The sequence below is a fragment of the Sminthopsis crassicaudata genome, chromosome 6, assembly GCF_048593235.1.
Source record: "Sminthopsis crassicaudata isolate SCR6 chromosome 6, ASM4859323v1, whole genome shotgun sequence".
Taxonomy (NCBI): domain Eukaryota; kingdom Metazoa; phylum Chordata; class Mammalia; order Dasyuromorphia; family Dasyuridae; genus Sminthopsis; species Sminthopsis crassicaudata.
Genome location: NC_133622.1, coordinates 210,393,479 through 210,970,194, shown reverse-complemented (window position 1 = coordinate 210,970,194; position 576,716 = coordinate 210,393,479). Strand labels below are relative to the sequence as shown.

General features: G+C 37.5%; 2 protein-coding genes, 1 long non-coding RNA gene and 1 pseudogene across 4 annotated transcripts; 3 read left to right on the top strand and 1 right to left on the bottom strand.

Moving 5' to 3' along the window:
• Nucleotides 1-61,083: 61,083 nt before the first annotated feature.
• Nucleotides 61,084-67,476, top strand: DBX1 (developing brain homeobox 1). The gene is made up of 4 exons (XM_074273798.1): nucleotides 61,084-61,514; nucleotides 62,240-62,341; nucleotides 64,402-64,604; nucleotides 66,628-67,476. The coding sequence occupies exons 1-4, from the start codon at nucleotides 61,145-61,147 to the stop codon at nucleotides 67,015-67,017; spliced, it is 1,065 nt and encodes a 354-aa protein (XP_074129899.1). The 5' UTR covers nucleotides 61,084-61,144; the 3' UTR covers nucleotides 67,018-67,476.
• Nucleotides 67,477-113,465: 45,989 nt separating this feature from the next.
• NAV2 (neuron navigator 2) lies at nucleotides 113,466-573,068 on the bottom strand. 2 transcript variants are annotated; one of them, XM_074273796.1, is made up of 39 exons: nucleotides 571,824-573,068; nucleotides 446,133-446,250; nucleotides 441,586-441,638; nucleotides 414,287-414,359; nucleotides 398,945-399,209; nucleotides 395,562-395,630; nucleotides 386,692-386,846; nucleotides 331,574-332,657; nucleotides 327,707-327,819; nucleotides 321,945-322,053; nucleotides 317,784-318,173; nucleotides 274,622-274,744; nucleotides 214,986-215,124; nucleotides 204,775-205,066; nucleotides 202,920-203,622; nucleotides 199,990-200,454; nucleotides 199,141-199,206; nucleotides 197,730-197,774; nucleotides 194,269-194,429; nucleotides 191,979-192,167; nucleotides 184,340-184,392; nucleotides 182,732-182,755; nucleotides 182,549-182,623; nucleotides 158,374-158,457; nucleotides 157,824-157,935; nucleotides 155,232-155,377; nucleotides 152,150-152,322; nucleotides 142,024-142,177; nucleotides 140,938-141,100; nucleotides 140,173-140,273; nucleotides 137,375-137,470; nucleotides 135,322-135,490; nucleotides 131,722-131,957; nucleotides 129,679-129,833; nucleotides 129,371-129,442; nucleotides 128,315-128,511; nucleotides 127,468-127,586; nucleotides 117,919-118,122; nucleotides 113,466-117,016 (listed from the first exon to the last, which is right to left on the bottom strand). In XM_074273796.1, the coding sequence occupies exons 1-39, from the start codon at nucleotides 572,079-572,081 to the stop codon at nucleotides 116,891-116,893; spliced, it is 7,329 nt and encodes a 2,442-aa protein (XP_074129897.1). In that variant the 5' UTR covers nucleotides 572,082-573,068; the 3' UTR covers nucleotides 113,466-116,890. The 2 variants fall into 2 exon arrangements, with proteins under 2 accessions (XP_074129897.1, XP_074129898.1); XM_074273797.1 differs by lacking the exon at nucleotides 395,562-395,630 and having other exon boundaries at nucleotides 571,824-573,067.
• LOC141546168 (large ribosomal subunit protein eL43-like) lies at nucleotides 379,720-383,589 on the top strand (annotated as a pseudogene).
• LOC141547854 (uncharacterized) lies at nucleotides 544,049-549,391 on the top strand. The gene is made up of 3 exons (XR_012483647.1): nucleotides 544,049-544,479; nucleotides 548,314-548,434; nucleotides 549,274-549,391. It is a non-coding gene; the product is annotated as an uncharacterized LOC141547854 (long non-coding RNA).
• Nucleotides 573,069-576,716: the final 3,648 nt, after the last annotated feature.

The following is a 576,716-nucleotide window of genomic DNA, read 5'->3' as shown; positions in this document are numbered from 1 at the left end:
ATTTGGAAAGGGATAGATAAATAAAGGATCTATGATGGATCTCTACATTAATTTTTTTTTATTTATTTCTTTTCCTTCACAGCACTGAGAGGCAGGGTTTTTCCTACCATCAAGAGTTTTTCCCAGCTTCATTAATCACTCCCAACAATTTTAGTTTATAGAATTTACAAATGGAAGGAAATATGAAGATTATCCAGTAAAATCTCTTTATTTTATAGATTGGGAAACTGAGGCCAAGTGAGATGTGACTTGCCCAAAATCACTCAGAAAATCACTGGCAGAGTTATAATTTGATTCAGGTCTTATCAGTTCCAGTCCAGAAATTTTTTTTCATTTATCTAACAAAGTAAATGTCATCTTTAAGAAAAAAAGAATCAAGACAATTTCATTTAAGAAAATATGTATTTGTATTAGCACTTGCCAAAATTATAATTTTGGAAAACATAGTCAATGATTCTAGCCTAAGTGAAATGTGCAATATGAATTCTAATAATGTGACTACTTTTTGCAATTCATTCTTTGTACCTATTGCGCCTTAGCTATAAATTTCAAAGAATCAAAAGTTTAAACTGCACTTATATCTTTTAAAAAAGGAAAATAAAAATAATCATCTCATTTATCTTGATCATTTTACTTTCTTTCTGATATATAGTGTATATATATACATATATATATATATGTATATATATATATTTAATTAGTCAAGAACAGACAAATAAAAACTTCCAGTTGATCACTACTACTGAAATCCAACTAATATTTAACTTATTTTAAAAACTGTCAGAACAAACAGAACTATAGAGAACAGCCTGTCCCTAAATATGTAATAAGTTGCAAAATCATCATCTTCATATTAGTATTATTATATTAAATAATAATTTTGTGGTATGATAAATACTTTAGATTGAAAGATTTAGGTCTAGATTCTGTCACTTGTTCACTTCACCAGGCTGATGTCCTAAACTGTAAAAAAGACAAGATTGGTTTAGATTATCATGAAGATCTCTAAATCCTATGGTTCTGTGCTCACTTAATTTAAATTTAATTTAATTTTTTACAGTGAAGTAACTCTGTATTCTGCACAGCAAAGAAAGATGAGAAAAGATGGGCCTTTCTCATCTTATGCTATTGGCCTTGACCCTGAAAGGTCTTTAAACCTCTGTAAAAGCTTAAGCAAGCTTAGATCAAGGATGGGTTTTGAAATTGAATTTATTCAGATCAACAAAACCTTCCAGGAGAGGATTTAGCCTGAGCAAGCTGTTGCCAAGTCAGAGCTTTCAGAGCTAAGTCTCTATTGCTGATTCACAATCAACTTTTTTCCCCCCAAATTGCCAGTGGTATCCAGAGAGGCAGTGTTTTTTCTGCTGTTAAGAGTTTTTCTCAGCCTCATAGATTATTCTGGTTAATTTTAGTTACTCTAGAGAGAATCCTCAGAGGCATATAGGCATTTATTGACAATCAAGGGAAATAGTATATAAGGCAGTCTCAGGGGGAGAGGAAGGGCAAGATAAGCAGAGATTCAGAACCTGGCAAAAAGTCCCTTCCAGACCAGGAAACTTCTAAATAATCATTAGAGGCTGTGATAGCACAGGTTATTTCAAAGCTGCCAGGTCTTTCAAAGAAAACTTTCCAGGAAACTAGGGAAACTCCACCTAAAAGAGATTAAATGTAGAACTATAGACTTTCATTTTTCTTAATCATTTAACTTCAGACTCCCCCTCCCTCCCTAAATTAAACACTTTTTTTTCCTGAGATCTTGCAGGGTTATTTTTCTGTTTCCTAAAGCCAAAAAACCATCATCATTTTTAGTGAAATATTTTTCAGGTCTGAGAAAGATGGATACAAAAATTCATCTCTATGTGTGATTTCTTTTCTATAAAAGACATTTTTTTTTACACAGACATACACATCTATCCAATTAATATTTTGAAAACATAGTGTCTTTGGGACACCAGTCTGTCCATGTCATTTCAAAAATTGAGAAATCTACAACTTAAAAATTATTTTCCTAGTTTGAGACCAATAATCAAAAAGAGATGTTAGCAGGGGATAAAGCTCATTGTGCCTGCCCAGAGCAAGGGTTCTACTTGAAGTGAAGAGGACTAGCTTTTGATTTATTTGTTTTATTATTTTGAGAACTATTTCAATATACTTGATTTCCTTTGCAATCCAATGTACTTTATTTTATGCATTTAACATTCCCCCCCCCCCCCCAGGCTGGGGTTAAGTGACTTGCCCAGGGTCACACAGCTAGGAAGTGTTAAGTGTCTGAGGTCACATTTGAACTTGGGTCCTCCTGAATTCAAGGCTGGTGCTCTATCCACTGAGCCACCTAGCTGCCCCCTTTATGCATTTAACATTAATCTGATATGAGATCCATAGCTATTACAGATTGCCAAAGGGGTCCAAGATAAAGAACCCAAATTCTAATCCAGTTTCAAAACCATTACCCATGACTCCCTGAATATGCAGAGATTTCCTTGTACTAAATAGTCTTCAGAAGTAGTGCTAAGGGAAAAAAATTTAAATCATGGATCTGTTCTGTACCAACCTCTAAAAATGTTTCACATGTCTTACTAAAAAACAGCCCATTGTTACTCTCAAGATCCCATTTTGTTGCTGTTCAACATTATCTTTCTTGTTATAGAAAAAGTTAAATATTATTGAAAACAACTGCTTTTGATCATACTAAAGTAAAGCTACACAGCAATTACCTGTAAGCATAAGGAATGAGCTGGCCATACAAATAAATTCTCAGAATAGCACCAATTAGAACTTTAATTCTAACTTTTTAAGTAATTTAAGGTTTGCAAAGCCTCCAAGATAATTTCATTTAATATTTTCACCAAAGGGAGGTAAGGAACTAAAGATATGATCTTCATTTTGTGAATGTGGAAATTGAAGCTCAAAAATTATGCATAGAATTTATTTTAACTTTTCTGGACAGAAGTCTTTCTTAATTACACACTTCCTGGGCTTCATAAACAAAATATGTTTAATATAAGTAGCTCTTTATTATTACAGTTAACATATTTATTGTGCTACATAATATTATGTGCATTATAATATATTATCCCCATAAATATTATTCAATATAATAAGAATAGAGCAATCACCAAGCAATTGCCCCAAAGCACCAAGCACAATGTTAGGCAATGGAGAGAGAGAGAGGGAGAGAGAAAGATAAAAGAAATAATCCCTGTCCTCAAGAAGATTAAACCTCAGATCTTTATTAAGAACAATAATTATTTCACTGTGATGACTTTAGGGCCTTTTCAAGAATATAAGGCATTTCACTAAATGGCCCCAGACTGTGGGAAAACAGCTAAATTAATGCTCTGTTGGTGAAGTTTCACAATGGTCCCATCTTACCAGAAAGCAATTTGGAATTATTTCTCAAAAGCTATTGTAATCCTATGATTTCCCCTGCTTCCATAATACTATCAACAATATATATATCCAAAAAAAAAAAATCAAAGGAGGAATAAATAGACCCATGGGTACAAAATATTTACAAGTAATTATAGCAAATAATTGGAAACTGTGGAGCTCTTCATTAATATGGAAATGGCTGAACAAGTTTGGTATTTGAATGCTATGGAATGCTATTGAATCATAAGAAAAGACAAAGATATTTTCAGAGAAACCTGAGAAGACTTATAACAACTGATGAAAGCTGAAGTGAGAACCACAAGAACAATTTGTACCATAAAGTTCCTATCACAAAGAAAAAAACTTGAAATAAATAAGAACTCTGATAAACAAACACAATGACCAAATATAATTCCACAGAACTCATGGTGAAATATACTATGATTATTTCAAAATATGCATCGGGAAACTTTATTTCAACATGGCCAACACAGAAATTCCTTTTGTTCTACTATACATATTTGTAAAAGGAATTTTTCTTGCTTTCTTGCTTGGAAAATTGGGGAACGGGTAAGAGACATAAGAGAGAGAGATGACCCATATTTGGAAAAAAAAATAAAAATAAATTAATTTTTAAAAACTAAATTGCACCTGACCACTGGAGTTTGTTATACTTATGTCTGCTTTTTCTACCTACCAATTAATCAAGCTATTAGTTTTCACTTCTTGCTGATATCTCATGCATCTTTCTTTTGTAATGTCCTTCCCTTTGCTTTGATCTAAGTGATAGAAATCCATTAATTAAAATTACTACTGTATTTAAAATAAGAGTGAATTCACACTTAGTGAGGACCTTAAGTTCTTTTTTAAAAATTTTATTTTTTAATGAAGTACCTGTGCTCTTGTGTATAAACATTGAGACAACAATTCTTGAGATCAGAAATAACTCTTCCCCACTCCATCCCCCATCATTCTCCTGTTCCAGGTAGCTGAGGTATCTAGATGAATGATTTTCTGAAAAGTGAAACAGTACTAGAGGTATAGAGAGATTTCAGATACACTTTGTTTTCAATGTCTGAGAACAGGGCTTTTTCATTTATAGTTTTTGAATTAATATCTAGCGGGAGATGGCACATAGTACTGAATAAATACCCAAACTCGAATGAGTCACAAATCCTAAAAAGCAAAAAGCCAAAGATCTTTTGGTCTTCAACTTGATTTCCCTTATATTTCTATTTATTGTCAATTTAAAGTTGGTCTTCTCCCAATATACCATAGAGCAAACAGAAACAGTCACCTACTAGACTGAGAGAGAAACTTAGAAGACAGGGATACCTCTCCTAGGAGGGCTCATTCATCAATTTCTCTACTCCTCTCTATTTTCTTCTCAGGAGCACAAAGGCAACTTATAGTGCCCAGTACATCATATTCTTTGTCTATCTGTCTTTTAGTTCATGTGTATATGTATATATATATATATATATGTATGTATGTATATATATATACATGTATATGTATATATATATATACACACATGTATATGTATATATATATGACCACACACACACACATATATATATACATAGACATATATACAAGTACATATGTCTATGTATATATGTGTACAGGTATAGATATTTCTCTCTATGTTTTTAAAATATAAAAGTACTAGTAAGTGGCAGATTTATTTGTATAGTATTATTTGAAGTTAGAATTATGTGAAATATAGTCACTGATTCCAGCCTAATGAAAATATGCAAAATAAATTCTAATAATGTGACCACTTTGTACAACTTATTCTTCATACCATTTGGGTCTTAGATATAGATTCTACATAATCAAAAGTTTAAACTGCAAATAATTCTTAAGGGAAAAAAAGGAAAATCAAAATAGTCAATCATCTCATCTATCCTTACCACCATTTTATTTTCTTTCAGATTATGTATTTTTAAAAAGTTAAGTCAAAAAAAGACAAGTGAAAATTACCAATAACTGGTTTTTGTTAATACCCAACCAATATCTAACTTATTTCCAAAACTTCTAGAAGAATGAGAACTAGAGAGAACAGCCTGTTTCTAAATGTAGAACAAGTTACAAAACCCAGGAACTGTTAGAGACACTCGCTAGCTAGCTTGTCCATGTGGAATTCTTTCCTTGTGAGCTGGTTTTCCCAATTTTTCTTCTCTCACTCCTGTAATTATTTGTCATCCTTAAACTCAGGAACCTGTTACCCCTTACCCAATCTGCAGGTCAGGGAAAATACATAAGGCTAAAAATGCTGAAAAACATAAAGAGCTGAAGTTTGAAAAGATAACTGGTTTGGTTCCCCCTAAAAATGTCTGATGCTATACAGTGAAATTGCGCTGTGTTTTAAAGACATCCCTAACAAACTGCTCCCCCTACCATTCCCTGAATCCCAAATTTATCCAGCTGTCAGTCTTTAAAGTATATGTTTTAATTTTCCATGGCTGACCACTTCCAAATCACTAGAATCTATTATTCCCTAAAACCTAAATGCAGGTCCAGATCACCACAGCTGGCTCTGGGAGCAAGATTTTGTAAATTCTAACTGGTTAGGGAAGACCATCTCTAAGTCCATTGTAAAAAATCACTTTAGGGCCATTTCTGGCAAAACAGGCCCCGGACTGTCTGTATATACTATCTTAAATGGCCTTTTTGTGATACTACTGCGTCCTCTTAAACGAATGGAGGGCATTTTCCCCCCATGGGGGTCCTAAGAGGAGCTTGGGAAGAAATTGACATTATCATGCCGTAAAGCGGGACACACAGACTTGCTTGTTACCGTATTTAAAGAAGTGGCCACAAAGAAATAGTCATCGGGGCACCACAATAGGGGAGAGCTCGTATGCATTTCCAAGGAATCACATTTTGGGGAGAATTACAGAATAATTACACATATGCTTAGATCACGAGCATTCAATGAAGCGGACAGTATTTTGAGGATTTAAGATGTTGGTGCTGTGGTCGTCTCTAAGAAACCGGGATAATTCAGACATTCAAATGCAAAACCACACCATTTGGAGAGTGTAATGCGGTCTGTTCTGGTCACTGTTACAAATTCGGAAAGGATTCCCTGGCTGCAGACATTAGAGCCACTTAATACTTAAATCTGTTTCCAAATGTAAAGCATGGAACAAAAGTGCTTTGCATTAATGAAATGTATCCTCACACTGGTCCGCTGCCACATTTCATTAAAGTGTCCCTTTGGCGGGCTCAAAAATAATGACAAGAGCTCCAGCCTGTGTGGAGGCTTGATAAGGTCCTCAGATGAAATATCATTAACTAATAACACATTAAACATCCATTTGAACACTATCAGTTTCTCCCTCGGAGCCTGAATTAATTTCATGAGCAGGGTCTTATTTATAACCAATTACTGGAAATGGACCTCTCTCTTTGCAGATCTGAACGCTGATTACTTATTCATGCCCATTTTATTTCCAGCTCTGTCTGCTCTGAAAGCAAACAGCCCTGGAAAATAATTTAAAATGTCTTTGTGTGCTGAGATCTGAAGATTGCAAAATGTCCTTACAAGAGATTGTTCCTTCTGTAACGACTCTGGGTGATCGGTTAAAACTTTTTTTCCTGCAGACAAATTTACCATCCATGCTACTAAGAAGCTAAGCTTAAAAAACAAAAAACAAAAAAAAACAAAAACAAAAGAAAGAGAGAGAGAGAGAAAGAGAGAGAGAGAGAGAGAGAGAGAAAGAGAGAGAGAGAAAGAGAGAAAGAGAAAGAAAGAAAGAAAGGAAGAAAGAAAGAAAGAAAGAAAGAAAGAAAGAAAGAAAGAAAGAAAGAAAGAAAGAAAGAAAGAAAGAAAGAAAGAAAGAAAGAAAGAAAGAAAGAAAGAAAGAAAGAAAGAAAGAAAGAAAGAAAAAAAGAAGGAAAGAAAGAAAGAAAGAAAGAAAGAAAGAAAGAAAAAAAGAAGGAAAGAAAAAAAGAAGGAAAGAAGGAAAGGACATATATTTTATCTTATTAAAACATTTTAGAGAAACATAAAAACCAAATCATCAAGACCATATATTGTTTGAAGCATGGCCAAATGCTTAGAAAAAACTTCACTATTTAGTATGTTCAAATTTAAGGAATCTGTTATTCACCCAGGATATTTTATCCTCCAAGGATAACAAATAGTTACAGCTTAAGTCCTGTGTTATATTTTTATATATTTATACACATCAAAATACATATATATGTATATATATGCATATAGAGACATAGACATAGACACACATATACATATATAATATATATACAAACACATAAAACAGCAAGAACAAACATTTTCCTTTTTAAACTGTGTTGAAAACCTAATTTCATCAATAACTCTCTATTTTTTTGGTTGCAACTTTACAATTGTGAAAGAACCTGGAGATTTTTTTTCAGTTTTCCACAGTTATAAAGACCTGCATTTGATTTTCTACAAGAGAAGTTGTTTTGTTAATGATAGCAAGGCAAGCAATTCTCACAGGCAGATCTAATCTGTAGTTTGAACTAGCTAGGCTTTGGACATTTTCCTCTGTTTGCAGAGGAGTCAGGGTGGCTCAAAACCTGGTTAGCCTAAACACCTTTTGGGATTCCTTTTTTTTGAGAGGGAGCATGAAAAATATAATTAAAAGTGAAACAAGGGGTTTTTAAGTGGACCCAAAGCCAGTAGCTACTGAAAATGGGGCAGCCCGGTCTTGAGAAAGATTAAAAATGGCATTTAAGCATTTATCTCCATTTCAAAGACAGCTAATGTGATTTAATAAACAGTGAAGGACCATGAGAAGAGTGGAAAAAGTTTTTTGAGGTTCTTTTTAGAGTAAAGTTAAGCCATCAATGTGATGCAGTCATTAAATTATATTCTAAAAAAGATAAAATGTCAGCAAAAGTGGCAATATAACAAGGAGTTGGGGCAAACAATTCAGTTCTAGATAACAGAAATAGTCTTCAAATGGCAATTTCCACATATTATCAATTATTCTTTTAAAATATTTTAATGGTTCCTTTCTTTTTTTTTACATACACAGGAACTTATATTTCTTGATCATTCTCCCATCTGAATAAAATCATTTATTTTAATAGCAACAAAAACCATTAAGTCAAGTAAGAGGAAGAAAGTGTATGGAACACACTGGATTTATAGTCCCCGCGTCTCTACTTAAAAGAAATAAATGTATTTCACCATCTGTTCTCTGAAATAAAAGTGCATGACTAATTAATCTGAGTTAATCTATCATAATGTTTTTGTTTCCATTATTATTGTCACTATATATGTATATATGTTACCAATGTGTATATTTGTATATACATATATATACACATAAGCATATATTTCTGCACAGCTATGTTTTTACTCATTTCCTCTATATCAATATAACTAACATTTGTATAGCACTTTAAGGCTGCTAAAGGCTTCACATATATCATCTCATTTAATCCTTATACCAACCCTGGGAGGTAAGTGCTATTAACAGTTCTATTTTATAGATAATATGCAGCTGAAAAAATTTAAGAGATCTATACAACATCTCCTAGGTACTAAGTTTCTGAGCTGGGATTTGAACCCAGCTTCTCCTGATCAGAAATTCTGTGACCTAACCACTTTATCAGTTTTCCTTCCTAAAACAAGTAATCACACTTTTCCTCTAGATTTCTTATATTTCTTACTTCTTGCTATGCAAAAATATTCAATTCTAATCAGCAACTATAATTTGTTCCACTATTCTCTAATTAATGAGAACTGATTCCATAAACACATACACATATACACAATATCCATATATGTTTGCATATATGCACATACACTTGTATATATTTATTCTGCTATGAGTGTTTTTCTTTCTGGCAATTAATATCAGTTTTTATGGGTACTACTTGGAAAATAGATGGAAAAAAATAAGAACACAACTGGATAAAAGTTTCCCCCCCCCCCTCAAAAAGACAAATGCATAGAAGTCTAGGTATTAAACTAAAATCTGTGAAGTCAGAATCAATCCTTTAATCATGCAAAATTCCAGCTTTGTAATTCTTTGTAAAATTGGAAATACAAGGAAAGAGAGTGCTAGAAGATTCCTAGTCTTGAGATCTGTTAAGTGATAGGATCCTACTTGATCTGCAAGTCATTCCACTAACACAGAATAATAGCAGTACAGTACTGGGAATTCTGATGGATTAAACATAAACTTGAATGTCCCACTGAAGAGATGATTTTGAATTATGGCTTTGCCACTTATTGACTCTGTGACATTGGACAAGGCATTTCAATTTTAGAAGTTTATTTTTTTTTAATAAATGGGATTAACAATGAATATATTTTGATCTCATAATGTCCTTGTAAGGAAAGAGGGAGATAAATCCAAAGTGCTATATAAGTCTGAATTATTATGCCTCTCTGAAAAACTGGATATTGGTAGGACCAATAAAATCCATAATTAATGGCTGAGATGCTTTACAATAGTGTGTGAATTACTAGCAAGGCACTTGACCAGCTTTCTCTCAGTTACATTTCTTAACAGAAGACAATGCTTATCTAATACTAATATTATAATATATAACATGTAATATATATAATATTATAATAATATCTAATACTAGAGGAGAAAACCAGTGACTACTCCAAGTACAGGCAACTTATATTTTTATGTACTTTGCAGAAATTGCTTACAACTAGAATCAAGGAAAAAAAATCTACATATATACAACCATGGGATGGAGAAGACTGTTCTCTGGTACAACACCCCACATACACAATAATGTCAAGAATAATTCATATAAAATATAGATTTTTTCAGGGACAGATTTTAAACACAGTGAGATTCTGCTTATTTTAAATTCATTATCACTTCTTTTCAAGAGAATTATATGATTTTCAAATTAAAGGAGTAGAATCAAAACATCTTTTTAACCAATTGATGCATATAGAGGTCCTAAGATCATACAGTTCACCAAAACATATTAAACAGCTTCTTGATTCCATGGACTATTTCTACAATAATATCAGAGAGTTATTTAAACCAATATGGGTAAAAATCTGAAAATATGCCAATAAAAGATGGAGACAGAAAGTTTTGACCTTTAATTCAAAGGTCACATTGAACCAAGGAAAAAAGCCAAAAATCTAAAAAAATTTAGTCTCCTCCAAGCAAAACATATTAAATTTAAGGATATCAAGGAGAAAACAGTGGCAGAAAATATCAAGAGACTTTTTGAAATTATCAAATCAAAGCTGAATGGGGAAAACACAAAATCTATTAATACCCGAGCAATATCAGTCTTAATGTTTAAATTGAATTCTAAGAATTGTAAGATGAAATACAACACACTCAAAATTACCTTAACAAAAATCATGTCAACAAAATACAGGCAATGCTAAAAAAAATTAACATTTTCATGACAAAAAAGAAGGAAAATTAATAGGCATTCTTAGAATACATGTATATTTCAGTCAATTCCAACTCTTCATAACCCCATTTAGTGTTTTCTTAGCAAAGGTTCTGGAGTGGTTTGCCATTTCATTCTCCAGTTTGCTTTACAGATGAGGAAACTGAGGCAAACAGGGTTAAGTGACTTGCCCAGGGTCACACAGCTAGTATGTATCTAAAATTAATTCAAAAGAGGAGTCTTCTTGAATCCAGATCCGGTGTCCTATCCACTGTTCCATCTAGCTGTCCTTAAAGCACATATCAAACAGGTAAAAAAACCTTGTAGGAATATTTTTTAATAAGCAGACCTTATATTGCCTTGAATAGTGAAGAATAATGAAGGCTGCTGAGTCATGCCACAGGAGTTGTCAAATATAATGATTTGCTTCTAAAGGAGACTATGAAATGACTAAGATACAAGATTATTATCAAAAGGCCCTTCACAGGCAAACATACTTATAGACAATAATACGTTGACCAAACAAGTTTCTAGAAAATGTGGATTAAATGATGGCAAGTTAGGATCTGTATACTGCCATAGGAAACTACAAACTACAACAAAATAACTCTTATTTTTATTCTGAATTTAACAACACCAAATAAAATGGACATTTCTTTATCAGTAGGATTGAAAAAACCAAATAAATAGCAAATTTCTATTGTGTACATCTTGTTTTTCTTTTAAAATGTATAATGAATTCAACTTGTAACTTTCAAAGTTGTCCTACTTGTTTGAATTGTCTTCTGTTCTCTTATTTGTATTTTTTAAAGGATTCTTCATTGATTCTCTTTTCTTTCTTTTTTTTGCCACCTAACCCCAATATCCCTTTTATCTTTTTATTCCTGCTTTCAGAGAAGGAAAAAAAAATCTTTGCAACAAATACATATAATCAAGAACAACTAATTCTTCCATTAGTAGTGTCCAGAAATTCTCATCCCATTTTATGCCTTAAGTTCATTACCTCTCTATCAGTAGTGGGTAAGTAGCAACATCAAATCTCTGAATCATGTTATTTGATTACAATGACAAGAGTTCCTGTCTTTCAAAGTTGCTACTCTTTATTATGTTATTATTGTACAAATTTGTTCCCTTGCATCACTTCCCTTGCATCATTTCTGAGGATAAAAGTTCTCAGGTCTCTCTGGAATTGACCCTTTAATAATTTTTCTTATCTATCTGTCTGTCTGTCTGTCGATCTATCTATCTATCTATTTTGCTGAGGCAATTGGGGTTGTGACTTGCCCAGGGTCACACAGCTAGGAAGTGTTGAAGTGTCTGAGGTCACATTTGAACTCAGGTCCTCCTGACTTCAGGGCTGGTGCTCTATCCAATGTATCACCTAGTTGTCCCCCTTTAATCAATTTTTTTTACAACATCATAACAATCTATTACATTTTTAGAGCACAATTAGTTTAACTATTTCCCAATTAATGGGTATCACCCAAAAGTTTTTAGGCAAAGCTAAGAAACTAACATTTTCATGACAAAAAGAAGGAAAATTAATAGGTATTTTTAGAGTACATGTTCATTTCAGTCCATTCCAGATCTTCATAAGCCCATTTGGTGTTTTCTTGGCAAAGATTCTGGACTGGTTTGCCATTTCCTTTTCCAGTTTGCTTTACAGATGAGGAAACTGAGGCAAACAGGGTTAAGTAACTTGCCCATGGCAAGTCAAAAGAAAGAAGGCTGCTATAAATATTTTTGTATATTGAGCTCTTTTATTTGATCTCTTTAGAGTATAGGTTTAGCAGTAGTATCACTGGGTTAATGAGAATGCACAGATTAGTGATTTGGGGGACATGGTTTCAAATTAATTTCCAGATCAGCAAGATGAAATCCCAGTACCATTTATATATATATATATATATATATATATATATATATATATATATATACATATATATATATATATATATATGTTATAAGATGAAATTTCAGAATAACTTTCATTTGCATTTACAAGCTTTTAGTGTTTCAGAGAATTTTTTCATCCAGTTGTTAATGGTTTGGATTTCATTATCTGAAAATTGCCCAATCATTTATCTCTTGAATAATGCCTTTCATTCTTATAAATATGAATAAATTCCTTATATATCTTAAATATGATATCCTTATTAGAAAAACTGTAAAGACTTTTTTTTCCCCAGAAACATTACTCTTAAGGAACCCGGGTTTTACAGATTAATGTAGACCATTCAAGGAAACAGTAGAAAGTGCATTATTTCAGAATATAAAAAATTAGCATCTATGGGCTCCGGAGAGATATTACTTGGTCTAGAACCATACAATAGAAGCTTACTATCTTCATGTACTGATAGATGACAAATATTCAAGACTACTTATATATGCCTCAAAATATTCTTGAGAACTCTACCAATAAACTTTCATAGAATTGGACCATTATTTCAAACAGAACCATTGCCCACAATTGCCAAGGGATAATACTGATTCATAAGAACTATGTTTTAATAGTAATCATCCACCAAAGCTACATGGAAAAAATCTTCCAAAATATAGAGATCCATCCAAGGTGATCAAAATCATATGGGAACAAAATGAGGTATATATCATCCTTGTCATTTTATCTGTTATTGAAATTATAATGAGGGTGCTTTCACTGACTTAAAGAGGCCACATCTTAATATTTTTATTCAGTTATAAAAATTAATTATCCCATTTACTTCTACAATAGTATGTAAGATATTTAAGAGTATAAATACGAGGCTTGGTACTTAATTGCTATAGGAAACTTCAAAATGAGGAAATTCCTTCTACCAATACATATGGGAATTTAATCTTAATGAGTTTCTTATAACATTGATAACTTACTTTCTCAAGTCATATAGTTCATTTATATCATAAGAAGGATTTGACCCTAATAGGTCTTCCTGGCTTTGAAGGTAGTTCTATACTATACTCAATTGCTTTCTACAAAACTGAATATAAAAGAATAATCACAGACTTGTTTCAGAAACATTTTTTTTCCTGAACCTCACAGAAAAAAATAGTAGGATGAAATAATAATCAATAATTGTTATTATAATAAACATTACTTTGAAAGATAGGGTTATATATTGGATAAGGAACCAGTCTCAGGAGCCAAGAAAATCAAATTTCAACATGATGGCTAGCTCAGTGATTCAGACAATTAATTCTTCGGGACTACAAGTTACAGAACAGGTGACTATTTGCTTTAGTGTGTGGGGGGTGTTAAAGTCCAGATTATCATCACCACCAACATTATCATCAAAATACCATATACTTGAATAACACTTTGTACTTTTCAAATCTTTTATATACTTTCTCTTATTTTGTTCTAATAAAAACCCTATTAGAAAGAAAAGGTAGATGTTATAATATTATATATTCCACAATAGTCATATGAAGTCAGATTTTAATAAATGTTTTTTATCCAGTTAGTAATTATTATGCCTATTCATATATTCACCATTATTTTTCAAAGTACAATCATATTCTAACTCATTCACATACCACAATGCATTCAGTATTCCTCCATCCAATGGGCACCCACACTGTACCCAGTTTCTTCTTCTAACAGGAGTTATTATGAATATTTTCATACATATGGGACCTTTCTTTTTATTTCTGACCTCCCTGAGGTATATAAAGTCAACCTTCCAGGTATCAAGATTAAAAATGAGAAAAATAAGGAGACAGCTCATCTCTATTTGGAGCCCTCTGGTGGTCTGGGAAGGAAGAAATTAACATAGCAAGTTTTTGTGGGGGATTTTAGTACTAAAACCCCTGAATGGTCAGGTTTTGGGGCTAACTGAAAAAAAAAATCTATCACCAAAGAATGTTATGATTGAAAGGGGTATTAGAGATTATCTAACTGGACCCTATCACACACAGATTTTTAAATTTACAGATTAGGAAATGCACTCTATCTCACTGGCTTTCCTTACCCTTTTTTCATCTATTATTATCCATAGAGGCTATTCAAAACTCCATGTACCCAAACTTCCAAGTCCAATCTATATATAGCTACTAACTCCAAAAATATTTTTGGTACTATCTCTATTTAGTAATGAATATTTATTCATTATTATATAAATAGCATATTTATGAACCTAATAATGAATCAATATAAAAAAGAATGAAAGAGTATTAATAAAGGTAGACCCTTCTAAATGCTGAAAATCATCAATAATTCAAATCTCTGATGCTTAGTTTTCCCCAGAAAATATGATTCCTTATCACTCAAGTACCAGAAGCAAGTGATCATTCTCTTATCACAAGTTAATCTTCTTTAATGTCTCCAAGGACACTAATCCAAATGAGTTGTAGGGGGTTTTAATAGGTCCTTACCAGGGAAAATGCATTAGCTATAGAAATCATTACTCATAAGACTCAAAACAATGATTGTAGAATTTCCCCCCTACTTACCTATCACAATCCTACCCAAGTTGTAAAGAATTAAAACCAGTTATTTAATGTGTTTAAAACAAACAAACAAACAAAAACACAAGAGCTTTTTTTTTTACTCTCCTGCACATCTCAACTAGAGAAATTCTAAACTTTCTCTTCCTTTTTCAAGCCCCATATTCTCTTCCACTTATTCTCTCAGTGGAAACTCTTATCTACTAAATAATTTGGGAGACTGAGGATATACCTGCCTCTAGTTCCCTCTTCCCTTATCTCAAAACAACCTCCCTTCCTTCTCTGCTATTCCCATCATTGTTTCAACCTCAGAAAACAAAGTGGCCCTCCTTCTTCTGGGGTTAACCAATTTGATCTAACTACCCACATGAGAAACCACAGATGCTTGAAGGAAACCTATTTTCCATACTGTGATATGTAGTTGGATGGACAAACCAAGAGCTAGTTCATCTTGAGCTGAGTCCTAAAATAAATAGGGGGATAATAGGCTTGGATTGCCTTCGGGAGATTGTAGAATACTTTTAGTGACCTTTCTAAGCCTCTCTATGATACAGTAAATTTTTTAATTTTTAATATTAATTTTTTTTAGCAATGCTATATGCTTTCAAATCATAGAGTATAACAGTCTGAACATGATTCCACTTTTTCAGAAAGCTTCGGAATCAATCCCTCAATGCTTTACAAAGGTGTTTTGCCTCCAGCACTAACTTCCTCTATAAATGCTAGGTGGAGTTCATCTGCTCTTAACCACTGTTGGTCACAATAATAGTCCTCAAGTGGAAGTCTAAGATTTCCTCTAAATGGTAGAAGGAAGGAAGGAAGGAAGGAAGGAAGGAAGGAAGGAAGGAAGGAAGGAAGGAAGGAAGGAAGGAAGGAAGGAAGGAAGGAAGGAAGGAAGGAAGGAAGGAAGGAAGGAAGGAAGGAAGGGAGGGAGGGAAAAAAGGAGGGAGGGATACAGAGAAAGGGAAGAAGGAAAGAGAGAGAAAGAAAGATGATCAAGAAGAACTTGATGTTAGAAAAACTTTCCTATTAATAACATTAAAAATTAAATACCTGCCATAGGAAATTGTGGGTTCCTTTCAGTGGAAATGTTTAATAAAGCAAAATTTTTTGAAACATGACTTGGACCAGCTGGTTATTGAAGTCACTTCCAACTCTAAAATTCTATAATTCTGATGAAAAAATAGCATTTTAATGAGTTTTTCCTAGATAATTTTCTTTTTTTCCCACTACTTTATGTTTCTCTTTCCAATTGCTGAGATAATTGCACTATATTTGTCAGATTTTTATTTTATTTTTTTTTTCAGATTTTTATAAGAAATGATATGTATTTGGGGTTCGTGTCAGATTCATTATTCCCATTACCCATTTTTTCAAAATCAATAGTTTGTATAAATCAAATTGGTTGGGACTGTTTTAAATGACAATTTATTCCTTTTTCTATTTGGTGCCAATTTTTGTCCTTGTAATAAATTAACATTCAAACTCAGAAGGAAAACTGATTTGATTATAGATCCCACATCTTTAGCCAGTCTCATGTTTATAAGTTACAGTTTGTACATACACATTTTAAAGTCCTAGTCAAGTTCAAAAGCTCTGTATTATCCTCTTTCAGACAGGATCCATCAAACATCTATTGTGAAAAAGGCAGTATGCTAAGAACTAGAGATAAAGGCAAAAATTAAATAGTAACTGCCTTCAAAAAGCTTATATTCTCTTGGGAGAAGTATATGTGTATGTACACATGAACATATGAGGCTTCTGTGTACTTTCTATGGCTTTGGCTTCTTTATCCATAATCACATTTTCATTGAAATGTATATTGAATTAATTTAGAAAGTCTTATTGGATCTTTATAGCATTTCTGTACCTCCTTACCCTCTACCACAGAAGCTGGTACCTAATCTATGATCCTCTTTATGATGAAGACCAGTTTTTGCAGATGTTCATCATGAGCACTGCTATGCAAGATGCCCAAATGTCCCATAGAATAACTTTTTCTGTTGCCTCTGGATGAGCAATGAAAATCACTGCCCTGCAAACCACTGCCAGTGCTTTCTTCTTTCTAAATTGTCTTCTTAGCAATGAATTCATCAGGTCCTTTTCATGGAGTAAAAGAAGAGATACACATTCTTTACCTGGACTAGTTTTGTAGAAGGGGAATAAATAATAGAATCAATGGGAGGAACTACACAGCAGTAAAGCTAAAATGCCATGTATTCAAACATATAGCTGTAAAATGTAAGTAATGGACATGTCCAGTTTGGATGGAGAGTTCAGAAAGTACTATTTCCCATTGGAAAAAAAATCCAATAGACCTTGTTTCAAAGGGATAGATATAGAGATCATTGAAAGAATCTGATCTCATGAGCCCACTGACTGGGCTAGATAGTTTGAGGATTCCTCTAGTTCTGAGATTCTACAATTCTGTAATGAGTAATGAGTAATTATTGTTAGGCAAGCTATTTACTGAATGGCACCATGTATATGGTAAATGCTCAATAGGTGTTGGACTTTAATAAAATGATTTAAAACTTTAGCAGATTTTTGATTCATGAATTTTGGGAATGGGCTACCCTGGAAGGTAGACAGTTCTCAATCAGTTAATTTCCAAATATTTACTAAGTAACTAATGTGTGCTAAACACTAGGCTAGGTAGTTGGTCTCAACCTGGAGTCAGCAAGACCTGAATTCAAATCCAGATTCACATAGCTACTGTGTATGACTCTGAGCAAATCACTTAACTTTTATGAGACTTAGTTTCCTCAACAATAGCACTTATGTCTAAGGATTGTACCAAATGAGATATGTGTAAATGCTAATCTAATGCCTGGAACATAGTAGTACTAAATAAATGCTTATATTTTTATTCTTTCTGGGCCTGGGAGAGATTCAACATTTAGTTAATATAGAGTTCCTGTCCTAGTTCTAGCATTCAAGTATATAATTTATATTAATGTGTATATTTAAATAGACTGGAGGAGGATTTGTCAGGGATATTATAGTTTATATTATTATCTCTCGGTCATTTGATATTATGACCTCCCTCTAACACATTAGATGCTAGGATTTCTTTTAAAGCATGAGAGACAATTTCACAACTATCCCAATAATATAAAGTTTAGAAAGAAAGAGATACTGAATTATTTAGCTGCTGCCTTGGTGGAAGAGAGTGACTACAAAAGAGATAGAAACCAAAGTAACCTCCTACATAGTAAGAAAACCCTAAAGAATCAGCAAAGAAACTAAATGCAATAAAAATAGCTTTAGCAAAATTGAAAGATATAAAAGAGGTCACAAAATCATTGATATTTCTATGAAGTACTAACAAAAAACATGAGAAAATGGCATAAAGAGAAATTCCACTAAAAACACCAAATGCATAAAATACTTTGGTATTAACCTATCAAGCAAGATAAACTTATGACACATAAACAGCTATAAAACAATCTTTCAGAACTGGGCAAAAAAGAAGGGAGTGGGAGAAGACTCAAATAATTGGGTGAGGGATTCATGGTTTTTGGTTCTATCATGCCAACTTTATTAAACTAATATAACTAGACAAAATAATACCTATATTTAGAAAAGCAAAGGTTCTATAATCTTTTAGAAGTACTTTTTAAAAAGCATGAATGAAGATATACAGCATTATAAGACCATAGACTATTTTTTAAAATAGTAATCATAAGAACTATCTAGTATTTGTTTAAAATACAGAAAAGTACATCATCAGAGAAATCTAGAGAAGCAAAACTCTGAAATAAGCAAATATAGTAGTCCAGTTTTTGTAAAATGAAGAATATACTCAATTTTAGAAGAATAGTTAAAAAAAGATAATTTAACAGAAGTTAGATCTGGACAAATATTCTAGAATAAACTCTAAATGGATACTCAGATTAGATATAAAAGATTACAACATCTATAAATTGTGAAAAAAAAAAAAAAAAGGATGGCTATGCATTTCCCAGAAGTCTTAACTAAACAATGAATAAAAGTGATAAAAGACAAATTAGACCAATCTTATTACCTAAAATTAGAAAATCTTTTGCAAATAGAAAATCAGTGCAGAAGAAAAAATGCCACACACACACACAGATACATAAGACTATAGCTATTCCCCCAAAAATAAATGGGTAAGGATATGAAAAGTTTTCAGAAGAAAAAGTTCAAATTGTCAAAACCCAAATGAAAACTTCCTTTAAATCACTAATAAGCAAAATGCAAATTACAATTCTGAGTTTCTGTTTTAAAATGTAATTTAAAAGAGAGAAACAATGTTGGAGGGGCTATAAGAAGACAGTAACAATAATACATTAGTATGAAGCTGCACATTGTAATTATGCAAGTAACAATTCTTTATACTCTTTGACACTGATACCATTATTGAGCATAAATCCTAAAGAAGTTAATGAAAGAAAGAAAAGTTGGAATATATGTGTAAGAAATGTCAGGTGTATGTATATGTATGTATAAGAGAGTTGTAATATATAACAAAATATTTATACACTACTCTACAAAAATCTAGAAATAAAATAGATATCTAACAAGAAAAGGCTAAAGAAACTATTGAATATGGATGTAATGAAAGATTATTTTGCCATAAGAAATGATGAATAAGAGGAATTCAGATGAGCATGAGAACAGAGTACAAAAGTCAGAACAACAGAAAAATTATCTAAAGACTATAAGTATTTTTTACAAACAAAACTAATGCAAACAAGATTAGAAAGGAAGTAACAAACTGGGAAAACATTTTTACAGTTAAAGGTTCTGATAAAGGCCTCATCCCCAAAATATACAGAGAATTGACTCTAATTTATAAGAAATCAAGCCATTCTCCAATTGATAAATGGTCAAAGGATATGAACAGACAATTTTCAGATGATGAAATTGAAACTATTTCCACTCATATGAAAGAGTGTTCCAAATCACTATTAATCATAGAAATGCAAATTAAGACAATTCTGAGATACCACTACACACCTGTCAGATTGGCTAAGATGACAGGAACAAATAATGATGAATGTTGGAGGGGATGTGGAAAAACTGGGACACTGATGCATTGTTGGTGGAGTTGTAAAAGAATCCAACCATTCTGGAGAGCAATCTGGAACTATGCCCCCAAAGTTATCAAACTGTGCATACCCTTTGACCCAGCAGTGCTACTACTGGGCTTATATCCCAAGGAAATACTAAAGAAGGGAAAGGGACCTGTATGTGCCAAAATGTTTGTGGCAGCTCTTTTTGTTGTAGCTAGAAACTGGAAGATGAATGGATGTCCATCAATTGGAGAGTGGTTGGGTAAATTATGGTATATGAATGTTATGGAATATTATTGTTCTGTAAGAAATGACCAACAGGATGAATACAGAGAGGTTTGGAGAGACTTACATGAACTGATGCTGAGTGAAATGAGCAGAACTAGGAGATCATTATACACTTCAACAATGATACTGTACGAGGATGTATTCTGATGGAAGTGGATATCTTCAACATAGAGAAGAGCTAATCCAATTCCAATTGATCAATGATGGACAGAATCAGCTACACCCAGAAAAGGAACACTGGGAAATGAGTGTAAACTGTGAGCATTTTTTGTTTTGCAACAACAACAACAACAACAAAATTCGGTTCTGCACATAAAATAAAAAGACTATAAGTAATAGTGATAAGTAACAATTGCAATTTGATGAATTATAATGAAAATCTCAGTCCTGGAAAATGTAGGAAACAACTTTTATTTCTCACACTTGAGAGATACAGAATATGGATGAATAATACAGTATACACGGTCAAATTCAGCCACTGTATTAACAGCTCTGTTTAATTTTTTGTTGTTTCTGTTTTGAGAAAAATTATTCAGTTAGAAAGTAGTTTAATGGGATATAATCTTCCTCTAAAAAGCAAGGGTAATAAAGCTTTTTTTTTGGAAAAATAACAATAACACAAAGAAACACTCATCATGCACACAAAAGGCCCTCAACACACACACACACACACACACACACACACACACACACACACACACACACACACACACACACACACTTTCCTTTTTGAAGGGATGGAAGATTTTAGATCATACATTTTCAAATATCCACATTTTAAGTGTCTGATAAATTGCATTCACTTCTGAAAATATTGTGGACTTCTGATTTCTGAAAGCCTAAGAAAAAGTGTCCAAAAGTGCAGCAACTCCCACCAGTAACAATGTCTTTAAAAGCAACTGGAAAGAAAGACAGTAGGGGAAAGCATCTTTCTGCACCAAGAGGCACGGCTGCCAACCTTGGGGCCCTGTGAAATACACCACATTTCTGACTAGTTCTTCACGCCTTCCTTGCTTTTAAGTGAAAATCTGAGCCATGAAATTTCTTCTTTGTTAATGTTAAAACATGGTAATGTCAAGCATTCACAACCATAAGCATGGAAAATTGATGAAATTACAGTCTGTTCAGGGAAATAATATGGTGATAACAGAAAGAATCTCTTCTTGTGTCCGGATCCTGGTGGCAGCTTTTTAAACAGGTGAACATTTTCTCCCCCTGTCCCTGAAAAACATCTCTTTGTATGAATACACCAACTAGGAGCCTATGAAGAAAGGTCAAATGAAATAAATAATTGAGATATTTTAGGACATTTAAGTTAGTTAGCACTTTCTAAGTGTCATCTCAGGAATTTTCTGTCCCAGACAATGTGGCCAAACTGAAAGTCATATAATGTGATTATGTTACCAAAATGTTGAGATATGAGACATTCATAGTATGATATCAGGAAACCTATAAAATAATAAATTAGCATTTGTTCAGTAATTCAAGAGAAACAGCATTGTCAGCGTCATAACCAGAGTAAGGAAACTGGGGCTTTGCCAAAGAGCACTACATTTAGTGGGCATGGATATTTTTATATCCTTTTATAATCCTTCAGCAGCCTAAAAACAGTACTTGCCCAAAGTGATAAAGTCCCTGCTCAAAGACAATACAAATCGTATGGAATTTAAATGTGCAATCATATACATGATGATGTTATCCACAAACCATTGGAATTTACTTTTACAGTTGTATGTGCATGCTAGAGTCTCCTAATTCACCCATAATGTTGCCTATGTTAATGTATAGTATGTTGCAGTTCCTAAAAGCAAAGACAATTATAACTTTAAGCAAAACAAACTTGAGACTCATTGATCTAGTTATATAATTCATGGAAATAAGAAGCTACAAAATGGCAGGCAGTTAAGAGTTATAGTAGATAAAGCACTGGACCTGAAGTCAAAAAGATAACCTCGGACACTTACTAATTGTGACTCTGGGCAAGTCACTTAACCCTATTTGCCTCAGTTCCTCATCTGTAAAAGTGAACTGGTGAAGGAAATCATAAACCACTCCAGTATCTCTGCCAAGAAAACTGTGAATGGGGTCATGAGGAATTGGACACGACTAAAATGAGTGAACAAAAAAGCAAGTGTTAGATGGCAAATTAAAAAGAAAGAATGAAAGAACATGTGTATATGAGAAAGAAACTGATAAATATGGAACAATAATAATGTATGAAAGAAGGAAAATGTGAGCTACATGCCATGTGCCTCTCCTTGAAAGGGAAGAGGGAAGATAGCGAGGAATGATTCACCTCTCTTCATGAGAACTACACAGGACAGTTTGGCTCCTCTCTAGAATAGAGGAGAGGACAGTTATGAAGAGTTGTGAATTTAGAGTTCATCTAGTACAATTTCTCATTTTACAGAGGAGTACTATGATGCTCAGAATAGTTAAGTGACTTGCCTAAAGTCACACAGGAAGGACTTCAATATAGTTCCTCTGACCCTAAATCAGGTGCTTTCCCATTATACCAGTGTTGGAAAAGCAAGCTCTGGGCAGGAAGAAGTAACTAAGGTGTCATGTAAATAAGTATATACCTGAGACAGCACAAGAAAAAGAAGTACTATAGGGCGATCAGCTCAGGAATAGCAGGATGTGGATTCTATCATAAACATTTGTTAGTTATATGACCCCATGGATAAGTCATTTATTGTCTCAAAACAAAACAAAAAACCAACCCTGATGAATTTCCCATTGGGAAACTCAGATTACCTCCCAACTCTAATAGCTTCACTCCAAGTGCTGAGGTCAGTTGGCCATCATCTCATAATGTAGTACACAATTAAATATGATGGAGCAAGAATAGAGAAGAATTAGATGGCTAATCCCAATTTATTTTTACCATGGCCTCTTAGTTGACAGTTGCTCAATCTCTTCATATATGAAATTGTCTATCAGGAACTAAATGTCAGTCATCAGAAAGTCCAGAGTAGATATGTGGATAAGAGGCCCAACATTTTGTTGCTAAACATGAGTAAGGAAAATTGGTTTCAGCTGAACAATCCTTTCTTTTGAACATAAAACATTCAATACTTTTTAAAATTTTGATTTTTGGGGGGATTGAGGAAAGATACAGAATCATTACTAGGATTATTTCCTAAAAACTAATGGAATTATGTTTTAGAGACATAGTGTTCAGAGGGCAAAGAAGGGATTTTATTTCCTATATTCACCCAATATTAACCTTTTCTAAATAACAAAATAAATAAATTTGCTCTGGTTCTTATAAAAATGTCCACAATACTTATTATCAACAAGACAGAAAACAATATCTTCATGAGCCTTCAAATCTCTCTGCTATTGTGCCTTCTCAAACTCATATCCACCTGAAAAAAATTGCACTTTCCTTTCCAACAGTCCTTCCTTCTCCCCAACCCCACCACTACCAATCCACTAATACTTGGGCTGAACTTCAGCAGAGAAACAATTTGTCACAGCAGCAGCTGAAACAAGATGTGTCAGTAAGATTGATTTGACTTACTATTACAGGGCGCCCTGCTGATCAGAACTGAAAACATGATTACCACTTACAGCTCGTGTTGGCAGGACACAACTGGCCCACAGCTTCTCAGCAGTCATGACAGATGCTTGCTTCCCCTCAGTCCATTCAAGACAGTTCCTGAGACTGACCGTGTCCTTCTGACATGGCCACCCTGTGCCTGTTCTTTCCTATTATCAGCATCATTAAGCTCTAGTTGGATCTACACAATCCCAACATCACAAAGCAATAGCTCCTGTATCTACGTGGAGAAAGAGCATGAATGACATTGTAATTGATTAGAGGTACTTGAAAAGAGAAAGGCATCGATTTTGTTCCAAGAATTGTTCTGAGGAGTCATAAAATGAAAAATACGTCTTGGGTCTTCCAAATTGCAAGCGGTACTGAAAAAAATAACCAAGGGTAGTGAGGGTTTTTTGGGGAAAACTAACCTGGACTATGGGAATCGAAGATGGAAGAGTACATATATCATAAACACCATACCATTTTCTTTCCAATTCTACATTCATGGTTGAAATAATATCATTTTAGGTGATCTTCTAGATCTAATATCTAATATCTCTTCTAAATTTAATATTCTAAGATTTTATAAGTAAAGATATCTTATTTACAAACTCAGGACAAATCATTATGATATAGGTTATTTATTTTATCAGCTATTCTATGGATCAAATCATGTCCATTAAAATATAATTTTATAAAAAAAATCTGAATAGTAGATGGGAATTGTTCACATTACTTGATAGAATTGTAGGAAGATGTTTTATTAAATTCACCATCATCATCATCATATGGGTAGAATCTAAATTTGTGTAGAGTGTTGAAATCCAGGAGCTCTGCCTGCTAAATGAGTAATGCTGTTGTTTGTCTTTAGTTTCAAAGAGAACCAATGACATGCTGTAATGTCTTGACTCTCCCAAGAACTGAAGTGAGGAAGAATTGCACAAAGTGGATAGTCACTCACTCTTCTAGTATCATCAAAGTCCAGTGGCAAGACAAAAGTCAGGAAGACTGGTCCAGTCAGGTGATGGCCCAGGATGCAGTGGATGACCTTGTATCTTTCTTTGATGGCTGACCAAGCTCCTAGCTTTTCACAGTTTCTGTTTCAGCTGCCTTCATGGCCATTGGTACTAATAGTTCTCATCCATCCAATCCAGCCTGTTGGTTACCCTCATCCTGCTGAGACAATTTACTGAGGTGTGGCCACTGGGCATGCTACAGTTTTTTTTGAAGCCACAGGTGAATAGAAAGATGAGGCTCAGCAAAACCATCACAAAAGAGGTCCTAGTCCTCCCTAAACAGCCTACACACTCCAAATTGGGATAAAATCAATAGTAGCAATAAAGTCAAAGATTCCCATCCAAACACAATCCCCCTCTCCCTGAAGAATTACTGAGAACATTAGGGACATGGAAAAAACATAATCAATACTCCAGTTAATAAAAGAGCCTCCAAACACGGTCCTGACCAAAAAAAAAAAGACAAAATAAGCAAAAAACTAATTTAATATGATGGGGGATTTCTTTGCTTTCTTCTGGGATCAGCCAGATAGCTCTGTGAATTCTGGAATCAGGAAAACCTTAATTCAAATCCAACTTCAGATACTTACTAGCTGTGAGATCTTAGGCAAGTCACTTAACTTCTCTTTGCCTCAGTTTCTTCATCTGTAAAATGAGGATAATGATAGAAACTACTTTCCTAAATTTTTCTGAGGATCAAATGATATGATAATTGTAAAGCACTTAACACAGTACCTAGTAATAGTAATCTTTTTTCTCAATTACATGTAAAAAAAAAGAATAACTTTTTTTTTAATTTGAGTTCCAAATTCTCTTTCCCTCCCTTCCATTCTTTGAAAAGACAAACAAGTTGATATAGATTATACATATGAAGTCATACAAAACATGTTTTCGTAGTAATGTTCCAAAAATAAAACAAAAAAAAATGAACGTTTTTAAAGAATGCTTTGATTTATATTCAGACTACATCAGTTACACTGTATTCTTCAGAATATCCAAGTCATACATAGTTGATCAGAGTATGATATTGTTGCTACTGTATACAATGTTCTGGTTCTTCTTGCTTTACTTTGCATAAGTTCTGAAACCAAACCTGGTTCTCTTCTATCACAGTGGTGATTTCCATTGGTAAACACACATCTCCTTGTTTTATATCTTTCCTGATGTTAATGATAGAGATGTTGTCCACAGTTAAATAATGATCACAAAAATCTGCTTCTTCCTGCTACAAGCATCACATCAAGGATACCCTCAATTCATACATAAATTATTCTCAAACTGATTTCATATAGAAGAGAAGAGTAGACATACAGATCAATAGTTATCAACTTTTTGGTCACTGTTTTTCCCAGCATTAATATGATCTGAGATATTTTCCACATCCATCATATCTTCTTATATATGAATCTCTCAGTATGCTCATAATCTGGAGTTTGCAGATAGAGTAGATAGAGCACTGAGTCTGAAGTCAGCAACATTGGCATTCAATTCCAGTCCCAGACATTTGCTAGCTTTATGATCCTAAACAAATCACTTAATTAGACTTTGCCTCAGTTTCTTCAACTGCAAAACAGAGACAAAAATAGCACTGATTTCCCAGGACTAGTGTAAGAATCAAATGATGATAATGTAAAAACACTTAGCACAATGACTGACTCTTACTAAGAACTATATAGAAGTTAGATGTTATTATTATGAGCAATTAGGTAGTACAGTGGATAGAGTGATGGACCTGGAATCAAGACAACTCATCTTCCTGAGTTCAAATCCAACTTCAGATACTTACTAGCTGTGTGACCCTGGGAAAGTCACTTAGCCCTATTTGCTTCAGTTTCCTTATCTATAAATTGAGCAAGAGAAGAAAATGGCAAACTACTCCAGTATCTTTGACAAGAAAACCCAAAATGGAGTCATGAAGAATTGGACATGAGTTAAAAATGACAAATTAATATTATCATTGTTCTTGTTATTGCTATTACATTATTGTTGTTACCATCTTGCCTCTAAAATTGTCTTTTCTATGTAAACCTGGTCCAATATGATTATTTTTGTGTATGTTTGTTCTCTTTTGTGCTATTTTGACCTCCTCTATTTGGACATCTGGGATTTTCATATTAGGCTGCAAGTGTCATATTTCCATTGCCCTTGATGGAGAAAATAGTTATAATGATTCCTTCAAATTTTATAATTTCTTTACAATGATGACAAGGAAGATCAAAACACAAATACTCAGAAGAAAATAAAAAAGTAAAAACTACTCTATTTAAAACCTCCAAGAAAAATAGGAATTGGTCTTAGGCCATGGAAGAGCTCAAAAAGGATTTTGTGAATCAAAAAAGAAAGGATTTTGAAAATCAAGTAGGAAAGGTTAACAAAAATTAGGAACAGAAATGAGATTAATGCAAGAAAATCATGAAAATTGAGTCAACATTTTGGTAAAGGAGACACAAAAAATACTGAAGAAAATAACACCTTTTTAAAAAAACAGAAGAGGCCAAACAGTGAAAGAGTTATAAAAAGCTAATGAGGAGAAAATTTTTTTGAAAAGCAGAATTGTCCAAATGGAAAAAGAGGTATAAAAATTCACTAAAGAAAAAACTCCTCAAAAAATTAAAATTGGCCAAATGGAAAAAGATATAAAAAATTTCATTGAAGAAAACAATTTCCTAAAAATTAGAATTGAGCAAATGGAAGCTAATGACTTCATGAAAAATCAAGACACAATAAAACAAAATCAAAAGAATGAAAAAATAGAAGAGTGTGAAATATCTCACTGGCAAAACAACTGACACAAAAAATAGATTCAGGAGAAATAATTTAAGAATTGATATACCTGAAAGCCATGATTAATAAAGAACCTAGACATTATCTTTCAAGAAATTTTCAAAGAAAACTGCCCTGAATAAAACAAAAACTGAAAGAATCCACTGATCACCTCCTGAAAGAGATTCCATGAAAACTCCTAGGAATATTATAGTCAAATTCCAGGGCTGCCATATTAAGAAGAGAATATCACAAGCAGTCAAATGGAAATAATTCAAGTATCAAAGAGCCCCAGTCAGGATAACACAAGATTTAGCAATTTTATTGGAGAATTTGGAAAATGATATTCCATAGGGCAAAAGACGCTAGTATTACAATCAAGAATCACCTACCAGCAAAACTGAGTACAATTCTACAGGGAAAAACTGGATTTTCAGTCAAACAGAGGATTTTCAAGCATTATTGATGAAAAGGGCAGAGATGAATAGAAAATCTGATTTTCAATTATAGGACTCAAAAGAAACATAATAAGGGAAACAGAAAAGGGAAATCATAAGGAACTCAGTAAGGTTATATTGTCAGGGGAAGACGATACTTGTAACTCATAAGAACTTTTTATATGATTAGAACTTAGAAAGACAAAGAATATATATATATACACACACATATATATGTGTGAGTGAATTTACATATGTATCTATGTGTATATACCTATCTATGTATATAAAACTATATTTTAGCATGTGTATGTATATGTATATATATATGTGTATATATATATATATATATATATATATAGTATGTATTTGCAGTTAGAAGGAGGATATATAGACAAAGAAGGAGTATATACAGGCAAAGGCAGGTATGAGTTGAATATGAAGAGATATCTTAAAAAATTAAATGGTGAGACAGGGAAGGGAAGAAGTAGAATAGGGAAAATTATCTGCCATAAAATAGGCAGGCAAAAGCTTTTACATAGAGGGGAAGGAGGGGGAGATGAGGAGGAATGATTGAACCTTACTATCATCAAACCTGGCTAAAAGAGGGAGTAACTAACATACACACTCAACTGGATACAGAAATCTATCTTACACTATAGGAAAGTAGAAGAGGAAGAAAATAAGACAAAGGAAGGAAGGTGATAAAAGAGAGGGCAGACTGGGAGAAAGGATAGTCAGAAACAAAACTTCTGAAGAGGGACAGGATGAAAGGAAAGAGAGAATAAAATAAATAGAGGGATAGGATGGAGGAAAATATAGTTAGCAGTAGCAACTGTGAAAAAAGTTTGAAGCGGGTTTCTCTGATAAAGGCCTCATATGAGCCATTCCTCAACTGATAAATGACCAAAACACTTGAACAGTTTTCAGATGAAATAATAAAAACTTACTATAGCCATATGGAAAAGTGTTCAAACTTGCCATTGATTGGAGAAATGCAAATTAAAATAATTCTAAGGTACTATTTCATACCTATTAGATTGGCTAAATAAGATAGAAAAGAAAAATGACATATGTTGGAGGGGTTGTGGGAAAAATGAGATATTAAGATACTGTTGGTGGAGTTCTGAACTAATTCAACTGTTCTGTAGAACAATTTAGAATTATACATAAAGGGCTATAAATCAATACTTATCCTTTGACTTAACAATCTCACTCTTAAGTATGTATCCCAAAAAAGATTTTTTTTTTTAAAGAAAAAGGACCTATAAGTACAAAAATATTTGTAATTACTTTTTTCTGCTGGCAAAGAATTGATAATTCAGGGGATGCCTGAATTAGCCATCAATTAGGGATTGGCTAAACAAATTATAGTATGTTGGTTATGATGAAATACTATGGTGCTTTAATAAATGATGAGCAGGATTCTCTCAGAAAAACTTGGAAAGACTTCCATGAGCTGATGCAAAGTGAAATGTACTGTGTACAAAATAACAGCGATATTGTAAAATGATCAGCTGGGAATGGCAACTATTCTCAGCAGTACAATGATCTAAGACAATTGTAAAGGATTTAAGATAGAAAATGCTATCTATGTCCAAAGAACTAATAGTATCTGAATACTGATTGAAGCATATATTTTTTACTGAATTTTTCTTGAGGGTCTTTTGGGGGTCTATGTTTTCTTTTACAACATGACTAATATGAAAATGTTTTACATGAATACACATGCCCAATCTATATCAAATTGCCTGCCATTTCAAATGGGGGTGGAGGAAAGAGGAGGTAGAAGAAAGGGAGAGAATTTTTAATTCAAGTTTTAAAAATGAATGTTAAAATTTGTTTTTACATGTAATTGAGAAAAATAAAATGTTAAGGATGGCAAATATACTGGATTATAGGTCTTAACAGGTTAGAAAACTTAACAGGAATAAATACAAAATCTTTTTCTTGCTTTCAAATGAACAAGATGGGAAGGATAAGGCTAAGCAACAGGTCTTCTGTGGCAGAGGACTGCAAGTTTTAATTAAAACAACCATAGGCAAGATAGTTAATGTTATCAAGCTACATTATGAGAAGCATTGTGCCTAGGACTAGAGAGGTACCAATTGTACCATAATCGGCCATTAGATTTCAGGAAGGATAATAATAATAAACTAGAGTATCCAAAAGAAGGCAAACAGGAATGTGAAGAATCTTAAAATGCATGACTTCAAAGACATCTGGAGAGGCAATTTCATCTTTGGTGATTCAGACAATTAGAGAATTTGGAAATTCAAAAAAAATAAATTTGGCCTTTGGCCTTTGGGTCCTCATTGAAATAACTCAAACTCATCTTACCCAGAGAATTTGCAGAATCACCCTTATCCTTGATATACATTGAGATAATTGGAATGCATGAAAACAGGATTAGGGACTACTTGGATATGTAATTTCATTAGTAAACAGAACTCCCAGATGAGGGAAACTCCCCATGCTAATACAAGTCTGCACCTACTCAACAATTTTTAGAACATTGAGGGGCTAAATGTCTTGTCCAGATTAACAGAGCCAGTATGTGACAGGGCTTAAACCCAGATTTTCTAGGCTCAGAGACTACTCTCTCTATTTATTATACTATGCTGCTTTTCCAAAAAGCAGGGGGAAATCCATCCAGTTTGGAAGTATCTAAAACAAAGCTGGTGTGACAAGCAGTTATGTCCAAAAATATAAAAGACATTTAGGGAGAGAGTATCAAGAACAGAGGCTAGCTGAAGGATTATTAGATCAAAGATCTAAAACTGGCAGTCATTCTATTACAAAGCCTTCATTTTTACAGATAATAATAACAATAATAATAGTTAACATTTAGACAGCACTTTAAGATCAAATCTCCCCAACAACTGTGTGCCATTATTATCCTCATTTTATAGGTGAAAAAACACACTCAGAGAGTTTAAGTGATTTATCCAGGATCACACAGCCAATATGTGTCAAAAATAGGACTTGAACCTGGGACTTTGTGACTTGGAAGCCTACTTTTTATCAATTCCTTATCCATGCTGCTTTTGATTCCTTATCCCTGCTACTAATTGATACTGATTTTTTTAAAGCAGCAACAATATCACAGGCCTAGGTAGTCAGTTCTCAAGGGACCAGAAAGACTTACTTTTCCAAAATATTCAGATCCTGTTGGTTTATATTGGTGACTTACACTAATCTTGCAATGACAGTTCCTTATCTCCCCCTTATCTACCTCCTCCCCCTTCCCTAGCAGAGTTCTTCCTATAACACTCAAATTGGTTCTTTATTCAGAAACCTAAACATTTCTCTCCTCAATTTTCTTATGGTAGACTCTAAAAAGTCTCTCCATCCATTTGATCAGAAAAGGAATAAATATCCAACTTTTTGCCCTCTCTGACAGAAATCATTGCATTTTGGCCACCTGATGGGCCCTTGGGGTTAATTAGAAAATCCCCATCAAGAGCTCGGAGGCCAATATCAGCTGTCAAAATCCCACATTCCCCCCCCCTTTCACCTCTTTCAAGTGCAAAGCAACCTGTGTCGGAAGATGGGCTTGAGAATAAAAGGGCACACACCACCACTGTGGGCTTTGACTCAGCCCCATTCAGAGCCTCACTACTATGAATACAGCAAAATCTCAAATGAAAGTTTTAATCTCCCCACTGCATTCAGCTTAGAGAGAAAAGGGCTTCCTTTTAACAATTTTCCCCCTTAAACCTTTTGTGTGGTTATGCTCCTGAAAAAAAAAGCAGAGATTTCACTCTGACCCAGCTAGGGTTTTATAGCAAAGAAAGCCGGGCACCTAAAAAACCTTTTGTGCAAAATAAGAGTGAAGGTCTGCTCGGCCCAAAAGCAGCAACCAGGGAGAGAAAAGGAAATTGAACAATATCTCCCAGGGAACAGACTTTGCCTGACGCCTTCCTCTGACGCAGAGCAACACAGGAGCACCACCCAGGGGCCCAGCTTTCCCTAAGTGTGTCCCAATCCTCCTATTTCACTCTTACATGGCAGGAAGAGTGGGGTTGCTTCTTTGGATCCTACTCAAAAGTGCAAACCCAGGAAATACACTAGAGAGAAAGGGAGAGAGAGGGGAGAGAGGGGGGGGAAAAGAGAGAGGGGGGGGAGAGAGAGGGGGGGAGAGAGAGAGAGAGAGAGAGAGAGAGAGAGAGAGAGAGAGAGAGAGAGAGGAGAGAGAGAGAGAGAGAGAGAGGAGAGAGAGAGAGAGAGAGAGAGAGAGAGAGAGAGAGAGAGAGAGAGATTTAGCTCTCAGGATTTGCAAAATGTAGAAAAGTAAAAGTAGAGCTGGGGGAATCCACCATAATGAAAAGACTATTCTAAGGACTTTGTGTGTTAAGCTCTTCCTGACAGATATGAACGAATCTTGATTTTCTGAGTAAGAATGGCCCCTCAGCAAAGTCTCAGAGAAATCAGGCTGTGATTCCTTAAATGACAATTGTTGTGTTGTATTTTTTTCCTGGAGCAGTAACACCTACATTGTATGGGCTAAAACTGAGGCCATTCACAGGCTGCAGAAAGCCATTCACTCCCCCAGCAGCTGGAGGGGCGAAGTGATCAGTGAGGCTCTCTTCACTCTTGGGTGAGTTTTGTCCAAAGCTGGGCTTCGCAAACCTTCCCTTCAAGACCCCGAGCAATTAATGAGAGAATGATAGAGAAAAAGCCAGGAAAACAGCTCCATGATTTGTCTGTCTTCCCCACTAGTCCATTTTTTGAGTTGATAATTAAATCAGACTGCCTGGTTCTTTACCAATTATAGTTTCCTTTGCTCCAATCCAACTCCTCCCTTCCATCTTTCCCCCAGGGGGAAAAAATGTAACAATGTTTATTTAAAGAGAAAGCAAGTTCCTTTCTCTCTTTCTCTTTCTTTTTTGTCTGAGAAGGCTGCCGAGGTGTTTGAAATTAACACCTATTATTAACCCAAAGCATCAGGATTAAAACCAGAGGAGAAATTCTCAGCATAACACGATTTTATGAGTCCTTTTAATTTGCTCTTGTTTAATTCTGACAGCCTAGTGAATACCATCTTTTCAAAAGGATTTTTTTTGGAGAGCAGACAGAGTTCAAAAGGTCCTAACGGAATGTGAAGGGCCTTTCTGCCCCAAGATTTGTGCAGTGGTGACTACGGTCCGATTCTAAAGGGGCGATTGCTTGGTCACTTCTTCAAGTCCAGAAAAAAAGATGAATTCATTTGCTTTCATCCATTTTTTTCCCTGCTCCTTCTTTGTTTTTACTCAATCTCATTCGTTAGTCTTTTCACTATTAAAAAAAAAGGTTTTTTTTATTTTTTTTTTTTTACCAGGATCAGGTACTTTATAATTGCAAGAAATGAGTCTGTGCCTCATTTCCTCTCCCCCCTAATTTTTGTAAAATGTCCTTGTTTGAAGTTAGTGCCCATTCTGTGCCTTTTATCGACAATAAGTGTCAGATAATCTCTTCAAGAGAAAAACAGTCAGATCAGTACATTTAAAGACTGTCTGCTTCCTTACAGACTCCAGTGGTACCAATGAAGAGGGGGAAAAAAAAATCCACAGCCTGCTTTTCTAGTAACAAAGATCCACCAAAATACAGCTGGCCCTTAACCATTATTGTAAGCATGTGTCTAACAGTTATTGTTGATCTTTCCAACAACTAAGACTGCAACATTCTTTGCTCTTTATTGGCAACTCACAAAAGAAATATATTCATTTGATTTTTTTTTTTAATATTGGAAAGTTAAGAGATGTTAGGCCTTTAACTTTTATATTGTCTGCCTTCCAATTATGGATAAAAAGTGTTATTTTTTTTAAAAGAATAAAAATAGAGCTAATTTTTTTAGTTTCTATAGTCACAGCCTAAGTGCATTCTAAATATCCAGGCTGAATCAATGTACATAAAAGAAAGTGGATAATTAAGGCAGATACATTAAAACTATTCTCCACCACTTACTACTCTGAAAGGAACATTTCTCAGTTTTCAGGCTATTGCAAGATAAGGGCTTTTATTTAATTGTTTGGCTAACTGCCTCATGCATGTTAACTCTGGCCAAGATGCAAAAAAAAGAATTTCCTCACTTTGTACAGAAAACATGTTTCAGAAAAATGATTTACCAATTACTTTCCTATAACTAGAATCAAATTTCAAATGCATCAAGACAGTTCCTGTTTAAAGGAATACTGCTATCCATTCTTAGGTCAGTAGAAGTCTTTTAAATACATAGAAATATAACTAAAATCCCTCTTTTCTACTCTAAGAGCTTTGTGAATTCTCCTATTTATATGTTAGTTCAATCCTCATTTTTTTTTTTTTTTGAAGTAAAGCTACCTTAGCAGCATGTCTATTTCAGAAATTTATCAGGAAAATAAGTTAAAAACCACACTTCTGCTAAAAAATATTTTACTTCAACAGAAAGAAAATGGTAAAAACATTATAATGGCAATGTAAGTTACAAATAGAGCCAAAGGTACATTACAAATAGAGGCAATTTTAGTTATGAAAAAAAAAAAATGCCACACTCAGAAGGAATAGAAGTATGGTAAAACTGTGCTACTCAAATTTATCACATGTAAAGAAAGAAGGATAGAATAAGATGGTCTAAACTCCAAAACTCTGTGTTCTCTCTCTCTCTCTCTCTCTCTCTCTCTCTCTCTCTCTCTCTCTCTCTCTCTCTCTCTCTCTCTCTCTCTCCCTCTCTCCCTCTCTCCGTCTCTCCGTCTCTCTGTCTCTCTGTCTCTCTGTCTCTCTCTCTCTCTCTCTCTCTCTCTCTCTCTCTCTCTCTCTCTCTCTCTCTCTCTCTCTCTCTCTCTCTCTCTCTCTCTCTCTCCTCTTCTCTTTTCTCTCTGTCTGTCTGTCTTTCTCTCTCTCTTTTCTCTTCTCTTCTCTTTTCTCTCTCTCTCTTTTCTCTTCTCTTCTCTTTTCTCTCTCTCTTTTCTCTTCTCTTCTCTTTTCTTTTCTCTCTGTCTGTCTGTCTGTCTCTCTCTCTGTCTCTCTCTGTCTCTGTCTGTCTCTCTGTCTCTGTCTCTCTCTCTCTCTCTATATATATATAGATAGATATATAGAAAGATATAGATATGTATATAGATAGATACAGATATGTAAACATAAGTATATATAGTATTGTTTAATTTAGTATCATTAGTTTTGAGAAAACTAAGTCCGAATATAGGAATTTCTGCAAAGAAAATGAAAACAAATGAAATAAAATGAAAAACAAGTCTTTTAACTTGCTTTATAAATTTCAGTGAGATCAAATGTGAAAATAAATGCTGATGTTCACTACATACTAGGCATGTAATTAGATCACACTTTTATTTTTTATTTCTCTTCATGCAGTTTCTCCTAGGAAATTCTTGGCAACTGAAAGTCAATTTGGGAAGGAAGGGGAGACTTAAGATGATTTTTTTTTTTTTACCTAGATAACACTATTTTCTTCATGTCCCCACTTAAAAATACACTCATAGAGACTACACCTTGCACCAATCACTATTTGTGCTAATCACCCACCTACTCTAATTAGGCCTTCACAAAACCAATGCTTAATGTTGTTCACTACTTTTGGTCAAACCTAATCTGAAAATCAAGGGGCTTCGGAGGCTTTTCACCCTCAACAAAAGTCAGCAGGCATCCTGGCTGATATAATACCTAAAATCTACCAAGCACTCGGCAGAATAATTCACACCCCTGCTCCCTGAAACCCTTTGAAGCAAACAAACAGAAAAAGCTAAAAGAAGATTAAGATTTTGATCTCCATTTAAACATGTTAACAGTAACCCTATATTATTCCAGATTTTACCCAGCTGTTTAGGATCTTTAGTGAATTTGAACAAGAAAGCAAACCTGTTATAAGGATTAGGGGGATGGTGTAAAGGTTCAGAAAGGAGTCAGATCCTTTTCTCAACTCTATCTTTACTATAGGTCCTTTCTTAACAGAGTTTCAGGACTCAGCCCTTATTGAGCTTCCCTTTCTCCCTTTATTTCACCCATAAATATCTAACTTTCTTATAAGGCCACTTATGCTGGGTCTCTCATATCCTGGACAACCATAAACACCCCAACAGGATACAATGGGGTCCTTTTAAGTGTGCACACGGCATCAGGGGTTTCATTTTGAACCTATTCACATTAATTCATGTTGAGCACAATGACAGAGGGTTTATTTCTACGTCACCAAGGGTGACGTAGAAATGAGAAAAGAAAAGACCAAATGTCACTAAAACATTAAGAAAAGTTGTACGGATCAACCAAAAATAAAAAAAATAAATGCATAAATAAATAAATATGTTTAGTTCAAAGCTAATGCTTTGAGAGGGAGACAGAGTACAAAATTGATGGTCTGATGAACAAGTAGGAATCAACCTGTAGGGCCAAAGTTCAAACAGGTTTTACCCCTTGGGGAAACAAGTATAAGGAAACAGTGGGGAAAAAAGGACTAAGGAGAAATATGGAGCCCTGAATTCTCTCCTGTTTATGCCTGGAGTGAATCTGTTGTTATACTGAGAGTCATTCCATCTCTGCTTACAGCAGGTGAGATCTAACCCATAACATGATACTAAAAATACCAATAGACAGTATTTGTATGGCACTTTAAGGTCGGGGAAGCACTTTACAAATATTAGCCAATTTTGTCCTCAAAACAACCATGAGAGTAGGAGCTATTATTCTGCTATTATTCTATCCTGATTTCACAGATGAAGAAACTGAGGCAGATGAAGTTTAAATGACTTGCTTTATAAGTATCGATTTGAACTTAGGTCCAGTACTGCACATTTTAACTGGAGGCCAGTTGCTATTGAATTTTTTTTCAACCATGTCTGACTCTTCAAGATCCCATTTGGGGTTTTCTTGGTAAAGATACTGGAATGATTTACCATTTTCTTTTCCAGTTCATTTTACAGATGAAGAAACTGAGGCAAGCAAAATTAAATGACTTGCCCAGAATGGCAAAGGTAATAAAGTATCTGAGGCCAAATTTGAACTCCAAAAGATCAGTCCTCCTGATTCCAGGCCAACCAATCTATCCACTGCACCACCTAGCTGCTAGGTGGTAGTATGGATTATAAGTGGCTTTGGTATGGAAGGACTTTACTTATTTAGGTAAGTAGTAAATCTCTGGGATTCATTTTTCTCGTCAACAAAGAAAGATATTAGGTTGTGATCAGGTCTATTATTCCTCCTAACTGTAGCTAAAATCTTATAAATACGAAGCTTCATTAAGAGGTCATTTCAAGAGATCAATTAAATTATCCAATAATCCAAAGAGTTGTAGTATAGTATAGTGTCATCGATACCTCTGAACAGCAAAGTCTTCCTGATTCCAAGCTCAGCACTCCATCCATAAGATCAAACTAACTGCCTGGAGAGACTTAGATGAACTGATGCTAAGTGAAATGAGCAAAACCAGAAGAACATTGTATACAGCAACAATATTATACAATGATCAATTATGATGAAGAGAGCCACCAGAAAGAGGACCATGGAAACTGAGTGTGGATCACAACATAGTATTTTCTCTATTTTTGTTGTTGTTTGCTTGCATTTTCTTTTCTTTCTCATTTTTTTCCCTTTTTGATCTGATTTTTCTTATGCAGCATGATATTTGTGGAAGTATGTATAGAAGAATTGTACATGTTTAACATATATTGGATCACTTACCATCTAGGGGAGGGGGTGGGGGAAGGGAGGGAAAAATTAGAACACAAGGTTTTGTAAGGGTGAATGTTGAAAATTATCCATGTATATATTTTGAAAATAAAAAGCTTTAATTAAAAAAATTAAGCAAAGGAAGATCTATCTGTATCTCTCTCTCTCTGCATATATATATATATATATATATATATATATATATATATATATATATATATATATATATATATATATATATATATATTTAAACTCACAGGACCAAAAAAGGGGGGAGAAAACTGGCAAAATAGATAGAAAAAGCAAAATTAATTTTATCATGAATGGTTTGATTATATCCTTTCCTCAGTGCTGACTCACTTTCTTCAACAAGTTATCAGTATTTGTGAACACCAACAGTGCCTCCACACAATATATAATTTAGCTTCAAGGTTGACTCTATCTGCCTATCCATAATTTGGCCATGACACTAGTGCTACTGTTAAAGAAACTCTTTAGTTGTATGATGACTGAAGTTTGCCTAGAGGCAGCTAGGTGGTGCAGTGGATAGACTTCTGGATATCACTATTTACTAGTTGTGGGACCCTGGGCAAGTCTACTTAGCCTTAGTTTCTTCAACCGTAAAATGGGGATAATGATACCATCTACCTCCCAGATTGCTTTATGGAACAAATGAGATCACATGATCACTTTTGATGCTGTTGTTTAGGCTTTCCAATATTCTTCATTTTCCTATTTGGGGTTTTCTCCGCAAACTTACTGGAGTGGTTTGCCATTTTCTTCTGTAGCTCATTTTATATATGAGGAAAGTGAGATAAACAGGGTTGACTTTCCCAGGGTCACATAGCTAGTAGGAGCTATGTCTGAGACCAGAGTTGAACTCAATAAGGTAAATCTTTCTGACTCCAGGCCTTTTACTCTAACAACTAGGCAACCTAGCTGCCCATTCTGGTACATAGACATTTTCTCAACTTCTTCCCTCCTTCCCTCCCTCTCTCCCTTCCTTCTCTCCTTCCTTCCTTCTTTCTCTACTTCTTTCCTTCCTTCTCTCATTCCTCCCTCCCTATCTCCTTCCCTTCCTTCCTCAAACTTTTTCAGCTTTGGTCATATTACAAATCATATGGGAAAAAGTATAGCTCTACAAAGTGATATATTTTATCTTGAAAACAATCATGTGTATTGTCAAAAAACCTATAAAATTAAAATGTACACTTTGCAGGAATTTAAGGTTAAACCAGACATTTAAACCTACCAGACAACTTCTTTGCATAGTGAATTCAGCTCCCCCCCCCAAATCCTAATATATACACAAAGAAAACTCACACAAAGATTAAAGAACTAAGGCTGTTCCAGATTCCCACTGGGTTATCCACAACTGGGACAGGTTACCCAGGATTATCCACATCCAGCCCCAAACTCCATCTTTAATACTCTATAAATTCCCTTTTTCCTCTTTACAGTTACCTTCTGGATTGGGATTCTTCAGTGCCTAGTTTTTTCCCAACAATGGATATCTTTCAAGCCCATTTAAAGTTACATTTTGGGATTCCTACAGGACAGTAGAAGGGAGAAGTTAAAGTGAGCTGGAAAGGAAGCAAGGACTACTAAACAACTGCAGCAGATTGAGTAAGTTATTCCCACCTCAATGTTTCTATAGGCATTCATTTCTTCTTCCTTTTTTAAAAAATGGTAGTCTCCAGATCCTTACCAATAAATCAAAATGGGAACGTTGGGAGAGGGAAGATATAGGATTTCCAAAGACTTCAAACTAAATCCCTTTGCAATGGAATGATATAGTATGAATGAAAGCAAAAACCCCTGTGAAACTGAGACCAGTTTCCTCTACATGATGACTTCACTTGGTCTAAATACCATGTGATTGTGTCCTTGATGAAATATTTGATCTATTTATCAAAATCACAGAATCTGATAACTAGAAAGAACCTCAGTGATCATCATGTAAGCTAGTTCCCATCAAAAGCAAGAAGTCCCCCTCCAGTATCTGACAAAGAAATATCCAGCACCCTCCACTGAATGAATAGATAAATTTCTACCTGAGTCAGAAGAAATTAATGAACTAAATTTGGAATCAACAAATTATAACTTTTACTCCTGTGTTTCTTTCATTTGTTTTTTTAAATATATTTTTACTTATAGTATTTCATTAAATATTTCCCAATTACATGTAAAATATTTTAACATTCATTTAAAAATCATTTTGAGGTCTAAATTCTCTTCCTCCCCTTCTTGAGAAGGCAAGCAATTTCAATCAACTATACATGTGACATCATGAAAAACATATTTCTACATTAACCATGTTGCAAGAGGAAAAAAGGAAGGAAGGAAGGAAGGAAGGAAGGAAGGAAGGAAGGAAGGAAAATAGAGAAAAATCTGCATTCAGGATTCTTCAGCTCTTTTGCTAAAGGTGGACATGGGTCCTTTGGAATTATCTTGGTCATTATCTCTATTAAAGTAGCTAAATCTTTCACAGTTGACCACCACAATATTATTGTTTAATCCTATGAATTTCAAACCTGATTCTGACACTTAAAAATGGTGTCACCAATAATAAATAGCTTAATATTTTTGAGCCCTGATTTCCTCAATGGAAAAATGGACATCACACTCACTTCCTCAGGATTGTGGGGCTCCAATGAGATAATGTATGGTATATAAAATATTCTGCAAATTGTGGAGCAGTTATTACTTCTAGAAGCATACTATTCCATTTTGTGACAATGCTAATCATTAATAATGTTTAGCTAACTAAAGTTCCAAAAAAGCAACATTTGGGAAGAATTTATAGAGTGAGTTTGTGATTATTTTTTGACACAGGAGGAGGAGGGGAAGAGGGGAGAGGAATCACTGACCTATGATTTCACTGGCAGAGGGAACTTCAGAAAGGAAAATAAGTATAGCAACTCTCTGACAATGTCTACTTTTAGAACATCACCTGGATTCAGAAACTCTAAATGACTTGTCTAGATCATAAAGCCAATGTGTGCAAGGGGCTAAATTTGAACCCTGAGCTTTCCAATTTTCAAGACAGGTTTTTTTTTCCATTATGCAACACTAAAACTGCATGTCTTATTTTTTATGTTCTCTCTTGCATCAAACAAATATTATTTAGTTGAGGAAAAGTCTAAAGACCAGGTGAACTCAGGAGTTCTGGTGGAAATTTTCTTTACGTGTAGATCTAACTAGATGACTATCCAACTCAACCAACTCCAGTCCTATTGACCATAAGATAAAATATAAAATGAAGTACTGAACAACTTTGTCCCACCTAATTTTCCAACCTCAGTGGACATTACTTCTGCTCCCACTTCCATGTTATCCAGCCCAAACAAACTTTTCTTTGTTCCTCACACACTGTTAAGAACACTCCATCTCTCATCTCAATGACTTTGAACTGGCCATACCACAGTCTGGAATTCACTCCCTCCTTTACCTCATAAAGTCCCTCTCTGCTTCTGAGTTTCAGATCAAACACTATGATCTACATGAAGCTTTTCTTTATCCTTCCTGTCAAACTACCTTGTACATATTTGTGTTTTTTTATCTTATTTATTCTATATATATTTTTATATGTATTGTTTCTTCCCATTAGAATATAAGTTCGTTAGGAACAGAAATTAATTTCTTCTTCATACTCATATTCCTAACTCTTAATACAAAGCCTGGTACATAGTAGGTAGGCACTTAATAAATACTTGTTGAAAATAATATGCTTCAGAATCTTACTAAGCAGGTATGCATTTTTGAAAACAATGTCTCTTATATTTTTGAATATAAAATTGTTGTAATTAGCATAGATTGGGTTTTCTGTCCTTCCCAGTCATTTCCATTGGAATATTGGGAAATTGCTCAATCTTGAGATTAGACTCCATCACCCAGGTTTCAAGCTAATTTATATGCTTTCCAATGAAGGTCATATAGATATCATGCACAACTTCTATCAGCTTTGTTGATTCCTTGGAGGAAGAATGTTCAAGCACTTTGAGAGCTATTCATTCTTGGCAGATTGATTTCTCCAGGAACTTTGTCATAGTAACTGACAATTCACTGCCACCCAAGTGTATCTCAGGGCACAATGCTAACATAAATATTGTTGGCAATTCCGAGCATATCCCATTGTGGACACAGGGATGCTTTACTTCTGCTGCTCGGTTTTCTATAGCTCAGTGCAGAAGATCATTTCCCTTGGAATCATAGAACAGTCAGGACTCATTTGATAGACAGCCTGACTTTAGAGTCCTCCGGCTCAGTTTAGAATGAAATGAACCAAAAGGAAAAGATTTCAAATAAGTTTTTGTTTGAAACATTTAAACACTCATAGAAACCAGGTGCATGCAGCCCAAGGAAGAGCAGAGCTCCCTCCTAAGAGTGTTAGAATGTGGAAATTGTGGGATAGAAAACTTTCTACATCTTAAAAATCACAGCAGGCCCCAACCATTCTTGACCCCCATGGAATCCTGCTATGGCTTGTTTGAATTGTCCTGGCTAAACTTATGAGATAGGTGGGACTCCTTACAGATAGTAATTATATCCATATCTGTATCCATACCAGAAGGGTTTATTTCCAAGAGGATTTTCTTTCAGCTTTTTCAGGTTGTAGAAGTCACACTTCTTGATGTACTTGAAAAATTCAATTCAATTGAAATAATCTCACCAAACATTGATTGTCTAATAGAAGGGAGGCCCCCTAACCTTCCTGGAACTCTGGACTAGGTTCTGGGGATAAAACAAGAAAAACATATGCAAAAACCAGAGCAAAACCTGCTCTGGAGAAGCTTTCCTTCTACCTGAAAAGTGAGACAATCACATTTTCTCTAATTAAGAGTCAATGGAAGCTGATGTCTTCATGGGAATATTAACTCTTGGTAGACAGAGAATGTTTGCTTTGTGCCATTACATCTCCAAGATTTAGTACACAGGGATAGGCCTGGGTCAGTGAATTCATCATCATCAATATAGACAATTCCTGGTAAAGAAATTCTTCTACTAATGAAGACCATGGGTACTTTATCTATAACATATGATCTTAAAGAATTGACTGGGAAACTGAGAAGTAACTTATCCAGGTATCTCAGAGGCAAAAAAATCAAATCAAATCAAATCAGGGCTTGGCTTATTTTGTAGCCAGCTCTCTATTCCCCCAAGCTGTCTCTTCCTAGGACAATGTTTATGGAATTGAATTGGAAGTTAGTTAGCTCATTGTTTTTACATAACAGAAAAAAATAATGTTAATGGTGAGATAAAGGAATCATCTAAAATATTTGCCTGTTATGTGTTTCTAGTCCTGATCTTACTACTAATTTGGGGTCTTGGAATGGTTGTATTCCCAATGCTTCACACAGAGAATACAGTAGGAATGGTTGTTGTGTATTTGATTTCAGACAAGCCTTTTAACCTTGTGAGACCTCTGTGAGATCTCTGTGATTAACAGCTGGAGTTCTTATACTGTAAGGCTCCTTGTGCAATGATGGGAAATACAGAGATTTGGTCAGATGAAAGGGATTTTCCTCATGGTGATGGTGGAGATGGGGAACCATCCAGACATTTCCATAATTAAAGCAATTTTCAACTATGGGTGAGTAGCACCAATCCAACTTTCCAGTTCACAGGGTGGTGTAAAGGAGGGGATAGGGAAGGAAAGACCTCTTAAGGGCCTTTGAAAGCCAGAACTCACAGACACTACTATCTCAATGGTGCTGCTAGCCCAAGGTTGTGCCTCCTGGTGGTCATTTATCCATACTACATTTCCTATCTGGTTAATTAATTGACAGCCTGCTTCTCTGGAGATTGCAGAAAACAAAAGGAAGAGTCTGGTGACCATGAATATAACTTTGAAATACACTTAGCACTAGAACCACTTGCCATACTCAAAATGGCATTTGCATTTTCTATTTAATGAATGCTAATTGCATTGCTCTTTGGGTCTATTGAGCTATAAAGCCAGGCTCTCAAAGAAGTTTGCTTATGAATTACTTCCAAATGATTTTTTTCTCTCCTGAAAGAGAAAAAAATCCAGTGAAAGTAATTGCAAACCAAGCAATCCTAAATTGACTACTACTTGGTAGAAATGAGCATGACCCATTCCTCTGCCCTTCTCATTCTCTTCCCAGTCAGCTGTGGACAGTTATCTTAAAAATCACCTCAATGTACTTAAAGTGTTGGATTTAAAGTAAAGTAAATATTCAACAAACTTGTCATTATCACTCTCCCCAACTTCAGCACTTTATTAAAAATTCTTATTTCCCCCCCATAACTTTATTCAAGTTCCAGAGGATTTAGGGGGTGAGGTTGTCATACTGAAAAAGAAAGGTAATATTTCTTTTTTTTCCTTGATTGTGGTAGGAGGTGATTAGCCAAACAATAAAATCAAAATTAAAATAGAAAGAAAAACACCAGATTATGAGTAAACAATACTTGGCACATGCAATGCAACCCAAGCCTAAAATGTAGATGAACTGGCTAAATTATGAAAATACAAGATACATTTTACATTGAGCACACAAAAACTCAATAAATCTATCATTTGATTAAAGCGTAAAGAATAAATCAATTATTAAATAAATGGATTTATCCTGCTTAATTCTTTTTTAATACTTTCAAGATATTAGATTTCATTGGTGTGAGAGATTCCTCCACATCAATACAAATCAATGTAGGTAATCTTCACAAGTCGTTGTGTCCAAAAAAATTCCTTCACTTGACAGGCTACTTTTTTGGTTATGTGCTTCTCTAAATTTAAGGAAGCTGGTTCTGAGCTAATAGACCTATTCTCTGAGTTTTAATCTATACAACACCCTAGAACTCATAAAAAATAAAGCTGTAAGGAAATTCTAGAAATCCAGGGTCCCCTGGGCAGCAAAATAAAGCAGTAAGGTTCCTAGATATAGTCAGAGAACCCTATGTGCAAATTCTGTCACTACCTGAAATAAAGGGAGGTGGCAAGTATTTGGACAAAGATCAGTGCACAGGGAGAAAGCATTTTATCATTTGAATACACTTCAGACCACTTAGGTAAAAAGAGGAAAAGATGAGATGAAATGTCTGGAAAATAGATCATATCTATAATAAGGATACAATTGCCACAGGGACTATAATTATCCACCCACGTGCTAATTCTCTCTATCAAAACTTCTTGATTTGCTTTAATGATAATTCCACTCTTCAAAAGGGCAGAATTTTCAAAATTTACTCAGTTCTGCTACATTACAGGTTTGAATTTCATTGTACCTGCTGGTTCCAACAAGAAGAAATTCTGTTCTGGATTTGACTCTTCCCAATAAGAAGGAACTAGTTGCTGCCTAGAGAGATTGAGAATGAGAGTGGGTCAGAAAATAAGAGAAAACTTAGAAGAAAATAACCAATCTCTCCTAGAATTTTTAACAGATGAAAGGCAATCTAGATATAGTACAACAAGCACCTCAAATTTTGAGAAAGTAGATTTTAAGGGGTTCAGAAGAAAAATTTAAAATTTCCAGAAATAAACACAGAAAGGATCAGAAATGCTTAAGAATGTGAATTTAAAGGCACAAAGGAAAAGTACCCTAGTGAAAAGGGAAAATAAGAGTTTTGTTAAGAGAACAAGATGAAAACAAGGAATTCACTAATCAAATTGGACAAGAAATGTGCAAATGATGGAAGCAAGGGCAAGTAATAGAATATAAGGATATGGCATGATCTTATAAACACAGTTGTCAAAAGTACTGAAACTCAAAATGAGCTATGGCTGATTGATGAGGGAAGTTAAGGGCAACAAAGAAATATTTTTATAAAGATAAGTATAATAATATAATGTATAATAAATATAAATATATTTTTAAAATATAATGGGAGAAAAATGAAGCTCAGAGAAAGAATAGGAGCTTTGTTCTGGGATGGATAAGAGAATAATGTGTGTGTGTTTGTATGTATACATATATACATAAAGAGAAGGGGGAGAGACCGACAGAGACAAAGAGAGACAAAGACAGAGAGACAGAAAGAGGCACACAGAGATAGAGAAAGGAAACAGACTGAAAGAAAGAGAAAACACAGATAGAGATGGAGGCAAAGAGATAAAATGACTAAGATAGAGACAGAGAGAGAGGAAGAAAAATCATTGCTGCTCAATTGTTATTTTGACTATTAGGCAGAATGATCTTTGCTTTGGAAATAACAGAACCAAAATAACTATGTCTAACTGAGTACTAATACCCCAAATTAGTAAGGAGAGAGCAAGAGCCCCTAATTGTCCTTGATAAATTCAAATCATCTGACCCGATTGAACTTCCTCCTGAGATACTAAAAATTCTGACAGATGTGATTATTGAGCTACTGACAGTGGTATTTGAGAAACCATGGAAAGCAGGAGAGGAATGTAATTTGTGCAGGGAAATAGTAAGAAATTGGCCGACACAGATAAGTAGCTAGAAAAATAATTCAATTATTTCCTGTAAATAGGAACTGAGGTGCTAAAATTCAAAGACCGTTCTAAATAACTAGAATTGAAACATTTAGTTCATTCAATTTCCAAGATACGTTTTCCTTTTCTGAGAACTCATAAAGACTGGGAGATAAGAATATTTTTTTTTAAATACAATACAACTTTATTTAAAATTCTTAAAAATCTTTCTTTCAAGAAGCACAAAACCAGGCAATTGCATTTGACCCATAAGAGGTGATCTTCCAATGCCTAATCTATTTAGCTAGTTCCTGATAAGTCAGAATAATTGAAACCCCTGAACATAGTCACATTTTTACAATTAGGACTGCCTATTGATTTGAAGCCAATTATTTTATATAATTATTTATGTAACTATAACTTTGAATAGTGTAAATTCAATTACATGTGATCATTTGAGAGGATTCATTTATTTGCACTAATTAGGACCTTGGCTGAACCATTCATTATGACTTAGGCTTGTTATTTGTCCTTCTAAGGAGGTGATGATATGATAAGCAAGTGAATTAGAGTTAAATGAGGGAGAGCTGTGTAAGGTCACCTGCCTCATTTTCTCCTCCAGAGCCATCTTGGTCCAGTAGAAAGATATAGATCAGGACAGCTGGAGAAGGCCCTGGATGCAATGGGAGATCTTGGAATTTACAGACCCGAAAACCTAGATTGATAAAATAAACTTATTGTGGGGTTTGGAAGTAAAGCTTAGTTAGTAAAGCTGAAGGTCCGGTGAGCAGAAATCCTTGACATGACCGGAGTAAGGATGCCATGTTTGGCACTTCTGCAAAGAGTGGACTCCAGTTTTCCCCTTTTATAACAGGGGGGCTTTTGGTAATCTGAAGGGGCTCGTGGGTAGAGTCCCAGGTTGGCCTCTGGCCTGAGCTACAGCCAGGGTTAGAATTTGAATAGAATTCAATGGGTTTTTAGATAAGGAACTGTTTGTATTTGGGGTGGGGGTTGGGAAACCTGAGCAGATCATTAGAATGGGGGCTAGGACAGCCCAAGTTGGCTCAGATCCTATGGGGCTGGGAAAGCCGGATATCTCCCATTGGAATTCATGGGGGTTGGGAATCAGAAAATAATCTTAACGCATATCAAGTATATTATACTTTTCTAATGCTTCATGTCCAGTATGGTATGGTCAGAACAGGGACTCGATAAACAGTAATCAGATGAAGGAGTTCCTCCCTAAAATAACTTTATAAAACTGCAATAATTTTCTGAATCTGAAATTGAGTCTAAATTTTGTGTTATAAAGTAAAATCTCCTTCAAAATATATCCTCTAAAGCTGCTGGTACCTCAAAGGAGCCCATCTATTTTCTCGAATTTCTGGACCACAACATCACAATGTTCTCCAACTGTCTCTGACTCAAGTTGATACCTCATTCACTTTAAATGCTCAGCCTCTCACTGAATCAGACACAGCCAGCTACCTGAAGAGAAGAGATCCAAAGTTTAAAAGGCACCAAAGAAATAGCTCTTTTTCCTCCCTATGGAGAGTTTAAACTATTTTTGTGACCACCCTCTGCCCCATCTCTGCCTAGAAAACAGTTTCCGGAGCCCCAAGGAGATGCTTTTTCTTCTCTGACTTCTCACACACTCTTGTTTCAAATGAATTTAAAGCTTTTCTTGTCCAAATCCCTGAAAAAGGGGAGGGGGGAAGCAACCACTCTGCAGTTTTTCTACTATGATGCAAATAGATTAATCAGCCAATGCTCCAGTGAGAATTAATTTATATTTGAATCAAATGAGGCCTGGATGCTTTCTAAGTGAAGCCCCTGGCCAAAGCTTCAGCTAGGTAGCAACCTCATATTATTCATTTGACGAAATGGGAACTGACATAAATACCATGGCTCCCTTTCAATCCGATTACCCCGTTACCTCACATCAATGCTACCCCAGCCATCACACTCTGGCGTTGTTCCTTTCACAAACCACTGACAACTCCTCCTTGATAAACAAACACCCACGCTGCCACCTCATACCCCCACTCTTAACCCATCATCCCTGCTCAATGGACCCTATTCGACAAGGTATTTTATTTTGTTTGTCAGAATCAAGGCCTAAAAACACAGTTCGAAATATGGCCTAGCCCAGGCAGTTCATTCAAAACTGCCCTTTCAGCATCAGTCAGGGAGAAGCCCTGGAAACAAGACCCTCAAAGTGTCTCTCTTTAAAGGACATTATCCCCTCGAGACTGCAACTCCACAACCAGCCCCCCCCCCAACTCTTATGAACTTTTTTTTTTTTTTTAAACAACAACGCATACACATACACAAAAACCCCTAGCCCCAAAGCCCCATAGGTTTTGCAGGGCTAGTCTGACCTGAAATTCAGACAAACTGAACCTACATTTTGAACTGCGTCTTTGTATTAAACACATGTTGACAACCACTAAATTCTTTCCCATTGCTCTGCAAACAAATTTCTTTTTTTAAAGGTCCCACCCTCCCCTTTAAAACTGTGCACATTTAAAAAGATTGGCTGGACAATCCACCAGGTGGGGGGGAAGGCCTTTCCAAGTAGGCAGCAATCTGTTTCAGGAGCTCCTTACCTTGGTAATTAGATTAGCAGGGAAAAAGAAAATAACAACCAATCAAAACAAGTCCCTTATAATTTATTGTGCTAAATTGACAAGAAAATGTCTTGAATGATGGCTAAAAAAATCTGCATTGGACTCCTTTGCATGCTGTAGATGTAAATGAAAGAGGAAGAAAACAAAGCTACCTTTATTATATTGAATAATAAATATTGTAGTATTTAGTCCATTTTCCAGGGGCTGGTCAAAAGTTCCATGAAAGCATGAGCTGGGGACTGTCAACATGGTAATGAGTTTTCTTGTTAATAGTCATTAAAACATTATTTTATTCATTATTTCTACAGAGAATGTAGTCATATATCCCTACTTCTTGCCAGGCACCTCAAATCTCGGACCTCTTCTCTGAATGAATTCTCCCTCTTTTGCATCTTTCTCTCACAGAATTCTTCTATTCCTTCAAAACACAGCTCCAGAACTAAAAAGCTTGTATTGTATTGTATCCCCCCCCCATTACTACCAACTCTCTGCTAGTTCTTGCCTTACTACCTGATATTTATTTTATACTAATATTCTCTCTCTCTCTCTCTCTCTCTCTCTCTCTCTCTCTCTCTCTCTCCATATATATATATATATATAATTTTAAAAATATAAATAAATATATATTTATATAATAAGTAACTGAACAACAAGATCCCAATCTTTATGAACATGCACAACATTCTCTGTCTCTTGAAATCCCTAATATGGACATTAGAACACATATGATTATTTTATGTCTATTTTCTATCTACTTGCTATATGACAAAAGTAAGCTTTCATTCATTTTTGCTATTGTTCAGTCATTTTAGCCATGTCCAAATTTTTATGATCCTGCTTGGAATTTTCTTGGCAGAGATATTGGATTGCTTTGCCATTTCCTTCTCCAGCTCATTTTATGGATGAGGAAACTGAGGCAAAAAGGTTTTGGTGATTTGCTCAAGGTCACAGAGCTAGTAAGTGTCTGAGGCCAGATTTGAACTGCTGAGCCAGAACAGAATGTGCTTGTAATCAAGATTAACTGTCAAACTCATTTCTATTTCCTAATTATGTTCAAGTAAGGAGGATAAAATGTTCTCTGCCTTTAGGTAAAGGAGCCCATCTCTAACTTGGTAATAGAGGGGAGACAATGTCCAAGTTTATGAGGTGACTTTGGAGATGTGTATGTGTAGTTTTGCTTTTATGATGTTTTCTCAGAAAATATCTATTAGTAAAAATTAATTGATATTAATTAGTTAAATGCAAAGGAGATATTATATCACTAGTACTAATAAATACTAATTATAATCAGTGACTAACATTGGAGATGACATTGGAATGTGAGCTCAAGCTAACAATGTTAAAAAAAAATTACACCTAATTACTAGGTTTCTCTATCCAGACAAGGAGATATAAGCAGCTGGGGGCCCAATTTATTCGAGATTGGGAGTTAGAATAAGGACCCTGTGGGCAGAGCTGTCAAACATGCAAACTGCAACACTCCAAGTGCAGCTTGAACCAGATTAAAATGTAAGTGGGAAATATTTAATGAAATAAATAAAAATACAATAGAATGTAATGCTAACAAGTGGTTTTCTAAGTCAACATGTGGCCCACGGGGATTTTTATGTACAGTTTAGCTGCTCTCATTTCTTTTTGACAGCACTGCTCTGATATCTATCAGGTCTAGCACAGTATCTAGAGGTGCTTAATAAATATTTGTTAAGCTCTCATCGGGCCAAGCATCTTGACATTTGTTCCCAGCCTTCCCATTTTCCCCTTCGCCCTTTTCCCAAAGAGCTATCTCTTGTCATAACATATATCTGTTTTCTACTCTCTCTAGAGCTTCTTTTGAATCTTAAGGCATTGACAGTGCTGAGGATCAGAGGCCAGGGGAACATAGACTGAAACTTGGCCTAAAATCTTCCTCCATACAGGAAGTCTTTGCTCTTTCTTTTTTAGTTGTTACTGATGTCTTCCTTTTCATCAAATCATGCTATGTCCTCAGATAGAGTAAAATCTCCTTGAGGGGAAGGAATGTTTCACTTTTGTCCCCACCATCTGATAAATACCTCTCTATTAACTCTATTGTTTATATGCTATTTCCTTCTTGAAAGGAGGATTTTTTTTATAACCCTAGAACCTAGCAAATGTCTTCTACACAGTGCCTGCCTGCTAAATCCATGTTCTACAAAACAGTTCCTAGAGTAGCAGTTCCCTAGAGATTACCTACTGCCCACCATGCCTATGAGACTTTTCCAGCCAAAATTATGTAGCTGTCATTTCATTAAAAATGAGGCATTCAACAATAAGAATTATGAAGTACCAGCTATGGGACCCTATGCAAGTCACTTAACTCAGTTTACCTCAGTTTCCTCATCTGTAAAATAACCTGGAAAAAGAAGTGGTAAACCTTTTCGGATCTCAAATGGGGCCAAGAAGATTTAGACAGGACTGAACAATAGCAAGAGAGCTCTCAGTTGCTGTCTCTCTCTTAAATCCATATCTGTTTCTTCTATCTTTATGTCTTTTCTACCTGCTTGTCTTTACTCTAAATCTGAAATTTCTATTTTTCAAAATAAACGCCCTCAAAAATATACTTCCTGTAGAATCCTGTTCCATTGCCACTTGAATACAGTCTCCTTGAAAGCAGGTATTGTCTCATTTTTATATTTTTATCATCATCTAGCACAATGCCTTTTCACCTGGTAGGACTTTAACAAATGCTTTTTGATTGATCGAAGGAGTCAGGGAATAAATGGAGGTGACTCTGAGTTTTTGAAAGGCAAGCCATTAGAACAAAAGTACTGAGAATGCTGACAAGACTGTGACCAAAATACAACTTACCTAACTAAGTTAAAAGGGGAGAATCACCCAGTTGAAGCATCTTTTCAGCCACAACAATCCTTGGAGATTATACTTAATGAGAGGCACAGTCTCCCCAACAATATCATAGATCACCTAATTATCAAAGTCACAACATACATCCTTAGAATAAAAGCAGTAAAGGGATCTGTTGACTCTACCCTAAACTTTTTTCTTTCTCATTGAAATGTAGTATCAGCTTGAAAAGCTATCAAACTACACCATCTCGTTTTGGACCAGACGTACCTGCTTCTTCAGTAGTCCTCCTAGGTCTTGAAAGTACATGAAGTAAAGAAGGTTGAGAGGGAATGTCACCCTGGGGCTCCATGTACTCTTGAAGCTAAAAAGGAAAGATCATCTTTAATATCTTTGAATTCCATTGGGATCTAGTGATTAGAAAAAGAGAAGTAGGAGAGGAAAGAGGAAGTAAACTATAAGTGAGCTATTAGAGACTGAAAACTAAAAGAGAAGCTGAGGCTCAAGATTTAAATACCCTAAACGGCTTTTATTCGCCTTCTTCCTCTTCTCCTTGGTAGTACCAGGTCTCCAAGGGTTGTATGATTAATGTTTAAGAAACTCCTAGTTTCCTTGTTTGTCTAAAGGGCAACCAAACTATGCTTACCTTTGGATACAGCAAAACCACTACTAGCCCTGTATCCCAAAGAGATAATAAAAAAGGAAAAAGAGCCTACATATGCAAAAATACTTATAGCAGCCCTTTTCCCAGTGTCAAAATATTGAAAAGTGAGGTGATACCATCAACTGGGGAAATGGTAAAACAAGCTGTAATATATGGAATACTATTGTGCAAAAAAAAAAATGATCAACAGGCATATTTCAGAAAAACATGGAAAGACTTGTAAGAACTGATGCAAAGTAAACTGAGCAGAACCAAGAAAACATTGTATACAGTATCAGCAACATTGTGTCTTGATCAACTATGAATAGCTCAGCTCTTCTCATCAACGCAATGATATAAGACAAATACAAAGGACTCATGAAGGAAAGTGCTATCCATATCCATATAAAGAACTGATGGACTCTGAATGCAGATCTGAGCATATGCTTTTCAATCACTTTATTCTTTCTCATGTATTTTTTAAATTTTGATTTGTTGCTGCTGTCACAACTGTGATTAATGTGGAAATAATACATCTAGGTTGCATAGTAGATACAGCAACAGTCCTGCAGTTAGAACCTAAATTCAAATGACCCTGAGCAAATCATTTAACCCTGAATACCTCAAAAATGAACAAATGAATGAATGAATAAAAATGGGAAACCCTGAAGGAAATTCTGTTCTCTAAAAAATATCATTCATCATAAACTCAAAGAAAAAAAGCAACATGGTACATTAGAAAGAGTAGTGGTTATGGAGTTCAGAGGACAGACAGCTCAAAAAAATCCCAATTCTACCTGTTACTATCAAGAAGCAAGACATACACCCACTCTGGGGCTCCATTTTCTCATTTGTTCCCTCAAATTCCCTGCCAGTACTACTCCTATGATAGCATTAAAGTTGAAACAGACCTCAGAGATCATTTTAGAACAACCCTACTATAAAAAATTAATTTTTTAAATATAGTGAGCTGAACTCATCTCTGTATTACTTCCACCTTCTTCCACAAATATCTGAAACCATAAAGCAGGCCCATTTCTAAATAACCATCGCTTCTCCAGATGAAGAATTCCCATTTCCTCAGGGACCACCTGCCTATTTTCAATGCAAATCCAAAATTTTGCACTATAGTTTAATTCTTGATCATAAAGCAGCCATTGTGACATCTGTTCTTGGCCTTCCAACCTTCCCCTTTGCCCAAGAACTTATAGTTGCCATAACATATATTTATTTTCTACTTCTCTAGAGCTACTTTTGAATCTCATGACATTGATACAATACCCGAGGATGAAAGGCCAAGGAAAAACATACATTGAAATCTGGCCTAAAGTCTTCTATAAAAAGACTTTAATTGTTACTGCCTTCTTCTTTCTCAAATTTCTTCAGCTAGAATCAAATCTTCTTGAGAGTAGGGAATGTCCTTTTTGAAAGCAGGATTATTTTTGGTGACCCCAGCACCGAGCAAACATCTTCTGTACAATGTCTACCTGCTAAATCCCTGTTCTAGTGTTGTATCTCCCTAGAGGTTATGCACTGCTCACTCTGCCTGTGAGGGGAGACAACCCTTTCTAGTGAACTTTCAACCAAAATGATGTAGTGGTCATTTCATGACACCTTTACACATCATCATTACTAAGCAACTAAACAGAGGAAAAACAATAAGAATGATGAAGAACATGAATTATTCTAGTTTCTACTCCCATTCCAAAATTAATGTTAACTTGTTTAAGACTCAAGCATGGATCACAGATGTTAACATATGAATTTTATGTGCTATAAAGCTAAATCTATAATTCAAATATTTATGAAACAAAAACTTTCACTGTCTCAAGCTTGCTAATGACCAGTAATCAAAGTCTGAGCTCATGCTCTTATTAATCAATTAGAAAAAAGGAAAAGACATGCAACAGTTCTATCATATCACTAATTGTAATGTCTGAGGCTAAATTTGACTCCAACTCTTGTGCTCTACCCACTGTGCCACCCAGTTGCTCCTTGCCTAAAATTTTAATAATCTTTAAATATCTCTCTCTTTACCTCTTCTCCCTCTTCTCTTCAGAGAGAATACTCTGTCTCCCAATCCACACCCCACAAATGAAATATTCCAATTAGATCTACCTACCCTGGCAATGATAACGTCCAAATTTTTCTCTATTTCCATTCAAAACTATGCACATTATCAGCTGGTTATTTAAAAACAAAAATACTGTGTAAACTAATTCTGTCTTGAATGTAAATGTTTGATAGTTCCTTTAAAAAGGGAAGGGGAGGTACATAAACCTTTAAAATGGATATTGCTAATTAATTCAAGTGAATCTCTAATTGTGATTATGTTCTTTGGTTCTTTTGGTTTTTTTCCCCCCAAAAGAAAACTCTGTGTGTGTGTGTGTGTGTGTGTGTGTGTGTGTGTGTGTGTGAGAGAGAGAGAGAGAGAGAGAGAGAGAGAGAGAGAGAGAGAGAGAGAGAGAGAGAGAAAATGGATATGTAGGTATATATGTGTTTATTGAACCAAATAGTTTAAAATCCAGCAAAGAGAACTGGTCACTAGAAACTATTAACCCAAAATTGTATTATTTTCCTTTTTGGTCTTCCATTTTGGATCAATGTTAGGTTAGAATCCAACACAAGAATGAAGAATATGAATATCCAAGTTCGAGAAATGAAATAGTCTAAGTACTTGATATGATAGGATAAAATTGCCATGACCGATGACTCTATGTATTCAAAAGCCTTCCAGATAGGAGAAATGAGATTCTGCCCCCCCACTCCAGAATATGAAGTACACATCAGATATCAGTTTCCCCTCCCAAGAGCCCAAGCCCCTCAAGATTCAAAATGAACTCTGCAAAGAGGCATCTGGTCCCAATCAATGCATCATTAGAGACCAGGGAAAAAGAAAATAATGGTAAACCTCCAGCCTATCAGCTCATCTCCTGCTTCCCCCCACACACACACACAAAAAGTAGGCCATTTAGTATAAGGAAAAACCTCTTCTTTCCAACTCGGCTGTCAACCGACCTTACCTTCTCCAACATCCACCTTTTGATACCAAAGCGTCTAGGACAGAAAATCAATAATTCCAGCTAGGGGCTGAGGGGACCAAAAAAAAAAAAAGAGAGAGAGATGGCTTTCTGAGTAGGACCAAAGCTGGCAACCTGAAAGGCTTGGAGTGAATGAAGGGAGAGAACTTGACGTTTCTCCCTTGATGCCTAATCAGTCTAGCCTTGTTGGGGTGGGGGAAGGACCACACGTTTCAGGGTGTCCCCCTTCACCTCCCACTTTCATCCCAGGACCTCAGGCATAGCTAATCTAAGTTCCCTCCACTTTGTTCTTGGCCGAAGAGTCGCTCATGGGGAGGGGGAAGGGAGATGACCTGGGATAGTACAATTTGAGCCCTTCCTTTCCCAAATCCGTGTCCTCTACCGGGGGCCCCAGATTAGAGGGGGAAAGCTGCCGTTCGTCATCTTAAAAGTGGAGGTCGTCCTGATGTGGGGGCGGGGCGGAAGAGAATTGCTCGTTTAAAGGCCCTTTGGGTGACCTTTCTAGGTGATATCGGGATGGAAGTCCTTCTAGCAGACCCAGGACCGAAAGGGAAGTGCGGGGGGTGAAGTGCATGGGGAGAGAATGGCAATTTTCATGATTTTTAGTAACCAGGACGCAATATCCTTCACCTGAAAACTAACCCACGGGTTCTCTCCCACGGGAACAAGCAAGGAGAACGAGAACCGGAAAAGGACCCCAAGAGTTTTTAAGAGAGAGGCAAGATCCCCCTCCCGTAACTACCTCCACCTACACGGCCGAACGCACCAAGGCCCCCTATTCCCATCCCCCAATTAACTTTAATTCTACAGGACGCGATGACGTCATCTGTCCTCGGCTTCGCTCGCTCCCCTCCTCCCCCTCGTCGGCCCCGTCCCCTCCCCCCCTTATCTCTCCCACCCCCGTTTCCCCAGGGGGGGCGCCGTCGGGGCCAACGTAAAGTCTTCTCGGCTCTCGGGCGCCCAGCGTAGCCAGCGCACTCTCACCGAGATCCTCTTTCTTCGCGTCTAAATAAAAACCCACACACGCACACACACACAAAAAACACAACACACAGTTAACCACCTGTCAGGGCTGAGGATACAATAAGGCCGTCCCCAAAAGAGCTTTTCATGCATGCGTAATATATTTGTTCAGCTATTCACTTAATGAAGCTGATAGATGTGATGCAAAAACAATGCTCAAGTTAATCTATTTAGTAAAATGTTTTGAGACTTTCAAGCTATGTTAAGGAGGGTAGTGTTCGGGGACATTCTCATTTAAATGCGCCCATCTCCCCTCTTAGGCTGCACAAGGGGGTTCGAGCAACCTATGTGAATATAATTTCTTATAAATGTGTCTTTAATGGGTTTAATTCACCCTTGCCAGCTGTTTTGGGAGCTATTTTGTAAGAGCAAAACAAACGTTTCAGGCTTGGAAAGCTAGTTAAAATTAGTTTCGGTCAGCGAGGCCAAGCTATATTTCCTGCAAACCATCTGCTTGATTGGCACAATAGAAGGATTTTCAAGGAAAAAAAAAAAAAGATGGGGGGGCGAGGTTCCAGGACTAGGGGTGGGGGAAGGATCCAGAAGGAGCCTCGGCTGGCCAATGGTACTTACTCGCGGCCTATTCGGAAGGTGAACGCCCTAGGTGTCTTAATATAGCGGCTCTCTGCGCAGCCTCGGCTTGCAGTCAGTTCCAGGAGGAGCAGCCGCCCGGGAGAGAGTTCGCCCGGGCCTGAGGGAGGCCGCGGCTCCTCGGCGTCCGCCCGCCCGCCCGCCTCCCTGCCCAAGCCGCAGAACGCACACGCGCGGCGCACGGAAGCGCAAGAGCCGCGGGCTTGGCTGATCCGGGCCCTGCCCTTGGCCTGGCGGGAGAGGGGCGGCCTTGGGCTGCGCCGGGAGGCCGTGCTTCCCGCCAAAGCCCTAAGCGCACGCTGTCCCCTCACAGCGCTCAGGCTCCGGCCCCAAAGGGAAGCCAGCCTGCGGCTCTTGCGCCCTGGCAAGGAGCGGGGTGGGTCTGGTTCTGCTTAGACGCCAGCTTGCGCCCCCGGGGACCCCGGAGTGCCCTAGACAGTGGCCTTTGGGCCGCTGCTGCGGGCGAGACCGAGGCCCTGCCGCCACCCGCGCCCAGCTCGGCCAGGGCAGGAAAGGGGCGACTTCTTCCTCCCAGGAGAAGGCGCCTGGCACTCCCCAAGCTGCCCACACCGTGGGGCGCTCTGGGACCTTGGGGTGGAGGAGGGGCTCCTAGTGGAACAGGTAGCCCGAGGCGACCTGTCGGGATTCCACCATTTGTGCCAGATTTCGGGCACCTCGGACTGAAGGTGGGGCTGGGGGTAGAGAGCGCAGGTAGCCCCGGCTTCTCTTCCAGCCGCTCTCCGAGCCTGTTTTGGGAAGCTTACCCCAAGCAAAGCAGAAGCCTAGAACTCACCAGTTCACCTACACAGGCAGGCGCCTCTCCTGATTCTGTCCTCCCAAGTTTTTTGTCCCCCCACCCCCACCCCATTCCTAAAAAAAGAAAAGAAAGACAGCCTTGGACAAAGAACTCTAGAGACTTCTCCGAAATAAATGTGAAGATAACGACATTAAAACGAATGGCAGGAAGCACAAAACCCCACGGGCACAGGTCAAATGCCATTAGTCACAGGTCTTAGCTGCAGACGCCGGGGCTCGCGGCCCTATAAACGATCGCTGACTTTGAAAAGCAAAGTGCAAGGGGATCACTTAAAGTGAGATCCTTTCGTCGGATTTCTTGGTCTTTATGATCTCTCCCCCTTTCAGAGGCATCAAACCCTCTCCCAACCCCCAACCTTTTTTTTCTCCTGCTGCCTAAAGAATTCTGCAGGACGCTAAGTAACCAGGTCCACGTGGATCGCAGCAGGGTTTGACCCAACCTTCCAAAAAATGTCAGTCCCCCCTTTTAAAAGCAGAAAAATTACCAGCAGTCGGTCTATAGTGAGGCAAAATGCTCCCGGTCTATGTGGAAAGAAAGGAGTAAAATCTTCTAAAAGGGAAAGATGGTGACGTTAAGGGGGAGAAGGGTAACGAGAAGCCCCAAATCTCCAGAAACTGCCCCCAAAGAATATTCTCACACGCCCCACCTTGCTGCCCCTCCATCCCTCATACCCAGAGGGAACATGTTTGGAAATGACTCCAGGTCTTCTCAAATTTCACTCTCTGTATAATTTCCGTGATTTCTGCTCCTGTTTGGGGGCCGGAGTTTGGAGTTCTGAAAAGTCCCATCTCAGGGCAAAAGCTTTCAGACGCTCCCGGGACTTGCAGGCTCTAAATAGTCAAATAGAAAAGGAGAATTCGATGGCTCCCCATGAAAGGCCCAAAGTAGGTGTTCCGGACGAGATCTCAGATTGCCCAATGAGTTCCTGGGGGATTTAGTTGGGAAAACCTAATCCGGAGTCCCGTTTCAAGCGCAGGTGTTTCAAAGGAATGTCTCTTTATTCCTCCTGCTCCAGGTCCTCCTGAATCTCTTAGAAAGTTGTCCCTAGTTTTAGTGCAAAACGCCCCAAATGGGAAATTTTTGAAGTACTTAAACAGATATTGCTCCCCACCCCAACTACAGCCAACCCCTAAGTGTGCCTCGGGTCGCATTAACTCGTGCAGTCAGTTCCTACAGATAAACATCCAATAAAAAATGTATATATAAATCTTTTTTTTTTTTTTTAATAGCTCCCTTCTCTCTCAACTTTGCTCTTCTTCGCCCTGCCGCCCCCAACCCCGAGCTGAGTAAGGTTAGGAAACTGTGCCCAATATCACTTTTCATCATTAATTCTGGTCCTCAGAGTCCTGCACTAAATAACTTTTTAATTTGATTCCAGAGAGAGCTTAAGCAGGCTCTCTTTCTTGCCTAATGTGATATAAATCGCAGATGCACTTTTATTGAATGGTTAAAGCAGCGACATGGAGATAATCAACACAAAACGCCCCGAACAAAACCATCGAGAGAAATAAAGCTGGTTAATAAGATTTTTGAGAAAGCTTTGTGTTAAAAAGTAAAAAGGGAAAACAGCTGAAGGTGACAGTTAGTTCATGGTTAATAGGATAAGAGCCCTACGGCTGAGGCTGCACACTTCTCTTCGTTTAGGTTCAGCCACACTAAAGAACTGAATGGGACATTTAACACATCTGTTATATCCTCTAACAGGGAAATCAGGTGAAATCAACTTCAACAGCTCCCATCGCTAAGCTACCGGAAAGCCAAAGCGCTGGCGCTGGCGAGAATCGCGTCCAAAAACACTCTGAGAATGGCCCAACTTCCTTAAAGTTAGGAAAAGCAACTGTTGTATTTTCGCTCTCGCCCTCACTCCCCCTTGTGCCTTTTTTGTGAAGTGGGGGTCTATTACATGCAGTCCTGAAGCTCAGAGAACAAATATACAGATATGGGTTATATAGAAGAGAATCTATCTTGGAGACACTTGAAAACAGCAGGGAAAGGTCTCTCCACCAAAACAAACAAACAAACAAACAAACAAACAACAAACAAAACAAAACAAAAACAAAAAACAAAAGCAAAAGCAAAAAAAGAAAAAAGAAAAAGAAAAGAAAAGAAAAAGAAGAAAAGAAGAAGGAAAGGAAAGAAAAGAGGAAAAAGAAAAAAAGTTAGAAGTATATATTTGAACGCAAGACGGATAGGGTCACTTTTTTATAGCTCCTTGAAGATTCCACCATGACTGAGTTGGAAATAGGCATTTTTTTTTTTGTCGGAAGGGAATTAAATCCCACTGTTCCAGGATCTTCAAAATGGGCTAGTCTGCTTTTCAGAAGTTTAGGTGATCCCAAGCTTGGAATGCTTTGCAAATTTGCTAGTAAGTTTGAGAATGTTGCACGTTAAAGGAGCTAGATTTATCGAAGGTCATCTAACATCCAGAATAGCCCACCTCCCCATCCCGAAATATACATTTCAAAGTTTTCTGTGGTATTTTACATCTCTAATTCCCTCCACACATTAATGCCCCCCCCCCTCCCCGCTTCATTTCTGGCTTATGTTTCTGCTGAGAAGAGAGGAGGGACTAAGGAAAAAGTTTTATTTTAGCATTCCTTGATTTGTATTTTTATGGCCTCCACCCCCAAGCTGCAGATGAGTCTATATGAATATTTATTTATATTCGAAACTCAGCAGGAGGGAGCAGCAAATAAATTTAGTGCTTTCTTTAAATAATTCCTTTTCTATGAGGCAAAAATAATGTCATTGGAAACTTTTAAATAGGCATTTAATTAGCCTGTGTTGCTTCTGAACAAAAACCCTGCTGGGATCCTTTGGAACACTGTATTCCAAAGAGGCGGTCAATATGCAAAATTGATGACTACACGTTCTTTGTTAGCAGGCCTTTGTGCATTGCTTGCTTATGAAGTCTAATCCAATCATAAATTGCACCCCTGCACCAATCAGAGCGCCCAAAGCCCTCGATGAATGAAACTCAAGTGGAGAACTTTGTTGAACCTCATTGTTCGAGCTGTCACTTTTGAAAGAGCTTTAGCGGACTGACCACTATAAAACCCATCATCTAGCAGGAAGGGCCCGTGTAGACCTCTTGTCACCCTCGCTCGCTGGATCTTCCTTCGAGAAGTTTGCAAAAGAAGGAGAGAAGAACTGAGGGTGGGAGGGGGAGGGAAGAAATTCCGATTGGATACGTCGAATAAGATTATTTCTTTTGAAAAAAAAAAAAGAAAAGGAAAAGAAAAGAAAAAGCTACTGAGATGATGTTCCCTAGCCTCCTTGCTCCTCCGGCAGTGTACCCCAATCTCCTGAGACCTACTCCTACGCTCACGCTGCCTCAGTCTCTGCAGTCTGCCTTCTCTAGCCACTCCAGCTTCTTGGTGGAAGATCTGATCCGCATCAGTAGGCCGGGGAGTTACTTGCCCCGCAGCGTCCCCCAGCCCACTCTGTCCCCTCCAACTTCAGGAGCCACCTCGGCCATGACTGACACGGTGAGCTCCGACTTGGTCAGCTCCTCCGCTTCCAGCAGCCGGCGAGGGTGCTCCCCTCAGACTTCTGCGTCTCAGACAAACGAAGCCACTTTCCTCAAGTTCGGAGTGAACGCCATCCTGTCCTCGGCTCCCAGAACGGGTAAGTGACCCACAAGCCCAAGAAACAAGCGCACACTCGAGCTGGCGACTCGGGAGAAGGGTGGAGGATGTAGGGAGTGGCGAATGATTCCTCCTGCTGCCTTAGCGCTTCCTCCTCTTATCCACACAAGTGTCTCTAGTTCAAGAGCGCTAAGAAACCCTCACTAACCTGCACGGAGCCTCCACCTGTGTGTGCAAACCGGGATCTCTTCTTATGCTTTACAAGATCTCGAGTTAAAATAATGCTGCCAGAGCCCCCCCGACCTTTTCCTTTTCCCCGTCACCTTTCTCGGAGTCCTGGTGAGATCGTGCTCTTCCCCACACTGTTGAGCAAGTGATTTTCAAAATACTAGATGAAAAATGGATGCACTACGTGATGGGATCCCTCTCTTCCCTACTCCAATCCCGTTTCTCTCCTTCCAGCCCCTACGCAACCCTTCGGGGAGGGGAGGGGAAGAGAGAAGGGAGGGGAAGGAGCGACAGCCACCACCAATAAATTCAGAACGCAGTTTGGTTTACTTTGTTTACGTCTTGAGGTGGGGATGTGGGGGTGGGGGATAACTGCAGGATCCACGGCATATTTAATCATCTCGTGCTTTTTTATTTTCTCTTAACGAATACACTATTTTAATCAATGTTCTCTCTCCTCCCCTCCTCCTTCTCATCCTCCCATTCTCCCTCTTCCTCCCTTTCCTTCTCTTTCCCTTCTTTTTTTTTTCCTACCAGAAACCTCCCCTGCCTTGCTTCAGAGTGTACCTCCTAAGAGTTTCTCCTTTCCCTATTTCGAAGGATCCTTTCAGCCTTTTATCAGATCCTCCTATTTCCCAGGTAAGTCAAACGTTTCTCTCCTTATTGCAAAGGAAACGGATTCTCTTACGCTTAGCCATCTCGTTCTTTGCCTATCCCTCAGTAATATTTCTCCGTCCATTCCTAGAGGTTATGCTCTGGTTCAGAGGTTGGAGGGAGTACAACATTCAAGAATCAGTCGCGCCAATTTGATGCCCTATTTAGCACAAGCAGTGACTGCTTGACATTTTGCTCCAATTCCCTGCTCTACAAATTAGCAGGAATTGTCATGGTCCAAATTTGAGGCGGTTCCCTTCTCACTGAGAAGCTGTTGGCATCTCTTCACGGCCGCCGTTTTCCCACAGAGTCAGTGCACTTTGCCATGATTCCCAACAAAGGTTTCAGCACCGAGACCAATTGGTCAGCTCCCTCCGGGCAGCCACACACAGACCCGGCACTCACTCTACCATGCTGCTGATAGACACTTACCAGCCATGGGCTAATTTCCCATTAAGGGTCATTCAGTGTTTCAGCATTTTCACAAGACCACATGGAGTGCTCCGTTGTGTGGGGTGTTTGGTGTAGTCAGGGGGATGTGGGGAGAGATCCCCCTCAACCCCCTTCATCCTGCTTCCCTCCCCCCCCCCAGTATTCCACTCTACTTTACAATTCCCACCCCCACCCCAAACAAAATAATACCAAAAGAACTTGGAAGATCTAGAATAAGAAACAAGTCAGTGGAAAACTCGAGGTGATGCTCTCCTCCAAAGCCATCTCCAGAGGGAGGCGCAGCCGCACCTTGAACACCGAAGCTGCTAATGCACGCAGGTGTAGACTCAGAGTAAAAAGCCAAAGTGGAGATTCGCTTTTCAGTGGGAAATGGCTAACTATGGGGGGGGGGGGGGGGGAGAGCATGAACGCCACGCAGATCTCCCGATCTCCTAATACGACCAAAAAGAACAAGCGATTAATTTTTAAAAGAGGATGGGGGAATTCAGCACCCCCCCCAAAAAAAAAACCCTTTCATTCACGCTGGAGATAATGGAATCTGCTCCCTTTCTGCCCCATCTCAATGCCTTAACAATAACAACTTGAGGTTTATAAATAGCTTTTCATGTCCATTTAATGAAAATGATTCGGGGAAGAGAAGCCCCTGCCATCAGTATTCTCCCAATGGTCCTGGCATGCAGTTGTGTTTAGTTTGAAAGTGTAAATCTCTTTTGTTCCAATAATATATGGCTTTAGCTGCTTGTCCTCAGCCTTTTTCTGTTAGTTCATTACTACACAATTACCATTCACGCTTCATTAGAATCTCTGTCTCTCCTCGGGAGGTTTTTTTTTTTTTTTTTTTAAGGCGAAACTCTCTCCTTTTTATCATACCAATACCCATTGGGAACCGGTCGATGTGCTAATGAACTGCCACTTTTCATGTATTGGGACAGAATTCTTTTGGTTTTGTAAAAGGAGGAGGGAGGAAAGATTAATATTTTAAAAGATGAATACCGATTATTTAAAAAAAAAAACCTAGGTCCCCAGAGAATTCCTCCCCCCCTTCTATTGGGGGAGGCACCTCATTTTCATCTGAAGAATGCAGAAGCTACGGAGCTGTTAAAAGCTTCGGAAAATCCAGGGGTTCAGGGCTAAGGGAAAAGCGGTTTTAGTTCACCTCCATCTTAGCTAATGCGCTCAGCCTTTTTTTCCCCCCTTTCTTTGAAATTCAAAACAAAACAGGCTACTATTGAAACTATTTTATACGTTTCAGTTGTCGTATCTAATCCTGGTTATTACGGTTGAAAAGGAAAGTTATTTGGGCGGAAAGCGCTTTTCAGCAGTGCAGGTTTATAGGTGCTGGGCCTATTCACTTGGGATATATGTCTGGAAAAGAAAGAAAAGAGGAGGGAGAGAGAAAGAGAGATGGGGGAGGAGAGGTAGAAAAAGACACGAGGACTGAAAGAGATGAAGGGAGGAGTGCGGGGGGGGGGGGAGAGTGAATTGTAAGCAGAGCTGGGGGAGGGGACGGGAAAGAGAGAGGGAAAGCGCCTCTCTGGGGGTGAGCCAGCTCCCTAGCTCACTTGCCACTTTCCCTCCCTCCTTCTTGGCAGCTTCGTCCTCAGTGGTGCCCATCCCTGGCACTTTCTCCTGGCCCTTGGCAGCGAGGGGCAAGCCGAGGCGGGGGATGCTTCGCCGGGCGGTGTTCTCCGACGTGCAGCGGAAAGCGCTGGAGAAGATGTTCCAAAAGCAAAAGTACATCAGCAAACCTGACCGGAAGAAGCTGGCGGCCAAGCTGGGCCTGAAAGATTCTCAGGTGAGGCGGAGCGGTTCTTTGGTCCCTGCTCGCCCACACGCCAACTCTCCTTCTGCTTCTTTCGTAGGGTCAGAGATCTAGGGCTGGGAGAGACCTCTGAGGTCATCTAGTCCAATCTTCTCATTTTACAGATGGGGAAACTGAGGCCGGGGAGATTAAGTGAATTACTCATGGTCCCCCGGGTAGCGATTCTCTAAAGTAGAATTTGAATCCAGGTCTTCTAAAAGTTCCAATGGATTGAATCCAAGAACTCAGATTTCAAAAGTGATATTCTCCTCTGAGGCATAGTGATACAGTGGAAAGAGCTCTGAGTTTGAAGTCAAAGGATCTGGGTTCAAGTCACATCCAGCTTTCAAATATTTATCTGCCTTGACTTCAGAAAAGTCATTTCAGAATCCTGAGCCTTGCTCTCCTCAGCTGTAAAACAAGTGGTTGGAATCTAGTCACTAGATTGTCCCAGGTCCTTTCTATCTCAACCTAGGACCTTATAATGTATTGTTATTCAGTCCCTTCTGCTCTATGGAAACTGTTTACATGGCAAAAATGACATGATTATTACCCTGTCTAAAGTGCAGGGCCCCAGACCCAAATCCCAGCTATTTTCCACTGCTAGGCAGAGAAAGATGGAGCTAAGGGACTGCAGACACCTAGCACTTTGAAGTTTGTCTTTCCCTAGAGACTCAACAGGGAAATTAAACTGAAAGGCTTCTTCAGGGTCACTGGCAAAACCTAATGGAATATTTTCACGGAGCTAAAATAGAAGAGAAAAGGGAGTGAAATTCTTAGTTGGAGGTAGTAAGTTTCAGAGGTCAGTCTCACTATCAGCAATGCCCTGAGAGAGGGTGGGTTAATAAGGAGCCGAAATGGAGCTCAGGAGCCGAAATGGAGTCTCAGGCATTACTAGCTTTCGACAAAAGGGACAGAACAGGACTTGAGTTTTTGTTGTTGTTTTTCTGTACAATGAATGCTGGGTTAGATAATCCTTCAGGTTCCTTCGAACTCAAAATAAAGGTCCATGGCTTCTTTATTCTCCCTTCCCTCCCCCTTGAATTCTAATCTTTTCCCCTCTCCTTGAGATTAGGAATGTGTGTGGGGAGGGGGGAGGAGTGGAGATTGAAAAGAAAGGGGGAAAGAAAGCAGGAGAAAATAATCAAGGTCCTTCTTCTGCCCTCTTCATCTCCCCTTTCCCAGCTTCTCTTCCTAGTGCCCTCCTTCAGGTCTTCTTCTCTTTCTTTGTACCTTCCCCCACCCCTTTCCAACACTCTATCCCCTATCTCCCTCCATCTTTTCGTGTTCTCTCTCTCTCTCTCTCTCTCTCTCTCTCTCTCTCTCTCTCTCTCTCTCTCTCTCTCTCTCTCTCTCTCTCTCTCTCTCTCTCTCCTTTGTCTCTGTCTCTCTCTCTCTGTCTCTCTCTGTCTCTCTCTGTCTCTCTCTGTCTCTTGTATCTCTCTCTCTCTCTGTCTCTCTGTCTCTTGTATCTCTTTCTGTCTCTCTGTCTCTTGTATCTCTCTCTCTCTGTCTTTTGTATCTCTCTGTCTCTGTCTCTCTATCTCTGTCTCTTGTATCTCTCTTTCTCTGTCTCTTGTATCTCTCTCTCTGTCTCGCTGTCTCTTGTATCTCTCCCTCCCTCCCTCTCCCTCTCTCTCTCTCTCTCTCTCTCTCTCTCTCTCTCTCTCTCTCTCTCTCTCTCTCTCTCTCTCTCTCTCTCTCTCTCTCTCTCTCTCTCTCTCTCTCTCTCTCTCTCTCTCTCTCTCTCCCTCCCTCCCTCCCTCCTTCCCTCCCTCCTTTTTTTCTCTCTGTCTCTATCTCTCTCCTTTTCTCCCTCCCCCTCTCTTCCTTCTTCCTTCCCTGATTTCTAGCTCTTCCTTCATGCCCCTCTCTCTTTCTCTCCTTTCCTCTTTCCTCTTGCTCTCCCACTCTCCCCATCAGGAGAGCTTTCTCTCTTGATCCTCCCGGAGAACTTCTGCCCCTCCCCGGGTTACCGCCTAACTAACCCCCCGCCCCCTTCTTCTTGGTCCGGTAGGTGAAAATCTGGTTTCAGAACCGCCGGATGAAGTGGCGGAACTCGAAAGAGAGGGAGCTCCTGTCTAACGGGGGCTGTCGAGAACAGACTTTACCCACCAAGCTCAACCCCCACCCGGACCTGAGTGACGTGGGCAAGAAATGCCCGGGGGACGACGACGAGGAAGACGACGAAGAGGAGGAGAGCTCCGCGCTGGGGCCGGCCAGCCCTCGCCACTCCCTGGCCTTCCACCGCTCTTCCGAGCACCTCCACCTCCGCGATCGGCTAGCAGCCCAGCTGCCTCCCTCCCCCACCCACTCTAGCAGCCCCAGTAAACCTTCGGACTTTTCAGACTCGGAAGAGGAGGAGGAAGAGGCCGAGGGGGAAGAGGAAGAGATCACTGTTTCTTAGAAGGCCTTAGCCAAAGAGGGGACGCTGTTGACAAATTAGTCGGGGTCTCATGAGTACTATGGGTCCCTCCCCATAGGCAGCTGTACCACTTCCAAGTAGCCCGCCTCTCCACCCCCCGACACGTATCAGCCAGGAGTTCTCCCGATTTTACTAGTGTCTCCCCGGGGAAAGAAAGCCTGTCATTTAATCCCACTTTCCACGGAAGATTACCTAGATCCATTTTCTCTTAGGAGAGTCTCTCCTCCTCAGCTTCAAACAATAAGATAAGCTTAATTGAATTCTGGATCCACAAGCAGAGTTGGGAAGATTTCTCTGATTCATTATTAATCTGTGGGATGGGGAGTGGGACCTCCAGAGCAGAAAGGTTCGATTTCAGAGGCAGATTAGGATGCACTTAAACTCAGCATCCTTTCTACTAGCTCCAACATCCATTTGTGCCTTGGTCCTTCCTTTCACAACTACATTAGTAAGCACAGCCCAGTGTCTGGCCTGGGGGTGGGGAGGTGGTGGTGGGGTAGCAAGGGAATGACTAAGGTATTATCCACAGCAAAGATGGAAGTTCTCTGATCAGATTTGGAGCCTGCTCTGAACTGAGAAATACATTGTCTAAAGGGAGACATAAGGTAGTTTCTATTTTTATATGTGTTTAATTTTTTTTCTCTATAATTTATGCATCCATATTCTATATGTTAAGCACTCTCTAACCAACCTCCTTTCGTTCCCTGGGTGCCACCACCTCTAGGCTCCTTGGTTCCGGGTGCAATGTGAAATGTGGGTGGAGGAGATGGCCAAGCTTCCGACTCTTGGCCAAACTTGGCTGTCTTTGCACAGCTTTTATGAACTGTACACTATTTTGTACACATGTGCCGTATGGATATTTTAAACCAAGGTTATTGTGAATGACACTAAGGAAGGACTGACTAGATTTGGGTTTTTTTTTTTTTTTTTTTTTGTGATGGCTTTTAAACTAAAAAACAAAACAAAACAAAAAAGTAGCTGTTTAATGGTATAACTTATAAAGAAACATTTTTATTTTGTATTTTACTCTGTACAGATTTTAAAATATGTATGTAAATATAATAAATGGAACAAATGCCAAATAAAAATTAGAATGTTGAGATTACAGGTGAATTCACCATTTGTATCAAAATAGAACATTATGTGTTGATAAAATGGTCCTGGTTGTTGGATCTTGGTTAAATCATTGAACACCTCCACCTCAGTTTCCTCATTTGTAAAAATAAATAGGGGGCTGATTTAGACTAGGTAACCACTAAGATCCCTTCTAAATCTAAAATCTGATGACTCTATTTCCAATAGCATAACACTAACAAGTGAAGACCCTTAGGAGCAGTTCTTCCCTTTTAAAGACTGGAATAATCATATTAAGTGAAACATGAAAACAGATTGAAAGTATTCAAAATTACTATTATGAGAAGATTGTTCACCCTTTAAAACCTATAAAATTTACTTTGTTTCTCCTACCATTTTAGAATATGGGGAAAGTTATGGTTGGGATATCTGTCCAATTAGATCACCAAGGACACTGTCTCCAGTATTATTTGTTTGTTCTTTTCTTTTGATGACAGGATATGAGGAGACCTTTTAACATTTTTTTCTTGATAATCTCATCTACTCCCATTGCCTCTTATCAGTTTTATGCAGAAATCTTTCCAATCCATGTGTTCAGAGTGGATCTCAACTATAAATTTTAATACCATATTTCTAATTGCCTGATAAATTCTCCCCCTGAATATTCTGCTAGCATCTTCAAAAGTGAAATTATCATATTTCCCACAAAACCTGGCCTTTTTCATAAATTCTCCAACTCTATTGATACACACCACTATTTCTTCATTCTTGAAACTTCATGGTCACCTTTGATTTTTATTCCCTTTGATTTTGATTCCCTTGATTCTCTTATTCCCACCCAATACTCCAATATCCAATTAATTTCTCAATATATCTTATTTGCTTACTTTCTAGCTTCTACCTCTTCTTTTCTTTTCCCTCTTCAACCATCTTAATCTAAGTAATCAAATTACAGTCTCCTGAGTTGATTTCTTGCATCCCATCTCGATGTTGTGACAAACATAGCTTAACTAATCTTTCTAGACTTTTTAGACATGATTCCAGCCAAATATAAATTTCCTATCCTCACGTCTTACCTTGCACATTTTTCTCTCCATGTCTATACCCCTACAATCCACCATGTTTATCATGGACTTGTCTTTTCTCTCCATTCCTCACCTCTGTCGGTTGCACTCTTTTTTTTTTTTTTTTTTTTTTTTTGTTTCCAGGCTGAATGCAGGTCTTATCTCTTCCATGAAGCCATCCCTGATCTCCCAGTGATCCCCTCCATAGATTTTACAATACCCTCCTTTGCACTTATCACATTTGATATTATTATTTTTAGAACCCATGTCTCGAGCCAATATCAAACAGAAGGAAAGGCAAGAGGGCTGGATTTGGAACTGGGTTTAAAGTTCACCTACTAGCTAGTTATTTTTATCACTCTGTATAAGTTTCTTCTCTTGTGTAGAGGGTATAAAGACATCTGCAGTACTTATCTCATAGCTGAGAGAATCAAATGAGTTAATGTATATAAAGAGCTTTGCAAAGCTTTAAGTGCTATATAAATGCCTGTTGGTATTATTGAAGGCAAGTATTGTGTCTTATTTCATCCCTGCATCCCCACTATCTAGGACATTCTAGACAAATGTTTATTAAAGTAAATTATTGAACTGAATGGGAGGAAAAGGGAGTAAGAAAAGACCACAGAGGTCACCTAATCAACCCCAAATATTTTAGCTATTGAATATATACCCTCGTGCATCCATATTCTTATAAATGTGGATATTTCCTAGAACAGGGCAGATAGTTACCCATCCACACCTTCTCCTTTAGTAAAATTTGATCCTTTTTCTTCCCAAGAATTTTCCATAAAGGATTTAGCCTATATCACAGGGATCTTCCTCTAGGTTCTTTCTTGTAAATAGTGCCTGTACTACACAAATCATATAGGTTATTCTGTTGTGGCACAGGTCAAATGAAATAACATAGGAAAAACTCTTTACAAATAGGGTTGCAAGATATATACAGAGGAATTTTAAGGTAATATCAGACAGAAAGGCATTAACTGGAAGGGGGAAAGGTGCTGGAAGAGGCCTCCTGCAGAAGGTAACATTTGAGCTGTCCTGAAGGAAGCCAAGGAAGTTAAGAAGTAATAAAAGAGTCCAGCATTCCAGGAACAGGAGATAGCCAGATCAAAGACTAGAGTTGGGTAATTGATTACCTTGTTCCAGAGACAGTAATGGGAGTATTTAGCTTGCAGTATTTAGAGAGAAATGAAGATAAAAGAATGGAAATGCTAATGGGAACAATCTATTAGAAAAGGTTGGAGGGAATGCAATTGGCTTTGAAAAGAAAGGTGGCCTCTTTGTCTGAGACCAAAGTGAAGGAAGAGATTGTGGAGGAAGGTGTGTCAATGATAGGAGGTGAGGAGGAGGAGAGAAGCAGGAGTTCTAAGCAAATGGCTTCAATTTTTGCTCAAGTCTAGGATCTCAGCAAACGGGGGTGGCAGGACATGGTAGGCTTTAGGAGAGATGAAAAAAATTAGAGACCAAGGAAATTAGTAAATAGTAAAAGTTAAAACAATTAGGGAATAATAAAATGATTGCCTTGTTGCAAGGAGAATATGTAGCATAAATATGCAATAGAGTTGATCAGCATGATTTTTTTTTTCTCCAGCTCAGTTCAGCAGGTTGAATTTTTATTTACATATTTGAATATTTTCATATTTAGCATATGAATGGAGAAATCCAGAATTGGTGTTAGGTCTCTTCATGTCTGTTAGGTCTGAAAGCATGGTCTGTTATGGATTAAAGGGTCAAGAGATTGGAGAGTAAAGAATAGTTTAGATTTGAATTGATTTACCGATGATTTAGGATAGGGAAGGGAGGAGAACATAACCAGTACTGAGGTGAAGGTCCTGGAATAAAGTGAGGGTGAAGTAACAATGGTCATAGGACAGAATTAGGGACTTAAGGACAGGGAAAGATGGAATGACAAAAAGAAGATGATCAGTTAAAGGATTTTGGGAGTTCATCACTTAGGTTATACCTATCAATTATTCTTCAACATTTAATAAAAAAACAAGTGACATTCAACAAATATTTTTCAACTACACCATCTATAAAGAACACTAAGAGTAGGTTGTGATGGTGAAGGGTGAGGTACAAAGGTTAGATACAGCACACCTTGAGCTTTCATGAAATTAACAGTCTAATAGGGCCTACCCTCCAATTATTAATCAAAATTCAATAAAAAATAAATGAAATTAAGGTACATGATGGCGATGCTTAAAGTCTTGACGTAGTTTTGTTTTAGCAGCTTAAAACTGCACAAAGTCTTTTGGCACAGACCCTACATAATATTTAAATACATTAGAGTCAATAAAGTCCTATTTGGAATCCAAAAGTGAAGGTTAATACCAACAATGGAGATGAGAAAGGAAGAGAACTATGAGGAAGAGGTAAAGCAGGAGGATGAGGAGAACTTTAATGTCACTAGTGAATTGATAGAGAATCACAAATGTTTTTTGAGTAGGAAAAAGTTTAGGAATAAGGAAGATTATTTAAACAGCATAGGTAATGTGGCCTATAGGAGGGAGAATGAAGAAGATCTATCAGGAAGTTTCTAATGGTCTGTGAATGTAGTATTGAGAGAGCAACAGTAGGAATAGGTGAGAATTCATAGTCAAGAGATGGTTAAATTACCTGAATCACTTGAAGAGGCACAATTTATTACAGTAGAGGGAAAGAAGGGAGAAATGATGGAATGGTATGGAAGTTTGATTGGAAGGATTTGATATCTTGTTGACTGTAAAAGGTTGGGAAAAGGAGAATCAAATATATTCCCAAATTTATATATTTGAGAGATTGGATTAATAGTACTGGAGAGAGAAATAGTAAAGTTTGGAGGAAATGATTTCTTTTATTGTAAAAGATGAAATGAATTTTAATTTCAGTTTTGGCTATGCTGAGTTTGAGATACTAATGGAACTTCTCTATATAGTCTAGAACCTAGAAAAATGTAAGGATTGAAAATGGAAAATTTCAAGTCATCTGCTAAGAGATGGTAGTGGGAATCATGGGAGAGAAAGAGTTTGTCAAGGAAAAGAGTATAAAAAAAAAGAACATGACCAAGAGATAACATTTAGGGAATGTCCACATTAAGGAGTTGAGGAAGTTTGTGGGGTTCATGAAGGAGGCAAGAAAAAGGTGATTAGTGAGGAAGGTAAAAAAATCAGAAGACTTTAATTTTTGAAGCTAAAGAATATATCCTGTAGAAAGGAGTGGACAACAGTATCAATGAGGAGTCATATGAAATGTCAATGACGATGGAGACTTCCCCCAAAAAGTTTTGTATTTGACAGGAAGAGCAGTTCTAGTAAAACTGAAGCCTGATTTCAGGGGGTCAGAGGCAACAGTGAGGAGAGAGAAACAATGTGTATTAACAACATGTTCAAGAAGTTTAACAGTAAAAGAGAGGAAAGAGATGAAATGTCACTTGGAGGAAAGGAAGTGCAAGAGAAAGCTTTCTTAGAATGGGGGAACCCTGTGCATGTTTGTAGGCAGAAGCAAAAGACCCAGTAGAAGGAAAACAATGCAAATTCATGATTCCTCTGAAGAATTTAACAGTGTTGACTTCTTTCTACTATACACTCTCCTCCCTGAGTTATTGAATATTACTTTCTCCTTTTTCTCTTTTCAGACTGATCATTGCTTAGTTGTTTTTTATAAGCAGCATAATCTGTTTTCATCTCTTCATGTGAATGTATCTCAAGGCTCTCAATCCATATTTCTCCTCTCTAAACACTCCCTTTTGGTGATCTTATTAGCTCCTATGAATTTAATTGATCTCTATGAAATTAACTCCATTCCTACATCCACCAAATCTATACATTCAACTCTTATCTCTTACCAGAACTCTAGTCTCAAATCAGGTGCTTCCAGAATCATGGATTCTCTTCCCTAATTTCTGTCAAATGCCACTCTCATTCTTCTAGTTCCTTAACATTTTGAATTTTTACTGTTTTTTTTATATCCCATGTCCCATCAGTGGTTAAATCTTATTTCTCCCTCCCCCTCTCTTCCTTCTTCCTTCCCTGATTTCTAGCTCTTCCTTCATGCCCCTTCTCTCTTTCTCTCCTTTCCTCATCTTGTCTCTCTTCCTTTCCTCTTGCTCTCCCACTCTCCCCATCAGGAGAGCTTTCTCTCTTGATCCTCCCGGAGAACTTCTGCCCCTCCCCGGGGCACCGCCTAATTAACCCCCCGCCCCCTTCTTCTTGGTCCGGTAGGTGAAAATCTGGTTTCAGAACCGCCGGATGAAGTGGCGGAACTCGAAAGAGAGGGAGCTCCTGTCTAACGGGGGCTGTCGAGAACAGACTTTACCCACCAAGCTCAACCCCCACCCGGACCTGAGTGACGTGGGCAAGAAATGCCCGGGGGACGACGACGAGGAAGACGACGAAGAGGAGGAGAGCTCCGCGCTGGGGCCGGCCAGCCCTCGCCACTCCCTGGCCTTCCACCGCTCTTCCGAGCACCTCCACCTCCGCGATCGGCTAGCAGCCCAGCTGCCTCCCTCCCCCCACCCACTCTAGCAGCCCCAGTAAACCTTCGGACTTTTCAGACTCGGAAGAGGAGGAGGAAGAGGCCGAGGGGGAAGAGGAAGAGATCACTGTTTCTTAGAAGGCCTTAGCCAAAGAGGGGACGCTGTTGACAAATTAGTCGGGGTCTCATGAGTACTATGGGTCCCTCCCCATAGGCAGCTATACCACTTCCAAGTAGCCCGCCTCTCCACCCCCCGACACGTATCAGCCAGGAGTTCTCCCGATTTTACTAGTGTCTCCCCGGGGAAAGAAAGCCTGTCATTTAATCCCACTTTCCACGGAAGATTACCTAGATCCATTTTCTCTTAGGAGATTCTCTCCTCCTCAGCTTCAAACAATAAGATAAGCTTAATTGAATTCTGGATCCACAAGCAGAGTTGGGAAGATTTCTCTGATTCATTATTAATCTGTGGGATGGGGAGTGGGACCTCCAGAGCAGAAAGGTTCGATTTCAGAGGCAGATTAGGATGCACTTAAACTCAGCATCCTTTCTACTAGCTCCAACATCCATTTGTGCCTTGGTCCTTCCTTTCACAACTACATTAGTAAGCACAGCCCAGTGTCTGGCCTGGGGGTGGGGAGGTGGTGGTGGGGTAGCAAGGGAATGACTAAGGTATTATCCACAGCAAAGATGGAAGTTCTCTGATCAGATTTGGAGCCTGCTCTGAACTGAGAAATACATTATCTAAAGGGAGACATAAGGTAGTTTCTATTTTTATATGTGTTTAATTTTTTTTCTCTATAATTTATGCATCCATATTCTATATGTTAAGCACTCTCTAACCAACCTCCTTTCGTTCCCTGGGTGCCACCACCTCTAGGCTCCTTGGTTCCGGGTGCAATGTGAAATGTGGGTGGAGGAGATGGCCAAGCTTCCGACTCTTGGCCAAACTTGGCTGTCTTTGCACAGCTTTTATGAACTGTACATTATTTTGTACACATGTGCCGTATGGATATTTTAAACCAAGGTTATTGTGAATGACACTAAGGAAGGACTGACTAGATTTGGGTTTTTTTTTTTTTTGTGATGGCTTTTAAACTAAAAAACAAAACAAAACAAAAAGAAGTAGCTGTTTAATGGTATAACTTATAAAGAAACATTTTTATTTTGTATTTTACTCTGTACAGATTTTTAAAATATGTATGTAAATATAATAAATGGAACAAATGCCAAATAAAAATTAGAATGTTGAGATTACAGGTGAATTCACCATTTGTATCAAAATAGAACATTATGTGTTGATAAAATGGTCCTGGTTGTTGGATCTTGGTTAAATCATTGAACACCTCCACCTCAGTTTCCTCATTTGTAAAAATAAATAGGGGGCTGATTTAGACTAGGTAACCACTAAGATCCCTTCTAAATCTAAAATCTGATGACTCTATTTCCAATAGCATAACACTAACAAGTGAAGACCCTTAGGAGCAGTTCTTCCCTTTTAAAGACTGGAATAATCATATTAAGTGAAACATGAAAACAAATTGAAAGTATTCAAAATTACCATTATGAGAAGATTGTTCACCCTTTAAAACCTATAAAATTTACTTTGTTTCTCCTACCATTTTAGAATATGGGGAAAGTTATGGTTGGGATATCTGTCCAATTAAATCACCAAGGACACTGTCTCCAGTATTATTTGTTTGTTCTTTTCTTTTTATGACAGGATATGAGGAGACCTTTTAACTTTTTTTTCTTGATAATCTCATCTACTCCCATTGCCTCTTATCAGTTTTATGCAGAAATCTTTCCAATCCATGTGTTCAGAGTGGATCTCAACTATAAATTTTAATACCATATTTCTAATTGCCTGATAAATTCTCCCCCTGAATATTCTGCTAGCATCTTCAAAAGTGAAATTATCATATTTCCCACAAAACCTGGCCTTTTTCATAAATTCTCCAACTCTGTTGATATACACCACTATTTCTTCATTCTTGAAACTTGATGGTCACCTTTGATTTTTATTCCCTTGATTCTCTTATTCCCACCCAATACTCCAATATCCAATTAATTTCTCAATACATCTTATTTGCTTACTTTCTAGCTTCTACCTCTTCTTTTCTTTTCCCTCTTCAACCATCTTAATCTAAGTAATCAAATTAGTCTCCTGAGTTGATTTCTTGCATCCCATCTCGATGTTGTGACAAACATAGCTTAACTAATCTTTTTAGACTTTTTAGACATGATTCCAGCCAAATATAAATTTCCTATCCTCACGTCTTACCTTGCACATTTTTCTCTCCATGTCTATACCCCTACAATCCACCATGTTTATCATGGACTTGTCTTTTCTCTCCATTCCTCACCTCTGTCTGTTGCACTCTTTTTTTTTTTTTTTTTTTTTTTTTTTGTTTTGTTTCCAGGCTGAATGCAGGTCTTATCTCTTCCATGAAGCCATCCCTGATCTCCCAGTGATCCCCTCCATAGATTTTGCAATACCCTCCTTTGCACTTATCACATTTGATATTATTATTTTTAGAACCCATGTCTCCAGCCAATATCAAAGAGAAAGAAAGGCAAGAGGGCTGGATTTGGAACTGGGTTTAAAGTTCACCTTTATGTGACTACTAGCTAGTTATTTTATCACTCTGTATAAGTTTCTTCTCTTGTGTAGAGGGTATAAAGACATCTGCAGTACTTATCTCATAGCTGAGAGAATCAAATGAGTTAATGTATATAAAGAGCTTTGCAAAGCTTTAAGTGCTATATAAATGCCTGTTGGTATTATTGAAGGCAAGTATTGTGTCTTATTTCATCCCTGCATCCCCACTATCTAGGACATTCTAGACAAATGTTTATTAAAGTAAATTATTGAACTGAATGGGAGGAAAAGGGAGTAAGAAAAGACCACAGAGGTCACCTAATCAACCCCAAGTATTTTAGCTATTGAATATATACCCTCGTGCATCCATATTCTTATAAATGTGGATATTTCCTAGAACAGGGCAGATAATTACCCATCCACACCTTCTCCTTTAGTAAAATTTGATCCTTTTTCTTCCCAAGAATTTTCCATAAAGGATTTAGCCTATATCACAGGGATCTTCCTCTAGGTTCTTTCTTGTAAATAGTGCCTGTACTACACAAATCATATAGGTTATTCTGTTGTGGCACAGGTCAAATGAAATAACATAGGAAAAACTCTTTACAAATAGGGTTGCAAGATATATACAGAGGAATTTTAAGGTAATATCAGACAGAAAGGCATTAACTGGAAGGGGGAAAGGTGCTGGAAGAGGCCTCCTGCAGAAGGTAACATTTGAGCTGTCCTGAAGAAAGCCAAGGAAGTTAAGAAGTAATAAAAGAGTCCAGCATTCCAGGAACAGGAGATAGCCAGATCAAAGGCATAGAGTTGGGTAATTGATTACCCTTGTTCCAGAGACAGTAATGGGAGTATTTAGCTGGCAGTATTTAGAGAGAAATGAAGATAAAAGAATGGAAATGCTAATGGGAACAATCTATTAGAAAAGATTGGAGGGAATGGAATTGGCTTTGAAAAGAAAGGCGGCCTCTTTGTCTGAGACCAAAGTGAAGGAAGAGATAGTGGAGGAAGGTGTGTCAATGATAGGAGGTGAGGAGGAGGAGAGAAGCAGGAGTTCTAAGCAAATGGCTTCAATTTTTGCCCAAGTCTAGGATCTCAGCAAACGGGGGTGGCAGGACATGGTAGGCTTTAGGAGAGATGAAAAAAATTAGAGACCAAGGAAATTAGTAAATAGTAAAAGTTAACACAATTAGGGAATAATAAAATGATTGCCTTGTTGCAAGGAGAATATGTAGCATAAATTTGCAATAGAGTTGATCAGCATGATGTTTTTTTTTTTTCTCCAGCTCAGTTTAGCAAGTTGAATTTCTATTTACATATTTGAATATTTTCATATTTAGCATATGAATGGAGAAATCCAGAATTGGTGTTAGGTCTCTTCATGTCTGTTAGGTCTGAAAGCATGGTCTGTTATGGATTAAAGGGTCAAGAGATTGGAGAGTAAAGAATAGTTTAGATTTGAATTGATTTACCGATGATTTAGGATAGGGAAGGGAGGAGAACATAACCAGTACTGAGGTGAAGGTCCTGGAATAAAGTGAGGGTAAAGTAACAATGGTCATAGGACAGAATTAGGGACTTAAGGACAGGGAAAGATGGAATGACAAAAAGAAGATGATCAGTTAAAGGATTTTTGGAGTTCATCACTTAGGTTATACCTATCAATTATTCTTCAACATTTAATAAAAAAAAACAAGTGACATTCAACAAATATTTTTCAATTACACCATCTATAAAGAACACTAAAAGTGGGTCGTGATGGTGAAGGGTGAGGTACAAAGGTTAGATACAGCACACCTTGAGCTTTCATGAAATTAACAGTCTAATAGGGCCTACCCTCCAATTATTAATCAAAATTCAATAAAAAATAAATGAAATTAAGGTACATGATGGCGATGCTTAAAGTCTTGACGTAGTTTTGTTTTAGCAGCTTAAAACTGCACAAAGTCTTTTGGCACAGACCCTACATAATATTTAAATACATTAGAGTCAATAAAGTCCTATTTGGGATCCAAAAGTGAAGGTTAATACCAACAATGGAGATGAGAAAGGAAGAGAACTATGAGGAAGAGGTAAAGCAGGAGGATGAGGAGAACTTTAATGTCACTAGTGAATTGATAGAGAATCACAAATGTTTTTTGAGTAGGAAAAAGTTTAGGAATAAGGAAGATTATTTAAACAGCATAGGTAATGTGGCCTATAGGAGGGAGAATGAAGAAGATCTATCAGGAAGTTTCTAATGGTCTGTGAATGTAGTATTGAGAGAGCAACAGTAGGAATAAGTGAGAATTCATAGTCAAGAGATGGTTAAATTACCTGAATCACTTGAAGAGGCACAATTTATTACAGTAGAGGGAAAGAAGGGAGAAATGATGGAATGGTATGGAAGTTTGATTGGAAGGATTTGATATCTTGTTGACTGTAAAAGGTTGGGAAAAGGAGAATCAAATATATTCCCAAATTTATATATTTGAGAGATTGCATTAATAGTACTGGAGAGAGAAATAGTAAAGTTTGGAGGAAATGATTTCTTTTATTGTAAAAGATGAAGTGAATTTTAATTTCAGTTTTGGCTATGCTGAGTTTGAGATACTAATGGAACTTCTCTATATAGTCTAGAACCTAGAAAAATGTAAGGATTGAAAATGGAAATTTTCAAGTCATCTGCAAAGAGATGGTAGTGGGAATCATGGGAGAGAATGAGTTTGTCAAGGAAAAGAGTATAAAAAAAAGAACATGACCAAGAGATAACATTTAGGGAATGCCCACATTAAGGAGTTGAGGAAGTTTGTGGGGTTCATGAAGGAGGCAAGAAAAAGGTGATTAGTGAGGAAGGTAAAAAAATCAGAAGACTTTAATTTTTGAAGCTAAAGAATATATCCTGTAGAAAGGAGTGGACAACAGTATCAATGAGGAGTCATATGAAATGTCAATGACGATGAAGACTTTTCCCCAAAAAAGTTTTGTATTTGACAGTTAGGAAGAGCAGTTCTAGTAAAACTGAAGCCTGATTTCAGGGGGTCAGAGGGAACAGTGAGGAGAGAGAAACAATGGGTATTAACAACATGTTCAAGAAGTTTAACAGTAAAAGAGAGGAAAGAGATGAAATGTCACTTGGAGGAAAGGAAGTGCAAGAGAAAGCTTTCTTAGAATGGGGGAACCCTGTGCATGTTTGTAGGCAGAAGCAAAAGACCCAATGGAAGGAAAACAATGCAAATTCATGATTCCTCTGAAGAATTTAACAGTGTTGATTTCTTTCTACTATACACTCTCCTCCCTGAGTTATTGAATATTACTTTCTCCTTTTTCTCTTTTCAGACTGATCATTGCTTAGTTTTTTTTTTTTTTTTATAAGCAGCATAATCTATTTTCATCTCTTCATGTGAATGTATCTCAAGGCTCTCAATCCATATTTCTCCTCTCTAAACACTCCCTTTTGGTGATCTTATTAGCTCCTATGAATTTAATTGATCTCTATGAAATTAACTCCATTCCTACATCCACCAAATCTATATATTCAACTCTTATCTCTTACCAGAACTCTAGTCTCAAATCAGGTGCTTCCAGAATCATGGATTCTCTTCCCTAATTTCTGTCAAATGCCACTCTCATTCTTCCAGTTCCTTAATATTTTGAATTTTTACTGTTTTTTATATCCCATGTCCCATCAGTGGTTAAATCTTACCAATTCTTCCTCCATAAGACTTCTATACAGCCTGAACTCTGGATCAATTCCTCCTCATTTTTCACCCAGACTTTTGTAAAAGATTCTTATTCTCTCTCTTTGACATTTCACCTTCCAGCTGCCAAATTGTCCTTCCTAAAGCATTAGTATATCTGTGGTGATTTGTAATGGAATTTTCTAAAGGAATGTAAAGTGGTTTCTTCAAAAAAATACAAATTGTGATGTATATAACACTTTCCTATTCAGGAAACTTGAGATTTAGAGCTGCAAGAAACCTTGGCTAGGTTAATCTTCCCTTTTATAGAAAACTGAAATCCAGAGAAATTAATGAATTTGTCCAAGCTCATATAGGTAGTAAGTGGTTAAGCTGGAATTTGGACTCAAGTCCCATGATTCCAAGCTTAGAGCTCTTTCCACTGTACCACACTAGACCTCCCCTTCTTTATTGTCTCTAGAATAAATTTTGGACTTCCCCAGTTGGCATTTCAAGCCCTTCATAATCTGGCTCTTAACTATCTTTCCACTCTGGTTTCCAATTTGTTAGGAGAAATGGAGGCAAGGGCTTTTTACTACTTCTGATTTTTCCTGCTGGGCATATTTAATAGGTACCATTTAAGTGCTTGTTGGATTTAATTGAATTAAGTGAGAGAGAAAAGCTGTCTCCTGCAGTGAGTTCATGAGCAAGTGAAAGGTAGTTCAGGTAGAGAAATTAATCTTAGTTAACAGTAAGCTTACTTCTTTTATTGTGACCAGAGGGAAGGAAGAAATTGTTCCCTTTTCCCTCCCCCCAACCTCTGGCCAATGCTGAAGTTTTGAAAAGGAAAATTCCATAAGTTCTCTATAAGTGACCCCAATTTTCTCAATGAGCCAGATGTGTTGCTAGGTCATTTGCTACAAGTGGAGTTAGGGTTGGAATTGGGAAAGAAAAGGAAAAGGGAAAGTTTGGAATGGACATTGCTGATAAGAAGCAAGAAGGATTGTTGGGCAATAATTATATTCTAAGAATGTGATTGTGGATAGAGTCTACTGGTTCCTTGATTTTATTGAGATGCACTTAAGCTTTGGATCAGGAAGGGGAAGTAAGTAGTTTGATGGGGGGATGTAGATTCAAAGGTAGAAGTTCAGAAAGAAAAGGGATTCTAAAATAGAAGATATCTTACTGGGCACTGAAGGTCAAGGTCAAGTTGAGACAAGTGAAGACAGACTGAGAGTGATAGACTGGAAAAATAAAGCTGTGAAAAATAAATCACTACTACATCAACAGAGATCAAAGAAGAAGACTCATCTATGCAAAACTATAATAGCTATACTTGTTTCAGCAAGGGTGTGTGTGTGTGTGTGTAAGGAATAAGCATTTATATAGTACCTACTATGTATGTGTCTTTGCAAATATTATCTATTTTTTATTAAAGCTTTTTTAATTTTCAAAAGATATGCATGGATAATTTTTCAATATTAACTCTTGTGAAACTCTATGTTCCATTTCCCCCCCTTATCCCTAAACCCTCCCCTAAACAGCAAGTAATCCAATATATGTTAAACATGGTAAAAAAAAAATCTAATTTGAACCCTGGGAGGTAGATGCTATGATTGTTCCCATTTTACAATTAAGGAAACTGAGGCAAATATAAATTAAGTGACTTGTGTTAAGTGACACAACTAGTAAGTGACTGAGACAAAATTTGATCTCAAGTGTTTCCCAACGTTAGATCCAATAGTATATCTATGGGGCTATCTTTACTGCCTATGGAATCAGAAACAAAGGGGGTGATATTCAGTTGGGAAATGGATAAATGAATTATGGCAAATAAATGTAATGGAATACTGTTTTAGTGTAAGAAATGATTAAAAAGGACAATTTCAGGAAAACAAGTCTTTGTATGAATGGATACAGATCAAATCAAAGAAAACGAGGAGAATTATCTATATATATATAATAACAATGTTGTAAAGAGAAACAACTTTGAAAGATAAGAAATTTAACTGCGGAAATCATCAAGCTCCACTCTAGAAGACTGATAAGAAAGCTTGATAAATATGTACTTGTTAATTTTGCATAATTTATTAGAAAGACTTTTATTGTTTTTTGTTGCTTTGTTTAGTCATTTTTCAGTTATGTCCAACTTTTTGTGACCCCATTGGGGTTTTCTTGGCAAAGACACTGGAACAGTTTGCCATTTCCTTCTCCAGCTCATTCTACAGATATGGAAACTGAGGCAAACAGGGGTAAATGAATTGCCCAAGATCACAGTTAGTGTCTGAAGCTAGATTTAAACTCAAGAGGACTCATCTTCCTGACTCCAGGTCCTTCACTCCATGCACTATGGCACCACCTAGCTGCTCAGAAGTGCTTTGCATTTCCTTTTTTTCTATAGGAGGCAGGATGTGTGGGAACTAGATTAGCAATAGTATTGCCAGTAAGGAAAAAGAAAAAAATAAATGAAAGAAGAAAATAATTTAAATTCTTTTAAAAAATAAATTTTTTGATATAGAAGACAATAGAGGGAAATTTAAAGGGAAACATAAATGAACAGGACAGTTTTTTAAAAATAACTTTGAATTTACTAAGTTCTTAAGAAGTAAAATAAGCTGTATACAGCAAAATTCAGTTTCCCACATAATTTACACATAATCTCCACCTGCTATATTTTATATGCAGAAATGATCATTTTTATTGAGTGTTCCTTAAGTTCAATTTTTTTAAAAAAATATTTATTTATATTTTTTTGATAGTATATATACATGAGTAATTTTTATAATATTATCCCTTGTATTCATTTTTCCAAATTTTCCCCTCCCTCCCTCTACTCCCTCCCCCCGATGACAGGTAATCCCATACATTTTACATGTGTTACAATATAACCTAAATACAATATATGTGTGTAAATACCATTTTCTTGTTGCACATTAAGTCTTAAGGTCAATTTTTTTAAATTAAAAGATAAAGATAGGTTAAGTAAACAGAGGTTACAGCACAGCAGGTTTTGAGCCCCTCCCCCAATTACATGGAAAGATAATTTTTAATGTTCATTTTTGTAAGATTTTGAATTCCAATTTTTTTTCCTTCCCTTCCTTCCCTCTCCCCTCCCCACAACAGCAATCTGGTTTAAGTTATACATGTACAATCATTTAAAACATATTTCCAAATTTAACATGTTGTCTTCCATCTGCGTTCAGTCCCCATAGTTTTTTCTCTGGATGCAGATGGCATTTCCCATCCCAAATCTATTGGAATTGCCCTAGATCATTGCATTGCTAAGAAGAACTAAGTCCATCATAGTTGATCATCACACAATGTTGCTGTTACTGTGTTCAATGTTCTCGTGGTTCTGCTCACTTCATTCAACATCAGTTCATGTAAATCTTTCCAGGTTTTTCTGAAATCTGTTCACTGTTTCTTATAGAACAATAAGATTCATATACCACAACTTGTTCAGCCATTCCTCAATTGATGGGCATTTCCTCAATTTCCCATTCCTTGCCAATCTACTACAAACAGTTTTGCACACGTGAATCTTTTTCCCTCTTTAATGATTTCTTTGGGATACAGACCCAGGAGGCACTGCTGAATCAAAGGGGATGTACAGTTTGATAGCCCTTTGGACATAGTTCACAATAAAGAGCAAGTTTTGGATTGGGTGAGAGGGAAAGGAGGAAGGATCGTGGCTGTCAGTATAAGAGAAGAATTTCTCTTCTCACACCACAGCTGCCTTACTCTAGCTCAAGTCACTTACTTCTCAATTGGATTAGGGCAAGCCTAATTGATGTCTTGGCACATGGGATGGCCCTTCTTTAATCTGTTTGCACAGCTGCCAGATCGATATTCCTATATACTTTGCAGCCTAAACACATTTTTCCTCTGCTAAAGAAGCTTCACTGGCTCCCCATTTCCTCTGGAATTCATTGGAGACACTGGTAAAGGACCAGCCAAGACTTCATTGTGGGCCTGCATTGTGCTCTATGAGTAAAGTAGAAGTGCAGTAGTTCAAAAGAAACACAAGATGCACAAATTTAGAGACATCTACACTCCAAATATTCATATGGATTATTTATGCCCAACATGTGGTAGAATCTTCTGAATCCACATGTTGGTCTGATCAGCTAACATCAAACACAAGGTATGTTGACTACAACATAATGATGCCATTTTGATCCTCTTCCAGAATGAGGGCAAATAACCAGAATGAAAGAATAACTCTTCTTTTTGACACTGACGACTCTCCACCAACTTTTTAAAGTCTACACTTCCTGAGTTTATAAACTACACTCTAAGAAATGACAAATTTGCTGTTTCTAATCTCTCCCAGCCCATGACATTGTATAGGTTGCTTCTGTGCATAAACAATTTCTTTTCTTACTTCTGCCTCTTGGAACCCGTCATTCACTTCAAGTATCATCTCTTTTAAGAGGTATTTCCTGTTTCTCAATCATTGCCTCATCCATTACTATGTATTTTTTGTATTAGTGTCCATGATGTTTCATGCTGTCTTCCTTGATCACACATGAACCCCTTAAAATCAAGAACTAATTTTTGTCTTTCTATTCCCAGCATATAGGATCATACTTGATACATAGTAGGCACATTAGAAACGGTCATTGATTGATTAATTGGATTCTATGTTTTGTACAATTGAAATAGACATGATTACAATAGTGTATGGCAACCAAATTTTCACAAAATTTTTCATAATCCTTCTGATTCATGGTATCAAAGATCTTGCTCAGATCTACAAACATTGTGCACAAACATCTGTTCTGCTCTTTCCATTTCTTATGGAGTTGTTGGGCAGCAAATATCCCATTGAGTGCTCCTTAGTTCTTTCTGAAGCCACACTGGCTCTCAGACAGATCACCAACTTCCAGGTGAAGGATCAGTCTCTTAAAAAAGACTCTGGCAAGAACCTTGCCAGCAGTGACTAAGAGAGAGATTCTCCTGTGATTATTACAAGGTGATCTGTTTCCTTTATCTTTATAGAGATGGACAATTCTTGCACTCCTGAGGGATAATCTTCTCTTGCCATTTAACCCAGAAAATTTGAGTCAGCTTTCATATGAACAATGACTACTATAAATGTCAGCTGGAACAAAATGAGCTTTGCCACAGGAGAGAAGTCTAATGGCATTCAAAACCCCTTCTTCAGTTGGAAATTTGTCTAGATAACCTGAGGTAGACAGTAAGTAGCTTCACTATTGAGTCATGATATTCTGTTGAGAATACTGTGGAAGAGTTCAGCCCATTTCTCTAGAATCATGCCCTTTTATCATTAATCAATGTGAGTCCATCAGCACCGAGTAGTAGAAACATACCATAGTCTTTTAGACTTTAAGACATTATAAAGTCACTTTGGATTATTACCGTCAGTGTAAAATAGAATTTCATTTGCCTTCTTACTGATCCTGCATATCTCTAAGCTTCCCTTGTACTTTACTTTTGATGGGAGTTAAATGCTGATTTCTTTTTTTTTTTAATTAAAGCTTTTTATTTAAAAAACATATGCATGGATAATTTGTCAACATTGACCCTTGCAAAGTCTTCTGTTCCAAGTTTTCCCCTTCTTCCCACTACTCCCTCCCCTAGGTGGCAGGTAATTCAAAAAATGTTAAATATGTTAAAATATATGTCAAATCCAATATATGTATACATATTTATACAGTTATCTTGCTGCACAAGAAAAATCAGATCAAGAAGGAAAAAAAACTGAGAAAGAAAACAAAATGCAAGCAAATATCAACAGAAAGAGTGAGAATGCTATGTTGTGGTCCACACTCTGTTCCCACAATTCTCTGAGTGTAGATGGCTTTCTTTATTATTGAACAAATGGAACTGGTTTGAATCATCTCATTGTTGAAGAGAGCCACACCCATCACAACTGACCATCTTACAAGCTTGTTGTTGCCATGTACAATGATGGCTTAATTCTGTTTATTTTACTTACCATTACTTCATGTAAGTCTCTCCAGGACTTTCTGAAATCATCCTGCTGGTCAGAACAATAATATTGCATAACCTTCCACAATTTATTCAGCCAATCTCCAATTGATGGGCAATCCACTCAGTTTCCAGTTTCTAGCCACTTCAAAAAGGGCTGCCACAAACTTTTTGTACATGTGTGTTTCTTTCCCTTCTTTAAGATCTCTTGGGATATAGGCCCAGTAGAAAAACTTCTGGGTATGCACAGTTTAATAGCCTTTTGAGCATAGTTCTAGGTTACTCTCCAGAATGGTTGGATCCGTTCACAGTTCCACCAACAATGCATCAGTGTCCCAGTTTTCCCACATTCCCTCCAACATTTATCATTATCTTTCCTTGTCATCTTAACCAATCTGACAGTTGTGTAGTGGTACCTCAGAGTTGTCTTAATTTGCATTCTCTGATCCATAGTGATTTGGAGCACCTTTTCTAAATGTTGAGTTCTTTAGAGACAGATGAAACCCTCATTTTCCATTTAGCAGCTTCCAAATTTCCCCATCATTTTCTTTGAACCATTTTTGATGTTTCCAAGTATTCTGACTCAGATGAGCAAATGAAGTGCTATAATCTCTGAAAGCTGCCTACTTCTTTTTTGCTCCCCTGTTGCCAACTATATGTTGGCTCAACTTTCTCTCCAAGTTAGTAACAAACTCTTCCCACTCAGAAAAGTGCCCTAATCTATTGACATTAAGTCTCTGAGCAGTCATTTTGCCTTAGGGCCACCACTTTCATTGAATGCAATTATTTAGCTTGGAGAGGATATGTCTGTGATCAGTCCAGTACTCTGTGCTACATTGCCTTCATCATTCTCACACGCTGTCCATCTCTTCTGACAATCACACAGTCTATTAAATGCCATTATTTGCTGCAAGGGTGCATCCATGACATCTTATTGCATTTAGGTAAATGGAAGACACTGTTGGTGATGATAAGGGCATGAGATGCACAAATCCAAGTCTTCAGCTGTAAGTGACCATTATCATTGCTGTTTCCAACTTCATTCCTTCTGAGGCTTCCTTGCTATGTCTGATATCTGATAAAATTGCCCAGAATTATAAGCTTGTCCTCTTTTGACACATCGATGATGAGTCTCCAAGTCTTCATAAAAATTTTCCTGTTGTCCTCATTAGGGTTTGTCACAGTAGGAGCACAGGCACCAATGATGGTGGTATGGAGTTTTCCTGCAAAAGGCAATCACCTAGTCATGAGTCTGTCTTTCACTCCTTTTAGTGGGCATACAAGATTATTGACTAGATTAGTTTTTGATTGCAAGACCTGAACCGGCTTCATGGTACTCCCCTTCATTATAGCCACTCCAGAAAATATGTATCCAGGTCCAACTTCAGTAAGTTGGCCTTCATGTGCCAGTCTCGTTTCATTCAGGCTAGCGATTTATCTGTAATACGTGTTCTCCCAACAAGTTGGTTGTCTTTGAGGTCTACTAGATTTTGTTTTACCTATAAGTTTTTGTACATTCTCTATACTGGTAGTGAATGTGAAGCAGATTGTGGTCCCTTTAAGAAACTTCCTATTGATCTGTGATTCCTTTCAGATTCTCAGCCCCTCCTGGCTGGGGCATATCCTCTCCAGAAAAAAAAAATTGTCTTTCCTAGATGCCAGGGCCTTTGATTCACCAGTCCTGGTCAAAAGCGTCCCTTTGAATCCCAATAGAAGATCAGGGTTGTCCCAGCCCCCCACTAGTTCTGATCTGCTCCAGTTGTCCCAGCCCCCATTCTGACTTGCTTAGGCTGCCCAGCTCTGGCTTCCCAGCCCCCACCGAGACAACCAATATAATAAGCTTTCATCAACTAAGGTCTTTGCAGATGGACCTTGCTGGCTCACTCAGCTGCCAGGACTTTCTGTCCACTGAGAACTGCATTCTCAGAGCAAAACTCCATTTTCCATGGATCTGCCCACAGGAATAATATTCTTTTCCAGTGTTAGCCTCTCCTTATCCTCACCTATTTCCCCAACCAGACTTTATGCCTCTCTGTCAGGATTTCTACCCTTACTTCCAATCCCCAAAATAAACCTCTTTTATCAATCTAGGTTTTCGGGTCTGTAAATTCCTTTACAGAGAATCTGTAAAGTCCCCCAAACTCCCTACCCTTGCGCCGAATCCCAAGGGGTTGCAGGGGAGCCAAACCTTTCCATTTGGTTCCCTGAATCCTGAACCTGACCTTTTCATTTAACTCCCTGACCACCAGAAATCCTAATTTCATTTTGGTTCCCTAAATCTAAGCCTCATCAAGTGGAATCATACTTTCAGATAGATTTTTAATGCTTTTTGGTGGGATCTCTACCCACTACAGTAATCAGGCCAGTATTGGGTAAGCAGATGGTTTTTAGGGCATCTTTTCTAGACCATTCTTCATAACAGGAGGTTAGCAGTACAGTCTTTAAAGGGCTGCTCAGACGTCCAGGGGTCGTCAAACTGCTGTTCTCAGTGAGAAGAGGACCTTATGGTCTGGGCCACCTAGGTGCAGGATTGTGACTACAGCTCATGGTGTATCTGCACCTGCTGTTTTGTCACTTGCTTGTTGCCATAGGGCTCTGAGATAGGTAAAAACAGTAAAAGGATGTGGGTAATGTCTTTTCATTCATGCATAAATTGGATTTAAATAAGGTATTGTTGCACCAAGTCATTGGTCTCAGCCTGTCTTCCAGAGCCATCAAAATCCAGTGACAGGACAGAGTCTAGGTGACTGGTGATGACTCGGGATGTGATGCAGTAGATGACCTTAGCGTCTTTGATATCTAACCAAGCTCTAAGTGCCATAGTGCCAACTTCATCTGCCTATTTCTTGTCTCCTCATTGACCCTGAATTTTCTAGTGAGTTCAGGAAAGTCTTGTACTATTTGTATTGCCTTTCCTTGATCATTGTTTATGAATTAAGATTTTCATTATAACCACTTTGAAGCCTTCATTTATTTTCTGGAGGTGATTTATAAATTCTTTCAATTAACATTTCATTTTCTGGGTTCAGAAGTTCCATAAAATTCTCTTATAATGTTGATTGTATTATGATATTCATAATTTTCATACTGAAGATACATGATACTTATGCTTTCTTTACACATCTTATCTTTAAGATGCTTGGATAGTGAGCATATTTTCTTTTAGTGTTATTTTTTTTTTTGCTATTTTTCTTGATTGTCCTTGACTTCCTTGTATTTGTATTCCCAAGATATGTCTTAGCCTTTTGTTTCTTTGATGAGATTTGCTATCACAGATTCCAGTTTTTTCTATTCTGCCAATTATTTTTGCTATGCAGGCCACAGATTCTGCCCTCATAATTCTCATTTCTTTTTTGAACTATGTAAGTACATCATGTTGTGTTTCCATGTTCTCTCCATATTCCATAAATTCTTCTGTCTCATCACATTTTGGACTATTTAACTTATTTTTGCAGCATTTTTTCATATATGTCAAAATTCATTTACTAGAACTGGAGATAGTTATTATTGCTTTCTTTTTTTTTTTTTTTGTTTATCTTTAACGTCTTTGAGTTTTCTTCTTCTAAGATTTTTTTTCTCCTCTATTTCTTCTATATCTTTTTTTTTCTCACTCTTTCCTCTTTAATAGTGGTTTTCTTGTGGGTTAGTTTCAAAGTGCCTCAACCTCCTCTCAGTGGGCAATTCACAAATCACTAGCATAGGTCTTTGCTCCAAGTGACTTTTGGGTGGTCTGAAGTCTTTACACAGGACAAGCACTCATATAATGGTCAGGAAAAGCAATACAAAGATATTCTCAAGGTTTCTCTTAAGAACTTTAGAATTAATTGTGTGACATGGGATAGGATTCTGGGAAATATTGGAAGACACTTGACTGCCCAGAATGATGTGATCTGATCAAAGTATTATGCTCTATGAACAAAGCAGAATTGAATTAACGCAAACGAAAGGCAAAATGTGCAAAATTAGAGAATGTTTATAGAGATTATATGTGTCCAATCTGTGGGAGAGCACTTCAAATTCATAATTGGTCTGATCAGCCATGTTAGACACATTAATTTGACTCTAACATAATTTTGCCATTTTGGTTACCCATGCATATGTCTTGTAAATTAAAAGCTATATAATAAAAAAAATCTGAAAAAAAAGTATCATAAGAATTCCACAAAGGGAGAAAGGGACTTGCAGAAACCATAAATGGTGTCGCTTTGGGAATTTGATATAAGTAGCACTATATTATCTGCAAATAAGAGCACCTGGAAGACCTTGCCATCTTGAGAGGATCTCACTGTCCTTTCTACTCAACTGGACATCCTCCATGATAGTGGTAAACTTCTATATAAGTTGTGTGATTGGAAATGTGATCTTCTGTAGAATAAAGCTATTCGTTTTCTCACCTTCAGCAATGGATGCCCTTACCTTGGTCAGATTTTGGGGATATAGAAGAGCTAGTGACTATGGCCAGATAACACAACACAAAGAGCTAACCCATTAATAATGAACACCTCTGAACTCAAGTTGACTTGGTCCTCAGTTAGTCTAGTCCATCGAGATGGCACTTGGAAGAATTTCCAGAACGATAGAAATTTCTAGGGCTCATGAGTCTCTGTCATTGGCTTTTAGAACACAGTTTAAGTTAAGGCATCAGACTAGGCATTATGGAGACTTATGGGACATCATTTCAGGAAATCAAATAGTAAACAAAGTGAGCTGCCCATGTCTCGGGAGGAAGGAATAACAGAATATACTGAGTTCTTCACTAGAACCTAGGAAGTATATAAGAACTCAAAGAACCCCCCACAATACAGTATACTTTGGATCTATGGAATGAAAAAATATGGATGTAAACAAAAAAAAAAGATGAATTATGGACAGGATGTGATATGCACTGATATAGAAAATATATACACCGGTAAATAACTAAGTGGCAGAAAGTATTGTCAGAGTCAGAGAGCAGAGTTCAAATCCATCTCAGACACTTACTAGTTGTGTGACTCTGGGTAAATTGTTTAATCTCTCTCAGTTTCAGTTTCCTCATCTATAAAACATCCACCTCCTAGTTTTGTTGTAAGGATCAAATGAAATAATATTTATAAAGCATGTTGCAAACCTTTAAGCACTAGATAAATCCTAGTGATTTTCTTCCTCTCTTTCTTTTCCTCCTTTCTCATAATAATAATAACTTATTATTATTATTATTATCTTAGTTCTTGAGCTTAGTTTATTCTTATCTTGTTTTGATCTTGGGTAAAGCATGACTTCAGAATAATCAATTCATTAATTATATTGTTATATATAATATAACTTGCCCCAAATCATTCCCATATAGCACAGGTGGTGTTATAGGTAGGATTTGAATTCAGGTTCTCAGATGCTAATTAACTGGTGAGCCTAGGCAAGACACTTAATCTCCATCTACCTCATTTTCATCATCTATTAAATTGGGAAAATACTAGTGTCTAACTCCCAGATCAAAATCATATTTGCAAAGTACTCTATGAATTATAAAACATGAATACCAGGTGTTATTATATTTGTTAAAGCCTTGTCGAGTCAATAGTATAAATATTATTTTTTTACATATTAAAAAGGAGAAAATTGCATCTCAGAGCAGCGAAGTGATTCCCATTTCATCTAGTTCACAAATGTCAGATTTAGTGCACATTATCACAGTCTAATAGGCATAATTGAATTGAGGAGACAACAATTAAAGAGGTATATGATTATGGGTATGAAACAAAAAAAATATATTGTCGGATTTGTTTAATGAGTTGGTTAGTTTTGCTGAACTAATTTTCCCCTCTGTTACTTTTTTTTTATTCTTTGTCCTCTGAGGAAGTGCAAGGAAAAGAATATATCTGGAAATGCAAATGATATCATTACAAAAATATGTCAAAAATTAAAGTTTGATATGATTTACTTGTTAATCTGATCCTCTGATATTGGTCTATTGAGGTTATCCATTTCCTATATTGTTAATTTTGGTATTTTATGCTTTTATTGTTCTTTTTTAAAAAAAAATTGTCAAGTTCACTAACATAAAAATGTGTAGTTTCTGATAACTTCCTTGTTTTCTTTTGACTTCTGTGTCCCCTTTTTATGTTTTAATATTTGAGATTTTATTTTTTCTATTTTATTGTATTTGTGATCATTTATCAATTTTACTGTTATTAAAAAAAAACTAGCCCTTGGTCCTATCATTTCAATTGTTTTCTTATTTTCAATTTTATTAATCTCTGCTCTTATCTCAGTTATTATTCTTTTTTTTTTTTGTTGATTCATTGCTTTGTTCTTTTCATGCTTTTTTTCCCACTGCACAAACTTAATAAGTTTCTCTCTTTCTTATAAACATAGGCATTCAACACTATAAATTTACCCTTGAGCAATGCTGAGGCTGTTTCCCATAGATTTTCATAAATAACATTTGTCTTGTCATTATCTTTGATATTGTCTGCTTTGTTTTTATAATTTCTTATGTGCCCCAGGCATTACTTAATAAATCATTTTTTATTTTCCATGCGGACCTACAAAAAAATTCCTAGTAACATTATTTACTTCTAGCTTTTGTTACAGTCCATTTCAGAAACAAATTATCCAACGATGCTAAAAAGTCATTTTAATGGGCTCTTTTTTTGACAGGATCTGAGATTTTATTGGTATAGGGAATGCAAAGTTTAGATGTTGTCTTCATTGAAACAAACTGGAAACTTTTCTGAAATAGTCTCAAGAGTTATCTAGAGTTCTGAATGCTTACGTGATTTAGCTTACTGAGTTTCAGACCCTGAGCATGTTTTACCTTATACAAGGGAAAGCTTTTAACCTGAGACAGGGGGCAAAAAGAATGTGGAAGGGGTGAGTCAAAGGAAGAGGGGGTAATATTAGGATCACTCACGCAAGAGACAAGAATACAATGAGTTCTTTGGAAGTGTGGTTAGAATGAGATAACCAAAAGGATAGATGCTAATGCAAAATAAGCTCTATAGACAGGATGTCTGTATTATGCTAGGTTCTCATCTCTTCTCCCTTCTTCAATCTAGTAAACTGAGGGTCAATTCCACAAGAAGACAGAAAAGGGTCAATGGCTTGCTCAAGTCTAATCAGTTCCCATCTCTGATGTCATAGATAGAGAGGGACCAATTATCAAGAAATAATAAAATAAAAATTGCAAGAAGCTTATAGATATTTGAAGTAGGTTGCCAAAGAAAGGTCAAGGTAGGTTGTGATACCAGGTAGAAAGAGCCTTCTCTCTGAAACAATGATGGCCTCTTTTGAAAATTAATAAATAGAAATGTGATTCCATGGCTGCTAGGAAGGAGATGAGAGAATAGCTTGCTTTTGCTGCCATTTAACTAGGGAACCATCTTGGATATCAAGATCAAAAGAGTCAATAAAGTACATTACGAAGATGAAGTGTTCTTTGTGATCTAAAATGTAACTGATTTTGTGTACCTTTGATAAGCAAAGGAAACTAGGTAATACAGTATATTGAGTGTTGGATCTGGAAGTGGGAAGACCTAAATGAAAATCTAATTTCAGACTTTGAATACATAGCCATTGGCAAGTTAATTTAGGCTCTATTTACCTCAGTTTTCTCATTTGTAAAAATGAAGGTTATAATAATTCCTTTATCTCAGGTTGGTGTCAGGATCAAATGAGCCAATATTTGTGAAGCACTTTGCAAACCTTAAAATGCTAATAAATATTAGCTATTATTATTATATTCTTGAAAAAGTTTATTTTTTTCTTTACCTTTTTTATTTTTAAGATTCTTTCTAGTGCATTAATAACCTAATTAGTGCTGTAATTTCTTTGTTTTTCCTTTTTTTTTTGGATTTTTCATATTTTCTAAAGTAAGTCAACTCATATTTTGAAACTCATTGACTTAAAAATGAAACTTGGTAATGGGATTATAGCAAAAAAGTCTATTGGAAAAATTCACAGACTTGAGAAATCAAAGAAGTTAGTGAGTTGTATAATGCTCAGAAGCCTCATATTCACAAAGAATGAATGTTTCTTTCCTGTATAGAGTTGGTAATTAGAAAATTCAGTGTCAGTTGACATTACAAAGTAAATTAAATTGACACCGTCTTAATGGACAGGAAACACTGTTACTAATATCATATCCACATTCAGCTTATTGACTAGCTAAAACAAAATTGATATAAAATTAGAAATTAGGCTAAAGATGAAAAAAAATTGAACAGTTCTCATGGATTTAACTTGACATTCAAATGAATAATTAAAACCCTCAAAATGGCAAATGGAAAAAGGGAAATATATTATTCTTGCATGCATATAATGCACGCACATGTATAATCTATATCAAATTGCTTACTGTCTCAGGGAAGGAGGAGGTGAGGGAGAAAAAGGAAATTTGGAACTCTAAATTTTCTAAAAATATGAAAAAATATCTTTACATGTAATTCAGAAAATATAATATTAAAAAAGAAAATCATCATCATAACAATACTTTGATTAAATTATTGGTTAATTCAATATTTTTCCATTTTTCTTATTATAGGCATTCATATTATTTAGCTCAGGACATGCAATGTTGTTTGCTAGCTTTGAAAATGTTGAACTGCCAACTCAAGAGCTGTGGGTAGGTTTTCAGGGGAAAAAAAACCCCATCTATTTCACTGGTCTGAAGGATAGCTTTTTACTCTATATTACAAATAAATGTTTTCAAGTAAAAATGAAAACTAATACCAAAAAAGTTGCCATAATAAAGAAGTCAAAAGAATGCAGCAAGTGTCATCCAGCTTCTTAGAATGAAAAAAAATATTCTGTAGAATTTTATAGAGATGAACAGTTGAAAATTATGAGCAGTGCTATTTTATGAAAGAAAAAAATAATGGAAAAAGCCTAAATAAAACTTGATAAAAAAACTTCCTTCTGATAGGGTAATGATTTTTTTTATCACATGCTAACTCTTGCTGGAATGGCATACAGAATGCTTCATATAGGATTGAACTAAATGACCTCTAAAGCACTCTATAACATAAGATTTGATGGTTGTCTTAGTCAAAGAATGCTTCATGGGGAGATTGGCCTGAAAAGAATATATAGCACATGAACAGTCAATTGGCAGAGGACAGGGCATTCCAGGAAGTGGGTATGTCATAAGTAAAAATATATAGAGTTGAATGGATTTGGCCAAGTTGCAAGACAATGATGCGACTGGCTTGGATTTTGAGTGGATAGCCCATTTGGGGAAGTAATAGAAATTAGATCTTTACTCAATGGCATAAATTTAAATTCATAGTTTTGTAGAACATTTAAAAAATATTCTAATCATAATTGCAAATTTGTGTCAGCCACCAATTAACCAAAAGTCAGTTAGCAATAGCAGAAAAGCAAGATGGGTCAAGGCTTCAAGAAAATCTATTCAGTAAAAGATAGAAGAGAAAAGAAGAAGCCAAAACTAGTGGACATGTGTATTTTACATGAGATCCTCTAGGAGACAATAGTCATGGGCAATTTCTATTTGCATTAAGTAAGGCCTTGGAAAAAAATTACTAACTACTAGTCAAAGGCACTGAGGCAGATCAATGTCTTCTCAAAAAAAAGGTGGAATTATAACTATTAATAACTGAAATATTGTTCACGTTTTCTTGGGACAAAGTAACTAGCAATGTGAATGAAAATGCCAAAGCTCAATTTGCCAAGGGGCAGTAAGATTTCACAGTGATTACAATGTCAGACCCAATGTCAGGGAATCTTATCTTCCTGAGTTCAAATCCAGCCTCTGACACTTACTAGTTGTGTGACCCTGGACAAGTCACATAACCGTGTTTGCCTCAGTTTCTTCATCTGTAAAATAAGCTGGAGAAGGGAGTGACAAACCACTCCAATATCCTTGTCAAGGAATCTCCAAAATACATTAAAACAATTAGACATAATTGAAAAATACTAAAATACTAATTTGCCAAAGCAATTCACCATCAACATTGGTTTTAAGAGTTATCATAAAGAGTAGAGAATTTAGAATCTTTCTTTCAGAAAGTGAGGAGGGTAGAGGAAAGCTTGCAATGATCTATAGGAAGTATAATATATTTGGGCCTTTGTATCAGCTATGTATGAACAAATCAGAAATTAGACTTTTCATAGAGAAGGACTAAAGGAATATCCTTTCATTCTCATAGTTGTTACAGAGAATAAAGTGTATCCTGAAGTGATGAAAAAAGTGCTTTAAAAATAAAAAGGAGGTTAAGAAGAAAAATAATTTTCAGAAGAAGGTATAATAATCTGTGTCCAGAGGTTTGTGGGTGGAAGACTATAAAGGAAAGAAGAAAATCCATTGAATACTTAGAACTCAGTAATAGGTATGAGATCTGCCCAGACAAGGATGGACTGGCTGGGCCATTTTAGGAGGAAGTAGTTTCTTGTATGCCAAAGAATGGACACATCAGAATTTTCAAGGGAAAGATCAGCAGAAAATATAAAAAGAATTAAAAACAAATAGTGGCAGCTAGTAATTATATGTTAACATGAAAGTAACAGGCCAATTTTCCTGTGGCACTCATCTAGGATATGACAGAAAATGTTTCCATATTGTCAAACCTGGAGATCCCATTTCTGGTGATATAAGTGAGAACAAAGGATATTGTGTGAATAAATCTAGAAAGCATCGTAGGGTAAGCCTTGTCATGAAAAGTATCTGTTCTCTCATTAATTCAATAATAAAACCAAATTATGTGCTAATTTCAAAGTTAGTAAAATTTGAAAGTAATTCCAATTATATTTTCACATCAAGGTTTTTTTAAACAAAGGTTTATATATATATGTATATATATATATATATACATATATATATATATAAACAAACATGTATCTTAAAAGCTTAGGGATCAAGATAATAATTAGAGATAAATGTGAAAATGATTGAGGGTCTGTCAAGGTTAAAAATATATAATAGTTTCAATTGAAAAGATAATAATACTTCTTACTTTATACTTGATTATCTTAACTTCATTGACATACCTGAAAGGACTTAGGGGAATGGTTGGTCTTGTGTGTATGTGTGTTTTTCATCCTTGCCATATACTGAAGATAAAGATTTTGGAAGAGAAAGACTGATTGTGAAAGTTACCTCTAGGATCAAATAGAAAATCTCTGTTTGGTTTTTAAATCTCCTCATACCTAACTCTTTCCTACCTTTCAAATCATCTCATACTTTACTCCTTTCTATATTCTCTATAATACAGTGACATTGTTGTCCTTGTTCTTCCTCACAACAGAAAATCCATTGCCAATTGTGTATGTCTTCATTGATGATCCCTCATGCCTGTAATGTTCTCCATCCTTACATCTCATCTTCCTAATTTCCTTGGCTTCCTTCAAGTCTTACCTGAAATCTTGCCTTCTAAAGGAAGACTTCTCCAATAATCATAAATGGCAATATTTTCCCCCTGAGATTATCCATCATCTATCCTGTAACCTTTTAGCTTTTTGCACATTGTCTCCTTCATCAGAATATGAGAATTATTTGAGAACAAGAATTATTTTTCACTTTTTTTGCATCTCTATTTCCTAGCCCAGTCCCTGGCAAGTACTTGTTGACTGAGTATTAAGAAGATGTCCATTAAAAAGAAGATGTCTGAGGAGATTTGGATTCCTCAGTGATGGCTTAAAATACAGAAATGAGTGGCTTTTTTTCTAGAGTCCTTTAAATCTGGTTGAGGGCTTTAAGTTTTAAATGGAATTGGAGACAATTAGCCAAATAGATTTGCCAAGCCAAATGATAAAAAGAATCATAGCATCAATATAGAAAAGAGGAATAATGGCAGAAAAACACAGTAATTCACAAATTACAGAATCTAGGAAGGAAGCCAATAATAAATAAAGCAAATGTCTTTAGGTATTATCACACGAATAAAAAAATATGGGTAATAAAGTTAGGAACTATAATATGAGGCAGAATCTTCTAGATTTCACTGAGGATTGTTGGAATAGAACATGAGGCGAGAATAGGGAATTAAAGAGTAGACTTAGTTTCAAAGCAATAGAATAGATAAAAAAGAGGAAGTAGAATAGCATATCTTAAGGCATAGTTACGTGAGAAATTCTAGAAACTGATGGGGAAGAACAAACTGATGGGGAGAGAGAATATTTGAATGAAGATTAATAAAGAGAAAAGCAGAAAGTATATTGTCATTCATGTATTCTATAGATCTTCTGTATAGGAAGGAGAAATAGATGAAGAATTCAGGAATTTAGGAAATATTTACAAACCATGAACTGAGTTTTGATATGGTAGTGGAATTTAATTATTCATACATTTGCTGGAAAAATTCTTGATTTCCTTGAAATCTAGTCAGATAAACTTTATCCTATGACACACAAAAATGGACACATATGGTTGTGAAGCCATTGCCAGTGAAAATTGATTTGTGGTATTATGTTAAAATTGTTTGGTAGAGAATTCTGGGAGAGTTCAGCTGAATTCTGCCATCTTATTTCCCTTATGTGATTCCTATTATGTTCTTTCTGATGGTATTATTTGTCCCCACAAGTCATAAATAATAATCAGATTTGACATGTGTTGTGATAGTCCTTAGTAGTGCAACAGACTTTTCTGAATTGTTAAACAATGATTTTCTGCTTCTCTGTTCTGAATTGTTAACAGATAGCTTCCTTGATTTCCTCTGGAGTGAGTCACCAATCACTACTACTTTACTTTTCTCCTCATTTCTCACCTAGTGGCCTCTGTGGAAACCCAATTAGATGTACCCACCTCATTTCTCTTTTCTACAGACCCGTAAATATTCCCCTAGGCTTTTGTGGCTGTTGGATACTATGTCTCCATTTGAAGGAATAAAGTAAAACTTATTGGACAGCAAAAGTAAAATACAGTCATCCAACAGAAAAAACAAAGATAATATAATACACAAAAAGAGATGCAACCATCTAATTAGAGCTACTTACCTCCTGTCACTTTTCTGCTGATAATCCTATATTTTCCCCTGGATTCCTTGGTCACCAGGCATTCTGGTTTCCACTGTGGAAGGATAATTTTAATATATTTAGCAAATAAAGGCACACAATACACAAGAACACAAGATTAAATCCAATTACTTAATGGGACTTATGCTGTTTTCACTTTGTCTTAACTTAATCCTTCTATGTCTCCATATGTCTTTGGTTGCCAGGCTCTGTACTCCCAATAGATGTTGGAGGGCAAAGCTTAGTTTATTTATCCTTTAGAAGCAGATACATGTACACTAGACACACAGATTCAAGATGAAGTAAATGATTTTACAATGATAGCAATCATCATCATCAAATTTCCTGAAAATTTTATGATCAGGCTCATCATCACCAAGTAATGAGCCTCTAGTAGCTGATGTCGTCATCATTCCGGGACCACTTTTATTGTTAATAATTCCCTTTCTATAGATCTATCATCTCTTTCTGCTGAAGTGCTGTCTCCCAGACAGTAAAAATCAGTAGATTCAAAGGATGGTGGATGTAGATATCTTTTTTGAAATCATTCATTATTCACATGAGGAAACTAAAGCCCATAGAGATTAAATGACTTGCCTAATATCTTCTTTTAATCTTACAAATGATCTCTTGAATGTAATCACTACTTTTTCTTTAATCTTTTCAGTAGAATTTATTTTCGAGCTGTCTAGTATTGATGTCTTGATGTCTGCTTTTAGTCCTGATTTAGACAATCTTTAAAAGTCCCATTTCACCAGTACCTTTTCCAGCAACTCCCCTTTTCCTTTACTCTCTCCCTAGTTAGTAATGATCTTTCCACCTCTGTACTCCACAAAATACTTGTTATGATGAAATGGCAGGAGTGCTATCTTTGGAGCCAAAGGATTTGAATCCATATTCGCCACCTTACTACGTGTGTGATCTTGGATGAGTCTCTTCAAATTTTTCACCTTAATGTCCTCAACAATACCATAAGAGGGCTGGAGTAGGTGACTTCTGTGAGGTCGCTTATATAAATCGATGTAATTCTATAGTGAATAATGATCATTTATATACAGCAAGGTGTGCACCTCATGGGCACACAAGAAGATAGACCTAGAGGAGTCATGCTATGGACAATTTTTAGGGACAAAATGTGGCTCATCAATGAAAGGACAAACCCTAAGAAGTCTTTTGGTTTTCATTGATCCCATGACTGTGGAATGGAAGTAGGATGCTGCTGAAAAATAGAGAGAGAATCCAGCTTACTCTCTTACTTTTTCTGGCCAGGGAACATGATAAAACTCTGAGGTTTCTAAAGATGGATGCAGAGAAGTGCCTTCTGGTCTTGTTCTTCTACCTCCCCATCAATAGTCTTCTTTCCTCTGTGTCATGGCCCCAGAGAAAAAAAGATCCCTTTGGATCTCAACACGACATGTTAGCAATCCATTCAAGATGTTCAAATAAATGTCTCATTTGGGAAAATTCTTTCTCTGTATTTAGAAGAATACATTGGGTTTCCTGGGATTAAAATGTAGTTTGTGCTGATGACACAGGATTTTGGAGCAGGAGGGAACATAATTTTGGAGTCATGGAACTGCTTGATTGCAGGCTTTGGAAACTCGTTGACAGCAAGTCATCCTAGTAACAGGATCCTATATCACATTAGCATTGAGGACCACCACCGACAGTGGTCAAGTCCCTCTATTCCATGCATGTGCTCTGGTTCCATTCCTTAAGCTTTAGAATAGTTTAATGTCAAAATTTTCATCAAAGAAGAGACTTTTCAAAAATCTGTACACAAGCATACAATATCTGCAGAGGACATCTTCGACTTGAAACCAGAGTACCAGAATTGAAAGTCTGAAGCAACATTTTGCAGATGAGGAAACTGAACTTTTTGGAACAAAAACTCTGGAGTTGATAAAGAGGAGGTATTAGACAATTGGGAGTGGGTAGGCAGGGCCAAACTACATTATTTTTTCTTAGGGTACCTAAAAGACTTCTTGATGTTGCTGCCTTATACCTCAGTCAGGGCTAGGTATTAGGGATACAAAGACAAATGGCAATCCTCCCCAAAAGGGCTTACAACCAACATTTTAAAAATGACTCATGGGTATAGTTTTCTTCCCTATTTTTAGATATTATTATCACTTCAAGTCTTCCCCACTTTCCAAAGTTTTTTCTGTTAAAAATAATTAAAGTGAAGCAAAACAAAATCCACAAATTGGTTGTGTCTATGCATTTATTTTAATGATCTGTAACTTTTTAAAAAAACACAGTATAAATTTTCTTTTGAGAACAGCATTCATATCTTTGATATCAGCTTCTGTCAGTGTTTTTTGATGGTGAGTTTCCCACTCACTCTGTGCAATAGTACTCCCAAAATATTGGACCAATGGATCCTGACTATCCCATTAAAAATTATATATATATATATATATGTATTGCTATTGTAGGGATAGCTGATTGGTGAAGTGGATAAAGCCTCAACCCTGGAGTCAGAAGGACCTAAATTTAAATCCATCCTCAGACTTTAATATCTATTATCTGTGTGACACTAAGCAAATCATTTAACCACAATTTCCTTGCCAAAAAACAATGCTATCATAGCAGTCTAAGAAGCACATCAGATTATACTGAGCTTTCCTTTCCTTTTATATCAAAAATTCCATGATGAAATGGTCATGTCTTTATGGTTCCTATTATTTTGAAGTTTGGTTCCCTCTTCTTTCCCCCCTTTGATCTAGAATTTCAACTTCTCTTGTTGCTTCCTTTTAAAGACTGTAATTATTAAGTCATACACTTATCATCACTTCTACAGTACATAGAAATATCTCCAGTAGATATCTGCAAAAATTGAAGACTCCCAGCACTACAACAATGTGCTTCCATGTGCATCTTGTTATTTTTTTTTTCCCCTCCTCAATTTTTCATCAAACATGTTTTTCCATTTAAGGGGACATATAGTTTATTCTCATGGGGTTATCTCTTCTTTTTCTTGCCCCTTTGGTATTCAACTAAATTTATGATGTTAATCCTCAAGTTCCTGGATTTCTTTAAATTACTGTATTCGCTTATGGTGCATGTTCCCCTATCATTCCCTTTTATCTATCCTATTCCTTTCGAGTAAAGTACAAAAAGTCATATTTTAATCAGGAGTTCCAAATCACTAGGTCTCGGTGATACTGATGAAGTCAACCTTTTCTCCTCAAAAAACCTTTTCTCCTCTAATTTATCTTGCTTATTATCCATTTTTTGGTGCATTAATATATAGACATATGTGGCTACAGTTTGATTTCATTTACGTAGTCAGGAAATAGAGAAAGTGCCCTGTAATTTTGATATGGAGTCAGGAAGATCAGAGTTCAAATCTGCCTTAGACATTTATTAGTTGTGTAATCTTAGGCAAATCACTTTAACTGCCTCAGTTTCCTCATCTACAAAATGGGCAGAATGATGCACTCATCACTCAGCATTGTTCTAAGGATAAAATGCAATATTTGTACATATTTTAAGGTGCTATATAAATGCTAGCTGGTATTTATTATTATTCTTAGATTTAATTTTCTTTTTAAAAAATATTTAATTAATATTTATTAATCCTTAACATCCCCAAATCTTTGGGAGATATCAATACTCATTATAATTAATTAATAATTATTAGCCCTTAATATCCCTAATACTTTGGAGGAAAATAATATTTATATTTAATTAATACTTATTAATCCTTAATATCCCCAGACTTTGGAGGATATTGATACATATTAAACCTTAATCTTGCCAATATTTTGGAGGATATTAATACTTATATTTCATTAATACTTATTAATCCCTAATATTCCCCAAATTTTGGGGAATAGTAATAGCTATATTTAATTCATACTTAATCCTTACTATTCCTCTAAACTTTGGGGGGCATTAATATTTATTAATTGGATTTAATTTTCTATGGATTATTTGTCTTCTTTCTCTACTGCTACTCTTCTTTTGTTGTAACTGCTACTTTCTATGATTTCAGGCTTGGTAGACATATAATGGAGGCTTTTTTCCCTCTTCCTCTTTTTCAGTTTGAAGTCTTCTTGATACCAGATTTGCAAAACATGGACCAAATTTGTATTACTAGCTCTTTTTGGGGAGTGAACTTCATTCCTTGATGTATCATCACAAGTCATTTTTATATTTTCAGTCATGATCCAGAAATTGAAATGCCATGAATACACATTATCTTTTTATTCAGCTATTCACTTTCTAACATTGGCTTTCTCTTTTTTAGCAACATCAATTAGAAACAACGATGAAAATTGACAAGTGATATCTTCAGCAGATGTCTGATTACTGATGTTCCCCATCAGTGCAATGTCATGCATTCTTGCTCAGTTTGTGATTTTTCCTGTAACCTCATCTAACTTGTACCCCCAAGATTTTCATCATTTCCCCCACAATCCCTCAATTCTTAGCATTTTCTTTTATGCTCCCCCTGGGAGCTTGATTAATTCCTGTCTGCAGCACTATATGTGAGTGAGGCTTGTCCAATCTGAGAAATCTTGGAAAGCTTTCCAACATATTCTACATATAAATCCCCATTTGATGCAGACTTTTCTGTTATTTTTATCAGATGAACAATCACTTCCATTGTTTTCCCCTGGTTAAGGAGATTAGCCCCAACCACTATTACTCCTCTCTTCTTCCACAGACCATTACTGGATAGCCTTTTGTATTGTAGGAGCTATGGGATCAAATCATCATTTCTTGGAATATAAAAAAGCCTTTCCTCCTAATCTGACTCTGGTCCAACAATTCTCATTAAAAAGCTGACAGGGAAGAGATGAGATGGGTAGCGTGTCCACTCAAATTCCACTCAAATACTTTATCTACAGATTCAGTTCCAATCTCTACTGAGGTCATCCTCAGTTAAAAAGAAGACTTTACATTATCACGTAGTATTAATCCTGGATTATCATGGACAAAATGAGCTTCCAAAGTCCCACATGATAGATTGGGAGAAGACAGAATCTTGGGCATTCCCTATCTAACATATCAAAAGGGGCAAATCTCAGTGTGCCTTTCTTGGAAGGAATGGGCTCTCATTGTCCAATCCTTGAATTATACTATAATATTTTAAAACAAAGTGAACAAAAAGATGTTCATAAGCAGAAATCTAATTACCTAATTTCATCTACTGATTTTACTTGTTCTGCTTTTGATCGCCAGAAAATGCCTCTAATTTCCTGACTACAAGGCTGAGTTTGAAATGGAATGAATGGAGCTGAAATAAAACAAGTTAGACTTAAAAAGGAAGGCACTAAAAACTATCTATATGGGAGAGTTGGAAGTGAAAAAAATAATGGCATTTGAGTTGAATCTTAAAGGAACCCAGGAATTCAAGAGGCATTGCTATGTCCCAATATTTTCTGGTCAGTAGTGAGAACTATAATACCACTGAACCCTGGGATATGAACATAATTTTATAGGCCACAATTTGTTCTAGATTGTATGATTTCTCCACATTCCATCCTTCTATCTGCTTACCACACTCCTTCCTCCAACAAAGAATCTTCACTTCTTTCCCCCAACAAAGAATCTCTAAAGCCAGTAAGATCTGTAAGGGTTGTCTCTCCACATACACCTAATAATCCAGTTTTGTAATGGAACCCGGAGATGTCATCACTGTGGGTATTCCTTACCGTGGTCAAGATTCAGACCCAGGTGTTTCTTCTCCATTTGTGTTTTTTTTTTTTTTTTAAATCAATGTCCCTGATCAATCCTCCAAAGAATCTCAAACACTTTCTTCTTTGTCCCTCATCCGTTCCTTGGATAGCAGCACAACACTGTGGTAGTTCATTAGAGGCAGCTAGGAACACTAGCCAGTGTGCTGCAACTAAAATCTGGAAGATTTTCTATGTTCAAATCCTGTATCAGACACTCACTGGCTACATGATCGCAGAAAAATCATTTAAGTTCAATCTGTCTAAATTTCATCATCTGTAAATAAAAACATATTTTTAAAAAGACGATAATAATAGCACTTACTCTTAGCATTGTTATGAGGTTAAAATGAGATAATACTTGCAAAATGCTTTGTAAACTTTAAAGAGATATAAATGCTGCTGCTGCTACTTCTTTTTCTTCTTCATCTTCTTGCTCTTCGTCTTGTTCTACTAATTACTCCTCTACTGCTGCCATTATGACTACTACTATCACTACTACATCTGCTGCTGCTTCTGCTACTACTATTACTACTTCTACTTTACTACTACCACCATTGGTACTGCTACTTCTACAACTACTACTACTACTACTACTACTACTACTACTACTACTACTACTACTTCTACTCCTGCTGCTGCCATTATGACTACTACTACAACTAGTTCTACTTTTACTACTACTTCTACTACTACTACTACTATTGCTACTCCTCCTCCTTCTCCTTCTGCTGCCATTATGATGACTACTACTACTACTACTTCTGATGCTTCTGCTTCTACTACTACTATTACTCCTCCTCCTCCTATTCCTGCTGCCATTATGATTACTACTACCATTATTACTACTGCTGCCACTGTTACTACTACTACTTCTATTCCTCCTCCTCCTCCTTCTCCTTCTGCTGCTGCCATTATTACAACAAGAACAACTACTACTACTACTGCTATTACTCCTCCTCCTATTCCTGCTGCCATTATGACTACTACTACAACTAGTTCTACTTTTACTACTACTTCTACTACTACTCCTATTACTCCTCCTCCTCCTTCTCCTTCTGCTGCCATTATGATGACTACTACTACTACTTCTGATGCTTCTGCTTTTACTACTACTATTACTCCTCCTTCTCCTATTCCTGCTGCCATTATGACGACGACTACTACTACTACTTCTGATGCTTCTGCTTCTACTACTGCTATTACTCCTCCTCCTATTCCTGCTGCCGTTATGATTACTACTACCATTACTACTACTGCTGCTACTGTTACTACTACTACTTCTATTCCTTCTCCTCCTCCTTCTCCTGCTGCCATTACAACAACAACAACAACAACAACAACAACAACAACAACAGCAACAACAACAACAACAACAACAACAACAACTGCAACAACAACAACAACAACAACAACAACAACTACTACTACTACTACTACTACTACTACTACTACTACTACTACTACTACTACTACTACTACTACTACTACTGCTGCTGCTATTACTCCTCCTATTCCTGCTGCCATAATGACTACTACTACCACTACTACTCCTACTGCTGCTATCCTTCACCCTTTCCACACAGACTCCCCTCCTCTCCACATTACACATAGATGATGGCTTTTGATACTAATATGAAATGAAATCATGGAAAGGAAAATTGGTTCAAAGTACATATATTTATGAGAGGTTCCAGGTCTCCATACCCAGAGAAATAGATGAAAAAAAGGAGACGAGTCAAAATTTACCTTGATGAGAATTACCCATTGGACAAGGGTTGGACGTCCACCTTTAAACTCAAGTTCAACAAGGTCTTCACAAGATCTGAAAAACAGGGAAAATCCTAAGACGAGGAGATGCCGTCTTGTTGTCAGATTCTCACTATGACACTTCTCTAGGTGACTTTGATTTCATCTTTCTGGTCCTAAGTTTGCTCATCAGCAAAACTAAGTCAAGGCCTGCCTCTGGAAGACAAAGGAAGCTCTACCCCGAGGTTAGTGAAGCAGCGGCCCCTCGGAGTAGTGACCCGATGTTGAATGAGGGAGCACGGAGAGACGAGTTAAGGAGTCTGGTGTACTACCCTGGATGTGGGTACTCTGGGACAAGGTTTTGGTCACCTTGCCTGAGCTACAGCTCTACAAAGGGGCTTTGAAAATGCCCAAAGCATGGTATAGTAAAAACTTTTTTGCTTTAGAGTTGAGATCGCTGGTTCTAATTCTGCCTCTACCACTTCTGTGACTGATCCTGAGCAGCCCCTTCTTCCTGAGCCCGAGTTTCCTTGCCTATAGTAGGAGGGGGCTGGATTGAAAGGTTTGCTCTAGGGAAGGCCCAGTGTTTAAAGAACCAGACCTGGAATCAGGAGGACTCATCTTCCCGAGTTCAAATCTGAGTCTCAGACACCAGTTGTACTACCACGAGCAAGTCACTTAACTCTGTTTGCCTCAGTGCCCCCATTTGTAAAATCAGCCGGAGAAGAAAATAGCAAAACTTCAGATTTTGCAGGAAAACCCCAGTGGGGTCAAGAAGACATCTTTAATAATATTGTAATGTGCTCTTGTGTTTGGTAGTTGGGTTTTTTGGAGCCTAGAGGAAACATTTCAATGAACTTATTCCTTCTCCCCCTTGTGGATGGAGGTAGGAGATAAGGAGGGATGGAATACAGAGCAGCTCTTTCCAGCCTGGTCTTTCCTATAAGAATGCTCTGATCAGAGCTTTCCTTAATAAGAAAGAAGGTTGGCTAGCAGGGAACTTAAAACAGGTAAAATTGCTTGTGCTTTTCTGCCCTCCGGTGGTCAAAAAGGGGTACTGGATACTTAAAAATCATGGACAAAGCCTCTTTCAGATTTTGAATGGCTCCATCTGCACTTGACCTGACAGTAGAGAGAATGATTTTGCCCACTGGGCTTACTTTGGTTCTGTACCTCTGCTCTGGCCATTCATCTTTGCTGTTAAACAGAAGAGACTTAGGGTTTAAAAATTGGGGAACCCCCAATCCTCTAGGACCATTTGGCAATTATTATTTTTTATTGAAGCTTTTTATTTTCAAAACATAGACAAGGACAATTTTTAATTCTTGCAAAACCTTGTGTTCCGACTCCCCTTCTCCTCCCCTTCCCCTCCATGGCAAGTAATCCAATATATGCTAAACATGGTAAAAATATAAATCCAACATAGGGATACATATTTATATAATTATCTTGCTGCACAAGAAAAATCAGATCAAAAAGGAAAAAAAATATGAGAAAGAAAATAAAATGCAAGCACACAACATCTGTTTGACAATTATAAGGCATCATTTGTTTCATAGCCTAATCTTTAGAAAAAAAATTAGGGAAGTATATTAAAGAGTCACCTTACGCTAGTTTGAAGTCCATAACTCAAGAGACTCAAGAGAGTGGGATGGGAACAAAGAGTTATAAAGAACTTACTATGTGCCAGAAACTGCATTAGATGTGCAACAGATATTATTTCATTTGATTCTCACAACAATTCTGTGGGCTGTGAGGTAGGGGCTATTATTATCCCCCTTTTCAGTTGAGGAAACTGAGGCAGACAGAGCTTGGCTTTCCTAGTGTCTGAGTATAAATTTGAATCCAGGTCTTCCAGTCCTCATGCTCTGCCCATGGTGCAGATTGAGAGGGAGGGGGAAGCCCGGCTAACAGCCATGCTGGGGATACAGCAATAATGAGCAGCCACAGCTTGGATGCCCAACTGTTTCCTGTGACTGTGTCTTGATCATATGTGCTGTTTGGCCACATGCACACACATGCACATACACTTTGCGTGCGGTCTTTCACACATGAGCCTTAGTCAAATGCTCCCTGTGTGTTCACTTTTCCTGCTTATTCCTCCATTGAACAGGAGCCTCCGGGCTGATGGAGAAAATCTTTGCTTCCTACTTTTCTTATGCTTACATTTGATTAGCTAACTTTGCTCTCAATTAATGGCATTCTCTAGCTATCTTAGCTTAAAAGGGCCATCTCCAGTTATCTCAATCTAGATCTTGCCACTGGGTCCAGATGGCTCTGGAGGTGACCTTGCCCAGCCTTCCCTCACTTAAATCCAATTCATTCACATGGCATAGCATCATCTTCCTGATGTCATGGACTCTTCAAGAATGAAGGACTGATTCTTTTTGTACAGCAAAATAACTGTTGGACATGTATACATAGATTGTATTTAATTTATATTTTAACATATTTAACATGTATTGGTCAACCTGCCATCTGGGGGAGGGGTGGGGGAAGGAGGGGAAAAGTTGGAACAAAAGGTTTTGCAATTGTCAATGCTGAAAAATTACCTATGCATATATCTGGCAAATAAATAAATAAATAAATAAACACACATATATACATATATAAAAGAAAGCAAGACTTGGAATAAAGATGTGAATTTTTTAAAATGTCAAAAAAAAAGAATGAAGGACAAAGACCCACAATAACATAAAGTCAAATACACGGGTAGCATTCATTCTGTTTTGAGAGATATGATCCCACAGAGTGTCCTGAAGCCGGAGTACTTCACTAAATTTATGGGGATAACCTCAGGTGCAGTAGACAACTCTTTTATTAGGAAGTAGTTTATTATTCTTCAGTCATTTTCAGTCCATTCTGACTTTCTGACCCTGTTTGGAATTTTGACAGACACTGCAGTGATTTGTCATTTCTTTTTCCACAGAAAGTATTTCCTTTCACAAAACTGAAATCTCCTTCTCAAACTTTCCCCCATTGCTTAGAGTGCCTGATATATAGTAGGTGCTTAATAAATGCTTATTAAATGACTGACTGCTCCCAGTTTTCCCTCGTGTGCCTAAGAAATCCAAATCCAAACCATTCTCCATAAGACAGTCCTTCACATCTTGAGGACAGGTATCTCATCCCTTGACATCTTTCCTTTCCCAGGATACTCTGGTTCCTTCCTCCATTGCTTACGTGAAGTAGCCTTCAGTTTCCTCACTATTCTGGTCACTATCCTCTGTTGGTCCATTTTGTGACTATTCTTAAATCATCACCTAGAAAGGAATTTAGTCCACTAGATATGAGCTGACCCAGCCAAGGGTCCCCCACTCTGTCTTGTATGCTCAGGTCTCTCGCACTGAACTTCCCAAATTGCCAAAGGTTTTATGGCTGCTAATTCCTTCACTGATTTCCCATGACCTTGAAGATCACTAAAATTCCCAGATCACCTTCACACAAATGATTGTTTAGTCGCTCCCTTCATTATGTCTTACTGCATTTTCTCTATTGTGCTTCATAATTACCTCTCTTAACAATTCATCTTTTTTAGATTTAACCCATGGTTCCAGGCAAGGTATTATTGGCAAATTTTTGACAGCCCACTGGGAAGGAAGAAAATGTATACAATATGTATATATTTTTTAATTTTGGCACAGCAATTAGGGTTAAGTGACTTGGTCAGGATCACACTGCTAGGGTATAAATACTCATCCTGAAAATTTAATAATCACCTTGAATTCATTTTTCAGTTTGTTCAGAATACCTGTCATGCAAATGTGGTTTTTGAAAGCGTTCATTGTATCTACTATGTGCCAGGCACTTTACTGGGTATTGCCAATGCAATAATGAAAAAATCTTGGTCCTCAAAGAACTTGACTTTACTGGGGGATACAACACAGACATCTACAAATCTATATTTAAACAAAATGTGTACATCATAAATACGATATGATTTTTAGGGGGAAGACACTAAAGACTGAAGGGATGAAAGTTTCATGTACACGGTAGTGATTGAGCTGAGCAATATCAGTATTGATGTGGAGGATAAGAGTCTGAACATCTAATGGTTTCATTGATTTGTAAGCCATTCATTCAATCACTCAATTAATAAGCACTTAGTAAGTGACTTGCAAGGCACTGTGTTTGGATTTTAAGGCAAGGATGAATGAGTCCTTGTCCCATTTTATGAGGAAAAGGAGAGAGGCTACATCTTCACATAGAACAATAAAATGGGAATAGTAGTTTAGTTTTTAAACAAGGTAGTTTAGGGCAGGCACTGGCTGCTGGAGGGAGAACTCAGGAAACGTTTTCTATAAGAGATCGTGTTCCTATAATATGTACATCATTGTGCTGAGCACTTGTTGAGGGGCTGTGATGGAGTAGTTTGGGAGGGGGATTGGACAAAACCAAAAAAACCCCTAAAAACACAAGTCACTGTAATCCAAGTTTTCAAAGCCATGAAGGGAACACCTACCTCTTGATGTTCTTTACGGCTTTCCTATTCACAGCCAACGATTCCTTCATGCTGCATACATCACTCCTTTTCTCATTTTTCTCTTCAGAAATCTTTCTTTGTAGGCAGGCTCTGCTTGGAACTGGGAGCAGATCCGAATGGACTTGGATAGGTAGGTAAGTTAACTTTTCTGCTTATTAGCTAATAGTTATAGCTTGCAGCTGTGGAGCTCACACTGTTGTTGTTATTCAATAATTATGCAGCCACCTGACAGAGGGTTTTGATGAAGGGGACCTGATAATTTTTGTTCTTTGGGGAGCAGTGTGATAAGAAATGAAATATATTTCTTTTGTGTATACTTTGTGTACGAATGCAAAAATAGATAATTTAGTGGATAGAACATTGGGCCTGGAATTAATATCTTGCCCTGGTCTCAAACACATCTTACCTGTGTGATGCAGAGAATCAGCCTCAGTTTTCTGAAATGTCAAATGAAGATTATAATGGGACCAACCTCATAGGGTTGTGGTGGAATTTAAATTTGATGATATTTTATGAGTGCTTGGCTGAGTGCCTGGTACCTAGTGGGGCACTATACTTAATTAATGAATAATTATTCCTTTCCACTAATTCCATTCCACAAAAGGAGACAGTCTGTTCGCTCCCAAAGAACTTAGATTATAATAAAAGAAAATAAAAGATATAGAGGAATGGTGGTCAAGGAAGGATGTTTGGACTTGGGAAGCCAAGGGGAGGTTGTAGGGAAGTAGCAATGGCAGTGGGGTGTCTAGGTTGTGTTGCAGGAAGACTAGTTCAAATCTGACCTCAGACACTAACTAGCTGTGTGACTTTGGGCAAGTTGCTTAACCTTGTTTACCTCAGTTTCCTCATCTGTAAAATGAGATGGAGAAGGAAAGGCCAAACCGCTCCAGTATCTTTGCCAAGAAAACCCCCACTGGGATCAGGTATGAGTGAAAAATGACTGAACCACAAGTAATGGCAATATGGATTTGATTACAGAGGAGTAAGTAGAGAGAAATATGTGGGGCAGTAGGCCGAGGTCAAGCCTGGCTAGGGATGACTGGATGGGCCATCTTGCCATGTGAGTTTGTATTCATGAACTTGCCAGTCACCTTCGGACTTCAGTCCTAAGTGAGCTAATCCCTCAGAACATGGTCTCTGGAAGTTTGGTGCTCAGGAGGATAGAGCAAGAAGGTGGGTATAACAGAGGGAAGAGATAAGTGCAGCAAACGGAATCACGAGTGATCTGGATCCAAATGCTACTTTGACATATACTAGTCGCAGTGACTATGGACAAGTCAGTCTATGATCTTCCATTTCCTCATCTGAGAAATGAGAATAATAATAACCATGGCACCTATTTCACAAGTGAAGGTTAACCGATTAGTCTAAAATAATCCAAAGACTCAAGGACATCCTCAAATATGTTAAGTCTATATTAAGTTCTTTGAAAGCTTTAAAGTTAACTGTTTTTATTATTTGTCCAAGTGGACTAAATAGAGCAGTAACTCCACAAACCACAAACCATGTTTTGTTGAAAAATTGTTAGGGTTTTATGTATTCAAACCCTTTGCTTCTTTGTTGGACTAGCCAAAAAGGGAAAGGATGCTTGATTCTCCAAATTCAGCCTAAGCCATGGGGCCTTTCTGCAACATCTCCCATTATATCCTATGGGAGATCTACTCTTTGTATTCAGAAACTGTATATTCCAAATTCACATCTGCAGCTTGGGTGAGCCAATGCGATTTAGAAGGACTTAGGCTTTTTATGGTAACAAGTGGGGACAAGGTCAAATTTCAGTATACCCACATTGTCCATTGCTTTTAATATGCTTTTCCAAGCCTCCAAAGGTGATGGCATCCAGAAGCTCTCACTGTCCAGAGATCTTTGGTTCTGTCCATACGGGCTCTCCTTCCACCAATTACAGAACACAGGATCCTTGTGTTCACTAACCAGAAATGCTGCTGATGACCAGCCTGCTGATGCTGAGACTTTCTGTCATCATGGAACCACTTAATATGGTGCTGGGAACATAGTTGGCACTTAATGTTTATTGAAGTGAATTCTATGATGGCAGATAAAACAGCCCAATCTGGGGTCTACACGCAGGGCTTTGGAAGGCAATCTGGTATGGTGGACTTCCAAATGTCAACTCCAACCTTAGGCCTCAAGGACCTCATCTTTGGAAAGAGAGGATGGGGGCAGGTGACCTCTGAGGTCCCATCCAATTCTACAACCAGAATTCTAGGATCTCATTCCCCAGAGCTGGCAGAGCACAGGGCCATTTTCAAGGGTCAATGTTTAACAACCACTTTCTGAAGCTTAAACAATTAAAACAATCAATCAAGGCCTGATTTGTAGTGTTTGCCAATTTCTGAAGTGTCAATGCTCAAATTGAAAACTTAACAATCAGTAAAAACTGGCTGCAGCATTCTTCTGGCTGCCAAGAGGAGACATTCGCCTTCAGGAGAGATTTATTGTTATAGGTGTTTATAATTTATAATCAGGCTCATCGATGAGCTTTCCTTCAGGCTCAAGACTCCAGGAGAGGAGAAAAATGGGAAGAAAAAGTGTCTATGGCTCTGACACCCGAATGATCACTGAGGAGAGGTGCAGAGGAGGTGGAAAGTAATCACAGCTGAGAAAGCATAAGAGGTTAGGTTCTTTGTTATGTTTTATACCTGCTAGGCAGCAGAACAGGACCAAAATCAGGTTGGAAGAAAACTGAGCTTGTCTGAAGGCTATTTTAGTATAGAAGAACAAGCCAAACTGTAAATCTGAATAAATAAGCATTGATTTTATTGAATCATCAATAATTTAAGACTGGTACAATCATCAATTTCATTCTCCATGACGTGGGGCATGATCTCCAACAGACCATTGGCAAATCCCAAACCTAGTGACAAATGAAAATTAAATAGGAAGGGAGAGAGGGAGGGAGGGAAGATGGAAACATCATACCGTACACAAAATACTCAATTCCTAGTTTTCTCTTTAAAAATGGCTAGAAAAAATTCATCAAAATGCAGCACTTTAATCAAATATTTACAATTTCTATGTTACAATGAAAAAATGTACATCTTATAGAACATATTTCATAAACCGTTCCACTGGAAACAACTAAGTCAAAACAGCAAACCTTCCATTTAATATCCACAAAGTTGGGTTTTTTTTTTAAAATTTGAAATAGATTCGCCACAGTCAAACAAGTTTCAATACACAGAATATTGAAGTTTAAGCATCAACCATGAAATAAAAATTTCCCCAATGTACAACAAAGGTCTAGTGAAGTCCCTTCCCTCCCCATCCCAGCTTATAAGATCTCCCCCATCTCATTTATGGCCTGCATATTCTTGGCAGTTTGGAAAGAAAACTTTTGGCTTCCACTCATAACTCAACATGAATGTTGCATAGAATCTTGGACATTTCAAAATGAGCCATACTCAGTATAAAAAGGCAAAATGGAAGCATTTTGGACAAAGCCCTAAATGAGCAATCACTCTTTCAAAGGTGTGTCATGTAGACTTAAAATATGGCCAAATTAAAAAAAAAATACAACCCTGCTTCCCGAAGCTTTCGAAAGGACACTGAGTTTGTGATCATTACAAGGACTAAACTACTGGAGGTCACTCTTGCTCACAGTCATCCAAATGATCATCAGTCATTGAGTGATCAACACAGAGACCTTTCTGTGCCTGGCCACAGAAAGCTGGAGGAGGGAGGGAAGAAAACAAGAGAGGAGATGGGGAAGGATGTTGTTTAAAAAATATCGATGGGTGTCTATTAATAAGGTGACTGGGAAAATTACCTAAAATGAGATCAACTTCATTTCCACCCAAATTCACAGTAGTAGAAAGTAAGGAATTGCTGAGTGTGAAACGAGTTGAGAAGTCAGCATCACGTGTTAGATGATAATATTTGGTGTTGGAGCACTGCTCGGAGGCCAAGGGTACGACCAGAACCAGAACCCAAACCAAAGGTAGGTATCCCAGATCAAGGATAATTGGCTAGCTCCAGATATACTCTTGAGTTTACTGAGATTAAAGCAGTGACAAATTTGACTGGCACTTCACTCACTGGTAGGGCAGTTAATTTTAGGAGAAAGAAAATTATGAGTCATTGGCAAATCAGAAGTTGTGATTTGAGCAGGCTCACGTCAAGCTCTTATGGAATAAAAAAAAAAATAGGGAAATCACAGGGAGTCACAATCTTGTTAGCGGAAATTTAAGAGATACAAGAAAACAACCTTGAAAATAAACAATCCAAAAACTACATGCAAATTGGTATTTAAGGTTGTTTTTTTTTTTCTTTGTTTTGTTTTTAAACAGGCAACTTAAAGATTTAACAATATTAAACATATACCAGGACATTGAAGAAACAGCACACTGGATTCCTGTAAAGGTGTTTTGTATTGTATGTAAAATATTACAAGTTTGTCTTTTTCCTGCAGAGAAGATGGATAATTGTCCAGTAAAATTGGCAGCTGTAGACAAAATGAACCTGACAACAGATCTTATTTTCCTCCTGCTATTTTTGAGTGGCCACACATCCACAAACGTGAATCTCTCAGACAAGAAATATTCACAGCAACTTGTGTTCTCCTATTTCACATGAAGAGATGACATTTTAGCCCTGTTTGTTTCGATAGAAAAATCCAACCCCAGCAGATGCGGCACTAACATAAATGAGCAGTTTGTACAAAATAAGTAAGGCATCGCGTTTTGAAGTTCAGCACCCGAAGAGATCAGAGGAAGCTCGTCCAGATGGAGGCAGAGGCTGGGTTTTCCGGGAAGGGGTTGCCCGCACCCAGTGACCTGTGGCATATAGCGGGTTCCCATGGAAGGGGAAGTGCAATTCCTTTGGGAGGTGACCTCTCACCTCGATGAAGTCCACGCCCGGCTGCTTATGTCACAGATGTGCGTTTAGAAGGAAAAGGAGGAAGAAGGGCTAACGTGGCTCGAAGCTCGCCCATGTTTTGATAGCATGGGTCCCTGCTACTTCAAAGAGACACGAGTAGAACCCAGTTGCAAAAGACTGGGATATTGAGCTGTTAAAATGAGTAATATTAAAAAAAAAAAAAAAAAAAAACTACATAGGACAAAATGAAAAGCTGAATCCTGCAGCTTCCATTTTCTCCAGTGTTTATCAATTTTGAATATAATTTTTTGAAAAAAAATCAGAATCAATGCTAGTCAGAAAGAGGAATAAAAACTCAATGTCCATTTCAGAGGGGTAGGTATTCAGTTCTTCAAAGCTGTAGAACATCTCTCACTACACACAGTGCTTGCAGAAACAAAACAAAACAAAAAACCTGATTCATATGTATTCACACACAGACACACACCTGCATTTAACACACACATGTATGTATATACACATGCTATTATGCACATATATATGTGTGTTGATGCTACGCGTGTATAGTTGTGCATATATATAAATTCTTGTAGAAAAGTACACAAAGGTGTGACGGAATTGAAACATGTCAAACTAAGGTCTCAGGCAAAGAGAGCACCATTAAAAAAAATGTAATTTTTTTTAAAAAAAGGATTCCCTGTCTTGTAGCTTTGCCTTTTGTTGTCTACCACCAAGGCAAGTGCCCCTTAGGGCACCAGTCCCCTGGAGCTGAGGTTGTTTGGCTGGCGGGCAGGCGGCACGGATGCCCAGCCCAGACACTCTCTGTTTGGTAGAAAGCAGCATAGGCTTGATTTTCTGGCCCTCCCCAGCCCTTTTAATCTTCGCAAAGTTCACAGCCTGATGCTGTTGAGTTCCCGAGTTTTGAATGGATTCTTCCAACCCCTTGTTTGTTTGTTTTCTACATTTCGGCAATAATTCAGAAAAATCTTCAGGGTCTCAGGCATAGGAGCTCACAGAGAAAGAAGAAAAAAGCAAAGTAATACAGAGAAGGAAAGAAAGAAGGAGGGAGGGGGGACTAGAAAGAAAGAAAACATAGTGCAGTTGTCCCTGTCATTGAAAGGAAAAAGTCCCCAGGTTGTCTGACTTGGATGCCCGCACCCATGGTCAAGGCTGACAAACAAGGTTTCTTGTTCTCACAGCTCTAACACTGAGACTGAAGGCTGGGTTGAGAAGGCGCCTTCGGAGATGGTTTGGGGTATGCAGATGGAAGTGGGGGGCTGAGGAGGGGGAAGCATGAGACGTGGAGAAGGCCCAGGGTGGAGAAGGACTTTGTGTTGGGTCCCTGATCACAAGGTGGACTCCAGGGATGAGTCCAGGATGTCATCCTGATGGCTATTGCTGTTAGAATCGCTGTCATAGCTCTGAGGGCTCGAGTAGTTGGCTGCTTCCTGCAGCCTCATCAGCATGTTCATCTGTAAGGAAGAGTCCAGAGTTAGGAACTCTCAGCCCATTCACCCCTATTCCCTCACACAGAATTTAAAAAACATTCTTAAAATGTTAATTTCCAAATTCTAGTGCTCCCACTCTGTTTCCCCTCTTCACTCCCTGAAATGGCAACTAATCAGATATGGGTTATACATGTGCAATTGTGGATAACATGTTCACATTAGTCATTGTGCACAAGACTTGATTAAAAGGGGAAAAAAGAAAGAAAAAAAAGTGAAAAATAGCATGCTTCAGTCTGTATTCAATGAACACCAATTCTTTCATTGGAGCCAGATAGTCCGCTGCATCATTAGCACTTTGGGATTGTCTCGGATCATTATATTGCTGAGAATGGTTGAGCCATTCATAGTTCTTCATCTGACAATATTGCTGTTACTGAGCACAATGTTCTCCTTAATATACTTTTTAGAAGCATTTTTGGAGCTTTCCTGATTGTCCCAAATTCCATATCCTGAGGTTCTCCCTAAGATGGCTCTAGAACCTCCAAATAGGACCCCAATGGATCCAGAACCAAAGTGGGTTTCCGATAATAAGCAGCATGCTAAATTCCACTTACTGAAAGTTCGCAAGGGAGACTAATCTATTTTTTCTGCCTGTCTAGCTATGAATATATGAATATATTTTAAAATATCTGAATTTCTTCTCCCTCACTCTTCTATTCCAATTATATGCTTAAGAGAAAGGGTCTTCTAATTCTTAGTAAAATTTTTAATATTTATTTTATTTTTTTCTCCAAAGTATTTACCCAGTAACATCTTACAAAATCTGGATGATGATGATTAACCCATCTGTTTAGAAGATATTAATCTTCAGGTTCTCCAAGATCAGGTGCATTCTCTAATCCCCTGTAGGGAAATTGGGCACTCACCAGTGGATCTCCTTCTGCATCACTTGGGGGAACTTGTTTACTGGTTGAACCTTCGCGGGGCACAGAGTAGCCGTCAAAACCAACATCTTCAGGCCGCAGTTGGAGCAAAGGAGGCCACTCGTGTTGCTGGGGGGTGGCTGCCCAGGGATAGGTATCCATCACCCATTTAGCAGGATCTTCCCAGGGAGCTCTTCTACCGTAGAGCTGAAACACAATATGATGAGATTGCCATCAGGTTCAGAAAGATGCCGATGGTAAAATAATGTAGCTTTTGGAAGCCTGAGGATTGTGTCTATCGAAGCACTTCTCATCTGAAAAATCCCGTGTTGGTGACTTACTTCCTAGCACACAACAGTAAGACAGGACTATTCAGAGAATTCCAAGTACTAAGTTATTCTCCTCAACCGATTGGCAAAAAGACTTCCCAGAGTCTCAAGAAAGAAAGTGAAGGGACCAGAAGAGGTAGAAAGTATGCAAACCTAATTGGAAGCTCAGTCTAAAAGGGAAGGGGCAGCTGGAGGCTAGATTTTTCTTCACACAATAAAACCTTACAACTTACTTGCCTTTCCCATAGCAGCTTCTGCTTGCAAACAGGGCTTTGCTATGAATTAGACATTTGCAAATCAAATTCAACTAAGCAAGGGGACAAAGAGGATGGGAGGAAGAGTAGAAAACAGACACAAAGTACCTCACCTAGAAATAAAAGTTTGCACAGGAGCCCTAAAAAGTGTGTGTGTGTGTGTGTGTGTGTGTGTGTGTGTGTGTGTGTGTGTGTGTGTACCCTTACACTTATTGATCTAGCAGAGCTAAAGAGAAGATAGATCAAGATAGATTTTTCCATCTATCTACCTAGATATTGATTACATGTCAATATCTATGTTGATAGATTTCCATATTTATATATAGATAGATCGATATCACTCTCACTTTGCTAAATGTATATGTATATGTGCCTATGTATGTTAGGCTCTTACTAAGTGCTGATGAGATAATGAGATATTAGTTTTTTACTAAGTGCTGTCGGTACTTAACAATTTTCTAGTTCCGGCCTTCCCCAGGAATTCACAAGTCAAACTCCCAGGAAAGGCCAGAACTAAATCAAAAGAAATGGGGAAGGCCAGAACTAGAAAATTGTTAAGTACCGACAGCACTTAGTAAAAAACTAATATCTCATTATCTCATCAGCACTTAGTAAGAGCCTAACATATGTATATACATATACACACATTTCAATATCTAAGACATATTTATTGAAATGAATTCAATCTTTGGTTCCTCAGTGAGAGTTGGAAGAAATCTTAGTTTTCTGATTCAATTTCCTTCAGTTTATAGATGAGCAGACTCCCAAAAGTCTAGTCTAAATCCTTTCATTAACAGATACAGAAACTGAGATTTAAGAGTGGTGACTCCTATAGTATATTCTTAAGCAAGGTCATTTGGTTTGCTGGATATGAAAGGGGATAGAAGTATAAACTGAGTTTTAATCATGGTTTTGTTCAGTCAGACCTATAAAACTTGGGGCTTTTGCAGCATAAGTGCTATTTATGGCTTTAAGCCATGGGTTTCTTCTTCAGAAAGTGTAAATCTCATTACTCTGCTCTTTTTTCACTCCAGGGAAAAGAGTATTTGACAAATATACAGCCAAGAAACTCCACAGTGGTACTTAAGTGAATTTGCTGAGTGCAGAAATAAAATTGGTTGACCTTAACATATCAAGTCAGGGAAATCAGTCTGGGGAGATATCACTTCTATGAGGATAAAGGAAGGAATCAATATTCCAAGATGACTTCTCACTTCTCCTCATGCATAAAAAAATCTGCAAAAGTTGTGGGCTCAGATTTCCCACGTTTTTTTGTGAATGACCCTTATTGTATTCCATGTTAGGTGGGATACTGCCTAATCCAGAGTAAAGTTTTCAGGAAAAACATAACAACTGTTTGCATTGTCATAGGTTTTACAGTTTGCAAAGCATTTATCATAAGTAGTGTACATGTCATTATTCCTATTTGGCAGGTAGAAATTGTGGCTTAGAAAAGTTAAGTGACTTTGTACATAATTGTAGTGCTGTTACATTTTAGAATTGGGTATCCAACTCAGGGACTAGGATGTCAAATTCAGTGTTTAGGTTATTTTGATTGAATTTTAAAAATTACATGTTGTTAGTCATGTTCAACTCTTCATGAGTTGGGATATTCTTGGCAAAGAAGCTGGAGCAGTTTTGCCATTTCCTTCTCCAGCTCATTTTACAGATAAGGAAACTGAGGCAAACATGATTAAGTGATTTGCCCAATGTCATGCACTTAGAAAGTATCTGAGGCTAGATTTGAATCTTCCTGATTCCAGGCCCACTGTATCACCCAGCTGCCCCATCATTACACAGCACTACTTTATATCACAGAAAGAGTTTCCTATATGGAATGAGGCAAACTTTTGGATTTCTGCTGACTACATGGTGCTTCCCCAAGAGAAGGCCCCACAAGCACGACATAGATGGCAAGAAAGTGTCATTCCATCTTTATGAGTTGAAGAAAGAGCTAGAGGTCATTAAGAATCTGATTTTCATAAATAAAATACCAACCATATGGGAACAAATGCTGTACCAGAAGCCAGTAGGAAGTGAGGTGGGTAAGAACATGACCTTCAGTGTCCACCTGTGATGTCTGGGCTCAGGCTAGTACTAGGATATAGGTGCCCTCCTCTTTCTCTAAGAGGTTTAGTAGTAGATTCTAAAGAGATTTTGTATTCAGCCTGAAAAATGGCACAAAGCCCTTCTTTCCACCCTCTTTGAGTTATGAAGATACAAAACCAATTTGGAGCAAAAATTGCCTACATTGGCTGCAGATTTAGAGTAATAAATGCAAGTGATCAGTGCTTTAGACTCGCATTGAAGGCAGCTTCATTTGGACAATTTTCTAAAATGAGAGAAAAAATGATGAACAAAGGAGAGGCTACAGGCCTGAAGTCAGAGGATCTGAGTTCAAATTCTAATTACTTTCTGTGGAACGTCAGAGAAGTCACTTATGCTAACTGGATTTCAGTTTCCTTCCTGTAAAATGAGCACTTTGAATAGATGATCTTCAAGATTGATTCCAATTTGATAGAGAGCTAAGAGCCCATGAATAATGGACAGTGGCTTTAGTTATAAAATAAAATAGAAGATGCAGTGAACACATCAATATCCTCTTTAAAGAGGATATTGTCTTTTTTTTTTTTTTTTTTTTTTGTCTTTAAAGACAAAAATCACTAGCCTCCTGCTTGTCTCTGGGATAACCTAAAAATCATGAAAAAAGGCAGCCAGGTGGTAAAGTAGCCAGAACGCTGGGCCTAGAGACCCATTTTCCTAAATTCAAATATGGCCTCAGACGTCGCCTAGTTGTGTGATCCTGGGCAAGTCACTTCGCCATTTGCTTCAGTTTCCTCATCTGTAAAATGAACAGTAGAAGAAAATGGCAAACCACTCCAGTGTCTACGCCAAGAAAACTCTAATGGGGTCATGAAAAACTGGACATGAATGAAAAATGACTCAACAAGAACAATAGCAAAAACCATGAAATCAACAGTTAATTGAACAGAATAGCAAAGAAAAAAAATACATGAAAATTTCAAGGCTCCTTGGATGATCTCTACAAAAAAAAACAAAAAACAAAAACCAAAAGCCAAAAAAAACCTAAAAAAACTTTCTGACATAAAAATGCTCAAGTTTCCACGTCAATTATAAACAGTGAACATGTAAATCCCTGCTTGGGAGAGGCAAAGAGAGATATGATAAAACCCCCAAGTTGGAATGCTTCATTTCTATGTTTCCAAAACAATCCACGGGAATGAAGTGTCGGTGGATTTTTACTTCTGTGGTTGTTTTCCTACCTTCTTGAAAAGGATCAAAAAGACATTACAGAATGACATCACGACGCAGAGCTGAGTCATAGTGTGTACAACTATGACTGTTTGGTCAGATTGACTTTTTTATGGACATGTTTATGGAGCACTTTCATTTCCTTTTTTCTTTTTTCTGTTTTTTTAAAATTTAAAATTTATTTTTTAAAATTAAAACTTTTTATTTTCAAAATATATATCTGAATAATTTTCAACATTCACCCCTACAAAACTCTGTGCTCTGATTTTTTGCCTCCCTTCCTTCCACCGCCCCCCCAATTGGCAAGTGATCCAGTGCATGTTAAACATGGAACACTTTTATTTTACAAGGTGGGGAATCATTTGTTCACATGTGAATCTATAGGTAATTAATAAATTATTTTTAAAAATTTATTATAGCTTTTTATTTACAAGATATATGCATGGGTAATTTTTAGCATTGACAATCGCAAAACCTTTTGTTCCAATTTTTCCCCTCCTTCCCCCCACTTCTTCCCCCAGATGGCAGGTGGACCAATACATGTTAAATATGTTTAAAAAAATTAAATTAAAAACATGCAACTGGTTAATTTTTAGGGATTATATCAAGCAGCTGAATTATTGCCAACAGGGGGCAACCTTGTCTCATTCTCCAACAGTGAGCTCTACTCTAAACTTTCCCTGGAGGAAAAGGCAGCATCTCCCAGACTGTAGCTTCAGTTACAGATCTGGGGGCACAGATCACATATTAAAACCAGAAGGGGTGCCTAAGGCACACAGGCTTAGCCGGGCTACATACTATCTGCTGGCTTTCTTGAGAGCCGTGAGCCAACGGTTTGATTCTGACAGTGATATCCTGACTCAAATCTCTTGAAAGAAATTTATGAAAGCAGATGGAAACAGGAGACTTAAATATGGAGATAAAGTGCAAGCCAGTTGATTTCACCTTTGTAGAATGTTTTTGATACGCTCCCTTTGCTCCTCTGACACTGGTACTGGTTCTTATTAGCTCACATTAGAACTACTGCAATTATTTCTTTCTTAAGAACTAAGTCCTACACTTCAACAATGATACTGTATGAGGATGTATTCTGATGGAAGTGGAGATCTTCAACACAGAGAAGAGCTAATCTAATTCCAATTGATCAATGATGGACAGAGTCAGCCACACCCAGAAAAGGAACACTGGGAAATGAGTATAAACTGTGAGCACTGTTTTTTTTTTTTTTTTTTTTTTGTTTTGTTTGTTTGTTTTGTTTTGTTTTGTTTTTCTTCCCAGATTATTTTTACCTTCCGAATACAATTCTTCCTTTGCAACAACAACAACAACAACAAAATTCGGTTCTGCACATATATATTGTACCTAGGATATACTATAAAATATTTAATATGTATGGGAATGCCTGCCATCTAGCGGAGGGGGTGGAGGGAAGAAGGGGAAAAACTTGGAACAGAAGGGAGTACAAGGGATAATGTTGTAAAAAAAAAAAATTACCTATGCATATGGACTGTCAGAGAAAATGTTATAATTATAAAAATTAAAAAAAAAAAAAAAAGAACTAAGTCCTAAACACAAATCACAGATTCTAGGAACTTGATCTTTGTTTTGGTCCAGATTGTCACAGAGTGAATGCAAACAGCAATTGTTTTTGTTTTGGCCAGAAATCCAGAGGGTCTTCCCTTTCCCAGATTGATCCCCCTCCCCTTTTTTATACTGGGTAATTTAGATAAAAGAGGTCATTCTTTGCTTCATTTCTTTTATATCCCACCTCACTCACTGAATGGCTGGTTGCCTCAGACAACCTGAGACCAGTTAATTTGAAAAGACCAAGGTCTCCCATTGATTATTGATCGAATGGCTATTTTGGGTCATCTCTTTTCCTAGAAAATTAGAAGGTCCTGCAATGAAATGCTGCTCAGAAAGGCAGAAAAGCACCCTGAGCTGGGAATCAGGAGACATGACTTGAAGATGTATAGAACTTTAGAAATATGAAGGACTTGTTGAGTTGTCTCAGTCATGTCTAGTCTTCATGACCCCATCTGGGGTTTTCTGGGCAGAGGTACTAGAGAGGTTTAGAGAGAGAGAGAGAGCGCACCAGTCTTGGTCTTGGGCTCCTTTCTCGTTTCCAACATATATTGACTGTGTGACCAAGTGCAAATTTCACCTGCTTGGGATGATATAAGCTAAACATGAGTTTCAAGCTGCATTAGCGAAGGGAATTCTCTATCTAGAGTTCCTCAGCTATGAACAAAAGCAAAAAATGCCTTACTACAACTATCTTCAATGCTCTTTGCAGTCAAGCCTGTCTTCTTCAATATATTTTGCATGATTTCACATGTATAATTTCTATCATATTGCTTGTCTTTTCAGTAGGTGGGGAAGAAATTGGAGGGAGAGAATTCAGAATTCAAGACTGAAAAAATAACGTTAAAGATAAATATGTGATTATTAAAGGGAAAAAAGACTTTCAGAAGTAACGACACCAGAACCATAGTATTTTCATACATCAATTGATTCTGTGAGGCCTCTGTAGGTTTGTGTTTAAGTACAGCATCCCAGAATCAGATAACATAATCCTACTGCCATATATTTAGTCGAGCCACTAAATGAAACCCTCTCCTAAGAGTCACAGAGGTATTCTAAAGATGATGTGACAGAATTAGTAATAAACTCTCTCTGTATCCCATAACTTATCCCAAAAGAATCGCGAACCCCTTTGATCTGTTAGGTGTCAAGAAATTTCATAATCAGTGTTTCCTGCCTAGGAGTGATTGTTCCTATTCCAGATTCCTTCACACTTACAGTATCACTTGCTTTTTGACAGGCTGGCCATCACTAGGCTGGATATCTGTTCGTGACAGATAAAAACAGCAAAAGGAGAGAGTCACTTAACTTTCCAAGCACTGCTCTGTCGGCAGGGGAAAGTCTGCAGCCATAAGCCATGCTGTTCACAAATTCCATGAGAAGCCAGTAAGATTTTTATCATTGCTTTTGAACCGTCAACCCCTGGCTAATGGTCATCAAAGAGGCTTTCTCAAGATGGCTCTGACTAGAGCAGAAACTTTTCATGAGAAAGCATGGAGTCTCAGAATACAGAAGCAAAAGTTGTCTTTTCCATTCATTCCTGAGAAACCAAAGCTTATCCATTCAGCAAGTTCCTTGGGACTGCTCAGAGTCAGCATGGCTTTTGGTATAATCCCTGTTTCCTCACAAAGCCATTAATGGGAATGAGAGGATAGGAACAGGCAAAAAAGAAAGAGCCTATCCATGCTTATATCTTCATTTTTTCACATAGTGATTACTGCTATTCTTGTACTATTATCTTCTGTCTCTCACCCGACAATCATTTGACCTTAGAGTTTCAGTCTTGGAAAGGTTTATTAGATAAATCAGATGTTAGGAGTCAGGAAGTGCCTCAAAGAATGAAGATTATATAATATTCTGGATCATGTCCTTATTAATGATCCACTTTTAGAAGCCAATGGAACCTAACCGATGATCCATTTGTCACTTTGGCAACTAAACGACATTGAAAAGAGAAGAAAGCTTAAAAAAGGAAATTTTGGTGGGGGCAGAAGGAAGATAAGTACCATCACTTTTGTATTAAGAGATTTTGTATAATAAGATTTCTCTTGCAGGGATGCTACACTATGACCATAATGGGATGTATTACCTGAATGTAGAGCCAGAAAATCCCTCAGAAATCATGGAATCTAATTCCTTTAAAAATGAATACAACAAGGCCTGAGGTAATTGAGTTGCTTAGTATTAGACAGATAGCAAGTTGCAAAGCCAACATTTTGGTCAAGTTCTTTTAATTTTAGATTGAATGTCCTTGCCACAGTATTCGGGGTGCTTTATAAAGGACATGTTGACAAATTTACAAATGAAAAGCAAAGCCAACACAGTGAGGGAAACTTTTGGTCAAAAGAATTTTGAGCTAAAAACATGGGGGTCTCTGCACTTAAAAATGTTGGGAACCATAGCATGGAAGGAATTTATTGAGTGCATGTATTTAGAACAAACTATAAGTGAAGTAGGAGCTATTAGTGTTATTATTAGTGTTATTATTATTATTATTATATTATTATAGTGTTATTATTAGTATTCTTTTAGAGCTAAGGAAAATGAGGCTCCAGAGATAGCATGACTTTCCTAAGATTACGCAGCTAGCAAGCATCAAATCTGAGATTTGGATTCAGACTTTCCTGACTTCAGCCCCTTTGTCCACTACTGTTCTCTTCTAATAACTCATTATAATGTGAGTAACCCTAAGGGCTCTAAGACTTGGCCAGTGGAGCAACAGATTTCGTAGATCCCACCAAATTGGAAAAGCTTTCAAGATGGGTCCAGTGATGAAATGTCTATCATCCAAGGATCATCTTAGGTCTAGAGATGTTAACAGGTTATAGTTTCAGGGCGATGAATCTTGGGGAAACTAAATTTTAAAAGGCTCACAATGGATTATGATCTATGTCAGTGGAGAGTGAAAAGCATTACTGACAAAATGAGAGATCCTAAAAATATTGCCTAATTACCAAAGACCCGGTAGATATAGGGGCTTGGATCTAAAGATGTTAGGAGCTGATGCATTTCCACCCTGAGTATTACCAATAACACATTTTCCCTAGATCTTTACCATGATTTTTTCAGATCTTCAAACATATTCAACCCATAGTACACTGAACAATCAAAGGGCCACTCCCAGAATTTCTCAGGCTCTTCATCCCAATTGATAATATAACTAACAGAAATGAATACTACAACATCAATTTCCCAACAAGTTAATGTTTTCTTCAAGACTCTCTACAGTGGGGAAACTCCTTATATTTCCTGAGGCAACCCATTCCACTCTGGTAGCTTTCCTAATTAGGTAGATTTTCCTTCATTGAGTTGAAGTTTTCCTATCTATTCTCTAGGCCGAGCAGAATAAAACTTATCCTTCTTCCATCTGATAGTACAGCCAATTCTTCAAAAATCTGAAGGCAGTAATAATCACTCCCTGATTTCCCAAGTGTTCTCCAGGATCAACATTCCCAGTTGTTTCCCTTTAAGTTACTTAAAAAGTTATCCTTCTTTTGAAGAATAGCATTGCTGGCATTAATTACGAAGACAAACAAATCTCTCCCATGTTTTCTCAGTATTATCTATGGCTTTTCTAAATGTGCTACAATAGCAAATATTGACTTATTTTAATGCCTATGGTTTAAACAAACACATAAACATTACTTGCATATGACCCCAAAGGATAACTTCTATCCCGAGTGTTGAGAAAAGAGATTTTGTGAACTGGCTTGAAGATTATTCACCCTGGCATTCTGCCTATTAATTACTCAGCTTTGGTTTGGAAATACAGATTTAGCTTCTTATATTGCCTTCAGGATCAACAATAAAATTGTCACAGGCTCTAATTTTAGCATAACCGTTGTACTCCTTGTGCTTAGCACAAGGTGAAAAATTCATGTATTCATGATCTCCAGCTGCTGCAGACAGTTACTACAGCTTGGAGTCATTTGGCTGGCAGGGAAATTTGTATGCACACCCACTTCTTTCCTTTCAATAAGATAGCTGGATGGCAGCCCATGATCAAAAGCTTTTATAGCCCGGACAAATAGGATCTCTGGGATGAGGGTGGGTTTATCTGGTCACGAAAGGAGCCGGCAACTCCCCATTGCTCTCCCCAATGCTTTCCTCACCTGTAGTCCTTCTCTGACTGCTTCCAGGAGATAGGGGATAATCGAGTAGTTCCACAAGTCTGTAAACCAAACCCTGGAACCATCCACATCTATGGGGCAGGACAGGAAGAGCCTAGGGCCTGGAAGAGGAGGAGAAAAAAAAAGGTCAGAGGTGTAAGTAGAGGTATGACTTCAAGCTGGGTGTCCTTGAGAGGCAGTACCACGGACAGGGAATGCTCAGGCAGAATACCAGAGGGACTGATAAAAATTGAAATTGTTTTGAGTGAAAAGAATGAACATCCCACAGGGTTCTTATCTGACAGATGTACTCAAGTGTGAAGGATCTAAAAGGACAGCTGCTAAGGAATAACATTTGTGGCCCTGAATATCAGTCTCTCTCAAAGCTCTTGGGTGAAACCTTTCTATAGGTAACTGTTGGCCATTTAGGCTCTTCTCATTTAAACTCTTCTTTTTCCTCTGCTTCTTGCCTTTCAGACCCCTCCCCCATTCTACCAGTACCTCCATCTGTAGGTTGGCTCAGGGAAGAGGGAGGCAAAACCTACAGTAGCAATTTGGCTCTCTGTTAGCAAAAGTGGTGAAAGGTTTTGCAGTGCAGGAAGTGCAAATGAGCTCAGGGAATTCTTTGTAAATTTTAATCACTATCTTCTTTCTCCACAAACATGGGAAATTCGGCACGATTAGAAAAGCCTCTCACTAATATGACATTTTCGAGGACTCCAGAGTGTCCATCATTTAAGAGTGGTGAGAATATTTAGGCATGCACTTTTCTCCTCTGCCTCCTCTTTATTCCTAGCCGCTGAACTGCCACTGGGGGTACCATGAGCTCAAAGTAATTTCCAACTCTCACCGATAGTGACGTCCGAAGAGCTATGAGCCTCCAGGAAGCGGTTGAGATGTTGCCAGACCTTAGGGATCCAATCAATGATTTTCACAAGCTCAGCATTCCGCACACGTCCACTGATTTCTGTTTCAATGAGCTTTCTCCTCAGGAAACGGCTGAGAAAACCCTTTACCGGCTCAGTGTGGTTGGCACACAGCACCCACCTAGAAAAGACAGTTACCCTAAAGAGTTAATTTTCTCTGCAAGTCATGTCTCTTAACATAACTCTCCAATCAAACCATATTAAAATGTCAATTTTGCTCCAATGTGCCTATAGACCTGATACAGAAGGAGGTCTTAGAAATATATGCATCTCCTTTCCAATGTGCTTATAGACCTGATATGGAAGGGGGTCTTAGAAATATATGTATCTCTTTTCCCCCGACTTAGTTGTGGTGATTGGAGAGGATGACACAAAGGCAGCAGCTGGGGGCTTGGCAAGCTGAAGAACATAAAGCTATTTAATGAGCTCCTTCCAACTTTTGACCATGATAGCAGCTGGACAGCAATCAATCAATCAACACTTATTTATCGAACATCATCTATGTTCCAAGCAATCTTTTCTTTCCCTCCTTTCACTCCCCATACTTTTGGAGGAACCAATTTTAATCCCAATGCCAGTAATATATGAATAAATCTAATAACTCCCTGGGATAAAGTTCATATTTCATCAGGTCACAGTTAAGGGTTATGTGAATACAGAAGAAAAGGGAGAGGAGAGTAAGTCCATCTGGGATTGATAATAAACAGAATATCAAGGTTGGACAGACTCAGAAGCTTGGAAGATGCTCTCAAATAATAGCTTTCATCAGTCATATTGACTTTCATTACTGAAGAGGAAAGATGCTAACAGGTGGTGAACATATGGGTTGTTATGGGCAATGGGCTGGAAAAAGGTTAGTCACTGCTCCAAATGGTCTTCTGAGGAGGGAAAGTCAAGATTTTGTACTGGGAGTCAAATTAGGGTGCCGGTAATCTTTCATGTCACTCCCAAATTGGGAAAGCACAGTTGATACACCTTACCTGAAATTATGGTGAAGTTGTAGGTTGGGAGTAGAAGAGGTAGCCTGGTTCATTGTGCCAATTATATAAGGACTGTAAGGGAAGTTAACAAGAAGGAAAATATAAGCCAAGAAAAAATTACATTCAAGAAACATCATTGTATTTACACCCAGCGTGTAGACTTTTCAGTGTCTAAATAACCACCCAATGAATCCCATCAAAGATTAATTGCTGCATTGTTCTATTAATCAGTTGACATCAGCTGCACTGAGTTAGGAGATTGGGACGGTGACTTGCAAGGGTCCCCAAGGCTCCAAATATATCTTTACCATTTGTGGTACTTGCAGTTCAGTAGACCGTTAAAGATCTCGCCCAAGGAACTGACATGATGGAGATTGTCCAGAATGATGACTAGGGGCATATCCCCTGGGCTGTTTTCACTGTTGCATTGGTCGGCAAGGTTAGACAGGTACTGGCGCAATTCCTGTAAAGGTCCCAAGAAAAGCAAAGAAGGAACAAGTCAATGAGGGACCTCTCTCTGTGAAAAGGCCAAAATCTCTGGGGAGGGTCAGATGCTTCCAAGTCTTCATTTTATCCATTCAAGGTTACCCATTCCAGATCATACATTCAGGGCTGGAAGGGAACTCAGAACCTGTCATCTAGACCAGTTCTTCTATTCTGAAGAAACTGAGGCTTCAGGAGGGAAAGTGTCTGGCTTAAGTTCACACAGGTAACAAGTTGCAAAGCTTGGATTTCTCCCTCTAAAATCCAGCTTTCTTTCTACCATACATTCATTTCTTAATATAGTCCGAGTACCAACTGAGCACTTCAAAAAATGTATTCTTTTAAATCTTTACGTTTCCATAAGATCATGTTTTTGCCAAACCATGTTCCACGAAACCCCAGTGTTCCACGTGACATGATTAAGGAGCCAATGCTAATGATTTCCCCCCTCAAAAATATTAAATTTGAAATTATGCATAATAAAAAGCACACAGCAATTTCTTGTTATTAAAATAGGCTCAATTTTCTCTCCCAAATTACTCCCACACTTGAGTGGCTGCATGAGAATATTTTATCACCTCTAGGCCAATCCCATTAGCAGGATTTATGGATTTTTTCCCAACCCCCAAGAAAAGATACTTGAGATCCCAAAATACATTTCATGGTTAAGTTTTAGTTTAGAAATAGATAGAATGTTGGAGTTGAAAGGAATGGTAGAGATGGTCTTGTCTACTCCCTTCATTTTGCAGAATAGGGAAATTAAAGCTCAGAGAAATGGAATTAATGATTAGAGTTATATAGCCAATCAGAAGCACAGCCAGAACTAGAGCACAGTTTCCTTGGTTCCCATTTCAGTAAGTGCTCTTTTAAACACAAGCTTTATCAATACTACTACTGTATGTATGGAGAAAATTCACGTGATTTACTTTCGCCAACAAAGGTTTTAGGATACACTGGGAAAACCTTCCTTCCAAACAAGTTTCTTACTCTTCATGAAATTTACAAGGAAAATTAAAATTTTCTCCAGAAACAGCTCAAATTTCAGGAAGCAGCTACCTGGTGGAGATTCCTCTGAGCTAGACTTCAAGGGTATTCACAGGTGGGTGCCGCAGTGGTCCACCATTAGGCACAGACTCCAGCCACCCTTCCCTTCACTCCCTGGACTCTTCCTCATCATACAATCCCTGTTTTTGCCCCTTCAGTTCTGGAAGCACAATCAAATCAACTCTCTCATTGCTCTTCTGAAGGATATATCAACCTAATTCCCATTCTCAGTCAAAATTAGACCTGTTAAAGACCTTAGCTTCCATAGGTCAAGGTCTCCCAGGGCATCCAGGGCCATCTCTAGTCATCCTGCTCTATATCTGGTCTCTGGATCCAGAGGAGAAAGTGAGGCTGCTGACTTTGCACAGCTTTCTTGCACTTACACCCAAGTCACTTGCAGGCCGTGGTCCTCCTCGAGAATGAAGGACAAACAACAACCCAAATCCTTATACTTGCATTCACCATCCTTGCAACTCTCCTCCATAGTCAATACTACCCCCTAACCATTGTTTTCTATTAGACAGCTTTTTATTTAATTTCCTATTAGATTTATTTTTATTTGAAAGATTATTGCTTTTATTTTATTTTAGCATGCAAGTGTTTAATAAATTCATTTTCTTTCATATATTCATTTGAAACAATTCCCGGTTCTCTATAATTCAGGGCTGGAGAAGCACAAAGGGGAAGCCGGGAAAATAAATCTAAGTGACCAATCTCTAAAATATAGGTTATGGAGAGGTGGCTTTCACTACTTCATGGAAACCGTAACTGTCCAGCAAGGGCCAAGGTCAGCTCACGCCGGGACTCTAACCTGGCTCACTCACCTTGCTAGATTTGTGGTCTACATTGAAAGTGGAAATGACTCCATCTACCAGCTTCCTCCCCTCTCGGAGGACCATGTATTCAGACAGACGGTTAGCCAGGTATGTTTTTCCAGTGCCGCTGGGCCCAGACAGGATGATGCGCCTGTGCTCCGTCAGGAGGGTGACATACCGCTGAAGGATGGGTTTGGGGATGAGAGATTCAAAGACCAGACAGTCCAGGCTGTTTTCAGAGAGGCCTACATTTGGGGGAGAAACACAAAGTATAAGACTTCCCCTGAATAATAACTGACTTTATGATTTGGAAAACACATCAAGTAAGATATCTTATTTGAGCCTCAAGACAATACTGGAGGGCTGTCAGATACCAAAGTTATTATTAACCCCATGTTATAGGTGAGGAAATAAGCCCAGAAAAGTAAAGTGGTTTGGTGATTCTAAGACCAGAATCCATTATGCCATGCCAAAGTTTTCTGCCCCACTGTATATTTATTTAGCATGTGCTTTTTATCGATTTTTATTGATTGGGGCCTGTGATTTTGGCCCCAACCTTTCTTCCCAGGCTTAGTGTTCATAATCGCATTATATACCCCATGCTTCAACTAAAACAAACACTCGCCATTCCATAAATGTTTCCTGTGTTTTCTTGCCTCTATCTGGGATCTTGCCCTTTCCTGGGCCTTGAATTCTCTGCACTCAGCTCTGCTGTGGAAATTTTTCTCTCCAGCCAATCCTGCCTTATTGCCTCATCCCAGAGTGGAGGGTGGGTAGGTGTTCGAGACATTTGCCGCTCCCATTGTAGCTTTATTCCTCTCTTGCCCAAGTGCATCATCCTATATTGTGTTGGGTACCTCTCTCATCTCCTGTAGTAATTGTGTGAGCTTTTTGAAGTCAGGAACATGTATGAACTATCTCCTTGGGCTTCCTCACCATCTCAGAACTCAGGTATGATGTCTTACACATCTACGGTGCTCATCAAATGTTTCCTGAATTGACAAATTTAGCTTAGTAGCCACTGACGATGGGTTCCTTAAGGCTCAGCTTATAAAAAGCACCAAAAGTAGCTCGGACCACTGGTTTACTGAAAGCCTTAAAATGATCCGGAATGGAAAGAGTCCTTGGAAACGATGGCTTTGAATTATCTATTTCTACTTCACACCTACTCTCTCCTCATTCTTGGTAATTTAGTTTCCATCCATCCAACTCTAGTGAATCTTAATTCAAAATTTTCTTTCCTTTCATAAAGTCTCCTCTTATTCCTCTTCATTGGAAACAGATCAAAGAACTTTAACTTAAAAGAGTGGGAGGGCACTGTCAAAGAGCTGTGAGAAATGCTAAAGAAACCATTTGAAATGATGATGCCAGGAGATAGAGATTTGATTCAGCTAGATTCCTGGGATAATACTTTTCTAGGAAACAGGAGACATGATTTAGAAATAGTTAGAACTATGGCTTCTCAGCGAGACACTGGGAAATCCCTGGAGCTTACAGTGTTGAAATGGCTTAACTGTAGGGAAGCCAAGTCTTTCCAGGATTTGGAACTAGAAACAATCCATGCTTGGTCAGATTTTAGGGTTGCGGAAGGAGAGTTGGAAAGGATTTCAGAGGCTGCCCACTCCAACTCCCTTGTTTTATAGATGATGAAACAACTGGCAAAGTAAAGTGATTTGCCCAAGATCACAAGATTAATAAGTATCAGAGACAATGTAGGATTTGAACCTAATTTCATTCCATAGTCATGTTTTTTTTTTTTCACTGCAAGAAACCTGAATCCTGTATTACTTTGGGGTAAAACAACTTAGAAAACTAGAGCTCTTACACTCTTGGAACTCAAGAAACTCCAAAAATAGTAGTCCTTCCTACATGTCTTTAAGTTACACCAGATCATTCAGTGAGGATAGTAATAGCAAGAATAATTATAACAGTAATAATTCATATTTACCTAGGATTTTAAGGCTTATAAAGTACTTTTCATGACACAAGTCTAAGGAAAAGAATGAAAGTATTATTTCTTCAATTTAGAGATGAGAAAAATGAAGCTCCAAGAAGTTAGCTAACTGTATGCCTGTGAACAAGTATCTAAGACCTCCCGTGTCCAAATCTAGCTTGTTTTTCATTATGCCTTGGTGTCTCTCAGAGGTGGCTGGAAATAGGAGACCCTATTATTTGATAAACTCTAATTTCATATGAATAGGAGTCTTGAAAGCACATGTATGGATTTCCGAAAAGCCTGGAAAGACTTACACGAACAGATGCTGAGTGAAGTGAGCAGAACTAGGAAAATATTGTACCAGTAACCAAGACTGTGTGATGATCAATTATGACTGACGTAGCAGCTCTTCTTAGCAATACAGTGATCTAAGACAATTCCAATAGGCTTGAATTGAAAAATGCCATTTACATTCAGTAAATGCAGATCAAAGCATATTATTTTCACCTTTTTTTAGTTTGTTTTTTCTTTCTTTTAGTTTTTCCCTTTTGTTCTGATTTATCTTTCACAAATGACTAATATGGAAATATTTTTTAAATGATTGTACATGTATAACTTGTATCAGATTGCTTGCTGTCTTCAAAGTGGGAGGAAAAAATTGGAATTCAAAATCTTTCAAAAATGAATGCCAAAAACTATCTTTATATAGAATTAGAAAAATAAAATACTATTGAATTTTTTAAAAGAAAGTGAATGAATTGCTAAGAAATTTCAGATTAGCAATCAATTTAGATTCTAGTATTTTCTAAGGCTCCAGGTTCACAGGACTCTGGGCAAGGACACTTCTTGAAGACAGGTAGATCGATAGCTTCATCCCTGACTCCCTGAAGACTGAATTGGATAGTCTGCATTGGAATGAAGTTTTTGGGAAGAAATCTTCATGAGTAGAAGACACAAGTCATTAGTAATATCGTATAGGCCACCACCAATAGAACTAGGGGCAGACTTTTAAGTTAACCTAAACTATTCTCCAAGATTGTATTTTGATAACTGAAGGTGGCCGAGGGAACTATACACATCATATCACATTAGCATCTTTGTTCCTTCCCCCCTAAAAAAATAACCCTAATTGGGTTCATGAAGAATTGGAGTACATGTCCATAAATCTAAAACATTTCATTTTAATTTTTAAAATAAATTTGCATTGCTATCCTTTGATTTAAAGTAACCTACTGAACATCTTCCCCACTGTAATTTAGGTATTTTTGAAAAAGAAGCAGGTATTTTGGGCAGGTGTTCCTATACTAGTTAAGCCTCTATTCCTCTGCAAGAAGAGGAGTTGGTGTTCATACTGTCTCATTTGTTGTTTAACATCAGTTTGTGCTTCTGCTATTATTATCCCCATTTTACAGATGAGCCAATTCTCCTGTGAAAATTCATTTTCTAACACTCATGAGACTAATGGAGCTCTTGGTATTTAATTTCAGTAACAAGAACAGTTTTGTAGAAAACGTTTTCAGTCCCTTTTTTGCAAACCCTTGGGATTAGTTAAAAGGATTGCAGCCACGTTAAGAATAATTGTAGTGGAGGGGGAAAATCCTTCTGCCAAGTGTTAAAATAAAAGTGCCAATTAATAAGCAAGGAGTTATGAACTCTGCATTTGTTCCAGTTACCTTTGATAGAAACGGAGATGGTGTTATTTTCCCCAACCAAATAGCCACAAGGTAACAGCTCAGGAGTCTCTGGACTGTTGGTCCGTTTGATTTCTCCAATACTGTAGCCCAGAACACTGTCTGAATTCAGGCCCAGTTGACTTGCGGGGTCCACATGAATGATGTATTCCTGTGGAAAAATGAAAAAAAAAAAAAGACTGATCAAAGGTTCAGCTCAGATTTGTAGGTGACTCATGGTTGCATTGGGTGATTTATGACCATTTCTTCTTCTCTCTCAGAATCTGAGATGAAACAGAGCTGTGAAGTGAGTGCAAGATGAACTGGCTGTCTATAAATGCTTTTGATATTTCTAGTATCCCCAAAGGCCTCTACAAATAATGATTTATTTGGTTAGTGATGAAAAAAAACCTCGGAGAAGTTTGTGTATATTTAGTCTGGATTAACTAAGCATGGAAAAGTCAGAATACTTCTTCCAAGCTCATCCAAAGTCTCTAGTTACTAGTCCTGAAAGTGGAGTTGGATAATGTATAAGAGACATCTCTGGCATGAAACATTTTTCCTAGAAACTCCTCCTATGCATCTGGGCAAAAATGTGACTAAACAAGTTTCTGGGACGAGCATTCGGCGGTTGCTTCCAGGAAAGATCAGGGCGCCTGGAAATGGGAGGCCTTGGTAGTTTGAAAGGAAAATGTTGGATCAATTTTGATGGGAGCCTCCTTGAAGGGGAATAAATGATTAAGAGGCTTCAGATGAGGAATTAAATTGGAATCTAAGGGAAAAGTTCACCAAATGGTGAATCCTAGTCCTAAAGGGTAATGGAACGATGTAGTAAATGAGTTGCCAACATTAATATAGCATTTGAGACTGGGGGAAAGTTTTGTGGGTTCCCCATAACTCCTGTCTCCTTTTCTCATCCAGTGAACATTCTGTGAATATTTAGCCTCAACATGCTGTCCTGAATCTATGAAGGGTCCCATCGCCAGGAAGGCAAAAATAGCTTCCAGTTATTTTGACAGTAGTGGGAGTAGATCTGAACTAACCAACCTCGTAAACATATAATTTGTAAGCTGGCTGGCCAAAGTTAGGGGTGTAATCCTTGAGTGAAGAAGAGTTTTCTCTCTATGAGACTAACTTGCTGAGATTGAATCTTCACCCTCGGTCTCACAAGTGCCGCTAATTGAGCCCATGAGCCTAGACCCTTTCTAAATACCTGCTGACTGTCATCTGTAGATCTCTCATTCATTTATCGAGCACCTACTGTGTGCTGTGCACTGGACTAGGTATCGGGGACACACAGAGAAACAGCCCCTGACTTCAAGGATCTTAAATTTTATTGTGAGAAACAACCTGTACATAGATAATTAAGAATATGTTATAAAGTGGGATCTCGGGTGTGTGGGGAACTAGAAACAGGGGGAACCAAAATGGGTTTTGTGCAGTAGGTGGTACTTAAACTAGGCTTTGAGGGGGGCTAGGGATTCTCTGAAGCAGAGAGGAGTACAAAGTACATTCCAGGCACAGAAAACAACCCATACATAGGCATGGAGCTACAAGATAGAATATCACCTATAGGGGATAGACAGCAAGTAAGCAGGGTTGACTGGAACTCAGAGTGAGTGAAGGAGCGTGATAAAATCCTAGAACAAAGGACTAGAATCACACTCTGAAGGGCTTTAAGTGCCAAATAGGAGTTTGTACTTTATTTTTAAGGGATGCACTGTGTTTTCCTGAAAAGGAGAGTGTCATGATCAGAACTTTGCTTTAGGAATATCAAGGTAGCAGCATCCTAGAGAATGAACTGAAATGGGTTCACAGGGCTGTCTCCAAGAGGAGCAAATATAATGCTCTTGCATACAGTAAGTAATTAATAAATGCTTATTGAGTGAATGGAAACTTTGTTAGCCACAGAACTCTGTTTTTTATTCATCTCTGCAAAGGTAGAGAACAGAAATAACACATCAAGAACAATCAGATATAACCCTCCACGTCTCTAAACGAGGACTCCCCCCTTTGGCACCCATATATCATCAAAAAACTTTTAAGAATCACTTACTTTAAAGAGTCTCCTAACCACCCCATCCAGCACATCCCACTTCGTCTTGCCGCTGACTCCAATGCAGCCAATAAGAAAGAGGTGTGGCCTGGAATCCTAAGGACAAGGAAAGTATTCAAGTGAAGAACCAGTTACTCATCTTGAGATGGCGCAGCAGAATACCTAGACCACTTAGCATATCGCCACTAAAACTAAGAAAATTAAGAAAAAAAACAAGAAAATCTCCAAATACGTGGATGCCTTTACCTTAGCTCTCCTTGAGATACAGATGTGCTGCCTATGAAGCTGTCTTTCTTTGGTCTAAGAAATACTGAGTAGTAATTAAGTAAGATTGAGGACAGGGAACATGGATTCTCTGGGGCATATTGGACTCTGTCCTTTCTGGGCTGCCCCTTCTGCAGCCAATGTCCTTCTCACCTCCTCTTAGTCATCTCCCTCTTGCAAAGCCTTCCCTTAAACTCACCTTCCAAGCTTTCCCAAAAAAGTCTTCATGGGTGGACTCCACTGAATTTAATCTGCGCATCACTTCAGTGCTTGGGAATGTCTCTTCCCCAAACCTTTCTTATCTTTTTCTCCTATCAGTTCTATCACCACATAATGGCTTTATCTCTTGTTTTGGGACCTCAGCCCGCAGAGCTCTGCATACAAGGAGTATGGAATAAGTAGCACAACGGAGTGACCTCATCCTAAGAGGATGCTCAGCTAAGAAAATTCATAAAAGGTTGGATGAGCTAAGATCATGCTTGGTTTTTATTCTTCAAAGAACACTTGGTTACAGGGATGGGAGGGAGACATTTCAAAGTGGGTTAGCCAAATTAGAAGAGAGCTCACTAAAGTGTAACAATCCCTTGCATTTATCATCGGCATTTACATTATTTCAGGACCAGATGTTTCCTATACATCCTTCCCAATCTACAACTCTACACCCATGTTTCTCACCATCAATGTCATTACAGCATCTGCCAATAGTTAATTTAAATGCAAAAGCCTGATTCTGGTTGGCTGGCAGTGGAAAATTTGGACATGCTACATGTCTAGGCTACAGCATTATATTGAGCAGAAATATCATCAAGTGGGGGAAAGACAAGAGACAATTATAAACATTGCACACACTTATAAATAAACCTTCTTCACTAAGTCCTGCGAGTTTCATAGGCTCCTAGATCTATAGCCAAGTGAGATCTTATAGACCACCCAGTCTAACCATTGCAGTTTTCCAAACGATGAAACTTAAGCCCAGGGAGGGTGACTTACCCAGAGCAAAATAGGCAGAAGGCATCAGAAAAAGGATTTAAATCCTGTTTCTCTGATTCCACTATGACATAATGTTGACAGAGATGGCAGATATCCTCATCTCCACTTCCCAGATAAGGAAATTGAGATTTAAAGTGCCTTGTCAAAAGTTATACAGCTACTGAGAGTTAGGGTTAGCACTGAAACCCAACTCTTCTGTCTTTCCCATTAGATGGTGAGTTCCCAAGAGGCAAGACTATCTTTTTCCTTTTTTGGCATCCCTAGTGTCTGGCACATAGTAGGTACTAAATAAAGGCTTACTGCCTGCCTGCCTCAGAGTTCTATTCCCCAGATACCATGATGCTACAAAGAGACCTCAAATGAGAAGCTGTGAGGTCCTGTTTTAAGGCAATCCCTTTACTCTCAACCAACCATAGCATGCTACTTGATCTAAGAGTTTAATCAAACACAAATGTAGATGATTTGTTTTCTCCACAGCTTTGTAAGACCTCATGAGATAAGAGAAGCTATATTCCTTGAATTCAGATTTATTCCACATGATGTCCAAAGCGAGGATGGCTGCAGAAGACATATAACAGAAAACAGGGGATATAACTCATGCCCCAGCTTCATTTTTGACTTTCTTTTTTCTCCTGAGGTTGGGGTTAAGTGACTTGCCCAGGGTCACACAGCTAGGAAGTGTTAAGTGTCCGAGACCAGATTTGAACTCGGGTCCTCCTGAATTCAGGGCTGGTGCTCTATCCCCTGCGCCACCTAGCTGCCCCCCCATTTTTGACTTTCTAATCCCTGCCCAGGCTCTCAGCATTTCTGTAATATGCACCAGGTGTTTCTTCTGCTATTTATGAGAGTCCTGTGATATAACTGGCACATTGGATCAATTTATTTTTGTCCAATTATTTACATGCCTCGAGTTTTTCAAATGAGCTTAGCTGACTTTGAAGTACTTCATCCATCTGTGAACTTTCGAAAGACAATTTTCAATGCCTGGTGAATGGGGAAAAGTTAATTACAATAACTTTAAAAGTACAAAGTGGGAATATTTTTGTATTTTTTTTAAATGTGGAAAATTCACAAGAAAGGAAAGTACATCTTGTTAGTTCTACTTATATCCAATTTTGTTAGGGAGCTCATTTGTGATTTGTTGAACTTCTCTTTCAAACATAGGATTATTTAAGTTTTCTATTTCCTCTCCTGTTAATCTGGGCAGTTTATATTTTTGTGCATATGCATCCATTTCATTCAAATTTCCAGTTTTAATGGCATACAGTTGGGCAAAACGGCTCCCAAAATTGTTTTAATTTCATCTTCTTTGGTTCTGTACTCTGTTTTGAGCCTGAAATGTTTCTGGGATTGTTGGGGGGCAAAGGAGGGCTGGTTAAAGAAAAGACAATGTTAGTAGCAACAACAACAAAAAAATACAGTAAGAATAACATAAAGCATCAAGGTGATACAGTTTATCATTAGTCACTAAACTAGGTATTTCTACCTAGGGGGAATGGGAAAGGGCAGAAGGCGATAGGAGCAGGGAAAGGGATCAAACTAACCTCCTTCCATTTCATTTCATCCTGCAAGCTGACAACTATCTTAACATGCCTGCCTCCTTCTTTCCGAGCCGAGCATTCACCAGTGTCATCCAGCAACATGTCTGCGAATGGAAAACACCAACAGCCTCTTTTAGCCACACACGGACAGCAGAAGCCACGAGGGCGGCGGCAGAATAAATCAGATGGTCCAAGGGAGGAGATGGGACACGGACTATGAGAGGTCCAGGGGGAGGACCATGAAATCAAAAGGCGCTTTGTTGAGCAGAGAAAGGCTAAACCAAAAACAGTCACAATGGCCTCATATGGGAAAAAAAATGCAGGAAATAAATGAAAAAGCACAAGCTTTTGTATGTGGAATGGCAAAAATACAGATCAATGTGATTGATCTTTCCACCAGCCTGGAATCCATTTTTAAAGCGGGAACATCATACAAAGCTATGGCCCCGGTGATATGTCATCATTCTTCATTCACAGCATTCATCTCGCAGGTCAGCCTTTTAAAATGGATCAGAACACAATTCAGCACAGGGAAGAAGCTAAGCTTGTAGCTAGGAGAGTTTGGGGCAAAAATTAAAGGCAAGCATGATGACATTCTGGAGGCCGGGCTCATGTAGGTAGCCAACACACACCGATGTTCACGCACTCACATACACCCGACGCCTTTCGCCTTTTATTTCATTCTGATCTTTTTAGCTCGGGGTTCCCTGAGGCAACTGGGCTGGCGGCAGGCCCCGTCTTGCCAGCTGGCCCTATGGCACCACTCACCCAGACTGGTTGACTCAGTGAGGTTAAGGCTGTGTTGAGAGAGGCCCAGAGACTGCCTCGGGGAAGAGGAGATGGACACCTGGGATGGAGCCCGGCTGCAGCTGCCACCGTGATTCTCAGATTTGAGCCTGTCATTCTCGGCTTTTAGCTTCTCGATTTCACTCTGCAAAGAACCAGAGGGAGAGATTCTTGCTGGATATGTCTCACCTGTGCATCTGCAGGCAAGGATTAAGAAAACCACCGCAAACTGATCCCCTTCCTTCTACAAGGAGGAACAGTCCCAGCTGCCTCTGCAGCATTAGCGGTCACCCCCTTCATGAAATTCTTGGAAAAGCCCAAGAGGGGCACCCGGAATGGTCTCTAAGCATTTTAGAGATGTGAGAGCCTTTTCCATCAGTTTGCTTCAATATATCAAGGTTTGAAGTATCTTGGTATGGAAAAGTTTTTGTTTACGTATAAATGAAAAATAATAAAATTTTTAAAAATTTTGCTGACTATTTAAATTTTACCTTTTCTAATCCATGGAGTATCACTCAGTTCTATAATATGTAAGATATTCTTTTAGGACTGTGATATAGCTCACATCCTTATAATGTAGTAAATGAGCTTTTAGTCCCAGTGGGTCCAGAATTCATTCCCCAGCATCAATATGATGACCCTCTCTGAATTTAGTCCTACACAACATCTCATTCCCATACATGAAGCATTAATTTTAGGATCATTTTCCTTCTCAAGGAAGGAGAGAATTCAGAATAAAAAATTAAAAACAAATGTTAAAAGGTTTTATTTATACATAATTGAAAAAAAAAAATTAAAATTTAATATAAAATTTAAAAAATAAATGTTTATTGACTATTTGCCTTCTCCCTTTTCCACTCCCCATGGAGTATTACTTGGTTATATGATAAGTAAGATAGTCTTTCAGAAGCACACCCACCAATGGTTGCCCTGTTAGGTTGATAGAAATAGGGAAAGGAAGGAAGGACTCTGTGTAAACGAGAACACCCCCAGCCCAGTCTCCTGGGCCATCGATCTTGAAAGCCATTGCAGACTCCATTGGACACACTGTCCTCTCCCGCTCCTTACCTGCATTCTGTTCATGGCCTCTCGAAGCTGGTCCAGTTGGTGGGCTGAGCTGAGAGCTTCTAGGCGGATATCAGTGAGCTTCATCTCCTTGTCTCTCAGCTCATTGCGTAACTGCATCACTGTCTCTGCCTCACTATCTGTACACTCGGAAATGCTAGGGAAAGACCAAGCATGATTAATGGGACCACTTGCAAAGGTAACTTTGAGCTAGCCAATTTATCTCAATGGGTTTGCCACTGGAACCATCGGTAAATGAGGAAAATAATGGATGATGCATGAAACGTACTTTGCAAAACCTCAAACACTCTGTCAGTGTCAGTTATCATCTCCATCTTCCTCATCTATATGTGCTACAGTTTAACTATTTGGACCATCTTTCAATTATTCTCTGAAGGGAGAGAGAAGAAAAGTGCACTAATAACAAACTAATAACAAATTTAGGGAACATTGAAGGTTTGCAAAATACTTTGCACACATCGCTTCATTTATCTTCACAGCCCTATAAGGGAAGTGCTATAGGAATGAACATCACTATTTACAGATGGGAAACCCGAGGCCATAGAAAATAAGTGTATTGTTCAAGATTAGGCAACTTCTGAGCGTCTGGAATGGGAAGTGAACCTGGGCTGTTTTCCTGGCTCCGAGCCCGGGACGCGGTTGACTTTACCACATGATCTCCCCATGTGCTTCAAAGGGATTGGCTAGGACTTGTAATAGGTAACCGTTAATACTTTTAAAACCCAGAGAACAAACATTCTTGAAATTTTCCATATTTGAGGACTTCAACAAGCGGCGTGTGCTGCTTAGCACCCCTAAGTAACACTCCAACAGCCCATATAAAGTGAGAAACAGCAACATCAAGGAACAGTCTCCTTGGAATTTCATGATCTCAGTGTACAGTGGGCCCCTCCAGTGACCTAATGTGGCACAGAAATCTAAACTCCAATCAAAGAGAGGTTTTCTATTTGTTTTAAAGAGCAGATAGTTATGAATAATAGTATGAGGGCAGTTTCTATTTTTCAAAATTAAAAGAAAAATTGAATAAAAGCAAAGAGCAAAGTACAATTCTATTTATGTGCAAGCCTCCTTGTTTCTCATTTCCTGAGATGTTAAAAATACAATTTCCAGGGTGTATCATCTCATCTCTTTCCCACCCTCCATCTGAAGTAATTTCATGGAAGAAACTTCCTTTCAGGAAAGTTGAAGTCCAGTGACTCTAACTGTGGTCTGTAAAGTGAGATGCAGAAATAAAATCTATAAACTTTTGAGACTTTTCACTGGGAAAAAGGTTTCCCTTTAAAACTTCTATAAGTGAATGGGGATTAGTTCCATTAGTCACAACTGAGATAAACAAGGAAACTGAAATTGCTCATCTATTCTTCTTCTTTTAATGTAGTGTGACCCTTTTGGGTGCCTGCTTGCCTCTAGAATAAAATATAAATTCTTTTGTTTGGCATTTAGAGCTCTTCACTATTTGATCCCTGACCTTTCCAACCTTAATTATGCTTCCATTCCCTTTTCTTTTCTCTATAGTCAATTCAAAGTGGTTACCTTAACTCTTCACCCTCTTCTCTCAAGAATAGCCTCCTGCCTCACCTCCACTTTTTAGAATTGCTCCTTTTCTTTAAGCTTCAGCTTAGGTTCTTATAAGCGGGATATGTCACACCCCCAAAATACTCTTCCTTCAACCTTAACTAATGTGATGAACAAGATGCTCTACTCTGAAATGCTTTTTAAGGGGAAAAGAAAAGATAAGTTTTTATATAGAATCTACTGTGTGCCAGATTCAGGTGATACGTATTTGTTTCATTTTTTAGAAATATTTCATTTGTTCCTCACAATAAGTCTGGAAGATAGGTGCTATTATTATCCCTGTTTTACAGTTAAGGAAACTGAATCAATTTTAGTGATTTTCCCTGGATCATACGGCTAGTAAGTGTCTGAAATATGATTTGAATTCAGATCTTCCTAATTTCAAGCACATAGATCTAACCACGAGGGATCTTTGCCTTTTTCAGTTGAGAATGATTGATTTATAGAATTAGTGATTAAGACTTTAATCAATTTGGGGAGAATGAGGAGATTCAGCCACTTGGGAATAATCAGTTTATGATATGCAGAAAATGTCTTGGGCTTAGTGGGAAGAATTATTCCCACCTTTGAGTCTATTTTAAGAAAGACTCTGAAGAAAAAGATAGTCAAGTTTTGTGAATATCTTGAGAAGCGGATCCTCCTTTATGACTATTCTAGAAGGCAGTAAGGATATGGGGGAGAAAGTGACCCTAAGTGTAGGATCATATTCCTATGCCCAAAACTTTTTAAATTTTGAAAAAGGTCAGAAGATTTAGCCTCCCCTGGGAGCTGGTGCAGCAGTGGCCCAAGCACCAAATGACACATTAAGAAAAGTCAATTTTAGGAAATGTGGCATTTGCAGGGCAGAGAGAAGTATTGTTATGGACTCTACAATGGTACCAAATTTCAGGGCCTAGTGAAGAGCTACACCTCTGGGAAACTTCATAAAGAATTCATGAAGATAGAAAAGAATTTTCATCTAACCAGGAGCTGTGAGGTGGTTACCTCCTCTAAGCTGGAGCCCACTTTCCCCTGGACTCAGTATAAACTGGGGTGAGAATGTTTCTCAGACTTTAAGGGAAATGTTTTTGCACTAATTGGTCTCACTATACCCCATTAGTAAATATGTCGTTCTAAAAGATACTAATTTGATTGTCTTTCAATGGGGAGCACACAGGATGGAGGCTCATAAATGATATTATTTGAAAACATAGGACTTCTTAGAACCCTTGATCCTTAGAGCTCAGAGAGGAGCAGTAGTCACCCATTCTCTGTAAATCTGACCTGTCAATGATCATGGGAGTCTATCATCACTAAAAGCATCTTATTCCTGTCAACCAGGGACAGCTAAAAATGGTGGTATATGATGCAAGAGAATTCTATTGTGTTATAAGAAATGATGAGCAGGATGATTTCTGAAAAACCTGGAAAGATTTAAACAAATCTATACAAAGTGAACAGAGCCAGGAGAAGAGTATACACAGCAACAGCAGTATTATACAATGTTCAACTGGGAATAACAATGATATTAAGACAATTCCACAGAAGTTCTGATGCAAAATGCTATCCATATCTAGAAAAAGAATTTTGGGGAGTCTGAAAGGCAGATCAAAATGTATTATTTTTCACTTTTTAAATATTTTTTTCTTTTGGTTATATCTCCTTTTTACAACATGTGCGATATGGAAATATGTTTTACATTATTATGCAGTTATAATCTATATCAAATTATCTACTGTCTCAGGGTGAGGGGAGATGAGAGAAGACAGGAAATTTGAAAGTCAAAATTTTAAAAAATGAATGCTAAAATTGTCTTTACAAAAAAAAATAAAATAAAATTGTCTTTACATGGAATTGGGGAATAAATGGAATATGATTCAAAGATGGAAAAAATAAAGATAACTAGGTAGTTAAAAAAAGAGTAGCATTATGACAAAACTGAGTATTTAGAACTTGGGTCACTCAGAGAGGGAAAGGAAAGGGGAGAGGGAGAAAACTGTCTTTTTTGTGGGATAAGTAGTTTACTAGTACAAATGGAACCTATAACATTTAAGAGATAATGGGTACCACATATTACCTGCTACATGAACCCTTTTCTAATCCCTCCAACCCCTGGTAAGTATTCTGCTTCCCAAAATTACTTCATATTCATTTTGTATATTTTCTGTCTGTGCTTATTTATCTATATATTGATTCCCTCAATGGAAGTATATATTGATTTTTTCCATAATCCTTCAAGTCAAGGATTACTTCATGTTTGTCTTTGTATCACTAAGTCAGAGAATACAGCAAGAGCTTAATAAAGGCTTTGTTGACTGACTCTTTATCTGTTCACCCATAAATAGATATGCCTACAGACGAACTCCTGGCATGGCAACGGAATATAGAATCATAAAAAATGGTGAACATTTTTGTTGTTGTTTGCTTGCTTTTTTTCTCATTTTTCCTCCTTTTTGGCCTGGTTTTTCTTGTGCAGCATGATAAGTGTGGTAATATATATGGAAGAATTTTACATGTTTGATATATATTGGATTGCTTGCTGCCTAGAGAGGGAATGGGGGAAGGAGGGAGAGAAATGTGGAATTGCAAGGGTAAGTGTTAAAAACTATCTTTGCATGTATTTTAAAAATAAAAAAAAAAGTGGTGAAGATTTCAATTGCTAAAAAAAATAGCTTTGTGAGTTTTAATGATCACAGGAGTGGAGGGGAACCCGAAGCAGCAAGCTTTGCTGTTTCTTGGAGTGAAGACAGAAGAAACTTGAGTTCAGCAAAGTTACAAAGCTGAAGTTGATTATCTATGAGAGACGTTAAGCATGTGGCTGCTACAAAAATAATCCAGCAAGTTGGCTTTCAAAGTACTGTACACTGGGTTTGTGGCCAAGAAAAACCTGACCTGCATAACTAGTGGAGGGTGGTGGATTTTTTAATTGCCAAAGAAAAAGCATTTATAAAATTGTCAAAAGAGATATGATGATATTTGGGAGGAAGGCAGAAAGAGAAGAAAAAGTTAACTGCAGAACAGCCACATTCTGCTATTTTCTCAACTCTATTTTCTGGTTTCCTGAATCTAAACTATTCTTTGCAATATGAAATTGAAAAGGTGGCACATCAATATTTCATATATATATATAAAAGAGTTCGATATTTGAAGCAGGACTTTTATTTTCTGAGAAACTCTACAAACATCAGCCTATTGAAGGTTTAACTATCTATTTCTGTCTAATATAGTGTGAAGAACACATTGGATGTAGAGTCAAAGTTCTAGTACCAATTGGGTTACCATGAGCAATCTGTGGCCCCCCTGATTCTCAGTCTCCTCTTCTATAATAATAATAATAGTAACAATACTTATGCAATCTAAACTTGTGAGGAAATTATTTTGTAAGACTTAAGGCATAATATAATGATCCATAAGAATTTTGATCTAAAAAAGTTGGAAGAGACCGCAGAGATCAGTTATATATTTGAATCCCCTCATTTTTGTGGATAAAGGAAATGGGATTCAGGAGGATTGCTAGAGGTCATCTAAGTAGAGAGCATTAGAAGCAGAATTTGAACCCAAATTTTCCTGACTTCAGAGCTATTGTTCTTCCAAGGGGTAAGAGTATATCAAAGTCAAAACTATGGAATGCTAGGTATTTATTTCATGTTTATTGAATTGAATAAAAACAAAAAAAATCCATGGTGACAAAGCTAGATATTTATAATTAAACTTTTTTCCCCCTCACAAAGCTACATATGATTTTCAAACTATGATTAGATACACTAAGGTTCCACTAAAGTCAAGTTTGGGATGCTTGCGGGGAAATATTGTACAAACTGTCATTTGGGGGGATAATCAGGTTTGTGATGATTAGAATTATTTGGCATTTGAAGCTCATCACAATCATGGCCTCTTTCTACTTTTCTCATTTTCTTACAGCTCACTTCTATTTATTTATCAGTCCTCTTGTTCTTCAGATAGGATACTGCTTTCCCAACTCCCTAAGCCTAGAATGCTCTCCCTTCTCTCCTCTGATACTGACTTCCCCAGCTTCCTTCAAAATGCAGTCCAATCCCACCTTCTGCAGGAGGTCTTTCCTGTTGCCTACAGCTGCTAATGCTTCCCCCTTTCAGGTCACTTTTCTCTGTTCTCTATATATCTTGTATATATCTCATTATTTGCATGTTATGGAATTCCCCCATTAGAATGTTAAAGGCAGGAAACCACCCTGTCCCCTTTGCCACTCCTGTTTTTGGGTCCTCAGTACTCAACATAGTGCCTGGAATAGAGTGAGCACTTAATAAATGCTTGTTGATGGGCTGACTGAATAGCACTCCCGTGTGATACTCTAGCCAAGGGTTTTAACCTTTTCTGGGTCATGGATTCCTTTGGTAGCCTGATAAAGCCAGAGGAACCCTTCTCAGAATAATGTGTTTAAATGCAGAAAACAAAGTGCAGAGGACTGAAAAGGAGCTAATTATATTGAGAGTAGTTAGATATGCAATGAGGAAGAATCATCTTCCTGAGTTCAAATCTAATCTCAGACATTTACTAGATGGATGATTCTGGGCAAGTCTATTGTAAAATGAACTGGAGAAAGAAATGGCAAACAATCCCGTATCTTTGCCAAGAAAACCCCAAATGAGGTCATGAAGAGACAGACATGACTGAAAACAACTATATAACATGGAAGTACAGCTACCAAATTTTAAAAACAAAAATTCACAGACTCTAGTTTTAGAACCCCCCTCTAGTCTGTGACAATTAGATCATCAAAGCTCCAGTAAATTGTTGACAAAGCTTGCTTTAGTCCTTATTCTAATTGATTTCCTTTGCCATCAAAGTCATAATCAACAAGGCATTTATTGAATTGCTCTCTAATTCAGTGCCATTTTTTTCCTTTAGTCAATACAAAATTCCAATCAACATCACCAGGGAATATGTACAATTCAATGTTTAACACATAAAAGCACTATACTGGCAGCTCTGGGATAAACAATGGACAAAAACCTGGAAGAGAGACAACATATCTCTCCCCACCTGCAAACATCTGAAATCAAGTCACATCAACAAACACCTATGAAGTTCCTACAGAGGGCCAGGCACTGTGCTAAGTTCTAGCGGAAGAGTGGGGGGAGTAAAGTTATCCTGACCAACTCCATGAAGAGGCTGATTCACTAACATAAAGGAGTAGAGGAAAGATTTCCAATGTATGGTTTAAGAAAAAAGTTTGCCATCAATTTTAAGCAAGTTTTAAGGCTTCTTAAATCATGGTTTCTTTCCCTAACTAGTGTCACTTTATTCATTCCAGCCCATTTTCTAATGTTATGTTTTGAAGTTATGGCTGATGACTGCCTCTCAAGGGTGGGGACTCACTTCTACCTTCCCACAGTTGGCATTCCTTCCTTGCCAAGAAAGTGGGTGTTTTCCTGTCACAGCCCCTGATTTCCTTTCTTTGGTTTCATCCCTGAACTCCCTTGAATTTCTTTATTTTTCACATTCTTACAAACCTTTCAGTGTTAGAAATGAGCATTTGCTACGCACCCAGCCTTTGGAAAATTAGACCAAAGACAAACATCTCCAGATTCTATGGACAGTGTGGAATGTAAGAAAAGGGCTTTGCCAACCTCGCCCAATCCCAATGGGGAAAGTGGTTTTTGAAAAAGAATTCTTTCTTATAGTCTCTAGCTGCCCTGGGTATGCATCATGATCCCAGCTAGACAGTGTGCTGCTCTGGGTGGAGTCCTGTTATCTAACTCTTTCCCTCTAAGATTCTCAATACAGAATCCTGAATACAATACCAATTAACTAAATTTCTGCTAAATGAATATGTGAGTAGTGACAACTTGTCAGCTCTATATTAGGGGCTTACAAACTTCAGTTTGCTAATTAGAAGCATCTGAATGCTTTCAGTGTAGTATTCTATCAACAAAGTTATTATTTCCCCATTTTCCAGACACTCAGATCAACTAATTAACAAGCATTCATGACCTCTCTTTCTCCAGAGCTTAGCACTGTACTTGGCACATAATAGAAACTTAATAAATATTTGTTGATGTGACTTGACTTCAGATGTCTGCTAAAAATCTAAGTGCAGGGCTTTAACCAAGTGTCATGTCAAGTATGAAAGTAAAAAAAAAAAATAAGATTTTTACTTTTAAGGAACCTAGAATTCAAGTAGAGAAATAATATATCTGTATCTAAAATGAAAACATGAGACATTATATAGTGATAAGATTAAAGGCTGGTATAAACAGATGCAAAGTGAATGAAAAATAACCAGGAAAACAATTTACAAAGTGACTTCAAAAATGAAAAGGGGAAAAACAACAAGAACCAAAAAAAAAATACAATGGTGAATTATAATGAACAAGCTTGGCTCTAAAGAACTGACATGAGAAGATAGTTCTCTTTGCTTTGTTGTAAAGGTGGGAGACTTATGGTGTGGAATAATTGTGCATAGTGATTTTTTTTGATATATTGACTGGTTTTTCTGAATTTTTCCTCATTTTAATTCTTTGTGATAATTTCTCTGTGGTAGAAGAGAGGAGAATACATTGGAAAATGTAGATGATTTAAAAACAAAAAGATACTAATAATTTTTTAAAGTTAGAAGATAGCAACTTTATTTAGTCTAATCCCCTTCTTTTAGATGAAAATGAGTCACCCTTACAAAAGGAAGTGATTTTCTGATTCTCATAGGCACAAAATTGTAAAATCAGATCCAAATCCAGCCTTCTTTCTACTATTCCATTTTACTGGTCATTTTATGAGAATAAATAGGGTGTCATACTTCCAAAACAAAATTCTCTATTTAGTCTAAATTGTCCATTGTCTTGTTTTGCATAAGCCATTGAAGCATTTTCTTACTATAAAAAATAGCCACTAAAAACTACAAAAAAGGAAAAAAGGAATTATAAAATGTCCCTTTAACCCATTATTCTTCCAAACTCCCTTCCCTATTTCTTTAACAGTCTTTAACATTATTCACCCAGATTCATCTCCTTTCCCCTTATCCCTTTAATTTCTTTTTTTATTTTTTTTATCCCTTTAATTTCTTATGAATTCTTGTCAATTCTACCTTTACCTTTACAATTTTTTTTTCATTCTCACAACTATCACTTTGCTTCAAGTCCTCATCAACTCTCACCTGGATTGTTAGAGTAGCTTCCTAAATATCTGTTTCCAATCTTTTTCCTCTTTTATCCAATATATATGTAGCTACCAAAATAATCTCTCTATGACACATGTCCTATGATATCATTCCCCTGCTCAAACATCTTTATTGGCTCCCTACTGTCTTCAGATTAAATTACAATGCTCCTACAACCTATCATTTACAGCCCATTGAAATTTGGCTTCAGTCTATCTTTCTAGGCATGTGTCATATCTCCCTTTCATGTAGTCTACATTCTAACCTAAGGGGCCAGCAGCTGTTTTCCCAATTTGTCACTTTCTTTCTTGCTTTCTTTGTCTTTATGAGGATTATTCCCTTTGATTTTTCAATGTATTTCTTTCTTAAGTATCTTGAAATCCTTAGCTTCCTTACAGCTTAGTCTAGGTGCTATCTCCTTTGGAATACCTCTCTTTTTCCATGCTCTCTTTCCTCAAATAGTATTCTATTAATTTATTTGTTTTTGCATGGTATTATTCAGGAAAATATAAACAATCTGTAGATTATTATTTTCTTCCTTGTGTTTCTATCCCCAGTGCCAGGAGCAGTGCCTTTTATGTAGTAGGTACTTAATGAATGGATGTTGTGTTAGAACTGGATTTTGGAGGAGACGGTTTCTTCATTACCCTGATTTGAATGCTTCCTAAAGCCCTGTTTTCCAATACCTTGGTAAGTCACTATTATTCTGACGAGTGATGTCAAGGAAAATTTTAAAAAGCAGTTCAAGTTCCCTTTAAGAACGAGTAATCTCACTGAACAAGACCTCCAGGCTACATGAGTAAGCAATATTTAATAATCAGAGTTCTAATCCTAACATTACTTTACTTTCAGTTCATGCTTTGTACTTTTTGTTTTTGTGGCTTAAATAAAAAATGTTATGGTTACCTTTGTTTTTTATAACAGTCATTTCTGTGATTCTTCTGTGTCCTTGTTTATCCCTTGTAACAAAAACACCTAGCTAAGCAAACTGAAAAATGAGTACTTTGTGCTTTTCTAAATTATCATACTTGATCCTAATATAACCCAATGATATGTCAGGGCATAATAGCATGATAGGGCAAGTATTATTATTCCCAGTTAATTGCTGAGGAAACTGAGGCAAAGAAAGGTTTTATGATTTTCCTAAAGTTATTCAGCTAGGCAGCAAGAAACTGGGATTTGAACTCGTCTGGATTTTCAGTCTAGCGTTCCTAACCTAATGTATTAGAGCAAAAAATAACATTAGCTTCCAATGAAGTGGTATTCCCTGGAAAGATTTTAAAGATTAAGTGGTAAAAATAGTAATAACAACAATATTCCTAGGTGCAATTGTTTTTGACTATACAATTGTCCCAAGGAAACAAGGATAACGTCATGCCGTTTCTTCCAAAAGATTTAAAAATTATAGGCTGAACTTACAGAGAGTTTGAATGAGAATTCCTCAGCAGTGGCGTTGAGCCTGTGGAACCATTATGTGGCAACTTTGGTGAGGAAGGCAAAGAAGAATCTGTCATCTCCTCAATGTCTGAATGAGAGGAAGCTGACTTGGGAGACTTCTTCTTCCCGAAAGCTTGCTTGAAGGAACTGCGTAACTGAAAGGATAAAGTGATAAGCATAGAAGGAATCCTAAGAAATGTACATCCATAGTTTGCTAGGGCAGATAGATAGACATGCAGACTTTTGAAGGCAAGTGGCAACCAAATGGCTCACTCTTTCCAAGAAGAAAGGTCACCAAAGACCTTTCCTTTTTAATAGGGCATTCGGGGAGAGGCAGGAATCAGAAACTATTAAAAGGACGCAACCTGGGGAGAGCATTCCATGTCTACTCTTTTGTTTGAATCTACAGGTAGAAACAGCAAGACGGGATGTGGCTCAGCAGAGAGATGGATGTTTGGATGATGAGGTTACAACAGCAACAAAGCGATATGCTTAGACACGGTGATGGATGCCAATGAGGTTAGTCATATGGATGGATGGGTTAGCTTGGTATTTGATGCTTTAAAGTTTGTCTTGCTTACCTCATTGACCTGCCAGAGGAAGCGCAAGCAAAAATTGGGAAGGGGAAGGAAAAAAGACAATTTTTAAGAGATAAAGCCAGTGAATGGGGAAAGCTTTGGACTTTTCAGAGATAACATGACCAATAAACACCACACAGAGAGAGGCTAAATCTAACTGACATGGCCAAAACATAAGTTATTGAGAATACTGGAGGCCCTCTCCATTACAGAAGAGAAGGAATAGAACTTTTGGCCTCCGTATGATCCAAATTCTTTCAAATTCTCCCTGATTGATGGAAAGTTTCTCACATCTTTTGCACGATTATTAAAATAACAGAATTTTGCTACTCTTTTATCTCCTTTATCTTTTTGCCCTTCACCAATATTATGTCTACTCAAAAACACTAAATTACTTCCATTCTAGATTGACTAATGTTCTCATCTTTAAATTATTCTGTTGTTGTATGGTTTTTTTTTTGAGTCACTATCTTTTTCTAAAATCATTTCCTTTCAAAAGAATTTAACATAGCCACAGTGGGTGTTCAAAATATTTGTCTGATTGAATCCAAATTCTAAGACAGAAAAATGGCTCCCAGACTACAAAGACTTTGATCACTCTCATTCCCCATCACCCAGAGGCTACAGAATTAGATTAAGGTTCCCCAGGTCTGATATTTTTCTTCCTTTCTGCTCCCTACTTTGTGGTCATTTCATGGTTTTCTGGAAGCCCTGAAGAGTTGACAGGAAACAGTAAAACTCAAATCCTTTTACCTGAGACTCTAAAATTCTCTCTAAAATAAAAGATTCATGGAGAAAGATGTTGAAATTTTGGGACAAAATTATTTTTGGATGCCTGTGAATTGATAATATCTATGCTCTTGTAGTCCCTCAATATGATGTTAAATAAGAGTTACTTTTAAGTTAAATAGATGCTGGACCTTAGTTACCAAAGGAGGGGGAAATATTATCTATATTAACATGTAATTATATATTATTATATAACCATAATACATAATAATATATAATATATATTTATTTAAAACTCTATATGCATATATATGGGTGTGTGTATATATGTTTATATATATATTTATATATTTAATGTTCTTCTTAGAAAAGTCTCTTTTGATTTTTATAAATAATCAAAGCATTTAGCACAATAGACAAATATTTGTTGACAGATTAATCATGTTATGCTCAACTCACAAAAGCTATTTGTTATTTTAAAGTTATTTAACAATTAGGATAAGGGAATTGGGTTTTTTAGTGCTTGCAACTAGCAAAGATATATCATGTTTAGAAAGTCAACCCTCTTTCCCATTTAATTAGACCTTGCCACCCATCCAGGATAATGTAAAATGAGTGAGAAGTATATGGGATGAACAACAATTTCTAGAACATTAAGCAGACCATGATGATAACATGACAATGTTACTCCTATATCTGGAAAATGGAGACAGTTTCAGAAGAACACAAGACATCCATTATTTTTAGAAGAAAGAATATCAAAATCACTCGAAATTCTATCAGTTATAAATATGCATCTCATTGAACGTACTAACAATGGAATCAAGAGAACAGAAGAAAGATTGAGGCGTCTCCCCCAAGAAAAGAGGGGGAAAATGAGTGTTACACATTATCCTTTGTAGGGTCATCATCACTGATTGCATTGCCGTAATGGAAAAAAATTCAAGTACATCTTCTCAAGATATAAAAACCTGACTAATACCACAGTGGGAGATAATTTAATTAATCTTGCCATTTCATAACAGGACCTTTCTCATTCTCTTTTGTGACACTCATTGACTGAAAACAACATTTTACATTGAGAAATATAAATATTTCTTTTGTCAGCAGGGTTATTAGGGGCATTCAAAAGGAAGGCCGATTTGCCTCTAATTTCACTCCAATAAAGTATAAATATGAAAATATGAGTAAGCACCATCCAAAGAAAGAGGGATCTGGACCAAAGAAAATGCTAGCTGTGGAATCCAGAACTTTACACACAATGCAACACAGGAAACATGGGACATTTGTGAAATGGAAGGTATGCATTTCACATTCTAATGGAACAGAAAAATTCTTAGGTAATGGTTACTTAAGAAACTCTGATTACACTGAGCCTGTCACTGACCTGAGGAAACCATTAGGTAGGTAAAAATTTGTGGCCTAATTATTTTTTTCTGCGTTATATTACTAAAAATCTAGTTAAGAACCAGTATAGTTTTTATCCCAATTGAGTAAGAAATAAAGAGTATCTCTTATTCCATCCTTATAAATCTATGGATGGGATCATAAATTAAGCACTGGAAAAGACCTTAAAGATCATTAAGTCCAACACCCTCAGTCTGGAAGTGAGACAGCTGTGGCACAGACAGGGTAAAGGACTTATTCAAGGTCTTGTCGAGCGTAATCAGTAAAACCAATGTTCAAATCCAGGTCTTCTCATTGTCAGTATGTTGCCCTTTGGGGGTTTCTCAGTATTACTGGTAAATTGTATTTACCCAATTCTTCCTCTTCTTTTTCTTTGAATCACTCTCTATGTTGCTCCCCACACTAGAGTGACTGGTAGCACTGTTGATGCTGGAGACACTATCTGAAGAGTGTTGTCTTCGGATACGAAGATCAGTAGACTGTGACGTACCATTGCCTGCATGGAAAAGGAGAAATGATTAATGAATGATTTGACACCAGGAATTAGTTGTCGATATACATTTTCTTGTATTGCTGTAAAATAAGAGGTGATCCTATATTATCTCATTCAAAATCCAGAACTCACCTTTGCGACTAGAGGGGAAATGGCCAAAAACATATTAAATCAATCATTTTGAAAAGGTGTCAAATACTCTGAATAAATCATTTTAATACTTTGGCTCAATCTCTTTTCATAATCTTTGTCTCATTCAGGATGCCCTCCACCTTGTATGTGGAATTTAATCATGTTTGTGGGACAGAATAAGTCATATATAAAATATTCCTATTATAAGTAATAAGATGCTATAGCCCAGATGGAAAATACATCTCAATCAAAAATGTTTGACTAAGTAGTTAAAATTTTTAGAAGTCACTGGATGCACTGGCATGGTAATTCACAGGAAGTCAGTTTGAATTGGGTAAGAGATTAGGCATGTCCTATGGATCTTCTATAAACTAGCAGACTTAAGACTAATTAAGAACTCAGAGATTTGAGCTAGTTGGCAACTAGAGAGCAGTTCTAACCAACCCCTGAGAGTCACTTTGGGAAGGTTTGGGAGAGAGAATCACTTCATTCTCCAGTCTTGTCATTGGCTAAAATCATTGGATTCTGAACTTCCCACTATCTTATAGATGACCCAGAAGGATAAAATCTTTCCATTGATCCAAACAAATTTTCTGTACCCCGAAGGATCAAGCCTCCCCATCAATCCAAACAAATTTCACGTACCATGTGATTCCAATTCATCCAATGGCTTTCAAGGATTTTCCTGTCCTTAGTCTAATGTCCCTGAATGATTTGGTTGAGATGCTTTAACTTGATTAATGTATCAGGCCATGGTAATCTTATCACTTGAAGTGGAATAAGGTAATTAATTGATCAAATGATTCAATGATCCCCATTTTAAAGTGGGGAAAGAAGTCTAGATTTAAAGTCCGTAAGAATTCCTGCATTTGAATCTGGTCCTGATACTTATTCCCTCTGTAATCTTAACCAAATTCCCTTAGTTTCTCTGGATCCCAGCTTCCTCATTTATAAACTGAGGCAAACAAGATGATTTCTAAAGTCATATTCAGCTCTAAACCGATTAACCCACAGTTCTATGAACTAACAAAGCATATTAAACTGTCTAAAAGTGGCTTCTGAATTTTTTGTTTTTCAGTTCTTTTTGTCACATCTGCCTATTTGTGACCCCATCTGGATTTTTTGGTAAGGACATTAGAATGGTTTGCCATCTCCTTCTCTAGCTCATTTTACAGATGGGAAAAGTGAGCCAAACAGGGTTAAGTAACTTGTCCAGGGTTACATAGCTGAACTCAAGAAGATGAATCTTTCCTGATTTTAAGCCCCATGCTCTATTTACTATACTATGTAACTGATGGCCTTCTGAGTCCAGTTATGCTAAAAACAGCTTCATTTTTAAAAAGAGAAACTTCCTAGAAGCGATCACACATTTTATTAGGATTTTTACAGCATTGCCTATGGAAGAAAAGGAAGTGCAACTCTGAGCCTAAGGGATGAGAGGAGATAGACAAATCTTTTTCAAATTTTTTTCTTGGTTTCTTTTAAAAGGAGACCATTTTGAGCATTGCTAAAAGCTATTCTCCCCTGCCTCTCAAACAAAACTTCAATGTAAAACTGCAATGGGACATATAGCATTTTTATACAAATAAATTCTTCAGCATAAAGTGAAGAAACAATTCTTATTTTATGTTGTGTCAGTATGAAAATATAAATATTTTTGGTATTCTAGTAGAGTTATAAACTGGAAAATTAGCATGAAGAAATTTAATAAACTTTGCCAATATAAACATATGTCCTTTGTGATGGAAAGTGCCATCCCCAGCCAGAGAGAGAACCATGGAGACTAAATGTGGATCAAAGCATAGTTTTTCACTCTTTTTTTCTTATTGTGATTGTTTGCTTGCTTGTTTTTAAATTTTTTCTCATATTTTTTCCTTTTGATATGATTTTTCTTGTGCAGTATGAGGAATATAGAAATATTTAGAAGAATTGCACATGTTTAACCTGCATTAGATTGCTTGATGTAAGGGAAGGGGGAGGGGAAAAGGGGGAAAAATTTGGAATATAAGGTTTCATAAAGGTGAATATTGAAAACTATCTTTACATATACTTGAAAAAATTAAATACTGTTAAAAAGTAAAAGAAATGGCTTTTTCTATTTTTGATGCACAAAACAGCAATGGAAGAAAAATTCTGAATAATTTTTTGTTAGATATTTTCAACTTGTTGCTATCATTCATGAACCTTGGATTCAACCAAAAGTTTGATCTTATGCAGACATCAGCAATCTCCAGAAGGGAAGTTGCATCAGATGTTATCAAGTGGTGCTATCCCCTGGGTATTATGCTTCTGCTAAAATTAGTTTCTGTTTCTTTACCTTTGCAGTTGAGCTCAGGTGTGTTAATTACTCCATTAATGGCAGCCTGGGCAGCAGCATTTTGTTTCTTTAGAAGCTCAATTGTTTTTCTTAACTCATTCAGTTCAGAATCCTGAAGAACAAAGGAAAACCACATTTATAAATCTAAATTCTTACTGCACCATGGGGAGCAATTATTCAACTTCAGAGAAAATGCCTCGAGAGGAAGAATAGCTTAGTGGAAGTCTGTTTTTTTTGGGGGGAGGAGGGCCAATTCCAGTGGATCAGTGGAGGTTTTTTAAGGCTTACAAAACAGCCAGACAAAAGAAAAAGAATAAGGTTATGTGGACCTGGTGTCTCTTAGCCATATGGACTTAGCATCTGGCTAGAATGAAATAAAATCAGACTTCCTTTCTACTAAGTAAGCAACAGATTGACATGTAGACCCTAATTTCAGGGAGTTAAATTAACTTAAATTAACATGATGAAATGATCTAAATGAAACCAACTGAGAGCTTTCCTTCTCAATATCTTACAAGGACACCCAAGTAATATCCTTTCTCATACTTGCCTTCTGTTCGGCCGTCATGGTCAAACTCTGAAGTCTGATTGTCATATTCCCAAGGCTTTGCTCAAAGGCTGCTACAAGATGGGCCTGGAAGAAAGGGCAAGGATACAGAATGGATTTAGAGACTCCTAGAGAATCAACTCAAAAACTATTTAAAACAATTAACAACTTTTGCACATAATCAACAAAGCCCAGCAGCAAGAGATAGAAAGAAAAACCTCATTTAAAATAATTGTGGATACTATAAAATATCTGGAAGTCTACCTGCCAAGACAAACACTAAATGAAATAAATGAACACAATTACAAAACACTTTAAAATCATATAAAGTCAGATCTAGACAAAAAGAAAAATATCATGGGTAGGCTGAGCTAATATAATAAAAATGATAATTATTTCTAAATTAATCTGCTTGTTCAGTGCCATACCAAATTGCTAAAAATTATTTCATACATTTAAAAAAATAATAAAATTCATTTAGAAAAATAGTCAAGAATATCAAGGGAAATGATAAAAAAAAAATTAAAGGATGGTGGCTTCATCACACTAGATCTAAAATTGTATTATAAAGCAGCAATTATCAAAACCATTTGGTATGGTTAAGAAATAAGAATGGGGGAACAATGGAACAGGTTAGGTACATAAGACACAATAATTAATGACTACAGTAACCTATTGACTCCTGGAAAATAGTATGGCTGAAACTAAGCATAGATCAATATCTTATACCCTATATCAAGATAAGAATGAAATTTAGACACAGACATAATTTATAAGCAGATTAGGTGGGCATGGGATAATTAGCCTGTCAGATCTTTGGAAAAGGGAGGAATTTATGACCAAAGAAGAACTAGAGAACATTATGAAATTCAAAATGGGTAATTTTGATTATATTAAACTAAGAAGGTTTTGCACAAACAAAACCAATGCAACCAAGATTAGAAGGAAAGCAGAAAGCTGGGAAACAATTTTTATAGCCACTGTCTCTGATAAAGGCCTCATTTCTAAAATAGAGAAGTAGGTCAAATTTATAAAAATGCCAAGTCATTCTCCATTTAATAAGTGAAGAAATTAAAGCCATCTATAATCATATGAAAAAATGCTCTAAATCATTATTGATTAGAGAAATCCTAATTAAAACTACACCGAGGTATCACCTCACATCTATCAAGTTGGCTAAGATGAAAGAAAAATATGATAAATGTTGGAGGGGATGTGAAAAACGGGGACACTAATGCATTGTTGGTGGAGTTGTGAACTGATCCAGTTATTATGCAGAGCAATTTGTAACTATGCCCAAGAAGCTATAAAATTGTGCACTACTGGGTTTGTATCCCAAAGAGATCATAAAAGAGGGGAAAAGGACCCAAACTTAAAAATAAAAATGCTTGAGGCAGCTCTTTTTTATGGTGGCAATGATTTGAAAATTGAATGAATACCCATCATTTGGGGAATAGTTGAATAAAGTATGGTATATGAATGTAATGGAATATTATTGTTCTAGAAGAAATGATGAACAGGCTGATTGCAGAAAAGTCTAGGAAGATTTACATGAATAGATACTGAGTGAAGTGAGCAGAACCAAGAGAACATGGAACATGGTAACAGCAAGATGATCAATTAGGATAGTTTTAGCTCTTCTCAGCAATACAAATGATTCAAGATGATTCCCATAGACTTTGGATAGAAAAAGTCATCTTCATCCAAAGAAAGAGCTTTGGAGATTGAATGTGGATCAAGGCATACTATTTTCATATTTGTTCTTATTGTTGAATTTTTTGTTTTGCTGTTTTCTTTTCTTGAGGTTTGTGCTTAGAAAAATAATATACCATTAGAATAATAAAAAAATTAAAAAAGGAGACAGAATGGATTGAAGTTCTCTCCAAGGGAATAAAGATATGCAAGATAGAGTGCGTATACATAGAAACACAAACACACACAATTGTATTGGTTTATTCTAAAGCTAGCTAAACAAAACAGTAGAGGGGTTGAGAAAAAACACATGTTATGGTCAAATGAAGGGGAGAGGAAGTATTGCTGGATTTGTTAATGTTGGTGAAAACTACAGTAATCTTTTCTTGAAGATCAAGGGATTAATTTTTATGTGCAAAGGAGTGTATGTCCTGACAAAGTTTCCCACTGGGACTGCATTCACCCATAATTATGTTGATATAATCATTGGGAAGTGGAGGAAGATCTGGGAAACAGTACAAAGTGACTTCTTAGTTATCCTGAGATGGTACAAATTCAATTAATTCACTAACTTAAAGATTATACACAGTATGGAAGTAAGGGGACAGGACAGGCATAAAGAGAGAAATTAAAGAATGGAAATCTGAGAGAAGATGAATAGTTCCAATGGCAAATATATGAAAAAAGATAGGAATTAGGAAAAAGCCTTGGCAGATTTCTGTATTGAAAGAGAATTGGCATTAGATAAATGAATCACTATAGGACAAATTGAAAAAATTATATTATATAATATAATGTTCAAAATGGAACTACATCAATAAAAAGGGTTAATTGATCATGTTAGACAAAGAGAGATTTGAAGAGACAGAGAAGAAGTCAGATAGAATAGAAAACTCTGAATAGGGCTGCATGCAGATGGATGGTTAACTTGAGGAGAGTGGTTTTAGTTAACTGATAAAGATGGAAAGTACATTTAAAGGATCCAAGGGGAGGTAGGAGATTTTGTTATTTTGGTTTGATGAACAGAAATATTTGAGGACAAACTTCCTCTTGGATACTAGTTTGGCATTTTAAATATAGTGTGATCCCATTTCACACAACCACTAGCTACAATAAATGGGATGCAAGGAGACTTGTTCATTTCTTTATGAATAAATGCTCTGAGTATCTTAAAATAAAATGTATTAAAATAAACATTTACATTTTCTTGGAGGATTTAGCTATACTAGAAGCCTCAGTATGGTGAGAAAAGAAATATACAACTCTGTGAAGAAACAGAAATGAGGGCAATGTCACTTCTAAAATAATTTTCACACTTGTGTTTCAGAATAAAGAAAGGAAAGGTTTTTAGTGACAAATACTGTTTCTTTTTAAAAAATTCATCTTTTCCACTGAGTTCCCCATCTAATACTTCACTGTAACATGGAGGTTATGCTGAGTTCTCTAAGCTATACCAACATAGAACAGTTCAACAGAATTTACTAAGTTGGACATGTTTCAAGCATGGAACCAGTAATATATCTGTCATCTAAAGATCCGCCTGGCTAATTATAAAGAGGCTTATCATCCGAAGTTTGCCCACCAGGTCATGAATTCTGGAGGCTATAACAATCATAGGAATTACAATCTAGATTGGTAGAAAGAATAACCACTCCTGATGAAACAATGGATCCTTAAGGTACAGAGATACTTTTTAAAAATAATAACTTCTTCCCCAGCCTGGACCTCCTCTCTGGATCCAAATATTTAGTTTTATAAGAAAAAAAAACTGTCATTAATAAGACTATGCCATTGAGAAATGAGATGTTTTTATAAGCTCAAAAAGAATCCATGTTAACAATGGAAAACTAGTTCATAACAGAAGGTCTTATTTTGCTGCTAAATAATATGACCATTTTTCTTTTGTGTCATAAGAATGATTAGGAAAATATGGGATGGTGAAGTCATTTCAGTCTGGTTCTTTTAATATACAATGGACTCCTCAACCAAGTACCATATTCTCACATTCCAAATGAAAACAAACACGAATAGTATGAAAACATAAGGATAACATGTCTTTGAGTAGTGAGTTCTATAAAAATAAACACAGAACTGTCTGTGAGAAAAATAGCAGACAATTAAATGTTAACACTGCCTAGTGTTTGGTATGATTAAATATTTAGGATAAAATAATACAAGATTAAATGTGATGAACAAACAAAATTTTTGGAGGGTTCTCATTTTGACTGCTGTGGAAAGTAGAAGAATAATCTGAAAGATGTAGAATTACAATGGGATTCAAAAAGGCCCATGGAGTTAAATGGGCTATAAATGTCTTAACTGGCAAGCAAAAGTTATTACCCATTTGATGGCTGTCAAGTGGCCAACTACTTGATTGAATTTAGTTCTTTATAGTCTACTGTCAAGCAGTAGGCTCAACAAATCTAACTGGCACCTGTGTGGATGAGTTAATACTGATTTAGGAGAGATATAGAATTGGCAGGGTGGGGATGGAAGCAAAGAGAAGAGAATGTCTATGAGACAGTTAGTCACCTCCCTCATAAGACAACTGACTGGTTCTTGGAGAGGAAAATAAAAGTAATAGCAGAAGAGATTTTATTGTGTGCCTAAAGGCACATCATAACTCAGGACACTTAGTCATCTTGGTCTTATGGCAAGTTGATGCAAAAAGATCACCATGAAGATAAGTATAATTTATGAAATGCAATCTGTTGCAAAGGATTAGAAGGTAGAAAAATTGGATGAACTCAAAGAGATTCTTCCAATTGAGTGAACGAGTTATCTTAATAGTACTTAATATTATCATCATCAATACCATTTAAAACGCACTTTAACAAAAGTGCTTTACTTGTTTCTTCTCATTTTATACTTAAAATAGTCCTGGGATTAAGTTAGGTGATATTATTATTACCAGTTACCAGATAAGAAAACAGAGGCAGAAAGAGGTTAAATGACTTTCTTGCAATCACTCAGCAAGTAAATTATCTGAGACAGGATTAGAACTCAGATATTCTTTGACCTTCCTTATTTTAGGATGCCCATTAGATCATTAGACCACATAACTGCCCATTAGACCACATAACTGCCCTCATTTCAATGTGACAGTGGCCAAAAGGGAGGACAGTGAAAAATATTTTAGAAATTTAATATTAATTTATGATTAAGAAGTTAAAGAATCTTCTTGTACAACATGATTAGTATAGCAATATTTTATATAATTGCACATCCATAATCTATCTATGATGGTTTACTGTCTCAGGGATAGGAGGGAAAGGAGAGAGGCTAGAATTTGGAATTCAAAACTTTAAATAAAAATATAAAACAAACACAAGGAACTACCATGACCCAGCAAGATGACACAGTGGGTAGAGTAATGGTCTTAAAAACAGGAATAACTAAGTTCAAATCCTTCCTTGGATTCTTGCTAAGTGACATTACATGGGCAAATGATAAAGTTGCACAGTCGCAATTTTCTTTATTCTACATTGGGATAATCATATCTAGGTTATAGGTTTATTATGAGGGTAAATTTAAATAACACATGTAAAGCTTATAGAGATAGTAATTGATTGTTATAAGCTCATACCATTTCCAGCCAGGTAACCTAATATGATTTTCCCAATGTTCTCAGGCATGATTACAGATTTCAACTTTAATTAAAGAGAAGAAGGAATTACAAACAGAATAGATGAATCTGAAATAAGGCATAAGTTTTTAAAGAAATGATTTGAAAACATAAGAGCCTTGGGTTTATAGTTTTCAAAGGTTGAGGTGGGTTCTGAGAGATTAAATTTTGCATATTTAAACAGCCCTTATGTGCCAGAAGCAGGATCTCAACACAGGGTTTGCAGCCTCTGAGGCCAGCCTTTTACCCACTAGGCCAAAGTGCATCATACATATACACATATCTATACATTAATATACACATGTACTAGAAATTATTTCCACAAAGCACAATAATTGATTCATTATGAAAGCAATCATAATCTGAATAAAGTAATAGAATGACCTAAAATGTTTACCACCACATACAAGACAGACCTGAAGAGAGACACATTAAATATATCCTTATTGTAAAATATATTGACTGCTTTGCAGCCTAACATGACATACATTTGTATAATTAACAGTTTGATTTATCACATGAGATATTAAATAATATCATTAAAAGGAAATATGCAGATTTTAAAAAAGCTTCCTAGAGACATTAAATGATTTTCTAGATTCTTATAATTACCATGGGTGAGTATGTGGGACGTAGACTCTGTTCTTCCTGGCTCCCAGACCAGCTCACTATCCATTGCCATTATATTCTCAGAATAAGAATAGAAATAAGACCTTATCCCTGGGCCCTTTCTGTTTGAATTCCACAGAAGAAGATGAAGACAAAATAAGTTATAACCATATGCTCTAAAGCACATGGATAAAAGTTCCATCTCTGAATAATCAGAAACAAGACATAATAAAAAAAATTAAAGAGATCAAAGAGCTATAGTGTACTTCAGAGTTCTGTGCCTATGTACCATGAATACTCTTCCAAGAAGAGAGCTGAAAGGTCAAACATTGTTTGGGAGCTTATATCACAAAAACAAAGTTAACTAAATAACTTGTTAGACAGGAATTAACCATTAGCTGATGTGGGAGCTGTTTCAGAAATAGTTGTCTCTAATCAGACCATCAGCTAGTTGGAGCAAAGATCAAAATCAATTCTAAATTAGAAGATGAAAAAACACTGCATTCAATTATAATAACTCCAACATGTCTTTTTAAAAAAAAAACAAAAAACAAAAAACAAACTGCTGGCTCTAAAAGATGGGAAATGGATAAACTGAAGACACTGACTCTGATTATCATTTTCCTTAAAGAAAAAAATAAATGGACAACTCTTGCCAAATGAAGAGACCAAGAGAGTCAGAAACCACATTAACTAGGACATACATAATCTCCTTGCCAAATAGAGACATCAGAGCCAAGGCTACATTAAATTAAAATGAAAGATCATTTGTAAATTGTTATGGAAGAAGATGAGTAGATGGTGAGCTATATTTCTGCCCAAAAGAGCAATTGTCAAAGAGGATAATGAGCCTGTATAATGCTTGACGTGATAATAGTTGAGCCACATATTCACCACACTATTTATAGGTGAAATTGAAAAGACCACAAAAAGGTGCAAAATAGAAGAGATTAAATACTACAGAAGCCTTGCCTGAATACTGATAACAGTTAAACCACTTCCTTTATACACCACTTCCTCAATATCTTACACAAAGCAGTAAAAATGGCACAAATTAAACTGAGAAGAATGGTTGACCTGTCCAAATACATACATAAGGAATAAATGTCATAGGTGACAAAATTTTAAAAGCACTTAGGTATTGGTGCCTTTTGCTCCAACTATTATATATATATTATATATATATATATATTACATATATATATTATATATATATATTATATATATGGGCAATTTGTAACTGTGCCCCAAAGTTACCAAGCTGTGCATATCTTTTCAATCAATACTATTACTAGGCTTGTACCCTAAAGAAATCAAAGTAAAAAGTATCCATATATAAAAATATTTACAGCAACTCTTTTTATTACAGACAAGACCTGGACATTAAAAAAATACTTGTCAATTGGGGACTAACTAATCATATATATATATATATATATATATATATATATATATATATATATATATATATATATATATATATTGAAATGGAATACAACTGTGCCATTATAAATGACAAAAAGGATCTCTCACAAAAAAATACAAAATGAAGTAAATAGAACTAGAAAAATTTATAAAATAGCAACATCTTAAAGACAAACAATTTTGAAAGGAGTTAGAACTTTACTCAATGCAATAACCAGTCATGGAATGACAATGCAGTATGATTCCTAAATCCAAAAAGAGAGATAGAAAATGTATTCTAGAGTGAAGTATAAACCATGTGGAAGAAGAGAAAATAGATTTTTATCAATTAAAAAATAAATTAAAACAGATTTTAAATGTCAAAAAAGAGGAATATACTATCTTGATTATCCCCAGTTTCGAACACTGTCCTATTTGGGAATTACTTTCAATATATTTTGTCTTTAATTTTCCGTGTTTGAATTAACTCCTCTCCTTCAACCTTCTGTAAAATCCAAGCATCATAAATATAGGGTTTCCTTTAGGCCTACCATAGTATCTGTCACATAGCTGGCTTTTAATAAATGCTTTTTGAATGAATTAATGATTGCCTTCAGGCAATCAAGACACTAGCCTTTATTGACTCACAAATCCACTTTCTCAATTCTATCATCTTTATGAGAGTTGTCTATGTTAATGTGCTTGATGAAAACATGGGGAAGAGAAAGCCAGACCTTTTGTGAACAATATTCTACAGAAGTTTGTAGCGTGTAGTTATGTAATTAGTTGTAAATAAACCATAAGAGCACACTGTGTTTGCTGTTTGTTGATTATAAAACAATTGAGTCAACAGAGCAAAATCTGCTTTCACGGCTCTCTCCTAATAAAATAAGTGTCATTCATATTTAAGATCATATTAGATTTCTATTCAAATAAAAGATCAAAAAATAAAAACAAAATTTTGCTCGGTGATCTTTAAAGTGTCACTATTAAATTAAGTATGTATTGATGGAACTATGGAATGGCCTAGTCATTTTGTAAAGTAATTTGGAACAACGGCCCACAAGTAATAACCTAGGCATACCCCTTAACCTAGCAAAACTGCTATTAGGTCTAAACCTCAAAGAGATCAAAGGGAAGAAGGACCATATGTACAAACATGTTTTATAACAACTCTTTTTATGTTGGCAAGGAATTAGAAAGTGAGGGGATATCCAACAAATGGGGAATGGCTGAACTAATTATAATGCATGTATGTATGTGATGGAATATGATTTTGTTGTAAGAAACAATTAAGGTGATCGTTTCAGAGACCTTGGAAGACTTGTATGAATTGATGCAAAGTGAAGTAAGCACAGTTTGGAAGACACTATTATAACATTGTAAAGACAAACAACTTTCAAAGATAGAAATTCTGATAAAGTGACCAAGAGTAACTCCAAAAGACCTAGAGTAAATTGTGAGATATGTATATGTGCATACCTAGGCACACATTACTTGCCTCCCCTGTTTGAATGTAAACTTCTTGTCAGTAATAATTGTTTTATTTGTTGTATTTTTCCTTTGTATCTAGTAAAGTGCTCAGTACTTACTAGTACTAATAAACATTTCATTGATTTTGCATCTCAATTCTAAGTTCCAAGTGTGAGACTCTAGTTAGAAGAAAGCAACTTATTTCATACTAATCCTAGGGCTGATAATGGACAAATTAAGACATATATTGGCATTTTTAATCACTAGAAAGTGGGTTTGAACTAAAATGGTGATATTAAAACTAGGGTATCATCCATAATTAGAGGTACAAGAAACATTTAAGATCATTTGAAAGAAAAAAAAAACAGAAGAAAATAAAATAAAAACACTGGTATTTCATATTTTCAGGTATATTATCAATAAAGGACAACTTTTTCGAATTTTGACTTTGGGTTGCTGAGCTTAAATCAAAATTTCAATCTTTACAAGTCAGTATAATGAGCAACACTTGCTAGCATCCACTATTAGTACTCACATTAGCAGTCAGTTGAGTAGTCAAGGCTGAAACCTTCTCCTGAGATGCATCTAACTCCCTCCGTAGCTTTCGAATCTAAACATTGCATGTGAGAGGATTAGTTAGGGTCCAGATTCTTAGATCCAGAAGGATATAAAATATTAAAATTGAAAAGAGATATCACATCAAGGAACTGCTGCTTACCTCTGACTGGCATTTTTCTTCTGGCTGTAAGAAAACAAAAGTAGTTAGAGTGGGTGTATATGTAAGGGATAGGAATGAGTCACAATTACCCCCAAAGGCTACTCAAATTTCAAATATTTTCATCTGAAAGTCAATTTCAATTTTGGCTATCAAGACCATATCTTAGGAGTTTTTTAAAATAAGATTACCCTGTGTTACATGCTGAGATCACTGGTTGATGACAGACCCAGAATTAGAATTTGGGTCTCCTCATTTTTGGAATATAATACTGATCTAATAGTCATGCCAGGTCATCATGCTTTCATTAATAGTGATGGCTAAATACCCTTATTTTTGTCTGCCTGCATTTTGGATTTCCTTCATAGGCTAATTGTACATTATTTCAAAGTCCGATTCTTTTTGTACTGCAAAATAATCATTTGGACATGTATACATATATTGTATTTAATTTATACTTTAACATATGTAACATGTATTGGTCAACCTGCCACCTGGAGAGGGGGAAGGGGGGAAAATTAGAATAAAAGGTTTGGCAATTGTCAATGTAAAATTACCCATGCATATATCTAGTAAAAAAAATAGTGATGGCTACCTTGAGCTCATATTAGGATAGAAAAGTAAGGAATTAGATAAGCTGTTCAGGTAACCACACTGTACAAAACTATTTCCCAATCACTATTTCTTTCCATCAACATGAAATCTCTTGCTATTTTCCTATGCATGTAATTATATTCTAATTATGGCTCATTCTCCTGCTACATTAAAAGCTCTAGGGTGTCAGTTCTTGATCTTTTATATGAGAACATATGGACCCTGATAAGAAATTTAAGATAAACAGTTTTGTTGTGTTGACCTTGAAGGGTACTTTTTACCCAGGGTCACTTTTTATTTTGTTTTTTAGACATAAATGGCAAACAGATGCAACATAATATAGTGGATAGAGAGCCAGCTTTGGGGTTGAGGAAACATGGGGAAGTTTTTTAATCTTTATGTCCCACACACCTTTCTAAAATTATTAGTTATACATTGTACACAGCAACAAGAAGATTATGTGATGATCAACTGTGAAGGACTTGGCTCTTTTCAACACTGATGTGATTCAAGGCAATTCCAATAGACTTGTGATAGAAAGTGCCATCTGTATCCAGAGAGAGAACTATGGAGACTGAATGTGGATCACAACATAGTATTTTCATCTTCGTTGCTGTTGTTTGCTTGTTTTCTCATTTTCCCTTTTGATATAATTTTTCTTATACAGCATGATAAATGTGGAGATATGTTTAGAAAAACTGCACGTTTAACCTATATAGAATTACTTGCTGTCTAGGGGAAAGGAGAAGGAGGAAAGGATGGAGAAAAATTCGGAACACAAGGTTTGAGAGGGTGGATGCTGAAAACTATCTTTGCATGCATCTTGAAAAATGAAAAAAAAATTATTATAAAAAAGAGCTACAGAAATTATTAGAGGGAGTCTTTTCTCAGAAGGTTTTCTCAGAACCAATGAAATCCCAGTTCCAGATCAAAAAATAAGCAAACAAAAACCTTCTAAGGTGATTAGAATATATAACTCTAAGCTATCAGAGTAATTCTAATTTAATCAATACTTACTGTGGAATAAATGGATGATGTACTGGAAACCAAGGAGAGGGAAGATCCATGAACTGAAAATAAAAATAAGAAGCCAATTGGATAACCACAGGGTATGTGACCAAAGAGATATATCATTGGCAATAAACAGCAGGAAGCTACAAGCCTGAGGTTGAAAATACAAAACAGCTTTATTCCTTATCCTATTCATATTAATTGGAAAGGGTGAGAAAAACAGAAATAATGAAGGGAATTATTTCTTAGTTTGGAAATAGTTACCATTTTGACATGGGGGAAGGGAACAGATTATAGTGAAAATTAGAAAGATCATATTCAATTCTTCCAAGAAAAATCAAGTAAATGAAAACCCACCTAGAAATACATCCTTTAAAAATGCTGGATCTTTATTCTATTTTTATCAGGTGCCCAAGGAAACAAATAATTCTTTTACAGTGAGCACTGCTTTAGGAATACATTTTCTCACCATCCAAGACACATTCATTTGTTATTTCAATGTGATTTTAAAATGTGCTATTCTTCATGCTCGGGTGTTTTAACTGCTCTTTATTTTAAGAAACCCTAATTACAATTTTTTAGATGAAATCTCTCTAAAGTTTACTTTTCACAAAGAAAGCTCATTCTAGCACACTAAGGAATCTTTGGTTTGACACAATGGCCAGAGAGCTTGGAGAAGATACACCATTGCTGTGGTCTGGCCAGAGCTCTGTGTCTGGCATGGAAAACAGGGTGCTCGGCATTAGCACCCAAAGTTTTCTTACTCACATCACCAACTGTTATCAAAAACACCTGGGAGTACTTGGATGATTTCTGAAATGCAGTGGAAATCATCCATAAGCTAGTGGTTAAGTTAACAATTCTCCCAGGAAGCAAATCTTTTATTTGCTTGAATGCCATTTTTAAGATGTCAGTTAGGACCTTCAGAACAACACTTCTGATAGACATGAAGCAGGAAAACTCCTAATAGGCTACGGCAAAGTTTATTAATGTTATCAGGACAGCTATTCTAGTGTGTTCTGGGGCAAAAGTTATGATCTTCACACTTCTTCCCTTACTCTCGTCCAAGCCATTCCTATCATTCCTCACTCCCTTTCACCTGTGCTCTCGAGAATTAATTCTTTAAAAAATACCTTCCCTCTCTCTTTCATCTCTTATTTTCTCACATTTCCTGGATTTCTTGTTTTTGTAGAAATCTGGCCCTCCCCAGAAGACACTGCATCATTGGCCACCTTCTTCAACATTACTTATGTCTTCTCATGTTCCCTGACACAGGAAAGCAAGAGGAAGACTTGGTCTACACCTTGGTTTTCACTGTCCCTTCCAGACTCTCAGCCACCATCACTCAGCAACTGTTTCTCTTGGAGATTTATTATATCCCTCTATCTGTTCTAGACCCTTGTTGCTGTCATGTGCTATCCCCTAAATCGTTCTCCCCCTTTTCTCAAGAAGTTCAATACCTGACTCAGTCTTTCCAAACTAACCTTTACCTTAATACTTGAAAACACACAACAGATATTTCCTTAAATGTTATATTTTCGGATCGTCAACGTTCTTGGTTCCCATGCCCTACAATTTCACGATGGTTCAGCATTCAGAGAAGTCACATCTTGCATCGTATCATATATAATGGTGTCACACCCATAATTGGACTTAGAAAAATTGGTCCTTAATCAATTTCCTGTCCTTCAATTCTCCTCCCTTCTTCTCTCACTCCTAGACTTGTTCTTCTCTGTTTTTCCTGTTCATCTTCCCTGCCCACTCTTACTTTCTTCTTCCTGGTCTTGATCCTACCTGACCAGTTCAACTGTATATTGTCCCATACTTCTTGATTTCCTTGGACCCTTGTCATGCCTGTTCACATTGTCCCAATATAAGTTCTTTTATCCACGTCTTGTTAGTTCTAGTTGTGTTGGGGTACTCTGTTTTGTTAGAGAGCTCATTTATAGTTCATTCAATTTCTCTGATATAAGGGAGCAGGATGATCTCCTGACCTCCCCTCTGCTGCAAATCTTGGACTGATCTACTCCTCTCAGTGGCTGTTCCATACTTACATCCAAACCTTCAATGCTTTTTTTTAACCTATCATTCTCTCTCCTGCCTCATGTCTGAAACATATTTCCTGCTCATCTTCATGTTTCAGAATTTTTGACTTCCTTTAAGGATCAATCCAAGCCCCATTTCCTCCATGAAGCCTTCCCTTATTCCTTTTCCACCATAGTTGGTAACGCTCTCTCCCGCCTCAATTTTCCTTATACAATCTAATTAGTATAAATTATATTTCTTGAGAAGTGATTGTCTGGTTTTTGCCTTTCTATCTTGAGTGCATCACTCTGGGCATTGCACAAACTAGGTACATAATAAATATTAGTCAAACTTATTAAAGTGAATAAATATCTATATAGGATGGCCATTCAGCAGAGATATTGTAGAGAGGGTCTGCATATCAATTGGAGATCCCTTTCAGCTCAAAGGTTCTAAGTTCTATGAAACAAAGGCCCTTTTCTCTAGATGTTATGGATTATTGACAAAGAATAATAACCTAAGGTAAAATTATAAATAAGTTATTAGGCAACCTTTGGGCAACCTTCCTCTCTTGTAGTAAACCCATTCTTTGGGACCTAGAACCCTCAAACTGTACAAAGGCTGACCTCTTCCCCAACATGGATCCTTAATTCAACCCTAACCTTCCCAGAAGTCACCTTAGTAGGGACTTTCACTGCTGGAAGCCAAAAAAGGGGCAAATGGTCAGTCTTTCAGGTACTGAGGCAAACCAGGGCGAGAAATATTTCTGAGCAGGAGGGCCCTTAAAACAAATATACCAGCTCTGACAGCGCCACAACAAAATATGCAAAGAACTGCCATGGGATTTTTGGATTACTCAAGGACTGAGTTTCTTCTTCCAAATTGCTAACATTTTCTCATTAAATGTTTAACTTGCTGCTGCCTTGGGGACATTTTCTATGAATGCTTCATGCTACTGGGCACCAGAACAGACCATATGGCGAACAGGGCTCTCACCAATGTCATTATAATATTTCTCTGTATTTAAGTCTTTTTGATTTGTAAACAGCAACAATATGGCTGCAGGCCAAAACAGCCAGATACCTTGACTGCAAAAGCTGAAAAATAAAAGTCAATTAAGTCTGTGCAGAAGTGTTAGAATTTACCCTTTTTCAGACAGAGGGTCAGTTAACCTATTATATAATATAATTATATCAGAATCACAAAAATGCCTTTAATCTCACACACACACACACACACACACACACACACACAGATTTTTAAAAGATAATACAGCTTCCCTTTGATGTCAGGTGATAGCTATTAGGAAATCTAGTAACTGTACTGTTTTTGATACTTCAATATTTTTCACACGTCCCTTTCTCTCTAGTCTTATATCTCTTCCCCATCCGGCATCTCCTCCCCAGCAGTCCCATTCTTCTCTTCTCTCCTCTGGACTACTCCAATAACTCCTTAATTGGTCCTTTGGCCTCCAGTCTTTTTCTTCTCCAATCCATAACAAACACAGACTACCTTAATGATACAGCTGAATTCTAAAGGGCAGGTTTGACCAGGTCACTGCTCTGCTCCAAAGTTCAGTGACTCCCTCTATGCCTTTAGGATAAAATATACATAGCCATGGCTGACCCTTACATTCTTTTCAATCTGGCTCCAGCCTATCTTTCTAGGATGATTTCATATTATTCCACCTCAAACAATCCAGGTTCCAACCACATTGTCTCACTTGCTGTTTCATGTATAGGATGCTCCCTCTCCTAGCCAAACATTTTTCCTTCCTCACCATCTTGAAATTTATATTTTAGCCAACACCTCGTTCAAGAGGTTTTATTTGACTGCTCCCAACACTATGCAGAAAGTTTGGATATATCCTTTACTCACTTAACTGGGAGCATGTTGTCAGTACGAGGGTTCTTAACTAATGTTCATGAAATTGTTTAAAAAAAATGTTTTGATGAATGTATATCAGTATAATTTGAAATCTTATGGATTTTATTCTAATCATTTAGAAACATTACACTCAGAAGAGGTACATAGACCACCCCAGACTAGCAAAAGGATCTGCATAACAAAAAACAAAAATAAACAAACAAAAAAAAAAACCTTCAAAAATCTGTAATATAGAATGTAAGCTCCCTGAGGGCAGGGACTGAGTTTTTAATTTTATCTTTGTATTCTCAGCACCTAGGACAGCTCAAGGTACAATAAAACACCTAGTAAATGCATATTGATTGACTAATATGTCTTATTTTCTACTTATAAGTTTTCATGATCTTCAGTGCATTTTTGAGCAGGCTTCCAAAGCTCCATGTTGATAGAACAGGGTAGGAAGGAGATTCAAGCCACTGATGCAATTAGCATGCAAGCACAAGCTAGAAGAATCATTTACTCCAGTGTGGTTAGAATCATTAGTCGAATGAAATAATTGGGTATATTCCAGTCAATGAAGCAAGAAAATGTTTCTGGCTTGATACATGGGAAGTTGTAATCTTCAACGTCCCAACTCCTTCATCAGGTCTAGGACATCACCACATACCTAGGAGATGAGTATTGCATCTTTGGCCTTTTGGTCAAGACTTAGGATTGTGTCTTCCTCTCTGAACCTTTATCCTGCCAGTATAGGGAGACTGCCTTGATAATATAACCAGTAAATCCCATTCCAAGCTCCTCTGATAGAGGAGCACAGTGAGGAAGGCTCTTTTGTAGCAAATGCTGACAAGAGCTTGGAGTTACTATGCATGATTAGTGAATTGGGTGCTGGACTCTGAAGTCATAAAAACTGGTTCAAAACCAACTTTAAACATTTACTAGCTATGTCATCATGGGCAAATCACTTAACACTTCTGTTTGCCTCAGTTTCTCAATTGTGAAATGGGGATAATAATAATAGCCCCAATCTCCCAGGGTTGTTTTGAGGATATTTTGAGATAATATTTGTAAAGTATTTTGCACATAGTATGAATACACACAGTACAAAGTGCTAGTATATTAATACACAAGAGATACAATATAAACGTAAGGTTTTAGGTTTTAGTCCTAATGATTGGTAACCAAAATCTGAATTAAGGAAAAAGAACCCACATCTACTTTAAACATCCACTTGGTGTCCCACAAATACCTCCACAAATGATCTTTTTAAAAGACTGAATAAAATATTAAAAGAAATTTAATGTACTTTGGGTAATTTTAAAGTACTATTCTTGGACCACGCCCGTGTGTCAAATCAGAATGCTAATTAAATCGAATAAAAGCCTACAGATGTGTGCCAATATCAATAACTAAGTTTTGAGTTTGCGTTTCTAATTTCCCTGAAGTTTCTGTTTCTAATTACTACCTATGACATATCAAAGAGAGTTAATATAATTTATGTATTTTATCAAAGTACAGCACGTGATTTGTTAAAATTTATCTGTTTACCGCAGTGGTAGAGGTTAGGTTGGTAAATGGATTATAGTTTCTAGGAAAAGAAGAAAAGACAGACTAATTCTTCCCATATTGGAATCGAACCACATTCAATAGGAGAAGCCCCGCTTTGTCTTAATAAACTAATATCTCCCACTGGATGAAATAAAATCCATCTGTACCCACAGATCCCAAGAGATTTAAATGTTACATGTTCACAGAGCACCAACTCTCAAGACCTTTCTGTCTATACTTCTGTTTTAACTCTGTGTGAACGATTAACGTTTATAATAGTCTAGACGTTGCTTGTAGCAGAGTTAGCAAGCGCTTTTAATCAATGTCATTTTGACATCTAAGATATTCCACAGTTGTGCCCGCTTAAGGCAGCTTGATTCCAGATTGGATAAGTAAAAATTATCTGATGATAAGGTAATGAAGTTGGGTCTCTATGAGCCAGATCTTGCTTGTTTAGACAAGTTTCCGTCATGAATATGGTTCACTCAGCAATACGTGACAACAATGGATTAAAAGGATAGCGCATGAACTCCACAGCCAGATCTACGAGCTAGTCATTTCAATGACTTAAAAAGTATGAAAATTAAGCACACTGCTGAAACATTTATTTAAAAAATCCAAGCAAAATGTCAACTGCTTAGTCCCTCAACTTACAGCATACAAAAGTTGAAAAATTGCCACTCTCAAAAGATATACAATCCTTTGCAAAAGGGAAAAAAAAAGATATATATAATCAAATTTCTTGCTCTTAAAAGTAACAAATCACTCTCAGCAATTTCACATCCACCTTTCCATAGCCTTCTTTGTCCCAGAGGCTCCCATATATGGATTTCCAGACTCTTGCCTACTTGCTATATGCAAATGAATTCATTGGTTAGGGAAATTAAAAATAAAGGGCAATAATTCCTTGTGATTAAACTCTTTAAATCATCTGTTAAGAACATCTGGAAATAGCTAATGTTTTATCTTTAATCTGAGACTATCATGAAATGGTCTTTATTTTTTTTTTTTTTTAAATATCCAGGAGGTGTTAGGCCAAGAGGGTCCATAACACAAAAAAGGTAAGAACCTTTGATCTATAGGAGGCAAGCCAATTGTGTCAACCTATGGGACAAAGGAGAAGGGGAAAAAGTAGATTCTTTATCTGATTTTTCCCTCGTTTGATGGTAAATTAGGTGCTAAGGTTCAACACGGACCAGAATGTTGTGTTGTTTCAGACACAGGCAGGGTCCAGTGCTGAACACTGCACTCCAGGAAAGCCTAGGAATCTTGGAGTCAGCGTTGTGGAATCTATTACAAGAGCTCCAGAACCTTATCCTAATCTTCCAAGGTTTCTCCCAGTTCTGCAGCGATTGTCCTTTCTTTGTACATTCCCCCCTTTTAATCTGGGGAAATAATCAGTAACTTTAGGTTGACTCAGCCCTGGGAAGAATAAGGTCACTGGGCTAGGGAGATGATCTCCAAATCTATGTCTCAGGGAGTTCGGTTTTAAGTTCCTTCTGTTGCCGATTCCTCTGACGAGATTCCTAGTTCTAGATTCTGGGCTCTTGCCTCGTCCAAACTTTCACCTTATGTCCCAGTAGCCCCAGGCCTTGGGCCATATGTCTACTTCCTATCTGGCTCATACCCCAGCTCCCCTGGCACAAAGGCTCTGCTTTGTTCTCAGCAGCTCTCTAAAAAGACTGGAGCCCTGACCTGTGCCCCTACTTCCTGTTGCCAAACCTTTCTGACACTGACCACTTGAACAATCAGTCACCTGGTGAGCACCATTGGCTTATCGGACGCTGTTGTAACTGTGAATCTCTCTGCCCGTATATCAGAGCCTCCCTGGCCTATGGTAGTGCTTGATCACTGCTTAGGGATTGACTGATTAATTGATGCCCTCTTTTCCTAACAGCCTAAATACTGCCTGAGCCCTTCTCCACTCACCTCCTCTATCAGGGCAGGTCTACTCAATTTTAGAGTTTGAAAATTTGGCCCACATATATGTCACCGACTTCTAAGATTTTTTTAAGACCAGTGTTGCCAAAAGGGATCGCCAGTTAAGGAAGAGAGATGGATAATGAAAAACAACACAAAACAAAATTCAGACTAGATTAGACTCAATGCCCGACACTGTCTTCAGTGACAAATAGCACTAATCCCTGCACTCACAGATTGATTGTTATTATTACATGAACTCAAGAAACAAAGCCTCCATTGCCTACCTTCTTCAAAGCCGTCTCGGAAGGAGCCTGAGCGGCTCATGGTCCTACTCTTCTCATCCAAGGACATGGAGCTATTCCGGAAGCGGGTGTCAGTATATGGATCATAAGGTCCGTCTGCATTGGAGAGGCTATGGGTCCTCAACATGGTTGGGTTGGACAAGCTCATCTGGGTGGCGGTGGTGGGACTCGCTAAAATAAAAGAAGCATAAATGCCCAATAGAAAATTCACATCTCCCTTCACTACTGATCTGTCGACAAAAGGTAGACTGTTTGCTAATCAGTAACTACCTATTTATTTCTAGCCAGTTTTTCACCCTACACTTCTGCTTTGCTTCCTAAAAGGTAACTTGCATGAGAAAAAAAAGAAAAGAAAGGAAGGAAGGTCAGTCTCAGAGCAAGGTTCTGGGCCTCTGCTTTCTAATTAACAAGTTTGGACATGCCAGGGTCTCCATCCAGGTATGTGCTAATGAATTACCATTTCAACCAGTTCTCTTTAAAGCCTAAAGCCTAAAATAATTAAATCCAATCTCTCTCAACAACAACAACGGGGGGGGGGGGGGGGGGGGGGTGGGGGGGGGGGGGGGGGGGGGGGGGGGGGGGGGGGTGGGGGGGGGGGGGGGGGGGGGGGGGGGGGGGGGGTGGGGGGGGGGGGGGGGGGGGGGGGTGGGGGGTGGGGGGGGGGGGGGGGGGGGGGGGGGGGGGGGGGGGGGGGGGGGGGGGGGGGGGGGGGGGGGGGGGGGGGGGGGGGGGGGGGGGGGGGGGGGGGGGGGATGGGTGGGGGGGGGGGGGGGGGGGGGGGGGGGGGGGGGGGGGGGGGGGGGGGGGGGGGGGGGGGGGGGGGGGGGGGGGGGGGGGGGGGGGGGGGGGGGGGGGGGGGGGGGGGGGGGGGGGGGGGGGGGGGGGGGGGGGGGGGGGGGGGGGGGGGGGGGGGGGGGGGGGGGGGGGGGGGGGGGGGGGGGGGGGGGGGGGGGGGGGGGGGGGTGGGGGGGGGGGGGGGGGGGGTGGGGGGGGGGGGGGGGGGGTGGGGGGTGGGGGGGGGGGGGGGGGGGGTGGGGGGGGGGGGGGGGGGGGGGGGGGGGGGGGGGGGGGGGGGGGGGGGGGGGGGGGGGGGGGGGGGGGGGGGGGGGGGGGGGGGGGGGGGGGGGGCGGGGGGGGGGGGGGGGGGGGGGGGGGGGGGGGGGGGGGGGGGGGGGGGGGGGGGGGGGGTGGGGGGGGGGGGGGCACAGTCGCAATTTTCTTTATTCTACATTGGGATAATCATATCTAGGTTATAGGTTTATTATGAGGGTAAATTTAAATAACACATGTAAAGCTTATAGAGATAGTAATTGATTGTTATAAGCTCATACCATTTCCAGCCAGGTAACCTAATATGATTTTCCCAATGTTCTCAGGCATGATTACAGATTTCAACTTTAATTAAAGAGAAGAAGGAATTACAAACAGAATAGATGAATCTGAAATAAGGCATAAGTTTTTAAAGAAATGATTTGAAAACATAAGAGCCTTGGGTTTATAGTTTTCAAAGGTTGAGGTGGGTTCTGAGAGATTAAATTTTGCATATTTAAACAGCCCTTATGTGCCAGAAGCAGGATCTCAACACAGGGTTTGCAGCCTCTGAGGCCAGCCTTTTACCCACTAGGCCAAAGTGCATCATACATATACACATATCTATACATTAATATACACATGTACTAGAAATTATTTCCACAAAGCACAATAATTGATTCATTATGAAAGCAATCATAATCTGAATAAAGTAATAGAATGACCTAAAATGTTTACCACCACATACAAGACAGACCTGAAGAGAGACACATTAAATATATCCTTATTGTAAAATATATTGACTGCTTTGCAGCCTAACATGACATACATTTGTATAATTAACAGTTTGATTTATCACATGAGATATTAAATAATATCATTAAAAGGAAATATGCAGATTTTAAAAAAGCTTCCTAGAGACATTAAATGATTTTCTAGATTCTTATAATTACCATGGGTGAGTATGTGGGACGTAGACTCTGTTCTTCCTGGCTCCCAGACCAGCTCACTATCCATTGCCATTATATTCTCAGAATAAGAATAGAAATAAGACCTTATCCCTGGGCCCTTTCTGTTTGAATTCCACAGAAGAAGATGAAGACAAAATAAGTTATAACCATATGCTCTAAAGCACATGGATAAAAGTTCCATCTCTGAATAATCAGAAACAAGACATAATAAAAAAAATTAAAGAGATCAAAGAGCTATAGTGTACTTCAGAGTTCTGTGCCTATGTACCATGAATACTCTTCCAAGAAGAGAGCTGAAAGGTCAAACATTGTTTGGGAGCTTATATCACAAAAACAAAGTTAACTAAATAACTTGTTAGACAGGAATTAACCATTAGCTGATGTGGGAGCTGTTTCAGAAATAGTTGTCTCTAATCAGACCATCAGCTAGTTGGAGCAAAGATCAAAATCAATTCTAAATTAGAAGATGAAAAAACACTGCATTCAATTATAATAACTCCAACATGTCTTTTTAAAAAAAAAACAAAAAACAAAAAACAAACTGCTGGCTCTAAAAGATGGGAAATGGATAAACTGAAGACACTGACTCTGATTATCATTTTCCTTAAAGAAAAAAATAAATGGACAACTCTTGCCAAATGAAGAGACCAAGAGAGTCAGAAACCACATTAACTAGGACATACATAATCTCCTTGCCAAATAGAGACATCAGAGCCAAGGCTACATTAAATTAAAATGAAAGATCATTTGTAAATTGTTATGGAAGAAGATGAGTAGATGGTGAGCTATATTTCTGCCCAAAAGAGCAATTGTCAAAGAGGATAATGAGCCTGTATAATGCTTGACGTGATAATAGTTGAGCCACATATTCACCACACTATTTATAGGTGAAATTGAAAAGACCACAAAAAGGTGCAAAATAGAAGAGATTAAATACTACAGAAGCCTTGCCTGAATACTGATAACAGTTAAACCACTTCCTTTATACACCACTTCCTCAATATCTTACACAAAGCAGTAAAAATGGCACAAATTAAACTGAGAAGAATGGTTGACCTGTCCAAATACATACATAAGGAATAAATGTCATAGGTGACAAAATTTTAAAAGCACTTAGGTATTGGTGCCTTTTGCTCCAACTATTATATATATATTATATATATATATATATTACATATATATATTATATATATATATTATATATATGGGCAATTTGTAACTGTGCCCCAAAGTTACCAAGCTGTGCATATCTTTTCAATCAATACTATTACTAGGCTTGTACCCTAAAGAAATCAAAGTAAAAAGTATCCATATATAAAAATATTTACAGCAACTCTTTTTATTACAGACAAGACCTGGACATTAAAAAAATACTTGTCAATTGGGGACTAACTAATCATATATATATATATATATATATATATATATATATATATATATATATATATATATATATATATATTGAAATGGAATACAACTGTGCCATTATAAATGACAAAAAGGATCTCTCACAAAAAAATACAAAATGAAGTAAATAGAACTAGAAAAATTTATAAAATAGCAACATCTTAAAGACAAACAATTTTGAAAGGAGTTAGAACTTTACTCAATGCAATAACCAGTCATGGAATGACAATGCAGTATGATTCCTAAATCCAAAAAGAGAGATAGAAAATGTATTCTAGAGTGAAGTATAAACCATGTGGAAGAAGAGAAAATAGATTTTTATCAATTAAAAAATAAATTAAAACAGATTTTAAATGTCAAAAAAGAGGAATATACTATCTTGATTATCCCCAGTTTCGAACACTGTCCTATTTGGGAATTACTTTCAATATATTTTGTCTTTAATTTTCCGTGTTTGAATTAACTCCTCTCCTTCAACCTTCTGTAAAATCCAAGCATCATAAATATAGGGTTTCCTTTAGGCCTACCATAGTATCTGTCACATAGCTGGCTTTTAATAAATGCTTTTTGAATGAATTAATGATTGCCTTCAGGCAATCAAGACACTAGCCTTTATTGACTCACAAATCCACTTTCTCAATTCTATCATCTTTATGAGAGTTGTCTATGTTAATGTGCTTGATGAAAACATGGGGAAGAGAAAGCCAGACCTTTTGTGAACAATATTCTACAGAAGTTTGTAGCGTGTAGTTATGTAATTAGTTGTAAATAAACCATAAGAGCACACTGTGTTTGCTGTTTGTTGATTATAAAACAATTGAGTCAACAGAGCAAAATCTGCTTTCACGGCTCTCTCCTAATAAAATAAGTGTCATTCATATTTAAGATCATATTAGATTTCTATTCAAATAAAAGATCAAAAAATAAAAACAAAATTTTGCTCGGTGATCTTTAAAGTGTCACTATTAAATTAAGTATGTATTGATGGAACTATGGAATGGCCTAGTCATTTTGTAAAGTAATTTGGAACAACGGCCCACAAGTAATAACCTAGGCATACCCCTTAACCTAGCAAAACTGCTATTAGGTCTAAACCTCAAAGAGATCAAAGGGAAGAAGGACCATATGTACAAACATGTTTTATAACAACTCTTTTTATGTTGGCAAGGAATTAGAAAGTGAGGGGATATCCAACAAATGGGGAATGGCTGAACTAATTATAATGCATGTATGTATGTGATGGAATATGATTTTGTTGTAAGAAACAATTAAGGTGATCGTTTCAGAGACCTTGGAAGACTTGTATGAATTGATGCAAAGTGAAGTAAGCACAGTTTGGAAGACACTATTATAACATTGTAAAGACAAACAACTTTCAAAGATAGAAATTCTGATAAAGTGACCAAGAGTAACTCCAAAAGACCTAGAGTAAATTGTGAGATATGTATATGTGCATACCTAGGCACACATTACTTGCCTCCCCTGTTTGAATGTAAACTTCTTGTCAGTAATAATTGTTTTATTTGTTGTATTTTTCCTTTGTATCTAGTAAAGTGCTCAGTACTTACTAGTACTAATAAACATTTCATTGATTTTGCATCTCAATTCTAAGTTCCAAGTGTGAGACTCTAGTTAGAAGAAAGCAACTTATTTCATACTAATCCTAGGGCTGATAATGGACAAATTAAGACATATATTGGCATTTTTAATCACTAGAAAGTGGGTTTGAACTAAAATGGTGATATTAAAACTAGGGTATCATCCATAATTAGAGGTACAAGAAACATTTAAGATCATTTGAAAGAAAAAAAAAACAGAAGAAAATAAAATAAAAACACTGGTATTTCATATTTTCAGGTATATTATCAATAAAGGACAACTTTTTCGAATTTTGACTTTGGGTTGCTGAGCTTAAATCAAAATTTCAATCTTTACAAGTCAGTATAATGAGCAACACTTGCTAGCATCCACTATTAGTACTCACATTAGCAGTCAGTTGAGTAGTCAAGGCTGAAACCTTCTCCTGAGATGCATCTAACTCCCTCCGTAGCTTTCGAATCTAAACATTGCATGTGAGAGGATTAGTTAGGGTCCAGATTCTTAGATCCAGAAGGATATAAAATATTAAAATTGAAAAGAGATATCACATCAAGGAACTGCTGCTTACCTCTGACTGGCATTTTTCTTCTGGCTGTAAGAAAACAAAAGTAGTTAGAGTGGGTGTATATGTAAGGGATAGGAATGAGTCACAATTACCCCCAAAGGCTACTCAAATTTCAAATATTTTCATCTGAAAGTCAATTTCAATTTTGGCTATCAAGACCATATCTTAGGAGTTTTTTAAAATAAGATTACCCTGTGTTACATGCTGAGATCACTGGTTGATGACAGACCCAGAATTAGAATTTGGGTCTCCTCATTTTTGGAATATAATACTGATCTAATAGTCATGCCAGGTCATCATGCTTTCATTAATAGTGATGGCTAAATACCCTTATTTTTGTCTGCCTGCATTTTGGATTTCCTTCATAGGCTAATTGTACATTATTTCAAAGTCCGATTCTTTTTGTACTGCAAAATAATCATTTGGACATGTATACATATATTGTATTTAATTTATACTTTAACATATGTAACATGTATTGGTCAACCTGCCACCTGGAGAGGGGGAAGGGGGGAAAATTAGAATAAAAGGTTTGGCAATTGTCAATGTAAAATTACCCATGCATATATCTAGTAAAAAAAATAGTGATGGCTACCTTGAGCTCATATTAGGATAGAAAAGTAAGGAATTAGATAAGCTGTTCAGGTAACCACACTGTACAAAACTATTTCCCAATCACTATTTCTTTCCATCAACATGAAATCTCTTGCTATTTTCCTATGCATGTAATTATATTCTAATTATGGCTCATTCTCCTGCTACATTAAAAGCTCTAGGGTGTCAGTTCTTGATCTTTTATATGAGAACATATGGACCCTGATAAGAAATTTAAGATAAACAGTTTTGTTGTGTTGACCTTGAAGGGTACTTTTTACCCAGGGTCACTTTTTATTTTGTTTTTTAGACATAAATGGCAAACAGATGCAACATAATATAGTGGATAGAGAGCCAGCTTTGGGGTTGAGGAAACATGGGGAAGTTTTTTAATCTTTATGTCCCACACACCTTTCTAAAATTATTAGTTATACATTGTACACAGCAACAAGAAGATTATGTGATGATCAACTGTGAAGGACTTGGCTCTTTTCAACACTGATGTGATTCAAGGCAATTCCAATAGACTTGTGATAGAAAGTGCCATCTGTATCCAGAGAGAGAACTATGGAGACTGAATGTGGATCACAACATAGTATTTTCATCTTCGTTGCTGTTGTTTGCTTGTTTTCTCATTTTCCCTTTTGATATAATTTTTCTTATACAGCATGATAAATGTGGAGATATGTTTAGAAAAACTGCACGTTTAACCTATATAGAATTACTTGCTGTCTAGGGGAAAGGAGAAGGAGGAAAGGATGGAGAAAAATTCGGAACACAAGGTTTGAGAGGGTGGATGCTGAAAACTATCTTTGCATGCATCTTGAAAAATGAAAAAAAAATTATTATAAAAAAGAGCTACAGAAATTATTAGAGGGAGTCTTTTCTCAGAAGGTTTTCTCAGAACCAATGAAATCCCAGTTCCAGATCAAAAAATAAGCAAACAAAAACCTTCTAAGGTGATTAGAATATATAACTCTAAGCTATCAGAGTAATTCTAATTTAATCAATACTTACTGTGGAATAAATGGATGATGTACTGGAAACCAAGGAGAGGGAAGATCCATGAACTGAAAATAAAAATAAGAAGCCAATTGGATAACCACAGGGTATGTGACCAAAGAGATATATCATTGGCAATAAACAGCAGGAAGCTACAAGCCTGAGGTTGAAAATACAAAACAGCTTTATTCCTTATCCTATTCATATTAATTGGAAAGGGTGAGAAAAACAGAAATAATGAAGGGAATTATTTCTTAGTTTGGAAATAGTTACCATTTTGACATGGGGGAAGGGAACAGATTATAGTGAAAATTAGAAAGATCATATTCAATTCTTCCAAGAAAAATCAAGTAAATGAAAACCCACCTAGAAATACATCCTTTAAAAATGCTGGATCTTTATTCTATTTTTATCAGGTGCCCAAGGAAACAAATAATTCTTTTACAGTGAGCACTGCTTTAGGAATACATTTTCTCACCATCCAAGACACATTCATTTGTTATTTCAATGTGATTTTAAAATGTGCTATTCTTCATGCTCGGGTGTTTTAACTGCTCTTTATTTTAAGAAACCCTAATTACAATTTTTTAGATGAAATCTCTCTAAAGTTTACTTTTCACAAAGAAAGCTCATTCTAGCACACTAAGGAATCTTTGGTTTGACACAATGGCCAGAGAGCTTGGAGAAGATACACCATTGCTGTGGTCTGGCCAGAGCTCTGTGTCTGGCATGGAAAACAGGGTGCTCGGCATTAGCACCCAAAGTTTTCTTACTCACATCACCAACTGTTATCAAAAACACCTGGGAGTACTTGGATGATTTCTGAAATGCAGTGGAAATCATCCATAAGCTAGTGGTTAAGTTAACAATTCTCCCAGGAAGCAAATCTTTTATTTGCTTGAATGCCATTTTTAAGATGTCAGTTAGGACCTTCAGAACAACACTTCTGATAGACATGAAGCAGGAAAACTCCTAATAGGCTACGGCAAAGTTTATTAATGTTATCAGGACAGCTATTCTAGTGTGTTCTGGGGCAAAAGTTATGATCTTCACACTTCTTCCCTTACTCTCGTCCAAGCCATTCCTATCATTCCTCACTCCCTTTCACCTGTGCTCTCGAGAATTAATTCTTTAAAAAATACCTTCCCTCTCTCTTTCATCTCTTATTTTCTCACATTTCCTGGATTTCTTGTTTTTGTAGAAATCTGGCCCTCCCCAGAAGACACTGCATCATTGGCCACCTTCTTCAACATTACTTATGTCTTCTCATGTTCCCTGACACAGGAAAGCAAGAGGAAGACTTGGTCTACACCTTGGTTTTCACTGTCCCTTCCAGACTCTCAGCCACCATCACTCAGCAACTGTTTCTCTTGGAGATTTATTATATCCCTCTATCTGTTCTAGACCCTTGTTGCTGTCATGTGCTATCCCCTAAATCGTTCTCCCCCTTTTCTCAAGAAGTTCAATACCTGACTCAGTCTTTCCAAACTAACCTTTACCTTAATACTTGAAAACACACAACAGATATTTCCTTAAATGTTATATTTTCGGATCGTCAACGTTCTTGGTTCCCATGCCCTACAATTTCACGATGGTTCAGCATTCAGAGAAGTCACATCTTGCATCGTATCATATATAATGGTGTCACACCCATAATTGGACTTAGAAAAATTGGTCCTTAATCAATTTCCTGTCCTTCAATTCTCCTCCCTTCTTCTCTCACTCCTAGACTTGTTCTTCTCTGTTTTTCCTGTTCATCTTCCCTGCCCACTCTTACTTTCTTCTTCCTGGTCTTGATCCTACCTGACCAGTTCAACTGTATATTGTCCCATACTTCTTGATTTCCTTGGACCCTTGTCATGCCTGTTCACATTGTCCCAATATAAGTTCTTTTATCCACGTCTTGTTAGTTCTAGTTGTGTTGGGGTACTCTGTTTTGTTAGAGAGCTCATTTATAGTTCATTCAATTTCTCTGATATAAGGGAGCAGGATGATCTCCTGACCTCCCCTCTGCTGCAAATCTTGGACTGATCTACTCCTCTCAGTGGCTGTTCCATACTTACATCCAAACCTTCAATGCTTTTTTTTAACCTATCATTCTCTCTCCTGCCTCATGTCTGAAACATATTTCCTGCTCATCTTCATGTTTCAGAATTTTTGACTTCCTTTAAGGATCAATCCAAGCCCCATTTCCTCCATGAAGCCTTCCCTTATTCCTTTTCCACCATAGTTGGTAACGCTCTCTCCCGCCTCAATTTTCCTTATACAATCTAATTAGTATAAATTATATTTCTTGAGAAGTGATTGTCTGGTTTTTGCCTTTCTATCTTGAGTGCATCACTCTGGGCATTGCACAAACTAGGTACATAATAAATATTAGTCAAACTTATTAAAGTGAATAAATATCTATATAGGATGGCCATTCAGCAGAGATATTGTAGAGAGGGTCTGCATATCAATTGGAGATCCCTTTCAGCTCAAAGGTTCTAAGTTCTATGAAACAAAGGCCCTTTTCTCTAGATGTTATGGATTATTGACAAAGAATAATAACCTAAGGTAAAATTATAAATAAGTTATTAGGCAACCTTTGGGCAACCTTCCTCTCTTGTAGTAAACCCATTCTTTGGGACCTAGAACCCTCAAACTGTACAAAGGCTGACCTCTTCCCCAACATGGATCCTTAATTCAACCCTAACCTTCCCAGAAGTCACCTTAGTAGGGACTTTCACTGCTGGAAGCCAAAAAAGGGGCAAATGGTCAGTCTTTCAGGTACTGAGGCAAACCAGGGCGAGAAATATTTCTGAGCAGGAGGGCCCTTAAAACAAATATACCAGCTCTGACAGCGCCACAACAAAATATGCAAAGAACTGCCATGGGATTTTTGGATTACTCAAGGACTGAGTTTCTTCTTCCAAATTGCTAACATTTTCTCATTAAATGTTTAACTTGCTGCTGCCTTGGGGACATTTTCTATGAATGCTTCATGCTACTGGGCACCAGAACAGACCATATGGCGAACAGGGCTCTCACCAATGTCATTATAATATTTCTCTGTATTTAAGTCTTTTTGATTTGTAAACAGCAACAATATGGCTGCAGGCCAAAACAGCCAGATACCTTGACTGCAAAAGCTGAAAAATAAAAGTCAATTAAGTCTGTGCAGAAGTGTTAGAATTTACCCTTTTTCAGACAGAGGGTCAGTTAACCTATTATATAATATAATTATATCAGAATCACAAAAATGCCTTTAATCTCACACACACACACACACACACACACACACACACAGATTTTTAAAAGATAATACAGCTTCCCTTTGATGTCAGGTGATAGCTATTAGGAAATCTAGTAACTGTACTGTTTTTGATACTTCAATATTTTTCACACGTCCCTTTCTCTCTAGTCTTATATCTCTTCCCCATCCGGCATCTCCTCCCCAGCAGTCCCATTCTTCTCTTCTCTCCTCTGGACTACTCCAATAACTCCTTAATTGGTCCTTTGGCCTCCAGTCTTTTTCTTCTCCAATCCATAACAAACACAGACTACCTTAATGATACAGCTGAATTCTAAAGGGCAGGTTTGACCAGGTCACTGCTCTGCTCCAAAGTTCAGTGACTCCCTCTATGCCTTTAGGATAAAATATACATAGCCATGGCTGACCCTTACATTCTTTTCAATCTGGCTCCAGCCTATCTTTCTAGGATGATTTCATATTATTCCACCTCAAACAATCCAGGTTCCAACCACATTGTCTCACTTGCTGTTTCATGTATAGGATGCTCCCTCTCCTAGCCAAACATTTTTCCTTCCTCACCATCTTGAAATTTATATTTTAGCCAACACCTCGTTCAAGAGGTTTTATTTGACTGCTCCCAACACTATGCAGAAAGTTTGGATATATCCTTTACTCACTTAACTGGGAGCATGTTGTCAGTACGAGGGTTCTTAACTAATGTTCATGAAATTGTTTAAAAAAAATGTTTTGATGAATGTATATCAGTATAATTTGAAATCTTATGGATTTTATTCTAATCATTTAGAAACATTACACTCAGAAGAGGTACATAGACCACCCCAGACTAGCAAAAGGATCTGCATAACAAAAAACAAAAATAAACAAACAAAAAAAAAAACCTTCAAAAATCTGTAATATAGAATGTAAGCTCCCTGAGGGCAGGGACTGAGTTTTTAATTTTATCTTTGTATTCTCAGCACCTAGGACAGCTCAAGGTACAATAAAACACCTAGTAAATGCATATTGATTGACTAATATGTCTTATTTTCTACTTATAAGTTTTCATGATCTTCAGTGCATTTTTGAGCAGGCTTCCAAAGCTCCATGTTGATAGAACAGGGTAGGAAGGAGATTCAAGCCACTGATGCAATTAGCATGCAAGCACAAGCTAGAAGAATCATTTACTCCAGTGTGGTTAGAATCATTAGTCGAATGAAATAATTGGGTATATTCCAGTCAATGAAGCAAGAAAATGTTTCTGGCTTGATACATGGGAAGTTGTAATCTTCAACGTCCCAACTCCTTCATCAGGTCTAGGACATCACCACATACCTAGGAGATGAGTATTGCATCTTTGGCCTTTTGGTCAAGACTTAGGATTGTGTCTTCCTCTCTGAACCTTTATCCTGCCAGTATAGGGAGACTGCCTTGATAATATAACCAGTAAATCCCATTCCAAGCTCCTCTGATAGAGGAGCACAGTGAGGAAGGCTCTTTTGTAGCAAATGCTGACAAGAGCTTGGAGTTACTATGCATGATTAGTGAATTGGGTGCTGGACTCTGAAGTCATAAAAACTGGTTCAAAACCAACTTTAAACATTTACTAGCTATGTCATCATGGGCAAATCACTTAACACTTCTGTTTGCCTCAGTTTCTCAATTGTGAAATGGGGATAATAATAATAGCCCCAATCTCCCAGGGTTGTTTTGAGGATATTTTGAGATAATATTTGTAAAGTATTTTGCACATAGTATGAATACACACAGTACAAAGTGCTAGTATATTAATACACAAGAGATACAATATAAACGTAAGGTTTTAGGTTTTAGTCCTAATGATTGGTAACCAAAATCTGAATTAAGGAAAAAGAACCCACATCTACTTTAAACATCCACTTGGTGTCCCACAAATACCTCCACAAATGATCTTTTTAAAAGACTGAATAAAATATTAAAAGAAATTTAATGTACTTTGGGTAATTTTAAAGTACTATTCTTGGACCACGCCCGTGTGTCAAATCAGAATGCTAATTAAATCGAATAAAAGCCTACAGATGTGTGCCAATATCAATAACTAAGTTTTGAGTTTGCGTTTCTAATTTCCCTGAAGTTTCTGTTTCTAATTACTACCTATGACATATCAAAGAGAGTTAATATAATTTATGTATTTTATCAAAGTACAGCACGTGATTTGTTAAAATTTATCTGTTTACCGCAGTGGTAGAGGTTAGGTTGGTAAATGGATTATAGTTTCTAGGAAAAGAAGAAAAGACAGACTAATTCTTCCCATATTGGAATCGAACCACATTCAATAGGAGAAGCCCCGCTTTGTCTTAATAAACTAATATCTCCCACTGGATGAAATAAAATCCATCTGTACCCACAGATCCCAAGAGATTTAAATGTTACATGTTCACAGAGCACCAACTCTCAAGACCTTTCTGTCTATACTTCTGTTTTAACTCTGTGTGAACGATTAACGTTTATAATAGTCTAGACGTTGCTTGTAGCAGAGTTAGCAAGCGCTTTTAATCAATGTCATTTTGACATCTAAGATATTCCACAGTTGTGCCCGCTTAAGGCAGCTTGATTCCAGATTGGATAAGTAAAAATTATCTGATGATAAGGTAATGAAGTTGGGTCTCTATGAGCCAGATCTTGCTTGTTTAGACAAGTTTCCGTCATGAATATGGTTCACTCAGCAATACGTGACAACAATGGATTAAAAGGATAGCGCATGAACTCCACAGCCAGATCTACGAGCTAGTCATTTCAATGACTTAAAAAGTATGAAAATTAAGCACACTGCTGAAACATTTATTTAAAAAATCCAAGCAAAATGTCAACTGCTTAGTCCCTCAACTTACAGCATACAAAAGTTGAAAAATTGCCACTCTCAAAAGATATACAATCCTTTGCAAAAGGGAAAAAAAAAGATATATATAATCAAATTTCTTGCTCTTAAAAGTAACAAATCACTCTCAGCAATTTCACATCCACCTTTCCATAGCCTTCTTTGTCCCAGAGGCTCCCATATATGGATTTCCAGACTCTTGCCTACTTGCTATATGCAAATGAATTCATTGGTTAGGGAAATTAAAAATAAAGGGCAATAATTCCTTGTGATTAAACTCTTTAAATCATCTGTTAAGAACATCTGGAAATAGCTAATGTTTTATCTTTAATCTGAGACTATCATGAAATGGTCTTTATTTTTTTTTTTTTTTAAATATCCAGGAGGTGTTAGGCCAAGAGGGTCCATAACACAAAAAAGGTAAGAACCTTTGATCTATAGGAGGCAAGCCAATTGTGTCAACCTATGGGACAAAGGAGAAGGGGAAAAAGTAGATTCTTTATCTGATTTTTCCCTCGTTTGATGGTAAATTAGGTGCTAAGGTTCAACACGGACCAGAATGTTGTGTTGTTTCAGACACAGGCAGGGTCCAGTGCTGAACACTGCACTCCAGGAAAGCCTAGGAATCTTGGAGTCAGCGTTGTGGAATCTATTACAAGAGCTCCAGAACCTTATCCTAATCTTCCAAGGTTTCTCCCAGTTCTGCAGCGATTGTCCTTTCTTTGTACATTCCCCCCTTTTAATCTGGGGAAATAATCAGTAACTTTAGGTTGACTCAGCCCTGGGAAGAATAAGGTCACTGGGCTAGGGAGATGATCTCCAAATCTATGTCTCAGGGAGTTCGGTTTTAAGTTCCTTCTGTTGCCGATTCCTCTGACGAGATTCCTAGTTCTAGATTCTGGGCTCTTGCCTCGTCCAAACTTTCACCTTATGTCCCAGTAGCCCCAGGCCTTGGGCCATATGTCTACTTCCTATCTGGCTCATACCCCAGCTCCCCTGGCACAAAGGCTCTGCTTTGTTCTCAGCAGCTCTCTAAAAAGACTGGAGCCCTGACCTGTGCCCCTACTTCCTGTTGCCAAACCTTTCTGACACTGACCACTTGAACAATCAGTCACCTGGTGAGCACCATTGGCTTATCGGACGCTGTTGTAACTGTGAATCTCTCTGCCCGTATATCAGAGCCTCCCTGGCCTATGGTAGTGCTTGATCACTGCTTAGGGATTGACTGATTAATTGATGCCCTCTTTTCCTAACAGCCTAAATACTGCCTGAGCCCTTCTCCACTCACCTCCTCTATCAGGGCAGGTCTACTCAATTTTAGAGTTTGAAATTTGGCCCACATATATGTCACCGACTTCTAAGATTTTTTTAAGACCAGTGTTGCCAAAAGGGATCGCCAGTTAAGGAAGAGAGATGGATAATGAAAAACAACACAAAACAAAATTCAGACTAGATTAGACTCAATGCCCGACACTGTCTTCAGTGACAAATAGCACTAATCCCTGCACTCACAGATTGATTGTTATTATTACATGAACTCAAGAAACAAAGCCTCCATTGCCTACCTTCTTCAAAGCCGTCTCGGAAGGAGCCTGAGCGGCTCATGGTCCTACTCTTCTCATCCAAGGACATGGAGCTATTCCGGAAGCGGGTGTCAGTATATGGATCATAAGGTCCGTCTGCATTGGAGAGGCTATGGGTCCTCAACATGGTTGGGTTGGACAAGCTCATCTGGGTGGCGGTGGTGGGACTCGCTAAAATAAAAGAAGCATAAATGCCCAATAGAAAATTCACATCTCCCTTCACTACTGATCTGTCGACAAAAGGTAGACTGTTTGCTAATCAGTAACTACCTATTTATTTCTAGCCAGTTTTTCACCCTACACTTCTGCTTTGCTTCCTAAAAGGTAACTTGCATGAGAAAAAAAAGAAAAGAAAGGAAGGAAGGTCAGTCTCAGAGCAAGGTTCTGGGCCTCTGCTTTCTAATTAACAAGTTTGGACATGCCAGGGTCTCCATCCAGGTATGTGCTAATGAATTACCATTTCAACCAGTTCTCTTTAAAGCCTAAAGCCTAAAATAATTAAATCCAGATTTAGATTGGCCAGGAGCTATTATGTCCATGAAAGCCCTTCACTCAAAAGAGTAGAGCTTACAAAGGCAACAAGAATCACAGATCCCACTGTCTCACGTGGGGAAAGTATTCAGAATGGTTTTGAAGAACTGGACGTGGCCCAATTCTATTAGCCTTCACCCACCTTTAGGGAGAAATGCAGAACATTCCCATATGCCAGGAAATTCATTTTTCAGAAGGTGTACTCTAATTAAAAAGTGCTGGGTTCTGTTTAATTCTAATCCATGCCATATTTAACCATTTAAAAATGCATCCTTTGCATTAATTTTTAAACACTGTCTGTAAAATGAATTTCTGAAAAGGTATAGTCCTTCTATTACCTAACCAAATTTTATCACTCTGGGTCCCATAACAATAGTACTTCCTCAGTTGTACTCTCTCTCTCTCGTAACCACTTAATTATATTCCATGCAGCACTTGACTGAATGTGACCTGGCAGGAGTTCCTATTTGTTGCATGAGTTTTCTAAGAGGTCTGACCTTCGGTAGAGACTGGGTCCCAACACTTTCTGAGTCCTTCCTTACATCTAGCCAGTGGCAAACAGAGTGAAATGAATTCTCAATTTTCAATTTCAAATGAGAAGGCAGACTGACCACATATTAGGATGGGCGCCCATTCTAATAAGCAGTTGAAAGCAGTTGAAAACCTTCTAATGCCATTACGCTGCTCAAAAACCTTCCATGGTTCTACACTATTGATAGAAGGCAGTATAAGCTTCTTACTGCTCCTTTCTCCATCCTGCTCTACCCTCAACTTATCTTTCTCATATTACTCCTTCATGAGCCTTACATTTCAACTAAAATGGATTTAGTCCTACTTTTTTGTCTTTTCTTTCATGTAAAAAATTCAGCCTTTCCACCATTTTCAACCCTTCCCATCACTCAAATGCCAACTTTTCATCCACCCTTCCATTTTTGTATCTCCATACCTATATTTATCCCCCAAGGCTACTATGAGTTTCAATTGAAATAATATTTGTAGAATTCACATCACCTGGCACATGGTAGACATTTAATAAGTGCATCTTTTCTTGCACATAATAGTAGGTGCTTAATAACACAATTTTTGTGCTTTCATAGCATCTTGTTTATTCTTTTCCTACAGCTTCTCATTCAACAAACATTTTATTATTATTATTAGTCAGATCCTGGGCTAGGATACAAAGAGAAAAAATGATCACAGGGCTCATATGCTCCTTATAAAGTTATTATCATGTTTTTCTTGGAGTTATTGTTATCTGAGTAATAGCTAATCTTATTAGACTTTAAGATCCTGGAAGATTCCTGTTCATCTTTCTGCATAAAACAAATCAAAATTTGTTTTTGATAGAAAATTTTTTAGATAGAAATTTAGATAGAAAATTGTGTCTGCCACACAGCTAGCATTTAATAAATGTCCAAGATACTCAGAAGTATTTGTTGAATAAACTTCTCATGGACTGGGGACACAGTGCTCCTGTCCATCTTGATGATTCTACAAATATTCTTAAGTTCAAGAAAATTTAAATTTTGGAATAGCAGAGCTGCTGCTTGCTCAGTGATGGAACTTCTTCACTTCAGCAACCAACAAACTCCAGAAATAAAACTCACCCTGTCAGGAGCTAGCCAAATCATTGAAGAGTAACCATGTGGAGTAAGTGACAGTATGGCCCTTTCCAATTATAAGACAGTTTCTCTGCTCACTAGCACTCTTAGTCATGGCAAAGCACCACATGAGAACTCACCGAGCTGGGAGAAATTAAACCTGGTCCCAGAGGGGGAGGTCACACTGGAGCCTGAGGAAAAGGGGGAATTGGTCGCTGTGTCCTGCAGGCCACCTGCTGAGTGGGACCGCAACCACTCTTTTGCATCTTCTTGAGTGCGAAGCTGGGAAGTGGGGGTGTACCTAAAAAGGCAAAAACAATCCTAGCGTCAATCATTAAAATCACAGAGGAAATTAACTCCATGGAACTGGAACTGAGTAGATGGACAATTTTAAGAAAGAAAATAAAAAATCAAAGATAATCACACAAACTTAATGGAAGGAAAATTCTCAATATTCTAGCTTTTGTTACTCAGCCACCTTGATGAATTTCCCTTCTGATTATAAATTATGTCTGAATGAGATGAATTATTACAGATTAATTCATGGGAAGATCTAGTAATGGGCTATTGGGAAATTTTGGTTATTTATTTGTGAACAAAACAGGGATAGGGATTGGACCTATCATTTTATTGGTATTAAAAACTTTCTGGTGAGAGAACTCCCTCTTATCAGTGATCACTGGTACCTTTTCCACAGTCTATAATCTTAGAGAGTTTCCTAGAGCACCAAAAGAATAAATGACTTCCCAAGCATCACACAGCCAGTATAGGACATGAATCCTGATCTTAAGGACTTAGAGGCTGGCACTTTATCCACTATACCACACTGGTTCTCTTTAACAAAATAGTCTTAGATAATTTTGACTTGATCCAAATACAAAAGTACCATTGGGATTGAGTCTGGGAAACAAAGATGTAATCTTGAAAGGTAAAATCAGATCACTTATACAATTTGGACAATAACACCTGATTAGCAACACATTAGTTTATATATAAAACATGAGAGGTAAAGTGGGATGGGGAACTCTGAAAGATCCAAAGGTACAGATTTTGGGTAATCAATGCATTCTAGTGGTAATTAATGCAGAGAATCTTAGTGGGAGATGAAATCTTAGAAGGTTTTCTAGAACTTACAGCCCTCCATTTACTTTGTAGTTTATTCCAGCAATTTTTAATGCTTACAGAGCTCCAGTACTTCGGGAGTCCAAGTATGTTCCACTATATGAATTTTACTACATCTAAATAGGAATCTATAAAATACATACTGGGGGAAGCATGCTCATTTACATCAGAAAAGGCTTTGCCCTCATTTTCCTTCATGTAGCCAGGGTTCTTGGTATGAATTTTTTATAAGATTTGATTTACTCATATCTTTGCAGGGCCACACCTGCATATAAAAGTGCCCCCAAAGCGATGACAACATTTGTTTAATTTTAGCACAGAGAGTGCTTTAGCTTATTCCTGTTTCAGATCTGCTTCAAACCAATTAGAAGCAGGGCTGCAAATTCGATGCAGAGAAATTTTCCCCCAAAAAATTTACAGATAGAATATTTCAACATGCTACTACTATTTAGAGAGCCTAACTCCCTCCAGGGCTACAAACAACATATCAAAGTCAAACTCAAATTAACTTTGGTGGCTGTTTAAATATCCAAGCTGTGGCTGACAACTACCCTGAACAGAGTGAGGCATAATAAATGCTCCGATTGGAAGAAAGGTTTTTGGGCTCACACTATATGTACTACAAGGTTGAGTCCCTAAGATGTCTAGAATGATCAGTGAGGGTTATTGGAGAGAAGGTTGGACTGAGAATTAGAAAGACTTGGGTTTCACATCCAGACTCAAGATATTTCTTAGCTGTGGGACCCTGGGGAAATCATGTAAGGTCTCTGAGTCACAAATTCCTCAGAACTGAACAAAGGATAATAATAAAATTTACCCCACACAGAGTCTCATTGAGGATCAGATGAAGCAATGGACATAAAACACTTTGCAAACCTTTAAAGCATTATGGAAAGATGAGCTTTGGGAGATTGCTGGATTTCCCCTCCCCCAACACATTCTAATTGCCCAAAATCTGCTCTATTTTAAGCCCCTGTTGGAACAAGTATTGCTACCTACCTTACTTTACAGGTCAGTATGTTTCAGACTTAAAAATTATAGGTTATTAAATATAAATACACATGACAGCAATGAAACATTCCATTTCACAGCCCATATGTGACCAAGCAGTTCATACCCAGTGGTGGGTGAACCACCTGCTACAAAGAACAAGGCATTTAGAAAGCAGGAGAAATGGTAGCAGCCGCCGTGAGATGGGGATCCTGGAAGGAGGGCAAGTCAAAACCTCTCAAGTGGGTGAAGTGACCCCCATAGCGTAAGCAGGATAGACTTATAGCATTTCATTTAGCCAGGGCTTGCTTTGCTAATGAGCCAAAACCACCCACTTGGTCTGAATAGAAAGGAAAATCCTTTCTGGTGAGTGTTTTCCAAGTTTTCCCCCAGGAAACAGATACACATGGTTTTGGCATGTTAAAAGCTGATCTCAATTTTCAGTCAGGATATCTTAGATTCAGAACACTATTCCTTGTTGGCAACATTTTTATTTGGGAAAAAAAAAAGGAAGGAAGGAAGGAAGGAAGAGAGAAAGGGAGAAAGGGAAGGAGGGAGGGAGGAAGGAAGGAAGGAAGAAAAGGAGACAGAGAGAAAAAAGAGAGAAGGGAAGAAGAAAGAAGGAGGAAGAAAGAGAGGGGAAGAAGGAGGGAAAGAAGGAAGGAAGGAAGAAAGGAAGAAAGGAAGAGAGGAAGAAAGAAAAAGAGAATAAAAAAGAGAGAAGGAAGGAAGAAGGAAGGAAGAAGGAGGAAGGGAGGGGAGGAAGGAGAGAGGGAAAGAAGGAGGGAAGGAAGGAAAGAAAAAGGGAAAAAAGAAAGGGAAGGAAGAAAAAAGAAAGAAAAGAAAGGGAAGAAAGAAAACAAGAAATCACAGATAGGATCATAGATTAAGAGTGAGTAATGATTGCCTTAGGATCATATGGTCCAATTTCCTCTTTTCACAAAGGAGAAAATCAGTACTTAGAGGTTGAGTGACTTGCCCATGAAAGTACCCCAATGGGATCAGATAGACATTTCTAAATCCAAATCCAGGGATCAACCCCATCCAGTTTTGTTTGTTTTTGCTCTGCTTTGGTTTGTTTTGGTTTTTTGCCCCGTCTTACCTTATCCTAGCAAATAAATGGAAATGCTATAAATCGTCCCTTTATCCTTGGAAGAATAGTTTCCATGAGCAGTGCTACGATGGCAAATTTGTCTGAGCTGATTAACCTGGCCACGAAAGCAGCAGGCCACAGCTCCCCACTCTTGCCCAGTGCCGGTTGTTCAGTATTTAGTCTGCAAAAGCCACGGCCCCTGCTCAAGCAAACAAGCCACTGGATAGGGAGGTGAAGACGGGAGGATCAGAGGAGCCTGGCCCAAACAGTCCAGCTGTTGAAGCAAAGGACCCTCTCCTACCCCACCCTGCTGCCAGCCACAAATAAGACACACACAGCCAAGTGCCCAAGCCACCACAAAAGCCAAATAAATACGCTAGGAGGAAACACCAATACCTGAGTCCTTTCTTAGGCAAAGTGTTCCTATCAAGGTGCGGGTCACTGTAGGAGAGTTAAAAGAAAAAAAAAAAAAAAAACTTCAGAGAAACACAAGGAGGGGAGTATTAAAAGAGCAGGAGGAAGAGAACGGTATCCACACCCACATCACATATTTTAGAGGAAAAAGTAACGTCTTATCTAAGCAAGCATGCAACTGATATGTACGTACAAAAATACATACATATATACATACAGGAGGTGACCTGATCCCTGCCCGTTTAGTTATCCATGCATTAGACACCATGCCATCACCCGGGGCCCAAAGCCAGCACTCCACTCCACATAAAACCAAGGGTGTCCTTGGGAGATCCGCAAACCAATGTATTTGGAAATATGGGCTCCTTAGTCTGAGTCCCCATGACCAAAGTTAACTGGAGAGTAGGGAGGCCAGATTCTCCCTTCTAGCCAGCCCACCCAAGCTTTGGCCTGATCCCTAAATGTTTTGGGGGATGGTGAAAGTGGGGAGAGGCTGGAGGTGTGTGAGATGAAGTGGGGGAAGGAGCTACGTTAGAGAGTCTTGAGAGGTCAAACGCTCGTAGGAGTCTGCATATTTGGAATTCAGTCGCAGTTAAGTGAATTCCATCTGTCTCGATCTGGGTAGCCCTCGTTGCTGTATCTAGGAACCGAGAGCCAGGCCTCCGTGGGGCATGCTGGAACTTGCTAGCTGATAAAGCCAAGGTATTATTGCTATTTTCAAAAGGTAAGCACTTAAAGCACTGGTTTATGAATGTAGCAAATTGGGGTGGAGGTGATGGGAATGTTGATTTAAAAAAAAAATAGATCATCTACATTTTCTATTAAAATCTACCGCTACCCATATCAAGTATCGTCTACCATTGAAGCTGGACCACGGGGAAGCTACATGCAAAACTCAGCTGATTATTTATTTTCATTTTCCCTATTCTCAGAATCATTAAAAAAAGTTAAATGGGCACATGGAACAAAGCTATCTCCAAGACGGGACAAGCCAAATGAGAATGACCCACTTCCTCGCATCAGGAGAAACTGTTGGCCTGGGAGGGGGAGAGGTCTGCCGGGGGCTGTAGGTGGAGTGGGCTGGGTTTGGGAATAGGGAGAGACAGCATGCCACAGGAAGGCTGAAATGCAAGTGAGAGTTTCTCCTGGGCTGTTCAAGAAGAGCAGGGTTCTTGAACTCAAAGTCTGCCACATTCCCTGCGGTTCCCAAAAAGCAAAGGGGCAGAGACCCTCACTGGCATGTCTGAGTAGCACAAACTATACCAAGTTCACAAACACGAGTGAGGGGGCCTCCACCCAGAAGCCTCTCCTCAACAGACATCTGACTTCAGATAAGTGAATGGAAAAACCTGGAGTCCCTGGTAGTCACCTGCCTGAAAGGAGCATCATTTACCTGTCCTGTTTCCTGGGTAAAGTATTTCTGCAGAACTTAGGGCTAGCAGCAGGGGAAGAGAGAGGGCTAGAAGAATAAGTCCAATCAGACAGAAAACAAGAGAAGGAACATTAGCGTCAAGAATGCTGAAGAAAGGGAAGTTGTTAAACACAGTAATCAGAACATTTTAGTTTTCCAAAAGCTACTGTTAGTTTTTTCCTCCCACTTGGAGAAATGCAACATGGCTCGACAACAAAATGAAACACAATGTCCGACTGAAGCTCTGGATTTCTAAGTTTCAGATTCTTAGTGTCGACAGCCCTCCCGCTTCTGGTAGGGCCTCTGCCATCTGCTTGCTACTGTAACAACCCAGCTACCCTGGGGAACTACCTAAAGTTTCCCAGAAGCCTATTAAGGAGAACAACTGTTCTCTTTAATACACAAACTACTTTGAGGCAGAATTACGAGAGGGAGGGAAGGGAAAAAAAAAGTTGATCCGAGGAGGGGGAATGGGGGGAAGAACAAAATGACTTAGAAGAATTTCAAAGGGTGAATACCATTTCAAAGGGAAGGAATTAAACCAAAATCTTCCAGCAGCTGTGAGCACTGAGGATGGCCAAAGTCGAATAGGAAGCAGAAAGCATATTTTCTATTAGCGTCATATCAAACTGGTATGAAATCAGTTTGAGTTCGAGCATTATTCGTAATCTATAAAAGTATCACTAGATCAGAAAAGAAAAGAGATCCAAATTTTTCTTTTAAGGGCTAACTCACTTCTGGGGACTCTTGCTACAACCTTCCTGATTTTTTTAGGGTGCTGTTACTCTAAATAACTTATGATGATAAATCGAACAGAATGGAAACACTAACCTTTCTGACAGTGTGGTCTTAACACTGTTGGTTCTTATAAAGGGAGTGAGGGAGTCATCCTTGGAAGAGATCAAGCCAGTGGAAGAATTGTGACTCAGTCCCCCTCCGCTGCTGAGGGAGATGTCAATGGATTCACAGCTGGTGTGAAGGCTGCTAATGGACTGGTATCCAAGGCCGTCCTTGCTCACTGCCGAAGAGCTGCTAGCATTGGTGCCCCAGGTGAGACTATTAGAAGGAGCAGAGTGGGCTGAGCTGGGGCTAGAGGCTAACGGAGACTGGTTCGTGTCGGCATTCTTACTGTACAGTGGGCTGCTGCCCCCGCTGCTCAGAATGCCACTGCCAGAGGGGGACTCTAAGTTGCCTTGCTGGGTCATAGTAGCATGAGGATTAGAGATGACCACTGAATTTTTCATACTGTCAGCTGTGGTGATGGACACTTGTTTAGCAGGCTTTCCACCAAAGAGTCTGTGAAGAGATAAAGCATTGTGGGGGTTGAGTGCTCAGTGCCAAAGGCAAGGAGCTTTCAAAGAGAGCGGTGGGGAAAAAGAGAGAGCAAGAATCTGCAAAATGGGCGATGCCTTCTAGCTTACCAAAAAGGATAACTTTGCATTTAGGGATATTTACCAGATTTATCCTTCAAGTCCTATGAAAATCATTTAATTCTACCTCTAAGCTAAAGGAGGTGGAGAACAGGGATGTGAGAAAGATAGTGCTTGATTCAATATTCTTCATTAGTGGGCCCCATTCTATTTCTTTTTCAATAATTCAATGAAAATGCAGTAGAGCATTTTGTAGATGTTAGGGAGATAAAGATGCAGAAGATTTTACTGTTGCCCTCATGGGAGTTTATGATCTAGTCGGAGGAATAAAACCAACAAAAATTAATTAGATGAACTGAAAAATTTTATCATGCTCATTTTGGTTTTCTAGGTTGTTGGATGAAGTTTGTTTTCCTCAGTCTTCACGCCCAGTACCCGGAACTGCAGGCCCCTGTACCTGGAAGCCTCTTTCAGGGACAAATGGATAATGGAAATATTTTCGTTTATGACACCTGATGCTCATCTGACATTAATTAACACTGGAGAGTCTGAGCCTCAAAACAACAAATATGGGAGCATTAAATAGACAAAAGCCCTTACTAAGTCACAAAGGTAGCATTTTGCCTCATTCTCCTACAGATCACTTGCCCAACCTTATCCAATGATCACATGATGTACTATCAGGCCTGGGGGATGGTGGATGGAATGGGAGGAAAAAAAAAAAAAAAAACATGGTCTCTTCATAACAGGTCAACAGTATTCATTACCTTTGACCAGAAAGGAAAGCATATATACAAATGCAAGAAATACATTCCACCCATAGAATTGTGTGTGTGTGTGTGTGTGTGTGTGTGTGTGTGTGTGTGTGTGTGTGTGTGTGTTTGGGGGGAGGAATCAAACCTAAAGTTGTAGGAGCTAAGCAGTTAAAAATCTTCCAGGGAAAGCAATGATCAAGCTCTAAGAATGTCAGATCATTGTTTCTCCCTGAAATCAGCTACAGGATTTTAAGGTGAGTTTGATCTCTAAAGCCAATGCAATCCCACTAATTTCATTTATCATAAAATTGTACTTTACTGTCTTCTTAGCTATGAGATAACTGGTATCTGATGAGACATGCTTTCAGTACACAGGATCTTTTGACAACCAGAGAAGGAAGGGCCTAATTAATTATGAGAAAGGAAAATAACAATATCAAATATTAAATTTGCCAAGAGTTAGTTGAAAGGTGCTCAGTGTAGTATCTAAGAAGCCACATGCATTTTTTAAGTCTGTGATTATAGGAGCCTATAGGTCTAGGAAAATGCCTTTGTAGTTACTAAAAGAAATTTCAACACAAAGTGAATATTGCATATAATATTTTAAGTGCGAAGCAATAAAATGTTTCATTTACCAGGCAGTATGTTGGAACAACAAAGGGTACAAACTTTAACTCCCCTGCTCAAAAAAATAGTTCTTGAAGTTTTAATAATCAAGTCTAGGCAAGTAAGAGTAAGTGTTGAATTGCTTCATTATACCTTTCATGGAAATTGGTATTTAGGAAGCCCTTTCAAATGTTCCTATTCATCAAAACTAAATTTTAATCCTTATTTGCTATGGTAGGGTCTCACCTCCCCGGAACACCCTTCTGCCTATCTCCCCTTACTATAGTCACATGATGATGGATGGCATGAAGGAATAAGAAGAAAACCCAGTGCTGCTTCAAAGCGCTAGAAGGGAAACATCTTATAAAGACCAGACAGAAATAAGGGAATCATGCCATCTCTCTCCCTAGAGAAATTTTGCTCAATGTGGCGAATGGGGATGCAAATTGGCTTTGGAAGACATAAAGGAAATAATTTTCCTTTCCCAGAATCCCTTATAATCAAACAATACATTTGCCTTTTCTCCTCATCTTTTTAAAAAACAACACAGTACAAGGCAGAGAAAGTGGAGAGGGATTGACTCAACTGGATTGATATCTTGATTAGAATTTTGAGTGAGCCACAACTTCCATCACATACAATACCGCTTTTTAATGTGACCATTTTATGGGGCCCAAGAAAACTCTGCTATGAATCATCAAAGGAAGGAAGATTTTTCTTAACCGAACAACCAATCCTGAGGTATGCACAATGAGGTATTTAAGGATGGAAAGTCTCCTCTCCTCTTCTGCCTATTTGAAAATATCTGTTTTTTAAAATCAGCAGTCCAGGCACTAAAATAGTCTAAGGCGAACTGTTTTCTTTGTTTACAATAAAAATGTCCCAAGGGTTTATCCTGTTTAAAAATGAGAAACAGAGGTAGATGAAAACAGCTGGCCTTTTACTAACAAGATGCAATGCATACTGCCCAAGACAATCATTTCCATTCCCAGTTAGCATTATTTAAACTGAGAGCCAATACACAACCTACCTTCGTAGTGTGGGAGATGCTACATCTGGGTACTTGGCTCCTTGGGGATGGGTAGCTGGAGCCACACTGGATGCTGGCTGGGATGCTGGGTTCACTTTAACCGAGTTACAGGAAGCTACACTCTCATTGTCAGAGGAGATTCCCTTTTCTTTATCTGTCTGATTGATGAGTCCTGGCAGAGAGCTCCCCAAAGCTGCCTTGGAAGGCTCCCTCAGTTTGGGCACAGGCAGACCTGCTGATTTGCTGCTCACATTGGAATCTATGCTACTGGTGCTGGACCTATTACCAGCCCCGTTCCGGCTACTGGATTTACTGGGACGAGGCAGACTCCTATACTGCAGATTTGTCCTCGTGCTTAGAGCTAGGTAGCCATCATCCTGGTTCTGGGCCCCATCCATGCTTGTCTTTCGACTGGTGGACCTCCCCACCAGCCCAGAGGACTTGGGAATCTTGCCCAGGGTGGCTGATCTACTTGTGATGGTGGCTCCACTAGCTGTAATCATGGTCAACCCAATGGTGGAACCACTCTGTTTCTTAAACCCAAAGGCGTTGGTGTTGGCGGTAGCCGTCCTGGCGCTATTAGGAAGAGGCTTTTTGGATTCATCGCCACTGCTGCGACCTGCATCTGATGGAGAGCGTTTCACCTGTGTAGTTTTAGGGGAAAGCCTTCCTTTCTCTGATACCTTTGCATCATCTGTTTTTCCTAAGAGAGAAATCAATAGGTAAGAATTCAAAGTCAAGACAAAGAAATACAATCAATATACAAAATAATTTCTTGTGAAGAGATGATATTTCCATGGGAAGATAATTCCCCTTGTGAGACAAAAGAAACAGCATACTTAATAGTAATTTATTTCTCCAAACACATGCAAAAAGTGTTTTGAACATTCACCTTGGATTCCAAATTTTTCTCCGTCTTTTCCTCCCCGTCCCCCTCCCCAAGGCAGCAAGAAATCCGACATAGGTTAAACATGTGCAATTCAAAAGAAACAGCTTTCAAAGGAAGTAATCTTGTCTGTTGCTGTTGTGTCATATCTATTAGCAAATATCTGTTTTTCATAAACATTTAAAACACCTCTGGTAAAGAAAAGTCACCCAAGCATTTAATTTGAAATCTGGAAACCCAACTTTTCTCCTCATTAGGATCCTAGAGCTGGAGAGAAGCTTTGAAGTCATTTCATCACTCCTCCCATTTTACAGATGAGGATACTGTAACCCAGAAAAGTTAAGTAATTTGCCCAAAATCATGCAGTAATTAAGTGGCAGAGTCTGGATTTAAATCCAAGTCATCGCCAGCTAAAATGTTGCTCAGACATTTCTACAGGGCGTACTTCTTTCAACAAACTGGCCTTGTTTTATTGACCATTTCCCAAAGCATTCACAATAAAAATCTCACAGCTATAATGAACTCGGGACATTGGGATAGGCTTTTCTAGGTACACAGTTTAACTAATTTAACAATTAAATTTATTAACCATTTAATAGGCCAAAACAAGTTATTCCAAATAGGTTGAGGTGAAGAATGTGTTATGTGCATGAGCAAATACACACACACACACACAAACTCATTCATTCAAGATATATTTTTGAAAGATTATAGAATAGGAGGCAGCTAGATAGATCACTGGTCTCACAATCAGGAGGAACTGAGTTCAAATCTAGACTCAGACACTTAATGCTTCCCAGCTGTGTGACCCTGGGTAAGTCACTTAGCTCAAATTGCCTCACACAAAAAAAAAAAAAACAAAAAAAGACTATTGGATGATATACTGCAAAATACTCTCCAAACAAAGAAATGCAAATCCACGAGGACCTAAAAAAAGTTGTTACAAGACAGTTTCCTCCTTTTCCTCACCTGTCCCTGGGGTCTTCAATGTGCCTGTTGGGGCAGAAGTCTTGGTCCTTGGCATGGTGATGCCGACCTGGGCTGACATGCCCCGCCGCCATGATCCTGTCTGGGAAATAACCGTGTTTTTTCGCCCTGAGGTGCTCTTGTCGGATTCATCGGACACATCGGAGGGATTCCGCCGCCACTTGGACCCCGGCTCCATCTTTATACCGCTGTCAGAACCCCCGTCCGATTTCTTGATATCATCACCAGACCAAAGAGAATTCCGCTCCACTTGCGAATGCTTCTCAGTGTCAGTCTGAAGGAAAAAAGTAGCCAGGTTAGTTCCTCCCCAGACCCCAGCTTGGAAGTGCCATTTGTGAAAGCATTACTATTTTGAAGCAACAAAAGGAAGGAAAAAAGAGATAAATAACTATTTCCTGGACACTATAAAAAGAAAGTTTTGATATTATATTTTGAATTCTTTACTCAAATTCCCTGCCTTCTTTGGATTCAAGAATGATGATACCTAGAGAGATTAAGAGGAGGAAAATAAGGGGAAGGTATAAAGGAGAAAAAGAAAGGGAAGGTAGCCAAAAAGATCCAGAAATTAAAAAAAAAAAGATAAAAGAGCCCAAGCAATTCACCAAAGACGTGCAAGGCATTCAGTAATCAAACCATTTGCCTCTCCGTGCTGCCATGCTCTAACTCCATATGCCCCCAGTATCTCTGTGTATTCAAACATACTCAGCCAGTTTCCTTTTGTTCTCTGGATTCTCTATCACTTGACTGGCAGCTACATTTCTAGATACAGCACAGTGCTGCAGCCTTCCTCGTGGAGCTGAGGGGCTGCTAGCTTTCCCTGAACAAGCCAGAGAGACAGGAGCTGAAAGGAATGAATGCTAAAATAATACTTCCTCCAAATGTTAAAAGGCAGAGGGGAATGATCAAAGCAGATGGGTGGAGAGTTCAAACTGAAGCTTCATTTATATGCTGTTAACTTATTATTTTTCACTGAATTTTTTATACCATCCATAATTGAATAGATTCTTTTTTCTCCTCAATGAGCCATCCCCTTAGAAACAAAAATTAAAGATAGGAAAAAAAATCAGCAAAACCAAATAACATATTGATCTCTTCCAGCACAATATGCAATAATATTCCACCGTGTAGTTCCCACTTCTGCAATGAAGAGACTATAAGATCTTCATGAGATAGTAAGCTGCAGGGCCAGATTCTCTGACTCCAGATTCCAGATTGATTCTGAGAATAGTATATATATAGGATACTTTAAATTCTACAAGGTGCTTTCCTTTAGCAACTAATATCTCTCTCTCTCTCTCTCTCTCTCTCTCTCTCTCTCTCTCTCTCTCTCTCTCTCTCTCTCTCTCTCCCTCCTCCCTCTCCCTCTTTCCTTCTCTCTCTCTGTCTCTGTCTCTCTCTCTCCCTCTTTCCCTCCCTCCCTCCCTCTCTTTCTCTCTCCCTCCCTCCATCTTTCTCTCTCTCCCTCCTCCCTCTCTCTCTTTCCTTCTCTCTCTCACTCTCCCTCTTTCCTTTTCTCTCTCTCCCTCTTTCCTTCTCTCTCTCTCTCTCCCTCTTTCCTTCTCTCTCTCTCTCTCTCTCTCTCTCTCTCTCTCTCTCTCTCTCACACACACACACACACACACACACACACACACACACACACACACACACACATACACACACATGTTATTAGACCCATTTCACAGATGAATGAACTGAGACTTAGGGAAATCACTTCCCTCTCAGTTTCATAGTTAGTCAATGTTCAAACTGAGGATTCCAACTCAGGCCTCACAGCACAGTGCTCTTATGTTTCACCATGATATCTTAAAACAGTTACAGGGACTACTTAAATCTCAGCTTTCAGCAATAGGGTTAAGGGTTGAGGACTCTAGTATTTCCCCCCCCCCATCACTGAGCTACATTGGATCATTTCTGGGATGGCCACACTATGCCCCCAACTCAAGGCTTTAAAATATTTCCAAAAGGGCCATGGGGCTTGGAGGAAGATTTCTTGAAAAAGAAACTTTTACCTTAAAAATTGACAACCTAAGATTACAGTGCCCATATGACCTTGAAAATGCTGCAGGATGCATTCATCCCCTAGGTAATATGCTAGCCCTGAATGCTAGAAGTATTCACTTCCTGTGATCCTGTGAGAGTCAATTGAGGCTCAGCTGTGCCCATGGCTATTCTCCCTCTCCTAAATCTCTGTGCATTCACAGTCTGCATGGCTCATTGGCACTTTGGAGAAATTACCTTGTTCTATTAATTATTTGTCGCTGTATCTGTGTCCTGCTGCTCCATCTATTTCACCAGGGACTGAACCTTATACATTTTGGGATCTACAGCATCATAGAGTCTTGAATATCGTAATGTAGCGCAATTGATGTTTACTTATTATTGTTATTCCCCTAGTATGCCCTGAAGAAGCCACTTAGAATGCACTGGAGGCTAGTCTGGTAGGGAGAAAAATAGGAAATCCCCCTTATAGCAAAAGCAAGGAAAGAAGAACAGCAAAGAGAACAGAGTTACAGGATTTCCCCATTTCAAGCATGATGCAAGGTGAGCCCCCTAACCCAGTTCTCATTTGATCTAATGGAAACTTCCATAGAAAGAGTATCCCTCTTTCCAAGTTTTCACCTCTGGATGATTGACTTCAAGTGTCTTCATCAGGATGAATTTGACATCCTTGCATATCATCTAATTGTATTAATTTGTTAATTGTGTTAATTGGTTGTTTAGTTGTTTCATCATATCCTAATCTTCCCGACTCCAATTGAGGTTTTATTGGCAACGACACTGGAGAGTTCACCATTTCCTCCTCCAGCTCATTTTAGGGACGAGAAAACTAAGGCAACAAGGGGAAAGTGACTTGTCCACACTCAAATAGTGTCTGAGGCCAGATATGAACTCATGAAAATGAGTCTGATTCCAGTTCTAGCACTTGATCTACTGGACCACCTGTCCCTGGTTGTGCTTTGTTTTTTGCAAATAATTTTGAAGGTGAATGAACTCCATTTTCTTTTATCACATCTCTGACAACAATAATCATGTCTATAAAGTACCTGTTACATAATATATCTTGCATATATTGATATTAAATTTCTATAATGCTCGGTACATACATTATGTCATTCATTCCTTACAGTAGAGCTGTAGTCCAAACACAATTCTTTCCATTTTTAACAGATGAAGAAACTTTGAGAGACATGCCCATAAACATATAGTGTCAGAGGGACGATTTGAATCCAGGTCTCCACATACAGTACTTTCCCCACTACATCACTGAAGATCTTTAACGTCACAGAATTCATCTCAGGTGGAGTTCATTCCACTTCTGTGTCCATAGATTTGTTAGGACACTTTCTCTGGCCATGAGTTATTTCCTATAAATCATCCTTTCTGACCCTTTCTTTTACATCTGAGAAAATGACACCCCAAAAGGAGAAATTACTCACCCAGTGTCTCACAGGTATAAGCACTGGCATTTAACATCCAATTTCCCAAGGATAAACCTGATGTTCTTTTCATTAGACTACACTACCTCTAAAACTCCCACCTGAAGGCCTTAGTTTTGCCTTTAGGGCCCAGCTGATCACAGAATAATTTTCACAGAATAATAGTTCACATTTATATAATGCTATTTATAATTACTTTATAAATATTATAAGGGCCTTATAAATATTGTCTCATTTCATCTTCACGACAACCCTGGGAAGTGTGTGCTACTATTATAGCATCCATTTTACAGATGAGGAAACTAAGGTTAAGAGACTTGTCTAAAGTTAGAGTAAATAAGTACCTGAAGTTGGATTCAGACTCAGGTCTCCTTGACAGCAGGTCATAGTGCTGCTTTCACCCAAAAACGCTTTCAGGAATCCTGGAAAGAACTCTGATCTGTGTGCCAGTAACCCCAGATTCTAGTCCTGACTCCGTTATTGAGGGTCTTTTGGCAAGGGCTTTCATTATGCTTTCATTAATAGTGATGGCAATCTTGAGCTCATATTAGGACAGAAAAGGAAGGAATTAGATCAACTGTTCAGGTGCCCACACTGCTCCGTTTTCTCATCTGTAAAATGGGGATGCCTTCCAGGGCTCTTATGATATTTAAATCAGACAAGTATCTTGAAATATATGAAGCTCAATGCAGATGGGTCATTTTTGTGACTATTAGAAATACTACTCTAGTTCACAGGTCATCCTTTAACTTTTCCTGCTATATGATTTGAGCTTAATTTACAGTGATTCAATTTTCCCTTTATACTTATGGAGTCGCTAGGCTGAAGCACTTGTGAAGTACCTTCTCCATATCACTTGTCCCCATAGCCAGCCATCTGAAGATAAGCTCTCCCAGCATGCACAGCTATGAAGAATGTGCTGAGTACTATTTCCCCCACAAGCCACACCAGTGAGGTACCACAAGCCATCCTAGTGAAGTTGGTCTTTATGAATCTGAATTCTGAATCTGAAGAAACATGGGGCAGTAATGAAAAGGGGTGGTTGCATTTGGAGACATGGAATCTGGGTTCAAATCCTGTTTCTACCTCCTAGCTCAGTTGTGACCCTAGAACAAAGCTTCTTTAAACCATGAGTTGTGACCCCATGAGGGGTCATATAATTGAATGTGGAGGTGTGGCAAAATAATGATTTATTATCTGTAAATGTTTGATTTTTATATCAATTGTATATGTCTATAGCCCTGGAGTGATGAAAAAATTTCTTGGGAGAAAAGGAGTTACAAGTGGAAAAAGTTGGAAAAAAACTCTTTCTTAGACAAAGTATTTTGTCTCTTTGGGCATCAGGTTCCACATTTGTAAAATGAAGGAGTTGAAGAAGATGATTCTGAGGTCCCTTATAGTTCTAAGTTTTTGAATCAGTGATCTGGATCTTAAGTTCCTATTCATACAAGCAAATTTCTGCAATCAATTGCAGAGAAAAATAAAACTTAAGAATGTATTCTCTCTCTCTCTTCTCTCTCTCTCTCTTTCTCTCTCTCTCTCTTCTTCTCTCTCCCCTCTCTCTCTCTTCTTCTCTCTCTTCTCTTGTCTCTCTCTCTTCTCTCTCTCCCTCTCTTCTATCTCTCCCTCTCTCTCTCTTTCCCTTTCTCTCTCTTTCTCTTCTCTCTCTCTTTCTCTCTCTCTCTTCTCTCTCTGTCTCTCTCTGTCTCTCTCTCTTTCTCTTTCTCTCTTCTCTCTCTCTTTCTTCTCTTCTCTTCTCTCTGTCTCTGTCTCTCTCTGTGTCTCTCTCTGTGTCTTTATCTCTGTGTGTGTCTGTCTGTCTCTGTCTCTCCTCCTTCCCCCCTTCTTTCTTTCCATATATGTGAATGCATCCTTTATCAAATTGCTTACTGTCTCAGGGAAGGGGGATGGAGAAAATTTCAAACTCAAAATTTAAAAACCAAATGTTAACTTTTTTTTACATACAATTAGAAAAATATTATGCAAATGAGATGCATTGGCTTGCTTACAGAGCATGAGGAAACTGACAATCTTCATGTAATTATGGTGGGGGAGTTAGGATTATTTATCTACTTTTGTAAACCCTGAACTTCTGCCACCAACCCCCTTTGACAAAGAACCTTGGTACATCTGTGGGGACAAACTGTGGAAATAAGGTTCTAATCAGCTCTCAGGTAATCATCTAAATGGGGGAGCAAGGCATTCTGAGCGAGGTGGTCAGCAGCTGGGGAGTATTGCTCCTTCATTTTTCCAACATCCGATCCTCAGGATTCTGGATACAAATAAAACCATCACCCATTCATTTGGCAATATTTACAGGATAGATGCCTGCTCTGCATTAGATATTACAAGAGATACAAAAATAAAGAGATAGAGGTTGGGACTGGACCTCTGATGTCACAAATATAGGAAACTCCCTCTGCCAATGCATGCTGGGACTGGCTTCCATGCCGTAGTGTTAGAGTTGCCTAGGGCTCAGATGTTGGGATTTTTCCCAGAGCCACACAGGTGATGCAGTTAGAGATAGAAACAAACTTATTGTCTTCCTAGGTCCAAAGCCAAGTCTCTATCCACTATGTCATGCTGTCTCTAACAAACAAAGGGGGGAAATAACCACCATAATGATCCATCCAGAAAAAAGAGATAGTTAATATTTGTATCATTTCAAAAAAATATTACTATGCCAGCCTTTGGAGCAATGTGAAGAATGGAAAGGATCTTGAATTTGGAATCAGGGGATCTTAACTGAAATCATACCCTGGCACATGCTGTTAGTATGATCTTGGAGAGATCACTTAACAGTCCCGTGCCTCAGTTTCCTTCATTTGCTAAATTAGGGGACTGCATTCTAGAATCCCAGATTTGGAGCTAGAGGGACCTCAGAGTCTACATAGTCTAACACCCTCATGTGATAGATGAGGAATTCAAGTCCAGAGAGTTTAAGTGATTTGTTCAGCTGATTTGATGAAGAATTTAAATCCATGGATTTAAATCTAATTCCAAGGACAGTTAACTATCTATTATGTCACATTGCCTCTAGAAAATATTGTTGTTGTTTCAATTGTGGCCTTTACTCTGAGACACCATTTGGGGTTTTCTTGGCACATCTACTGATATGGTTGGCCATTTTTTTCTCCAACTCATTTTACAGATGAGAAAACTGAGGCAAACACATTTAAGTGATTTGCCCAGGGTCACATTGTTAGTAAGTGTTTGAGGTCACTTTTCAACCCAGGTCTTCCTGACTCCAGGTGTAGCACTTTCTGCATTGCACAAGTGGCTCTAAAGGTTCCTCCTAGATATGATCCTGTAATACACACACACACACACACACACACACACACACACACACACGCGCACACACACACACACACACACGCACACACACACGCGCACAAGCTCATACCCCCAGTCATCTGTTCCGTATCCAGACCTAATCTACCCCAAGTTAATACTGATCATTTAATATTAGGGGGAAGCTAGGTCGGTGTTACAGATAATCTCGAAAGCAATTAATTCCCTCATCAATAATTATCTTCAAGCTACCATGTCACAATTATTACCATTCTCCCCTCCCCCAGAATGACTAAGGAAGCCGTACTCTTCATGTGCTGCAAGAAATAAACACCCCATATTTGGGGGAAAGTGTCTGTCTAGGTTTTCTTCTTCCTTCCTATATTTCCCCCCTATGTTGTCCTCTTCCTTTTAGGTTTCCCTTTGTAAAAAGGAAAATTTCCCAATCCATATCTTGTTCTTCACCAATTCTCACTCTTCTGTGCTTATACTTTTCCATCCTTTGACATAAAAGATTTGTATTCCTATTTGATATCCTGTGTTTTAAAAAATTCACTGAGTATCTGAAGGTGCCAAATTTCAGGATGAGTAATTTCAGAAAAAAAGTGACTATATTACCAGTCAACTAACCTTTTTCCTGGATGCTGGGTAATTCTTCTGAAATCAGATATTGCAAGACATACCCTGGTTTTGGAACAATGGGAAGTCCCGGGGGAAATCATTCTTTAAAAATCTTTACTTTGCTTTGGTTCACATTTGTTTAGGTTTGCATTTATTTCATTTGCCATGCTTTAATTCTAAAAGCTTTCTGATGAGATGCTTCCAAGATGAACAAGAAGAAATTAAACATTAGCAAAGGAGGAACAGGCTATTCTTCAAACAGAGGAGAAGGGTCTCTGAGCAATAACTAGATTTGAATATGTCAAAGGAAAAAAATCATTTCCACACCCTCCAGATGTTAACTCCATAAATCTTGAACAGAGAACCCAGCACTGGCCATCTGGGTCCAGGAACAAAGGCTGAGGGAGTCATACAATACACAATTTAAGAGCAGGTCTTGCTCTAATCTTGTAACAAGTAAACAAAAGAGAAACCCCACACTGAAATCTTTCTCTGCTGAGTTACTGCTTATTACCAGATAATTCCAAATTCCTTTGGCTCTGAAACCAGCTGTCTAAGGACTATCTTGAGGCATTTTTTCCCCTTGGGACTGGTATGTGTCTCAGGGAAGTAAAGAAAGAAAAATTAAAGGAAATCTGCAACATTTAATGGATGGTTTGTGCTAAGAACATCATCTTGGTGGGAATATTTAAATTCTCTCATTTCCCTGATTGGGAGATAACTGTCCTGGGATGATATCTAGAATATATAATGTACAGTAAAGATTGAAAGAAAAATACACCCAGCCACAGCACATACACACAAATACTGCTGAAAATGAAAACGCATGCAGTGACAGGCAGCCCTGGAGGCTATACCCAATACCTCTCATTAGGCAGTCATTGTTTACATTTTTGAGAGACTTAATCATATGTAAACTTTCAGACGTCCTTTATTCAGCACTATTCTCAAAGAAAATGGGCATTCAGAAGAAGGAGCTTTTCAATGAGGGGGTTTACCTATAGAAAATGAGGTCACAGTTGGTGGAATTTGGTAAGAAACAGAAAAAGTAAGAAGATGGTGGAAAACAAGGCCTCTCTGGAAAACTTTACCTAGCTCAGTATTAGCCACATAACAGCCTCCACCACTGTGGATTGTCATGTGTTCAGTAAATAAGAATTGATTATGGGAAAGAGGGATTTTGGAACCACAGGACGAGATGTTGATGGAAACACAAGCCTGTTACTCCTGTTGCTGGAGTGTCAGAGACTGGTGGATCAATTGTACTTAAGAGTTCTGAGCTTCAGCAGGGCTAAAACTGGTTAGGGGTCTGCACTGAGTATGGCGCTAGTATAATGAATCCCATGGTACTAGGGAGCCACCAGGCTGCTACAAAAGGAAGAATTGGGCCAGATCAAAACCACACAAGCTTCCATGCCAAACAGTGGCGGGATTGGGCACTTCCATCTTGGGAGAGACAGAGACATACAATCTCAAAAATTATTGGGAGAAGAGAATGAAGAGGAGAAGGGAGAGAGGAAATTGGGACAGAAAAGAAAAGGAGGAAAAAGACAAAGAAGGGGAGGAGAATGAAGAAGAGAAGAAAGAGGAAAGGGGAGAGAAAAAGAGAGGAGGAAAAAGAATGATACACAAAGAGGGAGAGGAGAATGAAGAAATGAAGGGAGAAAGAGAAAAGGAAAAGGAAAGAGAAAAGGAGGGAAAAATCACAGGTCAAAGTTGGGGGAGGAAAGAGGGAGAGAAAAGGAGAGGAGGAAAAAGAATCATAGAATGAAGACATCAATGATGGCACAATAGCATGACTAAAAGTAGGAAACTATATAAGTCAAGAAGAGTTTTAATCCTAACCCATTCAATGACTATATGGTATATGACTCAGTTTCCTTTGATGAAGAGCTATATACAGTATCATGGAAAAAAGATCAGATTTAGAGGCACAGCTGTTGCTCATCTGTGTCTAACTTTTCATGACCCCTTTTGGGGTTTTCTTGGCAGAGAAATGGGAACAGTTTGCCATTTCTTTCTCCAGCTTCTTTTACAGATGAGGAAACTGAGGCAAATAAGGCTAAACTTGCCCAGAACCACATAGCCAGCACCTCAAGGTCTCAATTCCTGACCTCAGGAAGATGATCCAAGTCCAGTGCGCTATCCACTGGGCTACCTCAGTGCTCCTTAAAGGCAGAGAACAAGTTTCAGATCCCAGTTCTGACGCTCATTAATTATGTGGCCTTGGGCAAACCACCTTAAAATTCCACAGACCTCAATTTTCTTATCTGTAAAATGAAGGATTGGAAAGAGCCCCACTGGTCCTATGATTTTGTGAATATTTAAATTTTTTAATTTTTAATTCATGGAATACAAAAAAGGATTTCCATAATGTATTATAACAACAACAACAACAAAACATTTTAAGGATAAAGTGATGTAAAAAATATCCCCTTAAAAATGAGGTAATATTCTATCAGAATCGCAAAATATTAAAGGTAGAGAGAGAATATCTGACTCAAACCCCTTGCTTCAGATAAGAGGGGAAAACTCGCATGCCTTAAGCAAAACAGCTCAGAGCAAAATTTAAGGTTATCTAGCCCAGAAAAAATAACCCTAAATAAACTCCTATTGCAATATTCTTTCCACATGGAACTTGACTTCCTTGCCTCGAGCCCTAGTTAAGAGTTAGCAAGAGTTTCCAAGGGACCGACCAGAAGCCCCTCTTAGCCCTTCAAAGTTGCTCCAGTAACATACCCCACCCCCTTCCCATTCTGCTCCCTTCTTTCAGGTCTGCTGCTCTTTACCAGAGGGCAGCTCGGGACGGGTCCCACATTCCCCACAGGGGTAACTTACCTGCACATCTAAGTTTTTTCTTGAGGAAGCTGGAGTATTGGCATAGGAGCTGATGGAGGAACTGGTGTTGATATCATCAGTGCTGAGATTGTCTATGGTGTCACTGATCCCACTGCTGACAGAGCTGCTGTCATCCCAGCTGCAAAAACCAACAAATCCAGAAAATTTGAGCCTTTTACCACTCTTGCTATGGAGGAGCAAACACAGACCAAAAGCACCACCCCTGAATCCTCCCAGTGTAATAAAACCACAGAAATAAAGCTAGTTTTCATTTGTTGTGACTCATCTGCAGAGTAACAACTCTCTGTCTACTGGCAGGAGAGCTAACATTTTGATGACTTATCACGAACATTTTAATGTTCAGAATAATGAATATATAATCAACTCCACTCTTATGATTAGAGACAGGTATCTCCCTGAGGAAGAAATACCTTTATCATTTCAGGCCCCCTTCTTTGCAATTTGTAGTATTTGAATTCATTGTGGCAATTCCTAATTCTAGGCAAGTCAATTCCCTGTTGTTTGCCTCAATTTCCTCAATATTATAGCTTTCTAATATTACAGATATAATATTATCACCTATCTTGCAGGATTGTTGAGATTAGATCTTTGTTTAAAACAAAAAAAGGCCTGGTGCAATGCCTGGCACAGAGTAAGCATTATATAAATGCCTCTTCCTTTCCTTTTTCCATGTTTATATTAAGCATCGTAATTGTTATATGTAACTATTTGATTATGGTAAAAAAATTAAACATATCATATAATTATCTATTTGAATAAATGGATTTAAACATGTAAAATGTCCATAACAGCTGAGTTACTCACTGTATCCCCCTAATCTTATTTCCCTATTGTAGTTGCACATATTTTTTTATCTGATAGAATCAAAGTAGAAACTAGGTTCCTTATTTTCTGCTTTACTTTATCTTTTCCCTGTACAGGTTATTCCAGATTTTTTACATGGTGGCAGCACACCTGAACTCAGGAAACCCGAGTTCAAATTTGATCTTTTGATATTTTACCAGCTATGTGATCCTAGGTCACTGACTTAATGCCCCAACCTCTTTCGGATTTAGTTTTCCCATTTACAAGATGGGAATGATAATACCTACCTCACAGGGTTGTTGTGATGATCAAATGGTCTGATATTTATAAAGCTCTTTTGCAAAGCTCAAAGTGCTATATAAATACCGGCTAATTATTATTATTATTCCTTATTCCTTATACTTAGCAATCTTGAATGAATTGTAGTATTCTACTGCATTGATTTATTGATATTGTTATTTAGTTAGCCGCTCCCCAATATCATACTTAATGTACCATTATCTAATATTTTACCATAGCTAATATTTTTTCTTTTAGTATTATATAGTTTTATAATTTAGTATTATATAGTATTATAAGTTATAAAATTAGATTCCCAATTTCCCCCATAAGTCTTGGTGTTTTTCGCAGCAAAATGAGATTGCTTAGTTTCTAGGTTTTTTCTAGATTAGAGTGCTGGACTAAAAATTTTTACCAACTGTATGATCCTGGCTTGTCATTTGCCAGTACTTTTCTTGCCTAATTGTTGTGGAGAGCAAATAAGATGATGAAAACATTTTTCAAGCCTGAAAGCATTTTATAAATATGGACCATAAATTATCTCATCACCAATTCTAGACCAAAGGACCTAACTGAAACCATTACCACCAGTCAGGTTTACTTTGGGAATAAATTCAGCAGGCAAAGTGAGCTGAGAGAGAAAGAAAGGGAAGAATAAGGAGGATGCTGGGGAGGGAAGAGCAGGAATTAGATGAAATCTCAGAACTTGAATGTCAAAGCAAAATGGAAACAAAGCCAGCTTGTCGGAAAGCTACAGCCAGGTAACAGCCTCCTTAGTAATTCCAACTCCTATCCATGATGCTATTCTGCACAGCTTTTACAACAGGTTGGAAATCGGGTCACTCCGCATCTAAGAATAGCCAGGCAGTCATAGTTCCTAAAGGAACTGAAAATACTGGTATTGTTCAACTAGCCAGTATGCTTCCTGGCTCCCATGCCAATCAGTAAGGAGACAATTGCTCATTTAAGTTTCTTTCCATCACAATCTCCTTTGACATTTATCCCTTTTTCTTCCCAAATCCATTCAATCAAAGCTGAATTCAGGTAAAGTCCATGAGACCACATGGTGTTGTAGAAAGACATCTAGCCTTAGGATCTAAGTTTGAATGTGATCTTTGACATGTCTTGACTTGGTGCTGTGGACCAGAGTTTTTTTGGCTTTCTTGTTTTGGCCTTTTTAATTTCTCTGAGTCTCAGTTTCATCAGTTGGAAAATAAGATTTGCAATTACCTCACAAGATGGCTATAGAGACAGTGCTTTGTAAACTTTAAGCTCACTAAGTAAAAACGAATTATGATTAGTCTTGATAAGCAGAGGAAAAAGGAGGTCCTTAAAACTTAAGCTCACATGGGCTTAGGAGATGCCTTATTTAATATGTACTTACTAACAAGGTGATTCAACAAGATGTATTGGATCCTTAAACTTAATAGCCTAGACTCCTGAAATGACTATGTTCCCATCACTGTATCGCTGGAGAGTCAGGAGATCTGGGGGAAAATGATGTCACACCTCTACATAGCAATACCTCTGTGAGACAGATAGTATATTAGTACTTCAGTCTGCCAGATGAAGAAACTGAGGCTCACCCAGTGAAGTCAACTGCTCAAATTCACAAGGCTGGAAGTTCCGGTGATCACACCACAGCTCAGGTGTCTTGACTTCAAATCCAATACTCTTTGATTAATAGGGAGATTCATGATTACAACTGTTAGAGAAGTTAATAATTTAAGGTCTCATTTGATAGGGGTTGAGGTCCCTTTGGGATTCCTTTCTGATTTCCCAAACCCCATGGCTGACTTTGATGGCTTGACCTTTGACCAAATCCTGGTCAAAAAGCACCCTTTTGAATATCCGGGCCCAGCCCCCACTATCTGCTCAGATTTCCCCAACCCCCCACAGTTTCTTCCTTATCTGAAAAGCCCGCCTACAAGCGGCCCCTTTTAGGTATAAAAGAGCCAAGCTGGAGCTCTCTCTTTGCAGGAGCCCTCCCCCCAACACGTGGTATCCTTCCGGCCATGTAAGGGTTCCTGCCCGCCCTGCAGCCACCTCTGGCCCTGGCGTCTTTCTAACTGAGCTTTACTTCCAAATTCCTACAATAAACCTTTTTATCAATCTAGGTTTTCAGGCCTGTAAATTCATTTACAGGGGACACTGCGCCTCAGGGGACTATCTTACTATCTTTGCCGACAAACGGGGTTCCCCCTTTCCTTTTCTCTCATCACATTGAAGAAAAAGCACTCTGGCATGATTTTTTTGTTGACACTGTTAGTGTTCTAGGCACAAAATTCAATTTGTTTCGGACTTGTGATCTGCCCAGGTTTGCCTACTCTCTTACTATCTATATGATTTTGATCAAGTTACTTCCCCTTTTCCAAACCTCAATTTCTTAATCTGGAAAATGATAGGTTGGACTAGATGACCCTCAAGGTCTTCTGCTTTAAATTCCATCAGTCTTTCTATTGATCATCCTACTTCAATAGCGAAGGTTCTGTGCCCTCAAGGCTGCCGAGCACATGCTATTCTTCCCAAGTTGGCGTTGAGTACATCATGCCCTCCTATGTTAGTGATCACATGTAGCCCTGATGAACTTAAATCCGAAACTTTGTAAAATGGATCGCAGATGAAGCAGAGACCTGAGGGAGATGTGACAGTAGTTCCAGTGAGAGGTAATGGGGATCCGAAGTAGGAAATGGAAGCATATGGAAAATCTGAAAGATGTTAGAATGGATGAGATGTTTCAACTGAAAATGTCCAATAAAGGGAAGAATCAGAGATGACTCAGATTTCTAGTCTGGGTTACTGGAAGAAGGTGTTGCCAAAAATCAGAATAATGAAGAGAGACAGGTTTTGATGAAAAGGTGAACCCAGTTTTAGGCATGTTAATGTTGAAATTCTTGTTGATTCAGACGTGGTTCATTCATTCCTTCAACACGTAATTCCCAAATGTCTGTTCTGTGCAAAGTCCCATGCTAGGCTCTGTAGAAAAATATTTTTTCTAATAACTAATGCATAAAAATTTGCTGAGATATGGAGTGTTTCCTTAATACTACAGGAATTACAACTCATCCCTGATTCAAATCAGAAACAGAAAGATGTCTGGTCAGAAACATATCTGTGAAAAAACAAACATCTCTAAGCATTTTCACATAAATTCTTTCATTTGACTCCAAGAAGCTTTGTAAGAGGAAAACACTCTTAATTTTACAGATGAGGAAACTAAGGCAAAGGGTATATGCAGTCTAGTGACTTATTGCCAAATTGTGGCCGGTCAACCCTGGTTATGGGACTAAGTCTGGCAACTTCTGGTTAAGGATTATGTTCTTTAGACAATATATCATTGAGGGGAGGAGAACAAACTAGAAATATAAGGGAATTAAAAAGACAAATACTTAATATTTCCATATGAAATTACTAGGCTTACAAGTCATGTTATAATTATCTGATAAAAAAAGATATAAAACTTAGGAGTATGTTTCTTTGGCTTTATATCCTATCCTTATCAGTGAACTTATGGAGAGAATCTTAACATTTCTGTATGTCATGTTATTCCATAGGCAGTCTGGGAAAGCCTATGGACTTCTCCTGATAATGTTTTTAAACACATAAAATACATGGGGTTACAAAGGAAATTGATAATACTAAAATATAGTTATGAACATTTTCAAAAGGAGGGATAAACCCCTGCTTAAGAACTTCTTATCTAAAGTGAGAATTGACCTCTTGGTCAAGAAATGCATGGTAAAGACAGAATTAGCGGCAAGTGTTAACTTAACATGGACAACAATAAAGTGTGCAAACATCAAGAGATTTCAAGAGGATAATAAAATGAGATAAACCGCCAGGGGTGCTCTTTCTTCTCCCTCCACCTTTAAAATTCTATCTATCCGTGATTTAAGGCCTAGTTAAATGTCATAATCTCTAAGAAGCCTTTCCTAAAGTCCTCCTCCTAAAAACACTCTCTTTTAGGGGGGCACTCATCTAGCACTTTCTGTTTCTCTGATGAGAATCATAACATTCTGCCTTCCACTATACATATTATCTACAAGACGGAAAGCTCCCTGAGTTCAGGAAATTAGTCTATTCATTATATGATTCCTACAGTAAAATGCTCATAATAAGTGAGGAATAAACAAATAAAACATAATAAATATGGAACGAAAGCTCCCTAAAAGTACAAACTGTTGACTTTCAGACATTATTTTTCAAGGTCCTAGCACAGTACATTACACATAGCAAATGCTTAATAATTATATGTTGATTCCAGAGTCAGAAATAGGTACATTGTAGTCAACAGTTAACAAAATTGAAGAACTAGAGAGGGGAAAATTGGAAATAATTTAAGGGGGATGTTTCTAACTGGACATTGGACAGTATAAAACATTTTGAAAATCTTTAAGATACAAACAAGAAGAGAGGAGAAGGGGAGAAATAGACATGGCAATTTATAACATCACGATGCTTATAAATTGGGTATATTGTAGAAGGGAGGCCCATTCATTGCTTAGAAGATCAAGGCGAATGATTTCTACCTCAACATATCCCACCTGACTATTGGCTTTTACGACAGAGGCTGTGCTACATGCAGCTCTGTATCACCCACAGAGCCCTGAACACAGATACTTCTAGGCCATACTCATTGAACTGGATCAACTATAAGATTCCGTTTAGTGATCAAAGATCTTTATAACCTTTTCCCCATCCCCTCCACCTTTTGAATCCTTTTAAATGTTATCTTTTTACCACATGACATATTCCAATGACAATGGCCTCCTGGGGGTTCCTCAAACAAGGCACTGCATTTCTCAGATCTGGCCATTTTCTCTGCCTCCCATGCCTGAAATGCTCTGTCTCCTCATCTTTGCCCTCTAACTTCCCTGGCATCCTTTAAGTCCCGACAAAAATCATCTTCTACAGGAACCCTTTATCAATCTCCCTTAATTCTAGTGACTTCCCTCTGTTGATTATTTCAAAATTATGCTACAGAATTGTAGGTTTTCTAGCTCCTTGAGAATAGAGACTTAATATCCTCAGTACCTGGGTCCAAAGCCTGGAGGCACACAGTAGATACTTAATATATGTTTATTCAGTGACTGATCACATATCAACTTGTAGGGGACACCCTTGGATCTTAGTTAGCTCCTTCGAGCTGACTCACCTTCCCTCTCTTTCCCAGAAGTACTACTTCGTTTCAACACAAAGTATGACATCGAAAACTCACGCCTAAAATGAACAGCAACATCTCTGACATCTCTGGAAGGCTCCAAAAGATATTATCACTGGGAAGACTGATGGTGCTGTATTGGACTGAAATGAAATAGTACTTGGGATGCAAAAGATGGAGGAAGACACTCATCTGTTCTTGAAGGAGGTAAAAGGACATCTTTTGGATGTCAGGATTTTTATCACCCTACATGAAAGTCCTTAACTGGACTGGAGGGCATCTGGGCTAGATGGTTTATAAGGACTCTCCCAATGTTAAGACATTTTGCATGTTTTCCTAAGTATGAGTATGTTGGGTAACCACCCAGTCAGAGGAGAAAGGAAGGACACCGGGTTTACTCCTCCTAAATGTTAGCATTTGTGGATCCTATGCCCATGATAAGATCTCAGACATTGGGTTGAGGCCCAGTGATAATTTCTCAAGGCTGATATAAGCCTCAGTTAGCACCTCAGGGAAATTCATTCTTTAATTAATCATTCAACAGATCTTCCACAGGAAAGAGATTACAGCATATAGATTCTTGAGCCATCATTCTCAGCCTTCTACTTCTAAGTAAATAAGAGAAAAACACCCACCCACCACTAAAATAATTTAAATTATTTTAACATTTCAATTAATGCTGTGAAAACAAAACCTTTTTTTTAACAAGATGATTGTGGAGGGGTGGGTGGTAGTGGTGATGCTGGGGAGTTGGTAGGCTTCTTAGCCAGGCAGGGTTGGCAGTAACAGCAGTGAAAGAAGGGGCAAGCGTAGCCTTAGATAGGGGCTTCCTGTGGGTGGGCCAGGCCCCAGCCTAGCACAAGACCACACTCTAAGATTCTTAGATGGCTGGATGACATAGAAGTGGAGAATAGCCATGGCTTCTGGATTACATAGGGACCAAAAAGACAGTCATAACCCACTTTGCTCAGAGGGGATGATGAGAAGGAAGTTCCCCAATGTTTCACTTGGAGAAATAATGTCATGGAACCCTATTCTAGCCATCAAAAATGGAACGCTGGACCTGGAATTATGAAGACCTAAGTTCAAATATAGCCTCACCTGTTTTCTCTCGGTGTAGCCCTGGACAAACTGCTTAACCTCTACCTAATTCAGTTTCCTCATCTGTGAAATGGGAATTATAGTAGTGCCTATCTCCCAAGGCTGCGGAGGATAAATGAGATAATATTTGTAAAGTGTTAGGCAAACCTTAAAGCACTATATAAATACTAGGTATCTGTTATATCTCTTGCAATAAAGTTTCTTACAAGAACTACAGTACTAGAAAAATATCTGTTATTAGAAGTATCCTAATTTGGAGCAATTACTCAAAATGTAAATCTTAGCAAAAATGTTTGATGTTTCAAGAAATACAGTCCCATCACTTGTAACTACTCATAGTAGCGGAAGACATTTATTAAATCTTATCATAAAGAGCTTGTGGGGGATTTTCATTAATCATAGAAAGGCAAATATCAAAGGGAAACAAAAGGTTTTCATTCAATCAATATCTGAATAGGAATCTTCCCAACAATACCTCCATCGTGTAGGTTATTCCTGTAACTAGCTTTTCTGTTAAAGAACTGGTTCAACTTTAAAAGAATAAGATCTACTCCCCAAGCGAAAAATCGTCTAATGGTAGTTTTCAATAAAAGAAACCCAGAGTAGTTATAATCATATAAAAAATTATTAATAATTGGATAAGTACAAACTGAAGCCATTCTGAAGTTCTACTCCACCCATAAGACTGGCAAATATTACTGGAAAAGACCAGTCTTGAAGGGACTATGTATGGGAAGTCAGAGACACTGATAGATCTGTGAATGGCTACAATCATCCTGGAAAGCAATTTTAAATTTTACCCCAGAGCAGAGAGGGAGAAAAATTTGGAATACAGGATTTTGCAAGGGTGGATGCTGAAAACTATTTTTGCATGTATTTTGAAAACAAAATCTATTATTAACAATAGTAGACCCTAAAACGTTAGCAAACAGTACTTTTGACTCTATAAAGTTGACCCTGTCCCCTGCCTGCTACATTAAAATTGAACCAAAATCGGTTGTTCTGTAGCTTCTTTCTTTCAGCTTAATTTTATCTGGGGGAAGGGAAAGCAGCAATCTCCTGTTGCATGTAAACCCTTCAATTACTTGAGTGCATCAATACTGTCCTATTATAATGTCTTATTTCCTAGCTAGACAACCCCAGTTTCTTTAACCAGTCCTCAATATGGCTTGGTTGCGAGTTACCTCACCATGCTGGCTACCTTTCTTTGGATATGTTCCAATTTGTCAATGTACCTAATAGAATATAGTCCCCATAATTAGGCAGGCAGTGACCCTGAATCTCATGCTGGGAAGAAATCTCAGAGGTTATCTAATATGTATTTGCTAAGTGCTCAGGACCATGCTAAGCAGTTTACAAATATTATCTCATTTCAACAAACCCCACCTTTACCCTGTGACATGTAGAAGTGATCATTCTATCTTCAATGCAAAGCTCATACTATTAGTCAGATTAGATAAATATAATTAATTCCTAACATATTGGTTGACTGAATGAGTCCTTTGGAGGATATTGGGAAAATTTCTTCATTAAAAAACTATTTTACATATTCCCTCTTAGGATCTTGTTTACATTATTACTATTGGTAAATTTCAATCTGGCTTTCATCCCAATTATTATTAGGGACTGAATTAATGAGGCCTTACTGCATTTGACTCTGAAAATAGGGCAAATGACTGGTTTCAATGTGTTCCAGCAGCGCTCAGCAGTTTGCTGAATATGCTCTGCTCCAGGCCACTGCAATTCCCCTGGGTACCATTGGCAGGTCTAAGGCACAGGAAAAGCAAAGAAAAGGAGAATAAGAAAATGAAATGGGAGAATAGTAGTAAAATGGAGAGAGCAATTGGGTGTTGGGCCCAGAAGAAAAGTGGGTGCTATAAAAGGCACGTTTATGGTAGAGTGCCACTAAATGACTAAAAGGACATCCATCCTTTACCTCTATGACAAAAGTTATGCTCTGAAAAGAATCATAATAATCTCTCATCTAGCTGGCAGAGTCATTAGAGAATACGACCACTGCCCCTTGCCAACTATTGAGTAGATTGATGCTGGTAGCATTTACAACGGTTCAGCCTAGAATACTTTCTTCCCTCAAGCCAAGTTACGCCCGTCTCTCAAAGTAGTTATTTCGTCTCATGTACGGGAAAGCATGTTGAAGTCAGGTAATTGGATGGAGGGAGGAGGTGGGAAGAATCACATGAGAGCCCAATAGAGCCTGAAAAGCTGTGAAACCTTCTGGGCTCCAAAGTTCTTTCCTGGGCTGTAACCTCCTGCAGAGTCCATGGAAATGCAAAGCCCTTCAGAGGAGAACTGGGACAGAGATGAATATCTCCTCGGAAATTTGCAATGGGATCTCTAGACATCCTTCTTCATTCAGTGAAATAAATGTTAATACCCCTCACTGCCAGCATTCCCCAATTTTTATGGGAATAAAGAACTCCAAAAAATCACAGTTTTGAATTTGCCTTATGCTTATGGCAACTGTTATTTTTCAATCCAAATAAGAAGAGATTTGGTTTGAAAAAAGGTATGGGGGTCATTTTCTTTCTTTTCTAGGTCCCCAGAATTCTGTGGAATACTTAAAATTATTTAATGTTGAGTGTTGTTTGTAGGACTTGTGACCAGAAATCCTGCGGCCAATCATTAAACACTACCCTTTGTATTCTGTACTGTAAACATCACAGAAACACCTATGATACATAGAACAGTAGACCTACATAATATGGACTATTACATAAATTTTTCCATGCATAATCATATATTGTCAATCTATGATTTTTGCCACTGGTCCCAAGCTCTCGTGGCATTTCTTATTGTAATATTAATTTGGTCTTTAAATCATTCAGACAACACTTACTATTTGTCAGCACTGGAGTAGGTACTCAAGATAAAAAAAATAAAGTGGGAGAGACAGAGAGAGCAAGAGAAACAGATGGAGACAGAGAGAAGGGCAGAGAGAGACTGACTTAGTACTCAAGTACCTTATATTCTACTATATTACAGATTTAGATCTGAAAGAATGCTTAAAAATAGCAAAATATGGAATTTTAGATTTAGGGCTGGGAGGGATAGAATCTAAAACACTTATACAGATGAGGAAATAGGCCCAATTAAGAAGTTGCCCAAGGTCATATAGGCAGTGAGTGGCAGTTCTCAATGCCATTCTATTGTATTTACTATTTGCTAAAATATTAGAATCTTTGGGATGCCCTGATGGTTTATGGAAACAAAAGGAAACATTTTTGAAGTTGGGACCATCCCCAAAGATCTCAGAAAACATTAAGTTCACGTCATGGAACTAAGTTAGCCAACACTTATGTAAGCTGGGATGAGTGGCCATGACACTCACAGATGATGCCATCTTGTCTCCAAGAACTGTGATTAAACCTGAGCTAATACGCTTTCACAACCACACCTGAAACACGCAGAAATTGAACTACGTTAAAATCCTCGCACATTAATTATCCCTACTCCAAAAAGGACTGTCTACATGCAGATAAAAATCAAATATGTCTAAGGAGACAAAGATCATCTGGGAAATCACTGGTTTAAAAAAAGTCTTAAAAGTATAAAATTTTAGAGAATAAGGGGCAGAAAATATCAGTTTGTTCCTTGAAAGAATTAAAATTCAAATCAATATTGTACAGGGAAAGGATACTTCAAAAGAAGTTGGAAGTTATAAATAAGGAGAATCATGGCTTTAAGAAATATGATTAACCATGGAGACATTTGTATACTAGCCCAAATTATGACACTGAAGGACATTGAGCTTCACCATTTCTATTTCATTTTGCAAGTGAAGAATTTGATGTCCAAAGATTTGTCCAAGATTATAGGGCAAGTTAGTAGCAGAGATTGGACTTTGCAGTCCAGTAGCGTTATTTGCAATTCTTAACTCTGTTAACATAATGTTTAGTGAAGTTCCAATAAGAGGCCAAAGACTGCTAGGAAAATGAATCAAGAATCGAGAAAGAAATTAAATTAAATGGTACTTTTCAGAAGGAGGAGCCAAAAAAGATCAGATTTCATTGTCTTCTAAGAGATACTGACATCATTGTGTCAGGAATCCAAATGCCACAGATCCCTTCTCAAATGGCTTAAACCAAAAATGTTAAGATATGTCTGCCTATAAAATATGGAGGTGAGATCATCGCTCATTTTTTTTTCAGTTCCCAGCATTTTCCCCTCCACCAAATGTCTCCGAGGAACAAGTCTGTCAAAGAATCAGCCCACTGTTCCCTTCGATCAAGACCCCTGAGAAAGGATCCTGGGAATTGTGGGCCACATTTTGATATCAAACTACTCTGTGGTTAGTTACTGTTATGGAGCCAATTTCCAAGCAGCCATGAATTCAAGAGGCGCGATATTTATGGCCATCCACAAAACAAACATGGGGGAAAAGAAGATAACCCTCAAGCTGAGAAGGAAAAAAAAAAAACATGGGAGGTTTTCCACAAGAATGGCCATATACCGGAACAGAGGGACCCAGTTTTCAAGGATGAATCTGGATCTTCTCTGCTTTCTCCAGACAAAGCCTTGCTAGACCACACTTAAGATAATATTATTTACTCAAGGAAAGACATTTTAATTTATAGGCAAAAGCAGCAAAGTGCACTTATCATTGATCTCTCCTGCCTGACCTTCACTCATTCCCTAATAAATCACTAACATTAGCAGAAACAAAGAATTATAATGTTTCTTGGCAGGGATGGGGTGAGGTGGACGATGGCTTGTCCCATATAATTTTCCCAAGTCCCTTAGGTCAGATGCTTGTAGATTTGTCTCTCTAGCCCACAAGGATTCCAGTGATCTTTTAGTTCTCATCTGCCAACTTGAACAGCTTCATAAGCTCCACTTCAGGCTTATTCCATCCAGGTGACTAATCTCACACTGCTGAGCAAAAGAGGGCAGTGTAAGAATACAGGCCTTACCTGCTCCCATTTCCAGCTCCCAAAGCAGCAGCAGCAGCCCTATTTATATCCTCCCAGTGCCCCAGCCAGACAACTGTATTAAGTTGCAAAACTCCTGACTCGTGGAACTGGTGGAACCATTTTCTGGCTATTGTTCTGGGCTATTGTTTCAGGGGAAACTGTAGTGCCTCCGGGGCCACAAGAGACAGCAGAGTGGAAGAGGGAGGCTCCCCAAAGGCAGAGGTTCTAGAAGAAGGGAAGGAGGCCCACAGGCCAGGAAGTTTAACCTTTTGTTCCACAACACAAGTTTGCTTTTTTTATACAGTTCTAAAACTAGAGGGCAAGGGACCCCAGGCCCTTTCAAAAGACCTCAGAAATGGCAAGGACTCTCCTTAAAGATTGTTTATGCTAAAGCACATGAATATACTAATATGCAATTGCCCCCTAGGACCAGGGAGAAGTCATAAGGAACTCACTGAAGGGTGTTCTGGGAGTAGTTTTCTTCCTTCATGTCTGAGAACAGAACAAAGCCTGCAGCATTCCTGACAGCAAGGAAGAAAAGTTTCATTTTAAACTTTAAATGTAGCCCCCCCCCCCATCTTAAAATCACCTGCTGCTGGGTAGACTAGAGAAAAGTTTCTGCTCCAAGGATAGGTATAGAAATGAGTCTGAATTTAGGGTCCAAAAAAAGTGTCAGAATAGTTTTGCTAACAAGTAACCAAGCAAATAGATCACATTCTTCTCATCCAGTTTGCAAACATGTCAGGAGTGTCCTGGGAAGCTCTAGGGGGAAAGGGGGCTAAATAGGGCTTACAAGTATTACAGAAAGGAATTAGGTTTTTTAGGTGCAAACAGTTTAAAAATGAAAAATGTTCTGTCTCTGACCATTCCATCTTTGTCTGTTTTTTTCTTTGTCTTTCCATCTCTTTTTTTCTCTCCTCTATCTTTGTTTTATTTTTTCTGTTTCTTCCTGGGCTATTTCCCCCCTTCTTCTTCTCCCTCTCCCTCTCTCTTTCTCCATTTCTGCAGAGGTTAGGGGGCACCCTAAGCGTGGAAGAGCTTCTCCATATTGACTGTGCCAGGTGCAAGGACAATACATTCAGCATTTGGAAGGAGTAGCCAGAGAAACTTGATAATGGGTACTCAGGAAATTTTACAGAGCTGAAAACTCCTTGGGTTAGGTTTCAGCCCATAGTACCTTTGCCCCAATTGGGTAACTCATTCCCAGCTTAAGTAGGTGGTCCATGTTAAGCGTGAAATTCCTCCACTCTGATGTGGGTGGAGGAAGGGAGACCCCCTTTGCTTGAAATCCCATAACTCCTGGCCAAGACAACTTAGCTCTTCATTGTTTCAGGAGACATCAGCTTGCCTGTTAAGCTGGAGCCAATAGAATTTCCTCTCCTCCAAAGTTCTGGGACGCAAGTTGGTGGAATACTGTGCTTCAGGGAGATATGTGCATTAGGTGAGGCAGCCCTTATAGGGTGTTTGCCAATAATAATGTTTAATATTGATAAAGAACTTCAAAGCTTGCAAAGAGCTAATTTGCATCATTTCCTGTGATAATTGAGATAAACAAAGGCAGTAAGGCATCATGAGCAGAGGCCAGCTTTGGAGGCAGGGAAGACCAATTCTGGGGATGCTCTAAAAGGGAAGTCCCAAAGCAGAAAGGAAGGTTAAGGATAGCTTAGTCTCATAACTCCTATACCCTCCTTGTCTTAAAGTCTTTCTTTCCCTTTTTCCCCTCAAACTTTTGTTTAGTCGCTTTTGGTCATGCTTTATTCTTTTTGACCTCTTAATTGGGGTTTTCTTGGCAAAGATACTGGAGTGGTTTGAGATTTCCTTCTCTGGCTCATTTTTACAGATGAGGAAACTGAGGCAGACAAGGTTCCGTGACTTGCTCAGCATCACACAGCTAAGGAAAAGTCAGAGGCCAGATTTGACCTCATTGAACTCCTGATTCCATTTCCAGCACTCTACATACTTCACTACTCAGTAGTCCCCTCAAATTACCTCCCATTAGTTTTATACAATGTGGCAGGTATAGTACTGGATAAAGTCAGCCTCAGAGCCAGAAACACCTGGGTTCTTCAGGTCCTGTTTCTGACATAAAATGGCTTGAGGACCCTAGGAATGACACAACTTTTCAATGCTCTAGGCAATTCTGGAAAATTGCATATGTGTGGAGGGGGGAGGGGGGAAAACACTTTTCATCTGGAAGTTCCAGACACCAATGAAATCATAGATTCAGGCCCAAGTCCTCAAAGATTAAGTGACTTGTCCAGGATCACACCTATCATAGGGATTAAAGGTTTGATTTGAACCCAAGGTTTCCTAGTTCCAAGTTCAATATTCTATCCATTATACCTGGCTTCCCCATTTTCAGCTCTATAGCTTTTTGTTATGGAATTGAATGATTTTTCCATTGACTTTTAAATGTCTTATGATCTGTTTTATTCATTTTTGGGGGTTGAGGTAACTGGGGTTAAATGACTTGCCAAGGTCACACAGCTAGGAAATATCAAGTGTCTGAGGCTGGATTTGAACTCTCATCCTGTTCCCAATCCACTGCACCATCCTTGCTTGTCCTCTTCTTTGAAAAAGATTCATACTAATTCATATACAGTCACTCCTAATAAGTTAGATTGCTTTTAAATGCATTATTATGGGCTTTTTCTTCTCTTCACCAGAAATCCCAATGCATTCTATCAGTTTATCCTTCAATACATCCCCAGCTAGTACAGGGAACTGAGCCCCAGGCGGGCTAAATGCCCTGGCCTTAGGCCTGGAGTTCAGGTTGGGAAGGGAACAGTGGTCCAAAAAGGTCATCGTTCAGCTCTCCAAGCCACTTCTCACACAAAACTGCCAATGCCAATGACGTCAGGGGAACTTCCACAAATGCCCAGAGCAGGGGTGGTTTAGAAAGTTGAGGAAGAGAAGAGGCTCACACTTGAAAGCATCCAGCCCATTTATCTTGCACTTTTGGTGTGAAGCACCCCCTTCCCCTGCCTCCTCTACCTTTGTTCTTCAGGCTAGGTAAGGCTGGGAATGGGGGTGGAGAGAGACAGAGGGCAAGGGAGCCCAACTAAGGAAACAATCATTAAAAAAAAAAATCTTTGAACATAAAGGAAAGGCTCAACCCTAAAGCAAGTCTCCAGAGTCCCCAGAACAACTTATGGAGGGCATATGGGGGCAGCAAGTGCCAACAGCTCAAAGCAGAATTAACACATCAGGGTGTGAAAAAAAAAGTCCAACACCTTCATTTAGATTTCTCCCTACCAATCTCCACTGAAGAGGGGAACATCTCATAAATCTCAGAGACTAATTGCTTCACCATACGTGGGTGTACCAAAGAATAAGAACTAAGTGGCACAAGGCCAACTTCAGGGTCACTGTCCTTTTCCCTCAATACGTGGTTATCTAGTAACCTTTTCCCCCCAGACCACTCAAATCTATCTGGACATTGAAAGAAAAACCAACCAAACAAACAAACAAAAAAACCCCAAAAGAAAAAACAAAATAAAAACAAAAACAAAAAACAAAACCAAACATCAAACCTGTGGAAGAAGCAGTAGAAATATTATTATATCCCTATTACTATTCTGCATGTTCCCTATTTCCCTTAAGTTTCAGACAGTACAGGTAAACAGGTAGAAGTCACCCAGTTCACCATCACAGAACCACAGGAAGGAACAGAGTACAAGTAGATTTGTCTCTCTGCAAAAGCATGACGCTTTATTAACACGAAACTGAAAGAAAGTACACCTGATAATAACAGGGTGAATCCTTAAATAATGCTAGAGGTACACTCGGGTAAGTCCCTATCGCTGGGAACAAAGACAGCCCTCCACTTGGGAAAGCACACTTAAACCCTGAAGCATGAAGGCTTGTCTGGGCTGAGTCCAGATAGTCAAAGGTACCCAGGGAAGATTTGTTCTAAAATCAGCTTTATTCTCTTCTGCCGCTAACCGGGTCTGAAAAGCCTCCTTCCTGAAACACCAGTTTTCTCTCATTTTGGAGGCTTATGCACAGGAAGAACAGACTCGGAAATGTGGAGGCTTAGCAAATGCAGCCTGCAACATTTACCGGCAATAGTTAATTCCCTTAATTCCAATGGGCCCCCCTCCACATTTGCCAAGCATTTAAAGTCACAATCCATGGTTCCCATCAACACACACACACACACACACTCTCTCTCTCTCTCTCTCTCTCTCTCTCTCTCTCTCTCTCTCTGTCTGTCTCTGTGTCTGTGTCTGGCTCTCTGTTTCTGTGTGTGTGTCTCTGTCTGTGTCTGTCTCTCTGTCTGTGTCTCTCTGTCTGTCTGTCTCTCTGTCTCTGTCTCTCTCTCTCTCTCTCTTTGTTTCTCTCTCTCTCTGTCTCTCTCTCTCTCTGTGTCTCTGTCTCTGTCTGTGTCTGTCTGTCTCTGTGTCTGTCTGTCTCTCTGTCTCTGTCTCTCTCTGTTTCTCTCTCTCTTTCTCTGTCTCTCTGTGTCTGTGTCTCTCTCTCTGTCTCTGTCTGTCTGTCTCTCTGTCTCTGTCTCTGTCTCTGTCTCTCTCTCTCCTCTCTCTCTCTCTCTCTCTCTCTCTCTCTCTCTCTCTCTCTCTCTCTCTCTCTCTCTCTCTCTCTCTCTCTCTCTCTCTCTCTCACACACACACACACACACACACACACACACAACACAACTTCAAAAGGGGGTTGAAATCAAGCTCCCCAAACACACTGTATTATGTTTGAAGATTCTGAAAATATTTACAGTGATCAAACGCATCAAGGACATTGGGGTTCAGCTTTCTGCTAGAAAACAGTCAAGGTTATAGTAAAGAGGGGAGGGAAGGTAGCTTTCCGTCCCTGTCCGCTCTCCTGTCCGCTCTCCAGACCTAAATCCACTAGGAGCTTGCTAATTTCATCGCGTCCTCCGTGCATTTCCTTTTAAAGCCAGAACATCCCGAAAGGGCTCCTACCTTGCAGCACCCCCCGACCAGAGCACGTCCCTCCTCGGGGGTCCATGGAGAGCTCCGGGGAGAGCGCCTCACGGGATGGCCACGGCTTCATCAGCTGGCCGGGCCATCCGCACGCTTTGCCAGGGAATCCAATTTGTCATTTGAATAATACGCTTTTCAAGATGAGCAAGGTTAGCTTTCAAACGAGCCCTCAGCCAACCTGAGAGACACAGGAATGAAAGGGCCAGCCAGAAGGTGATCATCCCCCGACTTCCCGGAGCGGAAACCTGATCCCTTTCCAAATTAACCTCTGAAGTGCCGAAGGAGAGAGAGGGAGGTCAAGGCGAGGGGCTCCTATCAAGTCAGCTGTGAAAAGTTGCCCGGGAGCCCGAGAAGTTGCTCCCAAACTCTGAAACGGTGATTACCGTAAAGTCCCCAATAAAAGTGCCCCAGGAATAGCAATGAAATGGATGCAGCATCCACATGCGTTACCTTCAGATCAAAAAGGAATGAGTGGCCGTGGATCACACAAAAGAAATGGAAGAAAGCCGGTCCTTTTCCCGGTTTCAGTCACAGGCACGCACTGCATCAGCTGTTAAGATCCCTAGCTCAGGTAGTGGGAGCTAGAACAATGGGGAATTTGGTGTGAGAAAGCAGAACAGAGGTAGGGATCTGGGCAGTGAGCAGCTTCATGGACTGCTCTGAGTGATGTGCTTGTTGATAGGACAGCAACAAGAGCTTTGGATTTCTCAGTTTAGACTCCTCAGGGGGAAAAAAAATCATCCTGGCTATATGGAAATTATGTTCTATGGGGGTGGGAGGAAAGGGTGCTAATTCTGTTAGGAGAAGGGGGTCACACCTGTAATTAAAAAATTCAGATGGGACAGAGCAAATAAATACACTGCACAATGACTAACTGGTGTGTGTGTGTGTGTGGTGGTTTTTTAAGCACTAAGAGGCCCCTAAGCAAAATAATGTTCCAGCCACATGCTTTTACCTCTGCTCACCCTCCAAAAGTCCTACCCAGGGTGACCTTTGGCAGCTTTCAACTTTTTTTTTTTTCTGAAAAAGTCTCTCAACTTTAGGGTTGAGCTTCTCCAGTGGGGCTGACCCAAGGGTGTGGTTTAGCTGCTTTGGAAAGGAAGCAATCGATGTTTCAGGCAGGGGTTCTGTGTGGTCTGAATTTGTTCAGCAAATAGAAAATCTTTTAAAAAAGGAATGAAGTACCTTTCCTCCCCCTCAAAAAATGGGAGGGGATAAAAGGTCAGGGTAGGCTACTCCAGCCTTAATGGAGGAACAAGCAAAAGAAGCTTTGGAATACAGATCTTAATCAGGTTTAAAAAAAAATCATTCTCAGCAGAAGTTAATCATTTACAGCTCATCCCCCCATGTTTTCCCACTTTTAAAACTGCTGGAAGCATCTGGGATGGGAGGGAGGAAGATGATAGAGAAATGGGTGTGGGAATCATTGGGGTCACAAAGCCTAGGTTCACTCAACAGAGACCTACTCCAAGCCAGAGCTTTATTAACAATGAGAATGCCTTTAAAAATGTCTTAAATCCGTCTTTTTTTTCATTTTCCTACCTCCCTAGAAGCAAATGGATCTTGACCAAAATAATAACAATAGAAATCTGATTTATTCGGCTATCTTACTGGGCTCTATTTTAGTCTACAAAGGTCTGAATGTGCCTAAGAATCTAGAATCTTAAAATCTTTAAAAAATTTTAAAAATCTAAATAAAAATTTAAAATATATGAAAATTTCTATTTACAAAAAAATAGAGAATAGTCATTCCTTCTTAAAAATAAAATGGGATTCGCAAAAGATGATTTTTAAAAATTAAAATAAAATTATGTTAATTAGCAACCACCTCTAGAAGAGTGAAAATGTAATGATGATGATGATGTTACCATTTTTTTTTGTGGGAACACATCCTCATTCAACTATTTCCTAGGTTTCCTTTTTGTTTCATTTTGTCTAAAAGTAAAGGACTCCTAGCTCTAATATGAAAAGCTCCAATGTATTTGGAACTATGGTTTTAAATCCAGATGAATCTTTTCATAATTTGGAAGGCATTAGAAAATTGTACTGAGAGATGGGCAAATACAGAAAACTAGAGAAAAAGCTCCAAACCTTTGACCTACAAACATCATGAAGAGTAGAGATATGGTGGGCCCTCTCCAAAAGAGCAAGTTTTAAATCAACATTACTGGTACACTCAGTCCCACTTTTAAAGTGATTGTGTTCCAAAAATCATCTGAAACCTTGAACATGTTTTCCTCAAAATATAATGCTAGATAAACAGGCTAGACTAAAGAAGTTTGCTTGATTCATGATGTAATTTAAATACTTTACATTTGTAACAAAAATGAATAGAAAACAATATTGATGCAATATGTTAAAAGACCGTGATTTCACTCATCTAGGTAGAAAATAAAAAATAGAAAGGTATATTAGTTTAGATATAAAAACACTAACACTTAAGTCAGGAGGATGAGATCTGAAATTCCTTTCCACATTATCTAACTCTAAATCATTTTTCTCAACCTCAAATAGAAAATCTGAAGATATGGATCAATTATTCCCACCCAGATGTTGAGGTCTTTTTGGTTCTGTTAATTTTGGTCAAATTATAGTTGTAATAACTCTTTATGTAGCAGTTGAGAGCTCATATGCTCTAATTTCAGAGGATAATCACTGGCTAATCTAGTTCTCTATATTTACATACTTATTTCACAATACCGCCCCAAGACACATCAATGTTTCCAGGACTTTATATAGATTGGGCAGGTGTAGCATCTGGTAGTAGATGGACTGCTTGGCTTGGATTCATGAAGACCTGGGTATAAATTCAATACTGAATTTCACACAAAGATAGGGCATATTATAGCTCCAGTGGCTTTAGAGTATTTCCACTGGGTTAACTCTGTAAGGTAAACAGTTCAAATATTATTATTCCCATTTTACAAATGAAGCTCAGAGGACTTAAATGTCAAACCTATGATCAGATAGATAACTACTACATGTCAGAGATGAGATTTGTACTTCTACTTTCCTGACTCCAAACCTTTACCTCAATCCCATGTGACATGTTAACCCTCAGGAAGGGCATTCTGGAACATAATGATAGAGAATCTTTTTACTTCAAATCCTGGATCCTAACGCAATTCTTTCCTCCAGATTATTAAACAATGCTGCTGATATGAACTCAAATGAAAGTCATTCAAACCCAGCAATATCTCTGGGATGATCACTACATGCTAAGATATATGAAAATAAAAAGGAAAGTTAATCAGCTTTGAAACCTTGGGCTGAAATATATTATTGTTATTATTATTATTATTATTAAAATATTATTCCCATGTGTCCTCAATGTCACTGGCAGGGAAGTCATCATTAATTGCGAATCTTGAGGTTGACGTCTAAGACACAGGGCTCTGAGTCAGATCACTGCTGTAACAAAGTCTTAGTACTTCTAAAAATAAACCTTTTTGGACTGAGACCCACTTTATACCAAATTCCATACAAAGATAGGTCATATTATGACTTCAATGGCTTTAGAGTAATTCCACTGGATTATCAGTGTAAATTTTATTTTATTTTTTTGAAAAACGTCATTAAAGAAATGTTCACTTATTTGCCCAAATTAAGAACTTGATTGTGGCTCTTCTTTGCTTTAGGATAAAATGCTAATTTCTCAGTTTGACAATTAAAACCATTACTAATTGTTTCTGGTTGGTTTCTCATGCCAGCGTGAAGAGGTTGTATTTTAGGTCCCTTTACATGTTTGATCCTATAAACCTACGGACAGTCCAGTTCCATCCATTTATATTCTTCTTTCACATTACTGTTCCCAGACTCATCAGTGTCTCCAGGACTTTTTGTAGGTTTGTAGCATTTGGGTAGGACAGCTTGAAGTCAGGAAAACCTGGGTTCTGATGCAATCTCTGGGCCTTACTAGTAGTTTAAAAGCAGGCAAGAACATCACAAATTATCTCTCTCTCCTCTCTAAAACTGGGATGATGTCAGCAGTTGGAGATAGTGTTGGAAATCTGGCTCTCTCTCACACAGGCCAGATCTCTTGTCTTTGTCACCCAAGGTTCTTTGCTATTTCCTTTAGGCTGGATTGCCTGCCACATCTCACATAAAACTGGGTTTCTCCACAAAAAAGATTGAAGAGGCTATATTATAGGTAATTCATTCTTCAGGTAGGGATTTGACAGGAAAACTGCTGTAATCCCTTCCAATTCCAAAATCCCAATAGCTACATAAAAGTCTGGAATATTGAAACAAAAGTAGGTGTGGTAATTTACTATTTAAAGAAAGAAATAATTCAGGGAAATCTGAAAGCATATTTTGGAACAAAAGAGTTTGTACTTTATGTGGGAGGAGCTTAATGGACCATTAAAAAAACATTAATGTCTAAAGCTAGAATTGTTTTTCTATGAAGTTGAATTAATGATGAATAAAAGGGAGACCATTTCTCATTTTTTTCCTTTGTAAATCTCCAACTACATTAATCATTCACATCGTACCTGTGAAATTATTAGAAAAACTAAGAGAAACCTCATGATGAGTAGAAGAGGAACAGAGGGAACAGTTTATATGGAAAAAGTATTAAGGCCTGATCAGCCAGTTCAATTGTTTTTTGTCTTTGGTCTTCCCTACTTTGCCTGCTATTTATACCAATGCCTATATCTCCTGTATTGACTCAGGCAGACTGCTGAACTTCAAGATCTCACTTAGATTTCCGGCTTTGAATTTCTCTTCCCTCCCCTCTCCTGTTGCCAAATCCCTTTCTAATGAAAAATTTTCACAGAATGATAAGAATCTTATACCTTAGATCTTACCCAGCTCATTGACTTCATTTTATATATTAGGACACTGATATGTACAGGTGAATTACCTTCCTGTGTGAAGCATTTTATTTAGATGAGGATTTGTGATTTTGTGGGTGCAGAATTTTCCTGATCAGGAATCTCTCAATGCACATTAGCAATTGTTCTACAGTTTATAGTTTTAGAGAGGCACAGAAAGATAGCCAGTACATTTCAGAGACAGGGCTCTCTGACCCATGATGTCTTGACTGAGTACGGCACTATCTATACAAGTGTGTAGACAAATCTCCACATTTCTATTTTGGATTTACTGTGGAAGATGGTGTAAAATATTATTCTAAAGCTAATTTCTGTTAGGCTATTTTCTAGTTTTCTCAACAGTTCTTATCAAGTAGGGAATTTTTCCCTAGGTAATTTGTGTTTTCTAGTTTATTAAATACTGGGTTTCTATTTAAGATTCTTTGTTATCTAGTCTGGTTCATTGGTCTATTTCTTTTTTAACCAGTTCCAAGAAGATTTGATGAGTATCATTTTATATCTATAATTATAAGTACTTAACTCTCTCTCTCTCTATTTATATATATATATATATATATATATATATATATATACACACATATATATATATAAATGTGTATATATATGTGTGTGTGTACATGTATATAAAACCCTATATATGTTTATACATGTACATATATACATATACACATACATATATATGTGTGAGAGAGAAATAGAGACAGAGAGAAAGTGTGTGTGTGTGTGTGTGTGTGTGTGTGTGTGTGTGTGTGTGTGTGTGTGTAGTTTGATGTCTGGAAACACCATTCTTCCTTCAAAACTGCCCTTTTTGTGATTTCCAATAATATTCCAGATCTGCTTTCCCTGCCTCAAGTCTTTCCCCATTTTAACTCAAACCATTGCTGTTGTTCTTGTTTGGCCTTAGTTCTCAAAGAGGATTATGATATCAGGGAGATGATGCCATGACTTTCAAGTGAATTGGATTTAACTCAAATGACATTCAAAACAAACTTTCCGAAATGCAGGTCTGACCAATTCATTCCTCTATTCAATAAACTCTAGGGGCACTTTTATCACATCCAGAATCAACTATGAAATCCACTATTTACCCCTTTCTGGGTCAGAATCTGAACCAGTGATGGGAGCTTCCTTGCCCAACTCCCAGTGTTCCAATAACCCTGGAATGCTCTCCCTGTTCATATCTACTTTCTGGTTTCCCTGATTACTTTTCCAGTTTTAACTCAAGTTCTACTTTTTGAAAGAGACCTTTCCCATTCCTACTTAATCATAATGCCTTCCCTCTGAGTTTATTCCCAACTTATCCTGCCTTGTTTAGGCACAATTGTTATTTTGTCCACCTCTCGAGACTAGGAATTCCCTGAGATATGAAACTATTTCATCATGGTTGTCATTGGTTTGGTTTGTTTGTTGTTCTTTGAAGTCCCAGTGTAACTACTAGTCGATGGCTGACTGATGGCTTAATATGATTGTTGCACGCTGAATTTGCTCAGGAGCATGTGAAGAGCTGGGGATAGACCAGGGAGTGAAATCCAGATCCTTTTACTCCCAACTCATTGTTCTTTCTAGAACATTAGGATGCTGCCTTTGGGGGAGAGGGGAAATGTTTTGTCACAAGATCTGCTTTTCTACCTCCCATCCCACTCCTTCAGAAAAAAAAATCCATTACAAAAATATATTGTCAATGCAATAAATATCTGCATTGACCATATCAAAAAAAAATCTTAATTTGTGCTCAGATTCTACCACTTCACCATCAGAAAATGGGTAGCCTATTTCATGATGAATCTTCTGGCAATATGGTTGAGCACTGGGTTGATCAGAGTTCCTAATACTTTCAAAGTTAATTGCCTTCACAATACTGTTATTTCATAAATTGATCCCCTGTGTTCTGCTCATTTGATTCTGTATCAGTTCATACAAGTCTTTCCTGGTTTCTCTGAAACCAATTAGAATGCTACCTTAAGGTCTACTCCCTCAGGGTCAAGAACTCTGCTGAGTCTTATGTGAATCAACCAATTGCTAATTAACTAATGCTTGCATATGTGTTACCAAATCTGAGACAAAACTATCTTAAACCATTTCAAATATATTCGAGGAATCATTTTTACTAGGTAAACTGAGAGGGAACATTCTCAAAACAGTATGGTCCATGGGAAAGAGTAACAAGTTTGGATTTGGAGGATCTTGGCTCAATCAGTGATTGGCCCTTTGTGACTGTAGGTAAATCTTTAAAACCTCTCATTGGTAAAAATTAAAGATTTGGACTAGACAACCTCTTACCTAAGGCTCTTACAGCTCTCAATGTATAATCCTTTCAGAAGTGCACCCAAACTCATCTAATAGGACTATAAGGAAATTAAGAAACTAACATAAGACTTATTAGTACAATTCCATCACTTTGTCTTAGGTTGACCTTTCTTCACTTAAATTCATTTAAATTTTGGGTCACATTTTTGACTATTTCAAAATAAAATATATAGTCTTAAAGGGAAAAAATATTCTACCATCTTGACCATCCAATTGAAAATTACATGTGAGGCAAGAATTAAAATTTTATAGTCTGAAAGTTTACACCAACAAATATTTAATTTCCTATGAGATTGAAATTCTATTGAATTACATTCATTCAACTTGAATGAATTGATCATACTTATGAACTTTCAAGTTATGGGAATTCAATTCAATGAGCATTTGCTGTCTATTATATTCCAGGAAATGAAAAGGAACTTTTTGAATTGCACTTATTTAACCTATAACAGATTATTTCTTGTCTTGGGGAGGAGGAAGGAGGGGATTGGAAGTGGGGAGGAAGGGAAAAATTTTGGAATACAAAATCTTACAAAAATGAATGTTGAAAATGATCTTTGCATAAATTTTGGAAAATAAAAAGCTATTATTACCAAATAATATTTTATTTTCCCAATACATGTAAAGATCATTTTCAACATTCACCCTTGCAAAGTTTTGAGTTCCAAATTTTTTCTCCTTCCCTCCATCCTTCCCCCATCCCCTAGACAGCAAGTAATCCAATATAGATTAAACATATGCAATTCTTTTAAACATATTTCTACAAAAAATAAAATACTATTGAAATTTTTTAAAGAAAAGGAACTTTTAATTTTATTTTTTATTTTTACTGGAATAGGTATAGTATGATGGTTCTGAAAACTAAAACTGATTAAGGCTTGTGGAGCCCCATTCTCTCATGTTAAATTCTCACATCAGTCAATCAAAAACATATATACATCATTTCACTCAATCTCTGGATACGGCTCTCATTACTGATGATGACACTTCTCTTACTGAGAGAACTAAGTGCTCAAATCTCATAGCTTTTTGACCAATGACTGATTTTCTTTGTTATAAGATGTGTAAATATGATATATTACGATGCCAGGAATATGTTCCTGAGATTTCTCCTACCCTACACCCTCAGCTATCCTTTTGCTGATGAATCTACTCAGTATAAAAATCTATGTTAATTCATTTTTAAATTAACTGAAAAATAATAAAATATTAAAATAAAAATAAAAAATAAAAAAATATATAAAAAATAAAATATTAAAACTGATTTAATTGCTATAAACTGATGCCAAAGATACAAGCTTATCCTAGTATTGATCATGTTAGCTGAACTGAAAGGAGAAGGACCTCATTTTATTTGTCAACCTTTTCATAAGAAGATATAATATAAAAGCTATAAAAGCATTTAAAAAGTAGAACGTAAGCTCTTTGAGAGCAAGGGTTGTTTCATTTTTGCTGTATATCCCCAGCTCCCGGCAAAGTACCTGACCCATGTTCTACTTAATAATTCATTTCAATAGCTTTAAGTTTCACAAAACCACTTTGTCTACATTGTCTCACTCAATCTTTGGACACAGTTCTCATTACTGATGATGACAGTTCTCTTACTGAGAGAACTAAGTGCTCAAATCTCATAGCTTTTTGACTAAAGACTGATTTTCTTTGTTATATGTTGAGTAAATATGATATATTACGATGACTTCTAGGCAGGTAAATTAATACCTGGAGCTCTTTCTACTTCTCTCATGGACTAACGTATACTCTAAGAGCCCTATATTTAACGCTACCTACAATTTATCTCACCAGATTGCTATTTGAAAGTATGAACAAAACACCTCCATGAATGGCAGTCATAATACCCTTAATCTTCTCAACTTCCTGATATTTTAAACTATATTTATTCCTAAGAATGGGATAGAACTTTAAATCCTCCTCTCTCTCCTTCCTCTCTTTATGTATCTCATGCCATTGGATCTTCAATATCAAGATGTTAAGTATAAAATCTTTCCTTTTCCTAGGAGTCTAAAAAAGTAAGGAAATGGAAAACAGGCTTCTCAAATTCAGTCTTTTTAAAGAATTGAGCATTTATTTATAAATATTTTTACAGACTTCTTTCCAAGTAGTTAAACTGGATTTCTGATGAAGTTCAGGATTCTGCCTTGAGAGACCAATCCAAGGAAAAAATACTGATCTTTCCACATGAATATAATGCTACTTTCTCTTAGTGCTTTCCAGGGGATGGCACTGAATTTGCACAAGAGCATTCTCTCTTTCTGTCTGGCCTCTCCGGGTACTGATGGAGAAACAGTGTGGTAGATTGGGATAAACTGGAAGAGGTCTAGCTTCAAATCCTGCCTCTTACTAACTGTGTGAACCTGAGCAAATCACCTAGATTCTCTAAATCTATTTCTTCAGCTGGAAAAGTGGATGATGATAATATTTGAGTTATTTAAATCACAGGGCTGTTGTAAAGAACAAAGGTCTTTGTAGCACTGATAATGAACAAAAATAGTGGGCCATTGTTGCTGTTCGGTGCTTTTTCAATTGTCAGACTCAATTTGGGGGTTTTCTTGGTAGAGATACTGGGGTTTGCTATTCCTTTCTCCAGCCTATTTTACAGATGAGAAAACTTGTAGTAAGTTTTACAGATGAGAAAACTTGTAGTAAGTATCTGAAGGCAGATTTGAAATTAAGGAAGAGTCTTTCTGATTCTGGTCCAGCACTCTATCCACTGCACCATCTTACTTCCTATCTTAGTTAGTCATAGACAGTATTATTTGATACAAAATCTTATACAAGGAAAGTAGGTTATATTTATTGGTAGTGGGCAATAAGAATAATTGCAAATGGGGTTTAGGATATGTATTAGATTTGACAAAGCATAAAAGCAGGTGACTGAGCTAAGCTCTGGAAATGCAGATAAAATAAAAAGACAGGTACTTCCTACCCTTATGGAGCTTAAATTCTAATGGAGAGAGAATGAAGAAAGGGGAAGGGGTACCCAAACAGAGGCAAGGAGGAAAAGCAGTGCAGAGAGTCAGTCTCTATGTAGCTAGTATTTTATGATCTCTATCAAGGCTTCTCAACCTGTTCGAGGAGGCCCCATTTTTCTAACATAAAAAAAAAACAAAAAACAAATCCACATTCTTCTAGCAGATAGTATCTACTGGTTAATAAAACATGCAATTACAAAGAGCTTTACAATGATTCTGTATTTAATTATAGTAGCATCAACAAAGGAATAGACTGAACCTGTGATTTCCCTGACAGAACTCCTGGATGAGAAAGAAAACTCTTTCTGCCAATGCCCACTGGCATCTTATATACAACTGACAGTCTCTGCCAGTTGCCAAGATAGGTGGCATCAACCCAAATGGAAATAGATCACTTAAAAACAAAAGAAAGAAAAAAGAAAGAGATCACTAAACCATCCCTAAGGATCCTTGCTGAGTACATGAGGCTTAGAAAACCACATTTTTTTGGAAGCAAAATATTTGCAAGGATAATTTTTCAACACTGACCCTTGCAAAACCTTGTGTTCCAATTCCCTCCTTTCCCCTCACCCCCTCCCCTCGATGGCAAATAATCCAATATGTGTTAAACATGGTAAAAATATATGTAAATCTAACATAAGTATACATATTTATACAATTATCTTGCTGTACAAGGAAAATCTGATCAAGGAAGAAAAATGAGAAAGAAAACAAAGTACTAGCAAACAATAACAAAAGAAGTGAAAATGCTATGTTGTGATCCACACTCAGTTCCCACAGTCCTCTCTCTGGGTGTAGACAGTTTTCTTTACCACAAGGTCATTGGAACTGGCTTCAATCATCTCTCATTGTTGAGAAGAGCCATATCCATCAGAACTGATCATCATATAATCTTGCTGTTGCCTGATTCTGCCCTTGTTACTCAGCATCAGTTCCTGTCAGTCTCTCCAGGCCTCTCTGTATTCATCCTGCTGGTTGTTTCGTACAGAACAATAATATCCCATAATATAGAAAATCACCTATTGATATTATCTTTGTTCTATTGTCTTTTAAAATTTGCTTTGTTAAATGCTTTTCAATTATATTTTAAACTGGTTGGAGCAGAATTCAGGAGTGTTGCCTCAGGAGTGCTGACCTACAGCACGTGGAGCTAAATTGTCCAGAGTTGCATAGAGATTGGACTAGAATCTAATTCTTTCTAGCTCTGAAATCAACTCTTTATACATTATGTCACGATACCTCAACATACTTTTGAAAAATAGTAATGTGAAACCTACACTGAATTACTTTCTGTCTTGGGAAGAGGGGAGGTAAGGAGAGGAAAAAAATATGGAACACAAAGTTTTAAAAGGGTGAAGGTTAAAAACTATCTTTGCATGTATTTTGAAAAAAAATTTCAAAAATTTTTGAAGCTATTACAAAAAAAGAAAAATAGCAATGGGGGAGTTCTTATTCATTCTTCAGAAACTGTGTAGATATAGGTTTGGAGACCCATTTTAATAACTCTACAACTTATAAGCTGGAGGCCACTGGTTTATACTGAGTTTTATATTTATGGATAGGTGAAGGTCCTGCTCAGATTGAAGGATTGAGTCTTATAATACAGATCTAATTTTATAATGGACCCCAATCCCTGATACAGTAGAAAAACAAAAAAAAAATGGAATTATTTCGTTTATCCTATATTTGGACTCTCAGTCATACCTGAAGGGGGATAAGGTTTGTTACTTCAGCCTTCACATACTTCTTCAGTTAAGGAATTAAGAACACACTCTCTGGGGATATCAGGTCAAAAGCTATAAGTATGCTCCATTTTCACTGGAAAATAATAGCCTGTTTCTGACAGGGAGGAATAAGCCTTTCAGCTGCTAAGTAATTAAATAAAACAGACTGTGATGACATAGAGGCTTGAAAGTATGAGATATCACCCCTGAAACAACAGAAGCTTATCAATCAGCTAAAAACTAGAGTGGGTCTATTGTATATATTTTTAATGTATAACCTGTAGTCAGTCCCTAAGTGACAGGAAACACCTTCAGAGCTTGCATTGAGATATCCAATAAGAAACAAAGGTGTAGCTTTTGGGCTATACAATGGATTGTGTGTGCCTCATTCATTAAAAAAGCTCTTAATACAATAGTCAGCCAGTTCAAAATAACCTATCAATGAATTATCTTTTACTAACTTTCCAAGAGCTAGGGGTAAAGTGGGGGAATTTCAATAAAAAAGTAGACATCTAAGATTATATCCAAAGGACATCCAAGACAGAAAGAAAATATGCATGTAAACTAAAATACTGCTAGAACTATTTAAAATTTTATTTATTTATTTATTTATTTATTTGTGGTGATGGTGGTGGAAGCAAAAAACTGGAAATAAAGGAGATACCTACCAGCTATAATGTCATAGAACATTATTGAACCATAAGAAGATGAATAAAAAGAATTCAGAGAAGTATGAACGGGCATCTGAACTGATAAAATGAATAGAACCAAGAATGTAAACAATGACTACAACAATGTAAATCAAAAGAACAAGAACTAAAAAAAGTAAAAATATATTATTATTATAATGACCAAAATTGGTCCCAGAAAGAAATGAGAAAATATATCATCTCTTTCTCTTCTTTATAGAGGTGGGGGGAAAAGGTGGAAGGTGATGACTGTGAGTAAAAACTTAGCATATTGCTCTCAGATACTGCTAATATATTGGTTAGTTTTACTGAAACTCCTTTTTTATTCTTTGTCACAAGGGATGGCTCAGTAGATAGAAGAGGGGAGGAGATATACTTGGATATGAAGATTATGGGAAAGAAATAAGGCAAGAAGGAAGGAAGGAAGGAAGGAAGGAAGGAAGGAAGGAAGGAAGGAAGGAAGGAAGGAAGGAAGGAAGGAAGGAAGGAGGGAAGGAAGGAAGGAAGGAAAGGGAGGAAGGGAGGGAGGGAGGGAGGAAGGGAGGGAGGGAGGGAGGGAGGAAGGAAGGAAGGAAGGAAGGAAGGAAGGAAGGAAGGAAGGAAGGAAGGAAGGAAGGAAGGAATTAAATGGACATATCAAGTGCCATGATGTGCTAGGCATTGTGCTAAACATTTTACATATTTTATTTCATTTAGTTCCCAAAACAATCCTGCAAGATAATTTCCAACTATGAATTGAGAACATTGAGGAAGAGATTAAATGTTTGAACACAATTGTGTCAGAGGCCTGATATGAACTCAGTTAGTCTTCCTGGATTCCAAGTCCAGCACTCTATCCACTGTTACCTAGCTGTATCATAAAAGCAAAAATAGCAATTAAAAATTATGTGGAGTATTATATGAGGAACTCTTTTCCTAAGAGGTCATTTTCAGCAGATTCTAGACTGACAAATATGATCTGTATTTGTACCTTTGGGGATCCTTAAATAGATGGAAATACATGTAATTGGTCCAAAAGGAATATGAAACTGCATTTCAGATTTGCATTATAAACTTCAGACAGGCATTACAGAATTACAGAGATAGGATGATCTAAGGATATTATAGAGAATTTCTTTTAAGGTAAGAAATTTAATTTGATGGCTTCTGAAGTTTATTTTATCTCTGAAGTTCAGTTATTCTATGAAAAACCAACAAACAAAATTTCTTCTTTAAATTCACAAAATATCCTGCATTCCCTTGTCCACACTTATTTCAGACGCTCAATTAATGCCTCAATGCTTCCAACAGAGACGCCCTCACTTCACTCAGTTCTACTATAAAATGGAGGCGAGATTAAATTGTGTCTGCATTCTGCATAGCTCTATATGTATGAGATTTAAGACTGTAGCAAATTACTTCAGCTCTATTTTATGATGCTTTTTATAAAGAAATTCTAATTGTGTTTACTTAAAAATAATCATAATCATAATGACATTCACTCAAATGAAACTCGAGGTAACAAAATATTTTCATAAGGTTTATCTCGTTTGTTCCTCATAACTATGATACAGACAAGGAAGATGTTATTATTTGCTATGCCCATTAAGGAAACAGGTTTGGGGAGCAAGGTGACTTGCTGAAGGTCATACAACTAGCAAGTAGCCAAGCCAGAATCAGAACCTAATCTTCTTGGATTCCTAGTTCATTGAGTCGCTGGTCCATAGAGCTTCAGCTGGAAGGGACTTAGTCTAATCTCATTATACAAATGAAGAAACTGAGGCTAAGGGAAACAAAATACTTGCCTATACCTTCACATCTAGTACATCTCAGAAGTAGAATTTGAACTGAGAACTTTGGACTATAAAGTCACTGTACATACAGCAATCTTAGTGTTCCTGGAGACTCTACAATGGTCATACTTTGTCTAAGACTCTTCTTGGGGCATGGGTGCCAGTGTTCCTACTCAATGTAATAGCCATGTAAGAGAAAGAAAGCAGAGCATCCATGAGAAAAAAAATCATATATGAATTTTTCCTAATCTCACTTTATAAGTACTATCTAGCACTAAAAATTGGGGAGACTCTCTGGTAAAATTCAGGATTGAATTTTCAACTACCAAAATCAAAGTAACAGAAATTGGAAAAAGAAATACACAAGTCTGTTTCTTCCACTTAAAAGGAGGAAGTTGGTGAGATGGCTTCTGAGGTCTCCCTCTACTAGTTCTCTATCTAAGATGCCATGAATTTATACTCCGGACAATTCTTCCTCTAAATGGCACAGGCATAGTCTAAGTGTGAGTTTTATCTAAGTCCAGCAGCATAGATATAAAATTGGAAGGGAACTCTGAGGTCATTTAGCCTAACTCTACATTTAAAGATAAGGAAACTAAACCTAAGGAAGTAAAATCCTTTTCCCAAGGGGTGCCGTCTACCTTTCTAAATGAAACTGCTTCCTTCATCAAATATCAAATCTCTTCCCATTGACAACTTGGAGAAGCAGCTCTCAAAACTCTTTCTAAAGAAGAGAGGGGCCCCTTGGCTGAGAAATCCAAAGCTCAATTTAGGATTGGAGGCTGGGAGCTGCCCTTCCTTATGTAAAATAAGAATACATGCTTCATAGGGTCTGAGTGAGAAGCAATTAATATAAATGGCTTCCATGCATTTTACAGACCAAGCACTATTGTTGGTTTTCAGATAACTGTGAACCAATATAGTCCAAGTGTGGGATTGGGACTCCTGGGATGTTCCTTTGAATATTGACTTTCCCAGGCAAATCAGTCACCTAAGACTCTTTGCCCAGATACTAATGAACAAAACAGCCAATGACCAACTCTAACTTACCCGAGAGCCTAAAAGCATATTTATAGATATAATACTATTGTAGAGGCATAATAACAGTAAATCTGACTTACCATGCAAAGAAGAAACAACTTCTTTAATAACTGAGTGTGGATCTCTAACCTGCCTGTCAAACTTCTCTGGCCCTCAAGTGAGATGTAAGTGAGACACTCAGGAATCAAGTTGGCTAAATTTAGACTGTATCATTCCCTTTCATGTAATGTGTTGTCAGACAAGGAGAGATCACTTTTCTCCCCTGAACATAATACTTTACATCCTGATAAGTTTTCTAAATGTGATCAACACCAACAGTGAATCTAAAGGCCCCCAAAGGTTATGGACTCTACCACTGTAGCTAGGAAGGACTATTTCTGAACCACTTTAGCTATATGGCAATCTATGATTCTAAAATTTTGAGGAAAAGAAATGCTGCAACTTTGCTGAGTAACTTATTCCCCTTTTTAAGAAACCATATAGTCAGTACCTCTTTAATTTTAACATTCTTTCCTGACAAAGAGGTAATGTACTAAAAATAAAATAAATAAGACACATTTTGGGGCCCATTACAGAACTCTCTTTTGCCTAATTAAGCATATTTGTTATGTAGGATTTGTCCTTCTTTCTCTCTCCTTCCTTCCTTCCTTCCTTCCTCCCTCCCTCCTTCCTTCCTTCCTTCTTCCTTCCTCCCTCCATTTCTCCCTTCCTTTTTCTTCCTTCCTCCCTCCCTCCCTTCCATCAGCGGGATGAGAAGGGGGTGGGAAGGGGGAAAATACCTTCCTTCTGTTAAATCTTTTCTTGCGGTCCTTCTCTTTCTTTAATTTTAATAAGTGAATAAAACAAAGGAAATATTTTTGATTTGAAGCAAATTAAATTTCTACTGTCCTACTAGATGAGGCATAATCCTCTCCTATTGTCATTTTCCTTTCATCTTAAGAAAAAAAAATCTTGCATCAAAATGAGGTCTAAAAGAAATGTTGCCTGATGAAAAATCTTATATTACTTCAAACCCATCTGGCTTCAAAGCAGAAACAAAAGTCATGGTTGATGCTGTCTCTAGTGGAGGCAATAATTCTTATAATTTGAAAGGATTAGTGATCTTAGATGCTATCTCCTTTCATGACCACCTTAAGTTACTCTAATGTTTCAGCTTCAAGATGGGCACTTAGATTAATGATCCTTAGCTTATGGAGATATATTCTGAGAGACTTGAGTATAATTTTATCAAAACCACTAAAAACCTTTGAGCTACAAGATACTGACATCCATTCATTTTCCAGACCTTATAACGTGACTACATTTCCCCCCCATCAGCAGTAAATGCAGAATCTTAATTGTCACAATGTCATTATTGCAACACTATCTTCTTATAAGAAATATGATTAGCTCTCAGGTCTGGTTTTTGTTAATCCCTGAGAGAAGAGGAACTTGGTCCCAGGGAAGTTAAAAGGTTTGTCTGATTCACAATTAATTAGCAGCAGAGCTCTATCTAGGATCCAGTCTCCAGATATCTAACATACGGTTCTTTATTCTACACTCCTTTTTCACTAGAGAGGTTAGTGAAAAAAGCCTAGTCCTAGATTAAGGAAGACTCAAATTCTAACCCCAAATATGTCAATTAACTTTGGACGAGCTCCCTAACTTTTCAGTGCCTGAATTTCTTTCATTTATGAAATAGAGATAATGATATCTGTTCTTTCTCACTTTCTTCAGGTTTAAAGAAAATATTGTGTTCACACTTCAAAAATCAAGAGGCACTATTTTGTAATAAAAAGAACACTGGCTTTATAGTAAGAATATCTAGATTCAAATGTTACCTTAGATGCTTAGGAGGTAGCTAAGTGGTATAGTAGATAGACTTGAAGTCAAAAAGATCTGAATTCAAAATGTGCCTTAGTCCTTGATTAGATTGCAATTCTCAACCTCTCTCAGCCTCAATTTCCTCATCTGTAAAAACAGTGACAGCATCTACTTCACAAGGTTGTTGTGAGCCTCAGATGAGATTTTATATATATATATATATATATATATATATATATATATATATATATATATATGTGTGTGTGTATGTATACATATGTATGTTTATACATGTGTGTATATCTGCTTTTAAGCCTTAAAGAACTAGATAAAAGTTGCTGTTATTGTTTTTGTTTTTGCTTCACTATTAGCATGACCTTGGGGTAGACTGCTTAATTTCTTGATCCATCATCTGTAAAATTGAAAGGGTTAATCTAGATGGTCTATGAAGTTCCTTCCATTGCTGGATCTAAGATCCTATAATCAACTTAATAAAAATAAAGATGTCATAATGGTGAATGGACATAAGAATGGATATACCGAACTAAGGTTCCCAATCATCCAGACTTATATAATGTAGTCTCACTTTATAACTATATTCTAAGTTTTAGGGGCATCTAGGTGGCAAAGTGGATACACCACTGGCTCTGGAATCAAGAAGTTCTGAGTTCAAATGTGTGATCCTGAGCAAGTCACTTAATCCTCAGTTTCCTCATCTGTCAAAGAAGAAAATGGCAAATCTAGTATTTTTACCAAGAAAACTTTAAATGAGGTCACAAAGAGTTGAACATACCCGAAATGGCTGAACAACAACATCCTAAGTTTTAGAAACTATACAATAGTATTATCAACAGCAACAACTCATGTTTATGAAGCATTTTAAACTTTATAAACACAGAAATGGGCAGTCCTGCTACAGTGCAAATAAGCGCTTTCTAATGGCCCCTTCAGATGAAATTTGCTATTCTTTAAGTCTGCAGAAAAAAATCAGAAATAATGGCCAATGAATTATGCTTTTTTTCAAGTGTTTCTAAAGTAAACGGATGCTATAAAAATGTAAACATTTCATCAGGGAGGTAGTGAAAATGATTTAATGAGTAAAAAGGCGGGTCACATCCCCTCTTCCCACAGGTATTATCTCAGTTTTTGCCATCATCTGCAAGCAAAATACATTGTCAGGTAATTCCCAAGGAATTGAAGTTAAACTTAGTCCGTTTTTGCATTTTGGCTGAATGCTCTTCATTGTGTGCATGTGGATGAAAATCATAGCACTGGAAAGCAAATAGCTTCCTTCATTACCCTCCAGAAGAGAAAGCAGAACCAATGACATTTCAGCCTAATGGATTCATCTACAGTATCACCGTTTTATTGTAGTTTGCCTCAATGAACACAAGAAAGAACAGAAGTCATGAAAATATATACATTTTATGAAGCATTTTACTTCCTACAAGATTTGGGACATCTGGAAGACTTATACGCACAGAAACAACTGCTATTGGAAATCTCTGACCTGTGTCATTTCTTGGAATGGGAGACTCTTGTTGGCTGAATATTTGGGGAGTTTCCTTGCATGTAGCACAAAAGTACCCTGGCATTTGTGAAACTTTTCCCAGAGGACCCGACAACAGACCCAAGCTTGAAAAGTCTCTCAGCTTGGCTGGAGTACTGGAAAAATAAACATTCCTGCTTTGCAGTTTGAGGTAATTTTATGGCAGGATGCTTCTTAGAAGCAAGGAGATAAGTAACTTTGGGAGGCTTAGTTTCAGGGTCCTTTATCCTAATGCCATCTAAATGACATTTAATATACTGGGTGATTTTGGGGGGAAGAAAGAGGGATGATATATAGGGTATATAGGGTAAGTGGCCTAGATATCATTGTATGCTTTTACAATGAGGAAGATATGGTTAGTTGGCAATTGTTTTGAAAATGACTTGGGGACTTTTGTGGACTATAAACTCAAAATGATTTGCAGTGGGAGGCAGCCCTCAAAACTGATATTGTCTTGGGCTATATTAAAAGGAAGTAGAGCTTCCAGGTACTGGGATGTGATAATCTCACTTTGATTCTATCTTGTCAGATTTCATTTAGAATACTGTACTAAGTGTGGACATCATGGTTTAACAAAGATGATAAACTGGAGACAAGAACAATGAGGATGGTCAAAGGAGTTGACTGATTTATGTCATATGAGAATCTTCTAGTAAAGATGGGGAACCTTTTTTTCTGCCAAGATACTTGGCATTTTGGGACATATTTGGATATTTATAACTTCATTCATAGGCCATATGAAATTATCAACTTGTAGAACTCAAGCAGTGGGAGATTGTTATAGCTAGCTTTCAGCTCATTAGCAAATGATTTCAAGGGCCTTCATTCCCCACCCTTGTTGAAAGGAACTGGAAATATATAGTTTAGTTTAAAGGAACAGGGGATATATAGAATTGGGGATAGTATAGAGAAAAGAAGACTTGGGGAAGGACACAAAATTCAGGTCTTCAAATATTAAAAGAACTGTCATGTGGAAAAGGGACTAGAATTAGTCTTTTTAGTCCCCAAGGGTAGAATTTGGAGTAGTGAGTGGATGTTACACTTGGGTTTGATGTTAAGAAAAAAAACAACTTCTTATCAATTAGAAGTGTCCCCAAGTAAAGTGGCTAGCTCCTAGAAATGGTGGATTTCCCTTGTTGGGTTATATTTAATAACCTGAATGATCATTTATTGAGTATGCTATTAGTAGAGATTTCCCCATCTTGATTGCATTCAATAAGCTGAATTTGTTGGGTATGCTATTAGTAGAGATTTATTTCTTAGTTGAAAAAGGGTTTTGGAGGGGAAAGGAAGAACCATAGCTCTAAAACTTCAATACATGATCATAAAGAAAATAAATTCCTGGTTTCTCCAAGTTGACAAATACCTGTTTTCCAATATTGCCTGCGCAAAATCCCTGGACAAAGGTACAGGTACACATACACATGGCTATCTTCCTCTAAACAAAACTGGATAAACTAAACCAAATATGTGTCTTGTTCCCAGGGATATCACTGCAGACCGGCACTAGAAGAGCTAAACCCCTAATGATTAAACACTAGACAAATACATAAACACTCTGGGAACTTAGCCATAAGTCTTTCTGCACACACTAAACAGTCGCCATCTGACCCAAAATGAGTGTCTTAAAAATAAATGCCTTTAGCCACAAGCCAAAAGCTGCAGCAAAGAAGTTGGGGGATAGACTAAGAAGCTAGTTGATTTGTTCACTGGAATTCTAAGAGATTAAGAGGTAGGACGGGTCATGTAAATTCATGTAGAATTCACTGAAGTATGAGATTTTTTTTTTTTTTTTTTTGTCTTTTAAAACTAGAGTAGTTCCTCTAATTCAAAAGTTCAAAAGACTTTTTTGTTTGTTTTTTTTTTAGTTAATTGACATGCTTTATTCTTCTAATACAATCTACCCCCAATTGTCGCATCTCTAAAATATGGACAAAAATATCTGTAGTACCTACTGACCAGGACTGTTCAGAAGATAAAACAAGATAAAGCTTAATAAAGTAATTTTCAAACTTAAACTTGCTATACCAATAATAATTATTATTTTTAGCAGGTTTTCATTGATTTGTTTTTGTCATCTATGTTTCTTCTGTTATCCTTCAACTTCTAGTTATCTTCTAGAACAAAAAAAAAAATTTAAGAAAAGAAAAAGAAGGCAAAAATATCAGTAAACCTGATCAACACATCAGAAAAAAAAAGTCAATGAAAACTAAAGTTTTGTTGTTCTTGTTGCTTTTTGGTGAGATTCTTTACATTGTCGTCTCTTCTGTTCCCAGTGGCAAGAACAGAGCAGAAATCATCTCTCCAAAAAACAAACAAACAAACAACAAACAAAAACCTTTGAAATTTCTTCAAAGAGATAAGGATTTTAGAATTTAACTCTCCCTGATAGTACAAAGATTTTTGCAGAGTAAACAGTTGGTATATAGTTGTGGCTTTCTCCTCTCCTAGGGTGTTTTTCCAAGACCTAGAATGGCTGTTAATATCCCCAGGCTAACGCCTGAAGAGAAGTGCATACATATATTCTACATATATGTACATATTTATATATGCTGGGACACATACACAAAGAGTCCCTTAATTAAACCGTTCACCTTACTCTAATTGTCATGTTCATTAGCATAACAAGTGCTTTTTATTAACTGAGAAAACCACTCCAGGAGACTCCCTGCAGTGACCTTTTGATAGGGCTAGTCCTTCCCTTTAGGACACAACAGATTTTTTTTGTTTCTAAGTAACCCACTTCCCCTTTCTTCCTCTTCTTTACCAGCTCAGACCTAGGGAAGTCTCCTTCAGTCCCTTAAAAGAAAGTAGAAACAAGTGCCTTTTAAAAGGGTCGCCATGCAGAAATCCCAATTCATTTGCACTCCCCACGCCATCCTGATGCTGCTGAGGTCTTTAAAACACACAGAAACACACACACACACACACACACACACACACACACACACACACACACACACAAACACACCTCAACTTCAGTGTATCTTAACTTCTTCACTAAAATGTTTTTTCTCTTTATATTCCTTTTTAAAAGTAAGTTTTTACTGATATTTTCTGTTTCTTATGTCATCATAGAAGACCATGTATCCTTCTGTCTGCCTCTTCCAGAGAGCCATAAGGCCTATAGTATTATTATTATTATTTTTGCTGACGCAACTGGGGTTAAGTGACTTGCCCAGGGTCATATAGTTAATAAGTATTCCGTATCTGAGGCTGAATTTGAACTCTAATCACTGTGCCATCTAGCTGCCCCAGGCCTATAGTATTTTTTAAGAGAGGGGGGAAAAAAGGGTAAAAAAAAAAAAAAAAAATGTCAGCACAACTGATTGATACATTGGAAAAGTCCAAAACCATGTATCATACATAAAACTTAAGAAAGAAGTCTCTTATCGATCTCTATGTTTTCACTTTATTGTTATTTCTGTTTGTGACCGTGATATGTATTCACTTTTCCTGTATTTCTGTTGTTTGGAGGTATGTGAAAAGCAAAGAATCTCTTTAGTTGTGGCTTTCTTTCTAAAAATGTTCCATACTCTTCTTTATTATTGAATATTCACCTAATGGATTCAGGTAATTCCCCAGGAATTGAAGTTAAACTGAGTAGTCCATTTTTTTGGTATAGTTAAGCTGAGATTTGCAAATCATTTTGGGTTGTAAGTGTGAGCTATAAGCTCCAGTGTTCTTTGGAACACATTATTCCATTTTTTTTTTTCTTCTTTTTTCTAGTGAGTGCAGAATAGTCTTGTGCTATTTGAATGTCCTTTCCTTGGTATTTGAAGATTATTCACCTGATAACCTGAAAAACTTGTTTTTGAATTGAACTGTTAAATTTAGCCACTATGTGTCCTATAGTTTGCAGACTTGCATTTTTTTGAGCTAATCTGTGAATTCTTTCAATTGGAATTTCATTGTGTATGCTAACAGTTAAAATTTTTGTCCCATCATGTTTTTAAAAAAGACCTATGATCCTTAAGTTATCTCTCCATAGCCTACCTTCAAATTTAGTTTATTTTGCTTGCATAATGAGCATATTTTCTTTTAATAATTTTTTTAACTTTTCCCATTTTAGTTATCCTTCAGTTCTATTTATTTATATTCCCAATGTATAGTTTATTTGTTTTTTGGCAACAATTCTAATTTTATTCGAGCCAAAGATAACTACTAACTAAGCTCAGAAAAGGAAATATAACAGTGATACAAGAAAAAAAAAATACAAAATTTAATAATATGAATCATATTATATTATAACATATAATACATTAAATCATATTATATTGCATATTGAATCAAAGATCATATTTCCTTCTGTTGTTACTATTTTTCCTATTGATTTATCTGCTTTATATTCAAGATCTTTGAGTTTTTTCCTTCCTGAAATCTTTGGTACTTTCAGTCTCTACCTGACTCCCCAATTTTTGTTATCATTTATTTCTCGACTCCTTGCCTTCTAGTTGTTCTTTGAAGTCTGGATTTCAGTATATCTCATCTTCTTCCTATGATGGGCATTTCATGGTTCACCAGCTCAGATCTCTGTTCTAGGTCACTTTTTGTGATCATAACTTGTTCCCATTAGATGCTATACTTGTCCTTCAGGCTGACTGAAATACTACATAGCTCCCCACATGCATCATGTGGTATCTTGGTGAGCTGTCCCCCTCCTTCTATCCCTCAGTGCTGTCCTGTCTTCTCTTTACCTTCAAAATAAATGTAGAATAATAGCCCCACTTAAATCCTCAGGTCATAAATCTTGGTTAAGATCTTGGGTAAACTCGTGGCCTTTCCTGCTATTCCCTTTGTGAATCCTGGGTTGTTTTTAGTTAAAGCTTTTTAACGGCCCACCTTCTCCCAAATAATTAGATATATTATGCACATTGAATTTTGTTAAAAGTATTTTTGTTTCTCCTAAGATTATAAACTTAAGAACTGGAAAGGAATGATTAAATGAAAAAGCATTTACAAAGACCAAAAAAAAAAAAGTTGTCTCTGGTAGAAATGAACATTCTAATTAGGAAGACAACATATATACATGAATTGGTGGCCAAGGACAGTGTATCTGATGGGAAGTCATGGGAATGTTCAGTCAGTGAAGTCATTGAGCAATTGACTGAAAAGCCAGTAATTACTGTTCTCAGAATTAGAGATAGAAGGCAAAAGGATTATGTAAGCAGAGCCATAATATCAAGATAGATAGCTACTGAGCAGCATGGTAGAGCAGGACTGGTCTAGATAAGGCTAACTCAACTCTTAGCATTTTATGGATGAAGAAGTCAAACCTCAGGTATGCTAAGTAGTTTCTTAGAGGTCACAAATAGTGCACAGCAAAGCTTTAGTGCCTTGGTTGCAAAATCAGAATTCTTCCTACTCTATCAGTCAATCAACAAAGTGCCAGGCACTGTTCTAAGCATTGGGGATAAAAAAGAAAAATCAAGGTCATCTTAGTTCTTTCCTAATCAAATGGAGTAAACAACATAAAAGATGTAGTGTCTTGTTGAAAGCATATCAGGCTTATTTATATCACTTTCTGGATAAATGTGATGGCTCCAACTTTATTATCAAAGCTGCCTTTTAAAAAAAAATAATAGCTATTAAAAGTTTTCAACATTCACCCTTGTAAAGCCTTGTGTTCCAAATTTTTTCTCCCTTCCTCCCTCGTCTCCTAGATTGCAAGTAATCCAATATATGTTAAACATATTTTGCCTTTTCTTAAATCCAATTTTCTAACATTAGAAATAAGGAGAGCTAAGAAATAGAACAGCCTAAGAAGAAACAAGATAATCAAGGTTACTGAATTATTATATATCATGGCATATTGAAGATCAATTATCTCAACTCAGCAATTGAATGAATAAATTATTATTAATTTAATAAATTAATTTAAGTTAATCAATTTATTAAATATCTAGTAAAGTCTATTCAAATCATAGTGTACACATAAGTTAAGTATACCTTTACAGCTAAACCTACTTTTTACAAACCCAGTTTACCACTGCAGCATTCACCACTGCACCACTGAATGAGCAGAATTCCTAATCTTGTCTACAACATCCCAGTATGCGGCCATTAAAATTCCATATATGAATACCTATGATGCTGAAGAATTACTATCTTATAAAGCAACTCATTCCATTTGTGAATGGCTCTGACTATTAGGAAGTTGACTTATATATCATGATATATGTTTGCCTTGTTCTCTGTATCTTTCCTCTGGGATATATCTATATATCTATATATCTATATATATCTATATATCTATATATCTATATATATATATATATATATATATATATATATCTATATCTATATCTATATCTATATCTATCTATATATATATATATCTATATATCTGGTATGTATTACATGCTATCTCCTCCATTAGAATGTGAGCTCCTTGAGGACAGGCTGTGCTTTTGCCTTCATTGGTATCTATATACTGCACTGAGTACAGAGCCTGGCACATAGAAAGCACATAATTAAGGTTTAGGACCACCAAAGCTGGTTCTATATGGTGATATTGGAATTCACAAAGTAAAAGTATATATACACTAATGGTGGCTTAGAATCCACTTCAAACTTCAAATCTGTGATTTCATCATTGTGGAAATATCCTCTACTGAAACTACTTCTCTGCTAGTGTTGATAGTTTCTTGACCTGCTGGGTCCATCACACTCCAAATCTCATTCTCTGGTAATCAAAAATCAGGTGATAGTAAGCCTCCTTATATGTATTAAAAAATTAAAATGGGAGAATAATAAGCTAGTTGTTAAATGGTGATGTGGAATAATCAGTACAGAAAACTATCCAATGATCCTAGGATAGGTCTACACCACAACTCTAGCAGCTCTTAGAGAAAAGCTGTCTTATGGAAGAAGATTCAGTTCAGGAGGGAAAATTTGGAAAACTAGAAGCAAACAAGGGTCAGTGTCTCTATAGCCAAATAGCTATTCCCCACCCCCCAAAATACCAGCAATAAATAATCAAAAAGTTCAGACACTCCACTTCTCAGTGTTTCTCCTTGATCATGCTCCTTTTTCCCATAGGAAGACCCCGCTCTCGGCCCCATGATGTACTTTGGGTTCTTTTTCTCGTAATGGGGGTAGGATGTGCTAAATCACTCACACCCTCCCCACAATGACCCTCTTGTTCATTTTCCAGATGGCTGGAGCTAGGGTGCATTGTATGACCACAAGACAGGTGCTTTCCTTTCACAGACTGAAAAGAAAATTTGTTAGTGAGGACAGCTAAGCAAACAATCTGTTTTTTCCCCCTAATAGCCAAAGTGCCTGCCTGGGTGAAATTATGTCCATCTGGACACTTGACAATAATGGTAAAACGTGACCACAAATGAATGGCCAAGAAAGAACTGTCAACTAGTGCTCCCTTCCCGACTTCCTGCCCCCTTCTCTCCCATCCCTTAGTTAAGCAAATTATTTAGGGAATCAGTTCAACACTGAACACAAAATCAACATGGACTCATTGTGGTGCCTTTGCCCTCTAAGTCTAACACTCTGACTGAGTGTTATTAGAAAAAAAAGAAACAAAACTTTTTAGAATGTTCCTTTTGCTCCAAAGGAAGCTTGTGACTGCTGCTGGTCAGTGCTAGGCAAGCTGACACTTTACCCACACAATCTGTATGGTATCGATTTTATTTTCAAATATGTAAAGTGGTCCCTGTGTTGAACACTGGCTCTCCTAAAGGCCCTAGGAGCTCAAACAAAGGACAAAAATAGGGCTACTATTATTGATAATAAGAATTTGCATTTGCAAGCCACTTTAATATTTAAAAAGGGTTCCTACCCTGCCCAATAGTTGCTCAACTATTATGATTATTCCCATTTTCAGACAAGGAAAATGAGGCTCAGAGAGGTTGCCAGAGGTCCCAGAGAGCAAAGGTACAAGAGCTGAGGATCAAACTCATGTATCCTTAACTTCCCATCCAGAGCTTGCTTTTCCTGGTCACATGTCTCCCAGTATTTTTGCATCTCTTTTCCCAGAACTCTTTGTTCTCTGCAGATGGGGAGTTCACCAGAAATTCCTTTTCAGAATAGACTAGACCGAGAAGAAAGAACTAAGAGCTTTTCAGTCCTCCCTTCGACACCAAAGAAGCACGGCCTCAGTCCAAGTTCCAGACCTAATGTCAAGAGGCAGAGTTAGCCATCACACCCTGGAGCCAGGGGGCTTAGCCCACTGAGCCGTGTTACCACCTCATTTCCTACCGCCCACTTCTAATCCTTTCCTCAGTCAGACTCATGACATCACTCAAAATGTCAGCGTTCCTCTTTAGATCTTGTTTCAGGCAATTTTACAGGACTGTGCACTATGGTTTAATGAGGAAAATAAATCAAAACTCACAGTGGCATAGGAAAAGCTAGTGGGCCTAAAGAGTCATTCATCTCGAGGATACAAAGCGGATGTCTATTTCCTTTTATTACCCCAAAGCTATTAAGTACAGAGGGGCTAATGAGAATTTAGGAAAAATACAAATGTGGTCACTGCAGGGAGAAAAAGCTAGATTGAAAACAAGTAAAAAGATGTTACCAGAAACCCATTATACTATAAAGGCCCCATGAGTCATAGGAGGTTTTACTACTGGTGATGAAGTGGTTAAAAAAGTAGAGCAGAAGGAAACATGATGCCCACAAGTCCAGGCTTTGTTCTTACCTCTTCAAGGGATAGAGAATTCAACAGCCTAGTGTGATTATTTGGGCAAAGGCCTGATCTTTCCTCCCAGATTTTCTCTCAGCTTTTTGCATGAAGAAGGTCTCTGGGAATGAGATTATCCCCCAAAGTCACTAAGCCAGACATCCTTCTTGGAAAGTACCAGGCTCAGCATTGGCTAAGTCCGTAGCAGGGCCAGCTTGAGTAAGTAATCACTGAGTGCCTGAATCCACTTCCTAGGGAGACTGAAATACTAAATACTAATCTACCAAACAGTTATGACCTGGTTAAAAAAACAGACTCAGAAACTAGAAGTAAGAAATCTCTCTTCAGACTGCCTTCCTCCTCCCAAGTCTGCCACCTTGGGCTTGAATCACACCAGCTGCTTCTGGCTCCCCTGTCTCAACAAAAACTACTCAGCGCAGTCCCACCAATGGGGAAAAGCGCCCTGTATTTGCTACCAAGTGTTTTGCTACTGGATCCAAACACCTGTGACTCCATAAGAAAATATTAGAGGGATTCCTCCCTCTGGGGGTTGTTGTTCCCACTGAGAGAGCTAAGACAAACTTACGGAGCTGATTCAATGGAGCAAAAACATCCCGAGCTAACATGTATGAAGCACTTCTGTGTATTAAAAATGTCTTACACGTTCAAAGGAAATTATTCAATCTGAATCTTAAAATAATTCTTCCAACATACATTTATTAAATGTCTTTTCTATGCCAAGCTGTTGTAACAGGTGTAGAGCATAAAAAGTCAGAAACAAAAATTTCTGTCATCAGAAATGATAGGCTATGAAGTAGATGCTTTTAATATTCCCATTTTATAGATAAAGAGACTGAGGCTCATTGAAAGCTATGTGTCTTACCCAGGGATGGCGTAGCTCGTGTCTGACTTTATAGCCAGGTCTTCCTAATTCCAAGCTTAAGATTCTATTCAATGATTATAACTAATCTTTATACAATGCTTACTATGTGCAAGGTACTGTGGTAAGTGCTTTATAATTATGATCTCATTTGTTCTTCACAACAACCTAGGGAGGTAGGTGCTCTTATTATTTCTATTTTACAGATGAGGAAACCGAGGCAAACAGAAGTAAATGACTTGCCTAGGATCATACAGCTAGCAATAGTCTGAGGCTGAATTTGAATTAAGGTCTTCCTGACCAGTTCTGGTGCTGTGTTTTATTCATCGTATCACCTTGTATTGCTCGTCATTGAGTTGTGTCCAACTCTTTGTGATCCCATAGACCAGGAAGGGGGAATGTCTGGCCCGTGGGCCATATAAAGCCCATGAAATCATTTGGTCTGGCCCTGCCAAGGCAACTGTAGGTGATAAATGAGCTAAAAGCTGGGTACTTCAACCTCCCACTGCTTGAGTTTTGAAGCTGATAATTTTGTAGGACTCACAAATGATATTATAAATATCTAAATGGCTTTTGGCAGAATAAAGATTTCCCACCCCTACCATATCCCCTAGATTACCAATACTGTTCATGGGGTTTTCTTGGCAAAATATTGGAGTAGTTTGCCATTTTCTTCTCCAGTGGATTAAGGCAAACAGGGTAAGTGACTTGTCCAGGATCATACAGCTACTAAGTGTCTAAGACCACATTTGAACTCAGACCTGGCAGTCTATCCACTGAACCTTTATTATACTATGAACACTTTTCATAATGTACACATCAGTAGATAGTTGAATTAAGTCCACAAGATCACAGAATAATAGATTCAGAGCTGGAGATCATTAGAGGTAAGGACCTAGTCCAACCCTAAATGAGGAGGCCTACATTCAGAAAAAGAGACTATTAGCAGAGTCTTTGATGGGGAGGGGGAGCAACTTAGTTTACAAGTTGTAAGAGGAACAAGAGGGAAATTTCTATATCCATAGTCACATCGGGAATAAGTAGGAAAGCTGGGATTTGAACTCAGGTCCTCTGACTCCAAATCAACTCCAAATCTAGCTTTATCCATTGGTCCAGTCAAGTGGGCAAGCATTAATTAGGTGCCTATTTTGTTTCAGGTGCTGATTAAGTTCTGAAGATGCAAAGAAAGGCAAAAACATTCCCTGCCCTCTGTGGCAATTACATTCCATGGGGAGAGACAACATGAAAAAGACTACTTACCAATAAGAGATATAACAGGAGAAACTGGAGACAATTTTGGGGGGGAGGGAAGGCCCTAGAATTAAGAGGGTTGGGGAAAGGCTTTCTGGAAGGTGAGATCTGAGCTGAGGACTGAAGGAAGCTGAGTAAGTTAGGATGCAGAGACAAGGAGTTAGAGAATCACAGGCAAGGGGGTGAGAAGAGCAGCTAGGGAAAATCTACAAAATGTTGAAGTTACATGGCAACAATCACTGGTTCACAAAGTAGAAGATAGTAAGGAATCAGAAAATCAGAAAGATAAGGAAGTAAGCATTTTTATAGTGCCTACTAAAAGCCAGTACCATACTAGGCATTTCTCCCTCAAGTATTATCTCATTTGATCTTCACAACAACCCTATGAGGTAGGGACTATTATTATCTCTATTTTACTGAAGTAATAAGGGGTTATGTGGCTTGATCAAGATCACACAGTCAGTTAAGTATCTAAGATCAGATCTGACCTCAGGTGTTCTAAATTCTATGCCCAGGACTCTATCTACTGATCATTAAAAGAGAAACAGAAATTTTAAAAAAGAGAGAGAAAGTACACTATGATTTAAAGAACTGTATATGGTTATGGGCAAGTAGCAAGGAGTATACTATAAAACAAACAAGTAAAGTGTAATGTAATGTAAAACAATAAACAAAGTGCAACATAAAACAAAGCATAACATAAAGCAACAAAGTATAATAGAAAACAAATAAAATATAATATAAAGCAAATAAACAAAGTAGTATAAAATTAAAAAAAGAAAAGAAATGGAAATTTATATTTGGTCCTGAAGGTAATAGGGAACCACTGGAATTTATTGCATAATTCAGGCAGCACTCCTTTCATCTCCAAACAAGTATTATAAAATCTCACAAAGTACTTATGATAGAACAAAAATTGAAAGCAGTGCACAGCAGTGTATTCTTTTTAATACTAAGTTTTTGGAAGATACGGGATCCCCAGGATTCTAATCTGAACTCCATCTTTGTCTCAAATCATAATATCGAGTTAGAAGAATCTACCTGCTTTTTTTCGCTATTGTTATTAGTAAATCATTTTGCCCTATTTGGGGGTTTCTTAGCAAGGCTACTCGGGAGCTTTGTCATTTCCTTTTCCAGCTCATTTTACAGAAGAGTAACTGAGTCAAACAGGTTTGCCCAGGGTCACACGTCTAATAAATGTCTGAAGGCAGATTTGAACTCAGGAAGCTGAGTCTCCCTGACTCCAAACCTGGTTATTGCACCACCTAGCTGCCCACTATCCTTAGCTCAGAGCAATGTGTCAGTAAGTCACCTATTAAGACCAGTTCTTAGGCTGGAAGAAAGAATAATGTTTTTAAGCCCTTCTCAAATTCCTCATGGAATTAGAATTCTGGCAAGTATGCTGAGAAAAACAGCAAGGGCTGAGAAACCAAGTTATTTTCTTGCCCTTAGGAAAGAGGGGTACGTGCAAAGAAAAACTGAAGGGAGAGAACTTAGTTTATAAGTCGCAAGCTGTCTATCAGTCAATGGACACAGGACTTTGGTCCTGAACAGAAAAGCAAACATAGGATCAGAGCAGGATTGTCCTTACCTAGTGGTGAGAGAGGGGCAGGGGGAAGCAAAGGCTGGTGGAGTCTTTGGCCAGAAGGAATATGCTTGCACTAATATAGCAAAGTTTGTAAGTCACTTTATGTACATTATCTCATTTGATCTTTATATACATTAGCTCATCTGATTAACAGCGAGACCAAGAGTCATGCCTTCTATCTGCCCCCCAGTGATAAGAATAAGAAAATCTGACTCACAGAACGGATGAAACTTAGCGCTGGGAGGAGTTTTTAGAAATGGCCCAAATCTCCTTTTACTGATAAGGAAACTGAGGCTAATTGACTTGCTTAAACTAGTTAGTGAGGCGGCTCTAGGTACAGTGGATAGGCTGCCAGACCTGAAGTTTCTGAGTTCAAATTTGCCCTCAGACATTTACTTGTTAGGTGAACATGTCACTTAATCCTATTTGCCTCAGTTTCCTCATCTGTAAAAATGAGCTGGAGAAGGAACTGGCAAACCACTACAATATCCTTGTCAAGACAACCCCACATGGGATCAATGAATAGTGTGAAATGAGAAAAGAACAAGAACTAATCAGTGACAGAGCCGGACCCAGAAACGAGGTCTCTCTAACACTCAGCCCAGAGTCCTTTGCATCACACACATTTTTTACGGGTGCATGGACGACACTCTGGGGGAGAGAAAACCTTAAGAGCCTCATGAGTTCACAGTCTAGCCGGGAAGTTTGTACCTGTATATATCCACAGACAAAACATCTAGTAACAGTCACACAGAATCTTAAATGTCAAACCAGTGAGCCAGCAATAGACGTGTCGGAGCTCAATAAAATGAAATTGAGCCCGAGTTGCTTACAATTTTATACTGGTCCAGATGCAATGAAATCCCCTTCTGTCGGATCCCCCAAACCCGACTGAAATCTTTGCGCATAGATGAAGAGACAGCAGGACTAAATTGTATTTACACTGTAACCGTGACTCTGCTTAGTCACTAGCAACGTGAGCCATCAAAGCATACCTAATCTAAAGGTTAAATTGTAACCAGCGACACTTCAGCATCAGAGGGGAATGGCCGCTCGGAAGGATTTCCAATATTGTTTTCCATCTCGGTAACAGACAGCGCGGTTATGTGGTTATTTAAAGTGTCATTGTCAAGGGAACAAGAGCTACTAGTTTTTTTTAAGCCATCAGCTATTTTCCCTCCATGATGAGATACACAGAACAGTTTTGGCCGATAATGTTTCGGACTGATTAGGTTACAATTAACAGGGAAAGAAATGACCCATGTTGCATAGACAGACACAATACCGAAGTTTTCAGGTCAGATCAGCATCCTGCTTTCTCTCTGAAGCTGCAGATAAAGAATAATTTCTCCAAATAAGCCCACTATCAGGTTGTGCTCACTAATGCTTGGTGAGGCGCCCACTGATCCAAGGCACTTACCCCTTAATAAAAGGGGAACTGTTTCACATCCTCAGTCCTGCCTGCCTCACGTAGGAGTCATATAATAAGGGGCTTAACCCTGAAGGGTTTTTACAGAAGAGGAAATCAAGTCCCAATAAGTCTAGATGACCTCTCCAAGGTCACACAGCTTCTAAATGGCAGAAAGACCCCTGCAGGTGATTCAAGTCAAGCCTCTGCTCTTTCCCAGTCACTCTGCTGCTAAACCATTAGGCTCTTTCCTGCCAAATGTATAAAAATCCCATGTCATTAAACTCTGGTAATAACTACTAGAAATTGCAGTTCATAAATATTACAATTTCTAAAACGGTGGCTCCACACTCACTGCCGGCAGCCCAGAGGCCTCCCAGACTTACTGTGCCCTTGACGGCACTGCCTGTTAATATTAGGAAGTGACTGATTCACAGAACAGAGATGAAGGCCAGAGGGAATCGTCCCCCAACCCCACAGAAAACCTGGAGCAAGAAAAATCACTCCTCGTGAATTAGAACCCTTATTCCTCTTTGGCCCAAGCTGGGCATCCAGTCCGTACTCTTCCTGCCCACCCAGGTGTGGCCCTCCCCGGGACTCTCGGCCTGCTCCCCAACCTGGCCGGGCAAGAAGCTTGCTGCTCTGCTCTGAAGGAGGCCCCAGGGACAGACTAACCTGATAATTATGACTTAGCGAAGAGCGCAATCGCATCTTGCCTTCTAAATACACAGGGCTGTTCTAGGAGCTTTAAAGGGAGAGAGGCTTTCCCTTTCACCTGAATGTGTAGAGAAAAGACAGGAAAGACAGAGAAACAAAGAAGGGGAGGAGAAGGTGAGGGGAAGAGGAAAAGGGAGAGGGAGAGGAAGAGAGAGAGAGAGAGAGACAGAGAGACAGAGAGGTGGGAGAGAGGAGGGAGAGAAGGGGGGGAGAAGGAGAGACAGAGGAAGAGGAGGCAAGGAAGAGACAGAGACCCAATCAGAAACAAAAAGAGACAAAGACAGAGACACTGAGACAGAGAGAGACAGAGAGAGGGGAGGGAGAAGATGGGAAGGAGGAGAGACAGAGGGACTGGAGAGGAAGAGGCAGAGACTGATTTGGAGACAAAGAGAAAGAAAAAGAGAGACACAGAGAGACAAAGACAGAGACAAAGACAGAAAGAGAAAGGCAGCAACAGGAAGACACATACACAAATACACATACACATACAAGAAAATCTCATCACTTCCCACCAAAGTGGTCACTATTGTAATGACCATCTTCAGAGCCAAATGACATTCTCAGGGAAAAGCAATGCCCAGAGGTGGGCATGGAGATTACTGGAAGATTTAAGACATAGGATGAGGGGAAATGAAAGAGAGGACGAGGCTGGGGGAGGGAGAAAAGTAAAGCAACTCCTAGGAAGAGGGAAAGATCCAGGAGATCAAGGGAAGTTGCATTCAGTGATGAATGACAGCAGTGAGATCATTCTTAGGTGAGAAGAGTGATAGTGGTATAAAAAAAAAATGTTATAGTAAAAGTCTGCTTCTAATATGTGTAGCTAGGTTAAATGAAGCAAATATGAAACAACTTCTGGACAGCTGCAAAACTGCAGCATAAGGCAATGTAGGGTGCTTAATCAGGGGAGAATCCATTTGCTTTGTCTCTGTGGTGGAAAAAATGAGAGAAGGAATCAACAGATGGAAGGAGAAATGAAGGAAGAAAGGAAGGAAGGAGGAAAAATTGGAAGGAAGCAAAGGAAGGAAAGAAGAAAGGAAAAGAAGGAAAGAAGGAAGGAAGGAGGGAAGGAAGGAGAGGAAGGAAGGAAGGAAGAAAAAGGAAGGGAGAAATGGAGGGAGGAAGAGAGGAAGGAAGGAAGAAAAAGGAAGGGAGAAATGGAGAGAGGAAGGAAGGAAGGAAGGAAGGAAAGAAGAAAAAGGAAGGGAGAAATGGAGGGAGGAAGGAAGGAAGGAAGGAAGGGAAGGGAAGGAAGGGAAGGAAAGAAGACAAAGGAAGAGAGGTATGGAGGGAGGAAGAGAGGAAGGGAGAGAGAGAAGAAGGGGAGGAAGGGAAGGAAGGAAGGGAAGGGGAAGGACTAGGCATGTCAACTGACACAAATTTTTAAAATAATTTTACTACAATTTCTCCTAGCTATGCAAATAAATTTTAAATAGAAATAATTACAAGAAAAGGTAATATTTTACTTTGAGATTAAAAAATCATGCTTCTATTTCTATTTTATTTGTCTTGTGGATTAAAAAAAAAAGCACTACATCAATAGCTACAGCTTGGTCTGTCCTGTTATTTTTAAATTCTAGTCCTTTGAACAGATAGGATTCGTGGGGGCACAGATAATAGTGAAAACCAAGTTGTACATGGGCCTCAATCTATACTAGTAGTGTGTTTCAGTGGATAGGACAATGATTCTGGAGTCAAAGGACCTAGACCCAAATTCTACTTCTGAAGCTTACTACTTTGTGTTGCACGGGACAGATTTTAGCCTTCCTAGATCTTAGTCTCCTCACCTTAAAGAAGAGAGAATGAGACATGATGACTTGCTGTCCCTTCCACCTTATGATCTATGATTCTAATGGATCATAGACCCATTGACTAAACCAAAAGATCTGGTAGGGTCACTTCTTCTATGCTTTTTGAGTCACTTCCCTTTTGCCAATAGAATGGAGCTTCCCAAACCATAGGTAGGGGATAAAGAGGAGCTATTTGTCCCCTCTGATGAATAGCTCTGGATTGAGTTCCACCGATGACTGATTCAGGCATGAGTCACATTCAGTGACACATTATCAGTGAATAAGGATGGCTACTCTTGTCCTAATAGAAAGTGGGAAGTTCTGAATACCAACTTAATGCTACCATGGCTAAGTGCCTGAATCTCTTGGGACTCCAGCTTCATGGGAACCTAGGATCATGAATCTAGAACTCAAAGGCACCTGGAGTCTAATCCCCTTATGTAACAGATGAAGAAACTGAGTCCTAGAGAACTGACTTGAACAAGATCACTCAGGTAGTGAAATAAAAACCAGGAATGAACTTGGATCTTGTGAATTTAGAAGCAGTGCTTTCTATAAAATAATTAGACTAGGCCCCTTATAGCTTTAAATGTATAATTTTTGTTTCTCCTGTCATTTATACTGTCAGTATATGTAGGATACACTCTAAGCATAGTCTTTCAGCTCCTCTGCATATAAGAGAAACTAAAAACCTTTGTATTGATTTAACTGAACTCAGTGAGAGCTGGAGCCATGTAGCGGTGATCCTAGGATGTCCAATTAAGGAAGCTTGGAGCAGGTGAGGGTCTGAAAGGCAGAGGCCCTCAAGAATGCTCCCCTGAAATGCTTCTCAGCTTAGAAGAGAAATCCCCCTGAACTTTTTGAGAGGAGCTACTTTTCTTACATTCACCAAGCTTCCTGAAATGCCATTTATAGTCAGTGTAATCCAATGGCTAATCTGGCGGGCCTGGAGGCAGGAGACTCTGCTTTTCATGTGCCACCTGGGACCTTCACAAGTTGTGGAGTCACTTAATCTGTCTGTTTTTCAGGTCCCTTATCCATAAAATGTGGATAATATTACCTGTGGCAGTTGCCTATCACAAAGGGTTGTGGCAATGATGAACCACAGGAGGCAGCATGATAAAAGGAAAAAGCAAGAATTTGGGAACAATAAGAGCTCCAGCTAATATCTTTATAATATTGAATACATCACTTTCCTTCTCTGTGAATGTTTCTTTACCTATAAAGGAGGTTGAACTTGAATCTCCTAAAGACACTCCCAGCTCAAAATCTAAAGAATTTTGAAAAATTTCAAGATAATGCAAGAGTTAAGTCCTGCAATGCAGTTTGTAGTTCTAATTTAGAATCATCACATTGGACGGTTCAAAACACAAAATGTCAAAAATTCAAGCAGAAAGAAAGTAGGGATGAGTAGCAGAAATAATTCTCCTTCTGGCAAGCCTTCTCGGGAAAATACTGTTTTTCATTCAGTTCTTTCAGTCGTGTCTGCCTCTCCATGATTCCTTTGGTCTTTTGTTGGCTAAGATACTACAGTGGTTTGCCATTTCTTTCTTGAGTTCATTTTATAGATGAGAAATTGAAGCAAACAGGGTTAAGTTGCTTGCCCGGGGACACACAGTTAATAAATTTCTGAGCTGAGATTTAAATTCACGTAGAAATGAGTCTTCTCAACTTTAGGCCGGGCTCTCTATCCACTGTGCCATCTAAATGTCCTTTTTGGGAAAGTACTGATATCACAGTTCACAACGGCTTGCTCTCCCCCACTTTCTCCCCCCCTACCCCAACCCATTCAACAGTTTTTTGGGAAAGCTTCATTGGATTACATGTTTTTAGTAGCCAAACCAAAAATGGTTTTCAAACGTTAAATAAATATTTTAAATTGTCTGGAGAAGAGTTAGTATGTCAACTCATAATACTAGTATAGTATTAATGATATTCTCTCTCTGCCATATGTAAATCATTCTCTACTGATCTCTCTCCAAAGTTACCAATGATTTCTTAAATGCCAAATCCAAAGGCCTATCCTCAATTCTCCTCCTTCTTGATCTTTCTGCAAACTTTGACACTTCTGCTCACTCAGTTCTCCCAAGTGTTTGGGACACCACTCTCACCTGGATGTCTTCCTGGCTGGCTACTCGGTTTTCTTTATTGTATCTTCATCCAGGTCATGCCCACTATCCATGGGTGTCCCACAGGACCCTCTCTTGGGTCCTCTTCTCTTCTTTAATTATCATCTCTATAGTGGTGATTTCTCATATTTATTTATCTACTCTCCAAGCTCTCTGCTGATCTTCATATTTGCATCTCCCACCACCTTTTAGACATCTGGAACTAATCTAGTGCCTAGTGGAACATCTTAAGTTCAACACAGTCAAAATTAAACTCATCTTCTTTCCCTCTAAACCATCTTCCTTCCAACCTTTGCTATCACTATCAAGGGTATCACCATCTTCCCAGTTACAATCTAGATATCATGTTTTGATTCCTCACTGTCTCACCTTCTATATTCAAGTGGTTGCCATTGATTTCACTTTTGTGGGATCTCTCAAATACATATTCTTTTTCCGTCAGACATTGTCATCCCTCTGATGCGGGTGCTTATCGTCTCATGTCTGGACTTGGTCTTTGTGTCACAAATCTCTCCCCTCTTGAGTTGAACTTTCATTAAGATCTCAAGGTGATTTCCCTAAATCACAGATTTGACTATGTCACTCCTTCAATAATAACACTGGCTCCCTATCACCTGCAGAACAAATGTTCCCCATCCTACATTTCCAGTCTTTTTTACACCTTACACTCCCCACCAAATTCTTTGATCCACTAACACAAGCCTACTTGCTGGTTCTTGAACAAGGCACTCCATGTCTTGGCCCTGAGAATCTTCTCTGGCTGTCTCTGTGCTTAGAAATATCTTCTTTCTTGCCTCCCAGCTTTCCTGGCTTTCTTCAAGTCCCAGATAAAATCCCATCTTCTACAGGAAGCTTTTCTCAGTCCCTCTTAATCCTCATCTCTTTCTTCTAACAATTATGTCCTATTTATGCTCTAAATAGCTTATTTGCACATATTTATTTTTATGTGGTGATCTCCTGGAGGCTATTTCGTCTTTCCTTGTATTCCTACCTCTTAGCACAGTGCTGGCACTTACTAATAAATATTTACTGATGGATGAACAGTCTAACCCAGAATAATAGGACCATTCCTAAGTTCTCAACTTATTATTATGGAGTGCCAATCACCAGGATGAAAAAGAATCAATGATAACAAGTACAATACAAAAAGGAAGTAAGGGAAGAAACTTCCTCAAATCAGTTTTCAGCAACAGGAAGTTTTTGGAATTCAAGAGCACAAACCTGGGTTAAGGTTGGGTAGGTAGGTCATTCACCACCTGTTCCTAGACTCATTGCCTGATTGAAATATTTCAGTCTTTCACGGTGCCAGTTCAGAGAATTCCTGCCAAGATTCCCCACTGGATCTCTTATCTGGTGTCTGCCACTTGAAAGAATTCTGCTTGTTTCAGATGAGTTCATCAGAAGGATGATGAATTCATTTGTTTCTTTTTGCATTTTGCTTCAACCCATCCTAGGTGGTTGGGATCGCTAGTCATCATCTTAATTTGGGAAAGCATGTAAAGGAGATAAACGGGGAGAAAGGTTGGTCATTTTGAAGCCATTATCTTTACATATTATCTTTCAAATGTTAACTGAAAGTTTGGTGAGATGGAATAACCATTCAAAGCCATGATTCCTGCCTTAAATTTATCTAAGTTAGATATTCCTATCATTTTTACCTAATTACCCCAATGACTCACTGGTTACACTGAAGTCACAATCACTAAGAGGCTTTCATTTGAACATTCATCCATTAAGAGATTTCATTCATTTTCTTTCTATCCACAAATAGAGAGACTTCTCTCTGAAGCAGTTAGCATTCTTAATGATTTTCCTGGTCCTTTATCTACATTTCCCTAGACTTCATATCAATTACTCTCTCATTTTTTCCCCAAATTTCCTTCATTTATTTATTTCCAGAAACTATAAACTATTTCTTGTGGAACTTTAATGAGTTGACGTTTTAGTTTAGGTTTTTTTTTTTTTTAATATGAAAATTGACTAAGAGATTACTGGATTTAAGGTGAGTGGACTGAGATTTGATCCGTGGAATCTCTCTGAGCTTCAGCTTCCTCCTTCATAAATTGAAAAAAATTGGGTTTTATGAGCATCTTTTAGACCCCTAAATGAGTCACAGGATTAGGAGCTAGAAGGAACCTTAGAAATCTGTGTCTAATACAAGATACTTGCTCGAGTCATAGAGTGACAGATTTAGAGCCTAAGGGATCTACTAGAACATCAAGTCCAACTACCTGATTTTACAGATGATGACATTGAAGTTCAGGTTGGGAAGGGGACTTGTCCATAGTCTCCTAGATAGTTAGCATAACTTATCCATTTCTAAATTCTGTAATGAAAATTTTAGTATTCATCCTTTTTTTTTTTTTTTTTAAGAATTCTAGAGGGCAACTAGGTGGCAGAGTGGTTACAGCACTCACCCAGGAGTCAGGTGGACCTAAGTTCAAATCTAGTCTTAGATACTAACTAGCTGTGTGAACCTGAGCAAGTCACTGTAATCCTGATTGCTCTGATCAAACAAAAGAAAAATTCTAGGAATGTTTTGGTTTGTTATGTCTTTTCCATTAAACATATATTTAATATACATATACATATATGTATATCTTTGATTATTAATATTACTAAATTATTTTAATATTTATATGAACACTTCCTATGAACACATTCCCCCATCATTCAGGGCTACAAATTATTATACAGATTATGCTATGTTAAAAATAATTTTAGGAGGTAGCTAGGTGGCGCAGTGCATAGAGCACCAGCCTTGAATTCAGGAGGACCCGAGTTCAAATCTGGTCTCTGGACACTTAACACTTCCTGGCTGTGTGACCCTGGGCAAGTCACTTAACCTCAGCCTCAAAAAAAAAAAAAAAAAAATTTAGAGATTACAAAAAGTAAAGCTCATCAACATGCTCAAATATAATTATGTCAACTTCTGCCCTAAATCACAATTCACAACAGACAAAAACAAACAAAAACAAACAAACAAAAAAAAACCCTCTGTACTAATTAAGTGTCAGAAATGTCAAATAATCACAAAATGTCTGGTTTAAAGCTGGCCCTATTTGCTAGCCAACTTTAGGAGCATGAAAGTAGTTTTTTCATCCATATATTCTATTTTATAAAGCAATGGGAGATATAGCAGGGCTATAATAGATAGAGAATCTGACTCAAAGTAAGGAAACCTGGGTGTAAGTCCTCCTTTTGCTCCTTTATTTTCATTAGCTACTCATTGAAAATTAGCATTTCCTTTAATTAAGAACTACAAAAAATTTATTTTGAGAAGAGATAAATTTCAGCAGATTGCCAGAAATCCAAGACCTAAAAATGGTTAAGCACCCCAGCTGTAAAACTATAAACTTGCTGGCCCTTATGAATAAAGAAAATCTCCTTAATAAGAGCTCTTTATAGCAATAAATCATATTCTGGACCGGAACAAAACAAACAAAAAATAATAACGGAATCTAAAATGGACCATTTGTATACTTTAAAGTGACTCAGAGATGAAATGCAATTGCAAACACAATCTCCATTCTGACAAAATCTTCCATCCCAGAATACCTAAATAAGCCCAGCTGTGATCTGTAATAATTCTATTAGCCCAGCAATCAAGCATTAAATTAAACTGTCTACTTCAGATTTCCTTGACAGCTGCAGGGGGAAATGTACATTGTAAGACCTATGTTCTAGCTAATAAGGTTTTCTATCCATCCACACATTTATAGGAAAACATAAGTAAACAAAATAAATTAGCACATGGAGAAAGCTCCATTGAGGGTATTTTAACAATTAAGCCAGGTTCTATTCTGGTCTGTCCTGGCTTAATCCTGTTAGTACTTTATTCTCAGTGAGTTTTTTGGACAGGATATCACCTAAGAAAGCATATTTCTAGGGATTGTTCAAATACTGTCTTTCCTCTGCTAATATCAAGATAATACATTAATCCATCTTTCATAGCTCTAGGATCATAATCTGAAGTTTTTATCTCTTAGATTTTTTTTTTCTTACTAGACTTAAAAATCCCATCAACTTTAGGTGTACTCTTTCCCCCTCTCCATGCAGACTCCCTCCACACAGCCTCCCCTTCCCCCCCCCCCCAAAGTTTCTTTAAGAAAGGCTAATCCTCTTGCCTCGGTATCCATTCTGAGGATGACTTCAGGATTTATTCACTGGTTACTGCGCCCTACTATGTCCATGAAACCAAAGGATTCTGAGCACCAAAGTATCTGGTTGTTGTAAGAAGACATTAGAAGTTGCACCTTGGTCTATAGTTTTACCCAACAGAATTGTGGTATTCGCCGTATGCACCATTATCTTGACACATTAGAATTTTGAATCTGGAGTCTATTTACAGGTGGGTTGCAGAGCTACCACCTAGAATTAGTTGTTTCACATCAAGTGGAGAAAGTATTCAGAAGATCCAACAAAAAGATAGTAGCAATGAAAGAAGGGATTACTTTTATAGAAAGGTTGCAAGCATCCTAAAAAACACATAAATCTACTAGAATTAAATATCTCATGCAAATCAGAAGCCCTAGAATTGCTTACAAAGAGCAGGATTCACAGGTGTGGGATCTGGGCTCAGAGCAAGCCAAGGTTGCTAACACCATCCTACCAAGCACCTTGAGATTTGGTTTTTTTCCCCACAGATCTCAGCAATACACCAAAGAGTAATCCCTGAGGTTTCTTTTCAAAGTGATACCTAGAAAGCTGTTAACAAGAGAGGAAGTGAAACATATTCCATGTGCTGGATTAAAGTGACAAGGCCACAAGGACAGCCAACAATTCAACTAGCAAGATTGGAACTATTCACATTCACTTTAAGTGGCTCTAATCTATCTAATTTAAGTGGATCCTAATCTAAAGTTTTATTTACCCAAAACAAGTAAAAACAGAAACATTTTTCAGGGAATGAAAATATTTCCTTACTGCTCTTTGACAAAGGCCTTCCACAAAGTAGATTTCTTTTCTCCATTATTGATTTTTGCTCCAACGTTACCATTTCTTACATTGGGAGACATAGCCATAGCCTCATCCTCAGTCAGGTAACAACCCTCTCAGTGGTTCCCATTCCTCCATTTTTTAAAGCATGACCAGAACTTGAATCAGTTTACAATCTTCTTTCTCATGTCTTTTTGTTCTTGTTTCTGTCTTATCTCTCTCATTGTACTTAGAGTTTCTTGAAAACAAGAGAAAGCGTCTTCCAGCATCTTCATACATCAGAACCACACAGACCAATCGATAGGTGTCTAGCTTAGGAGCTTGCTTACCTGTCAGCATCTACGAGGCCCAGGGAAGTGTTCCGTTGTAACGTCTCCCGCACCACGGCCATTCCATCAGGCAGCCGGTTCAGTCGCCGAGTATAGAGCCCCAGTCCACCATCAGTCATGTACCTTCAAAAGGAAAGAGAGATGATGCAAACTCTGTACTCAGAAGCCAGACGTGCATGGTCTTGTTGCGTATGCCCACAGGGACGACTGGGGCCACCAAGTATCTCTCTCATGCTCTGCTGGGGGAAAAGCTACACTGCCAAAGGGCTCTCTGCTGTCTGGACTCAGATTACAACCTAAGAATACTCTAGTGACTCAAAGGATCACCGACGCGAGTAGGAAAATAGAATTGAAGGCGTTAGCCCTTTAATCCAGAGTTTGGCTGTTGTGGACATAGTCTCTTAACAACACAAACAAGCAAACAGATGTGATTTAGGACGTGATTCTGTGAGAGTTTCTCTGGACCAATTTTTCAGTCAACCTAGTAGTGAAACTACCTGAACTTGCTCAAGCTGTTTCTTTAACAACGGATATAATAAAGTCCAATACTGGGCATGGAGCATAGGATGAATAATGATTTTCCGGTCAATATAGAACCCCCTTTTTTTTTTATCAACGAGAGAATAAAATAAGCAGTTACTTTATTGATAATAACCATGAAATTGACAGGAATTAGCATATCGGAAAATCAGACTATACAAAGATACACAGAAATTTCTAGAGCAATAATTCTGAAACTCATTTTATCCAGAAGCATGAAACTCTCTAAACAAAAAAGCAGATGTTCCAAGGCCCCCCAAAAGAGAAGCATTTGTCATAAAGTACTTTTTAAGGAGAGGAAAGTGATGTGAAATATTGTCCCAAAGGTATTTGTTGGAGTCACTAAGGATAACATAAGTGTAAGGACTTTGGTGATTTAATCAAATTCAATTTAGTTCATTTCAGGTATTCTAGACCAAATGGAATATTTTCTAGGACTAACAGTATCTGATAAACTGTAGCCTATTATGCATATCAACAGTTTGAAGTAATATTATAAACAGTGTCAAGTGTCAGTATAAACAGAATCAGAAAATCTGGCTTTCAATCATGGTTCTTCTGCATGTGCAATTTTGGGTAAATGACTTAACCTTTTTATGACTTAATTTTTCCTTGCAAAATCAGGGTTTAAGAAAAAAGGCCCAATTACCAATAAGAAAATGTAAGTTAAAACAACTTCATGGCCAAGATGCTTAAAGTTGAAACAATCAGTTTTTGAAGAAATGTGGAAAGACGGGTATGCAAATATAATTTTGGTGGGGATATGAATTGTTACAACCAATCCTGAAAACAATTTAGAGGTGTTAGGGGGGGAAATCCCTGTATCCTTTGACTTGGAGCATTTATTCCTGACAAACATGCTATAGAACCAGAAAAGTTAATTAAAGGGAAAAAAGGATCTGCTTATAACAAGATATCCATAGTAGCCCCTTTTCTGGCCTACAAAAATTGGGAAGTAGCTAGCTACCCACTAAATGGAGAATATGTGGTATATGTGAATATAATAAAACGTGGTAATATGAATGCAATGGAACAGTGTGGTATCACAAGAACATGAGGAATTCAGAAAACAGGAAGAAGTAATGCAGAAGGAAGAAAGTACCAAAAGAACTATCTGCACAATGGTCCTATTAACGTAATTGAAAACAATACTAAAAAGCAAGTAAATTGAATTTTTAAAATTTGGTTAAAAGAGAAGAAAGAAGGAAACATATAGCTTTCTTTCTCTATAGAGAAATGAGGGTCTATGGTTGTATACTAGCATCTATGTAGTGCAGCGGATAGAGCACTGTGCTTGGAAAATGGGAGACCTGAATTCAGATCTAGCCTCAGACACTAGCTGTGTGACCCTGGACAAGTCATTTATCTGCTTTACCCCTCAGTAAAATTTAACTATAAAATGAAGGTGTTGGATGTGATAGCCCATATGTTTTGTTAGTTTTACTTTAGGGTTTTTAAGAGTGGGGTCAGTAAAAAAAAGGGAGGGAATAAAAAAAATTAAAGAAAGTTTTGCACTAATTGATCTCTAAGGACCCTGAAAAACAAAAAAATTAACAGGGAATTTTAAATTAAGAATTTTTAAATAATCTCCTTATAGAAACACATCTTTCCAACCTTTATAAGTAATGTAAGTGTTTATGATACTCTCAAGAAGAAAGGTATCCCAAGCATTTATTAAACACCTACTATGCTCCAGATAGTGTGCTAAGTGCTTTACAAATGTATCTCATTTTGTGACAATTAATCATGAGGACCTCATTCATTTATTCTAAGAGTGGAAGAGGAATACAACATAAAGAACAGTGGCTCAAAATGGGAAGAAATCTGGGTGTGAATCCTAGTTCTGACATCTGCTGTGTAACCTTAGGTTAGTTGTTTAGCCATTCCAAGTCTCAGTTTGCTCATCTGCAAAATGAACATGTGTGTACCTCAGAATTGTTCTGATGAAAAACTCTGTAAGCTAAAAGAAGGAAATGTATGATTTTTGTACTGATAACAAACAGAGAAAGTCACCACAGCTTGGAAGGAGGAAATGGCTTCCTTTACAATCACCCAAAAACATTTCAGCAACAGAGTTAGAAACCTAATCTACCAGGAGATTTACCAGGCCATTTTGCAAAAGATAATTGCAAAAGGAGCTTACATAGTTTACAAATTATGGAGTTTCAAGAGTTTCTGACCAAACAGCCTACAGTAAAGGGAATGGCTGCTTCCTTGTAGTCTTCCCAAGTTATATACGATTTGGTTATGTCTAGTTGTTTTTCGATTGGTCTAACTCTTTGAGCCATTTGGCTCATTTGGGGTTTTCTTGGCAAAGGTATTAAAGTAGGTTGCTAATTCTTCAGTTTATTTTACAGATGAAGAAATTGGGCAAATTGGGCTAAGTAACTTGCCTAGGGTCACACAGCTAGTTAGTGTCTGAGGCCAAATTTGAACTCAGGAAAATGAGCCTTCCTGATACTAGGCCTGCTTCGCTATCTATTGCCCATTTACTTTTAGCATCATTAATCTCTCAAATCTTTGGGCTTCTTTTATGTCAACTCTACTATTAACCCTTTGTGTGTGTGTGTGTGTGTGTGTGTGTGTGTGTGTGTGTGTGTGTGTGCATATTCATGAAGCTTCTGATGAGAATTATGAGACTTTGGAGACACCCTCTAACTCTCCCCAAAGAAGAATTCTACTAAAGCAATCACAAATAATGAGATCTACTCAGTTTGGTGAAGGGCTGGTAGGGAGGTGGTATATTGAGGACAGATGTTTTCTTGGAAGGGACTGGATTTGAACCTAGAAAGCCTAAATTCTAATGTTGCTTATGCTACTTGCTGCCTGTGCGACCTGGGGAAAACAGTATCTCTTTGTCATTCTGTTTATCTGTAAAATTCTAATGTTAGACAAGATGATTTCTAAGGTCCTTTTCAGCTTGAAAATCCTGCAGCCCCGTGAGTCCTTATTTTGGGTTGCCTCCCTAGCAGCATGCCTGAAGACCTCAGATGCCTGATGTTTGTCCCTCTTTGGGGACATTAATTATCATCGTTAACCATAGACAGATGTAGGCTGCATCTGTGCCATGCCGAAACAACCGGTTACTTGGTCCAAACCGGTCCCAAACCAATTGTTTGTGGTCATGCAGACAAAACAACTTGGTGATGGACTTATTTTTCTTGGGGGTTCCAGTGATATGTGGATTTAGTCATAAATACGATTCAGCATAATCTTCTTTTGGAAGATGGCATTAAATAGGGTCACTTTTTCTTCACTTTAGTCTATTCTTTCCTGCAGTGTGGACAAATGTGTTGCCGAAGTCCGGGAGAAGCACAGACCTGAGATGCCCCCGTGATGTGAGAGGATGAGGAAAAGAAATCTGGTGACAATTGCAAAGTGCAGTCTATGGGTGAGGGGGACTGACTCTTAGAACAGGAATGTCTTCGGGAGAATTAGGAGGAAGCTCTGAACCCCACACACAGATTTGTCCCAGCCTAACAGGAAGTTGACTTAGAGTTTTATAAACCCTGAATAGCAGCCCCACCCCCCAATAAAGAATTTTCAAAGTAAGAAGTTTTGTCAAACAAAGCAAATTCGGTTTTTATTTCCCTAAGTTATATTTCTTATTATGGAGAATATCAGGAAAAAACATTCCCAGATTTGCAGTTACAAAGACTCAGGCGTACAGATGAGGCGCAAAACTCTCGCTTCACATTAAGGGCTGAGCCCAGAGCCAGTGAGCATTCCAGAAATGGAATGCCGAGACACGCTTCAGCAACCCAGCCATGATAACAACCATGTGAAATGTGATTTTATCCCAAAATGATCACTGACAAAACTGGAAGGGCTCAGGGCAGATGCGGGCGAATGTGCTGACTTGGCTTGTCAATTGCTGATGGGAATTCTGACCTGCCTTTATCTGGGGAGATGGGGGTAGGGAAGGAGAAAAGCCATGATAAATCGGACTCCTTTGCCTTTTTAACAGAACAAAGGGCTGAGGATACGAGCGTAGACTCAGAGCTACAAAGAACATTAGAGACAGGCTAGTCCGGTTTATTTTTCATTTGACAAATGAAAGAGCTGAAGCCCATGTTAGTTTGTTAGTTAAGTGACTTGCCTATGGTTATCCAGGTAGTGAGTGAGTGTGTGAGCGATAGAAGCTGGGATTTCACTTCAGCTCTTCCGTCACCAAAGCAAATGCGGTTCCCGTTGTGCCGCACAGCCTCCCCAAGGACATGGTCAAATATAGCAAGCCTGATTTTCCTTTCTAATGTCTACTTAAAAGCTTGTGTTTGAATTTAGGGCCTAGTAGAAGGAAGTATGATAAAGTAAACTGACATTTTTAAAATGATATCTATTTTGGGAAATTATGAGGAGTTCTACAAACTCCCCTATGCCCAAAGTCACTTAGGTCATGGCAGAATTAAGATTTGAACCCAAGTTTCATAACTGTTTTCTACTGTAAAATGCTGCCTTCCACTGGACATATGTTATGGCACTTGAAATATGTCCATTCCTTTGAGGCCACTGGAGGCAAACAGACAATAAATTATTGGAGAAGTCATAGAAGAGATTTGTACAGTAAACAATGTGGCCTTTGTGTGGATTGTATGACCTTTGAGATTTTAGGATGCCACATATTATCAACCACTTTCTATAATAATTGAGTTTGTGCAAAATTCTTCCTTTCCTTTCCTGTCCTTTTTTCCTTTCCTTTCCTTCCCTCCCTCCCTTTCTTCTCCCTTCCTTCCTCCCTTCTTCCTCCTTCCTTCCTTCCTTCCTTCCTTCCTTCCTTCCTTCCTTCCTTCCTTCCTTCCTTCCTTCCTTCCTTCCTTTCCTTCCTTCCTTTTCTTCCTTCCTTCCCTTCCTCCCTTCCTTTCCTTCCTTCCTTCCCTTCCTCCCTTCCTTTCTTCCTCCCTCCTTCCCTCCCTCCTTCACCTCCCTCCTTCCTTCCCTCCCTTCCTTCCTTCCTTCCTTCCTTCCTTCCTTCCTTCCTTCCTTCCTTCCTTCCTTCCTTCCTTCCTTCCTTCCTTCCTTCCTTCCTTCCTTCCTTCCTTCCTTCCTTCCTTCCTTCCTTCCCTTTTTACAGGGTTATTAGGGTTAAGTGACTTGTGCAAGGTCAACACAGCCAGTAAGTGTTAAGTGTCTGAGGCTAGATTTGAACTCAGATTCTCCTAACTCTAAGACCAGTGCTCTATCCACTGTGCCATCTAGTTGCCCCAAAGTTCTCTTTTTCAATAAATATCTAAATTTCAACGAAAACTTCATATTTCAATAAAAAACATTCATTTGAATATCCCTCACAAGCAACCAAGAGAGAGCTAATTCCTCAAATAGTGCAGGGATGATAAGAAAGAAACCTCAGAAAGCCTCCGGGTTGTGATGACCAGTTTTCCAGAAGTGCTGAATATCCCCTGTTTGGCGGGATCTGGGTTGGCAAGGCAAGTGACAACAGCCCCTCCATGTCATAGGGGGTGCCTCAGAGGCTCCAGATCAAACTAGGCAAACAAACATTTATTAAGTACCTGCTGGAAACAGTGTGTGAGGCCCTGGGGGACTGTGCAAGGTGTTGACACGTACGTAAAGTTAGCAGCTGATCCAGAGAATGAGTATTAGAGCCTTTAAGTTGTAGTTTCCTTCTCCTCTAGGAAATAAATAATTAGTGCCGGAGTTTAATGAGGAGTTGGGAGCCCCATAATGTTTGCTTTGTTAGTTCTTTGTTGCACTGCCAAGCTACTGAATGATTTACTCATTATCCTTTCCCCGATTCTTTAACTGGCGCTGGAGCCTCAGCACAGAACTGGCACAAGAATGCTCAGCTAACCCAGTCTTTTCTACAGTGCTTTCCCAGAGACAATAGTCTCCCTGAAGAAGGGATAGGTTCTCAGTGCGGGCAGGAGCAGGTGACGGTCAGAACAGAGGACCGGGAGCTCAACTACATGTGTATCCATACTTCCTACATCTGTTGTGTGCATTCACCTGTGTACATGTTTACATCCATGTAGTCAGCTTTCATAGGTTTTGTAAACCCCCCCTTCAATTTCTAGTTTTAAGATCCTATGACTGTGCTGTTGGATTTCATTATAAACTTGACGAACACTAGCAGACAAGAGAATTCTCCCTTCTCTGAACTTCATACACACACACATACATGTTTTATACACACACTTATATACACACCTATAACTAGATATGTACATGAATATGCACATATATACATATAAAAATAAATATATAACTTTATATGTAAATATGCACACATACACACACGCTCATACACACCTATAGCTACACCTATGCATGCACACATACATGCACACATGTACATATGGACATATGCATATACACCTATAGCTACATACTGCATATGCACATAAACATACACACCTATAATTACATATTATATTCATATACACATATGCACATAATGTATATATATATATATATACAGTGATGCTTATATACACACTTATAGCTATATATATATATATATATCTACATGCATATGTGCACACATATATATGTACACTTATATACATACCCATAGCTACACATATATAAGATGCATATCTATACCCACACATATATATGCTTATCCCTATAGCTTATACATACATGCAGATGCAAAAATACAATATACATATACATACATATAGATGTATGTGTGTGTGCGTGTGTGTATATATATACAATGCACACACACATATATGTATATGCACACACACACATACACACACATGCATACCTATAGCCTATAGCTTATGGTTTGCAAAGTGCCATCCTTATAAAAAATCTTGAGATTGAGTCCAAATAATACTGTCCACTTACATATGGAGAAACTGAGGTATAGACAGGTTAACTAGCTTGCCCAAAGTCACAAAATTAACAAGTCAGAGCTAAGGCTAAAATCCAGGTCTTCTGACTCCAAAAATCAGTTAGTTTTCTCCTCCTTTTGTTTTTGGCAGAGAGAGTTTGGGTACCTCATACTTAAGAGCCAGCATTTTATAGATCTTGTTCTAATTATACCAAACCAAATAATTAAAAACAACCACAATTCATATAATGCCTTGAAGCTTGCAAAGATACACCATATGAAGATACCCCATATGTGGGCTGCACACATGCCCAAAAGTATGCATACACATAGATGTATATTTATGTATTTATGAGGATTTGAACTGATGTTTTCTGACCAGTTCAGAGTTCTAGTTGTCACCCCATTCTGTCTCTTTTTCTAATATTTCTTCTTTCCTTTCCCCCTTCCTTGCATTTTAGTACCATCTGAGGGCAAAGTAATATTTTGAAAAAAAAACAAAACAAAACAAAACAATTTTTTCAGTGTTTCAGATCAGAACATTATTCTATTTATAACTAAGTGATTCCAAATTGGTGGTTACCTGTTAAACAAGTTCTAATAGTCACTCAAGTTTATAGGCCAGAAATCTGAGGTCACTGTACCTATAACAAAAGAACTTTAGCTACGAAAAACTACATCCTGTATCCACACAATAGAAACTATCCATGAAAGAGCTTTGAAATCTAATGCAAACTGAACTGACAGAAAAAGACATTCATCACAACTTTTTGACTTCTAGCCCTAATAATAAAAGTGTTCTTGCTTGTCCAAGTAGGATGACACAGTTTTGGAAATCCCAGTGAAACTGGATGAACAAGAATATTGCTCACCATGTTTTGAAAGTTCAGAGTTCAATATATTCTTAAAAAGTAATACAAATTGCATGTACTTCCATGACTTTAGATGATCATAATATGATATCCCTTTGTCAATAACATGAAGAAGAGAGAAGGAAGAATTAACTTGTTGCCTTCTAGTATATATCTAATTTGTAATGAAACCCTATAGCATGATCATAGATCTAAAGATTGATGAGTTCTGTACATATAACACCCCATGTTTATACAAATATAAATATATGTGTGTGAATATACAGTATTAAACAGAGAGACCAATAAAAATGGCATTCAGTGAGGAAAAACCTGCAAACTTCATACAGTTTTCCATACCCCACATTTCTCAACAATTAAACTTTCACAGTGATGTAAGTAATTCTTTACATCCTTATTATATGGCATGGGATCCCACTCATTATCCAGGTTTATTGCCAAGTCAAATTAGTTTCTGAACAAATCTGAAAGTAGCTCTTTGTTAAGTCTGTACTTTTTGGAAGCTAGATGGTTGGGATGGTACACTGGGGTGAGGGAAGGACAAGTAGACAAAGTATTCTAACAAAACTGCTAAATTCTTAAAAAGGAAGCTGGCTTTTATGAAAGACAAGTAGCTGCTCCTTGTTTTTTTATTCCAGGGAGGAAAGGAAAGGAGAGTATTTGAAATGCCAAAAAACCCAAATGAACAACAACAAAAAGTTAGGGTGAGCCAAGAAGGAGCTGACATTTTTGCAGCTCGTTTAGGAGAACCCCTTCAGTATTCTAGTATAGAAAACATTTTGAAACAGCTTTTCTTTCTGAATGTTTCTCTACTTAGAAGCTGATGTTAATGATTCAAGCATGTTTCATTTCCCAAACACTTATTTTTTAAATGACAAGCCTGGAAAAATAGAATCTCAGGTTAATTCTAAAATTTGGCAAACAAGGAATCTTTGTATTTTCTAGTCCAACCCTCCTCCAACTCTAACTAAAAAAAAAAAAAAAAAAAAATATATATATATATATATATATATATACATATATATATAAACATATATATATACATATATATATATATATAGAAAACCTTGGCCACTTGCAGTTATTAAAAATAAAAACCTTACTAATAGTCCACATACAAAAGGATGCTGTGCTATTGAGAAACTAACTGCCTTTTGAGAGAAAGTCCAAAGTTAGAATGGCTTTCCCAGTTCCATTATCTGGTAATCAGATTTTAACCACAGTCATATCCAACTTAACAATAGTTTTTGTCAGTCAAGAAATTTTTGATGTATTTCCCTGTAACATTCAAGTCCTATTCAGCTCTATTCCATCCAAGCAGCTATAATTTTGTTTGTTTGTTTTTGCTCAGGTGGCAAAAACTGAATGGGAACATTGGCAGTCAAAGTGAAAACCTACCGTGCTCTAGTAAAGACATAGACTTCCATAGAGTAGCCAACAAGTCACATACCTTTTTAGGGTGCACCATCCTGCTTTTTATCCCACTGTTTGCTAGGACGGTGTGCTCTTCAGAAATTCTATCCGGATTTATTGCTTTATTTTTTCTCTTTGAAAAAATTCTTTTCAAGAGCTAGAATTGAAGTCTTTCTTCTAAATTAGACCCAAAGCAGTCCCTTTCTATCTATTTCTGTCTCTCTCTGTGTGTCTATGTTTCTCTCCTTTTTCCTCTTCCTCTTCCTCTTTCTTCCTCTCCCTCTATCTCTCCTTCTCCCTCTCTGGCTAAAACACAACTCTGCTCCAGGCAGGAAAGACCAGAAACCAGCCAAGTAATCAGCTGGCCCTGGCTGCTGTGTAATTACTTTTAAGCCAGTAAGGAGTCAATGATTAGAAATATTCATGGCCCAGATAGCCTTCCCTCAGCATTTCTGCTTTCCTTCTATCACAGTGTCCTTGCTAGTAAAGAATTCAGCTGACCTGGAAGCCAGACTCAATTATTTGGTTCACAAGAGGCAGGAAGAAAAGGCTGCAACAGAAGTAAATTAGGTCTCTGAGTCTGTGCCCCGCCTGGCTTGCTCAAGAACAACAGTAAGATTCCCTCTGGGGTGTATTACAAAGACGTTGCTAAGCTAGGAAAATGAGGGACCAGACTATTCTCAGTTTTGTCTATGGGGACAAGATGCAATTGAGCGAAAAAGAATGGTGGGGGCAAGGGGGCAATCAAAAGGCATGGCTGAAGGGGCTTTAGACATCACCCTGGCTAAGGTAGCTGCCCTCACCTCTCACTGAGCCTCACTAGGAAATTTAGGGCATTATGAGCATAATACAGTGCATATTTTCCAGCATTTAGTCTTGAGCACTTGGGAAGAGACAGCAGAGAAGTCCTGAAGGTTTCCTTTTTTTTTACCAATATCACCCCAAAACTCCAACTTATGTCTAAAACTCCATGCAGATAATTCCTGATCGAGAATGTTATTCCCATATGAGAATTTTTACAAATATTTTTAATGCGACTTTTTTTTTTTTAAAAGAAGTGACTCAGTCCTGACATATGTCATTGTTTGAACTGAAATGTCATTATGAATTTTAACACAGGGGCTATCCAAGTGACAGCTTCTGAAAATGTAAATCCACTTAGATTTGTAAGTTTCTCTGGCCAATTGGGGTAGAGTGTTTGATTTTTGACTTGACGGTATTAAAATATCTTTTACGGGACTTCTTATAATGTAAATGAAAAAAGGAATTTTCATTACTTTTGTAATGTTTTTATTTTACATTTTCTTTGATGCCATCTGCTTATAGAAGAAGAAAGAAGAAAAAGAAAGGAGAAAAGAGAAAGGAGAAGAAGAAGGAGAAGGAGAAGAAGCAGGAGAAGAAGAAGAGGAGGAGGAGGAGGAGAAGGAGAAGAAGAAGAAGAAGAAGAAGGAGAAGAAGAGGAGGAGGAGGAGAAGAAGAAGGAGAAGAAGAAGAAGAAGGAGAAGAAGAAGAAGAAGGAGAAGAAGAAGAAGGAGAAGAAGAGGAGGAGGAGGAGGAGCAGCAGCAGCAGCAGCAGCACCAGGTGTCAAGTACTATGCTGTTTTGAAAAATGTTGTTTGAGAAAACTGAACATCTACATATCTGTAATTTGGTTCCTTATTATGGTTCAAGAGTTCATTTCTGAGATGTGTAAGAAGTTAAAGAATCCTCTTCCTCCTCTTCTTCCTCCTCTTCCTCTTCTTCTCCTTTCTTCTTTCTTCTTCTATAATCCACAGGAAATTTCTGCAGAAGATTTTTCCTGGTCTTCCCAGCTATGTATCTTCCCTGTTTAGATTACCTTTATCTTTTCCCTATAATTTTTTTATGTTACTAGATATTTATATTTATTCCCCCCCCCCATTAGAATGTACACTTATTAAAGGCAGGGGTCATTTTTTGCCTTAGTGCCTGGCACCTCACAAGTCTTCAATTAATTTTCTTTTCCCCCAACTCTCAAAAGAGCAAAATGATCACAATACCAATTTTTCAAAACAAAATTCATGATTTCCCAAAAGAATAAAATGATCTTGACACAGATGATTTGCAAGGATTTCTTTTCATTAATATTCATTAAAATCCTGCTCATAAATCAATCAATTAACAAGCATTTATTAATGACCTACTATGTGCCAAGCTTTGGAGATGAAAATACAAAGTATAAAACAATCCCTACTCTCAAGAAACTTACATGATCTGGTGACATGAGAGAGAATGAAAAAAATTGACTCCTCAGAACATAAAGCAAATACTGAATTCTGCTGCTCAATTTTGCCACCCAAAAATGGCTTGTTTTTGGCACATCACTTTATATTTTTGTTGGTTAGTTTCCTCCAAAAACCCAAAATGATCATGGCATAAATGCTTCACTAAGATTACTTTTCATTGGAATCCATTAATTAGATGGATTAATTTCAAAGCAAAATCCACAATCCATTTTGGTTGTGAACAAATGATTGCTACTGAATCCATGACAGAATAAGGACTTATATTCCACAGATGATAACATAATTTTTGGGAATCAATTTTGGTGCTTTTAAATACCAATTATGTTATGGCTTTTTCCAGGGATTCCAACATGGTAGTGAGCTGACAATTTTTTTTTTCTAATAAATATGAGGATAGCAACATTTAAAGTTTGAGGGTTAGTATGTAACATAAATATACGTTATCAGAATTTCTTTATATTACTGAAAAAAAAGACAGAAAGAAATTCCATTTAAAATAACTGCAGACAGTATAACATACTTAGGAATCTCCCTTCCCAGACACATATAGGAAAATATGAATACAATTACAAAATGCTTTTCACAAAGACAGATAAAACAGCTGGAAAAATATTAGTTGCTTATTAGCAGATTGAGCTAATACAATAAAAATGAAAACTTTTCCTAAATTCAGTACCATGTCAATAAAAAGCTACCAAAGAATTATACTACAGAGCTAGAAAAATAATGACGAAATTCATCTGGAATAACAAAAAGGTAAAGAATAACAAAGTAATCAGTGGGGGGAAAAGTAAAGGAAGGAGACCTAACATTAGCTGATTTCAAACTATATTACAAAGTGATAATCATTAAAACAGTCTGGTACTGAGCAAGAAATAGAATGGTTGATCAGTGGAATGAATTTGGTACGTAATATATAGAGGTAAATGATAAAAGTAATCTGGTGTTTGATAAATTCAATACTTAATGAATGGTAGGTAGACTACAGAGATCTATAGATAATGTGATGATTTCCAAGGTTCAAACTTTGTGCTAAAAGATCCTAACAATAAATGGGAACTCTTCCACTAGGTAGTCATGTGGTGCAATGAATTATCAGTCACATAGTCAATAATCATTTATTAAACTTACTGTTTACTAAGTTTTTAAAATAAGCTATTATGTACCAGGTACTGTGCTAAGTACTGGGAATACAAAGAAAAGCGGATCTAGTCTGTTCTGAAGACTCACAATCTGAATTACAAACAACTATATACAAAGAAGCCATGTGCAGGAAGGAAAAACATAAATAGTGGGAAGGCACTAGAATTAAGAAGGATTGTGAAAGGCCTTTCTGCAGAAGGTGGGATTTTAGCTGGGACTTTAGGGTTACTAGAGGTCCAGAGTGATACAAAGAAAGTGATAGAAATCATTGATGATTCTTCTGCACCTTTTTTTTTTTTTTTTTTTTTTTGAGCTGTTTGATCTCTCAGGTAGCAGTCACCATTGTAATAAAAAATCTGGATTATGTCAGTGTACAGTTTGGGAATATTCTACAGAGTTATTTCTAAAAATCCAGAAAGAAGAACCTAATCTACTGCCCAGAATAGACACTATATGTTTAACCTATACCAGAGTGATTGCCATCTTGGGGAAGGAAGAAGGCAGAGGGAGGGAAGAAGAAAAATATGGAACTGAAAATCTTTCAAAAATAAGTGTTGAAAAGTGACTTTTTTGCATGTAATTGGAAAAAAAACCCTATAAAACACTTAAAATAAACAAACAAAAAAGAAGTGAAAGAAAAGATAAAAAGGTAACTCATTTAAATCTTTCCCCTTAGATTTGGGGTGTTTTTAAAAATAAAACTTTGAACTCTCTATTCTCAATAAAGTAAAATATATCCTTTTCTGGAATTTCTAACTAACTTTATTTTTTCATGAGACAATTAAAATTTAGCATCATTATAAAACTATTATAAAACATTATAAAACTGCTGAAAGTAATAATGGTAATAATAATAATCATTCGTTTTCATATGCCCTCTTAAGTTTAATAAGATCTTTCCTTATGATAGCTCTTGTGACATAGGCAGCATTCAACTTATAGACTGAAGCCTAAAAAAATAAGATGATGTTGATTTTCAGAGATGTTTTAATCATCAGAATCAGGACTCACCTAACTACAAATCTAGTGATTTTTACATTTGTGACTCTATCCACAGCACTGCAAAGTAATATTTTATATTGAGGCACTGATTCTAGAAGATTTCATTTAACAAACCCTCAAAACATTATATGATTTTAGATGAGAAATTTCAATATGAGATGCCACCCAATAGTTTAATGAATTCCATATGTTAGAATGATTCCAAGAAACTAAAGGATTAATCAAGGTAGTTGTTTCATTTATAAGTTCCACCAACAGCAAGAAATTATCATATCAATGATTTATCATTCAGGTCTCTGAATACTCATGGGATAAAGGAGAAATGTATCTGTACCACATATGAAGTATCTGCTAATGAATTTTGTGAAAAAATCAATGAAAATAGTTGTTTGGATTTTCTAGACAAAATAACTTTCATCCATCTTTCACCAATTACTTTTGTATAAACATAAACAGCAGTCATTACAAGAATAGAACTCAATCTTTATTCTGTGAAGTCAAAACCACTGGCTTTAATTCTGCCAATGAAGATTTTTGTGCTAATTGAAAGAATATTTCACATTGTTGGGCCAAACAACAATACTGTAAAAGTCAAGACATTCCTGGTGATCGTCCTTCATCCCCCAATGAGCCAGCCTCTTCTGCTTTTACTTCATCACAATGACTTCAATCAAGAGAAAAAAAAATTCCACTCCTCCTTCAGAATGGGGTGGAAAGGCCTATATATTCTTTTCTGGATTGTAGTGTATTCACAATTCTTTTAAATTTCCCAAAAAGTCCATCTTTAGAAGCTGAATTTGACTAGAAAATCAAACTACTAAATTGCTCCTGCAAAAGGCTCCAATTGCTTGTCCCTCTGATTTAGACAGTTCATCGATAAACATTTATTAAGTGTCTACCTTGCAACAAGACCTTTCCTTGAAAAGCTTATAATCCAGTGGATGAAACAACAAATTTAAAAAATGTATAAACAAGCTTATGTACATAATACATGCAGAAGTTAGGGAATAAAATTAGAAAGCAAAGGAAATGATTCTTATAGGAATGAGCAGGAGCTCAGCCATAGCCTGTTACTTCAACAACTCTATTCTTCATCCTGGAAACAAGGGCAACTACCAATCTATCTCTACCAGGCCTAGTCTCTATTCTGGTAAAATGAATCAGCAATGACCTTGACAGTTCTTGCTTCTAATGTCTACCTAGACATATGTTGCCACTACAAACACAAGCCTAAAGAAGAAAAATCAAATGGGGTAGTGAACTAAAAATAGAACCATGAGGTTCTAAGTCTATATCAGTAGTCTAATATTGTAATTGGAAAATGAAAATAATAATAATGGTATCAAAGCATTTATATAGAACTTTAAGGCCTGCAAAAGTCTATTATCTTCATTGCTGTAGAAACCTAGAGAGATGTTTCCATACAGCACAGTCACACTTGACATTAATCCCAAGAAATAAAAAAATGAGAAAAAAAAAACAAATCAAAGAAAAGTTTGAATATAATAAGGAAATTCTTTTGTATAAAATGCACACAAGCTAAAATTTCTCCATACATTTATGTAGTATATCATTAGAAAAGATATAAAAAACATCCAAAATAAAATGATTAAAGTAATAATGGAATTTAGCACAAAAAGATAAAAATAACTGAGCAAAAATGCAAAGATAAAAAATGAAAAATTAACGAAAGTAGCAAGTGAAGAAATACAATCTAGTAAAAGTAAGTGATAATTAAAATTAAAATAAAACAATAATAGTATAATGTAACAAAATTTTTTAAAAATCAGGATCAACATATATTAATACCTGCTGAATTCTGTCTTCCCAGAAATCAGCCAGAGTCAGGCTAATGAAAAGTCATTATTCTTGGTCTCTTGCTGTCGGGGTTTAGATCTAGTAATCTCCACACCATCTTCCTCTCTATCCACCACCAGGAGAATGCCTCAGTTTCCTCCTCCTACTCCACCCACACACGTCACTTCCCCTTCTTTGTCTCATCAATCAAGTGAGCACAGAATAGTTGGGGAGGATCAACCTTCAAACATGTTAATACAGAATTGTCCAATTGGCAATTAGTCTCATATGCTCCATTATCCAAGTGCATTTGCCAATTGGACAATTGATTCCTGAGGACTTTCAAGTCCTACAATAGTCTTATGATGCCTCAGAGAATCCAATGATTCCTGAGGATTTTCAAGTCCTACAATAGTCTTATGATGTCTCAGAGAATCCAATGATTCCTGAGGACTTTCAAGTCCTACAATAGTCTTATGATGTCTCAGAGAATCCAATGATTCCTGAGGCATCATAAGACTGTTGCAGGACTTCAAAACCTGTAGGAATCATTGGGTTCCCTAACATACAAAAAGACTGTTGAGGGATTTCAAAAACTTGTGGGGATCATTGGAACCCCTAACATATAAAAAGACTGTTGCAGGACTTCAAAAACTTGTGGGGAATCATTGGATTCCCTAACATGTGAAGCAATGGACAATAGATTGGTTTTGGACTATCTCTTGGTTGCTGAAGAAAGTGTTATGTGTTACTGATGTTTACATACCCTCCTTCTAGGTCTTCTGGAAATCTTTTACAAAACTGTGTTGATTTATATTATTTGTTATATCACTACTTTCATATACAATTCATGTTTGTTATACCTCATTGAGCCTGCACTGACTGTGGGGAGAGTCATCACTAATAGCCTCTGTGTTATTGCTATGTGCTTGTGTAATAACTCCTATGCTGATGGGTTTGTGCATACTTGTCTCTAATAAGACCCTTCAGCCCAGAAACCCCACTTAAGTCACTTCTGGGAAGACAGAGTTCCAGCATTTGGCGTCCAATGTGGACCAGGCACCCTACCTCAACTGAAATCTTCTGGTGACCAGGAGATTAGGTGAGTATTCTAATAGACAAATAAGGAACTTACCTTGTTAAGGGCTAAACCAGCAATCTCTTATAGCTGAAATGGGGCAAATGTTAGCTAAAGACATTCCCTCGACCTCAGCCAACCCAGCTCCAGCCCCTGCTCCAACCCCAGCTCCAGCCCCACCCAGGAGTGGTGCTATAGAGAGTATAATTAAGATAATTGAGGAGCAGAGTTTACTTGTAACCTGGGTACAGATTGATAAACTCTTAGGCACATTAAAACGCACATCCCCTTGGTTTTTAGAGGAAGAAAAACTAAATGTAGATAACTGGAAGCTAGTGGGACTTCAACTGAAAGAATTTCACACAAAAATGGGCCTCATTCAATTTCCGCAGAGGTATTTTATATATACAATGTAGTTCAATTAGACTTAAACTATCAAGCCCCACATTGGGCGCCAAATGCTGGAACTCTGTCTTCCCAGAAATCAGCCAGAGTCAGGCTAATCAAAAGTCTTTATTCTTGGTCTCTTGAGGTCAGGGGATTAGATCTAGTAATCTCCACACCATCTTCCTCTCTATCCACCACCAGGAGAATGCCTCAATTTCCTCCTCCTACTCCACCCACACATGTCACTTCCCCTTCTTTATCCCACCAATCAAGTCAGCACAGAATAGTTGGGGAAGGTCAACCTTCAAACATATTAATAGAGAATTGTCCAATGGGCAATTAGTCTCATGTGCTCCATTATCCAAGTGCATTTTCTCAGTTCTAGCCTTTACAAATATCTACCATAATGTAGCAAATTGGACAAAGAGAGTAAAAAGCTTGAAAAAAGCCTACCTAATAAAGGTCTTATATCTTAGACCTTAGACTGTACTTATTCCCTCTTAATGTTTAATGGGATAAAGATCTTTATCCATTTTAGACATTATTAGACTATCAGGAGCCTCTCCAATACCTCTCATTATGTCATCCTAGGTGCCTCCCCCCATTAGGTACCTTCCCCATTATGTCATTGCTTTTGTTACTCTGTAAAAAATCCTGTATCAAGAGTGAATTCTTTCAGAGGAATCTCCTTCAGCTATGGGACCAACCATGGATCCATTGGTCCCAGTAAATCTCTCCAGTTAATAAATTCTGCCTTGAATACTAAAAAAGAAAGGAAAGAGAAAAAAGGCTACCTAGGAGGAATAGTTAGAAAAACTTCCCACAGTGGACAAAGCCATGTTACCCCATGAACTGAAAAAAATTCATAAGGAACTAGCATGGAGTAATCTAAAATACAAACTGTCCAAGAGTATAGTTGACAAATTTCAATTATAGAAGCACAAAAAAGAAGTCTTTGAGTGTTAATTTAAAAAAATCCTACCAATTAGTATAACCTTGGCCTCAACAAATACATACACAAACATACAGAATATATATATATATATATATATATATATATCTACATTTCTACGCATAGTGTAGAAAAATTAGTATTATGTTACACATGTCACTTGAAGGCAAAAGACATTTTAAAAATAAGAGATTAAAAATTTCCCAATAAAAATGAACTATTGAACTATTAACTCTCTCTGCTGGCTGAATAGGCTGACTGAAAGATCAATTCTTAAATTGAAACATTATAAGCTTATTGCTCCATATGGTGAAAGTCTCAAAACAAGATTTGCAAATTCTTATATGTATTACAAAATAAAATAATACCTTTAGTTTAAAATTTATATTATGCGGGATGATAATTAAAAATAGAAAAAGTGTTAAAATAAATATTTATTTGTAAATGGCAACTAAAGACAAAAACAAAAAATAAAATTCAGTAAAAAGGAAAGGAGCTGGAAATCTTGGGGACAAAACATCCATCTTTACAAAAAGTTGAGGAAGGGAGGCTGTTAAGCATTAAGAAAGAAAACAAAAAAGATAATAAACGAAAATACATAAAGTCACTTTGGCTCAGTGATCATTTTAATAGCAGAAATCAGGTACTGAGTGTTATAATTCAAATGTACTGGTTCCATTGTTATCTCTGAGAATTAATTGCTATATAAATGTTGGCAAATCTGTTTGATTTCATGTCTATTTGTCATCTTCTTCCTATTTCATCCTTAAATATTTTGAGGATTGTATGGTTTAGCTGGATATCCTGTCAAGCTTTCTGCAATTGTGTGGCTCTCTTTATGGCTTTTGATTGTTTATAAGGTGATAGTATTTATAATCTTCTATCTTCCTTCTATGTGATATTTTGCATGTCTTCTGGAAACTGTTAGTGGTCTTGGCTAACATCTTGCTGTACTTAGGAAGGAGTGCAGGACTTTTGAGGCTGAGGATCTTTGATTACACTTCACTAGGAAATGTTGATTATCAGAGTGAATGTCTTTCCCTTGATCGATTCTCCATTGTTTTGCAGGCGCCCATTTATTTTAAAATATTGAATCAGAACCATTGTAGTTACATGTAGTGCTATCTCATATTAATTACTTCTTTTAATTTTGTGTTATCTTTTGAACTATATTCTTAGCCAGAACTGACTGCATCAGATATTTGATTCTGAAACCATTAACTAGTCAGAAGTTTGATAAGCCTGAATCAATAAAGTTCCTCCTTTGGCAGTCATCCCTTTTCTTATTCACACTATCAAAGTGACTCCTCCACAGCACAATTACACAGGTTCAAGGTACTCTGTGGATCTAAGTCCAAGTTTATGTAGGCAGAAAAGGTCAGAGGTGGGGTATGGAAGCCAGGTTGTATCACTAATTTCCAAGATACTCCCTGACTCCCTTAAATCTTTTTAATATCATTTTTTCTCATAATTGAGAAAAGAACCTCACAATTTCTAAAGTGACAAAATGGCAAGAGATTCACATAAATAGGTGTATTTTATTTTATATCATAAATAATGGCTTGTGTATTTAGGCTAGCAGTAGGGATTTCATCTAGGAAATGGATCAGAAAGGAAGATGAGAGGGTCATTTAGCAAGAAGGAACAATAAAAGATGGTTAGACTTAGGACCATAGTGGTAGCATAAAGTTGTTTAAAGAAGAAGTGTCCATTATATATTTGTGTGGATCCTTTATGAAGGATGGGAATGAGAGAAAGGAAGAAAGGGGGGGCAAGGGAGGGAGGAAGGGAAGGAGGAAGGAAACTAATATAAGTAGTGTCTTTGCTTCTGAACATTGAATGCATTTGTAGTTCCTGTTGTGACTAAATAAATCTCACTGATTCTTGAGTTACCTAGTCTCTTACAGGAAATTTTCTGGTAGAATAATTACTGAATTAATAATCACCAAGTCTTAATCTTCCTAATGTTAAAAACATACCCACACAAAAGTGTAATTTAAAAAACCTATCCATTTAGGTTCAAGGCTGGTGGAAATTAAAAACAAAAAAAACAAAAAAACAAACTAGATTCTTATTTATTTTCAACTGAGGCACATAGAGTTTTTCTAATTTAACTGAGGGAAGCAGTTTTCCCCCTATTATTTCTCCTAATGATGCTAAATGTGTAGAACTAAACCTGCCTGGGTTTAATTGGATATTGTAGAAAAGTCTAGGGAGCAGATACTCTGCTCTTTAATGACTGAAATGTTCATGTTAATGCTGAGACAGAACTATCATCTCCAAAATGAGTTGCTTCTCTCTTTCTTTATGATGCCTCATTATTATGTTAATGCTTAACTACTGGACTCCATTTGTGCTCATCATTTCTTCTCCTGCTTATATCCTTCACCCCAAATGAGACAAGCCAGAGTCTACGGAGCAATTCTTTTTGTCATAGTCATTTATTCAGAAATACCCAAGAAAGAGTCAAAAAAGATCTCAGAGATGGGAAAGATTTCAGAGTCATTTAGTCCAACTCATGCCTAAATAGAAACCCCCCTACAGTGTCCCCAACAAGATGGTCATACATGCTGTGATGTGAAATAATAAACAACTCACTCTTTACCAAAGTCGCCATCCCTTTTTCTGGAGACAGCTTGAGTCATTTGAAAAATTTTCCTTACACTGACACAAAATCACATTCTTGCTCCTAATTCTGTCCTTTGGGACCAGGCAGAACAGGTCTAACCTACTTTCCAAATGACCATCCTTCGAATGCTCGAAGATATCTAGCATGTTTCACTTAAGATATTTCTATTGACGCTCATGTGACATGCTTCTGAAAGCCCATGAATGGACTTGGAAAATCCTGGATTATTATTAGACCTCTCCTTAAATGTCCTGCTCAGAAATGAATACTACGAGATATGTTCTGACTGGGACTGAGAACCTCAGGATAGTCTCCACCCATTTTGAACAATTGTTCTCATGAAATTTCATCATATGATATTTTAACCATCTTTAATAATAAAGGTTGACATTCATATAATGCATTTATGTTTACATAGTGCTTTATATTAAGTCATACATAACCATCCTATGGGGCAGGTACTGTTATGATTCACCTTGGACAGATAAAGAAACTGAGATACAGAGAGATTAAGTGACTAGTTCAGTTACACAACTAGTAAGTGTTTGAGACGGCACGAATTCAGGATGAATCTTTCTAACTCCAGACCTAGCTGTCCATTCCTTCACTTAGTAACCCTAAAGACTTCATATACTCAAGCCCTCAAATTCATTAATTTTAAGCTTCTTGTGAGTCAAGCCACTGACTTTCACAGGCTTTTTCCTCATTATACAACTAAAGTTATATGAAGATGACACTACATTTATTCTGTTATATACTCCTAACTCGTTGGAGTCTGGTGAAAGCCATGGAGTTCATAGAATTATGTTTTTAAATACATAAGATAAAATACATAGGGATATGGAGGAAACTTATTCAACTGAAATACAATAACCAAAAATTTTCTTTAAAAAAAAGTTTATAGACTCAAGACCTCTTGTAATAGGGAAGAATAGGAAAGTGGTGACATGGGAGGAGTATTTCAGACATGGAAGGAGACATTTCAGGAGGTAGCAGAGAATGAGAGAACAATAGACTGACATGTCCTTTCTGAGAATGAGAGTGCTGATGTAATCACTGTTTTTAGAGCTAGAGATGGAAAACGAGGTTTAGAAGTGTATACATATATGTAGAAATGACGGCGAGAGAAGGTGAATGCTTACAAATGAAAGCTCAGGATCCCAAGCATGGTACCCCAAAGTTCAGGTTAGTGGTGGTTTCCTGACAAATCATTCAATCTATCTGCAGTCTGGCATTCATAGCATGCAACGTCTTCACCAATGACCAACATTTTCTAAGAAAGCTGGTAGATGGTTCGCATACCATGGTGATAGTAAGGAATCAAAGAACATGATTTGATTATGATTTTCCAATTACCACCTAAGCATTACCCAGCATAGTTTCTTCCCCACTTGGTCACAAGATAAACATGAAAATTTATTATGTTATTAGAAAATGAGATTTAACTACACGAGCTTAAGTAGCTCCAAATGATGTGAACAGAGCATACAACTTGGAATCAGGCTCACTGAAGATCAATTCTTGCCTCAGAAACTTATTAGTTCTATGATCCTGATTGAGTCACTTTGTGCCTCAGGTTTCTTATCTATAAAACGGGGATAATAACCGCACCTGTCTCATAGAGTTACAAATATCAAGTGAGTACATAAATGTGCTGGGGCAAGCCAAGAAATGTTTTAATTCTCATTATCCAAGACAGTTTCATCAGCTGGTACTTCTCCTTTTTGTAAAGGCCGTAGCATATTTAATCAGTAATAGTTATTTACCCTGATGGTTCTGGTCTTGTGGGTTTGAAGTCTTTTGTTTCATCATCCCATTAGTTGGAAGGCTTATAGGTTTACATGATCTGAGGAGCTTTCAGTCATAGCATTAAGACACAGGAACCCTGTTGTTCCTTTTCATGATTTGGTGTTATCTCCCTTAGAAATTGTCCATATGGACCTGAGTCTGGAGAACCAGATCTTGTCCTGTGTTTTTAGGCTAGAATTCTTTGGCTTTAGGTGGGCAAAAGGAAGGATGCGGAGAACTGCCTGAGTGGGAGGGAAAGATATTGATGAAATGGGGGGGGGTTATTGGAGGGCTGAAGAGTAGAGGACCAAGGTCTTCTCAAAGCCTTCCTTTATAAGGAATAGAAAGTGAACTTACAGCTCACTCTCCTTTACATCTGCTGCCCTGCTGGGTGTCAACCCCTTGGAACAAGAGATCTCCCAGTGGAAACCCTTTGATATCTTCTCCCCTTTTTCTGCCTTCTTTGGTGTGTTGTTGCTCCCCATTAAAGTATAAGCTCCTTGGGGGTAGGGATTGGCTTTCTTTTCCTTAATTATATTCCCATTACTTAGCATAGTGCCTGACACATAGCAGAAACTTATTAACTGTTAATCAAATTAAATTGTATTTTGTCAAAGAGAAGTTCTGAGAGACTCTGATCCTCCCTTTCTTTACATGGGACATAGTTTGGAGTATGAGCTAACTACCAAAGACCTCAGAAAGCAATCTACAGAGCAAAAGCCTGGGGCAGAAGTACTGCAAAAGTCCCTGGTGGGAATCATTCTGACAACTGGCTCTGGGTCATTCTGACTTGCCAGTCAGCTCTACTCTGCTGGTCAGCTCCTCGGAGTTTGGTGGTATTCATTCATTGCAATCTGATTCTTTGTGACCTGTTTGGAGTTGGGTTTTTTTTTTTCCCCCCACAAAGATGCAGGAATGTCCTTCTTCAGCCATTTGCTTCTTCAGTTTCTTTTACAGATGAGGAAACTGAGGCAAACAGGATTAAGTGATTTGCCCAGGGTCACACAGCTAGTAAGTATCTGAGGCCAGATTTGAATTCAGGGCTTCTTGATTCTCTGTCTACTATACCATTTAAAAGAGTTTAACAACCTTATATAATTTAGAACTATAACGATGCTCTCTGTCTCTAGTCTCTGCTCCTCAGTTTCTCAAAGATTATCAATAATGTGATTCTTTCAGTACTATAAATTAGATCTTGTTTGGTGTGAAGGTCTGAACTTTCTCAACAAATTTAGTGACTTATAGGATCAAAAAGGACCATAAATTCAGAGCTTGTTGAGCATTGATCATATTGTAAATGAGGAAATGGAGACATCTTGAGTTTAAGTTAATCTTGCCCATGGTCGCACTTGAACCTTAATGTTCCTGACAGAAAGTCATGCACGCTCTCTATACTATATGCCATCCATTTAAAAATTTAAATATTTTTGCAATCATCAATTTGTTTTGATCCTCAATTCTCCAACATGATATTTGATCTACATTTTGCAGACCGAAGATGATTTTCATGAAAAACAAAATAGAAGGAAAGTCAAGGTGGCTGGTTCTCCCTTTTTTGATGATTCCATTGGCTCTGACCAGTCTGCTCTTTGTGTTCCATTTTCTTACTCATTATGTACTCAGGTCCCAGCCTGATGTTCTTGAGGTGATAATATTACAGAACTAGAAGGGATCTTAGAAGCCATCCAGTCCAATTCTTTCAGATGGAGAAACAGAGGCCCATAGAGACTTGCCCACCAGGGTCTTGCCCAGGGTCCACAGTCACTGAAATCTCAGCAGAGCCGAGATAGGGACCTAGATTTTCTAGCTCCAGATTCAGTGAACTCTTTCCCAGGGCACCACTTACTCTGGGTATTGTGGGAGACTTCAAAATTAGAGACACCAGTTCCCAAAGAGAGGAAAGCCCTTTCCCTTGATCCCCCAGGGGTTTCGCACCCCGGTCCATCCTGAAGACAGAGCTCTGAAAGTTGATGTGGGCAGTGAGGGAGTCTGCTTGGAGATGAATGAGAGCCTTTCGGATGGAGACTTTGTTGACACAAGTGTTTCTAATACTATGGTAAAGGCTCATGACACTGAATTGAAATTCAACACTTCATAATACTTTCTAGGCAAAGAAAAGTATGTTTACTCCCTCCTTTCCACAAATTGTCTCCCTGGCAGACTCTAGTGCTCTCTTGGCAACTCAGACACTTTTTGCTCTTTTCGCTTCCCAGTGGCCCCTTCTAGTGCCCATGGGGCACATGGGGCATCTGACCCTCCTCAGCCCTGTTCCTGGAGGTCCTTTCCCTCTTCTCTCCCTGCCCCCACCCCTCTGAAGCCCAGAATGCTGCCATATCAAGTTATGCTGAAGGTCAGCAAAAAGCTTCTTGCGAGCAGGCCCGGCCCACTGACTCCTGCATGCCCTTTCTCCTTACACAACCACGGCCACATGGAGACAACACCACATTTATTCTGTTACACGCTTCTGACAACTCCAGTTGGTTTCACCCTTTAAACTTCACTGCTCAAGTATGTAAGCCTTCCAGTTTCAAAACAGATGAACGGGAGATTAGATTCGCCGAGCAATGGGAACGGGGAGTCTAGGGACGGGACGAGGTACGCGTGGAGCCCTCCCCCCTCGTCTCAAGGTGGACAAGCTGGGGTCCGTCTGATTTACAGCTGTGACATGTAGGAAGTGCTCCCAAGCTGGGCCTCCTCGTAGATGGAGCACAGTTATTTCATTCCTGGGTCACGAGTGAAACAGCCCCCCCAAGAGTGTCTGGGTGAGCTTGTGATTTTGGACCTGTTGGCTAGATTAATAGGAAGGATAGATGTATACTTTCTTTAGGATAATAAGACAGGACAGGACAGCGTCGCCTAGGAGAGGCTAGGATGGGACCCCTCAGGGGGTGGCCCAAACTCAGCATTCTTTCCACAGAAGCACACTCTGTCCACTTCTGCTGAGCCCAAATGTCTTGAGAGTACCCTCAGACTCAAACAGAGGAAAACCTTGGGGCTCAATAGACCAAGAAACAGCGCCCCGTCAGGTGTGTGCCCAGATTTAGGACCAGAAAGAACATAGATCACCAACTGCAACTGCTCCGTTTCACATAGAGAAGCCTGAGAAGTTAAACAAAAGATTTATTCAGACGTAAGTGGAATGAGAAGGATTCAAACTCAGGTCTTCTCTAGTACCAGTGGTATCAAATTCAAATGGAAATGGGGGCCACTAAAAGCTACATAAGGATCCCTATGGGTGACTTATAAAACCTCACAACAACCTCATATACACATAATCTACCCATATGTGAATATATATGTTATAGACGCATTATATGCACATATCATATAAACATATGTATGTACACATCTTATATATTTACACCAAACATACATGTATATAAATAATCAAACATATCTATACACATGTATATGTAATATATGCATATATATAATACACATATACATATGTTTAATTGTTTTTAAAATTTATTCTGTTAAATATTTCCTAATTGTATCTTAATCTGATCCCACCTCTGCTGGACATATTTGAGCCACATGTGGCCCAATGGCCGTGTATTTGAAACCTTTGCCCTCTATCATGTTGCCATCTTCAGTGTGAACGATGCAAAAATCATCACAGCATAACTATAAGAATAACCGACCTAGGGATTCTCATTAATGGAGTTTGGAGGTCATTGCAAAGATCTGATAATTGCCTGATAATTTCCCTTTACCTAATTACATAGCTAGGAGCTCGTGCATGCATTTCACAATCTTGTCCCAGCTAAGTGGAGGGAGGTTTCTGGAGTGCCCTTTCTTGATAATTACAGAAAAACGTGTGACTTTTCTTTCGAGTCTTTCAACACAAGACTGCATGTCATATGGTCAAAGTATTCTGAATGTCATTCAAACTTTTTTTTATTTTGTTTTTTTAAACATCCACCTCAATTCGAACTTGCTGTTCTCCAAACCTATCATCATAACTTTAATTATGTAGTGCAAAGCAGCTGAACTTTGAAGAATAAAAACTAATTGAAAAGTGTATTTTCAACCTGAAAAAATACACAAATTATTCCATGGATGAAAATAAATATTCATTGGCTGTCAAAGATGAGAGACACTTGGGAGGCTAGAATAGAAGCAGGAAAACGTGAAGAAAATTTGAGATCCTTCCTTTTTTCTTTCCAGTTGAGAAATAGCATAGGATTTAGAGGTAGTTATGCCGGATTTGGCTCAGGGCTCTGTTATTGGTTCAACCTCTTTGGACTAAAGTTTTTGTGTCTATAGAATGAGTGGATTGGATTATGTGACCTTTAAGTACATCTAAACTCTAAGTCAATGAGCCTTTGACATATATCTAAATGATCTCTTTTTCTGTTCTTTTTCTCTGTTCTCTGATCTTTTTCTGTTCTAATTCCTTAGGTCTCAAGAAAGCACAATGCTATAGAAATAGTACTATGCAACAGTCCAGACTATAAGAAAAAAATAACTTACATATCAAGAAGATGAGCTACAGAGGATATGAATTATAGAAAATCAAAAGGAGAAGCAGAATGAGAAAGTAGAAAACACTTAGACCTGTTCTTTTATCTGCTTGGACTTAAGTGGTTACAATCTAGTTATTTTATAATATATAATATATTCAGTAGCTGATATTAGGGGACCTTATTTTGTACTTTGCTGAGATATTTTAGTAAAAAGCCATAAATTTAATTTATGGAGAAGGAAGGGGAAAGGAAGAAGCATTTATATAGCACCTATTGTGTTCCAGGCACCGGTCTAAGTGTTTTTACCAATATTTCTTTGGGTTTTCACAGCAACCTGTGAGTCAAGTGCTATTATTTTCTTCATTTTATAGATGAGGAAACTGAGGCAAACAGATGTTAAGCGACTTGCCCAGGTTCACACACTGTGTATCTTAGGTTTTATTTGAATTCAGATCTTCCTGATTATGATCTCAGCAGTCCATACGCCATGGCTCTTGTAGTTTATTAGTATAGTGGATATAGTAAACAGAAAAACAGGATGGCATAGCTCAGGGCTTCTTAAACTTTTTCCATTCATGACCTCTTTCTGCCCAAGAAATTTTATAATGATCCCAAGTATATAGGTATATAAAATAGATATACAAATCAAACTTTTGCTGATAAAAAATTATAATTTCACTACTCCCACATTCAGTTATAAGACACCATACAGAATCTTATGAATCATATATGAATCATAGTTTAAGAAGGTGGGGCATAGCTATCAGAGGATGAAGACCTGAGTTCAAATTTTACCTCTAAGAGATACTAACTGAGTGACCCCAGGCAAAATCATTTAATTTTGTAGTGCCATTGGCAGAAAATTGGGGAGTAATGTGGTACAGATGAAAGAATATTGAACTGGAAGAGAAGATCTAAGAGTCATGGGGCCTGAGTTCAAATCCTAGCCTTAGTACCTGTGACCAGGGATAACTCAAAACCTCTCTGGACCCTCATCTGGAAGAACAAGAGGGTTTAATCAATGTTTTCCTACCTCTAGATCTTGGAAATTATAGATGAGAAGCAGATTGGGTGTAGTGGAGGGAATTCTTCATCCCAAATAGAATCTTCTATCCTTACATAATACTTGAGTTTGGGGAAAGATTAGCTGTAATTTCCATTTTGAGTTAGAAAATTTTTCTATTCAGAACAATCTTTTTAATAATATTTTATTTTTCCAAATATATGCAAAGATCGTTTTCAACATTCACTTTTGAAAAACTTTGTTCCAAATTTTTCTCCCTCCCTCACCATTTTACCCTCCCCAAGACTACAATCTGATATAGGTTAAGCGTGTGCAATTTTTCTAAACATTTTTCCCTATTCATCATGTTGTGCAAGAAGAATCAGATCAAAAGGGAAAACTCATGAGAAAGAAAAAAAAAAACAAGCAAGCAAACAATAACAAAAATGGTGAAAATATTATGCTTCTCTCCACATTTAGTCTCCATAGTTCTTTCTCTGCATGTGGATGGCATTTTCTCTTACAAGTCTATTGAAATTGCCTTGAATCACCTCACTGTTGAAAAGAACCAAGTCCATCACAGTTGATCATCACTTTATATTACAATGTTCCCTTGGTTCTGCTTACTTCATTCAATATCTGTTCACCTAAGTTTTTTTCAGGCTTTTCTAAAACCAGCCTGCAGATCGATCTTTAAAATTGAAATTTCTCTAATCTCTTTCTCCAAATAGAGCTTCAGAATTTTTATTTTCGTGGAATTTTTTTACCCAGAACAATTGTTTTTATTAATTTTTTTTTCCAATTCTTTTCTCCAAAGAGTTTTCATGTTCCTCTCCTGCCAGGATCTGTGATTTTCTTGGAATAAACGACTCTCCAGAAGGAACATCCCTCTACTAAGACAGATGGGGAATTAATCCAGAATTTGCAATCCTAGAGAGTTAGCTATCTGAGACAATGAGAAATTATATATCTTGGTGGGGCTACATAGGGAAGATGTGCTAGAGTTGTGACTTGAACTTGTTTTGTTGTCTAGACTTAAGAAAGCGATGGAGGAACTTGAACTGTGACTCAGTGGCCTTTATCCACTATTCATAGGCTTCCAATGTTAAGTGTTATGCTAACATAAAAATAATCAAGAGCCATGAAAATTGAGGGGGGAGGCCCAAGGGGGTTTGATAGCTAGCTTTATATCAAATGTTACATATAGGCAGCCGCCTGACTTAAATTCTAAGAAAGATAACCTCTTCCCTCAAATTCTCTCTTCCAAGACTATCTAAAGCTTTTACCATTAGTCAATTCTCTGCATTATTATGTTATGAATCGACAAAACGTAAATATTATTTTGCAGGAATAATAGTAAGCCATCATTTTAACACCCTGGAATGGATTAATTAGAATTTCTTAAAGAACATGGTCTTGAAAGATAGGGACACAGGAACCTAAATTCTGAGGGAAGAAGATGGATAACAAGACTATAGCATCATAAATTTAAACCTGGAAGAAAACTTAGGCTTCACTGGACAAGATCTAGAAGAAATAGAAGAACTAGAAGGAGATTGGGGGCCATCTAATCCAAATCAAGAAGAGGAAACTGAGTCCCAAGCCAGTCTTCCTAAATTGGGATTTGAAGCCAAATTTTCTGACTTCCATATCTAGCATTGCATTTTGGAGCAGGACCCATTCCAGGACAGAATTATAAATGAGGTAGTTTGCCTATGTTTTTCTATGTTTAGTCATTCTGACTCTTCATGCCCCATTTAAGGTTTTCTTGGCAAAAATACTGGAGTGGTTTGCCATTCCCTTTTCCAGCTCATTTTACAGATAGGGAAACTGAGGCAAACAGGCTGGAATGACTTGTCCAGGGTCAGTTAGTAAGTGAAGTGAGATCTGAACTAAGGAAAATGACACCCCCTGACTTCAGGCCCAGCTTCTATCCACTTCTTTTTTTTAAGAAAACGGAGGATTTCTTCCCCTCTCCCATTCTCTTATTAAGCCAAACTTTCAAAAGCTTCTCACTTAAGTAAAAATGATGGACATGAAATTTAAGTGTTAACTAGAGGTGTCCTGATAAAATTTTTAATAAACAGTTTCCTGGGTTTAATCTATATCATTAATATTTTTTCTCCATTATTTTCTTAAGTCTAGACCACTAACAAAACAATACATTATGCCATGATTTGTGGCATTTGCTGATTTCTAAGGCATATTTACACCAAAAATTTAAAACTCCAGCTAGTGGGTAAAAGGGGTGACTCGGCCCCTATTAACCTTTGGGATACGTACATTTTCACTCCGATCTCAAATCTACCTTAGCCACAGAGCACATGAGGAGGGCAGACATTGGAAAAAGGCTATTTGGGGAGTGTTAATAGAATCACACACTCTCAGATTTGGAAGTGGAGCCAGTTCAACCTGTACCTGAACAAGTATTCCCTCTGCAATATTTATTGTGAAGGGGAACCCACTCCTTCCTCAGATCCCAGTGTCAGAGATTTAGCTCTGGAAGCCCAATCCTCTCTTTTTATAAATGAGAAGGCTAAGGGCCAAAAAGTATCTTAAATGACTTAGGCCACATAGATATGTCCAAGTGTGTGGTCACACAAATTAGGATTGCTGAAGTCATGTCAAACTCACAGGTTCCACTTTTAAATAATTCTATTAGGAAGCTTTTACTAACCCATTATCTGAAATTTTGTGGCTTAATAGAGCCCATTAGGAAGTTTTTACTTCCTGACGAGTAGTGCCAGCCAAAAGTGAAACAGAGGCATAAGTCGAGACTGCTGAGAGCTGCCGAAGGGGATAAGAGAGTTTTGAGGGGGCCGGAGACAACTGTCACTTACTTCCAGCTCCTTCATTAATTTAGTCTCAAACTTTACTCCTAAAGAGAAAGGCAGAAAGGAAGAGCTTTCATTTTCTTGTAACAGCAAGCAGCCAGGGAAGTCTCAGCTCTCTAAATCACTGCAAGGGCAGGGGTAGGGGAAGAAGGGAAAGGGATAAGGTATCCTCTTGAGAGGTCAGTCCCCAGATCTGGCTTTGTCAGTTGCTCACTAGTTCACCCTACTCCCCCACTTCATGCATCTATTCTCCCAATGATTGCCTTCCCAGAATGGGAAAAGTCTCCTTGAGGTCAGGAGGGAAATTCTATTGAGGAAGGCAGTATGATATAATGGCAAGAGTGCCGGTTTGGAGTCAGAAGATGTGCATTTCCGTGAGGCTTTGGGTCAGTCCCTTAGGGTTTGACTTAAGTTTCTCCATCTGTTATAAAAAAGTTAGATGGACTGCATGGCCTCTGAGATCATTTCTAGTTCTATCGGATTTCCTAAAAGCAGTAAGTTTGTTCTCCTACCAATTTAGGAGTGCTTTCCAGGGGGGATGGATTAGATGCTACCTAACCCTAAATCAATGATCTATGATGTCAGGTCACCAAGAATAGCTCCCTGATGAGAGGAGGAAATCTCTTTCCTCTCCTGTTCCCCTTCCAGATGACTAAAACAATGTAAATCATTGATTGTAGGAGAGGGTTGGCCCCTAAATGTCAAAATTGTGCCATGCTGCCTTCTTAGCAGATTTTTTTTCAGTCTCCCAATTCAAGACCACAGCCACTATACCCATCATCACCACTAAGGTCTGAGAAAGCCTTGAAAACAACAGTGTCTCCTTTCTCAGACGGTTTTCAGCTCAATCTTTCTTTCCCTTTTCAGAAAAATGCCTACCTTACTTCCAACCAAGGCTGACAGAGCCCTGCACTCAGTAAATCAGTCTTGGGCCCTCTGTTGGACAGATGGGAATGTGGAGAGTTCCTGTCTTCCCAGTGTTCATGGAAGACTTATAGTGGGCAAGGCCGTAATTCAACTAAACCAGTGAAAATCACACCCGCGTTGGGAAAACTCTCACAGGTTATGCAACACTTGGGCAAATTAAAACCTCCCATAATCCCCCACCCCATCCAAACCCCAAACACATACTACTTTGTTCCTACCTACTCCATGCTGAGAAATGCTTATGAGAACAGAGGCTATTGTATTCACTGTATGTACTATCACTCATTGCATGGCAGTGTCAAGGAAAATGTCAAGATTGGGAAAGTGTTTATGCTTGCTGTGACTTCACTACTGGGGAACCTAAGAGCAGAGGCCCTGACAGGAAGAATCTAGGAGCCAAATGATTGGGTTCTAGGCTTGGTCTCAGATACCTTGTCACAAATTGTCTAAACCTCTGTGTACCTTAATTTTCTCCCATGCAAAGTGAGGGGGTTGGATTCGATGATCTTTTCTGCTTTGAAGTTCTAGTGTTCTATAATGTGTAATGGGAAAAACACTTACTGTATAATTCAAAAGCCCTATTTGTTTGGCTTTGCAATGCTCTGAATGATTTCCCACCCCCATGCCTCCTTGCAGCAATAGATTCATGTTCCTAATATTTTGTACTAGCTTGGGCATAAGCAATTAGTTGGCATTGAAAATACACCAGCTGGGCGGTGGAGGAAAGCAGCCAGGAGGATGCTGGGTGGTAGAAAGATATTTGATAGCTGACATTTATGTGGTTTAAAAAAATATTCTGCAATATATATTTTATAGACATCCTTTTGATCTTCCTCAAAGCCAGTAAGGGAGTGTGTGTGTGTGTGTGTGTGTGTGTGTGTGTGTGTGTGTGTGTAATATTGCCCCAATTTACAAATGAAAAACCTGGAACTCAAAGAGAGTAAATGATTTGCTCAATGTCATCTAGTTAGTGAACCTTGAATTTGGAGATAAATCTCTTGTTTCCCAATCCCCTATTCTGCCCCCATAACACCATAGCTGTCTCTGTGAATCATAGAAAACATTACACTGAAGATATGAAAATGATTTTCCATTTTCTTCTCCAGCTCATTTTATAGATGAAGAAACTGAGGCACAGAGAGTTCAGTAATCCATCTTGCATGTGTACTAGCTGCCTTTCAGAGAGAGTTTTATTAGGGAAACAAGATTCTTTTCCACATATAAGAATTTGACCTTCCTTTTACTCTTGCTGGAATAATAACAGCTGATATTTACATCATGTTTTACAGCTTTCCAGAGTCTTTTTTTAAATACCTTTTTTGTTTTCTTTTTGTAAAGCAATTGGGATTATGTGACTTCACCAGGGTCACTCAGCTAGGAAGTATTAAGGGTCTGAGGCTGCCTTTGAACTCTGGTCCTTCTGACACCAGGGCCTGTGCTCTATCCATCCATTGTACCATTTAGTTGCATTTTTTTAATTAACCGAAGGTTATCTCCATTTTATTGATGTAGAACCTGAACCTGAGAGATGTTATGATTTTCCCCCCTGGTCACGTAGCTAATAAGTATCAGAAGCAGGATTCAAACCTGTATTGAACACTTTATCCATTACACTTGGTGAATCCATGAATCTTTGCTTTCCTCCTAGACTCACGAATCCCTTACAAGAGTCCCTTGTTCTGATGGAGGAAGAGGGTGAGAATAATAGCAGCTGTTCAGCATCACTTCAGGAATGTGCTATTCTCCATGGCTTACTTCTACCCCAAGTCAGAAGCCACATGTCTCTCTCTCGAGAAGATTTGGAATCCCACTGGTTCAGAAATCAAACATCTTGGCCAATTCTGCATTGGGTCTCACTTGTTCTGCTCTCATCCAGCTCAGGATGCTTAATTTCACTAGGATGTGCCACATCTTAAAATTGTTCCTCATTCTGATCTCCCTTTCCATATGTGGAAGCCATGATGGTGCTATCTCATCAAGAAAGGTTATAGTACCTTTATAATCATACCATTTGTAATAGTAAATGATTAGAGAAGGACCAGGAGGCTAAGTAATAGGTGAACCTTACTAGGGTGGTTCATGGTTTCTGAATACTTCATGAATGTACTTCATGCAGTACTCCCTACTTGCCTCATTCTATCCCCTTCTCTGTCTCCACGGCAGGTCAAACTCCTTTGGGATGAGGGTGGCTTGCTGCCTGACTTCAAAGACCTCTGAAGGCCAGGGATCAATTTCTGTTTGATTGACCCATAAGAAATGATATTTTAACCTTTTCAAATCATTGCCGAGGCCTGCCAGCCCCTGTTGGTTTAAGGAAAGAAGAAAGAGTAAAATGGAACTTCCTATGACCCAGTGCCATCAGAATTTGAGACCTAAAATCATTTATCTTGGCAACGGGATCTATTTTGGCTGTAGCAATTCTTTTGGCTTTCTCTCCTATTAGGTTGCCAGAAATAACAACAACAAAAAAATCAAGGTCCTTCCAAGCACTGAGACTGATACAAAAAAGCCCTACCAAAGGACATGGCTGATGAGAAGGGGGCTGTTTATACCCTCAATGCCTTTTTCCTCCTTGATTTAATACTGTCTCTTGCATTCTGAAATTAAGTGAAGCATCTCACACATTTTAACAGCACATATTTAACAAGGTCAGTCCAGGAGCATGGCCTTTGTTGCCCACAGTAGAATATACACCACAAAACACACACAGAAGATTCTCACTTATTTTAAGCCAGTTTTAGCTCCAGTATTTACTTTATCACTTCTTTTTTTTTTTAAACTTTGATATATATGTTACTCAAATTCAAAAAGTGCTTGTTCATAGGTAGCTAGATGGATTACCAACCTCTAGTGTTAGAAGGACCCAAATTCAAATTCAGCCTCAGACACTCAGTGGGGAAAATCACTTAACCCTGATGGCCTTCCCCCCCAAAATTCTTGTCTTGCAGGTCTGTCTGGGATACTCACAGATTATTAACTTAGAGTTGTGAGTGACCTGAGGAATCATCTCATTTAACTCCTTCATTTTGCAGGGAGAGAAATTCAGACCAAGGGAGGGGAAGTTACTTATCTAAGATCATACAGTTCTATTAACTAAAGAGCTAGAATTTCAACCTATTTCCTTCATTGCAGCTCAGTGTTTTATATACTACTTCCATATACAAATGCTAGGAACAAAGGGAAGGGAGATATGAAGGATTGGACATGACCGAACAACAATAAAATGCTTTGAAAAATCAAAAGTAGCCTTACAAAGAGACATCCTTGCAATTATTATTATTCTAACTCTCCAAAACCCAAACCACTAGCTGCAATGTCCATTATTTCTTTTTAGCAGATATATTCTTTGGAGAGGCTTCAATACACTGAACCATTATTGATCACTTAAATTCTCACTACTATTTAAGGTTCTATACCTTAGCAAACAGAAAATGTGATCTTATAGGCTGAAGGAGGGAGGGATAGGAAAATGATTTCTTAAGGAAGATAAGGCCAGGTATGGAACTTCAGAGAGAAAAACTGGAGTTCTAGGGGGATGGAGACTCATGTCAGGAGTAGGAAAAGTGTACCCCAAAGGGAGGCAAATTTTTTTTCCTTGGGAAGATATTTCAGGTTGTTAGATCTCTCAGAATGAATCTCCAGTAATAGAGATAGAGTGGAATCAAGCTAGAATTGGAGGAATGAATTACACACACATCTTGGGTTTCATCACAGTGCGATGAATACATTAGGCAACTGATGGAAGAGATGGACTGGACTTGTAACCCTGCCATCTCCTTCCTCTGTCATTAGGACACTCATACCCTCCATCTGGACACCAAGAAAGAGGAGGATGCATTAAAAATCTATAATGTTCCTCCAGCTCTAGTGTTCTGTGATTCTATAATAGTTCTAGATGTCTGACAGATCAATTACTCAGAAAGAGAATTCTGCTCTTAAGACATTTTGAAAATCTAAGGAAGTCAGAAAGAGCTCTGGTCTATAGAGCATGCATTTAAACTTAGGAGAGATAAGAGGTTTAAATAAGGTAATTGGGCCATTCTGGGCAATTCCTTTCACTTTTCTGAGCCTTCACTCCATCTGTAAAATGGAAATAATTGCACTCCCTTCCTGACAACCCTATTTTTAGGCAAATGCTTGATAAATCTTACAGTGCTACATGGATGTGAATTTCATTATTAGGCTCTCAGTCTATCAAGGGGAAGGGATAGAAGAAAAAGGAGAGGAACAAAATGAATTCCTGCTCTCAAATTCTTCAACTGAAGGAATGTGAGATAAATAGATAAATTTAGAAAACAAAACAAAATATGGGCAAGTCACTTAACCCTATTTGCCTCAATTTCCTCATCTGTAAAACACGCTGAAGAAGAAAATGGCAAACTAGTCCAGTATTTTTGCCTAGAAAACTCCAAAAGAGATCATTAAGAGTTGGACGGAACAACAATGAAGTGCTTTGCCAACTTTAAAATGCTATACAAATGCTACTATTGTTGTTGTGGTGGTTGTTAGTTGGGGGAATTGGGTAAATCTATAAAGGGTAAGAGAAGAGAAAGTGCTTTCTAAGGGTAAGAGCTAGAAAAAAGATATTTGTCCAATTTAGATGGAGAAGACTGCATGTGATAGTGAATTATATAACATGACGCCGGAGTGATTTTATGGAAAGTCTTAAATGCCATGCTCAGGATTCTGGCTGATATCAGGGGAACAACGTGGTTGCCAGGACCAGCTGAATCAAGATTGGACTAGAGAAAAGACAGGCTAGAAGCAGAGGGATCAGTTAAGAGACTGTAATAAGAGTTCGGGCAAGAGATGATGGGGGACTAAATAAAAGTAGTGGTGGGAATGGAGGGAGGGCTATGGCCATGATACATGGAATATGGGCACAATAAATACAGGGAGGAAGAATTAGAAAAATTCGGCAGCAGAATAGTGTAAGTTGAAACACTTAAGCCAGTGTTGTTCAACATGACGCTGGGTCGTTGAAACTTTTTAATGGATTATAGCTATGCCATCTTCTTTTTATCTATACTTTTACATTTTAAAATGTATTCATAGACTTTTATTTGCTGACAATGACTAAAACATTAGACAAAGAAAGAATAATCATTTTCATTTTGGGAATCCTGACAGCTTTTTGGATTCTTGTTCCTCTTGATAATTTTTAGTAACATTAAAATTCCAAGTGTTTTCCTCAAACTAGTATTGTGGTCTCTAAGTCAGTTATCAAATACCAGGCCACAACACTGCCCAGTGTGACTAGAACCAGATTAAAATGTACTTGGAAAATATTTAACAAAATAAAAATACAACAAAGCATGTATGACATTGCATTTTAAAACCAAAACAATATGGTATCGGCAGGGCTCCTTATATACAGATTAGTGGCCTCCATTTGCTTTTGAATTTTATATCACTGCTCTAAGTGAATGAAATTTTCTGCAAAATTTGTGTATAAAATACATAAATGGTCAGACCAATTCTCGGATAGGCCATTAGATGGAGCCAGGCAATGCTACCACAGAAGAATAAGCAGTACATCATAAACTATTATTATTAGCCTGGATTTTCCCAGTCTTCTTCAAGTAGGAAGCATTCCTTGTCTCAGTGTTCACATATCAGGGGATCAGAAATCTGAAGAATTAGATACTTTCCAATAAGCTTCATAAAATGAAGACGTTTGGTTGTGACAGTAGAAAGAGCTTTGGCTTTCAAGTGAGAAGACTTGGTCCAAATCCCACTTTTGATATTTTATGACACTTTAATACTTAGGCAACTTTAGGCAAGACAAAATCTCCTTGGACCTCAGTTTTCTTCTTTGTACGATGAAAGGGCTATGATCTGTGACTCCTCTTCCAGCTTTGTATCTCTTATCCTATGATTATAGGACCTCCCAGAATCCTTTGCAATTTTCACCTTCCATGGCTTTTAAGAAATTATATTTCATATTCTTAGTAATATATTACAGAAGGTAATTCAACAAAGCAACCCCTCATTTAAATAGAAAAAAAATCTTTTAACATATGGACCCTATGTCTGCCCTTAATTTTATTTCAGAGCCATATGGCATTTTACATTTTTAGACCATGAATAGGTAGCTTTCCCAGATCAACACTTGTAAGTCATCTGCTATTTTCATATCTTTGCTGCTATAGTCTATCTTTCCAATTCAGAAAAGGGAGCAGGGTAATCAACCTCGCCATGATTTAGACACAAGGGCTTGTTGATACTAGGTCTGTTGGACTTCATGATAATAAACTGGATTTTCTTCCCTGTTCTAGTTTCAAATACAGTGTAAACAGAATTAAAAGGATTTACATACACATTTTCACACACGGGTATACATATGTTTATATGTATGAATATATATGTTAATAACAGATTACTTTCACATGCTGCATCAATAAGACTATTTGTGATTTCTCATATATTATATTCCATTTTCTAGCTCTTTGTCTTTTGCATATGCTGTCACCCACACCAAGAATTCAGTCCTCATTAACTACACTTTCAAGTCTTAAGATAGTTGTCATCTACAGGAAGCTTATAATTATTTCCCCAGTTATTACTGCCCTTCCTCTTGGAAATTTTTTGTGTCTTAATTTTATGGATACATGTTCTCCACTCCATCCCAACCTAATGAGGGCAGAGACCACTGTGGGGTTTGTTTGGGATTTTTTTTTTTTGGCCCTTCTTTTCCCCAGATCCTAGAATAATAATAACAATAATAAGAAAGGCTTGTCAAATGAATGAATGAATGAATGCATATATAATTAAGGAAAATTTGGGGCCTTAAAAATTGGTCTATAAACTCAAAAGTCTCCCTTATTGCAGTAAAGTTATTACAAAGAGGGATTTTTAAACTAGCCTCATAGTACTCTGTGCTGATCTATAGGTTATCCATAAATATTCGGTGTTTTTGCATGAAGCCAAAAATGCAGATAAAAATGAAAAACTTTAAATGTGATTATTTCTTAAAAATATGGAAGTTTATTGTTATAAACTGAAAACATCTGGAGGATTGTCTGATATTTTTCAGTCTATAATGCAGATGTTGAGAATTGTGTAAACATGGTGGAAGGAGGTAGGGGAAAAACATGAGTAAGATTTCAACGAAAAGAACAGGTGACATGAACTGCAGTATTTCCAAGTTGGATGAATGAATTTTATTTTATCATTAATTTATTGGACTTTAACAAATACTTTGGTCTTTTGCTCTGAACAAAATTTTAGAATGAAATGCCTGAACAATTTTAGATACCAATCTTTTAAATACTTAATGAGATAATAGAACATTCTTCAATATTTTTAATCATTTATGTTATTAGTGTGGATGACAAATGCTATAAACTATTACTTAGCAGACTACATTCTAAAGCAGCTGTGATTGAATTTTTCATCTCTCTGCAAATAGCCTATGGATGGGAATTTTTGATCCATAAATCCATGTGTTACCAATGAAAATCCATCAGTAATAGGAATTGTTTCATTCTTTATACTTATATCTCTACTGCCTGGCATGTAGTAATAATCACTTGACCAATTATATTGGGCTGGAAAGGACTTAAGAGACGATTTAGTGCAAGTTAGGTTTTATAAATGATCAAGATAAGAGAAAGGGGGGTAATAGAGAGGGAAATAACTTGCTTAGAGCTCAAAAATTTTAATGGAACTCTGTGATTTCTTATTGCTTATGTAGTGGCAGTTTCAGAGCTGTGGACAAGGGTCAGATGGTGTTAATAATCACATGACTTTTATATGATTTACAAGCATTAAATTGCCTATTATTTTTAATATGCTACCTCTGTCAAAAATCTAATATGATGACGTTTCATAGGGATAATTATAAAGTTTATACTTGGCTTTGTAACAGGAAAAATGCTTAGGTTTTTTTCAGTGGGTAATACAGAGCATGTGTTGCTATTTCTCACTTGATTTCATTTCCACGTGGAACTTCAAGCAAGCCAGTTTCTGGCCCTGCATGACCGAGGGCTTATAGTGTGAAATGATGAAAATCCCTTTAATTGGCTGCAGAGGCAGAAGAACTTATCACTGTGGGGTTGGTGAGGTGCTGAACCAGAATTAAGTGGTATATAATCGGTGTTGCTTCTGATATATTACAGATATTACAGACAAGGAGGTTACAAGGCTATGAGCAGTATTGCCTCAAAAAAACAGCAAAAATCAGCTGAGCTGAAAATAGGCAGAGAACTTTGAATGAGATCCTGTTAACTCAGCACCATTTCTATGGATTGCACTTGGTGAATGGAATTGAATACCCCAAAATAGACTTCTTTTTTTGCTTTCACTGCGCACTGCCCTCCAAACGAGCCTCTACATGGTCACCAAATTGATTTTCCTAAAATATAAGTAAGTATGACCATGCCAGTTGTCTCAGTTAGTTCCTTTGCCTCCTGAAACTTCTATGATCAGATATTAACACTTCTATGTAGGATACAAAATAAAGCTCTTGACACCATGGTCCCGTATTATCTTTCTAATCTTACACATTATTCTCCTCCCTGCATGATCTAGTCTAGGTGTATCGGTTTACTTGTTCTTTGCATATGATATTTCATATTCCGTCTCTATCGCTTTACACAGGTTGTCAGGCTGTCCCTCATGCTCGGAATGCTCTCCTTCTACCTTTTGTAATACTTCTCTTCCTTCATCACTTCTCTAAAAATCTATGTTCTACATGAAGCTTTATTCAAGCTCTTACCTTCTAAATAATTCTCTCTCTGCTCAGTGTGCATCTTATATACATAATAAATGCTTAATATATCCTTGTTGATTGAAGTTTCTCCTCAAACAATATCTCCCGTGCATATTTTAAAATTGAACAAGACTCATTGACAGATGGAATGGGAGTGTTGATTTAGTTCAGTGGGCTGTTGATTACTGACATAAGACAAGGCGTAAAACAGTTAGACATGTTCACCTGACTAGTTCGCCTCTAGTTAGAGATATTGTGCAATCCAAACAATTAAAGAAAGATTGCCTATTGATAATTAGTTCTTCAAAAACTCCTATTAGGAGATGACATTACTCTAATTGAACCATGGCCCAGAACACATAAAGCTTCCTCTTTGAAATCCACAGCAACACAAAAGACATTGATCTAACTTATTTACAATGGAAAAACAAGCAAGCAAATAAAACAGATAAAAATAGATACCATCTAGAATATAATATGTAAATGGTGAGCCATGTCCATCACCATTCTGTTCATCTGTCTTTCTCTATAAATGTGTGTATAGACACACACACAGTGTGTGTGTGTGTGTGTGTGTGTGTGTGTATAGATATATATTCTACAAAATTCTGCATATCTACTCAATGTGTACAACAACTCTGTACAAACATGATTATATGTTTCATTTATTTTTGTTTCTGTCCCACATAGATAGACACATGTAACTTAAAGAATAGATGCACACATTAAGAAAACTTGCAGAATTGAGTAGAAGGGAAAAAAGTGGGATTGAATTTGAGAAAATGTTCAATACTTTCAATATTTTCCAATTTCCTCATTGCCATAAAAAGGCCATTCATTTAATGTTAACATTCTCCCAGTGATTCTGCATAACTGTGGAGCATTATATTCCATGATAATGGAAGAATCAAAAATTTTTAAGTCTCAACAGCAATAAAAAAGATGCTTAATAGACATAAATGGACTATAGTTTAATGCCAAGAGTTACTTGTAGATAATGAATGTAAGAGAAGACATTATTAAAGGTATCCATAGCGGCAAAAGGAGGCGGACCAGTCTTGTAGTGAGACAAGGAACAAAGGCCAGTCAAACATCAGTAATTTTGAAACGTTAAAAGAATCAGGAGTATTTATGAAAAGACAAGAATAAGAATTGAATAGGATAAATCATGAAATGGCTGTGGTCTCTATTGGTAAAGGAATATCAACTCAAAAGAAAAGAGAGAGATATTCACAACTTTCTCATGGGATGTAGGTAAATATATTCTCCACTGATGTGGGAATGAACAACTCAGATTCTCTTCTTTAAATATTATCAATAGTTGAGCTTGGTTTCTTATGTTTCTATTTTTCTGCTACTTGCCTCAATACTAAAGGGTTAATTGCTAAAATGTAAGCTTCTCAAACCATGTTTGAAAAATAAACACATCAAATTGTTAGCACTACTGTCTATCTACCCAGGTTACTTATACCTTCGGAAGCTAATAATGTGCAACAAGAACATTGGATTTACACACATATATTGTATCTAGGTTATATTGTAACACATGTAAAATGTATGGGATTACCTGCCATAGGGGGAGGGAGTGGAGGGAGGGAGGGGATAATTTGGAAAAATGAATAAAAAAAAAAAAAAGAAAAATAAACACATCAGCTTTTGGTTTTTATTTGATGGTTTAAAGAAATCCCCAACTTCTCCTAGGATGTCAATCAAGATTCTGCATAAAATATTCTGATATCCCCACCTTGTGGAAATAGCTAACATTACATCAAAGCAAAGTCAAGTCCTCTACCTTAGAATTTTCAACAGAAATGCAGTAGACTTTAATTTATCCAGGATATACACAAACTAAACAAAAATAAATATAAATAGGTCTTTTTGATCAAAATTCGATCATTTTTATCATAGTAAAATATATGCAATTCTGGAACACTAATTTTCTGAATTGTCAGAATTATTGAATTCCCTTCAAATGAAGAAGTGGGGTACTACAGTGAATAGACAGCAGGATCTGAGTTAGGAAGATTTGATTTCAAATTCTGTGTCAGACATTTCCCAGCTAAGTGATTCTGGGCAAATAACAAAATTGGGCTATTTCAATTTTGTGATCTGTAAAATAGGGAAAATAATAGCACCTGCCTCACAGGATTATGAGGGTTAAATGAGATAAGATTTGTAAAGTGTCCTGCAAACCTAAAAGAACTATATAATTATGACCAAAAAAAAAAAAATTAAGTCGGGAACCAAGGGCTTCTTACTCTTAAATGATCAATCTTCCCACTTTACCACCCTGCATGAATGCATTTTTATGGTTGTACTTATATTTTAATTATTTCCTTAATTTTCTCTTTTATGCTGACAGACACACTAACTGTAAGGCTTGACTTATAACTATGAGGCTAGAAGGGAGGATGATGTGAAATTTTCTTGTCATTCTAATAGTTACTCACTAAAATGAGATGGCCTGATCCTGCAAAAAGGAACAACAAAATGCCAATAATTCTACTCACACCATTGTATGTCATAACTGAGGGATGGAAGGTACGGTTACTCACCCACTGGTAATGTCATCAGTCCTGATGTTCTTGCCCAGAACATCACCGTCACTCATGTAGCCAGTGGCATCCATGCTGATGCTTTCTAGGTCCATTTCATCTCCCCCCTTGTCTGAGATGTCCACGTGGCAAACATTGCTGCCCCTGGATGCTAGCTGCCTTCTCAGGGGGGCGGAGTACATGTAGCGACCCGACTCGGTGTTGATAAAGCGGCTTGCATTGGCTCTTGGTGGGTACCCGTTGCCCATTGAAGGAGCATCACCTGCTTGAAGCCGAGGGCTAGACTGTCCAATTCTCCATGACAACGGAGTAGGTCTTCCCGTCAAGCTGAGGATGCTGCGTCCACTTATTTCAGTGGTGACATTGGCGTCAAAGGTTGTTTCCAATGTGCTAGGAAAAAAAAAAAATCTGTGTTATGAGCGTAATGGCCTAAGGGTTATTAAAATCTCTGAAGGGAGTGGTTGTTTCATTTTGTCTGTGTGTCTCTGCCGAGTCTGGTGCCTTGTACATTGTGGGAGATTAAGTAACACTTGTATTAAATTAAGTATTTTTCAAAAAAATGATTTAAGTGGCTTTGAAGCCACAAAGATGTGGGTTCAAGGCCCACGTTTGACACATCTTGGCTGGACAAATCCTCTCGGTGTTCTAGGAAACTCTTTTTGTTTTTTGTTTTTATTTTTGCTTTTTTTTTATTAAAGCTTTTTATTTTTCAAAACATGTGTGGACAATTCTTCAACATTAGCCCTTGCAAAACCCTGTGTTCCAATTTTTCCTCTCCTTCCCCCATGCCCTCCTCTAGATGGCAAGTAGAAATGGTAGAAATATGTTAAATCCAATATATGCATACATATTTATACAATTATCATGCTGCACAAGAGAAAATGAAGCAAAATAAAATGCAAGCAAATAACAACAAAAAGAGTTAAAATGCTATGTAGCTGGCTCTCTTCATCAGTGAACAATCAATCTGGTTTGAATCATCTCATTGTTGAAGAGGGCCACGCCCATCAGAATTGATCATCATATAGCATTGTTGTTAAAGTGTATAATGATCTCCTGGTTCTGCTCATTTCACTCAGCATCAGTTCATGTAAGTGTCTCCAAGCCTCTCTGTATTCATCCTGCTGGTCATATTCTAGGAAACTCAAAGTTATGGAGAAGGTGCACATCTGAATTTGTGGATTAAAGTTTCTCCACTTGTATGGTTCTTATCCCTTGAAATCACAGGTCTAGTCTATAATCCTATGCTTTGTTCAGTCATTTTTAATTGTTTCTAACTCTTCATGACCTCTTTTGGGGTTTTCTTGGCAAAGATACTAGACGGGTTTGCCATTTCCCTTTTCAGCTCTTTTTAACAGAGGAGGAAAATAAAGCAAACAGGGTAAAATGACTTGTCCAGGGTCATGTGGCTAGTATCTGAAGTAGGATTTGAATTTAGGTCTTTCTGACTCTGGACCTGACACTCTATCCACCGTACCACCTACCTGCTTCATAATCCTATCTTAAAACATTTTTTTAAAAAATGAGTATCCTATGCCAGTTGCAATGATCTTGCCATTTACACCCAGAGAGAGGACCGTGGGAACCTGAATGTGGATCACAACATAATGTCCTCATTCTTTTTGTTGTTGTTTGTTTGCATTTTGTTTTTTTTACTGATTAACTTTAATTTTTGATCTTATCTTTCTTGTACAGCAAGAGAATTGTATAAATATGTTTACACATATTGGATTTAATATATATTTTAACATGTATAACATATATTGGATTACTTGCAATGTAGGGGAGGGAGTGGGAGGAAGGAAGGAAAAATCTAAAATACAAGGTTATACAAGGGTCAATGTTGAAAAATTATCTGTGCATATGTTTTGAAAATAAAAAGCTTTTAAAAAAGATTGCCTTATCTTTTAAAATTTTTAAATTTAAAAAAGATGACTTTACATTAAAGTTTTTAAAAAAGATTTTAGAAAATTAAAAAAAATAGCAAAGAGCATATATATTTAATGCATATCTTAAAAGTCTATATTTAAGCAGATGGGTTTTTTGAACATGTTACAAGGCAATAAAACTATTGTCATAAAACAAGTCAGTATCCTAAAATGATTAAAATAAGACAATTCAAAAACTGTCAGAGAAATGTCATATCTTGCATTTGAACATCAGAAATGCAGAATGAATTTTTTTTTAGCAAATGGGTCCAAATGGAATCATTTCAGTTAATTTCAGTTAATTTTTCTCTGCAATCATCTTCTAAACTAGCATCTACTGTTTTGCTGATTTTCTTATTTTTATTTAAAAATTTTTCTGATCTTCATATTTTGAAAGAATAATAACTTCAATGTAGATAATTCTTCCCCTGCTATACATAGCAACCTATCTAAGTCTTTGTCCTTGAGCATGTAGGCTATTAAGTGGTTACTTTTAACTCAAAAAAGCAAATAACGGAGAATAGTAGGGTTGATGAAAATAAGACGTAAGAGATTCCAATTTATCATTTCATTCTATGTTCTATTTCACAATTTTCCTTCTTTCAAGATATTTTCCATTCAAACATATTTGTTTTTTGGTTGTCTTTCCCATTAGATTGTGAAAAAAATTTAGGAAAGAGATTGTCTTTTGCTTTTCTTTGAATCCCTAGGGTTTAGTACAGTGGCTATGATATAGCAGATACTTAATAAACGCATGGGGACAGCAAGTGATGCAGTGGATAAAATACCAGATCTAGAGTCAGGAAGATTCATCTTCCTGAGTTCAGACCCAACTTCAGACATTTCTAGCTGTGTGACTCTGTGCAAGTCACTTAATTCTGTTTGCTTCAGTTTCCTCATCTATAAAATGAGCTGCAGAAGAAAATGGCAAAATCCTCCAGTATCTCTGCCAAGAAAATCCCACATGGAGTCATGACTGAAATGATTAAACAACAAAATCAATAATAAATGAGTGTAAAGTTAACAATATTATTACCCATCTTTCCTAGCCACAACTCGTATAGATGAACATCTCTTAGATAATGCAATCAATCAAGCCCATTTTCAGAACCTTGGCTTCTCTTGAGAAATAATGGGACAAAAGGCCTCAAAATATGAAAAACATATATGTTCAAGTAAAATAAAAAATTCACGGAGGTCTAAAAGAACTCAGAAAACAGGTGAATTCTGGGATATAAGAAAAACATTTATTTGTTCCTACAGGCCACTAAGGTATATATCCTGACATGATGCAATCCATACTTCCTCGTGGTGATATCATGGGACTCTACTAATGGGAGGAAGACAATGAATTTTCCGAAATACCTTAAGTAAAATTTTCCATTAGCAGATTTTGGTCGCATGTGTTCCGCAACGCATGGCCAAGACACGAGGTCTGTCCTGGTTTAGTTAGCACTATAAAAAGTGGGGAAGTCTGGGGGCCTCATGGCTATATTTATTAGTCATAATGAGCTGTCATATTAATTGAAACTTGAAAATCAAAATAAATTCACTGGAAGTTCTACAAGGGAAGCTCAAACTTAGCTCTGGTAAACAATGCTAAACTATACAACCTCAATCTGCCAGAATAATTTAATATTGCTAACAGTGATGTTCATTTAAACCTCTTACCCAACTTTTAAAATAGCCTGTTTAAGTTTTCTTAAAGGCAAACTGATTTGTGTTCAAATAGAATCCAGATATGCATTTTAAACATATTCCAAATATCATCTGGATTTTAAAAGGACTATCCTATTTTATATATGTATAACTGGTCATGATAAACACCATTCCAGGGATTTATGAAAGAATTTAAAGTATGTATATAAACAAGAAAATTAAATATAGTTCACCTGTCTATGTATACAAGTGTAGTAGAGATTTCTAAAATGTAAATCAAATCAAATTTAAATAACTACTGGATCTATTTGGCTTTTATATCATTTGATGCATTTAACAATCTTTTTTAGAAAGGTTATTTTGGAAATCCTTTCTACATGGAAATCGGTTTTCTAAAATTCTCCTTTTCATGTTCTATGTAATTCTTTCTGAATTCCAGTATGCTTTCAAATCAATTTCATTTCTCCAGTTATCAACACTCATCATTTGACGGGTGGTACATCCTGGCACGGAGCTAATGGTATGGAATTAGGTGCTGATTTGATAGACATTATTCATGCTGCTGCTTGCTTACCTGTGTGTAACCTGAGTTCCTCGTAAACTGGACATGGTCTCCTCCAAGTTTTGCCGTAAGTCAGCAATGTTCTTCACAGTTCTAAGTCGCCGAGTCTCAGGATCTTCCCCTAGAAAAAGATTTTAGAAGGAGTAGTCACAACTAAGCAGCAAGCGCTAACCTGTAAAGTTCCTATGGAATAGTGGGTGGTGATGATGATGATAGCAGCAAGTATACACATAGCACTTTTAGACTTGCAAAACACTTTTGCATTTGTTCCTCACCACAATTCTGGGATGTTTGTTGTTTTGTTCAATCATTTCAATTGTGCCCAAACTTCAGGAGCTCATTTGGGGTTTTCTTGGCAAAGATACTGGAATAGTTTGCCATTTCCTTTTCCAGTTCAGTTCATAGATAAAGAAATTGAGTCAGGGTTAAGTGACTTGCTCACAGTCACACAAGTAAGTCTGAGATGGGATTTGAATTCAGATTTCCCTGACTCATTACTCTATTGACTATACCACCTAATTGACTCATGGTAATGGATCACAGCGATGATTTTTGGTGAGACTGGATATCAACTTAAAATGTGGCATATGGTTTTCTTTACATACAGTCCATTTATTATTTTTAAAAACTTGTTTTTTTCTCGGGCGTTGCCTTCCACCAGTTCCAGGGGAAAGTTATAGAGCAAAATATTGAATCTTATCAACTATAAGCATATGTCCAGTTGGACATTAGCTTTTGTTTCCCCATGCCTTACAAATTAATTTAATCCAAACCACTCATTTGGATAAATAATAAACATGTGTTTTGATGGAAGCTAACTTCTTACTGCCCAAGTCTGATCAGTTTCATTATTTTTAAGGCAGAGGCTTGTAATTATCTCAAGTTTCCCATGGGTTCTAGTACTGAGTGAGTAATAACATCTGAAGCCAGCAGGTAATTAAAATGGACTCACTTAAATTTAGGATGATTTTCCATTCATTTGCACAGTTTTGTTTTTTTATCTAGGAAACACACTTACGGAAAGTTTAGTAATAAAACCAGATATATTAGTCATGGAGGGTGGTACAATAAAAAAATGAAGTTATAACACCTTGTTCAAGTCCCATCTTTAGTTTTGTAGCTGTGTCATTTTGCCTCAGTTTCTTAAATTGAAAAATGAGGATAACAATTTTTGTACTCTCTAATAAAGCTCCTATATGTTTATCAAGATTTTAAAGCACTTCATATGTGAGAAATATTATTAGCAGTGAAAAGCAAAGATTAATCAAAGAAGTCGCCTGCTTTCTCATTAGCACTTGGCTTTCTGTGTCCTGTGTGGGCCATTACAGTGTAAAGAAGAGGTTAACAATAGAAAAAAATAATAAAAACCACTTTGAAAAAATGAACAGGTAACCTATTAATGAAGGATAAGAGAAGCAGGGGCTTGTTTAGGCTGGCACTAAAATGACAGGGATATCACTAAATGAAGATATTTTCTATTTCCACACAATAGAGTTAGGAGAAATGAGAAAAATTATCCTCTTTCTTACAGGCCACATGGTTAACTCCTGGAACATACTTTTAGGAAGATTATGGAATTTTTGTTCTCAGGCGGGACAAGATAATATTTGTTTTGGCTACAGATGTAGCCCTGTCTGAAGACTGAATGCTAAATTACATAATCTTTTAAAAAATAAAAAAATTCACTAAGGGCAAAAAAATGGTAGGAGATCCTATAGGGGGTGCAACTCATGTAGTTGTATAGAGCAATTGCTGTTGCTCTTCAATCTCAAAGAAGATCATGACATCAAGGAGGTGATACCATGACATGCAAGTGGATTGGATTTAAGTGAGGAAAGGGCTGTGCAAAGTCACCTGCCTCACTTTCCCCTCCACAGCCATCTGGGGCCAGTGGCAAGATATCAAGATGAGTGAAGATGTCCCTGGATGAAATGGGAGACCTTGGTCCTAGGTCAAGTGACTCATCCAGTCAACATGTCTGAGAGGAGAGATTTGAATTCAGGAGTCAGGAAGACTGCCCTATACTTACTGGCTATGTGACTTAACCTTGTTTACCTCAGTTTCCTCATCTCTATAATGAGCTGGAGAAGAAAATGGCAAGCCACTCCAGTATCTCTGCCAAGAAACTTCTAAATGGGGCTGCAAAGAGCTGGACGTGATTGAAATGAATGAATAACAACTTTTTGGTTCCAAGACTGGCTCTCTATCCACTACCCCATAGTTGCCTCTCTGGAAATACCAGATAACATTTTATTTTTATATTTGAAATAAATATTACATTCCAAAGACTAATCAACTCAAATATTTATTAGTTTTTCCCTTATTCATGACAGTAAGAATTTTGGAAGTTACTTTTCTTGAGTATTAGAAATAAACTAACTTACATTTTCCAACATATTTTTAAAAGAAACATATTCCGTTAAAGTAAAAATGGAGTTCTAATTTAACTATCCAATCACCACAAAATAATATGATTTTTGTCCTCCATTTACACAACTAATTACATTTATTTTATTGTCAATTCAGCAACATTTTATCTTTGTGGGATTGCCAAAGTGTTACTGACCATTCTAGGCAATTCCAAGAAATGAATTGAACATTTGTTATGATGATAAGCCAGTAGGAAAAACCTATAATCCCTTAATTAAATTCATACTGAATTCTTGGGAGGCAGAGATTATTTGGTTTCTGTTTTTGTATACCTAGCTCGGTGTCTGGTACATTGGAAATATTTAACAAATGCTTGTTGAATGAATGGATAGATAGATAGATATTCCTGTTGAAGAAAATTAACTTGTAACCATTAATCTATTATTATTATTCTTTGGTGGAAATTGGGGTTAAGTGACTTGCCCAGGGTCACGTAGTCAGGGTCATGCATCCAGCGTCTGAGGCTGGATTTGAAATTAAATCTTTTTGACTCCAGGGCTAGTTAACATATCCACTGTGCCATCTAGCTGTTCCTTGTAACTATAAACTTATAATGATTTTAATTTGTATTTACATATATAAATTAATATTGGTCCCTGTTAGATTGTAAGCTCCTTAGGGAAGAAAGCATGTCTAATCTTTATATTGCACCTCACGTATGACCCCATGCATCATCAAAGAATACTTGCTGATTTATTGATGAAAGGAGGAAGAAAAAAATTACTCCAAGAATTATCTACTATCCTTGTCTGATAATGATAGTATCCATATAAAAGACCTACATTTTAGTGCTTGTTCTAATTTTTCTAATGGGGAGATTTCCAAGTCTAGTGGTTGCCACTGCTACAGGCCATCAGTGACCTGCCTCTCCTGGGTAGTCACTTTGGGCAGCAATGAAGACCCCAATTCATTGATTCCCTTCCTCCTATAAAGCCTCATGATTCCTTTATCCTCACCAAAAGCTTTCAATGTGCTACTTCATATTATTCATTCATTCACTCAACAACCACTTACTAAGAATCTGCTATGTTTTTCTGATGTCTCAGTCCCTCATTAAATTGTAAACAATCAACTCTTATTCATTTTCATATGTCCAACACTTATTACAACTAGAGTTATTCCTTTCACATCTGGGGACTAGGAGTGTTGTACCCCCCTCCATTTGAAAAATCCATGTAAAAGTTTTTGGCCTCCTTTAATAACCAAAGAAGAAGTATGAATTTTACCCTTTTATTTTATGGGGTGTTTACATTCCTTAATGTAAAATATGAATTAATCATTTGGCCATAGGCTCTCTGTCATCTGTAGGTCTTTGTATGTTGTCTGTGGCTTCTACAAAACTCTCCAAAAATGCCTGTTTAATTTCTTAAGCTGACCCATGCTTTATTGAAACCACAATGGGAAAAGTCACAATGTGGAAGGAATAACTGTACTTTCATGTAATAAATACTTAATAAAGAAATGTTTGAATCATGAGATTCCCCCTTAGCCTAGTGGTTTGTGAATGGAACTCAGTAGCCAAATGTTACACATCATATGAACCATAAGAGCTTACTCTGATACTGATAATCTGTGCAAAGTTACCTCTTTGAGTCTCAATTATTGCCTCTAAAATGGCAATAATAACATCTAAAGTTACTGCCACAGTGTTACTGAGAAGTTCAAATGAGAGGATGCAGATAAAGTACTTTACAATCCTTAAACTGCTATACAAATACCATCTTTTATTATAATTTTAATTGTTATTACTATTGTGGTATAATTCTAAGATGTGTTTTTTATTGGATTGATCTATAAACTATGAGTACCTAAAGGAAATTCCGCATTTACATAACTAAAGACATGCAAACTACAATTGATCAAATACTTTCAGTTATCAGCTTCTAAACACACATGGTATTAATTTCTGCTCTCAAGAAGAATACTATTTATCAATTTAATCCAATCTGACAGTACCATTCAGTATCTTGGTAATGCAGCTTGCAGTAAATTTATCTTTGTTATGTCTATATCTTCATTTATAAGAAGACAGGTTTTTCTCTGTCTCTATTCTCAAGATCTCTTGACAAGTAACAAAGATTAATTAGTTCCTATGACCTTCCAAGGCTAACAAATGGAACTTGAGATTTTCTGAAATTTCATTTTTTGGAGGGGGAGTTATGGTTTGGACAGCTAGTAGAAATGTGATCCTGTCACTCCCCAGCTCAATAAATGTTAGTGGCTCCCCATTATCCCTAGGAAGAAATACAAATTCCTTTATTTGACATTTAAGCTCTTTCTAAATTGGCTTCAACCTACACTTCTAAGTTTATTATACATTCCCCCCTTTCATTTTTTAAAAAAGTCAATAACTAGAAAAATTATATGCAAATATTGGGACAATAGATGGCAGACTGAGTGTGATGGTCTTAACAACAAAATGTAGGGGATAATGAACAACTATGGCATTTATGGCAATTAAGAGGGGGAGAAAGAAAGCAGGAAGGTTAATAAAATTTTCTTGGGAAAAGAAGGAAAAGGAGGGAAGGAAAGGAAAGAAATGAAATAAGGAAGAGAAGAATAATGGAAAAAAAAGAAAGGAAAGGAGGGAGTAAAAGGGAAAGGAAGAAAAGAAAATGGGGAAGAATGGAAGTAAGGGAAGAAGAAAGAAGGGGCAGATGAAAAGTAAAAAGAAAAAGAAGGGATGGTAAAAGGAAAATGGAGGGAGAGAGTGAAAAGGAAGAAAGAAAAATCAAAGAAGAAACTAATGGAGAAATGATGGAAAGGGAAGAGCAATAAAATAGATAAAAGAAAGGGGGAATGAAATTAAGAAAAAGAGAGAAAGAAGGAAAAGAAAGGACAAATAAAGAGAAAGAAAAAAGGTAAAAAAATGAGGAAAGAAAAGAAGGAAGAGGAAAGAAGAGAAAAGGAAGATGAATAAAATGAAGGGAAAGGAAATAAGGAAAAGGAAGGGAGGAAGAAAGAGGAGTAAGAGGGGGAAAAGTGAGGCAGGGAAAAGAAGTGAGGAAAGGAAGGAAGGAAGAATAAAGAAAGTAAGAAAAGTAGGGAAAAAGAAAAGGAAGAAAGAAAGGAAGGAAAAATAAGCATAGAAGGGAAAGAAAAAGATAGGAATGAGGGCAGAAAAAAGAAGCAATGAAGGAAAAGAAGATGAAAAGGAAAAAAGGGAAAAGGATGGAAAGGAGAAACATGAGCAAGGCAAGGAAAATAAAGCTAAATATTACATCTCATGATATGTCTTAGTGACATTTCAACAAGCTTTACTTTCTTTGCCCTTTCCCTTACTTTTGGTAGCTTTATCTTCTCACCACCACACTCAGAATTTCCCAAACTCAGTGAAGACTTACCAGCGAGCTCTTCTAGGCCAGATTGTCCACTCTTGGTGTAGAGTACTGGCTCCATGCTCACTCCTGCTGTGCTGGGCTCTGTGGTGACATTCCCTTCATTGTCTGTCTGTGACCTTTACACACAAATCAAACCAGAAGCATTTATCAATAGAGACAGAGGTAGTTGAATCACCTACAACATCTGCACAACTGACTCTGTTACCATTTCAGCACACATTCAAATCTAGAGACCAGCAGACTGACTTTACATAATTCATTAGTCCCATGTTGAGCAATGTCCTAGAAACGGAAACAGTCACTGAACTGTAAAAGATTAAATATTCATAGTCCAAATGGAAGGCCTGCAATCCCTCATATGAGGCACCGAAATGCTTCTTTGAATTTTGAACAAGGTAATCAGCTCTGCCAGACATGAGATGCTTGGTGGGGATAACATCAGCACCAAATACCAACTTAAAAGTGATCAGCCTTGCCAAGGGAGTCAATCATAGACATGGAAAAAAGGCAACTCCATTTACGAACACCTTAAATTTGTCACCTGATGTGACATCTCACTAAAAGGGTTATTTAAAAACAAATGAAGAATGCTTTCAGTGCAGGTGTGTTTGCTAGCCAGGTCTGAATCAGGGTTCCAACTTTTTGACATAAAAGAGGTCTTTGATTATTATCTCAGCACTTGACTGAAATCAATATTCTTTCCAAATAACTACTTTCAAAATGTTCTCATCTTTGCATTAAATCATAAGAGGAAGCACTGTGTCCTTCAAGAAACCAAGTAATTTTTCATGATATAAACCCACAAAACTTTTATAAGACACGTATACACACCTCTGTTCATTTAGGAACAGTGTATATAAATACACACATATATATGTATACTGAATTTAGATGCACAATTAATGAGTAAAAACTTATTAATTTGCATCTTACTAATGACTTTGTGTTACTTCAGTCTGATAACACTATTTATGAAGAAAAGGTTCAGCTGGAGCGTGGACTGATGAATACTAAAACTGCATCTTTAAAAGTATTCTATGATGCTAATTTTTGACTAATTTTGGCTGACTTCCCACCACAATTGGTCTGAAAGTGATGGATGTCATTATACATAAATTCTCAAGTACTTTTGGCTCTCTTCAGATTTAACATCAATGGACAGTAATTGCACACTCAAAGGTCACACTAGGCACTGCAAAATACAGTGGCTCCGACAAGTGAGGGACTACCTTTCAGAGGCCAAATATATTAAAGAGACAAAGATGACAATCCAAGAGGCAAACTGAAATGAAAAGATAAGTTGGAAGATAAAATTGCACGCTCTTTCAAGGACTTTTGCTTTTGTCTTTCTATTCCCAATGCCTAGCATAGTGCCTGGCATGTAATAGGCAATTAATAAATGTCTCTTGATTGAATGAAGTGGACGTTTGTTTCTTTCTCTTGATTATTATTCATTAGATTTTGTCCTTCTCTTTTGAGTTTAAAATTAAATATGCACTTGTAAATATATTACCATATATCTTTGAATATGTTTTATAGCTTTTAAAAATAATCCTGGTAAAAGTAAATTTTGAAAAATAAACTGGAGTTTCTGTATAATTTGTAATGGTTCTGAAAAAAATAGAAATTTTTACTTTTTAGATCAAATATTTAGATAAATATTACTTACTTCAACACTGTCAATATGTTATTAGTTATAATATTTTTATGAGTGGCAATGCAGCTGCCTTCATGCTTCACAGAATATTGGTATTCAAACACTGTCTGTAGATCAGCAGTGAGTCATTATCTAAGCATTTGTATTCTTTTCTGTCTGGCTTGCTGAACATATTACTTGAATTAATAAAGAGATGACAATCTCATGTCTAATAAGTTTAGTCTTGTCATTCACGGAAGGACAAGAGGGACAGCAAAAGAGGGAAAAAAAACAATGACAAAAGGTCTAGCCACTTCTGTCATTTAGCCAATTGACAAAGGTTTTTTGTTTGTTTTTTTCATTATGAGGATCCCAAACCACAGCCGTTCTTTCCAAGTGCCAGCCAGGTGAAACTTCTATAAACTTACATGATTACAAAAGAAGAAAAGGGGAGAAGAAAATTGGAATTCTTTGTGCAGTAACATAGCAACATGAAGACCAATGTTAAATATAGACATGTGTGTTTTTATATGTCGTATGCTCAGAGGAGAATTCCAGCTCTTTGATGTCAGAAATTTAAAAAAAATTATTTAATGTTTTTGCTTTTGTATTTCTTGAAGCTTAGCACAATGTCTGGCATGTAGTAAGTACTTAATAGATGTTTATTGACTGACTGCAGGTAAAAGGATGTCTTGCACATAGTAGATACTTAACGAATGCTTCTTAGATTGGATTTTATAAAGGGAACTTTAAGTACCAGTTTCAGAGACACTTGTTATTGTTGAGTCTTTTTCCTTCAAGCTGATTTTTGTTGAGCCCATCTGGGGTTTTCTGGGCAGAGCTACTACAGTGGTTTGCCATTTCCTTCCTCGACTCCTTGTATTGATGGAAAAACTGAGGTAAACAGGTTTGTGACGATCACACAGCTAGTGTCTGATGCTAAATTTGAACTCAGTAAGATGAATCTGACTCCAGGCCAGGCCCTCTACCCTCTGAGCCTCATTACTGCTCTTCTATTAGTGTAGACTTAAATTCTATTTGCCTGTCTCTAATCTAGTTGATCACTATATATTCTCTCCCATTGAACCCAATGCTTTCTCCAATATATCTCTAGATATGAAACAAATGTGATCTGAAATAAATCAACCTTTGCCTGATTCATATTCTCCCCCAGTGTCTTCAGTGTATATTGAGCTCTCTTGGAACTCCCGTAACACTCCATTCCTTTGTCCAGCCTTCAAAAATTATGGAGCACTTCAAATTGTATCCTACAACTACCTTGACCCCAACTGTTGGTTCAGAAATGTATTGCTTTTGAAGAGTCTGCAATTGAGGAAGAAACCTTTTCAACACCATTTTGTACTGGAATTTGCATTGTTCTCTCTTTGGTCTTAATATTGTTGCCACAAAAGACTGTAAACTCCCAACCATAGAAAGACCAGGTGCATCAATTTACAAGGAAATAACTGTTTTCTTTCTCCTATCTGTACCAATGAACTTTAAGGGCAAATAATTGGAAACAGTGGTTTTACTTCCAGCAATTTTTTTTGTAATACAGATTTTATATACATATATATATATATATATATATATATATATATATATATATATATATATATATATATATATATATATATATATATATATATATATATATATATATATATATATATATATATACATATACATACATATATATATGTCTATATATTTGTATATATATATATATATATATATGTCTATACCTATCCATATAACTGTATACATGTATATACACATACACAATACTATATGTACCAATATATACAAATGTTACATATGTATACATACACATATATATTTTTTTCAATTAATACAACTTTTTGAGGTATCCTTAAAATGTAAGCACAAAAAAAACTTCTTTGTCTTTTCTTTACTGGTATCCTTCATAGTTTCCTAATCAGTGCTAGGAACTCATGAAGTACTTGCTGATTGGCTGTAGAAATTGACTAAGAAGATTTAAAAGTTAAAATACATGGAGTAGGGAAGAAAAGACTTATATGTCAAAAAAAGTTTGTTTGTTTGCTTGTTTTTTTAATCTCAACCAATATTTACTGAGTGATTGTTCTCATTGTCACCCTGTGCTAGGTGCTGTGGATGTATGCAGAAAAAGCTAAGCCAGAATGGCTTCCCTAAGGAACTATCCAATGACCTTAGCTCAACAATGAAGAAGTCCCAAAGGAATGACCTCCTACCTGTACATGAAAGGAGCTACTGTTGCAGTGTTGGGATGGTTGTATTGCTGTTGGGGCTGAGGTAGCTGAACACTGACAGTATTACTTCCTGTTGTCTGGGTGGTACCAGTTGGCCCATTGACAGTCTGGCTGCAGCTGCTGCTGCTGTTCAAGGTCACCATTCCTCCGAGCCCCTTTCCCTCTGAGGAGGCTAAGCTGGAGGAAGAACTTGAGCGCCTGCTGTCCGTGGGGGTCTTCTGATGAGACAGCCCTGAGCTAGGTTTCCCGCTACGGCTTCTCTCCCCTTCCTTGGAAGGTGGTGGGGCACTTGGGGATTTCCCAGATGTGGTTTTCATCCCTGGTTTTGGTATTCCGCTGTGTGAGGAGGAGGTCGGCACCTCCTTCTTCGCACTGTTGAGCTTCCCTCCTTTGGGTATAAAGCTGGCGATCTTCGATGACTTTTTGGGCATCTCTGTGGTAGTGGTTCCCGTTGGTTCTTCTTTTGGCTCCTCTTTTATTTCTGGCTTCTCTGTGACAGATGTTCTCTTGATAGTATCCTTGCTCTTCTCCTTTTCTTTCTCATTGCTCTTGGGGGAACTCTTCTTATTGGTCAGAGCCCGGCTGAATGTCCTCTGTGCAATTCCCTTAAGTGCAATTTTGGGGCTATTGGAAGCTGGGCTGGTAGTGGGGACATTTCGACTGGCGGCCTCTATCTCCTCACTCTCCTCAAAGGTGGGCAGCATCTCCAACCTCTCGCAGCTGGTGTCTCGGGAGCCCGGACCCTCCCCTGTCTTGGATCCTCCTTTGCTATTGAAGAGCTTCAATTTTTCAAGCATCGATTTCTGGTTGTTAGGAGCTGGCTTGATGTTGTCGGAAGGGGGTCTGGGCGTCTCTGGCACTGGCTGCTTCACAGAGAGCATGGAAGACGTGGCAGTGTGCTTAGCACTGAGGGATTTGCTTCGCCAGGGTTTTGCAGCTGAGCCTGGCTGGGGGATGGCTGAAGAGTTGTTGCAATGAACGGAAGTGGGACTGCTGCTACTCTGAAATGAGGCAGGTGCATTTTCATTCATCCCTGGGTGTGAAGAGGTGGGGCTTTCTGATGGCTCTGGAGAAACAGAGGAGAAAAACATACACACAAGTGTAAATCTTATGTTGCATTAAGTAAAGTTACAAAGAGGTTATTTATACACAATATTAAATAATACCATCTAAAAATATTCCTTCTCCTATACCTCTTTATAGCATGGAAATGGCCCTGGGGCTTCAAAAGTTGTGCTGGCTAATCTGTGCTCTGTCTAATCTGAACACACTCGGGTGGCTTCAATAATGGGTACATCATGCCCATAATCTGAAAACCAGTTCAAGTCCAGTGAGGGCCAATCAGCAGGTGAGAAATCTATATAATCAGAGCAACTCATACCTAGTTTAAGTATAGAGAGGTTGAAATTGGCCTTGATGGAAACCGTACCCACAATTCTGTCTGTTTCCTATGCCATCAACTATTGGAATCCCTCTGTTCCTTAAAGACTGAGCTCCGACACTTTCTTCTCTATAAAGCCTTTCTTGATCTCCCAATTTGTATTACTTTCCCTTCCTAACTGCCTTTGATTTAACTACCTTATACTTATTCTCCCCCCCTCTTTTTTTTTTAACTAATTATTCTGTATATGCTTATGAACATGTTTACTATTTCCACAGGCTCATTACCAGTAATGATGGCTTGATTCTTTATATTTGTATGCCTGGCATCTAGGATGATGTTTGGCACATATTAGGTGCAATTACAGATCTTTTGAAATTGAAGTATTAGACTACAAATGTTTCAAGATCTAAAAAAAAATGTCAGCTAAATCACTTATCTTAAGAATTATCTATAGTTATATTTTAAATCCTAGACTGCTTTCCCCTCTACATCTAATTTATTCCAGATCACATTCTGAACTACTTTTGGATTCATATTTAAAGAATGTACACTGCTTTTGATATCAGGTTCCATAAAGCACAATTGAGAGGTCATCTAGCGTAATGGGTAGGGAATTGAACTTGACATCAGGTTCAAGAATGCCTCAGTCCCATTTCTGGACAATGTCTTTTTGCCCATTTGTACCTGGATGTCCAAAGACATGTCATTTAACCTTTTAATGCCTCAGGCAACTTTTCAAGGCTCTAAATTAAGAGCTCTAAGGTTCTTAGTATCTTTCTAAAACTCCAAAACAACTCTAAAAGTTGTTCTGTGACATTATTGGAACATCCAAAATAGACTTTCTTTACACTGATAAAATCATGGGTCTGGACCTACCTTACTCCTAACTAGACAAAAAAAAAAAAAAAAGAATAATTAAGTAGGTAAATATGCATCTAAAAAAATCACATCATAAAATATTTTTGAATATCAAGTCATACAAATAGCTCGAAGCTTTCCAATTTTCTCTTCCCCTTTAAAGATACCAACTCTCTAAGAATAAGTGCTGACCTGCATTGACAAAGGGAGTTTCCTTGCAGTGTTCACTATAGAAATGAAATCCCAGTTTTAGTAAAAAGAAGAAAAAAAACCTCTTTATCTCCGTCAATTCAAAAAGTGAGATGAGAAAGCATTCCTAGTTTAATTTTAGTAGCGAAGAAAATCCCCAACGAGAAGTTTGCTAAGACCCCAAAATCCATACATTTGATTCCACTGACACTGAGACAGACACTGGGATCCAACTGGATTACTTTCAACAACAAGCTAGATGAGAGCTGGACAAGTCCCCAGGACTCTGTCACAGGCAGGGAAACATGAAGAACACTGCTCTGTCCCAAAGCAAAGACTTCCCTTTGATTCTCAGCAAGCGTTGCTCTCCCAAAAGTTTTTTTTTTTTTTTTTTTTCATCATTAAAGCCACAAAATGCTTTCAAATAAGAACTGGAGTTTACTTGTATTAGTATGTTTTCAAATGTGGATTTCCATTACAGACTGAGGCTAACCAGTTTTTTTTTTTTTTTTTTAAATAAAATTACAGTGTCTTTATGCGGCAAACATAAATGATACATCTCTATCTTCTAAGTGAATCCAGCTGGAAGAAAGGTTGGTGGCAGTTATTGCCGGCATCCCAACTCAACCCCAATTCTCTGCTTTCCCTTCTCTAACACAGATACCCACATCCCGAACCCCAAGTCTAATCTTTTTAGTTTTATCTAGACAGTTCAGCAACTGAACTGAGAAAGCCTAAGGGGGGAAAAAGATTGCAATTAGATTACTTACCTAGCAGCAGTCACTTTCTCCATTAATGTTTGTCTTTGAGAACTTACCCTTTTGGAGACGCTGCACTCCCAATTGTCACAAATGTTTTCAGTTAAACTGCTCATGTTTCTAATTAACTTTTGTCATCCATAACTGCTCTACTACCCAGGAGCCTGCTGGGGATTAACGGCATTTTTCTCTCTCTCTCTTTTTTTTCCTTTTTTCAAACCTATGTTTCTCTGCCCTCTAGCAACCAAGTACACGGTACATAGAGCTGCTTTTTATAATTTAAAAATAAACGGCTGTTGAGGGCTTGGGCTTTTGCAGAGGCAAGAGCAGTCTGGTGAGTCCAACACTGTAAATCATGGAGCTCTTGTAACCACATAAGAACTGCTTCACTTCATTTTCAGAGAGCTCGGGTGTGATCCAAAACAGACCTCCCAATGTTTGAAAACATCTTCCCGACTTACTGGTGATTCGGATTTGGAGGGGAGGGGGCTAGATGCTCCCTGATGACAGCCTCATGGGCATTCAGACCACGGGGTCTGTGAGTTTGGAAAGCCAAGAAAACAAATAATTCCCCTGGGAAACAGAAGATGTTACCCAAAAACCCAAATCTGACCCACGCAGTAGGCTTCCCCAGTGTCTGATGTTTATTTCTGAATAATAATAATTAACGGGGCACGGCAAGTTTCCCATGAGGCTTTTTAAAAAACAATTATAAATAGCTGAATCCCAGGACACCTGATATTCAAAAAAGAAACTCAGATCACCAGTATCAGCAGGAATAACCTATTAGTTTCAGAAGCACACATGGTACAGTCACTCCCTCAGGGACCAGGACTTAAGATGAACAGTTTACTTTTCCAGCTTTATTACATATTAGTGTACTCCATATATTCTGCGGTCCATTCATACTGGCCTTCTTCCTCTTCCTGATACATGACCCTCCATCTCTTATCTCTGTACTTTTCCCTGGCTATCTCTCACAGAATGCATCCCTTCCTCAATATCTCTTAGAATTCTAGTTTCCTTCAGAATTCAATTCAAATGCTACACTTTCTACATGAAAATATAAAAGCTCCTTCTAACAGTTTCTCCTTTTCCCTACCTCCCACCTCTAGTCCTCTCTTCAACTACCTTGTATCTGGTTTTGAAGGCATGTGCCCACTGTTTTTCTGATGGAAGGTAAGCTCTTTATGGGCAAAGAAGTTTCACTTTTGTCTTGTGTCTCTTCAGAACAAGGCAGATAATAGCTATGGAGTAAATGCTTGTTGACTGAACATATCAGTCCTGCTCTTACCTCAGTGCCACTGACAAGAGCTCTCTCCAAAAATGTCTCAGCTGGGATTTGTGGTACACAGTTCCCGTGTGATGAATGTGGTAGTGAATGTGGACTATGGCTTCATAAAATCAATGGCCACAACTGACTCTTGAGACACCCCTTTGCCTAATAAGGAACTGGCTTCCCCAAGGATATTGTGATCTCTGGACTGCATGTCATCACACACCCTTAATAGAAGCCAGATGAGATGACCAAGTGAGAGTCTGTTTTGAATATGGATCAAGTGATTAATTAATTGCCCACCTAGCACTTTCTTATAGTTCATTTGATCATGTTAACTGTTATTGAACTCCTGGACATACACATACATACACACACACACACACACACACACACACACACACACACACACATATATATATATAAATTATATGTGTGTAAATTAAAAAATATTATTTCTCCAATTATATGTAAAGATAATTTTAAACATTCATTTTTTTTAAAAAAAATTGAGTTCCAAATTTTCTTCCTCTCTCTCTGTGTTTCCCCCTTCCTAAGATGGTAAACAATTTGGTATAGGTTATAAACATATGATCATGTAAAACATATTTCCATTTTAATTATGTTGTGAAAGAAAGAGACTAAAAGGAAAACACACACACATACACACACAAAATAAAGTGAAAAATAATGTTTTGACATTTAAATTCCACTGGTTCTTGCTCTGGAGGCAGATGTTATTTTTCATTGTAAGTCCTTAGGATCTTTTATTGCTAAGAATAGCTAATGATGAACCTGATTATTATACAATATTGCTGTTGCTCTGTATAATGAGCTCTTGGTCCTGCTCACTTCGCTTTGCATTAATGAACTTAGATATTTGAGGAGACTACATTGATAACTGCAAATGGTTTATTCAAACTTTAATATGATATCCTTCAGGAATAGGTAGACACTGGACACCAAAGACAGTAAGGCAGGCAAAATGGTCATTTATAGAGGTGGGCAAAGTGTTCCAAGTTGTACTAGGAAGTTCTATTTATGTGTCAAGAAATGAAGGGAACTGACCAAGGCTATATTTCGGTATCACTCAAATCAGAATGGTATCACTCTGACTCCCACTTCCACTCCCCTTTCTTTTTTTTTTTTATTTTTTTTTGCATGAGTAATTTTTTAAATAATATTATCCCTTGTATTCATTTTTCCCAATTATCCCCCCCTTCCTCCACTCCCTCCCCCCCCGATGACAGGCATTCCCATACATTTTACATATGTTACAATATAACCTAGATACAATATATGTGTGTAAATACCATTTTCTTGTTGCACATTAAGTATTGGATTCCGAAGGTATAAGTAACCTGGGTAGATAGACAGTAGTGCTAACAGTTTACATTCACTTCCCAGTGTTCCTTCTCTGGGTGTAGTTGTTTCTGTCCATCACTGATCAACTGGAAGTGCCACTCCCCTTTCTTTGGATCAGCAAGGTGGTAGGTCTGAAAAAATGACTCGTCTCCCTTTGTTCTGTAGGACTCATTCAGAGCTGTTATAATTTCATATATTACTACTGGAATAGAATATAACATAACCACGTATTGTAACACTTCAAAGGAAGATTCATAGACTAAGATAATTTCCAAATTAGCCATTTTTTTTGTTCTCCTCTTGTAATTACACTGCTGAAACTTCCAATAGAGATGGTCATCCTACTAATTCCAGTCTTTATCTCCTCTTATCTGGACAAATGTAATAATTTCCTGATTAGTTTCCCTATCTCAAATTTGTCCTTTCTTCAGTCTACTTTCCTGCCAGAGGGCTTTTTCTAAAGTAGAGATCTAAAACCATTTTCTTGCTCTAGAAGCTTCTGCAGCTCCCATTTGCCTTGAGGGTAAAATATAAAGTTACCTGGCATTTGAAGTCTTTTAATATCTAGCCCTAAAAATAAATCACAATGCCTGGCACTTAATGGGTGCTAAATCAATGGTTATATATTGACTGACTCCAATATTTATAATATATCACTAAACATTATACACATATATATATGTATATATATATATATTTTTTTTTTTAAATGTTTACTGATATATTGTATATAAGTCTCCCTGACCCTATTCATCCTACGTGCTCTTTTCCATTGGAGATGTTCCATTTTTCTCTTTTGTGAAAACAATGGATAGAATGCCAGGGATAGAGTCAGGGAGACTTCCTCAGTTAAAATCTAGCTTCAGACACTTACTAGCTCTATGACCCTGGGCAAATCACTGTTCTCTGTCTGCTTTAGTTTTTCATGACTAAAATGAACTGGAAAAGAAAATGTCAAACCCTCTAGTATCTTTGCCAAAAAAACTCCAAATGAGGTCATGAAGAACACCACCACTTGGAATAAAATCCTCCTCCCTCTGCCTGTTAGGATTTTTAAGTTCCTTCAGATCTCAGCTCCTGTGGTGTCTTCTACACAAGGGCTATCCTGACATCTGACCACAGTTTCTAGAGCTCTCAGGCCTCCTAAATTGATTACACTTCATTTTGTGTACATATTTCAGACTTATTTGTTTACATTCTCTTTCTTCTGTCAGAAGGTAAGCTCCTTAACCTACATATCTTCAGCACTAAACACACTGCCCAGTACACTGTACTTGTCTAGTAAATGGTTATTGGCTTTAGAAGGAACTTATAAGGTGTAGGAAGACATAAGTAAAATATGGATGATGTCCCATCATCTATTATTGTTTTCTTTAAGAGATAAGCCATCTACCTTCATGGATTAAAATTTCTCTCCTTGAGTATTTTTTCTCATGTGACATTTTACGTATTCAAAGAGCATTTACTTAGTACTAACAATCATTTCCAGATCTACTCTAGAGAACTAGTCATTGATTTATAGAGCCTCAAAATTACATGGGAAGAAACAGCAACAGAATATTTCCTGTTCTGTTTTTAGGATATCCCTTGGTTTGTGAAAACCAGGATAAGAGCTCAGAGTTGCAGAATGTCAACTTGCCTGTTTAGACTCTAAGGCCCCAAAGTCTATGCTCCCTTGACATGAGACACATGCCAATATATAAAGCCACCAGAACTAAAAAGATCTTGAGAATGGAGCGAGGTGATGTTTTCTAGTTCTGAAGCCCTATGAGGTACGTTGTCAGCTTTTTTGATCTAAGGATCATATCTTCCTTCCCAGTATTCATTCCTCGATTTTGATAAAAGACACAAAGCTCTCATGGCGTTCCTAATTATCTACTTATCAGAAAGAGCTCAATGTCATGAGCTTTCCCCCCAAGGTCAATTGTAACAGATGCTCACTAAATTGACTGTTATTTGAGATAATAACACACATACAATCACCCTGATCTTTTAAAAAATGCTGTCTGAAGGCAATTCCTTTCTTTGGAAACCTGGCATTACCCATCCTAAGTGGTCCAATTTGTGATGCCCTTTACAATGTTAATGAAGTAGGATATTATAAGAGGATATTTTTTTTTCCTATTTCTAACTTGGGATGAACTCTTTGAGACTTTATTTCCTCATCTGTAAAATGAGAGAAGGTACTTTTTGAGGCCTATCTTCCAAATACTTAAACAAAAGACCTAAGGTTGTGTTCAGTGCTTTTCTTTCAAGTACATTTTACCTGGGAAATCCATGCAGTCATTGGCCATCCAAAGTTTGACAGATTCATTCCTTATCGCTAAATATGTTGACTCTCCAAAGTTCCCTTAATATTTAACAGTTGATGGATAAAACTGTTATATTCAACCCCAGGAAATTCACACACAGCTCCCAAAGCGCCAGAAACATATTAGGCAAAACTCCAATGGGCTTACTTTAAAATCAATAGAACTGCTTTCATTGATATCTATGAGGATCCACAAATTTATGAAAATATAATTTTCTCTATTGAGAATAGATAATATATAAATTTCTCTGTTATATAAGATAAATACTTAAGCTATAAGGGGTTGGAGGAAGAAAATGAAAGAACTTATTGCAAATGATGGAGAAACATTTTTTTAAGTATATATGATCTCTTTTACAGGTGCAGTGGATAATATATGGGACCTCTGGTCAGAAAGCCTTGAATTCAAATCTTATCTCTGACACTTAATGCCTATGAGACTGAGTGAATCATTTAAACTCCTGGTCTCAATTTATAACTCTGATAAAGCCGGGGTAACAATAATTCCTACCTCATGGGATTATTAGGAGAATCAAAAAATATATTTATATGAATCATTTTTCAAATCTCAAAGCACTGTATAAATGCAAGCTCTTATTAAATTAAAACTAAGTTACAAAGGGCCAATTGGAGTTTAAGAGTGAATTAACCCCAATCTTCAACTTGTAGAGTCTGATTTACTAATTTGTTTTCCTGATAGTTTTAAAAATTTCTCACGTGTATCATTTGTATGTCAAAATGATTGGATCTGCTTGAATAAGTACTCCCTCCCCCCAAAACAAAACAACAACCAAAATCTTGTGCTTTCTAATGAGTGTTACCCCAGTCCACAAACCACTAGAGTGGAGGAGAAAGTTTCATTCAACCAAGGCCAGAGATAGGTTACCTCGAGGCAAAGGATTTCTCCTCCTCCCAGGTTCTTTTAAAGCTAGGGGCTGATCCTCCAGAGAGGAATGAGGTTTGGTTTGTTCAGAAACCTGCCTTAACCTTCACTTATAACAACCAAAATACATTTTAAATGAAAATACTGTCTAAGTTGGATAAATAAGCATGTCTTCTCCCTTGCCCCCCACCCCTCCCTTTCTAAAGGCAAACGCCGGTCCCAAGTTTATTTTGTTCCCAGCATTTCAGTTAGGCATACGTTGGTGGTCTGGTCAAAATGCCAAAAGGCATCACTGGATAAAGTATCGTGTACTGGCTGATCTGTGCTCCCAATGAACATTCCTATTACAATAAGCCAATCCTAGAGGAAGGGGAACCCCCCCCTCTCATCCCCATCCATGGAGGCTTCAGGCTTAACTCTCCCACTGAACTCTTTAGGGAATGGGCTTGATAATTGGGACTGGAGAAAATGTTTGCAATTTCCTATAATTTGTCAAGCTGTCAATCTCAGGCATGCAAATTTGTTAGAATAATTGAAACCAGTTTTTTTTTGTTGTTTTTTTTTAAAGGGCATGGACTACAGCAACATAGATGGCAGATTGTTTTTATGATGCCTTCCTGTTACCCGGGTCAATCCCGTTAACATTCATTTTTTAATTCCAAGACACTGGAAACACAGGAACTTTTTTATTTCACAGTTGTAAGAAAGAAGCTGGTTTTCCCTAAAGTTCATGGCTTGACAGCACATCTTCAACAGATTCAACAAAAATCTATTAAGCAACTACTGTGTACAAAGTGCCATGCTAAGTGCTGGGAGAGATAAAAAGTTGGGATAAGACAAACATCTTACTATAATATACAACACTACTCAAGTGGAACCAGGATCTCATCAATTCTGGAATTTCCCTCCACTGACAGGTGCCCGCCCATCCTGTGTAACTTTTTTTCATTCCAGCTTGAAAAGTTTCCTATAGGTGATCCATACAATTCTACATGTCAGTTTATTTAGAGGCCTTACACTGTACTCATTTTTAAAAATTTATCATAAACGTGACTTATTTCTCCTTTCCCTCCCCCAATTTTACAGAAAAAAGATACAAGAACGAAAAAAAAAGACATGAGAAAGGCAGATAGAGAGATGAAGGGATAATTTATTGGAAGGTAGAGATAAGCAGTATAAGTTACTTTACTGAAGTCTTTTTGATCAGGTCCTTCTCTCTAGGCCACTATTTCCTCCTCTATAAAATAGTCTTAGGGTCTTTGTGATGGTGTATTCCTATCAACCTGCCACCAGGGTAGGGCAGAATCTGAAGGAGCACTTGTGTTCAGAAGTTCTCAGCTAGTGTATAGTATTAAAGGCAACGTAGAGTTTATGATAAATCTGGCACCAATAATATAGATATTCACAAAGTAATGTGTCGTTTTAAGCTATAAAAGAGGCAGTAACTAGTTTGGGGCCATCCTCTTGTGACTGAGGTCCAAAAGACTACCTAATGAGGGAAGAACCAATTCAGGTAAGAAATGAAGCAGATGAATCAGCAGTGGGACTGACCCACAGGACCAAAAGCTATTGTAATTCCAGCCTCAGTGAGAAAGGTGGGGGAAAACAATGATCTTTGAATTAGTTGGTCTCCAAGGCCCATATTTCTGCTCTGTATACATGATTCTATGGGACTAAGACTGAGAGATGGTTTCTCTCTCATTCCATCAAATGTTACTGAGATGGTAAGAGGCCAAACCGGCCTACAATCCAAGTGTCCTGATTCTAGTATTTTTATTGCTCTGTGGCTAGCCCTCTGGTGTACATGGTGGGAGCAGCCCTTGGAGACTTTAGAGGTGGACTATTGAGACTCTATACTGTATGGACTAGACCAAGATTATGAAACTATAGCCACTGAAACAAACAAACAAATAGAACTACTCTGAAAAATAGGCTATCAGTGTAAAGAGAGAGACAAAGCTATTCAAACAAAAGTATCTGAAGGAAGCTTGTCAGAGACCCAACTCCTGTTTTTTTAGGGGGGACTGTCAGAAATTTTTAAAAAAGGGAACACACATCCCATGAGTAATTTGTTATAATGTCCTACAGTTATACAATCTTGGGCCTTCAAACTTTTGTTTGTCAGCTGAAGTGGCTTAGAGTAGAATCCTGGGGTTATTAACCTAGGGTCTGTGAATTTGAGATTTTTTTGTATGTGTGTTGATAACTGTATTTCAGTATAATTGGTTTCCTTCATAGTCCTATATATTTTATTTTATATATTTAAAGACATTAATCCAAGAAATGGTCCATAAACTACACTGTTGCAAAGGGTTGCATGATACAAAAAAGAACCTTGGGCTGGATGAAAGTCCTTTCTGAAAGTTCTGTGGATGACACAGGAAACGCTTCCTTAAATCAGTCCTGATGTCTCCCTGTTACAAAAGCAGTCTCATTATTTCTTGCTCTGTCCTTGTGAAAATAGAACAGCTGCTCCGTGTCACTCATACGCTATTTCTTAACATGCCTGACGACTGTAATTAGGAACCACCAGTTATCCAGCCTTTACTCTCAGCCATTTCCCAACCTTGTAATCATTTTTGGTTGCTTTCTTGAAAGCTGAGAAAAGGTCATGGCAACTAAGAAAGTTGGCAGAGTTGCCTGTGTTTGTTTTACAATTTAAGTTCTTGGTGGGCAATTTCCTATAATAGTAAACCGACTATGTTTCCCAGATAAGTGCTCAGGCATCCTATTGTAGCGTGCCCGTGGAATAGACAGGAGTTTGGATTGAAAAGTGCATTGCTCTGATTCTCTCTTTTTTATAATCCTTACAAGATTTTCAAGTTTTTCTCTCTCTGGCTCTTCAATTTCAGAAGAAATACTTAAGAAGAGGCTCTTGACATGCAGAACTAATTTTTTTTTAATGACAAAGTAATTTCTTTAACTAGATGGATTGCTTGGAATACAATTCAATTACACACATACACACACTTTTTTTTTTTTTTTTTTAAACTACCAGGTCTTATGTTAGGCATTGGGCCTAGGAAAATCACAGTCTGCCTAGAGATTAAAAAAACAACAACTATATACAGATAAGCAAATTCAAAATGCAAAGCCGTATGAGATAAATGCAAGGGTTTCTATTGAGACAAGCAATAGGAGGGAAAATCTCATTTAAATTAGGTGAAATCATGGCTAGGTAATGAGATCACTTGATTCTCAGCTGGTGGCTATCACTATAATAGAAAACAAGGAAATAATGTTTGCCAAATAGTTTCCTTTATATATTTTCCAAATAGTTTTCCAAAGTTAGCAACAGGGTTCCTATTAATAATGCAGGAACTGGTAAGTTTCAACCAAATGCAAGAGCCTGGAAATTGATCTATATTTCAAAGCCCCAGTCAGACCTTATACTAATATTTTTTAATGGAAAGTAAATACTTAAAACTCCACCAAAAACCTAACATTAAACTGCATACTTTAAAAATCTTTCCACTTAGTTTCTATAAGGAAAAAAATATCATTTGACTTCTAATGTTTGAAGAAAGATTCCATAAAGTTATTTCTTTTCCAATCGCCTATTTTTATTCTTTTGTTTCTTGGGGCTATATCATTTACAACTTATCTCCTTTTTCTCCTGAATAGCTTTCTAAAAAAATACACTCTAAGTGGTAGATTTGAGGAACAGACATTTTTATATGAATATCACTCTTCCTCTATCTAGTACCATATATGGCTGTTAAAAAAGCCCCAAATCAACTGTCCAAAACCTTTCTCTTGTTCTCCAAGGGTGTCTGAAATTTCACAGAGTTATTGTAAACACTGCACAGTGTGCCAAATACTGTCCTTTTAGGAGGTCATCGTACCCAGCTAACAATTCCTTGGCAAAGAAAACCACTCTACAATCCTGGAAATCCTTAACACAATGGTCTTAGCTGAGGAGTTCTGGCACGGGATAGCTACCACCATTTCTTCTTGGGCCAAGGAAAGGTAACTCCAGAACAGAATTCCCTAAATAAAAGAGGAAAGAGCTAAAAGATTTTACTATATCCGAGAGGCCATTTACTACAAAAAAAAAAAAAAAAAAAAAAAATGGATCCTTTAGTTATGTTCAAAGCTCAGGAAATGTACATAGTGAACTAATTTCTTTGTTTGCTGTTTATCTTTTCTTAATGGATTTCTGGAGGAGAGGAGAGGTAACTAATTCCATTTCTTCCAAGTCCCATTGACAGCAAAGGAGAACAACATAAAGTCTATAAATGTCATTGACTATGAGATTCTTTAGATGTGGTAGCGGCCCAAGTCTTTTGATAGAAGTGAAGAAGTTGAGAGCTTTGTGAGAATGTATACTATGGTGCAACACAAAACATGCTTTGGTCACATGTACTATGTGGTTTTTTTTTACATTAAATATAGTTAAAGCATACCTGTGTTGTTCTGTTACCAAGGATGCTTACTATCTTCATTGCAAACTACATGAAATGAGATGACTAAAATATGATCACAGAACCCAGCAGCGCCTCAGTATCCCACTGAACTTTCCCACTCTCTCCCATGAGAACCCATACAAGTCCTCTGCTTTTGTCCTTCATCTGTACACAGGAAATCTTTAGATCTGCTCATTTCATTTACATGGACCCAGTCCTGCAATCAGTTGTATCAATACAATGAGTATTGGCGTATTTTAAAATGGTTTCAAAATATTATAAGCTTTAGAGAAGATTCAGAGAAAATTTAGAGATTTCAGAGTGAAACACTTTGGGAGCAGGCTCTGTCTTGCTTTCTTTTTTTGTATCTTCAATTCTTGGCACAATTATTTGCATATAGTGAGTGCTTAATAAATGTTTTTTCATTCATTCAGAGTTAACATTAAATTCATTTTTCAAAAAAGCAATACCTCCAATGTCCCTTGTGATCATACCAAAAGCCAAATGGATGTACTTGCTTGTCCTTCCAGGCAAGTCTGTCTTTGTCCAGATAGCTTACTATTACTATTGAGGACACAATCATCTTCTTGTTCATCTCCACTAGCAACTTTGGTGCCATCTTGATTTCTCACTCCCATTCTTTTAATTTAGTCAAAGTGTAAACTATTGTTAAATCTTGTCACTTTTCCTCTTAATCATCACATTTGTGGTAAAAAATGCCCTTCTCTCTTCATTGACACAACCACCCAGTTGAATTTAGGCAATTGAACCTCCCTCCTGGATTATTACAACAGTAGTTCTCTAATCATTATTATCTTTTTTTTTTGGTATGTGTTTTTGGTGTAATTTTCAGGTATCTCCCCTCTCTATATACTCTCTACTCTGCCATCAGTCATTTCCCTGTAGGGTAGGCTTACAATGCCATGGCCTAACTCAGCTCGAGAGGCTCCCTCTTATACCTAGGATCCTATAGCAAATCCTGTTCAACTTTAAAGCACTGCACAATATGGCCACTTTCTATCTTTTCAGTCTTTTTATGTTTTATTTCCCTCAACTCCCTGTCACTCAGCTGCACAGGCTACCAGTATTTGAAAGTGCTACTGACTTCTTTGATTAATAAAATGTGAGCAATATTAATAAAATGACTCATTAATCAGAAACCATGTCTCTTGAACTTTTTAAACACCGTAGTTATAAGCTCTTTGAAGTCAGGGGCTACATAGCTCCTTATACGTAGTAAGTACAAAATAAATAATTTAAAGAAATAGAAGAGCATATTGATACTTTAGCTGTGCTACTAAAATTGTCACTGGGCCATCACCATGACCACATAAGCAGTTACATCCTGATAAGAAAAGTTTTTACATCTTTAAATGGAGTCTCTAAGAAGCTTTATTAACACAAAATAAAAGTCATAGATTTTTAGATCACAGATTTAGAGCTGGAAGCGATCTCATTTAGTTCTCCTTTTTATTTTACTGTTGAGATGGTTTCGTTACTTATTCGAGGCACCCAGGTAATAAATGATGCAACTGGGATTCAAATCCAGATCTTCTTACTCTGACTTTCCACTATCTCATTCTGCAGTATCAGAATTGAGGCAAATAAGTGTGATCATAATGAGGTGTGAGGGAAAAAACCACAAAACACTCTTGTCTCACCATGGAATTGTGCCAGAATTCTGATCTTGAAGAAGAAGTGAAAAGACCTGGAAATGGGGGGCAGGAAAGGAGAGGGGGATGCTACACTCTTGTTTCATTGAATAGTCTTTCCAGTCTTGCTACCTGGAAACAACGGAAATTAATCCAATCACTGAAGAGAAAAACAGAACTTCTTGAAAAGGCTATTTAAAAAGGAAAAGACATATCTAGTTTAATAGCAAGGGAAGTCAGTAGTATTGGGTCTGTTCTTAGACTAATTTTAGAAAATGTAAGTTTGCTATTAATCTCTCTGATTAAAAAAACAAACAAAATGCATGGAGTGGTTTAGTCAAAGAGTTGTGCCTGACTCTTTGTGGCTCCCACATGGGGTTTTCTTGGCAAAGATACTGGAGTGGTTTGCCATTTCCTTTTCCAGTTCATTTTACAGAGGAGGAAACTGAGGCATATAGGGTTAAGTGACTTGCTCAAGGTCACATAGCTAGTAAGCATCTGAAATCAAATTTGAACTCAGATTCTCCTGACTCCAGGGCTGATGCAGTCCACTGACCTGTTCAAATCCCAAACTGATACTAGACTACAAGACCCCTGTACAAATCTCAAATGATACTAGACATTGGACTTTAGACAATAACTTCTCTGGTTTTCAGTTTCTTATCTGTAAAATGTTAGTTCAATTAGATGGCTTCCTAGATGCCTTTTAGCTCTGAATCTATGATGTTATTATCAAAGATCATAAGTTGTCAAAACAGCCAGTTCAGAAGGCATTCCTGGTGACCCACATAGAACCCATGCTGCTGAACTGACCACTATATATGATCTAATTATGCCCTTGTGATATTCTCTGTCTCTCTCTGTCTTTCTCTCTGTCACTTGGGGTTAAGTGACTTGCCCAGGGTCACACAGCTAGGAAGTGTTAAGTGTCTGAGACCAGATTTGAACTCGGGTCCTCCTGAATTCAGGGCTGGTGCTCTATCTACTGCACCACCTAGCTGCCCCCTAGATATTATCTCTATTTAGGTTTATGGAATTCTCTACTGATTGCTTTCTTCTCACTAGGAAAGTAGCATTCTTCCTCCCAAGTAAAAGAGTAAATAGTGACAGTTTCTTTGGAGTATCCACTTAGTTTTCCAGGGCTTGCAACTATCTATCTCAGATGAATACAAGTGTCTTGTTTTTTTGCAACAAATATTTTCCTGTTAAACTGTATGCTCAAACTCCATTTTGTAAATGATAGCTCTTAAATACATGAGGAACTCTTCATTGAGTTCAGCTTTGGTAAAGCAAAGCCATCTTTTGTTAAGGCAGATAACTCATGTTTACATATGACTTTAAAGTTTAAAGTTTTAAAGTTTAAAGTACTTTATACGCATTATCTCACTTGACTCATAAGAACACTGATTAGAGGCATTATATATATAAATAATCTCATTTTACAAATAAGAAAATTCAGACAGAAAAAAAAAGATTAAGTGAATAATTTGCTCTAAATCACATAGGTAGTAAATTTCAGAGAGAGGATTTGAATCCAGATCTTTCCTTTCAAGCCAAGCAATCTTTCCATTATATAACCAACTGTTTTGTCAAACAAGATTTTTTTTTAATATATAGGATGTTCTTAAAGTACATTAAATATGGGGGCTTATTTTTCAAACCAGAGTTCTTGACATATTTTATGTATGTGTCACAGAACCATCTGGCAGCCTGGCAAAGCCTATTAACTCTTTCTCAGAAAATTAAAAAAAAAAATCACAATTGAAATAAATGCCCAGTTTCAGTTAGAGGTTAATGGAAACGAAGATGTAATTTTCTCACCCAACTTCAAAAGCCCTCTGAAATCTATCCACAGACCCCTTGGCCCTCAGTTAAGAACCTTCAACAAGGGAAGAGAGGCCTGATTTAATCTGGACACCTGTTTTAGAAATTTGGTTTAAGCCCTAGTCTTCTAAACAAATCCTCTTTAGTTTGTCCATGTTTTCACTTACTGTCTCCTTATACATCCATCAGCAGTGGAGGTTTAGAAAGAGCTTTCAAATTGTGTCTGTTAGAAAGTCCACCCAAGCAAAAGCCCCCCCAGGAAGACTTTCGAGTTTTATCAAATTCCCCTTTGTTCCCATCTAGAAGAGCAAACAAGGTTGCCCTTGTGCTTAGTCAAGCCCCAGTAATCTCAATGGAGACAGCACACTCCACACACATTACCCTCATTGTCTTAGCTGGAAAGATAGACACTTGAAACCCTGATTGTTTTTGTTGCATTTACTGTAAGATTCAAAAGGATCTTCACATGAATAGCTATGAACAAGGGCCAGTCGGACCTCATCTGTACATTGGTATATAAGGAATAATGAAGCAAATGGACACAGTATAGTGGAGAAAACATTGGCCCATGTATGCAGAAGACCTGGGGTGTAGTCTGTACTCTGTCATTAAATACGTGATCTTGGGTGAGTCAACTCACCATCATGTTTGGTCCTTCTCAGAATTGTATATAACCTCTTTCTTCTAGAAAATGAAATTTTGGATTTGTTTATTTCTTTTTTTTCAGCACCAAGAGTACGTGGATTTTTAAAAATAGTAATAATAACTTTTTATTTTTCAAAATACATGTAAAGTTAGTTTTTAACATTCACCCTTGAAAACCCTTATATTCCAAATTTTTCTCTCTCCCTCCACTTTTCTCTCCCTAGACAGCAAGTAGTCTAAAACAGGGTAAACATGTGCAATTCTTCTAAACATATTTCACATGTATCATGCTGCACAAGAAAAACCAGATCAAAAGGGGAAAAAATAAGGGAAAAAACACAATCAAGCAAACAACAACAAAAGGTGAAAATACTATGTGGTGATCCACACTCAGTCCCCTTAGTCGTCTCTCTGGGTGCAGCTGGCTCTCTTCATCACAAGTCTGTTGGGATTGCCCTAGATCATCTCATTGTTGAAAAGATCACAACATAATCTTGTTGTACAGGTTCTCTTGGTTCTACTCACTTCACTCAGCATCAGTTCATGTAAGTCTCTCCAGGCCTCTCTGAAATAAACCTGCTGATCATTTCTTATAGAACAATAATATTACGTTACATTCATAGGCCATAAGTTATGCAGTCATTCCCAAACTTATGGGCATCCATCAGTTTCCTGGACTAGTTTATTTCTAAGATACTTTCAAACTCTAACATTCCATGATTCTAGCCTCCCTTTTAAAACCAACGAGAGATTTAATTCAAACCTAAACAAGTCCTTGCCATTTTTGGGGGGGGAGGAGAGGCAATTGGGGTTAAATGACTTGCCCAGAGTCACACAGGTATAAAGTGGTAAGTGTCCAAGATCACATTTGAACTCGGGTCCTCCTGACTTCAGAGTTGATGCTGTATCCACTGCGCCACCTAGATGCCCCTCCTTGCCATTTATTTTAGAATTTTTATTGGTATCTTATTTTTAATAGCCTATTACTCCCCATTCTCTTATTCAATAAAGTAATTCTAGCAACAAAGAATAAAAATAAAAAGGGTTAAAAAGGTATTCCAAGAAAAACAGCCAACAAATCAACCAAGTCTGACAGTATATTTAATACCCATATTCTCTCACCTCTGCAAAGAAAATAGGTGTGTATGTGTGTGTATGCACACACATAGACACACAGATACATACACACATATGTATATGTCTTCTGTATTCCAAATTTGATCATTATAATTACACATATTTAGTTTTTTTTCTTTTAAAAATCAATTTTCCTTTTTTTTTTCAGTCATTTTGTTTAACAGTGAAAATGGAAGAAGGGTCATACAAGAAAAATGGAAACTATTTGCAAAAATCATCTTGCCAAACATTTTTCTCATTAAAGTCAGTGGAATCCCCATACTTGGACCTTGACATTAGTCCTGGAAATACTTAAAGAACCATTACAAACCAAGTACATATGGAGGAGAACCAGGTTGGAGGCTATTCACTTGTGACAGTTTTGAGGGACTAAAGGAGGGGAGGGTACCAAAGATATGAGGGAAAACTCATCCCTAATTGATATAGAAAAAGAGTGACAGAGAATCACAATAGTTATTGATCTGTATATACACTCTTTCAGTTATGAAAGTCACTAAAGTGCAAAAAACTGAGGTTGCCCTCAAAGAGAATATTAGTAGAGAACAAACAAATCTTGACAAAAGATATTTGACAATGGACCAAATGTACTATTTCACAATTGATTGAAAGATGAAGAGAATATAGAATACCATTGTCCATTTATTATGAAAAAGCATTTAATTTGGTAAGAAAATGCCATTTTATTGGCTCCTGTACAACAAGGTATTATCCACCCATATATCAAAATCACTCATGATTCCTCAAAAGATATAACAGAAATAACCTTGTTCAATGACCTTCTGCTCATAAACATTAGACAAGTCATAAAATAGGGAAACGTATGCTGCCAAAAGCATTTGCTATTGTGAGAGGCGCTCTAGTGCAGAATCCAAGGAGAAGAGGAATTCCCTGTGGATGGTGAGGTCTTCCAGATGCTCCTGTTTGTGGATGACATTGTGCTGATTGCATCAAGACATAGCATACTGCAGGGCCTCCTGGAAGTCATCTGCGATCTCTCAAAAGAAGTTTGGCCTGTTCAACTACACAGAAAGACCAAAGGGAATAAGGATGCCTGTTGCCCATATTACAACATGCATTTGGATCGGTGATCTCTATGACTTGTCCATCAGTGTGCACATCTGAAGCAGACGGCCTAGACAGACAGATGATAGGGGAGCCCCTTCATTAGACAGGAGGAAGAGGAGAGTAGGTTGCATTGTCTTTAGGAGCTTGCAAAGATCCTACAATGACTGATTCAACTGGTCCGCATTAATAGTAATGTTGTAAGATGATTCCCTGTGAATGACTTGGCTACACTAAACAATACAATGATCCAAGATAATTTGAAGGCCTTATGATGAAGAATGCTACCCAGGCCCAGACAAAGAACTGATGGAGTCTGACTACAGACAGAAGCATACTTTTTTTTAGCTTTCCCTATTTTTCTCTTTTTTAAAAAAAATTTTGGACTATATTTTCTTTTACAACATGACTAATATGGAAATATGTTTTGCATGACTACACAGGTATGGTCTATATCAAATTGCTTGCCTTCTCAATGAAGAAGGGAGAGAGTTTGGAACTCAAAATTTTAAAAGTGGATGTTGAAAATAGTTTTTACATGTAATTGGGGAAAAAATAAAATACTAAAGAACTTTTGAAAAATCCTTCAATGATTCCAAGTTTATTATGGAAGCAAATATACCTTAAAAAATACTAACAATATATCAATGTTTCTGTATAGCAATAAGATCTAGAATACAAATGTCTCTAAAATATTGAAGATAAATATCCACAGAGGTAAATGAAGAGACACATGGTGAGTATGAGCAGGTGTGAGTAAAAGACATTATTGAGGAATTAAGGAAGGAAATAATGCTGGTGATAGGGAGAGAGTAAAGGCTGACAGATGGACAACCAGAGTGTTTCACTGATAGCTTTCTCATTAGAAAGTGAAAAAAGTGTGGCAGCTAGAAGGTGCAGCCCTGAAGTCAGGAGGATCTGAGTTCAAATGTGACCTCAGATACTTAACACTTCCTGGTATGTGACCCTGGGCAAGTCACTTAACCCTAATTGCCTCAGCAAAAAAAGTGAAAAAAGTCTCTGGAATATTAGGTGAATCCCTAAGTCACTGTAGAAGAGGAGAGGGACAGGGTTTGCACAGGATGAGCAAGCAGGGTTAACATGCAATCTGTATCACTGGAAAGAATGCTCAAATTGATCAAAAAGATCACAGGTCCATTTGAGTACTAAACCATTTATTGTTTTACTGGTTCCACTTATTTTAGTCTACATTGATTCATAGAAAGCTTTCTATATTTTTATCAATTTTTCATATTCATAGTTCTTATGGTAAAATAGCATTTCATTACATTTATGCACCACAATCTGCTCAGTGATTCTCTAAATGATAACTAGTCTATGTATACAGAAAAACAGAAAACTAGTCTGTGAGAGCTGGAATTGATGACCTATATAATGACCCACAGTAGGTATTATAACTAATAAAGTTAACTTTTTAACCAGGAAATAAGGGATTTGAAGTGATAGCCCTGATTGTAAAGAACAGCAGAAACTTCACCTATACTCTCTGGCCCTTGATAAACAAATTACTATTATAGCTTCAATGGGAAGCCAGGAGTTCAGCTCCCAAGTTGGAGAAATGGGACAACATAAAGCCTACTGGAGTATTCAGAAGAAAAAATGCAATGTTCCACAAAGGGGTCTGAAGCCTCTGTAGATAAATAATATACCAAATCCTAAAAAATGAAAGGAATAGACAGAAAAGGAGGCCAAAGTACTAGTAGACATCAGAATCAGGACAGATAGATATAAAAAAGGGAACCACACAGAAGAAAATGGAGATCTGACACCTTTCAATAGCTTCTCTGGGAGAGGCCTTTCTTCCTTCAGCTTTTAAAGGAGCATCTCTGCTGGTTCCAGATAACAATGTGATATATAGAGAAGCAAAAGACCCTGTTAGAAAGCATGCTAGACTTGGAGTCAGGTTTAGAACACTGCTACTGCCATTTATGAGTTAGGAGATAATAGGCAAATCACTTCATTCCTTTGAGTCTCAGTTTCTATATCTATAAAATGGGGATAAAGAAATATGGATGACATCTTCCTGTGTGATTAAAGGGGGAAAAACCATGTTATAAATCTTAAAGTATTATAGAAACATGTCTTATACACTGACATCAATATCTGTAGATAAATATTTCCCAAATATGATTAGAATGCAAAGTTTCTATTTCTAGCCATATGAAAAGATGCTCCAAGTCATTATTAATCAGAGAAATGCAAATTAAGACAACTCTGAGATACCAGTACACTCCTGTCAGATTGGCTAGAATGACAGGGAAAGATAATGCAGAATGTGGAGGGGATGTGGGAAAACAGGGACACTGATACATTGTTGGTGGAATTGTCATCCAGTCATTCTGGAGAATGATTTGGAACTAGGCTCAAAAAGTTATCAAACTGTGCATACTCTTTGACACGGCAGTGTTACTACTGGGCTTATATCCCAAAGATATCTTAAAGAAGGGACAGGGACCCACATGGGCAAAAATGTTTGTGGCAGCCCTCTTTGTAGTGGCCAGAAACTGGAAACTGAGTGGATGCCCATCAATTGGAGAATGGCTGAATAAATTGTGGTATATGAATATTATGGAATATTATTGTTCTCTAAGAAATGACCAACAGGATGATTTCAGAAAAGTCTGGAGAGACTTACATGAACTGATGCTGAGAGAAATGAGCAGGACCAGGAGATCATTATACACTTCAACAACAATAATCTATGATGATCAATTCTGATGGACGTGGCCATTTTCAACAATGAGACAACGCAAATCAATTCCAATAGAGCAGTAATGAACTGAACCAGCTACACTCAGTAAAAGAACTCTGGGAGATGACTATGAACCACTACATAGAATTCCCAATCCCTCTATTTATGTCCACCTGCATTTTTTATTTCCTTCACAGGCTAATTGTACACTATTTCAAAGTCTGATTCTTTTTGTACAGCAAATTAACTGTATGGACATGTATACATATATTGTATTTAATTTATACTTTGACATATTTAACATGTATTGGTCAACCTGCCATCTGGGTGGGGGGAGGAGGGGAAAAATTGGAACAAAAGGTTTGGCAATTGTCAGTGCTGTAAAATTACCCATGCGTAGATCTGGTAAATAAAAACTATTAAATAAATAAAAAAAAGAATGCAAAGTTTCCCTACAAGAATCCTAGGACTAAGTTAACATTTATTTAGCTATTTAATTAATTTATGTTAGCAATGCTTATCAATAACAATAAGTATTATTTTGTAAGCTCCTCTTTGTGAGAGGGAGGGAGGGAAAAGAGGGAGGGAGAGAGGGAGGCAGAGACAGAGACAGAAACAGAAAGAGAGAGAGGAGGGAGGGAGTGAGAGAAGGAGAAAGAGAAGGAGAGAGGGAGGGAAAGAAGGAGGGAGAGTCAGAGAGACAGAGAAAGAGAGGAAGGTAGGGAGGAAAAGTGGGAGGGAGGGAGGAGGAGAGAGGGAAGGAGAGGGAGAGAGAGAGGGAGATGGGAGGGAAGGAAGGAGAGAATGAACAACAAGAATTTGGATAAGTAAGGATGAAACAATTGGAGAAATAATTTTGTTATTAGGGGGTCTTGAGTCTTTCAAAGTTATATAGATTTACAATATGATTATTGAATAAATTGTTCTTTTGGTTCTACTCTTTCTATTGCTTTGATGATGGTGGTGGTGGTGGTGAAAGGCTTTACAATACACCAAGACGAAGAATTCCTTGTTTGGAGGACCTCTAAAATCACTTTCAGCTTTAAAAAAAATTCAGAATCTATGACTAGTGCTAAAATGCATGTCTTTACTCTTTTCACACTTTATAGACCACTTGTTTACAACTCACAGATGTTAAAAAGTGTTAGGCTCCAAAATAAACTCCTCTGTTAAAAGTAAAATGAGTTTACTTCATTCACACCTACTGATTAAAATCAAACTAAGAATGTCAAAACACCGAGATGCTGTATTTGATCAGGGTAAACTTTGGTCAGCCAAATCTGTCCACTGTACTAATCATAACCAGCAATTTTAGAGGTGTATCTATTTCACTCATGCAAAATGAAAAATGGGACATTTAACTGAATCCGAATGCTGTTCTTCACTACTCACCTAGCACGTATACACTGTGCTTATTCAATTTCACATATTGTATTTTTCCTAAGCAAGCCACCACCCAGAACTAACTGAAAAGAGCTGGCTAGCAAAGTGGGGTTTAAAAAAAATTTTTTTTAAAGTTTTATTCTTTCCAAATTTGGCTTAAAACCCTGGGACAAAGCTGCTGATTTCATTACAGTTTCAAATAATTCCCCCAGCTGAATGGTGACATAATTGCTTCATGCCATCAAAATAGCATTGGTTAAGAGTAAAGGATTAATTTTTTTTAATTAAGAAGCAAATTTTGTAATGACAATAATTTAAATAACTGCTGCTGAAAGGGCCATATGGAGTATAATGAATTTTAGTGGGATTAAAATCCTTGAAACTCAAAATTGGAAGGTATCAGAGAGGTCATTTAGTTTAACTTAAAGCATAAGTTCTCACCTACAACATCCCGCTAAAGTTGTCTTTCATTTTCTAAGAGGACCAATGATATCACAGGATGATGTCTTGACTCATGGATGAATTGGATTGCAGGGAAGCAGAGTTCCATGACACTGTCAGCCTCATTCTCAATTCCAGAATCATCATAGAGCAAGATAAAATTCAGGGTGACTACCTGGAATTAGTGGGTACCGCTGATATCTTCAATTTCTTGACTAAGCTCTAAATGTTCCATGTGACCTGCTTTAGCTGCCTTCAATTATTTTTATCTGTCCCTCTGCCTAAGGAAATCTTCCCATGCTAATTTATCTACTGGTTCAAGGCCTATCAGTTACCCTCACCCTGGTTTAGCCCATCTGCCAAGATGGTTTTAGCAGGGTATGGCCTACATACTATATCTTCTTGGAGCTACAGATAAGAGCTGAATGAAGATGGATGAGCATCCTGAACAAGGCTTGGCAAACTCTCACACAAGACATCTCAGTGTTCCCTCATCACTGCCTCTAAAGTGGTCATCTAGGAAATACCTAAACATCTCCAATGACAGAAGGGGTCATTGCCTATTTGAGACAGCGATTAAATTTTTTAAACCTCTGGTTATTAGGAAGTTTTGACATATATTGAATTGAAAAGTAGAGTGCCTCAATTATTTTCAATTATTGGTTCTGGGCATGCATGTGGAGTCAAGCAAAATAAATTTAATCTATATTCCACATGACAGATCTTCAAATATTTGAACCCAGGATTGCGTCCCATCTTCTCTTCTCCAGTTTAAACATTCTAGTTCTTGCAACTCCTTCTTCATGGCATAGTTTTAAGGTCTTTTGCCATCCCATTTGTCTTCAAATTGATAAGCATCTATTAAGCTTTTTTTGCACATAATTGCTTTGCAAGATAATATGCTAGGCATAGGGACACAAAAACACTGTACAATACAAATTCCCTTCCAAAGTAGTTAACACTCTAATGAGAAGAAAAACATCTATATAAATAAATGGGATGCAATCAAGGAGATAAAAACAAAGCAAAGTCTAGGAAAGTGTTATGAGAAATTTGAGCATTTTAGTAGAGTGTCAGGGAAAACTTTATGGGGGAAGTACCACTTATTCTAGGCCACTAAGGGGCAAGAAAGGGCAATATATAAAGGTGGTGAATCAACCCAAAAATACTTATTACATGTTTCCTGTATTCCATGTGCTACTCTAGGGGCTTTGTTGTTCATTTGCATTCAAATTTTCATGACCTCATTTGGTATTTTCTTGGCAGAGATACTGGAGTGGTTTGCCATTTCCTTCTTTGGGTGATTTTACAGATGAGAAAACTGAGGCAAACAGGGTTAAGTTGCTCAGGGTCACACAGCTAGGAAGTTTGAACTCAGGTTCAACTCTTCCTGATTCCAGGCCTGACACTCTATTCACTGTACCACTTAGAAGACCCTTTCTAGGAGCTACAGATACAAATATAAAGTGATTGACTCTATTCTTTAAGAAAAATATATAAGGGAAAAAACACTCTAGACTTGGGAGGCAATGTGAGCAAAGTCACAAAAATGGGAGAAGGAAGCCAAAGAAGTGGGATAAAAATTGTTCAGTTAATCTGGAACATGAAGTATGTCATGGGGAGTAATGAGAAATAAAAATGGTTAAAATAGACTGAGGCAATATTATGATAGTCTTGGATCCCAGAATTAAGAGATGATACTTTGCCCTGCAGAAAGTCTTTTCTATAGAAAATGTATAACACTCTACCCTTTCTTCCCATCTAAAATTTATTCATTCTCTAGTCTTACCTTGTATATATATATATAGAAATATATATATATCTATCTATATAAGATATATATATATATATATATATCTTATATAGATGATCACTTTTCCCCAACAGTCTTCCCTCTTAGAATTACCAGGCAACTGTTTCTTTTTTCTTCTCCCTTCCCACTTCTAAACCCTCTGCCTTCAAGGTTAATAAGGTAAAGCCCTGATCATTTAGTAAAACCAAGAGAAATAGTTGCAAGTTCAGTTAATCAGAAGACTTCAAGAGTAGAGTGATTTGTTTGAATTTTATGATTATGATTTATGATTAAGAAGACTCTTATTTCAACTCTTTCTAAAATCCTTTCTCTGACGTATTCATTATTCCATCCTTTTGCTTTTATTAAGCACAATATGGTTAACGAAATTTAAAACTTTGAAAGCTTGAAGTCTTATAGAAATTTTCAAGCCATATGCTGAATATTAACTCTCATTATGTAAAGTTATAGATATATGTGTAAATGGTAAAGGAGATTGGGTTGACTAAATCCCAAGCCAATGCTCTAATCTAGATGTCACTTTTTCACATATGCCTCTGAGTCTATTGGTTTGTTTTCATAAGGCTTTCACATAAAAGGCAAGTAGGATCATGGAATTTCCTAATTGGAAGGGACCTTAGAGTCACTCCAACTCCCACCTGAAACAAAAATTCCCTTCACAATATTCCCCCAAACTGGTTGTCAACTTCTGCTTCAATATCCCAACGAACAGTGAGCCAAACTCTCAAGAAAGCCCATTTTCTAACAGCTCTCATTGTCAGGAGGTCCTTACATTGAACCAAAACTTGTCTTCTTAAATCTTTTATCCATTGGTGCTAATTCTTTCCTCTGGGGCCAAACAGAATAAACCGTTTTTTTTTCATTCTTTATGACAATCATTCCAATATTTAAAGACAGCTATTATATCCCCTAAATCTTAATTTTCAAGCATTAGGCAAATACGTAATCCAGGCAAATTTCTAGTTGAATTTCAGTTAACAGAAGTTTTATTGTTCTCCTTCCCAAGAAAAACCATTTCATGGCACACACACCCTTCCTGAGAAACAGGAGGCAACTTGAGTAGTTGACAGCTTTAAAAGTTCCTGATCCTCTCCATTCTCTCAGTATGAATATCTTTTTCTTAATGAACTGCAAGCTGGTAGATGCTTAAGTTTTCACCCATATTAGACTGTAAGCTTATACTCTACCATTCTTACAGGATTTTTTTTAATGGACTGTTACATATTAAATATTTTATACCCGGCAAGTTCTACCACATAATATCCAGCACAGCAGGTACTAAATTATAACTCATTTATATAGACTTTAACTATTATAATTTGTCAGGTAGACTGCACAGGAGATATAGTGCCAGGCCTGGTGTCAGCAAGACTCATCTTCCTGAATTCAAATGCTGCCCCAGGTACCTCCTAGCTGTGTGACCCTGGGCAAGTCATTTAACCTTGTTTGCCTCAGTTTCCTCATCTGTAAAATGAGCTGGGGAAAGAAATGGTAAACTACTCCAGTATCTCTACCAAGAAAACCCACAAAACAAAGAATCAGACATGACTGAACAAAAACCTGTCTTATGTAGATCATCTCTAACTGATTCTTTCAATAGCCCTGCCAACATAAGTATCACAGGTATTATAATTCTCCTTTCACATAATGGGCAGTTTGGTGGCTTAGTGACTAACAGGCTAGGATTGAAGTCAGGGAGATCTGAATTCAAATCTGGGGGTCAAATACATAATAGCCTTGTAATCTTGGACAAGTCATTTGACTTGTCACAATAATGACACAACAGTGCCATGATCCTTACTTGCAAAATGGCAGATAACAGTCCTTTTTTTCAGTGGGATTGTTGTGGTCAAATCGAAGAAAAATGCAAAGTTCTTTGCAAAAATTAAAGTGCTTTGGAAATGTTAGCTGTTATTCTTATATGAAGATACTAGAAGTCAGAGAATTTATGTGATTTGACCAATGTCACAAAGGGAATTTGAAAACTGGTCCAAAAATAACATCATGCCCCAAAGGACCATCCTTGGAGATGATCAGGGTGAGCTGATAGTGAGGCATCATAGGAATCATGGAAGGTTGATGAGCAGAGAGTTAGAAGTAAAGAGACATTGACATGAATATTGAAGTCCCTTGGTAAAAGGGTGAGGGATAGAGATGGGGAAGATCTGTTACTGAAAGGAAAGAGAATAACATGGTACCAACACGAATCTGGGTGGGCCGAGATAAAGCAAAGGGAAATGTATCTTTAAAATGAAAAGGATTATAGATTGAAAGGCAATAGAGAGAGGATCTGATGGGAGCTAGAAATCTGCTACCTCTTCTTTCCAATCCAGTGATGGGAAAGTGTCATTCACTAATGGATGTCAATCTTTCGATCTCCTAGTCATAAGCAAAAAATGGGAGGCAAAGAAGGAAGTGAATTGTTCGATGTTATTAGATTTCTCCAAATAATAAAACACATAGTAGTTAACAACTTCATCTCTTAAGTGTCTTTTTTCTCCCTTCAAATTATTTAAAGAAAACAGAGCAGGAAAATCCAAACCTGCTATGTGAATAATTTGGAAGAAAAAAGTTTGAATATTTTGTAGGTGAGCTGTTTAGATTCCTAGGAGTGCCCCCAAAGTCACATAGTTGCCTTATCACAGGACAGCTCAGAGCCAGAATCCCAGGTCAGGCTTAAAGAGTAAGACTTAAATGACCAAAACAAACACCAGCTTAGGAGATAATTTTTTTTAAATGGCCATAATCTCTCAGAATGGTCTCTAAGCAAGCCAGATGGCTTTCCACCCCTCCCACGCACCTTGTTATAAATTAGCAATCTCTTTTTTTGACCGGCAGTTTCTTTATGAGCTACCCACCCATTCTTAGTTACATGGGAGTGAGCCTGTGATGGATTTCACAACTATCAGCACAGAAGTTAGAATTGCCAGTTGTTCAAATGTGTTTACATCTAACACAAACAATTTGTTCTACTCTGCATTTTTTGAAAGCAAACCAACCAATATGAAAGGATCTGCACACACAGGCATATACATATATGTGTGTGTGTGATCACGTGATCACATTTCTTACTCTCATTCTGCTAGCATGAGAAGGAAAAGCTCAGTGTGCAGAGATGGTTTTCATTTACATATTTCTTATTTCAAAAACATTGGCAAGATACTCTCCCTCTGACAGTTGTCTTAGCTATAATTTACAAGATAAAGCTGAAGAATGGCTATCTAACAAAGATACATTGCCTGCAACTTAGAAAATCACAGCCAAAAGATGTTACTCTGGTCCAGAGCCAATTTAAAAAAAAAAATCAAGGGGCAGGTTGAATCCCTGCAATCCATCATCCATACAAATCAGACCCTATCTACTGGCAGGCAAAGTTAGCACTCACACTCAGAAAAGTGATCACTGTCTTTTGTTAACTGAGACTTACTGGGTTTTAGACGGGTCAACTGCTTCATCTCAATAGTACTCACGCCAGTTTTCATTCTTCTTAATGGATGCTCATTCATTCCCTTCTTTCCTCCCCCAAGCCCACCATGCAAATCCACTAATTCAGGCTTCTGCTCTTTCCCTCGCTGAGTGAAATTTCCATTCCTTCTTATTGCTGTCTGTGTAGAGCAGCTGATGGGAAAACTGATTTTAGTCCAAATCAGAGGATGTGGGTGGACGGGGTCATTGATGTTCTTGGGTTAATTTTCAATAGATCAAGACTTCTCACTGGGAAGTCCCACCTGTACTAAGCCAAATGTAGGACATGTAAAGACCTGAATTGAAAGTTCTCCAGGTATCAAATATCTCCATGGGCAATAAACACCAATCATTTGAGTGGTACCTAGCTTAAGAGGAGTTGGAGTTCTATTCAGTTCAAAACAATTTATCTAACTTTTAAAGCACTATTTATATGTTCTACCTTATTTTTAATCAAAGCTCAAAAAGGACAATACTTAGTCATGGAATAATAATAATGATGATGATGATGATAACAATAGCTAACATTTATAAAATACCTACTATGTGCCAGGCACCATGTTAAGTGTTTTATAATTATTATCTCATTTGATCCTCACAACAGCTCTAGGAGGTAGGCGCTATTATTATTAGTCCCTTTTCATGATGAGGAAACTGAGGCAAATAGAGATTAAGTGACTTGCCCAGGATCATGCATCTAGTCATTCTATCCATTGCACCACCTTGTTGTAAACCTGACATCTTGTATTAGAAACTAAGCTCTTATAAGCAAGTCAAGACAATTCAATTCAATAAACATTTATTATGTGCCTACTATGGCACTGTGCTAAGTGCTGGGAATACAAAAAGAGGCAAAAGGCAATCCTTGCCCTCAAGAAGTTTACAATTGCACATGGAAGATGAGATGCAAACAATTAAACACAAAATCATAATAACACAGAGTTAGAATTGAAAGGAACCTGAGAGACTATATAGATCAGCCTCTATTTTGGATGAGGAAACTGGGACTCAGAGAAGTTAAATGGTTTCTCCTGGGTCTCACAGGTGGCAAGTAGCATGGTGCCTGCCACCACCTTTATCAACTATTAACTATCTTTTAAAGAATTTTAAAGAATTAAATCTTTGGGGCAGCTAGGTGGTACATTAGATAGAATACCAGCCCTGAAGTCAGGAGGACATTTAACATGTCTTAGCTGTGTGACCCCGGGCAAGTCACTTAACTCCAATTGTCTCAGCAAGGAAAAATAAGGAATTAAATCTTTTACCAAAATCTGAAAAAAACATAAACACAAAACTCGAGAGGTGACATGTATGAGTCAATAGAAAGCAGACTTTAAAATTTGGAAGATAAAAATACAGATTGTGTAACCATGGGCAAAGGCAATATAAACCAAGGCCCTCTAATTCTAATCTCATCATTGTAACACAAATTTAAAGCTAAAGTGGATCATAGGATCAGAAGCCTAGAGCTAGAAAACACCTTGAAAGTCACCTGGTCTAATATGCTCATTTTAAAGATGAGAAAAAACTGAGGATTAAAGAAATGAAGTGATTTGTCACATCTGTGTCAGAGACAGGATTTGATTAAAACACAAAAGTAGCAACAATTCCCAGTTAATGCAGCTCTTAAAGAAGGCCAGAGTGGTAATAACTCCAATAGTTTCAAACTGGAAATTAAATTGTCCATTGACTTTCTGTGTGATCATATGATAGTTGCCTTAGAACATAAGCTCCTAGTTGGCAGGAAGAATGGGTAGAAAGCGGTTGACCTTAGAGTCTGGAAGAAAAGCATATCAGCTATGTGACATATCGTATATGTATTTCAGCAAGTCACAATCTCATAGTGCCTCAAGATATTTAAGAAACAATCAATCAGTCAGTCAGTTCATCAACAAACCTGGCCCTTGGGCTACCAAAACAAATGTGATCAAGTTCTGCTAGCACTGAACTTGTGGTCTAACATGAGAAAATCCATACACATAAACAGGTAGATATAAAATTACATATATATTACTTATATATAATCAATCATACAGAAAGAAAGTAAATTTGAGGGGTAGGGGACAACAGTGATTTCAGTTTTAGACATGCTGTGCTTGAGATTAGCATCTGGGATGATCAAGAAAAGGTTTTCTGTAGAAGTTTGAGAGACATGGTTATTTCTCTCTCGTATATTAATAACCAATTATTAAAACTGGGGAGACCCCAGCTTTTTTTCCCAGTCCTATTTCCTTGTTCTATTTTCTCTCAATATCTGGATTGATAGAAGATAGGAATAACATTCTCCTCCACGTGGGTATTGTTACTCCATCAAGCTAGATCAGACTTCTAAAGTAAAACTCCCTTCTGCTCAAGTTTATATGGTGGACACATTTTCTGACTAGATCACGGCTGAAAGTAGCAGGAGTAAATAAGTAATCAAAGTTCAGATTTGGCCCCTAACTGAAATATCCATTTTTATTACTTGTTACTCAATCAGAAGTCTGGATGATTGCCACCCTTAGGAACCCCTCTCTTTCAATAGACAAATAATCTAAACCTGCTACCATGATTGTCTTTGGTCAAGAGAGAAATGGCTCAAAGACTACCCTTTTATTAAAATGCACGCATTATTGATAAAATAATTAAATTACCCAGAAATTATGTCTCTCAAAACTTTTTAATGTCACACTTGATTTTTTCAAGAAACAAGGACTTCCAGAGGGAGGGTGAGGAAGAAGTGCTTTCCAGCCAAGAGTGAATGTCAATGAAAAGTGAAAAGATGGGGTATTGAACTTTAAGTAATAGTTTGGCTGGAGCATAGAATTCAGGAAGGGGATTATAGAACAAGAATGTTGTAAAAGTAAGCCAAAGTTAGGGTTGGAAGGGCTTTAAAAGCCAGGGAAGTGTTTATATTTGATTGTAAAGGTCAAAAGGAGTCATCGAGTTTGGGCATGGAAGAGAAACAATTGGACCTGAACTTTAAGAGAATCATTTTCTCAGTGAAGAGGAAGACATATGGGAGAATGGCTCTGGATGTAGAAATGATGAGATTTGTTAACTATTGGTTATGTGGGTTAAAAGGGAATATAGTGAAGGGATCTGGTCCAGAAAAACCTTTTCATATTGTCAATTCTGCTGTAAGGCTTGAGATTAGTTATGAACTGCTAAAGTTATGAACCAAGATAATTAGAAGGTTAGTGGTGGCCCTGATGGAAACAGAAAAGTTTAGCAGAGAGTGGGTCTGGGGGTAGTGGGCAACAATGGGTTCAGGTTTAGACTTGCTGTGTTTGAGATACCTAAAAGATATCAAGTTTGAAACGTCCCTTAAGTCGTTGGAGATCCAATTGGAGTTCAGAAGAGAGATTAGGGATGGATGTGTGCCTTGGGGAATTATCTGTATAGAGATGATGATTGCACCTATGTAATGTGGTGAGATCACAAAAATGAGAGATTATAAAGAGAAGAGAGAGCTGAGACCAGAATAGAGACTTTTATAAGGTCCACAAGGAGATCAAGAAGAAAGTATGAGAAGCAGGAAAACAAAGAGAAAGCAGAATCACAAAAATCCAGGGAAAAGATAGAATCTAGAACAATAGGGGCAGCCAAAAGTATTAAATGCCACAAAAAGGTCAATAAAGGTGAGGATTGAGGAAAAACAAAACAAAACAAAAACAAAAAAACACCAGACTTGACAATTTAGAAAGCAGTGATAATTTTGGAGGAAGTTGTTGCAGTTGAGTAATGAAGCTGAAAGCCAGAATGCAAATATTTGAGAATTGACTAAGTGGGAGAAAAGTATAATATAAATCAGTGATTTAATCTGGATCAGTAGAGGAAATTTCCATTGAGTACAATCACATAAACTTGTCTGCAAGCTGTCATACATGTTCTGTCTCCCAACGTGTACTGTAAGACCTTGGAGATCCTTTGTATTCCTTCTCAGTTAGCACAGTGCCCCCCACCTGGTAGGTATTCAACACGTTTATTATTGATAATGACAACAGTGATTATGACATAATAGTTTTTACTGTTATTGAGGTTGAGGTTATTTGCCTTGAGTTGGGGGAGGAATCAACATTTAATTATGCTCATTGCTGGAAAAAACATGCTTCTAAGATTCTAAGCTTTATGGAAGTTTCTCAAATCAAAAACCCAGAGATTTCTAGGAGTTTATTATGAGAAATTTCAGTCTTGGACTTCAGAACATGGGGTCCCACTTCCAACTGCCTCTTTTTTAAAAAGCAAACTCTATAATGAAAAAATTTAAACTACATATGTATTTATCTATTTTTACACTTTTATATATTTATAGTCAGTTCATTGGTAATATGAGATGCAGTCCTAAAAAATCACTATGCTATACAAAATCCAAAATCTTATGGGGAAAACTGGATTAGAGGCACAATATTCAAAACTGTCAGCAACATATTAAAAAAAGATAAGAACTTAATAAAATAGGTAGTGCAATTATGCATATGTTAAATAATTAATAAATCATTCCTATAAATAGTGGCAGCATCTTGGGTCATGGGTTGCTTTTTGGCCTGTGACATGGTTCTCACAGGTCTGGGCTGGCAAAGTCGATGGCTTGGGTAAGCTGTAATTTCAGGATGTAGGTGTGAGAATCAGCTCTGGCAGAAGGTAAGAAGGTGAGGGTGCAGTGTTGGGTGCCCAACAGCACTCCTCCATTCACAGCTCCGACTGCAGCAGAAGATATACAATTAAATATTGTACTTTGAAAAAGATCTGAAGTTTGCTTATGAAAGTGGGAGTCAGAAGGCTTGCAACTTATGAGTTATTATCAAACTGCTCAGTTTCCTCACTTTTTCCAGGGCAAAATTCAAATCATACTGGCTGTTCCTTAATACATCAATAGTTCTGGAACAATTTCAAAACAAGCCTTATAGCAGAATTGGCAACGTGAAAAGGTTTTTCTGGACAAGATGCCTTGCAACTTATCCCTACAATTGTTAGTGCCCTCCATTCCTAGCTTATCTATCTTATATTTACTTTTGTATTTATTCTTTATATACTTATACAAAGGGAGACCTAAAAATCTTAGAGCAGTTTTAAGCTACTGAAGTTTAAAATTACCCTAAGATTTTTTAGGACACCTTTTATATACATTTCATCATTCTAACAGACTGTAAGTTTCCTAAGAAAAGGGAGGACTACATTTATTTTTATATTCAGTGTCTCACATAGTTCCAGGTATATTTTAAGACCATAAAAAATACTTGTTGATTGACTAGCATCTGCCCTGGGGAGTTCCTAAGGGTCTCCTTTGCATAGATTAAAGGTGATAAGATTAAAGGTCTCTAAGCCATTACATTAAACACCAAAATGAATTTAGAGAAAAATAGTCACCCTGTGCTGCCCTCTAAGTAAACAATTAAGGTGATACCTGCTTCTTGTCTACTTTGCTGGAGCATCAGACATTCTGTATTTCAAAACATATGCCAGACTTGGAAAGACATCTGACCCATTTAAAAAACAACATTCTGGGTCTTTTCCTTTCCTCCTTTAAACCGGGAAAGAAAGGGGTGGTCCTGAAATATTCCTCCTAGTTAACCCTAAAGTAAAGGAAGAATTCTGTTATATTTCTTTCCACTTTCACTAACTGCAATATTATCTCTAAATGAAGTTTGGTGCCTAGTACGAGCTTGGAACTAGATAAATGCCAAATAGAGCTTCCTTCTAAAGAGAAGCAAGCTGTTTGAATCTGGTTTTTACCAGCAAATTGTTCATTTGATTGAAGACTTTTTATGGATTTTGAATTCAACTATTATCCAGAGGACACCAAAGCTCCCTGTTGATTAGATACAGATCATCTCACCACAAAATTGTAGCCACTTCTGGGGCTGGGGAATTACCTACAGCATACTCCTTGTGAGAGGCAGTGAAGAAAACAGTTGGCTAATAAAGGGGGGAGAAGAGGGTTAGAATGGGGGGTGGGAGGGATGAAACAAAACTCTATTGTTAGAAGGGCCCAGAGAACCACTACCCTCCCAGCTGCATGCACCAGATAGGATCGCTGCTTGGGGAAAATCATTCAAAAGGCACCTTGGAAACACTTCAAGGAATTCAGCCTCCACATCAGACCTTGGATGATTTCGGAAACATTCGGGTCTAGAGGTTGATCAGAGGGCCTCTTTAATTAAATTGAGCATTTCCAAACATTATCAGGCTACTGCTATGTGCAATAGACTCGGCACCTGTCCTGACAAGGCAGCCAGCGTTGGCAGTCCCCAGTGTCTAGAGTCATAGAATTTCAGAAGACGGGCAGATGTGATCCCTGAAGGGGGTCCAAGGCCAGTGGGTTTCAGAGTCTGATCAAGGATTCGAGATTTCAAACTTCATCTTTGAAGCCCAAAACATTCAACCTCTCCAGCCTTCTTTATTTCACAGATGAGGGATTTTGCATCTGACTTGTGGAAGCTTCAAATACTTATCGAAGGAGATAATTTCATCTTTAATTAATCTAGGGATAATTTCCTTTTCTTTCTGTGTGTGTTGAATAGAATGCAAATTCGATGATTATGACTGCTTCATTTATCTCTGAGTTCCCAGCATCTAGCACAATCCCTGATATATAGTAGGCCCATAATAAATACATGTTGATTGATAATGATTTGATTTAAAGATCTGATTAAACAAATGGCCTATTATTTTTTCCTACTTCAATGACCAATTCAGAAAGTTAATTTTTTTCTGAGGATAGTTTGTCAATAAAAGTAAAGACATGATCTTCAAGTTCTACCCCCCAGATCCCTCCATGGATAGTGATATGAAATGTCATCAATAAATCAGTTTCACATTCAGTCCTAAGAGAAAACTTATGGCAAAAAGATAGATGCAGATATGATTAGCAAAAGAGATCACAGGATTTAGAGCTAGAAGAGCTCTTAGCAATTATCTATTTCAAAGTCTCTTGAGAGTGAGCATGATATAAAAGCTGGAGGTTGAGACAAGAAAATGTGCTGTGACCCTGGACTAGTTATTTAACAACTCTTTTCAAGTTCATCCTGGTGTTCTTCCCTTACAACGTTAATCTGTACAATTTAACAAATCTTCAATAAACGTAGAAAGTGAGACTTAAAGGGGAGCTGACTTGTTTAACACAAGCAGTAATTAGGAGAATCAGGATATGAAGCCAGGTCTTCAAAATTTCTTTAATACTGTTGATTAGACCCAGCAGGAAAAGGGGCAGAATGGTCTATTACTTAGAAATAGCAGGGGGCAAAATCTGTGATCTCAAGGGGAAAAAAAGGAAGAGAAAGTATATTAAGGAGGAGAATGGAAAGAACAAAGGCTTCCTGATATATACCAGGATAGGAGAAGAGGCCGACAGGCTCCCTAAAGAGACACAGTGAGAGGCAGAAGGCCAGATCACAGGTACAGCTGCAGGCAACCGTGGACGGGGATTTCCAAACCCTCCCCAGTTTTCCAATAGTTTTTCAATTGTTTCTGACGCTATGATCCCAATTGGGTTTTTCTTGGCAGAGATAATAGAATAGTTTGCCATTTCTTTCTCCAGCTCATTTTACACATGAGGACACTGAGACAGACAGGGTTAAGTGACTAGCCCAGGATCACCCAGCTAGTAAGTGTCCGAGGCCATATTTGAACTCAGAAAGACTTTATCCACTGAGTCACTTAGCTACCTGACTATTTAAAGCAACACTTGCTCCAAAAATGATGGTGATAATTATTCTATTAGCTCACTTAATTCCCAAGAAGGAATACTATTGAACTTACAACTCAGTAGGTCCAGAGGTCTAGGTAAGCCCTGATACTATCAGTGTTTTTTGGGGAGGTATGTTATGCCATTTCCATATGAGAATTGGAGATTTATTGATGTTTCCTTTCCCAAGATTAGGAGCTTAGAGGTTTTGTTTGTGGGCTGAGTCATCCTGATTAGTGGGTGAATGAAGTAGAGAAAACTCACCTTGATAGACTATATATACACTACATATATACACTTGTGTGTGTGTGTGTGTGTGTGTGTGTGTGTGTGTGTGTGTATATATATATATATACACACACCATGTTTTATACCCCATCCCCTTGCCACCCATTATTATTTCTTTATCCTGTAGCCATATATGTATTACCTCCAGCTATCTCCTCCTTATCCCCTTTTTTCATCTATTGGACTCACCCTCTTGCTCTTGGACTAGTAATCAAATATATATTATAATCACTGTTGGAAAGGACATAATTTATTGGCTAGTGACACTTTAACTACTGTGTGCTAATCCCTGTAACTACTGAATCTCCAACTGCCTTCCTTGGATATTCCTCTCAGATATGTATAGCCTCTTATTAATAAAGTTTAAACTTTTTGACTAGATAAAGGATGCTTAATAAATTTTTGTAGATTGATTATTAGGAGACCCAAAACCAGCATATTGGGTAAAACAGGTCCTTTTAGAATGAGCTCCTTATTTTGTTTTGTAGATCCTTGGACTTAGATCCAAGAAAGTCCAGAAAGGACTGATTGTAATATCCAATGTTGAATCAAATCAGAGATCACCAATTCATTAAAATCAAATTGGAAATCAGGTTATCCAGGTATCACCAGAGGGGTGATTTTGAGCCAGGAAGGTAGTTGGTGATAGTTGGATTACCACTGCTAAGTTAGGTAGCATTTTGTTAAATATTTTTTTGGGAAAAGGGGCAAGGTTAAAAATGAATTATTAGTTTACAAATATATTTGATGTACTTTAAAGTTAATTCTGTGCACATGCACAAAAAATGGGAGAAAGTAGTGCAGACTATGAGAAGGCTGAATTTGGTAATAAATTCTACAAAGCAGCTTTAAGGAGTTACCAGGAGGACTCGATAAAGTGTTGTATTTGGGGTTCATAGCACATGAATCATCTACTAGCTGTGGGATCCTGAGCAAATCCCTAATATTAGCTTGATCATGTGCCAAATGAGGACAACTGCGTTTATAAACTTAGCTTTATGGGATTTTGGTGAGGTCCAAAAGAGATTGCATATATAGAATAATTGGTACTCTATAAATGGCAATTATAATCATTATTAGTCTCTTCCAGGAAGCAGAGATACAGGATCAGAACAAGGACTACTGTACGGAGGACCTGAAAGATTCTGGGCTCTGCTGCAGCCTAATACTTCGGTGGCAGCAGGAAGATACTCTCCCATACTACTTTCACCTCATCTTGACCAACAGGGGACGCACATGGTTCTAGTTATATCTCTTTTAAATCTCTTCACCACAGGAAATCATAGGATAATTTAGGACTGGAAGGAGCCTCTGAAGTCACCAAGTTCAATTTCTTTATTTTACAGAAGATGAACTAAAGCCTAGACAAGTTAAGAGTATTATCCAAGGCTACACAGCTAGTAAATATCTGAAATGGGTTTGAATCCAGTCTTCCTGAATCCAAGTATAATACTCTGACCATTCCATCATGTTGTCTCTTAATGAAATGCCTACTACACTAGCTTGCAGAGCAGCTGAGAAAGGAAGACAGCTTTTGGAAATTTATTGCCACAATATCGGAAACTCTGAATATTTCTTTATTTGGCTTTTATAGGATTAAGGAATTCTAACTGCTATGTGATTGCATCTCATACGAATAAGAAAATAGCCTATTTTTCTAATTAATGTTAATTAAACAATTCCTTTTTCATACTAAAGTCAGTCAACAACTATTGATTGGGTAGCTATTCAGGGCACTGTAGATTTAATTCATCCAAACATTATATGCAATGCTTTCTGGGAGGTCAAATGGTTTGAGGATCACAAAAGAACAAAGACTAAAGAGAGCAAAAGATATAAAAATACCCAATTCACATCAGTGAAATCTAGAAAAAAAAGTTTTCATCACAAAGCCAGCATACTTTCATCTAATCATGTCATGCCAGACTGACCCCATTTCCTTTTTGGACGGAGTTGTGAGCCTGGTTGGTCCCTTGAATTGCTGGAGATACTTAAACTTTAACAAAGTGTATGGCAAAGTTTCTTATGCTATTTTTTTATAGTTAAGATGCAGTGATAAAACAGTGTTGCTATGGCTACAAAGGAAACAGTTCCCATCCTCAAGGAAAAATATTCTATTGCAAGTAACAATATGCACAAAGATAAGCAAATATAATTTCCCAAAAAACAGATACAGAATCATTTCATGATGGAGAAAGCATTAATAACTAGGAGAGTCAGAAACAGCATTGTAGGGATGGTACCTACATCCAGTCTTTAAGGAAGATCTAATTCTGATAGGCAGAGATGAGAAGAAAAGTCACTCCAGGCATGGAGAAGCCCCTTTTTGAAGACAGACAGAAACAGAATAGTATATTCAGGGAACATTATGCTGGTTTAATTGGACCAGAGAGTTTCTAAAAAGGAGTAACAAGATATAATCCCAGAAAAAGAGGTGGGGAAATAGGTTGTACGGGCTTTCAGTCCTAAGGAGATTTTTTTTCTTCCTTTTCTTTTTCTTTCTTTCTTTTTTAATTCTTAGAGGCAATAAAAATTTCCTAAAGAGTCAAATGATTAGATCTGTATTTAAATAATAGAAATGTATTAGTTGTTTGAGAATGGTATGGAGTGAGAAGACAACTGAAGCCAATTAGGAGGCTACTGGTAAGAGGCAATTAATGGGTGAATATCATTTTGGAGGGAATTCTCCAATGTAACGTCCTAGGAATCTCTGTCTAGCTTTTTGCTATTTAATACTTTTATCAGTCACTTAGAAGCCTAGATGACATTTTGATCAAATATGTTCAAATAGAACATCCAACATATTGGATGATGGAATCAGGATCCAAAAATAAGTGAAGGAAATAAAACACTATTGAACCTAATAATATAAATGTTAGGGCTGGACCTATGATTTATTAGTATAGTAAAGAAATGAGGAAATTTCTATTAATGCAGTGCAGTTGCTTATCATCATAGAGAGCTGATGAGGGCGCAGAGAGTGTAAATGCTTTGCCTGGGGTACATAGTACTTGAGGCAGAAGGTGAATCTATCTCGGAGGTCAGTTCTCTAACCACTCTCTTCAGCTGATTGTGTAAGATAAAAACCAATCAAGATAAATGTCTTATACTTGGGTAAGACCAAACATGGACTCCAAGAAGTTTGGTGAGGAAATGCGATTTGATACCAGTTAGTGTGAAAAAGATCTCAGAGTTTTAATAGATGGCAAATTCGATAAGAATCAAGACTGTGATATGGCAGTCACAGAAACTAATGTGATCTTGGGATATTTTAACAAATATAGTATTTAATAAATATAGCTACTTTAAGAAAACACAGTGTTTGAGATTAGGAGGTCAGAGTTTCATTATATTCTTTCCTGATCAGACAATGTCTGGAGTGCCCTGTTGAATTCTAGCATTACATTTGCTGGGACACTGACAAACTAGAAAGCGTTCATAGGATGGCAGCCAGATTAGTCAAGGGCTTCAAGATTGTGCCATAAAAGGAGAGATGAAGACGATGGGGCTGGTTATCCCCGAGAAGAGAAAATTTATGATGAGATGAGTTTACATAGCAGTATCTTGTGGTATCTGAAGGTATGTCATATGAAAGGGGGGTTAGATTTTTTTCTGCTTGACTTTACAGGAAGCTTTACAGGAAGTCCTTTACAGGACTTTCCAAAGTCATAAATAGACAAATTTAATATAAGGAAAGACTTCCTAGCAGAATAATCTAACGATAGAGTGTTTTGCAAGTTTGGGTCCTTATTGGATTAGACATGCCCATAAATCCCGCAATGTTCTGATGTTCTGAGTACCTGTAAAAATCTCTTTCCCCTCAAAAAAACTAGGGCCTGCCTAAATAGAAATTTCCTCTAGGGTAGAATTTTACACTGGGCAGTTTTATAAGAATGGTAGCTCACATTTCTATAGATTTTTTGTGCTTACAAAGCACTTTATATACACACAACTGGACATGATTCAGGGTTGTCAAGGAAGTAACAAAGGTCCATTGATATATAAGAAAGAACCATAATATATTTCAGCTTTTTAATAAAGAATCTTTCCTTCCACAAAAAATCTATTAACCTCTCATTTATACTGGACTGATTTCTTTTTCTTGGGCAATTGCTGCCCCCCTACAGCAAATGTAGGAAATGCATCCTTTGATTAACTCAAACATTTCCTAGAAAATGCACTATGGGGATTGACTTCAAGGTTTACTTAGCACATTAACCCCTTTTTAACCTCATTCTTATTGAAAGTTATTGAAACTCCTGAGTAGAGCTAGAGTTACTACTTTGCCAAATTTTTTTAAGGAATCAAAAATCCTTATCTTTCCCTGAATTCCCTGATTTCATAGGAAAATGAATCTGTAAAGGCCAATTTTGATCACTTAGACTAATAAAATCTTTCTTTCTTTTTTTTTTTTTTGTGCTCTTTTTTATTTTTATATTTATTTATTTATTTTTAAAAATTTTTTTAATTTTTATTTATTTATTTATTTTTATTCATTTTTCCAAATAATAAAATCTTTCTAAAATGCAGTCTCCTGCATACATATCTCAGGTGGTATGTTGTAATCAACCAGTATTTATGAGTAAGACTCAAAAGAATGAATCTGCAATGGTGACTTTTTGAGGATTATTCCATATAATTAAAAGGTTAACTCCGGGTATGCATTCCTAATTGCATTTATTTTTATTAAATTTTCTCAAAACATTTTCTTTCCTAATTATGATATTTTATAACAAAGTCTAAGGGAAGCTTCTAAATCTCTAGATAGAATATTAATATTTTTCATCTACTGAGGTCCCAATAGAGATCAATGACTTTTTTTTTTTTTGGATCAGGCTCATGATTTCATTGGAATAAGAAACTCCCAATAAGAAAATTTTCTGTACTAATACAAGTGTCACATATATCTACCCTGCAGTTCATAGTGTTAGCTGTTTAGGCTATTGAGAGGTTTGATCAAGGTCTGAGGCTACCCTTGTTCATGGATCTTGGTTACAAGGCTAGTTCTTGCTAGAACATGCTGCCCCAATTCCTTTAGAACCACGTATACATGTTCTATGACAAAGAAGAAAAAGTAAAAGCACTTTATTCTAGACAATATAGACTTGGGAAAGGTCTACTTCTCAGAGACAGTGAGACTGCCAACCAAGTAGTCTGAGCCATTTTAGGCCTAAGTAGCACCTCGACCTTTTTCTAAGAAGTAAATGCCCCATTTCTCCAATACACCACATAGCAAACTAGGGAAGTGAGCAGGTAGACACAAGCTCTTTTTCTTCCACTTGTATTTCGACTAACGGATACTGCTTGTGCTTGCCCATCTAAGAGAATATGCTGCCCACTTTTCTCTGTGAACTTAGCCATGATCATTGCTGATTTTCATAATGTATTAGTGTTAATATAATAATGAAAGATAAGAATAGACACATAATGATCTTGGGTGAAAAAATGTTGCTGTTGTTTAATTATTTCAGTCATATCTGACCCCGTTTGGGATTTTCATGGCAGAAGTAATGGAGTGAAATGAGGCAAGCACAATTAAGTGACTTGCCCAGATAGAAAGTGTCTGAGGTCAGATTTGAACTCAGGAAGATGAGTCTTCCTGACTCCAGGGCCGGCGTTCTAGCTAGTGATTTACCTGCTGAAGACTCCTTCATTTATAACTTTGTAATAAAATATCATGGTTAGGAAGGAAGATGTTTTGAGAAAATTTAGTAAAAATAAATGCAATTAGAAATGTAGTACCCAGAATTAACCTTATTCCTTCTTTGCATTCATACAGAAGAATATGAACAAAAGCCACATAACATGAACAATGGTGGAAAGGAGGATCCACCTAGAGGATGTTCCAGATCCAAAGTATCAAATTGATGAAGGATATTACGAATATCTATTCTATAGGGGAAAAAACAAAAATAAGTCCAGTTTTGAGGACTGGGGATGAGACCTGCGATGTCATTAGTACTGAGTATCATAGTTCTGTAGAGTTAAGGAAACTCCCACTCCTACTATAGATCAGCACTTTATAGTTAACTTAATAGTCTTAAGTAGCTCCCCAGAACACAGAAAAGTTAAATGCTTTGACAAGGACCACACAAAGGATGTGTCAGAGGACAATCTGTAAAAAAGTCATCAAGTCCTTTTTCTGTCCAATGTGTATAAACACATAAAAGCATGTATGTGTGCATGTAAATATTGAAAAGGAGAGGAGGGAGAAGAAAGCCCAGTAGAAATCAGAGGAGCACTGGAGGCTCTAAAAGTTATTCAAGACTTGGCCATCAGAGAGCAGCAGAGATTAGCTTTATCTCATCTCAAATATTTTCATTTTGTTTTTTGAGTCAGTTGTGAATTATTACAGATCATTGATTTTTTAAACCCCATTTGACACTTCAGAGAAATACAGTGATCCCTGTTGTTGAATAAGGCAAAAGGTGAAGAGTTATTATTCTATTTTTTTTTCTTTTGTGAGGGAAACAGACAGAAGGAGAATTATATTAGTCACACAAGACTTATATTAGACAGGGAGCCTGTCAATCACAAGAATGGCATGAGTCACTAACTCCCAGGCATTCTTCTTAGTGGTACACACTAGGGTTGTGTTCTCAGAAACAATGAGAAAGGAGCTTTTGATCAAACCAATTAGCACGGTAGTTAACTGGGATGATTAGCAAATACCTGCAAGGACCAGATAAATATCACTGAGATAATCACTTTGACCCAAAGTTTCAGGTAGGATAATTCTGAGATTGGTCCAGCCAGCATACAGATGCAGGTCATTCATTACCTGGCACTGAGATGAAGAAGGAAGGCTAACATTGGTGAATGGCTTGGTTAGAGCAGAGCATGAAATTCTATCTACTTCTTGTCAGACAGATAGTTAGAATGAAACCTATATTTTCCAACATGGTCAGTCAATGTGAGCATTTGTTTTGAAGAGGAATATTTACTAAAATATTTTTTTCTTTTTCAATAGGAAGGGAAATTGCAGAGGAGTAAGCAATAAGGTTGTGAAAAAATAAAGAGGGTTATTGATGTTTTTATTTTAAAGAGAACTTAAAGAAATAAGAAAAAAATGCAAAATAAAACAATTGAGGTATCAATTCATAGGATTGTCTATTATGACAGAAAGGGAAGATTATAAATGTTGGAGAGGATGTGGGAGAATTGGGACACTAATGTTTGTGGAATTGTGAACCAATCCAATCATTCTGGAGTGCAATTTGGAACTATGCCCAAAGAGCTAAAATATCTTTATCTTTCGACTTAGAAATACCAGCGCTAGTTTCACATCCAAAAGAGATATTTTTAAAAAGGGAAATGTACCTATTTGTACAAAAATATTTATGGCATTTTTTAGTGTTGGCAAAGAATTCAAAATTGAGAGGATATCTAGCAATTGGGGAATGAACAATTTTGGTATATGATTATAATAGAATTCTCTTGTACTATAAGAAATGATGAGCTGGATGGATTCAGAAAAATCTGGGAAGCTTTACATGAAAGGATGGATAGATAAGGAGAACATTGTACACAGGAACGGCAATATTGAATGATTGACAACTGTGAATGACATCTTTTCTCAGCAATACAATGATGCAAGATAATTGCAAAGGACTCATGAAAAAAATGTATTCATTTACAGGAAAAACACTAATGGGGTTTAAATGTAGATTGAAGCCTACTATTTTTTATTTTCTTTATTTTTTCATGTTTTGGGGAGTTCCTGTGCTTCCTTTACAACATGACTAATATGGAAATAGACTTTGTATGATTGCACATGTATAACCTATTTCAAATTGCTTACTGTCTCAGGTAGAGGGGAGGTGAGAGAGAAAGAAATTTTGGAATTCAAAACAAAAAAAATGAATTTTTGTCATTGGGGAAAATATGAAACATTAAAAAAAAATAAAACCACATGCTGAACATACTTAAAATTAAAAGCAAGCAACATAACAGATCTGAAATTTCCTTTTTTTTGTTCAGAATCTTTAAAATAATTTAAAGGAAAAAAAATAGGACTGTTGAGTATTGATCAAATGGGAAAGTGTCAAATAAGGATAGAAAGGCAGACTGAAGCCAAATTATATAAGGCCTTAAATATCAAGCAAAAGATTTTATATTTTAATCTACAGGAAAGTGAGAGCAGAGAAGTGGCACAATTGCAAGTGTGCATTATAAAGATGAATTTTTCAAGGAATATAGGAAGGCTTAGAGTGGAAAGGATTAGATACAGGGGGATTCATTAAGAATCTATTACAGTTGTCTAGGTGGGAGAGGATGAAGGCCTAAGGTAGGGTAATAGAAGCAGGAATAGTGGATAAGAGAGATCAGACATTGCAGTGAAGGCAAATTTTATAGGATCTGGCCACAAAATTAAATAGGGAAGACAGGAGAAAAGCATCAAATAAGACTCTATGGTTTTAAGCTAGAGTGACTGAACATTACAGAACAGTAAGAGGAAAGCTGAGAGAAGGGGGGATGAAGAATTAAGTTATGAAATTCTAGGTAACAGCATGCTATGCAAATAGGGATGTTCCTTGAGCAGTTGGAAACAGAAGATGAGAGGTTAGAGGGAAGAAAATACGTATGGAAATATAAACTTGGAAGTTATCTGCAAAGCGGTGATATTTGAAGCCATGGGAAAGAGATAAAATCATCAAGGAAAAGTGTAAAAAAACTGTGGAACAAAGGCTTGGGGTACATGGGGTACATGTGTTCTCTTCCTTCTTTTCCTCCTCCTATTCTTTTTTTAATTTAATAGTATTTTTTTTCAGTTACACACAATGAAAATTTTCAACATTCATCTTTGTAAGATTTTGAGCTCCAAATTTTTCTCCTTGCCTCTCTTCCCTTCCCCAAGATAACAAGCAATCTGATATAGGTTATATATGTACAATGAGGATCATGTGTTCTTAAGGGGCTGGAGGAATATGAATTATGAAGGTACCTGAGTAATAGTCAGACAAGCAGAAAGAGAACCAGGAGAAGGGAGTATCATCAAGTATCGGAGACTGTTGAAGAATAAAGACTAGTAAAATATCACTGGATATGGTAGCTATGAGATCATGACAATGGAGGGAGTATTTTCTGTAGAATAGTGAAAACAAGAATCAGATGTCTGGTAACTAAAGGGTGAACAGAAAAAGGGTAATGTATGGTATTTCCTTAGCACTCAGCACAATGGTTGGCACATAGATGCTAAGTGAATGCTTGTTGATTAAGACATTGATTTTGGTAAAACTTCCTAAGTACTAAGACACTATAGCTAGAGAGTTCTCATGGATTATTTTTACTGGGCCACAAATTTGACTTTACAATTAAATTGTTTCTTACAGCCCATGATTATCTTATAAGTTCTGTCTGTCTTTCATTATATTCTATCTTTAATCCTAACAAAATTCATAAAATAGTCAAGAAAAATAGTCTTAAGAAAAACCTGGAAAAACTTACATGAACTGATGCTGAGTGAAGTGAGCAGAACCAGAAGAACCTTGTACATGGTAGCAGCAACATTGTGTGATAATCAGATATGATACACTTAGCTCTTCTCAGCAATTCAGTGATCTAAGATAATTCTGAAAAGACTTGGGATGGAAAATGCTATCCACATTCAGAGAAAGAACTATGGAGTCTGAATGCAGATTGAAGCACACTATTTTCAATTTATTTATTTTTTTGTTTTTGTTTTTTCTTTCTCATGGCATTTACCTTTAGTCTTCTTTCACAGTGACTAATATGAAAATATGTATAACATGATTGTACCTGTATAATCTATATCAACTTGCTTGCTGACTTTGGGAGGGAGAGGGAAGTAAGGGAGAGATAAATTTGGAGCTCAAAATCTTATAAAGGTAAATGTTGAAAATGTCTTTACAAGTAATTAGAAAAAAATAAAATGTTATTAAATAATAAAAGAAAAATGATTTTAGAGTATGCTGATAATTCCATAGGTCAGGTAATGAGTCCATTCTTCCCCTTCAGGTATAGAGAAGGATGTCAAATCAGGCAAATAATGATAGGGGAGGTCACTGCAACATTTTATTTTGCTCAATTGTGTTTCTTTGTTACAGAGAAGAATTCTGTGAGGTAGGAATGGATCATTTGGTATTGCAATTATATAATGCATAAAAAACAAAATACATCAATAAAACTTCTTTAAAAGATAAAACAAATGTCATTACATAGAATATTTTTTTAAAAAATCACACTGTAGCTAACATATGGGCAAAATGAAAGAAGGGCAAAAAGAACCTGAAGCATTTTCCCTCAAATCTCAGCTACATATCCCTTGACATTAAACTCAAATTGTGTTTTATCTATCTGACCCTTTCCCATATAAAAGACAGAAACATACAAATAGCATGATTAATTATCTCAAAGTTCTTATCACCATCACGTAGTCATTTTCTATTTCTGTCATTGGATGGCCAAAAATATATTTCAGTTAATTAAGGATTCATTTTGTCTTTTGAAGCCTCTGATTTTCTTCTCAGTTATTAAAAGCCAGGTGGCAAATGCCTTGAGGAATGATATTTATTAGAGTTTAAATCTCCAATATGAGCTTCAAAACCCAACTGCCTTTGGTGAAAAACAAAATCACAGGCTCTTTCTTTTTCTTTTCTTTTTTTTTAACCTGCAAACAATAATTTCATCTTTCATTTTAAAGACAGTTGGATTTGAATATGAAAGGAGAATAATATGTTTTCTCATTTGGAGACGCTTTCTTAGAAAACTGAAAAAGGAAATGACTACCAAAAGCACATAATGACATGATTCTTGCACTTACTGTGTCCAAGGGACTGAGCACACAAAGATGGAAATGGAGCAGTCCTTTTTTTCAAAAAATTGACATTTTTTAAAGGAAGGAAGAGAACTTATACCAAAAACACTACAAATGTGGTCTGATATAGACAGAGTACAGAAGAAATATTACCTCCTTCTTCTAAACATTATACTTCTTTCTTAACATAGCCAAAAATATTAATTTTGTTGATACCAAATTGCACTGCTGATTGAGTTTTAAATCTATCAAAACCCTCCAAGTATTTTAATGATGAGTTTCTTTTGACTAACTTCTCACCAATCTTGTACTTATGAAGTTGAATTTTTTTTCAGTACAAGAAAAAATACTTTATATTTACCTCTGTTAAATTTCATCTTGGATTTTGTCCAATCTGTTGATCTTTTATGATCTTTTTGAGATCTTAATAGCCAACATGTTAGATACTCTTCCTATCTTTGTGCTATCTATAAATTTAATAATGCAACACAGAGCTTGAATTGGATCACTGATTAATTCAAAAGTTTAAAATTTCCCGGCCAATCACAAATCGCTGGGTTACTCCTCCATTACTGATCCTCCTGGAAGTGGACTTTGATTCTATTAACACCTCTTCTTTAGGTCAAATAAATTAGCAAGTTCCATGACTTTAACTCTACTGTTTCTCACCACAATTGAAGCACATTCTCCATCACAAGGAACACTGATCCTAAAATGTTCTTTTTTAAAAGACTCTGAAAAGTCTCCTTGCAATTTTCTCCTTGCAAAAATCTCCTTGAATTAAGAAAAGCTCTGAAATGGGGCAAATAATTTTGAAAAATTAAAGCAACAAAGTAATTACGTAAAAAAAGTAAATTCATGGGCATTAGCTGGAACATCACTAATAGAAAGCCTGTCATTGCCTAATTTTTTTCTCCAAGTATTTTGGTGTGATGGAGAGAAGCTAGTCTTGAAGCCAGGAAATGCTTGTTTTTAAGTCCCACTTTTGATACCCACTGATTATGACTTAGAGTAAGTTCTTTAGCCTCTCATGGTTTAGGTAAAGATTATAAACTGCAGAGGAGATGCTGACCTGCACTGATGAAGGGAGTTTCCTCACCCTGCAGTCTCGGTGCCAATTCACAGATTCAGTTTCCATCCCCTGCAGAAGTCTACCAATAGGTTATCCTAATTATATTCTGCTTGACAAGGCCAGCAATGCTGAAATATACTTTTTGACCAGATTGTTGACTTTGACTTTGACTTCAGGGCACAGTTAAGAAAGCATGATGTGAACAAAGCTTTTATGGTTACATCTTCCAATCACTAACTGGGATAAGGGGTTTGCTTCTTGAACCACAAAGTGACAAGTTTATAGAGATGCTAAATCAAAGGCTCAGCTCATCTTGCAGATCGTGTGATACTCCAGATATGACAGTGTTGAAGGCTATAAAATTCTGTCTCCAGCAACGTCTGTCTCTATTCTCCCTTCCATAAAAGGCAGCAGTGATCAAAGAAATGATGAAAGTGACATATGGAAAGAAGACCAATGTCAGAGAAAAGTCCTAATCCAGATAGATGGAAATTGCCTACTCAATGGAAAAGAATTCCCTTTGTCATATTTCATAGTAAATAGACAATGAGGGGAAAATGAGTTTCTTTTATCAGGTGTTTATGTTGTTATTTCAACTTCTTAAAAATACCCATCTGATTTGGTTAAAAGAATGGAAAGATCACTTTATTCAGGAGAAATGATGGAGCTCAGAAGAGAATCTGTGAATATTACAGGATTACAGACTCAGTTGTTTAGTTTATAGTGAATAGTCAGTGGTTACATCCAGAATATATAAGTTTGGGAATGTAAGAAAGACAGAAAACACTCCAATTATTAACTAATCATCACAAAACGATGGAGGTGGAGAGACCTCAGGTATCATCAATTGTACATACATTGGGATTCCTTTTTATATGTTTTCTTTCCCTATTAGAATGTAAGCTTGAAGGAAGGAAGAAAACTAGCATTTATTTATTAAGTACTTTACAAATACCTCATTTTATCCTCACAACCATCCTGCTGGTGGAAAAGTGCTTTTATTAGCTCCTTTTTACAGTTGGGAAAACGGAGGCAGAGATTATTTATTGACTTGTCAGGGTCACATAACTAGGTCAGATTTAAAACTCAGATATTCCCCCAGATCTAGCACTATAGTACCTCACTGTCTCATAAAAGGTAAGAACTTTTGAATTTTCTGTGTTTAGCACAGCACCAGACACTTGTTTGCTGACTAGTTCATTAACCTGTCAAGGTCTTTTTGCATGCTGACTAGCCTTGCCATGCTTGTGTATCTGCAAATCTGGTTGCTAAGCCACTGCTCAAAAATTGTTTATTGACTAGCACAGGGTCAAGGAGAAATCCCTGGGACTCTCTATGAAAAATTTCCCTCTTGGATGTGATGATATTTGGACATCCAACCATTCCAAATCTACCTAATTATATTGTAACATACATCCCATCTTTCCATTTTGTTCCTAATGGAAGCATGAGCAACTTAATCCAAGGCACTGACGAAAATTAAGTCTAGTGTATCTGTAGCATACTCTTGATCCATCAGTCTAGTAATCTTAGTAAAAACAAGAGTATGGTGACTGTTATTTCCCCCATGCCTGACAACTTTGGCTGAATCTTTAAGCTAATAGTTTTTGTCCTGACCAATTCATCAAAAGCTCTCCTATTGACACACATGTTCAACAGGCCTTGTTGTCAAGTCACGCAGTGTGGTTGACATTCTGTCCTTAATTCATATTGCAGAAATGAGATTAAAGCCAAATGCCGTTTAAATCATTGCAACAACACTGTTAAATGCATCATCCACACTCTATTCTTTCTATGTTTTGTCATTACTGTGTCCAGAACATACCTTCTCTTTCCATATTTCTACCTGTTGAAATCCCACATTCCTTCAAGACTTGACTGAAACCATAGTTCCTCTCTAGTGTTATATTTGATCCTTCCAATGAAGAATGGGTTGTTTTCCTTTGGTCTTTACCACAGTCTTTTAGAATGTGTCAGAATCCCTTCCCACAACTAGATTATAAAGCTCCATTAATCAGGACCTCTGTCTTATCTGTCTTTGTATTTTTTCCTGTGGTCTAACAAATATTTTGCACATCATAAGTTCTGAACAGACATCTCTTGAGTTCTAATTAACATCTGCAGCCTTTTTTCAGGGGGAACAAGATCAGATACGTTTTTGAAAAATAAAAACACAAGTATGGGTCTCAAGAGAAATTGATAAATACAGAATTAGACCAGACTTAAGTTTTGTAGAATATGCATCTTGCTTCATAAATCATTTTAAACTTACACTGATACTATTTACTACAAAAGGAAATGAAACTTTTATCAAGGATGCATTAGTCTTCTCTGACTTTTGGTTCCTGAAGTTGGCAACATGTCTGAAAGTACCAAGAAGATTGGAATTGTTGGTACATATGGAACACGCTACAGTTCATCCTTCAAAAAATGATGAAGAAAATTGAAATTAACCAGCATGCCAAGTAACCTGCCCTTTCTTTGTCAAAATAAAGAGATGAGCTGGAAATATTTGGTATTATGGATCCTGAACTAAAACAGTAGCTGGTGGTGCATAGATTTACGACATCACCCTTGCACTCACAATCAAATCTGCCATCAGAAGATAGAAGGAATTGGAAGGTGAGTAAAGCTTTTTCCTTATTAAATACCTAGTAGCCCATAGTTCAATAATAAATGGATTAATTTATGGAATAAATTTTTTTAAAAAGATGTTACCATAAAATTAGTAATTCAATTAGTAAATATTGGTCAAAAGTGTATACATTTTTAAAAAGATGTGTTTACTATAAAATTTATAATTAAGTTAGCATTCAACATTGGTCAAAGGCATTTTTTTTTTGGTGTGTGGGGGGGTGTTAAGTGAAAAGCATTTAACAAAGGAACTCTGTTAGTAGAAGGCTTTGCCCACTAGGAGCTTCAGCTGATTCTCCATTGTTGAATTCCTTGCCTTAGTCACATGGGGTAGATGGTTGGCTTCCACCTAAAGCTCTCAGACCTAGCTCTTCACTGGTATGCCATAATCCATTGTCTTTGGTCCCCGAGAAACCCTGCCTCAATGTCTACCAGCATTTACCTACTATCAGCTGTTTACCACTTAAACTAATCAAGTGTAGAACAGATACCTTTTCATAGGATGAGGACTCATAATCCTGCATACCACTTATGTGGATCTAATCATCCTAAGTTGGACCCCAAGATACTATTTTCAGCCCCTTGATTTGGAACCCACTTGTTGCTCTCTGTTCCCTCCTGGTAATTCATGGGTAATTCCTGGATGTGGAAATTTGACTTTACTCAATGGGAACTGCTTCGTCACTCTGTCTATAATTTTTATAGTTCTTTCAATTTGGATTTTGCATTTGCTTCCACTCTCTAGTCATAGTTATTGTTCACTGCATTCTTCCAAGGAGTAGTTGACCTGCTGACTGTGATCTACCCCTGCCAGAATTCTCACACCTAGTCAGACTCCAGATGCTGGTGCTTTGTAATCTTTTAAATCTTCTAACATGCTAGTAGCTAATCTTGGCACATCTGACAGAGGGAGGTTTGGCAGATGGAAAATGGCAAGGGTGGGGTAGGCTTGCTAAAAGATCTTGCTGTGCTATTGAAAGGAATTCTTAGCAGCCTGCTACGCAAGGTCCAGGAGAATCTGGCCCCACCCAGATTTTCCAGTCTTATCTCAGAATCTTCCCCTCCATTGGCACTAGGGTCTACCCAAAGTGGTCCAGCTTCCATCTTACCCCTGTCTTTGCTCCCAGCATCTTCTATACTTTGAAAATATCCTTTCCTACATGCAGAGAAATCTGCAGAAATCTGCTCAGTTTTTTTTAAGGCTCAAGTTAAAAGCCTTCCCTGATTTCCCTGCCCTCTCTGCTCCTCATCCCACCACCATTCCTTAAACTATAATGTTTCTCCTCTTGAATCTCAGAGTACTTAGCTCATGCACACTTATCATGTAATAGTTACTTGTAGATTCAATATAAATGGCTACTGAGGAAGGCAGAGACCTAGACTTATTTCACTGTTGTAGTTCCCTAGCATTTAACAACATAATGCATATAGTAGGACCCAAATAAATGTCTGCATATAAAAGACCCAAATGCTTATTAAAGTCAAAAGAGAAAAAAGGAGCACTAAAAAGGAGAGAGGAAAATTCCCAATAACCATGTCTAAGATGAAGATTCAAGGATCTGAGAGAACTCACAAGGATTTATGGACTTGCTGTGAATCAAGTGAATCTTTCAAATCTCATTGCATTCTCTGTCTCTGTCTCTCTGCATCTCTGTCTCTGTCTCTGTCTCTCTCTCTCTCTCTCTCTCTCTCTCTCTCTTTCTCTCTCTCTCTCTCTCTCTCTCTCTCTCTCTCTCTCTCTCTCTTCTCTCTCTCTCTCTCTCTCTCTCTCTCTCTCTCTCTCTTCTCTCTCTCTCTCTCTCTCTCTCTCTCTCTCTCTCTTTCTCTCTCTCTCTCTCTCTCTCTCTTTCTCTCTCTCTCTCTCTCTCTTTCTCTCTCCCTCCCTCCCTCCCTCTCTTTCTATTTATATATGCACACATATATTTATATACTTATATATATATATATACATATGTGAACATATAAATTAAGAAAGACTGAACCATAAGAGGATATAGATATCAAATTTTTGCCTCAGTTATTTTTATTTTATTTTTTGTTGTTATTGCTGAAGGCACCGGGGGGTTAAATGATTTGCCCAGGGCCACACAGTCAGGAAGTGTTAAGTGTCTGAGTTCATATTTGAACTCAGATTCTCGTGACTTCAGTTCTGGTGCTCTATCCACTACACTAGTGGTCCTCAAACTTTTTAAATAGGGGGCCAGCTCACTGTCCCTCAGACTGTGGGAGGGCCGGATTATAGTAAAAACAAAAGCTCACACTCTGTCTCCACCCCTCAGCTCATTTGCCATAACCTGGCAGGCTCCATAACCGTCCTCAATGGGCAGCATCTGGCCCCTGGACTGTAGTTTGAGAACCCCCACACTACACCAAACTAGCTGCCCCTTGCCTCAGTTATTAAAGGAAGTGTCTAATGTGGCAATATATAAATTGAGAAATCACAATTAATATTTGAGACAGGACTACTATCAAACACAGAGCCCCAAATACTTTAAAATGAAAACAGATGGACTACTTTGGAAATCCTAGAACAAAAAAGTACCTGCTTTCAATACACGACACACACACACATACTATTCATACCCCACATCACTTTTTTTCTGCCTGGATTTACAACTTTCCTGAGAACAAGCTCCTATTAGTCAAAAGGAAGTTTACAGGAGTTGGAAAAATTATGGTTTCCTCTGAGTTGGCCATTGGTGGCCAAGCTGAGGAGGAGGATGCAAGGGGACTTAGACCTGGAGACCTCCTGAAGCCAGCTAGGTCCAGACCCAACTCACCTTGGAGCTCAAGGGTACAGAGCTCCTACATGGCTAAGAAGATGAACATCTTAAAAGAGATAAACTAGGTAGGCTGCTTGCCTTGGCCCAAGGAAAGCAAAGGAGACAGTGAACAACTGAGAAAATCAGAAGCCTAGAATACAAGCCCATACCTTTGACAACATTTTTACTTCTAGGAATAACATGTCAGACAATTCAGCATCTCAGATCTCCCCCCAAATCTATTCCTTTTAAAGTTTTTAATTGGCTCGTAACCCTTTTCCCCATAGATTTAGAGCAAAGGGAAAGAGCTAAAAATACCCCCAGAAGCTGACTTACCTTGCTCATTGTTTGGCGGTAGGGGTGGGGAGTTAACAGGCTTGGATTTGTCATAGTTGTTAAAGCTCTGGCTGCGCCGGTTGTTGGCACTAACAGACCCACGAGTTTTGGCTTCGCTGCCTGCAGCTGATACCCTCGTGGTAGGACCTGGGAGTCTGAAATGGAAAAATCAATAGGTGACTGATTTGGTCTGGTGAAAGAAAGGGAGGAGAGAGGTAGCTTAGGAGAGAGAGCCAGAACCATGCAGGAAAAAAGACCAAGGCTAACTGGGTTTGGAGAAGTTTAAAACTGTCTAGGCAAATCACAGCAAATAATTAGGGGCTAGAAACAAGCATGGCAATTGATAGGAAACTCCTTGAGGGCAGGGACTGTTTCACTTTTTTGTCTCTGTATGTCTTGTACCTAATCCAGTGACTAGAATGTCCTAGATGCTTACTGAATGAATAAATCTAAAGCCCAAACGTAAACTTCAAGAGGTTTTATTTATTTATTTTTTTACACTTGAGCAACAATCCTTTCTACATCATTATCATTGTTGGTCAGAAAGCATCTTCCAAGCTAATCCAATTCCAATTGATCGATGATGGACAGAATCAGCTACATCCAGAAAAGGGACACTGGGAAATGAGTGTAAACTGTGAGCATTGTTTTGTTTGTTTGTTTGTTTTTTGTTTTTCTTCCCCCATTATTTTTACCTTGCGAATACAATTCTTCCTTTGCAACAACAACAACAACAACAAAATTTGGTTCTGCACATATATATTGTACCTAGGATATACTATTTAATATGTATGGGAATGCCTGCCATCTAGGGGAGGGGGTGGAGGGAAGAAGGGGAAAAACTCGGAACAGAAGGGAGTACAAGGGATAATGTTGTAAAAAAAAAAAATTACCTGTGCATATGGACTGTCAGAGAAAATGTTATAATTATAAAAATTAATAAAAAACAAAATTAAAAAAAAAAAGAAAAAGAAAGCATCTTCCAAACAGCCCGTCTTCCCTGGGCTAAATGTGGTTGTTAGGAAGGTTGTCCTGTGCCCATCAACTGGGGAATGGCTGAATAAGTTATTGAATATGAATGTAATAGAATATTATTGCTCTGTAAGAAATGATGGACAGGATATTCTCAGAAAAACCTCGAAGGACTTACATGAACTGATGTGAGTGAAGTGAGCAGAACCAGAAGAACACCATACACAGTAAACAGCAACTCTATGTGATGGTCAACTATGACAGACTGAGCTCTTCTCAACAATACGGTGATCCAAGACAATTCCAATGAGCTTGGGATGGAAAATGGCACCCATATCCAGTAGGACAATTATGGAGGCTGAATGTCAATTGAAGCATACTATTTTCCCTTTTTAAAATTTGTTTTTTTTTATTTATCTTGGTTTTTCTTTTTTGTTCTGACACTTCTTTCACAACATGACTGATAAAGAAATATGTTTAGCATGATTGTACATATATGATCTCTAACATATTGCTTGTTGTCTTGAGGAGGGGAGAGGTAAGAGAAGTAGGGAGAAAAAATTTGGAACTCAAAATTTTATCAAAATGTTGAAATCTATCTTTACATGTAATTGGAAAAATAAAATACTATTGAGTAAAAAAAGGGAGCTTTTCCTGATGTCAAGTTTAAATTTCCCTCTCTTTAACTTCTACTCTCTGATCTTAGTCCAGACTTCAAGAAGAACAAATCTAATCCTTCTATCCACACAACAGGATTTCATATTCTTAAAGACTGCTACCAAGCACCCCCAAGCCTTCTCTTCCCCATGCTAACAATCCTCAGTTCATTTAACTAATCTTTATATAGTCTTTTCTCCAGTTCTTTCACCATCATAACTGTTATTTTTGGGAAACTGCAATTTATCAGAGTCCCTCCTAAAATTCATTTCATTTTTTGTCTTGGTTGTATATTCTTTTGTTGTCAACCAATTTCTAACCACACCTAGATGGATACATTAAGAAATATGGAACCATAAAAAAGGATGTGGGTGTCAAACTCTTGCCTCAGTTATTAAAGAGGATGCTTAATCTAAACGGCAACACAGAAATTGAGAAACCATCATAATTTATGAGACAGAATTACCAAACAGAAACTCAGACACCTGAAATGAAAACAAATGGACTACTTGGGAAACACTAGTACAACCAAATATCTTCTTTCAATATCTAATTAATATATTCCTTAGAGATTTTACAACTGGAATCTGTCTCCTCAGACTGTGACTGGCCAAATATGTATATTTATATAAATATGTTTATTCCTAGAATCTTATCTATTTGATTAAAGATAGTCATTCGCTTTTCTTTCAAATATGTATCTCAATTCTTGATTTTAAGAAGGACCCTGGTAAGATGATTGACTCTGCTGGAACTTCATACCTTCTCTGAGGATGTTTGAGTCCCTTCACTAATAAGGTTAAAAACAAGTGACATTTACGGGACCCTCCCAATCCCTCAGACTTATAACTAACTACATTGCTCATTCCATGGAGCCAAATGTTATCATTTCTTCTCACCTCAACCACTCCCCCCATCTGTATCTCTGCCTCAAGTTTCTCCCCATTTCAAACCATTCTCCATTCAACTACTCCATTTCTCCCCAGAGTCTGCCAGAGACTGCCAAGTGTGAGCAGGTCCTCTCCCTTTGCAAGGGACTCCAGTGGTTAGTTATTACTTGGTTTGGCGTTCAAAGCTTTTTATAACCCAACTCCCTCCTTTTCAGCCTTCTCCTGCTCTTTTTCCTCCTCCTCCTTCTAAATCTTCTTTTTTAAGCACTTGGGGTTAAGTGACTTGCTCAGGGTCATATAGCTAATGTTCAAGACAGAATTTGAACTCAGGTCCTCTTGATCACAGGGCATTATCCACCCCTTTCTTTTTTTTCATTGACATCCACTCTCTTTCTAATTAAGCTCCAGTGGTTTTTCACAGGACTTTACATCTTTTGTCTCCAAACACTTTACACTTAGTGTCCCCATGACTGAAAACTTCTGTCTCCTAAACTTGAGCGCTTACTTTCCCGGAGCTTCCTTCAGGTCCCTTCTCCAAGAGGTCTTTCCCAGTTCCTCTCCAGGTGTCAGTGTCTACCCCTCCGAGATTAACTCCACCGACTCTGTACAGCTCCTGTGTATATCTAGTCCTCCTCACATGTTGTGAGCCTCTTGAGGGCAAAAGTGTTTTCGCTTTTCTTTGTACTCTGAACACTTAGAAAAGAGTCTGCTACATAGTAAGCACTCAATGAATGATTTGATTGATTTTTGATTTTTGATTTTTCACGTGAGCTCATTTGCATATGTGATCTCATTGGTAGGCACTATATCACTGGTATATACTATTTCGTTTGCATATGTAAATCCATTGATATATATCATCTCCTTTTCATATGTAAATCCATCCGCATCTCACTTGCATATGTGGTCTCATTGGCTTACACAACTTCATCAGCATATAGTATCTCACTTGCACATGTAAATTAACCAGTGCATATTATCTCATTTGCATATGTAGTCTCGCTGGCATATATTATTTCATTTGCATATATAAATCATCAGCATATACTATTTCATTTGCATGTGTGTTCTCATTGGCATATACCACCTAATTATCATGCCTCATTTAATTTGCATATGTAAATTATTAGCATATATCAGCTCCTTTGCGTATGAAAATCTACCAGTATATATCATCTCATTTGCATTTGTGACCTCACAGCCATCATCCCATGACATAGACACAGCAAATGGTGTTATTATTAGTTTACAGTTGAAATTTCTGAGAAATTAAATGACTTGCTCCTGATCACCTAGCTAGCATCAAAGGCAAGGCGCCAGGCTAGGTGTAACAAGTTTAAGTCCAGAGCTCTCCTCACTGCAGTAGACACAGCCCATCCAAGCCGACGTTTCCAGTAATTAGAGATCTGCAGAGCCGAGTGTACCCCCGCAGACGGCCCAGCCGCCTTTCATTAGATGGAGCCATCCCGCTGAGCCTCCACTTTCAGAGCATGTAACCGGCTCTGGAGCCCCAGACAAGGAGGACCACAGTCGGAAAGCATCATGTGTGCACATGTACTTGTGCAGGCCCCTCTCTAAACGTCTCCTTGGGGCCGAGCAAGAAAGGTGGCTGCAGAGAAGCGAGGGGCCGTAAAACGTAGATTGCTAAGACTCTTAAGGGATTCCGTGAGAGGGGCTTTCCACGAGGGAAGGCAGAAACACATTTTTCCTAAAAAGTGGCCACAAAAACTCAAGCTTATTCCCACACAGCACTGAAGATTTGCCTCCATTAGGGGCTTCTTTTGTCCCTAGCAGGAAGTCAATTGCAGCCATAGAGGCCAGTTGTAAAGATGATCCCAGGTAGTAAAGGCCAGTGGGGAGGAGATTTCCAAGCTTAGCAGTTTGAGAGTGACTGGAGGAGGCAATGGTATAAGGAACAGCTCTGCTGCAGGCCTCTCCCAGTGGAGAAGCTGAATCTTTCTGGTGAACAGCGCACAGTGATAATAAGCATTTGACTCAGACAATTCCAAAGAGTGTTAACAATAATAATAATGTTTATACAGTGCTTACTACGTGCCAGGCACTGTGCTAAGTAGTTTATAATTATCCTCTTCTTTTTTTTTTTTTTTTTTTTTTTTTGAGGCTGGGGTTAAGTGACTTGCCCAGGGTCTCACAGCTAGAAAGTGTTAAGTGTCTGAGACCAGATTTGAACTCGGGTCCTCCTGAATTCAGGGTTGGTGCTCTATCCACTGCGCCATCTAGCTGCCCCCTAGTTTATAATTATCACCTCATTTGATCCTGACAACAGCCCCCAGAGGTAGGTACTAATAACACCCCCATTTTACAGAGGAGGAAACTGAGACAAACAGAGGTCAACTGACTCGCTCAGGATCACTCAGCCTCTAAATAAGTGTTTGAGGTTAAGTTTGAACTCAGGTCTCCTTGACTCCAGACTCGGCAGCATCTAACCAAGCCTGATCACCCTCACAGGAGGATCCTGATGTTGGTTCTAGTAAACTGTGCTAAATGTCTTTGAAGGGAGGTGTCAAAGTAAGGTTTTGGCCTTTTATCTCTAGTTCCAGAGAGAGCTGCCCAAAGCAGCCTCTAAATGAATGCTTGCAGCAAGTCTTAGTCACCTGAAGGATTCCCCTCCTCCCATGAGTCTACCTTGCTGATCCCCAAAATGCAAAACTGCATTTATCATTTCCATTACTTTAAACAAATTATTCCCCTTGATTAGAAAATACTCTTCTTTTTACCTCTTCCTTTTGGTTTCCCAAGCTTTCTTAAAGGCTTACTTTACGTGACTTTCCTGTATCTCTTCTGCCCTCTGTAGCTAAACTCCTGGAAGAAATCATCTGCAATAGAAGCCTCTATTTTCTCTATTCCCTTTCTCTTCTGAACCCCTTACAATCCAGCTTCTGACCCTATCATTTGACCAAAACTGATTTCCAAAATTACTGATGATCTCCGAGTTGACAAATCCGATGACCTCTTCTTAATCCTCATTTTTCTTGGTCTCTCTGCAGCCTTCAGCTCTACTGATCACCCTCTTCTCCTTGGAACACCATTTTTCTTAATTCTTCTATCTAGCTGACCACTTTTTCTCTGTTTCCTTTACTGAATCCTCCTGCAGGACCTCTAACCACTGGTGTCCCTCAGGGTTCTGCTATGGGCCTGTGTCTTCCTCTGTACAACTTCACTTGGTGAACTTTTCCGCTCCCATGGATTTACTTACCATGATGACACTGATGGATTCTCAAATCTACTAATTCTGCCCTGAACTCTCAGCCGACCTCCAATCTCACATCTCTACTTGCTTTCCACACATCTTAAAACCGGCTGTCCAGTAGACATCTTAAACTCTACATGTCCAGAACTAAACTCATCATCTTTTTCCCTGAATTATTCTCATCTTCTCCCTTCCTTATTACTACAGAAGGCAACATAATCCTTTCAGTCCCTCAGACTTTCAACCTTGCATACCTCACTATCCAAGCTTTTGTCTATTTATTTCACTTTTGCAACATCATCACTCATATAGGCCCCCTTCTCTCCTCTGACACTACCATCACCCTGGCAAGATCCTCAACATATTCATTAACCTTAAAGAAGGAATAAGCAATAGTTTAAAGGCAAAGGACTTTCCAGGTCTGGTGCCTTATTAACTTATTCACACTCAAAGTCTAGCCCAAGCTTGGACTGAGTTTCACCACTACAAGTACTTCTAGCCTATTCAGGTCATTTTCTCAGTTCCTTTCAGTTATCTATATAAACACAAGAATAGCGCCCCTCAATCGAGGATTTAGAGCTGAATATGTCTCCTTGCAGAAGCAATAACAATCATTCCCAGAAGTTCTAGAAGGGATAAAATCTTCAAACCATTCAGATAAGGAACTCTTTGGGCCACAAAGTCAATTTCATGTTTCTCCCTCATTAAGTGTATGGTGTTTTCTATGAAAGAATATCTCAGAAAAATAGGGAAAAGTAGCCAGAATCACATCACCATTCCTGGGGGGTGTACCTAGTGCTGGTTCTTATAATCTATGCTTTCAACCTGAGGGTAGGTCCCAAATTATGAGATCATACTCCAGCTGTTAGACTGTTATTCTAAAGCACTCTCCCCATTTGCACTACCTTGGTTCCAGCATGATTAATTGCCGGCTATGCTGATTTTATTTTATGGTGGACACAATTTTCACCAGTGCATGAAGGTGTTTTCTACCTAATTCTTAGGTGTAAACTCAGGTGGTGATCTTTTTTTGATCAGCTCTGAGTCAGCCAGAAACAAATCAGTCTTGTCATAGAGACCCTCAATTACTGCTCCCACATTTCAAAGAAGGCATTCACTTTTCTTGGTGCATGATGGGCATTTTTGCCAATCACATGACTGACAGCAATTGCTGCTCATGTCAGAGTATCTCTTTCCGCTCCGCCCTCATGTGACAGGTACCACCAAAGCAGCAGCTGCTAGAAGCATTTCCCCTTGTGCTGAGAAAGGAAAGCAAGTCAGAGGGAAAAAATAAACTGGATATTGCTCATAGTAGGAAGCATGTCTAGATAACTCATTCTTCAAAGAAATTTGACTTACAGGGATCTGTCTGCATTACCAAGTAAAAATTTACGTAATGACTAGGAACATATAGGCATTTTAAAGCCCACCTGTTGCTTTTTTAGTTAAATGCAAGGGAAGTGACTTAACAGAAAAGGAAAGAAATATCATCTGTTAAAAGTTACCATTGATTTCTTCAATCTGCACAGAGTGCAGAAAAGACTATAAAACTGTTACTATATGCATGCAACCTGCAGGCGCTACTGATTTCTCCCTTGTTCAACACGCTTGTAAGCAGGGAGTGTTGTTTTGCCCACTACCCCGCAAAGGTTAAGGATGGTAAGAATCCAGAATAGGAAGGGTGGCGGCTTGTATGCATATGCTTGGAAACTTGTAGGAGGTCCAGCAGAGAAGGCCTTTCTCCAAACATCATTCCATTTAAAATTCCACATTATAACCGCATCCCTCTTTTTGCATGCAGACTTATGTTCCTTTCCCTACCAATTTCTTTCCTTAAGAAAGTCATGAGAAGTTTAAATCTGCAGTGTCCGATGCAACAGTTCAACTCACAAAGAAAATACGGTGCATAAAAGATGCATTCCAGACACCTGCTAGATCAGAGAACATAATGACATTCTAGGGATATGTGCATTCTTTCTGTCTTTATTTTGGCTTACCCAGTCATTGTCAAGGGCATCAGCAATGGTCTCTGCCATTGTCTTGCCTAGGAAGAGTACATTCAGAATCCTCTTGGTTTCTTTCAGTTTTAACTGGGCACCATTACACAAAAATGCTCTGATCTATTCTCAGAAGGATATTTACTATCCATCCATACTGTACCATGATGTTTCTTTACTAGCAATGTGTGATTAACTCCTTTCTCTCGGGAATATCCAGAATCAAAATCATTCATTTGAATGGCATGAGACTTTTTAAAGCAGTCAATTCCGGTTAAAGAAGCCTCCTGACACCAAAAATAAGTCTGGACTATCACTTGGATTCCAAATTGGTTTTATGCCTATTAAAACAACCACTATCACAAGACTCTAAACTCTTAGGGCACTCCAGGTTAAAATGTAAATTTTAAGGAAGATAAATTCAAATGATAACAATGAAAAATTCATCTAAGAGAATGCCCCATGGGACATTTGGAGTAAAGGTTCATCAACTGGAGAACAAAGTACATAAAGTAATAACACAAATAACAGAAGACCAAATCAAAAGAAGAATGATTTGAATGGTATTCCCAAGTACGGTGAGGAATCCTTTCTAGGACACGGTGTGCAAGTCAAGGTAGGAATCCAGGAAAAAGCAGAAAGTTGTGCTTTTTATTGATCTGCAGAGAGATTAGATGTTCTTGGCTTTGGTGCATCAGGGTACAAAAAGAAGACATGTTTGCTTTGAGATTTAATCTCATCTTACCTATTAGATCCAAGTTTCAGGTCTTTATTGCCCCAGAAAAAATGTCAACCTCTTTTTAGGGAGCTTAATCACAGAAAATAAAAGTGTCAAAGATACCAGAGCATAGCAAGGTAGAAGTAGAGTAAGGAAGGGGGGAAAAACACACAAAATTAGAAGCCAAATTAAAATAAACATAAGCAAAGCAACAGACACAGACCCACTTTACAATACCTCTTTTTGCCTACTTTTGTGTCATTTTGCAGCTCTCTGATCCTCTGTAATCAAAATCATCATCTTTTTTGTTAACCTGAATTCCAAACATGCAATCGAGAGGGAAATCCAAAAGGAAACTGGGCAAAAGCAGAGGGTAAAGGCGATTGGGTTAAACCATGCTTTGCAGAATAGGAAGAAACTCTAACCTAGAGGTTTTTTTCTGACCCAGAGTGAACCGGATGAGTTTGCTTTGAGATGGGTCCCTGGATGATGCACTGCACAACAGGGAAAGAGAAAAAAAAGTAGAAGAGATAAGTGAGTAGAAAGTAGATATGTTACCCAAATAAGTCACAACTTATAGAATAATGGTGATGGATGGAAATGGCCCATGTCTAGTTTTCTCTCTTTATCTCAGTAGCTCATAGATTTATTTATTTTTTAATTTTAATATTTATTATATATATATAATTTTTAATGTTTAGAAAATCTTTTTAAATTAAAAAAATTGGCTCATAAATTTAGAAGTAAGAGGAACCTCATTTGTCATGGAGTCCACTCTACTTTTCTTATAGCTGATTAAAAAGAAGTCTGCAAAAGTAAAATATCTTGCTCAAGTTCAAACAGGTAATAGACAAGAGACAAAATTCAAATCCAGGCCCTCTGATTCCAAATTCCTATTCTCTCTACTTTATTCTTCTATCACCACTGAGTCACTGGGATCTGATTTCGCCAATCTGATCAATTTCCATTGAATTAATATCAAATTATTCAGGATACTGAAAGTAACAAGACAGATTTTCATTCTTCTTTTGTATACAATTTCTTGGTCTACCTTATTTTTCCTTGCCTGCATATGTAAACATATATATGTATTTATTATAAGTATTTATATTATTAACAACTACCATTTCAATAGGGAACCTGAAGACAAATATAAATGTCAAACTATTACACTTATAAAGTATATATATATATATATATATATATATATATATATATATATATATATATATATATATATATATATATATGGATGTCTCTTTCAGAGCTACCATAGAGAATTTCAAAAACATGAGGAGGATTTTTGTTAATAAACAAATCTATAAAGATAATAAGCTTGTATCATTTTTTCACTCAAGGGTGTGAAAACAGTCATTTAAGTGGAAAGCTTTTCAACTTGTGTTTTGGACTATATCTATCCATCAGTTGAGGGAAGTCCTGGTGGGAAAATTGCCTCTACCAATATAGGTTGGTACTTTCTCTGGAACTTCTTATTATGGAGAGGTGCCTAGATGGTTAAAGAGACGTGTCAGATAGCTGGTATGCTAGAGATGGGACTGGAATCCAGGTATTCCTGATTCCGAGGCTGAAGCCCATTTTGATACTGTTTCTGAATGAAAACTTATGGTTTACCAAACAGCTGAAATGTATTGTCTATCAAACGTTCGTCAAGAAACTAGGAAGATTTGCTCCTCAGTGATGAATATTACCTAAGCCTAGGGTAGATATCAAATTACTTGAACTTAACTTAGCTGTCTTGAAAATAATCTAAAATAATACTTTTAGCTTTTCCCACATGTAAGGGGTATTTAGGGATGGCAAATAACTGAAAAAACCCAAACTTGAAAAATTGTGCGTATTTCTAAATTTGAATAACTTGTGTGCACATATAGCCAAAGAAGAGAAAAAGCCATGGATCCTTATGTTATGGATCTAAAAGAACTCATAAAGTCATGTCTAATTTATGAAATGGCATATGGCTCTTAAAAGAAAACAAAATGAGAAACCACTACAAAAGCACACATGTCTGGTGCATGGGTCATGAGAAGAGCTGGAATATGACAACATCTCCTTTAGAATGGTTAAGTGTGAAATGTCATACTGATGTTGTGAGGATCTAACTGTGGTATTCCGGTGGCTTTTCATTAAAAAAAAAAAAAAAAGCTTCCTTCTCTTTCTCTCCCTTTATACAATTCATAGAAAAAACTGGAAACTTTTATAATATGTCACCCTCCAAGGGGTGTCTGAGAATGAGGATATAAATAATTTCAAAGCAAGGTTCAAATAATCCGATAGATGATGGATCCTTCACTGTGGATTTGTGAAGAAAGCTAGGATGCTCGAGGACATGGCCCCAATTTTCGGATTACAGTCGGAGAAACAAAAGTCTTTTGGTGCTCTCATCTTCAGAGAAACAATATGGGATGGAGAATCAATCTAGCAACTAGAGTCTTAATTTCTGTATAAATAATTTTAGATTCTGACTAAGCAACAAAGAATCTTTCTTTTCCTCGGCACATGAGTATTGGATTAACCTACTGCTTTTATAAGATACACTATATATGTGTGTGTGCCATATATGTGTCATTTGTACACATATGTATTTGTATATATAAATACATAAGTTATAGGCTTATATTGTCATCTATTTATTATATATTGTAATGCTGTTGTTCACTCATTTCAGTCAAGTTTAAATTTTTATGACCCCATTTGGGATTATCCTGGCAAAGATATTGGAGTGGTTTGCCATTTCTTTCTCCAGCTCATTTTACAGATAAGAAACTGAGGCAAACAGGCTTTAATGATTTATATAGAGTCACGCAGCTAGTAAATATCTGAAGTCAGATTTGAGCTCAGGAATATGAATCAGAAATATGGGCTTAATTCTAAGCTTAGTGTTCTATCCACTGTGCTACCTAGCTACACATACACATATATATACACATACCCACACATGTATATGTGTGTGTGTGTGTGTGTGTATAATCAAATTAGAGGTAAAACCAGTAATAATAATAATAATAATAATAATAGTAATAGTATTTTATAAAATGCTTTACACACAATGCCTTTTTGAGCCTCATAAACAAGCAGAAGTTATAACTCAAAAAGATAGTTTAGAAGTCATGTGATTTAGGAAGGAGCACTGGTTTGGTCTCAGAGAGATGTGGGTTCAAATTCCAACTCTACCACTTGTGACTTCATGTAAGCAACTTCAGCTTCTTGGGCTTCTATCTACTCCTCTATCAAATGAAGAAACTGAACTAGTCCTAAATCCTAACATTCCTGGAGATAGAATGGGAAAACATTATTATTCCCATTTCATAAATGAGCAAACTGAGGTTAAGAGAAGTTAATTTTCTTGACCAAGACCATATAGCTATTAAATGGAAGAGATAGGATTCTAATTCATAATTGCAGATTTTGATATTTAATACTGCTTTTTCCCAGCTGCTTTTCCAAAGGAAAGTTTTTTTTTTCACCTACCATTTTTCGTTGTAATACACCAAATATATGTAAAAGAGAAATGTGAAAGGTTCTCTGAAGTTATTATAAAGGGTATTTTATTACATGCTGATATGAATTTGAAAGGCACAGATTTAGAGCTGAACCAGCTGGCATCCTGACCCATAAAAATGAGCAATCCTACCAAGTTACACAAAACTGGCTTGTTTTCTCCATTTCTACTATAGTCTTTTCTCATGGACTACCAAGAACCGCTCTCCCTTATTATCATTAGAAGAACACATATTGCATGATAGACAGAAAGCAAGATAACTGCTTTTAAAAAAAAGGGAAGTCCCACCTGGATTGCATTTCTGGCTGTGCTTTTGACTGCTGATGTGAAGTTGGTGGGTGCGGCTGGCACTGGGTTTGGGGGTTAGCCGGCACCTGCTGAGGCTGCGGTGCCCCGACCTGACTCTGGTAGGGAGAGGTGGCCAGCTGTGAGACCACTGCAGTTGCTGGCTGAGATGAGTGAGGTTGTTTCTGGGGCTGCTGCTGCTGTTGCTTGTATCTGGATAGGCTGAAAAAAAGGCCTAAAATGGCCTTCAGGTTTCCATTCCGGATTTCTGAAAGATAACAAAAAGCAGCTTGTCAGAAGGGCAGCTTTCCCTTGGGCCCCATTCCTCTCCCATAGCTCAGAGATGGTCCCTTTCAGCCCACACTTGGAATTGAATTCCTCAAGGATAAGACAGATTTCCGGAAAACTTAATTGGTATCACAGTTGCTTAAAATTGAGCTTTAACCACAAAGAAATTATTTTCCTTCTCCTCCGTAATGGATATATTAGAGATAAAAGGCAAGTTGCAACCTGGGGCTGGCAAACTGTTCCCAGACAGTTCCCTGTAACAGAAACTCAGGCATCACAGAGCAAGATCATGCTTGTGGGAGAAGTAAAGCGACTGGTCCAGTGGGAGTGATGTCTGCAACCACTGAGCCAACTTTCCTATATGGGACTCCATGGGGTTTTATTCTAGGGAGTGTTATTGTTTCCTTTCCCTTGTGCTTTCCACATATCCTCTTCCCCAAGAAGGAGCCCTAGTATGATAGAAAGAAGGACCTCAGTGCTATCTCTGACATGTGACTGAACTTGTTTCTTGTTTAATTTTTGGTTAATTTAGTTCTGAGAAGGGAAAATTGAGGTTTCCCCACTACTCATGCAATTGTTTCTTCAAAAAGTTAGATGCCATACTATTTGGTGCATATCTGTTTAATATTGATATGACCTGATTGTTATGGAAACTTTCAGCAATGTATAGTTTTCTTTTTATTAAATCTCTTTTAATTAGATCTCTTTTTACTTTTGCTTTGTCTGATATCATAATTGTTTCTCCTACTTTCTTTGCTTCAGCAGAAGCATAATATATTCTACTCTAGCTCCCCTTTTTTATTAAAGCTTTTTATTTTCAAAATATGTGCATATATTATTTTCAACATTGACTTTTGCAATTCCTTGTGATCCAAAATTTTTCCCTCCTCTCAACCCTGTGCCTTATATATGTGCCTCAACAACTGTGCAAGGATTCTAATATATATTAAACATGTGCAATTATTTTATACATATTTCCACAATTATACTGTGCAAGAAAAATCAGCTCAAAAAGGGAAAAAATTAGAAAGAAAACAAAATGCAAACAAACAACAACAAAAGTGAAAATTGTATGTTCTTATTCACACTCAGTCCCCATAGTCCTTTATCTGGGTGCAGAAGGTTCTCTTCATCACTTGATTTTTGGAACTGGCCTGAATCATCTCGCTGTTGAAAAGAGCCATATCCATCAGAATTGATCATCATATAATCTTGCTATTGCTATATACAATGTTCTGGGTCTACTCACTTCACTTAGCATCAGTTTATGCAAGTCTCTCCAGTCCTCTTTGAAATCTTCCTGCTGATTGTTTCTTATAGAACAATGACATTCCATAACATTCATGTACATAACTTATTCAGCCATTTTCCAACTGATGAACATCCACTCAATTTCCATTTCCTTGCTGCTACAAAAAGGACTACTACAAACATTTTTTTTACATACATATTCTTTTCCCTTTTTTATGCTCTCTTTGGGATACAGTCCCTGTAGAGACACTGCTGGATCAAAGGGTATGCACCAGTCTGATACCTCTTTGGGCACAGTTCCAAATTGCTCTCCAAAATGGTTGGATCAGTCCACAACTCCATCAGTAATGTTTTAGTGTCCCAGTTTTCCCACATCCTTTCCAACATTCATCTTAGCAGTCTGAAAGGCGTATAATGGTACCTCAGAGTTGATTTAATTTGCATTTCTCTAATCAATAATGATTTAGAGAATTTTTCATATGACTGTAAATGGTTTTAATTTCTTCATCTGAAAATTGTCTGATTATATCCTTTGACCATTTATCATTTGGAGAATCAGTCCCTTATTTTTACCTAGTTCATATTTTTCTGCTTTAAATGCATTTCTTTTAAACAACATAAGATTCTGTTATCCTCTTCTGTTTTATAAGTGAGTTAGTCCCATTCACATTTATAGTTATGATAATTGTGTATTTCCCTCTGTTCTATTTTCACCTATTTATCTCTCTCTCTCTTACAGCCCACATTTTCCTTCCTTAAAAGTGTTTTTCTTCTGCTCATTGTCTTCCCAATATATCCTTCCTTTTATAAGTTCCCTCTCCTCCTTTACCTACTTTTAGAGTAAGATAGATTTCTATATCCAACCAAGTGTGTACATTATTCCTTCTCTGAGCCAATTTTGATGAAAGTAAGGTTTAAGCTTTGCCTGCACTTCTCCCCATTTAAATTTCCTCCTCCAAAACACTACTTTTTTATGTCTCCTATGTGGGATAATTTATTTCACTCAATCTCCCCTCCCTTCCAATACAATCTTCTCTCACCCCTTTATTCTGTTTTTTGTGAGGTATTATCCAATCTAAGTCATCTTTGTTCAAAACCTCTGTCTATGTATATTCCTTTTAATTACTCTTAACAAAATAAAGTTACAAATTACAAATATTATCTTACTATATAGACATATAAATAAATAACTTAACCTTACTGAATTTTTATATTTTCTCTTTCTTATTTCTTTTTAAAAATCTTTTTATGAGTTTTTAAAGACTTGTATTTGGAGGTCAATCTTTATATTAATCTCTGGGCTTTTAATTAGAAATGATTGAAAGTCCTTTATTTTGTTAAATGTTCATTCTTATTCTCATTTTCCCTCCCCCCAAAGATTCAATTTTGCTGGTAGATGATCCTTGATTGTAATCCTAATTCATTTTCCTTTTGGTTTATTATATTCCAAGCCCTACAGGTTTTTAATATGGAAGCTGCCAAATCCTATTAATCCTGACATAGCTCCATGATATTTGAATTGTTTCTTTTTGGCCACTTGCAACACTTTCTCCTTGATCCCTGAGCTCTGAAATTTGGTTACAATGTTCCTGGGAGTTTTCATTTCCGGAACTCTTTCAAGTGATGATCAATGGATACTCTAAATTTCTATTTTGCCCTCTAGCTCTACTATATCAGAAAACTTTCCTTAATAATTTGAAAATTTTTTTCTAATCATGGCTTTCAGGAAGTCCAATAATTCTTATATTGTCTCTTCTGGATCTATTTTATAGGTCAGTTATTTTATTTTATTTTTTTAATGAGAAATTCCATATCTTCTTTCTTTCCTCATTTAAAAAAATTATTTTGCTTTATTGTATCTTAATATTTCATGTCATTACTTTCTACTTGTTCAATTTTAATTTTTAAGGAATAATTTTCTTTGGTGAGTTTTTGTACTTACTCCCCCTCCCCCCATTTGGCCAATTCTATTTTTTAGGGAATTATTTTCTTCAGTAAATTTTTATATAACTTTTCCCATGTTATTGACACTATTGTCATGATTCTCTTGCAATACTGTCATTTCTCTTCTCCCCAATTTTTCTTTTACTTGTCTAATTTGCTTTTCAAAATCCTCTTCCAAGGATTCAATTTGGGCCTAAGGCCAAATTATATTTTTCTTTGAGACTTAACAATTAGTCCTTTTGATGCTTTTTTCCTCTTCATCACAGTAACTTTCTATAGTCAAGCTCTTTTTTTTGTTTGTTTGCTTGCTTTTTTGTCCTTTTTTCTATCTTTTTTGTGACTTAGTGTTTTTATGTGAGAGTTGGGCTCTGGTCCTGCACTATCCCAAGCTTTTTGTGTTGGAGCTCTGGGTCCTACTGCTAGCTTTCACTGGGCTTCAGGGCAGAGCTGCTTTCTTTCTCTGGAAGGAAGGCTTCTCTTCTGGCTTGTCCTGAGGGAAGGAATCGCTCTATTGTCTTCTTCTGGGTATGGTGTCAAGTTGCTGGACTATCCAAGGAGTTGGGCCCTGCTACTGACTTGCTATGAAAACAGGGCCTTTCTGCTGGTAAGTCCCAGAGTCAGGGTATTGCTGTTTGAACAGCCTGAGGGAGGGGCTTTCCTACTGGTCACTACTGGGATCAAGACCTTGGGGATGGGACCTTGCTGTACATCTTGCTCACTTGCCTAGGAGGCTGCCTCCTAAGTTTGCAGAAACTGGGGACTTGCTCACTGGTGGTTTGCCCAGACTTAGAGTTCTTCTGTTGGTCCCCTTCTGTGAGGTTGACTACTGTTGTTGATGCTGCTCTTAGACCATGATCCCCCCATTGAGACAGATCTTTTCTGCTAGGCTGGTAAGCTGCTTCTCTGTTCCTAGATCAATTTTGAGGCAGTTTTCTCATTGTTTAGAGGAAATTTCAGGAGGGCTTCCAAGGGTTCCTTCCTCACTCTGCTACCTTGGTACCAGAAGTACAATTCTATTAATTTTAATCTGGCTCTTGCTCAATACTCATCCATGTTCTGTTCTTTATTTTAGATCAAAGGAACATAGTTCTGGAACTCAAAAGCCTAGTCTAATTCATTCTTTTGACAAATGGGGAAACTGAGGGCCATGGAGACAAAGTGAGCTTCTCAAGTTCACAAGGGCAGCAAACATCTGAGGTAAACCTGAACTCAAGTTTCATACAATTTATATTGGGGTAGCTGTCAAAGAAATTCTTTGTTCTCAGGGAACAATTCTCTTATATTCAACATTTTCTTAAGAACTGGCCTAAAATTTAATTTTTTTTTTATATTTCTAAAAGGGGAGCAAGGGAAGAGGAAACTAAGAAAAAAGGGAGAAAAAAGAATCTCACAGTGCAATGCATTTATTTTCAGATAATAAATCCCTCCTTCAAGCTGCTCCTAACAAGAAACAGAGCAGGAATAAAATATTTGTTAACAGACAGAGGCAAATGAAAGCAAGTGATTTTTGTTCCTTAAGCAATTCCCTCTCAGTGAAAACCAGACATCTGATAGATGAGTTTTGCACTTGACCTCAAAAAGCTCACCCATTGGGGCTGGGCCACCCAACAGGAAGAACAAAACAAGAATGGGGCTCCTAGGAAAAGGAGGGTTAATTCCTTTTGGTTCCAATCTAGTAGAGGCCAACCATATGGGGGGGAGGTAGGGAAATGAGGAAAAAAAACAGGTCGCAGAAGGTTTTTCTCTCCCCAAAGGGAAATAAATGGTAAGGAAATTGATTTCTGATCCTAGTGAACAGGGAACCATGCCTGAAGAGCAGTTTGCATCTTCCCTCAAGAAATAAGTGAGTAGGATGGGGGTAGTGATGGGAATACATATATGAATGAACTCCTTTCAAGAGGAGACCACATGTTTACACCAGACCCCTCTTCTTGCTCACTTATTCATTAGAGAATGATGTGGCAGCTTGCCATTGTACTCAAACCCTGATGTGATTTGCTGATTAAGAGTCTGGATTACTTCCTGTTGCAGCTTCCTTTACTCCAAATCTCTTAAAGGTGTCCAAGGTTGGGTTTGATTGAAGGGGGTATGGGAAAGGAGACAACACACAGGAGAAAGTTCCCTTCTTGAGTATATAGAAGCCTGTTAATTGTTTGGCCACCTGACTGCTATACTGCCTAATTTTTCCCTTTCCAGCCTTCATTATTTCTGTCATTAGGGATGCACTATTTTGAATTTGCAAGAAACAGCTACTTCTTGCTGAATTTTCTAGTAGAGACTTACAAATATGATGAAAGGTGAAAACTCAGCTAGGGACAACTGTTCATATAATGCTCTGATTTCTGGTCTTGAACCCATAGAACATGGGAAACTGTACCTAGCACAAGAGAGGAGGGACAGAGCTCTGATCCCCAAGCCTTTGCTTCCTCTTCCACCGGAAAGAACATCCATTGGTCAGAAGGAGGAAGCAGATAAGCAGATAGAGTATTGAATTTGAATTCAAATACAGACTAGCTGTGTGACCCTGGGAAAATCACTTTATCTCTGTGTGCCTCAGTCTTATTTGTAAAATGAGGATAATAATAGCACCTTGCCCCTAGGGTTCAAAATATCAAATGAGATAACTGTAAAATGCTTAGTACTGTGCCTGACACAAAATAAGCACTATATCAATGTTAGGTGTAGTAGTGGTAGTGGTAATGTGCGTTAAGATTCCTTTCTAATTCCCAGCCCCCTTGAATCCCAATGGGAGATATCCGGGCTTTCCCAGCCCCCACTGGATCTGAGCTAACTTGGGCTGCCCCAGCCCCCACTCTAATGATCTGCTCAGGTTTCCCCCACCCCCACCCCCAGCACAAACAGTTTCTTATCTAAAAACTCATTGAATTCTATTCAAATTCTAACCCTGGCTGAAACCAGCCAGAAGCCAATCTGGCACTCCACCCATGGGCCCCTTTCAAGATTACCAAAAGCCCCCATTATAAAAAGAAGGAAACTGGAACCCACTCTTTGCAGGAGCCCCAAACATGACATCCTTACGCTGGTCATGGCAAGGGTTCCTGTCCACCTGGTGCCAGCCCTGGCCCTGGCATCTTTCTACCTTTAACCTTACTTCCAAACCCCTACAATAAACCTATTTTATTAATCTAGGTTTTCAGGTCTGTAAATTCCTTTTCAGAGAACTCTTGGGCTGCTAGACCTCAATTAACCCTAATTTCATCGAGATACCCCTCATAGTAGTAGTGATGGTGGTGGTAGTGATGGTAGTAGGAGAAATGTTGTTTTGAGGAAATAGTGAGATAATATTTGTTATAAATATACTATAAATTATTATAATTATATAAAATATATTTATTATAAACATAAATATAATGTTAAGAGCACCAAATCAGTATTAGCTATGATTATTATTAGCTTGTACCTCCAGATGAGTGTAGTCAACCTCTGATTCAAATTGGGGACAGGGAGTTTGGTGAATAGAAAAGGACATTAGATTTAGAGTGAGAACATAGGGTTCAAAATTATGTGAATATAGCTCAAATCAGATTAAAGCAGAACTGGTAACTTTTTTTTTTTTTTTTTTAACAATTCATAAAAATAGAATAAAACACAGGTAAAGCTAATTTGTGGTTTTCTACCTCAATAGGTGGTCTATAGGGATTCTTTTTTTTTTTTTTTTTTTTTGAGTTTGAGTTTGACACCCCCAATTTATAGGACCTGGGTTCAAATCTCTGAGTTTTCAGACTGCCCCTTCAATTTGTCCCTCCTATGCCTGAAATGCACTGTCTTCTCATTTCTGCCTCTCGTTACCCCTTATTTTGTTTAGCTACAATGCCAGGCCTTCTTCTAGTCATTTAAGCCTTCACCTCTGCAGTTATCTTCCTTTTTTTCTTATTTATTTATAAGCTGTCTCCTCCATTAGAATACAAACTCCTATAGGATATGGGCTGTTACCTTTCTCCCCCTTGTATCCTTGGTATTCAGCTCTGTTCCTGGAACATATCAAGCACTTGTAAGTACTTGTTGATTAATTGCTATCTGATTAACCTTGGGCATATCACTTCATTCCTCCAGGCCTATGTTTCTTGGAAAATAAAGGGGTTACACTATATGATCCATGCTTCCTTCCATTTATAGATGCATGATTCTATATTCTTTCTTTCTTTCTTTCTCTCTCTCTCTTTTTTTTTTTTTTTTGTGTGTAATTTCTTGATCTGCTAGTTCTATATAAGACGAATAATTTGTTCTTTTGGGCCAAAGCATCCTTAAGTTCAAAGTAAGCTCCATCTCTTAAGATGCTTTACAGATTTATTATTCTAAAAAAAAGTCACATCTATTCTAATTTGTCCACTCTTTAGAGCTGACATTTCTAATTTTATATATATATATATATATATATATATATATGTAAAATCATGAATAAATAACCTCATATCTCCTTTTTATTTTAGGATTTAGCCAGTGGTTGTTTTCTCCTTTCATAAAGTAGAAGGTAAGAGGGGAACAGATTCAATTAGTCAAGCAATAGATATTTACTAAGTATTTATTAAGTGCCAGGCACTGTGCTGGGTGCTGTGGATTCAAATATGAAGAATGAAACAATCCCTAATTTCATATCTCCTTATTAATTTAGGATATCACCACTGAGTTTTTCCCTCCTTGTTTCCCCCTTTTATAAAGCAGAAGACAAAAAGGGGAAGAGAATCAATTAGTAAATCAATAGATATTTATTAAGTACCTACTATTGCCAGGCACTGTGCTAGGTGCAAGGGATTCGACTATGAAGAAAGAAACAATCCCTATTCACAATGAAGAAATTTTTTTAACTAGGAGGCAAACGTTTGTCAAGAAGCATAGAGTTCTGCTTTAATCACAAATCATACTTTACTATAGCCTAATTCCTTTTTGAGTTCTGCCTGCCTTGCTGATTGGTTGTAATTTATAAATTTCCTATAAAGCCCGGCTTCTTAAACTGTGGGTGTCAGCCCTACATGGGGTCTTATAATTGAATGTGGGGGTTGTAAAATTATGATTATTATTTTCAGTAACTTTTTGGTTTGTATACCTGTGTTATGTATCCATCTATCCAAGTGTAAAAATTTCTCAGGTGAAAAGGAGTAGGAGTGGGAAAAGTTTAAGAAGAATCCCTGCTAAAAAGGATAATGTTCAAACTGGGATCGATCTTAGAAATAGGATGGGATCACCAGGGACTGACCAACCAGACCAGCCTCTTTTCCTCTTGGGGGAGGAGGGTGAGGTAGGAGGGGAATATTGTCCAGCTCAGAAAAATGTTACAATGCAGTGGTTGTTCACTACACTAAGACTTCTGGACCACCATGTACCTGTTGAAGTCACTACATTATCAGGAGCTGACCTTCTTACTTCTAGTCCTTTTTTAACCTTTGATGATCTGGTTGAGTAGGGAGAGTCAAAGGATAATATCTAACTCATTTCCTCATTTTATAAGAAAATTAAGTCATTTGTCCAAAGGGTCAATCCTATGGGATTTAAGCCCTGACTCCCAAACTGGTACTTCTGCTCCCACAGTACAGGAGCTGACCACATGTTGAGATCATAAATGGAATCTATCTGGTCCCACAGTCCATATCCTTTGCTGAGCACTCTCAGAGCTGTGTTATATAGGTCCTGGAACAATGGCTAGGTGCCCTAAAAGACAAGCAGACACAGGACCTCAACTCATTTGAAATGCTTACAAGAAGAAATGTAAATACTCTTATCTGGCTGGCAGTTTTAATCACTGGGAAAGGGCGGAGGTGTATGTACCTTTATGAGTTTCTAAAATCTGATCTGTTGATTTCATCTCCAATAAGGAATAGAACAAATAATAAACTCCCCAAATAAAATAAAACCAATGAAACAGAATAAAATACATTTTTGTTGTTGCTGTTGACTCTGTGACCTCATTTGAGGTTTTCTTGGCAAAGAAACTGGAGTGATTTGCCATTTCCTTCTCCAGTTCATTTTACAGATAAGGAAACTGAGGTAAACAGGGTTAGGTGACTTGTCCACGGTTGTCCAGCTAATAAGTGTCTGAGGCTAGATTTGAACTTAGGAAGATGAATTTCTTCCTGACTCCAGATCTGGTGCTCTATGTACTATGGTGCCACCTAGCTGTTCCTAAAAATGTGAAAATACATTAAAAAAAAAAAAAAAATCAACCTCACAAAGTCCTATAACTTTTTTCTTACCTCTATGGGGATGGCTAGAAATGTAAGGAAAAAGTACATCGTAAGAATGTAAATCACTACCATCCCGATCAATATTCTGGAGAATTCTTTTCTCAAAGGCCATAATCCATATTAAAAAAAAAATTAGGAAGATTCTAGATTTAGAGCTGGAAGGAACTCAGGAACCATGTCATCCCATCCCCTCCTTTACACAGGGAGAAACTGAAGCTAAATGACTTGCTCAAGTTCATAGAAAGTGGAAAAGCTGAAACTTGAACTCAGGTTCTCTGACTGAATCTAAAGTTCTTTCCTCGATATCACTCTTCTTATCTCTTAGCAGGTTAAAACTTAGGCTACAATACTGTTAGTTCTCTGGCCACACAAATAAAAAGAAATTATTTTTATTTATTTGGCTGTGAATATACACACACACATACACACACAGAGCACACATAAAGATAGATTTATTTATCTGCTGAGAGACAAAGAGACAGAGAGAGAGGAGAGACAGGAGAGAGAAGGGAAGAGAAGAGAAGGAAGAGAAAAATTATAAGAGAAAGGAAAATTAAAAGGAAGGGAAAATTAGAAGGGAAGGAAAAGGAAGGGAAGGGGAGGAAAATGAGAGATAAAAGGGGGGGGCTGTGGACTAAGAGACAGAAGATATAAATTCAGATTCTGACTGCTATTTACTTACTAGCTCTGTGATCCTGAATAGTCCATAACCTCACAAAATGAACAAAATAGAAAAGTCTTTAAAGGTCACTTAGCCAATCAAAAGCTAAAGAATTCCCTTTATAATATCCCCAACATGTGGTTTTTCAATTGAAGATATTCCCTGATCGAGAATCCAGCACCTCCTCTATTTTTGGACAATTCTAAACATTAGGAGATTTTTCTTTATGTCAAGCCAAAAGCTACTTGGGTTCAATTTCTACACATTGCTCACACTTCTGTCCCCTGGGGCCAAGAAGAAGGCAGTCATCCAGGATTACAGAAAGAAAGGAAGTAAGTGGGTTCTCAGAGACCATCTACACAGACCATCCCTTACTTAAACAAAAAAACTTTACAACTTTTCTGATAAATGGTTTTCCAGCCTCTACGTGAAGACCTCCCTTAATTCCCAGAGGCAGTCTTTTACACTTTTGGATGGATCTCATTGTTAGGAAGTCTTTCCTTACATCAAGCAACATCAGTCTTTAATGTTGACCCACTGATTCTGGTTCTACCTTCTAGGGCATAAAACCAGAAAGGACTAATCCCATATCCACATGATGGCCTTCCAATGATTGAAGGCAGCTTTCAAGCCCTTTCTTCTTTAGGTTAAACATTCAACCTTCAAGGAATTCTCACAATGAATACTTTTGAGGGCCTTCAGCATCCCAATCACTCATTCCTAAAATTTAAAAGTCAAACAACAAGCACTTAACAAGCACCTACTATGTGCTAAGCATTATATTAGGTACTGGGGATACAAATTAAGAATTAAATCATTCTTACCCAAAAAGAGCTTACATTATAACATTTCCGTAGAAATTATTTGTAAATATACTTCAACAACAACAAATAGATTTGAACATACTATTCCAAATATGAACTAACCAGGTAAGGATCCAATAGGAGTATTATGTATCAAGTCTTAGATATTAAGCCATCAAATTTATTACTTTGACCACCATTACCATAGTGATGACTTTGTAGTACTCAAAAAAAAAAAAAAAAAAAAAAATCGGAGGAACCTCCTGTATCCTGTTCTCAGGAGTTTCATTTCTTTGAAGCCAGATTTTGAAATTTTATATTTAGCCTTAAAAATTTCACCTTAATTAGAATCATAACAATATTCTAGCATTAAAAGATCTTTTAGATTCTGATATACACATTATACACGTTATACGCATTAGCTATCTTTTCTAGCTTTGTATTATATGAAAATGTGAGAAGTATGCTTTCATGCTTTATTCAAATCATTGATAAAAACAATATATAGCACAGGTTCAAATACAGATAATGAGGACCATTCAACAGTGGACCGCCTTTCAAGTTAACATTAAATCATTTAATATTACTCATTTGGGCTTGACTGTTCAATCATGTTTCAATCCAGCTAGTTGTATTCCTCCACATATCTTCATCCACTGTTTATTATTATAATTATTTGGTCTATTTCAGTCATGTCCCTATTTGGGGTTTTCTTGGCAAAGATGCTTGAGTAATTTGCCATTTCCTTCTCTAGTTCATTTGATAGATGAGGAAATGGAAGAAAATAGGATTAAGTGACTTGCCCAGGGTCATAGACAAACGTGATATCTTCAACATTTCCCTGATCTTCTCACCTAGTAAGTCAACTAGAAAAAAAAAAAGAAGCATCAAGGTTGAACTTGGCAGCAGTTCATCTGAATAAAGAAGAGCTGAGAATCATAGTGGACTACAAGCTCAATATGAGTCACCAAGTGATACAATAATCAAGAAATCTAATGTTATCTTGGGCTTTGTTATAAGTCATAAATAAAGAAGTAACAGTTTAACTTTGTTCTGTCCAGATCAGGTCACATCAGGAACTAAATATTCCTCCATGTCACCTTTTCAAAAGGATGCATTTAACATGGAGAAGGTCTAAGGGGAGGACTCCTAGGAGGTGAAGTGCTTAAAGATGATGTCATAGGAGGATCAGCTAAAACAAACAAATAAGAAAAGATTAGGGAGGAAGGGGACAAGATCATTTCCCTCTAGAATCTCAAGGGCGATTTAACGGAAGAAGAAATAGGCTGGTGCTTAGCACTCAAGATTGGGACTAGAAGAAATGTTACAAATTTTCAAAGAGACAAATTTAATCTTGATTCAAGCTAAAAGACAAAACAAACAAAAACTAGATGACTAATATAATCTTTTCCATCTCTGAAATTCTTTGCTTCTATGACTTGCTCTTGAAGTTTCTTCACTTCTACCTTTTGTTTTTCTTTTCATTGTCACTCTTTAGCCATCCCTTTAATAACATGTTCTAGAATTTTGTTAGGAAGGAAAACAAAGCTTACTAATGTAGAACTTATAGAGTCTATTCTTTTCCCTTAAAAAAAAAATCAACACGAACCCTTCTCCACATTTGTAACACCTAGGACCCTAATAAATGCTTACTAAATCCAATTTTAGGTTTCAATAGCTTTCTTAAAACATGTTGCCCAGACTGAACCCAAAAGGGCAACAGGACCATCAGACCATCATATGCATCTTTCAGGACACTATGGCTCGATTAATCAAGCCTGGGATGCCAGTAGATTTATTTGTTTCTGTGTCACATGGTTGACTCATGCCGTGCTTGCAGTCTACTGTTGAAATCAACTCTTGTATCTCCAGTAAACTAGCTTTTGCCTAATCCTGTCCACCCAAATGTGCACTTAAAAAACTGACTTTTAAAACCTCCATTTCCTTATCTGTGAAACAAAGGGTTTAACTAGTATATAATCTCTGGACATGTCAGGAATGTAAAATGCAAGAATGTCTCAGTCATTCTTGGTAAATAACTTTTTTTTTTTTATTGGCCAACACTTTATATTACTGTTATGACCCCCTTGTAATCAGAAAAATCACTGATGTAAGATTCCTGCCCGTAAAAGTAAAGGACCATATTATATTTAGGCATAATCTATTATAGCCTTCCCCCCACTTATGTGTTAAAAGTTTTCTCTGAGGTATGTCAGAGAAAATTACAAACCGCTTGTAATTTCTTAATTTAACCATTTAAATTCAATAGTATTTCCCCCTTCTTTGTATCTTTCATAAGAAGCGTTATGGCCCAGACTCTGCTTACCACTCTCCTTTCCCTCCTCCTCCCCCCAAACCTCCTTCAACTTAAGATAGCAATAAATTCTCTTCAACGCCATCATTAGACTGAGTATGAGCAAGAGGCAGATAACAGCCATCTGATTGTACCAATATCTAAGGTGTTGAATGTGTGCCCAGGGAGAGCTGTCCAAAAAAACCTGATCAACAATTAAGAAAGACAATCCATGGTCTCGCACACTTGGACCCTGGCTTATCCGTACTCTCTAAACCATCAAGGCCAGAGAAGGTTTCAATATCTTTCTTATTCCATATATATCTTTTTACATATAACATCTATCTATCTCTATCTCTATCTCTATCTCTATCTATATGTATGTATTAGAAAGGAAGTCCAACAGTAACATTACCAACAGCTATATTCCATCACCCTTTTCTAACATCTTCAATAAAATCCACTCACATAGGAAAGTTGGGATCTGCTTTCACTGGCACATAACCCTCAAATCAGAGAGCATTTACTGCTACATGTAAAGGAATAGACTGGCCAGAATCACCTCTCCAGCCTCAGAAATCACTTTCTCAAACCCAGAACAATGATAAATCACTCTGAGTTACTTTGAAGAAAATTTGCTGACAATAAACCTCCCAATTCCTACCCATGCATTAACAAAACATCTGCTTTTGGAAGGAGGAAATAATATGTTACTCTGAAAGGGAATTTTCATTTCCTCCACTCTCTGCCTTAAATACATATGTCCCCCACATGCCAATGGGCTTAGGTCTCATTTCTCTGTATTCCCATCTAGAAGAGCATTGAACACATCACAACACAAAGGCAAGGAAGTAGGCCTTCCCCAACAGGATTTTGCTATGTTTGCAAACTTACCGGCAATACATTCATTCCCTTCAACTTATTTTCATCTAGTGATTGATCTCTCTCTACCCCATTCTTTATGATCCCCAGAAGATATTGACACTCATCATTTCCGGAAAGCAGCTTCACTAATCACCCAGATTCCAAATCCAATTACCTGTTTGGTGAAAACTAGAGGCAGGTGTTACATAATGAGTTTGGGGAGTTGGCGGTGGCCTAGGGCAGCTTCAGAAACTGGCAGCTGCTCCTATTTATAAACACAAGGGAAAGTGAAGTCTTCCATGGCTATGTGGTTCAGAAAAGGTGAAAATTCTGGCCAGTTATCCCTCAACCAATACCTAATTTAACCACAAGCCATTAGCTTACACTAATGTACTAATTAGCCAGCTGATTTAGGTTAATTAAAAACTAATCAAGACTTTTTTTTTTTTAATGTTGCATCTCATTAAGATAACATGCACCATTTTCAAATGGCCAAGTAAAACTCCTTATTTTTCTAGTGGAAAGGAATGAATATAGAAAGGGTCATTTCTTTCTTTCCCTCGGGAGTTGTAAGGTTTTGAATTTATTCTGTAGTAGATGCCTAATCTCATAATTAGCAGAAGGTGTAAACAACAGGTAAACCGAGTATAAACAGTTGAACAAAAACACAAAGTTGCACCATGCCGGAATGTCAACTCTAAATCTATGATTTCATGATCTTCCAAATAAGCTCACTACTTCCTGCTCAGCCTGTTTTGCCAGGAATCTGCAAGTTTCCTGGGACGGTTGATGATGCTTTCATTCTCATAGTGATTTTGCTTAAAATATGATGGATTGTTTACCAAAAAAAAAGTTAACTCTCAAAATTGAGGTAGATATTTTCCCATTCTGCCATCACTTTTACTGAAGGAAAATCAAAATTAGGACAGTCCATGAATATACCCAGTATTAATTCCATCACAATCATTTTCAACAGAGGTTGGAGTTGGGGAGATTTCCAATCAATAAAATGGATTTTTATTAATGACAGCTCTGACTCACCTTCTGCAGACAGACCCTGTATGTTTATTCCCTTAGCTGCCAGGAAATTCAGGCAGGCATCTATGTTTTCAATCTAGGGGGGAAAAACAACAGAGAACAGACATTCAATAAAGGTTTTTTCATATTACATTATGTCACTGTAACAAAAAGAGTCCTTTAAGCCCCATTTGAATTCTTTTTATTTTTAAAAATTAAATTAAATTGACTTATTGACTTATTAGCTTAGCGTCTTAACAAGGAAAGTCCTTTAAGCACCAATTTGAATTCTTTTTATTTTTAAAAATTAAATTAAATTGACTTATTAGCTTAGATTCTTAACAAGGAAAGTCCTTTAAGCACCAATTTGAATTCTTTTTATTTTTAAAAATTAAATTAAATTGACTTATTAGCTTAGATTCTTAACAAGGAAAGTGTACCAACATTAAATAAACAAATAAACCAAAATCCCTTCCTAATCCATAGATGAAGGTGAGTGATTCTTCTTTGTCCTAGCATAGGAGGTTACCCAACCAGTCACTGGCTCCCAGAGTCACAGCCCTGCAACTCCCCAGGCTGCCAAGAATAACCAATGTGGAACTGGCAATCTTGCCTTGATCATTGCCTCCAGTGTGGTCCTGAAAATGTGCTAGGTTGCCAAATAAGTTGGAGGTGAGGAAAGATTAGTCCACTAGCCCGCGTTGGCAGAAATTTCCAGTCACTGAGACAGGCGGTGAAATGTAAAAATGGTAACTGGAGGTTCCAGCTGGTATCTAGGCAATGTTTACTCACAAAATTCCCAGAATAGCAGGCATTGCAGCTGACTGGGGAGGGCTACAATTTCTCATCCCCATCTGTCTTTATGTTCCCTCACCCTGTCAAGCAGGGACCCACCAGCAATGGGGCAGGAGGCTTCTCAGATGCCCTCAAATCCTAGGAGTGCTGATGTCACCCCTAGAGCTCAAACACATGCTAATGGACAGCAGCAGGGAAGAATAATTAGCACATTTATGAATAAAGGTCTTGTTTATGCTTCAATTGTTAAGACTTATTGTGATTCTGATTATTATAAAGCAAGATGTTCTACCTACAGTGATGTAGTAGAAAGAGACATGGTCCAAGCCCAGGCTTGACCACTTGCTAGCTCTAAGTTCTTGGGCAAATGTCTTAATAAACTCAGTTTCTTTATCTTTAAATGGAGATAATACCTTACAGTATGTATTTCACAAGCCATTTAGAATATTTTTGAATCAATGTATGTTAAAGCTCTATGCAAATATGAGTTATCGAGTAAAGGCATTGGGAGTCATAGGTAAATGAACGTGTTTGGCAGCCTGTAATAGAATGTTTTGCTATTCACACCCAGACTCAGTCACCATTTTCCCAAACTGAGACCAGCAATCAATTCATAGGGTTTCATATAAACTACTGTTTACAATAGAAGTGTAGGTAACTCCCTGATGCAATTTATTAATTGTCTTTCGGTGTTGCATGCAGTCAGTTTCCCACATTTCCACCCTTGTTCTCTGGATCAGACAATCTTGATCTAAGGATTTATAAGTCCTTTATATATAAGGACTATATAAGGTATTTTAAGATAAAAGGAAGAAGTATATGTCTTTTATGCTTGGCAATCTGTAAGTAGTTTCTTCTACTTTGATAGCAAGAAAACAATTTAAAATGTTTTCAGTTCAAAGGCAACAGGAGTGCAATGCTTAGAGCTATAAGCATTGAGCTGGCCTGACACATCCAGGAAGCCCCAAGTTCAGGGATTACCTCTGACACCTCCTGGCTGCACGACCCTGGAAACTCATTTTCTTCCTCAGTGCCTTGGGCAGCTATCTTTCCAATATAATAACTTGCAGAGGAGGGGCTGATCTGTGTCAGAACAGTGAGCCTCCTTATCTAGGAATTCCTTATATCAATAAAGTCACAGGTTCATCTCCATCCATCAATTGAGTGGAAAACTCACTAAATAAGTCATTTTAAAAGGCTGCAATCATGGCACTGCTCCATGACCATATGCTCAGTATATGATACTAATGAGAGTGCGAGCAATTATAACTGCGTCTATCTCTGACTCACCTTAAATGAACTCTCATCATGGGAACTTTGCCTTTTTGAGAAGAGGCAGAATTTGGTGAAATACAACAGTGTTAGTCTATCTATCAGAAAGAAAATAACCCCAATGCTTTCCTCATTTTTATAAATTTATCATCCTTCTCCCCATGGCTGCCTTCTCATCAAATGAGGAAATGCTTGCTACAATTTCTTACAACCCATTCTTCCTACACCCCGTACATGGTAAGGAAGGGAAGCAGTAATAAAGGATGACAAGAAAAAGCTCTGAAAGGTGTTCTGGAGTAATCTTTCAGACAAAAAGGTGGGGGGGACTAAATTAAATTCAATCTAGACAACAGCCAACATTTCTGCCTTGTTTCGATTCCATACCAACCTCTAAACAATAAAGGATGATCTTGAATATTGGTTTCTTACTTCTGGTCCTGAACTCTGTGGATCTTAAGTGTTCCTCTCAAACTAAGTTTCAGAGAAATGTGTGAAGACAATACACATGAAGTATCCCATGAAGTGAAACAGAGTGAAGTGAGCAGAATTAAAAGAATATTCTATGTTACAACAACACTGTTAAAAATTATTCATTGTGAGAATAATTTTGAAAGATTTGATGATTCTGATCAAGGTTCTGACCGGCCATGATTCCAGATGAACAATTAATGAAGATTATTCACTTTCTGACAGAATGATGAAGAACTAAATATAAAGAATGAGGTAAACATCTGAATTATTTTGGAAGCATATATGTTTGGACATGGAAAATATGGCAATGAGTTTACCTAATCATACATATTTGTTACAAAAGTCCTACCCTCCTCCTCTCCTTTTTAGTGGAGGCGCAAAGATTGAAGAAAGAAAAAAAAAGTTTAAATGAAAAAAATTAAATTTTACCTTTTAACATTGCAAGAATATTGGTATTAGGACTATAGATTTCAACAGTCCCCTCATTTCAAAAAGTTCAAATACTTCTCTCTTATTCCAGAAAATGGAAATGGAAGTTAGGTGCCTTGAACACTTACTCTGAGCAAATCATTTAAATACAAGTTCTATAAAGTGGGTATAGTAACAATACCCAATTCCCAGGATAGTTAAATCCTGTATAAAATGGGATGCCTGTGTATTTTCTGACTCTTTGTGACATCTTTGAGACTTTTCTTTGGCAGAGATACTGGAGTGATTTGACATTTCCTTCTCCAGCTCATTTTAAAGATGAGGAAACTGAGGTAAACAGGATTAAGTGACTTGTCCAGGGAAACACTGCTAGTAAGCATCAGAGGCCAGATTTGAACTTCAGGCCTAGTCCTCTATCCATTGTACATCTAGCTGTCCCCCCGCTTATCTGACTTTCAGCCTATGGGGTTTGGCTTCTTCTCTCCAAGTCAAATATTCTCTGCAAATTCAGGTTTGCCAGTTGATGCAATATAAACTATTTATAGGTGTCCATCAGAAACATGTGTAGCTATCCAGTGACAAGATCCAATTCATCCATGATAATTTATTTAAACTGTTTAACCAGACCACAGAGATATGGCAACAAGAACACTGATTGCTATTTCTCCTGGCGTGGAGATGACATGCACTGAGTAATATCATGGGGCTATCACTGTAGTTCTTAAAAATATTAAAATTAAAAAAATATTGAATCTAAAAGTTTTTTTTAAACAGCTATTTACGCATAGCACCTTTAATTTTCTTGATTCTTTTCCCTACAGTGACTTCACTGCTCACAGAAGGTGTCCAAAAACATTCCTCAAAACTCAAGTACACTTTTTAATAACATTCCATTAAATGCAAAATTATCCCTGACAAAGCTGATGAGAGCCACTCTCTTTTCATCTATACCCCAGGAAGACGTCTGGGCTGAGGAACAGAGAGGGATCAGATGTTGATTCAAAACTCCTAGCTTCATTTGGAATGAGATCAGAGGGGGCAATGTCTCCTTTGATCCAGTCTCCCTCCAAATTAAAATTCAGTTCAAGGTTTTTCTCCAAACACTGTACAGGTAAACAATCCATTTGAATTTATGGGCAACACTGCACAGTCCCCAAATCTGCCAGGACAACATCCAAAGTGGTCAGCATCATGTACTAATTACAGCTTAAAGAAATCCTAAGTGTTGTTATTTATTGGGGCCATAAGTCATATGTGATCCAGATACAGTGTGAGATGCAATCTAAGTATAAAGTTGAAAGAAGGAAATAATGAAGATATTCTTAACTAGCAAAGTATGTAAATATGACCAGAGTTGTTCATTAACACTGGGCTGCCAATATAAACCACTTTCTAAAATTAGCTTTGAAATTTGTGCAAAGTCTAACATTCCAAAGAATTCCAAGAAATCCACTGGCTGCTGAGAGGGCACGGTAACTATAGGCAGAAGAAAGGTCTTGTCATGTGTGATATCTCTGGGAGGGCAGACTCAGGAAAGATGCCATATTGGGCTAAGCAATCAAACTGTTGGTACCTGGAATTCAGGACAAGACAGATAGGTAGGGAAGGCTGGAGATGGAGAAGCAATAAAAATAATCACTTTTGCCAAAGTTTGTAGGTTCTCAAGAAGCTATAATTGCTCTACTCACTGTACCTGCCGTGAATTGGAACACAATAGATAAATAAATAGCAAATAAATATTTGGGAAGGTGTCCAAGAAGAAAAAGGACTTTTCCCTCTGGGTAAGTTTGTGACCTTGGATCAAAAGTTCAAAAAGTCTTATTTTGATTTTATTCTATCCAAAAAGATTAAATACTACTGTGGCTCATTGTATTTCATCAGAAATAGGCCACAGACAAAAGTCAAGACGGGGAAGGTTCCTTATGATATACTGAGGGGAAAGATAAACTAAAAAGATTGCCCTTGAAACATGAGTCAGTCAGTCTAAGATTGTCCCAGGCCTCTGGATATTATAAAACATGCAAAAGTGGGAAACACTGCAGTATATCTCCTTGGTAGCTTAGAGACGGATCCACCACCATCTGTTATGGCCGTTGCCATGGAAGCATTTTTCTCTAAATACCAGTGAAGCGAGTGCAAAGCTCATGGAAAGGATTTTAATGCAAACGATTGCTATTCATGGGACCCAAGGTACCTGAATCCCCAATTGTAGATTATAAATTTTCAGGGAGCCAGGTGGGAGGGGAAAATGGCTACCACCCTTGGCATTCTTTTTCGGAAAGGCCTTGCCCTAGAAAGGGGAAAGAGCACCAGACAGGAAATTTCTAGACACAAAATATTGCCTCTAGCACTTGCTAATCTCATTAAGCTTCAGGTTCCCCATCTGTAAAGTGGGAAGAATGATAGATGTCATATTTCCATCCATAAATGGCTCAATAAATCAATTAAGAGGTCTTTATCAAGTGCTGATAAAGCCTGATCCTACAAAAGGCTCTGGCAATACAAAAACAAACAAACAAAAAAATAAATTACCATAATCCACAAGGAGCTTAAAATCTGTTAGACAGACACTATATATATGTGTATATATATACATACATATGTATATATATACATATATATATTTAATGTAAGGATTAACTACTTTTTATATATTTTTATATTCTATTCTTTTCTATTTTTAAATTGTGCATAACTGCTAGTTGTTATTACCAAGTAATTTACACATAAAAGACCACACAAGACAGTTTAGAGAGGCCATTATCAGATGAGGAGATCAGGAAAGGTCTCTTGGAAGAGACAACATGGAAAGTAAGAAAGAAAGAAAGAAAGGAAGGAAGGAAAGAAGGAAGGAAGGAAGGAAGGAAGGAAGGAAGGAAGGAAGGAAGGAAGGAAGGAAGGAAGGAAGGAAGGAAGGAAGGAAGGAAGGAAGGAAGGAAGGAAGGAAGGAAGGAAGGAAGGAAGGAAGGAAGGAAGGAAGGAAGGAAGGAAGGAAGGAAGGAAGGAAGGAAGGAAGGAAGGAAGGAAGGAAGAAAAAGTGATTTCAAGGTATGAAGGTAGAAAGTATATAATATGTGCTCCCCATCTTTAAAGTGTTATTGAAAAGTCATCTATTACCTCTCAACACAAGAGAATAAAAAGAAACTTATTGTGTTGTGAACTGTTGTGATTTAAGCTGAATCTCTCAGCATTATGGAATACTAGAGTAAGAATAAGTCTGGAGATTAGTCATTGGAATCTCTCCCTTTACACTGACAGATACAAAAACTGATTTACCCAATGTCATACAGATAGAAAGAGCTGAACCCAGGACCTCTATTTCCAAATCTAAAACTCTTCCTACTCTTCCATTTTATCGGACTTTCTGATTGCTGGGAGTTAATCTGCACTTGCTATTTGATGGGAGAATGGATGATGGGTATCTTTTGTACCCGAGATCCCCAATTCTAAGAGAATTTGTTACTATGGTGAGAATTTTTTATTCCCCCCCCCGCCCTTATTTTCATCCTCAGTACTTATCATAGTGCACATAGTAAGAACTTAATAAATGCTCATTGACAAAGGTATCATACATAGTGAAGTAATATCAATACTAAGCATATGTGCAGTGAGTGTGAAGCATCCAAGTTCCTAGAGAAGTTAAGATAGCTGCAAGAAGAGATAGACAGCAAAACTATACTAGTGGAAGAATATCAACCTCGCTCTATAAAAGTGGATAAATCAAGCCACAAAATAAAGAAGAAAGAAGTTAAGGAGGTAAATAGAATTTTAGAAAAGTTAGGTATGATAGACCTTTGGAGAAAACTGAATGGGGACAGAAAGGAATATTTTTTTTTCTCAGCCATACATGGAACCTACACAAAAACTGACCATCTATTAAGGCATAAGGTTAATCAAATAACTGCTCATTGACTATGCCAACAGAAACGATGCTAGGCCCTTCCCTAACACTCAGGACTGAGGGCTTTTAGTGATGGGGACCACTCATTAGTCCCATTCCTCTCCTATTTCCGGATTATCTGCTATAAATTCCTCATTGGACTGGGTGGTAGCAGAAGGAAATATATTGTGGCAAGACAATGTTAGGAATTTTGGCTTTGCGTCTAAAAACATCCATCCCACTTCTCATGGTCGGTTTGCTTCCACCCTTTCTTTAAAAAATTAAGAAACAAAAAATAAAAACCCCGCCATGAAACCAAACAAAAATAGCAAAATGAGTTTGGAGGAATGCCCTACCAAATGTCTGTCTCGCCAGGGCCGTCTGTTTATTTCAGATGCAAACCCCAGGAGGCTGAGGCACTGAGATTCAGCTTGGTTTGGTATGTGTAATGTTGGGTTCCTAGGATAGAACAGGGTGACAGAGCATGTAGACCTAAAGCTTACTCCCTTGAAGCATAACAGGTACACCATATAAAACATAGCATAGCATGGGAAGCCCATCATGTCATGTCATGTAGTCTTGTCCTGGAATAAAGAAGTAGGAAGTGTTCCTCATTTTCCAATTCTACTCTGTCCTCTTCCATTCTTTCAACATCCCTTCACTCCCTCTCCAAAGTCCTAGCTAAGATGCACTGTTTAGTTTTTATTCTGATAACTAAGCCACATCTTCCTGGGAACTTGGTTAATATTTAATACATGTCTCCCACCCTCCCTCCCTCCCACCCCTAATACGCCCCAGGTTTTTGACTTTCAAAAGACAAGAGCCAAAAGACTCACTCTCTAATAATAAAACTTCAGTCACTGAACATCTAGGCACTTGGGATGTCCTTGGAACCCTCTTTGATCCTAAGTCACTCCACCTCAATGGGCAAAAGCCTATGTAGAATTTATTTTTATGATTATGTTTTATGATTTTCAAAACATTTTTCATATGTTATCCTTATGTGAACCTTATAACAACTTTGTGCTCGTTATTTCCATTTAGGGATGTGCAAATGGAGGAATGCAGAACTTAAGTGACTTGGCCAGAGCTAACAAAAGTCTAAGGCAGGATTTGAACTCTTTCTGATAGCAGTCTTCCTAATTCCACACCCAACTAACTCTCTATTCATTGTGGAACCCTAGCCTTCCAAAGGGAGTACCACTGCAGAAGTCTTATTTGGTTATGCAGTAGATACCAATAGGCTGCTAGATTTAGAAGATACCAATAGCCTGCAAGATTTAGAAATGAGGGTCCTCTCTGGCTCTCACCCTTTTCCCCCCCAGTGTATAACATTTAAGGATCCAAAAAACAGAGACCTGGAAAACTTTCTACAGGGGACTGTAGGAGGGGTTTGGTTCTTCCTCTCCTATATTCCCCTCACCCTCCACCACTGGCAATTTTATACACTAAAACTTTTATGATATTTATAATTTTAGCTTTCCAAATTCTGTTTTTAACTTTAAAAAAAAATATTTCTTGCTGTTAACATCCAGATCTACATGGACCCAAAAAATCTCAAGAGATTAAAAAAAAAAAGATCTGAAAACAAGACTATTTCAACTCTTTAAGTGATTATCTTTTTCCATTCTATCTCAGACTGCCTAAGAACTCATATTTTCCTATTATTTTCTGAATTCTGTATTTGCTCCTGAAATGGAAAGACTATCTGGGGAAGGGAAACATATCTTAGATTTGGCAGATCTGGAAATCATAGTCATAATGAAGATAAATTCCTTCCCCCCCCCAAAAAAATACTAAACTAAAATAAAACAGTATCAACAAGTTTATTTCCATTGCATCTGAGAGATTTATTTTCAAATATGTATATCTATTTCTCCCTTTCTAGACCCAAATGGGAGAAAAGGTTGGAAGTGAGTGAATGTGTGTGTGTGTGTGTGTGTGTGTGTGTGTGTGTGTGTGTGTGTGTGTGTGTATACACACACACACACACACACACACACACACACACATATATACAGATACAGAGAGACAAAGACAGAGAGACAAAGACAGAGAAGAGAGGGGAGAGGGAAAGAGAAAAGAAAAGAAAGAGGGAGGGAGGAAGAAAAGAAGGGAGGGAGAGAGAGGGAGGGAGGGAAAGAGAGAAGAAGAGGAGAGAAGAAGAGAGAAGGAGAAAGAGAAGGAGGAGGAGGAGGAGGAGGAGGAGGAGGAGGAGGAGGAGGAGGAGGAGGAGGAGGAGGAGGAGGAGGAGGAGGAGGAGGAGGAGGAGGAGAAGGAGGAGGAGAAGGAAGAGGAGGAGGAGAAGAAGAAGAAATAGGGGGAAGGAGAGGGGGGAAAGGTAGGAAAAGGGAGAGGGAAAGAGAGAGGAAGAGGGAAAAAAGAGAAGGGGAGGAAGAGGAAGGAAAGAGGGAGAACAAATTAGGGAAAGGCTCAGGGAAATAAATTTATCCTTTACACATTCCAAACTAATTTAACCAATTTAGTTCTAAAGGGTCCCCAGACTCAGAACTTAAATTTCAATTAGTATATCATCCATGGCCCAGAAGTCTGGGTTCATTTTAGGGGTAGGGACTCCTTTCTACAAATAATTTTCCTTGATTCATGCTCCTACTTTTCCTGGGATCATCTAATCTAGATCATTTTATTGCCAACCATAGTTTCTCCTGAAAACTCAAGAACATTTTCTAGTGTAAGTCTCTACACTACAGCTCAAGCATTCAAATCTAACAATACATCAAACCCAGAGGAGTTATTTATTTCAGAAGGCAATAAAGAAACAATGAGGCAGCTATGTGGGCAAAGTGGATAAAATGTGGGATTTGGGTCTGGAAAAGTTGAGTTCTAATCAACCTGGGCATGTCATTTAAACTCTTTGTGATAGTTTCCTCATCTGTTAAAAAAGAAAGGCTCCCCCAGAAAAGAGAAATTTTAAAAATAAGAGTTGACCTGATTCACTCCAACACTTTTAAAGGCGAGGAAAGGAAAAAAACAAACAAACAAAAAAAAAAACAAGAGATGATTTTGTATATAAGTATTTTAGGAGTTTACTCATAATGTTTAAAAATAAGACCTGGAAACCCAATATTTAACTATGGAAACCTGGATGAATAAATCATGGTATATGAATATAATGGAATATTATTACAAAATTTAATTTAATAAGCATCTATTAAATGTCTACCGGACTTAGGTACACTTGGGCTACAAAGGTAAAATAAAATCTCCATTTCCCATGTCCTTAAACATTAAAATAGACATTCTAAACAAATCTTACTATGAGCCAGGCACTGGGAATGCAATTTTCACTCAAAGTTATAATCTACTAGGGGTGGAGAGTGGCAGAGAAGTGACAAATATGAAGAAATAAGACTTACTTATGAAGTAGCAAAGACCAGAGTAAAAACAATATACTAACTGATTTTTATAAATGGGACCTGAGTTTTTTTTTTAGTGTAGGGAGCTCCCAAGGAGAAATTCACTTTAACAATGCAAATCAGCTCCTTCTCTGCAATTTACAGAGTTGTCTAGGATACAAGCAAGTTAAGTGATTTGTCCACAATCGTGTGTGTGTATGTATGTGTGTGTGTGTGTGAGAGAGAGCTCACTCTCTGAATTTGAACTCAGGGCTTTTTAAGAAGAAGAGATAGGGAGGGAACCTTGATGTTCATCCACAATAAAAAACTTGTTCATTTTTATAGGTTGTAGCCCATACAAGATGCTCAATGGAAAGAACTAGCTCCATCTGACAAAGAAAACTGATGGGTGTTTAATCAAATTTCTATGAAAACAGTAAACAGTACCCCAAATGAAAACCCTTGTTTCCATCTATGAAAGATCTGCTTATATTCCTGGAGGAAGCCGGATGAAAGTTCAGAAAAGAACTCCATTCTACTTGAGGATGGAGTTGAAGCGATGAGCAGACAAGGAGAAGGCCTTGTCTACTCAACAGATAAAATATACCATCTTCTGTTTGACTTTTAAAGCCCTTCACAACTCGGTCCCTTTAAAGTTTTTCCCTCTTTCATTTAATCTCTTTGCTGTTGCTCAAACTCTCCATCTTCAACTCCCCTCTTTACATTGTCTGTCACCATGTTCTCTCTCCTTATTTCTGGCATCTAAGTGACCTGGCTTCTTCAAGTCCTCAGCTCAAGTTCCATCTTCTGTATGGAGCCTTTCTGGCTATTTTTTCCTTTGATATTTTCTAATTTGCCCCCATATTTACCTATTATATACATTGTTATAACATGTTTTCTCTTCCATTAAAATGTCCTTTTTACCTGCACAAAAGTCAAGTCAAGTAAATGAGTATTTTATTAAAATAATTACTATGGGCCAGACATTGTGCTATAAACCCTAAGGATATAAAGAGACCAAAAAAGAAGTCCCCAATCTCAAGGAGAATCCTTAGAGATTTTCTCAAATAGGGATTAAATGAATTGAAGAAAATTACTCTCTAAGGTCTGCTGACATTTTAAGTCCACTTAAAATATTCTGAGTCTGCTACTTAAATTTATAACCCTCACTTAATCTTGACTTTATAGTTTTGTCTTTTGATTGAGAATTTTAAATTTTGGGGAAACTACTTGCTTTGTGGACCCCTTTCCCTCTCCAAGAATAAAAAAACACCTTATAATATTAATTAATAAAATTGTTACTGTCAGGCTAATGCTTAAAGTGGAAAACATAATTTTTCTTCAATATCATGTTCTACAGATGCAACTGAGAGTAATATTACATATTATTGGGGCCATTACTATAGATGACCAAAGGTGGAAAATGTAAATGTCCATGTGATATGAATGACCAAGGATCATATTGTTTTTCTATCAGATACATTTGAGATTCAGCAATCCCTCGAGATTTATAAGAGTAAACATCTACATGTCTGCTTCTTGTAATTTACATGGTAAAACATAATAATAATAATAATCAACTATAATAATTTAGTTGGGAATTCTGGAGGTGGGGATCTTTAGGGACTGTGAAGCTCTGGAGAGACAACTGAAGGATGAGTTACACAAAGAAAGAAACAACACTATTACCAATTGAAGAGAGAGAGCAAAGAACAGAAAATCCATAGTTATGATCTAATACAAAGGTATAAACCTGAGGTTCAAACTTGGCTGTTAACTACCCAAGTAAACTTGAGAAAATTAATTAACCTTACTGAGATTCACTTTCCTCATCTGTGAAATGAGAAGTTTTGTCTAGATGATCACTAATGCTTTCCAGGCATAAATCCCATGATCCTTTGATTTTTGACAAGGCAGAGAACAATGAAAAAGCACTGGGCAACAGGCAAGAGGAACTCTTTCAAATCCTGCCTTTGCTTCTTATAACTTATGTAATGATACTAGGAGAGTCCCTTAAACTACCTGCATCCCAATTTCCTTTTCTATAAAATGAAGTTGTTGAACTAGGTGAGCTCTGAGGTTCCCATCTGGATTACAGAAGAAGCTGTGCTAATTATGAGCTTTTGTCTAGGAATTTGGGGTAAATTTTCCAGTCTAATAGGATTGAGATGCAAATTCTACTTCTGCCTTATGACCTGAGGCGTTACTCTATGGCTTTTTAAGTTTATCATCTGTCAAATAAAAGAGTTAAGAAGAGATGACTTCTAAATCAGATCCTCTTAGCCTTTGAGGTACATGAGATAACAGTTCAGAAAACTATTGGTTTAGAGAGAGAAAGACAAATGCTGAAATACAGCTGTCCATCAAATTTGCCAATGTGAAACTATAGTGGAGGGGCAAAGGATCTTGATAGGTTGGATGATGGAACAAGACTAACAAGATAAAATCTGTGATATATAAAAAACTTAAAACTTTTGTTAACATGTAATATCAAAGTTATAGGACATGTTGCTAAAAAGCAAATCATTTCAAAAGAACCCAAGGGTTTTAGAAATTCCATAATTAATATGAAATCATAGTATATAACCCAATAAATAAGATAATCTTGGGTTACACTAATAGAAGCATTATGTTCAAAAGAGAGGAGGTGATGGTTTTATTTTATTTTAACTTGGTTAGACAAATCCAATGTTTTTCTGAAAGCTTTATCATTCTTTGTGATCCCTCTAGCTCATTTTTTAAAATTAATTTTATAATTATAAAATTTTTTTGACAGTACATATGCACGAGTATTTTTTTTATAACATTATTCCTTGTATTCATTTTTCCAAATTATCCCCTTCCTCCCTCTACTCCCTCCCCTAAATGACAGGCAATCCCCATACATGTGTTACAATATAACCTAGATACATGTGTGTAAATCCAATTTTCTTTTTTTTTTTTTTGCAAGGATGAATACTGAAAACTATATTTGCATGTATTTGAAAAATAAAAGGCTAATATCAAAAATATATTTATGTACACACATATATATTTAAAACTTTATAAACTTCAAAGCACAATATGTTGTTATTATTTTTATGTGAACTTAATAAATATTGAATTAAATTTAATTCACTGTCCCTGAGATCACCCATGCCATGTTTTGAAAGCTTTAATTGCTTTGAAGGTCTTCCTAATTTTGAAGTGAAATCTGTATTTTGCTCTAGCCTCAATTACCAGATGCTTTCCATTTAAAGCTATTAGAATATTCAAAATCATTAGGACTGCTAGCTCTGTAAATCCAATTTTCTTGTTGTGTTAGATTCCGAAGGTATAAGTAACCTGGGTAGATAGACAGTAGTGCTAACAATTTACATTCACTCCCAGTGTTCCTTCTCTGGGTGTAGTTGTTTCTGTCCATCACTGATCAACTGGAAGTGAGTTGGATCTTCTTTATGTTGAAGATTTTCCACTTCCATCAGAATACATCCTCATACAGTGTTGTTGTTGAAGTGTACAGCGATCTTCTGGTTCTGCTCATTTCACTCAGCATCAGTTGATTTAAGTCTCTCCAGGGCTCTCTGTATTCCTCCTGCTGGTCATTTCTTACAGAGCAATAATATTCCATAACCTTCATATACCACAATTTACCCAACCATTCTCCAATTGATGGACATCCATTCATCTTCCAGTTTCTAGACACTATGAAAAGTAGCTCATTTTTTTTAAGTAATTTGATTTTTCTTCCTTTTTTTGAGTAAAATTTATTTTTAAAGCTTACAAATTATATTAGTCTTTAAAAAATAAATAGCTTAATTGATCAATTTAATTATTAGTTCATTCTTTTTTAATTTCTCTCAATCTTTTCCTTTGTCTCTTGTTTGGGGACATAATATTTGCCTCTGAATACTCCTTCACTATATCCCATAAATTTGAATATACTACATTTATCTTGCCATTATGTTTATAGTATTTTGATATTTGTTTACATGATTTAACCTATATTCAAAATCATTTAAAACTCAGGTCTATATATTTTGATCATATTTTTATAAGCATCTAATTTCATGGTGTAATGAGTTATACAATTAGTGCTTAAAATATATGCCTTTCTGAATTTACTTATAGCTTCTCAGTGATCTGATAAATATGCATTTCAAGAAGAAGAAATGTATATTTTTGGCTGTTTTCATTCAGTTCTTCCCATAACTCTAGAAAACTATTTCTTTAGTACTCTATTCATATTTATAATGTTTTCTTTGTTTGGTTTTAAAATTTTGATTTCTTATACTCCATTAGTTCATATTGAAATATCTAACTACTATAAAATTTGTATTTATTTATTTTTGCAAATCAGTTAATAGTTAATTTAGAAATTTAACTGCTCTGTATTTCTTGCATAAACAGCAAAGATGGATATGAGGTTATTATCCATGGTTCTTATCAAAGACTACTGTCAATAACCTTTGAGAGTAATATATTTTCTTTGTCTATCTCTGTATTTTCTATCTTGAATTTAACTTGGTTAGATATTATTCTACTGATATAGTTCTAGATTTTAGTTAGACTCTTGCTAGAATTAATATAATGAATTATACCCACACCATTATCCGTAATCTATGTATATATTTTTATATGGCACATGGTGTGTTTTGTTGTATCTTGGTCCATCAATTGATACTTTCTTATTTTTTTATCTGGGAATTTAATTCTCTTGAAATCAAAGTATATAGTATTAATTTTTGAAATCATCTATTGTTCTTTGTTAAAGTGTTTTGTCAGAAAGAACTTTTTAAAAATCTTTTTTTCATTACTCCAATTTGAATTCTTTCCTGAACTTAACAGAAAAATCCTCCTGATTCTGACATCATTCTGTAATTAGCCCAAACTGAACAACCGTTATTTCAAAAATCCACCTTTATTGACTGAACATAATTAGTCAGGATTGTAAAGTATTTATTATTCAAAGTAGCTAGCTCAGGGGATCACAAATCTGTTATAAAATTTCTTCTTTTCTTTATCTTTTTGTAAATCACTCAAGAATCTTTTATCTCTTGCTGTTTCCCAAATTAAATGTTGTTCTGAAGATGAATCTTTTATCTAGGAACTATTCAAAGTTATCTTGGATCCCCAAATGTCTCTCTATTTTTTAAGAATGCTTAATTATGGTGGGAAATCTTTCTTCTGAACTGGTTCTGTGTTTTTACTCTGTATAAGAGGGAGAATAATGATGGTTTAGTTTCTTTTCTTGTTTTTTGTTCCAGTAGAAAAATTTTGAAGGAGTTGTAATTGCATTTTCTGATAACTGATTTTTAAAATACTCACAGAGTTTTTCTTTGACATTATAGTTTTGAATGTTAGTGATGACAAGCCTGGCTGAGCTGAATCTTTGGTTTTTCCATATTTGTACCCCATGAATATTTTTTATTTGTAATTAGTCCCATGTTCTCAAAATTTGGGGAGTTTTTAAATACAAATACTTAAAATAGAATGGTTAGATTTTCTTTTTTTTCAAAAGTTCAATCATTTTGAGATTTACTTCCCTTTTTTCTCTCCTCTACAACTATTTATCTTCCTCATTTCTCTTTCCAATATTTTTTTCATATAATTCATTTTCTAAGCTTATTTTTCAGTATCCATCCTAAGCTTCAGAACTCATTCCAAAAAAGTTTGTTTTTCCTCACCCCATGGGTCAAGAAACCAGTCTTATTCAGGTAGACCTGCTGCCTAGGTCCATGATGAAGTAGCTTATCTGGGCAATTGTCTTTTCTGTTGTAAAAGGTTAAAAGCCCCAATTTTGCCTCCCCCCACATCTCTTTTCTAAGACACATAATTCTCACATTAACCAACTTCAAATAATAACTACATTTTACTCCGGCAGAATAATTTGATTTGAGCAGAAAATGTATAAGGTGGGGGTAATGTGAAACAAGTAGAAAGCTATGTCACATTGAAGGTGGTGATAAATGCCAGGCTGAGGATTTTGCATTTTATCCTAAGGGGAATAGGAAATGACCAAATATTTCTGAGTTCAGGAAAAGCAAGACAACATCTGTGTTTTAGGAATAGTCATTTGGCAAATGTTTGGAAGATAGATTGGAGAAGGGTGAGCCTAGAAATAGGGAAACCAATTAATGGGATATTATTATAGTCCAGGAAAGGAGGAATGAGAGTTTAAGTTAGGGGAGTGGCTGTGTGAGTGGAAGAAAGGGATAAATAGGAGAAATAGATTAGAAAAAGCAAGGGATTGAATATAGGGGGAGGGATGAAGACAAATGAAGAGTCAGATATGATTTCAATGTCGCAAATCTGGTTGACTAGAAAGATGATGATATCCAAAAAAAAAGACACTGAGAAATCTGGAAAAGGAATGGGTTTGCAGGGAAATGTAATATGGGATCTGAGTTCCAATTTGGACATGGTAAATTTCAGATGCCCATGGATCATTCCAGTGGAGATATACAATAGATCTGAAGTTTAACAAAGAGATTAGGATTCATAATATGTATTTGGTAGTCCTTTGCACAAAGATGATCATTGAACCCATGAAAGTTTATATATTACTAAGGGAGAAAAATAGAAAAGAAAAGGATATAAACTTAGGGAAAACCCATACATTTGATCTAAACTTTAAAAGAACAAGGTGTAGGAAAGTTTCAGTTGTGAATTGGGTATGGGATACCTTTGGATTGGATAAGGTTTGTTGCCGGGGGCTTGCAGTTTAGGAATAGGAGATGTAGTCTCCCTTGTACAGAACTTGTTGCTGGGGTAGCAACAGGAATAACTCTTCTTCAAGTTAGCTACCTTTTATAACTCCATGCTAACAGACAGGACTATTTTGGATGTTTGCTGTTTCAGCAGAAAGGAAGGTCAAAGATAGAGTGGGGGCTGCATGATAAATAAGGTCAGGGAAACGATAGAGGAACTACAGGCTAAATGCAATTGCTTTAGTATCCTTGGTTATCTATACAGCTAGACAGCTAAGGTATATTGCCCTGATATCCACAAAATATTTAAGGGAACAAAGGAAGGCATTGGAAAGTTGGATAGATCCTTTATAGAGGAAGTGAGGGAAATATTTAAGTAGGAATCACACAAGATAAGAAGCTGAGAATGGACTGTGACCAAAGAAGGAATATCCAATCAAATGAAATCATGGATTTATCAAGATATGTATATGTTTATGTGTGTGACACATACTTATATTGCTATAGTTGTACAGTACAACTTCTGTTCCTGAAATGAAACCCTGACACCCACAAGAGACACATCCCAACACCATGAGGTAGTGGATAAAATCAGAAAGGTCTGCATTCAAATATTGTCTCAGCCACTTCACTAGTTCTGTGACTTCTCTCAGCCTCAGTTTTCTCATCTGGAAAATGAAGATAATGACAACACTTCTATCACAGGATCATTATGAAGATTAAATGACCCAATATACACAAAATGTCTTGCATACTTTCAAGAGGCAAAAAAGTGTTAGCTGTAATTTTTATTTTGCCAAAACCCTGATTTTCGTTTTTTTTTTTTAAGGGTAGTTTTAAAATCACAAAAGATAGTTCTTTGGAAGAAATACACGAATGAATTTATGTATCTTGGAGAAATCACATAATATTTAAATGAAAATAAAATATTTTTACTGAGGAAATCAGTCTAAGGTGTTCTTTATAACAAGATTTCAAGGCAATGGATTAAAGTCAAGTATGGCTCTCTTTTCTTTTCCTCACCAATACTTTCCTTCTGTGCCATTTCTTTAGTCCTATTCTCCAGGGGAACAAAAGAGATGGACCCCCCATGACATAGTATGTAATTTGAAACAAAGACAATCAGGAGCTATTATTTCACATGACCCAAAGTCAACCATTGACATAGCCAAGTCAAAAATTCTGGGGAGCAGGAGGAGGGAGATGAGTATTTTCCATTTCTAAAATACAAGGAATTCATCATATTTTTCATCTCCTTCATTAGGACTTTGGAAAAATAAACTAGTTTGGTAACACTGAAATGTGCAAACAGTAATTACAATGTTTAAGAGAAAGTGACTTAATTGTGTCTTTGTATCCATATCCCCAGCATATATTAAATACTTAATAAATGCTTATTAAATAGAATTTAATTATGTGTATATTGGTTAAATCAAGAATCCTTCCAAAAATATATGAAAAAAATGAAGAATTTAGAGAAATTTTGTATAAAGACCAATGAACAGCAAGCAACAATACCAATTATTTTAATTCCACAAGGGAAATGCATTCAGGGATGCAACTAGGAGGCATAGCAAAAAATAATGATAATAAAAATTGTCACCATCATAATATCTAGAATTATTTACATAATGCCTTATGGTTTGTAAAGTACTTTACAAAAATTATCTTTTATTCTCACAACATCCCTCAGAGGGAGGAGTCATTATAATTCCCATTTTATAGAGAAGGAAACTGAGACAGAAGGATATTAAGTAGCTTCCTCAGGGTTATACAATTAGGTGAGGTTTAGGTCTTCCTGGCTTCAAATTTAATTCTATTCATGATTTCATTTAGCTTCCTCAGAGCACCCCTTAAATCGCTATATAGATGCTAGTTATTGTCATTGCTATTATAAAGACACTACGTGGTACTGTTTTAAGTTCACCGCCCAAAAGCAGGCTCTGAAGAAGCAGAAATGTCCTGCTAAGGCAAACAGAAGCAATACAGAGCATTCACAGATTACCTTGTTTTTCATAAGCCTATCAAACTTCAGAGTTGCTCTTAACTTTAAAGGATTTATTGGATTTTCTGTATTTATCTGCACAGTGTGTGTGTGTGTGTGTGTGTGTGTGTGTGTGTGTGTGTGTATTCAGGCATATATAAAAATAGGCATGTGGCTTGTAGAAGAAGCCTTTCAGCTGTCCAAGTATTTCTGCCACTTCCAATATCATCTGACCACACATTCCTGATGCTCCTGGGAAGATTGTAGGTCAACGGGCTCAGGCTGACTGTGGGTGCAGTAACTCATTCCCTCAGGACAAGCCACGGGTCCATATCATATGTCACTGGGACTTTGGAGGGGAATCTCCAAAAGATGCTTTCCACCAGGTGAGATTCAAGCCAGTGACACAGAGGTCAACTCAAGTCATTACTAGAATATTTTTTTTTCCTTCCTAAAGATACTCAGAGGCAGCTATGGCTTAACAGAGTCCTTCTTTAAGTCAGCAAGAGCTGGGTGCGAGCTCTGACTGACTCATATATGATGTGATCTGGGACAAATCATTTCATCTATTAGTGATCCAGGAAACTTACTAAGCCTATAAGGTGCCGATCTTCATTGATAGAAGGAGTTTCCTACTCTAGATATTCCTCATATCAAGGAAATCACAGGATCAAGCTTTATCTCTGTCTCTAAAGATGCTGAAGCTCTCTTCTCTCCAAGCCAAATGAAACCCATCAGTTGTTTCTGTTTCATTCATGTGCCATGTCAAAAATACTAATCGTGAAATAATAGGCAAGGGTTAGGAAACTGATTATTGAATAAATAGCAGAGATTTCTTCAGGTCCTGTGATGTTTCTTTTCAATTTTTTCCCCAACTAAATGTCTAAGAAGTTACATGAAAAACAACCACTGATACCTGTAATGTCGCTCAGAAGTAGAAATGGTAATTTTGTCATGAGCATCCAGGCTTTGGAAACTGCTTATCTATTCATTTCCTGTACTACAAACACAGTCTCTGGGGTCTCAGATGTGAATATTCTCACAGAGAAGGCACAGCAAGATAAGATTTTTGTTACATCTCGATGTCTCACATCTGTCTGATCATGATTCTCAGTTTTATGGAATTATACACACACACACACAAATCATATATATATATATATATATACATATACATACATACGTAATATATATATATATGTATATACAAAGAATACTAAAGATCATCTAGTCCAATTCCTTATTTATACAGATGAAGAAACAGAAGCCCAGACACAATGAGCATACAAGGAAATGATTGGCAGATACCAGATTAAAATCCAGGATCTCAGACTTCAAATTGAATTTTTACTCACTTGAATCTAATTCAATCATACTATGGAGGGCAGCGAGGTTGTGTAGTGGTTAGAGGACTAAGTCTGGAATCAGTAAGCCTCATCTTCCTGAGTTCAAATTTGGCCTCAGATATTACAAGCTGGATGACCCTGGGCAGGTCACTTAACCCTGTTTACCTCAGTTTCCTCATTTGTAAAATGTGCTGGAGAAGGAAATGGCAAATCTCTCTAGTATTTCTGGCAGAAAAACCCCAAATGGCCTCATGAAGATTGGAAATAACTAAAAAACTTCAGAACAACAACAAACCATTCTAAATATCAGGCCCTCTGTCAGGTGCTAGAAATTTGGAGATTAAAATGAAAAGGGTGAAGGGCAAAGAAATGAGCATTTATGAAGTGCCAGGTACTGAGTGACTAGGTGCTTTGCAAATTTTATCTCATTCTAATCTTATAACAATCTTGGGAGGTGGATGCTATTATGCTCCCTATGTTACAGCTGAGGAAATTGAAGCAGGCAGAGAGAGGTTCCACGACTTTCTTATGGTCACACAGCTAATAAGTATATGAGGTAGGATTTGAAGCTGGGTTTTCCTATCTCTAAACCCAATACTCACTGTATTAATTGCACCACCTAGCAGCCTTAAAAATCATTGCCTCATTTCATTGTTCAATTGTTTTCAGTTTTGTACAAGTCTTTGTGACCCCATTTGGGTTTTCTTACAGGCCTTACAGATGAGGAAATAGGATTAAGTGACCTGTCCAGGGTCACACAGTTATAAGTGTCTGAGACCAGACTTGAACTCAGGAAGCTGAGTTTTCCTAACTCTTGACCCAGCCCTCTATGCCCTATGACACCCCTGACCTGCCCACACTGCCTTCAAGAAGGTTGTGTTGGATGAGATCTGTGGGAGGAATTCCAGTCTATTACATCCTTTCCTTAGAGGCTTTCACCAAAGCAAAGTGTGGCCAGTGGACCATCAAATGAGCTTCCACAGTCATTTGGTATAGATAACACTCCTCCATTCCATTCAACTAAACTCTCCCTCACAGTGTTCCAACTAAACTCTCCCTCACAGTGTTCCAACTAAACTCTCCCTTCACAGTGTTCCAACTAAACTCTCCCTTCACGGTGTTCCAACTAAACTCTCCCTTCACGGTGTTCCAACTAAATTTACTTTTTTATTATAGCTTTTTATTTACAAAATATATGCATGGGTAATTTTTCAATACTGACCCTTGCAAAACCTTGTGTTCCAACTTTTCTCCTCGTTCTCCCCACCCCCTCTCCTAGATGGCAGGTAGTCCCGTACGTGTTAAATATGTTGGAGTATATGTTAAATCCAATATATGTATACATATTTATACAGTTATCTTCCTGCCCAAGAAAAATTGGATCTAGAAAGAAAGAAAAAACCTGAGAAGGAAAAAAATGCAAGCAAACAATAATAGAAAAGAGTGGAAATGCTATGTTGTGGACCATACTCATTTCCCATAGTTCTCTCTCTGGGTATAGCTGATTTTCTTCATTACTAAACAGTTGGAACTGGTTTGAATCACCTTATTGTTGAAGAGAGCCACCTCCATCCGAGCTGATCACTGTATAATCTTGTTACCATGTACAATAATCTCCTAGTTCTGCTCGTTTCACTCAGCATCAGTTCATGTAAGTCTCTCCAAGCCTCTCTGTATTCATCCTGCTGATCATTTCTTACAGAACAATAATATTCCATAACATTCATATACCATAATTTATTCAGCCATTTCCCAACTGATGGGCATCCACTCAGTTTCAAGTTTCTAGCCACTACAAAAAAGACTGCCACAAACATTTTTGCACATGTAGGTTCCTTTCCCTAAACTTATTCTTAAAACATTTTCTATCAGAGAGAAAAACAAAATAGGGATATTCCAAGGCTTTGTAGCAACTACTATCATCAGGAACAAAGCCAAGCTGCTTAAATTAAGAACAATAAGAGGCTGCGCACTGTTGGCTATTCCTCCACTTAATGTTTAGCTAAGTGTATCAGAGTGCCCTTTGAGGAGTTAAGCTGGTCTGCTATGGCACAGCTCCAAGCAGCAGGTCAGCTTCCAAGCTAACAGAGATCTACTAAATATACCATATGACGCCAAAAGGATGCTCCTCTGTTGCCATGGGGATGCCAGCTGAGTTTTGACCCATAAACTGATTTTATTTAAAAACCAAGCAGGTGGGACTACAGGGGTGGGGCTTAGAATTAGGTAGAAATAAACATTCAGGTCCTGAGGAATAAATTAAAAAAAAAAACACTAATCAGACTGCAAAGTGATAATAATGAATTTATATAAGACTTTTAAAATTTTTCAAAGACCTCTGTATATATGATCTCATTCAAGACTCAAAACAGACTCTACCTATGTGTATTTTTCCATTCCATTTTACAGATGAGAAAACTGAGGATTAGTTAAGTGACTACTCATGACCACATCTATCAGAAATAGAATTTTAACCTAAAGTTTCTCAATTCACATATTCATTTGACTATGCCATTCTGCTTCCCTAGATGAAACCACGTGGATGACATCCTGATACCAAAAGCCTATTTCACATCTCATACTTCCTATAATTGGGGATAAGGGATAATTTGATGTATGGAGACTTCTTGTTGGTTCCTTAAACTGGAATCCTAGGAATTCTGAAAAGCTAGGGTTAGGACTCAGTCATGTTCATGCAAAAAGAGGAATACTGATGTTATTTGGTAATGACAGAAAGAGCTTTTCCCAGAACCTTGGGTTAAAAAAAAAAAAAAAAAGGTGTATTCAACTACTCTGACAGCTAGCAAAAGCTGCTCTTATAAGGGATTTAGGTTTTGATCACTTGGCAAAAAAAAAAAATACTGAATGGTGCTCCAACCATCATTGGGAAGGATTCTTGTCTTTTCAGCCAGAAGATATACTGTTTTAGAGCATCAATAAAGACTCCCAGATTTCATCAAACAAAAAATTCAGTGTACTGGAAATACTTTTTCTCTGCTATAAATTAGCGTGTCCAAATAATTTCAATATAGCTTCACGAATATTTATTAGGCACCAATTATGCACCAAGCTGTGTAAATACAGTGACAACAATGAAACTGTCCCTCCCCTTGAGAAATTTTACTGGGGTGCTGGTCATTATGAAACAAAAATATAATTCAAGAGTACGTTAATGAGCTAAAGGAATTAATTTAATTGCCAAACAGCATCTCTACTTTTCAGAAAGTTGGTGTATTTCTGTAATTCCTGTTTCCTCAATCTGACCTTTCTGGATTAGGATGATTTCCACATGAAAAAATGGACATCATTCACTCTCACTTTCATTGGTGAGTCTAACTCACTAAGAATGGTGCTAATATATTATTTCCCAAAAGATCTGAACAATCTAGGAAATGAGGACTATGGCTTGCACTTTTTTTCATGTTTGTGGAGATCCAAAAAAAAAGCTGTTTGCAACTTGAAACAATGAAGGAAAAGATCTGATTGCTGAGGGAGTAGATTTGGACTAAGGCCCATAGAGAATAGGTGGAGACAGATAATGCGTTGTGTTGTTCAAGAAAATGAATAAGTCAACAGCACATTACTAGGCAATGGCTTACACAATTCTCAGGTGTCAAAACCTATAATAAAAACCATAATAATAATATGTATGCAGAATCTAGTCCAAGACTTCACTGGAAGTCTCTTTGCCCATCCTAACTCAAAAGGGTTTGTTCAACTCATTAGTAAATCCAATTTTTCTCCTGCATTCTGGGAAGAGAAGGAGCTATCAGCAAGTCAGCAATGGGCGTCTGTTGAGGGTGAGAGTAAGGATAGTACCTCTCCCACGTAAACAACCTGGCTTGGGGAAAGACAGGGAGGGGAAAAGAAGGAGTAAGTGCCTAATAATCCTTTTGGTCTGTAACTGCTTACTAAGCTCCAGTCTTCTCAACAACTTCCCCTTCTACACCCTTATCTTCATTTGCAAACACAAAAACTGAAAAGTCAAAAATAAGATCCTTACTGCTTCAATAACTCCCTTTCCTGTTTTATTAGCAAATATTCAATGGCATACATCTATTATATCCAGTGAGAACACTCATCAAGTTCATTAATTAAAAATACCAAAATTAACGCTCAATTATACCACAAATATGCCCACATACATCTACATTTGCCTGAAATTATCTACAGTCCCCCTTTTCTGCACACTTTGATTTTTTGTCATCTAGATGACTTCCGAAACAGCTACTCCCTACAAACATTGCATTTCTTGAAAGGTTAACTAATTGTAATGGAAAGGACTTGGATCAGATGAACCCCAATTTCAAATCAGGCCATTAACACTTACTAATCATAATGTACTATATATACCTAGAGCTACAAGAAAATTTAGGTGCCATTTTATGCATAATGAAACATACACATGTTATTTTACACATTTTACTCCAACCATTTTACACTTCAGGAAACTGAGGCCCAGAAATGCCAATGACTTTTCCAAGATCACACAGTGAAAAAGTGGCAGGATTGGAGCTCAGATTCTACAACTCCAGATTCAATGAAAAAATTCAGGACCCTTTCTAGTATCCCATGCTGTCCTTTCTGAACCTCAGTTTCATCATCTCTAGAATGGACATAATATATACATTATCTCATAAAATGTTATGAAGAAAATCCCATGATATTCTAGATAAAATGTTATTGTTATTATTATTACTATCCTGGTAAAATATAATTGACAAGACCAATCTTTAAGAAATAAACAAACAAAAAATCCAAGTAAAATGTTACTTTATCTACCCCTGAGGACTATTGCTTCCACCACCACCAATGTGTTTTATTACTGGAAATAAGCAAGAGTTAAATCTGTGGATATTACATAGATATATATTTTAATATCATTTTAAAAGGGAAACTTATCCAGACCAGAAGAACTTCCCCAATAGCAGAGAGACCTATATGGTTAAACCTTTCCCTTTGGTTTAAGTCTGTGCTATTGCTTTTGTTATCACCGTTCTCATTTTTGTACATGACTATAGGAATCACATTATTTCCTGAATTGAATTCTGTTCTCAGAACAATTCCTGTCCTTGATTTACTACAAAAGCCTCCATCTTTTTTATCTTCTTTCTCGTCTCATGGGCTGGCACTAATTATCACTAAAAATGATAAGGTTTTTATTTTTCTGTATTTAAAAACAATCCACAGATGTTAAAAATTCATTCAATTATTAACAAAATCACAGTAATATATTTAAGCTTTTATAGCTCAAAACTTACTAAGACTTTTGGGAATAATTATGTATATATACACATATAATTATGTATAAATTCAAACACATATATATATATATAATATGCATATAATATAAATAGATATAGGTGCTATAGATACACACAGAAATATATACAGGTATATTTGCATGAAGAAATGATACTTCTTTGGGTGCTTGGGATGACAATGATATTTTGATTTTGAAGACTGACTTTCTCTTTAATGGAAAGTGACACTTCAAAAGGGAGCTGTTGAAAATGTGTCCATACATGCATACTGAATATAATACAATCTTTTTGAAAAAAGGACATCCTTTTCAGATGCGAGCCCCCTACTTACACACTGAAATGGGGCATGACAAATGAATCCAATTCAATTTTCAAGACAAATGAGCCCACTTCATGCAAAGACATGCTTGACATGCTTACTCTAATGGTTAAGTTAGTGATCTTCCAAATTTTCTCAATTATTTATACTCTAGACAGCTGCCAGAGCACTAGTAAAAATAGTAGCCAAGAAAAAAAGAAATAGTGATATATCTATACATGGATTTTCTTATGAAAGAAATGGAGATCCTCTGGATCAAAGAAAATAAAGAAAAAATCCCAAACTAAAATTGACCTGCAGAAAAAGTTATTACATAGTACAAGTTAAAAAATAATATTCTATAACTCTTATATGGAAAATATTTCCAGAAATAAAAATAACAATCAAAAAGGAAAGAGAAATTAGGGGTGGAGGGAAGAGGAGTTATAATGAATTTAAAATCTGAACAAGCCATAACAAACCATAGACTTCACATTATGAGTCTAAAGACTGCCTATCAAATTGATGTATTTTAGAATGAAAGGAAGTAAAATGGATCATATTGGGAGGAAAGACAAAAACTGACTTCATTTGGAATGTTGGCAGCAAATTAGCTCCAAGGGTAAAGCCTCCCTTTTTATTTTTATTTTTTTTATTTAATGAATAGGCATTGTTATATAGTCTTAGACTCAAATGAAACACATTCTTTGAATATACTACTCACAAATTGTTTTGAAGTTGGAAAAACTAAGGGCTTAATATTATCACATTTAATTCAACTTTTTTCCTGAACACTAAAATCTTCACTGTTTTAATTTCAAAGGTAAGTCTATAAGGCTCATTAAAAAAATCGGCTGGTTTAAATAGAATACAAAAAAGGCAAAGGAATAGCTTTAAAATTCTATCAGACATGTAGTATATTTAACATATTTAATATGTATTAGTCAACCTGCCATCTGGGGGGGATGGGGGGAAGGAAGGGAAAAATTGGAACAAAAGGTTTGGCAATTGTCAATGTTGTAGAATTATGCATTCATATATCTGGTAAATAAAAACTATAATTAATTTTAAAAAAGAACATATACCACTTCTTAAGGCTTCCCTAGAAAATCTCTGTATTTTTGGCTTCTATTCATACTCCTTGTGTTTTATGTAAAAATAAAAGTTAAAAATATACAAACTATTTGAGGCCTTTAAGGGAAAGTAAGATAATTTATATCAGTCATATTTCTGACAGCCCTCATGGATATTTATATCACTGTACCAACTCAGCAGAGCAAGCCTCTAAAAACCAATAGGTTACTGGTCATTTTAAGGACAAAATTAATTCACAAAGGTTACATAAGCAAAATAATGCCATTGGAGGAACCTGTTATTTGACTATTTATCTCTCCATATCCAAGTCTATCTCCAGAATAAAGTTGGAATAACTGCACCTACCAATCACATGGGAATATTTTCAAAGCTATCTGTGCAATTTAGAAGTATTTTTAGGAGTATATTAAACATATTCAGCCCCTCAAATCTTGGACTACTTACCATTTGAGATCTATTCTTTGGACAGCCATTGATGTCTTCGATCTTTTCATTTGCTGAAAAATAAGGAGAATAAATCAAGCTTCAAAAACCTAAAGTGAAACCAATAGTGGAAACCCTTAGAATAGCTATTTTCAGGACCCTTGCTGCTGGCTGCACCTCCCGAGGCCTAAAAGTGGTGCTGTTCAAAGCAACCAAGCATGTGAAACATTGAGACACACCGAGCAAGCTCAGGGATTTACTCATAGGCCATTCCTCCAGGGACAGCTGGAGCAAGGCCATACTCATTTAATAAGGCGACAACTGCCTGGAGGACACTCCTTAAAATGATGGTGCATCACTGAAATACTTGTCTGGGAACCTGGGAAAAAAGATGCACAAGAGGACTCCGCTTCAGCTAGAACAGGAATGGGACAAAACTGAAGGAACTCTGCTCAGGAGCTGCAAAAATAGTCCAGGTACACATGGCGATCCACCCTTTCCACAGCATTCACCTGTGTGTTCTAAGTCACAAATGAGAGAACTTTTGTTTTTGACAATATAGCCCCGAATAAAGGAGAGGGAAACTGAGGCCCTGGGAAGCCCAGTGACTTGCCAACTACTGCCTCTCTCTAAAAGTAAGTGAAAAAAAGGTAACTTTCTACTAACAAAAAAACTCATTCTCAAATAAAAGGCTATCAAATGGAATCTGAGTGGAAGATGAGTGCATTTTGTCACACAAGGCAAAACACATTCCTCAAAACAAGAATAACTAAACATTTGATTCTGGGGCCTTTCAAATCCTTTGGAAAATTCCAGTTACTGTGGCATCTGGGATATAGTGAATACTTAATACTCTCTTCAGGTAAATTTCCTCTTCTTCCTCTAAAACTGCTTCCTTCCTTCCCAAATTACCTGCTATTAAATGGTTATATGTAAACAAGTGGTCACTCCCATCAGGGAAATACTACAGGCTCCTTAAAAGCAGAAATTTTTTCTTTTTTGTTTTTATATTTTATATATATATATATGTAAACACACATATATTAGCACACAGTGAGTGCCTGATAAAAGCTTGTTGATATATTAATTTGATTAATGAATATTCAGTGAGGTCCAAATAAGGAAAATATTTTTTGAACTTGAATGTCCTGTTCCCCAAACATTTCAATTAAGTTTTACCATATAAATTTTGAAAATGTTGCCTGTCTTTTCATTGTGAATGTGAATGTGAAAAAGGGAAAAAATATGTAAAATGAAATAATCATTGATGTGAATAACCATGACAAAAAAAAGCAAACTCAAGAAATGGTACAGGGACCTATGGCAGAAATGATGCAATGATCTTGGCCTTGATACAATTAAAAATAAAGATGGTATTTTAAATTCAAGGTTACTGGAATATTTTCTAATAACCCATTCAGGATGGTCAAATGTAATTGTCCATTTCTGATTAATGAATAGTTCAATAATGTGCATCCAATTTAAAAACCAAAACAGAATATTTATGTTCACGGATCTGGGCCTTCATTCTGGAAATACTCTAAGTTCTTTAAATTCCATCTGGAGACGCTCAGCACTAATAGGCAGTGCAGATAGGCTTACAGAGCAGTCTAAATTTTTAGCATTTCTAATACCTAGAGCTGAAATCAAGAATCTAGGATTCTAAGGAAAATGAAGTGGGGAGGGGAATGAGAGAATAGAGAATGAATATGGTTAGGGGGGATTTGAGGAGAAGGAAGGTTAACTCATTCTAGCTATAGGTAAAATTATGGGGAGGGGGAAGAGCGAAAGAGGGAAATGGCCCATCCCTATTCCTTCCTATTCCTCCCAAATTCATGATTTCTCCACTCCCCACTGCTTCTTTAGTCTCTCCAAGGTTATCTCTCTGCTACCTCTAAATGTCTGTGAAGGTTAGAGTACTGAGAGGTATAAGGATAGTATTCCTTAGGCTGAAGGGCTAGCAGGGTTCTCCGGGGAGGAAATATGAGCCTTCTAGACTGGCTCCTAGATCAAAGTCCCAGTGGTCTCCTCCTCGTTACAGTTCTGTAAATAAGTGCATCATTACTTATTCCTTCAATTAATGTAGAATCTGAGACTTTGATTTTGGTACTATTTATGACATTTAAAATTATCCCGTTAAGCAAATTGTAGAATAAAATAGGAAGATATTAGAAAATAACAGTCCTGGCAGAACCTCAACACAATGATACACACAGACCTTGGGCCTCATGGATTCTAATTTCATGACATTTAAACACTGATTTAACTATAATTGTCTAGAATCAGGGTACATTTTCAAATACTGGATTTGAATCTGCTGCTGTGAAAGGAGTAAATAACTCTAGGTTTTAAGAAACAAATTAATTTCTTTAGACAAACACCTTCCACAGAATTTCATAGTTTGAAGTTCATTTAGTCCCCAGCTTCTTAAACTGTGGTTCACGGCCCTGTGACTGAGGATCTCATAACTAAATGTGGGGGTGGCAAAATTTTGACTTATTATTCACTAAATGTTTGATTTGTGTATCTATTTCATATACCCATTTATCCGAGGCCATGGTAAAATTTCTTGGGCAAAAGGAGTGGTGAATAAAAAAAAGTTTTGAGGAGCCCTGGTCTAGCCTAACTCATACTTGGCCATCACATCATCTTCACAGCATCTTTTTTATTTGTATTTGAAAGATTCCAGAGGGGGAACCTGCTCCCTCCTGCAGATCTATTTTGGAGAGCTCCAGCTGTCAGAAGTCATTCATTCCTTCTAGCCAACATCTGCCTCTCTGAAATGTTCACTTTCTGCTTCTACTTCTACACTTTGGGCCAAACAAAACAAGCTGAATCCCTCTTCTATGACAGCTCTTCAAATACTTGAAGACAGCTACTGAGTGTTTCCCCCCAACATCCTCTCCAGGCTAAACATCCCCAGTTCATTGAGCCTCTTGAATCTGCTGAATGACCTGGCATTCCAGGATACTTACCTAATCTGCTTTGGAGATCTTATACTTCCCTTTAGATAGTTTAGGGAACTGAAGAACACAGGTGGGAGGTAGAGGGAGAAATGACCTGACCCCCATGTCAGTTCTCTCATAATAAATAATAAGACTAAGAAAAATACAGTCTTACACTTACTTGCATGGTGTTTTATACCATAGAGTCACTCCTCCGCTCTGATTCTTAATGGCTGTTGTCTCAATTTCTTCATTTGAAGAATGAAGGCATTAGATTACATGAGCTCTCAGATTCTTCTAGTTCTAAATCTGTACTTTATAATCCTTACTGCATTACTCTGATTTAGTAACATCATGCATTTCAATTTCCATTTATAGATGGAAATATAAAGGCAAGGACAGGGTTTTTTGGGGTTTTGCTTTGTTTTTACATTATGTTAAGGTTATATAGTTAAGTAATTGTGGAACTTGGACTAAAATTTAGGATTCCTGACCTTTAGGCTAATAGGATTTTACTGTAATACCTCAAGCTTCAAACAAGGAATAGAAATATAGGCAATCATATGACTGATTCACCTTTAAAAAGGACAGAAATTATTTTCTAGTTTGCATACTTGCCTACCCTATCATTGTAGCTATTGTACCAGAAAAGAGTCTTTTTATGGGAAAATGGGAAGTGATGGAATTTTTTTCTTTTTGGCCCATTCACACAAGGAATAAATGAAACTTTTGGCCTCAAGATGCCTTCTTGGGGTTTCAGAGAAATACTTCTCTATTTGAATTATGATTTCCACATTCATCTTTTCCATGTAAGATCAATCTAACAGATAAATGAATATTGACAAATGACCCCAATATCTGGGATCCTAGTAATGTCTATCTTTCAATTTGCAGCCTCTGAATTATTTTTCTTCCACTGCCAGCAGCTTTTTTGCATGTAATATCTTTTCTCCAACCAGGGATAACATTATCATTCTTGCTCACTCGTCTCTTTTGTCTTCTATATTGCTCAAAGCCTTTTGGTATGGATGACAGGGCTGGCCCGTTACTAAAAGGATGGCAAGAAACATGGCAAGAGATTGAGGACCAAAAATGACCAATCTAAAGATTGGCCCTTTCCTCATGTTGAGGCACATGCAAGTTTGGTTTCACCTTTCCCTTTATCTTCTACCCTCACTTCCTTACTGTTTTAAAACTAAACATCCTTTTCTCCTAAATGCACTTTGAGCATTAAGCCCCAGTTGAAATTAAAAATTGGAAGGAATAGTTTAGCACTATGATGCTTGAGAAAATTAATTCTAGAGTATTACACTAATGTTGAAAACTTTAGAAAAATAACACAAGCCAAAGGAAGGAAAACAATTAAACATTTGTTTCCTTCTTGTCTCGATCTTTCCTGTTAAGATGCTGTTAGTGCATTAATGGTCTCATTGGGAAAATTTTATGTTTTTATCTTAATATGTAGCCAAATGAAATTTGGGATTGAAACCCTGATTTTACTCTTGAGGATTTTTTTTTTAATACTGGACTCCTGATCCTCCCTTCTGTCTTTGAAAGGACAGAAAAATTTGGTTCCTGGTCACAATGTCACCCACAGAACACAACCCCAAATTGGAGACTTACCTACAACCTGGATGATCTCAGCCAATAAGACGCCATCGGTCACATCTTGCTGGAGATCCTTGATTAAACGTTTATGACCCGATTTGGCTAGATAGTGATTGGCCCAATCTGTGTAGATCTGCAAAAAAAGAAACAAAAAGGAAACACTTGGTTTTAGGTTTCCAATTAAACTTCCCAACCAGATTTCATGACTTAACTCATGGCAATCCGTGCATCCTAGGATTCAGTCTTGCCTCTGTCTAAGGCCAGTGAGCTCCATTAACATTCAAAGCATTGTACTGATGAAGCATTCAACTTACCATAGTTTAGCTTTACCCTATTGAAAGATCTGACATCAGAGCTTGGGGAAAACTAAAGACAGCTTCAAAACATGTGAAAGTCTGAATGGAATAGCAGACACGGAACTAAAACAGTCAGCTATGGGGTTGGTGTAGAGAAACTAAAACCCTATTTTCACCCAGAGGATCTTTCCCCTTTATTGAGAAAACATTAAGGGGAAATTACTGCCCAAAAGGATGCCTTTTAGTGGGCCATTTCAGGTTAATGAGTGAATTTAACGAAATCTTCAGGCTTCTGTCTTCCTTTAAAGGAGAAAAATGTTAAAGCATCAACCCTCCAATTACTTTTGTAGGAGCTGAATCACTTACAGCCTGGTGTTTACCAGACAAACAAAAAATGAAATCAGTTTAATTTGAAAGTTAAACCTCATGCTAATTATTGAGATTCTTTAGACAAAAGAGTGGGAGCAATCCCCACAGACTAAATTTGTATGACAAATATCCCTGAAGAGAAAGGGGTGAGATTGAGGCTGCAGATGGTTTGGTGGATAGAATGCTGGACTTTTGAGTTTATAAGGCCTGAACTGGAATCCCACTCACATCAATTACTATATGGCCTCAGCAAGTCACTTTCAGGGATTCTCAGTCTCAGTTTCTACATCTGTAGAATGGAAACAATAATAGCTTCTACCTCCCAGAGTTATGACAGATGTAAAGTGCTCTGCACACCTTAAGGTACTAGTTATTATTGTTATTGTTATTTTATTCTAGTTTTATAAAAGTTGGCAACCATAAGGAGTGAATTAGACCTATACCTCTTATATAAGGAACTTGAAAAGTAGTAGAAAATCATAAAAGATTCCACAGATCAATTTTAGGCTTTTTGTTTCCTTTAAGATTACAAAGGCTGCTACATAGTGTACAGAATGCCAGGTCTGGAGTCAGAAAGACTCATCTTCCTGAGTTCAAATATGTCCTCAGACACTAAATTTGTGACTCTGTGTGATTTTCCCTGTTTGCCTCAATTTCCTCATCAGTAAAATGAGGTGTTGGACTAGATGATCTCGAAGGTTCTTTCTAGGTCTAAATAAGGGGTGCTTAGGTTGGAATATTTGAAATTATTTAAACATATTTTGAAAACTATACTTCAATATAATGGGTTCTCCTTATAACCTGGTACAATATATTTTATACATTTAGAAATGTTATTCTTAGAAGGAATCCAAAAGTTCTCCCACTACCAAAATGGTCCATTACACAAAATAAGTTAAAAACCCCTATGCTAAATGAATCAATTATTGGGACATTGGTGATGTTATTTTTCCCCAACTCTCAAAAGCAAGAGAAATCCAATTCCACCAATCTTACATGTGTTACATCTCTTTCTCTCAATAAGAATCAGAGGAGCAATTAGGCAGCCAGGCTAGATCCATTTAATAATTCAGTCAGGCTCCAGTAACCCATTCTTTCTTCTGTTCTTGTGCTTAAATAGAAGAAAGAGCCTGCTCTTAGCTGACCAATTACCAGAGATTCCAATAAGCAGTAAGAAGAGCTTTCACCTCTCGATTACAAAGGCCAACAATAGGTAAATCAAAAATAGATTTACCCCTTCCTTCCATGGAGAGAATCAGAAATAGATTCTGAAAAGAATTACTGAACTCTGTAAGGTTCCAGAATCCTGTCCTGGTTATTGAAGCCAGTGAATTAGAGAGTTATTTTTGAAAGAATAATCAGGAGAGGGCTTGGTAGTTGTCAACCCCTCTCTGGCTTTTCCCATCTTTTCTTTTATAGTGAGTATCCCTCAGAAATAAGTGAAAAATTATCCAGTACCAGAATCTGACTTGAATATTCCCAAGTGGAAAATGTTTTCCCATCTTTTATGTCCAACTTGATGGGGGTACAGGGCAGCTAGAGGGTACAGTAATAATGTGTTGGACCTAGAGTCAGGAAGAATCCTCTTCCTGAGTTTAGATCTAGCCTCAGACACTCACTAACTGTGTAACCCTGGGCAAGTTCCTTAATCCTCATCTGTAAAATGAGATGCAAACCATTTCCATATCTTTGCCAAGAAAACCCAAAATAGGGTCACAAAGCATTGGATATGACCGAAAGATTACTGCCTTTCTTTTATTATAGTTGATTAAAAATGTTGTGTATCTTATTTAATAACTTGCAGTTTTTCCTTTGAGAATTTTTTGTATCTATTGATGATATATCTATTAGGAAATAGCTTTTGATCTTAGTGATTTCTGTCAACTCATTGAACATACTAAATATTATATATAGTACTTCTAAGATACATTTCAAGCCCACACCCTTGCTCTAAATCTTAAATCTGATGGGCACCCTACACTTACGTGGGATCAACCACAGCCCTTAGTTTCCTTTCTGGCCAAATGGGGCTAATAGAAAATGTACTCAGAACACTTTCTAAATCTTAAAGTTCAATGGGGGAACAAAGGTTGTGGTTACCAGTGTTGTTAAAATAGGAAAGACTGGAAAATAAAAAAAAAGAAACAAGTTATAACCCTTTGTTTCCAATTTTTTTCCATAGTGTTTAAAGGCATATTTCTTAAAAGATATCATTTTCCAATTCCCTGGCAAAGCAACTTCTGATACCTATTTGCTAAATCCACTATTTATAGCAAATCAAGACTAAACAAAACTAATTTAAGTAAAGACACATGCACACAGTGTGGATGACTGACGAAGCAGCAGACAAATGTTCACACTGGAGAACAGTTTAAAGTCTAGGGCAGTGGGCATTGCCTGGGGGAAAAAAAGAGTTGTTCATTGTTATGCAAAGATGTTTGAAAATAATAAACTGCTTTCTATAGAAAGACAAAAGTCAAGTGTAAATCCTTGAGAAACTGACTGCACTCAAGGCTTCAATAAAGTGGGAAATCTCTGGATTTCCAAACTAGAATTTTTTTGTCATTATTGTTTAATATATAAAGAAGAGATAGGGAGAAAAAAAAAGCAACAACATTACATTACATGGATAAAATCTTGTTTAATGGGATCCCAAGGGAAAAAAAAAATCCTTTGTTAATTGATGTTTTTCCTGCTGAACTCCATTTTTAAGGAGAATAAGGATAAATCAGAAAAAATAAATAATTTTATTTAAAAATTCAATTTTCCGGGGTCCGTATAGAATCATAGAGTGTTGGAGTTCAAACAAATCTTAGAGCTTATCCAGTGTGACCCGTGCCCGAGCACAATTTCTTCCTACAATATGCACAAGTGGTAAAGTGATTTTTCTAGCCTCTGTGTCATAGGACATAGCTTCATGAATCATAGATTTGGTGCTATAGAAGACCTTAGATGTCAACGTTTATCAAATGAGGAAATTGAGGCACAGAGAATTTGTTACTTGCTTAAGTTTATATGGTAAGTGTTCAAGGACAGAATTTGAATACAGTTTTTAAAAACCTTAATATTCCTGGGTTTCCTTTTTTCTCATCTACAAAATAGAAGCATGAACTTACTAAATGACCTTTATTTTCCTGTCAGTTCAAGAGTTATGATCCTATTATTCTAGTTAGCAAAAATCTATTCTCTAAAGGGAGAACATTCCAGTTTTCAATGGCTCTGAGTTTTAGGGTGTTTTCCCTTACATAGAGCCTAAAACTGCCTCTCTGTAATTTCCATCCATTGCTTCTCACTTTTTTCTTGTTTCTTTCCACATTGGCTAGCCAAGAACTAGAGGAAAATGACAAGGACTCACTGCAGAAGATAACTCTGAGTTACTATAAAAATCAAAATGTGCAATAATCTCAACACACTCCCTAGGATCATTTTGTTTCACCTGCAAAACAGAGCAATTCTTTCTTCTAGAAATATTTTACAAGGATCAAAAGGGTTCTGGTTCACCCACAGTTACCAGGTCCATTAACTCACCAGAATTTTCCATTCCCAAGTCTAAATTTACTAATGCTTTTACCATGAGAACACTGACTGAACCTGAAATGAATAGCATAAAATGTTCATTCTTTCTCTCCCCCTCTCTCCATCCCTCTTACTCTTTCTCCCATTACGTGTCTGTTCTCTGATACTCTGGGTAGGGAGAAGAAGTATGTTCAGAGGTCCAGAGATGTAAAAACAATGTCAGTAAAACTAAAATAAAAAATAACATTAACACTACAGTTATTTAAATACTTAGAGAAGGGTGGTGTTATTTTAATACAAGTGAACATGAGTGAAAATGACCCCAAAAAAATACAAAAGAAGAATAAAATAATAATTTTTAAAATATAGTGATTCTATAGTAGATATTCTATATTATAATTGATGTAGTTCTTTCCCATTTTAAATTCCCCTTATTCTTGTTGAATTTCCCTCCTTCCTTCTTCCCTCTTTAATTAGGTATCAAATGAAACCATCCTACCCTGGAGAGATGTCATGGTTCTCTAATTCCTATATCAGGGAAAGGAGTTTGCTGTCAAATGTTTGAAGAGATAAAAGAAAGAAAGAATTTAAAGACCGTGAAACACTGAATCTCATCTGATTAATTTTATGTTACCTGATGGAATTTCAAGGAGTGTTTCTTTCTTTGCTTAAAATTGATTATTATACCACTCTAATATGGTGAGAAAAGAGAATATTTTGTCAGCTTATCACCATGATAATAAAGATAATGACAATTTCTTTGGGCTTTATAATTTTGTTACGTTGGATTTAGCAAGTAGGTACACAAAAGCATTTTTGGTTTTATTTTCAAGATTTTACTCATGTAATTAGTGTTCAAATGCAGGTTAATGAAGCTATTAGCATAGTACCCTAAGAATGAAGCTAATAATGCTTTAGAAAATGTTATCTGAGTAGGTTATTTTCGATAGAGCTAATACATTTAGAAAGCAGCATGGGCCAGAATGCTAAATTTAGAGTCAGGGAGAATTGCATTCAAATTTTACTTTTGATTCTTTAAATGGGCAAACTTCAAACTCTCTCATGATCAAATTGATTCAAATGATTCCTCTGATGTTTATAATGAGCAAATCTCTTAATCTCTCTGATTCTGTTTCCTCATCTTTAAAATGGGAATAATCATGGCTATACTTGAGTTGTTTTATGGGTCAAAATAATAGTGTTTTACAAACATTATCAACCTATATAAATATTAGTAATTAATCAGACCAATAAATCCAGGCCAAAAGACCAGGCATTTCCTTCTTACACACACACACACACACACACACACACACACACACACACACACACACACACACATTAACAGGATAGTGGAAAGTACCAAGAAAGTTGTTCCACTTAGTAGAAATATTGCAAAAACCTCAAGAGAAAAAAAATTAAAAGTATCTCTTGGGAGAGCAGATGAAGCACAATCAGAAACTAGAGATCAAACTAGAGTTGCTCCTTTTCTTAACAAATGGGATGGCCTTATCTCAAGTCCTTGGATTTTGTTTGTTTTGGTATATCTTGAAACTCTAAACATATCCTCAACATCATGTTTATCCACTAATAACATATCCTCACACACCTGAGCCTCTGCACCAGACACCATCACTACCACCACAAACTATTACCGTTACCATAACGATTACTAGTACATTTAAATAAAACAACAGAACATTTAAATAAAACTTATGGAATCATCTGTATTATGAAAATACAAAACAAACAAACAAACAAACAATAAAAGACACCCGTGATGATGATGCTATGCATTTATATAGTTCTATTTATTCAAAAGCATACATTTTCAGAACTGTAATTTAAGTAGTATCATTGACCTCTAAAACATTTCAGTGAAAAGAATAAATCAGGAATTATTATTTTTTTTGGTAGATAAAGGAGAAAATCATGTGGTAATCGAGAAAGAATACTAGATTTGGAATTAGGGACTTGAATTTGAATCCCAAGTCTGCCATTTACTCCCGATATGTAACTAATTCCTCTAGATTTCAGTTCACTTTTATGAAAATGAGAGGGTATAACTAGATAATGCCAAAATTCCTCCTAACTCTATGACACTGTGTTGATGACACTAAGTTTGATCACAGGACTCAAAGAGCACATCAGCAACATAATTGTTAATTAAATCCACTCTACCTAACCATCAGTCCAATGCTGGGACCCTGATACTTCTTTTCACAGTAGAATAAAGAAGTCAGCTCTTATTAACATGCCTTTCATTAATCCCATTTGAATACATTTGTTTTGCATGTTGTCTCTCTAACCAGGGTGTAGTCAACCAGGGCAAGGACTCTATTTGCCTTTCTTTGGCGCCCCAGAGCTTAGCACAGTACATAGCACGTAGTAGGCACTTAATAAAAGCTTGTTTTTCTTTCTTCAGATATAAAAAGAGTGGATTGGCTCTGACAGATTTATTGGACATAGACAAGAATAATATCATATTGGAAGACTCAGAAGGGTTTTAGTCTCAAGTGTCCGGTGGATTACACTCATTAACAAGAACATGGATCTACTGAAATCATGACATAAGTAATAAATTTGTTTTTATGTATTTCCTTCTTGTACCTGCCACAATGTAGTGGTATAATAAAAATGACGGTGAATTTACAACTAAGGAAATATGATTCTATACTAGTTATATTGTTGTGAAAAAATAATTTGATCTCTTGCATGTGGCGGTAATAATGCTTATATTACCTATTCTACATAGTTAAAAAAAAAAAAAAGGATTTGGTAGACTTGGAGGTACACTATTATAATACCAATCATTATTAATTAAAATAATCATTATTAGAAACTTGCTTATTGTCAGATATTTAATAATCTGTATTTATATGGTAGCAGTGTGGTATAGTAGCAAAAGCACTGCCTGTGAAGTCAGTGTACCTGGATTTAAATCCCACTTCTGATAGGATCACTACCTAACCCTTATGCCTCAGTTTAGTCATCTGTGAAATGAGTGATTTGGCCTTGGTACTTTCCAATGTCTCTTCCGACTTTAGATATGATGTAATATGATTTTGTGGTCCCCTGATTTTAGGGAGGCTTCTATTAAATCTTCTGGCTTTGGAGTTTGCCTCAGGAAATTCCCACACCCAATCTGTCTGATTCTGAATGGACTACTCCTCAATCAGATTAGCTTCAGGCCTCTGGATAGCTCCACAGATCAAACTCCTGAGACAATGGTAACTACACCACTCCTTAGTTGATAGCTGACTGTCAGATAGATAATCAGGTCTGCAAGAACCAAACTCCCCTGGGCCATAGAATTAGCATGTCAGTGTTAGAAAGCTGGATAAAGGGGTCTCCTTGCTTCTGTTTCTCTTCTGAATTCTCTTGGAATTTAGTCCACTTGTAATTGGTGATACAATAAACTTTGTCCCTAGACAGGGAAATAGGTTCAAGCCTTCAAATTCTTTTGAGACACCTTGTAACACTGGTCTGTGACCCCAAACTTTTGGGGCTCCTTCCCAACCTCAACAGATATACAATTCCAAGATTATATTTTTCATTCTAAAGGAATGAAAATTGAATGCTATGTTTTAATATTCCATTTTCCTAACCTTCAAAAAGAAATCCGTATGTTCTGATAATTGTTCTTACACACACACACACACACACACACACACACACACACACACACACACACACACACATACACACATACACACCTGCAAATGACTGGGAAGAATGGAAATCTCCCTAAGGAGCCAAGTTCTCATTTGCTGCCATGATTATGAAACACTGGCATTCCTGGCTCTCCCTTTGAAAGCCAGACTTGGATGAGCTGCTCACAGACAGACTGGGAAAGTGATGAGAACTTGGTTTATTGCTCAACAGGCATTGCTGACACACCTTTGGTGTGTATGTTTGTAGGTGTGTATATGTGTGTGTGTGTGTGTGTGTGTGTGTGTGTGTGTGAGTATCTGAACCTAATAGGTTCAAAAAGGCTTTTTTTATATTTTCCCATTTCATAGAAAGGGTACAGAAATATCAAATGGATCCTTTTCTCATGTTAATAAAGACTTTGGGGGGGAGATCTAGCATTTTATTCAAAATTTTTAAATTGATATTGATTTACAGAGCTCTTTGTTATATCTTTTCTGGGTTTAGGCATTAGGATCATATTGATCTCACTAGGAGTTGGTTAAAATGCCTTCCTTATCTGTACTTAACTATAGCTTGCTTGGGAGTGGGTGAGTGGTGGGTGAAAGGGGGAAAAAGATTAAAGTACAAAGTACACAGCAGAGAACAAAAGAATAACCTACAAAGAAGCAAAGGAAAGATAGACCGTCATGAATATATTATATATATATATGCTTTCTGGAAATGAGAATCCATCATATATTTTGAATCCTCCCTGATGTTCTGCTGGGCACATGTCAGTGTTTTGTTTTTCCTTTGTCTGTATTGTTTTCTTTTTCTATTTTTCTTATTTTGTATTTAGTTTTAAATTAAAAAGAGAAAACAGAAAACAATAGTAAAAAGAAAAACAGGAAAATGTCTTCTTTCTCATTTTTTTAAAAGAATAATTTGTGTCATATGGATACTTATTTTTTTTAAAGTTTAATAGAATTCTTCTATAAGTTTATCTGGTCAGATTATTTATCTCGCCATTAAAATAATAATTTAAAATTCAATACAAGTTACTGTTGCAAGGAAGTATTCTAACAAAGCCAAAAAATGGTTTTAAAAATTAAGGCACAGCTTTTTCTTCCTTCTTTCCTCTTTCCCTCTCTCCCTTTCCCTCTCCCCCTCTCTCTTCCTTTCTCCCCCTCTCTCCTCCTCTCTCCCACTCCCCCCCCCTCTTTCTTTCTTTTTCTCTGTCTCTCTCTGTCTCTCTCATATGCATATTTAGCTCCAGAAGTTTGAAAGACTGGAGGTGTGTCTTGTAAATATTTAATGGGAAACAGTAATTCTGCCAATCCAACCTGAAGCACTTTGCAGGAGATGTCCAGGGCATTGAATGGCAATATTCTAGGAACCATACAAACATGGTATTGTCTATGAGCAGAGGGTGGGGCCACAGAGTGATTTCGGGTATTTTGAAACTTTGCTACCAAAAAATAAATAAATAAACAAGCCAAACTGCTACAGGGAATTAAATATATCCCAGGGATCTCCTAACCATGATATTTTTCCTTAAGTTGGTGCCAGTTTGTGTCTCAGCCTGCAGCTGATCCACTTGAAGACTGCGATCATTGTTACTTAGTCGCCTTTCTCAGGACATATGCTGGGGACGAGTATCCCCATAAATCTAGTGCCTCATACTTTGTAATCCTGCGAGATTTCTGACTAATTCCATTAGTCTTGGTGAGGAAGAGTATTAATAATTTCCTGTTTTCCCTTTGCTTTATAGGATGAATGAATGACTGAAAAAATTCTAAGGGTTTACTATTTGCAAAACACTGTACTAAGAACTTGGGCTACAAGAGGCTCACATCCTAATAGAGCGAGCTCACATATATAGGAAGTTTCAGTAGTAAATCAGAAGGAAAAAGCTAGAGGTCTTTTGGATATAGAGATAAACAGTCTTTCTGAATGACATTTCCATTGATAATACCCTATATTTTTCTGAGGTTGAACCTCTGCATGGTATCAAGAGGTCTAGAATAAAGAACTTTGTTTTCTGAACCTTCCATGCCCTGAATCCAGGCAACTATCTAAGATTTTAAGTTGCAGAGAAGGTGCCAAGCTGCATCGATAAAGGGGATTTCATCACCAGGCAATTCCCTCTACTAATAAAATCACAGGACTAGCCTCTCTCCAGATGCTTATCCCATTTATTTTCTCCCTAACTGATCTGACCCACCATTTTAGTCCATAGGGATCTTTTGACATTCAAATTTTTGTCATCCATCATTTTAAACTAACCCTACCAACTTTCCTACCTGCCAATTTGATTAGCATGCTTTATGCTTCTTGCTACCATCCTCAGCCTTCCCCAACCAGAGATCTAATTGTAAAGAGAGTCAGGGATGACAATCTCCAAAAAGAAGAGAAGACAGCAAATGAAAAGATGGAAAGAATGACAAGTGGAACCTTTTGTGGGCCAAAGTGAAGTTCAGAGTTCCCTTTGAAGTTATGTCATAGACATTCATGCTACCCCCAGCTCCACTTCCATAAAAATGACTATCCTAAGCAAATATAGTCCTCTCTTGCATAAAGTTTTCACTAAAGATTTTGGGCTAAAATATATGAATTAGGTATACTTATAAAGTAATAAGAAAGATTATTTATTTGACACACAGAATTATTGGTTTTATAATAAGAGAGACCTATAATAAGAGATCTTGAATAATAGAAAATGTATGTCAATGGCAGTCCCCAAATTATGGACATTGGCATTAGTGGAAAGAGAATTAAATTTGGGAAATGGAAAATCCTGAGTTCCAATATTGCCTCAGATAATTATTAGTTGTAGGATCACAGAGGAAATCTAGTTTAGCATCTGTCTAAACAGAAATCTTTTGTACGACATCCTTGGCAAACAAGTGGAACAACCTTTACTTGAAAACCTCCAGGGATAGAGAACTCCCTCCTGCAGCATCCCATTTCACTTTTGGACAGCTGTAATTGTTAGAAAGCTTTCCGTTTTTATTAATCCCAAAGCTGCTTCCTCCCAACCTTCCTTCTTCCTGTCTCTTTCGATCAAATTGTAAAAGTTTAATTCCTCTTCCAAAGAGGAAATTTGTTAAGCTAGGAGCTTCTCAAGGTCAGCCTGGGTTTGGTTACATGTAAGGCAATTTATGGTTTAAGTAGACTTTTGAGGGTAAGCTTGGAGCCACAGCCACCATTTGTATTTCTGTTACTATGGAGAAATACGTGATATAAAACCGCACAATTTGTTTATAGCCAAGGAACAAAACAACCAACTGATTTGGATACTGTGTCTTATATATCTTTTGCATTCTCCACAATTCTTAGCATCTAAGAGATATAACGAAAGATATGGAGTTATAATCTCCTATTTCACTGGCAAGTAGCTGGTTGGCATATGATTCCTAATTCATCATTTTCATCAAATATTTGTTAAATGACCTTGAATGATACAGGTGCAGAACGGGCACCACATCTGTTAAATATGACCTTGTTTGTCAAGAAGCTCTCTCACATGGTGCCGAGTTCAGACAGAAGGACAACTATCTATTGAGGATATTAGAGAGCTTTTCACATAGTAAGCAAGTTGATCGAATATTTATTCCCGTGAGATCCTAAGCAAGTCACTTTCTTTCCCTGGGTCTCAAGTTCTTCATTCTCATTTTTTCATAAAAATGTTGGTCTAAAATGTCACTAAGATCCCTTCTAGTTCTAGATCCCTATAGTAGGAGTTCTAAATCTGGAGCCCATAGACCCCAAATAGGTCAGTGGATAGATTTCAAGAGGTTCAAGAACTTGGTTGTGGGGAAAATTACTTTTATTTCAGGATAATTGATTTCTTTTGTAAGCTTTTCACCACCTGGACCCTTGCTTCCTTTCCAATAAAGATGACTCCCACGATCCAGTGAAACTGGCTTACTTTCTGGCACATCAGGAGTTCCATATCCTGAGTCTGTTCCTCTTCATTGGATCTCTCTCATGCCTGATGTTCTTCCTTCTCTTCATCCCCCTGGCTTCTTTAGAGTCAGCTCAAATCTTACCTTCTCTAAGAGACTTTTCCTGATCCTCCTCAACCTAATGCTTTCCCTCTCAGATTATCTTCAATTTATTCTGCATATTTCTTGTATTTACAAAGTCCTTTCTATGTTGTCTCCCCCATTACCCAGTGAATTCCTTCAGGATTGGGACTATCCAGAGCTTATCACTGTGCTTGGCAAGGATAAGTTGTTGCTCAGTCATGTCCTCGTTTGGGATCTTCTTGGCAAAGATACTAGAGGGGTTTATTTCCTTCTTCAGCTCATTTAACAAATGAAGAAACAGAGGCAGACAGGGCGAGGTGACATGATCGGGGTCACACATCCAGGGTCTCGGGTCAGATTTGAACTCAGGTAGGTGAGTCTTCCTGATTCCGGGCCCGGCACTCTATTCACTCTGCCATCTAGCTATCCAACAATAACCATCTAAGAAATACTTGTTTGTTTGCCTTAACTTCATATTTTATTTTATGAAACTGAAAACATTAATCTGAGAAGGGATTTATAGTTTTAACTACAGCAAGAAGATTCCTCCCTGCTCCCCCTTCTCTCTCTTACACACACACACACACACACACGCACACACACGCACACGTACCCCTTGTTCTAGAGCTAAGAAAACAGACCCACAACACAAATAATTCTCAGGACGGGCATCAGAGAAGAAAACTTAATTGCAAACCCTTACTATCTCCTCAGACATCCCAGGAAGTATTAGTTAGGATGAAAATGAGATGACTTCTCTGAGGAGTAGTTAATCTTGGGAATGTTTGATTATAGGCTCTGTTATACCTCCCTTCCTCCCCAGAATCAGAACGCTGTTTTAAAAGTCCTGTCTCCTACTGTCTGAAAGATTTTTCAATCATTTTTCCAAGTGTCTCCTGATGAGATCAAACAGGGCCCCACTTTGAATTTCTCAAGTATTCTCCATCATTCTGTTCATTAGTTACGAACTAATATGACATGTACTCCTTCCAAATGTTTCCTTTACAGTTATCAAAGGAATCAGACTTTCATAAGCATGACTCAAACAGACATCACTGCAACAGCTGACCACTATCTTACTGGCAGCAAATGAATCATCGTGAGGCTGGAACAAGGATTTTTTTCATTGCTGGCTAACTTGGTTGGTCATTTCTACTCCAAGGCAACTTGTGTCTCAGTACTGTGCCTACCCTCCGGCTAGCCTAAGGGTCCGCAGCCAACATGAGTTCTAAAGTTACAAGAATTGCCACTGATCTATTATGTTCACTGGAGGCAGTGACCTCTTTGTCATGAGTATAATAAACAGCCTAGAGGCATGGACTCCTAGTGTCTATCCAATTGAGTTCAAAGTTACTAGATCTGACCCCAGAAGGGACAACTAGAAGCAATAGGGGAAAAAAAAAAAAAAAAAAGAATGGCAAAAACACAAATTTAGATTTGCTAGAAGGAAAAACAAAATTTTAAAACTTCTAACCATTAGAAGTGAAATGGGCTGCTTTATGGGGCAATGGCTTCTTCCTGTCTAAAGGTCTTCAAGCAAAGGCTGGATGAGCATCCCTTAGAGATGTCGGAGAGGACATTCTTGTTTGAGTATGGGTTGCCAACATAGTTTCTGATATCCCTTCCAATTCTGAAATTCTGTTATGCATCCAGACATCAAGGACTCTTACAATATAGCCTCCCTCTGTTTAGCTATGTTGATTTCTTACTCCTCTCTGGAATTTTATCCCAGACAGGCAGATTTATCCATTATCCCCAACCCTCATGTCATTTTCCCACATAATGAAATTCCCTTCTTTCCTCTTCCCTTCTACTACTAAATCCTTACTAATTGTTTCATGTATGATATGAAATTATAGTTCCTCCACATACCTCACAGAACCTAGAAAAATGATGGACTCATAAGTAAATAATAGATATTCATTAAGTTTTTTTTTAAGACAATACTTTATTGTGAGACTTCTCTCATCACAGGGCAGCTTCCTTCATCTTTAGTAAGGAAAGACGGAAAAGAATTTTTGAATTCAGTACACTAAGAACATAAGGGAACAGGAAGAAGCTGCTAACAGGACAAAACTAGAGAGTAGGCAAAGTTTGACTCTAGTCCTTTCAGTGGCTTATTATTGTGCAGATTGGGTTTGCTCTTCCTAGGAACAGACTCTGTCCCCACAAAACTTGCCAAACTAGAGTTTTATTCCTCAGGTAATGTGATTCTAATAAACTATCTGAATTAAGTTATTAGTAGTCAACACTATCTGCTTTTCCCTTCCCACATAACATATTTTAATAGAGTTTGTTACCCAAATAAATAACTGAAAGTGGGAAGTGTGTCTAAGAAGCACTTTGTGGGAGGTATTGCCATGCACAGTCTTGTATCCTATGTGTAAAACTAACCCTACTTATTGAAAGTCATGATGTCAAAGCTAAGCAGTATACTGTGTAATCATTCTTTGGTGATGCTTTCCTGCATGGGAAACTTTACAAAGGAGGAGTAGTTTGAGGCCAGCTGTTAGGCAGAGGGTTTAGTTTCTTGATGAATCTATACAAGCTGTTCTTGACAGAAAAATAGTATCATACCTCTCCTCATTTTATTGTGAACCATTTGAGTTACCGATATAAAATTATTTGTTTTCCCACCTTATGGACAGCGTTCAGAATAACAAAATAGGGGATCTTAAAATTGCAAAGGTTGTTAAAGTCAAAATCATTGAAAGACACTCAAGATTGCCCTCTATAACCACAACAAATGGTTATCCAGACTTTCTTTGAATGCCTCGAGTAAAAGATCATCCTCAACCTCCCCAAGAAGCCTATTCTACTTTTAGACAGCTCTACTAATGTTCATAATAGCCAGCATTTATATAACACTTAAAGGTTTGCAAATTCCTTTACATGTATTATCTCATTTTATCTCCATGACTGTTCTGGGAGGTTGATATTATCATTCCCATTTTGCTAAAGAGAAAACTAAAGAAAGCTGAGATCAAATGACTTGCTCAGGATCACATAGCCAGTAAGTGCCTCAAGTTGAGTTTGAAATTTTCTTCCTGCCTCTAGATCTAGCATTCTATGGGAGTTTTCTCAGACATGAAGCCTTAATCTGCCTCTTTGTGATTCTCACTCGTGGCTCCAAGATCTTCATTTTGTAGCCAAATAGAACAAGTTTAATTCTTTTCCCATATGACAGTCTTTCATGTCCTTGAAGACTATTATCTTATCCTCAGATAACAAGACATTTTCTTATCTTCTAGAGGCTAAAAAAAACCAAAGCAAAACAAAAACCCAACTAAATTTCTTCAGCCAACCCCCAAGATTTCACCATCCTCACTGCCCTCTTGTAGACATTCTCCAACTTGACCTTCACAAGATGTGAGATGTGGAATTGAACCCAATACTGCAGCTATGTTCAAAGCAGGGAAGATTAGAGTGGGACTTATGAACTCCCTTACTTGGGCTCTCTGACTCTTAAAGTTATCCAAAATTATATTAGAGCACCTGGATGACTCAATGGATAGAATGTTGGACCTGGAATCAGAAAATTCAAATCTGAACTTAGGCATTTACTAGCTATGTGACCCTGAACAAGTTACTTAATCCCGTTTGTCTCAGTTTCCTCATCTGTAAAATGGGTTGGAGAAAGAAATGGCTCCAGGATTTTTGGAGAAATTCTAAAAAATTCCAAGAAAATTCCAAAGAGAGTCACAGAGTTGGACATGAATGAAACAATAAATTTTTGTCAAGAAAACTTCATAAACAATGTTGTCCATGAGCCTCGAATATGGGAAATTGAAAAACAAGATCGTGTTAGCTTTTGTGGCTGCCATATTTCATGGTTAGCTTACCAATGGTCCTCAAACTTTTTAAATAGGGGCCAGTTCAGACTGTTGGAGGGCAGGACTATAGTAAGTACAAAAGCTCACACTCTGTCTCCACCCCTCGGCCTATTTGCCATAACCCTGTGGCCGCATAAATGTGCTCAGCAGGCTGAGTGTGGCCTGCGGGCCATAGTTTGAGAACCCCTGGCTTACACACTCCTGGCACTTCTTTAGCATATTAAAGATTTTTAAAGCAGTTTCTGTATGTTACTTCATTTTATCATCATGACAATCCTAGGAGGCCAGCATTAAAAATATCTAGATGATAGAGATTGAGAGAGATTAATGAATTTACTAAATGGTCATATTACTTTCAGTCTCAGTGGTGGGATTTGAACACAGAGTCTTTCTTGACTCCAAGTCCAATACTATTTCTATAATACTATACTGATATATTAAGCTTGCAATCTACAACAACTTTCAAAAGATTTTTTTAGGTAAATAACTATCAAATGATACTTTCTCCATCTGATATTTATGAAGATGTTTATATTCATCTCAATTAAATTTCATGTTATTAGATTCAGCTCAGTTATTATCTGTTGAGCTCTCTTTGGAGCATGTTTGGGATACACTATGATGTGATGTATCACTCTTAGCTTGAAAATTTGACAAAGAGACCGTTTATTTTTCTGAGGCCCTGAGAAAAAATTTGCCTGGAATGATTTTAAGCACAGAGTCCTAAAGACATCCCTTCATGTTGACTTGATTCTCTAGCTAAGCTTTGGGTTTCACCATTTGACAAACTCTCCGCTCAGCTAATTGTACTATTATCTCACCCATATCTCTTCATCTTATCTACAAGAACATCAAATTCTTTGCTGAATGTATCTACTGCATTCCCCTGATCAGTCTAGTAATCCTCTCAAAAATGAAAAGAGGTTATGCCAGTATGACTGGTTTTTTGATGAAATCAATAAAAAGAAAAAAAAAAAGAACAAAGGGAAATTCTCATCTATGGTTTTAACAAGAAGGTTAAGGTGGTGGGATATTTTCAGGTTTTCTTAAAACAATATGATAATATTTTTCTTCATTCTGCTCCTAAATTCAAGCATAATTACAGTTGCCGTTTAATGGCCTATGATTATTTAATTGCACTGCATTGTAGAAGTAATAGCAATTAAAGCAAAGGGTCCCCAAATCATCTAGGGACACAGATTGTCATTTAAATTACACTGTCACTAGAGGCTGCCATCCCATCTGGGTAGTCACCAAAGATCTAGAATGGACTTTGCTAATTCATCTTTCACATGTGGGAAAGTTGATATGCAGAGGATTGCAGGAAAGAAAAGTGAGGAAGGAGAAAAAAAAAAAAAAACCTGACTGGATTCAAGTTTTTTGGGAGCTAAATTGGGAACTAAATTTGTTTCCCAACAAATATAATTCTTAATAACTAAAAAGTGGAAATAAAAGACATCTTTTGCTTTGAGCACTAGGGTCAATCTCTTACCCTGATGTTGGTATATTTCAGCCTGAGGCAAGGAGTGGTGGTCTTTGGCTTTTCTTTAATAGACTCTTAGAGAGGAGACAGCTAAACCCTGAGGGATTAATCACATAGATGACTAGCTGACATCCAGTAAAGAGGGGGATTTTCTTTCACCCAAGGGAAAGCTAAACAGGAGTACAGTGAGCCAAATATTGCAAAAAGCATTTCAAGAAAGATTCATTTGATCTGTTCCCCACAACCCTCCAGTAACATCCAATCTTGGTCATTCTGATGACTATGAGAAGGAGAAAAATGAGCAGAGGTAAGGCTCTCATAGTGCCCCAAGGGAAATTAAGAACATTTTACAGGCCCCATTCAGTTCTCTGTCTCAAATATGGGGGGTTTTGAGCAGAGAATTCTGAAGATTCCTCTCAGTTCAAGATTTATGATCTGGGAAGCTCCACTATTTTTGGTGAGTGGGAGCAAAGCTGAGATCAGATGATAAGTAGTAGTTTCCATTCATTTCTCCCTCAAAGGAGAATGCTGTCATTGCCACTGGGCTCTAGGCTGCCTGTATTTTTTTTAAAGTTCTCTAAAGCTTTAGATGGGGAAGGTTAGAATTAGTTAAAATTAATTTTAAGAAAAAAAAAAGCAAATCCTAATATTTGGCTCTTATTTTGCAAATATACGCATGACAACATTCTTTCAGAGCAGAAACAGAGTAGATATAATAGTTGTAGATAAAACCAATTACATATTCAGGCAGTGTGATTCACAGGTGCCCTGGGACTCATGGTTTGCCTGTTAGAATAGAATTGGCAAATAGAAAAGGTCTAATCCATCAAGAACCTGGTACATTGTATGTAGCAGAAAATCCAGAAAAAGTTGATGAATAAATGAACAAATGACTGAGGACCTCAGTTTTCTTTCTTTTTTTTTTTTTATTTTTAGACAAGATGAAATATTGACATGGATGTCATATTAGCCAACCCACAGAGGCAATTTTTCTTGGTCATCTTTAAAATTTAGAAATCTACTCCTGTGATGAGGGAATCTCAAAAATTGAAAGTAACATCAGAGTTCATCTAGCATCTTCTGTTTCTAAAGATGATTGATTCATTTCTTCACTTTTAGAATTACTAGCATCCCCAAATAGTTAACCTTGTTTCCTTTAAACTATATAGAAAACAGCCTCTTTGTCTCCTTTTCTCAAGTCCTTTCCAAAGTCATCTTCTATTAAAATCTCTAACCACTAAGAGTTCAAGACAAGGGGCTCTACAGCTTTCCATGCTTATGGAAGTTATTTAAAATTGGCCATCCTGATTACACTTCCCCATTTCCCACCCTTTCTCTCCCCATCAGCTCTATCTCTTAAGAAGCAAAATTGATTTGTTCTAGCTGCCAAATATTTCAGGACAAATCCCTTCCACTAGATGTAAAAATGTTGTCTTTATCTTCATTCTGACCTTAACACGTACATAAAAACTCAACCAATTAACCAACAAACTAACCAATAACAATACTCCCAAAAGGCACATCAACTCTTATATACCTTGTGAAAAATAAAGGTATATTGGAAGCGATAGCAGGGATACACTAAAAAGAAAATAAATTGGAAACAATTCCAAGTAACTCAAATCAAATCAAGCTGCAACCACACCAGGCTGAAATGAGCCCTTCCCGCTGTGATCCTGCCAAAGTCAAGAGTGACCCACTTACTGTTTTGTACCAGTCATGCTGGCCAGCATTGGCAGAGCTAACCCTCCAAGACCAAGAACCATAGGGCAGCATTCCTGTTCCTCTCAGTGGGCAGCCAGTTAAAACTGCTACACAAACTCACAAAGCCTCGATGGTTAATTTTAGCTGAAATTATGCACGCGCTGTGGCTAGATCTTCTTTCACAAGTTAAACTGCTGGATAAATGTCAGCCTCTGTTCCCCAACCCACTGGACCAGAGTCCACCCAATTTCTTGGACTTTTACATAATTCGGTTCTTTCATCTCCCAATCTATCCCCAAACTCTTTTTATCTGATGCGAAACCATGAAATAGCTTCCTTGTATTTATGAGATAAATATGAAACAAATCACAGGCTGTTTGCCAGCGAATGTGGGGCTGCTTTTGGTACCAATCATTCTCCTCTGAATCTTGTGCTTGGCACAGACTGAGCTAGGGGTAGGTGGCAGGATAGGACCCCAAGGACTAAAGGAGGAGGGTTGTTATGTTTATTTAAATCACCAGGGGAGGCCACACAAGACCAAATGTTTAATACAGTCCTCTTCTACTGCTGGATTTTGACAACTCATATTGTGTCTCTGTCTGTTAAGGCCCCTCGCACAACACCTAATTCATCTTTAAACCCTGTGACGCTGAATGGCAGAGAGATGCCATTGGCCCTGAAGATTGCAAGCGATTGGATTTTTCTGTAATCCAAAATATAGATCAAGGAGATGAAACAGATTTTTTTTTTTTACCTGAAGTTCCTAATACCATATCAATAGTGCTAAACAAGATATGAATGCTGGTTCTCTTATGTTATCCATAAAACATGAATTGCCTACCAAAAAATAGGATTGCAAGTTCTTAGATTTAGCACTAGAATGGATTGTAGGGGTCCTTCTTTGGTTCACCCCTACCATTTTATAGACAGAGACTTCGGAGTGGTTAAGTATATAACACCAGGTCACAGATGACAAAAATGGCAGAGCCAAGGATAACTCCTTGATTTATTTCAAACCTGAATCACTCCCCAAAGATGCTCATTTCAAGGTAGACTCATAGAATTCGAATCTCCAAAGATAAGCACACAGTTCATGTTTAGCTTCCAATTTTGCACAAGGCAAATTGACAGATGTGAATTTATATCCATTGCAAAAATTGCCACCTTGTAAATCTATCAGTCCAGTAGACAGTAAAGATGGAAAGAAGTTTTTTTTTCTGTTTTTGTGTGTGTGGGGGGGGTTCACATAAATGCAACAATTGTGAAGTGTGCCTATTTCCAAACACAACCCACAGTAGATATCTTTGTAGTGATGATAATTACTTGTAACCAATACCCATGGTTTACAAAAAGCCCAGGGCTAACAACCAGTAACTTTCAAAGGGATGAGGGAGTCGCTATATTTGGACGGGTTAAGTGAGATGCTGTGTGAGCCTATTAGCTGGAGCCCTAGGAGCCTTGATAGATATCGAGAAGGTATAATGTGCACCAAATTTTCTGCATAGCACAGCCAAGAATCACGTCAAACGGCCATATTGGAAAGCCCCAATCTGATAGGGGGGAAATTTTCTGAAATGCCAGAAATGCTTAGCCACTAAGAACGGTGATCCTTTGTCTAATGAAACTTGGCATCACAGAGATAGCAATTAGATTGCCTCCAAAAGGCTAAATGACCTGGCCTTCTGTTTCCTGGCTCCCAAACAAAGTAAGAAAGCCATTAGTGAGCAGCAGGCTGGGATAATCATTTAATTGATCTTTTCCACTCAAGAAGTCCTCCTTCACTACTCCCAGTGACTGGCTTGTAAATGGATGTCACTTTCATTACGGGCAAGAAAAGGAAGGCAAAACAACCTAATAGTAAGCTAGATTGGAAAAAAGTGTGACTGGGTAAGGAACTTCATGGGGTGCTTTCTTCTCTCCCTCCCATTATCCTGGGCCACCCACACAGCCTCCCTTTCCTACCAGTGAGAGCTTAGGGGTACTCTGGCAACAAAATACACAAATGATTCCTTTTCTTCAAAACACTGGCAGGGTTAGAGGCCATATGGTGTCCTGGATAGAGGAGCAGAAGTAAAGGGAAAAGATCTGGGTTCAAAATCTGATTTTTACTTAGGATATAAACTTATAAAGTTGTAAATTTAGGGTTGCTAGGAATCTTGTGAGTGCTTCTATACCTGGGTTCAAAATCTGTTTTTCATTTAGGATATAAAGTAAAAAGTTATAAATTTAGGGTTAGTCCTTCTATTATAACTCTGCTCATTTTACAGATGAAAAAACTGAGGTCTAAGGAGGTTAAGTGATGACTAAGATCTTAGGGTCTAGCATATAGAAGACATTTAATACATTTCATATAAAATTATTTAATCAATTCATTAATATTGAACATTGAGTTGAATCGAACATGTGTAGTGACAAAGTTCAGCTTCAACCAACGTTATCTGACTATGAATCCAATGTTTTTCCCGCACTTTGCTAAGCTGTACATGAGGTGGCTAGCTGAGGATAAAGCAGTGGGCCTAAATCAGGAAGATTTGTCTTCCCAAGTTTACACCTGGCCTTAGACACTTACTAGCTGGATGACTCTGATCAAGTCATTTAACCCACCTTGCCTCGGTTTTCTCATCTGTAAAATGAGCTAGAGAAGGAAATGGCAAACCATTCCAGTGTCTTTGCCAAGAAAACTCCAAACCGGATCATGAAGAGTTGGACATGATGGAAAAGTGACTCAACAACAACAAAATGCTGTACAATGCTTAAATGTACAATGTATGTACAATGTTTAAACAAATAATGTCTAAATGTACAATGTTACGCACAATGATTACATTTTTAAACAGTTATTTAAGTATCTAAGATTTCAGCACTTTGGGTATTCCCTCCATCCAAAATGGGTTGCAACCTCTCTATATATGGGAATATTGTCTGATATAAAAAATAGATTTTATAATATATACTGATCTCTATTTGATGCCTGTTGCCTCTTTCCCTGCCCCCATTTCACTGGAGCAATTCAAAGAACATTCCAGTTTACAGGGGCATGAATAAGCCTGGTTTCCATGGATGCTAATGAAGATAACTGTAATACAAACAATTCCCAAGCGGACACAATTTTGGGCAATGGGGGGCTAGCCAGTGATTCACTCTGCTTACAATTTGTATGCATCTGTGTCGTAACAAGTGGATTAAATTATATTTTCATTCTCTGCCTAGATGCTCTGGTCCCCGTTCTCCCTCCACCTATCTCCAAATGCTTACAATCTTAAGTAGACTATGCTTCCCACTAGTTCATCTCACAGGTTGTTCTGTGGTGCAGCTTCAGTATTAACCCTGCTTCCATTTCTTACATCCCTGGCCTTGGGTTATTTCTAGCTGATTTACCTGCCTTCATATGTTTGTCCTTCATGTACATCTGTGTATTAATCCAAGTTCTTATTTCATGAATTCAGCCATTTCTGACCTAAGCTTAGGCCACTCAGGGGATGGGTTGTACAGAACAATATAATTGGGTTGTAGACAAGAGGCCAATAAATACTTCTGGTGGAGTCTCAAGTTGATAGAATCCTTTTTGAAGAGCGCTGCTATAAAATTAATCACCCCTTTTGACTAAGTAACCATATTATCAGGAATATATATTAATAACCACAGATTGCAGATTTTCAGAATTGGAAGGATATCTCTTCAGCCATCTAGTTCAATCTACTTACCCCAAAAAATGTCTGCTATGGGATAAGGGATAGGGGATAGCTTTTTCTATTTTTTGATTCAATATTTTCAAGGACAGAGAACCTACTTTCTTCTGATGTATTCAGGTCTACTTTTAGAAAATTCTAATTATTTTAAGAAATAATTTAATAATAAAGCAGTTGTTGGGTAAATAATTTATTCCTATATTCACAAGTTATGCTGCACATTTTAATAAAAGTTTACTTAATAGAAAAGAATTTAGCAATTTAATATATAACCACTGTTATAATTTGCTGGGTGGCTGATACTTAAACTTTTTCAGAGCATAAAGCATTTTGCAAGAAAACTATTTAGGCATTTTACATTCACCTCAGTGCTATATTATCCAAAATACTACCATTACATGTTGCTGCCAAAATGGTGGTGCTTGGGCCAATGATCTTATTGGTGACTGTACTCTCTAAAACAGAAGTTTTCTCTGACATTACTAGCGACTATCAAAAAAGACTTAGATCTCAGACTTCTAAAGCAAAAAAAGTCACTTTCAATCCTGGACATAGCCATCTCGGATAGGTACTCATTGCCTGAGATTTGGAAAGAATAAATACTAATGAACAGTTCTAACTGTTAAGGAGTGTCCTGAATTTAGCAAGTGTCAAGTTCTTGGCTCTATTTTCTGGGCCAAAGAAGAAAAATTGCATCCCTCTTCTAGATAAAAGTATTTCATATTCTTCAACATGACTATTATGCCCCTTCCAAGTCTGTTGCAGAACAGCCATACTCAGTTTCTTGAATTATTCTTCATGTTATAGACCCAAGAAATCTGTCATCATCATAGTTCTCTTCTGGACACCTCTCCTGCTTGTCAATGTCTTTCTTTCTTAAAATGTGGTGTCCAAAACCGAACACAATAATACAGATGTGAGCTGATCAGGAAAAATACAATAAGTGAATCACTTGTATTTATTTCTAGAAGCTATGCTTGCCCTATGGCTGTCCAACATTGTCAGAAAGATAAAATGAGTTATCTAACCAAAATATTTATAGCAGCATTTTTATGATTGTGAAAAATAAACTGGAAACAACCTAAATGTCCAGTAATTGGAGGAAAACTAAACAAATGATCTGCCCCAAAGTGGAATAACTAGACACAGTAGGTTTTAACTAATTTCAATTCAAAGAAGTAAGGGAAGGAACATGCACTTACATGGTTCCGACTATGTAGCAGATGCTGACTGTGCTAAGCACTTTTATATTATTTCATTTGGTCCTCACAATAACTCTACAGGTAAGTGCTATTATTGTTTCTATTCCACAGTTAAATGGCAGAGCCTGGTAGCTATAACTTGCTCAGGATCAGATAGTTAATAAGTGTCTGAGGCTCAATTTGAATCCAGCACTCACCGACTCCAGGCTCAATGCTCTACGTATAGCTCCACCAGCTGCCTCTGAAAATTTGAATAATTTGATGGGAATGTTGTAGATGAGATTCTTGGTTGAACTGCATTGCTATTGTGCCATTCTAAGGCTATAATTGTGATTTGTCCCCATAATAGAATAGTGAGAACCATTTATATCATTGGTTGAGGGACATCCTTTTAAAGAAACCCCATTTATTAAAACATCAATAACTGTCCTGAATTTATAGACTGAGAGGATTATCTTGGGCATTGAGGGGATTAAGAGACTTGGACAGGTTTACTATAGCCAGTATGTGGCTAAAGTGAGCTTGGGATACATGTCTTCCTGACTTGGGAGGGTGAGTTCCTGTTCATTATACTGGGGAGTCATAACCTTTTTGTGTCATGGACCCCTTAGCAATCTGGGGAAGATTAAAGACCCCTTCTTAGACTAATATTTTTAAGGAATTTAAGGAAATGGTAAATTTCAGTTAGAGACTAGTGGAGGGGAAAGACGCATCTTTTCCCCATCCTAGTTCATGAACCTTCTGAAATCTATCCTTGGAACCCTTGTCGGGGTCAAGGATCCAGATTAAGAACCTCTGTATCATACCATGTGACTTAATAGTGTAATATGTAAGTGTGATTAAGACATACTAACAAGAATATATAAAATTAAGGAAAAATTATTTAAAAGACTATGAAGAAATCAGGATCAAGTATTCAGTAAAAACACATTTTTGAGTGTTCTTCAACAATCATTAATTTAATCAGAAGGGATTCTTCCTCTGACAACAAAGATGGCAACCTCTCTACAACAAGCTAGATGGCATTAAAAAGTTGTCAAAGTTTCCATTGCCCTATAACCATCTGGGTAATAAACTTCTCAGAATCTGGTTAATCCTTAGATATTTGACAGAGATAATGTATGATTGGAACCAGCATTCAAAGCCTTTCCAATTTTCCAACTAGGGCAGCCCTGAGCTCACACTAAGGTATTACAGCTTTGGGGAATAAAAAATTCCAAGCTCTAGTGAAGCACAGATTTAGAATGCCAATTGAAAAGCAACAATTAAATCAAATAAAAATATATCCACTAATATAGAAATAAATGATCAAAGACAAGATAAGGGAACTTGGGGAAGGAATGACTAATTTATAAGCTGCTATAAACACCTCTTCAATAAAGATTTGTTTGAATCATTATAAATGCCCAACATTTAAGGGCTAATAAAATTTTGTTTCCAATCATTATAAGAACTACAATTATTTTTAGCTTCATTTTAGAGATCAGAACACAAAGGTTCAGAAATGTTATACTATTTGTTCATTGTCTCACAATAAGCATGTGGCAGAAATTAAATTTGCAACAGGTCTTATTTTTTACTCCAAAATCAACACTATTTTCACTTTACCACATTTTCTCTTCAGTAAATTATTGCCACATATTAGAATTTACTATATCATATTGAGCAACTAGAAAATGAGTTAGATAACAACAATGGCTTTAGAAATTCACATACATATACAATATATTCACACAGAGAGACATGCATGTATGCATATATATATATATTCATTTGTCTGTATATATACACATACATATGTGTGTGTGTGTGTGTGTGTGTCCTTAAGTTGTAAGCACTTGGTCAGAAAACAAGGACAAACAGAGCTACGCAAAGTACAAAGCCCAGGCCAGCATATATCAATAGGTGACAGCATCTTTGTTCTCTCAACTGGAATATTACAAAACTGTTTGCACCCAATATTAATGAGCAATTAGATGACCTGTTTTCTCTAAGGTCCTAATGTGTCCCATGTTTTACATTAAAGGACAAGCTCTTTCCATAAATCATTTCTGTCAGGGAGTTAACAAAATCACTTTTAAAAAAAACACAACAAAATAAAGTGATGAATTAATTTCTCCAAACATAATAAATCTAATCTCATCATCTGTGGTAGCCATCTGTTTCTTAGATGCAAATCTAACTTCATCGTCTACTGCCTGATAGCTTTCTCAAAATTAAATTAGCTCCATCAGCCCTGCTTTCTGGTCCTCTCTCACTGAAGGATTCTCCCAACATATTCAGAACAAGGAGAAAAAGACGTTAGAGACATTGAAGGCTCCATATGGGCAAGTGGTTATGGTGTGGTCAGCTTGTCCATCTGGTCTAAGACCATTGAAGAAGTTCTAATTGGGATGACTAAGACGGCTAGAGAAATAGTTAGGCTAGGGAACAATAGCAGCTCCTCTCAATGTGCTTTATTGCCCCCTAGAGAAAGGGAGCCTGCTGATCCTGAAAGGTATTTCATTAGCACCTGACTTCTTTTCAGTTTCAAAAAAATCCATATTAAATATATTGGAGGATGGCAGGGTTGGGGAATCGCTAAAACGTGTCATATAAGGCAAAAGCATCATGGCTGGTTCCCACTCAACAGTAAGTTGGCAAGCTAATGACAAGATTAAAAGAACTCCAAAGAATACATAAGAATAAATATACCTCTATTCAAACAAGCAAGACTTTATGGCACAATAGAAGATAATGTTGCCTGAGTCTTGATCTTACTTTATATATAATATCCAATAATTTTACTTCTTTTTTCTGTTTTTTTTTTCTCTCTCACATGGTCTTTCCCATTTGCTCTGATTTTTCTCTCCCAACATAATTCATAAAACAATATATGTTAAACATAAATGAACTAAAAAATCTAATAGTTCATATTTATGTTGCCTTTAAACTTTGCAAAGTGCTTCATTCACATAAATTATTTGATTATATATAATACACACACATATATGTGGGTGTGCAATCTTTTTGATGAAAATGAGTATACATACATATTATATATTCACATACATGTGTATATACACAAATGTGAATACATATGTACATATATACTTATATATCTCTGTTTATATATATGTATGTGTGTATATATACACATGCACACATGCATATCTATCTATCTATTTATCTATATATGTATCTATAACTATATCTATATATCTTATCCCCCAATACTTTTGATTACAGGAAACATCTAAAATTGCTTCTTTTTCCCTGTCTAGCTATCACAAGTAAATGAGGAAAATGCACGAAAAGAGAGTCCTTATTCTTTTTCCACAGTCATATTGTTAATTGGAGAGCTCATCCTTCAGGAAACTTGTGGATCCATTTCCTTTTAGAAATAGTTACTGTAGGAATATGGCACTTTAGAAATGTCACAGGCTTGTCTCAGAAAAGAGAAACTTAGAAAGCCATCTGAAACCTTCCTGGAAAGTATTAAGTATAAAGAATGGGGGTAGAAGGGAGTATAAGAGTTTGCTTTGGAAACTCAAGCAGAAGCCAGAAAGCTATGGAACCTGAATCACCTGTACAGTTTTGATAAGAGAGCATCTACCCAGGAGGCCAAAGGCAAGGGTGACAAAAGAAAATGAAGGAGATTTTCCCTAAAAAATAGTTTCAAAAGGCCAGGCATAGGAATTTAACACCACTTGTTTCAAAGACCTGATTCTTAGAAAAATAAGATACTTATAATGGAGGAAGATTATAGCAAGAGACAGGGAGAGAAGAGAAGGGCCCTCTAATACTTTCTGAGTTAGTCATTATCAAATATGAGTAAAAACAACAATAACAAAATAGTAAAAGGGATCACATATCATTAGCAGCTCAACAGGTTCCATTTTATATCTTCCAATGATGCTCTAAAACAGACAATTGAGAGTAAAGAGACTGATGAGGTCATCTATTATATCTTCTGCCATTATCCAATCATGCTCTAGAGCAGGGGATGCTAGGGCTCTCCATAGTCAATTAATCAAGAAACCCTGTGTATCATTGAGTTTTATACCAAACAATTTAAAGTACTAGTCAATAAAAAAATAAAGTTGTAATCTACAAACCAACACATTTCAGTAGAAGGAAAAAGAGGAATATTATTTTAACTTTTTGAATATTTCATTGATGTTATTTTAAAAAGTACTCCCATTGATAGTTGTGTATTTTCCAAGCCAGGAAAACCTGCAGCACTGAAACAGTCTGTGCAAGTTATTTAACGTCTTAGCAGTCCAGATGGTTCTCTAAAGACTAGAAGGTACAAGGAAGGTATTGGCCTACATTGGTAAAAGGGGTTTCTATATTTGAGGATTCCCTATACCAATGAAATTACAAAGTTGGGTCTTGTTCCTGTCCAGTCATTTTCCAATGATTCCCTCCTTCTTGTTCCCAATAGAGTCATCCCTCAACAAGTATAATATAAGCCAGAAGCGAGTCTTAAGAGTTCCTCACATCCTTTCAAGGGATAAGTGAAGTCAAACTATTTTCAAAAATTTCAAAATGTATTATATTATAGCTATTATATTAGATAGTTTATATTATAGCTAATGTTTTGCTTTCTAAATATCAATAGATATAACTTACAAAACAGATCAATAGATATAATCATATAAATAAAAGTTGGGGTCCTCAATAATTTTTAAGAGTATAAAAAAGGTCTTGAGACTTAAAGGTAAGAGTATTAGTATAAGCAAAATACATAAATAATAATAGCTAGCAAGTATGTAGCATTTGCAAAATTATTTATAAGTAATATTTCATTTTATTCTCATGATGACTGGAAAGTAGGTGCTAACATTATCTGTATTTTAGTGATGTGTACAAGGTCACTAGACAGTAAATGTCTCAGGTTGGACCTAATGAAAGTCTTCCTCATTCCCTGTCTAGCCCTCTATCCGCTGTGACAATTAGCACAGCCATCAATGCATTGTAGATATCTGAAAATACATGTATCATTTCATACTTCAAGTCCACCATTTCTATGTGGTCTCCTTCACTGTCAATCCTATGCACTCACTATTAGTACATTTTACATTGCTGTGGTCATTGTGCAGAATGCACCTGATTTTCTAAGAAGTCCACTAAGGTACAACTCTGAGTATTTGGCAAGTGAATGCTAAGATGATGTTAAATTTTTTTAAGGAGGCAAATGAAGCTCTATATAGTCAGAATATAGCAAAGAACTATTGTGCTATAAACGAGCATCTCTAGTCTGATTTACTAAGTAAATTGCCTACCCCAAGGAGATCCAATCCCAGCCTCCCCCAAACAGATCCCTCGTCTATGATTCCAGGTTTAGACAAAGTATGAAGGAATGAAATGAATATTCTTAGAACTTTTAATTACATGTAAAGAAATAACCTGACTTCTTGAATAGTTTACAATGTATGAAAATTTAATGTCTCTGAGAGCAATTCAGGTTTGGTCCAGGTCAATAAGAACCATAAATAGTTGTCATCTAATGATTATGTCCTCTTGAAAATGGGTTATTTGTCTGAGCCTAGCTCCCTGGGGACAGCTGTCCACATTGCAAATGCCATCAATACTGGCACTAAGTGACAGCCTTCTTTATAGCCAAGAGACAAAATCCAAAGATAGAATAGGTCATCGAGCCTGAACTCTTCTCTCTGAACTCTTCTATTCCTAGAGGACTGAAAAAAAAGCAGTTCATAAGTAGGTCAAACAGGAATGCCTGAAAATAGTAATGGCAGTGGGGGTGTAATAGCAGGGAGGTAAAGCCAACAAGCAAGAGAAAATCTGAAAAGTAAAGGCAAGAAAAAGCATACCAAAAAATAGAACGATGTATGATTACATTTGCCCAGCATTGTAAACCTTGCCATTATTTACTATTAAATTATCCCATCACTTGGATAGCATCTAATCCATAAAAAGCTTCCAGAATTGTCCCAGTGTATCATTTTCCACTAATAGTCTAGTTTGGGTCAAAAGGTGCACCCTTTGCCATATTTAATGTACATTTAATGTTGAGGAAGTTAGATACATCACCAAATGGCATCAGTGTGGTCAAAGCAATGAGATGATCTCATAGTTAATACAATATTCTTATTAAGAAAGAACCATTAAGGGGACCATCTACAAATTAACCGTATTCAGAAAATCAGAAAAAACAAACAGAGCTAATGCTGAAGAAAATGATTTTTTTGGTGATGATTTAGAAGGCTCTGATGAGTTTTAAAGTATCTTGGGGCCATCATTAGGAGCAGTAATTAATTAATTAATTAATGCTGCCCATATATGAAAGTATGCATTGATAAGGGCATCTTGACTTATAGATATATGGCAGGTCAAAAATTTCTTTTGAAACACTACAAAATTATTTCCCATTTTTTCTATCTTAATAGAATCTTATAATAGACTTAATATGGTATAAAAATACCATATTAAATCTATATTTAACAAAGGTCTTATGGTACTTAATGTAGTATACTTCTTAGTAAAGAAGTGATGGAAGTATGAAACGTACATGTGTTTCCATCGATAGCTGTGCTAACTGACCCAGTGGATAGAAAGCTAGACAGGCCATGAGGAAGACTTTGATTAGGTCCAACCTCGGATACTTACTGGCTGGCGACCCTGTACAAATCATTAAATTGGGATAATGTTAGTCCCTAGCTCCTAATTATCCTGTAAACTTACATTCAGGAAAAACCCGAGTTCAAATCCTTCCTCTAACATAGCAAAACACTTGCTATGCAAAGTCACTTAAGTTCTCTAAGCTTCAGTTTCCTCATCTGAGAAATGAGTTGGACAAGGTAGTGTCTCCCTAGATCTATGATTCTGTGATCACTAAAATGGAGATCTTAAACCTCAAGTACACACCCTCCCAGGATTGCTTGAGGGTCAAATAAAATGACGTATGTTTTGCACACTGCAACACTGAAAGCACTGTTATTATTATTAAAGCCAATATGAAAACTACGATAGTCAAATTTAGAAGGGTTACAAATAAGTATGTATTCCTTTCACAAACATTTATTAAATGCCTTTGATTATATTGTCCTAAATATTCGGGTTCAGACAAAGGAAAAATCCTCAAGAAACTTACTGTCACAATAATTGGAAGATATAAGGAATATACAGAGAAATATATTGAAAATGAGATCATGAAAAGCACTTAACTTAGAGAAAACATCAGACAAAGATGCAAAGAAATCATATTTACCTCCGAGGATCAAAGAAAGTTTTCCTGGAAGCCAGATTGGAAGATTCTAGCAGTAGCATAGGATTTGGGTATTTGGCCCACAGGGCCATCTTGAAGTCAAAGTGCAAATGGTAAAACTAGTCCCAGGTGACACTTGCCAATTCTTTCACAAACTCTTCACTAAGTTCCCTAATGAATGGGGTGGGGCTGGGGAAACACATCAAAGCATCATGTTGTCATTTTTTTTCCAAATGCGGTTCCTTTGTGCTCATCACAAAAACCAGTTTGGGTTATTAACATACTGTTTAATTACAATCACAAACAGGATCATATGCCAGGGGAAGAACAGAACAACTGCATTCTCTGTCTCTAAAGAAGTGAGGAGCTGGAGGGACTTTCCTCTCCTCCCTCTTATTCCGTTCACTTTTCATTTATTTTGCATACATTTACTTTCTCAATAGAATGTAAGCTCCCTGAGGGTAAGGATGGTTTCATTTTTGTCCCTTTATTCTCAGTGCCTACCATACTGTGGGCACATTAGAGACAATAAGTTCTTGATGAATTGATTTTCTCCCCACACCAAACACTTTGAAGAGAACTCCCTCCCTGGAAGCTATCCCAGTGGATATTTTCATAGAGCTGTAGCATTTCTGTCTACAAATACTCCTTCAACTTCTATCTTTGCCATAAATAAAATGGTTGCAGAAGTTTCTGTAACATGAGTACCATGCTACCTGCCAGGAACACACATGAAAGACTGACCTTTTATTCACCTGGTGAGAGCTCCCAGCCTTGGAGAAGTGATGGGATGCAGACACTTTGTGAGTGTTTGTGCTTGTGGCTGAGTTAAAAGGCACTTTTGTAATTGCAATGTGTGTTTTTTGATACACAGTACTGGGCAAAACCTGCCCACCTGGGAAATATGCACTTGCCAAGAATACAATATAGAAAAAACAATGTTGGCAACCCACTGCAACAATAATATATTTGAAGACATTTTAACAAAAACTTGAAAGGATGGAAAAATATTGATAACACTTAAGCTTGAAGACACTATGGTTTGTCTTTGATCAAAATGACTATGTAAGTAAATGAGCAAGAGTGAGTGAGACTTACTTACCTATTGACTTTCTCCCCTTCTACTTAGGGGATTCCTTCAAAAGGATTCTAACAGAGAGATTTTTAAGTCTTCCTGATCTTTGGCCTACCTCAGCGAATGAATGAAAGAATGGAGAACTAAGCGATCTGTGCTAAGTGCTAGTGATGCAGAAAGGAAAGTTAGCCAGTCCTTGCTTTCAAGGAGCTCACCTCATTGGGTGGAGGGGGAGGAATAATTATATGGAAAATGTCAGCAGCAAATCAGAAGGTAACTATTCTTTTAAAATTTCATTTCCATTGATAAAATATTATCAGTGTTTGTCAAAGATGACCTTGAGAAATACCTGTCAAACTGATTTCCCACAAATATAGCTTCCAGGAATAAAGGGGAAGGGTAATGCTATTTCTTGCTGGGGTGCCAATATGGTGATTTAAAAAAAATTAATAGTCAATTTTTCATTCATGTTAATTTAATAGCCATTTATTAAGTATCTACTTTGGGTAAGGTGCTATTCTAGGTACTGGGGTTCCATAGACAAAACGCATTAGGGAGCATCACAAAGGTGATGTCTTGATTTGGACATGAATTGGATTTGAGTGTAAATTATGTATATTTTGTTGATAACGACAATACTATTGTCAGAGAAAATCCTGCAAACTATCCAGATGAGCTTCAGAGATGATATATTGAGAACTGTTGGGGTAATTCATGAAATTCCTCCTAATTTTCTACTTGGCTCTCAGTCATTTTTTCATTCATTTAATTATTATTTAAGTGCCATGTGCAAGAACATTCCATTAGATACACGGGGATAGTTAAACAGATAATTGAGACGTCACACCGTGTTCATGGAGCTTACTATCTAGCTTAGGGTCTTCTCAGAAAAAAAGGTCAAAAATCTAGACCATGGAAAGTAATGGCCAGGAAGCCAAAGCAGAATGGTGTACTGGGTACCTGAGGAGAGGGAGGCCCAGGATAAGAGAGCAGACCCAGAGAATGTAATTGTATGTAATGGTTTTGATAAAAGTTGGCTCTAGAGAGAGAAAAAAAAATAACATTTATTAAATACTTTTTTTAGTGCTAGGTACTATGCTAAGTGCTGGAAGTAGTGTGAGAAAATGAGAATCATTTCAATAAAATATCTGCCAAAAATAAGCATGCTGCTTAAGGGATTCAGAAAAGAAGACATTTTGAAGTTAAGTTAGAGAGATGTCATCCTATTGGAGGCAGCTTCTGGCTCCATCATTTTTGGCTCTATCAGGGAGGAGTCCTTTTGTTACCAAACTGATTGTCTTTAGATGGAAAAATGAGCCATCTGGCCAAAAACTACCTTCACTTATCAAAGATGACTCACTTGAATAGCAAACTGTCAACTACTTGGAAGATTATCATAAGAGTCAAGGGAAGAGATAAACTATAAGGTGTTCTGAGGAGTTAAAAAAACTATAACCTCTGAAAAGGTTATCTTTAATGTTTCTACAACTCTCCAAACCAAGATCACCGCATAGGAGTTTATTTGACAAGAGTTGGTGAATAATTGTCAGTACTATTGATATATGAGCCTAATGTTTATTCATCCTCATTGCTTTTCTGGGGACATCTGTTGAAAAAGAGAACTTGGGTACACTGTCTATACTTAGTAAAGTCATCAAGTCCTATTTGGCACCCTGGTTCTTAAGCTGAGGCTTTCTGACTACTTTTCTAAGAATCCCTGATCTCAAACAAAATCACACAAAGGGAGGAAGATGTTCTAGTAGAAATAAACATTCAAAGCCACTGGCAATATCATAAAGGCACATTTGGGATAGAGAGCTGAAAGTATATTCAGGCTGATAATTAGGAAAAGTGGATTAAGGATGGAGCTGAATGGGACTGAATTTTCTGAACCTTTTTATCAAGGATCAGAGATGCAGCTGCTAGTTCCCCATTCTCCTAAGCTAACTTGTATAGAAATCCTTTGTATTTATTTACATTTATTCTCCTTATATTTATTCTGAATGTGCATATATATTTTCATATATATACATATATATAATATATGTATACATGTACTTGTCTCTGCTCCTAGGATGTAAGATCCTTGAGAGTAGAGATTGTTTTAATCTGTTTCTCCCTAGCAGTCAGCTCAATCCTTAGCACATAGTAGGCATAAATGTTTGCTAATTGGTGAGGGATAAACAGGAAGATAAAATAATTTTAAAAATTAATTTGAAACTAGGAGGAAAAAGGAATGTTCCTCTGTATTTTAAGCACACTGGGTTTGTAACTATCCACAAGATTGGAGAAATCCGAGTAATCAACAGACAGCTTGGCTCTTAGGAGGAATCCTAGATTTGGCCTAATTAGGGATCATTCCCTTTGTCTTTTTAAATGGCTCTTGTATAATGCTGAACGTGTGTCACAAGTCTCCCAAAGGCCACACAATGTGCACGCTTGTCTAAACTGGGCCATAGCTACTCTGCGTTCGTACAACTGCAGTTGATGATGGAGCAGTCTGCACAAGCTATGTTTTCATTGTGACTAAATTTTGCCCATGAGGAATTTCAATCCGGCTCTCAGGGGAATTATAAACACAGTCGCTTATTCTCACCCTGGGCATTTCTGTTCAATAAAACAGCGTGTGTCAATTTGCTAGAAGATTAGGTCTTCCCAATAGGCTCCTGGAAAGTTGCCAGGGAGGGTTATTCTAGTGTCCAGGTTGGAGACCTGTGTTGTCACGCAGTTAAAATAATTTGTCCTCTTTAGAAGTTACTCTTCTAAAAGAGCATGTTTGGAACTCATCTTGAATACCAAAAGCAATATCTTGAAGGGATCTGTCCTCTTCTTCAGAATTTTTTTGCACTAAACAAAGAGGATGTGAAATAAACCTTGACATCTGCTCTCTCTTGAAACTGTTGTTAGTTCATACTCCCAACTACTCATAGATGTTCATCTCCAAAGAATAAAAATGTACAAGTCTAGATTCTGGTTCCGATTGCCCAATTGAGATGACAGACTTTTCAAAAAGGGTTCATTGGTGGTCGCGTCTGGCTGCCTCTCTTGGGGGATTATCTAGAATTAACATCATTCTGTGCTAAACAAGAGCGGCAGCTGTATCGGCCAGCAAAGAACCAGTGTAGTTTTATGGTAATCTTAACGTCTACACACATATCTCCCCATATTTAGAAATACTTACTTCACATACATATATACTTTTCTCTTAATGTAATGCTATTAATCTCGAAACTCACATTTCTGGCAATTGGGTATTGCTTCTCAACAAAAGGGTCTGGGATAGGGGAAAGCCTCTCAGTTACTGCTGAATTAATCCAGGGAAGATTTGTAGCTGACAGCTGTCCTGAGAAAATTCATGTTAGGTCTTAGTCACATCACTTTCAAATTCACTGATCAACACCTTCTACTCTATTAGAGTAGGGCTAGAAGCCTGATTCATTTGAAAAAGGTAGAATGAGTGTCATAAACAGGAAAAAAAGTCTTCTAAGTTTCGGTTACATGAACTTCAGAAGATTAGCTTTTAAGGATTGAAAGCTGATTCAGTCATTCTATACTTCAGAAGAAGTGTTAGGTTTAAAAAAATTAGCTCTTCTCATTTGAGACTTCATTGAAATTGAAGAGAAAAAGCATTCCCTAGTGAAGATTTTTCACTTTTATTGTTCTCTTATGTTTTATACTGATTTTTAAGGTCCCCTCTGTGAAGAGGAGGGGAGGAGAGAAGAGAAGAGAAAAGGAGAGGAGAGGAAGGAAAAAAAAAGAGAGGGGAAAGGAAGGAAGGGAAGATACAGGAGGAGAGGAGCATTTTGATGTGACTTTTCTCAGACTAATAGACATACTTGAAATTTAGATTTATTAAAACACACACACACACACACACACACACACACACACACAACTAGAAAAAATTAAAAACCTTAAAATAGGACGGACCATCTGAGAATTCTAAATGCTTTTCTAATTGGAAAAGAAGAGCAACATCAAGTAAAGTATAGTTAAGATCATGGGATCATAGAGGTGGAAGAGATCTTACAGGTCACCTAATCTATCTTACAAATAAAGAAACTCAGATTCATAGATATTGCACTTGCTCCAAATCAGGCAGCTATTAAGCAACAAGGAGGGGACTTGGCTCTGAATTTGACCTTAAACCCAATGATCCTTGTCTCATCCCACTGTCTTTGCTCTAGATGATTTCTGCATGTATAAAATTGAGTTAAATAAAAACAGAATAGACTGTAGATTGATAAAGCAAAAAGGGGGGGAAGAGATATCAAGACATGTAAGTTGGCAGGGATGGATATTTGAGTCAAGAAAAGGAGTCTCTCCCACATACCAGGTGATACTTAAAGATTTCCCTTTGCTTTTCCAGGTTGGCTTGTGAATTATTTCCAATCTATTGAACTATGATTAGGAGATCAGTCTATGGCAGTTCTATAGAAAGAAATGTCAAGATGCCTCTAGGCTTATTATAAACAGGAGGGTTTTTGAATTGCAACATACTTCCTGTGTGAGGTTTTTCTTTTTTAATTTTTTTTGGGGGGGAGGGAAAGTTATAGGAGATGAAAGGGTAAGAATAAGCTTAGATTTGGGGGGAAAAGCTGTCTGTTTTCAACAGAGTTAGATGGGACTTCAGTGGCCTGTTAGTCCAAATCATATTTAACAAAATTCCCTTTATGATATAGAACACATTGAATGACATAGAAGAAAAAAGTGAGAAGTCAGAAGAGTTTAATGAAATAACACCAGGGGAATAATACATACATACAAACATATTATAATGATTAAAATATGGAATGATTCCTCTTCTTAAGTAGGAAAGAGCTGCACCAGCTCTGACCATTACTCTATCTCAACCTTATTAGTCCGAACCAGACAGTTTAATTCAGGAAACATTTAAGTGCCTACTAAGTTCCAAGCACCATACTAAGCACTGAGGATTAAAAAAAAAAAATGGAAAAAGGACAGTCCCATCCTTCAAGGAATTTACAATCTAATGAGGAAAATATATTGCAAACAAATTTATACAAAGCAAGCTATATACAGAATAGAAAATAATTAAAAGAGGGAAGTCACTGATATCAAGAGGTGTTAAGGAAAGCTTCCTGTAGAAGGTGGGATTTTAGTTGGGATTTAAAGGAAGACAGGGAGATTAGTAAGAGCGGAGGCCAAACTAGACCTAACTTGCTCTACCCCTCACATTGCACCCAAATCATTGCAGTCCATTCTTCAAATGCAGCTTTTGAGTTAAGCACTTCAAATCTCTCCTAAAATGAACTGGGTAGCCTGAGACAATCGTGCTCCAGTAAACCCAGAAGGCCTGCTGAGATAAGAGTATTAGGAGTGCATATTTACTAGAGCAGCTAGTCATGTATAAACCAGAAGATACTCCATAAAGAATGACAAACCAGAGAATAATTCTCTTCAGAGGGTGAATTCTTAATTAGCTCACAGATTTGCATGAAGATGAATTTACAACTTCCCACTTAGAGTGGGACAGACCCTGGCCACAATGGTCTGGGGACTTGAAATTCTGCTTTTTCTCCTTTGCATTTCATGGCAAATCATATGTATAAATACTTGCATATGTGTGTATATGTATATGTATGTATGTAGGTTTGGGTGTGTATATGTATACATGTGCATCTGTATGTACATGTATAATCTGTGGTTTTGTATGTGTATAAAATACATATATTCACTTAAATGCATATACATACATATATATATCACTGGAGAAATCCATGTCTTAGTGAACACTCTGTACATAAAAGAGCAAGAGCACCAGCCCATGTTCTCATTATTGAGAACATTACAAAATGAATTCAGTCATAATGGTGGGATTTGGGTTCAGAATATGAAATAAGTTGGGGATGGGGGAGGAGGGAGCCCATCACTTGAAGAGCATCCTGGGAAACTGGAAACAGTTTCCCTTCTGAACTGAATCCCTTCTGGGATTGTAGTAGTTTGTTTACTGCTGTTTTAATTTTGGAATGTATTTATCACATTTCACCCACTGAGTACCAGCAGTTAGTGCACATGAGATTGAAGGATCTGAACTGGAGGAAAAACCATCAAAGCTGATAGCAAAAGTATTTCTTACTGTGATTGTCTGAAAGGGGATAGAGCTTAGGGAACTACCATCATTTTACAGATGAGGAAAACAAGACCCAAGTCCCTTTTCTATCAATACCTTTCCTAGTGGCCTTGTAAATAAGCTCTGAGTATTTCGTCATTGTACCATATGTGGAAGAAGCTTTGGTTTAGGGGCCCTGCACTGACCCCTCTCCTAGTGATACCTGAGTATTTTGCTGTTTCAGGCAAATGCAGGGAAAAGTCAAAACATGACACAGGTTTTTTATTACCCTGGAATCGTTATATAAAGACATTTCAGATATATCAATAAACAGAGTGTACTTCACCACACACCTCATGACACTTATGAAAAGAATCTTCTTGGTTTTCTTCTAAGGAAATTAACTGTCCTTTCTTATAAGCCCTCCCTACATTTTTATAATCCCTCATTGCTGCTTTCCAAGGTAACCAATTGATTTCAAGTTCTCACTTACTTCAAGAAAAGTGACCAGGTCACAGATGTTTTCATTTGACAATTCTTTAACAATTTTTTAAGATAAAAAACTTCACTAAAATAGCCACTGTTTGAAATTGCCTATGGCCACAGTATGCAAATAATTTCATCTGCAGTTTCCATGAGTATACAGCTTTAAACACAGTGAAAACTCCCAGTAGGAAGGAAGCCCCTTTCAGCACTGGCTGCCTTCACTCAAGGACTGGGATGAGGAAGTTCTATAGAACCCCAGGTTCCCCCTGGGCTCTGCACCTGTGGGCAGTAAAACAGTCTCCCTAGAGTTACGTCACTGCATTTGCTTGTAGGCTCCAGCAGATCAGAAAGCCCCAAGAGGAGTGGTTCCAGGGTCACAGTAATATCAAATTACCCTCTTGTCCCTCTGTTGCTTCTGTAATGGTTAACCTAAAGCAGGATCACACACACCCTTCTGGCTTCATTCATGTGCCATGGAGCCGAAACTAGGGCTCATGCTGAAAAATGAATCATTTAAGTCTTGTGTAAAGCTCAGGGACTCATCCAGTCTTTAGGGGATGAAGGGAGAAAAAAAACCCCCACACCATTCTGACAGTCTTCCCTCCTAGATGTGGAAATAAGGGCCTGCATTTCCCTAATTATTACCTACAAACAGCAGGAAATGTCTGTGTGCATGTAAAAGATATGGAAAACATCTATCACAACAGCCACAGTGAGGGCTGATGCTCTATTTATGGATTTGCACCTTGTACTGAGCTAGAAATTTTCCTGAAAAGTCCATATACTTGCAAGTTGTCATCCAACTTCTCTCAAGGGAACAAAATCCAAAATCTGGGGCTATTGTTGCCAGGTTTCCAAAGGCAGAGAGATCCTGCTTAACACAGGTCTGTGGATGACTAAGGCAATGGTCAATGATTTGAGCCTACAGGGCAGAAATGGGTTCCATGACCCTGGATGAATTGTTAGCCTCTCTGTACTGTGCTTTTCTCCCTTGTTCAATGCAGAAAGAACCTAAGCGGGTTGTCTTGAATTTGCAAAAATGACTGTAAATCATTATGCCAGATATTTGGTCCAAGTTTGCAAGTGCACTTGAACTTCGCCTCAAGAAAAGTCAATAACCAAAGGAAAAGCTGGGAGTTTTCAAGATGCCCAGAAAGAAGTAGTCTGGGAATTTATGGAATTTGCATTATTTTTTCATGCTTTTCCCAGCTCAGATTCTGTGCCAAAAAAAGATGGGGAGAAAAATCTAGATGATAATTCAAAACAATGCAGAAAACATGTCCACAGTTTGGCACATTATTTCATAGTGTTTTTCTCTCCAGCCATTTAATGTGCTTATGTCATGTCTCCCCAACAAGTAACTATAAGCTCCCTGAGGCTATCATCTGCTCTCATTTCTGGCATCCTGCTTTTTCTATTCCCCCATGGCTACCACAGTGCTCCCTTCCCAATCAGAGTTCAGACAGAACTTGTTGCTCCACTGATTCATTTCCAAGATTAGACTTTTTGTGAAAGGCTCCTTTTTCCCAACGCAATTTTCCCTTAAAGTTTTCTTTTAGGGTTTTCTATATTTTCAGACAACAGAGGACAGAGAGTTTTCCTGTTTCTACAAACTACAATGGTGTCAGATTGTCTAAGCTTAAAATAGCACTGCCTGACATCTTTAACAAAGGCATTGGGAAGTTAAAGGGCATGTCTTATGGCATGATGCTTGTTTTTCAACTGTTTCACTCCTGTTTGACTCTTCCTGACCCTTTGGTTTTTTGTTGTTTGTTGGTAAAGATACTGGAGTGGTTTGTCATTTTCTTCTCCAGTTCATTTTACAGATAAGGAAACTGAGGAAAACAAGATTAAATTATTTGCCCAATTTAATGGTTTAGCTCCTGCCAATCCTGTACTCATCATAAGGAAATAGTGTGGTATATAGGAAAGGGTCCTGGATTTAGATTTAACTTTTGAATCCTAGGAATGTCTCCCTGTACTTGTGTGATCTTTTCTGGCCCAAGAATTTTCTTCATCTGTAGAATGACAGAATTGGACTAGATCAATCAAGGGGTATTTACTAAGTACCTAGAATCAGGAAAATGTGGCAAGTTACTTAACTTCTGCTCACCTTAATGCAGGAAATGGCAAGCACTACAGTATCTTTGCCAAGGAAATATCATGGGCAATATGGCTCATGAGATCATGAAGAGTCAAACATAACAGAAATGATAACAAATGGGCCAGGTACTAGGGTTAGACAGTAAGGATAAAGTATGAAGAAAGAAGCAATCACCACTCTCATTGAACTTACATTTTAATAGAGGATACAGTGTTTGTCTAGAACAGGGATTCTCAAACTACGGCCCGTGGGCCACAAGCGGCCCGCTGAGGACGTTTATGGGCCCGCCGGGTTATAGCAAATGGGCTGAGGGGCGGGGACAGAGTGTGACCTTTTGTTTTTACTATAGTCTGGCCCTCCCACAGTCTGAGGGACAGGGAACTGACCCCCTGTTTAAAAAGTGTGAGGACTACTGGTGTAATGGATAGAGCACCAGAACCTAAAATTCAAATTTGGTCTAAGACATTTAATGTCTATATAATGCTAGGCAAGTCACTTAAATACTCTCAGTCCCAACTTCTTCATCTGAAAATGGGGTTAATAATAGTACCTCCTTTTCAAGATTCTTGAAAGAATCAATTGATAACATTAGCAATATTATATATTATATGATATTGATAATTATCAATACCGATAAGAATTATAGCATAATTAATAATGTTTTTGTACACGGTAATATATAAATATAAGAAATATTTTACCAACATTAATAAATACAATAATTTTATTAGGTATTAATATTATAAATTGATAGTATTGATATATAAAATTATACAATATAATAATTTAACTCCTACCATTTATTATCCTTCTCCTCATTATTACTATTACTTCATTCCTGCTCTCTTTATAGTCTATAGAGAATGACCCATACCATTTTGGCAGTTAAATAGATTCTCTCTCTTAATCATTTTATATAAGTTAATCAGTCCTATCTCTCCACCTATATAACTTTTTCAGTACACACTTCATCTACACTTCATCAGTATCTTCCCCTCCACTAACACAGCACTAAGTGCATAAGTGGTCAATAAACATTTGTAGACTGATTTTATAATTAACAATAAAAAATAAAAGAGCTTGTTTTTATTGATCCCCTTCAAAGTTCTTTTCTTCAGGACACAGAGGAACTGGAAGTCCAGACTTATTTTGTAACTTTGACTTAGGAGTCTAATAGCATCATTGGAAGGATTTTATAGAACATATGGTAGAAACCCTTTATTTTACAGCTGGGTAAACTGTAGTCGGGAGAGGTCAAGTTACTTGCCTAAGGTCACACAGCTAATAAATGACACAGTCAGGATTTAAAATTAGATCCTCTTCTAACTCCACATCCAGCTTTTCCCCTACTACATCATCAACTAGTTTCATTATTGCTCTAACTCAAAGTAAGGGCAAGTAAAGAGGAAGAAGAAGAACAGAGTGAGCCACCTAAAATTCTCAGTATACCTCAACAGCAAAAGTAACAAATAAATAAATATTAAGCTCCTTTATTCTGTGCAAAGATACAGAATAAAAGTCATAAGTTATGGAATAGAAATAGTGAATAAAATGCACCTTTATTATGCTGAATTATGAGGATATACCTGCTACTAATTTCCACTTTACAACAAACTTTTGACTTCTAACAATAGAAGCACTCAGAAGTTAAACTGAACATTTTGGAATAATTATTTTAAGATACCATTTGTATAGTCAGCATATTCAGTTGCATGCCGGTACCCAGAATCCTCTCACAATGAAACATCCTAGGAACCAAATGCTAAGACCCAGAATAAATAGAAAACTAAATACTTAAATAGCAAGCCTGCATCTACTTACATATTAATTTTTGAACAGCCTGATCTCCCCAGAAGCACACAGCTCAAAAATGAAGGCTATTTACTTCTATTTACCTGCCACATATCACCCCTTGTGAAAAGCACCTGGCTATTTCCAAGGATAAGCTGAGAGAGTTCAGTTTGGCTTACTATCCTGTACCAATATGGTGACATCGGTAGGAGACCCTCTTTTTAATTTTTAAAAATATAGTTTTATAAAACAGAACATGAGCCTTGTGTACAGATGGGGATGCAATGCCCAAGAAGTCAGCACATATTTAAGTACCTGGGTTCCTCTCTTAAATACTCAACCTCACACTGCCTCGTAGCTCATGCTCTATCGGCAGCTGCCAGACATTATTTTGTGGGAAGGAATTGATTAACATTTAGGGGGAAAAACAACTGAAGTACAAAATTTAGTTCATTTTATTTGAAAATATTAACTCATTGCTATCTCAGGAAATATCAACTTACTCTTAGGATTAGATGTTGGTCCCATGTCTTAAAGACATTACACCAATGGAAAGTAATCCACTCTATTCTGCTTTTTCAGTTTCAAATTTCACCAAAACAAGTTTTCCAGAAAAAAATAAATTAACAAAACACTGGGTAATAGGATACAGAAGAATTACATCACCTCCTTAGTTTAATGCAAACAAGCAATTCTCAAACACCTACTATGTGAAAAGAATCATTCTATGACCTAAGTATATAGAAAAGAAAAAAAAAAAAAAACACATTATCTCCATCACAGAACTTACATTCTAGAAGCTGGATATCCTAAGTGCACAGAAAATTGACCAACAGGAGGAGCCAGCACCACCAGCTGCCATGGCAGGAACTTGGGGATTTTTCCCCTGCCCACCTTCAGCCTTACAGGCAGAATAAGGACCAACACCATCTGCCTTTGGGCCACTGACCTTTCCTCAACCTAATTCCTATTGCCCAGGTACCACCTGGTAGAGGATTCTTCCTTTCTACTAGATGCTGACCCCCACATCTCTACCTATTGGAGTAGGCAGCTGGAAACCCCATTCCACAGTGACCTTTGAATCTGCCCTATCATTGTCCCCCAAGGTCTTCCCAGCCTTTCCATCTGCCCTCCAGAACAGAAGCATTACTTGGCTTTTCCATCTGCCAGGAACTAACCAGGAAAATGGGTCTCTCTTTTATGAGTTGTCTCCTGAGCTCCTTGAGAGACATAGCTCTCATTTTCTATTTTCTTCCACAATCCCTCAGCACAGTGCTTGGCAATCAATCAATCAATCAATCAACATTTATTAAGCGCTTCTTATCTGTGAGGTACATAGTAAGTGCTTAATAAATACTTTCCCATTCCAAAGTGGAGTTTTAAGGAGAGAGTGATGTCTCTTAGCTATGGGGATAAGAACAACCCTCACTGTGAAAGTGGAATCTGACTAGAGTTTGAAATCACTCTCTTCCTAAAATGGAAATGTGGTCGGAATCCGTTCTTGCCATGAGAAGCTATGTCCCATTTTCCATGATACGTGACTTTTCTAGGCAGAATTCTACCTCATAATGGCTCTCTCTCTTCTTATATCAGTTTGTCAAATTGTACTTTCAAGAACCTGCCAGTTATCTGGAAGTTGGCGCTGACTATTCTCAGTGCAATGTTATTAGGCTCCCAGGAAGGGCTTCTGAAACTGTACCACATATTTCAATAGCAATTGAAAAGTATCTATTAAATACTGATCTACTTGGCACTGTAAGGTACATGAGGAGATTTTGAGGGTGTCTGCTTCCAAGGAGTTTGCAGACGTTGGGAAGCCTAGATGTGCAGGCAGAAAAGTTAGCATTTCAATATGACATCAAGAAAGCAAATAAGTAGTATTCACAATGGCCAAGGAGGATGGGCAGGTACAATGATGGGGAGGTAAGGATGAAACATGGATAGACACGGCATGAGGTAGTAACATGCAAGATGGATTCAAGGGACAATGCATAAAGAAGTCTTGCTATGTTCAACTATAATTGATTGGAGGGGGAAAAGTTGATTGGATGATGACTTTCTACAAATGGGAAACCAAAGGACAATGTATTTTAGGAACTTTGCAAACCTTAAAGCACTCTATAAATGTCTATTATTATTATTCTGGTTCTTCTAGTGTTATCGTGGGGTTCTAATTTATTTGCTAAGTAGAAACATAATCCCGTTCTACCTCATAACCTTCACATAGATCTATAGAAGAACCAGCTTTTCACTGTACTATTTGCACTATTTCTAACACATTCTCATTAATGTGTTGAATGAATTTTCCGTCCCCCCCACCCTATTCCATTACCACTAACTGCTGTAGGTCTGGTCCTTGCCACCCACTCTCCCACTCTACCCCCACTTTCCTGCCAGTCTATTACTGTTCTTGCAAAAAAAAAAAAAAATCAGCAGCCAAGCACACCTGCAACAAATCTGGGTCAAGAGGAAAATCTTTGGTGGGGTGGGGGGAGAAATAGCTATAGAAGGCATAGTCCCTAAAGAGTCAGCCTATTTCAACACGTGGGCTCTTGTTCCTAGGGCCCACCATGGAGTACCTTGGACCATGTGATGGAAAGGTTTGGCTTCACATCCTGGTAGTTGGTGTTATAAGACATAAACCAGAAACTAAAAAACTGAATTTTCACAGGCTCCACACAAAAACAATTGCATAAGTAATGTAGTAGACACCACTTTGTTGCCAAAGGGACCAATTATAGTTCAACGTTTCTATTAACACAAAAAGAACTAGACTTTTTTTTAAATACAATCTAAATTTAATGATTTTTAAATGTTGGTTTCCTGTTTCTTGCTTTCCCCCCCCAAAAAAAAATAATTGTTGTGGTTGAAAGCTACATTACATTCTTTGGTTTCAAATTCTTAAAGATATTTAAAGGCTGTAATGGTCTGTTTCAGTAAACAGAAATTTATGTGGGGAATGTTCTTATGAATTTTAACTTGGTTTCTTTCTGCAAAGAAAAATCATTCTACCCTTGAGATTCTTAGAAGTGTCAGGAAAAATATTATTCCAGCACTTGGAGGATAGAAAAATCCATCCCTTGTATAGTTGGTGAACATCAACATAACAACCTAGAAGGCACTGAAGGAAGGGACTATATTACCCCTACAGAAGGTAGTGTGATCTCCTGCCAAGAACTAATCATGAATCTTTAGTCAAGAAGATTTTTTTATAAATGAATTTAAGCCAATCCAGAAAAACTAAGAGTGGTCAAAGCTCAATTTACAAAGCATAATTTTGAGGCTTTCGAGCTTAGTACTGATCATCCTACCCATGTTTTTTGGAAGGCAATAATAATGTGACTGTGGAAAAGTATTCCGAGAGAAAATATGGAAAGCTCTGACATGCTGACCTCTTTTAATCAGGTTTTTAGGCCAGCTGTGAGCTAGACCCTAGACTGAGGTCTTGATGGATGGTCCTCTTGGGAAGGGACAAAGGTCAGATGTACATATCTCATCATGATCATTATTTTCAATTATTCCTCTTTCAGGAAGACTGATTTGAATCCTCTTGAGCAGGAGGGAGAAAGCAACTTCTAACTTCTCATTTCCCTTTCCCACACTCTAACCCTTAAATTACACACCTGATTAGAAATGAAAGTATTGGGGTAATTCCAGGAGTCCAAGATTTATTTTTTAAAGAATATTGGCTTATCTTTGGAGCAACCCTTGGCTTTTTGATGACCCCTTAACAGCAAAGTCAGTCTACAAGTTGTGTTGGATGGGGTTCCCTCTCCTACTCGCCAGGGGAGAGTGAATTTAAGAAGAAAAGAGAAAGGGAGGAGGAAGAGGCTGCAGTGTTTTTATTTCTTTTGTACTGAAAGCTCTTATTGCACTCCCACTGCAATTTCTAAGAGGATGTAAACTGCTCCCAGATCACCCTCCAGAACTTCCCTTTCATAATTTCTCTTTCTTTCTTTTTCCTGTCAAAGCTCAAAAGGTTTAGAATTGTGTCCTGTGCTGGGGAGGGAGACTAAAAAACTATCCCAGTTTTATTTTTCTCCTTTACCTCTACTCCAAGAAACCTTGGCTGAGTAAGAGCCCAACAGGTGCTAAGTGTTGCCTTCAATTCATTTTAATCATCAAATCCAGATATCCTCTCCACCCACTTATTAGGTCTTTTTTTTAATAGAAGAAAAATGTATTTGCTTTTTCATTTTAGTCACCATCATGAATGTATAAAATGCTCTAGGAAGACACATGTCAAATGAATGGGCAATATTTGTCATCTAATTAGGATTTGTCTTATTTTGATGCAGTCATCCTTAAAATAAACAGCATGTGAGGCAAAAGCTTTGGTTCCAAAATTTGCCTGGAACAATGAAGTTCCAAAGTTTAAAGTGAGAAAGGCTTAGCATTTATCCAGCTGCTCCAGTTACAAAAGTTTGAGCTCCCACCTCTTACCCTGAGCTCTATTCTGTGATGGTTATTCATGCACAACAGATTTCTGTGGGGAACTGCCTATGAACTCCTTCATAATGAGGGTCACCGAAGTTTCCAACGCCAAATAGGTTGCTCTCCTCTAAGCCTGTTAAGAGCCCAAAGCAATTCTTCCAAAGACATCTTGTTAATAAAGCTCGGTGATTTCTTTCCATGAGTGCATCAGTAGATTTTATCATTTTGCAAAAAAAAGCTGAGTTCTTCCCTTGAGAAAAGATGGGGCCTGATTATGGAGAAGGGACTTTTTTCCTTTTCTTGACAAGGAGGTAGGTGTGCCAAGTTTATAAAGGATTTTGACTAGTGTATCAAGTCGGTCTAAATTTTCTCCTACCTCTTCTTTCTTGTGGGACTTTCAAGAATCCCAGTAGTTCATTCAAACAGCACAAAGCCCCTGAAAATCTTTAGGATCAAAGACTGACACCTCCCCACCCCCAAAGTACTCACACAGCTTGGTAGAGAACTCCCTCCACAGGCTAAATCAGCAGGCAAAAAGCAAAGATATTTGCAGTGAAACTCCCACTATAGCATACCTGTATGAGCTACACAAAGGGTAGGGATTGTAAAGCAGTATTTTCTTTCTTGGGAATTCAAGGCTGCTGTGGGAAAACTATGTGATCCTAGGCATGGCAAAGCCTTCTCTTTGAAAGCACCATCCTTAAATGATGTCTCAAACCGTCTTTGTAAAGAAGTTTAAAAGCCCCGCCTGGTGCACTAAGGATTCTGGGAAAGGATTAAGGAACTGGCTTCCTCACACAATCCTTCATGTTTTATTCTGTTTCAAGCCAGCAAAACTCCCCATATATTAACACTGGCAGTTTTTGAAAACTTTTTCCAATTCCTTTTCAATCAAGTTAAGCATAATTATTCTGTAATGAAAAATCCCCAAGGTGACAAGAAAAAAGTTATTAAAAAAAAAGGTAAGAACTATTAGGTAGATGCCACATTCCCTTATTTAATACAGCAAAGACAGCATCTCCTCAAAAACAAAACAAAAAATAAACTGCTCATTGCAGTCTCTCTAAATTCGCTTTCCAGTTTCATCTTTCAGAACCCCCAATAATTCTGATAGGCCAGCAGATGTAGATAGAAGAGCCTCTCTAGCTTCATTTACTTCTAGGGATTGAAAAGCTTTAGACTTTCTTTTTGGAAACAAGAGTGAATTCTGGTACTCCTGTGGGGTGGAGTAATGGGATATTACTTTAAATACACATTCTCAATACATGAGCACTTTAGACAGGACTGATTTTAGGGAGGCTAAATGGGAAAAAAAAAAAAAAAAGAAAAAGAAAACAATTGTAAGAATTAAGGCTGAAGATTTGTCTATTCTGAAAGAGTTCCTGTTTTTACTCTCAGACAAGGTGAACAGTAAACAGAAATCAAAGTCAACGTGTATAGTAATTTTCAAATGTACAGAAGGATGAACTGAATGAGATCAAGTTGAAACTGGATTCAGTTGATAATACACAAGCATAGTTGAAGAAAACAGACCTCAGCACCTGCACACTACCCAGAACATAAAATGTTAGGCTTGGAAGGGACCTGAGATCATTTAGACTATTCCCTTCTCTTACACACACAGACAGAGAGAGACAGAGAGACAGAGAGACAGACAGAGAGAGAAACGGAGACAGAGACAGAGAGAGAGACAGAGACAGAGAGGGAGAGAGAGAGAGAGAGAGAGAGAGAGAGAGAGAGAGAGAGAGAGAGAGAGAGAGAGAGAGAGAGAGACACAGAGAGACAGAGACAGAGAGAGAGACAGAGACAGAGAGACAGAGAGAGACAGAAGAGAGACAGAGACAAAGACAGAGAGAAACAGAGAGAGACAGAGACAGAGAGAAAGAAAAAGAGAGAGAAAGAAAGAGACAGAGACAGAGAAGAGAGACAGAGAGACAAAGAGAGAAAGGAGAGAAAGAGAGAGAGAGAGAGAGAGAGAGAGAGAGAGAAACACTCAGTCACACACACACACACACACACACACCACACACACACACACACACACACACACACACACACACACACACACACACAGAGTTTCTTGGTTTAAAAACTATTTGTTTTCGTTTCTCTTTGAAAATGCACACCAGAGGAAATATCAGATGTCAAAAGCACTCCAGGCTCTTCTTCCCAAGAGAAATCTCCTTGTGAAGAAGAACCCCATGGCATCAGAAATCCTTACCAGCTTCATGGTGGTGTTATTCTGTTCCCAGCGCCACAACATCACATTCATGTTATTTCCTCCAGGCAAAAAGGAAAAGAACCGAAGCACCTGCTGGAGGAGGACCAGCAGCCAGGAATGCTACAGCTCCATCTCACTCAGTCATTGTAATCCAGGTATCGGCGGGACAGCTCCCCCCGTTCCTGTTCAGGCCAGTTCATTTTTCGGGCTGATCCTGACAGCCAGGTTTCTTCAGCAGAGAGGGGAAACCACATTGGATGGCTCTTTGCTTTAGATATCACTCCCTCTCCCTCCCAAGGCCAAATCAAACAACTCCTGAAAAGCAGTTCTGGGAGGAGGCAGCTGGGGCTCCAGCAGCAGCGAGCTCAGGACAAGCAACATCTCCCCTCCCCTCTTCTCCCCTCCTCTCCCCTCCCCTCCCTTCTTCTCCCTTCCCCAGCAACCACAAGCACTCCAAAGATTGGGCATTCCTAGTTCAATGGGGCCGTTCATCATTTCAGGAAAGAATCACAGTTAACCATTTCGGGTGTGGAGTCTGGCTACGCTGGCAGGCTGGGGGAATCTGGGCTGAAAAGGTCCAAGGGGCGTCTGAAGAGCCAAGTGGCCCCAGGTAGAAAGCCACACTTCTTCCTAAATGTATTTGGTGTGTGCGAAGCAAAGGATCACGGTAAGGATGTATTAACCTTAACTTTTAACTCATCCCAATCCGAAACTCATTTGGATTTTTAGTTCCTGGATAAAACAGTTTGGCATAGAGGGCTGTTTTTCTTGGACCCTTGAAATGACTGGCAATTGGACTCAGACAAGGGCCAATCACAGGAGAATAAGCTTTTAATGCTTATCTATTTGTGGGTTTGAAATTGTATATGGGATTGGATTTCATGTGTCCTATACCCCACTGGTCCCCTTTGTCCCCCACATTCCGTTTTCTCCTGGGTTCCTCCTGAACCCCCTCCGCTGACCACTCCCATGGACACAGGTGCCATTGCTCCCTCCCCCTCCTCAGAGATATTTCCGGATATGTAAAAGAAGCAGGGTCAGTGGACTGTAATGTTTCCAAACCCACCTGCCCACTCTGCAGTGGAAGGAACACAATGCACCACTTGTTCTTGGACAATGCAAGTGCAGACATGGTGATCAGGCTGAGTTTATTTTCTCAAAACACTAAACAAAACAGTCAAGCCCATTTGTGATGGGAGAAAATAGACCGGTCAATTCCTCATTCTCCACTCTCACTTTGGCTTTTCCCTTTCACTTCTCTTACAGATCTTTTTCTTCCTTATTCTAATTTTCTTTAATTTTCTCGGGTAAAAGCAACTTTCCCAACACTTGCACATCAGGTAAACTGATCTCCAATTTAGAGTGATAGTAAACTGAAAGATTAAAAAAACGCTGCCAGCTTGTGTCAAAAGCAAGATGTGAATTCAGGTTTTGCTCACTGTGAGACCACGGCTACCAGGTCCTGCTGCCTCTATGATGTCTCTAGAAAAAGCCACCAGTCCGTCATATTGTCAGCCTTTAGCTAAACCTGAACAATTTTTTCCAGTAGATTTCAGATCGATTCTGGTACCTTGGATCCTCATTTGGGCTACAATACTTCAAGAAGAATTTAGCCAAAATGTGGGGCAGGTGAATGGAAAGGAAAAGGAACAGAAATGCTTCATGTTCTAGAATGGAATTCTCAACCATTTTTTGTGCCACGTATCCCTCTGACAAGCTGGTGAAGCCTACGGACCTCTTCTCAGAATCAAGTTTTTTAACTTATAAAATAAAACGTATAGGATTCCAAGGATTCCAAGTATATGGAAGTACAATTATAAAGACAGATTTAAGGAAAAACAAGCTCAAAAATTATAGATTAAGAATCTTCTAGACAAAGTTAGAACAGAATTTATATTTATGCATATGTATGTATATATGCATACATATATGTGAGAAGCTCATTATTTGTGTGTATGTGCATGTGTGTATATCCACACCAACATGTGAAAGTAGCTAATTGCCAACCAGATCCTTTATTGGGTAAGGATGGAAATACCTTCCTACGAACAGTAGTGCCATTAGTGGTTGTGGAGTACATTTCCTATTACCCAAATGACATTAGGGACTAAACAAATCTTTATGGGATAATGGTCCCCTTTTGCTCTTCTGAATTCCTATAATCTACAGAGAAGATACCTCCCACTAGGTTGCTTTCTCTAGTGCCTTCTTGCTAATCTGAGGGTTAAACTGCCCCTTCTCTCTCCAATTCCCCAATTAGGCTCTTTGGAATAAAGTAAGGCAGTAAGATCTGCCTGTGTAATAAAAACTCCCTCTGAACAAGGATTGTCCCTTATTTGTATCTGAATTCCCAACACTGAGCCCACAGCCTTGAATGTAGGACTTAGAAATATTGGTTGATTTATTGCTTTATTGTGCCGGGGACTTAATAAATGTTGGCTGATTGATTGATGGCCATATTTTTGTTACTAGGATTTCAGCATCCAAAGGATGTTTGGAATCAGGTTTATTGGTAGCTGAGCTGGAATACTTGGACCTAACTTCTTAGATATAATGTTCTATTTGAGACCCCCACCCCTCAAATCTAATTTTTCTATTCTGTGCCCCATCCTTCTGGGACCTCCTTCCCCAGATAAACCTATTGGAGAAATTAGTTTGAGTGAAAGTATCAGTAATTGGAAAATATAACATAATAAATATAATATAACATGATAGTTATTCTGTTTTTCTCAGAACTTTTCAATATCTTGAGCCAATGGAATAACTATGAATTTCAAGGATTGGAGAAATGCTACTTCAGGAAATTATATGAACTGAAAAATCTTTTGCGCCTCTCAGAAAAAAATAAGGTTATAGTTGCATATCTGAGAATGTGGGCTCTACCTGCTAGCTCTAGTGGATATAAATGCAAGGGAAATGGTATAGCTCCTAAGGGAAAAGTAATATTAAAAAATAAAGCCACTAATGGCACACGGGCAATTTTTTGCTTTTATTCCCCAGCAGAAAAATCCAATCTTTTTTTCCCCTGGGACTATGGTTTTTTAAAAAATCAATTTTTTTAAATGTAGAAGTTATCTATCTTTTTCTTTCAAATTTGAAAAACAAAAAAGGAAATACCATCCAATATGTATTTCTCACTTTTCCCCCTATATAATAATGAGAATCATGAAAATTTTTACTTTTAGAAAGTTGACAGTTGCTACCTTTCCAGTAAGCTTGAATTCAGGGATGTGTGTGGCCTGAAAGGTTTTCAACCAATTATCAAATTTACAAAGTAAAATTCTAATCCTTCTGAGACAAAAAACTACTCTCAATCCTGGGCTTTCTGACAATGGAGACATGAGTCGTTATATAGTGGGATCTTCCCAGAGTGTCTGTTGGAAGAGTGAGCCCCAAAGCAAAGGGGGCACAGAGAACAGCAGGTCTTGCAGGGGTTCACAAGCTGTTGGAGGGTCTGAAAGTAAGATGTATGGTTTTCAGGAAGGCCAATGACAGACACAATAACTTGCTAACAAGCCCATGAATGAATGAATGCATACATTTCAAGACAGGGCCATGGTTATAAAGTTGAAGGTTCTCTCTCTGTGTTTTTGTCTCTCTTTTCCTTCTTTCTTTCCTTCCTTCCTTCCTTCCTTCCTTCCTTCCTTCCTTCCTTCCTTCCTTCCTTCCTTCCTTCCTTCCTTCCTTCCTTCCTTCCTTCCTTCCTTCCTTCCTTCTTTATTTCTATACATCCTTTCTTTTTCCCTTTCCTCTTTAATAAAGAATATGAAATAAATTTATCATTGTACAATCCAAGTGTCATTGACTTTACTTCCTTCTCTTTAACAGAGCTTAATTTGTATTCTCTCCCCCACCCAAAAAAAAAAAAATGGTTAGGTCTCTAGCCTTGGCCCAGAGCCTAATCCCTATCCAGCATCTCAGTGCAAACACAATATATTTTACTGCACACCTGGGTAATGTAAAAAGAACAAATTGTGTGTGTGTGTGTGTGTGTGTGTGTGTGTGTGTGTGTGTGTAAATATGGGACTACAAAAATCCTCAAACAGAACGCATCTTCTCCAGTTGGACTGATACATCAAGAAAGTGAGTCAGGTGCTAGGAATCTATAAGTTTCACACTCCCCTCAAAACATTTACCTCAGATCCCTCTGGATTGATGGCGGTTGCCATAAGAAAGATGACTGAATTGATCCCAACAAAATCAAGATCTATCTTCAGTTCTCAGAGCAGTTATCCTTATCCTCTAATCCAAGGCTTTGCCAGGTATGCCTGTGGTTATTTGTTCTGTAACATGGTCTGGGCCCAGATATTCTTCTTCCTTCCTCTGTGCCATTTATAGGGTGAGGCAAATAATACTCAAAGTGGAAATCTGTGAAATTCCCCAGTGACCTTTGGCCTTTTCTCTATTCTCCGAAGGGCCTCCTCAGCGGGCACTCGGGCCTCTGAAGTGCAGTGTCACATCCAGCTTTGACCCCAGCCCAGATTAAAGAGAGTGGAAATGCGTTAAGATCAGCCGAAGGACTTACTCTGGGACACTGACAAAGCTAAATTTCTCAGAGCCTTGTCTTGATACAATACTGAGGTAGTTGAGGATGCATGTTAAGTCAGAGGTCAAGAAGATGGTTGTTGAGAAAAGAATTTCTAAAACCCAACATTATTTGTTCATGAAATCTCATTATAAAAACTTGTAAGGACCGCAGTGCAGTTATAAAGGTAAATGGGTTTTGGTTGCTAATTCTGTAGGTCTAGGACATTTAAACGTTGGATTTGAAGAGAGGAAATAAATCAAGAGAAGAATTGTCCTCAAAACTAATTTTTTTTTCTTTTCTGAATAGTATTGTTTGAATAATATTGGATTGGGGTCAGACAAGACCAGGGTTCAAATCCCCAAACCAACATTTAGGATATAATCTTGGACAAATCACTTTTCTCTTTGTCTCAGACTCCTTCTCTGTAAAATGGAGATAATCATACATAGAATTATAAGAAAATGCTTTCTAAAATCTTAGAACATTACAAATACGAATATTACTATTGGCAGAATGAGGAGGCCAAAGGGCAGCTGTTTGTTTCATTTTTTTTCTATTAGATTCATATCTTTCACGGCTGGCTAGTCTTACTTGTAGTTAGTAAAGATGCCTTTTTAAGGGGCAGAGTCAAGCCTTCAGGGCTGATGTCAAGATTTTGTGGGTCTATCTACGAACTTTGGGTCAACTCACTTCTTCCTTGAGGGGATGCAGGAACATTTCAAATAACTTTAACATTTATTCCATCCTACACATGTACACTGAAAATTTAAAAAATATGTATCATCTGATGAGGCTCCTTAAACATTATCCAGCATATGACAATAGTGCCAGTTAGACCAATTCCAACTCTCTTAGTGATACTAATCTGCCCTGAAGAGCATTGTAGACAGCCCTGACAGACATCTAAATGAGCCCATCAGCCTTCTAAACAATTCAGTCCTTATTCAGGGAGAGCCTTTACTAACATACGGCAGCCGTGTGCATACAGATTTCAGCATGTGCTGTCCTGAGCAGAAGTCATTCTTGGTGGTGGTACACAGGGCATGAAATTAGGGTAAACAGGAGGAAACAGATGTTTGAGGCCTGAGTGGGAAGGCAACATGGGTAACTCTCCATTAGGCACCTAAGGAAAGCCCAGAGAAATCCATTAACCAATAACCCATTGTTTGTTGAAGAAAAACTTCACACACTAATGACTTGCTCTCTAGCATTTGTGCAGGCCCATGAAATTTCATTTGCTTTAATTAGCTTTGCTGTTGATCATACAACATCTTCAGCAGCAATTATTACTCAAGACACAGAGCATACATAATAGGATGTTTCTAGAAGGACTTCTACTATTGTTACTTATATAATTAAAAACAACATTTTATGTTGGCTGAGATCCTTTTAAGTTTTGAAATCATTGTCACATTTCCTACTTTATTTTCTCAACAATCTGACGTACCAAGTGAAGAAGCTTATTGTATCACAGCTCCTAGGAACCCAAAGGTTCGCTAGTTCAAGGTTTTCATTTTATTTATGAGGACTTGCCCATAGTCACAAAATGAAATGAAAAGTAGAAGTGATTCAACATAAGGTCCTGTCCTAATTCAGCACTCTTACCATGATACTTAAGAAAGGTACTAAGATAGAAAGAAGTTAAATAAATGATTTGGCCAAAGCTCCAAATGATGTACAGTATAAGGGTTTAAACAGCAATCTATTTTCTAGATTTTAAGAGGTGCTGACATTATGTCAGCAGAGAAATATGACCATGAGTTAATTTGCTGGTCTTGAAATAAATATTTAAGTTACAAACATAATAAATTATTAAAATTCAGAAAAATTATTCAGCTTAAATTATTTTACTTTAAAATTATTATAATAACAAAACATTCCATCTAATGTTCAATTTTATTTCTGGTTGCAAGATGGAATTAAAAGAGTTCCAAGTCTACAGTTAAAAAAACATTAAATTCAAGATTCTGATTCTTAGTAATGACATGATTTTGAAAAAAAAAAAAAAAAAGCCATTTTTCTTCCTTGAGGTCTATGTTGGTCACTTTTAGGAGATAATATTGGCACTCATGAAAATTTCATTCCAAAAATAAATTTGAGTGAGCAGAACCAAGAGCACATCATACATAATAACAGCAAGATTGTGTGATTAGTAACTGTGATAGCCTCAGCTCTTTTCAGCAAATATTAGTAATTCATGAAAATTCCAAATGCCATCCGCATCCAGAGATCAACTATGAAGATTTAATGGAGATCGGAGCATTCTATTTTCACCTTTTTGCTTTGTTTTTTTCTTTATTGTTTGTTCTGATTTTCTTTCTCAATATGACTAAAATGATTATACATGGATAACCTATATCATATTGCTTGCTGTCTTGGGAAGAGGGAAGGTAAGGGAGAGAGGGAGAAAAAATCTTGGAACTCAAAATCTCACCAAAATAATTGAAAAAATAAATATACTATTAAAAATTAAAAAAAGAAAAATTTGGAAACGCTGGACATAGTGAACAAGTAACATAAGAAAAGTGAAACTGATTATATTTTGACATTCAAAAAACAAGTAGTTATGAATGTGAAAATCACTTCCAAATCAGTTGTAAGTGTACAGTCAGACCATTGACCAAAGTCAATATTAACATATAGAAAAATTAAAAACTAGAAGATATGTAATGGCAATTAATATGATTCCAATCTCACCTATTCAAACCAGCTACTGAGACTGAAAAATAGGAACTATATGGACGAACTGACATCGGCATATTATATGCTGCCATGATTTGCTAAGCAAGTTTAAGCAGTGCAAATCAGTCATCATAATTGGAAGGTAGAAGAATTTAGAATTGTGATTCCTTCACAAAGTAGAGAAATATGGCAGTCAAGAACTATATATATTTAGAATAACATTTGTAAAACCTTAAATGGAAGAAGGGTGAAAGGTTTTGAACGGTAGTACTTCCTAAAAAATAGACAGGGGAAAGAAAAAGAAGTTTATAGAAATCTTGGCAAGAGACCCAATTAAGCCAAATAATCTTAAGGATGTTGGAGGATAAAATTGTGAGAACAAGAGACCAAAAATGGAAAAAGTACATCAAAACTTAAATAAGAAGATCATATCTCCATCAATGACAATGGAGTCATCATTACATAAGAGCTTTAACATAACAGTTGCTGATTTCATGCTTTACATTTTTCCCTTTTAACCGTGTTATTTTTCCTAACATATGCTAAGATAGTTTTCAGCATTCACCTTTGTAAAACCACTGTGTTCCAAATTTTTCCCTCCTTTCTCCTCATTCCTCTCCCCTACACAGCAAAAAATATATTAAACATGTGAAGTTCTTTTATATTTCTACATGTTATTATGCTACACAAGAAAAATCAAATCAATAGAGGGAAAAATGCAAAAGAAAAAGCAAACAACAAAAAAGGTGAAAATACTATGTTGTGATCCACATTCAGTCCCTACGATCTTCTTTCTGGATACAGATCATACTTTCCATCATAAATCTATTGGAATTGCCTTGAATAACTTCATTTCACTTTAATTTTTGTTAGACTTTGAGTTTCAGATTTTTCTCCCTCCCTTACTTCTCCAAAGACAGTAAGCAATCTGATATAGATTACATACACAGTTATTTTAGACATATTTCCATATTTATCATCTTGTGCAAGAAAAATCCAGATCAGAAGGGAAAACACACAAGAAAGAAAGAGAAAACAAAGAAAAAGGTGAAAATACTATGTTTTGATCCCCATTCAGTCCCCATAGTACTCTCTTTAGAGGCAGATAGCATTTTCCAAACCAAGTCCATTGGCATTGTCTTAGATCACTGCATTGCTGAGAAGAGTGAAGTCCATCACATAATCTTGCTGTTACTTTATACAGTGTTCTTCTGGTTCTGATGCTCTATGTTAAAGGGGAAATAGTACTTAAGAAAAAAGATTAGAAAGAGAATCTGAACTAGGTGGAACCCACAACAAAACAAACCTTTGCAACATGCAAATATTTCATGGCACCAGTTCTCAAAATTATGTGAAATAATGAAAAAGTTCCTAGTGTTAATATACTCTTTAAAAAAAAACCCAAAAAAAACCAAAAAATAATTAATGCCATAATAAAAGCAAAATATGTGTTATTACCAAAAAAAAAAGTAATTAAGGCCTACTTTTCCATCTCTGCAAAATCTTTATGAGCGTAGTTTACACATTTCATCAAGGGCATCTTTAATGAATACATGAGAAGGATTTTTATAGAAGACCATATCTTTATGCTTATACAATTGACTGAAAGGTACACAGAATACAAGATTCTACCATTTGAAAGAATTTCATTTTGTAGGAGAGGGAACATGGCATGGGTTCAAGAGAGTTGGCCTTGGAGCCAGAAAACTTGGATTTATATCCTGCATTAGATACATAATGGTTGAGAGAACCTGGGCCAATGCCTTTCCCTCCCCTTGGCATACTAGGCAAGCCTTAAGATTTTAAGCTGGAGGGAAGGTGTTGACCTTAGTAGAGGGAGTTTCCAACTAAAATATCTTATGTTTAACTATTTTATAAATATCCGTATTCTCTTCTCTATCCTTCTCCCTCTCCTTCCCTCCTTCTTTTCCTCCTTCTCTCCCTCTCCCTCCCTCCTTCCCTTTTCCCCCCTCTTCCTCTCCCTCCTTCCATTTCTTTTTCTCTCCCTCTCTCTTGCTCCTCTTCTCCCCTTCTTTCTCCCTCCCTTTCTCCCCCTCCCTTTCTCTCTTTCTGTCCTGGTATACATATATGTAATCATATGTATTATATACATTACGTGTGTATATGTGTGTATGTATTTCAAACAACATATATACTTATCTATTCCATTTGAATGTGGGTTTCTCTTTGGTTAAGTAAAAATTGTTTCACTGCATATGTAACCTTAGCATCTAGCAAAAGATTGGTAAATAGTGAATAATTAATAATTATTGGTTGGCTGATTGATTAAGAGTTCTGGACATCAAGGAAATCAATAGTTCAGTTCCTATGCTTCTTTATTTGATAAAATGAAATATGGGGAGATAAATGCCAGGCCTGGAGTCAGAAAGACTCATCCTCCTGGGTTCATATCCAGTTTTAGATACTTACTAGCTTTTTGACTCTGATCAAGTTACTTAATCACATTCGCCTCAGTTTCCTCCTCTGTCAAGTGAGAAGGAAATGGCAAACCTCTCCAGTATCTTTGCCAAGAAAACCCCAAATGCGGACATGAAACATTATCTTAATGATTATTGTCCAGCATGGTTCTATATATATTACACTTACCATATTAAAATAATTTTCAAAATCCATCCAAAGATCTAACATCAGAAATTACTTTGTTCAATGATTATAGATATCAAATGAAGCATCAAAAAAAAAGGAACCAGTCCCAAAGATCTTGGCAAACAGGTTGTCTAGTCAAACAATTCTAATTGAAACGGATTCTCTACAAATGGTGAGGTCTTCCACATGCTATTTTTGAATGGTGTTGTATTGATTAAAATGCATGTTTCACTTATTCAACATCATCTAAAATCACTTTTAAAACTCCAACCTATCTATCCACACAGGACAAATCAAGTGGATGAAGAAGACCTATTTTCTAGATTACCACATGTAATTGTATACATACACAGTCTATATGGCTGATGTGTCGGCACATATTTATTGTGGCAAGTAAAGGGATACTGCAGTGTATAAGGAAGTAAAATTAGGTTTCTCAAAGTGCAATGAAGAGGTGTAGGCGGGTGTGAATAAGCTGCAGCATATTTCCAATAACAAATAGCACAGGAGTATTATTTAATGATAGGACTGTAACTCCATCAGCCAGAATGTGCCATTGCTCTATATGAAATGTCATGAGTGCTAGAGGGAAGCTTCCAGCTTATTAGGTAGCTACCACAGAGAGGATTTAAAGAACATGAACAACAGGTGCATAAAATGATAATAAAATAGGGATACCCACATTGTGGAGATCACAGAATTATGGAAGTTTACCAAATCATTATCAATAAGGAGAAAGAAGCCCTGATACAGCGGTGTGCGTGTGTATCTGTGCTCATGCATGCTGTCAGCCCTTTTGGCAGTGGTGAAACCTATGGCACTCTTTTAAGAATATTGTCTTTAAATAATTGAAGGAAATGCTACATTTAAGTTAGAAGTAAGTAAAAACAATGATCCAATTTTTGCTTCCCATTCAAGTTCATGGACTTCATGAAATCTCTCCATGGATCTCTTAGGCAGCTAGTGGTACAGTAAACAGAGTGTTCATCCTGGAATCAGGAAATATTGCATTCAAATTTGACCTTAGACATGTAAGATTCTTTAAATCAAGAGCTATTTAACCACTTTCAATTTTCTCATCTGTAAAATGGATTTAATAACATATAGTTCCTGGGTTATAAGGAAAAAATGAGTTAACATTTGTAAAGCACATTACAAATCTTACATAGTAAATAAATGCTACTACTCTGCTTTCCAGGAAGAAACCCTATGATATTAAACTCTGGCTTTTCCTACTTCAGTTATTTTCACACACAGCTACAAGGGCTTATCTACAGAATGATGCCTGAGGGACTCTTTGTCTGCCCTACCCCAAAGTAAACACAATTTAAGAGATAAACAGGCACACTGTGCCTCCAAGGGTAGAGCCAGAATCCCAGCTGCTACTTTCATCTCCACAGGATCAAGGTTCAACATAGAAAGATGAGATAGCCATACTCTCCCGACTTTTGTTCCTACAACTCAGCCACAGTAGATTCATCCTCAAATCATGGAGGAGCCCAACCGCACAATCCCAAATATCACACTATTATTGGAAGTCTTTTATTGTGGGTTGAGATTCAGGCCTAGAAACAAGTAATTAGTTAAAGTTATAGATCATTGTGGCTCCTGGGAGGAGGGGGATTGGGACTGGACCAAGATCACTTCAAAGTCATGGTAAATATAATAAATTACCATTGAATCAGAATCCATAGAAAGAAAACTCACATCATGGAAATTTCCCTACAATTATACACAACCATTATTGATATTTCTTTTTTTGGTGTCTTTCATCTCCAGTGCCTCTACCAAAACATCTTATAAATGTTGATTAAATTGATTTCATAATTATGAGCCTGAAGCACTGTCTTCTCATTCAATATTTGAAAATGTCTGTTGATTTTCTTAGTGTGGCCTTTTCTTCTATATATACACCTATAAGCCCCTCCATATTTCTGTTCTCCTAGTAGAGCCATAACTAGAACTTTTTGTCCCTGAAGCAAGGACACAATAAATATCCTCAATTGAGTTCAGGGTAGAATAAATAAGTAAATGGAAATTCCATCCTGTGAGGGAAAGACAGAGGCCTTAGAACAGAGATATATAGTGCTACTGGCAAGGGGGTGAGTGGGGTTTAGAGAGCGAAACTGAGTAGGGAAGGAGACCAGCTAGTATACAAAGACTGCAAATGTTAGCACTCTCAAAATTCAGTGCTCCTGAAAAAAAAAAAACCTTAGTGACTCACTCCACTGAAGGTAAGGATTTACCCTAGAGTTTCTTTTCCAAAGTTGGATCAGAAAAGTTTCTTTCTAAAATATATAGAGAACTGGCTCAAATTTACAAAAATACAAGTCATTCTCCAATTGATGAATGGTTAAAGGCTATGAACAGACAATTTTCAGATGAAACGGAAGCCATTGCTAGTCATACAACAATGCTCTAAATCACCACTGATTAGAGAAATGTATATTATGACAAATGAGGTACTATTGCACTCCTCTCAGATTGGCTAAAAGGACAGGAAAAGATAATGATAAATGTGGGAGGGCATGTGGGAAAACTGGAACACTAATAGAATGTTGGTGGAATTGGGAACTGATCCAAAGTTGATCAGGAGAGTCTTTAACCTACTCATTAGATTTCTAGGAAGAAAGAGTGGGGAATTCACACCATGAGGATGGACAGTAAGATTAACCTAGAGAAAGAACTCCTTGACCTTCCTGATAACTTTCCTCATACAGATCTCTTTTTGGCTTCAAATCTTTGCTCCTCTATCTATCTGAGAACTTTGGATCAGGGTACATTGGAGACCCCTTGGGTCTTTCTATAATTGTTGCTTTTTTCTTCCTTGGCCCATGATTCAGATCATATCCCTTTTCCCCCCAAGGGAAATTGTTCTGTCAGGCTTAATGATAGCCCTGATCCTCAGATTGTGATTGGTCTCATTATAAGAGATAGGAAGGTATTTTTTTGCTCATCAAACAGTGCTTTTGGTCAACAATGGCAGAGTTGCTTGCCTTTCAAATTAAGCACCCACAGTAGAAGGCTCCACAAACCATAAAGCTGCTTTTAGTACAGACTTATTGGGTCATAAATTTAGTTGTCAAATGGATTTTAGAGACTATTGAGTCTAATTCTTGTTTAAGATAAGGAAAGATAAGGAAATTGATGCTCAAAAGAGTCTTAAAGACATGGAAACACTGAGGCACTTTTGCTGTCTTGAGGAAAAAAAAAAAGTCAACTCCAAAGCAGTTGGAATCAGCTGCTCTGCCTTAGACAGCCCAGGAAGAGCTCTATAGGCTTTCCCACAGGTGGGCAAAGGGCCTTGCAGGGTTCTTGGCACACTACATGTTATTTGTGGGCTTCCACATCTCCTGGGAACTGCCCATGGCACATCTCTTATATCCTGCCTAGAAGGACAGATTACCACACCCGACTGTTTGAAAATATTCCTTTATTGGACCATGTGAAACATGGAAGAGTTGTTTTCTTTCCAAGGCTCCAGACATCTTCCTCAGAGCCAAGTGTTTATCAGCAGATTCACCAGCTCCAGTAAGGATGAGGGACCAAAGGAACTGACATTTAGAAAGTGCTTTATTGTTGCAAGTGGAGGGATACTGAAATGTATAAAGAAGTAAAATTATGACATTTAGAAAGTGCTTTATTGTTGCAAGTGGAGGGATACTGTGGTATATAAAGAAGCAAAATTAGGCTTCCTAAAATGCAATGAAAAGGTTGGATACTGGTAGGCCGCAGCATATCACCAAGGATAAATACCTCTGGAGTATCATTTGATGAGTCAGGAAGACTCACAGACACCTAAAATGTGCCATTGTTACATATGAGAAGTCAATAGTTTGCTGACTATTTGCTGAGTACTTTGTATTTGCCACATCATCTGAGGCTCATTTATGAAGCAGGAGCTACGGGTAATATTATTAATCCCTATTTTATAAATAAAAACAAATAAACAAACTTGAATCTTAGAAATGTTAAATCCTCTAGATAAGAAGGATTGGAACTGGAATCTGAACCCAATTCTTCTTGACTTCAAGTTCAACTCCAGTGTGGTGCTATTCTATTCTTCCAACATAAAGGCTTCTTCCCTCTTACTCTTGGTAATCTCATCAGTTCTAATGTGTATACCGGTGAATAATAACAATAACAAAAATAATACAGTTATTTAAGATGTGCAAAGTGGTAAACACATAACTATAACACATGATTATGTCTATTATATTATGCACATTTATTATAAATATTTATAGTATCAATGTTATAAATTACATATATACACATATACACACATGTATAGGAATATATATATATATATACATATACATAGAGAGACATAAATACATATACAAGTGCATGTCTGCATATTTAAGTATATGTGTATATATGTGAAATCTGATGTTCCAAACAATCCTGTGGGATTTCCAGTGAAGAAATTAAGACTAATAAAGGTAAAATTATTTCCCCGGGGGCAAGCAAGTGACTCTGAGGCATTGATTCCCCCTTATCAGTTGCTTGAGACTGTTGCAGAAGGGAGAGGTTAAGCATCAGGACTCCCTCTAATATTTCTGCTAAGATTCTGCACTATATGTTGCCACAACAAAAGGACAGTGTTTTGAGTGAGAGGATCATATCAGATGGCCAGTTTATTCTCTCCACCATTTGCCCTCCTGACTCAAATGTCTCCCCAAGTGCACCTACCTTCCCACTTCTGTATTAATTCCTTGGTGTTTAGGAATTTTAGAAGGGCTCTGATTCTTGATTTAAGTTTGCTCATTTGAATCCCCATTTGCAGCCACACTCTTCACCCAAGAGGGGCTTGTCATCTTCTCCAGCCCCCCCCCCAAGCCCAGCCTTGGCAGCTGGGTTTATCACTGAGTAGTCAGTGTGGGGTTTTGGAAATGTCTTACATTATCACTCAGAGGACCTTGCTTTGAATATCAGCTCTGCTAATGATACTTATTCTCAGTATGTCCAGGATAAGTCCCAGTTGCTCATTTTCCTACTCTCTGAAGTTAATGCATTGGATTAGATGATGCTACTAACTAGTGACTATGTGGGCAAGTCAGAGATTTAAGGAGCCCATCCTGAGTTTAGTTTCCTCATTAGTGAAATTAGGGAGTTGGACTTGGTAACCTCTCAAATTCCTTCCTGTTCTAATTCTGTGATCTCTATATAATATTACAAATTATATTCTATATAATTCTATGATCTCTAAGGTCCCTTTCAGGACTATATCCTATGGACTAGAAATCATTGATCTCTAAGTGGGAGACACCACACATTCCATATTCATAACTAAAATTTAAGATTAAAGTCTTGTATAATATTTCACATGGAGGAACATAAGATTACAGATCTGAGTGCTTAGAAGAAACTTCAGAGGTCATCTAGTTCAAGACTTTTATTTTATAGATAGGACACACTTAAGTAAGGTTGAGGGTTTTACCTAAGGTCATGCACTCAGTTTTTAACTCAGAAATGCATGTTTAATTCATTTTGAGCCTTAGCTGTGGTTAAAAATATCACCATGACCATGGTCTGATGGCCAAACTCTTGGGGATGAGCTCCCCCAAATTTAACTTGGATGGTGGTCCTTGGGGCAATTCACATTGGGTACATGGTCAAAGCCTTTCCATTTTGGTAGACTTGCCAAAATAGAGGTTGTATTCTGCTGGCATAGGCTTTGAGGATTCTCTGTGAGGATGTAACATTAGAGTTGGCAGCTATGTAGTGCAGTGGTTAAGATGAGTCAGGAAGACAAGTTCAAATCTGGCCTCAGGCACTTTCCAGCTGAGAGGCCCTGGCCTAGTCAGTTAACCTGTTTTTGTCTCAGTTTCCTCATCTGTAAAATGGAGATAACAGTAACATTTTACCTTATAGGGTAAAAATAAGGAGGGATTGAAATTATATTTTAAAAGCACTTATCAAATAAAAGTACTATATAAATGCTAGTTACTACAATCATAATTACTATAATTATTTCATCAGATTAACTTTTTTTCCGTTTTGGTCGCAAATATATTGTCATATTTCAAATCACTGAAAAAGTAGAAATTGACGTACGATCTGTACAGTAACACCCACAATACCCTGCAATACTTCAGTCTCCAGTCATTTGGGGAGAATTTACTATATTTAGTGAGAGTTTGTTATTATTTTCTTCATTTTTCTCCTCTGGAGTCAGTCTCCTCGTTATCTAATATCTCATTTCTGCTGTGTTGAGGGAAAGAATAGCTACTCATCAAGCTCCCATTAAAAAAGTATTAGGAAATAGAGACAATTAGGCTGCTTCATATCACCGTGCTCTGTGCCTGATACTGAAGGCCTGAGCAAGAGAAGACATAAATCTTTCTTTTTTTTTCTCTTGATGAGAACATGGAAAACAACAGCTTGCCTTTTTGAGATTACATCAAATCTCTACTTTCTCATGGAAAAGTCCTTCTGAAATCTTCGCAACCTGCTGAGATTAATCACTATTCTGGGTGGGACAGCACCATTTGATATTGTAGTGATCCCAATGGGACCTGCTACCTAGTTATGGGAACCTGCCATTGGGACAGAACTCGGTGTAATGCTGGGACAGACCTCACACATTCCACTGCTAAGTTGCTTCCTTTGATGAGCCTACTTTGTTTTTGAGAAATGAAGAGAACTTGATGTCATAGTTGGATATATTTGACTCAGAACTTGTAAACAAAAGCTCTATGTCAAGGCCTTAAGTCCCCCTGTGTTAGGCAATGATTAAGCACATCTGAGAGAAAGAGATATACTTGGTTTTGTTCTCACCCTATTTATCAGACACAAGACTGACTCACAATTATCTTTCCAGAAGCAATCCAACATAGACATGGTTGAGAGGCTGGAGTGAAGGCATTCTATATATTTTTTTTGCTTCACTGAGAAACTTTGGAAAAGATTCAGTACTATCCTGATTGCCAATTATTTCCTTCCTTAGTGATTTTAAAGGAATAAATATGAGCAAGTAATATCTCCAACAAGAATCATATATTTACAGAATACAAATCAAGATAACAAAAAGAGCATCAAAGCCTCAATAAACATACAGAGAATAAGTCCAAAGGGTGTCATGAAAATAACCAAGATAATTTGGTTATAATTAACATACGCATTTTTAGATTCATTTATATATGTATGTGTATTTGTATGTGTGCATATATATATATATGTATATATATATATGTGTGTGTATACATATATATGCATATATATATAAACCTATATAGGTATATATAATAAATTTGCACATAATGATTTTATGGGTACATACATGTATAATTACAATTTTTGTTTTGTTTATTTTCAATTTTTCTTCTCTTTAATGACATATCTTACTAAATTCATTTTTTAAATGAGATATTTTATAGAATTACATCAGGGGCATTTATCTTAGTAAAAATATTTTACATTTATATAGAGAGATTTTCATTCTTTAAATCCTTTTCATATGACTTTAACATTTCATACTTTATAGCCCACTGAAGTAGGAAGGACGATCATTCACATTTTTTCAAGTGAAGAAACAGGCCAGGAAATTTAAGTGACTTTGTAAAATCATAAAGCCAGTTTAATGGTAGAATTAAGTCTAAAATGCAAGACTCTCGACTTCTATCCTCACATGTTGCTTTTTTAACAGACTCATAAAAACACAGATTTAAGCTGAAAGGAGCTTTATAATTCAGCCTTTTTATTATATAGATGAGGAAACTAAGGCCAAAGTAATGTGATATGTCCAGAGTCATACAAATTAGAAGTGGCAGAGACAGAATTTAAATATAAATTTTCAGACTCTAAATTCGGTGTTTTTTCCACTACAGCAAGGACAGCAGAATTATGGATTCATGTTTCACATCCTAAGGTTTCATTTTTTGCCAAATATAACACATAAATTTTACTTTCTAATTGTAAGTAGTCAAATTGGTGGGGCGTGCTAAGTCCAAAATGGACAGTAATATCCTTATGTTGAGCAAAAAAAATTAATAATAATAATTAATGAGCAGCTTCTCTGAAACCTTCATTTTCTCTATCTTTTTCCGATGGTCTTCCTGCTAAGAATTTGATTCAAAAAAAGGTAATTAGTAGATTCAAATATTTATTTGCCCTTGACCTGGCTCAGATCCTATTGGCCTAACATTCACTTTTCAATGATTTTACCACAATTCCCATTTATCAATGGCCTAAAATTAATCTGGTTTCTCCAGATGCTTCCAGACCTGGATAGTTTGGCCCAATATTGTGAGATCCAGGACAATATCAACACTGGCTGGGGTTATGCAATTCCTTTTTTTTTTTTTTTAAGTCCAGAACCTTTGTAGTTTTTAATCTGGGGGTAGGGGCAGAAAGGTGGGGGTCTGGGAGTGAACATCTTCTTCCTTCCAGCCCTTTCACAATAGCTTCATTGGCTTCTATCTGGATCTGAATCTGAGCCTGGGCTGATGTCCTTGAGAGGTCCAAGGGGATCTTTTCCAAAATGGACTTGGTGGCCGCCAGGTCCAACATGTCCAGAGTTATAGCTTCCTCTGCCAGCAGTTGCTGGAAGGAATCGATTCACTATGACAGACCACTGCTTACAAAATACTTGGTGGTGGTGCCATTCTCAGAATGCACAGTCATTATGCCAGGCTTCAGGGCCTGCAGAATGGGCATGAGGATCCCAAAGGCCCCACTCTGGCTAGGAACATCCACCTACTTCACATTGACCTTGTTGGAATACTCCTGTATGGGAGGATGAAAGTAACAGACATCTGGCTGGGGAGGGCAGTGGCAGGTATGGAGGTCTCAGCATAGGCTTTGGCCAGAGGGGCTGCAAGGGCTGGGGCCCAGGCTTGGTATGACAGGCAAAGGTTGCAGTGGTGGAACAAGGTGGTGGGCAGCATGGTGAAAGCAGACAGTTCATGGAATGGGAGTATTGGAGTGGGCTGCCAGGCCATGGATGGAGAGGTGGGCTGCAATTCCTTGAAAGTGGGAAAATTCAATCTGTATTTCAAGGTGAAGATCCAGGGCTCAAGGAAAAACCAAAAAGGGAGGCCAGTTTGCCTGCTTCTCCCATCTAAGGGTTAGCATGAGCAGGAGCACCAGTTGTCAAGCAGAGATGCAGAGTCAAAGGAGCCCAAAAAATGTCAGGGAATTGAAAATAGTAAAGAATTTCAAGAAGACAACTGCTTTTCTGGCTCAGTTGATTCCCAAAGCTTTGATCTTTTTATTGTTATGGCTTGTGTTTTCCTTCCACAGTTGGTACTAGTGTGACCAACTAGAGGTCTTTAGAGTCATGGGGTCAAGCTAAGTGTCCTTCTTATTCTAACTCCCCCCCTCATATTATGTAGACATACCCCCAGTTGTTAACCCAAATCAGTTTTTTTCCATGATTTTGAACTATGTTTTTTGTTTTATTTTCAATTTTTCCTTTCTTTAATGAAATGTCTTACTAAATTCATTTTTTAAATGAGATATTTTATATAATTATATCGAGGGCATTTTTTCTTAATAAAACACTTTATATTTATATAGAGAGATTTTCATTCGTCAAATAATTTTATATGAATTTGCCATTCATACTTTATAGCCCACTGAAGTAATTAAGGAAGGACAATCATTCATATTTTTCAAATGAAGAAAGAGAGGTCAGGAAATCTAAGTGACTTTGTAAGATCATAAAACCAGTTTAATGGTAGAACCAAGTCTAAAACCCAAGACTTTTGACTTCTATTCTCAGACGATGCTTATCATCACACTACAAAAGGCCCCCTTCAAAGGAGGAGAGGATGATTTTGATTTCAGATTAGAGACCAGTATTTTCCCATTATTCGATTCTCAATGGATGAGGGAAAAAATTTTCCATCTTGTCCTATCCATGCTTCTTCCTCAGTTCAATAATCTTTTTCCTAATTGATTTATAGGGTCTGGACTATAAAAGAGTGTGAGAGGATTTGGGAGTATCTTATTTAGTATAGTATCATCTCTAACACTGAGCATACCCTTCTCTTCACAATGAGATTTTATATCACTAACTTTATTTTGCTGAGATCCTTGGAATAACATCAGCATTCTGAAGGATTGGACAGTTCCATTCATTTCAAATGGATGGGCTTATTGCTTCCTTTCTCCTCCATCATATCATTTACTTTACCTCAGATCATAAGGAAAAGCAAGATTGGGCAACTGATTGGATATACAGTCTGAGAGAGAATGAGGAGTCCAAGATAAAGACAAGATTATGAATCTGAAAGACTGGATGGATAGTAGTATCTTTGACAGAAATAGAGAAGTCATGAACATTTGACTGAGAATTCTGATTAGGAGAAAAGCAGGATACTTTCTGTGGGAACGGAAATTAAACAAAAGATGCTGGCTAAAATTTGAGGTTTAAAGAGACACAGTATGTCCAATGAAATTATATTGTTCAGAAGTGAGTGCAAGGGATAATGTTGTAAAAAATTACCTATGCATATGTACTCAAAAAAAGTTATAATTATAAAATTAATAAAAAAAAATAAAAAAGGAATTATATTGTTCAGTAGAAAGACGCTTGATTTCAAGTCAGTAAACCTCTGTTTGATCTGCCATTTATTATCTGAGTGATCTTGGACAAGTGTTTTCCTCTCCCTGCTATTTCTTAGTTTCTTCATTAATAAAGTGAGGAGTTATGTAAATAACTGCTAATATTCTTACTCAACCTATGAGCCTGTGAAATGGAATAAAAGTAAGTTAAATGTTAGGGAATAGGACTGAGAAGACTTGACATGGTCACAATCTTAAAGAAAGATTTTTTAAGTCTTTTTGCCTTATACTTTCAAAGAATATCATAATATAAGGAATAAAGATTATACTATATATAATGGTATTATATATATGCCATCTATATAGTACAATTACATATAATAAATAATATGAGGAATAAAAATCTGATTTAATATTGGTTAACATTCACAAGAAATTCTGTGTTTGTGATTCTGAATTTCAAGCCACTGGGTATCTTTTGTATATCTTTTAAATGTGTATACAAGGCTTTTCTGCTCCAGTGAAATTATTTGAAAAATTAATTATAACAATGGAAAAATTTTATACTTGCCTCTTTATTGCCATTTCCATTTTAATCTTTTCTACCTTCCACTGTTTAGCTTGTGTTTCATTGTCTTTTCTTGCAGTTGTATGTTATGAAAACATGGCTTTATCTTTTTGCCATTTCTATTTTCATATTTTTATGCCTTTCATTTTCATCCTCTCCTGCAAGCATAATTTATCATGTAGTCTAAGATGTACTGTCTAGCATTTGTTTTCTGAAATGATTCTAATATTTTTCAAGATATTGAATAAAATGGTGCTTTATTCATTCACTTCCACATTGATTCAAGGAAAATATATCCATTTCTTGGTTGCAATAATCATGAGGGTTTTTTTTTTTACTCATTTTCAGCTAATTATTATTTGAGCTCATCCCTAGTTCCTACTTTTTAAAATGAGTTGAAAACATTTCTCCTAGTACACAAGACTTGGCTGCCTCTCAGTGACTTAAACATCATTGTTGTGATAACTGAATGCATGAATAGATTTCTTAAGCAAGTTGTCATCTGCCAAATCCATTGCTTAGTAAATATATTTCAGAAGCATTATCAGCTAGGGGCATCAAACACTGATTCCATCATCAAAATACTTTAAGCTACAAAGGATAGAAAAGCTGAACAGAAAATCTAGCAAGACACTTCTGCCCCAGTTGCCAGACTCATAGAACCTTATAGTTGGAAAGGACATTCAAGAGAAGGGGAGGGAATATGCATTTATAAAATGCCTACTATGTACCAGTCACTGTGATAAGTGTTATATAAATATTATCTCATTTGATGTTAATAAGACCCCTGAAGGTAGGTGCTGTTATTATCCCCATTTTGCAAATGAGGGAATTGAGGTTGAGAGGTGTAAAGGGCTACAACTGAGCAGATGCAAGGTAACCTAGCACTTGAGGCTAATCACCAATTGGACAATTCTCTATTAACATGTTTGGAGGATGATCCTACTTAATTATTCTGTACTGGCTGGATTGGTGGGTGTGGACAAAGAAGGGGAAGTGAGATCAGTGAGTAGAGTAGGAGGAAGAGGAGATTCATTCTTTGGCCATAGAGAGAGAGGAAAGAGATGGAGAGATTCTTATATCTAATCCCCTGAGAGTGACCCCAAAAGAACAAGAATAAAGATTTTTGTTTATCCTGACTCTGGCTGATTCTTGATATCCAGGGTCACAACAGAGAGGTTCAGTGACTTATCCAGGGTCACACAGCTAGTAAAGTGACTAGGATCACATTTGAACTCAGGACTTCCTGACTCCAGGTCCAATACTTTATCCACTGTACCATGTAGCTGTACCTAAATTTCTGTCCAATATCACTTCTCCTTTGCTGTCATCTCTGATGCATATTTTCCATCCTTTGTTGTCATTTTCATGACAAGGAAAATATTTTTCCAGTATAAAAACAAGGAATTATCACTAACAATTATGATAGAGTCAGGGTTCAGAGTTATGATTTTATTAATGCAAGGAATTCTTAGATGAGAAAAGTCCTTCTTTCAGCTCTTTGCAACCCTAGGGCATCCATTGCCCATGATACCAAAAATCTAAGAAGAGACATGTTCAGTCAATGTGTCCTACAGCTAGTGCATATCAGAGGAGCGATATCTGAAGCCCAGTCCTCCTACCTTCAAGGCCAACTCTCCGGCCACGGAGCCATCCTGCCTCCCCAGTTCTAATTAGCCAAAACAAAAGCATAATGCTCCTGGAAAAATATTAAAGGGAGTTCCTGCTTAGGTGTAACACTGTCTATTTAAAACATCAACCAAGGTGCCTTAACCCAAGAGAAACTAGACCACAAAAAAAGAGTTGACATCTGCTGTTTTTCTGCTAATTTTCCTGGCGATCAATCTCAACCCCAAGGACTTGGCAAGCTTTTAGACTACAGAAAGCCAGCCTCCAATAGAAAAATGCACCAAACTTACCCTTTCATTTGAGCATAGGATGTGGATATATAACAGATTTCAAGAAATTACCACTCCACAATGGTTTTCTTTCCTTTTTCTTTTTCTTTTGTTGAAATTATCCATAACAGAAAACCACAAGTACAACTTGGTATACTGATATTTCCCCACATTTTCTCAGATAAAGGTCTGAAGATAAGGGTCAGATAAAGAAAAAGTGTGGAGCTATAGAGAGCACCTGGGTTCAGATCCTGCTTTTTGACACTCTCTGCAAAGCCTAATAACAACATGCATTTGCTCCATATTAATGAAATCACACATCCTTTGCATATAATAAATAGAATAAATAGGGAAGCTTAGATACAACTATTTGCCCAAAAGCTCACAAATCGTTATTTCCTATGCTATATCTATATCTCTCTCTATATATATACATATATGCATATACATATACACATGTATATATGCACACATATATACACATACATATATTTGTACACACACATACACACACTCTCTCTCATACCCATCCCCTCCTTTTGTTTAGCTGTTTTCCCATTGTGTCTGACTCTGACCCCATTTGGGATTTTCTTGGTAAAGATATTGAAATAGGTTGCCATTTCCTTCTTTGGTTCATCTTGTAGATAAGGAAACTCAGGCAAACAAGGCAAGAAATGTATAAAAAACAGATTTGAACTCAGGAAGAAGAGTTTTCCTGACGTCAAACCCAGAATTCTATCCACTGCACCATCCTGATGCCCTAATATACCATACACCATCATATTATATACTTGCCAATTTACTCTAAATATTTAGGATCAGGTTTAGAAAAGGCAAATAATTTTGACATTATCCAGAATCCAAACTTCTCATTTCGCAGAGGAAGACACTGAGGAAAGCCCGATAGAGAAAGATATTGGCCCAAGATCACAGATCTAGGAAACTGGATGAGCCAGAATCACAAGTCATGCTCTGAGGGCAAGTCCACAGCATTTGTCACAATCTCATTCTACCTCCTGGGCACCGGTAGCCTTGAGATGGAATTCAACACAGACGTTTGGGAATCATTATAGATTTTTCTCTAGAGCTAGTAACAAGATTATGAATTATGACTCTAGAGCTGGAGATTATCTAGTCCAAATGATTCATTTTACATAGGAGGAAATTAAGACTCCCCAAAAGGGAAGGGATGTGTTCTGGGAGTCACATATCTAGCTCTGTGGATCAGTGTAAATTACAATTCATCCTTAAACTACTGGATGGAATTGTAAGGTATTTTCCTTTTTGTGACCCTCTTTCTAGAGAAAGGCCTTCTCAAAAAAGAATCTTAATTTAAGAATGCAATTGCTACTTAAAAAATATCATTTTAGAATTTTTTTAAACTTGAAAGCTTGGACAGTAATCTATAGAAAGGAAAAGATAAAATTATCTATCTGATGTACTTCTCATTCAACAATTATTTGACAGTCAATTTCCAGAGCTATTTCTATTTTTCCTTTATTCCCCCTTCAAAATATGTGTTTTATGGGACCCAAACCAAGAGAGAATTGATTAAGATTGAGGCTAGCCAGGACCATTATGATTTCAACCATAGTTCACACAGTAGAACTTTTTCAAGGACAAGAGCACTAAAAAGAACACTAAATCCCTAGGCTCTGTTTTGAAGGCTAAAGCCAGATTCTGGCTCTGGTGAACAAATGTAACACCCATTTTATAGCTTAATTGTGTTAGATGAGGTTTTTCCTCAGGAAAGAATTAAGGGGATAGCATTCAGTACATGGTGCATTTGAATTCAGATAATAATAAGGTTTAAATAATGGGGCTTTTATTTTTCTGGCCTTGTTTGTCCAAGAAATAATAAAAATAATTCTGCTTTGCTTTTAGTTAAGTTGGGAATTTAACCAAGTCATTCTATTCCTTAATTCTCAAATTAATAGGAATATGCAGTTTCTAACTCTCAAGGAAAAAAAATAAACCATGTTTTTTACAGGGGCTTATTAACTCTTTCTGGCCAGTAGGGTTTTTGCTAAAATTATTAGAAGCATTTTGATTACTTTGCTTTTTTTGAAATCTCGTTCCACAATGACAGGAAAGGATTAAAATATCTCTGCAGTCATTTCTTCTCCTTCATATCTATACAGACACATTCACCTCAGCATCTAATAAATTTGCCAGACTACATACATATTCATGTTAACAATAAATAAACAGAAGCCCCAGGCCTCTGTACACTCCAAGGAGCCAAAGGTATCTTTTCCAAACTCCCTCCCTCATAGGCCAATCAAGGGTTTGGCCAGGCAACAAAGGCAGAGCCTGTGGCTTCAACTGCCAAAACAGGCCCAAAGTTTCAGTGAACTCTCGGCTCCAAGAAAAGATCTTAATGTTTGCGGGGATGGATGTCAGACCAGCATGCTCAAGCAATTCACTAGATTTTTTTCAGATTTTCCCAGCTGGCAGGGAGTCATTCCATGGCACTATAATCCTTAGCTTTCCTTTTGGAGTAAACAGCCCATCTATTCCTCTGATGCCCTCAGCATCCCCTAGAGCCCAGACTTCCCAGTTTCCACTTCAGGCTTTTCAGAGGGGCTGGATGTCAGGCCCCAGATCCCCTCTGTCACAATTCAGAAGGGGAACTTGTGTGTTGGTCTGAGGAGTCCGGGCGGCTGCATGCAAATGAAGCAGGCCAAATCTGTCTTGCTAATGAAGGACTGGCACCCCAATCAGTATTCTCAATTCACAGCAGGAGTTAGGTTTGTTGTGACTGAGGCATCAATCTTTAAAGAGTTTAGCTCGGCATACTGATTAGTCTGAGGCAAAACAAAGTTAAGTGTAGAGTTTCCAAAAAGGACAAAAAAATGTTGCTGCTTATAGAAAACTCCCAGGGAAAATGACTGGAACCAGTGTGAACGGTGCCAATGTTTATGGCCCTATATGCCAGATTTTAATAGCATAATTAAAGAAGCCAGGATAGGAAATAATAGGAACGAGTTGGACATTTTTCTAAAGAAATGTTCAATTTGAGAATATAAGATGCTCATTTAAAACCAGGAGCCATTTGTGCCCAGATCCTAGAGAATGTAAGCTTTTTGTGGGCAGGAAATATTTCATTTTTGTCTATGTATTCCTAGTACCTAGTACAGAACACAGATGCTTAGATATCTCTGTGATACTGGACACGTTATTTAACATTTCTAGGTTTAAATTTTATTTTTTTTCATCTGTAAAGTAAGAAGGCTGTATGTGATGTCCTTTGAGATTTCTCTCTGTTCTGAAGTCTATGATCCTATAATCAAAGATCAGTTGATTGCAACAGCTTTGGGATTCCCTCCCTACCCCTAATCCCCCTGGCCATGTACAGATTTTAACTCTTCAAAAGAGCTATCTGACTCTCAGAGAAGTTTCACATAAATGAAAGTCTATAGAGAGATATCCTACCAAGTTCTAAGTAGTTAGTAAGCATAGCTACTAAGGACACAGAGTAAGCATAGCTACTAAGGACACAGAAAGCATAGCTATTAAGGACATAGCTACTAAGTTAAGTGTTAGAGCCAAGATTTGACCACTGGCCTTCCTCACTCCAAGTTCAGTATTCATGCCTCCAAACTATCGCCTTCCACATACTGTGTATTTCCCTCAATTAGTCCCCTAATAAGGGAAGATTGCTTTACATCCATGGCTATTTTTCCCTTCATCTGATCAACTAGAGATTTTATGGTGCTTTCACTTTGTGATGCTTTTAGGTGCCATATTCCCACTCACTGATAAATATCTGTTGAATTCTAGTAATTCCTCTGTTAAAACACAGTTCATTAGTACATGGATTCTCATTGTCAAATTGTGTTCTCCAAAATAATCTCATCACACTAGGGGAAAAAAGCTTAAAGTTAGGTGTTTAGCATCCAAGGCAGGTGTTAGTCTTGTGCCCCCTGTGCAATCCCCCACCAGCATTCTAAAAGCCCTGTTCCTCTCCCTTGTGGTCTAGATTATCAGGAGGAAGCAAGTATTTTATTAACAGGGGCAGTCTTTGAAGGGAAGAATCATGCCGAAATGTGTAAGCGGCGCAGAATAAATGATACAACAAAAGGTGGTATAAGGCAGAGGAGAACAATGAGAACTAACCACTGGAGATCAAAGAGGCCTCCCAGCTGCTCTTCAAATACCTTTTTAGATGTTGGCGGGAGGGGGGGGGAATCACTGGATTCTTCTGAAAGAAGGGAAGTTTTAAAAAGAGCCAGTTCTGCCCTTGATGTAGAAATGCTGCTTCTGACTGGCTCCAAGTTTTTGTCATTTTGAAAAAAAGAATAGCCCCCATATTAAGGACATTTGCTGAGAACTCCTGGTAGCCTTGGATGTGTTAATGACCAAGATGGACAATCTTCAGAAATAGCCATTAACTTCAAAGGCCCAGGGACATTCAAGTGCTAAATGAACCCACAAAAGGAATATTACATTGGATGTCAGAAACCTCAGAGCTGGAGTCTGCTTTTTCCTCAATTAGTCGCCCATTAGGGAAGATTGCTTTCCATCCATGGCTACTTTGATGAGCTAGAAGAAGTTCTGTGGCCTCTTCACTTTGGGTTTGCTTTTGGGTGCCAGACTTTCATTCAATATTAAGGAAAGGGAAAGCCACCAACCTAGAAAGCTTCAGAGATTTGCCTCCTCCAGGAAGCTCTCTCAGATAAAGTCTAATTGGATTATTGCATTTGCTTGGAGCATTCTGCTCAATTAAATTCAACATTTTATTATGTATCTGCTGAAATTTGATTAAGTATTTTCTTTCTGTGTAACCAGGTGACACAGTGGATATAGCATTGTGCTTGGGGTCAGGAAGTCCTGAGTTCAAATGCAGCCTCAAATACTTACTAGCAGCATGACCCTGGGCAAGTAAAATGAGCAGAGAAAGAAATGGCAAACTCCAATACCTTTGCCAAGAAAAGCCCAAGTGGGACCACGAAGAGTCAGAATTGACTGACATAATTGAACAAAAGCAACAATTTTCTCTGTTCTGGTCGTTATCATTAGGCCTGGAGTCAGGAAAGGAAACTGGGCCTAACATAGTGTTAACAGAGTGCAAGAAGGCTTACTTTCTTTTTTTATTGTTATTAATTTTATAATTATAAAATTTTTGACAGTATATATGCATAATTTTTTATAACATTATCCCTTGTATTTATTTTTCCAAATTTTCCCCTCCCTCCCTCTACTCCCTCCCCTAGATGACAGGCAATCCTATACAAATTAAATGTGTTACACTATAACCTAGATACAATATGTGTGTGTAAAACCAAATTTCTTGTTGCACGTTAAGTACTGGATTCCGAAGGTAAAAGTAACCTGGGTAGATAGACAGTAATGCTAACAAGTGTTCCTTCTCTGGGTGTAGTTATTTCTGTCCATCATTGATCAGCTGGAAGTGAGTTGGATCTTCTTTATGTTGAAGATATCCACTTCCATCAGAATACATCCTCATACAGTATCATTGTTGAAGTGTGTCATGTAAGTCTCTCCAAGCCTCTCTGAATTCATCCCGTTGGTCATTTCTTACAGAACAATAATATTCCATAACCTTCATATACCATAATTTACCCAACCATTCTCCAATTGATGGACATCCATTCATTTTCCAGTTTCTAGCCACTACGAAAAGGGCTGCCACAAACATTTGGGCACATACAGGTCCCTTTCCCTTCTTTAGTATTTCCTTGGGATATAAGCCCAGTATTAGCACTGCTGGGTCAAAGGGTATGTACAGTTTGATAACTTTTTGGGCATAGTTCCAAATTGCTCTCCAGAATGGCTGGATTCTTTCACAACTCCACCAACAATGTATCAGTGTCCCAGTTTTCCCACAGCCCCTCCAACATTCATCGTTATTTGTTCCTGTCATCTTAGCCAATCTGACAGGTGTGTAGTGGTATATCAGAGTTGTCTTAATTTGCATTTCTCTAATCAGTAGTGATTTGGAACACTTTCATATCAGTGGAAATAGTTTCAATTTCCTCATCTGAGAATTGTCTGTTCATACCCTTTGACCATTTATCAATTGGAGAATGGTTTGGTTTTTTATAAATTAGTGTCAGTTCCCTATATATTTTGGAAATGAGACCTTTATCAGAACTTTTAACTGTAAAAATATTTTCCCAATTTGTTACTTCCCTTCTAATCTTGTTTGCATTAGTTTTGTTTGTGCAGAAACTTTTTAGTTTGATGTAATCAAAATCTTCTATTTTGTGATCAATAATGATCTCTAGTTCTCCTCTGGTCATAAATTCCTTCCTCCTCCACAAGTCTGAGAGGTAGATTATCCTCTGTTCCTCTAATCTATTTATTATCTCATTCTTTATGCCTAAATCATGGACCCATTTTGATCTTATCCTGGTATATGGTGTTAAGTGTAGATCCATATCTAATTTCTGCCATACTAATTTCCAGTTTTCCCAAGTTTTTTTTCAAATAATTAATTTTTATCCCTAATGTTGGTATCTTTGGGTTTGTCAAACACTAGATTGCTATAGATGTACCCTTTTTTGTCCTTTGTATTTAATCCGTTCCACTGATCGACTGGTCTATTTCTTAGCCAATACCAAATGGGTTTGGTGACTGCTGCTATATAATAGAAGGCTTACTTTCTACAGAATGAAGATATCATGTGCAAAATTATTTGGAGGGGGAATATATTGGTAACTGAGAGGATCAGGGAAAGTTTCTTACAGAAGTGGGCATTTGAATTAAACTTGAGGGAATACAATTCCAGTCGTGTTTGACCTCTACCCAAAAGCCAAGAAATGGGACATTACTAAGCTTATCAAGAAGGCTGAGTTTGGGTTGAATGAAGAATGCTTGAGTGCAAATGATACACAAATATTTCAATATACAAAGATGATTGTCTAAGAAACCATGAACTTCTGGTCTCTACGGTGGAGAATTTTCCTCCAAACCCCTTATATTCTACCTGAATTCATACTTTAATGGTTAAAACCCTCTTTTCCCCATATTCTCCCCATCCCAGTGACTCTGAATCTTTAGCTGCCAATGTATAAACACTGTTCTCCAGCTGATCTCCTACTCCATTTACTCCAAAACAGCCACAATAACATCTCTTATTATATGTCCAGGATTTATTCTGGACTCTGAGGAAACAAAGCAGAAGAATGAAACAAGGGAAAGAGTGAGTTGGGAGTTGATTCCAGTCATGGGAGACAATCTTTACAAAACAAAGAGATATGAGACAGAATCTGAATTCAGGGATCAATAATTTGGTTAAACAAGAGTGAAAGAAGAGGAAGAGGTAGGAAAAGGAGGAGGAGGAGAAGAAATAGGAGATGGAATTTGAATTCCAGGATCAATGAGTAAATCAGTTTGGTTAAAAAAGGGTGGAAGAAGAAGGAAAAGAAAGAAAAGGAAGAGAAAGAGAAGGAGAAGAAATAGGTTTGGAAAAGTAAATTAGAGCCGTACCTTGAATTACCAGGTAAAGAATTTGCTTTTTATTGTAAAGGAAATAGGGAACATAGAAAATATCTGAAAAGAATTACACGATGAGACTTGTTTTTTAGGAAGATTATTTTCAAGAACTGTGAGGAGAACAGATAGAAGAAGAGAAAGACTAGAAAAGTAAGACCAATTAAGGGACTTGTTCAGGTGATTAGAGCCTGAACTAAAGGAGTAGATATTAAAGTGAGAGGAAGGAGGGATGGGAAAGATATAGATGTAGAATGAATAAATCGTGGTAATTGGGGCCAATACCGCAAACCTAAGTGATTGGAAGTATGTCAGTGGTCTCAGTAGAAATAAGGAAGTTTAAGGGAAAGTTAGGTAGGGGGGGGTGGAGAAGAAAACTGGTTCCTCCATTAGAATGTCAGCTCCCTGAGGGCAGGGACTTGCTTGCTTTTTTATTTATATTCCCAGTATTTATCATAGTGTCTGACACATAATAAGGACTTGATAATTTTTTTCAATCATTCATCTTGAACATGATAAGTTTGACATGCCATTGTCCCAGAGTAAGTTGTTGATGAGGCATGGGGTTTGACAAGAGTTACTGATATTATCAGAAATGACAAGCAAATAGAGACAAGTTCAGTGTGAACTCTCCAGTTTAGAAATTAAGAGGCTTATACGTTTTTGTGATGAGTTGATCAATGTACTATCAAGGATATGTCTGATGAGAGCCCCTTATATAGTTCAAATTACTTTCACTCAAAACTATCTTTCCATGTAATTAGAAAAGATAAAATATCAAGTGGAAAAAAACCAAATTCAATGCACTTAGATACATTTAAGGACCAAAATGGAAATGCAATCAGGTTTCAAGGCTGAGAGCTTCTTCTTTTATTTTTAACCAATCATTTGGTGGTAAATTATCACTGACATTTACTGACAATATGTTTTCCAGAAAAATACTAGAAAGACAGGTGCTCTTTAGCAGAGAGAATAGAGCTGCACTAGGCATGGAACCAAATAATCAAAAAAGCAACAGGAGACTAAGACTAATTATAAATGTTTTAGAAAGAAAACCCATGGATTGGTAATATAAGGTACATTTCTGCCTACCATATTTTGATGAGACCTCAGAGATTGAAGGAAGGAAGCTCTCCTAGGAAGGGGAAGCAATGTACCCAAAGGTAACATCATAGCAAAACTAAGAACAGGATCTGGGAATCCTACCTTCCTGGTCAGGGTTTTTTAGGTAAAAGGAGTAAGTTTTTGGATGTCCCTTCAGAGCATGAGAAAGTCTATCAAAGGAAGCTGAATAGGTTACAAGGTTCAAGCATAAGGGTCATAGAAATTTAGGCAAAATAATCTCCATCCTTAGAAAGGCCACAAACCACTTGACCCAAATATTACTAGGTACTAAGTGGTCAAGTTTTTGTAAAAAAACAAAAATACAAAAAATACAAAAAAACAACAACAACAACAACAAAAAAAAAAAAACCTAGCCCTTTCCTTTCTGTATGCTTTCTTGGTTTGAGATCATTGCATCTCCTAGTATCATAGATTTAGAATCTAGAAGGACCTTAGAAATCATTTAGATTAATCCCTTCATATTACAGATGAGGAAACTAAGACATAGAATCTTTGACAAGGAATGTTAAAATCAGTATTTAAGTCCAGGTCCTTTCATTTAAATCTGTTCCTTTTTACCACACCAGAGATACTGTTCCCATTATACAGATGAGAAAATAGGTATAGAAGTTAAGTAACTTGTCTGAGTTCATACGTAATCAGAATCTTCAAGTAAAGACCAAATATCACCTATTAGGAAGAAATTCTGTTCAGAATACTAGGACAGAGTGTCAAACTTGAAGTCTGGAAGACCTGAATTCAAAACTATGACTTGTATACTAGCTGTGGGACCCTAGGTAAGTCATTTTAAGCTCTGTCTGCCTCAGTTTCCTCAACTATAAAAATGGGGATATTAATCATACTTACAAGGTTGTTGTGATGATATATATATATATATATATATAAGCATTTTCTTTGCAAACCTGCAAGTGCTTATATAAATATTAGCAATTATTATTATTATTATTCAATTTAGGCTGGTATGGAGGATCCATAAGGTCCCTTTCACTTAAATTTTATAATTATATGAGTGTGCAAAGGGGAAATTGAGAGAAGTTGGGGTAAGAAATATTGAAGGAAAAAGCAAAATAGAATTCTGCTGCTTATAACACTGTCACATACAACAGTAGGAAAAGCTAGATAATTTTAGGGATGTTTGAGAGCGTTGAAAACATGAAAAGAAAATGAATTATTTGTGCCCCAAATGTCTTTCTTGTGATGCCTTTCACTCACACCAGACATTCATGGATACAGAATAATGTCTCATAGGCTTCTACTCATATGGCCTATCATTGAGAGCAAAGGATCTACTTCAATTCCCTAAAAGCTAAAGACACATAGAAAGCCTTCTAGGAAGTTATATCAGGAGTCACTTGAAAGATTTCTGAGGATTTCATATTCTGACTCACAAAAGTCAACAAACTTGAAAAACCTAGTAGAGCTTGTTTGTATGCTCTGGCTTCAGAAACCATTTCCATTTGGTAAGACAGCTGGTAATCTTGTTTTCCTTACAAATGACAGCTTTTTCAATATAAGATGAGAGGATGCTCTTCAGTCAAGTTGTGTCAAGAAGATAAGTTGACCGGAGAAGGGGATCATGGTTTTTCCATCTTGCTAAGTCCTTTCTAACACATTTAGGTCAGATATTGTTCCCATAAGAAGCTTAATTCATATAGTTTGACAGCTAGGGAAATGAAAAGAAGGCAAGGTTATAGAAATGTATTTCACTCTGACTTGAGCGGCTAACATGACAGGCAAACTTAATTACCTTCACATTCTCCCTCCTAATCAATTTGCTTATGTTGGAAAAAATAAAATACTTATTTTTAAAATTATGCCATTTAGGCAAACTGCAGCCTAAACAGTGTGGAGTGGTTTTGAGAACATTAGATGAAATATCAAAATAAATGAGATCAACTTTTGGTTCTGTCAAGTTGGGGTCTTCATTGCCTTTGAGAAACCTTGCCTTTAAAAGATGAAAAAGATAGAGTAGTATAATGGACAAAACATTACAATAGAAGGCAGAACTCTAAGCTGTGTGGCTGTATGCCAATAACTAGTTATATGACCCTGGATAAATCATATCCCCTTGTGGGGAAAGGGGCAAGAAGAGGCTATTTTAGCTTTTCACAAAATTTCTTCTAGAGAACTCTGGTCATCTGTGTAATATGAAAGTTTTGCAAAAAAAAAAAAAAAAGATAATAACACTTTCCCTCTGAAGTATCAAATGAGGAACTAGGTATCAAAAATATGTTTAGCTATCACTCATAATATATATAAATTATAATGTATTCATAATTTCCAAATTATACTTTTTGGTTCTAAAAACAGTTTTGGTTTATTCTACTTTGCTATAATGTCTTCCCAATTTAATTTATCCTGGTGTCATTTTACACTCTTGAAGTCTATCTTTAAGGCCTCAAAATATTCTGTTAGCTTGAAAATCATTAAACCAGATGATATATAAGGTCCTTTCTAGCCCCAATAATTGTAGTAGATTAATGGTGTAGCTCTTAATGATTTTAAAAATACTTTACAGTCATTATCTCATGTCTTCCTCACACCTTATCTCACAAGTCATATATTTAGAGCTGATGGGAAACTCATAGGTCATCTTGTTCAATGACATCATTTTACAGATGAGGAAACTGAGTCAAAGAGCTTAAGATAATAAGGAGTGATTGTCATATCCAGAATTTGAGTCTAGGTGCTTTAACTTTAACTTAAAAGTCAACATTTTCTTCAGTATCAGAGATGATTATTTTCATTTTACAGATGAGGAAATAGGCATAGAAGTTAAACAATTTGTCTGAATTCTCATTCTGTATCCCAAGATCTGGCACATCATTGATAAGTGCCTGTTGACTTGACTTTAAGACAAAAGAGACAAAGAAATCATCATAAAAGTAGCCAAGAAGACAGGTATCATAAGTAAAAAAGACTAATTTAAATTATATAAAATATTTTTATAAAATCTAGAAATTATAGGAGATGTAATATGATTTTCCAAATGATGATAGAAAAATTTACTCTCAAATTGCTTCCCTGAAAAGCTAATCCTTCTTTCAAGGACAGAGAACAGACATTTAAAAATGAAGAAATTGATGAAATGGTCAACTTTAAATTATCCTTTGATTCTTAAAACCACCCAGAACATAACCCTAGGATACCAAGATAAATATTTTACTCAATAATTACTCTACAATTGTGATTAATTAGTTGCTATCTTAATCAGATCACTATAGAACAATGAAAAAATGGAATTCTTTGGGTTAACTGATGAATTACATGATCAGACTTGAAGCAGAAAAAAAAGAGAGAAAGGAATAGTGGGATCCTGAATGAGATAGTGGCAAGCACCTGGATTTGAAGACAGAGGATAGGGATCCAAATTCTTATTCTCTTATTGCCTGTGGGACTTTGAGCAAATAACTCTAACCCTTCCGGCCTCATTTTCAACATCTGCAAAATAAATTGGGTTGAGAGACAGAGAGAGAGAGAGAGACAGAGAGAGAGAAGAGAGACAGAGATAGAGACAGAGAGACAGAGAGAGACAGAGAGACAGAGAGAAGAGAGACAGAGACAGAGACAGAGAGAGAGACAGAGAGAAGGAAGATAGGAAATCTAAATCAAAAATTCATGGGGAGACTATTCTACAACAAAATTCCTCTCTTAAATGAGGAGGTTTTAAATTTCTACAAAATTTAAAAGTATGAATGATAATATAAAATAAAGAATCTTTCTTTTAGTGTTTATATGTTACATTTGTGAAAGGACTAGCATTGGTAAAATTTAGAATAAAGTATTTCATTCTGATAAAACGAATAACAACAAAGAATAATAGAGGATAAGTCGAATTCAACAGTTACTGAATACATTAAAAATGCAACCTTATTATATGTTGGTGCATAAAGGAACACATTTGCTTAACAGCAAAAGATGTACTTAGATTTAATATGATAGGATGGACTAAAATTACCATATTTAACTCATTCCAGAAAACTAAAAATTATAGTGTTGAAACCAAAGTTCATTCCAAATTCAAAAGCATTAGAAGAGATAAAGAAAGAAAATATTTCATGCTTAATGGTACCTCTAACAATGATAGAATATCAATTTTAAATCAATTTTAACTATGTATTTAATGGCATAGAAAATAGAATTATAGGGGAAAAGTTAACTGAGTTGTAAAAAATCAGATAGAAAAATCAATAAATGGAAATTATTAATATCTCATTATAATGGACAAAAATTAACAAAAAGATAAAGATTTGGATAGTGTTGAAGAAAATGTGATAAATGTGTAGAAAATGAATAGAAAAAAAGACAAAAATTCTTTTCAAATATATATTAAATATAATATAATATAAAATAAATATATGTTTATTTTTTTTTAAATATTTTTATTTAAATTTTAAATATTCCTTTTGGAGATCATAATAAAAAGGCAATCAAGAGAAATATAATGAGAAAATATAGATTAATGATTTGTTGAATAATTAGTTAAAAGACAAATTATTGAAACAACTAACATTAAAGATGATGACAATATGAATATAGATGTCAGAGTTTAAGGGAAACAGCCAAATTAGTATGTAGAAGAGAAAATTCTATCAATGCATACTTATATTAATAAAACAGAAAAATGAGTAAATACAACAAAAAAGAGTAGAAAACTGTTTAGAAATCAATAAAACCATATACAATAATAACCGAAATAATAAGTAAAAGGAGTAGTTAGTAAATCTGACTCAAAAAGAAGAATAAGGAAAATCAAAACTGCCAAAATTCAAAATGAAAAAAAGGCTATCTACAACAAATACAACAGAAATAAGGAACCTATCAAAGATTATTATATGTAGCTTTGTGGCAACAAAACAGAGAATCTAAAGGAAATAGATGAATATTTATTAAAACATCCAAATTGACTGAAAAGTTAAATAGAAAAGAGATAAGCCAAATATGCCAATATCAGAAGGGAAAATTAAGTGGCCTATTAATGACTCACTCTTGCAAAAGGTGCCAGAAGCAGATAAATTCACAATTTAATTCTAACAGACATTCAGAGAAAAAAATAATCTCTATATTATATAAACCATTTCCTAAAATGAAGAAAGATGGCATTCTATTTATTCTTTCTACAAGGCAAATATGCTTCTGCTCTCCAAGCATGGATAAGATAGATATTAAAAGAATACCACTTCAGAACAGTATCATTAATACTTTTGCTAAATATTTTAAAGTGGTCAAAAGCTTATAGCAACATATGAAAAAAGTAACAAGATTCATATCAAGGATGCAAAGAGGTTTTGGTATTAGGAAAACAATATAATAAATCATAACAATTTCTGAAGTCCACTAAATTCTAAAACATCAAAAATTAAGGAATCAATAGGTTTTTATTTAATGGGATAAAAAGCTTAAGAAATGGTTAACTGGAGGTAGATGAAATTATTGTTGACTTCTGAAGAAATTGATTAATTTGACAGGGATAGAGGAACAGATTCAGAAGAAAATGAAAGCATATACTTGGACAGTGGATTTGCTGTGGTTAATGATTATATCGGTGTTTGGAATGAAACCATTAATAGAGTATTCCTGGAATAGAATGATTTTCAGTATACAGAAAGATACCAAGCTGCAATCAGAACTGAAAAGGGAAACTGGGAGGCTTGCAAGCTAGCTGTCTGAAAGCATGATGAGCCTGGTCCCATCCTCATCATCTTATGATTCCTATTTTGTCTATTTCCAAATGGTCATTGCACATGGTTTTCATAAAAATCCATTTTCCAGGATGTTTTAATAAGGTAATTGATTGGTACAAATGGTTAATAAGGAAATCGCTAAGGACCCAGGGCTTAACCTCCCTATTCTGTGCATTTGATCATTCATTTTCTCAGAAACAACAATAATATCCTGGCTTACCACATAATATACATTTGAATAAGGAAGCCAGTGTAATACATGATTTACAATGAAAAATCTTTCTTTTAGTACAGAACCTATCAGGATAATTGGAAACACCAAAGCAGTGTGTGTTGGAGTATAAATTTGGAGCCAGGAAAACTTGAGTTCCAATCTTCCCTAACACTAGCTGTATGACGCTGGGCAAAACAATTCATTATATACTTAGTTTCTTCATTTGTGAAACGAGAATAATAGTACCTACCTTACAGAGTCGTGAGGATCAAATAAGATAACACACGTAAATGGCTTTGTAAATCTGAAAACTTTATATATCAATATCGTTATCAATATAAATTAAAAATAAAAAGATAATTTGAAAAGCAATTAAAAGTACAAGAATGTCCTGAAGCTAATTTGAGTTCCAACTACTTAGGATTGTCATTCAGATCATATTTCATCATAGAAATTGTTTCTACTCATAGTATGTCTATTTATGATTATATTATTATTTTATTATGGGTATTTATTTATTTTGATTTTGGTGACCTTATCTCTATCCTAGTCAATGCTAAAGACACATTGGTCCAAATCTTTTGATATAAGATGGTTCCTATGCCCCTCAGATGACACCAATCCATGTAAGGAGAGCCAAATGATACAAGAGGAGAATAGTTTTAATAGGGTCACTTTCTCTGAAAAGCTAGTACGTTTCTGAGTATTTTCAATCAAGGAAGGTGTTTAAGTTATCTTAAGGATGACCTTGGATAATTTATTTGTCCTCAAAGCTTCAGATGACTCATCTGTAAAATGGGACAATACATGAACACCTGCTAAGGCTATTGTGAAGAAAATGGATAAATAGATAGATAAAAATATAGATTTCCAACTACCTATATCTATATATGCGTGTGTATCCATATCTACACACACACACAAACACACATGCACACATGCACACCCTAGTCTGCCAGAGAAAACAAATTGCTCATGGAGATTCCATGCCTGTGAGTGATGGAAATTTAAGCTACCTCCAGCAAGCTAGGTAAAATATGTTGGGCAGCTGGAACATTAAGTCTCTTCTCTATCCATGACTGGCCCTGAATGATCATCCCAAACTCTAGAATACATCAAAAGAGAAAGGTTATATGACTCAGTAGCTGTTCAGGCTGGGAAGAGAGAAGCTCAGGGGAGGCAGGATGTATTTACTAATAGCTGCAATTCACCACATAGGAATGGAAGGAATGGGAGGGGATGGGGAAATTGGAAGAACACAAAAATTAAAAACAAACAGCACACTAAAATGTCTTTAAGTCTGCTCTGGGTAACTGCCTATTAAACAAATCTCACTCCCTCACACTCTTTCCACATTCTCTTTTGGAATAGATGGCATTTTTTGTGGCTTTTTCTCTTTTCTTTTTCTGGATATGGGTTTCATTAGTTTTAAAAATTCCCTCTACCAATGCAGCTTGCACCTGCTCTGCAGCTTATCTTCTTAGAGAATTGCCAGGAATACACCTTACATAAAATAAAAAGAAACAGAAAAAAATAGAGGTAATTAGCGAGAGACAATCAAATTCAAGATTTTCTATTTAAAGTCCTTTTTGTGAGAATTAGATTCAAAGCATCCATGAGAATCAACTTAACCTCTGGTTTTCAAAACATGTATGTTAACACGTTAAGGGAACGAATCTCCTAAGTAGAGAATTGAAGAATTATGCCAATAACTTAATTTTCATTATATATGACTGAGATCTGCTTTGTAAATACAGAGTAGTAAGAAAGAATTCTAAGAGGGAGCCTGCTAATGATGGGATGGAGATGGAGGTGGGAATCAGAAAGGGAGAAGTTATGTCAGTGGTGAAGGGGAAAGGCTTCCTATTCCTAGTTGCAGAGACCAGCTTCTAAAAGGCCTTAAAGATAAGAAGTGGAACGTTGTATATAGGGGATAGCTAACAAGTCAATTCTAAATTCTATTCCTCTATAAATTTCCTCTACCACATTACTTGTATCTGCCTACACTTCCTGAAACAGGGAATGATGCAGGTTTGACAACAGGTTTGGACGGGAGTAGAGGGAAGCCGCTGGTGAGGGAGACAACTCCATGGGCCACATCAGTTCAGACTACACCTTAGACAAGTTATTTGGTTGCTTGACTCACTACATGGAATTCTTTATCCATTAGCAGAATGAGTGAGATTTATGATTAGAAACATTCACATTGTCGTGAATGAATAAACAAAGGGCAGAAGAACGCACACCTCTAAATCAATTTGTCTGCATTTAATCATCTAAGGCTCTGGCATTTCATGTTTAGATCCAGAACCAGCACTTTCAACTTTCTTCTCCCCAAAATACCGGATCGAAATCCCCAAAATCAGTGCTTTTAAGACTTTTGGGACCCCCTGCATACATCAGCACAATTATTAGCTGTGAGATAGCAACATGTCAACAGGACACAAGAATAATCAGAATGGAGTGAACAAGGAAAATGAGATTCTTTTATGGGATAATGAGTAGTTATTCCTATTATCCCAGGAAGGAGAGGAGATGTGCTTAATATCCCTGGGACTCAGTTTGCTCTTCTGAAAAATGAGGCAGTACCAGATAATCTCTAAAGAACTTCTAGCATGAAGTTTAAGATATTATTTCTTAGGGGCAGCTAGGGGGCGCAGTAGATAGAGCACCAGCCCTGAAGTCAGGAGGACCCGAGTTCAAATTTGATTTCAGACACTTATCACTTCCTGGCTGTGTGACCCTGGGCAAGTCACTTAACCCCAATTCCTCAGAGAAAAAGATATCATTTCTTCTACTGCAACATTATCCTCCACATTATAATGACACAGGAATTCAGACATAGAAGCAGAAAAGGAAGAGGGAGGAGGGGACACCATTGATGTTTGGGAAAACCAGTGATTCTTCCGTAGATTTCCCAGGGGATAATCCTCCACTTCAAACAGCTAATGAGTGAGGGTGAAATCCAGCGATGGGCTGGTAAATGTTTACCAAACAGTCTCCAAAAAACAATATAGCCACAACACATTTCTAAAGATTAATCTGAATCATTTCCGGTTTCCTCCCTCCCTTTTTACAAAAACCACAGTTTTAAGCCTTGAGTTGTAGAGTTCATCAATTTCCAATCAGTAAATGCTCACACTGGTCATTAAACAGCTGGCTCTCAGGGGCGAGCTGGAGTGGAGCTAGCTCCAGCACACCTCTGCTTGCATCTCAATGCTAATTCTCGCTCAGGTACATTTAAGTCAAAGGAAAATATTGCTAACATTTCACCAGTTGTGCCACTAGATGGCGACAGCAACCTTGCCTATTTGCCTGCTGAGATGGCTTTAGTGTAATTCACAGGACCAAGAATTAGACCTGGAAGGGACCCGAGAAGTTCAAATCCCCCTCCCACTCCCATTTTGCAGATGAAGAAACTGAGGCAGATGGAAGTTTAGTGATCTGTCCAATATCTCAAGATGGTTTCAGAACTGAGAAATTCCTTTCCTTGTAGCTACATCGACAATTAAACAAATTAGGACTGGATTGATTTGTTTGGGAGTCAAGAAACCTGAGTTCTAATTCTATTTCTGCCATAAACCAGCTGTAAAACCTTGGGTCATTTCTCCTCTTAGGAACCCAGTTTCCTCCACTATAAAATTAAAGGATTTCAGCTCTAATGTTGATTCTAGAATTTTCTCATTCAGGAATACCTCACACTAAAATAGGCATGTACCTCTGTACCCCAAGACCAGTTCTAGGTGCTAAGGGAACAACTGGTGAAAGCAATTCATTTATGCTGATCCAATAGCAGAAAGAATGTTTTGCATTGGAATAAGGCTCAGTTTATAGCTAGGTAAAACAATAGGATGGTGAAAAACAAGAGCACCAAAAATCAGAGAAAATAAAAATCTTAGTACTAGAAACATTTATTATTTAGTGTTTTCATACTAAATCAGAGTATAGAAGACTGCAGAGCCTCTTAAGCAGGAGCTCAGGGGTATAGTGGAGAGGGCTTTGAGCCTGAAGTCAGGAGGATCTCAGTTCCCAGATGCTTTCGAGCTGCCTGAAAAGTCACAACCTTCCTCTGCCTCAGTTCCCTCAAATATAAATGGGCGATCTTAATAGCATCTACGTCACATTTTTGTGAGGATAAAATTAGATAATGTTAAATGTTTAGCAGAGCAGTTGGTACATAGTCGGTATTTTAATAAATGCTTGCTTGCTTCCTTCCTTACAGGAGATCTGCAATCTCATGAGAGATTTACCTCTCTACCCACACAAGAAAAAGCAAGTAGACGAAGAATGGCACAGAACTGAATGGGCAGCCCATTGAGCTGGTCCTTCAGCACAGATTTCTTGCACAGATAGACAATGCATTGGGGCAGGAGTTGAACAGGAAGAGCAGAGTAGGCTGGGTAGTCTCTGAAGAATGATTTAATCCTTCTGATGACTCTATGATTCTCTGTGAAACAAAGGCTTATCTTTTTCCATCAACATTCTTTAGTCAACAAGGTGCAACATTGTACTCAGAAAGCTGGTTTTGGAGTCGGGAATATCTGGGGTTCAGTCCCTGCCCTGATATATACTGGTTTCATGGCCATGGGTCACTCTACCACATTTAGAATACCTCTGGGTAACACTGATAAAATGGAGGGTGATCGGGGAAGAGGAACAAGGATATGAGAGACCTTAATATAATGTTATATGACAATCAATGAAAAGAATAAAGAGTTGGTTATTGTAGACAACAATAGACTTTGGTGGATTGCTAGCCATTTTTGAATCTCTGAAAGATTGTCAGGGAGTGGGAGCAGAAGGAAAAAGAATAAGGACTTCTAATATAAAGACTATAACGTGTCAGGCACTTTACAATATTATTTCATTTGATCCTCACAAATGGGAGTAGGAGTTGTTGTTATCTTCATTTCATGTTGAGGAAACTAAGGAACACAGATTTAGTGTCTTCTCTAGGGTCACACAGCTAGTGTCTGAAGTTGCATTGGAATTCAGATCTTCCTGACTCTGTACCCAGCATTATTATTATTTATTATTATTATTATCATTACACCATTTAAGTGTTTTCTAGAACAATTTGGTTTTTCTACTTAGTTTTGAAGAGAACAACTAATAGCGGTGCTTGGACATTATAAAGAGGGAAATTTTATTCAATGTCATGAAAAATGTTATGATTGAAACAATTCAGAAATGGAATGGCCTTCCTTGGGAAGGGGCATGTGTTTTGGTGATAGTGAAATCACTGTCACTTCAAGATCTCCAAAGGAGAGCAATCAATCCCTTGGTTAATATGCTGTAGAAGTAATTCCCCTTTCCTGAAGTTTCTTCTCGGGCTACATAATGCTATGATTTTAAAATAGCTAAGCCTTAGCAATTCCTTTGACTTTCATATTTGTGGTAGATTGGGCCATATCGTGTGTCTAGGACTACCCCTATGTGCTGAGGGGCATGTGAGAGAAGGAACTTCTATCATACTTGCCCTGGAAAAAGTTTTAAAATAAGCATTTCCATTGGTATTTGAAACAGAGGACCTCACACTAGCCAATCAGAGATCTGGGCTTCCATTAAACACATAGGTCAATACTTGGCTCTTTGACTTCTCATTTAAAAAATTAAACAAACAAAACCCATATCAAAATAGAAATCTCCTCTCTTATCCTATGAACGGCAATGGCCAATCTGGGTAGAGAGTATCCGCCATCTATGTATACCTTGTGTCCAGTGTTATATCTACTAAGGAGGTGAGAGAGAAGAGCAATCTAGAGAAAGCAGATTGACAGTACAACTAGTTTTCTTGAAATGGAGCTATTTTTAAACCCAGCAGCAGTGGGAACTGCATAAATTAACATAATTTCAGCCTCACAAACTGTTTCGAGTTATTTTTTAAAATATGCTATGATCTAAACCCAGGTCCAATTTGTATTGGGAGCCAGCAAATTTCAGTCATTTCTGAAGTTACCAAGTTCTCATATTTTAATGGTTAATCACCATTTGAAAGGCTCATATCAGGATTCTGTTTTGGAAGGGTGCCCACCTTCCCCAACTCAATGGATCATCCTGCCCTTTCTTTCCTTTCTTCTTCCCCAAATAGGCAGCAGCATATAATTTCTCTTTCCTCTTTGCAAAGTGATGTTCTAATTCCATTTCTTTTCTTTTATTCCTATTTTAAAAATTAAAGCATTTAACATTAACTTTTTTAACATTGACAAAAATATTTAACTTGAACATTTTTAACATTAAAAATTAACATTTTAAACCTAAAACATTAACATTAAACATTAAAGGATGGAGTATGATTTCCCTAAGATGTGGACCCGAAAAACAGTAGCTGTTCCAATTCAGTGCCCCAAGTAAGTGACTTTATTCCTTTGTGAACAAAGAAATATGATGATCCCTTGATTTTCTTAGCAGGTTACCAGAATTCATGAATCACCAGGAGGAAAATTATGCCAAAGAAAAATTGTGATTAAAACCTTATGGGAAGCTGAAACCGGAGATTCAACAAGTCTACCTGGGTGATGTGAGGAGAGAGAGAAAGAGAATGGGCCTACCTCTACCTGTACCATTGGGGTGAATCCCAGTGAAAAGTGGGGAGGTGAACTAATTTTCCCTGATGGTTCTCACTTGCACTGATCAGATTTGAGGGCTTCAAGTCTATACCCAGGGATATCACATGAGGCATAAGAGGAAGAGAGGGAATTCAGATCAAGCCGGGGATAAGCCCCCAAACCACTTTCAGCCACAAATATCGTAACTTAAAATCACTGATTAAATAAAATATGGGTAATGTAAAAGGAGATGGCCCTTAAGACAGGTAAGTTTTATGGAACCAGAAGATTCCAATGGGGAAAAAAGCAATAGTGAGTGAAAAGATCAGCTGTTCCTTTAATTCATCATATGACCTTAAGGTGATACTTGACACTAGTGTGCTACAGTTTAAAGTGGGTGGGGATGATAACTATCCTTAGCAATGAAATAATGTTTGCATATGCTTCAAAATATTTAAACCACTAAATTGGGGGCAGAATAGAGTAGATCAAAATTATGGAGAAAAAAGGGAGGGCTCTGGGCATCTTGCAGCTGGTCAAGTATCAGTGAAAAAAGGAAAAAGGAGGGAAGGGAAGGGGAATAAGCATTTATTAAATACTTCCTATGTGCCAGGAACGGTACTAAGAACTTTACAAATATTATCTCATTTCATCCTCACAAAAGCCTTGGGAAGCAGGTGCTATTATTGTTATTATTCCCATTCTGTAGATGAGAAAACCGAGGCAGACAAAAGTTAAGAGACATGGCCAGTACCACGTAAATATTTTATGTCCTAGGCTAGATTTGAACTCAGGTATTCCTTATCTAGTGCCGCCTAGTTGCCTTAGTAAACGTAAGACAAATGCCAATTATTTCACTCTACTATTTAGGCTGGAACTAGTTAGTAATCTTGGTTCAATTCAACATATATTTATTCCCTGCCAGAAAAGAGAGGAAGAAAGAGAAGGAGAGGAAGAGGGGAAAGGGAGTTAGAGAATCGAATTTGAACCCAGAACCCCTGACTACAGTAGAAGTGTCCTTTCCAATGCATTATAATGCATATTAAAGACTTTGTGGTTGAAACAAAAGTTGCTAGATTTTCAAGGTTTTCTTATTGATCCTATTTCATATTTAACTAGAGCACATCAACAAATATTTATTTAGAACAGAGTTTCTTAGCCTTTTCTGTCACAGACCTTTTAGTCTGGTAAAATCCATTGGCCCCTCCTAAATGCATAGAATAAAATGCATAGGCTTACAGGCAGAAAGTAATGTTGAAAATAGTTATCAATTTTTTTAAAGTTCATGGACCCCAGTTTAAAATCCCCTGAGGAAGTGAGGAGGGAGTAAGGAAATCTTCCTGACATCAGACCCTCTATCCACTGCACCATCTAGCTGCCCAAGAGAATAAACTATGAAATGACAACAGCAATGTGAATGAAACTGCCAATGAAAGGTGGTTAAATATTGAGTAACTTTTAAAAAGGAGTAAATCCTAGAACACTAGATCATTAACATCCCTCCTCATGCCAAAGAGACTGGAGACTACTATGACACAACACTGGATACATCATTAAATGTGGTTTCAAAATGAGTCTGTTTCCCTTTTTTAAACACTTAGGTCTAAGAGAATATCAAAACAATTATTATATATTGAATAAAAATGCCAAGAAACGATATGAAAACAAAATAAAAGTTTCTGGAAATTATTCTGGCTCCATCTTATTTATCAACCCTTTTAAAATGATTGAGCAATGTTCCCATCGGTCAGGTCTCCTCATGGTCCTTCTGATCATATAGGGCTGATTCCTACCCTTAGGGTTTTTCCCTTGCTATCCTTTTCTTTAACATGACCTCTTCCTTTGTCTCCATCCAAAAATCCTAATGCAGGAAATAAGCACTTCCATAGTGCTTACTATGTTCCAACCACTGTGCTGAAGCACTTCTCAAACACTGTTTCTTTTGAGCCTCGTATAATAACCCTGCAATGTAGGTGCTATTATTACCCCCATTTTTAATAGTTGGAAACAGACAGAGATTAAATGCCATGCCCAGGGTCAGACAGTTTGAAAGTCTGAGACCAAAAGTGAATAGAATAGAAAGTCTTCTTGAATCCATATCCAGTGCTCTATTCACTCGCCACCTGGCTGCCCCTACTCATTCTTTGTGAAAGGCAGTCCAACATGGTGGAAAGACATCTAGACATGGATTCCAGTTACTTGAGCTTTGAATCATGACACTGATGATCATTAGCCTTGTGATTCTGGGCAAATTATTTAACTCTTCAGAATTTTTCCCTCTAATGTGAAATGAGTCTAGAACTTGTCCTACCTAACACAGGATTTGCCGGGGAAACGATATTTTTGTAAACCATTTAGTGCTATCTTTTCTCTGAATTCTTGTTGCCTCTCTAGCCCAAACCACACAGTCAAGCTTGTAATCACTTCTTAATGCCTTAATTCTGGAACTTCCACTAGATCTTAAGGACTTTGAGGGCAGGGACCACGGCTTATAAGATCTTTTGTATTTCCCATCAGGCCTTGGAGTATGTAAAAGGCAAAGATTCTATAAATACCTGTTGATTTTTGGAATACTTGTTGATTGTCTAAATGCATGTCATTATTCTATTAAAAACCAAAGGGCTCCCTAGCAACCAGAGAAGACAATGTGGTTTACCTGAAATCCTCAGAGAAATTGAGGTTAGCTGCCTGTGTCTTATATTTCGACATTAAAAGCCTATCTATTCCCAGGGTTCCCTTTCTCTCTCTCTCTCTACTTCGGAGTTATTTTCCCCCTCCAAACCCATAAATTTAGTATTCATGTCAATAGTATAATTGAGCCTGCATCTGGTAACACAAAGGTTTAAGAGGGTATTAAAAACGCCCACACTTCAGGCTTCCAGCCCAGCAAAGGGAGAACAGTTTACTGTAGAGAATAAATTCTCCAATTCTAAAAGTGTGCTCTTTCTTCCTTCATCCAGAGAAAGCTTGATTTGGAAATAATAGAGTGCCTGGAAATTGTGAACTCCCAAGGACAGAAATCTCAGCTGAGAATTGGGGGATCAAAGAGCCTGATGCTCTTGAGAAAGATGCCAGGATGAAAAAGAGAGACAAGTTCTCACTGAGGGCAAGTGACCAACATTTCTTGGATGAAGCAGTGGACAAAAATCTCCTGAGCTATGGAGCTGTTTGGGGAAGAGACGTGGGATAAGACATTTGATGGGATAATAGATCTGAAGTGGGAAGAACTGGATTCATGGCTCTGTCACTTACTAGGTATGTGACCTTTGGCAGATAACAATTTCTCTGTATCTCCATTTCCTTATCTATACAGAGACAGGCTTAAATTGCTGAGGTCCCCTGGAACTCAGGATATACAAAGGACAGGAGAGTTCCACAGTAGTGACATCAGTACCCAGAGAACTGGATTGTAATAGTGAGAAAGTACACAGAGACATATCCAGTATTCATGGAAAGATATGGCAGAAAAGTAAAATCTAAAAAGAATATGCTGGATTGTATACTGAACTTGAAGTTGGGAACATCTGAGTTCAAATCTGGACTTTGGTTGTATGAATCTGGGCAACTCATTTAACCTCTAAATGCCTCAGTTTCCTCATCTGTAAAGTGAGGTTAAAATAGTATCTTATCTCCAAGTTTGTGGTGAGGATAAAAAGATACTTGTAAGGGGCTCTGAAAACTTTAGAGCGGTATATAAATGATGTTGATGACTCTCTAACTCTCTATCCTCCCAAGACAAGTTATCTCAACCCATCAGATAATGTACTTAAAAAAGGTGGAGAATCTACTAAAAAAATCAGACACTTCTGTCTTTCCTCTTCTCTATCAGAGAGACTGAAGAGACAATAAGAAAATCTTGTGCTGACATGCTTCTTCCCAAGCATCCAAACTCTCATAGGCATTCCGTGCTCCATAAGGCTACCACAGGAGTATTCCAAAAGCAGTTTTGACCACAACCACTCTCCTGCTCAAGAAGTGTAAATGACTCCCTATTGCCTCATCAAATATAAATGCATTCAAATTCTTTAAATGGCACTCAAAGTTCTTTGCAATTAAGCTGCAGCCTCTCTCTCCAGGCTGTTTATGTATTACTTCTTTTCATCGAATTGACATTCTAGCCCAGTTTGTCTACCTGACTTCCACACGATATTCCATTTCTCCTCTCCAGACTTTTGCTCAGGCAGTCCCTCATGCCTGAATGCTCCCCCCTTTCTTTCTCTCCCTCTTGGAATTCCCATTATCCTTCAAGGCTCTGACATTATCTCCTGCAATCTTCCCACATCCCCTGATTATTGCCTCCTCTCAAAGTTAATTTGTATTTACTTTCTACATATCCTGAGATTACATATGTATAGATATACATATATATATGTAATCCATACATTTCTATTTGCTCATATATACATAAAACATGTAAGCATCATATATGTATCTATAACAAGCATACATGAACATGAAGTACATACATGTACACGTGCACACATCTATTATACAGTGCATATATACACACATGCACACATCAAATAGAATATAGGTTCCTTGAGGGTAGGGACTACCCTCATGTCCCCAGCATCGGACCCATGGTGGTACTTCATGCTGCCGAACTGATGGCCGTCCAGCAGCTGTCTTGTAGCCGGAGGTGATACTTGTATTTTTCCACTGCCCCTGGGAAAGGTAAGCTTCCCACAGCATGGACACACCTGAGTCTTGGCCCAGGAACAACAACGCTATCTAGGTAACAGGTGCTAGCCAAGGACACGGGAATTGAAGCAAATACAAATAAGGAAGAAGTCAGAAAGTACCAGTCGGAGCCAGAGCAACAACTGGAACTTGATTAACATTGCTTTTATTAAAACTCTGAAGGAATTAAAGTCCATACCAGCTGCTCTCCATTATACAGAGCTGGCATTTCAGAGCATGTAAAATATGCTGGCTCCCAGCTCTGGCACATCAGCATCTGGGCTCCATGCTAACCATTGACCCAACCGAGCCCAGCCGCCACAGCCCGACTGATGGAGCTGGGGGCAGGATGATTGTCATCCAGCCCAAGCACGTCAATGGGGCTATTGAGGGGCCTTGCAACACCCCTAACAACCCCCGTCTAAAGGACACTTCCTTCTCCCGGCTGAGTGCTCTCTTGGCTGAAATATTCACTGTGTGTGGGTGGGGAGGTCTGGCTGCTGTGAAAACAGCTCCAAGCCAGGGCAACATTATTGAAGGATGGATTGTTAAGGGAGGGAAGAAGAATGTCCTGTGGAATCATGGGACTTCCAGGCAGCTTTCTCCCCATGCTTGGTGACCTAATGGCCTCCCGAATGTGAAACTGCACCTGGTCCTTACCGGGCCACGGGGGACGGAAATAATAACAAAGGGGCCCAGTGCTGAGAGGTAAGTCAGGGTAAGTCATGGGCCTGGAAAATAACTTCTAGGTCATCTGGTCCAACCTCCTGATTTTATAGATAAATACAGGGAGGTTTAAAGAGATCATTGGACTGTCCAAGTTCAGACAAGTTAATGGGGACACCTAGGTCTCTGAGTTGGAGATGAAGAGGCAGGGGCAAATATTGTCCCCAAAAAGATAAAATCTACAAAGTATAGACCAGAGAGCTAGAATTTGATCCCTGGCAAAATCCTAGAACATGTTATTAAAGAAATGATGAATAAACACCTAGAAGATAAGTTGTCGAATACAAAGCACCAAAATGGTACAAGAACTAGTTCCGCTGAACTAACATGATTTCCATTTTTTGGCAAGGCCCTGTTAACTTCACTGAGGCGCTCATATAAACACTGAAATGCTTCCTTATTGAAACAGGTGTATGCTACTGGCAGGATCGGCCAGGTGAGGGCTCGGCAACAATGCAAATGAGAAAGGCCACATGCGCTCATCTCCCTGCCCTGGCTCAAGGAATCAAGATGAAAAGGCACATAATAATAGAGGAGGGAAATTATATATAATTATATATAATATAGTATGGACATAATGTGATGTGTACTGTATATAACACATGCCATTATATATCTATGTGACATAGAAAAGACCTAAGGTCTAATATTACAGTGTATATATAGATAGAGATATACATAAAATAGATATGTGTCCATACATACATATTTACATACAAGAGAAAGGAGGAGGGAGGGACAGAAGGAGAAAGAAAGGAGGAGAAGAGAAAACAGAAGAGGAGAAAAAAGAGAGCAAAGGGGAGGGCAAAGAAGGGGAGGAGAAGAGAGGAAGGGGAGGACAAGGGAAGCAATTTATGTATGTCCCAAAAATCTTAGTGAATTTTTTGGCTAATTATCTTATTATTCACTATTATGCACTTTTGGAACACTGTGTGGTATGTGTGTCTGTGGGTTACTAGATTTTAAAAGTTTTTCCTAAGGTTTCACATACAAATTTTTTATTAAAACTTTTTATTTTCAAAATGTAGGCATGGATAATTTTCAACATTCACCCTTACAAAACCCTGTATTTCAAAATTTTCCCTCCCTTCCTTCCATCCCCTCCTCTAGATGCCAAATAATACAATATATGTTAAATATCACACACAATTCTTATTAATATCTATGTGACTCTGGGCAAATCACTTAACTTTGCCTCCAATTCTCTCCCCAAAAAACAAAACAAACAAAAAAAAAATCCAATTCTGATTCTAATTAAGTTATCTAAGCAAATGTTTATCAAGTACTTGTAGCTTATAGTTAAGTGCTGGGGATACAAAGCAAAAATAGTCCCGGCTCTCAAGTTTGTAATAGTTCTTGTAGTTCCAACTTTGGTCTTGGAAAGGATCAATGACATCATGAGGTATTTGTTTTCTCAGAGAAGACTATATACAAAAATCTTGCCACTGGACCCAGAAGGCTCTGGAGAGGGAAGTGAGGCAAGTGACTTGGCACATTTAAGTCCAATTCACTTGCATGACCTCCCTGATGTCATTTTGAGAACAAAGGACAAACAACAAAAAGGTATACACAGCATCTGCACAAAGTCAACAAATTTCATCCTTAGAAAGGAAGGCATCAGCAGCTATGGTAGAGTGGGACCAGGGAAAGTGGTGAGCTGTGGATGGACTTTGATGACAGCCCACAGCAGGAGGAGTCAAATGGTCGGACCCAAAGAGAATTTATTAGAAGCTTAATGTCAATTTGACAGTTCAACAACAAGAATTTATTTAGTTATGACCAATTCTGGGGATATGAAGACTAAACAAGGAAATAGTTGTTGCCTTTGGTTCTATGCAGTTAGTTTTTTTTTTTTTTTTCTGTCAGTGATTTAGATAAAGGCATAGATGCTTGTAAGTTTATCAAATATATTTATGACCCAAAGGAAACTTTTAAAAATCCAGACATGCAAGAATTTTGGATCAAATTTAATAAGATGAAATTTGAGAGAGAAATACATAAAATCTTAGACTTCAATACTTTGATCCTTCAGTGATTCAGAAATTCCATCCAACAATGCAGACCGTGACCCATCTGTGTCTGCCCACTCTGGATGAGTCTTGTTCACAGTTTGTAAATCATCCCCAAGGAAGGCCACCCAACTTCCTCTTTATCTTTTCATATTATGTGATTAGCAATGGAACACACAAGCTGTCGCTCTTTTTACATCACTTTTTTCCCCCATTCAGTTTCTCTAATGGGATCCTTTACTTTTGAGCTCCCCAAATCAACTCCCTACATCAAAGAGAGGTACATATGGCTCATTTGGAGCAGGGTACCTGTAAAATGTCCTGTAAAATGGGTTTTATAAGACTTCAAACTAACCATGAGTCAACAGGGTGATAAGGGAGCCAAGATCTAATGTGATTTAACTAAGGCCATATTAAGTGAATCATGGTACCCAACACCAGAGAGGTGATAATCCTGTTATTCTCTGCTCTGATCCAACAACATCTGGAATTGTTTAGCTTCGGGCTCCAGTCAGTCAATCAATCAATTAACAAGGAGCATTTATTAATTGCCCGTTATGTGCCAAATACCGTGCTAAATACTGGGGATACAAATACAAAAAAATAAAAGGATATTGATAAACTGCAAGTAACCCAGAGAAGTAGGATGAATGGACTCTAGATTATATAGGAGCAAATAATCAATGCTTATTGGATTGGATGCTACATGAGACCCATATCAAGGATATGAGGATGTTTTAGCCAAAGAAAAGATGTGTGTGTGTGTGTGTGTGTGTGTGTGTGTGTGTGTGTGTGTGTGCAGAGAGAGAGGTAGAAAAAAGATATTAAAAACTGTTTTCAAGAATCTGATCGACTATCCCTTAAGAGGGAGATTAAACTAATCTGCTTGGTCCCCGAAGGGAGAACCAAGAGTAAAGGAAGAAAGCTGCAAAGAGACAGACTTGTAGTTGATGAATGAATGAAAAAGCATTCATTAAGTATTCACCATGTCAGCACTTACAGATGCTACTAGCTGGTGCAGAGGATAGAATGCTGGGCTGGAAGTCATGAAATCCTAGGAGCAAATCTAGCCTCAGATACTTCCTGAAATGTAATATATAATGTAAAAGTACAAATGTAAAATAATAGCCCCTGCCTTCCAGAGTTATTGTGAGAATCAAATGAGAGAATATATATAAAGCTTTGGGCAAATGTAATATACATATGTATATATAATATATGCATAAATGCTTATTCAAGAAATGTGTTCGGTTCTAGGTATATAAATATTTTAAAAAGGAGATGGTCCCAGCCTTCAAAATGCTTATATTTAAATAGAAGAAGAAAGGGCAATGGTGCTTAGAAAGAAGGGATTTGTTTGGGGAACATGGGAAAGGAGAGGACAGAAGCATGTCCATGAACAGTAGCAGGTAGATGGAAAATAGGATGTGAAACTAAACTAGGGCTATCAGACATGGCTAGTTTGATATAAGAAAATATTTGTGCAAGAGGACATTCTCTAGAAGTAAATGGTTTCCAAAAGTAGGGGTTCCTCATCATTGGAAATCTTCAAACAAAAGGGAATTCTTGCTCTAGTATGGGTCCGGCACACGGCTCCTGAGGCTCTTTCCAATTCCAATTTCCATTCTGAAAACTTAACCAAAGAAAACGTTCTATGTCAAGCTATGGTGTATGCTCCCAGAGGGCAGGGAATGTCTGCATCTTTTGTATCCCTCTGCTCTCCTCTCACCCCCTACATCACCTCAGAGCTTTTTATTCCAGGTGCTCAGGCTGACAGGCTTTCTTTCCCTTTCACTTGGCAACCCAGCTGAAGAATCTGGGGGTTGTGTTGCCATGGATATGAGAAGGAGCAGAAGCCAGGCTGGGAAAGATTTCATCCGGAGGACATAAGTATTTAATGACACAGCAACGTATTCAGGCCCTGTTGGGTAAGTGTCGAATTCTTCGCCATCTCTGTAAATGATGGAATCCTCATTCTTGTGATGGGTGGGTGGGAGGGCAGAGAATGAGGGAAGGGTCTGTCATATACTGCTCTTACTCCATATTGATTTAGCAGCCCATTAAACTCTCTGGGCCTTTTTCAGATAATTTTCTACAGTCATCTCTCCCTAATCTCATGCTAGTCCCAATGTCAAGATTCAATAAATAGTAAAGTTTGGGGATGCCATTTCCTTCTACTCATAATTTTTCATACACTGATGTACACACACATACACACACACACACACACACACACACTGTGTGTGTGTGTGTGTGTGTGTGTGTGTGTGTGTGTGTATCTCAGGAGAGGAGACATACATCCAGGGCCAACTTTACCAAGAGATACTGTAGCTATTTAGGCAGTGCAAGTGAGCTGGAAAGACCTCTTTCCACATCATACCCTTTCTCAAAATTTCTCTATTTGTTTTATATTTGTTTTATTCCATAAATTAAAAATTAATCAATTAAATTTTTCTCTGCCCAAGTGATCCAAGATCCAAGATTCCTTCCTTAGAAAACCATTTCTTTGAATTATTCTTTCAACTAATCTGCCTTTAAAAAGGAAACCAAACTAGTTCACACCAAGTTATTGTTTGATCAGATACACTTCCTTCCTGGTAAGGAGAAATGGAAAGTCCTGGGCAGCTGGGTCTAAAGAGGCTTGAGAAAAATGGGGCAGCAAATAGGGCAAAGGGGAAGTGAATGAGAAAGCAGGAATAAGGGAATGTGCATTATGCTAACTGGCCAACTTCACTTAAGAGTCTAATTCCAAATATCTACCCACCAGTTCTGAAATTGGGCTGGGGTTTCCTGAGACTCAAGCTCTGATGGAAAGGAGGGCAAGGTCCAGCAGATGGCACTGGTCAGTAGGCTAGTTGGAGATCTTGCCCTCCACCCCTCACCAGGAATGACTCAGAGCATCGCAGGAGTGCTTGGGCAAAGACTAAACCTAAACTGCTGAGAAGATAATGCTTCGTGGTGAGCTAACTTCATAATTATCTCTCATAACAAATCCCCATTGTTGCCATTATCTGTGATTTATAATAAAGCCTCTGACACAGCTTCTGAATGCACGGATACATAAAACAAAGAATTACTGAACCTGTATGTTGGGTTGTGTGGGTGTTGATGGGAGTATGTGGGTGTGAACCCACGTGTACATGAAAGCTTCTCTTCCCTCTAGAGTCCCCCCTCAACATAACTAATCTCTACAATCATAAACTCCGTGAATAAAAACATGGACCAGAAAAAGGTCAAGAAATTTAGCTCTAGTCAGCTAAGGGGGCCAAAGCACCTTCTGAAAAGTGATGACTCCAGAGAGGACACCCTTCCTTTCTATGGTTAGATTGCCAGGCCAGGAGTCGGGGTTTAATTTCCAATCTTGCCTCACCTGTGACCTTCCACAAGTCATATTTTGCTGAGCCTTGGTTTTTTCATGTTTAAAATGAATAATAGGGGCAGCTAGGTGGCGCAGTGGAGAGAGCACCAGCCCTGAATTCAGGAGGACCCGAGTTCAAATCTGGTCTCAGACACTTAACACTTCTGGCTGCGAGACTGTGGGCAAGTCACTTAACCCCAACTGCTTCAGCAAAAAATTAAAAATAAAATAAAATAAAATGAATAATAATATCAGCTACCTTGTAGAGTTGTGAAGATCCTAAGTAAAGTAATTCATACTCTTTAGGATATTATATAAATGTTGTCTATTTGTTATCTATTATCGTTATTATGTAATATATTATGTTGTCTATTATCATCATTATTAGGGTGCATCCCAATAATGAGGAATAGTACTTGTCCAAATATCTCTTATCTACCTCTTCAAGAAAATATACATGAGCATCTCCCCAAAACCAGTCACTATTTCCTGGTGTTACAGGTTAAATAAGCTAGAAAAAGAGACTACATAATCTACTGAGTGATAATTGGAATTCTCCAAAGGGCAATGGGAGCATTTGGCCAAGGTGTAGTCAAGGCAATAAGCACTGTGGTACTGGGATGCTTTCTAGGAACTCAAATCAACTAGGACCAAAGTGCCCAGATCTCGGCTGGAAAACTGTCCACACTTTAATGCAGAATACATGAAAAAAATCAAGAGGTTTTTTTTGTTTGTTTGTTTTAACTTAAAACCCTGAAGTATATGAATCATAGATCTACAATTGGGTAATCTCTCAGAGGCCACATAGTCCACTGTCAATCTTTTATAAATGAGGAAACTAAGACCCAGGGTGGTGCAATGATTTGTCCCACATTACACAGATTCTTTCAGAAGTAAGATTGAGACTCAAGTCTACTAACTCCCAAAACAATCCTCTTTCCACTTTACCACTGGCTTCTTCTAAAATCTTCCATGTCCTTCCTCTTCCTCTTTAAACCAAAACATCATTCGAGGGTTGGCTCAGGTCTCTTCTCCACCATCAAGATTTCTTCTATGAATTTATAATGTGCTCTTTAGCTTCTGGCCTCCTATAGCACACAGTAGCTGTACCATTCATTTGATATTTTATCATCCACTGTCTTTTATTGTTACCTAACTTTCCTGGAGGACATGAAATGTGTCTTAAATTTATTTCAGTACACAATAGCACCTATGTTACACAAATAATCAGAGACCAATAAATACCTGTTAAAAAGAAGACACTAATGTCTCTGTATCCGAATGACATTTTCATTCACTGTTGTTACTCATGTTTGAATCATACTTTTATCTTTCCACATGCATCCCCATGGTATTGTGGAAAGAGCTGATTCCTGGACTCTTCTTATCTCTCTCTGCCATGAGCTAGGCATGTGACCCTAATATAGAGGCTAAGCAAGTCATTTCCCTTTAATAAGCTTCCCTTCCATTATCTGTAAAACAAGGGGGATAGGCTGTTTGAAGCCCAAAGTCGCTTCCAATCTTGTCATCCTATCATTTTAACCTGATAAAAATGATGAGATAGAGTAAGACAAAGATGACATATTCCTAAATTAAGAATGAAGCTTGCTCCCACATTATCCAATCTTCTCCTCCATCCTAAAGTAGCCCAGCTTTGGCTGAGCAGAGAAAGCTTCTTTGCTTAAGCAGTGGTTTCTATGGTACCAGTGACCATGCCAACAATTTTTAAACAGCTCAGAATGTTACAGGAGTTTTAAAAAATGCCTCAGATGTTAAGAACAAACCTTCGAGCCAACACTTCATGACATTCTGTTTTGAGGAGAGGTTAATTCTATAAAATGTAGGTACATTCTGGAACATAATTGACATTCATTTCATAAATGACTGTTGAATTGATATTAATCAAATAAGTTCAGCAGAATGAAAGCTCACTCTCCCGTCGTTATTAAGAGGCACCCACCAAAGGCAATAGAAAACTAATTAGACCACGTGATCAAAATTTTTAAAGGAATATTGTCTAGAATAAGAGAAGTGACATTAAGGACACTGCCATTTGTCTGCCACTGTGAAGGACAGAGCTCATTTTGATGGGCCACACATTTGAAGGATTATTGACAAGCTGCAATAAATTAAGAAAAGATTAACTACTATGTTATGGGAATATATCTGCTTATGTGAAGAATTTCAAATGTTTCAATTAAAAAAGGAAAAACAAGAAGAAATTCTTCACACACACACACATATATCTATCTATCTCTATAGATATCCTCAGGACCATTTGTGGAAGATAAAGAAAGACACCTTTTGTTAGACCCCCAAAAGCAGGACTAGGTTCAGTGAGTGGGCAGTTTGGTGGTGTAGTGGATAGAATGCTAGGCCTGGAGTTCGGAAGACTCATTTTCCTGAATTTAAATCCAGCCTTAGATACTTGCTAGCTATATGATCCTGCCCTAGTCATATAATCGAGTTTGACTCAGTTTCCTCGTCTGTTAAATATGCTAGAAAAGGAAATGTCAGTATCTTCCCCCCTAACCCCCCCCCAACAAACTCAAATGGGATCATGAGTCACAAAATAATTGAATTAATAACAGGGCCAATAAGTGGAAATTATAAAGAAACAAACTTAACAGGAAGAAAAATTTCTTTATCATTGAGGAGCCCAAAGAAGGGCTTAGATGACTATTTTCTGGAGATATTATAGAACTCAGCTTCTTAAACTGTAATTCACAATCCCATATGAAGTCTTGTAATTGAATGTGGGGATTTCAAAATTATGATTTTTATCAGTAAATGTTTGATTTCTATACCTATTTTATATTCCTTTATACTTGGGTTGCATAAAAATTTCTTGGGCAAAAAGGGGTCATGAGTGAAAGAAGTTTAAGGAGCCTTATTATAGAACATAGATACCTCCTTAGTCATTAGTGGAAGTGAATGGTCCCTGAATCTCCTAGTTCTGAAAGTCCATAGTTCAATGGAAGCTAATTTTTTTTAAGAACAGTAGAAATGTGCAGCAGGAATACCTTTCCCTTCCCAATCAGCAGTAATACCCTGTTCTTCCTCTTTGCTCTTTGAGATTCCTAACCTGTAAGTCAATAACTTTAAAAAATCATATTTTGATAACTATATTTAGTATGATTTATTCCCTTTGCAATTATATGATTTCATATCTTAAAAAAACACTAATCTGAGTTGTCCATAGACATCCCCAGACTGCCAAAGAAGTTCACGGCAAATAGAAATGTTAAAAAATTTTTGATCCAGTTGTTTCAGGTAGGACGCCCAAGTAATTTTAATAACCTTTTCAGATACCCAGGAGGAGCTGTGGTTACTTAAAACAATCGGGGAGAGAATAAGGTGCTATCACCACACTGCCAGACAAATTTCGCTCAAGAAATTTTTATGTAACCTCAGATATGTAGGCATATAAAATGGGTATACAAATCAAATATTTACTGAAAATAAACCATAATATTGAGACTTCCACATTGTTACATGTCTGCTAGTTACAAATGCATATATGAGCAGGAGAAGCATCTTTTCAAAGAAGTGTCAGCACAACTTCATACATTTGCCTGAAATCTAGAGGTAGGAACAGAGAGCTCAAAGCACCCAAGAACTTTGGGAAGTGAAAAGTGATCAGAAAACAATGACTACTGCCTGCTATTACTAAAGAATCCCAGAAGGATTTAATAGCTCATGGCAATGATAGCCTGTGATTGAGCTCACTGTCAACCCAACTGAAGGATGTCGTTATCTCCAACTTCCATCAGCACAGAACAATCTAGCACAGAAACAAATTCCAATGGAGAACTGGATTTTCCATCATCACAGGGCTCCCCAAAGACAGATGAAATATCCCCTACCTTTTAGATAAGGATATCCTTCTGCTTTTCCTAAGGGAGAGGAGCTGAATGATGATGATGATTTTAAAAAGAAAAGGGAACCTCAATAAGTCCCTAAGACAAATCTCAATGATTCACAATTCTGCACCGACAGTATTCACTTTTTTACAATCTATTTTAAAAATATGTTTGGTTTTTAAACTTTATCTCTAAATATAGTTTTCTTTCCCCTTGACCTACTCACTGAGCTATCACTCACAATAATAATTTAATAAGAAAGCAGGAGGAAAAACAACCAGCAAATCACATGAAAATTGTGGAAGAATTCAATTCAAATCAATTCAATCAGCATATATTAATCATTGAAGCATTTAACGCATACACTGCCTGGTGCTAGGTAATGGGACAGATACAAAGACAAATAAGACATGTTCCCTATCGTCAAGAAGCTTATAATCTGGTAGATGGAGTTAAAATATACATACATATACATACAAAATATGTGTTAAATGCATTTTAGGAGTTTTAGGGAGCTTAATAGATGTCAATGTTGCTAATTGAGAGGCAGAAAAGTGTTGTTAAGTGACATTAAAAGAAATGGTATTTGAACAGAGCTGCAGTCAAGTCACATCTCGAATACCTAGTTCATATTCTAGGAAGGAAGTGGACAAGCTGGAATGTGTCCAAAAGCAAGATGATGAGAACGGTGAAGGGATCCATGCTGTAGAGGGTTGGTAACTGGAAAAGATGGTAGACTTATTCTGTTTGGCCTTAGAACCAGTTCAACTCAATAAACAAGTTAATGAGCATCTACTATGTTCAAAGTAAGTGGCAGCCCAGTGTAGTGGAAAGAAAGTCAGACTTAGGGTTGGGAAGACTTAACTTCAAGTATGACCACTTTGCATTCTTTTCTGTGTGACTATGGGTAAGACATTTAACCTCCCATTGTCCCAGGAGTCCTTCCAAGGACAATATAATGCAGTACAGCTTCTATTATGGCAGAGACAGTTTCCTCCCTGGGAATTTCTCACAGCAATGTCTAGACAAGCAAGACACTATACTAAGATCTGGGGCAGAAATGATTAACAATTTAGTTCCTGTCCTCAGAGAGCTTACGATCAAATATAGGGGGGTAAGACATGCACATAATTAGAACCCAAAGCAGGATTGACATGGGGAGGTGATGTTAAGTGGCTAATAAAATAGCCCAGGTCCAAGGTGATGAAGTTGTTATCAGAGGCTGAAGTATGACTAGACAGGACACAGGGTGAGAGATGTTTTGGAGGTAGAATCAACAAGATTTGCTATCTGATTCGATGTCAAAAATGAGTCTAAGTTTACAAGCCTGGATGACTGGGATAATGGGGATACATCAATGGAAATTGGGAAATTGGGAAGAAGTACAGGTTTTGTTGGAAAGTGAGGAATTCCGTTTTGGACATGTTGCTTTTAAGATAGAAATGCCTATAGTTATTTGTAGATATGGAACTAAAAGGGGAGATTTGGGTTGAATGTATAGATTTGGGAATCTTATGCATAGATGTAATTATTATAACTATGGACTTGGATGGCATCAATATTTTTAGCCAAGTAAACATTTCTAGGGAATAGGTCACATGTATATTTATTTATGCTTGTTTCCCTAGAAAATAAACATGTCCAGAACTGCGATAACTAGGGAATAAAAGAATGATCAGAAAGAATCATAAACCCTGTAGGGTAAAAGCCCATTTTCTCATAGCCCAGATAGTCTTTTATTCCTGATAATGAACTCCAAAGTGGAGACTAAACTGGGTCTTCTTTTTAAAAAATATATATATATGAGAAGGAAAAGAGAAATGGCAGAGTACGGAGCCCGGTAGGGATAGTCATTTAAAGGGCAAGAGCAAAATTATTAACTAACAAAGGAGACAAAGGCAATAGCCCTGCTATCCTGTTCTAGTCAGATCATGCTATGTTCAGTTCTAGACTGTGAACTTTAATATATTAATAAACAGGAAAGTTTATTAATCTTCAAGAAATTAAGTAGGACCTTCAGCCTATGCCATATGAGGACTGGTTGAAGGAACTGAAGGAGATATAGAACATGATGTCCATGGCCAAGAATTTAAAATGCTGATATGTGAAAGAGAAAGGAGCCTTGTTGTGTTTGAAAGAATCAGGAGCAATTGATGGAAGCTACAAAAAGGCAAATTCTGGCTTAATTTCAGGAAAAGCTTCCTAACAATTAAGACTGTCTAAAACTGTCTTAAGAGGTAGAACATTCCCCTCCTTGGGCTGGATATCTTCAAACAAAGGTTGCGCAACCATTTGTGCAGTTTGGGTTGGACTATGTGACTGTACAAGGTATCTTCCAAATCCAAAATCCTGTGGTAATGTTAGACCAAAAAGAAGCATTCAGACAAGTGGGGAGAAAACCAGGGGCTGAACCAATGGCTATGAATGACAAAGAAACAGATTTCAGAGTTGTCTACAAGAATGGAATGGGATGCTTTGGCTGGTTTCTTTCTTTCTTTCTTTCTTTTTTTTCTTTCTCTAACCCTAAGCTTCATTCCCACCACCACCACTTTCCAATTGTCTGGAAGAAAAAACTTCAAGTGATTTTTTAAAAAGCACATGCACACAGAAGTAATCTCTCCTAACCAGGGCAGATATTTTAAAACCACAAAATGTATTTCCACTCAGTATTATTTTATTGATGTCTCTTCTCTCCTTCCAATTCTAAAATAAGCACTATGTCTGATCTTAGACCAATCCAAAGGCAACACATTGCAAAATGTCACAAGCCTGTGGAGAGAAAGGTTAGGGGAGACCTCCTTTAAAACATGGCAGAATCTCCAAATGAACTCAATGAACGGTTGATGGCTTTCCAGTCATCCAATGGTCAGATCACTAAAGGTCTATGACAAAATGCTTTTGAAGACAGCAATTGAGTTATAACATTAGGGATTTTCAAATGGCAAGTTTCTGACTCAGTTCCAGTTCTCCTCAATGGAAAACCAGAAGCTTCCTGTTATAAAATGTACGAATAGTTCATGCCTAATAATACACATCAAAGTTGGCAATTTATATACTTCCAATATAAATCCCTCTAAAAATAATACCCAGCTAGAATATTTTTAGCCAGGTAAACATTTCTAGGGAATGGGTCAAATGTATATTTATTTCGGCTTGCTGCCCCAGAAAAGAAACAAGTCCAGACCTGTAATAATAACAGGGGAATAAAAGAGTGATTAGAAAGAGCCATATACTCTGCAGTATAAAAGCCCAATTTTTTTCATAGCCCAGATAGTCATTTATTTCTGATAACGAACTCCAAAGTGGAGAAAAACTGGATTCTCTTTTTCAAAAATACATAAAGACATATACTAGTGAACACAGCATGGGACTAAGCCAAGTTAGTGCTAAAGTCACTGCGTCTTGTTTGCAGTATAACCTTACTTCTCTGGGCCATATTTCTTACACCTGAGGAAATCAGAAGGTAGCAGCTGCCCCCAGGCCCACCTTCCAGCTTGGTCTAGGAAGGGTGCTAACTTTTTTTCTTGAATTTACTGATCCAAATCCAAAGTGGTATGAGATAATGATAATAAAGAAACTGGTCTGGCTCCATTTGGTAGAAAGAGGGGAAAATGATTTAGTGGCAAGCTGTTTATAATTTCTAAAATTGCCAAGCTGCTCTGAGTAGAACATCCAATAATAGAAGCAAGTATTCCCTCCCTTTCCCTTCCTATTTTTTCCCCTTCTCTCCTGCCCATGTCTTAGATGGACAAACGAATAAGCTTGGAGCTAATGGGGCCTCTTACTGTTCCATGGTCTAAGGCAGAGATTCTTAACCCTTTTTGTGTCCTGGACCCCCTTTAACAATCTGATAAATCCAGACCCCTTTTTAGAAGAATATCTTTCAGTAATTAAAGGAAATGACAAATTCCAGTTAGATTTAAGTGAAAATAAAAATGCAATTTTTTTTTCTGACCCAAGTTTACAGATGTCCTGAAATCTAGGGAGTCTTTAGGCACCAGGGTAAGAGAGACTATTCTAAGGGAATTGTATATAATACCCAGGCTGTCTTGCATTATTTTAACTCCATAGAGAGAATAAGCCAGGTATGGGGTACAGCTTAAATAAAGACACTGAGTTGAGAGGCAGATTGACTACAACATGGGGAGTAATGAGATACTTAAGAGCTGTGTGATCCTCAGTAAATCACTTCTTGGAGTCTCAGTTTCTTCATCTGTAAATAGTGAAAATATTTATATTATCTATCTCACAGGCTTGTAACTTAAAATGTTATTTAAGAGTGAATTTATTACTTATAATTGATTTGCCCGAGTAGTATGAGCTCTTTGGAGTTGTCCCTATACTGACCTTTTCTCCCTGAGGGTCCTGCCCAGTTAGAGAGAGTGGCTAATGACAAGTGGTTCACAAACTGGAAAGGCTGACAGTTTTGGGGTGTTTGGGGCCAACAAACTGTGGTAGAAACATGCGTCACTCCCAGGTCTGAAAATAATCAAAGAGGAATGAGCATGAAATGGAGGCATTCTATTGGGCCAGATGAGAAGCTGAAAAAGGATGTGAGAGGAGCCCTTCCAGCTGTCAGACACATGGAAGGCTCTTGCCAGGGTGGTAAGAATGGGGTACCCTGGGATGCGGCAGGAAGAGTCGGTTAGAGGGAAAAGAATCATTCCCAGATTGCAGCAGGATGCGGCAAAGCCAAGTGGGGCACCATGGGCAACGGGGAGGCTGAGAGAAAGACAGAGGCTGATGACAAGGATGAATGAGGCTTCTTGAAGCAAGGCAAAGCAAGTGATAATGACATTCTGAAAAGACAGGCTATTTCTACACCTCTAAGGCAATGAGAAGAGAGACCTGAGGAGTATGTCAAGGCAAACTCTACTGGTATTTTCTAGCCTTTCCCTCACTTGATTAAAATACCCTCCCTTTGCACTTTCTACTCCTCCTTTCCACTTGACCAAATCATATCGCAAGACCTACTTCTCCATTATCTATATCTCATATTCTCACATCATCTCTGAGTCCACTGGTACTCTGCTTTCTTCGGATAAGGCTGAATAGTTTTATGGGGCAAGGCCATATTTTATACTTCTTTATGGCCTCCCTCTGTACCTAGAGCAGTGTCATTTATACAGGACTTATGATAGAGCCTTCCGAGCTCATGTTGGTCAGACCAACTGACAATTTGTGACATTGTGATGCCATTTTCGACCCTTTGATTACAAAAGTAAACAACCCCAAAGTCTTAGAGCAGTATCAAGCCTTATTAGCTTCAAATTATATCCAAAATTTGGGGAGTCCTTGTATTGTACTTATTAGTAAATATGGAGAATCACAGTATGTTACATTTGGAAAGATCTTCAAGATCATCTCCTCCACACCTCCCCCCGCCACACCACTTTATAGATGAAAAAATGAGCCCCATAGAGTAATCTGCTTACATTCTCTTAGTGAATTAACAAGTCAGAGCCAGAAATCAATACTTCTAACTCCCATGCCTTTGCGCTTTCAATCAACCCCCAAAGAAATAAGAAAATGATTCCATTCAGAGATGTCCAAAATAGCCATGATCCAAATAGCCAGGAGTGGGAAATCAGGAGTTGGGGACTGAGGGAACTCTACTAACCCATGTTCCCATGCCATCTCCTACTCCCACATTGGAGGCTGTAGGGTTGGCAGAGACTGAAGGTCACCCAAGGTATAAAAGCACACATTTAGAAGGAAAGACAAAACACACTGGGGTTTCAGGCTGTTGTTTGCAAAATAGCTCAATGACAAGACTAGGACTGTTTTCATGGGAATCAGAAACAACTCGTCCTGAGTCATTCTTTGGGGTTTGTGTGGGTGACATAAATTTCCTGAGAAATCTCCATGTAACTTGCTATTATCTTGCATTGACAAAAGCTTTAATTCATTACCAACTGTTGCTCTCTGTCTAGGAAGTGGCGGGACTGATTTTTCTCTCCTTTGACCACGGGATGGAAGAAATCCAAGATCACCATGTAAATGGGTACAATTTGATTATGTCTCTGTATAAGATAATTGGTTAATTGGTCATTTTGGTGGGAAAATATTCAAACCAGTTTGTCACGGTATGGTATAGTGTCAGGACTCTGTCCTCATCAATGGAAAGAACTATCTTAGAATTTACTATTCAGGTTGGGATTCTTCTATTGTGAAACTGTAAAGAATTATAAAATGAGTCAAAGACAAGTTAAGACTTTGTAGGGGCTGCAGACATAGAGACCTTTAGGAGAATGGAAGGAGGCAAATGTGAGATCACTGAAGGTGACTGAGAATGGTCATCAGAGGTAGGAAGTTTGGGAGAGGAATACTTGATGATCAAATAAGAAACTTTTAATATCTAAGAAACTTGGAAGAGAAAACACAGGATGAGTCCATAGCCAACAAGGACAAGAGCAAGGAAGGCATTGCCTGGCAGTGTAGTATGAAGTTTGATGCCAGGGGTTGGGTGATGGGTGAAAGGGGAAGATTATTGGGAAACAGAGAGGTTAAGGGAAGAGTTCCAGTTCTCTAAATCCTAGCCTTTTCCTCACTTGATTGAAATACTCTCCCTCCTCATTTCCACTCAACCAAATCACACCCCAAGACCTACTTATCCATCAGATGCAAGTTGAAGCAACTCCCAAATGCACCATCCTTTAGTTATTTATTCTTACTTTGAATTGAATTGCACCTACTATCTACATCAATCCTTATATGACACATCCTTAGAAAAGTATCAACAAACATTTGAGTACCTACTATGTACGGGGCATGGTGAAAAATCCAGCATGTGCTAGCAGAATGAATCAGGAGTCCCAGGTTAAATCCAGGGCTGCCAACTTACTTGTCATGTGACCTTAAACAAGACTTTTTTTCTCTGACCATCTTCCTCCTCATCTATAATAATTTTGCATTTCCTTCTTCACAAGCTTTTGGTGAAAAATGCATTTGTGAATCTCAAAGCACTATAAAAATATGAGCTGCTTTTAGAAGACTGTCCTTCTGCATACTAGGATCTTTGAGACATGTATTAGCCATATAACCATGTTTTTCATTTTATTCTTACACCAAATTTGGGAGACACCAGTATTATTCTCATTTTATAGATGAGGAAACTGAGGCCGACAGAAGCTAAATGCCTTGCTCAAGGTTACACAGCTAGGGCCTTGGATCTAAAATCAGGTCTTTCCAAGTCCAGTTTTGGCAATCTATCTACTGCAATATCTAGCTATCATGTATATATGGGAAGAGTTTCCCGTGGAAATCAGTGAAATGATGTTGGAGGTACCTCCATGGGCACAACATTGAAGGAATCAGATGCATCTAAGCATTTAGTTACTTTAAGAGAAATGCCACAGAAAAGGCTACATCGGATGGCATATATGCTTGTGCCCAATCAATATGGGCCTTTTTCATTGGAAAGCACCATGGAACAGGAGGGTAAGAACACTGATTTGAAGTCAAAGGACAAGAGTTGAAATTCAAATTCAGGACCTGACTTCAGGCCCTGAGCTTTATCCACTGCGCTGCCAATCTCGAAAAATAGAGGAAAAATTGAGGTATTAATCTTCTTTACCTTTACCCACTTTCTGATTGAACCTCTTTTCTTAAATCCTGTCTCTGGAGTCAGCTCAACTCTGCCTGGATTAAACCATGTTTATCTATCTATCTATCTAGATTTACACACACACACACACACACACACACACATATATATATAAACATAAATTTGTTTATATCTACTACATATCTATATAATAAATTTAATATATGTAGTGTATATGCCTATACACTTATATATATATATATACATATATATATATAGTTACATATCTGCTTTATAACTATAGAAATACACATGTACTACATAGAGAAATATACATCTCTACATTTCATATTTCTATCTAGTTAGATAAAAATATACTGTGTTTAGATGTATATATATCTCCTATATATGTGCACATAGCTATATTTTATATCTACATAAAATCTGCTTTCATATATTTTACATTAATAGACTTTGTATTTCAGGGGGTGGGGGTTATGGATAAGACTAGGTTTCTTGGCTATAAAGTAGCACCTAAGTTGAGCCATGAAGGAAGTCAGGGATCTCCATGAGGTTGGGATTAAAGGGGAGGGCATTCCAGGGATTGGGGACAGTTTATGGAAATGTGTGGAGACAGAAGGGAAACAGCAAGTCAATCAATTTGACTGAAATTTCGGTGCATGTTTAATTTCAATTCCTGATCAAAATGTTGTCAGAAATCTGGAAAGAATGGCAATTCCCCCCCTCTACCCCACACATTGATCAATAGTATCCCACTAAAAGCCAATGTAGTTATTTAGAATCTTTTTGCCAGTCAACCTTTTTTCCTTGGCAGTGCCATCTGATTGCTAGTCTCTCTTTGACCTATGCATGTGTATGTGCACATAATCAAGCACTTTTTCATGAGAGTGAGAGGGCTATTCTTGTTTTAATTTAGGGTCCATCTAATCTGTTTTTGTCTCTTTTAGGGTTTGAAGGGCAGCATTTTTCTTTCCTGGATTTGTTAGTCTGTTTTTAAAGCTGATTCTTCAAATATGCAAGCCAACTGGATTAGTGACAGCTGGGTTTGAGCCTATAAAAGGAGTCAGTATGCTGCAGAAACCATCTATTTTGAGCATTAAACTTTGACCTTGATCTCTCTCTGACAAGAATTTCACTCTCAGATTTGTACCCCCATTTACCTGATGAAAAGATCCCACTTTTCTTCTTCCTGTTGTAGCACTAATGGATATGTTCTTGACATTTGTCCTTCTAGGGTGGGGTTGGTGGAAAAGCAAAGTTTATAGTCAAGATACCTGGATGTCAGGCCCGGCTCTGCCATATAATAATTATAAGGCTCTGGGCAATTTATGTAGTCTCCCATCCACTGTGTCCTTATCTATTAGGGATTCTTCCAGATAAATCTATGATTTTCTAAAATATGCATTATTAACGTGGCCAATGATGAGGTTGGGTTAAGAGAACCTTAGAAAGAGTGTTTTTCAACTGAGCATTCACATGGTGGGTAGTTCTGCAATGGTGCCAAGAACTAAACAAATGTTTGCCTAAAGCCCCTCTCTGGAAGCTAAGTACTGCAGTAGATAGAATGCCAGACCTGGAGCAGGGAGATCTGGGTTCAAATTTAACCACAGACAATTATAGCCACGAAGCAAGTCACTTAATTCTGTTTGCCTGTTTCCTCATCTATAAAATGTGCTGTAGAAGGAAATGGCAAACCACTCCAGTATCTTTGTCAAGAAAACCACAAATGAGGTCATGAAGAGTCAGACATTACTGAAAAATGACTGAAAAAAGACCCTTTCTAAATGTATGCAGATGATAAATGTGGAAATATGTTTAGAAAAATTGCACATGTTTAACCTATATTGAATTACTTGCTGTCTAGGGAAGGGGGGAAGGATGGAAGAGATGGAGAGAAATTTGCAACTCAAGGTTTTACATGGGTGAATGTTGAAAACTATCTTTGCATGTATTTGAAAAATAAAAAAGCTATTATTATAAAAAATAAAATGTAGAAACTGAAAATAACAACCTCATCTTATTTCAATATTCTGATCTCTGTTTTTCTCAAATGTGGACACTCTCCCTTGACTCAGTTAAACTATAGCTCATCCACAATATCTTCTTCACTTCTGTTTCTATCTGTTTTATTCTATAGCATCTCCACAGAGGAAATCTTATCATGTCAAAGGTTTTCCTTTTGTTTTTTGTTTTTTCAAATTTCTTGGATACAAAGGTGTCACTCAAGCTGTTCCCTGATATATGATCCCTCACTCTTGATCCCAAAGTGGCTTACCTCCTTTGATAGTGAGAGAACATATACGTCTTTGATACTGTCTTTTTATGCCATTTCTCAAGTGTACCTTCTTGTTACTAATGTTGTAGCCAATTTATAACTACTACATGTCTTTGCATTGCCCTTCAGCTATCACATCTTATAAAACAAGAGAGAGATGTATTTAATTATTTACTCAAGATGGGAGAGTAATTGGGTGAGACCTAGCTAGGAAACTGGGTTTCTTGACATCTATATTTGGAACCCAGTAACTTCCATCAGGCCCTTAATTTGTATGATAAATTTTATGAGATATTCAATTTATAAGACTGTATGCATATGTATGTTTATCTATATTTGGGGTCTAGAACTATGAGTTCATCACTGTGGGGAACTCTTAAGTGTCAAATCTCTCTCCATCAATATAGATTAGCAACCCATATGTAATTTATATCATTATATAAGACAGTAAGAAAGTAAGTGACTTTGTGACAATGAACAATAAATAAATGTGGGCCAATAATAGGACTTAAATCCAGGCCCTTCCATAACTTTAAGGTTAGCTCTCTATTCATTATGCCAGGCTGTTTCTTAAGCTTGTCTATATATTATGAATATAATGACCACTAAAAAAACCTCAGATTGGCCTTATAATTAATCAGTACAGTAAAAAATAAGATGTGAACTTTAAACATTCTGTCATCTTGGCAGATAACCATGCTACATACACATCCTTCTCAAAGGACCGGGAAACTGAAGAAAGGGAACACAAGTCCTGAAAAATGCACTCATCAAAACTGTAATCAACTTTGCTGATGAAGTAAGAGTTCTAATCAAAACACAATGGCACCAAGTTGCAACAGGTGGTGTTGCTGAATCTTTCTTCCCAGTGGCCTTCTCAGTTTTATTTTAAACTTCTGAAACACCCACAGAGGATTTCAATCACCTCTAATTACTTTCTTAAGAAATGAGCTTAATTGAAACACCAATCAGCTCTTAAAAATGGAAAATGCTAAAGATATCTTTTTTGTTCTTGCTTCTTTAAAAAAAAGTGTGTGTGTGTGTGGGTGTTCTTCAAACAAGTTTTGTATTTCTTATCATATGTTCTTCTAGACAGAAGTTTCTGGACTAATTCAGAACCTGTCTCCAAAACTATTCTTTGCACATGATCATAATTCATGCTGTAGGTGAAGGGAGCCAATGCTATAAATATTCATTCTTGGGGAAAGGCCCAGGTGTTACAATATACCAGAAAAGGAATCCAATAGGGATCTCCCAAATCTCACCCAGAGAAAAAAGCAATAGATCTTAGTCTATTCCACCGTGAGGCTTAAAACATATTAATAGAGTTACCAGAGAGACTCAATTTTCTGTACAGCTGTTTGCTGGTGGTTCCAGTGACTATGAGACAAATTGAATCCATGTGAATTTCTGATGGAGAGGGGGCATGTTGGAAGATCCTAATGAGAAGTTACAGAATAAGAAACTAGAGAAAGACTATTTAAAGGTCTCTGCTAATCTTAAAGTGTTCGATGAATGTCAGTTTATTGTTATTATTATGATTATTCTTTCCTTCTCCTGTATACAGCATATTAATCTGGACTGAAAGCTCAACATGAGTCAGCAGTATGCTAGAGCAGCCAAAAACTTTAACTGGGGCTTCATTGAGAGCTTTAACTTCCAGGATAGGGAGGCGATTGTTTCAATGTACTAGCCAACATCAGAAATCATCTGGGCACCATAACTCAAGAAGTGCATTAATAAGCTGGAGAATGTTGGGAACATGGTAACCTATATGGCAAACAATTCTGAATATGTAACATATGAGAATCACTTGAAGGAACTGGGGATAATTATCCTGGAAAGAGAATAGTCAATGGGGGGAAATATTGGTCTTTAATTATGTGGAAGAATGATCGAATTTGTTCAATTTGCTTCAGAGAATAGAACCAGGAGCTTCATATTGAAGTCACAAAGAGACAAATTAGGCTTGATGCCAGGACAAGCTTATTAAAAATTAGAGCTTTCCCAAAGTGGAATTGGTGATGGTTTTCCCTCCTTGAAGGTCTTCAAGGAGCACTTGGATAATTATCAAAAGGTAGGTTTTAATAGGGATTCACTTCAGTTGGCCCAGAGAGTTGCTGAAGTCCTAGTTAATTCTCAAGTCCTATGATTCTGCATTCTCTGACTTGGGGAGCTCCTTCATTGGGTGAAGAATGATGATATATGAAAGATACATCTAGAGCTTGGAGAGTAATGCAAATCCCATCAGTCATTCAGGACATGAACACGCCAAGATGGATATACATTTCTGAGGCAACTTTCTTTCAAACATGCATTACAATTGTATCTGATATTAGTGGTTAACCCTGGGAATTTGTACCTTTCCTACAGACCCAGGGTTGAAATGACCAAAGTTTCTTTGTGATGGTCAGAAGAAGAGTGTTCCAGTGAAGTCCATATGGACTAAGCCCCTTTTTCCCCCGGTGACTTCCTTCTTCTATAGACTATGAAAGAATAACAATGACTTCATTCAATGTTGGTTTTGCTAGTACTCCTAGATGCACAACTGCCTCAGTCAAACTATTCTGCTTTCCTCCCTTCTTTCTCTCCCTCAAATTTTTTTTTAATTTATTAAACATCAGTCCTCCTTGATGTAGAACTCCTATCCCTCTTGACATCACAATGGTTTTGGTTCCCTCTTTGATAAATTGGAGAAGAGGATTAAAATGTCCCACAAACATCACTGCTTTCCAGTTTTCTTCTTTGCCTAGTCACATGCTAGTAACTTTCAAAATGAAGTTGAAACTTTACTTTCTCCAGTGAAGTCATCCCAGGCTATTCCTGTCCTTATTAAGTTACATTAGTTTTTAAGTTTGAATCTAGGATAAGGTGCTCCCTATGAGATTTCAGATCCACTGGAAATAATCTCAAAGAGGTCCAAACTTTCACAGGAAGATGAGTAACTAGAGGGCAAAAGGTGGTCAATCCAGGAATATCCTGCTGCTACAGTGAAATGTTTTTATTAAGATTTTACCCAGGCATCCCCAGGTGACTTTCTTTGGGAGAAAGTGGAAAACTCCAAAACAAGATTTCCCTCATGACTAGAACAGGAGGTCTTAGATGGGATTGGATAAAATACACAGAGAAGAATTGATGGCAAGTGAAGTTCAGATAAGATTAGTGGTTTTGATAATTAGGGAAGCAGAGCAATGGGATAAGAAGGTTTAAATGGAGCCAATAGCCCTAAGGAGGACACCAACCACTCAATTTACTTACACAAATACTTATTAAGTAACTATAAGGTGCAAGGCCCTATGCTAAGTACTGGAAGGAAGAAAGGGAAAAAAAGGAAACAAGCATTTATTAAGAATCTACTATCCTTGCCACAACCCTGGGAAGTAGGCTATTATTACTTTACAATTAAAGAAACTGAGGCAGACAGAGGAAAGGCTTAAGATAAGGATAAAAAAAAAAATCCCTAACAATTCACTTTCAGACATCAAGGGAGTTTACATTACACTTATACATATAAATATATTAAAGATAATGTGAAGGAGACCAGAAGTCTCCCAGGGGATAAGGGCAGGTGGCGCCTGAGCTAAACCTTAAAAGATACAGATTTTAAAAATTAGAGATGAAGAAGCAGTATATTCTAAGCACAGGAGAGAACTTGTTGCAAGGTTTTCCCCCCAGAATGAATTCTAATTATCTCATAAATTATATGTCTCTGAAGAAGACTTTTCCCACTCTGAAGTTACCAACAGGCAGCAGACAAAAGCAGGGAGACCCCAAACATTTGGAATGAGTTGCTCAAAGAATGAGTAGCTTTTACCAAGTACTAAAAACAAGGTTACAGATACTCCCTGCCCTCAAGGAACTTAGGTCCTAAAAGGTTTCTCTCATATAGTAAAGTTGATTATGTCAGAAGGAAAAGATGGAAGCTAGTAGGTAAAAAGTAGGTGAAGGCTCTCTGGGGTGGAGCACCCTGGCTTTGAGGAAGCTATTTACATGGATGGCTTTTCCTATGTGACTATATCCTCTCATGCTCTGTACAAAAGAACATTTTGTGTATCCCTGGGAAAATCTTGTTCACTGGGATATGCTGAGTTCTTAAGCACAAAGTACAAAATGAATGTGTTAGAAAATCAGTAGTTGCTAAGGCTTTGAGGACATCTTCTGGGTCCTTCCTTGTTTTCTGAGACATACCTGGCACCTTGGCACTGAGCTTCTACAGGACCCTGACAATTGAAGGAATTTATATATGATCAAAGAGCACTCAACAGAGACAAACACCTCAGAAATAATCCATAATTCATTGTTCCCCTTAAGGTTTTTCAGTCAGTCAACTTATATACATTGATTACAGGGAAAAGAAGAAAAAAAGAGAAACTTCCTTGATATGAATAATCTAACCCCACTTTTTCTCCTTATTTTTATCTCTCTCTATAGTCCTTGAAAACTTAATTCAAATTCCACCTTCTGCAGATTCATTGTTGCTAAAATTTCCCTCTCTAAGGTTTTTATCCATCTATTCTATATCTATCCTGTATGTATCTAGTGGTTAATACATTGTTTCTCCTATTAGAATATAAGCTTCTTTAGATCAGGGACTGTCTCTTGCCTTTCTTTATATTCTAAATGCTTAGCACAGTGCCTGGTACATAGTTCCATTGGCTTTCATTCATGTCACCCAATTTCCAAGGACAAATAAAGCAAAGGGCTGCAACTATATATGAATTCATCCAAATCCATGAGATAAGCAAACAATTTCCCATTTCAAAGATCCCAATGGATCTTGTGCTTTATGATATGAAAATAATATCAAGAAATATAATCACATCACAATTCACAACACTGGAGATAATCATACAGACTTTTCTGCTATTACTTAAATTCTCAGATTCAAATCACTATGAGCATGTATGGCATACTAAGTAATATGGTGTTTACCACTTTCAAGCCTAATCTGGTTTCAGAATAATAATATGACTTCTGAAATAGCTGCTTCTCATAGTCTGCTTACAACAAGCACATAGGGAAAGCATGTTAAGAAAGACTACAGAGGTATACAGGTCTTTACTGTAACTTTAGAATTGAGGCTACAGTGTGATAAATTTGTCTGCTGTTGCTATAATGCTTTGAAGTCCAACCTACTCTCTTCTGCTTTTCCCTTCTTGGTATCTGGGACATAATATATATATATATATATATATATATATTTTTTTTTTTTTTTTTTGATTAGGCAAAAGAGGCCATTCTTTGCGTCAATTCTTACCTAGCCTTAATCACTGAATAGATGTGACCTCAATCAAGTTGAGACCTGTTAAAGACCTTACCTTAAAAAGGTCAAGGTCTCCTACTGCATTCAGGGCCATCTCCAGTTTTCTTGGTCTATATTTTGTCATTGGCCCCAGATGGCTGTGGAGGGGAAAGTGAGACAGGTGACCTTGCACAGCCCTCCCTCACTTAGATCCAATTCACTTGCATGTCATGGTATCACTTCCCTGGAGTCATGGTCCCTTGGAGAAACATCAGCAGCAACAACTTTTAGCATTACAACATAGAGGTTGTGGAATTAGCCTAAAGCAGGTAGAGAAATACCCAGGGGATTGCCTTCAGATGCTCCTATCATTCCATGTTCATGGCAAGCAGTGCAAGTAAATTGGTAAAGTAACAGCAATAAGGTTAGTGGACCTCTGCAACCTGGGTTATATGTGGAACCTCATGGAGAGCTTTGGAAATAGTGGGAAAGGAAACCAAAAGAACAAATAGTATATGCCCCCAAGTTTTCTGTGTTTTAATGATTATATAAAGCAAATCAGTGAGTCAACAAGCATTTATTAAGCACCTACTGCACGTGAGGCACTGTATTAAACTTGGTGGATACAAAGACAGGGAGGGAAAAAAACATTTCTTGCTCTCAAGAATCTTACAGTCAAAAAGAGGAGACAACATACAAATAACCGTATTCAGATAAAATATTGACAGGATAAAATGGAAATGATCAACAGAAGGAAGATACCAATATGAAGGAGGATCAAGGGAGGTTTCTTGTGGGAAGTAGCATTTTAACTGTACTTAGAAGGAAGCCAGGAAGGCCACAAGAGAGTGAGGAAGAGGGAGAGAATTTCAGGAATGGGAGAAAGGCAGTGAAGTGCCTGGAGCCAAGAAGCAGTACAAGAAACAGCAGAGAAGCTAGGATCACAGAAGTGCAGTCTCAAGAAACAAGTCCCATGACAAGAGGGTTGCTAAGTGAACAGCTTTCTCCCAGGTTTTAGGCAATGAAGTGCCATAGTGGATAGAGCACTAAACTGAGAGTCAGGAAGAGCTAGATTCAAATCTTGTCTCAGAGACTTACAAGCTCTGTGATCCTGAGTGAGGCATTTGACGACTACTCTCTGCCTCAGTTCCCTCACCTGAAGTGACAACGCTCCTTACCTCATAAGGTTGTTGTGAAGATGGGATGAGATATGCAAAGTGCTTTGCAAACCTTCAAGTGGTCTATAAATGTTAGCTATTATTATCATCCCTCATCATAGAGCTACAAATCTGGCTTCTAGATTATCTCAGGGCCTTATCTGGAGTCAAGGCACACTTCCTCCTACCCTCCTCATTTCATTTAGCTTAAAAATGGTTATGGAACCTATCATTTCATTATTTGTAAGAAGGTGGTGCAAAGGATAGAAATTAACTTTGAGAAAAGTAGCCCAGCAGGAATGGCCTGTCTGCTCCATGGACAACCTCCCACAGCAGCAGTTCTGCTGTTGTTGGAGCTCGGGATTCTATCCATCCATCTCCTGTGGGCAATGTTTAAAAAATGTTCTCCTTTCCTTGGGCAGTGGGAGTTGGCCTTTAAGACTCACCTCCGCACCTTCTCAACATATCAGACATCATTCGTCAGTAGAAAACTGCAGTTGATGGGGCGGGGCCCTGGATGGAGGGAGGGAATGTCTTGCTCAGCTACTCTCAGTAGCTTAAGGCTCACTTATTGGTAGGATTCTCATAGGAAGCAGGAGATCTCAACACCTTAAGGCAGCTCACATCCAGGAGCATGTTTTAGCATCTGGGGCCATTTCTGCCCAAGCAAGAGGAAGGAGTATTGACTGAAATCGTCAAGGAGGGCTTAAGTGAAGATAGCAGAGCATCCACTTCCAGATACTCCACCAGGGCTAATGACACAGAGGAAAGGAGCAAACAGGCAGAGATAGAGAATAGCATCGCAAGAGAACCCAGAGATCATTCAGCAAAAAAGTCAGCTGGGATAATTCAGTGTTCCCAGGCCTGCTTATGCCACAGGCTCTGGGGTATAACAGTTACATTCATGTGTTCCACCTCACCCAAAAGGTCTCTGTTGTCAGCCAGCCAGAAAGCACAGCCTATACCCCACCCTGTCACCGTGAAAGCAAGGCAGCGGGCCAAGAGAACCAACTGGCAGCCATGATTTTTCTTCCTTAGGAGAGATTAGGGGGACTGGCCACCCCAGATCTAAGTAGGAGATGTGCTCCCTTTCTCCTAGATAGTTTTCCATAGGCTGCCATCCAGCAGGGAGGTCCTGCAGACTTCATGCATGACACCACGAAGAAAACCACCACATACTATCAGTGCAAAGAGGGAGGCGTCAATCAATCAGGACAGACTGCTCTGCTCAGATGGTGTGCCTGCACAGCCCAGGTCCAGCATCACAGCAACCACACCGGCAGCTCCGCACACTCTCCCTCACAACCATCATCCAGCAAGCAGAAGAGATGCTTTCCCCCCACTCTCCCATGATGCTTGCCTGCATCTCACAGCAATGCCCAGAGCAATCCCATCTAGATGCAAATAGATGTGCTCAAGTGGTTCTGCAACTAGAGATTAAACCCCAGCTGAAACTGACCAGAGTCATCTTAGACCACCATGTCATTGACTAGCTCAGTATTCCATTACTAAATGATAGACAAGCACACATTTCCCCCTGTAAATACACCTTAGTATGTTTCACTAAGAGATGAGATACCTTTAATATGCCTTCTACCCACAGCCACCCAATGTGCAAGAGCATCTCCATCCCATACCTCCCTCAGCCAGACACATCTCCTTACCTCAAGGAACCCTCAGGCCACACCCACCACCACCATGTCCCTTACACATCTCCAAAGCCCATACCCATCATAAAGATGTCCATCCCCTCCTCCCACATGTACTCTCATTCTCCTTCCAATTCATTCCCCATTCCCCCGCTCCTCAATATTCCCGCACCCCGCCCCCCCCCCCCCGGCCTTCTCTCTCTCACCTGGGTGTCAAATCCGTTTTCCACAGAGCTGCTCTTCCTCAGGGGGAGCCCATCCCCCCCAGGCTCGTGGAGCCCCTGAGATTTCAGGGGTATCTGGCTCGAATAAATGGGCTTGGTCACCTCCACCTTGCTCCCGAACTTGAGGTAGCAAGGCTGGGGGCCGGCCCTGGCCACGGGCACATGGAGGATCGGTGCGGCACTGTGCACAGGTTTCGGCAGTCCCGATTTCATTTTGGAGGCGACTAGGATGGCTGGCATCTTCTTCTGCTTTCCTAACACGTTTCTGTCAGCTGCAGCAGCAGCAGCGGCGGCGGTAGCAGCAGCGGCGGCGGCAGCAGCAGCAGCCGGCAAAGGGAAAGCCTAGGAGGCGGAGGGGCAGCCCTGGCTTCGCCCACGAAGCTCCAGGCAGTTTATTAAAATAACAAACGATGCTAATAATGACCAGCTAAGCCCGGATCGCTTCTTTCTATCAGCTGGCCCCGAGTGCTCTGGTCCGGCACCGCTGTCGGCTTCTCTCCGGGGCGGATGGACTGAGGCGGCTTTAACCGCTCCTCCCTGACACTGGCTGCTTCCTAGAATTTTCCTTCCTGGAAACCCAGACTTTGACTTCCATTATCTTGTCACTGCATCTCCGAAGTGAGACAGTGCTTTGGAAGAAAGATCCGCAGGAAAAGGAGGGAGGGAGGGGGAGACACAGAGAGAGATGCCAGGAGAACTAGCGAGCAGGATTTCCAGCTTAAGACGTTTTCTTCAGCCTTAGCCAAGAAGCAGATGTAGCTCCCAGCCCACGAGTAGTGACTGATGCCCTTGGACACGAGCCTTAGAAAAGCAAGCTTCTTAGGCTTAGTATCTTTCTGTCTGCCGGGGCTGCTGAGGCCGGGAAGGAAAGCGAGAGAAATCGCGGGAGGCGGAACGGTCCGAGCAGGACATGGAGCTCACAGATGCCTCCACCTCCCTGCCCCCTCAGCCATCCAAATCCCGGGGGGACCAGATTCCCAGCGCTTCCCCGGCCGGGGCGTCGGGATACACGCCCTCTGCGGAGTGAAAGGACAGCGCAGGAAGAGCGATCGGCTGGATCCAGTCGGCGAGAGCGGCGCCCACTTGTTTCCCTGCACGGGCAGCGGAGCAGGTCCGAGGCCAGAGGCGCCCGGAGCGCGCGCGGTGAGCGGAGGTAGCAGCAACAGCACCAGCGGCAGCCGCGGCAGCAGCGAGCGCTACCAAAGAAGGCTGCGGGGATCAGCCGGAGCGCGAGAAGCTTGCAAACTGACAGCCTCTCCACAGGGCCCCCGCTGATTGGTCGCCCGCGTTCCAATCGGGAGCCCCGGAGCTGCCTGCAAAAGGGGCGGGGTCCCAACTCCAACAGCAAGACTTGGGAATGCGGGGGGCTCTCCGGTGCAGTGCTGGGCTGGAAGTAAGCTGGCGCGCTTGCTGCAGAGCTCGCGCTCCCGCTAAGGAGAGTGAGGGGGCACTGCGCTGCAAGAACCCCGGGGCGGAGTCCCTGCAACGCCCCTGAAACCCCGCCGAAAGTGTTCAAATGCGTCTTCAAACACGTATCCTGGCAGCGCTCGAGCCGCGGGAGGATGTTTATTATTTCCCGCCTCCACCCCAACCCCCCTCCACTGGTCACTTTTATAGTTTGAATTTGCCCGGAATCAGATCTCTGATATCGCTCAGCTGCTATTCTGGTGTAAGGATCCGCTCCATTGAGCAATACTCTTCTCTCATCCCCACCCCCTTCCCTACCTTTTTTTTTTATTTTAAAATTTAAGGAAAGAACCGTTTTTTTCCCTCCCCATTCAGAAAGACGCTGCTAGAACTCCTTCGGAGGAAGAAGGGTGCCTCCCTAAATCTACTCCTCCCCGGCTTTCAAAGGCCACACATTTCATTGCAACTATTTGAAGTATTTACGGGCAAATACAATACCCAGGAAAAGCATCCGCCCTAAACTAACCCCTTCTTACAACCTACCACAGACGCCGTAATTAGGACTGGGCCAGAAGGTATCCAAGACACCAGTCGGCTCCAGAGAAACAATACTACGTTCGACTTGGTGCCCTTTGCCTCAAATGCATTGGCCTGGCCCAGGTTTTTCTTGCTGCATTAATGGGGGAGGGGAAGGCGTGAGCAGTTGGCAGAGATCGCAGATAGGGAGCTGGAGAGATCGATTATAGGATGCTAATCTTAGAGCCGAAGGGGATCTCTCACCCAGGCTTCTTCAACACTTTTGGATTCTATCCATTAAAAAAGTGCCTACTCACTTCCAGTGTACGTGTCGTGTTTATATGCAGATACTTAAAAAGTACGAGTTAGGGATGGAATCAACGATCCTAGAGGCAACAAGGAGATACTGAAATTGATTGCGGAGGGAAATGACTGAAAGATGAAATTGTGTGGGGAGAGACTTGTGTCAGGGAAACTAACGAAGAGTTAATTTCAGCAGTTCAAAAGTTCAAGGGCTTGAGCCGGGGTAGTAGCTGTAGAAATATAAAAGACATTATGGAGTAGAAATGGTGATGGAGCCATGAACTGGCTATGTGGGAATGAGAGAAACTGAGCACTAGGAAGAAGGGGGTTGTCCTGAATAGTAGATAATGGTAGAAGAGGGGATGCTTTGAGAGGAAGATGATAAATTCTGTTTTAGACTTATTGAATTTAAAATACCTATAGGCCATACAGCTCAAAACATCCAATTTTTCCTCTCAACAACCTCTGAGGTAGATCCTGTTATTCCCATTTTACAGGTGAGGAAACTGAGGTAAACAGAGATGACGTGACTTGCTGAGAATCACATAACTAGTAAATGTATAAGATCAAATTTTGACTTGAGACATGGATGAAAGGGTTAGAACTCTGGGAGACTGGAAAGATTGTGGTACCCTCTATGGATGTTCAGAAGTCTTTGATGTGGAAGATAATGCTATTGCAAATAATTGTGTTTACTCATCTTACTCTCATCAAAAATGAGAGGGGGGATGGGTGAGGAGGGAGTGCTTTATTCTCTATGTTGTGATCTCCACAAAGGTTAAGTGACTTTTCTAAGCTGCCATAAGTGGTTAAAAAAAAATTGTAAGGTTCTTAATTCAGGAGGTCTCTGGAGTAGTGTTCTTTTCAGTAGAGCAACCATCATGGGAATAGCCAGGTGTTAAAGTCCAAATCCTTACAGGGGTTCTTAAACTACGGCCTGAGACAGAGTGTGAGCTTTTGTTTGTACTCTAGTCCAGCCCTCCCACAGTCTGAGGGCCAGTGAACTGGCCCCCTGTTTAAAAAGTTTTAGGACCACTGCTATTATCTCCTTCAAAGTCCTATCTCCTTCACGTGGGGCTCAGCTAGTTTTCTGGAGGGCCTTGAGACAGGACTAGGTCTCAGAGGAGGAAATGCAGGAGGAGAGCCTGCCACCACGGAGATCGAGTGAATGAATCTGGCTCTCCGTCCCCAGGAGAGCCACTAGGAGCCTGACTGAAGATGAAATGACTCTCTCTCCTTGGCTCCCAGAGCTTGAGCTCTCACCTCCAATCCTTCTCTAGCTGAGGCTCCCAGCTTATATGCTCCACACTGAGTACAAACCAATCACTATATCACTAGGAAACCATCATTTGTTGTAAGATTAAATCAACCATACTGACCTTAAAGAACTATTAAGCACCAGGCTAACCTAGAGAACCATTGTCTCATCAATTCTACTGACTTAATTCCTGTAAGAATCCTTGTTTCAGAGTTCTGGCCCATAACAAAGGACTGGGATTGCAATCTTAATCTTTTTCCTCTTTCTTCTAAATCATATCCATCAAAGCAGTGTGGCTTAGAGAGTAGGTTCCAGTCATAGACAACCAAGTTAAATCCTGACTCTGATACATTGATTGGGCAATGGTGGGGAAGGCCCTTAAGATGGCCTAGTCACTCTCTCAGACTATAAATTGTAGAACAAGTGCAAATGGGCATTGTCAGAAGATTCTTCATTGGGAATTCCTTATATCTGTTAAATCATAAACCTAAACCAATCATGTATTACTATTTTCATAAGCATTAAAACACTCTTGTAGTGATAAAGGAAGACCTTTGATCAGGCACTGCCAGTTAAAGGTCTCATTCTCTCCAATCCTCCAGTGGTCCTCAAACGTTTTAAATAGGGGGCCAGTTCACTGCTCCTCAGACTGTGGGAGGGCCAGACTATAGTACAAACAAAAGCTCACACTCTGTCTCCGCCCCTCAGCCCATTTGCCATAACCGGTGGGCCACATAAATGTCCTCATGGGGACACATCTGGCCCATGGGCTGTATTTTGAGAACCCCTGCTCAATACAAATCTTTTAGTAATTATGTGAATATAAATTGAACTTTAAAACTGATCCAAACCTACTGATTTATCACTCATCTTGCCTGGCAATACTTTGTGTTAAGTTTCTGTAATCAATGATGTAAAGAGGTTGTAAAAGTCTAAATTCATTTTTGTGGATCACAAAATTATAGGTATTATAAAGATTTGTTTATATAAGAATATTAGTCAAGATATATTAGAAAATACATCTGATAAAGATCAGTATCTATAAAGAACTGATAAATAGCTATAAGAAATATAAGGGACAGTGGTCAAAGGGTATGAACATGCAATTTAAAAAGAATACCGACTCTTAGTAGTCATATATATGAAAAAGATGCTCAGATACTCAAATAAGTAGAGAATGCAAATCAAGACAACTTTGAGAAAATGCTAAATGCTCTCTTGGTTTTTTTTTTTTTTTTTAATTGGGAAAATGACAAATGAAATAACTCTGGGTCTTGGTTTCCTCCTCTGTAAACTGAGGGGAGTTGGACAAAATGAAAAGATTCTTGATCAAGATTTGAGCCCCAAAATCTTACAGATTCCTTAGTTTCAAATCTATAGTCTGATAATCA

What these genes read in the sequence shown, in the direction of transcription:
- DBX1 (XM_074273798.1), top strand. Translation starts at nt 61,145, where the DNA reads ATGATGTTCCCTAGCCTCCTTGCTCCTCCGGCAGTGTACCCCAATCTC. An exon ending in GTCCTCGGCTCCCAGAACGG is followed by an intron (nt 61,515 to 62,239) that starts GTAAGTGACCCA and finishes TTTTCCTACCAG; the next exon opens with AAACCTCCCCTGCCTTGCTT. An exon ending in TGGGCCTGAAAGATTCTCAG is followed by an intron (nt 64,605 to 66,627) that starts GTGAGGCGGAGC and finishes TTGGTCCGGTAG; the next exon opens with GTGAAAATCTGGTTTCAGAA.
- NAV2 (XM_074273796.1), bottom strand. Translation starts at nt 572,081, where the DNA reads ATGCCAGCCATCCTAGTCGCCTCCAAAATGAAATCGGGACTGCCGAAA. An exon ending in AAAACGGATTTGACACCCAG is followed by an intron (nt 446,251 to 571,823) that starts GTGAGAGAGAGA and finishes CTTTTTTTGCAG; the next exon opens with ATCTACACAGATTGGGCCAA. An exon ending in AGGCCATGAACAGAATGCAG is followed by an intron (nt 141,101 to 142,023) that starts GTAAGGAGCGGG and finishes GGTTCTTTGCAG; the next exon opens with AGTGAAATCGAGAAGCTAAA.